The 541,006-nt window shown below is 40.2% G+C and overlaps 1 protein-coding gene and 2 non-coding genes across 13 annotated transcripts; 1 reads left to right on the top strand and 2 right to left on the bottom strand.

Moving 5' to 3' along the window:
- Positions 1-11,855: 11,855 nt before the first annotated feature.
- L3MBTL4 (L3MBTL histone methyl-lysine binding protein 4) lies at positions 11,856-461,091 on the bottom strand. Of its 11 annotated transcripts, none has more exons than XM_050767468.1 (20): positions 460,981-461,091; positions 360,179-360,237; positions 359,736-359,838; positions 350,096-350,150; positions 313,197-313,288; positions 311,675-311,758; positions 295,500-295,604; positions 294,302-294,437; positions 292,186-292,277; positions 290,575-290,729; positions 289,422-289,498; positions 264,898-264,983; positions 262,353-262,463; positions 221,269-221,383; positions 193,095-193,197; positions 146,810-146,983; positions 134,382-134,452; positions 26,546-26,715; positions 17,222-17,284; positions 11,856-13,552 (listed from the first exon to the last, which is right to left on the bottom strand). In XM_050767468.1, the coding sequence occupies exons 3-20, from the start codon at positions 359,805-359,807 to the stop codon at positions 13,385-13,387; spliced, it is 1,929 nt and encodes a 642-aa protein (XP_050623425.1). In that variant the 5' UTR covers positions 359,808-359,838; positions 360,179-360,237; positions 460,981-461,091; the 3' UTR covers positions 11,856-13,384. The 11 variants fall into 11 exon arrangements, with proteins under 11 accessions (XP_050623425.1, XP_050623426.1, XP_050623427.1 ...); XM_050767469.1 differs by lacking the exon at positions 460,981-461,091 and adding an exon at positions 460,127-460,254; XM_050767470.1 differs by lacking the exons at positions 360,179-360,237; positions 460,981-461,091 and adding exons at positions 350,595-350,627; positions 358,650-358,720 and having other exon boundaries at positions 359,736-359,818.
- Positions 75,535-75,651, bottom strand: LOC126941627 (U5 spliceosomal RNA). The gene has a single exon (XR_007721394.1). It is a non-coding gene; the product is annotated as a U5 spliceosomal RNA (small nuclear RNA).
- A 39,077-nt stretch (positions 461,092-500,168) lies between the features above and the next one.
- LOC126941646 (U6 spliceosomal RNA) lies at positions 500,169-500,275 on the top strand. Its single transcript, XR_007721413.1, has one exon. It is a non-coding gene; the product is annotated as a U6 spliceosomal RNA (small nuclear RNA).
- Positions 500,276-541,006: the final 40,731 nt, after the last annotated feature.

A 541,006-nucleotide genomic window follows, 5' to 3' on the forward strand; every position in this document is an offset into this window, starting at 1 on the left:
ACCTTGAACTCCTGGCCTCACATGATCCTCCTGCCTCAGCCTCCCAAAGTGTTAGGATTACAGGCATGAACCACCAAGCCTAGCTCAGTCTACGTTTTTAAAGAGGAATGAGATCAAGATCACATTTCAAAAAGTATGTTGTCTCCTAAAGTAAATAATATTTCTACCTGGAAACTCTTCCTTCAGGTCTAAAGTCAAAGGGAAAGATAATTCCTTCTAGGCTTCTGAGGTGATGATTATGGGCTTTGTTTAGATGTAAGATCCACAAGTCACCCTAAAACCTGAAGAGACAAAGTAGAAGGGAACTGGGGTTGGGTGAACACTGGACTGGTCCCAGGGCTGCTGTTCGTGATCAGTGTAATCCAGAAAGGAATTGTGAATGTGGCCACGCTCCTGGTAGGGATTCTTTGGAGGGAGACTCAGTAGCTGTCCTGAGTCAAAAAACCAAAGAAAAAGGGAAGCCTCGAGGAGAGATGAGAGGACAGCAGATGAAAATGAGCCTGCAGGAAACCAAGTTCTGAGGAGAAATGGGTAGGCAGCCAAGAGCAGGGCAGAAACTGCAGCAGTAGCAGCGGCAGCAATGAAGTCTCCAGGTTATGGGTGGCAGGCTCTGAGAATGATGATGGAGCAGGAAGTTAATGCATAGGGCAGGCAGAGAGCCCCTGAGACCATGAGCAAGACGAGTGGAGAAAACAGACAGGACTTAGACCTGGGCATGGGCAGCAGAGGACCTCATCCCGACTGCAGAGGGCCTGGCGGTTAATGACGATGCTCGAACATCTGCTATGTGTTGGGGATTTTGCATACATTTAATATTTTGTGTGCAGATAATATTATTCCCATTTTATGAATGAATGAGGCCAGACTTAGAGTGCTGGAAGGATTTAATATTCTCCTGGATCTATCTGCCTTGCTGGCTACTCCTTCAGGCTTCCTTTTGAGTTCATTCTTCTCTTACCACGTCTGTAAATGTTAGAATTTTTTAAGGAATGTTACATAGTTGAGTCGTCTTCTCTTCTCACCCCCTACTTAGCACAGTATAAACCACTCTCTAGGAACTCCAGAATTTTATCTCTATCTGGAATCTCTCCTGGGAATGGCAAAATTAACCTGAAGAATGTAAAAGGAAGGAAAAAATAGACATAAAATAGGTATTTTTATTTTGCTAATTAGAAAAGTAGAAAGAACAGATAATGATTCCAAGGGTTGCTTTTAATTTAACCAATTAAAAAAACCTTAACTGACCCAATAAAGAGAATGGGAGCAGTCACACAAAATTAGGAATGAGAAAATGTTTCAAGAGACCACTCTGCTCAATGCTATGTTGAAACTTTTGAAAACCTAAATAAAAATTAAAATTTTCCAGTAAAATATTTATGATCAAAGTTTACTCTACAAGAGTGCCTACTACTAGAGTTGCCAGAATTAGTATATAGAAATTTGAATTTTAGATAAATAATTTTTTGGTATGTCTTATGCAATAGTTAAGACATACTTTTACTAAAAAAAAAAAAATCATTGGTTGTTATTCTGAAATTCAAATTTAATTGGAAATCCTGCATTTTAACTGGCAGATCTATTAAAACAGATAAATTATTGTGGAGAAACAACAGGAACTTGTCAAAAGCTTTAAAAACATCAAGATCAGATGTTTCAGGTAGAGTATATGAATTAAATTCAAGCAATATTTTCAACTCTATTTAAATGATTCCAAAGCATATAAAACAGCTTCTAAGATATTTTTATAAAGCTACAACGACTGAAATCATACCTGACAAGGAGAGTTAAAAAATGTGGGCAAAACAGTGGTGAATATTCTTGACAAAATCTTACTGTGATATTCACAAACATGGGGGAATGATTTTTCTTTAAAATCGACAGACTTTTTAGAGAAAAAAAGCAGTTGAAGAAAATTATCAATAGTGATTTTACCAAGTTCTTTGTATTTTTTTCTCAGTCTTAACATGCCTGTATATATTATGTACATAATTCTTAGCTGTAAGTCATTTGTGTAATAGATGCTATTTTCTGCAAGCCTCTCAAATTAAAACCCATTGTTCTGAAAGTACTAATCAGTGCAATTACTAAACGGAAAAAATGAGACATAAATGCTTCAACCATGGAGACAAAATTATTACTATTTTCAAACAATTAGTTACTTACCTAGAAACTGCAAAAGAATCAATTGGAGGAATTCTCTTACCAACAGAAGATAATTCAGTTAGGTGAATTGGTTTCAAAATGAATATCCACATTCAGTGGCATTTCAATAAACAAATAGTATTCAGCTATAAAATATAATGGAGCAAATTATCTCATTTATAATAGCATAAAAAAGATAATGTGCCTAGACATAAATTTAATTAAAAATATAGGCTGGGTATGTTGGCTTATGCCCATAATCTCAAAACTTTGGAGGGCTGGAGGATCCCTTGAACTCAAGAGTTTGAGAACATGAGACCCCAACTCTACAAAAAAAAAAAAAAAAAAAAAAAAAAAAAAAATTAACTCAGCATGGTGTGCATGCCTGTCATCTCAGCTACTATGGAGGCTGAGGCAGGAGGATCACTTGAGCCCAGGAGTTGGAGGCTGTAGTGATCTGATTGTGCCACTGCACTCCAGCCTGGGTGACAGAGTGAGACCCTGTCTCTAAAAATAAATGGGGGACTATTAAATAAAACAACAACCAGTAACACTTCTTGAAGGGCATAAAAGATAAAACTTAATCAATAGAAAGCCCTGTCAAAAACCTATCATATTCTTGGATAGGAAGATTCAATACTGTAAACGCATCAGTTTACCCTAAATTAAATCTATAAATCCAATTTAATCCTCATCAAAATGCCAATAGGAACTTTTATAACTTGATAAAGTATTAAAGTCACTTGGAAACGTAAGTTTGAGGAAACTCCATAGACTCCTGTACCTAATAATCCATTAATAACCCAGTAATATTGGGGAGGATACACAAGAAGCTGTTTATAATGTTCACCTCTTAGCAGAGGAAGTGAGGGGTAAGGGCTTGAGCCAAAGACTTATTTTCATTTTATACTCAGCTGCACTATTTGAATTTTTCCACAGGTGCAAATATTACTTATATGATTAAAAATAGTAGTTGTTTATTTTAAAAGAACATTTCCATTATATTGAGTACTGATTTGCAACCCTCTCTGCTCATTAGAATCATATAGGGAGCTTTGGAAAGACACCAGGTCTCAGCACTCGCCTCCAGATTCTGATTTAATTTGGCTGTGTTAGGGCCCAGGCACTGGCATTTTTAAAAGAAGTTCCCACTGCTTCTGATGTGGAGCCAGGGCTGAGAGCCACCACTGTCAAGTAACCCATGGCAGCATTTTCCAACTTTTGGTCACAACTCTTTGGTTAGGAAATCAACTTAATGGCTTGGGACCAGAATTAAAAACAAACAAACAACAACAACCCAAACCTACACAATTGAGCAGAAACTTGTGCATGCCTGTTGTGTTTAAGATGTGTCTCTTTCTGTGGGATGTCATCCGAAACGTCGGAAAACCCCTGCCTTAAGTGATTCAGATCTTTCAGACCTTCTGAGACACTTTATCAGAATTTGTGTGAACTATTAAAGGCTTTTTACTGTTTAAAAGTTACATTGTAATTCTGACTTTTGTTCATGTATTTGATGATTAAATTATTTGAATCATTCATTACGTAGTCAAAGGTAGAAAATTACGTGAATTACTTGTGTTTATCTGATGAACATAGTGACTGATGTAAGTAAATGCTCAATATGTGATGAATGAATGAATGAATGATTAAATTACTTAATAAATAGTACTTTGCCTAGTTTTCCCTAGAGTTATTTTTATAAACTAGTTTTTCTTCTCACCTACCCCCAAGTCCTAATTAAATAATTACTTTGCATAGAATCAACCAAAAATACTTGGATGCACATCCTAAGTTCAGTGACGACCAAGGCAGGACTTTCTTCTTTGGTAATGCACTCGTCCAAGTGAGGTCTCTGCTTGGTTTGGATTAGGCCATGCAGATTCTGGTCATATCCATGTTATCACAGGTCACATTGGCCTGGGTGCCTTGCTATTACGTAAGTCACTCAAAAAAGATAGAACCATAAATAATTCGGCTGACATGGGTTGGCTTTATTCAAAGCAAGTTATTTTACTGACAATTCCAAGATGGAAAGTCAGGTATTAAAAAATCATTTTAATTCTCTACATAACCAACTTTATGTAACTCAGCTATTACTTATTGAGTTACTATGTTCTCAGCCTTGGGCAAGGTGCTGCAGGAAATATTTTAAAAGTATCAGAGTTGCTTAGATCATGCAATAGTAATGATAAGTGAGAAAGACGTTCAGATTGGGCAGCAAAAATATGTAATGAGTCCAGTGGAAAAGTCTTCAAATAACTAGACACGTAGGACACCAAACACAGGCAATGCAGAAGTGCTCAGGTGGCATCCTCAATGCCTAAAAGCTGCACTCTGATTTATTATAATTTGCCGAAAGCCTCTTCATTAAGGGGCTTGTTTGGTGCAACATTCCGCAAGCCATTAGCAGCATAACCATCTCGGGGATTTGTCTTCGAGCTCTAGCAGGCTTAGTATGTTCATCGCTGCACGTCTCAGTGGCTTTCTGGGCTGTTTCCATCTCCCGTCCCCCTGATGGCACCTTTGCAAGAGTTGGACTGAAAGAGTGAAAATATCTACGGCATTGTTGGCAGAAAACAAGAAACCAGTCAGAGTGACGACAACTGGCCTCCAAAGGTCCAGGAGACAGGGGGAGGGCTTTCTAATGGAGCAAACAGCTGTGAAGATAAGTGAGATGAGGATTAGAAAAAAAGTAAAAATAATAGTAGAGGTAAAACTTGAACATTTCAGAATTAAAAACAAAACAAAACAAACAACCCCATACTAAATGATAAAAAGAGGATTTAGTCTAGAAAAGAGAAGACTAAGGGATGATTTCATTAGGGTCTTCAAAAAATATCAAAGATGATTTTATAGGAATAGGAGAGACCAGCTGTTTCACATGTTAAGCAGAAGTTTGAAAAACAGAAACTGGATTGGAAAAAGTGCATCTTTATTTCTTTTTTGTTTATTCAATAACTATTTATTGAGTGCCTCTTCTGTACCACACAGTTGTTAATTATAAAATTCTATTTACCCAGCTTGTGCAATGCACTGTGCTAGCACTTACAGTGGTGGAAAATTTTACAAGACATAATCTTTGTCTTCAAGGGGCCACATTGAACGAGTCCCTGGAGGAGCTCATGTAATTGCTTTTCCTGGGGAGTTTTTGGAAATGGCATAATGAAAATGAGTATAACCACAGGAGTCAACAATTCCAGTCATGTTCATCTATTACTTTACGTTCAGATCTTCATCAGGATTGAGAATGCTGTGAAGTTTCTTCTGAGGAGGGTGTGTGTAATGATTTATTTTCTATGGAGAAATGGAAGAAAAACTAGCTTAAAACCGGTAAACAGTGAAGTATATAACTTGGAACTTAAAATTTTAAAATCAGAGTCTTACTTCTTTTGTTATCTTTTGTTTCCTCCTGAAGGCAGACATTCTAATTGTCTGCACATAACATAGATTGAATTGTGAAATAAGTTCCTGTCAACCCAACTCTGCTAACAGTTGTTACAAGTTCCAAATGACTTCTCAAGTTTCAAACAAGTACCCAGACGTACAAAACTGGTCTTTTCCTCAGAAGATTATGACTAGAAGTCTGCTCCTAGCTCAGATCTTGACAAATGGTTATGACTTTCAGACTTTTCCACTTAAGAGGACTTGCCTAGAGCAAAATAAATTTAAAAAGAATAACTTGCTTTGGCTAACATCGTGTGTCCTGTAAGGGAAAGCAATTTTCAAATTAACATGCACCAAAATGACTAATCTGAAAAGTGTGTCCTGTGGGGGACATTGGAAAGAATTGTAATGCAGGACCTGTTCTAGGTACTACTTACTGTTGACTCACTTAAAGGGTCAGTCTTCTCACCTTCTGAACCAGACATTGTCAAGATGCTATCCTTTTTAGTTCAGTATCATATCGACTCTCAAATCATATCATTAATCTGTAGCTACCCTACTGGCGGGTTGTGAGAATCAAGTGTTGGATAATTTCCTGGGGAGGCAGGATTACCAAGCACAGCTATGTGAAAACATATTCATACTTAAAATTCTTATGTATGAATAACAAATATTAGAACACCACTGAGCTAAAATTAATGAGTCTGTGTTTGAAGCATGGCAGTATTTAAAATTACCTGCCTGATGACAATTTTAGTTAATCACATTAGAAGTCTGTCTGATTACTTCTTGTTAATTACTACTTACAGTCCAAGAGGAAAAAGATCTAGATATTTCCAGGTTAACAGGTTGCTTAATTGCTAACATTCAATCTGGCATTTAAAATAATATTCACTCCAGGGCCGACCGCGGTGGCTCACGCCTGTCATCCCAGCACTTTGGGAGGCTGAGGCGGGCAGATCACGAGGTCAGAAGACTGAGACCATCCTGGCTGACACGGTGAAACCCCGTCTCTATTAAAAGCACAAAAAATTAGCTGGGGGTGGTGGCGGCGGCCTGTAGTCCCAGCTACTCGGGAGGCTGAGGCAGGAGAATGGCGGGAACCCGGGGGGCGGAGCTTGCAATAAGCGGAGATGGAGCCACTGCACTCCAGCCTGGGCGACAGAGCAAGACTCCGTCTCAAAATTAAATAAATAAAAATAATAATATTCACACCAATGAGCCGGTTGGTTAGCAACATGTGCTGAGAGGCACTTCTGTGGGAAGGATTGTTCTAGGCCCTCTGGGGAGACAGGAGAACATCTCCACAGTTTACAACAGCAGGGCATGCACAAGACCTAGAGAGAACCACAGCAACATCCGGGGACGTGCAGTTACGTGGCGTGTGAATCACAACCCCGGACGCCAAGGGGTTGCACTGAACGGCACCACCTGACCGTATTTTCTATGACATCTGTGGACCGGTAAGGTCATATCCTCATTACATAAGGCCGTATTTATTCTTCCTCTGTTCATCCTCATATTTTTAGGCTTATTATTTATTCTCAATCTCCACCCACTTGAATTTAAGCTTCATGAAAGGAGGGATTTTTATGTGATTTGTTGACAGATATATCCCAAATGCTGACAGACCGTGGCACACAGTGGGCTCGCAATAAATATTTGCTGAATGAATGAATTTAACCATTTCCACAATGGACAGATGGGGACATCTGTTCGGATGGATTTGCTGATGTGTTTGAAGGAAATTTCAGAATCAATATGGATGTACGTTGACGATATTTTTTCTTCTATTCTTTTTTTTTTTTTTTTTTTTTTTTTTTTTTGAGACGGAGTCTTGCTCTGTCGCCCAGGCTGGGGTGCAGTGGCCGGATCTCAGCTCACTGCAAGCTCCACCTCCCGGGTTTACGCCATTCTCCTGCCTCAGCCTCCTGAGTAGCTGGGACTACAGGCGCCCGCCACCTCGCCCGGCTAGTTTTTTGTATTTTTTAGTAGAGATGGGGTTTCACCGTGTTAGCCAGGATGGTCTCGATCTCCTGACCTCGTGATCCACCCGTCTCGGCCTCCCAAAGTGCTGGGATTACAGGCTTGAGCCACCGCGCCCGGCCTCTTCTATTCTTGTATTTAATTTTCCCAGCCTAAAAGACACAGGGCTAAATCTCTTTGAAGGTCTTGGAAGGATAACATCTGGTTTTAAACTGATAGTTAACAGGGGCTTGTGAAAGACATTTAAAAAAAATTTTTTTAAAGAAAAGCTGGCAGCTCTGGAGGATAACTTTGTAAATTGGTTGAAAAAAAAATTAATGAAAGAAGAATTCAATTACCAACACCAAGTAACCTGTCTGAGTGAGTTTTTCTTTAATAAAGCAATTTTTGACTGGCTTGTTGACTCTTATTGGAGAAGCCAGACCATATTAAATTCAAATTGCTTCTTCTTGGAAGCAAAACAAAACAAAATCTTCACTCCCTTCTGAGGCAAATTATCAGAGAAGATCCTAACCTCAAATCATGAAACAATGTATAAACAACTGCCTCCAAGGAAGCCAGATGCCACACAAATCTGACCTATGCACACAACTAGCTGGTGGAGACACCTGTGCGTTTTCAGGTAGAGGCCCTGTAAAAACACCTTGTTTATTTTTTTAAATGAAACTGAGTTAATATTAGCTAATAATTCCTGATTTTTTTCTACTGACTTTTCAGACCCCAGCATTTCACAGTAAAATACAGCCTCCTGCATATTGAAATAATCTCCTTGCATATTTAATACAACAGCCATTAACTGCAGTTCAATGATTGCAGTTCAGTGTATTGTAGGAATATCTAGGTTTAACCCGGGATTTCTCAGCACTTTGTGTTCTTCATGCGTCAAATTGCCTTGATGCCTAGATTCCTAAATCAAAGGGAACATAGTCTAATTTCAAATTGAAGTAAAAGAGGAATTGATGGTCTTGCCTTGTAGGCAAAACATAGCACAAAGCAACTAGTCTGATCCCACAAAATGGAACTGTTTGGAGAAAAATAAACTCAATATTTTAAACTCAAAGTCCCATTTCTGCCACATTTTGCTTTTCATTTCCTTTTAAAGGTTGTTCTTAAACTTTATTACCCTGCCACCCTTCTCCCTGACCTGTCTCCATTTCCCTGTCATTCCTGTGTGCCGGCGGCAGTGATTGGGATATCTGCAGCTTTGTCCCTCAGCACACTGTGGGCCCAAGGGAGGCAGACACCTGCTGTTAGCAGGCTGGCGTGGTCCTCTGCTCTTATCATTCAAGAACTGAGCCTTCACAGCCTCCTGACCAGTCTCTGGACACACCTGTGCATCCCAGCTTGTCAGGCAGGGGTATGTTTTATTCATCACTAGATTCAAAGTCCATTGTCTGCCTGAAAGGAATATATGGTGCAAAGACTTGGAAACAGGAAATTTCACTCAGAAATCAAATTGTTGATCGCCACTTCACCAAATGGCTCAGTCAGCAGATTTACTTGTTAACTCAGTCAGCAGATTTGCTTGGGAACTCTTGAGTTTCAGTTAATCAGTTTTTGTTTTGTCTTCACAGCATCAATGTAGAGACACTGAGCTGTCCCAGCTCCTGTTGCAGCTGGAAACTGAAGGGTGGAGAGAGACAGAGACTGAGAGAGTTTAGCAAGAATGTATTTTTGAAGAAAGATACCCATAGGGAAGAATATATAAGAATTCTGAATATTTAAGAATCAATTAACAATTATATTCTTCATGAATATATTTATAAGAATGTTTTTAAGAGGAATATTTATAAGAGAAAATATTCACAAAGAATATATTCTCAAATATTAAGAATATATTCATAGAAACACTTCATAGTCACAAACACATTCTTCAGCCTTAGGAATTGCAGAGACAAACTGAATATTCCTTAAAATGAAGCAAAGTTCAACATTCCAAAAGAAATAAGTAAATGTGGCAAGTCAGTCATGTGTTGGGTGGTTAAGACTGACTTCTACATCAAGCCAAGGTGTAGAACGCAGGGTTCAACCCTGGGCCTCACTCCAAACCCCAGCACTTTCCACGATCCTTCACTGCCTCCAACTCTTACTCAAAAGATGGAGATTCTTTGGACAAAGGTGACTTGTCCAAGAAATCCCAGGCGTATCTGAAAGTCAGTGCTCAGCAAAAGAAAGCTGTCATGACTTGGAATCCTGTGTTAACAAGGAGTCAATCTCTTTTGCTGTCACTCTTAGAAATGCTTTGGTACATGGGTTCTACAAGGTCAGGAATTCTAATCACAGGGGAGAAGTGGTGTTCAAAGATTGTGAATGGTAGCTTTTTAAAAAATATCCTAGGGCTGTTGGAAGTGAGAGAAATTTGTTTTTTCTTTTTGCAAGAGTTATCTAAAATTACAGGCTTTCAAAGACTCTAGTCTCAGAAGTCCTAAGCTCCCTTAGGATTCATGCTAATGATCTAATTTCCAGCATCATGGTGTGTACTTATGATTGTGATGTACAAATGGTCCTTGGGGGGAACTCTTTCTAATAACCTGGAAGTTTGTATTTCTTGAAGCCCTGTTGATAATTTTTTCCTTTGTCCCTGACTCGATTCACATTCAAGGGGGATCAGGAAAAGAGGAGCAGAGTCAGAGGCTAAGGCTGTGCCCAAGAGCAGCAAGGTCTTCAAAGCCACCTGTGCCATTTCCAGGTGCTGCTTGGCCCCTGACAGTGGTGGGGGTCCTCCTGGCAGAGTGAACAATCTCAACTCTTATGTTGCAAACCTTCCTGCAGAGCGTCAGGAGAGGGGGAAGGGAGCTGGGTGGAGGAAGCTGGATGTAGGTGGTCCAAGGCAGTTGGGGCCCCTTGACGGCACCCCAGGGGCTCCTCCAAACATGAGTCACACCTAGAAGAGTGGGCCCTGCGGGGTCCTTGAAGGCTGTGTCAGGCTTGATGCAAACTTGAGGGGTTTGTTCCAGGAGATTCCTGGAGGTTTGGTCTTCTGTCGACTTAAAGGAATGGATTGTTGTTCCTGTTGTTTTCCTCACGCCTATTTAATGGCTGCTGTCAGGTGTCAGCGCCTTATATGTGCTGTTTACACTCACATCCATGCAGACATCCCCAAAATAAAATTTTTAAAAGCCCTGGAGAAGGTATTTTCTTATTTGTAGAGACGTTACACCTATTTAGGAGGCTGCAGAGCTGGGATTTGCATTGAGTTGGGTAGGCTCACTTTGTTCATTGATACAACAAATCACTTACTGTGTGCCAAGTAAGTGCTAGATCCTATGCTAGGTGCTTAGAATAAATGAGCACTATTTATTTATAATAAATAAATAAATAAATGGGCATGCCAGACCCAGTCTTTGTCCCCGCAGATCTTCTAGGCTAGGGATGAGGGACAAGTAATAACAATAGTGAACAGCAATGCAACAGGGAGGCGCAGCCTGCTGTGGGGCTCTTAAGTGAGTCAGGAACCCAAGAGTGACGGAGTCCAGAAAGACTACTGAGAAGTGGGAAGAGGAGGGGTGAGATGGCCTCAGGCAGAGGACCCACGAACACAAAGTGGAGCCTGGGAGCAGGATGAGTTTGGAGAAATAAAGAAGCTCAGTGCAAATCCAGCCTGGATGTGAACAGGAACAGAAGATGCCCAAAAGGTGGGCACTGGTTGGGTTGTGGTGTCTGTAGTGTGCCAGGGCCTGCCTGGGCCAGCCCTCCGGTGCTGACTGCACATCTCCTTCTAACTTCAGTGATTTTGTGTTGGTATAAGATGAATTCTACCACAGAAAGGACAAAAAAGGCAGGTGATTTGAGTTTCCAGGCTGGCTTGAGCAACTGCTCTGACGATGGCGTCATTCACTTGGTGAGGAGTATTAGAATGGAGGGATCAAAGCTCCCTGTTGACCTCAAGGTTGAGGTGCTTGAGTGACAATGTGGGGGTGTCTGGCAGGCAGCTAGATACCTGGATCAATCCCTTTTTGTCTGATCACACTGTCTCCTAGCAGCACAATAGTTCAACTCCATTTGACTTGGTGCTATCCAACCTGTCCGAGGCCCTTCTGTTGAAATGACATGTGTTAGATATACGAACAACAAATCTCAGGTCTTCCATGGAACCTATACAATAAGCAATTTTGAGGTTCTTATTCATTTTAAAAACTCCCATTTAATCTCTCAAATTATTAACATCTAAACCTGCTTTCCTTGGGAAATATATCCCAAGAAAGATAGCACTCAAAAATGGCTGACTTCCTTGCTAGCTAATGTGGGCAGAGTTACCTCTGTTCTTCCATGGCTAACAAAAAAACAGACTCCATGCTGTGGCATGGGCACAGGTCATAACAACATATGCATTAAGGTAGTGATGTATAAATTTTGTTTTCTCTCTTTATTATCATTTAAAATATATTAAAATTTTAACATGGCAGAAGCAGGAATTTTAACTGCACATGGCAGTCTACAAAAAGCAAAACAACAAACAAAACTCCACAGAAACAAAATTTACATCAACCAATAATATATTAAAATTTCATTTAGGTAAGGATCTAAAGAAATGTTATATATGCACACATCTTAGAGTTTATTTTCTTCAGTGAAAAAAAAATGTAAAGCTTGAGAAATTCTCCAAGCAGAATCAACTTTCTTAAACCTTAACATTCTTAATGAAGCAAGTGGACATAGAACCTCTTTTTAGAATCTATTCCCTCTTTCTCTCCACCCACAGATGGTGGCTCTCCACTGCCGGGAGAGCATTTATAGCTGTTCCTACTTGTAAAAGTAGTAACAAGTGTCAGAAAAGAGGTACTTGTCTTTCAAAACTGTGGGACTGATTCCACACAATTTAAGCCTCGGATACAATCACTTACAAAACACAAATAAAGCCTGACAACAAATCGGAATGTTTCAAACAAAGAATAGGTACCACGCTCCCTACTTTAGAGATCTTCCCTTTGAACAGTGTGTCTCCGTTTGTAAAGATGCACACAGCCCCAGATGTAATATAACACAGCTCCTTGTTACAGGGGTTCTGGCAGACTGCGGTGGAAATCAGTCAGTCCTGAAATGCCCTCCCTTCAGAGTGGGAGCAGGGAGGAGTTCTGTGCAGGTGAGGGTCTGGCCCACCAGCCACACCAGTGTTAGGACAGGGTCCCTTGAGGCCCCGCTGATGGTGGAGGGTCCTCAGAAGGGTCTCTCCAGCTTTTGGAAGTGCCCACCTCGCCGTCCTCTTGTTAATCCTGGTCACACTCCTTTGTGGAGGCTCCAGGAAACCTTGGGAGCACAACCAAGGAATGGATAATGGAACAAAAAGGAGAATTAATGAATCATGAAAACATGTGCTTATTATTATTATTTTTTAGAGATTCACACTTTCCTGAGTAAAGTACACAAAAATCTCACGTGAAGTCTTTTGAAAGCACCAGGCCTCTAGGTCTTAGACTAGCTGTGCTTCATGGCAGATCTGAGCCAAGCTCGACGTTGTTCTGGTAAAAACATTAACAATGTATTCATGAACACTGCTTTTCTAATATTTTACCACTTGAGAGTGTTATGCTTGTAAATGGAAAATGGTTTCTTTTCTGGTGACGGAGAAGAATAAAGGTGGATGTGTGGGCTTCTTTGGTCTGTCTTGCAAACACATTAGAGCTGAACGGATCCCACCAAAGATAACAATGTTCATAAACCAAACCCACAGATGGGCCTAAGCCTCTGAATCATTGGCACTGGACCAGTTATCAAAATCCTCTAAACATATAAACAAATCACAGACACTTTAAAAAGTCCAGATTCAATGTGGATATGGCCATTGGACATTCACATCAAATTAATGTGCTCCACTTTTATTGCTGAGAGAGCGCAGCTCCTGGTGCCAGAGGAAGTTCAGGGAGCGCAATCATCCCTTGACTTCTTGGCCTGAGACAGTATCTTCTTCAGGGAGGTCCTGGGAATTCCTGAACATCAGGATAGAGTTGTAAATTTTCAGTGCTGGGCCCAGTTTGATCTTCATCACTTTGACAATGTCTATCTGTGTCAGAAGCAGGAAGGCTTTGCCATCAATCTGCTGCAAATATATAAATAGACACAAACAAAATTGTTTTGTCACGGAAGCCTGTTTACTCACCAGTAACACTTAGGTTCTGAGTGTGACGCGGAACCCGTCATAGCCTCCGTGTTGAGCTCACCAGTGAGAGAGAATGACAGCAGCTCTCACTTGGCTTAGTTACAACCATTGCTCCACTTCAGTTCTTTCTTCTAGAAATTTGAAGTGACATTTAAAAGGAGCTCACTCTGTTAAATACGAACTCAATATACATGATCTGTTCCTAGGCTAAGTTTCTATTGCTGTGTTTTAAAAAGGTTGGCTTGAATTTATATCAAGACCCTTAAAACCAAGTCAATCCCCAGGAATTTTTCCCAAGAGAATAACGTGCAATGTGTATACTCTAGTATTATTTATAATACTGAAATCTTGAAAGCAACCCAGTGTTCCCAATAACAGCAGAAATAAATAATACTATAGTAAGAGTGGGCTACTATGCGGTCACCCCAAATCAAGTATCTATGAAACATTTAATGATTTAGGATTTTTTTTTATAGATCAGTAAACAACAGAACATGGTATATGATAGAGAAGAAATTCAGTTTTACTTTGTACAATTAAATATGCATGGCTTCATGTATACATATGCATATCTAAAATATTTGAAGTCTTTACACCAAATGTTAACAGAAATTATCTTTGGATGGTAGAATAGTGGTTAGTTTTTATTTAATCCTTTCAACTTTCCTGTATTTAAATTTTTAAAAGAATACATACCAGTATAAGCAAAAATACATACAAAATAAATGTTTTATTTATTAAACTTTGAAAATATATTTCAAAACTTGCACAGACTGATGTTTGGCTCAATATGAATAAGATCTGGGGCTCTGATGTATGGCATGGGTGGTAATGGAAAGAGTTAATTTGACTTTGGTAATCATCACACATTGTATATGTATATCAAATCATCACATTATACACCTTGAATATATTCAATCTTGTTTTGACAATTAAATATTTTTAAATTAAAAAGATATTACAGCATGAACTGTAATAGCTTCCCTGAGACTCACAGGATGGCAGTGGCCACTGTGTAGGCTGCTTCCCCCAGCTCCTGGATGTCCCAGTGACCTCAGCACGACATCTGGGACTGCTGCAGCATCGCTGATTGACACAGCCTACCTCAGATGATTCCTAGCTCCAGAACCAAGAAGGCAGGAATGGGAGGGTTTTCTACGGAAACACTCTTCCACGAACTTAGCACTGTGGTTCTAAACCTTTTCAAATTTAATAATACAAACCCAAGCCAGTTGTGGTGGCTCATGTCTGTAATCCCAGCACTTTGGGAGCCCGAGGTGGGCAGATCAATTGAGGTCACAAGTTTGAGAGCAGTCTGGCCAACATGGTGAGACGCCCCTATCTCTACTGAAAATACAAAGATTAGCCAGGCGTGGTGGCATGTGCCTGTAGTCCCAGCTACTCAGGCAGGAGAATTGCTAGAACTCGGGAGGCAGAGGTTGCAGTGAGACACGATTGTCCCACTGCATTCCAGCCTGGGCAACAGATCAAGACTCCACCTCAGGAAAGAAGAAGGAGAAGGAGAAGGAGAAGGAGAAAGAAAGAAGAAAGAAAAGGAGGAGGAGGAGGAAGAGGAAGACGAAGAAGAAGAAGAAGGAGGCGGAGGAGGAGGGGGGAAGGGGGAAGGGAAGGGGGAGGGGGAGGAGGAGAAGAAGGAGAAGGAGAAGGAGGGGGAGGGGGAGGGGGAGGGGGGAGGGGAAGGGGAAGGGGAAGGGGGAAGGGGGAGGGGGAGGAGGAGGAGGAGAAGAAGGAGAAGGAGAAGGAGAAGGAGAATCCTGTAGTGTCAATGTCTCACTGATAGAATTTCCCTGGGACCCGAGGGGTAGGGTTTTAAAGTTTTAACATTTAAAAAAGGTTTTAAAACCTTTCTGTGCATTTATGATATATTGTCTGATAAGGATTCATCCATCTAGAGGAGGAAGCACTTTTCCCCTCGGAAAAGGCATTTTCCCCAAGGCAGAGGAGAGAGAATGAGCCTACATCCATACCCTGACCTGGCTCAGGTCCAGCATTTTCAGGCAAAAATTGCTGTCCAAATATAAGGTCCTAAGAATAAGGTCATGATGGTGATGATAACAGCTAACAGTTATGGAGCTATAATAATCTATTATATGGGTTTGATCCTCCTGGATAACCCTGTAATATAGGAGAGGAAACCTGGAATTGCAAGCTTAATGACTTGCCCAAGCTCACACAGCTTCTAAGGGGCAAAGTTGGGATTTCGGGCAGGGCTTGTTGGAGCCCAGAGGAGACCCTCTGCTGTATACTGCTGCCTTTATTAAGCCCCTACTTTGGGACAAGAACAGGGCTCGGTGCTTCAAACATGATCATCCTAATCTTTAAGGGCCCCTCTCGTAAATCTGTGTTTTAGAGAGGAGGGATAAGAGGGGTTCAGCAATCTGTCTAAAGTGACAGTTCTGGTCAGTGAGTGCCAAATATAAACAAGTCAGCCTGCAAAGAGCCACTCCCTCTTCCCCTACGTGGACAGACTTGAGGACAAGGCGGGCCTTGGGCATCACTACCTGCATAGTGGACTGTATGTGTGAGCGCGGCCAACTATGCCCAAGCCATGCTGAGCTCAGGCAGAGGCAGGCGAACCCCACATGCAGCAGCTACCCACACTGAGACCATCTGACCTTGATGCTGTGTTCCTCTATTGTGCTTGGAGGCACAAAACTCAGTGAGCACTTCCCTTAACCCATGCATGCTCTGAACCTGAGAGAGGGAGAGGTGTGTACTGCCTTTCAGTTTCTACGAGGGTGGTTTTCTTGGAGAGTTCTAGAGCAACAACGGAGGCTCTGAGCTCTCAGATGGATATGAGCTGGAATCCGACTCTGCCCTTTTCTTGCTCTGCCTAACCTTCCTGGGCCTGAGCTTCTTCATCGGTAAGCTGCCATTGTAGAGTTGTCACAAGGATCAAAGGACAATGGTTGTAAAATGCTTCGCACCGTGCCTGGCACGTGGCAAGCCCCTGATACACCATCACTGGGATTAGTATGTGCATCATTCTGTGGCTGGCCCAGGCTCGTCCAGGGCTCCTGTAGCTACGGATACTAATTCCAGGAAATATGCGAAGCAGTTCAGTATGTTCCCAACCAAGACGGGGCAGAAGATAGAAACCCCCTAGAAGGATTTGGGGCTTCTCTGGAAGCAAATGCAGGGCAGGGATAGGTAGGAGGGTCCCATGCTGACTTTGGAGTAAACAAATCTCCTCCCTTTCCCAGGTGCAATCCCAAAGGAGGATTCCTGCCTTCCCCCAAATGGCTTCAAGCCACCAATGGAGAGGCCTCATGACACCGATAGGTAATAATTAATTATCTTGTTCATTTACTCTTCCAGCAAATAGTATATGTACTGAGCATGCTGTATGCACCAAGCACCATGGCATTCTGCAACAAAACCTAGCAAAATATAAGAGGACTGAAGGCAGACTGACCCCGCTTGGTCTCACACTGCAGAATTGGGCTCTATTCCTGCTGGATCTCCTTTCTCTTGCTGCCCCAAATTGTACTTATTTACACTTAAGTAAATGATAACAAAACACTTCTGGGTCTAGAAGTGTATATATATATATATACACACACACATATACACACACGCATTTCTTACCTCTTTCTTAAAGCACTTGGCATGTTCTTCACAGCCCAGAAGAGACTGTACAAACTCAGCCACCTATAGTGCAAGATGAAAAGCCTAATTTAATACATGCACCTGAAATAATTTTAGGGTTGTAGTAATCCAACATTTAAGTAAAATATACTTAAAGTCTCTCAAACACTTGGGAATTAAATAGTAACTATCAAATTGCATTAGCATTTGTCAACTGAGAAATTAGACCAGCCCCCAGTATTTTTTCTGTCCTCTTATTACTGGACTGACCTGCACAGGGTTATGGTTATAATGATGACAGTAACAGCCTCCATATGTGAAGCTCTGGCATTCTGCAAGCTTCTGTATCTGATTCTCCTGACTCCCCTGTGGGGTCAGTGAGGGCGAGGCCAGTGGACTTGTGCAGCAGTTATCACAGCAACAGACAGGAGTGAGGACCTGCCCACTTGCCTTTAAAAGGCAGACCCAAAGGCAAGGCCTTCTCCTACTCATCTCTGTGGCCCGGTTCCTTACCTGGAGCCTGGTGAACCACAGGCAATCAGAGAATCTATGCGGAGCTGAACTCCCACATAAATGAAGAAGCTGAAGCCCAAAGAGGTTCAGCACTTACCCAGGGCCATACACGGTTGGTAAGTAGCAGGGACATTTTGGAATTCAGGTTTGCTATCTCTAGGCCCTACATTTTGGAGAATCAGTCTCTTCATTTCAACTTCCCACCCTCACCATGCCCCCACATGCCCCCAAATATCCTTTTAACAAGAGAAAGCTCAGACAAAGATCTGGCTATCGGCTCAGGAAGCCACTGAGTGTTCCTAATAGATACCTTTGGGAAGCTGATTGAACAAACATGATAAAGGGTAGACTCCCAACATCAGAAATGACAGCTGGGTGGTCTGCACTACTGCCTAACTCCAGTCCTGTCGCAGCAGGGGATGAAAGGCAGGCTGGAGTGCAACAGTAAATGTCATCTCGGGAGGTGATACTTCTAGGGGAACTGTCTTGTTTGTTTTGTTTTGTTTGGCTCTCCGCTTCTTGTGTCAACCGAATTGTGGGTGCTGGCCCTTCTCCTCTCCCTGGTTTCATGGGGAAGGTTCTCGAGGCTGGATAGTGCAGTGTATCAACATGTCCCACCCTCAGAGAGCTCTGTGAGCACAGCCTCCCTCCCAGCCTCTCCAGGAGAAGTCGGCCGACGCTGCCCCTGATGGTGCAGGAGATAGCACCAGGTGTTTGCTGATCCCAGGTGACAGAGCAGTAAGGGCCAACTCCCACAGGGCGTACCCTAGGGCTGGACACCTGTGCCCCTCCTGAGCTCTGTCCCCTGTGGTCTCACAGCTATATATAGTCAGTGCAAATGTGAAGAGTTCAGAATATCTTCTTTTTAGGGGTGATCTGCATGTCCATGTCTGCTTTACTCACCCCTGGCGCTGCAAATACATTCTTGAGTCGTTTTACAATCTTCATATAAAGTTTGGAGTGATAAGGATTTAAAAAAAAAAAAAAAGTTCCACACCAGCCATACTGCTGTCATGCAAGTTCCCCTCCAAGCCCCAGGAGCATCTGTGCTAGTGAGTGCCTCTGCTGGCCGGGCTCTCAGTATTATGAGCGAATTCACCCAAGAACCCGACACTGGCAATTCAGGCAGAGGAAGCGGAGTCTGTTTGCTGGGCTAATACAGTTTTCTTGTTCTAGGTGAGAAGGAAGCATGTAGAGCACGTGCTCAGTACTTGCTGGGAGCTAATGAAAGCTGTGGAATGCCACTGGTCAAGCTGCAGAGACAGGGCAACTGGGGCAGGTGATGGCAGTGGCAGTGCTGTTGGTGGCCCAGGACATGGAGAGTGGCCTGGCTCCGTCATTCCCCAGACCACTCTGCTGGTCATATATACTCCAACCCTGCCTGTGTGTGAGGCCTCAGGCTGGCTGCTAGAAGAGCTGCCCTGGGAGCTTGTTGTGCTTGAATTTTCAATGAGTTGACTTGATTAGTGGTGGGAGGATTGAGGGGAACCGGGAGGACATGAAAGCTTATCACTCACTACAACATGTGGTCAAATGTGCTAACACCCTTGAGAAAGGTAGGAAGGCTATGGGTGTTAGGAAGGGACTCCACAAATCTTAGGTGGGACTTCAGAAAGGACATCAGGAAGAAGGGGGACCGTGAGAGGGTTACTGTTGGATGCACAGTATTTCCACTGTGGCGATTTGGGGTGGATGGGCGGGGGAAGAATTCTAGGCATAGAGAATCCCAGGAGCAAACCCCAAAGCAGGACAGCACAGGGCCAAAGGGCGGGTGTGAGGAGCTGGAGGAGTGCAGTTTGACTGAGCTGAGGAGTAGACAGGGAGTGGCGGGAAGTGGGGAGGGCCGCGTGGTTCCAGGTGTGGGTCTGTACTTCCTCCACAGCAGCGGGGAGCCCTAAGCCCTGGCACTCCACCCTGGCGGGACACTGGAGCTTTCACGCTGACTGTCGTCCAGGCCTCATGCCACACAGATGATAAATTAATGGAGCTGGATTGGGTCCAAGCACTGGGTAGATATTTTTAGAGCTTCCCAGTTGGTTCCAGTGTGCACTGAGGGCCGAGAACCACAGCGCTGCAGAAAGCTAGAGGAATGGTCCAGCAGGGTCTGGACGGGCTTGTGCTGAGCCTCAGGGCTAGGCAGGGCAGGAATCAAAGATGAACACAGGAGAATGCTGTAAAGCCACGTTCCTCAACCTCAATACTGACACCTCGGGCCAGGTAACTTTTTGCTGTGAGGGCTGGCCTGGGTGTTGTGGGATGTTTAACGGCATCCCTGCCCTTTACTCACAAGGTGCCAGTAGCAAAGCCCCCTTCCCAGTTGTAACAACCAAAAATATGCCCAGATATTGCCAAATGCCCCTGGGGGCAACATTGCCGCAGTTCTTCTGCTGGGCTCACTTTTTCACAGGAAGGAGGGCTGAGTGTCGCAGGAGGAAATAATAGAGAAGAGGGACCAGTAACTAGCTAAGGAACCATGTTTTGTCGGATGTCCATCACTCACTGCAGTGGGAAAGCCACGTCAGCACAGGGACAGTGGTTTCCCCCACTGCTAGGGGAAAGGAGTGGTTGGTTGGAAACATGGTCTCTTTTCCATACTTGTTCAAAGGACCGTTCACAGCAGAAGTGTTGCAAGTGGCTTTGACGGTTTGCCTATGTTAAACTGTCCTTTTCTGGGCAAACAAAAAAAAGACCACAGTCTTCCTTCTCAGTATCATTGGCCAAGAAATCATTGTCAATGTATGAAAGGTAAATTGGATTTTTTTTAAAGGAAATAAATAACGTGTTAAACCAAAGCATCAACAGAGCAGACACGGCCCTGCCCCGAGGTGGCCTCTGCCTGGCCTGCAAGCAGCACTTGCCGCCTCCACCTCATCCTCCACCCGGCCACTCTCCTCAGCTTCACACTCCTCCGAAAGGCTCTGCCATTTTGGAAAGAGATTCCCATTCGATTCAGTTTATCTTTTCTTTTTCCAAAATAAGGAACAAGTTCCATGAACTCTATTAAGCAGACTTCTCTGGCCAAGAATTTTAAAATATGCAAAGGCCTTGACTCAGTATTATTAGTTGGTAATTACTTCACCTACAAATAAATTGTATTTTGAGCTTTCATAGAAAGCTTTGCTACAGATTTTCTCAATGAAAGCGGTGAGTTTTAGCATAGAATAGAGTAACATCAAGAAGTTTCCCTCTCATTCTCCCATTAAAAGAGAGAGATATTTTTTCTTCACATTTGTGGAAAATGTGGACAGCTGTCCAGAGGCGCATAACCTCTGCGAAAGACGAAATGACCATCCACTTGCCCTGCACCCATAGAAGCCATAGCAGTGGGGTCACCTGGTTTTTCAAAGGGGGTGATCACACTGTTGGAGCCCAGTGGGTGGCCTGGGCCTTGGCTTTGGCTCTGGGCAGCGCCTGGTGGTGTGGGGGGCTGCCACGCGGGTGTCTCCCCTTGGTCTTGACTCTGGGAAGTGCCCCCCACAGTGCTGTGACCACGGACACACCAGCACTTCCCACATTCTCAGGCACACAGTGTCCTACAGCTAAAATCCTTGCTTTGTTTTGGAAGGACACTGAGAAAGTTAATTCTAAGTATGAGACAGCAGTTTGGGGAAACTAGGAGGGATGACACTGCCCAGGCTTTGAGAGGAGCCCATCCCGCCAGCCGACCTCACTTCCCCCACGACCTACTTTCCCTGGCATCGTCGCTGGAGCCCAGCAGGCCTCGTGTTCTTCCGTGGGGCTGCTGCTGCTTTAAATCTTTCCAAATGCCGGTGTTCTCTATCTCGCTGAGCCTGTAGATATGTGCCGGACTATACCGGCTAATCGTCCACTGGGGACCCTGTTGCCAGCCTGGGTCTTATTTTTTAACAGCAGAGTTTATTTGCCCTTTTTTTTTTAAGGGCTCAATTGTATAAGGCTGCTCTGCTTAGTTAGCAGTACCCTGAATTTTTCAAAAGCACCCCTTCCTGTGTAAAGGCTGCTTTTAAAGTGACTGCCATCTTTTAAAGTTAATGAACATTTAGGGAGCACTTGGTTGAGGCTAGAGCAATTTATATGTGGTGCTTTAAGAAGTATTTTTTAATAAGAGAAATAAAAGTACCCATACGTGCACCAGGCTTACCTGAGTCATACCGGGGGTGGTAAATGAGCACACCACATATCATGCCCTGCCTGCCTCCGTGTGCCTAGACATATATACCTGGCAGAATCAGGGAACAGACTACATAAAACCCACCTGCCTATTCATTCATGAACTCATTTACTCACTCGAACATTTGTCAAACCCTCTACTGTGCAAGATGCTTTGCAATAAGATAGCAAAAGATTAAAAGATATAAAAATATATGAAACTATACTAGTCCCTACTCGTAAAAGCTTATGCTCTTGTACAGGATATTTTCATGATCCAGAATAAGACATATACTTTACATCTCCATAACTTATCACGTGCACACACCCACACACATCCCTCACCGAAGTTTAGCAAAGCAACAACCCTTATTACCTATGATGTGCTCTCATCTTGTCTGGTCTTTCGTTTTATAACCACTAAATTGACTTCCCAGCCTATCTGCGCTTTGAAAAGCACTGCTCTTGGAGAGACAGCCACAGTAACAAAGGAGTTAAGAGGCAGCTCACAGCTCTGTGGAGTGTTACAAAGGCCCCGCGCTGGCCTCTCTTCACAGGTGGCATTAGCAGAGCAGAGGTCTTCCTCCCGGGCCAGAAAGGCAGACAAAGAGGCTGTGCTTTCACCTCACCTTCTGCTGCAGACACCCGTGTTAACTCTTCCTGAGGGATGCCCAGTTCATTCCAACACACCCCGTCCCCGGTTGTGGAGGCTCCTCTCTGAAACGCCCAGTGCCGACAAAGCACAAAAGCAGCCCTGGGCCCCCACCAGTCCAGCTCAGCCCTGAACTGCCTTTCACATCATTGCTGCCCTGCTCATCATTTTTACTGTGCCTTCTCTAAGCAGCCCTCCGCTCAGCTGTGGGTAGGTACTCACCGGGGGCCCCTAAGTGGCTCCCTTATTGTCGAAGACACAGCAATCACAAAGCCCCCATTTTCAACCCATCAGAGATGATTCCTGAGGACCTATGTTGGTACTGGGAAATGTGCTGTAGTGTGTGAGGACATGGAAAGAAATTTAGGATGTGGTCCTTGTCCTCAGGGCATCTAGTTGGGGAGACAGCAAGACTGAGTTATGCTCAACAGTAGGGAACCATGAAAAGGGTTTTCCGTGGAATGAGTCCCTGACGGAAGTCAGCGTTATGGAAGCAGCAGGAGCAGGAGCGTTGCATGCGAGGCACTTAGCCTTTCCCATGGCTGATGTTTTAAATCTAGAAAAGTTCTAAGGCCTCTCCCAGCAGCAAGGGCTGAGATTCCACCTGCACCCACAACAGAGAACTAAGGACCAGGGCTCTCATCTTCCTAACAGCTTCTCTTTCTCTGGTCTTCCTTCTGAGAGCTTCCCTGTCCTAATGACACTTTCACCTAGACCAGCTACTTCCCTTGAATCACCTCCCAGTCTCGTCTGTTAAGTGCCATACTTGAAATCTGTCCAATCAGAGCTCCCTCCCATTTCCTAGTCACTGCTAATGTCCCTAACAGTGGTGTCTGTTCTTATTGCATAAAGGCATCCCTGAGAAGTTAATAAAATCTCTGGCCCTTATCCATTAAAAATACATATACTGTACACAATTTTTCCAAATTCTTTGAGGCACAACTCCACGAACCCAGCCTCAAAACCTGACCAGCTCTGACACCTGTCCTGCTGCACCATATGCTCTGGCTTCATCTTCCCCTGACACCTGGCGTCCAGGGACTCTCTGGAAGTCAGAGCCCCTTTGCAGCCCCTCCTCCCTCCTTCTAACTGGGGCCCTGCCGACCCATCCTCACCCTAACTCTGGACACTCACACCCTTGGGAAATGCCCCTTGGTACCCTCTGGCTGCAGCCTTTAAGGGCAACCATCTTGAGTTTATGTCCACTGGGACGTCTCTATATCCACCACTGTGATTCACAGGGACTGCTAATCGTGAGTCACATGTCCAATAATGAAGTCACCATGTTATCCTCCTGCTCCCAAACTGGACTCTGTCCCCAAATTTCACTTCTAATAGCACACTCTTTCCCCATTCTTTCAGATGAACTCTTTGGGCCTTTCAGCTCTCACATATTATTACCCCAATTAAGTACTAAACTGTTTAGCGCCGAGACTATAAACGGAATCGCATTTGGTGCATCTCGCTTTTTCTTCTTCTATGTCTAATCTACCTCCCTGTGCTACTGCCTGTGCCTTTGAAATGTCTATTGAATCTGGGTTCTTTGGTTGGCAGCGCCCCACCTAGGCCCTGATGGTTCCACTTCCTGGGTGTCTCCTTCTCCTCCGCCCTTCTCACCTTACTCTCTACAGATCTCTGCAATTCTCATCTTCCTGAAACACCATCTTCACAAAGTGACTTTCCGCACAAGAACCCAGAATGACTCTGTCCAGCAGACTGTGGGCTGAGCACACCCTCTGCCCGGCCCCTGAGGCCTTCCACAGCAGGCCCATCTCCCGCTCCTGGGTCCCTTTCCTCTGTGCCTGGGGCCACCGTGAGCATGGTGGGCAGGAGGTCAGCTCATGGCCTGGTTCTGACTGTGTGGCCTGATGCCAGTCACTTCATCTCTGGGTATCTCAACTTCCCCATGAATAAAATGGGCAAGTGAGTATCTGCCTTCCTGTCATTATATTCACATAGCTGGTTTAGCATGATTAATGACCGCACAAGGCGTGGTGCGTGTCTGCCATCACTAAGTCTGTGAAACTCACTTCCATGCAACCTCCTCTGTTTCCCCGTCAACTGAAATGGCTTCCCTTCTTTTTTCTGATTAGATACATTCCACTTTTGTTCAAAATTTAGGCCACCATTGATTTCCTTGTCATTCAACATTCATTCAACAAACATTTACTGGGTGTCTACTAACTTCCGGGTGTAGTGAGGGGTTCTCAAGATGTCATGCCTAGTGAGTGCGGGGTCAGGCCAGAGTGTGGATGTCCTGCCAGAGGTGACCTCTGGCTCAGACCGAGGATCCACAGGAGGCGGAAGAGAGCATGGAGCCCCAGACTGCTGCTGGCAGTGGTCTGAGTGGGAGAAGGCAGGACGTGTGAGTATGAGAACAGGCTGGGGCAGCAGGACTCCCTGGGGCAGGAGGGGAGGGCAAGAATGGCAGGGCAGGCAAGAGCGGAAGGGAGGACTTCACAGAGGGTGAAGGGTGCCAGGGGGAGCCAGGGATTGTTGTAAGCTGGGCAGAGACATGCCCAGAATTCTGCCTTCTCCACCACATTCCTCACGATCAGAACTCTGTCACTCTGCACACGCAGGTGGGAGTGGAACTGAGGCTGGGATCTGGCGCTGCTCTCCCCAGGGCATCCTTCTGTGCTGGGCAGCGACAATGCCAGGGGCCACGAGCCCAGCAACAAAGAGGGCAGAGGAGACACTCTCAGTCTTACTTTAAAAAGGTGGCACTTCAAATGAATGGCTCCAATTTCTGGGTGGGCGTTGGCCCGCCTGTTCCTTGGCCCAAGGCTGGGAAGGCGGGCTTAAACCAAGATTAAGCTGACTGCAGTGAGTGCTCCAGGAACATTGTGTGTCTAATTTAACTGCAGCTGTAGCTCTAATCTTGCCCTCAGAGTGACCCAGGATTTTCCTTCTTTTAAAAAACAATTTAAGGCCTGACTAGTGAAAACAGTATCCTTATCAAAAGGAATTACAGGTAAGACGTACATTCCTTAAATACCACCACCTTAAATATGAAGCATTTCTACAGCATCATTGTAAAGCAATGGGGCTTAACTGATCCTTATTAATCACCATTACTGAAGCCAGGCAAGGTGGCTCCTGCACATAACGCCAGTGCTTTGGGAGGCTGAGGTGGGAGAATTGTTTGAGGCCAGGAGTTCGAGACTAGCATGGGCAACATAGTGAGACCCCCGTATCCACAAAACAAAACAAAAACATAGCTAGGTGTGGTGGCACATGCTTATAGACCCAGCTACTCAGAAGGCTGAGGTGGGAGGATCACTTGAGTCCAGGAGTTCAAGGCTGCAGTGAGCTATGATCATGCCACTACACTCCAGCCTGGGTAACAGAGCAAGACCCTGTCTCTAAATAAAATAAGATAAAATGTAAAATAATCAATATTGTAAGGAATGTTTATATTGAAATCTGATCCAACTTGTGCCCTCTGTGCAGCTTCTCATATAACGTTGTGACCAAATATACTTTATAACTGAACCAAAGGTGGGCCTGCTCATCTTGTAGCTTTAGAGGAGCAAACCTGCAGCAGGGCCCTTCTCTGCCATGAGTGTGCCTGGATCCCACGAGACCACAGGGCAACTGGCAAATAGATCCTTGAGGTGCAGGATGTCCTGGGCTGGGCACCTCTCCCAGAGCACACGTGGCTGCGATGCAAGCCTCAGATGCTTGCACATTTGTGCTTCCCCAAATTAAATCTGTGATGTGGAATTGGAGGCTTAAGCCTCTCTGCTTGAATTAGCCCCAGCTGATGGCTCTGGGGCTCGGGGGGCACTGGAATAAGGCTGCAGAGGGGACGTACAAAACCATCTGGGCAAGTGGCGGGCTTTCCTCATCTCCTCAAAACCATGCCTGGCTTCTCCCTCTAATTTGGGTTTTAAAGTGTATATGGCGGATGCAATGCCTAAGAGAAAAAGGGCGCTGTCCCAGACATTAGAGAATGGTCAGTGGGCACCTTCTGCCTATTTCTTAGCAGCAGGCACACCCCAGCCCTGGACTCCAGCAGCTCCACTCACCTCATCCACAGTCCATCGTGCCACTTGGCTGGCCCGGATGTCAGCCACGCCTGGAAGCAGCTTGCAGTGTTGCTCCCTGCCAAGGGGAAGGTCCCGAAAAGGGTGGGCTGACACCGTGGACATGAACACTGACTGGTGAAGTGCCTGCTGCGCCTGCTCCGCTGAGTATTCTGCAAGAGAGGTGGGGTGGGGCGAGGCTCTGGTTCCCAGAGAGCAAGCACTGCTACGCCAGCCCCACAGTCCAGAGGGCCCAAGTCAGGGCAGGGAAAGTGCCGACACCACCAGAACCCGTGTCTTCTGATCGTACAGCATCACCCCCACGCATACCCTATGCCTCCAGTCTGTTTTTGAGCAGTGGTCATAGAAGACATATGTTACCCATGCCTAGAAGACTGCGGCTGTGTTTCAGCCACATTCGAATAATCTCTGTGAGACGCTGTTTGATGGTCACTTGTCACTGCCACTGGCTTCTCTCTCCTTAAATTAGGAGTCAGAGGAATCAAAGAACCATGCAGAATTTGACTACTAAGCAGACTGGCACACTGAACCATCTGGGATGTGTATGCGCACAAAGAATAATTTCTTCCTGGAAGCGGCCTCATGAGTCTCTAAAGACAGAGTGAGCCTCAGTCCACATCTGGCTTTATAAATCCCCTGAGAGATACTGAACATGACATGTAGCAAGGGTCCCCATGAGAAGCTGGGTGATACCAGCTGCTGCTGCTGCAGATCCCCAGCAGTGCACCATGACCTCACCTGGGGTGACATCCTGTGGCAGCCAGGGGCTTTGGAAAGCAGCGGAAGCTGAGACATGACCTCCCTAACACAGGCACTGTTAGATGCGGTGCTCTTTTCTGAGCAGCTCTGCATGTACCATGGTTTTAAGGTACAAAGGACAATGGCTGTTTGGTTGCACAAGATTGGCTGCTGCAACCAAGGAGTGAGACTTTAACGGGATCTCCGTGCATTTCAGCCCTGTGCTTATAAACAGCCTTCTGTGCTGGTTTCCTGTCTTCAAGAGTGACTGTACTCTTTTTTTGTTAATTATTTTTTTTATTTTTTAAATTTATTTATTATTATTATTATACTTTAAGTTCTAGGGTACATGTGCATAACGTGCAGGTTTGTTACATATGTATACTTGTGCCATGTTGGTGTGCTGCCCCATCAACTCGTCAGCACCCATCAACTCGTCATTTACATCAGGTATAACTCCCAATACAATCCCTCCCCCCCGGCCCATGATAGGCCCCAGTGTGTGATGTTCCCCTTCCCGAGTCCAGGTGATCTCATTGTTCAGTTCCCACCCATGAGTGAGAACATGCGGTGCTTGGTTTTCTGTTCTTGTGATAGTTTGCTGAGAATGATGGTTTCCAGCTGCATCCATGTCCCTACAAAGGACACAAACTCATCCTTTTTTATGGCTGCATAGTATTCCATGGTGTGTATGTGCCACATTTTCTTAATCCAGTCTGAAGAGTGACTGTACTCTTACATTACATCCCAACATTTAAGGAAAAGGCGTGGGTCTCAATTCCCTAATTATTTAGCTTAAATCTACAAATGGATAAGGAGCAAAAATATTATAGAGATTTCAGAGAAAACCAATGCCTTTATAATGACATCTTTTAAGACACTTTCAACACACATTAGCAAAATAAAACTGCTGATATTAGAAGAGACTTTGAAAAGATCGCAAAAGGAAATGTTTGAAGCCCTCCAGAAGTCTACCTCTTGTAATGCAAAGAGAAGGTTAAATAAGCAGTAGCCACATAATTTAGGGTCTTATTATGATGGTTTTTGTTTTACTAACAGAATCTGAAAAACCATTATGCAAATATTTCCACCTCAAATTAATTACAGCTTTTAGTAGGTGAGGCTGACCTGCATGGACACAGTCGCATATACTCATTAGTAATCAGAAAGGTTCTAAACTATGAGCGAGCTTGTCCATCACTGGGCTTCTCTGTGCAATACGACTCTCGTGGATCGGAACAGACATCCTCATATTTAACAGTGCTTGCTGTCTACACAGATAAAGAGGCAGCAAAATTACCAGGTTCTCCCCAATTCTTATGCTCCAGGTGCAAGCAGCAGCAAATTCATCTTGAACTGCTGATTGTCCAACACTGACCTTTTTAGCATGTAAATAGGTTACCTCTTCTGTGTAGTTCAGACACCAGTACGTAAGCCTGCAGGTTCTGAAAGGAAACCTCACATCTTCCTTGCAAAGGCAGTATGTTGGCAAATATGAATGGTTTTTAATGAAGTTGTCAGGCTGGACAAGGGACATGTACAAAACAAGCCCTTGAAACCTGGAGTGGGAACGTCACAGGGTCAGTCTGAAGTTGCAGTGACACAGAAATGATCCAAGGGCTTTGCTGGGAAGCCAGCAGTTAAAGCCCTGCACTCTTAGGGATTAAGACCTGGGCCAAAACTGGGCTTTATTCTGGAAAAGAATAACCACATCACTCAATCAGTTGTTTTTGCTGAAATAGTGTGGAGTTAAACCCAACATATATGTATCTCAAACTCATGCCCTGGGGAAATTAATCATGCATAGTTTCAAAATATATAGGACTCTGAAAAGACACAGTGAATGAATCTTATATACTGGAAGAATAAATATGTCAAGTGATGCTGATTAGATTTCTGTGATTCCCAAATGAAGGCTGAAGTCATTAAAAATGTAAAAGAAAAGAAGACACACAAAACTCGGAAATCTGTGTGCTCCCCAGCAAGAAAATTTCCCACACCATGATTCTGGAAGCAAATTATCTGCTTTGAGTGCCGGGGCAGACTCTTGGAAAGACACCTAATGTGTGGCTGAATAGTCCAGGGGCTCCTCAGTCCACTGCTTGCCACTCTCAGGGCTGGTTCTGGGCTCTGGAAGATGACAGATGGCGACTTCCGTTAGTCCAAGTAGCAAGATGGCCTTTAGGTCACAACGAAAGAGATGGAGTTCTAGCTTTATGCTGTGCATTTGAACTCAGGCTGGCTTTATATTATCTGTGGCTTTTGAATACAGTTGTGTCCCTATTAAATCAACCTGTGTCCTGTGTCCCTATTAAATCAAACTATTTGAAGGGAAGCCTGAATAAAACTGAATTTGGGAGTGCAGGAATGCTGTGGGGAGTAGGCTCTATATGCCAAAGGGAGTCCCACGTGGGTGGTGGGGAAAGACTTGCAGGCACTTGCTGGGCTGTGGATCCCCTACCTGGGGTTCAGAGTTTTCACTGGCCATAAGGGCTTGTGTCTGTTTATCAGCAACCTCAAGTTCTGCAAAATTCTTGCCAGAATCTGCTATATGCTGAACACAGATAATGTTTTACTATTATCAACTTTACTGTATCAATTGTACATCATGAGACAGAAAGTTCGAAAGTTGAGCATTTGAAAACTCAAAAAGACTTGAGTTGGTCTAGGGAGGGAGTCCCTGGATAGGGAATCTGGAATAACCATTCTGTCATCTCTAAGACATGCCTGGAGGTGACAGTGTGTGTCATGCAGGGCTGGTGTGAGGGAAAAGGAGAAGTTGCAGAAGGTGCTTAGCAAGGTCCCCAGCGTGTCGTGAACACTCAGTGGCAGGTAATACTTTAACTGCGATCTGCAAACCTCTTGAGGTCAGGATTGATAAAGGGAAGCGGCCTTATTCTAAATTAACACAATGCAAGACTAGTTTGCATTTGGGGAGTGTTTCGTGGGGGCTGTTTTGCCTTCTTTGTACGCTTTAGCAGGTCTAATGTCTTCTAGAGCGGATGATTTTGGGGTGGGATAGTCAGGTCTAGCTGAAAAAATGCTTGTGTGTACTTGCCTCAGGAGCTCTGTGGCCTAGTGATCTCCCTACATAACAGCTGAGTGACCTGGGATGAGGTACTTAATTTCTACATATCAAGGTTTTCTAACTCTAAAATGGGGTAATAGGAGGGGAACAAAAAAGGAGAATAGAATAGAATAGGACGGAGTAAGAGCAAAACTTATACCTCATTGAGTTGCTGCGATTTGGACAGCTCCTGGTACATAACATGTTCAACACATGTCAGATATTATATTATTGTTATAAGTTATAAAGGTATTTTAAGTTGTAATGATAGTGAATGTGGGGACATACACCACTTCCAAAGTCAGTGTGAAACTTACGAAATGTGAAATCCAGACTGAGATTCAGGGTCTTGAGGGCCGTGTTCAGGTTTCACACCTGAGTGGTCCTGGAATGACCAGCAGCGGCCACTGAAATCATTTGCAGAAGTCCTAGTGGAAGGAAGTGAGATCTGCCACCGCGGGGGGCACATCTGCTTCCCAGGCAGCCTGTTGCCGATGTGTGGCAACTGTGTCAGATGCTAAAATGCTCTTGGCCTGCCAGCTTAGAAAGTATGTGGCTCTTGACAGCCTTTTAAAATTTAGGGTGATTTGCATTATTTTAAATTCTGTGCATAAAATTAGACTCTTGAAAATATCCACTTAAAATTTGCATAAATTTTTGTAATATGCGAACACACTGATTTTAACTTTTTTTTACAAAGCCCAGCGTGATTTATGTCACATCAGATACTCACTAAAAAGTTGTTAATAAATTAAAGAACATAAGCTGATAATGAAGGCACGTACTCTTCCCAGAAACCATTCTCATCGAATGAGAAGGATCAGATTCTTCTCTCTTGGGGCACTTTGGGTAAATGGAGACTTCCAGATTTGATAAGGATGTTTGCCATAATAACAGGGCAGAAGGATCATTTGTGTACTTCATCCACCACAGCAGGCATCACAGCCCTGTTTCCACCTAACACAGCTGAGGGACATGAGATGCTTCCCAGTTGCATGACCTCACTGCCGTCATGACTCCTACCCAGCTCCCCTAAAAGTCAGCCAAGGAAATTCAGCCTGCAAAAGCAGCCTTCCTACTGGAGGTTTTAACATTCTAATTAATCAAAATGTCCTCTGCACCAGAAAATGAAATGTATATGTAATACTGCCTTTGCCTCTAACACCAGTGTGACAATAAATAAAGGTATCCTTACGTGTAGGATGCCTTCTCCTTCCAGAAAATGGAGTACATAAAACTTGTAACTTCAGTGGTTTGTCATTGAGGGGTTTGGTTGAAAGAATTGTTTTGCTACCATTTTTCTTGCTGTGGGTAGTGTTTCTTTTGGATTTTATGGCCTTCAAAAAAACATATGATGAAGTGTTTAATGATTTCATTTAAGGTGCTTAGAGATGTACTGCACCCTCAAGTTTCCAAGGCCAATATGTTCAGCTCTGTGTTCAGCTGCAGGGTCCCAAGGGGCCCTGAACCACAGCACTGGAAGACTTGTCTGTGGATCTTGAGTCCAGCAACAGTTAGAGAGGAGTAACCCTCTGTGGATCTTGAGTCCAGCAACAGTTAGAGAGGAGTAACCCATCTCCAAAGAAGTCATTGCCCTTCCTGCAGAGGCAATAAACACCACACTGGAATCCAGTTGATTCCCTGATGAGATGCAAGTCTACTGGTAAGTCTATCTGCCGTTAAAAGTCAGAACGCCACAGCCAGGGGAAGGTCAATCTTTTCCAGAGTGCCTGAAACAGCCAGACCAGCCAGTTGTGGACAGCATGTGACCTAGGGCTGCCTTTCCAGTGAAATGACTAAACAGACTTGCGATACGAGGCACAGCACTGTCTGCTTCCCATTCCACAGATTAAAAAGAAAAGTATTCAGTCAGGTGCAGTGGTCACACCTGTAATTTCAGCACTTTGGGAGGCCAAGGCGGGAGAATTGCTTGAGGTCAGGAGTTCAAGACCAGACTTGACACACAGTGAGACTCTGTCTCTACAAAACAGAAAAAATTAGCTGGGCATGGTGACATGCACCTGTAGTCTTGGCTACTTGGGAGGCTGAGGCAGGAGGATCGCTTGAGTTCAGGAGGTTGAAGCTGCACTGAGTTATGATCACACCACTGCACCCCAGTTTGGGCAACGGAGAGAGACCCTGTCTCTATTTAAAAAGAAAAAAAGAAGAAAAGTTTTTAGAGACTAAAGGATTTTAATTTGTCTGAAAATAACATAAAGGTAGGTCCCTGATTTCTTCCCTGCCCTCTCACTCATCCTTCCCACTTCTGCTCTACCCTGACAAATGAGAAGGAAAATCCTTCATGGAAATGTTCTTTAAAAATATGGCTGTTTCTTCACAAAAGCCTCACAAAACAAAACTGAAGCAAGTGAGTCATAAATGGTAAACCACAGTCTGCATGACTGGGCCTTGAGTTATTTTTAATCCCACTAAAAACGGAGACCCGTTTCACAAGTAACCTTTTCTTCAATGAAAGGGGTAGCAGTTCTACTGTGTTCTCTGCTGCAAAAAGGAGGAAGTAAAAAAAATAATGCAGTCAGTCCCCAAATCCAATTATTACACAGCTCTTACCCACTGTGTAATCTGTCACAGTCACCGACCAAGTCCTATCAATTCATCTGGCACTGACTGAGAAGTTACTCCATCCAGGCCCTGTGCTCCCATAGTGACTTCCGCTGGAGAAGTAAGGAAATGTTCAGAGATGGCTTTTCACCTGGGAACGTTGTTTTCTTCCCACGGTCACCTGTTCTCATGCCCTGCGTACTGAACATGTTTGGAGCTGCCATTTCTCAGCTGCACCTTCTTCTCTTGATTTCGATGCTTCTGAGTCTGCTCAGTCCCTCTTCATTTCCATGTCTTTATCCCCAAAACAAAAGTAAAAAGCAGAACAGGAGAGGCCTCACCATGATGGGCAAGACAACTGTCTCTTTCCGTTGGGAACAGGAGCTCCTCAGGAACGCTCGTGTCTCTGACAGCAGGCCCTCAGCACATGCTGTTTCTTAGATGCCAAGTCATATTGCTCCTCAGACATCGGCATGGCCTGTCTGCTGCGCTGTCTTCTGTTTCTCATACCCTTATTACTTAGAATTCATACATGGATATCTGCAGAGTGTTTTCTAATTTTAGCTATTGGTCTTCCCTCATCACAAACAGTCTCTTCATCAATTTTACATAAATATGGGAGATGAAGCACACAAGAGTGAGAGATTGGCCACTGCCTAGTGGGCTATCAAGAGGCTTAGAAGTTGAATGAAGAGCCTTGGATGTCCCAGATCTGTGTAGTGTCCAGTAACAGTAGCCACTAGCCACACTACAGAGCACCTGAAATGTGAAGCATGCGAACTGAGATGTGCTACAGTACCTCCTGTATTTTGATTACTTAGTAGCAAAAAACAGAATGTAAAATATCTCCTTAATAATTTTTTGAATCTTGATTTACATGTTGAAATGATGTTTTGGATCTATTGGGTGAAATAGAATATGCCGTCAAAACTAATTTTACTTGTTTCTTCTGATTACGTTAAATATGGCCAGTAGAAACTTTCAAACTCCCTAAGTGGCCAGCATTCTGTTTCTACTGGGACAGCGCATGTCCAGAAGAGTACTGAGCCCATGGCCTCTTACCAGCTCCACCTGGGGCGCAGGAAGAGGCTGGGTGGCTGGATCCAATTCACATGACTCTTGTGGAGTTATGATAACAGGGCTTGAATAACCTGGATTCCACCCTGCGCCAGAAAACCAGTAACGGAGGTCATGGATAGTCTAGAGGAGTGGAAGAGTCTGTCTGGGGGATGACCTGGGTGCTTGTGTTGGCTCCATGGGTCATTTGCCCTGAGACTCTGAGCCATGTGTTTGTCTGGCTTATAACTGATGCTCAACAAGTACCCGCTGAGTGGACGTAGGAATGACTGAATGAACGCCCCCATGCCAGAAAGCAGGGACATTTTTCACTTACTGCAAAAGCAGCAAAGAATGACTTTCAAAACTAAGTTAGGAGCTGTTCAGATTTAGAGCCACTTTCTCTAGAAGTGTTGCTGCCTAGCCCCAAATCACTCATGCTAAAAGGATTGTGTGGCAACCCAGCTGCTGTTTCCTGCCTAGGGCTTGGGTCCCGGCAGGGCAGACGGAGGGAACCGAGTTTAGGATCTCTGGACTCCCGAGGGCATCCTTCAGGCATTGCTCTCCAACCTCCAGGGCATGTGACCAGTTCCTCAGGGCTCCGGCTGTCCGGCTTTACAACAGCTCTCAGTGGGCTACCTTCCCACCTCAGTCCTGCTCCCTCATTCAGGGAGAAGTGGCCCCTCTGCCCTCAGGCCAGCCTCAGTCCCGCTGCCTGCTCCACATGGTGGCATCTCTGAGGACTGAGAGGCCCCTCCTCCCAGGCGGGCATGTGCTCTGTGGTGTCCAGCTCCTCCCTGTAAGCTGCGATGGTTCCTCCAGGAGGGCCTCCGTCTCCTCATGGTCTCCTCCGCGGCTACCCAAGTTAGGCCCCAAGTCTTCCATTCGCCTCTGCACGTCTCTGTCTCTCCTTCCTTGATTCCATCCAGGAACTGAGTCGGCTCCCTCCCTTCCCAAGGGGCTGCCATGGCCTCCCCTGTCCGCTGTGCTTCTCCCACCCAGGCTGACTGGCATGGAGCATCAGGCTCCCAGTGCCTTGCTGGCCCCACACAGGCGCTTGCAAGGGGCTGATTGGCAAATACAGTAGAATCCTGAGGGAATAAGTCACTTAATATGCAGGGAAGTGGCAGATAAGACACTTCCTAAGCAGGAGACAGTCACGACTCTAGGAAGGGGCTCAGCCTCCAGCTTTCATTCCTGAGGGCAGGGTTTGAGTTCCTGCTGTTGATACTATTCCAGCAAGCATTCTTTTAAGGGCTTCCCAACCCCAGAAGTCTGTCTTTAGGGTTCTCTAGACCCAGAGGCTTGGAGTTCCAGGTGTACGGGCCCTGTCCAGAGCACTTGGGCTGGGACACAGACTCCTTGCCACCCTCAGGCCTCATCACCCTCTGTGGCATCCGTCAGCCCGGGAGGAGGTACGTCTTGCCTCCCTAAGGCTGTCCCTGGGCACCCTGCCACTGGCTACCCTTTATGGAAATTGTCCATTTATTTTTTCCAGCCCCCATGAACAGAGTAAGAAGTCAAGGGCAGCCATTTCCAATTCATACCCAGAGTCGCATGGCAGAGTGCGAACCTGGCACATGGTGCAGTGCAGCACAGGCGCTTAACCCACAATGGGACTGTGGTGCCTTCTGAGGAATTATACTGAAGGGATAGATAAGGCGGTGGCAAATGCTGACTTACTCTGCACCAGTGAAAACAATGAGTTTTTATCCTGTGGTGTCTTACTTGTCAAATATACTCATTGCTGAAAAGGCTGGGAATTGCTGGTGACATGAAATCTCACTCACTCCTCAATTTCATACTTGAGGAGCAGATATCCCTGGTGTCGTTTTCACAAAAGCGCAGGAAAATCCATAGTAACTTTTGATAGGTTAGTCATCCAACGCAAGACTTCCATGCAGCTTGTTTTTTGATGGCTAGAGAGCAACCTTTTAGTTTATTATCTGCTTCACACAGCTTGAGACATCATTAATTCACTTATTTTGAGCGATACTACACCCCAATCACCAAGCATGTATTTTTAGACCTTTACTGGCAGAGGAGAGACCATAACTGAAAGGACACCAGCATCAACCTGACCAGGAGACTAGAGTGGCTCTTATTTTGAAGTTTCTTGTTTTTAGGTATCCTCCTGCCTGGTCACTTCCTACCCTGCTCTCCACGTGCAGATATTGAGCAACAAGCCCGGATGGGTTGGGCGTGCACAAAACTGAAAGGCCCTACCACTTTATACATCTGTGAGTGGGACACAAAAGAAGACATTACAGTGCCTGAGGACATGGTTTAATTGTACTTTAATTCCAACAGTAGATGGTAGCACTGGTTGACAGGAGCTAATAAACGGGAAAGTAAGCCCTGAGTTCAGTTGTATGGACGCTCAGACCTACGGTGGAGTGCAGTGCGACCAGTCCAAAAGCCTGAGCAGGTCTGCGTGCTGCTCTCTCAGCCCTCACAACGAGAGGGGCAGGGGAACGAATATAAGTTATCAGCCTTAAAATCTGAGCATGACCTACCTCTGGCAGGGCAGACACCATATTCTATTTGTTTTTGTAACCTCCACCCCCTGGCACAGCACCTGGTACACAGAGGTGCTCAATAGCTGTTTGCTCACAACCAATGGGGCAGGAATAACTCTTGGGAAGGGGCAAAAGAGCGGATCCTTCTTGGATGAAGGAAAGCCTGGAGCTGCCCCACACTCTGTCCATGCTATGAATGAATGCCTCATGGATTGTGCCTCCCTTCTCTCTGGGCTGCTGCATTCCCAACCCCTGGGCACACCATTTGAGCAGAGGGTCCACAGGGGTCAACTTGATCAGAGAGACCCCTGACTGAAAAGACTCCTGAGGTCCAGTGTGTCTCCAAGGTTCCCAGGCTCACGTGGACACACAGCCAGCCCAGGGCACAGCACTGTGCCTGTTATCCAGGAGCGCACAATCAGAATGACAAGGCTGGGATCAAATAGAAAGATCCCTGCCAGGAGCCAGGGATCAAGCCTGTGCTGGGCACCTCTTAATCATCTGTTTTATCCACTCCAAGTGACTTCCTGAAGGATGGTGCTATTAGCCCTCTCTCACAGATAACGCAGCAGTCTCAGAGGCACAATGCAACTTGACAAAAGTGATTCAGCAGCCCAGGGTGGAGCTGGGGTGCTCATCCTAGAGCCTACCACACCAGGAGCATTCTCTTCCTCCAATCCTTCAATAGTGGGTGATTTCTCACACGGCCTGTGCATTCCTGTTTAGAAGGTGACAGGCAGAAGCCACACTTTGAGGGGCAGAGCGTGGCCTGATCATCTTGAAAAGAAGGGTCGTCTCTTCTTTAGCAAGGTAAGCCTCTGCGTTGCAATACTCAGCATCTCAATCTCAAGATAGGCCCCTGGAGGTATTGTCAGATTTATCTCAAAATAAACATTGCTTCCAGGGGTCCTGCGTGGGACCCTTGGAGACCTAGTCAAAGGAGCACCTTAGGGTACAGGAATGACAGCCACCTGGGCTCTGCCTGGCAGGCAGTAAAGGCACACGTCGCCTCCAGGGGCCACACTCACCTCTCTGGGAAAACAGGGCTGCTGCTCACCCTGCTTGTCCCTGGCACAGAAAGCCGCCTCGTCCCTGGCACAGAGCTCAGCACAGATGCTGGCTCCCAGGCACCGCCGAGGGCTCCCCTCATGGAGAGGCTGACGTGCTGACAGTTAGAAAAGTCAGTCTGCGTTGTGGGGTGCTCTCAGGGCCAAGTGGATTGTTCTGGGAACCACCTGTTTTCACAGGCTTATGTGCTCCCTGCACCCCTGCAGACAGCTCTTCCTGCTTCTCAGCGGAAACTCTCCTAGGCCTAAGGCCACGTGTCATCCCATCCACTATGGGAGAGTGAGAGGTCAGGTTGCCCCCAGGAAGTGAAACAAAGCATCCCCATCTCAGGTGTACATCATATTGTCTACTTGTGATTCTTTTGTTGAAAACATATAAATAAATTAGTTTGTGTATTTTTTTTTTTTTTTTTTTTTTTTTTTTGAGACAGAGTTTTGCTTTTGTTGCTCAGGCTGGATTGCAATGGTGTGATCTTGGCTCACTGCAACCTCTGCCTCCTGGGTTCAAGCGACTCTCCTGCCTCAGCCGCCTGAGTAGCTGGGATTACAGGCACGTGCCACCACCCCTGGATAATTTTTATATTTTTAGTAGAGACGGAATTTTGTCATGTTGGCCAGGCTGGTCTCGAACCCCTGACCTCTGGTGATCTGCCCACCTTGGCCTCCCAAAGTACTGGGATTACAGGCATGAGCCACAGTGCCCGGCCTGTGCACTTGTTTTCACATTTCACTTCTGGGCAAACTCAATGAAGAAGTAGCTAATGGGCTATTTTCTTCTTGTAGGAGTTGTGCATATTTCCAGCATTTTCCTGGCTTTGCAGAGAAGCCAGAAGCAGCGGTGCATACAGGATGAGTTGCTCCTCAAGCCGCCCTTGCCTGGGCTGATTTGTGTTCCCTCCCGCACACACCAAGGCTAGTGAGGAGGAGGATGGCAATTGCTGGCCGTGCTGCTTAGGGAAGCATGCCCAGGTGTCTGTGCCCACACCAAATTTCCCTCGGCTTAGCTTTCTGAGGAGGCCTTCCTGCCTGTTTTTCAGGTTTCCTTCTGTTCACACAAATCAAATGTGTGTACTCAAACATGCTCTCCTACCATTGACCTCTTGGTATCCTCTGGGTTCCTTGGCCTGGTCTCACCTTCCGCTAATTACAGGCAGCAAGCACAGTGAGCTGTGATGATTGGAAAATATATGGGTCAAATAGAAAATAAAATTAAGGCTTTCTTTGTTACACAAGTAAAAGAAGAAATGAGTATTCTTAGTATTTAACAGACTTCGGTCTTTAAAAATTATTAGAACTATGAAAAGTTCTTTGTTATACAAGCTAAAGAAATGAGTATTCTTAGTATTTCATAGACTTCAATCTTTTCTTTAAAAATTATTAGAATTATGAAAAAAGAAACAATGTATGACACTAACTCTTAAGAAGACCGACTTGCTTTGAAGTGAGATCAAACATGCAAAAGCTCTGTGCTCTTTGTTATGGGACTCAGGTCCTGTCGGACACTAAGTTCCAAGGCCAGGTACAGTGGCTCATACCTGTAATCCCAGGGCTTTGGGAGGCCAAAGTGGGAAGATCCCTTGAAACCAGGAGTTTAAGACCAGCCTGGGCAACATAGCAAGACTCCTTTCTTTGAGAACATCAACAACAAAAAGCCAGCCTTGGTGGCCCCTGCTTGTAGTCTCAGCTACTCTGAAGACACCTGAGTCCAGAGTTCGAGGTTGCAGTGAGCTGTGATTGTGTCACTGGACTCCAGCCTGAGGGACAAAGTGAGATCTCATCTCAAAAAAGATATATATATTTTTTAAAAAAGAAACTCCAGTTCCAAGCCACATAAAAGCTATTCTGTTCAGTCATCTATTATTCTCTTCCAGAATAAATATCTCCCGATGCCAACATGCACAGACACTATATTTTTTCCAGTTTATCAACATTCAAAGGAACAAAAAGCTTTCAATATTGTGTGTGTGTGTTTGTGTGTGTGTGCATGTGTGTATGTGTGTGTTTTGGAGAAAAAAAAGGAAGAACAAAAGCAAAACACTTGAAATGTTTAAATGGCAGGAACAAGTAACTTGCATAAGTTAAAGAACAAATTATGAAGCAAAGGGATAATGAAGGAATGGAATTAGCCCCTTTATGTTGCGTTTCAACCTCCTATTTAAAAGGAGAGAGTCCCGCCAGTGGAGCTATGAGCTCCCACCGGAGTGAGACCTGCACTCCTGCGTCCCACGCAGGGTGCCCACTCCCCTGCACTTTGGCCCAGCTCCTGCCACCCCACCCTTTTCTTATACTTGATAGATGGCCTAAACAATCTGGCCTCTTCATTTAGCTGCTGGCTTTCTTTACAGTGCAGAATAGACTTCCCAGGTCTGCCTAGCTGTGGAAACGGCCAGAGGCTGTTTCCTCATGACATGTCAGCATAGGAGCCAAGAACGTCCAATTAGTCTGAAGCAAGGTCTCTGTCACATGAAATTCACACCTTTCAATTAGAATTTTTTGCAGAAGCACAGAAGCAGAGGAGCCACAGACAGAGCCACTCAGAGGCCTGAGTTTCAGAAAGACTCCCAGAGATCACGGAAAATGCCCAGTACGGAGTCAATGGCATACTTTTAGAAAATACACATTGAGAAACGTGCTATAAATTAGTTCGTTTCAGATGCTAATTTTATACTCATAATGCTTGCAAAAATGACATCTATCTCATTGCTATTTTTAAAAAGTCCAGAGATTGGATCAAAGCTACTACATTCATCACACATATGCTGAACAGGGATGAGAGATGATATAATTTACCCCAAAATTAATTAATTTACTATGTTTCCCATTTATGTGAAGATACCAAAAGATGCAGAATTTGCAAATGATATTTTTATCCATATTAGTAAATATAACTACTAGGTAATTATTTCTTAGTAACTAGTTTAAAGCTATCATATCAGAAATTCAAGTAACAACCAACGGGCAATTGAGGAAACGGGCTGAAGGCTTTATCTCCCACCTCAGCAGAAAGATGACAATTTCCTTGAGTCTTTTACTCCTACCACAGACAGTAATTGAAAACTGATGCGATTTTGTTAAGGGAGGCTCAAGTCGCTCACATCACAAGGAAACACAGTCTTGTAAATTAAGGCCTTCGTTTCCAGCATGCAGAAAGCTCCTTACTTGTAACGATATGGTAAGCCTCTTCTTCAAGTAAGTGACACTTGTATTCAAACCTGTTTTACACTGCTGTGGAAAATAACTGCATTTAGAATCAGTAATTTTCTCTACACGACTACTTTCTACTTGAGGAATAGCCGTTGTGGAAGTGGTGTCACTGGAATACAGTTACATTTTAAGGAGCAAATGCTTAAAGCCTACCCAATCGTAGATAACCAAATCACTGCTAGTGAATTAGAGAAGTCAGTGGTAACACCAACACTTGAGACCCCAACACAACTCTTTTCTTAATTATCAACTATAAAAGGCAAGCTGCTAACATTTGTGTGTTTGTGTAGGTGGGGATTAAAACAAACAAACAAAAACAACAACAACAACAAAAAAAACAGTGTTAGGAAATAGAACAATTTTCCTGAAGCTAGCGTTTGAAGACTGACTTGGGTAGGCTGTCACCACACTCTCAAGATCCTGTTGGTTATTATGGGTAATATTTAGGAACATTCCGCAGAGCCTCTAATAAGCCGTTTGAAAGGGAAAACACTGAGCACAGGATTGAGCAGTGACAGAACACAATGGCAGTGATGGAAAATGTGCCTGCGATAAACGAGACACAGCGTTTCCCAGGCCAGGTGACCCCTCCCACGTCCCAAATAGCCCAGGACTCTTCAGGGAACTTACTGCCCCTGATTTTTCAGTCTTTCTGAGGACTGAGTTCCTCATACTAAACACTCCTGAATGATACAGTGAGACTTCATTGTGTCATATTTTATTCTAACCTGGGAATGGCCAGATCATCTGAATTTTTTTTTTTTTTTTTTTTAAGATGGAGTCTTGCTCTGTTGCCCAGGCTGGAGGGCAATGACGTAATCTAGGCTCACTGCATCCTCTGTCTCCCAGGTTCAAGCGATTCTCCTGCCTTAGCCTCCCGAGTAGCTGGGACTATAGGTGTGTACCACCGTGCCCAACTAATTTTTGTAGTTTTAGTAGAGATGGGTTTTCACCATGTTGGCCAGGCTGGTCTTGAACTCCTGACCTCAGGCAATCTGCCGCATCAGCCTCCCAAAGTGCTGGGATTATAGGAAGGAACCACCGCACCCTGCCCATCTGAAATGTATTCAAAGGCCCTGTAAATTTATTAAGACATACTGGTGTAATTATTTGGAGGAACGTAAGGATAAATGATTGCGGTCACATTTCTGAAGTATGATAGTATTGCTGAATCCCATTATTGAGCTATACTTCATTGTAGAATATTTCCCATCTTAAAACTACGGTGACAACTTTCATATACCACAGAAAAATGATTTCTCTTTAATGGCTTCCTCTTTTTAGTGGCTTCCATTATGCTATCCAAAACTGAAAATGATGACAGATGAACATAAATCCAAAGAAAATGTTAAACATACTTAATTATGTTGCTGTCACAATGCAGAAAATTCTTTAGATAACCGAATATTGGGGGGAAGCTTTTTACAATATTTCAGGGACAATTCCATTGCAGGTTTTGAGGAGAAAAGGGAGTCCCCCTTCCCCCACCTTGATACATTATTTCTTTCAAAGGTAGCTTGGCTGCTCAAGTGCTCATTTCTTTTTCGGTGAGAAGATTAATTGATACGCTAGAGTAATTTGCATCCAGAGTGAATCTGAACGCTGTTTCTGAATTATTATTGGACTTTGGCTTTCTTAATCACAGCCAATGATCTAGGTGTTTTTAGGAGTATTTTTTTCAGAAGGGAAAATTTTTATAGGTATAGATGATTGGTCAAAATCATTGGTCAATTCCTGGTAAGGAAAAAAAAAAAACTGCTGCTTGGGCCTCAAACTATGCTGTCTTAATGACTAGGAAAACATAATTCTCAAATTTTCCATTTTTTTTTCCCCCTGGGAGCTCCAGATACCAGCACTATGGGAAAGAGGAAGAATTTAATGAAAGCTTGTACCTGCTGGCTGAAACTAAGCGGCCTATTTATAAACTGCTCTGAAATGTAAGTAAAAAGCTCTTACCTACTCAAGGTTCAAATGAGAGTGCTAGCAAATGAGTGAAGACACAAAGGAGACACACAAGCTGGGAAAGAAGTGCATAATGGATTGAACCAGAGGCAAGAATGGGACAGATGATACTAGGGAATCAGTGGGAAACCGGAAGGCAGGTTTTAGTTAAGGCTGACCTGAATAGCCCTGGAGGTAACATAATGTTGCAAGTAAAGAATAGATTATTAAATATTGGGGCAAAAATGTCTGCTTGTTCTGCTCCCAGTAACTAAAATCCAGTCCTCCTTCCCTTTGTCTGCCCAAGCCTGAACACGTCTTACATGGCCCAGCACTCAGGCAGTGCTTACTACATGCCAGGCACTGTTGTAAGGATTTTAAGTGAGGAAAAGGAGGCACAAAAAGGGAATGGAATTTGCCTAAGAAATTGGCCAGAAGGTAGCACAGTCAGGATTCCTAATGAGACTGCCTGGCTCTCAGGTCTGTGCTCTGGACTCTATGTTATATTCCCGAAGGATGTTTAAGTTTTAAAGGAAGGTTCTTAACAAATAGGCAAAAAATGGTCTGGGGATGAGGGCATAGGGAGATAACATGCTGAGGGAATTATTTACCTACCTACCTGGGAGTAGGGGCAAAGTCTTCAGGTGTGATGTCTATGGGGTGGTGTTTTCGAGCACATGAGACTAGGGAAAGACAGCTCAAGTTGAGGACAAAATACAGAGATCACAGTAGAAGTGAGGGATGGGGATGATGCTACAAATGGACCAGGAGAGAAGCTAATTCAAAGGATGTATTTTGTGGTTGGGATCTTGGAGAGGGATGCTGTGGAGGGTCAGAGGGCAACTGCAGGTGTGACTCTGGGCAGGTGTGTCTCGGACCAACAAGCAGGGGTGCTGAGCAAGAATGCAGTCTTGGCCGAAGTCTGGAAATGAAGAGTGACCTGGCCAGAGAGAGCGACCAATCCACAAAAATTGCATTGGTGGAGCAGCTGATTTACCTGAGAATGAAATAAGAAGGTGCTGAGAGGCCAAAAGAGATGCATGCCTTTGACTAGTTCCCCTCAGACTTCTAACCAGTGAGCACGTATGAATGAGAATACCTTTCACCTAGAGGTTTAAAAGTCATTTCATGTACGATGGTATTTGAGCCCTCAATAGTCTTGTGAGATATTATGCCACGTTCCCATTTTCAAATGAGGAAACTGACACGCAGATTGCCTCATAATCTGTCAGAAGCCATAGAGCTAGCAAATGATATGAGGTGGGAATCAAACCCGGAACCTGACTTCCATTTCACTGCTCTTTCCATTAACTTAATATTCTGTTTTTTCATCTCGATGAAGTTTATATTTCAGTATTTGCATGTAACATCGTATGATGAGGTCATCTTTAATAAATATTCCCTGGGAGCTTCTAGCTTGGAGCTTTCATCTCCATTCATTGCCTCTGATGGCTGTTAATTTTTCCTTTCTTAAACTTTAAAATGTGCCCTTAAGCAAAGATTTCAAAATAGGCACTGTTAAATTCTGCTAAAAACAAAACCAATAGTTCTGTGCCAGAGCGAGCCTTCCCTATATTGGGGAACTGCCTGAGTGTGTCTGTCTGGTTGGAACCGACGCCAGTGAGCCTGTGCCTTCCGCGCAATGGCCTAGAGGAATGTACAGGGGCTTGGGCAGTGGGCATGGGCCCGAGTCCAACTACACTGTGCCTTTGCTGTGAAACTTCATCCAGATGTCTGACTTTCCAGAGCCTCATTTTTTCAGAGGCTTTGCAGTTACTAACATAGGACTGCTAAGGAAATCAAATTCCTTGTATGGATTGTGTTATGCAAATGTTTGGAATTACTCCTTTTTCTGTTTTCTTCCTTCTCCTCCATGCCAGGGAGCAGGTAACTCCTAAATGAAAAAGCAAGCAGGTCTCTCCTACCGGATGACTGAGCTGTCTGCGGTGCCTTTGCATCTTGCTGCTTCGCAGACCCTGAAGGTCTGCCCCAGCCTCAGGTGACCTCAAGGAGCAGCTGCCTTATCAATGCTTATAGGAGGCTCAGGGTGGAGAAGAGTCTGATGCCACCATTTTGTTCCCTCCTTTTGTCTTTTTTTGACTTCCCTAGGAAAGGGAAAAGGTGCTTTGAAGTTAGAAGAGGAATGAAGGAAGAAGAGAGCATGGAAGGTCTTCTAAAATGGGTTTATTTCTCAAAACCCACATAATGCTTCACAAATTCACATTAATCTAATACTTCTGCACTGTCCCTTCCCTCACTCCAGCCGCAACCACGGAGTGAAGCCCAGCAGTGTGGGAATGTGCTCGCAAACCCTGCATGGACCCGTGGCCGCGTGTGGATGCACTCAACAGCAGCCAGCTATATTTCAGTTCCTGTAACTTGTATCTGTCTTTAGCATCCTCCTACAATGAGCAACACAGATAAATAAATCCCCAAACCTCACCTTGGCACTGGTTCCAGCTCCTCCCCTCTCCACCTTTACCAGCCATTATCATAAATCACATTCTTTGATATGTTTTTCTCAATTTGTCTCCCTCCCTCAGACTGCCTTTTAGTAAAAGTTCATAAAGCAAAACAGAATTTACTAAAAATAGGTTAGTGGGAAGGTGAGCAACACAACTTCTGAAAAAAAAAATTTAAACCAGTGTATGATTTGGGGATTAAGAAAAGTGAACTGATAAACTAGGACATTCAAACCTATTACGCCAATATTTTCTCTGGCAAGAGACTGCTTGCTGGCTTTGCATGTAGTTTCACTTCAGGACTTAATTCCTTGTTTAAAAAAAAAAAAAACAACTGGAGGAAAATTTTCCATTAGCTGTATTTTACTTAGATCCAGAGACAAAGCTCAGCTAATGCATATTACAATATGTAATTAAGCATAATTACATTAAAATATTAAAACACTGTAAGTTATTAGAAATAATGAAATTTGTTGCATAAAGTCATTGCATGAATTACTCGGGTGCTTGTCAGACCCCTAATCAGAAAGAGCTGCCAGAGATGGCAGAGATTTCACTTGTTAGGACAACGTAGCCCACTGGCAAATCAGTGAACTTGGGAGCAAGGTGGTTTTCCATTTAAGCTGCAGCATCACAGAAAGTTACTCTCTAAAGTCATTCTTAGATTAATACTTCTATGTCATACACAGCTAAATTCCAACAGTCATAACAATTATTCTAAGCTAATTAAAATACAAATAAAATTTTAGGCTATGTGATAACAGATAATGCGATAACAACAATTCTACGATTGTTGGAGGGGCCCTGTATGATATATTCAGTTCTTGCTCGTCTCTTCCAAATCTTTGTTTTTTAAAATAGAAAACGTAAATTATATTTAGCTTAAGTCTATGTTTGAATTTAAATCACTAAAAAAATCTACTTTCTATAAAGCATTTTGGAGCAATCTTGCATATAATACTCATCTGCTTAGCTAACTCTTTTTTCTGTAGATAAATAAGGTAAATGTTAGGCCACGAGCCAAAATTATCATACATCTTCAATCATCAGTGTCCAGAGTAATAAGTCAATATATGTATGTATGTATGTATGCATATGCATTAAAAAAAATCACTTTTTTGACACATTTCCCTTTTCTTCATAAGTAATATAGGTGGGCTAGATCAGGGGTTGTCAAGTCAGATTAGAGTAATCTGAGGAGATATGGGCATCTAGTGATGCCTATACTAATTAAATGAGAGTTTCTAGGGGTGTGGACGGAAAGTGGGAACTGGTGGTTTTATAAGGTCCCTGTCACCAGGGTTGAGACGCCATAGCTTACAGTCCTGTAACTTGTCCTTACCACCAGTTCATTCTCTTCTCTCCTTCTGTGAGGAGCGCTTCTATACCAACACCCTGAAGGTAGCTAGAAAGGGGCAAACTCCACCAAGTCATCCAGTGGTGCACCTTTGAGAACTTCCAGCTACTCACATAGGTTCTATGAGGCCAAGAAGGAGACAGTAAGGTGGGGGCCTGTGGGGAACTGGAGGCTACATGCCCCACTTCTAGGAGATCCCCCAGCTCCAGCCCACTGTGCCATCAGCAATGTGGGCCCAGGGCTGCCTGGTTTTCAAGAGAAGCTAGAAATCTGCTTTCTATGTGAAAACCTCTTGATTTTTAAATGCGTGCAATGAATTAAAAATTTACCAAAACCGTGTTGTCCAAACAATCACGTATGTGACCAAATATGGCCTACAAAATACTAATTTACTACCTCTGAACTAGCACAATATCCTGAACAAAAGCACAAATAAAAAAATATTGGCAGAATGCAGCATGAGCAGTATGTGGACACTTTTATTTTTTTAAACCATACAGGCCGGGCGCGGTGGCTCAAGCCTGTAATCCCAGCACTTTGGGAGGCCGAGACGGGCGGATCACGAGGTCAGGAGATCGAGACCATCCTGGCTAACACATTGAAACCCCGTCTCTACTAAAAATACAAAAAAAAACCTAGCCGGGCGAGGTGGCGGGCGCCTGTAGTCCCAGCTACTCCAGAGGCTGAGGCAGGAGAATGGCGTAAACCCGGGAGGCGGAGCTTGCAGTGAGCTGAGATCCGGCCACTGCACTCCAGCCCGGGCTACAGAGCAAGACTCCGTCTCAAAAATAAATAAATAAATAAATAAATAAATAAATAAATAAACCATACAGATAACTCTGTATTTGCTTACTCATAATTTAGTTGTGCTCTCCAGAACCTAATGGCATAAACATATTAACAGGCCCTCAAAAGCAGTGTGTTAAATGAAGGACAGTTTAAATCCATAGATACAAAGCCACTGTAGAGCAACCATGCAAACAAAACTGATCAACCAACCAACCTACCCAACTTGACCCTCTGTGGGCCTTAAAGAGGTTCTCAAGCCCTGCCATGCAATGCAGATCACTTGGGAATCCTGTTCATGCAGAATTGGGGCAGGGAGGGAAAGTTGAGATTCTACAGTTATTATGAGCTCTCAGGTGAGGCTAATGTTACTCGCCACAATCACTTCACATGTCAAACAATAAGGCTGTTTGCTCCTGGAGGCTGCACCCTGTCTTTTTTCACCATTTCTGGTAGGTCCTGAGCAACTGAGGGAACGAATCCACTTGGAAGGTCCCCTTTGCAGGCCAAGCGCAGTGCTGGGCAGGCACCACTGGAGATGGGGGTGACAGGGCGAGGGCACAAGGCAAGTGGAGTGGGCCTTATACTCTGGTTGGGGGCAAAGATAAAACCAGGTGACAGGCGGTAGTCAGATGACTTTGCGGTCCTCCAGGGTCCCTAAGAGTCCATCCGCAAGATAAGCAGGCTCAGAACGAGGCCTCTGAATGCCACTCACTCAGAAGGGCTTGCATTGTTTCCTTTTGGCTGTGGGGAACCAGGGAAGGCCTTTGGGCAGGGAAGTAAGATGATCAAAGTAGGGTTATAAAAAGGTGACTTTGTTCTATAGGAAGGCTACATGTCTTGCCGGACTATCAATTTTCCGTACCTGCCACACAAAATAAATCTTCTAAAATGGCAACTACTTTATAACTCTGTTCTTGTTTAAGCGCCTAGTTACATATAGATTTCAGAGAGCCTTTAACTCAAAGATATCAAAGAAATCTACGTCTCCTTACAAAATAAACCCAAACAAAGCAATAGTACAATGAGAAAACATTTGACATGTTATTAATTCACATGGGGGACTTCAGGATACACTGAAAGCACTTGTAGAAAAGAATGTCTTACACTTTACTAAAAGTGGGCAATTTCACCTCCAAACAAATGAAATTTAGTCACAAACCCAGAATTATCTGTATCATATGTATGAAAAAGGGCTAGGATGAAGAGAATGAATGTGTTCTACTCTCTACATGCCATCAATATTAATTTTGCTTATGTGCGTGGACAGTAATTGAGTCCCATGTTTCCTTTATAAAACATCATCTAGACTTAGATAGCAAATATAGACATCAGCTCAGCCCAGAGAGTTATTACAAAGTCTGAGCCCTGAAGGAATTCCTTTCAAACTCTAGTAGGGTTAATGTGGGGGGTGTGTGTGTGTGCATGTGTGTGTGTGTGTGTGTTTTTTACAATGAATGAAGATGGGCTACTCTTCAGTCCCAGTACTCACCAATGGTTCGTTTTACATGACAGCAGCAGTAAGGGGTGGTGGTAAAGATACATGTGTAAAGCACACAGGGCTTAGGATTGGAATATCATTTTCTTCCTCTCTGATTCACTCATCTGTCTCCCCACCTCTCTGATCTCGTCTCATGCCCAGTCCACCTTGTTTCCGTGTCCTGGCCACAGCAGGTCTCCTCTTGGTCCCCTGAATGCATCTTGCTGGTAGCTTCTGCTGTTCTTTCCGCCTGGAATGCCCGCCCCTCTTCTCTTTGCTTGGCTCACTCCTAGAGGTTCAGATTAAACAGCATTTCCACAGACAGGCCCATGCTGACTCTCAAATATAATTGAGGTTCCTCCCATGCCCGTACATGACTTTCATTCCCTCCTATAGTACACTGTCCTTTTTCATCATGTTTCCTATCACAGTCAGTACTTAGTATGTGCCTGTTTGTCTGTATTCCCATTACTGTAAACCTTGCCAGTGCCTTGTACACAGTAGGGGCTTAATAAATATATGTTAAACAAATGAGTCGTTTCTTAGGGAAGAGTCTGTCTCTTATTCAGTCCTCAAGATGAACAGGGCTTTGCCTTTAAAAAGAGGCACATAAACATTCTGTTGATTGACCCTAAATGACTCCCATGAAGTCACACGGCAGGTTGGTCATTTGCTACCTGGCATCTTTTGTCTACACTAAAGCTGCTATAATAGTAACCTGTTTAATTATTCTCCCACTTACACTGCTCTATAACTAGAGCGAGGAAAGAGGAAGATCTTAGAGGTAAAATAACAAAAAATTCACAGCTGCCGTGTCAAGGTTTTTAAAAAATTGAATTTAAAAGAGCAAGGAATTAGCCAGTCCCACCTTTAAAATTTCTGTAATCAAATGTCAATATGTAAAGTTTAGCCACATTAGAATGTTTGGGAGATATTTCTGTTCTGTGGAGCCCTGCTCAGCTGTAAAATACCAGGTCATCTGAAAAAAATCAACACTGGCTGAATATAGTGACATGCTAAGCCCAGCCAACCCCAGGAGGTTACTGTCCACTGCCCTGAAGGGATTTCTCACACTTCTCCTCCTCTTCCCCCAACTCTCACCCAGAAACCTCTATTGTGTAGCCCTGGGCTGTAGAGTTTGGTCAATAGTGCATCCATCCAGTGCATCCATCCATCCATCCATCCATTCATCCAACATTATGCCAGGTGCTTGGGACACAAAGATGAATGAGACTCATTTTTTTGCCCTCATGAACTCATGGTCAAGCAGGAAAGGAGTATATGGAAAGAATCGGTTGCAGCAGTGAGGTACGTGCGAGAAGGACAGGGTGATGTGTTGAGTTCAGGCTGACAAGAGGGCATGATGGGGAGCCCCAGGAGGGGAGGCTTGATGGGGAGCCCCGGGAGGGGAGGCTTGAGCTGAGCCCTCAGGTGGACAGAAGCTTGTTAAGCAGATGGGGCTTGAGGTCTTCCAGGCAGAAGAACACATGGTGCCTGGTTACAGGGGCCCGGGCCACAGGGTGTATCAAACCTATAGTATGATACGATGTTTGATAGGGTGCCCCACACTGGCATATCCACTGTTATGCGGGGATGGTGTGGGGCATGAGGCTGGAGAGTGAGGTGGGTGCAGACCAGGAAATCCCCCAAGAACATTAAGTACTTTGAACAACTCCTGGAAACTCATGGGGAGTGATATAGTTTGGAAGTGTGCCCGCACCCAAATCACATGCTGGAATGTAATCCCCAGTGTTGGAGGTGGGGTCTGGTGGGAAGTGTCTGAATTATGGAGGAAGATCCCCCCTTGGTGATAAGTGAGCTCTCACTCTGAGTTCACACGAGATCTGGTCATTTAAAAGTGTGTGGCACCCTCCACCCCCACTCTCTCCTTCTTGCTCCTGCTTTTGTAATGTGACATGTCTGCTCCCACTTCGCCTTCCGCCATGAGTCAAAGCTCCCTGAGGCCTCCCCAGAAGCCACGCAGGTGCCATCGCCATGCTTCCTGTACAGCCTGCAGAACGTGAGCCAATATAACCTCTTTTCTTTATAAGTTACTCAGTCTCTGGTATTTCCTAGTAGCAATGCAAGAACAGCCTAACACAAGGAGCTGGGTAGAGTTTCATGAATGGAGAACTCGATCTGATTTAGATTCCAGAAGATCACCTGGGGGTGCAGATGATGGGATGGTGGAATGCAAGACTGAGAGAAAAATGAGCATCTTATGCAGCCAGCTATGTCTAAAAGTTCCAAGAAAGGTGGCCCTGGTGACCTCGTGGCCTGTTCTCATTCCAGCGTTCGCACCAAAGTGAGCACGGGTGCATCTGTCAGGAGGGAGGAAGCCTCCCATCCATAAACACCGTCCTCTGTTTCCACACAGCATCATTCCCACATAAACCTCTCCATAGAGACGTCCATGTCTCCAAGTAACTTTTTCCAAAGAAATACCCCTTTCTTTCCAAATGGAATGCCTTCTCCAGACAAATCTGGGCACAAAGCACAGCTGGGTGAAAATGGGCTGAGGAACAGCCTGTCTAAGTGTCACTGAGCAAGCCGCGGGTCTCTGCAAATTAAACCAAGAAGAGCTTTAACAATTTTACTGAATTGACAGAGCATATGCCCACTATTCTGGGTCGTGAAACAGCTTTTGGTATTTCACTCTTTATTTCTGAACTAAAATATGATGACTTAACCTGGACAAGCTCTTCCAGAGCAAGTTTTTTTTTCCCCATTTTTTTAGGATTAGGTATAATCAGAGTTGTTAATTTACACCAAACGACTTTTACCTTTAGTTGCTCACCACAGAAAATAATTCCACTAAGGTATCCTTCAAGCAAAAATTTTACAAAATTATGCATAATAATCATAATCATTATATAATTCTTTTGGTTATTTCAGCCTATGTGGGAAAATTTATGAAAAAATTGAATTGTGGTTATAGCCATTATTTCCTACAAGGATGCAATGTGAATAAATACTGTATTTTCCCCAAGAGTTTTATTCAAATAGCACAGGAATGAAATTTGTAACAATTCAGACAACTTATACATTTAATAAAGTTATTTCTGGGTGAAGTTGAAAAAATACATGTTTTTGCACTAAGTTTTAGACTCTATTATGTTAGTAAAGTTAGATGAAGGAATGAATGAATAAGCCAGGGGTTCAAAGGAACAATGGTCCTAAACAAAATCAGCAGAGCCTCAAAGTGTCTGCAGCCAACGAGGACGCTGGACCCCAGCTTTTGCGGTTCATGCCCCTTTCTCTTCCAGGAACATGATCTGCACCATCTACCTCCCCGTCCACCAGGCCCTCTGCTCCTGGGGCATGCAGGTACTTCCTCTGAAGCCCTCCTCCGGAGAGCCTAAGCACTGCGCAGTGAGTCCCAGACCTAGGGCATCCCCTGTCACCAAAGTGCCTCTCTGGGCCAGACTCCTGCTTTTCGTCTTTCTCTAGCACAACTGTGAGCTGCGTGGAGGCTGGGCCTGTGTCCATCTCACTTCCTGCTATGTCTTCAGTGTCTGGTTTAATGCTTAGCACAAAGCGGGTGCTCAAAAACCACCTTCTTTGATATCTCTCAGACACCGCAGAAAATATTTCCCTTACTTACCTTAGATACTCACATGGCACTTACTATGTACCTGCCACCCCTTGTTCTAATTTTTCCAAATATCGACTCACAATTATCAGCCCCATTACAGAGGAAGCAGGTGGGGCAGGCACAGAGGGGTTAAGTCGCCCACAGTTGCAAAGTTAATAAGTATTAATAGTAAAAGCAAGATTTGAAGCCAGGCACGGTGGGCTCAGTCGCCACTCATGCTGGCTCGCACGCCACTGTACTGCTCTCTTGGAAAGATAGTACAAAGTGTTACCTCCATGAAATCACCTCCAGGGGGTAAGCGACTCCACCCAAGCAGGGGCCGCAATACTAGCTGGGTTCTCCTTAGACTGAAGTAAAACTGTCTCCTTCAACTTCTATTATTTTGTCCCAATTCTGCTCTCAGGAATACCCTTGAAATTGTCAATTTTCTCTTCCACATAAAAACCATAATCTTGTACATTTAGATGTCACACATTTATATGCCTTTACAAATGTTCTACAACTATTCAGCATGTTTTATCCCCTCTACACTGAGATAAGCCTCCCTTTTGTTAATCATTCTGATTTAGTGAGACTTTATAATTACTAGAAGAGGGTGCATACAGAAATGTGATTTCTCCAAAGTATATTGAAGACTAATTTTCAAAACGGTTGGAAAATAGACACATTCAGAGTGCCAACTAGAGAAATGCGTGTGTCCAGGAGGGTTACATGTTTGATGCATGGCTCTGACAGTCACCATCTGCATTTTCCACAGCAGCGACCACGCCATGCTGGGATACTGCAAGGTAAAGATGCAATCAAGGACTCATGAAATAATACAGTAGTGGGCTCATGGGTTGATTAAATCTGAACATTCTCGCCATTGTGTGTCCCTGCATGGTAACAGTGACAGTGACACTGGGCTCCAGTTTTACTGCCCTGTGAAGCCATGCCAGGGGCCAAAGCCTGAACCAATTTTTTTTTTCTTATTCAACAGACCACAGATGAGGTATTTTTGAAAAGCTATTTACAAGGTAGTCTCTCTGATTTATGACAATTTCATTTGTGAAAATAAGAAAATGGGAACTCTGAATCCAGCCAAGGTTATTGTAAAGGAGATGTTCTCAAGTAAGCTAGATGTGGACCTAGCTTTGCTCTTTTCTTTCTGTTTTCAGGGAAGTTTGGATGATCATTTCACCCATGCGACCAAAAATGAGCCTTCATATTTCTGGAGAGACAGAACTCTGCATATAGAGCTGAGGGAATACTCAAAAGACAGATTTGGGAGTTGTAAGAACACGTGCAGTCAAATGACAGCAAAGGATGAGGGGCAGGAAAATGTTACCCTAAGAGCGTGGCTGGCAGAGAGCAGTGAGGCTGGTTCCACGGATCCCCACTACTTAGCAGGAAAATGCCACCCTACAGGGCATGGCTGGTAGGGAGGAGCCAAGCTGGGTTCATTAATCCCCGCTACTTAGCAACGCTGTTTTAGTTATTTTGAGTTTTCAATTTCCATGAAAAAAGGGCAGGAGATTTTTGTTTATTAACCCTTTTCCAGTTTGCCCTGAGAACACTCCCCAGCTGGAGGCGTGTGCGGCTGCAGTATTGACCCTGAGACAACTCTGCCGCAAATGTCTTGCTTTTATGATTATTTTCGCATCTCTCTAGCATATCGACTTTGGAAACAAAAGACATCATTCTCTTTATAGCATTCTGTTTTAACTAGTGATATTTCCACTTACAAAATATAGTAATTCTCGATAGCTGAAAGTGTCAAATCCTAGAAAATGTAGCATTCCTATGCATGATGTTAACATCGTTCTGGAACAGTGGTTGGCCAAAGATACACTTGATGAATCTGATTTTTCCGAAATAGACGATTCTGATGATTCAGATGATCTTGATGTTAGTTCTGTTTAGCAATAACTCCAAGAACAGTTTTTATATTTCATTTTCACATTGAAAATCAGTAAGATTTGCTTCAGCCTCAGAGAGCATGTTTATATAAAATTAAACGAGCGCTGGCAGTGAGCTGTACTTTTTTTTTTCCAAACAAGCAAAGGGTTAAAAGGGGGTGTGGGCTAAGACACCACTAGAAACACCGATCTGGGCCAGACTCCGGGACTGGCGTGCAGCACTCCAGCAGCTGTGGCTATGGTAGGTGCGCTCTGGGGTTCTACTCAGTGTGCTTGCTCTCTCCGTCATCATCCCTAACATGAAGCTCAGAGAAGCTTTTCCACAGGAAAAGACTGGCCAGACCACACCATCAGTGCAGATTATGAAGCATATAGAAGATGCCAAGAGTGAGCGCAGCAAGACAATGACTGAGAATCCAGAAAAGCGGCAGACAGTCAGCTGTGGACCAGTGGCGCATTGACGGGCTGGGGACTGAGGGGCAGGAGGAGTTTCTTTATAAGCGGCAGGACTTAGGGCCTACTTAGATACTAAATTAATGAATTCTTTACATGGATCAAAGGAAATAAAGCTAAAATCACCAATATCAAAAGCAGCTCTTAATAGTTTTATTCTCCCTCCCGATCCAGTTCATTTGGGGATTTAAAAGAGGGGTGGGGAGACGAACTCAGGAGGGGTGCATTTTAGAAGTACGATTGATCCTCAGTATCCATGTCATGGATTCAACCAACTGCAGGTTGAAAATATTTGGGAAAAAACTAAACAAAAAACAACACTACAATAATAAAAACACTACAAGTAGAAAAGCAATACATTATTAATATAACAACTGTGTACTTTGCATTTACACTGTGTTAGGTACAAGTAATCTAGAGATGACTTTAAGTATGTGAAAGGAAAATAAATCTCAGGTCCCCAAAATCACTAAACCAAGGGAAAAGTCAAGCTGGGAACACTCCAGCTGGCAAATGTGTCAGGCAAATCCGCCTCCCGTTTTATTCCTAAATAAAATAGCGACAGAGATTCAAAAGCTATATATCTTCCTCACAATTTGCCCATCAGGAAATTCCTTGTGGACAAAGGACAGACAGAACTCAAAGTCATCCCGGTGGGCCTCACTGACAAATGCATGAGACAAATGCATGAGACAAATGCATATCTGATTGCTTCCTCAGCCCTGCTGTTTCACTGAGCCAGAATAAGGCATAAGTGACTATTCCTCTACCTTCCTCTCACATGTAAATTGTGTATTCCAAGAAAAGCTAATCAGAGACTCAAAAGAATGCAATCATTTGTCTCTTATCTAGCTGGAAGCCCCCTCCCCCACCTTGAGTTGTCCCGCCTTTCCAGACGGAACCAATGTAAACCTTACACATACTGATTGATGTCTTATGTCTCCTAAAATGTATAAAACCAAGCTGCGCCCCGATCGCCTTGGGCACATGTCCTCAGGACCTCCCGAGGCTGCGTCATCAGTGTGTCCTTAACCTTGGCAAAGTAAACTTTCTAAATTGGTTGAGACCTGTCTCAGATATTTTGAGTTCACAAGTATAATGGTAGATGCTTGTGGGTTATACGTAAGTATTACTCCACTTTATATCAGGGACTCGAGTAGCTCCTTTTGGTATCCATGGGGGTCCTGGAACCAATCCCCCAGGGATATCAGGGGATATAAGAACCACAAAGATTTTCCCCCAGTTGTGTTTTCTTTCCAAAAGTTAAAATAAAGAATTTAGCCTCTACCCACAACAAACCAAACTAAAACCACAGACACAAAACAGCAGCAGCATGGTTTTTTATGGTGCTTCCTCCCTCAGGGCCACGCTGGCTCCAAATCTCAGCCCTGCCTGATCCCTCCAACCCCCTCCTCTCAGCCGCAAACTCTCATCCATTAGGTGGCCAGGTATGGCCGATGCTGCATCCTAAATACTTGCTACTGTCAAACAAAAGGCAAGAAAAGAGGCACTTCATGTGAAAGAATTCCTGCAATGTGTGAGAAACTGCTGCCATAGGGTGAGGCAGACTAGGAAGAGGGAGAAGCCCCCACCCCTGTGCTGTGTCTGCAGAGGCCCTATGGCTAGACGGGAGAAAACAAGGCTAGAAAGGAGAGGCCTGGGGGAAGAGGCCTGGTCTGTTAGCCTCAGAGAATGTTTTGCCTGAGGCCAACCTACTTTCCCGGAGGGGCCCTTTAGGAGAGCTGTCTGCTTGCTCAGGCTGAGGGTGGGCCTGGGGGAAGGAAAGTCACTTAACCAAAGGGTGGTTAACGAGTACTTTGTCCCCATTAGGCAGAAGAAGTCAGCTAATCATTCATGAGGCAAAGAATGGGCGTTTGGAAGGACTGTGTCTGGCCTTGTCTGAGGCAGACAAGGCGTGACTTCTCTAAGTCACGTGGGGAAGGGCGTTCTTTGCAATCAGCCATTTTGCAGGACACAAAGGTTGGGGCGATTACTTAACCTTGGCTGTTTTCCAGGATCCAAGGGTCAGGTAAAAGTCAGCAATGTCTGTCCCTGTCCCCTCTTTTCTGTCTTCACTGGCAAGTCTCCTCCAACCAGCCCTCGGAATTTTTCTCTGCCATAAATCTAACCAAGTTATTCTCCTCAAAATCAAAACGAAATGACAAATAAACCAGATACTCAGTTAAGATGATTTCCTAACTTTCTCTCATTAAGCAGAGGATGGAGGAACATTCTTTAGCATGGTGTCCAAGACCCCTGACTCTCACAGTCCCAAGTACTGCCTCACCACAAGTTTCCTTCTGTCTCCGATGTGTCCCTGGTGTAGTGCAGCCAGATAGCCACAGAGCCTTGAGGATGCCTACGCTGTCCTAGTTCTCTGCTTTTGATGATCAAATCTGCCTACCAGAAACATTTTTCTCATATTTATATGTATTGAAATTCCACCCACTATTTATGGCCCCGTTCAAATGCTATCTTCTCCTGAAAAAATCTGATTCCCACAAAGAGAATCAATTGGTTTCCCTCTTCCAAATATCTTGGTTTGAGGTTGCAAAGCAGCACTTACCCTATGCTACCCTGTATCTGTAATAGCTGTTTCCATCTTCATGTCCTCACTCAGGAAGGGCTCACTCCTTCTTCTGAGCATGCCCTACCTTCCTCAGAGTGTGCTGTGCTTCATAAAAATGTGTTGAATGGAATGAAAGAAAAGAACATGTGGTTTTATTAAAGTCATTTAAAACATGCTAATCAGCAAGGAATATGGCTGTGAGCATTTCTCCTCATCCTCCTGGAATCGTACAAACACAAACAACAAAGAAAATAAAGGAAACACCATAAATTCCATTTTCAGTGAAACTAGAAGGCAGATAAATTCCCTAGATTCAATATATCTGCAAAAAGGGCCAGAAGCAACTGTGGTTGGCCAGAAGTTGTGTAGGAGAAGGGAGGAAAAGAAGGGCCGAGTGGTGGCCTATCTCCTGGGTGACCAGTGCCAGAATGCAAAGGCACATTCCTTGCTTGTACAAATGGGGGCAGGACTTTGGGTGAGCAGCGTTGGTATAAAAGAAGCCCTACTGGGCTTAGTTTGGTTCAAGGAGTTAGAATTGTCAGGGCTACACAAAGAATAGTCCAGAGGAGCCACATTTGCAGAAAGCACTCTGTCTCAGTTTCAGGCAAGCGGGAGAAACCTTTTAGTTGGAAAGCCTAGCCCTCATTTCCTGTCAATATAGAGGTGTGTGAATAGTTAGTTCAGGAAAATTGAACTCATTAAGTAATGAGTGATCTCAGAAAAAAGAAAGAAGAAAAAGAAAAAAAATGTTATGGTGTTGTTATAAAGATGCCATGAGAAAAATATGAATGAGACCAGTAAAATCCATGATATTTTTAAAATGCATCCATAAAATGTTGCCACTGAGGAGATGAAAGAGTGATCAGACATTCTGACGTGTTTGGAAACACAAAACAAAGCTTGGTGAGGCAATTATCTCTAGGAATGAAGAAAATAAAGTAGAAATGTGACAATTCGAGGAAGAGACAGCAAGTCAATAGAAGGCAATGAGGAAGTCCAGAAAGAAGCAGAAGAGAAAAATAAAACCATCACAGGAATAAAGATGGAACTCGAAGGAGCAGAAAGGGAGAATGGACCTTGTATACCCCAGAGTAAGGATTATACTCATATACTCATAAAAGATAAAAATAAGAAACTCAACCAAAATGAAATTGAAATTTAAAAAGAACTTAAAAAACATTAGAGAAGGTGTTTCAACAAATACATAATTAGTGTGTCTGAGGAAAAATCAAAACAATGAAACAAAGCAAATATTTAAATATATAATAAAAACAACCCTTTCCTGAGTCTATATATGTGAATGTACTTGAATCTATATACCATAAGGGCACACCATGGGCCACATTCAGTGAATTGGAATGCAATAATAAGACCTATCTTAGTAAAGTTATTAGAGCTTAAAAATAAACACTCATTAGAGCATCCAGTCATGCATTACATATTGTCTCAAAACTTTCAAAAACAAAAAACAGAAGTGATGTTAGGGAAGATGGTGGGTAGGAAGTGCCAGGACTCTGTCTCTCTGCCTAGACAACAATTGCACTGGCAGAATCTGACTGATAGAACTATTTTGGAACTCTGGAGTCTTGCAGCTTCCAGAGGACAGCTTAGATGGTGGTAAATCATGGCTAATTTTCGTCAATTTCAGCTCTTAGAACAGTAGCAACTACTCACTTCCCACCCTCCAGCCCTGTGGCAGGCAGCTGTGCCAACAATCCAGGTGCAACTTGCATGCTGCTTACAAGAACCAGGGTGGGCAGTAAGTACGTTGTGCTCCAAATATTGGGGATCTGTGTCCTCATAACTGACTATGAAGGTGCAGGCCAGAGGCCTTTATAGCAATCCCCGTTGCCTAAAGTGGCTTCCAGGGTATGTGAACATAACTGCCTTAAAAAAAATTTCCCCCTAGTTTTCCCTATTTGGGGAGCCAAACATTTAAGGGTTAGGCCATTTAAAAGCAACATCATATACAACGGAATTTAGTAAGTCACCATGCACGACCAAGGAAAGCAGTGGGCTCAGAAATGACCGGAGAAGACCTTCAGTTTACACCTCATACTGATGTCTGGCATGGAGCTACCATAAAACAATTAAAAAACCCCAAACAAACCAAAATCAGAAGCAGCAAACCCTGTGGAAGGTGGGGAATCTGATTAATAGAGATACCATATTATGAGATACAAATGTTCAGTTTCAACAACAAAAAAATACATGGAATATAAAAACAGGAAAGTATGACCCACTGAAAGGAAAAAATATCAACAGAAAAATAACTAGAATGAAAAATTCACTAGAGGGATTCTAAAGCAGATTTGAGCACAGGTAAGAATTAGTGAATTTGAAGACAAGACATTTGAAATTGAGTATGAGGAATATAAAGCAGTAAGATTAAAGAAAAGAGAAGAGTCTAAGGGATCTGTGGGACAGCATAAGCAGACCAATATACACATTGCAGGAGTTTCTGAAGGAAACAAGAGAGGGAGCAAAGAGTACAGAGATAATTTGGAGAAACAATGGCTGAAAGCTTCCCAAATTTAAGGAAAGTCACAGATTTACAAATCTAAGATGCTCAACAAACTCCAAGTAAAGTAACCTAAGGAGACTCACAATTAGACATATATAATCAGACTTTCAAAAGCCAAATACAAAGAGGGAATTCTGAAAGCAGCAAAACAAAAGTGACTCATCATTACAGGAATCTTCAAGATAGTTATCAAAGAATTTCTTAGCCAAAACTTTGCTGGCCAGAATGCAGTAGAATGATATATTTAAAGTGCTGAAAGAAAAAATAAAATCATCAACCTAGAATTCTATATAAGCCAAACTCTCTTTCAAAATTTGAGAGAAACTTAGTCATTTCCAGACAAACAAAAGTTGAAGGCATTCATTTTCAGTAGACCTGCCTTACAAGAAATGCTAAAGGGAGTCCTTCAAGTTGAAATGAAGAACACCAGACACTAATTTGAAGGCATATGAGAATATAAAGTTCTCTGGTAAATAAAAATACATAGACAAATATTCAAAAAACAGTATTATTATAATTTTGGTTTGTCCCTTTGCTGCTTATTTTCTACATTGTTTAAAAGACTAATGCATAAAAACAATTATTAGTCTATGTTTTTGGACACATAAGACATAAAGATGTAATTTGTGATACAAATAACTGAAAAGTAGTGAGAATGGAGCTATACAGGAGTAGAATTTGTGTATGCTATTGAAATTCAAATTAAAGTGTTACAATTTTAGGATGTTAAGTGTGTAATCTACATGGTCATCACAAAGAAAATAAGTACAGAGTATACACAAAAAGAACCGAAAAAGGAATTTAAAATTATCACAACAAAAATTCACTAAACACAAAAGAATACAAAAAGGTAGAAAATGAAGGATAGAAATCCTATAAGGTATATAGAAAACAAACAGTAAAACAGAGGCAGTAAGTCCCTCCTTCTTAGCAATTACTTTAAATGTAAATGAACTAAACTCTCTAATCAAAAAACAAAGATTGGCAGAGTAGATAAAAACCACCGTGAGCCAATTATATTCTGTCTATAAGACATTCATACTCATCTTAGATCCAAAGACACAAACAGTTTGAAAGGGAAAAGATGAAAAAGGATATTCCATGCAAACAGTAACCAAAGAAGAGTGGGGCAGTTATATTACTATCAGACAAAATATACTTTAAATAAAAAAGGTTACAAGAGAAGCAGAAGGGCGTGATATATTAATACAAGATACAATACAACAGGAAGATATAACAATGACAAACATACATTTAATAAAGGACTCTCAGAATATAGGACACAAAAAGGAGCATAACTGAAAAGATAAATAGACTATTCTCAGATAATGACTTATGACTTCAGTACTTCACTCTCAATAATGGATAGACCAACCAAATAGAATATAAGTAAATAAACAGAGGACTTGTATGACACAATAAACCAATGAGAGCTAACAGGTATATACAGGACACTTTATCCAGCAGAATATATATTCTTCTCAATTGCACATGAGGCATTCTCCAGATTCTCCAGGACAGACCATATATTAGGCCACAAATATCGTCTCAATAGATTGAGAAAGATAGATATCATATAAAGTATCTCCTCTGACCACAATTAGGTGAAATTAAAAGTCAATAACAGACGAAAAACTGGAAAATCCACAAATCTGTGGAAATTAAACAACACATTTTTAAATAATCAGTGGGTCAAAGAGGAAATCACAATAGAAATCAGAAAATATTGAGAGACAAATTTACAAAAAAACACCTCATAACAAAACTTCCGTGATGCAGCATAAGCAATGATAAGAGGCAGATTTATAGCTGCAAATGCTTACATCAGAAAAGAAGAAAGATTTCAAACCAACAACCTGACTTTATAGCTGAAGGACTCAGAAAAAGAAAAACAAATTAAACCCAAAGCCAGCAGAATGAAGGGAATTAAAGACTATAGTGGAGAGAAATAAAATAAAACGAGGAGAAAAATAATAGAGAAAATTAATGAAACCAAGAGTTGGTTTTTCAAAAACAATTAGCAGAGTTGACAAAACTTTAGCTAGATTGACTAAGAAAAAAAAAAAGAATACACAAATTACTAAAAGCATAAATGAAAGTGAGGATATTTGTACTAATTCTATAGAAATGAAAAGGATTATAAAAGAGTAGTGTGAACGACTGTCTGCCAACAAATTGGATAACATAGATGATATGGACAAATTCTCAGAAATACAAAACCCACACAGACTTACTCATAAAGAAATAGAAAATCTGAATGGACCGATAACTAGTTAGGAGATTGAGTCGGTAATCAACACCCCCACTGTTAAGATAAGCCCTTGACTAGACTGCTTCACCGATGAATTTTATCAAATATTTAAAGAACTATCATCAATTCTTCTCACACTTTTCCAGAAAACTGAAGAAGGGGAACACTTCCTAATTCATAGAAAGGCATTCAAATAGAAAAGGAAGAAGGAGCATTATCTCTCTTCACAGATAACATGATCTGACATGTAGAAAATGGAAGAAATCCTAACATGTCCATTGATAGATGAACAGATAAATTATGTCAAATATATCCAATGAGATATTATTTACCTTTAAAAAGGAATGAAATTCCGATACACACTTCAACATGGGTGAACCCTGAAGACATTACACTAAGTGAACACAAAAGGACAAATACTGTATAATTCTGTTTATACGAGATAGTGAGAATAGTCAAATTCTTAGAGACAGAGAGTAGAACAGTGGTTACCAGGGCCTGCAGGGAGTGACAATGGGGAATTACTGTTTAATGGGTGAAGAGTTTCAGTTTCACGTGATGACTAACTTCTGGAAATGGATGATGATGATGGTCTCACAACAACATAAATATACTTAATGCCACCAAACTGTACATACAAAAATGGTTAAGATGATATATATATATATAAAAAACATATTTTATATATCTATATTTATAGATAGATATATATATCTTACTTTTAGTTCAGGAGTACATGTGTGGGTTTGTCAACTGGGCACAGTGGCTCACACCCGTAATCCTAGCACTTTGGGAGGTTGAGGTGGGTGGATCCCTTAAAGTTAGGGGCTCGAGACCAGCCTGGCCAACATGGTGAAACCCCATCTCTACTAAAAATACAAAAATTAGCCAGGCGTTGTGGCTTGAGCCTGTGTAGTCCCAGCTACTCAGGAGGCTGAAGCAGGAGAATCACTTGAACCCGGGAGGTGGAGGTTGCAGTGAGCTGAGATGGCACCACTGTACTCCAGCCTGAGTGACAGAGCGAGACTCTGTCTCAAAAACACATAAACAAACACACCAAACACGAGCGCATGTACGGGTTTGTTATACAGGTAAATTGCATGTCATGAGGGTTTGGGGTACAAATTATTTCACCACCCAGATAATAAGCATAGCACCTGATAAGTAGTTTTTAGATCTTCTCTCTCCTCCTATCTCCACCCCTAAGTAGGTCCTGCTGCTTGTTGTTCTCTTTCTTGTGTCCATATGTACTCGATGTTTAGCTCCCACTAATAAGTGAGAACATGTGGTATTTGGTTTTCTGTTCCTATGTTAGTTCACTTAAGATAATGGTGTCCCGCTTCATCTATGTTTCTGCAAAGGACGTGACTTCATTTGTTTTTACGGCCATGTAGTATTTCATGTGTATATGTACCACATCTTTATCCAGTCGACTGTTGATGGGCATTTAGGTTGATGCCACATTTTCGCTATTGTGAATAGTGCTGTGATGAACATATGCATGCATGTATCTTGACGGTAGAGAAATTTATGTTCCTTTGGGTATGTACCTGAAAATGGGCTTGCTGGGTTGAACAGTAATTACATTTTAAGCTCTTTGAGAAATTATCACACTGCTTTCCACAATGGCTGAACTAATTTACATTCCCACTAGCAGTGTATAAACATTCAAAATCGTAAATTTTATATTGTATATATTTTACCATAACTAAAAAAAAAAACAGAAGACACTGAAGTTACATCTATAACATGCCCAAGGAAAGAAAGCATAAGAAAGAATTTTATGTCTAAGTTGTCCTTCAAATATACAGGCTATGGACAGTTTTAAACATGCACAAACTCAATAAATACGGTTCCCATTAGTGCTTCCGGAAGATATCTCTAGAGGGGAAGCCCTGCAGTAAGAGGACTGATGCCGAACACTGAGTATGTATAAGTCTAAAACACAAAGAAGACAAAGGGGACAGAATAGTTCAAGAACATGTGTTCTGACAACGGAGAACACTGGAGAAAAAAGGGAGGCATGAGGTCAAAGACAGAAAATGCTCCTTGACTGCTTGATACAGAAGAACTATGAGTCAAAGGATATCATATAAAGCCAACAAATCAAGTAATAGAAGTACACAGAAATTTAATAGTATAAAGACAAACATCTGTTAAGGAAATACTATTGAGTAAAATCTGGTGTGAAGGGGAGGAGAAGAAAACATCATTTTTCTCACTAATATAAAAAAAAACTGGCAAGCAAATTTAGTAACATACATAAGCATGAAGGAATTGCAGGCAAATGACTACCCCATAACCCAGTCAGGGCCAGATGCTTTATAGGCTCAAATTATCAAACCTTCAGAAACGAGAGTAAGGAAAATTCTCTTCACCCCTACAACTGATCTAGCAGATATTAAAGCATGTTATGAAACTTCAATAGTTAAATAATGTGGCACAAGTACACAGACAGACCAACAGAGCAGAACAGGAAGTTCATAAATAGACCAAGTATTTATGGAAATTTAGTACATGCTAAGGAGGCATCTCAAGTTAGTAAGGAAATGATGTAAACAGTGTTGAATCAACTGGGTATCTTTCTGAACAAAAAACAAATAAAATTAAATTAAGTTGGGTTCATAGCTGACATAATAGTCCGGATAAATTCCAAATGGCTAGAAGATTTCATGTGAACAATAAAACCCATAAAGAAGGTTTAAGAAAATATAGCAGAATTCTCTCACGGCACGGGAAAGATCTCTCTAACTATGTTATTAAATCCAAGAATAAATAAAAAATTGGTAAATAAGGGCAAGTGAAGCCTAAATCAACCAACCAACCAAATAAACAAACACAATACTCACAAAAAAGCAAAGTTGAAAGCCGAACAATAAATTGGGGGGTTAAAAAAAACCATTTGCGACTCACCTCATGGAGAAAGATCTAGTTTCCTAAAGCATAAAGATAAAGAGCTCTTAGAAACTGATAAGAAAAAGACTAACGTGGCAACAGAAAGTCTGCCCAATTAAACACAAATCAGGCTTAAACATATGAAAAAATGCTCATAATACAAAAGTTACTCATAATTTAAAAAAAACAAACTCATGGTAAGAAAATGCAAGTTAAATTTATACCAAGATAACATTTTTCAATTTACCATGTTGGAAAAAAATTCAAATGTTTGATAACATATTTTATTGGTACTCAGAAACAGGCATTCTCAAAGACTGCAGGAAGGAATGTAAATCAATATATTATGTATTTTGGGTGATAGGTTATTAAAGTAACAAACGTATATTCTATTTCATTCTGCCATTCCACTTTTGGGAATTTATCCTGTAGGCCTACTAGCACATGTGCAAAATAACATATGTACATAGTTATTCATCATAGCATTGTTTGTAATAACAGAAGACTGGAAATACCCAAACGTCCACAATGGAGGAGTGGTAATATAATGATATATCCATCCAGTGGAACACTACCATGGAGCTATAAAACTACCCTCTAGGCACTAAGAAGAGTCCCCTTTTTATGAATGGGTTGAAATTCACAGGATATACTGTTATGTGAAAAAAACTGCAGGAAGCACAGTACATACAGCATACTACTTACTATGTTAAAAAATGGTGAGGATAAGAAAATCTAATCCATTTGCTTGCTTATGCCTAAAGAAACTCAAAAAGGATACATGAGACTTTTGTATCACATGAACAGGCTACCCATTCAAAAATCAAAAAGTCAAGAGAAAATGCTAAGATAGTTGTGTTTTATGTTTTGCTTTACCAGAGGATCTGTAAGATATGATTTCTTTTGTTACCTCATTTCTTGACCTGGAGAAATCATAAGGAAATACTACCTTTCTTTGATCCAAATGGTGAGTGGCCACGGGACCTACCCTTGCAGAGTGAGAATGGGAGACCTCCTGCCTAGCACGCTCAGCCCTCCTCCACACTCCGCTCTGTAATCACAGACCCCACTCTTTCTCTGCAGGAAGGCTGTGACCTTGGTCTTGGCTTGGTTTTTGCTGCTCTAGTGCTCTAGAGACATGTGACAGCTCAAGGAAGGTCCATCTGTATCTGACAAAAGATGTCTGTGGGCTCCTCAACAATACGAGATGGTACAACTTTGTATCCAGGTGTCTTAATTTGGGCTACAACAAAATACTATAGATTAGTGGCTTCAACACCACCTGAGGAAGCCCAGTGAGGAGAGGCTGTGATGATAGGAGGGAAGTTCTCGCATCCTCATGTGGCCTTTCCTAGGTGTGTGCGTGTAAGGAGAAAGAGCTCTTGTGTTTCTTCCTTTTCTTACAAGGGCATAATCATGTCTGGGGGCTTCACCCTCATGGCCACATCTGAACCTAAATGCCTCCTGAAGGCCCCACCTCCTACTACCCTCACGGGGGATAAGGGCTTCAACCCATGAATTTGGGAAAACAGAAACACTCAGTCCAGAGTACCACGGGTTTGGATTTTGTATAAATTCCTAAACCGGGTACTGTTTATTACAATGTAGCCCTTTTCTTTTGCCAATGCCTTTATAAAACCTGATGTTTGCTGAGGGTAGGAATGAGGCAATAGTCTGTGTTGTCTGACAGATTGACATAAACCATTTCAGACCAATGGAGAGCCTCTCCTATTTCAATAGACCTGCTTTAGGAAGCCATTTCAGGGTTTAACACTCTCAGTGGGATGGGAATTACTTACTGTTCAGCTATAAATACTAGTGATTCTTGTTTGGCACAAGTGGCTCAGAGGTGTGGCGAGGAACCACACAGACCTTGGGAGCCGTGAGCTGTGAGGTGGGTTCAGACCTCAGAAATAGAATGACCTTGGCTGGGTATGGCAAGAAAGGTGAGCATCAGGCAGGCAAAGATTCTCAGTTACAGAAAGGCAGATGGGCAGGCAGGACAAGAGGTCTATGGCAACCTAAACGTAAGGGCCAGAGAGTGAGTCCAGGAACTGGGGCCTCAGGCTGACAGTACATGTAGGTGTTAGTAGCACCATGTGCCTTGGAGGAGCAATGACCAGTCAGGATGAGGCCAGCCTCTGGTCCTCAGGTAGCAGAGGACAGATGGTGAAGACCTGAGGGTCAGGGTCCAGGAGGCTGCCTAGGAGCCTTGAATTTCCCTGTTACCACCAGGAACTCAAGGCTCCCTAAGTCAACACATTATAATGCTTGTACTTCTAAAGTCCACGGAGAAGTCAAGGTCCTAAAGGCCAGTTTTAGTATCACTGCTCCTTGGTATTCGTGGGGAAATTGGTTCCAGGACCCCTTTGGATACCATTGACAGGATGCTCAAGTCTCTTATATAAAATGGTGTGTATTGCACATAATCTACACACACCCTGCTGTATACCTGTAATCATATCTAGATTACTAACAACACCTAACACAATGCAAATAGTTATTATACTGTATTTTTACTTATGTTATTTTTATTGTTTTATTATTACTTTTATTTATTTACTTATTTTGAATGTTTTCAATCAGCAGTTGGTTGAATCTGTGGTTGCGGGTGAGGACACAGAGGGCTTCCTGTACATATGTGCGAGAATTCTTAGCACAACTTCCATCTTTGATATTTAAATCAATCTAATTTCGTTCTATTCTATTTAGCCTTAATTGAGACTAAAAATGAAGTTGCCCATTATCTCTTATGAGTCAGCTATGGACTTAAGAATCATGTTTCATTAGTTCCTTAGTCATTTCTTATCTAGACTGTAAGAAACATACTTTAACCCTCCATCACAGGTCTTTTTTGGGCTCTTTAAAATCGATGTCTGCCTTCTTTATCCTTGTTGTGTTTTCCGTGATGCTTTTAAATTCTAGTTTTGACTAGCTATTCAACAAGGTGCAAAGTGTTTTTTTTTTTTAAGGTGGTAAACTGAAAGTAATATATTTCTGATTAAAAAACCTCTATTCTCTCTTTCTTGATAAGACAGGCATTAAAATGTAAAAGCCAGAACATGAAATAAGAAGTGCTAATGAAAATTTCACCAAGTTGGAGTTTAGATTTTAAAATGTTACTAATCTAATAAGAAACCCAGGATGAATGTGAAGGGTCAGGCAGCTCAGAGAGGATCTGTGCTATGCCTTCAAAATGTCCTCCAAATTTCACATGAAAAATGGTTTGTGATTCATTTTGATCAGCGATGATTCAACTTATCTAAAAAAATGAAGCCTCAACAAGTACAACTGGAAAGCAACCTCGCCACCACCTGCATACACAATCGCTGTAGTGAGCGCCACTTGCATGGGGTATTAATACCGCAGCATTTCTCCTGTGTGACGGATCTGGTTTCAATCTGTGTTTCTTCAATTTTTATCAGTGTTGGCCTAGATTTCTAAAGCTGAGCTAAAATGGAAATATCCTCCCCCCAACCTGCTTTAACCCATCTGTCTCCTTTTATTTACATCATATAATATCTTTTTCCTTGAAGAAGTCTAATTTATTTATTTATTTATTTTTATTTTTTAAAAAAGCAAAATGGAAGTAAAATAAATAGAAAGTATTTCCTCACAAAATAAAGCATAGGATCTTCCCTGTGGCTTTATACCCAACCAGCCCTCACTACAACAGCAAATTTAATTAAAAAAAAAAAAAAAAAAATCAGTATGAGGCAAGGCTGGACATCAACAAGAACATTTCTTTATTACACCCATGACTTTAGAACCACCTTTCACTTGTCAAGTGACTCAGTGACACCTTCCAAAATACAGAATGCAAGAATATTTCTAATAATCTGCTAATACTGGTCTCCTTATTCCAAAGTGGGGAAGTCAACCTGGATAATGACTCTGCTAAGTGCCGGCATGGGAAGGGTTTATAATTATGCAGACTCTGTCGTTGTTACTGCTGCCAACAGAATAACTTATCAACTTATGTTGTCTCATCAAGGGACCAAAAGCACATCACCAGTAAGAAATGATTTCTAAAGAAGACTTAATTACCACTATATGTGTTTTTAATGCTGGCTGAAAATACACAAGAAGACAAGCTAAAGTGACATGTGACAAGTCCTCATTCAGTTTGTCAGCCATGATAGCATATTCAGAAAGATAAACCATAAAAAAAAAGGATCAAGAGATAAAGGTAGATCCTCCCATGACCTCAAAATAATTATAGCATTTGCTGGTGAGGCTGAAGTTTCCGTGCAGATACCTGACATAGACAGTTCTATGGAATTCAAGGGAAAATGAGGGGAGGGGACAGGTGACAAGCTCAGTGTGTGGTGTTAATCGAGTAGTATTCTGACTGAGCCCCAACTGAATTTTTATTTACCCATTCTAATATTTCCTGGAAACCAAGGCTTTTTACTTCTCTCTCAATCTACTCAAAATGAACTACTCCCCACCCCAAGGTGTTGCCAGCATTGAAAGGCAGCGACATATCATACCCTTTGGTGCCTCTCCATTCCTTCTCCATCCTCAACAAGCAAGTAGTCCCTAGCAATTAATCAGACCAGCTCAAAGGAAACCTGGTGGCTTTTAGGCATAAAACAGACCTGTTAGACACGGAGGAAGGAGGCCTATTTCCCCTATGTTCATGGTTTCTTGTAATAACACAAATATATAGTAAAAAGTGACAGGAGTTTTGGCTGAAGTTGAATTGTTAAAGGGATATTTTTAAGTATAGAAAAAGTAATCACTGTTTATTGAAACAATGGCCCGGGCTGCTTTTCCGATTCCCATTAGTAGTAAACTTTGCTTCTGGACAGAAACCTTTGCTTTTGTTCTTTGGCTTGAAGAACATTAAATTCAAGTTTTCCTTAAAAATAAAATTTGAAATAACTCCTTAAACCTGCGGGCTGCTGGACTATGAAGATGGGAGGAGGGACATTTCAGGAGTCAACTCAGGTACCTGCACTGTAAAGCCTGGCACAGCTAACATCTAGAAACTGGATGCGGATTAGAGGAAAAGCAGAAAACGCGGAGTGAATGTCACAAAACAAGCACGATGAAGAATGGAGGAACGGTCATCCTAAGAGCCGTCAGGAAGGGCCACAGCAAATGCACCGAGGGATGCAAAGTTACGTTTGCCTAATAAGTATCAAGGAGGAGAAAAATCTCTCAGGAAACAAGCAAGTCAACAAAAAGGAGATAAAGAACTGCAGGTTCCAAATCTCTGGTGTAGATAATTTTAAAAGCATACACAAGCATCAGATTTTAATGTCAGTTTTGTCAGAAATCAACAGGATTAACCATGTTTCTCTTTTGATTAGTGGTGATGGCATGCCCTGGCATTTTCTGTATTAAATTCTCTGTAAGAGGCTGGGTGCAGCGGCTCATGCCTATAATCCCAGCACTTTGGGAGGACAAGGTGGGAAGACTGCTTGAGGCTGGGAATTCAAGATCAGCCTGGACAACATAGTGAGACCTTGTCTCTACAAAATTAAAAAAAAAAAAACTAGCCGATTGAGTCCAGGAGTTTAGGGTTGCAGTGAGCTATGATTGCGCCACTGCACTCCAGCCTAGGCGACACAGCAAGACCCTGTCTCTAAGAAACAAACAAATAAACGAACAAAAACTCTCTGTAAGAATCCAAGGGGACATGTGCAGTTTCTTGTGGGTCTGTGCACTTTTATAAACATGCTGTGCCTTTACTCTCTGTGCAAGTTTATCTCTCTTGTTCCATCTCTAATTCGCTTCTGGCACCTCTCCTCTCTTCTTTCCTCTTCTCCCATTTTTCTGCTCCAAGGGGCAACCAGAGGTCCCCATCGCTGCACAGTTCTTCAGATCTGGGCTTTGTTTTCCTCGCCTGATGGAGCAGAGTGACCAAGGGGCTCCCTCAAACACATGCTCACTCTTTTAAGGGGAATCAAATCAGCAAACCTTCCAGTCACTGCCTGCAGGGTCCCTGTAGGTCCAATTCTGATGCCAGGAGGAATGTCCCTGTGTGGACTGACTTGCAATGAGGACCTAGAGGTGGGCACGGGCAGGCGAACCCCAGCTGGCTGGCAATGGGAAGCAGCTTTTTAAAGTCAGAACATCATAGCGAAGGGAAGACTCACCCGCTCCTTCTCCAGTGCCAGCTCTCTCTCCTTCCAGCTTCCTGCATCGTCTTGCTCTTCCCCTCACTTGTCAGCTACAATTGGCTGGAACACAGTCTTGGGCTGACTCAGAATGCAATGTGTAAAAAACTTTCAGTTAAATACTTCCTTCACTTTTCCATGATGATGAGGAGCTGTGCTCTTCTTCTGATCCCTCAACTTCCAAGACACTCAGATTCCTGCTCACCGTCTCTCCCCATCTTCTCACTCTGCTCATACCCTTGGCAGCCCTAGGTCCACCCTTGCCCAGTGAACACCTACAGTTCCTTAGTGTGTCCTCAGCCCTGCCCGACTGACCAGTGTCCCTGCCATCTGCTCTTGAAGTGCTGCATATGCCTGCCTCTCAGAGGTCTTCTTGCAATTCGAATTTTGCATGATTTGCCATGTTTTGGATGAGTCTGCCTTTTCTACTGTACACATGAGGCAGATATAGCTTCCAATTTTGTCTATGATGGTCCTCAGATCTGGCACGAATTAGGCAACCAGAAGTATTTGCTGAAGGACTGAGTGACAAAAGGCATTGATCTGATATTTGTTCTTTTCTCATGATAAGCTTTCTCAACTGTTTTCTCCTTCTCTTGGTACCAGGTCTTTCCTGGTAGAGAGAAGAAAGTCACTCCATTTTCTCATAGCCACCCTGAGGGCAGGCAGCCTGGGAAGTTGTCTGTGGAGGCTTGTGGCTGGCAATGAGAAGACTTTTCTTCCAGTTCAAGGTCAAGAGCCCAGTATGACCTTGGGCCAGAGACTTCATTACTCTGGGCCTCGAATTTCTCTTTGGTAAATGAAAATCAATTTTTTTCTGCTTCTTCTGCCTCATATGGGGCTGTTGTTGGGACAAAATTGAGTTTTAAAGATGCCGTATAAAGATAATGATTACACAAACATAATGCATCCTTAAAGTAAAAAGGTTTGTGGCACTTCTCTACCATCTCTTAAAATTTCACGTACCACTGATGAATTCTCTATAATGTGGGCCTTCTTCTTCGAAGAAGCCTGATTTTCAGAGAAGCTACCTTTCCAGTAAACAGATCATCCATCCATCCATCCATCCATCCATCCATCCATCCATCCTGTAGGCTAACTGTTACTGAGCACACAATTAAGCAAGCAACTACAATACAGAATGGTAAGGTCCTGGAGACAAGAAGTAGAGGCTGCTCAGGCAGAAGAGAAAAGGGTGCCCCATGCAGATCATGAGGTCAGAGATGGCTGCAGGATAAGCGAAGTCTGCACTGGGATCCAAATGTCGATTAGCAGGGCATGGCAAAGCGTGTGTGCGTGTGATCAGAGGCCAGAGGTGAGAGGAACCTGGAGGACTAGAATAACAGAAGAGGGTCCACATGGCTGGAGCTCAGTGTGGGGCAGAGAGCAGAAGAGATGGTGAATAGGAGAAGAGGAGGCTAGAAGGGAATAGAGGACAAAGGGTTTTGTTAAGAAAACTTGACCTTACCCCAAGAATATTGGGGAAACTTTGGCGAGCTTCAAGCAGAAACATTACTTGATTACATCTGACTTTCAAAAATGTCACTTTGGTGTGCAGTGTGAAGAAAGGATTAGTTAGACAGGGCAATGGGGGAAACAGGAAGAGCGGGAGGACTGGCCCTTGTGGGAATCAAGTGAGAAATCCTGTGGCTTAGATTCAGGCAGTCATAGTAGGAGTGGACTGAAGTGGGCGGATATAAGGGGATGCCTTTACTGACCCAGAGATGAGGGAGGAAGGGGAGGTTTGTGGGGAGGAAAGATGATGGGGGAGGTGCTTGGGGTCATACAAATGGAGTATTTAGCAAGCAGCTGAATTTGTGAGTTAGGAGCTCAGGATAGAGATGAGGGCTGAAAACACAGGTAGATTTCAGAGTATTCTGCACAAACACTGCCGAGGCCATGGAGTAGATGATAACCCCCAGGGGGACTGTGTAGAGAAGATATAAGGTCTGGAGAAAGGAGATGGCTCCCGGTAGTCAAACTTTGAGTTAACGAGTCCAAGAAGAAGGGGCGGTGATGTGGGAGGGAAGCCAGAAGGACATGGTGCTTGTGAAGCTTGCAGAAGGTGGGGGTGGACGGCCAGTCATGGTGAGCACTCAGTGCCACCCAGAGATGAGACCTACACCCAGAGACTCTTCTCAACACAATACCAAAAACAAGGAACTTGGAGTTTTAGGTCCCAGGAGCCTTTGGGGGATCTAGAACGATGCTTCCCTTATGTTGCATCCTCTAGGAATCTTCACTGACTTCTCCAGCCAGAAGTGACTACCATCTCCAAATATTTGTTGAGCCAGTACTCTCTGCGTTGAGCACTGGGAATTATAAAAGAAATAAACTATGGTCCTTGAGGGGAGAAAGCAGTTACATAAAAATTAATCATGGCCGGGCGCGGTGGCTCACGCCTGTAATCCCAGCACTTTGGGAGGCCAAGGTGGGCGAATCATGAGGTCAGGAGATCGAGACCATCCTGGCTAACATAGTGAAACCCCGTCTCTACTAAAAATACAAAAACAATTTAGCTGGGCATGATGGCATGCACCTGTAGTCCCAGCTACTCAGGAGGCTGAGGCAGGAGAATCGCTTGAATCTGGGAGGCAGAGGTTGCAGTGAGCCGAGATCGCCCCACTGCACTCCAGCCTGTGTGACAGAGCGAGACTCTGTCTCAAAAAAAAAAAAAAAAAAAAAAATTTAATTAAAAAAAACGAATCACAACTCAGTGCAGTCTCTACTGAGTGTCCTGTGACCGCTGCAGAATATGAACACTTGGCTGGATGGTCAGGGCAGGCCCCCGCTACAGGACAGGGCATGTCAGGAGACAGAGCAAGGGAAATACCCCAGGTGGGGCTTCACTGCTTGAAAGGTGTGGAAGTGGGGTTGCCATGGTTTATGTGGAGGACAAGGAACAGCCATGTGTTTAAAGAGGAGGATTCTTCCAGGGGAGCAGCAGGGGCACGGATGGAGCCTTTGGAAGGGTCAGATGGAGGTGGACCTTGAGAGATGGCTGGAATTTCAAACTACATGCTGCAGATACCGGAACACCAACTACAATGGTCACTCCTTAGGCACCGTTTGGCTCTGATCTGTGTAATCTTACCCGTGTGATTATGGCTTTAATTTCTCTGAAAGCAATCTGCAGGTAAGGGGCATGTCTTTCTATCCTTTGATTGTTCCACAGGGACTAGCTCAGAGTCTCTAACTCAAATATTCTTCATAGGAAGGAAACTGCAAAGACACCTTTGTGGCCCATGAAGGCCAGGAACAGAGGCACAAAGCCCGGTCTCTGTGCAGAGACACACCGAGTAGTGTACATGGTACCCAGTATGTAGCTTTTTATCCCTTATCCCCTTCCCGCTCCCCCTCTGAGTCTCCAAAGTCTATTATACCACTCTGCATGCCTGGCAAGCAGGTGATTTTATCAGTAGCATGATTTGCTAAGTCTACAATACTTATGATAAACAAATAGGAGAACATGGGAGCCCCTGACTCAGTTTCAGGAGGATTGGGAAGTTTTCCTGGTGAGGATGGTAGCTAAACAGAGACCTGAAGGGTGAAGGGCCAAGTGGCGGGCAGAGGGCAGGGGTACAGCAGGCAGAGAAAGGCCCCTGTGGAGACAGAGCCTGTGGGGAAGGGGCATGGAGAGGCAGCCAGGCCAGGGGTACCACAGCCTCCTGATCATCTGCCTCCCAGGGCAGAGCCGAGGCCCAGGGCAGAGGGGGTGGTAGACAGCCCGCCTGAGCTGAGGGGTGAAGCCCACCATCTCCCTGGAGTCCGTGATCATGAGATGAACACAACACCCTTCGCGGATGCTGGTCCTGCCCATTACAGAAATCTGGTAAAAAGAAAGAAGACAAAAATGACCACAAGCATTCAGCATCTCCAGCAGAGATCGTTTTCTTCCTGGAGAAAGATTTCGAAAGCTGATGTTGAAAGAAACATGCAAAATGGATTCAAATGCAGTTGAAATGAGAGTGGACAGTCTGGGCCTGCTGCTGATTGGAGACACTTCTCGAGCAGTGACAGCGTGAGAGATGCTGGCGCCGCAGCCGCCCCAAATCGAGAAGAAAACAGTCTCCTCTTGACACGGATGCTGAGTCACACAGCAGCAGCTGTGGAATTTTATTTACTTTTTCTAGATTTTACACTGTAATTTTAAATTATAAATGTTATGTCACAAAACACTACTGTCTCTTTGACATACATTTTCTGAATTGTGCCAGACACTGAATTAAGGGCAGGAATACAAAAATGAGGATAGCATGGTCCCTGCCCTTGAGGACTGCCAGTTAAATGAGGAGACAGACCCTTGGGTAACAGCCCATAATATCATGCAGACAGAGTGCACACCAGTGGGATGAGCGAAGTGCTCTGACCAGAGGAAAGAGCAACTCATTCTTTTTTTTTTTTTTAAACTTTTCATTTAGCCCTGCCTAAGTAAGGCCTTAAAAAGTTTGGTTACGAACTCACAACTGTCCCTCTCCATGGGAATCTTTAGTAAAAAGTGAAAGATTTATTTGTTCTGACAAGAAAGCAGAGCATGAGAGCAATGAACTCTGAGAGCTGGATTTGGGGAAGGTTGTGCAGAGAAAAGCATAAAGCAGTTGTTTTCAGAGCAGAGCCATGATTGCCTTGGAGTTGACCGGACAGCTTACCAAAAATGTCCTGCCCAGACCCTATCCCAGCCCCAGTGAATCAGAACCTCTAGCACAGGGAAAGCTGGAAACAGAACTTTTTCAGATGTTCCAGGGTTTTCTTATGCACAGTAAGGTATAAGAGCCACTATTTTAAGAAAGGCTTCGGATTTCAGTGGAGAGGAAGAGGAGGCTCACGGTAGAGGTGACACCATGAAGATGGAGATGTGGAAGTGATTGATCGGGTGGAGTCCTGAGTGCAGCAGGAGAGGAAGCTGGAAAGTCGAACCGAGGCTGCCCACCCAGAGGACAGTGACTCCCAACCATACCTGTTTATCCAAATCACCCCTGGAAGTGAAAAATATACCTACATTCGGCTCCGTTTCCAGAGTTGGTCTCTGAGGTGGGGCTTGAGCATGTGCATGTAAGCAAAGGCTGCACGGGTGATTCTGATGAACAGCAGGGCTGAGCCCCCACTGCACAGGCTAGAACCATGGGAGGTTCTGAAGTAAAGGATTACCCCAAACCCCTTCTCCTACCCATGGAAAGCCTGGTAGATTCTAGAATGGCCATTACCACTGACTATGTACTAAAGACTTCAGTGGCATCAGCTACATCGAGAAATGAGAGACGTTCCGTGTGTTGTGGGCAGGCAGTGTAATTCTTTAAATGTTCTAAAACAGGGAAAGCCCTACCATTTCCGCTCTACTCTAAATTCTGAGGGCCAGCTGGAATTTGTTCTTCTTGTAAACAAATGACTTCTGAATATCTAAACAGTAGCATTAATTATTAGACAACTGGATAATTTTTAGGAACTGTCAAACCAATGACATGTCTATGCTCTGAAAGAGTTAAGGTCTGGAAGCAATCAGAGCAAAGATTCTGATTAGCACAAGAAGAGACAGCAGCAAGGATTCCAGCAAAGATGCCTGAGGCTACGCAAGTTAATTAATGACTTAACATTATCTCAGGGACCCCAAACTAACTGAAATCAACTTGTTGGCATCTTGAACGTGAGGTGAAATTGGTTGATAGAAATGTCATGATATTATCTCTTAGGATTAATCATCAACATCATAAAGATAGGCTTATAGTGCATTAGTCTTTCCCCAAGGAAACAAAGGGAGATGCATGGATATTACCTACAGCTTTTAATCAGAATTATATTCATTGCAAATGTCTTCAAACGCATTTCTGCTGTTTCACGGACAATCACAGATTTCATACCTTTAAAGTATACCTCCCTAAGTATACTAGGCTGATGAGGCGAGAGCTTATTATGTGATATTATGTAGAATCAATATCCGGATGAATAAAGATGACCCAGAGCTAGTAAGTTACTCTAAGCACGAAAGCAACAGTGCAACTAATTCCCTAGGTCGTGGTAAAAGAAAATTTTTTGTGTAAGGACTGTCCCCTTGGTTCTCAATAGTTCATTACAGTTTAATGGAGGCAAATGATAAATTATATATTAGACTGTAGTTTAGAAACCCCTCATGTTGACCCAGCTGAAGTTGTAATTTTAGTCACATTCAAGAAATGTATTCTTTTTTCCTCGTTTGCCTTCAGGTGCATTAATTAGTTCAAGAAGCACTGTGTAAAAGGAATTCAATCAAATGATAAAATAGCTACTATCTACTGAGCATCTAACTAGGTGCCGGGCTTCGTATACATCATTTAAATTAGTCTATTTAGTCCTCCCTATACTTTTGTAAAGTGAGGTATTATCTCCACTTTTGTAGAGAATGAAATTACAATTCAGAGAAGTCAGGTTAATTTACCGAAGATGAAAAGCTAATTAGTAGCAGGGCTAAGTCCAAAGATGGATCTTATATTGGCTCCTCACACTTTTAAAGATCAACTCGTGTCTTCCAGACAAAGTTAGCCACTCTCTTTTCTGTGAAAATTTGGATCAAGTATGTTTCTATTACAGTACTTGTGATGTCATAATTATTCGTAAGTGTTTTTTTCTTTAAAAGTTTGTGTCCTTGAAAACAGGAGGCAGGTCCTCTTGTCCATGTCTGTGTTCCCAAGGTGCATCATTTATTTAGAAGTGTCTTGAATACCTACTGTGTGCCAGACTCTAAGTTGGGCCCTGCAGATATAGTGGGGAACAAGACACACATGGTCCCTGCCCTCATGGAGCTCACATTCTATAGGAGAGACAGTATAATGAATGCTATGATGGGAGAAGTTTAGGGATTATAGGATTTATGAGATTAACCAGCAAAGCTCCCCTTCCTATTGTGGGGAGGGAAGGAGGAGGAGCTAGGAATGATTCAGACTAAAGAGGGAAGAGATGTCCAGGCTGAGGTGAGAGGGCTGGCTCTGATATAGTCAGGTATCGGGTGGAGGTGAAAAGAAGGGGGAAAGCAGGTTCTGGAAAGAGGAAACAGTATGTGCAAAGGCAAGAGGTGAGAGGGCAGGCAGAGGAGACAGATGGGGATGGAGACGTGAGCAAGGACCAGGTCATGAAGGTCCCAGAAACCTGGTTATTCTGAGGTTGCTGGAAAGGCCGCTGAAGGGATTTCAGCATTCAGTGCCATGATTAGGTTTGAAAGATCACCCTAACGGCAACGAGGAGAATAAGATGTAGGGAAGTAAGCAGAGAGGCAGGAAGATCAGATATGGAGACACCATCCTGTAGTCAAAGTGAGAGAGACTCTTGGGTTCTGCACTAGGCTGCAAAAGCAGGGAGGGAGAGAAGACTTCAGAGGCAAAATCAATTAGGTTTGGTTTCTAACTGGATATAGGTGATTTGTGAAGGAGAGGAGTCAAGGACACTCCCAGGTTTCTGGCTTGAGCAATTGGTTAGATGGTGGAGCCATTTTCTGATCTAGGCTTGGAAGATAGGATAATAAATTTGGTTTGGACTAGTCTCATATGTCTGGGGTGGATGTGCTCACCAAGCAGAGGAAGGTCAAGGTGGAGATAGGAGCTGATAGCCATTAGCCATAAGACTGAGTGAGATTACTCAGAGTCTGGGAGAGAAGAGAGCTCCACGAAATAGTATTTGAAGCAGGATAGAGAAAGAGAAGGCAACAAAGGAAACCGAGAAAGGAGAGGCCAGATGGGAGAAAATTGAGTCTAGGATGATGTCTTGGAAGCCAAAGTAGATTTCAAGAAGGTGGGAATGGTCTCACGGGGCCCAGTGCTTTTCCATGGTCAAGTAAGTGAGGCTCTGGACACAGTCCTCGGGTTTTTCAATGAGGTGGTCAGTGGGCACCTTGACAGCAGGGCCAGGCCGTGAGGATAGTGGAGCTAGCCTGCTGCAGGCTGAGGACGGGGAGGAGCTCTGCAGAGGCAAAAGCACATGTTGAACCCAAGTCTCCTCATTGAAATGCAGCGCATGGTGAAACGTTTTTTTTCCCTTTTTCAGCGTGTTTCCATGTAGCTGTGGGAGATACTGCCAATAAATATATCCGAAGGGTAGCATAAAGCTTGGTGAAAAAATTCAGAAAAGGACAATGGAAAAATAGACTGAAGGTGACAAAGAGCTAAGACCATGAGTCACTCAATTTCAGACACAATCTGTTGGAAGCACCGCGGCCTGCCGTCCTGTTCCCCTTTGTAACCTGCAACAGGAGCTGCTCTCCAGTGGGGCAACTGCCTTTTGTGGCCCTCCCTGCATGGAAGTGACTAAATAGCAGCATTCAGACTATTTGTGAGGAGTGCACAAAAGGGAAGACACTGATCTTTAGGGTTTCTGTGAAATCTTTTTCAATATAGACAAACGGAGGTAAGTTGAGAATCGAAGCCATTGCATGGCGCACCTCTGGTCCCAGTTCTCCTGGGGGGGTGGGTTTCTCAGCCTCCCCGCCAGCTCTTCCTGCCTCCCCTGCCTCTCTCCTCTCCTAGGCTCTTTCTCTTCAGGCATCGCACTCTCTCTCTTGTCCTTCCCTTATACCTCCTCCTCCTGCCACAAAGATGTGCTGAGCGCTGCTGGGTCCCCCAGTGTGGTGCTGATGCTGTTGATAGTCATTTAATACCTGGCATCTTCTGCCACTCTATTAATCCCAAATGTTGGTCTATGTCTCAGACATAACTTCTGTACCCTGGGCCAATTTCTAATAAACATTTTCTCTATGATTTTTGGTAGGAAATCTAAAATTCAGCCTTTCTCAAATTAGCCTCATGATCTTCACCATACAATCTATTTCTCCTCAAGTAATTCTTATGTGTGGTTAATAACATCACCATATTCACCATATGCCCAGCTGCTGTTACAAGGTCACGTGTGACCACTTCATTTCCTTACCTTCAAATGGCAGCTCAATCCCTTTAGCTCCTCCTCTGCAATATTCATGGAGCTCTGCTTCTGCGTCTATGACCACTGTTCTGCTCAAACCTTCATCTCCTCTTGCCTGGACCTCGGGAAGGCCTCTGACCACGTGCCTTGTCTCTGATTTTGCTCCCACTCACTACAGCCTCCACAATACTTTTAAACTCATTTTTTCAGCAACACGAATCTGATCATGTACCTCTGGGACAAGGTGATAGACATCCAATGATTTCTTTTTTTTTTTTTTTTTTTTTGAGACGGAGTCTCGCTCTGTCGCCCAGGCTGGAGTGCAGTGGCCGGATCTCAGCTCACTGCAAGCTCCGCCTCCCGGGTTCACGCCATTCTCCTGCCTCAGCCTCCCGAGTAGCTGGGACTACAGGCGCCCGCCACCGCGCCCGGCTAGTTTTTTGTATTCTTTTAGTAGAGACGGGGTTTCATCGTGTTAGCCAGGATGGTCTCGATCTCCTGACCTCGTGATCCGCCCGTCTCGGCCTCCCAAAGTGCTGGGATTACAGGCTTGAGCCACCGCGCCCGGCCCCAATGATTTCTTACTGCCGACAGATTATAGTTGATGCTGTAATTTAGCACTGCTCAAAAGGTCTTTAAAAATCCGTCTTTACAGCTTCGTCATCCACCTGTGTGACAAGCATAGTGCTACTTACTTGCTTTATGAGGATTATCACATTGAATCCCAACAACATCTCTGGAGGGTGTGTATTTTAATTTATTGTTGATTTGGGAAAATTAAGGCACAAAGGCTACGTGATTTGGCTTAGGGTCACCTGGTCACAAGTAAGGCACAAGTGAAATCCAGAGTTTATACATTTCAAAATGTTTTCTTTTTTTTACTTTTATATATCAAGAAGTATCACTGAGCACCTATTTGTGCCTTCTGTAGAAAGGCAGAGGTCCTGCTGTTAGTCCTCAGGCAGTGGTTAAGATCGCTGCCCTCAGGCAGTGGTTAAGACGCTGCCTCGAAATCACACTGCTTGGGTTTGACTCTTCCCACTCTCACTTTCTAGCCTCCTGACCTTGCGTAAATTTCTTAATCCCATTAGGCCTCTGGTTACTCACTGGTAAAACAAGGGCCTGTGGGATGCTGGGAGGGTAAGTGAGATAACAGATGCAAGCCCCGAGGAAGGCGTGGCTGGTAGGAGGGCAGAGCTCAATACAGCGAGGTCGCTCCCTGGGCGCTGCTTCCTGCCCCTTTCCAGTAAAGGTGTGGCTATACTCAGAGTTTAAAAGAAATCATTTATGTGGCTAGACATACTGACTTCTGCAGCAGAGAATAGACAGGGAGCAGTGGCTCTCATTAGCTTTGGAGATGATAATAAAACTGGAAAAGATCAGAAAAGCGGAAAATGATCTTTGCATCTGAGTGCACTGATTCATGATGTGGAAAGATAAAAGAAAATCCTATATTTTTAAATAGTCCTTAAAACTCAAATGGGAAAGCAAAAAATCTACAGAAAGTGAGCCAGCTTTTCTTTCCTTTTGATAGAATGAAGAACATTCCAGTGGGAAAATGTAGAAATACGTGGCTAATTTCCTGTGGACTAATTTAGCTTTCTATGAAATGAAGAAGTAAATAAGTCAGGATCAAATAATTCAACATGCTACAAGCATTTATTAAGTACCCCTTCTTGATAAGGACCATGCCGGACACTGCGGGAAATACTTAAAAAGAAGGGGAGAGGGTTGTAAACTATTCAAGTTGCCTGGAAGAGGTATTTAAAGTACCTGTAACTGAAAACCACATTCATATACTGTGATAATAAACTCTGTGCCTGTGTAGGGCTGTACCTTTCACACCTCGCCTGTCCTCAGCCCCGCGGGGAAGAGCACAATTAGCCTGTATGTTCCCAGTGGGATCTGAAGTTTAAAACTTAGGTAATTTGCCCAAGTTCGTGCAGTGTTTCAGTGGTAGATTTATTGTCTGAACCCAATGCACTTCAACTGCCACAAAATGTGCAAATACACAGCTATTATGCTTTTTCCAAGTTTGTTAGTCTCCTTTCAAAAATCTACCTGTGTGACTTGTTTGATCATTTTTCCCACACTGGAAGAAGTCTCACCAAGATTAAAAATAAAGGTACCCGGCTAAGTTTTGTATTTTTTAGTAGGCACCGGGTTTCACCATGTTGGCCAGGCTGGTCTTGAACTCCTGACCTCAGGTGATCCACCCGCCTCAGCCTCCCAAAGTGCTGGGGTTACAGGCGTGAGCCACCACACCTGGCCTTATTACTTCTTTGACAGCATTCTTTTGCAATGTTCACAATTACCCTCACTTACGCATTTTGAAGTCTGGATGGTCATCGATTGGAATTTCTTAAAATGAGAGCATATCCATGCATGTTTTATATGGAGTTGATAATCACAACACAGTTGGTAGTTTCCTGGTTTTCCCTGTCTTACTGTCATCTCAAAAACAGTGACTAAGGAGCCCATCTTTTGCAGCCATCTTTGTACTACAATACAAATACAGCATTTATATTTACATAAATAGCTTTTCAGGGCAGAGAATACAGCAAGATGAATCTGTCATTTTTATTTCCTAATACATTCCAGGATATTGTTTTGCTAAATCATAGTCACTAAAGCCTACAAAATACGCAAACTGCCTGCTTTCCCCCCTCAAGGTACACTATTTGAAAGAAAGCATTACATAAATAGTGCCTCTGCTAATGAATTACTGCTGGTCATACTTATTTATCTAAACTAAGAAATGAAACCAAATAGTGTAATTTACATTTTTTTCTCCAACTCTAGCTTAAAGTAAAAAGATAGGGATAAATTCAGCTGCAGAATGCTGCTTACAATGCTTCTTACAATGCTGCTTTTTTTTTCTAATTACTCAAATCAATGGGTATTAAAAAAGACCCTCATATTTCAGTTTGGTTTTTGGTTTAACACAACAGGGTGGTTAATTGAAACCACTGCACATTCTGGTATGTAGTTTATGATTGTGAAAAGGTCACATACTTGAAAATAAAGTTTGCTACGCCTCCTGCATTTAGCTAAATAATCATAGAGGGTGTTTAAAAATAATGTATAGCCCTCTCTTCCAAGCGGCCTCTTTTCTTTTCCCTGTTTACTCATGACTTCCTATCAGCACCTCCTCTCAGCACCTCAGGGAAATCATACCCATAGGATCTCTCCAAATTCCTTAGTAAAGTTACAAGTTTGCAGACAGCATGAGAAAACAAGGGTCCTGGTTCTGGTGAAAACAAAACAAGACAGAATCCTGGAAAAACGACCTTCCAGAACCGAACACTATCCACTCGATAGCTGCAGCATTGATCGCCCAGGTAAATTTGGCAAACAGATCTACTTTAAAGACACTCTTTTTGGTTAAGAAGAGTCACCTCTGCCTCTCCTTCGAGAGGTCTCTAAATTCAGACAGGGCATCCACTGGCCTCAAACCCCACAGACCTCACCGCATTGAATGAAAACCAAGCTTCATCTCATCTTTTCAAAACAAATCATAAACTTTAGACTTGCCTACGCCTTTTCATGCTCCAGTGTCTGATTAATGCATTTGTGTGTGGATATACTTCAGTTTTTCTCCATTTCTAAAAACATTCACTCCGTTTAACTCTTCCAGACCTTTACTATGTGTAGTTTTGTATTGCTGATTAGTTTCAAGACTGCTCCTCTATATTCTAAAACAGTGATTCCCAATCTTTTTGACACCAGTGACCAGATTCGTGGAAGACATTTTTTCCACAGACAGGGGCTTGGGCGAGGGGTGGTTTTGGGATAAAACTGTTGCACCTCAAGTCATCAGGCATTAGTTAGAGTCCCATATGGAGTGTGCAACCTAGATCCCTCCCATGTGCAGTTCAGAATAGGGTTCGCGCTCCTATGAGAATCTAATGCCACCGCTGATCTGACAGGAGGGGAGGCTCAGGCAGTAATGCTCACCAGCCTGCTGCTTACCTCCTGCTGTGCAGCCTGGTTCCTAAACGGCCTTGGGCCAGTACCCGTCCATGGCCTGAAGGTTGGGGACCCCTATTCTAAAATGTTAGTGAATATTTTACTTCTATCCATCTGATGGCTGCTAGGGTAAAAAATGTTGGTCATACATTATCACTTAAACTATGTCCGCTGCAGATGAACAAGAACTAAGTAAATCGGCAGATTCATCACAATATGACTGACTTCTCGCATGCGTCTTTTCCTCCCATTGACTCTTTCTGCTATGAACATTCTTCTAGCCTTAGAAATGTAAAAATAGGACATCATAACACAGTATGGTTAGAACAAAAGACAAATTCTGATGTGCTAGATTAGAAGAAAGGAAAAGGCTTGGTAAATAGAATTAAAAAAAAATTTAGGTGGGTGCCCTTTTGACCATTATTTCATGTGGGGATATTTTCCTTAGTTAAAATATTTTACAATATCATCACTGTGTTTTATAATGCCAATGTCTTATCTCCAGGAGGTCAACTTTTATTTATATTATACAACATTTCCAATTTGCAATGATTTTAGCAAGAGGTAAGAGTTAATCTTTACCAACTTCCTGAGAAAGTGGTAGACAATAAGCTGTAGGAGATAATCTGATGAACTTACGGTGAGCTAAAGACAGCAGCTGATTAAAAACCTATGACTGTGGGTTTTAATCCCGGCCACTCCCTCAATCTGCCAAAGAGCTAAGGAAGAAGTCATGAACACCTACTCAGTTTCAACATCTAAAATGCCACGTAAGGATCAGAATAACCACAGTGAGTAATACTATCAACACCATGACCTGTTTAGTGAGGACTTATAATAGTGAGCGAGAGTATGATTAGAAGCATAAGGGGTTGAATATTGAATATTAATTAACATTTACTTTAATATTGAATGTTTAATAACAGTCACATTCGTAAGTTGAAAATATCTAAGTAGAGAGGTTAAATGGTTTGCCAGAGGTCACATATCAAATTGGTTTCTAAGTTAAGATGAAATCTATAATTTATTGCATTAATTTTCCTCATGTTATGTTAAATTTAACAACAATAAAACCTAGATTACTAATATTTTTGCAACTAGGAATCTTAATTAACTTGCATGTCCACTCACCAGTAAAACAGCTAGTGTTTTGTTTTTTACTTTAAGTTCTGGGATACATGTGCAGAATGTGCAGGTTTGTTACATAGGCATACATGTGCCACAGTGGTTTGCTGCACCTATCAACTCATTATCTAGGTTTTAAGCCCCATATGCATTAGGTATTTGTCCTAATGCTCTCCCTCCCTTGACCCCATCCCCCCAACAGGTGCCACTGTATGATGTTTCCCTCCCTGTGTCCATCTGTTCTGATTGTTCAACTCCCACTTATGAATGAGAACACGTGGTGTTTGGTTTTCTGTTCCTGTGTTAGTTTTCTAAGAATAATGGCTTCCCACTTCATCCATGGTCCCTGCAAAGGACATGAACTCATTCATTTTTATGGCTGCATAATATTCCATGGTTTATATGTGACACATTTTCTTTATCCAGTCTATCATTGATGGGCATTTGGGTTGGTTCTAAGTCTTTGCTATTGTGAACAGTGCTGCAATAAACATAAGTGTGCATGTGTCTTTATGGCAGCATGATTTATAATTCTTTGGGTGTATACCCAGTAACGGGATTGCTGGGTCAAATGGTATTTCTGGTTCTTGATCCTTGAGGAATTGCCACACTGTCTTCCACAATGGTTGAACTAATTCATACTCCCACCAACAGTGTAAAAGCATTCCTATTTCTCCACAGCCTCTCCAGCATCTGTTGTTTCCTGACTTTTTAATGATCACCATTCTAACTGGCGTGAGATGGTATCTCACTGTGGTTTTGATTTGCATTTCTGTGATGATGAGCTTTTTTCATTTGTTTGTTGTCCACAGAAATGTCTTCTTTTGAGAAATGTCTGTTCATATATTTGCCCACTTTTTGGTGAGGTTGTTGGCTTTTTTCTCATAAATTTAAGTTTTTTGTAAATTCTGGCTATTAGACCTTTGTCAGATGGGTAGTTTACAAAAATTTTCTCCCACTCTGTATGTTGCCTGTTCACTCTGATGATAATTTCTTTCATTGTGCAGAAGCTCTTTTGTTTGACTAGATCCCATTTGTCAATTTTGGCTTTTGTTGCAATTCTGCTGGTGTTTTAGTCATGAAGTCTTTGCCCATGTCTATGTCCTGAATGGTATTGCCTAGGTTTTCTTCTAGGGTTTTTATGGTTTTGGGTTTTACATTTAAGTCTTAATTAATCCATCTTGAGTTAATTTTTGTATAACGTGTAAGGAAGAGGTCCAGTTTCTGTTTTCTGCATATGGCTAGCCAGTTTCCCAGCACCATTTATTAAATAGGGAATCTTTTCCCCATTGCTCGTTTTGTCAGGTTTGTTGAAGATCAAATCATTGTAGATGTGTGATGTTATTTCTGAGGTCTCCGTTCTGTTCCAACGGTCCTTACATCTGTTTTGGTCACAGTACCACGCTATTTTGGTTACTGTAGCCTTGTAGTATAGTTTGAAGTCAGGTAGTGTGATGCTTCCAGCTTTTTTCTTTTTGCTTAGGATTGTCTTGGCTATATGGGCTCTTTTCTGGTTCTATATGAAATGTAAAATAGTTTTGTCTAATTCTGTGAAGAAAGTCAATGGTACCTTAATGGGAACAGCATTGAATCCATAAATTACTTTGGGCAGTTTGGCCATTTTCACGATATTGATTCTTCCTATCCATGAGCATGGAATGTTTTTCCATTTGTTTGTGTCCTCTCTTATTTCCTTGAGCAGTGGTTTGTAGTTCTCCTTGAAGAGGTACTTCACATCCCTTGTAAGTTGTATTCCTAGGTATTTTATTCTCTTTGTAGCAATTGTGAATGGGAGTTCACAGCTACTGTTTATACTAATGAGACTTAAGAGCATTGCGATACTGGAGTCCCCAGTGCATTAAATTATAGAAGAAAGAAAAGAATTAATTTGGTTCCCCACAAGATTACAAGTTTTCAGATAATGAGACTATAGTAAAATAGACTCAATATTAAAATAATACTCTATATCTTTTAAAGTGGATAATTTTAAACTGCTGTGACTTATTTTGCTTTCTCTGAATGTTAAACAGAATTTGTAAAGAATCCTAAAAAGTGAACATTTAAATCACTGAAACCATGACTACTTCTCACCCACTGTTCTTCAGTACTAAACAAATATGAGAATTGAATTACTGTAATTTCTATCAGCAAACAAAAGAACAACCAACAAGACTAAAATAAAGGCAAAAGTGGAATGAAGTGAAGGCAGTACAGGATTCTTGTTGGTCACACAGGAGACAAATCACCGGTAATCGCAGAGGAGCCTGACCCTGTCTGCCAGGGAGGATGCTCAAATATACTGTTCTAAAGTAATTAAGATATTTCAGTTAGGGGAAAATTGGAATAAAACAACTTTCAATAAGTAAGATGACAATTATTTGTAGGTGACATGTTTATTTACCTAGAAACCCAAAATAATTACATGAAAAATTACAAATAAAGAAGAGATTACAGTGGCAGGATTAAAAGTAATACACAGAAATATACAACCTTTCCATACAAACAGTCTTAGGTGGAGGACATCGAGGAAGAAATACTTCCATTTACTGTAGCAACAACAATGATAAAGTGCTTAGGAATAAAGCTCGTAAGAAGGGTGCAAGTTCTACATAAAGGAAAACTTCAAATGCAATTACAGGACAGGAAATATTTGAGCTATGCTCAAGCTCATAAAGGGTAAAATTAAAAGTTAAATCATAAATTTATTGCAATCTCAAAATTAACCAACTGGAATGGAAAAAAGTTGTACCAGAAAAACTGATATTAAAGCTCATTTGGAAAACTAAACAAGTAAGGGTAGCCGAGGAAATGCCAAAAAGGATTAGAATAGGATACATTCACGTACAGAATCTGTCCTGTCGATTCTCACAAGCATCAGAGATGAGTATAGAAGAAACTTTCTTATTTTCCAGTCAAGCTGACACCTATAGAAGACACTTTTAAGCCTCCTTTACATAGCAACATTGAAAACCACCCAGATGGCCATGGACAGGGACTGGTCACTTATAGTGTACAGCTCCATGTGGTAAGAACTGCTGGTCAGATTTTATTGCTAAAGGACATGAGGAAACTGTTTAACAATGTATGTGGTATGCCATCACTTGTGTAAATACACATACACACATATGTACTTACATAAACAGAACATATTTTTAGAAAGACACACAAGTATACAGTGATTATTCCAAGGAAGGAAACTGAAGGCTGAGGATCAGATTCAGGGAGGGAGCTTATATTTACTGTATACCCCTTTATACCTTTTGAATTTTGCACCAAGTGCACAAATCAATAATATGCTTTTTAGCCTTTTCAAAATTCTGGGTGATAGAACAAATAGTTAGCAAAAATCCTAGTCTGGGAGAATCAGACTGTGAAATGAAAGAAGCAGGAACTCATATGTATACACATCTTCTGACTTTATCATTAGGTATTAATTTGCATTGCTTTACTAAACAAGTGAAGTAATAGGTTTATTTTAATGAAGAGACTTTTTTTTTTTTTTTTTTTGGAGATGGAATCTCACTCTGTTGCCCAGGCTGGTGGAGTATAGTGGCACGATCTTGGCTTACTGCAACCTCTGCTTCCCAGGTTCAAGCGATTCTCTCACCTCAGCTTCCTGAGTAGTTGGGATTACAGGCACCCGCCACCACGCCCGGCTAATTTTTGTATTTTTAGTAGAGACAGGGTTTCATCATGTTGGCCAGGCTGGTCTCGAACTCCCAACCTCAGGTGATCCACCCACCTCAGTCTCTCCTAAAGTGCTGGGATTACAGGCGTGAGCCACCGCGCCCAGCCAATGAAGAGGCTCTTAGAGGGAGGAAGGTAACGCCATTTACTTTTTTGTATAGGGGACCAACCTTCTCAGACTAACTTGATTTAAAAAAAAAAAAATAAATCAGTTAGTACCATTGGAAGTGCATTGCACAGAGGATGTGGAAAAGGAAGAAAAAAAATGATCATTTTGATTCCAACGTTTCAGAGAAGCCTGTAAACTAAGATTTTATCTGAGCAGGTCAAATGCTTTTGCATCTACCCTCCCCCTGCTACTTCAAATTTTGTCAAATAAAAAAATGTTTTCAATTTTTTCTTTGTATTTAGTTTAACACTATCTCCATTTCTCTCTACTCCCTATTTCATTAATTTTCTAAGATTCTTCTGGTTTGAAGTTTCATTGCATTAAAAACTTCTTACGATAATGAAATAAAATATATTAAAACAGGCACACGAACATGAAACATACTGAAACTGCACTATGGGACATAAACAATCAGACAGTCAAATTATACCCAGAGATTTTTCCCTTTATAAATACAATAAGCTTATTGCTACGAAATACTCAATGCACGAACAAACTAATTAATTCTACAATTTCATCTTTCCCTTTACCAAGCTGGTCCCTGTTTCCATTTTACAGTCTGGCTAGACTGCTCCATAAAATACTTAATACATCCAATTATTAATTATAGGAGGCTGGGGCTTGTGATCATTGAGAAAAGCCACATGTGATCCAAGTTCTAAACCCAGCTCTTGTCCTGATTTCTGCTCCTCTCCCTCCTCCCCCGTGGGAGTAGAATGATCATTGAGCATTATTTTAGTTTCTGTTTCACAAGGGATTTTGCGAGCTGATGTATCTTCTGCTAACAAGCACAGCAGAATGGTGAACAGTGTTCTTGTGTTCCTGGGCATTTGGGTTATAGGTTTTCCGGTTGCAGAGAAGATAAATGCCTTCTTTCACCTTATTGCAGATAGGGAGAAACTATACATGAGGTGCTACTTCTCCATGGCCATCTAACGTCTGAACATTTATAAGTTGCTAGGTGGGACCATTCTTTGCCTCTTGAGAAATTCAGGGACCATCAGCATCTCATTTTTTAAAGTATTTACTTAGTTCACACATCTGTGTGTCAGTGATTTAGGCTCAAGTGGGCCGGTCAGCTCTGATTTCAGCAGGGCCCATTCACACGTTTGTTGGACAGTTGTTGGCTGAGCAGAGTAGACATGGCCTTGGCTGGGATGACCGGGGCAGCTGACTCGGCTTCACGGGTCTCATCCTCCAGCAGGTCAACTCCAGCACGGCTTCATGGGGGATGGCAAAGGAACAAGAGAGGAAGGGCAAATGGAAAGTGCTATCTCACACCTCTGTGTGCCTATCTGCAGACATCTGGTGGCCACAGGCAAATCAGATTCATGTTTTGTTTTGTTTTTTAATTTCATAGATCTAGCAGACACAAGTATAGTTTTGTTACACAGATACATTGCATAATGATGAAGACTGGGCTTTTAGAGTAACGGTCACCTGCATTGTGTGGATTGTGCCCATTAAAAGGAATTTCTCCGCCCCCTACACCTTATTTTCTTTTTCTTTTTAGATGGAGTCTTGCTCTGTTGCCCAGGCTGGAGTGCAACGGTGCGATCTCAGCTCATTGTAATCTCCGCCTCTTGGGTTCAAGCAATTCCCCTGCCTCAGCTTCCCAAGTAGCTGGGACCATAGGCGCCCGCCACCATGCCCGGCTAATTTTTTGTATTTTTAGTAGAGATGGGGTTTCACTGCATTGGCCAGGATGGTCTTGATCTCCTGACCTCATGATCTGCCCGCCTCAGCCTCCCAAAGTGCTGGGATTACAGGCGTAAGCCACCGTTCCTGGCCTTAAATTTTTTTAAAAAAGAACTAACATGTTATGTGCAAAAAAGCTTTGTGATGTGCTGTTTTATATCACTGAATGGAATCTGTGTTTTCATGAAATATGTTCCAAACACACACACATACGCACACACAATCTGCATCAAAATAATACAGGTGGGGGTATAGATGGGGCAGAACTGACCACGGGTTGTGATTGTGGGGGCTGGTAATCAGCACATGAGGTCCTTTGCACTGTTCTATTGACTTGTTTTTTTATCCTTTTTTTTTTTTGTGGTAAAATACACACAATATTTACCATCTTAACTATTTTAAGTGTATAGTCCAGTGGTATTAAATACATCCATAATGTTATGCAACCATCCCTGCCATCCATCTCTAGAACTCTTCAACATGTTAAACTCAAACTCTGACCCAGTAAACAACTCTCCATTATCCCCTCCTCCCAGCCCTGGCAAGCCCCACTCTACTTTCTGTCTCTGTGATTTTGACTATTATAAGTACCTCATATGAGTAGAATCATAGAGCATTTATCTTTTTGTCACTGGTTTATTTCATCTCACAGTTCATCCATTTTGTAACATATATGCAAATTGTCTTCCTTTGCTAGGCTGAATAATATTCCGTTGTATGTATACGCCTCATTTTGACTTAATTTGTGGCCTAACATATGTTTTGTCTGGAGAATGTTTCTTGTGCATTTAAGAAGACTGTATGCTACTGTTGGGTAGTGTCCTCTATGTGTCTGTTAGATAGCTGCCTCATTGTGTATGTCCTCTATTTCCTTATGTATGTGTGATTGTTCTATCCATTATTATCATATAACTGTCTACTTCTTCCTTCCATTCTTTCAGTTTTTGTTTCATATATTTTGATGGTCTGTTATTAGGTGCACAGATGTTTATAATTGCTATCTCCTTTTGTGGTATTAAATGTTTTATTAATATATAATGTCTTTGCCTATTGTAACATTTTATGATCTATTTTCTTCTGATATTAGCATAGCTACCTCTGGTCTCTTTTGGTAACTATTTGCCTGAAATATCTTTTCCATCTTTTTATTTTTAGTCTCTTATGTCTTTGGATCTAAAGTGAGTCTTTTGAAGACAGCATATAGTTTGATCTTTTTTTTTGTTTTATTAAACCTATTCTGCCAACCTCTGTCTTTTGATTGGAGTGTTTAATCTGTTTATATCTAAAATAATTAGTGATAGAGACTTATGTCATCTTGCTATTAGTTTTTCATGTGCCTTATAGTTTTGTTTTCCTACTTCCTATATTACTCTCATTAATGTTTAGTTGATTTTTTGTAATGAAATGTTACAAAAAATCCTTTTCTACTTCCTTCTGTGTATATTCTATAGCTGTTTTCTTTGTGGTTGCCATGGGATTACTAAAGTTACAGCATTTTAACTTAAATTTATACCAGCTTAAGTTCGATGGCACACAAAAACTCTGCTCCCACTCCTTTTGGTTGTGGATGTCCCAAAATTATATCTTTATACACTGTATGCCCCAAACCATAAACTAATAATTATTTTAAATGCGTAGTCTGTTAAATTGTGAAAAAATATGGAGTTACAAACCATTGTTATACTAAGACTAGCTATTATAGTTGTCTAAGGTATTTACCTTTATTGAGATCTTTATTTCTTCACATGGCTTTGAATGACTCTCTAGTGTCTTTTCATTTCAATGTGCAGGACTTCTTTGAGCATTTCTTGCAGGGCAGATCCGGTGGTTATGAACTCCCTCAGTTTTGTTTACAAGGGAATGTCTTAATTTCTCCCTCGCTTTTAAAGGATGGTATTTCTGGATGAAGAATTCTTGGTTGACAGTATTTCTGGTTTTTTTTTAGCACTGAATATTGGCCCATTATCTCTGGCCGCCAAGGTTTCTGACAAGAAATTTGAAGATAAGCTTAAGGATCCCTTGTATGTGATGTGCTGCCTCTTTCTTGCTGCTTTCAACATTCTCTGTCTTTTGAAAGTATGATTATGATGTGTTTCAATTTGATTTCTGAGTTTATCTTAGAGATCATTGAACTTCTTGGATGTTTATATTCATGTCTTTTACTAATTTTGGAAATTTCCAGAAATTATTTCTCTACACCTCTTTCTCTATTTCATCCTCTGAAATTCTCACAATGCATAAGCTGAATCCTTGATGGTGTCCTACAGGCCCCTTCGAATCTGTTTGCTTTTCTTCAATCTTTTTCTTTCTCTTCCTCAGACTCAATAATTTATATTATCCTATCTTCAAGTTTGCTGATTCTGTTTTTTTTTCCTGCTCAAATCTCCCTTTGAATCCCTCTAGTAAAATTTTCACTTCAGCTATTGTGCTTTTCAGCTTCAAAATTTCTTTTTGGTTTCTTTTTAGGTTTTTTATTTCTCTATTGATATTTCTACTTTGTTAATACATTGTTCTCTTGAGTTTCTCTACATCTTCCTTTACTTTGAACATCTTTAAGACAGTTGCTTTAAAGTCTTTGGTAGAAATCTCATTAGGTTCTTTTTCAGGCACATTTTCTTATTGACTTATTTTTATTCCTTTGAATGAGTCAAACTTTCCTGTTTCTTGTAAGCTTTGTGATTGATTACTTATCGAAAACTGAGCATTTAAATCTAATTATGTGGTGACTCTGGAAATCAGATTCTTTCCCCAGAGTTTGCCAATTTTTTATATTTAAAAGTGGTGTTGTTTGATTGTTGTGGGCCGTCTCTGTGCCAAGGATTAGCCTGAGGTATAAACGTAAGGTCTCCTTAGGTCTTTCCTGGGCCTGCACCTTTCCTGGGGTATACATAGTCATTTTCTAACTTCTCCATAGATATGGTTGCTTTTGGATGTTTTAGTCTTTAATGTCTGGTCCCAAAAGAGGAAAAGAGAAAAATCAGGGGAAAGGGGTCAAAAATAAAAGTGCACTGGCTTTTTATATTCCCTGAGTCACTTCAGCTGGAGAGGTGGGGCTTGCAACAATGCGGGAGATGCGACAACAATGCTCACTACCTCTTCGCACTTTTGTGATCGGAAGCAGCAATCAGCAGTCAGAGCACAGATCCCTGATGTTTGGAGGACGAAACACTTTTTGCCCACTCTTGCCCCCACAAGTAGTGTGTAAGGTGCTCCAGGAACGCGTGCATACCTGCCTGCCACAGGGGTGGGAGTGTGAAATGGGTAACTACTACTGTGCTAAGATAAGAGGTGGAATGACTGAAAGTAACTGCAGTTTACCATGTTAACCACTATTTATTGTCCAAGCAAGCCTTTCTCTGGAAGTTACAAGGCTTTGATAGATTCTAAGACTACAGAGTCCCAAAACAATTGCATCAAACAGATTCTGCCAGTGCAGTTATTGTCTACAAAGGGAGAAGGAGTCCTAGTAATTCCTACTCCAGTATCTTCCAGAATTTTCTTCCAAGAAGCATCTCATTCTTGCAACGGAGAAATTCATTAAAAAAGGCCACCATGCTCTACATGGAAATTTGTGCAGGGCACTTCCCTTGGAAGTATAATGCAAGACTAAAAATTTGATTTCCGTAAATCTCAGGTTAAATTAGCTTGACATCCACTAACAGGTGAAGTATTTTGCTTGCAGTATGCAGACAGACAACTGGTAGAACACAAATCTGTAACTATAGCCAACACAACTGCAACCAACTGTAACCTCTGTTAACACAGGATTAAAGGATCATGGTTTAGAAAATTTTACTCTGTTCTTCTGCATAATGACATTTGAAATCATATGGGGAGGCTTAATAATAAATATTTAGATATATTAAAGTGCTGGTTGCTCTCAACAGGCAAATAAAAGGAGGAGTAGGCTCCTCATGAGTAGTTGGCACTGGGAAGAAAGAAGTAGATAGGATAACTTGGAGAGAGAATAAGGGGGTGAAATAACTCTTGCACCCACAGACAGGAGAATACATACTTTGGAACAGGTGAAGATAAGTGGATAAGGAAGGAGTGGGAAGTATCTGTGTAATGTTCTAGTTCAACGACAGAGAGAGAAGGGCAGGGATACTGATTGAATATTTACGTCACAATGAGACTTAACCAATATTGATGCAGATAAAATAACTTACCTAGACATATTTTTAACAGTGATACCAGAAAAAATTATAGAGGATACTAGAAATCAATTTCTGGATCATTTTTTGACTGTTAACCTGACTTGGTGATCCTAGTAAAAGATAGCAACATTGATGGGGGAGAGTGGCACTTCTGTTAAGAAGTACAGTGCAGCAATGTGAGGAGGCATCTAACAGAAAGAAATCAACAACAACAACAAAAATGCCTATACTCCACTGAACTTCAAATAGTATTAAAGACAACTTTTGACAGTCTTTGCCTCATAAATAATTCGCAATTTTGTCACCCATTTTTGCATGTTATCATTAATTAGGTATTGTGGATTGAATGTCTGTGTTCCCCCAAAATTCATATGGTAAAATCTTAACCCCCTATGGTTTTTGGACATGGGGATTTGGGAAGGAAATTAGGGTTATATGGGGTCATAAGGGTGGGTCCCTCATGATGGGATTAGTGCCCTTATAAGAAAAGACACCAGAGAGCACCTACTCTCTCTCTTTCTCTCTTCCCCAACCTCCCTGCCGCCCTCTTCCCCAACCCTCCCTCCCCCAGCCCCGTGCACATACAAAGAAGAGGTCACAGGAGCACACAGACAGATGGTAGTAGTTTACAAGCCAAGAGAAGAGGCCCCAGAATCAGATCTACCCTGCCCAAACTATGATCTTGAAATTCTAGCCTCCATAACTGTGAAAAGTAAATTTCTGTTGTTAAAGCCACCCAGACTGTCTTGGCAGCCTGAGCTGACTAATACAATTGGTATGTAAGATTGCCTGTGATTAAAACACTGAAGGAAAAATAAGAAAATTTTCTCTTGCTTTTAAAAAGAAAATATTCGGCTCCACCCACATTTTAATGCTAGGGTCGGTTCTTTATCTTCCCACATATTCTCTAAGGACTATTCATCCCGCTCCCTTTCTGAATGTTTGTGCTAAAAGAAAGCCTTCACTTTTTGAGTTTTTCCCAATTTAAGCCAATGCAAATGAAAGGGTAAGGAAAGAGTACCCTAGATCCTTTCTTTTGGATATTTCTCTTATTTGGAGTTTTGCAGATTCTCTTAGCTGACTGATATTTTAAAAATTAAGCATGCCGGTGAATTTATTAATACATTATGCACACACATACACACATACCCTCTTCCTTCCTGTTTCCTGGGCCCTAAGCCTCTCATAGTGACACTTGACAAGTGTGGTTATCTCAAAGCCACTTCATGCTGGGTAAGCTTCCGTCTTTCTAGAAAAGGGCCAAGTGTCTTTGAGACTAAATTCCAGTCCATGGCTAACCAATGAGTTGGTACCAATATCTAGAACTAGAATTAACAGTTGATTATGATACTGCTGATTGAAATACTAAAATAAATAAAATTATCTGAAAAATTAGATAATCAAACAAAACTTACAATAATAAAAATAACACAATGTTCATTAGCTTAAGTAATATGATTATCGAGAATGTCATGATAGCAGGAAAAGTATGTATTTTCAAAAAATCATTTTCAAATATTAAATTTTTTTCATTCTCTTCCTTATCAACTTATAAGAGTAACACATGTACAGTAGGAAACGTGAGAAATTTCAAAAGGCCAGAAGAATACAGAGAGAAATTAAAAATACTTGGAATCTTACTTCTCAGAAACATACCTTGCAAAGTATTTGGAATTATAGTTCATTTTTTTTTCCTGTGCGAATAAACAAATAAACTTTTAAAAATTCAACACAAGAGATCACATTAAAGATTTTCTCTAAACCTGTGGTCTTTCCACCAGAGGCAATTTTGTCCCTTTCATCCTGGAGATATTCAGAAATATCCAGAAACACTTTTGGTTGTCACATCTTGGGGTGAGAGGGCTGCCTCTGGCATCTAGTGAGTAGAAGCCAGGGATGCTGCTATATATCCTGTTCCAATAACAGAATTGTCTGGCCCAAAATGTCTACAGTATTGGGATAGAGATATCCTGCACCAATCCATTACAGAACCAAAAACTTCACTAACTACTGTCTACTCCATACTGCAAACATTATTGAGTGCCTGCCGTGGGTCTGTATATACAAAGATAAATATAATTCAGTCCCATCTCTGTTGAGTGTGGGTGATGGACAAGTACATAAACCTAAATAAGTAAACTTTTTACTCACATCTCTTTTGAGACAAGGAGTCCTTTGAGTGTCTTAAGTCACTCAGTGCCTAAAACTTCCATTTCAGGGTTTACGAAAAGAACCTACATTAGTCCTAGTCTGAACAAGAGAGACACCTGAAGATGGCAAGCCCCTAAACCATCCTATTCTTGGATCCACTCGACTCTCATCCTGCCACTCCCACGGCTGGCCTTCTGCTCTCCACTCTCAGTTGTAGGGTCACAGGGGAGGAGATTAAGTCAACATAATAATATATTTACGAATCACACAATTTCTGTAAAATTTGAGTTGTTTTTTGCCTTGATTCCTAGAATTTAAAAAAGTAAAACAATAACAACAGCAAAACTTGTGATTTGTTTAGAAAATGTGTCACAATGAAGAAATAGCAGTGGCTGACACTTCTGATAGATTCCCAATCAGGAGTCATGGGTTGCGCTGTTTTACCTCTAACACCTTATTCAATCCTCCCAACCTGAAAAGATGGCATGGCTGGCCCCAAATCTCAGCAAGGGCACCAAGGTCTGGAGATGGGGGCAGACTGCTCAGTACATGCAGTCTATCAGTGGTGGAACCAGGAGATTCCTGCCATCGGGCCTGCAGCTGTGGAGCCAGCTGTTTCTGGATCTACCTCACTGCCCAGGTGAGCACGCTGCAGAGTGACTTTCAGGCCATGCCCACCACACCTGCCATCTCCTCTTCACCAACTCGCTTTCAACAGGTGAGCACCTGTCGGGGTCTTCAATGGATTGCCCCCCCCCAATTTCTCCAACCTATTAATCTTATTAATCTTCTTTCTTCATTGTCCTTTTCTTCAGCTTAAGCTGAAATTGACTTTTTTTTTTTTTTTTTTTTTTTTGGTCTTGGAAATGCTCCACATCCCCTTATTTCTCTGTCTTTTCTTTGTGATCATTTGGCAAATATGGCAGTTGGGAAGAGCCTCACTACCTGCTCTTCCTGGGCATGCACAGGCAGTCACAAAGGCAGAACATGCCCACCAATAGTTCCTGCTCACCCAGCTCAGAGAGGTCCAGCACTCACAGCCACCCTACACTCTTGCTTTGGTTTACCTGATTTTCCATGCACCCTGTGGACTGTTTCATTCTTTTATTTTTTTTAGATGGGGTCTCACCCTGTTGCCTAGGCTGGAGTTCAATGGCACAACTGTGGCTCACTGCAGCCTCAACCTCCCAGACTCTAGTGATCTTCCCATCTCAACCTCCTGAGTAGCTGGGACTACAAGTGTGTGCCACCATGCCTGGCTAATTTTGTTTTGTATGGATGGGGGTCTCACTATGTTGCCCAGGCTGGTCTCGAACTCTTGGCTTCCAGTGATCTTCCTGCCTTGGCCTCCCAGAGTGGTGGGATTATGGGCATGAACTACTGCCCAGCTATCTGTGAACCATTTCAAACTTCCACTTCCTTCAATATTCGCACACAGGTTTCCCCAATTGCCATACCTCCCCCAAGCCCTCCCCACAGAGGATGTGGCCTCATGCTTTACAGAGAAAATGGAACCACCAGAGTGAGATACCCCACTAATTCAAAGTTTACAGAAGCCATTCCTCCTCCCACCCAAGGTTAATCCCATCTCTTGAGCTGTCTCAGAAACCTTATGACCTCAGTGGCCCTTCTGTCTTGGGTAAGTTCAACCTCTCCTCACCAGTTTCTTTCCCATTGACATTGGAGCACTTTTAAGTGCCCTCACTTACAAAACACACACACACACACACACACACACCAAGCACATAAATCCACACCTGCCTCCAGTCCTCACCCTCTCTCCCCTGAGCTTCTCAGTCACTTCCATACCTCCCACCTACCCCACCGTCACTCAATCTGATCCATGACTCCACTACAGCTTTCACTAGTGTCCCCAAAGACCTCAATGTTATTCAATCCAACACGATGTGTTTTCAGTCCCACGTGAACCCTCAGCATTGTCCAGTACTGAGAACTTTTTCCTCTACCTTTTTCTCTGGGTACTTGGGAAACAGTGGCCTTTGCCTCTCCTCCTGCCTTTCCAGTCAAACTCTTCCCCCTTTGGCCAAGCCTTTGAGTGTTGGCCTCTCAGGTCTTGGGTCTAGGCCTCTCTGGAACACCCTTTTGCTAGGCAATCACATCCAGATGCTAGAGTTCAAATGCCACCTCTGTGCACACTATCTGCAAATGTTAATCTCCAGCTCAAACCTCACTTTGGAGGTTCTGACCCGTATCCTTGCTACTTGAAATTTCCTCTTGGCTTTCTCAAAGGCCTCTCAAAACGGTACATATTAAGACGTAACTCAATACTCTCATCCCTTCTCCTGCTATCTCCAAATCCCAAACCTAATCCTTTGCAAGCTTCCTTATCTTGTTGAAAAGCACCCCTATCTATTCAGTTGTCCAAGTCATCCTTAACACTTCCTGTCTCACACTCCCAATATCCAAGTCCTGTTGATGCTTACCTCTGAAATACATATTGAATGTATCCTCTTCATCTTTTCTATACCACTGCACAAGTCTGAGCATCATTACTTCCATCCTAGGACACTTCAGTGGGTTTCTAGCTGATTAATGTGTATCTGTTCTGCCCACTCCCTGATCATTTACTCTCCCTGCTTTAAACCTGTGGATGCCTCACCACTGTATTCAGAACAAAGGCCAGACTCCTATCTTGGTTCAACTTGAGACTTGCTTTCCTCACAGCCACCCAGTCTCTCCCCACATCCAGTGTTCCAGGCCTGGGATTCTACTGTTCACCTTGACAGGCCATGCATGCTGCTCTCTGTGCTAGGCATTTTCTTCCCTTCCCAGGCCTCATCACCATCTGCTCATCCCTTATATCTTAGATCAGATATCACTTCCTCCAGCAATTTCATCTCAATTCCTCAATTATATGAAATACCTTTGGAATAAATAGGCTCTTAAGAGCCTCCTATGCAATCTTCATTATAGCACTGCCACAGGTGCAGGTTGATGTCTTTCAATACAGTCATTCGATTAATCTATCTGCCCCACTAGAATGTAAGATTCAGTCAAATCAGGTTCGATACCTGGTTTGGGTAAGCAATGTACCCCAATGCCTAACACAGTACTTACTAAGTAGTAGACTGTCTATAAATGTTTATTAAATAAATGAATGAATGAGATCCAATACTTGTGCTCTTAACCACAATGCAAATAGAGATCTATGTTTTTGAGTTAAATTATAGGAAAATGACTTTTTAAATCTCACTTCTAATGACTAGGATTTTCCAAAGCTTTACCACTAAAAAATCATTCACTTCTGTATTTCTTTCCTTTGACCTCACTACAGTTTGGTTGACTGTCTGAAATTCAGTGTTGAACACAGGGTACTTGCTCCATAAAATGTATGTTGAAAGGCTGAGCAAAAGCCTCGAGTAAAAGGATCCTTTAGTAGATTCATTATTTTATAAGGTACATCCATTGAATCAAAGTTTAAACATGAATGTCTTCTCAAGAACATTAGTAAGGGATAACTATTTTTGTTTTTAGGTGACCTTGGGAGTAGGCAAGATTCTGAATTGTGTTTGGAATATAAATGCTCAGATGACTGCTTTAAGAATAATCTGTATAAAAATGTGCTAAAAGAACATTAATGTTGATATACAGCACTAGTTCTCTGAAGCAAAGTGAAAACATGTTGATGATTCATTACCCTCCGATGATAATACACATCTTTCATTTGAGTCTGTGTTCATGCCATGGTCACAAATGGATGTGGTGGGGAACTGCCCTATATATCTCTTTTTTTTGTCTCAAACTGGCATGTAAGAAGGTGTTTCTCAAGTAGAGTTAACGAACATTGGAGACTCCAGCCTCTGCTGCCAAACAGGACACTAGCCAACATGCTGGCTTCCATGGTGAATGAGAAGTACAGGTGTTGGTGCCCGTAGCCAGCCATGAGCTGTGTGGGCCTATGAAGGTTATCTACACTCTCTGTACTACAGTTTCTCCATGGTTAAAAGAAAAGAAAAAGAAAGGGGAAAATAGGGAGGGGACAAGGAAGAAAAAGAGGAAGAGGAGGAGGGGAAGAAAAAAATATAACTCATCTTGGAGAGCTGTGGGAATAAGCACCATGAAGCCTAGCACAGAAGAGGTCTGCCCTGCCTTCACCATGTCTTCTTTCCATCCTTAAGTGGTTTATTAGAAGAGTAACTTTTGTACCTAAAGACCATGGACTTTTGCTTCCAAATAACCAAACTATTTTTTCCAGTTCAACTCTCCACAATCTATTTCCCTGTGCATTTACTTCACATCTCCCCAGAAGACTTACTAAGGGTCTTAATAAGCCCTCAGGCCACCTGCTGGTGGACAATAGTTCTAGCTGACAATCACCACTATAGCTTATAAGCCTTGCATCCTTCTTTTCCTTCCTTTCTCCATTTTTCTGATTAGTGCTTGGAAAAGAAGAGAGCAAAAACAATAGTGGCTTTGCAGCTTGTATTATTAAAGTACAGTTTCAGAAAAGTAACTTTGCACCAGATCATATACAAAGGGAACCCTATCAGGCTAACAGCAGACCATTCAGCAGAAACCTTATTAGCCAAGAGGGATTGGGCACCTACTTTCAGCACTCTTAAGTAAAAGATATTTCAACAAAGAATTTCATATCTCACCAAACTAAGCTTCAAAGGCAAAGAAGAAATAATTTTTTTTCCATATAAGCAACTGCTAGGGAATTTGTTACCTCTAGACCAGCCTTACAAAAGATCTTTAAGGAAGGTGTGTTAGTCTGTTTTCATGCGGCTGATAAGGACATACCTGAGACTGGGCAATTTACAAAAGAAAGAAGCTTATTGGACTTACAGTTCCACATGGCTGGGGAGGCCTCATAATCATGGTGGAAGGCAAGGAGGAGCAAGTCACCTCTTACATGGTTAGCAGCAGGCAAAGACAGTTTGTGCAGGGAAGCTCCCATTTTTAAAACCATCAGATCTCGTGAAACTCACTTACCATCATGAGAACAGCATGGGAAAGACCTGCCCCCATGACTCAATCACCTCCCACTGGGTCCCTCCCACAACATGTGGGAATTCAAGATGAGATTTGGGTAGGGACACAGCCAAACTACATCAGAAGCCTCCACATGGAAATTAAAGAACAACATCTTCTACCACAAAAACACACTTATGTACATAGCCCATAGACCCTAAAAAGCAACCACACAATAGGAACTACAAAGCAACCGGCTAACAACTTCACAACAGTATCAAAATCTCATATATCAATATTAACCCTGAATGCAAACAATCTAAAACTCTCCACTTAAAAGGCATGGAGTTGCAAATTGGATAAAGAAACACAATAATTCCATCTGCTGTCTTCTAGAGGCCCATCTGACACATAATGACACCCACAGAATCAAAGTAAAGGCGTGGAGAAAGATCTATCATGCAAGCAGAAAACAAAAATAATATAAGAATAGCAGAGGTTGCTATTCCCATATTAGATAAAACAGACTTTAAACCAACAACAGTTAAAAACAAAAAAGTGGATGGCACAGTAGGGTATTACATAATGATAAAGAGTTCAACTCAACAAGAAGACTTAGCTATCCTAAACACATATGCTCCGAACACTGGGGCACCCAGATTCATAAAACAACTACTTCTAGACCTACAGAAAGACTTACACCATCCCACAGTAATACTGGAAGACTTTAACATGCCACTGACAGCGTTAGACAGATCATCAAGGCAGAAAACTAACAAATAAATTCTGGACTTGAATTTCACACTTGACCAAGTAGACCTAATAGGCATCTACAGAATATTCCACTAATCGAAACAGAATATGCATTATTCTCATTTGCCCACGGAACACATTCCAAGATAAACTACATGACTGGCCATAAAGCAAGTCTCAATAAATTAAAAAAATATAGTAATCACACCAAACGTACTCGCAGACCACAGGGGAATTAAAATAGAAATCAATACCAAGATCTCCCCAAACCACACATTACATGGAAATTAGAAAACTTGCTCCTGAATGACTTTTAGGTAAATAACAAAACTAAGGCAGAAGTAAAAAAAAGTCTTTGAAATAAATGAAAACAGAGACACAACATACCCAAACCGCTGGGATGCAGCACAAGCACTGTGAAGAGAAAAGTTTATGACACTAAACACCTACCTCAAAAAGTTAACAAGATCTCAAACTAACAATCTAACATCACATCTAGAGGAACTAGAAAAACAAGAATAAACTGACCCCAAAACTAGCAGAAGAAAAGAATTGACTAAAACCAGAGCAGAACTGAACAAAATTTAGATCCAAACATACATACAAAGAATCAACAAAACCAAAAGTTAGTTATTTGAACAAACAAGATTGATAGACAGCTAAATTAACAAAGAAACAGAAAATCCAAATAAACACAATCAGAAATGACATAGATGACACTACAACCAATCCCATAGACATGCAAAAAAATCCTCAGAGACTATTATGAACATCTCCATGCACACAATCTAGAAAATCTAGAGGAAACTGACACATTCCTGGAAACACACAACCTCCCCAGATTGAATCAGGAAGAAATTGAAACCTTGAACAGACCAATATCTAGTCCCAAAATTGAACTGGAAATAAAAATCTTACCAACCAAAAAAAGCCCTGGAGCAGAAGGATTCACAGCCAAATTCTACCAGATGTACAAAGAAGAGCTAGTACCAATCCTACAGAAGCAATTCCAAAAAACTGAGGAGGAGGGACTGACTCCTCCCTAACTGATTCTACACAGCCAGCATCACCCTGATACCAAAATCTGGCAAAGACACAATGAAAAAAAAGGTTTCAGGCCAATATCCCTGATAAATATAGACACAAAAATCCTCAGTAAAATACTAGCAAACTGAATCCAGCAATATATCAAAAAGTTAATTCACCAGGATCAAGTAGGCTTCATTTCTGGGATGCAAGGTTGGTTCAACAAATGCAAATCAATAAATGTGATTCACAGCATAAACAGAATTAAAACAAAAATCATGTGATCACCTCAATAAACGCAGAAAAAGTCTTTGATAAAATCCAACATCCTTTCATGTTAAAAACCTTCAACAGACTAGTCATCAAAGGAAAATACCTCAAAATAATAAAAGCCATCTGTGACAAACCCACGGCCAACATCTGAATGGGCGAAAGCTGGAAGCTGGAAGCTGGAAGCATTCCCTTTGAGAACTGGAACAAGACAAAGATGCCCACTCTCACCGCTCCTACTTAACATAGTACTGGAAGTCCTAGCCAGAGCAATCAGGCAAGAGAAAGAAATAAAAGGCATTCAAATAGGAAAACAAGAGGTCAAATGATCTCTCTTTGCTGACAAACTGATTCTACACCTAGAAAACCCTAAAGACTCTACCAAAGGCCTCCCAGAATGGGTAAACAACTTCAATAAAATTTCAGGATACAAAAACCAATGTACAAAAATCAGTACTATTTGTACACATCAATAATATTCAAGCTGAGAGTCAAATCATTTCCAATAGCTACAATAAAAATAAAATACCTAAGAGTACCTAGGAGGTGAAAGATCTCTACAAAGAACTACAAAACACTGCTGAAGGACATCATACATGACATAAACAAATGGAAAAACACTCCATGTTCATGGATTGGAAAAATTAGTATCATTAACACGGCCATACTGCCCCAGACAATTTACAGATTCATTGCTATCCCTATCAGACTACTGATGTCATTTTTCACAGAATTAAAAATATCATTCTGAAATGTATTTGGAACCAAAAAGAGCCCAAATAGTCAGAGCACTCTTAAGCAAAAAGAACAAAGCTGGAGGCATCACACTATCCAACTTCAAACTATACTATAAGGCAACAGTAATCAAAATAGCATTGGCTGGGCATGGTGGCTCACATCTGTCATCCTAGCACTTTGGGAGGCCAAGGCAGGTGGATTACTTAAGGTCAGGAGTTCAAGACCAGTCTGGCCAACATGATGTAACCCCTTCTCTACTAAAAATTAGCCGGTGCAGTGGTGGGCACCTGTAATTCCAGCTACTAGGGATGCTGAGGTGGGAGAACTGCTTGAACCCATGAGGTGGAGGTTGCAGTGAGCCAAGATCACGCCACTGTGCTCCAGCCGGGGCAACACAGTAAGACTCCATCTCAAAAAAATAAATAAATAAAAATAAAATTAAAAAATATAAAATGATAAGAAAAACCCCAAACAGCATGGTACTGGTACAAAAACAGACACACAGAACAATGGAACAGAATAAAGAACCCAAACATAAAGCTGTACAACTCCAGCCACGTGATCTTCAACAAAGTCAACAGAAACAAGCAATGAGGAAAAGACTTTATTCAATAAAGCTGGGATAGCTGACTAGCCATATGCAGAATGAAACTAGACCACTACATTTCACCATATGCAAAAATTAACTCAAGATGGATTAAAGATTTAAAAGTAAAATGTCAGCATCGTGGTTCACACATGTAATTCCAGCACTTAGGGAGGCAGAGGTTGGGGGGATAGCTTGAGCCCAGGAGTTTGGGACTTGCCTGGGCAATGTAGTAAGACCCGGTTCTCCAAACAAAAGAAAAAAAAAAAGACAAAATAGAAAAGAATCCTAGAAGAAGACCTAGGAAACACCATTTTCTGAATTTTGGCCTTGAATTTGACTAAAAAGCAATTGCAACATAAACAAAATCTGACAAATGGGACCTAATTAAACTAAGGAGCTTCTGCACAGCAAAAGAAATTATCAATAGAGTAAACAGACAACCTACAGAATGGGAGAAAATATTCTCATACTGTGCATCCAACAAGGGTTTAATGTCCAGAATCTATAAGGAACTTAAACAAACCAACAAGCAAAAACCAAACAACCCTGTTAAAAAGTAGGCAAAATGCATGAACAGACATTCCTCAATAGAAAACATACAAGTGCCCATCAACAGGGGATTGGATAAAGAATATCTGGCACATATATGCCATGGAATACTATGCAGCCATAAAAAATGACATCATATCTTTTGCAGCAACATGGATGCAGCTGGAGGCCACTATCTTACGTGAATTAACACCAGAACAGAAAATCAAATACCGTATGACTTGGTTATAAGTGGGAGCTAAATATCACGTACTCATGGGCATAAAGGTGGCAACAATAGACACGGGAAACTAATACAGGGAGGAGAGAGGAAAGGGGGCAAAGGTTGAAAAACTAACTGTTGGGTGTTATGCTCACTACTTGGGTGATGGGATTATTTACACCCCAAACCTCAGCATCATGTAATATATCCATATAACAAACCTGTACATGTAACCCTTGAATTGAAAATAAAGGTTGAAATTATTTCGGAAAAGGAAAGTAACTGCACACAAAGCTCAATTTGCAATTGCATAGAGCACACCTATGCAATTCTCTCATGTTCTTTATTTGTTACACAAAACACAAAATTTTAACTGATCAGGATGTGAGCTAGCAAAATGCTATCGTAAAACATAGGTGAGAGTTCAGGAAGGTAGTAAATACAGGATGTTGAGTATTATAAGTAAGAAATTACCCACAACACTCATGCTACTCAATTTGGCATAAGAGACTAAACTTTTTAAAAAAATTATAAAGTGACATAGTGACAATGTGACACGGGAGGGCACTGGGTCAAAAGATGGTTACAAAGTTAATTATCTGTATCCCTTTCCTCTGGATAAAGAACTTGCATAATCTGACTTCTCACCAAATCCTGTTCTCCCCTCATACTTTCCCACACTATGTCAGGGAAACGCTTTAGGACCATATGAAATCCTGGCTGATTTAGCTTTAGCCTTTTCCTTTAAATAGAAACTGGAAAAACTAGTTACATTCACCATTCTGCAAAGCAATTAACCTTGTAGACTTTATAATGATAAAAATATTAATAAATTCACTGTGTAATTTTTATAATTTAAGAGCAAAGTTCCATAGTCTTTATAAATGGTTATACCCTCTATTATTAGAGGGTGCACAATAATTTCTAAAGTATATAACTTAGTGCAACTCAACAAAATCAATGTCTAATATTTTGCAAAATGCAAATATAATCTGACGCCAGTGTGCTCCACTGCGTTCTCATATTTGCTACTTGAATAAAACGCAGTAGCTACACGGGCTGCTGCTGTGAAGTGTGTGACTTCTGGGTTTTAATGGAATTTTTTTCTTCTTCTCTTACGGAAATAACATGGGTCTGAAATGAGTTCTGGAGAGAGGCAGACAAAGCAAACGGGGGGATTTTTTTTTTGCTCCCAGCTCATAATGGGAAAAATAGAGTAAGAAGCAAATTTTGTTGTAGAATGTGTATCGATCTGCTCTTAATGTGCTACATATTGAAGAATTCTGGACATGCAATATCAGCACAGTTTGTGATCCTGTTTTTCTCTGGCCTCAGGTCTCTGGGGAAGCAGATGTGAGATGTGCTAGTGGCAGCTGCCGCCAGGTCAGTGCCAGGCTGCAACGGCCTGCGATGTTGATGCATGGACACCTTCTCAGCCTGAGAGAGGCACATCCCGCAGAACTCCTTTTGCTAGTATTCCACACTGTGTCTTCAGTGTGTGCTAGTCAACAGAACACAGAGTCCAAGCTAATTTGGGGTTGCCAGTCCAGAAGGATCCTGACTAAAGTTCTGCCGACTATGGAGCAATGAGATGCCGCTGAGATCATGACAGTCTGCATGAATGTCTTCATTCAAGAATAAGGCAGCAGACCGGGCACGGTGGCTCACGCCTGTAATCCCAGAACTTTCGGAGGCTATGGTGGACGGACCACCCGAGATCAGGAGTTCGAGACCAGCCTGGCCAACATGGTGAAACCCCGTCTCCACTAAAAATACAAAAACTAGTTGGACATGATGGCACATGCCTGTAATCCCAGCTACTCGGGATGCTGAGGCAGGAGAATCGCCTGAACTTGGGAGGCGGAGCTTGCAGTGAGCTGAGATCGTGCCATTGTACTCCAGCCTGGGCGTCGCAGCAAGATTCTGTCACAGAAAAAAAAAAAAAAAAAAAAAAAAGAATAGGGCAGCAAGCTTGATTTGCTTTCCTTGGTAGGACAGATTCAGTGGATGAATTCGGCCCTTTCTTCAAAATGTCAGCAGTGGATTGGACGTGTTCTGTGACTGTGGTGGAGACAAGGACTGCGGCCCTATGTGGAGCCACCACCTTCCTGTATTTGCTGGGCTGTCTGAGGAGGTGGTGCCTGTGCTAAGGGAAGGTTTCCTCCTGGGAGTGGTCCTGGCATCATAAGGGCCTATTTTTCAGCATGGGTTCACTACACTACATTAAGAATTCTTGACTTGGCAGGAGGAGTGTTAATAGTGGAAGAGGACTGAAAGTGGCCATTGTGGGGCTGGAACAGATATCACAGAAAACACCAGAGGAGTCTTGTGAAATTTCCCATCAGTAGAGACTCTGTCTCATTCAACATTAATGGTGCATCTTTGGCTATTGGGCTCCGAGCTGTTTGCCTTGCAGTTTCCCTAATACTGATTGTTCAGTGAGAACACTTCTACTTTAGAAATGGGTTTTTTGAAAAGCAACTGGAGGCAGCTCCAAAGGCTTTGTAAGAACTTAGAGAAACATTTAGAAATGACTAAAAATGTCCTTTAAGTCGACTTCATAAGCATTTTTTCTTTGATGTTTTGATTTTAAAATTATGAATATACATAGGTACTGATAGCATGCTACCAACTGGAAATTCCTATTAACTGGCATGGTCGCATGGATAAATACAATTTTAAGTGATGTTCAAACAATGGCTCTGAAGTTAAGTCTACAGAGTGCTTTCTGAATCACAAAGCAATACAAATATGTTCAGCATTTTTCAGTATCAAATTAATTACACATTTTCAGAATATGGCAGTTTACATATAGCTAACTTTTAATAAAGCAATATATTGGATTGTAGTAACTATGAATCAGTACCTACTCCCTGCCAGTTGCTGGCTACAAACAGTGGGGCTTACTGTACTTCTACGCCTCTTGTGGAATAACAAGTATCAGTCTTCAAACATTTAAGCAAATGCAAATAAAGGTCAAATATCCTCGTTTGGTCTTTGCAGCTGAAAGGGCAAGTTACACAATTCTTACGTATTTTTCCATCTAATCTCCTGAGGAAAGAAAGAGAATCTGACTTTACGTTTTGCAAATAGCTCACTTTTTCTTACTTTGCCAACAGTGGAGAATTTTCTGTTTCAAGACTCAGTGTGTTAGTAGGCTAATGGACATAAAGAATTCCAACACTGCTAGTTCTTAGGGGAAGAAAAGGCCAACAAACTGGAAAATGTACTGCAGTGGATGAAATCGTACTACACAAATGGAGTGCTGCAAATCCCTAAACTACAGTGCATACTTGTTGGCAAGGCAGAAACATTCACAATTCAGAGGGTTCCAGCAGGACGTCCCATTAATTTGCATTTCCCAGAACAAATTTATCATTTGGAAGAACAAGTCCAAAAAACAAACGTGATTATCAACCAGTCCTAGTTCATTGTGTCTTTCTGTTTTTAAATGGTAGAAGGAGTGTCATGTATTTCCAGCTAGTGTTGACTCTTCACAATACACTATGCTAAGACAGTAAGACAATTTCTAATCTAGTTAGGTGTGTTAGTAAAGCATCTGCTTGCATAGCTAAAATATACATTTGTGAAGGCAATAAACATAGAGAAAGAGGCAAGGGGCTTGGTTTCAGAAATGCTACAAAATTCACTCAGTACTAAGCTTCCACTGCAGGACTGGAACTGGGTTAGAATAAGAGGATGCGAAAATAAGTGAAGATTTCCTGCTGATGAGAATGTGAAAGTTGCCAGTACCAAAATGGAGTCACTTATGTCCAATCCTGAAGAAATGGATCCAGGAGGCCCTGAAGGGAAGGCCCTCGTGCACATTTGTCTGATAACTGGTACTATCACAAAAGGCTGCCAAAACCACAACCTTCACAAAGGCCATGACAACCTAGCACAAAGATTAATTCTATGAGGATGCCTGCTCATTAATGGCCTGTTCACTAATAGACTGACTCACCCTTGTTATTAATCCTCAAAATTGCTTCAGAAGAACGAATGCAACTGCCCTCCTTTCCCCTTTAAAAACCCTTGCCTTCCCTTGCTTCTCTGGTTGCACCTATGGTCCACCACAGCACGCGTATCCTAATGACAATCTCTTGCTATTCCCCAGTACACTCTTTCTTTGGAGAGCTTGTCTCCCTCTGTTGTTATTTTAAGTTGATGGGAAGTTCACAGTCTAGTGGGCACATAAATGATATGTTCAGTAAAGGCAGCTGAACTAAATATGTGAAAAGTGACTGAAAAAATCATGGCATGCAAATGCTTCTGCAAAGTCTAATTGACATGCTTGGGTTAAGTTCTGTACTTCAGAATGTATAAAAAATATTTTTTGCCTGTTTTTGCCAGATGCTAGCAGACATATCACCTCTCTTCTGATGTTGCTCTTCAAGTCCCTCTGCTTATTTCCTCCCTGGGAGATAAAGGCTCTCAATGCTTTTGTGTGTTTGTCCATTCTTAGTGATAACATCTTCCCCACTAAAGACTCTCCAAACTCCATCTTGACAGCACTGTAGATCTTAGCAGAAGTGATGGACTGAGACACCTGACTCAGCCTGCATCATCATAATTTTTTTTTTCTTGGCAAACAGACTGTCTCATACATTGCTGCCACTTAAGTCCCCCAAAGTGCCCACCTGCTCATATTAGAGGCAGTGCAGGATGGCAGTCCAGTACAGGCTCTATAGTAAGACCTGGATTCAATCCCTGGCTCCATACGTGAGGTGTGGAGTCAGGGGTATGAAATTCAATTCCTGTACCTTAGTTTCCCCTCTCTGTGAGAATATCAAATCAGATACTCCCTCCAGGGGTTTAGCACACTCAGTACTCCTACTGCTAGTGAATGGAAACACTTAGAAAACATCCTTCTTTTCTTCCCAGGCCCTTTGCCCTTGCCCCCGCCCCATCCCTGACACTTCATTCCCCTCATCCTTTGGATCTGGGCCATGTCACTTTCCCAGAAACAGGCCCTGATCTCCCAGCCCTGTGCTGCCCTTGCCTGGCACTTATCTTGGCTGTAACCTCAAACAGATTAACGCTTCGCCACAGAGCTCCACGACAGCTCAGACCAGCGTTGCTCTTATTTCCTGCGATATGGCCTGTGCCTAGAAGAATGCTGGGTATGTAAAGAATATGTGCTCGATGAACCCACGAGTGATGCTGGGACCACAGACATGGTTCTGTGGAAATGCCGCAAGTCCCCTGCATGGCCAGGGAGGTGGCACCGTGTGGCTGGGCTTTGGGCTCTTTTCCCTTTCCCTGAAGCTCAGCTTCCCTCTGCTTCACTTACAGGTTACTCCACATGAATCCACAGGAAGACACTATCTTAGTGTCTAATCTAATCACTATGCAGTTGAAAACACCTGGTTTTAAGACTCGTTCAGGGGAATTGCACCTTTAACCTCAGGAATCTGTGAGACAGTATGACTGGATACCTTAGCGCTGTCCACTTGGAGCGGCAAGCCAAATTGCATCTCATGCGTATTTTCAGTGACTAGTTATATCATCCTGAATTACATATGAAAGAGTAACCATTTTAGCCGTTCCAACTTATCTTACAAATTTCCTAGACGTTCATGATGTTTAAAGAGATTTTAACCTTTTGGCGCAATGAAGACCCCCAAAGAAAATTTCTGACATTTTGGACATTGACTCTTAGATTAATTTATATTGTTAATTACATCTGGTATTATGACCATGTTCACTTTGCTCAGACCTCATTATGTTTCACCTCACTAGGTTTAAAAGTTGTCAAGGCTGGGATAGAGGTGTAGGGTTCTATGCCCTGACCCTTAAAAGGAAGAACCATTCACCTGACCAGATATATTTGAAAGTAAGTTTTCTTCGACAGTATGTTAAAGGCACAGATTGATGGATGGATGGATTGATTGATTTTGTTGGAGCAATCTAGACAGCTCGGTCAGCAAAGGTTTTTTATATTAAGGCTACACAGAAAACAACACTCAAACAAGAGTTATAACTTTGAAAACTTGTTATTGTCCAACCCTCATGTTGACAGAAGTGATTTTAAAAACCATCTTTTGATATAAAATATAACAAGGAAACAATTAAAAACCTCTGCAATTTAGCCAAGCACAAAGCATCATCTGACAGTGGTCCAGGGGGAGGAGTGTCCAGTGCCAGAGAAACAGTGACTAAATTGGAACCCAGATTCTCAGACCCGGGAAAGGATCCTTCCGCTATACTTCATAATACGTATGTGAATCACACATGACTAAGCTTTTGTCCTCAGCCTCTTCTCTGTGTACGGGGGACTTTGTGTTTATTTTTAAAGCATACTAGTATCAACTGTGAACCGTAATCTAATCACTATGCATGCGGCTATTAGGCGATGACCTCAGAGGTGCGCTGGCCAGCCAGGCGGGAAACACCTCAGTGTTTCAGGGGAGTGGTGGTTTCCTCTACGCTGTTTTAAAGCATGGCTTTGGGTTGATTTGTCCATATTTCATTAAACTAAAAGGAATCTGGGCTGTAAAATTCATTAACAGTGAGACAGCCATTCTGTCATTTCCAAGAAGAAACTTCTGGCCAAGCAGAAAAGCATTCTTCTTAAGAAAAAAGAGACTGTCATTAAACAGAACAACCATGTCAGAGACACTGACGTGGCTTTTGCCTTCAGACTTCAACGCCAATCTATTCAGCACAAAGCAAAATTCTCAAAGTTTCGGCAGAAGTTTGCTTTTGTGTTTGAGCAAGAACTCAGCAGTAGTCAGACAGGAAGCAAAAGTCACTGCATCCTGAACACACATCGCACATGGGCCCAGACTCCCTCTGAAGCGTTATTAGTCTACTTCCAATGAATTTATGGAGAAATGTCTGAGCGCTGGTCAGACCTTTATATATAGTGTCCCTTATTTTTAATGCCCTTTCTTATCCACTCAGTTGCTTTGAGAGGTAGAGAAAGGCTCTCCATGCGGCAGGAAAGGAGACTCAGGCCCACCCCCAGGGCTCAGCCACAAAGTGAGTTTGTGGCTAGGCTTAAAGTCAGGTCTCCAACCTCACTTCTAATGGCACTTTCCATGAAACCACACAGTCAGTTTAACTCCATGGGTGTCCTGATGAAATGGCGGGCCATGGGGAAAAAAGCTCTGGATTTGCAGAGGTCACTCTAAGCTGCAACTCTGTCATTCATGAGCTGTGTGACGTTGGGTAAATCACCTGCTCTGCAGATCAACCGCCTCAACAGTAAAACGGAAACCACAATCTTTCAGAGGAAAAACGGGACATGAAAGTAATTTATAAATGAAAAGTGCTAGATGAACATATTGTTAGTATCAGTATTACTATCAGAGTGAATATATTAAGAAAACAGTTATTTGATGCCACTGCTAAGAAATGTCTTTTAAAAGTGTTTTCTTTTCTTTTCTTTTTTTTTTTTAAGATGGAATCTCGCTCTGTCACCCAGGCTGGAGTGCAGTGGCACAATCTTGGCTCACTGCAACCTCTGCCTCCCAGGCTCAAGTGATTCTCCTGCCTCAACCTCTCGAGTATCTGGGATTACAGGCATGCCACCACGCCCAGCTAATTTTTGTATTTTTAGTAGAGATGGGGTTTTGCCACGTTGGCCAGGCTGGTCTCAAACTCCTGACCTCAGGTGATGGTGATCTGCCTGCCTTGGCCTCCCAAAGTGCTAGGATTACAGGCGCGGGCCATCGTGCCTGGTCAGAAGTATGTTTTTCATAATCACAGAATAAAAACCAGGCAAGAGTTTATAACAGTCTCTCACCACTGGGGAAAATTGTTTTTTTATTTTTTAATTATCTCTTTCTAAAGGCAAACAAGAGAGAAAAATTCATCAAAATAGCTATATCTAGAAAACTCAGGAAACTTCTCTCTCTTTTTAGTTTCATTTCCTTAAATACTTGTTACTTTATTGTTTATTTTATTAATTTTCTTGTGATTATTTTATAATCTGATTATTTTGCACATCAAAATCACTGAAAACTTGGCAGTCAAAATGTGAAGAAAAAATACATCAACTAAAAGTATTCAAAATAGGAAAACAACAATGAAAACATTAAAAAATAATGAATGAAGGAGAACCATGTAAATAATAGAAGAAAGAGTTGTCTATGCTAATAAATAAAGTCCATGACATAAACGATACACGGTGTACCCGCACAAGGCAGCAGTAACCATAGCAACAAGACAAGCAGTGTACTCAGAGTGACTCAACCAAACTCTTAACATGTATCAGGTACAGTTCCTAAGCCTATTTTCATATGGTACTGAAATATTTTATGCCCCTTCCTTATCTAAAATTGCTCGTAATAGCTATTCCTTTAATTTATAAAGAGATAAAAATTTCTTGTGCCTCTTAACTTCTGTGATAATCAACATGGCTTAACTCAAGTATGCTGGGACCAGCAACAACTCTCATTTTCTACTTCTCGGTAATGAATTTCAGTTGAACTGAAATAGATTGTCCAATCATACATGTGGGAATCAAGACATCAAATCCTGATTCTTCTCCTTAGACATAGGTGCGTGGCATTACTATTTATAAGTTTTGTCTCTCAGAAATTTAATGAAATGTCAAAATAGCAGTGCCATATGGGAAGAGAATCCCAGGGCAATCTTTGTCTGAAGGTTTTTAAGGAAAGGAATTCCACGGCCTCATTCTCTACATTGCTCCAGTACCTTGAACCTTCTATCTAACCTTTTTGCTGCATCCTTTAGAACAAGCCTTGAATTCTTCCTCATTGTCTGTGTCTTTATGGAATATAAATCCCAAGTTTAGAAAACTTTTTCTTACAAAACAGGCCCGTCTCCCCAAGGAGACTATGAATCAGGGAATTTTTTTTTCAAGTCCACAGTACCTATAATCAAGAGAAAAAGCGTCTCACACTATCAATCTGATGGAGGGATGCAGGGGCTTTCTCTCTTTGATCTAAGGTATATTTGAAGGTAAAGGTTCTTTGCTCTATCCTGGGGATATTTCCCTTTAGCACTGAAATTAGAGACAAAGAAGACAAAGCCTGGCAGTGCTGTGGGAGGAATGAAGAATAAGGGAGAGAACTGCTTTGCTTTAGGGGGCATCCTGTACACCCATATATAATCCTTACGTGTTCATAGACTCTAAGGATGGAAATGCCACATCTTTCAAAGCCAACATGCATGTTAATCTGATACAGGGAATAAGATAAAGTTATTACAATTTCCTATCACCTTGCCTGGAATGGTGAGCCTGGAATCCAAGAATCTTAGAAGCCAGTTTTGGCTCCTGAGAAAAATACTGTGCAGTGTTGGAACACAAAGGTGCAATTATTCCAGTAATAAGATCTGCTTCTCCAGTTGTCTCTGGGCTGTCCAGTCTCCCACAGCTCTGGACAGTCAATGGCCCAGGACCCTCAGCTGACGGCAGGTGTCAGATCACTATTCCAGCAACAGTGTCAGAGGGACTGATTACGCATCTAGTCTGGAGTGATGTGGAAAGGTGGAGCTGCATTCTATTATAACCAGAGACAGTGTCAGTATGGAGAAGAGGATGTGTCAGAGACAGATTCCAGTTCGAGAGGGTTATTTCTGGAATACTCCAAGGAAGCCTCTGGCATGGCTGCCCACATGCACCAGACTGGCTGCTGTGGAACGTGGTTTTCAGAGTTGTCACTCCCTCAAGCCTTGTACCTAAAAATAAGTATCTACTTATTAAAGCAGGTTTATTTTTACTCTGCCTTTCTTATTCTTGCAGTATAACTTTTCTTCACATTTACAATTTCAAAATATTTTGTCAATAATGTTTATAATTCTTAAAAATCCATGAATTGTAATCCATAAATCTTAAACCAAAGTCTCGTATTCCAGCCAGAAAACTGGCTTCCTCATTTTCATGTGCTTCTGGAATTTGATAAGAAAACATTTTGTATGAAAAGAAGGGCAAATGGAATTTTTAGAAGGATAATACAGAATACATTAAAAACCAAGCTAAAAAAACCAAGCTAAAAAAGCTCAAGATATCCTAGAAAGGAGACTAAGAGGGCACCCAGACCCCTCCACTCAGTTCCAAGAATCTTCTTCTCACTTAAAGCCTCATTGGCTGCTGCGATGACGCTTCCAGCAGACCTGTGAGTGTAGGTGTTTCAGAAGATCTGGCAGGGAAACAAATTAATCATTTCAGTCTTAGCACCTCCAAGCCGCTAATGTCAGCTGGTCTCTAACTTGGGATAAAGTTCTCTAGTATTTATTTTTTCTAAGTGAAGTAAGGCTAATAGGTATCCACTGTAATGAGAAACTTACTACATTCTATTCTATCTTGTACGGTCTTGTTATTAATATTTTAATTGACATCTAAAGAAAGTAATAGAGAGCTGCAGGAGAGTATTATCAAGAATAGATACAAAATCTATGCTCCATAAGAACCAGTGACTTGTTTATGTTATCTTACAACACTATTGTCATTTATAATAGATATTTACTTTTCTCTAGGCTAAAATGGAGAATATTCATTACATACTTTTATTATGCCATCAGTTTATTTTTCTTAATTGTCAGAATAGCTTCCTTGAGCTATGTGATTATCCAGCTCCTTCCCTTAGAATGACTCTTCAGCTCACTGCAAATAATTCCCTTCCTCTCCCCGCTACTCCAGTTTTTCCTATTCCCCTGTGCCTAAAACATTAAAACGCATTCAGGTACACCAAATACTGCTGAGTCATTACGAAGACATGAAGTACTCCCAATCAGCTTTTTTTTTTCTTTTTAAAATTGATCTTTTATTTTTCAGGGCAGTTTTAGGTTTACTTAAAAAAAAAAAAATTGAGCAGAGAGTACAGAGAGTTCCCATATGCCCCCTTTACCCCTAATCCCACGCTTTCCCTTATTATTATCTTGCATTAGTGTGGTACATTTCTTACGATTAATGTACCAATATTGATACATTATTATTATTAACCAAAAGTCCTTAGTTTACATTAGGACTTTATATCGTACAGTTCTATGGGTTCTGACAAATGTATAATGACATGTATCCACTATTGTCTTTTTGCTATCTCTGTAGCTTTGTCTTTTACAAAATATCCATATCCAAGTATATTGCATAGGCTTGGAATTACGTATGTAGCCCTTTCGGGCTGGCTTCTTTCACTTAGCAATATGCAGTTGAGGCTCCTTCATGTCTTTTTGGTGCTAATTTCTTTTTATCACTGAATAATATTCCTTTGTATGAATACAACCACAGATTCACCTATTATCCATTCACCTACTGAAGGACATCTTGGTTGCTTCCAGTTTTGACAATTATAAATAAAGCTGCTGTAAACATTCTTGTGGAGGTTTTTGTACAAATGTAAGTTTTAAATTCATTTGCATAAATGCCTAGAAATATGATTGCTGAATCATATGTTAATATTGTGTTTACCTTTGTAAGAAACTTTGCAAGAAACTAGCAAACTATCTTCCAAAGTGGCTGTACCATTTTGCTTCCCTATCAGCAATGGATGACAGAGTCCCTGTTGCTTCACATTAGTATTTCAGTGTTTTGATTTTAGCTCTTCTAATAGGTTTTGTAGTGGTACCTCATTTTAATTTACAATTCCTAAGTAATATATGCTGTTGATCTTTTAATATGTTTATTTATCATTTGTGTCTGCTGATATGTCGGTCCAGATCTTTGGCCTTTTAAAAATTGGATTGTTTTCTTACTGTTGAATGTTAGCAGTTCTTTGTACATTTGGCTCACAATTCCTTTCTTAGATATATGTTTTGAGAAACTTTTGTTCCATTCTGTGATTCGCTTTTTGTTTTCATTTACTTAACTATGTCTTTCATATCACAGAAATGTTTAGTTTTAATAAAGTCCAACTTATCTAGTTTCTTTTTCATGGTTTGTGCTTTCGGTGTTTATTCTAATCATCATCAAACTGAAGGCCACTTAGATTTCCTCCTTTGTTATCTTCTAGGAATTTTATAGTTTTGCATTTTACATTTAGGTCCATGATCCACCCTGAGTTTGTTTCATTTTGAATTTGTTGCACTTGTTCTTTCTTTTTTAGTCTTCCTCTCTTTTTCACCCTTCTCTAATTTTAACTGAGCACTTTATATGATTCAATTTTCTCTTCTCTCATCATATCAATTATACTTTTAAATTAAAAATTATTTTTAGTGATTGCCCTGAAGTTTGCACTATACACTTACAACTTACCTAAGTCCTCTTTCAACTAGCACTATACCACGCAAGCACCTTATAGCAGAATATTCCCCAATCCTCCCTCTCATCCCTTATGCTATTGCCGGCATTCATTTCACCTATCCATAAGCTATACTCACCAAATTAATTTTTGCTATTGTTATTAAAAAAACAGTTGAACAAACTGTTATCAATTAAGACTATAAAAAATAAAATATTTTATGTTACCTTCATTTTTCCTTCTCTAATGCTCTTCCTTTAAGTAGTTCTGGGTTTCTGACCCATATAACATTCCTTCTCTCTGGAAAACTTTTTTTTTTTTTTTTTTTGAGACGGAGTCTTACTCTGTCGCCCAGGCTGGAGTGCAGTGGCCGGATCTCAGCTCACTGCAAGCTCCGCCTCCCGGGTTCACGCCATTCTCCTGCCTCAGCCTCCCGAGTAGCTGGGACTACAGGCGCCGCCACCTCGCCCAGCTAGTTTTTTGTATTTTTAGTAGAGACGGGGTTTCACCGTGTTAGCCAGGATGGTCTCGATCTCCTGACCTCGTGATCCGCCCGCCCCGGCCTCCCAAAGTGCTGGGATTACAGGCGTGAGCCACCGCACCCGCTGGAAAACTTATTTTAAAACTTCTTGTAAGGCAGTTCTACTGGAGAAAAATTTCCTCAGCTTTTGTTTGAGAAAGTCTTTATGCTTCCTTCACTTTTGAAGAATAATTTTACTGCATACAGAATTATAGGTTGTGGAATTTTCTTTCAATGCTTTAAACATTTTGCTCCACTCTCTTCTGGCTCACGTAGTTTCTGAAGAGAAGTCCAATGTAATTCTTATCATTGCTCCTCTATGGGTAAGGTGATTATTTTCCTCTGGCTTCTTTCAAGATTTTCTCTTCATCTTTGATTCTGTAGAGTGTGAATACGACATATGTAGGTTCAGATGCTTTGATATTTATCCTGCTTGGTATTCTTCGTGCTGACTGGATATGTGTTTTGGTGTCTGCCATTAATTCTGAAAAATTCTCAGCCATTATCATCTCAAATATTTCTTCTGCTGCTTTTCATCTTTCTTCTCTTTCTGGTATTTCCATTGCACGTTATACCCTTTGTAATTATCCCACAGTTCTCACAGTTCACAGATATTCTGTAATGTCTTTTTCATCTTTTTTTTCTCTTTGCTTTTTAGATTGGGAGGTTCTATGGACACATCTTAAAGCCCACTGATGCTTTCTTCAGTCATGTTGAGTCTGTTAATGAGCCTGTCAAAGGCATTCTTCATTTCTGTTATGTTGATTTTGAATGCTAGCACTTCCAATTCTTCTTTTAAAAAATTTCAATAGTTTTGGAGGTACAGGTGGTTTTTGGTTACATGGATAAGTTCTTTAGTGGTGATTCCTGAGATTTTAGTGCACCCGTCATCCAAGCAGTGTAAACTGTACCTAATATGCAGTCAACCTTTTATCCCTTACCCACCTCTTAACCTTCCTTCCTGAGTCCCCAAAGTCCATTATATCACTCTTATGTCTTTACATCCTCATAGCTTAGCTCCCTCTTTTAAGTGAGAACATATGTTATTTGGTTTTCCATTACTCAGTTAGTTCACTTAGAATAATGGCCTCCAGCTCCATGCAAGTTGCTACAAAAGGCATCATTTCATTTCTTGTTATGGCTCAGTAGTATTCCATGGTGTATATATACCACATTTCCTTTATCCATTCATTGGTCAATGGCACTTAGGTTAGTACCATATCTTTGCAACTGAGAATTGTGCTGCTATAAACATCTCTCTCTCTCTCTCTCTCTCTCTCTCTCTCTCTCTCTCTCTCTCTCTGTGTGTGTGTGTGTGTGTGTGTGTCTTTTTAATATAATGACTTATTTGCCTTTGGGTAGATAACCAGTAGCGGGATTGCTGGATCAAATGGTAGTCCTACTTTCAGTTGTTTAAAGAATCTCCATACTGTTTTTCATAGTGGTTGCACTACTTTACACTCCCGCCAGTAGTGTAAAAGTGTTCCCTTTTCACCACATCCATGCCAACATCTACTGTTTTTTGACTTTTTAATTATGGCCATTCTTGCAGGAGTAAGGTGGTATCTCATTGCATTTCCCTGATGATTAGTGATATTGAGCACTTTTTCATATGTCTGTTGGCAGTTTGTATATCTTCTTTTGAGAAATGTCTATTCATGTCCTTTGCCCACTTTTTGATGGATTATTATTTTTGTCTTACTGATTTGTTTGAGTCCCCTGTAGATTCTGGATACTAGTCATTTGTTAAATGCATAGTTTGCAAATATTTTCTCCCACTCTGTGGGTTGTCTGTTTACTCTGCTGATTATTTCTTTTGTTGCACAGACACTTTTTAGTTTAATTAGGTCTCATTTATTTATTTTTGTTTTTGCTGTATTTGCTTATGGGACCTTAGTCATGAATTCTTTGCCTAAGCTAATGTCCAGAAGAGTTTTTCCAATGTTATCTTCTATAATTTTTATGGCTTCAGATCTTAGATCCATCTTGAGTTGATTTTTGTATAAGGTGAGAGATAGGGATCCAGTTTCATTCTTCTACATGTGGCTTGCCGGTTTTCCTACCACCGTTTATTGAATAGGGTGTCCTTTCCCCAATTTATGTTTTTGTATGCTTTGTTGAAGATCAGTTGGCTATAAGTATTTGATTTTATTTCTCGGTTCTCTATTCAGTTCCATTGGTCTACTTGCCTAATTTTTATACCAGTACCCTGCTGTTTTGATAACTACAGCCTTGTGGTATAATTTGAAGTTGGGTAATGTGATACCTCCATATTTGTTCCTTTTGCTTAGTATTGCTTTGGTTATGCAGGCTCTTTTTTGGTTCCATATGAATTTTAGAATGGCTTTTTCTAGTTCTGTAAAGAATGATGATATTTTGATGGGAATTGCATTGAATCTCTAGATTACTTTTGGCAGTATGGTCATTTTCAGAATATTGATTCTTCCCATCCATGAGCATGGGGTGTGTTTCCATATGTTTGTGCCATCTATGAGTTCTCTCAGCAGTGCTTTGTCATTTTCCTTGTAGAAATCTTTCACCTCCTTGGTTAAGTATATTCCCAGGCTTGTTTTTTTTTATTGGTTTTTTGTTTTTGTTTGTTTTTGTTTTTGTTTTGCAGTTGAAAAGGTATTGAGTTCTTGATTTTATTTTTGGCTTAGTCTTTGTCGGTGTCTACTGATTTGTGTACATTGATTTTGTAACCTGAGACCCTACTGAATTTGTTTATGAGATCTAGGAGTCTTTTGGATGAGTATTTAGGGTTTTCTAAGTATATTATCATATCATTGATGAATCCTGACAGGCCGAATTATTCTTTTCCACTTCAGATGCTCTTTATTTCTTTCCCTTGTTTGATTGCTCTGGTTAGGACTTCCAGTATTATGTTGAATAGACGTGGTAAAAGTGGGCATCTTTGTCTTGTTCCAGTTCTCAGTGGGAATGCTTTAAACTCTTCCCCATTCAGCCTATGGGTTTACCTTATATGGCTTTTGTTGCCTGTGGGTTTACCTTATATGGCTTTTGTTATTTTGAGGTAAGCCCCTTCTATGCCTATTTTGTTGAGGGTTTTAGAATAAAGGGATGTTGAATTTTATCAAATGCATTTTCTGTGTCTATTGAGATGATCATATGGTTTTTGTTTTTAATTCTACCTATATGATGTATCACATCTATTGACTTGCACATGTTAAACTATACCTGCAACCCTGGGATGAAATCTACTTGATCATAATGTATTATTATTATTTTTTGATGTGCTGTTGGATTTGGTTAGCTAGTATTTTGTTGAGGATTTTTGCATCTATGTTCATCAAGGATATTGAAATTTTCTTTTTTTGTTATGTCCTTTCCTGGTTTTGGTATTAGGGTGATACCGGCTTCATATAACGATTTAGGAAGGAGTCCTTCTTTATCTTTTGGAACAGTTTCAATAGAATTGGTACCAATTCTTCTTCAAATGTTTGGTAGAATTCAGCTGTAAATCCATCTGGTCCTGGACTTTTTTGCTGTTGATGGCAATTTTTGTATTACAGATTAAATCTTGATGCCTGTTATTGGTCTATTCAGGGCTTCTATTTCTTCCTGATTTAATCTAGGATGGTTTTATGTCTCAGGAATTTATCCATTTCCTCTAGAGTTTCTAATTTGTGTGCACAAAATTGGTCACAGTAGCTTTGAATGATATTTTGTGTTTCTGTGGTATCAATTGTAATATATCCAGTTTCATTTCTACTGAATAATTGAGCTTATATGGATCTTCTCTTTTTTCTTGGTTAATCTTGCTAATGGTCTATTAAATTTGTTTATCTTTTCAAAGAACCAGCTTTTTGTTTCATTTACCTTCTGTAATGTTCTTTTTGTTTCAATTTCATTTAGTTCTGCTCTGATCTTTAATATTTCTTTTCTTCTCCTGGGTGTGGGTGTAAGTCGTTCTTGTTACCCTAGTTTCTTGAGAAGTGATATTAGGTTGTTGATTTGTGCTTTTTCAGACTTTTTGACGCACACATTTAATACTACGAACTTTCCTCTTAGGGCTGCTTTTGCTGTATCCCAGAGGCTTTAATAAGTTCTGTCATTATTATCATTCATTTCTAAGAATTTTCTAATTTAGACCTTGATTTCATTGTTATATCCAAAATTATTTAAGAGCAAATTATTTAACTTCCATGTATTTGTATAATTTTGAGAGTTCCTTTTGGAGTTGATTTCCAGTTTTATTCCACTATAGTCTGAGAAGACCCTTGTTATATTCCACTATAGTCTGAGAAGACCCTTGTTATAATTTTGATTTTTTAAAATTTATTGAGCCTTGTTTTATGGTCTATCATATGGTCTATCTTGGAGAATGCTCCATGTGCTGATGAATAGAATGTATATTCTGTATTTGGGAAGAGTGTTCTGTGAACACCTGTTAAGTCCATTTGTTCTAGGGTATAGTTTAAGTCTGCTGTTTCTTTGTTGACTTTCTGTCTTGATGATCTTCTAGTGCTGTTGGTGCTGTCTTGATGATCTTCTAGTGCTGTTGGTGAAGTATTAAACTACCTCACTATTAGTGTGTTGCTGTCTACCTTATTTCTTGGGTCTAGTAGTAATTATTTTATAAATCTGGGAGCTCTAGGGTTAGGTGCATATAAATTTAGGATTGTAATATCTTCTTGTTGGACTAATCCTTTTATCATTATGTAATGTCATTCTTTTTTTAACTGTTGTTGCTTTAAAGTCTGTTTTGTGTGATATAAGAATAGCTACTTCTGCTCACTTTTGTTTCCAGTTGCATAGAATATATTTTTCCATTCCTTTACCTTAAGTTTATGTGACTCCTTGTGTGTTAGGTGGGTCTCTTGAACATAGCGGATATTTGATTTTTTTTATGCATTCTGCCATTCTGTGTCTTTTAAGTGAGGCACTTTGGCCATTTATATTCAGCATTATTATTGAGATGTAAGGTACTGTTCTTGTGATCATATTAGATGTTGCCTAGATACTTTATTCTTTTTTTCATTGTGTTATTATTTTATAGGACTTGTGAGATTTGTGCTTTAAGGAAGTTCTATTTTGGTGCATATTTGTTTGTCAGCATTTGTTAGTCTGAGAAAGACTTTATCTCTCCTTCATTTATGAAGCTTAGTTTTTCTGGATACAAAATTCTTGGCTTACAATTATTTTGCTTAAGGAAGCTAAAGATAGGACCCCAATCCCTTCTGGCTTGTAGGGTTTCTGCTGAGAAATCTGCTGTTAGTTGGATAGGTTTTCCTTTACAGGTCACCTTATGCTTTTGTCTCACAGCTCTTAAACTTTAACTCATTTCTTCATGTAGACTTTAGATAGCCTGATGACTAGGTGCCTTGGTGATGATCTTTTTGCAATGAATTTCCCAGGAGTTCTTTGAGTTTTCTATATTTGGATATATAGATCTCTACAAAGGCCAAGGAAGTTTTCTCAATTATTCCCTCAAATAAGTTTTCTAAACATTTAGACTTCTCTTTTCCCTCAGGAATACCAATTATTCTTAGATTTGGCCATTTTACATGATCCCATATTTCTTAGACACTTTATTCATCTCTTGAGATTCTTTTTTCTTCATCTTTGACTGGGTTAATTCAACAACCTGATATTTGAGCTCTGAGATTCTTTCTTCTATTTGTTCTAGTCTATTGAAGAAACTTTTCCACTGTATTTTGCATTTCCCTAAGGGTGACTTTCATTTCCAGAAGTTCTGACTGGTTTTACTTCATGGTATCAATCTCTCTGGAAAATTTTCATTCATCTCCTAAATTTTTTTTTAAAAAATTTCTTTATGTTGGTTTTCACCTTTCTCTAGTATCTCCTTGAGTAATTTAATAAGCAACCTTCTAAATTCTTTATCTGGTATTTCAAAGACTTAATCTTGGTTTGGATCCATTGCTGAGAGCTAGTGTGATTTCTTGGGGATGTTATATAACCTCGTTTTGTCATATTTACCAGAATTACCTTTCTGGTTCCTTCTCATTTGGGTGGACCATTTCTTCAAATTGTTCTCAAAATTTATTTTTGATTTGACTGTGCTTTTTCTTTAATTTCTTCTTTTTCCTCTTAAGGATCTGACTTTAATGTTTATAGTTTATTATAGCCTAATTTGATTCTTGATGCTTTTAGTGGTGAAGACTCTGTAGGAGTTCCTTAGTTAAAGAGAGTTTTTGTGCACTGGCTTTCCCAAGCTCTGGTTGCAGTAGTTATGCATTTGGCCTGTGGGCAAGTTCACTGTCTCCTGTAGGGTTGGAATGGCTAGGATCTCTTAAAGCTTATCTCATTCTCCCATGGTGTACACTTCTTTATTTATTTAATTTTTCCCAGTATTTTATTTACTAAGCTGATGATTCAGGCCAATAGGAGGGATATCCCTGGGGTAGGCATTTGTGGTAGCTAAAAAGATGGGTATATATAATACCTAATGCTGGGCAGAGGTCCCAGCCTTGAGTGCCTGGGGGAACTCTAAATTAAATGTGGTGAGGTTTTATCAGAGTGAAGGGTGGAAGCTACCTCAGCTCCACTGCCGGGCAAGCAGGAAAGCTATCCACCTTCTTGTCCCAGTATTCCAGCTATTCAGATGAGACAAGTACCTCTTTGCATCTGTAGGAATGTTGATATTCCAAGTAGAGAGGAGTTGTGACTCTGCAAGCCTGAATCTAAGAAGGGCTCCTCCTGTAGGGACGCAATCACCCTAAATTGTTCCTGGAAGGCCGTCTATACATGCATCTACATTGCATTCCTGTGGGAGAAGCCCCAGCTGTGTGTGCAGTGGTGTACCAGTGGGGAAAAAGGATCCCCTTTCCAAGCCCCTTTATGATCAGAGATGTTGCCTGATTGTTGGGGTAGAGGTGTAGACTTTCCTTACTGCACCCAGCACTGCAATTGTGTCTCTGCTACAAGAAACGTCCCACTAGTGGAAAAATCTGGGACTCAAGGCCTGCCATGCAGATTCTTTTTCCCATGAGATATTCCCTTGATGTGATACTCTCCCCCTTCCCCTAGGAATGAGACTTCCTGAGACCCAGACCACAGTGATTGTTAGTGCTCTTCTGGGTCTAGATACCCAGTGTGACTACCACACTTTGAGCTGGTGCAGGGGAATGTGTCTGCAAGGGATCCGGAAATGCGAACTAACTTCAAGTCTCCCAGCAGAGTATGCCAGCACCATCTCTGATGGAGATGGCAGGGGAGTTACATACACTTTGTGAGATTTCTTGGTTGGAGATGAGGCTTAGTGTGTTGGGTTTCTCAAATGATAGTTACAATTGCAGTGAACTTGTCACATGGAGAGGCTCAGAACCTCTGGTTAGTCAGAGTGTTGTACGCAATGGTGATAGCTGAGGTCACATACTCATTTTCTCCTTCCTGGGCACATTCTACCTAGAGGTGTTTAATGGCCCATGTTGGACGGCCTCCAGCCATGAGGTGGCATTTGCAAAACAGCACCCAGCTGCAGTAGTAGCAGTGGGATTTAAGCTTCCCATAAGTTGCTGAGGGAAAGTGTGTGTTTTTTTTTCCTCAGGTGATAGGCAGGGCTATAAAGTTCCCCAAAGTTTATGTCCTTTGTGTTAAGCTACCAGGGTGGGTGGAGGGGCACAACCAAGTGAGGGCAGGGTTAGGCGGGTCTGTGCTCTGACTTTTCTTGAGCTGGGCTAGCTGTGGCCACTGTGAGTATTGGGAGGTGGTTCTCAGGCCACTGGGCTAATGTTCCAGAAGGGAGTATAACTGCCTCTACTGCACAGAAGAGTTCACAAAGGGAGTGGGGAGGAGCAGGCAGCAGTAAGCCTCACCCAGCTCCCATGCATTTGGCGAGGCTGATCTCACTCACTCAGTGCTCCACTAACAAAGGCGAAAGATGACTCGGATAAATAACAGTGATAATGTGTTTAAGAAATTAGATGGCAAGATAGAGAATTTTACTCAGGAACTAAGGTCTATTAAAATCATACATAGGTAAATTGCCTAAGAAATATACAATAATTTAATTAAAAATTAATTACATGAGTGTAATAGCAGTTTGGAGACAGTTGAAGAGAGAATTACTGATCTTGAAAATAGGACACTAGAAAAATATCCAGGCTGAAGTATGTACTAAAAATGGAGGGGAAATAAAGAAAAGAGCTCTTAAGACATACAACTAAGAAAGTCTAATATATTTGTAGACGGAGTCTCAATAGGGGAAATGAGAGAGAATGGAGCATAAACAATATCTGAGGAGATAATGGTCAAATTTTTCAAAGTGGTAAAAAGCCATACACCCACAGACTTAAGCACTATGGATCCTAAAGAGACAAATATAAGGCACTTCATAGTAAAACTGCTAAAAATGAAAGACAACAGAAAAACCTTACAAGTAATCAGATAAAATGTGACACACTCCAAGACATACTCCTTTCAAAGAGACACAATAAAGCTACAGCTGACTTCTTGAGAGAAACAATAGAAGTCAGAAGCCAATGGATTATCATATTTAAAGCCTGAAAAAAATTAACTGCCAATCTAGAATTCTATAACCTGTTAAAATATTCTTCAAAAGTTTGGGTGAAAAAAGGACATTTCTGGACAAAGAAAAACTTACTCAAAAAAAAAAAATCAGCTAGGCCAAGCGCAGTGGCTCACATGTGTAATCCCAGCACTTTGGGAGGTCAAAGCAGTCAGATTGTTTGAACCCAGGAATTTGAGACTGGCCTGAGCAACATAGTGAGACCCCATTTTTACAAAAAAAAAAAAAAAAAAAAAAAAAAAAAAAGCAAAAATTAGCTGGGCATGGTGGCACGCACCTGTAGGCCCAGCTACTCCAGAGGCTGAGGTGGGAGGATCACTTGAGCCCCATAGGTTGAGGCTGCAGTGAGCTGTGATTGCACCACCACACTCCAGCCTGGGTGACAGAGTGAAACCCTGTCTTAAAAAAAATAATAACTAGAAGACACTATAAATGAAGTACAAAAGATACTTTTTCAAATAGAGGAAAAATGATTCTATATAAAGATGCGTTTTGTAGTAGCTGGGATATCTACTAACAGAATATTAAAAATAAATAAGGTAATAGATGGAAAATGGTATACTCACATGAATTTTGATTTAAAAAGATAAATCAAAAATATAAAATTGAATACAAACTACTGAGAAAAATAGAAAACAATTATAGAGATGGTAGCAATAGGCTGGGCACGGTGACTTATACCTGTTATCCCAGCACTTTGGGAGGCCATAGTGGGGAGATCACTTGAGGCCAGAAGTTTGAGACCAGCCTGGCCAACATGATGAAACCCTGTCTCTACTAAAAACACAAAAATTAGCTGGGCATGGTTGTACACACCTGTAATCCCAGCTACTTGTGAGGCTGAGGCACCGGAATTGCTTGAACCCAGGAGGTGGAGGTTGCATTGAGCCTGGATTGCACCAATGCACTGCAGCCTGGGAGACAGAGTGAGACTCTGTCAATTAAAAAAAAAAGATAATAACCCTAAGTCCAACTTAACTTTAATAACATTAGATATAAACGTATTAAATACTTCAATTAAGAGACTCCTGTCAACTGGGTGCAGTGGCTCACACCTGTAATCCCAGCACTTTGGGAGGCTGAGGTAAGAGGATTGCTTGAGTCTGGGAGGCCAAGGTTGCAGTGAGCCATAATCGCGCCACTGCTCTCCAGTCTAGGGTGACAGAGATAGATCCCATAAAGAAGAAAGAAAGAAAAAGAAGAAAGAAAGAAAGAAAGAAAGAAAGAAAGAAAGAAAGAAAGAAAGAAAGAAAGAAAGAAAGAAAGAAAGAAAGAAAGAAAGAAAGAAAGAAAGAAAGAAAGAAAGGAAGGAAGAGAGAGAGAGAGAGAAGGAAGAAAGAAAGAAAGAAAGGAAGAAAGAAAGAAAGAAAGAAAGAAAGAAAGAAAGAAAGAAAGAAAGAAGAAAGAAGAAAGAAAGAAAGAGAAAGATTGCCATGAGATTGAATTTAAACCTAAAAATCACATGCCACTTAGAAGTGTCATATTAAACACAGGACAGTGATGGAGCATATAAAAGCATGGAAATAAATATAACATACAAATACTAATCAGAAGAATACTGCTAATATCAGACAAAAGAAACTTAAAGGCAAGAAGCATTTGGAGAAATAAAATATATTATTTCAAAATGTTGAAGGGTCAATTGATTATGAATATTCTAATGTTCTAATTTTCATGAGCCTAGTAATATAGACTAAAAATATGTATAATAAAAGGAAAACCAGATAATATCACAACCATAGTAGAGGACTTTACACATTTTTTCAGGAATCAAATGAATAAGCAGGAAAAAATGTATCAGTAAAGATAATAAAGATCTAACCGTATGATTAACAATTGCTCAGAATATACTTTCTGACCACAGTGGAATAAAATTCAAAATCAATAATGAAAAGATAATAAAATCCCCAAATATCTGGAAATGAATCAGTATACTTCAACCCACATACAAAAGAAAAACAATGTAAATGAGAAAATATTTTGAATTAAATTATTATGAAATTTGACAAATCAAAACTCATGGAATACAGGAAAAGCTATGCTTAAACTAATGCTAATATAGCTTTAGGTGCATATATTAAAATATATTTAAAAAACACAATATCTAAGTAATAATTTAAAGAAGTTAGAAAAATGATAGTAAATGAAAGCCAAAGAGAGTGGAAGGCAGGCAGAAACATAATAGCAGAAATTAATAACAGAGAAAACAAATGCACACTAGAGAAAATCAACACAGCCAAAAATTGGTCCATTGTAAAGATCAGTAAATCTTTAGCAGGATTAATTGAAAGAGACTGAGGCAAAACCAGAGAGAGAGCGTGAGAGAGAGAAAGGGAGAGAGAAAATGCACGAGCACATAAACATCAATTTCAAGAATGAAAAAGGGACATAACTATAGAATCTGCAGACACTAAAAAGCTCATCAGAGGGGATTATAAACAACTCTATAGCAACAGACTTGAAAATTTACATGTCATATACAAATTCCTAGAAGAAATATATAAATTTCTAGAAAAACTAATACAAGAAGAAATTTTAAAAATCTAAAGTCCTCAATCTATTAAAGAAATTGAATCTACAATTAAAATTCTTTTAATAAAAAAACTTTAGGCTCAGATAGCTTTCCTGTCTGTGAACTCATCTAAACGGTTAAAAAATAAATGTTGTGAATCTTACATAACACCTCTTGGTGATAATGGTGATAATGGAGAAAGAGGGAATATCAAAACAAGATGAAGACATTACAAGAAGGAAAATTACAGATCAGCTTCTCCTATGAACATATTTGAAACAGTCCTCAATAAAACATAGGGAGTTCTCACTAGGCATGGTAGTCAGGGGCTATAAAATTGATGATGCAAGCTGAAGCCATGCAAACTGAGCTTAATAATCAATGGGGAAAATTGTAATTCTTTTCTCATGACCTTCACAAATTTTGGTCAAAATATTAACAACTCTTTTACTGTCCATCATAAATACTTAGGGAAAATTTAAAACTAGTGAAAGTAATATTTAATTAGTATGCTGTGGTTTATAACATTTAATACATTGAGATAAGGTGTTTTATTTCTTTGTTAAAAAAAAAAAAAAACTTATCAAGAGTTGTCCAAGGAGTGTTTGCTTTCTTTTTGTCCTACAACTGTGAAATGAAGAGAGCATCTTTTCCATTCCTTGGTAAACTGTCATATTCCTAAATTTAAGTTAGATTCACTTCTAACATTTTATCCTTTGCACTTACGATGTTGTGAAATATCTCTGAGAGTTTCTTTAATGTGAAGTGGTTTTTTTTTTGTTTGTTTGTTTGTTTGTTTGTTTGATTTTCCGCCAGTATCACTTTCTGTGGGACATCTTCATGCCGTTCGCAACAATCCCTTTCTTCATTTACATCAAAGAGCTTGTAGTCACTCAGTTCCCTGGTTGCACGTCTAGAATCTTGAATGGAAGTAGGGTCAGCATTTCTATGGTTGGCTATTTTTTCTTTGAATATGTTTACATTTCATTAGAATTTCACTGTTTCACTGTCATGTCTTAGGAGTAACACTCAATAAGCTCACCTGTAAACCTTGGATTAGTAAGACAAGTTTCAACTTGCTCCTGTTATGCACAACCAACATCCTTTTAACATAATCATGGTTTCCTCTACAGAATTTTATCATTACAAAGTAATTAAAATTTCTATCATCCAATCTTATGTTTATATATTATTGTTGTTACATATGTTTATCCAATCTTATGTTTATATATTATTGTGATATATGCTTACATATTGAAAAAAGTGTGTTCAGTAGCTAAGAATTATACTTGAAAATAATGGGTAGTCTTTAAAATATTTTTATTAAGTATGCCAAGATATATATGGCGAATAAAATGATTTTTAAAATAAAATGATTTTTAAAAAATGATTTTTTCCAGTAAAAATGGAAAACATGCCCAAGATATAAAAAACAGAATCTGCGTGTGAATGTATGCATGTGTGTATACAATTTCTAAAAATCCAGTGTATACAACCTCCCCTCATAGATGAAATAGAGCACAAATTTTAGCCCATTGTCCTTAAAAAAAAAAAAAAAAGAAGACCCTGACTGGGCACAGTGGCTCACGCCTGTAATCCCAACACTTTGGGAGGCCGACGTGAGTGGATCACAGGGTCAGGAGTTTGAGACCAGCCTGGCCAACATAGTGAAACCCCGTCTCTACTAAAAATACAAAAGTAAGCTGGGTTCGGTGGTGCACACCTGTAGTTCCAGCTACTCGGGAAGCTGAGGCAAGAGAATCACTTGAACCCTGAGGCAGAGGTTACAGTGAGCCAAGATCGCGCCACTGCACTCTAGCTTGGGTGACAGAGCGAGACTTCATCTCAATAAATAAATAAATAATAAATAAATAAACAAAAGACTCCTGATGAATGAAGAAGGCACTCATTCAAATCTATGCCGAGACCAAAAAAAAAAAGGCGGGGTGGGAAAGGCTGGGTGCAGTGGCTCATGCCTATAATCCCAGCACTTTGGGAGGCCGAGGAGGATGGATTAGCTGAGCTGAAGAGTTCAAGAACAGCCTGGGCAACACAGTGAAACTTCGTCTCTACTAAACTACAAAAAATTAGCTGAGTGTGGCATTGCGAGCCTATAATCCCAGTTACTCGGGAGACTGAGACAGGAGAATCACTTGAACCCAGGAGGCAGAGATGGCAGTGAGCAGAGATCACGCCATTGCACTCCAGACTGGGTGACAGAGGGAGACACCATCTCAAAAAAAAAAAAAAAAAAAAAAAGGGAAAAAAAGGAAGGCCATGGATATGGGATATTATGATCAGATTTACAGGCTGAAGAAAAATAAAAGAAAATATTAAATAATTGTTTAATATCACTGTAAGAACATTATTATTTTCATTATTTTGTCTCATCCATGTCAGAACCAAAGCAAATAAACTTTGTAATAATGGGGATTAGTCCCATAGTACAGAGGTCCCCAACCTTTAGTGGAACCAGGAACTGGTCTCATGGAAGACAATTTTTCCACAGACCGGGGTGGGGGAATGGTTTTGGGATGATTCAAGCACATTACATTTATTGTGCACTTTATTTCTATTATTATTACATTGTAATATATAATGAAATAACTATGCAACTCCCCATAACGTAGAATCAGTGGGAGCCCTGAGCTTGTTTTCCTGCAACTAGACAGTCCCATCTGGGGGTGATGGGAGACAGTGACAGATCATCAGGCGTTAGATTCTCATAAGGAGCACGCACCCTAGATCCCTCACACATGCAGGTCAAACAGTGTTCGTGCTCCTAGGAGAATCTAATGCTGCAGCTGATCTGACAGGAGGTGGAGCTCAGGTGGTCATGTGAGCAATGGAGAGCAGCTGTGAATGCAGATAAAGCTTTGCTCCCTCGCCTGCCCTCTGCTCACCTGCAGTTATGCAGCCCAGTTCCTAACAGTCTACAGATCGGTCTGTGGCATAGGTGTTGGGGACTCCAGACATACAAGGAAGAGCCACTTTGGTTGACAAAAGGCTAAACTAGAAAGCAGGTGCTAACCACGGCCTGCCAATTTCATGGGATGGAATGAACCCCGCCTGCACTTCCCCAACACACGGTGGTCTGGGTCCACAGTCAGCCGTGTGCTCCACCTAAGGCCGACTGCTCCTCCCACTGCACACTCTTCTGACATAAATGCCATATCTGATAACAAAGACCTCTGCTGCGAGGATATGTTTAAATTAAAGAGCACAGTAAATGCATGAATAAATACAAGCATATGGGTGTAAACTTCTTATACATGATGCAGAAACGAGCAAGTGCATTCTGAGCATCTTGGAAGAGATTTCATCTTTCACAGTATGCAAATGCATTTTGCTATGACATTTTCTATTTTTGTAAGGATGATCTTCATTACTACATTTATGATATGAACTACAAAATTGTGTATCTGTTTGAACAAGAACATATACATAATTACTCTGTGGAGATATTTTCAAAAGTGTCAAACTATGAATTAAAACACTGGCACTTTTTTTAAGGCTTCTTACATGGTTCCAAAACATGCCATTTACAGAATGAAGGCTTGGTAAGATGGATGAGAACATTTGTATGGAACAGTTTCTAAAACATCAGTGATTTATTTTATTTAAAGCAAGCTTGAGCTCTGGTTATATTACATAGAAATTCTTCTTATGAGGGAGAAACATGTAGCTGTACAATGAAAACCAAAGTAATTCAACTGCCCTCTCTTTTCTGAGGAAAAGGCCTTGTGTGGCTGAGATGAAATCCACAATTCTTCGAAGACAACACAAGCAAGAGCTCCATCTCTGCCTAAAGTGAGCAGTTCAGCACTGCTCACTGACCTCCCGGCCCTTTTGTTCAATGACTGCCAAGCACTCTCTCCTTCTCTTACGAAAAGTCCGATGGGTAACTGGAGATGGCACAGTCCAGCACAGTGTGCTAATTCACTGGACTTCTACCAGGTCAGTAGAAAGTTCAGCAATGTTCCTTTCCTCTAGAAGGCAGACAGATCTACATCTTCCGGGAGACACAAATGTACAGAGCTACCAAGGCTGCAGGCGGGACACTAGTAAGAAACTATCAATGTTTGCATCTGACTAAATCAAAACAGAACCCAGGGAAAACTGATTCCTTAGCTTGCTACAATATAATCTAACCTCAAAATTCTGTCTATATCGAGCCTTCACTGGGAAGAAACGTAACTAAAAGAACACATGCAATTCTTCCTGGACTCCAACAGATTCCTCAGCTCTGATGGTTCAATATTTTGCCTAATACCCTTCTAGCCTTTCTTACTAATGAGGTGCATCTCACAGTCTCCCACCTTCACAAGTGCAGTGAGACACTCCTGGTTTCCCTCCATGGCCTCTGCAGATGGCAGAGGGGGATTCAACCACTGAACCTCTAACTTCTACAGCTTTACACGTTTCCTATCGTGAGTGGAGCCCATAGAGATCATAGAGTCCAGCCCTTTAACTTTTAAAATGAGAAAATGAACGTTTGAGGAGTGAAGTGAAGGGACTCACTCGCAGGGCGCGAACTAGAACACAAGTCTCTCTTGACTCTAGTTAGGCTTTTTCCACTATTCCCTGCTGGAATGCTAAAACCAAACAGTCAAACAAATAAGACATTCTGCACAACAAAAAGTATATTCTGTGTTTTTGCTAGTGTTTTTGTGTTTACCTCTGAAGAGATTATCCAAGTCAATATCTTCTTTTCCTTTGATTTTCAAACACTTTGCCTGCTGTACAAGTCTGGGCAAAGAACAGAAATAAAATCTAGATTCATTATCCTGTGAGGTAGGAAGAAATCATGATAGCAGCACAAATTTAAATAGAAACTGCAGGGTAAACAATAGTGAATTGGCAGGTATTTTGCTGCACAGAGCCTTGTTAGAATTTTAAGTTTAAGATTTTAAAAACACACTTCTGTTCAGAAACTCTGACTTTGAACCCTGAAGTTTAAAAAGCTTTCCCCCCCTCATTCTATTACAGCAAAAAGTTTCGAAAACTCTCTGGAGAATAATCTCTTCAGATTCTGAGGAGGAGTTGGCAGGATGGTGGGTGATGGGATGGTAGGTAAGTAAATAATAATTGCTACTGATGACTTTGGGGCTCATTATTTTAATCAGAAGATTATAGACACTGTGCTCAAACAACTGTACAAAGTAATTTAGTTACATTGCTGAATGTCAGGGAATTAATTAACTTTTAAGATGCTGCGGTATGTACTAAGGCCTAATTTTGTTATTCTTTTATCATGGAACTTCATTAAAACTTGAGGCTCAGACTTTATAATGAATATGGAAGTTTCTACAATAAAACTTTTCCAGGGTTGCTAATTAGTCAGTAATTAATTTTAGGTAGATAAGCTTGTGAGGTAATCAAGTAATTTATTTGTATATATTTTAATGAAATTTATATCTTGCTTTGCACATGTATTTTCTTACTTTTTCTTACTGTATTTGAACAGAAAGTCTCTCATTTCATTTTCACTGACAAGCATTTGAGTTGGTCATGGAAGTACTGTTTTAATTTCTGTGTTAGATGAGGAAACTGATTCAGTTACCAAAACCCTACGTAGAAACCTAAATGACTTACAGAATTGGAGATAATTGTATTTATGTTTATTTATAAGTTTACACAAGTATATCATGGCAGAAAGGTTCTATCAGTTAGATACCTCTTACTCATCAAGGCTTTTTATCAAAAAGACAAGAAACTGAGAAAATTTCTGCTGAAGTCCCAACTTTGGACTTTACCATAGGTCCTACAAGGCTACTGTGGAGCATACTAAACATATGTACTTAATCACCTGGGGGGCAATGCAGAGACAGCACATTCAGTGTGCGACAACCTGAGTTCACACCTAGGACACAGCCCCTAGGTTTGTGATCCAGAGTGAACATTTAAATGCTCAATCTTAGCTTCCAATCTGTTAAATGGACACAGTACCTGCCTCACTGGGTTGTTCAGAGCAACTAGTGAAATAGTATGTTAAAAACCAGTGTAAAAACGCTTATGCATCATGGACATGCATAAAAGTGTGTGTAATATTCTCATAAATTCAATATGTATAATTTTAATTATATTCAACATATGTATCATCGGGATTTGTTTACATTCTTTTTTTGCCTATATCATGCTTTGATATTTGCATTCTTGTAGGAGAGAATATAAACTACAGAAAGGTGGCTTAAATGTAAGCAGTGAGTGTCTGGTAGAGTGCACGGGTCAAACAGGATGCTGGGAAGCACAGCACGTGTGCTAAGTAGTGCAGTGCAGCCATTTTGCAAAGAATAATTTGGGGCAGGGGAAAGAACAATTTCAGCTCTGCTTACATGATTTTTGGCAAATCTTTAGGTATTTCCCCCTCAATTTTACAAATTTTATGAATCTTCAGGTTGATTTTCAAGCCATCTTAAAGCACCCTTCTGCAATATATGCTAATCAAGATCTTGCTTCTATCTCACAAAGTTAAAAAACAGAAGCCAGTCTGCCACATATAAAACTTTGATGGGTATTTTAAAGAACATTTTAAAATAAATCAAATAAATTTTTTTGGTTTTTTTTTTTTTTTCTAATGTGAAGTTCTTCAATTGGTCCTGGGTATATTTCAGTACAGTCTTGCTTTCAAATGATCACATCAGTAGGGAGATACGCCAGGCCAAACCCTGTGAGCAGTTCAGATCCAGTTAGCATTTCCTGGGAACTCCCAGGAGGTAGGCACCTACTAAGGACTCCTAGTCTTTTCATTTCCCATTTCGTTCTCACAAAAACTCTACAAGGTTGGGATAGTATTCTTGTTTTATAAATTGAAAGACTGGTCTCAGAGACATTCAACAACCTGCCCCATCTTGGGCACAAAGTAGGTCGATAATGGAGCCAAAATCAGGTCTTAATGGAGCCAAAATGAAGTCCAATCTCAAGTCTTTGGACTCCAAACCCAGGTTTCCTCCTGCTTTACACATCACCTTCCAATAACGTACAGTTTACTGGTTATTTATGGAAGGCATGGATAAAGGGAAGTCACAGGCAGAGACTTGACTGTTGCTGGGCCAGTGGGGTCTTAGAGAATGAAGATGGGGGTAACTGATGGGTTTCTAAAGGTCTTGAGAATTAGGGTGGAACAGAACGAGCAGAAGTAACATGGGATGGGGAAGTGTTCTGAGAACCCGAATAAGCTAATCGACTTATTTGGCTGAAGCACCATGCAACGAAAGGTAGCTTGACAGAACAAGCTGAAAGCAGCCATGGAGGGCCTTGCATGGGTTCTCGCGAGGATGTGGACTTCATCTTGTGGGCAGTGGGAAAAGTCACAGAGGAGTCTGCATCTCAAAAGAATCCACTGCATATAGACAGTAGATGTGTCTGAAAATGAGTAGGCCGGTCATGAGCCAAAGATTAATATTTCATTTATGTTTTGGCTAAAATAGTCTCAATCTCTGTCTAAATCTCCAGGGATGTACTACTGTTGCACCAATTATTCCTCCTGAAGCCTGGCCCATAGCTTTTATATAGTCATAATAGCTCCGGGCATCCTAAACAATCTTCAATATATTTTATTAATAGCATTGCTGTTGCTGTTGCAAGTGTCAAGAGACCTGTGTATCTGTTTATACCTGATTTATTACATAAAGAGGTGCATATGACCTAAAGGTAAAAGCTGTCACTGTTACCCAAGAGTCTTTGCTATCCATTGTTTTTCAACGTGCTCTTTCCTTAGGATTTTCTACTTCCGGTTGGAAGAAAGGGCCTGCATCTTCTCTTACCCTATTACTAGACTTCCATTCCTCTTAACAAGACAATACTGTGCTCATTAAGTGGTAGGCCCTGAAACAGATGCCTAACATGAAGGAGGAAATATTAATCCTCTATTTATGTGTTCAAAAAGACAGGTTAAGAAGGTTGCTCAAAGTCACATAATAAGTAGAAGAACTAGGATTTGAACTTAATTCAGGTTAGTCTAACTGTACCTAGACACCTTCTAGAACAAGAGTTAGTAAACCATGCCCCATAAGTCAAATCCTGCCCATTGCTTTTTTTTGTAAACAAAGTTTCACTAGAACACAGCCACGCTCACTTCTCTACTTACTGTCTAGGGCTGCTTTCACTACGAGGGCTAAACTGAGTAGTTGTAGCAGAGACCTTTATAGCTGGCCACACCTAAAATATTTACCATCTGGCTCTTTAGAAAAAAAAAAGCTCACTGACCCCTGTTCTAGAAGTTAAAAATATTTTTAAAAGGTCCATAAGTTCAAAAACACACACACAGCATGCGATTGTCTTATCTGGGAAGCTGCTCCCCAAACTGCCACAATAACTGTGTTTAGTTATAACTTAAGGCTTAAAAGGCAGACACTGGTCTCTGACTCTTCTATTTTTAGGCAAATTCTCCAAACTCAATCAACATTTCTCTGAGATTTTCCTGCCTGCAGCTGTTGCATTCTGCCGAGATGATTTCTGCCACCAAAAGACTCATGACTTATTAGGGGTTGTAGACTTGTGCAAGGGCAGATTCTGCACAGAGCAGACTGAGAAAGGGCTACATCAGAGAGACAGAGGATGTGCTATTGGATCATACAACAGGAGGACATTTTCTGCATACAAGGTGGAAGATAGTAGAAAAAGCCTTCAGGAGATGAGTTTGAACTTGGCCTCAAAACAAATTTTATTGTAGGAAACACAGAGAGGGCCACTGCAGAAGTAGGGCGAGTGGAGGTAAGGAGAATTAGCAATGGGGTGTGGTGTGCAATGAGTTAAGACATGGAGCTGGGACAAATTATGGGGCCTGCACAAGCTTTCCATGTTCCCATGCATGTGTGTAAGTTTGAATATGCGAATTTATTTATTCTCAGTCAGGCAAAATGGACCAAGGACCTGTGAGATTCTATCAATCTAAGGATTCATACGATATGTTTAGTTTGTAAATAAAAAGTAATGAACCCTTCTAAAATATAGCAGTAAAAAGCATCAGCAAATAATAAGATCCATAATATTCATATGAAAATGTTTACTGCAGCATTATTTACAAGAGGAGAAATACTGGAAACCATGGTCCTTAAGGGAATGTTGAATGAGTTACGGTATGCCTACACTATGGAATACAATGCAGTTGTTAAAACTAACGCATTGGGTCTGTTTGTGTTGATATGACAATTTACCCATGACATATTGTTAAATGAAATAAAACACATTGCAGATTAACAAAATGTTAATATAAATTATTTTAAAAGAGTGAATGTAGGTTGATATGGTTAGGCTTTGCGTTTCCATCCAAATCTCATCTTGAATCGTAATCCTTATAATCCCCATGTGTCAAGGGAGAGACCAGGTGCAGGTAATATCTAAACCATGGGGGCAGTTTCCCCATGCTGTTCTTATGGTAGTGAGTACTCATAAGATCTGATGGTCTTATTAGTGTTTGGTAGTTCCTCCTGTGTTATTCTTCTTCCTGCCACTCTGTGAAGAAGGTGCCTTGCTTCCCCTTCACCTTCCACCATGATTGTAAGTTTCCTGAGGCCTCTCTAGCCATGCTGAACTGTGAGTCAATTAAACCTCTTTCCTTTATAAAGTATCCAGTCTCAGGCAGTTTTTTATAACAATATGGAAATGGACCAATACATGCAGATGTAGATACATACACATGTGCATACATGAACATCAAAAGGATACAGAGAGCAGGTGGCAATCTGTTAACCCTAGTGACCTAAGCATGCAGCATCAGAGTTAGGAGTGGAGAATGAGAAATTCTTAATTTCTTAAAACTTCTACATTACTGGAATTATTAAGGTGGACATTTTCTTATATTTTTCCAAACATCTATATGTTATGCTGCTTGGCAGAAAAAGGTGTGGATATTATTAATGTTTTTAATTTTTATTTTTTTCTTTCTACTCAACTGTCTCTTTTCCCATAAGTACTGCTGTGATAATGAGAAAAAAGATCATGTTAAAGTCCCACCTTTACTCTTTACAATGAGTGAGAAATAATTATTTTAAAGCCAGGTTAAGTATATAGATGATAAAATGCTCGCTGGTGCTCAAGCAGCAAGGTTTTATTTCTCTGGGGTGTGGAAACACTAATATTTCCTCTATGCAAGGAACTGTGGACATTGTAGGACACACTGTTCTGTGGCATTTAGTCACTGAGAGCCTGAGCCAAGGCAGGATTCCAGAAATTCAGAGATTTAGAATAAATTTTACAATTCTTTATGAGAATCAGCTTGGAAAAATATTTTGAAGACATGGCAAGGCATCCATGGGTTATTTCATAATGTTTCAGCATAACTGTACATTCATTTAAGAAATATAAGACTCTAGAGACTTTAGTGAGCCACCCACAAAGTGAGGCAGGTGGAGCCTGGCAAGGGCTGGGCCCTTCCATCTCATCCCAGACCCTCGCCATGCTACTGGGCTGATCTGGGCACAACTCGTTTCATTTTCAATATGCACAATATTCAACAGAACCTTTTTTCCCTTAGTGGCTGGGCCCTTTATGATAGGTGATTACTGAAATCATTTTGAGTATCACCCTTTCAACTGCACGTTACTTCCCTACGGCACCTGTCAACCATCTGTGATTTTCTCTTCATTTATGGTTTGCTTTCTTTCTTTCCCTTCCATCTCCCCTACCTGAAAATCGGCTCCACGCAAAGATGGAACTGTTTAACCTAACACACCACTTGGCAACAGCAGCAGCTCCACACATATTTGTGGAGTGAATGAATATTAATGCCATGAGCGAATCAGCATGCCCACTGCCAAGTCTGCACAGACAGGAATCATCCCACCTAAGTTCAGATCCTTGTCCTGCCACTTACTTGTTTGGGTGATTTTCTTATCACCAAGGAAAAGCTTGATAAGAACAAGAATTTTTGTCTATTTTGTTCCCTGCTCTATTACTAGAGTTTGGAACAGTATTTTCTAAATATTTATTCAACAGATAAATTTGAATGAATGAATATGTCTAATTTCAGGAACTGGCTATGGTCACGGTGCTGAATTCAACAAGGTAAGTGTTAGTCAGCTAACTATAGACCAAAACCGAATTCCATTCTGACTGCATCTTAATTCTGGGGCAGGTGGTGGTATGGAACAGTGAGGAGAGCGATGAGTTGGGAGTCAGAGGGCTTGAAGGGGCCACCATCAACAGTGCTGATGAAATAGCAAAATTCTTTAGCATTGGTGTCCTTGTCTCCACGTTGCAGAAGTTGAATTAATTTCTTGAGTCCTCCTTTCCCACTGTAGAGCTCCTAGGTTATCACGCCTGGCTAGTGGTTCCTCAGAGTCTGATTGGAGGTGGGGAACTGGAGGGGGCTTCTCTGAAAGGCCTTGGGGTTGCCTGTCCAGCCAAAACCCCCTATAGGGCAAGAAGAACTCTGGCTTGTAATGGTGTTTTGATCACTCTTTCTTGATTAAGGGGCTTAATTTAGTTATAGACACTGAGTATTATCTTAGACCAAATAAATAAAGGTCTAAATTCCTATGGTTGGTGTTGAGATGTGTGATACACACACTGCTAGAACTGGTCCCGACTGCAAGACTTTAAAATCAATGGTTTTCATAAAAATGGAGAAAAGATATGGAACTATAATTTCAATAGTCTCTTCTCTGTGCCAAGCCCATTCATATATCTATACCTATAGCAATGTCTCTATCTACCTACATCTATATTCCTATATTCAAAATCTTATGTCAGCCTCACATTTATGACCATTTTACAGGTGAAGGAATTGAGACTCTAAGAGAAAAACAAATGTATATAATGAAATCAATCAACTTCGGTACGCTAAAGACCTATAATGTGAACCATAAAGAAGGAAAAGCAAAGGGGTAAATTGGTTCTTCTCTTTAGCAGCCTATAGTCTTTTTGAGAAGATACGGCATACACAAAACAAAGTATTAAAAAGGTACATGCGGACACACAAACAAGCTGCTAGTGTGTGGTGTGGACCACAAGGACAGAGGAATGCTGAGAGCAAGGATGGGACTGGCTCTTAGAGACTCAGCCTCTCAGGGCCAGCCACCATCCTTGGCACCTAGTAGGTTGCTCAAAATCCATTTAAATTGTTGAGTGCCTAGTATGTGTCAGGTATGACACTAAGTGTTAGAAATAAAGAGACACATAAAACACAATCTCCAACTTCAAGAAGCTCTTACAGGTTGGAACTGCCACAGAACTCCAAGAGAAAAGTGAGCCGTGGGAAAGGGAGGAGATACAGGCAGGAGTAAATGAGGTACCAAGAAAGGAAACAAAAGGCACAAGTGCAGGAATGAAAACGACACTGCAGGCGATGATGGGGAGTGAGTGGGGCCACTAAGTAGACTCCACCTCCCAAAGCAGAGAATTGAGAGAAAGTGAGAGTGAAGAGTGAGAAAGTGAAGGTAAGAAGCGAGAGAGTCTGGTGGATTAAAGAACCTATTTACTCACTTGGAAGGTGAATGTGTGGGACAACCAACTAACATTGTTATAATTCTGAGGGTGGGCATCATAGAAGGTACTTATGTTGCAGCTAATTTGCCTAGTGGAAATAAACTAGCTGGCTCATGGCAGTGCAGTTCATCATCAAGATCATTAAGGAACTATTCCACTACATGCCATCTTTTCTGATTACCACAACTTTTCCCAGGCATTTTCATTACCAATATTAGCCTTCAAAAAGTGCATGAAATTTATAATATGGCCAGCATCGGGAAAAACAAAGTGAGCTTTGTTAGGCATTTTCTTAGATTTTCTTAATAGCAATGATAGAATATGACAGGTATTTTAACAAACGGTGGTGCTATCAATTGTGTGAATTAGAATATATTAAACAATGCTTCTGGGAGGCAAAGGAAGTTATTAAAGAACACTTAGGAAGGTAAAAAAATGCCTGGAAAAAATGTCCCCCTCAGGCCTGGGGAAACCAGCTAATAGGCAATATGGGGAGTTGAGGGGAAGTGCATCCCAAAGTAATTTTCTTTATGATGAAAATGTTTTAACGATTCATTTTATTCTCTTATTGCAGGCAGGTAGAAGCCTTTAGTATATCATAATAAAATGTGCTCAAGATGGACATTTTGTATTATATATAGTATAAATAAGAAACATCAGTTTGGGGAAAACATGGTAAGATTCTTCCCTTCAGTAGTTCTATTTTCTTTTTATTATTATTATTATGCTTTAAGTTCTGGAGTATATGTGCAGAACGTGCAGGTTCTATTTTCACAAAATAAGAAATAGATGCATCACAAGGTGACTCTGAGAATCCTAGACATCAGTAGAAAGTAGACTAAATATGAACCTAGCTGGGCTTTTTCAAAGCCTTAAGCTGTCATTCATTCACTAGTCTAATGTAGTTGAATTGCACGTGGGATTTTTTTCTACTTATCATCTGTATGACCTCAGACACTGCCTAACCTCTCTGAACTTCTAGGTGCCCATGTTATAAAATCTGAATAAGAAAACTTACCACATACAGGCTTGTTGGGAGGATGAAATAAAATTAATACTATGATGTACATAAATTGTTTAGTGTACCACTTCACAGCCCCAAGTAAGTATGTGCTATTAAGAGTAGATGCTTACTATCATTGATATTTCTGGTGATATGATTATTAATTTACTGTTAATATGTTGTATTTAATCAGAAGACCTATGTTTCAGCCCCAGATAAGCTTACCAGCTTACAATTTCCTCATCTATAAATGGCAATATTATGACGAGAATAATGTCTGCTTTGCCTAAATTACAAAATTATGGGAAGCTCCAAAGGTTATGTATGTGCAAACTATAAATGGTTAAATGAATTAAGGTATTTTCTCCTCTACTATATATACCCAAATGAAAGAAACTCAAGGGTAAGCTACTCATCTCCATTTAATGCACCATTAATATAATACTACTCACTCTATTAGCACAAATAAAAAAGGAATATATACAGGTTTTCAGTAACGGTGACTTACTGTGATATTGTGAGTATGACTCTTTACAGTTAATATAACATCTATATCTTACTGTTATAGAGATAACTCTTGCAAACCTCTAGCAGTACATACATAAATCTCTCAAAATTAAAACATGACTCTCTACTAAAAAATGTGAACATAAATAGACTATTTCTGCCACTAAATCATGCAATGGAGCCATATATTTACTAACTATAACCTTGATACAAAGATTAATATAAGAGCAAACATATTTTCTAAAAATAATCAAAAAATTGGGTTGCAGTTAAGGAAAAGAAAAAATTATCTAAATTGTTGGGTAATATCTAACTGAACTTGGAAGTTTATCAAAGTTAATTTTATATTTTTCACTTGAATTACAAGAAGTCTGGACATATATAAATATATGTGTATATATATTATATATATATATACACACACACATATATCTCTTTCTGGTTTTTTTGTTTGTTTTTTGACAGGGTCTCACTCTGTCACCTAAGCTAGAATGCAATGGTGTGATCTTAGCTCACCGCAGCCTCTGCTTCCCAGGGTCAAGTGATCCTCCCACCTCAGCCCCCTGAGTAGCTGGAACTACAGGCACATGCCACCACACCCAGCTATTTTGTTGTTGTTGTTGTATTTTTCGCAGAGATGGGGTTTCATGATATTGCCCAGGCTGGAACTCTGGATAATCTAATGTGACAAATGTTGCTTGTATAAAAAGTTACAGAAGGCCTGTCCAGAGCTCAATGGCGGATGGCTTGACTGGAGGCCAGTGGAAATTACAGCTCTGATTTTCACCAATTTAACCCCCCACCCCTAGTTTTGGACAGGAGCCAAGTAAAAGTTATTTCTTCTCAACATGCGGAAGAGGAGAGATAGAATTTAAATATTCTCCATCACCTGTATCTGATAGCTGGTGATTTCAAGAGCAAAGATTTGGGTTAGAGAAAAGGCAGCCTTGGGAAAGTACTACAAGTAAGCTGTGGAGAGAGTTAAAATATGTTTTATCTGTGCATAACTAACCTACATATCATTCCTTGTTGATTCCTTTGTTCTTTTTTTTCCCCTTGACCTGGAATTTAAGATTATGAACAGGATGCGATGGAGATGAGGGTAAACTCAAAAGGGGAATGACTGCTAATACGATTTATCCAAACGTTATTAGGATGATTGGTTAGGAAAAAAAGTGGACAGATATTGGAATGCAAGGATGGCTTTGGTCTTGAGATGTAAAAGCAAAAATAGGCTTGAGGATTCATGATGTGTATCATACACCTCCTGCCCCCACAGCTAATTATAGGTGACATAGGATTCGGTAGAACAGGACAGTCTGTGATTTGTCTGCTTGATTATCAACTAACATTCTCAACTCCTTCTTTCTATCTGTAGTAATTATTCCTATCTGATATATTTCAGTATAAAGCCCCTTCATAAATGGTAAGGCACATAACAATTAGTTTAAAAGGCTAAACTCCTAAGAGGAGTTCAAGATAGGGGAGGCAACATATCTGTGTTTGCTAGAGGGAAAAACTTAGCTAACCTCTGAGAGCAATCTTTTTTTTTAAGGCAGTTCAAAGATCTGTTTCGTTTTTGTGATTTTTCACATTGAGGATGAATGTCTAAAATATTTACAAGAGAAACTGACTAGGTTTTTATTTGAAAAAAATACAACAGATTATAGCAAAAAGATTAAGGGCGAATGAATGTACTGGTCTCTATGATTTTGGAATAAATAAACACTGTTCCTTGGAAAACACTTAAAAAAGAAAAAATTCTCTCTCAATCAGGAAATGGAAAGACATTCAAGCTCTCAACTACGTACAGTTGTAAACAGTGTGGGTGTGAAACAGCAGTGAAGAACAACGAGACCCTGTGAAGTTTCAACAAGAGGAGTAGGTGTATAACAAATAATAAAAATGCAAGATACAGTTATAAAAATAGAGAAGTGTGTGTATCCATATGAAATAAAGCATGCAATAGAGAGAAGCACTAATCTACAATCATGTGCACAGAGATCAAATCAAAATATTCAAAATTTAACAAAAAATGAAATGTCACCCAAATTCTCTAAAATAACATGTGTATGAATAAAAAGAATATCCACAGTCCAGGATGTAAAACCCATGTGAAAAGTGTGCCCTATGAGCCAAATTCTCCAAATAAACTGGTGCCCCCTTGGAAGAGAAGAAGCACCTCCCCACCTGGGATGGAGGTGCAAATCAGCTGGCAGTGATTTCAGTGGAAACTCTGCACCCACAGAGAGGCCTGTGTGTCTTTGTTTTACACCTGCTGAATGCAAAGAGCAAGGCTCTGAGGTTTAGGAAAAGCAGTCGTCCCTTCAAATCTTGCACAGTCAGGGTCTAGGGTGCTCAACATCTTGAACATGATTGGCTTTTGCCAGCAGCAGGGTCAGGAAAATCATTTCTCATCTCTCTGTCTAGGCTTTCTTGGCTCAGTCTCTGTCTGGTCTTGTTATTTACTTAGTGTTAGACTTTTCTGCATTTATAATTCCCAGCATGGAGAATGGAGCTTTTTGGAGAAAAGATGTTATTTAGATTGTTTTACTCATTTAGGTTAAAAAAATCACATAGGGCTGTACTTGCAGCTCCTTAGGATATAGTTATATATACACAAAAAATGAAAACTGATATTTAAAATCACAAGTTTACATTTAGGAACAAAGGGAAGATGTGTTGTCAATAAATCAAAATGGAAACTCTTCTGTGTAAGAAGAGATCATATCTGAGGTACATTTGTATTAAAGATGACAAAGACAAGTAACAGATAAGAGAGGAAATCTTGATATGACTAAGAAGATGCCGATACTTGTCCATGTGCCAAAAGAGGTAATATCTATGAAACGATTCAAAACAATAAAGACTTTTTAAGATAAAGGAAATCTTTTGGAATGGTACAAATGAGATATACTTTCTACTGCTTATATACAATATGTACATTTAGAAAAAGGTAAATTCAAATATTTAAGGATGAAGCAAAAGAAAATATTTTTTAAATGAAGATCAAGGCTTAGATGAATTTTATCAGCCCAGCGAACATATCCAGAAATAAAAATAATTCTTTTGAAGAAATAAATAGAAACTATTACTATTAACAAAATTGTTCTTTTACTATTCTACATGGTTTACTTTCTGGTTCACATTTTCAAGAAGTTTCTTACCTGGGTTGACTGTTCACCTTTTCATGTTTTCCATTGAAGTTCAAACTACAGAGGTTTTTTGATTTCGAATGTGAAGAGTCTGATTCCAAATTTGCCTGTGTTTGTTCTCTCAAACGATCATGAAGTGTTGCCTCCTTTTTCAAGTTCATGTCTGAATACGGGCAGCCAAAAGCACTGGTTTGTATAAAAATGAGAGCACAGTCATCAGTATATAGTGATAAATCAGGGGTCCATTGTCATTAGAGCAGACTTACATCTAATATTTAACAATTGCATAGAAACATTCTTCTTTCCCTGAGCACACTGAAATAACAGTTTGTTTTCGTATTGCCTTTTCAGAAAATCTCAGGTTCTAGAACCACAGACACTGGTCAACAAAGAATTATAGATAGATTCATCAGCACATACGGCATTTACAATTTTAGAAACTTAAAAATCTAAGAATAGCATACAGATGTATTTCTAATGGAACAATGCAAAAGTCACATAACACTTAACTCAGTTTGTATCCTTAATATGTATTCCCTGGTTTGACTGTATCAGAAAAGACTATGGGTAACTGAGTATATTTGCTGATATCAGAGAATACTGTGTTTTCGTTTCTTAATATTCATGTATGCAGAAATACTCTATCTGCAGTTCTGCTTAATCCTCTGGAGCTTTGCTGGGAAGTTTTGTGCTGGGGTGTGAAAGGACACCTTGTAGGTGAGAGAGGAGAGGCCCAAGCCCAGGTCTGCTGAGTCTGTTATCTCCCCTCACAAGTCAAGGCTGAGTCCTGAGTCCTGGATGTTATCAGAGCCCAACAGCAGGCTATGGGCAGAAGGATCTGCCAGGGCCAACGACCTGGTTCCTTCTGCAGGCTGATGGGCTGTCTCCGTTAGATCCCCGTGTCCACGTCCCTGTCTCCAAAGAGGCCCCAAACCTCTGCCGCTGCTAGAACTGAGGCAGCTACACCAGGGAAGACACACCCAAGACAGGTCACTCGTACATTACCCTGGGGGAGGTACTTCCTGCCAGAGCTTCAGAGACTCTCTCCAGTGAAATGAGAAAAGGAGATCCAACTCATAAGGGTTGTTGTGACCCTGAGAAATCACAAACACATGCCACACACACACACACATCATGAAATGGTAGCTGTTATTGCCATCACAGTGTTATCATCGGCTACACCTAGAGGAGCACATGGTCAAATGCATCAATATCGAGGCAGTTGATTCTTTTTTGAGCACAAGTTCTGGTCCACAACTTTATCATGAGTCCAGCAAAGATAATAAAAATAGACTGGATCTTCTGGGGAAGGCCATATGCATTCTAACCCCAAAAGGACTTTAGTACCAATATCTAGAATGGACTCTGGAACTGGGGACAGGATGGCTAAGATGGTATCAGCCTGGCCCAGCATGATCTATACCTGTATCAGCAACCTTTGCTACAGAGAGAAGGGCGCCTTTACATGCATGTTCTGTAATTTGTAATAATTGGTATTGATCTATTGGTTTATTAATCTATTCAGGTATTGATTCGACAATCCATAAGCATCTGCCACCTGCTAGGTACTTTAGAGAATATGAATTCAGTGAAGAAGTTAAGACACATGTACCAAAAAGAATAATTTATAATAAGAATTAAAAAGCTACCCCTATTGAATGTATGGTATAGGCCCACTATAATACAAGGTGCTTTACATGTATTATTTCTGATGAATATATATTTTTGGCTGAATACCAAAAGGTATTAGCATATTTATTTTACTGGTAAGACAATGGGCTCACACAGCATAAGCAACTTTCCCAGGGCCTCATGGCACTTCCTTGGGAAGTCCTGAAACAAATCACTTAACTATTGGCACTAATCAGGCTGACGAAGGGGGACATGGTTTTTAACACCATCCAAAAAAGAAAATATGAAGGAAGCCATAGCATAGTACTTGTGCAGGGAGACCCAGAGGCAGGCATTTACAGACCCAATGCAGTCTTGGTTTGCCCTGGTTGCTGGCAGAGAAGATCAGACCAGCATACGCTTGAGTCCTGGGATGAAGCACCGTTCCCAACAGCAGCAGAGCAAGAGCGATCTGGTTAAGCTGCACCATATGGGATTTAAGGAAAATTTCAGGAAGAACTTTCTGAAGGCAAAAGTTGAAAGGCATTAGGCTAACCTAAGAGAGACTGAGAAATATCTTTTTCAAACACAGTGGAGTTTCCATTAAGATACTATGACTCAGAAGTTTTGCTATCCATCTAATACACACTCCCAATTCGAGTTTTTTAAATGATCCTTATAACTACGAATTACTTTTTTTGTAATTTCATGTCACCACCCCTATGTGGTTCATGCTACAAGTCATTAATGCTGCCTCTTCCTAAGGCTTATCTGTCCGGCATCTGTAGACAGCGACCACAGACCCCTCCACAGTGAGCTGTCATAGTCATCAGTGTTTGCTGATGTCGAGAGATGTTCTGCTTCCCTCAGTCTTCATTCATAAATCAGTCTCTCTGGTCACTCAGTCATTCACCTATTTCTAATTTCCTTCTAGTTCCTTTTTTGTCTCTCTGGTAGTAAGGAAGGCAAAATCAAATGGAACCCCAGAGCATTGCTAGAATGGAACAATTCCTGATTCTATGAGGCAAGTCATGTGACTTGTCTGCAACATTTTGAACCTCATAATGTGGGTTCTGAGAATCTGCTGTGACCAAGTTGCAACACTGCGCTCACTTGGTTCTTTGCAGAGAAATAGTTACATTAAGGAGATGGCATCCCAAACTTTTGCCTGCCTTCTTGCAAACTCAGACTCTTACTGATGCGCATGTGCATGCATGTATGCATGCATGTGTGTGTGTGTTTGAGAGACGTACGATTTTGTATAAATCTATTCACATTGAAAAAAAAAAAAAGATGAAGTGGACGTCCTACGTATGATAAAACTACTTTAAAACTACTTTTGAAAGCTTTGGATTTAGCCAAATATTGGGGAAGTACGGTTCTGACATAGTCTCTTCAGAAAATATTTGACCTAAGCTGAAGTTTCTATGACTTAAAGTTGTGTTGGTCAAAGTAAACTGTCAGTGTCTGATTGGCAGGGAGTAATATATTCAAATTCCAGTTGGTTGATTATGGATGGAGACAAGCAAGCTTAGAAACTGCAGGCTGAGAGGGGAGTGCTGAGCCGCACCGTCTCCGCTGGAGTCCTGGCTCTTTTGATTGAGAAGAGGATTTCTCCATTCCTCCTTAACTCACAGAAGAATCTGTCATTTGCAGGAAAGGAAGAGACGGCAGCAGCTATTAGCTTGACCCACACAAAATTGCAGTTTTTAAATGTCAAAGACAGTTGAGTATCAGAAATTTTCTATGGTTCTACCAAATAATTTACCAAAAATGTCAGCCCCAACCTCAACAACAGTGAAGCAGGTGAATAGAGGATATATGCTAAATAAACAAAAAGTTGCCAGACTGTTGCAGACAAACTTTTAAAAGAAAAATTTTTTGACACATAACAAGTAGTCCTCCTACTTTATGATGGAAGGAAACAGAGTGATTACAATTTAAAATACTAGTTTTGTTTTAAGAATACGGAAGCATAATTTTGAATATCTGATGACAAATGAAAAAGTAAATTGTACTAATTCTAAGAGCAGCAATCCTGAACATGTTTCTGTCTCTGAATTTTAATGAGGTTAGGGTTTGCAAAGTAGCAATACTGAGCTGCTGAGGCTGGACCCCTGCATTTCGGGTGGGATCCCGGAGGCTCCTCAGACTGAATCTTCTCTCCGGCTTTCCACAGCAGGGGTACCTGATTCCACCAGTTGGTACAGTTTCCCTGTATTCCAAGGACTTATCCTGATGTGAGGCCACAGGTAATCCATTAAGCCCAGTCCTCCATTTTAAAGTCCAATGGCAGCTGAAGCAGTGCCCAGGTCTGATGTCTGCACGAATGCCATGTTCAGAAGCCCTAGTCAGCCTTGTGGGGTCTGGTTCCTCTAACTCAGCATCCACCTTGATCCCTGTTTCTAAATGCCTTGCCCTCTGCTTTGACTAGACTCAGGTGCCTTCCTGGTATGGACACTCTAAGTTCTTACTTTGTTTTTACCATCCCCTTCCCATGACACAATTTCTCCCTCTTAATCTTAAACCTAGGATGTGTGGCTTCATTTCCCAGATGCCACCTGGCCAGTCTTCTCTGTGCTTCTCACCCTGAATTACTCCCTGCCAGGTGCTGTGCCCACCAATCGGGATCCCTCCCTTCCTCTCAAACCCTTCCCATGTGGCTCTGATTCCAAGAGTCTAGATGGTGATTACTGTTGCCAAACTCCTTAGATACCAGATTCTGCTCTTCAACTATACTCTCTTCTGGCATCCATAATGTTTCATTTTCTCATACCCAGACAGGAGACTTGATTCCCACTTCTCTCTGAGAGCCCTGTCCTGCTAAAACGGTGGGTGGTGCTCTGTCACATCCTGGAGATGGACAATTCACAGCAGGAGGTTATAACCAAGTTGTCACGACTTACCTAAGGGTAGCTTCCCAGCCTGTATGTGGCTACACCCTCAGGTGACCAGGGGGCCCCGGGGCACCAGAGTCCCAGACCAGTCCTTCCAGCCTCCAGCAGCCTCTAGGCTCTAAGCCCCCTTTTGTTCCCAAACACTGATAGTCATTTTTTCTCTGTGATATGACATTTAAAAAGTTGGAAAGCATGACAAATTTAAGCAAAAACGGCAAAGATGTAATAGCTTCTTGAGTGCTGTAGTTCAAAACATAAATAAATAACCCAGAAGTCAGCAGTATTTTGGGAAGAGTGTCAAGTCATTGACAACCTTTCTTGTGATCCTGAAAAGTAAAGTCACCCGAAATAGGCAAGTATCTCCCAGGAGGGGCTCAGATGTGGAAACGTGGCTTCCCATAGCCCAGGAATTAGACAGGCAGACTGTAAAGCACTCTTTAAATGCAACTAACTCACCCCTCCACGAAGCCTACAGTATTTTATAGTTTAATCTCAAGTATTTTGCTAACCGATTATATTCTTTTCCTTCAAGAGGTAGAAAAGACAAGACTGAAGAGTCCTCTCTTAACTGAGAGGTCAGATTCTAACAGGTACTGTGTCTGGGTGGGTCGGGGCATCTCCATGTGGAAGCCTTTATGGAGGAGAAGGTCGGAGGCCTCCCAGAATCAAAGGACAGGAGGAAGCATGAATAGTCATGCCTGTCAGATAACAAGAGAAGGCACTGAGGCTTGGCGGAGAAAGGGGCTCAGCGGTGGAAATGAGAAGAGGTATCTGCTGCCTGCCTCACCCTGTGGCCTCAGGTCCTGATGGCAGCCGACAGACAGCTCTTGCAATAGATTCTGGGAAGCTGCACGCAGCATGGCCGCCTCCCGCCCCCGGAAAGCAACGCCTTCCCCCTACGCTGTTTCCCTCCCTGCCCTTTCACTTCATAAAAATAACCCGCCCCGTTTCAGAACTGTGTTGTCTTCAGTATGCAGTAGTCTACTCTCACACAGTATAAGGATGTTAAGTGAACATCTTTTATTCTTAGAAAATACTGATTGGCCAAATGGCACCAAAAGACATAATAAATACCAAAATACAGATTATTGAAGTTACAGAACAGTGATAATACTTTTCATCTGACTGAAATTGTTGCTGATTTTACCTCTATGAAGAGTAAGAGCAAGTACAGATGATACATGTTGGGATATGGACCGGGAAGTAAGAGCCATCATGAGTTTTTAATATCTGCTAAGGATGTGACATGATTTTTATTATATTGTCCTCAAACACACGACATAGGCAAAAGCTAAATTTTATATATATATATGAAATTTTCAGATCTCAGGGTCAATTTTCTTCAAATTCCTGTGGCTTTAAAATGAGTTTACCTAAGATATTTTTCTCTTATTGCAACTAACTTTTGTTCATAAAATAGCTGATATTGTCACTTAATTGTCATTTCATATACCCAAAAATTTAGTACACATAGAGTAAGGAAAAAAGTATAAATACTTTTAAAGTTTCATAAGAGTCAAAATAAATCTATATACATGTATGACTCAAGGAGTTCAAAGAGTTAGCTGAAACGCATTTGATTCTAAAAATACATTTTCCCTGGGTTAACGCAGCTTGTGAAATGCTGGATATTATAATCTTCTGAATGTGGCCACTTAGGAATCTGGAAGATAATTACTACCTAAATTAAGCAATGTAATCCATTTAGTATAATGGTGAAAAGTGTGGAGTTGAGAATTACAGAAAATTGGAAGAAAGCTACTTGCTCTATAACCTTGGGCAAGTCATTCAACTCCTCTGTTTTTCATTTCCTCATCTATAACATGGTGATAATAGTATCTTATAGGTTTTCTTTTGTGAAAACTAAATGAGATAATCCACGTAAGGCCTCACATAGTGACCAGTACAAATTAAATGCTCATGAGTTTTTAATTTTAAAAAGGCCTATTCTGATATAAAATACTAATTATCCCATTTATTGTGGTTAATGTATTTTTCAACTGTAAAATTTCCATTTGGTTCTTCTTTTATTTTCCATTTATTTGGTAGGACTTTCTGTTCTGCCATTTGTTTCACATGTGTTAAAATTGCTTGTTGAACCATCTTTATAACTGCTGCTTTAATTCTTGTGAGATGATTCTCACATCTGTGTCATCTGCTCATGGCCTTTTCTCACTCAAGTTGAAATTTTCCTGGTTCTTGGTATAATGCGTGATTTGGGGTTGACACCTGGACATTTTGGGGATTATATTGTGGGACTCTAGCTCCTATTTGACCTTCTGTTTTGGCAGGCATCCTTTCACAATGCTTCAGTAGGGGAAGAGGGGCACTGCCTTGTAGTTGCCATGTGGAGGTAAACATCCTCCCTAGGCACCCATGGATGCCACCCTGGCTGAGAGGACACAGATCCATGTGGCTTCCACTGGCACCAGGCGGGGAGTAGGGGAGCAGTGGCCCTGTTAATGTTGGGCTGTGGGGTCAGTCCTGATTCCACTGGCCTCCTGCGACACCACCCTAGCAGAACTGGGGAGGGGAGGGACACTGCATTACCCCCGGATGAGGGCGTAGGCCCAGGATCCCCATGTGATCTCCACTGATGCTGGGAGCAGGCTGTAACCACCAAGCATGGATGAAAGCCCCATTTCCCACTCAGCCTTTGTTGACTGTGCCTTGGTTGGGGGAGGGGAGTTGGGGGCTCCTTGTTCCAGCTCCACACTCAGTCTTCCATGGGGATGAGGGTGTTTCCTGGGGTGTTTGGTCAGAGAAATGTGGTTATTGTCTAAAGTTTCCATCTTGCTACGCTGCCCCTTTCCTGGTCCTTTAACTAGAGAGATAAGGCTCTTCTTGGTGCTATTTTTGCCTTTTCCATTGGCTTTTCCAGGTTTTCATCTTCTCCAACAACCAGCCGAGGATATATGAGGACAAGGAAAACACAGGAAACTCACCACGGTGCTGTTCCCTGGGTCTCCAGATCCCCAATGGGTCTGTGTCCTTCTCTCCACCTTTCAAAGTCTTCCTCTGTTCGCCTGATGTATAATGTCCAGGTTTGGGCGGGAGGAATAGAGAAAAGTATGGCTATTCCCCTTTTCTGGAAGCAGAGGTCCCCTAATGATTCTTTTAATGTTAAGGACTTTATTGGAGACTCCTCCTCAACAAGCACCCTCTCTCTACTTGTCTTTCTAAAGGAAGAACTTGTTCTACTCAACTAAAGCACCCACGAAGACTCGTGGTAGCAAAAGAGGCTTTCAATACAGGCCAGACTGAGTTTTGATCCTGCTTCTATCCCAATGCTCACCTTCTCCAGCTCACAGTTTCTTCAGCTGCAACCTGCAGACTAGAATCCACTCACGTGTCAGTATAAGAGTTGCTCTGAATGAAGAGGGCTTAGTACACTTCATGGCATATGTGCACTCAATAAATGCGATTTCTCTCCAACTCTAATTTATCTTTCTATAATTCATGCTCCTATTGATGATAGGTATTCAATTTTCACATTGCAGATGCATCCCAGAAAGAAGGAGCCATTCTTTCTTTCTTCCTTTCCTTCCACTTGTTATAAATGTGTGCCCTTAGACCAAAGTTGAAATTCTTTTGCATGGCATTCAAAGACCCCTTCCACCTGACCCCAGGCCACCTTTTCAAGTCATTTCCATCTTCACTCCCTATAAACCCTAAGCTCTGGTCACATCAAAATAACCACTGCCCTCCAGTTTTAACAGACACCTTCCAACTTTTATTATATTTTCCTCATTATACTGTTGTTTGTATATATCCGTCTTCTCTACTATAACTGAATTTCTTTTTTTTTTTTTTTTTTTTGAGACGGAGTCTGGCTCTGTCGCCCAGGCTGGAGTGCAGTGGCCGGATCTCAGCTCACTGCTGCAAGCTCCACCTCCCGGGTTCACGCCATTCTCCTGCCTCAGCCTCCCGAGTAGCTGGGACTACAGGCGCCCGCCAAGTCGCCCGGCTAGTTTTTTGTATTTTTTTTAGTAGAGACGGGGTTTCAATGTGTTAGCCAGGATGGTCTCGATCTCCTGACCTCGTGATCTGCCCATCTCGGCCTCCCAAAGTGCTGGGATTACAGGCTTGAGCCACCGCGCCCGGCCTATAACTGAATTTCTTAAAATCAGAGGCTGTAATTGTTTATCAGTGTGAACTGAGCAAAATTGGGCTATCTCATGCTTCAGCTTGTTTATCAGTGTGAACTGAGCAAAATTGGGCTATCTCATGCTTCAGCTTGTTTATCAGTGTGAACTGAGCAAAATTGGGCTATCTCATGCTTCAGCAGCTCAGCAGCACATCAGTGTCTAAAGAAATACCAGTCATGGCTGGGTGCGGTGGCTCAAGCCTGTAATCCCAGCACTTTGGGAGGCCGAGGCGGGCGGATCATGAGGTCAGGAGATCGAGACCATCCTGGCTGACACGGTGAAACCCCGTCTCTACTAAAAAATACAAAAAAAACTAGCCGGGTGAGGTGGCGGGCGCCTGTAGTCCCAGCTACTGGGGAGGCTGAGGCAGGAGAATTGCGTGAACCCGGGAGGCGGAGCCTGCAGTGAGCTGAGATGTGGCCACTGCACTCCAGCCTGGGCGGCAGAGCGAGACTCCGTCTCAAAAAAAAAAAAAAAAAAAAAGAAATACCAGTCATGTATCTGGTATATGGCAAATTATCTATTTATTGATGTCACTCAAATTGATGCCAAGCAGGATTTTAAGCTTAGAGATCTAGAGAAAAGCCTTCCCACATCTCAATCAGTGCAGAACTTGTTCTCAGTCTCTCATCTCACTCCCTTAATCAGTGTCTCCAAACTCAGCCCGTGTTTGTTCCTTTATTTCCAGTCCCCCTATTTAGCCATCTCAGGTCAACTTCTTCCTCTGAGGAGCTACCTTTGTTCTTCTAGAAAGATTAATCAAGCCTTTCTCACATTCTGACACCTGTATCCATTTTATAGAAGAAACAACAAAAGCCCAACTGCAAAACTGGAGAATTAGCCGCATCCTGGAGAACACTTATCTTCTATCACAATTTAGCCCACTAGGCTCCTGATATGGTTTTGAAAATATTCACAAATTTGAAAGGGTAAAGACTAGAGCACATGGGAAGAAGATGAACTCTGCAGCTGGTGCACACAGAAATAGATGAACATGAAGGGCAACCTCCATTGGAGTTATGAGCTTAGTCATTTCATTAATGTCTGCTCAAGTACCAAAAAGTCAAACCCAAGATGTGATATTTAATTGGTATGCATTAAGAGATGCCCTTTAATTGAGCTTGTACATTATCTGTGCTGTTTGTTATAGGTAATATTTTCAGCAAACTAGACAGGAAGGAAAAAATGCATTAAGAGTGAAGGTGAAAGAGAGAGCAAGCGAGAGAGAGAGAGAGAGTGTGTGTGTGTATATATATATAAGTGTATATATACACTTATGATTACTAGAAACTTCCAAGGTATAAAGTACACTCAAGGAATGTAATAGCATGCTATGTAGCAACACTAATGGCCTTTACAAAATTTATGCTGAAACCAGTTTAATGTACTGTAAGTAATTTGTCTAATTTATGCATGGAGAAGATCTGATGAATAGAATCTGCAGTTTAAAATTTTTACCAATACTCTAACTACACAGTTAACATTAAGCACTAAATTAAACGAATGAAGTGATTAAAATGCCACATTATTAACTCAATCAAAACAATTATAGGGATGTTTGTGTTTCTGTTATTAAAATGAACATTTTTGTTAGTATATACAAATTGTTTTCACCTTTTTAATTGTAATATTTTGGTTAAGTGGTGTGAACATGTCAAGGTTATTTTTAATTGAAATATTCTAGTTTTAAAAATATTTAGTTTCTGCAAAAGGCTTTAAAGTATGTTTTTCCTCTTTTTTTAAAAAATGCATTGTTTTCAAACAAAATGTCACAGAAGCGCATTTATCTTGGAAAGCTGTTCAAAGGACACCTGGAAAATAACTCAAAATGTCTTCAAGCACAATTTTAAAAATTATTCATGAATTAAAAGTATGCATTTTGGCAATGAATCATAATTCCATCTTTTGGAATGCCCTAAGTTCAATATACTGAATTTAAATGAAACTAAACAGTTACCTGAATATGCATGAGGATATGTTTACATAGTTATATATTTATGTATACCTGCAAGCATCTAACCTGTGTGTTCAACATTAATATTGACCCAGTGTCAACAGCATACTGAAATGTTTTGAAAGTTCTTTCTCAAAGTGATAAATTCACGGTTATCTTGACAAACCTACGCGCTGAGATTAAAAGTGCAGTCTCTGTGATAGAAAAAGAAAAGCCAAACTAGCCTATCTTTCAACTGCCTGGGCCGAGTGTTCCCAAACACTAACAACTACAAGATTTGCAGAAGTCCTGCTCCCCTCCCCACAAGCCATGTTCTGCGGAGTCCTGTGGGGCACTGCAAAAGCATGCATTTTGGATCTCAATTCAAAAGGTGGCCCAGCTCCTCCTTGGGTCAGAGTTAAAACAAGAGATAACAAGTATTGCTGAGGATGTGAAAAAACTGGAACCCGTCTGGTGAGGCTGTAAAACAATTCAGCCTCTTTAGAAAACAGTATAGAGGTTCCTTAAAAAAATTAAAAATTACGTATGATCCAGTAATCCCACTTCTGGATATTTATCCAAAAGAAGTGAAATAAGCACCTCAAAGAGATATTTGTACACCCGCATTCATTGCAGAATTATTCATAATAGACAAGAGGTGGAAAGAATCTAAATGTCCATTGATGCGCAAAAGGATAAAGAAGATGTGCTATATACATACAATGGTATATTATTAAGCCTTAAAAAAAAGGAAATCCTGCCACATGTGACAACATAGATGAACCATGAGGACTTTATGCTAAATAAAAGAAGCCAGTGACTGAAGAAGAAATACTGCATGGTTCCACTTATATGAAGTATCTTATGTAGATAAAGACTTAAGAAGCAGAAAGGAGAATGGTAGTTGCCAGAGGCTGCAGGGAGGGGAAACGGGGAGTTGCTGTTCAACAGGTATAAAGTTTTAGTTGCCAAGATGATTAAGTTCTAGAGATCGGCTGTATAACATTGTGCCTATAGCAAGCAATACTGTGTTTGTACATTAAAATTTTGTTCGGAAGACAGATCTCATATTAAGAGTTTTTACCGCAATCGAGAAAAAGGAAAAGGTGACCTTTTATCATTCCATAGTCTTCAAGTAAACACTGATTTGTAGATTCAAATATGCACAGATACATTCCATATTAAATTAATTGCCAATTATATCCTTTCCAAATTAATTAACACATCAAAGGCAAATGTAATCTGTCATTTAGAGTTTGTAAAGCAGTATTGTCCTTGATAGAAATAAGAAACCAAATTAGAAATCTTCATGAAATCTTGAAGGGAGCTCTTTAAAAATAGCTGTTTTAAAAAGAGAAAACAACCCTGAGACATTAAAAGATTGGGGGCATTACTGGGGATATACCCAAAGGATTATAAGTCATGCTGCTATAAAGATACATGCACACGTATGTTTATTGCAGTACTATTCACAACAGCAAAGACTTGGAATCAACCCAAATGTCCATCAGTGACAGACTGGATTAAGAAAATACGACACATATACACCATGGAATACTATGCAGCCATAAAAAAGGATGAGTTTGTGTCCTTTGTAGGGACATGGATGCAGCTGGAAACCATCATTCTCAGCAAACTATTACAAGAACAGAAAACCAAATACTGCATGTTCTCACTCATAGGTGGGAATTGAACAATGAGATCACTTGGACACAGGAAGGGGAACATCACACACCAGGGCCTATTGTGGGGAAGAGGGAGGGGGGAGGGATAGCATTAGGAGATATACCTAATGTAAATGACGAGTTAATAGGTGCAGCACACCAACATGGCACATGTATACATATGTAACAAACCTGCACGTTGTGCACATGTACCCTAGAACTTAAAAGTATAATAAAAAAAAAAATATATATATATACACATATAGGTGATAAGGATGAACATTTATTTCTTTCAAGACAATATGATCAATATTACTTTTTCTACCATACACTATTCTAAAATATTATTCAAATAAATGGTTTTTCAACTATATGTTGCTGAGAACACCACCAATTTTTCTTTTTCTTTTGTCTTTTTTTTCTTTTTTTGAGACAGTCTCGCTCTATCTCCCAAGCTGGAGTACAGTGGCATGATCTCAGCTCACGGCAACCTCCGCCTCCGGGGTTCAAGTGATTCTCCTGCCTCAGCCTCCCAAGTAGCGGGATTACAGGCACATGCCACCACACCTGGCTAATTTTTGTATTTTTAGTAGAGATGGGGTTACACCTGTTGGCCAGGCTGGTCTTGAACTCCTGATCTCAGGTGATTCTCCTGCTTTGATCTCCCGAAGTGCTGGGATTACAGGCTTGAGCCACTGCACCCAGCCAATATTTTAGAAAAGACTATCAGTCTATGCCAGGCACGGTGGCTCACGCCTGTAATCTCAGCACTTTGGGAGGCTGAGGCAGGCAGATCACCTGAGGTCAGGAGTTTGAGAACAGCATGGCCAATATGATGAAACCCTGTCTCTATTAAAAATACAAAAAATTAGCTGGGAGTGATGGCGGGTGCCTGTAATCCCAGCTACTCTCAAGGCTAAGCCTGGAGAATCCCTTGAACCTGGGGGATGGAAGTTGCAGTGAGCTAAGATCATGCCATTGCACTCCAGCCTGGGCAACAAGAGTGAAACTCTGCCTCAAAAAAAAAAAAAAAAAAAAAAAAAGAAAAAGAAAAAAGAAAAAAGACTCTCAGTCTAACCTAAAATATATGAATAGATATTTTCATTTCTATTAAATTTAGGTAGTAAAATTATACAAAAATCAAAGAAAGATACCATCAAAACACACTTTGATTAGTCTAATATTAAGAGCAACAACAGGTCATACTTCCGTAGTTTTTACTATGCATGATACACTGAATTAAATTTCCTTTATATATTAGCTCATGCAATTCTTAAAATACCCCTGTGAAGTAGGGACTATTATTATCTGCATTTTATGGATGAAGGAACTGAGGTACAGAGAGGTTAAAGAAGTCATTCTAGGTCAAACAGCTAAGAAGTTATACAGATAGGACTGACTCCCCAGCAGCTTGATGCCAGGGTCTAGTCTTTTAACTGCTCTGCCAAACTGCTTCTGAGGCTAGATTTTTCTCTGAAGACATTAGAGAAAATAAAAATGATGAAACACCTGGCACAATGCCTTGTACATACTAGGTACTTTGCCAAATGGATCCTGATGATATTAACATATTTATATAACACCCTTGGTATTGTTGGTTGTACACGGAGAAGAATGAACAGGGAACATAGAATACTTTGAGGGAATTTAAGCTGTTTAGTGTTTTTAAAATTTCATTCCCAAATGTACTGAGTTGCTGCAAGAATAAAACATGGTGAGAAAGGAATTCTTTAGAACAAAGGCACATTCTCTGCATGGGATGAAATGTAATGTGGAGAACTGGCCATCTGGATAATTTCTTATTGGGACAAGCTGTAATTTATAAAAACCCTGAGAAAAGAGAAGAAAATAGAGAAGAGAGAGCCTTGACTTTCTGCCAGAAAAAGGCTTTAAAGCTCTATCCTAGCAAGTTTTAAATGGAAATTTAAACATTTCATACCCACATATACACATACTAAAGTTGCACGTACACAGTCAAATACAACATTTTACCTAACACAGCTTTACAAGCATCCAAATAGTATCCTATTTTAGTTAAAGCCAGGATTAGGAGGTAAAAGCCTCTGCCATTTAAATCCATCCACAAATCTCTGTAGAATGCCCCTGTGTGCACAGCCCTGGACTAGGGATGTGGTGCCCAACATATGGCAAGGGTCCCACCTCAAGGGACTTTGACCTGGGAACTAGGAAAAAGTGAATTACAAATCTAAAAGGCAAACGTAGGCAAATATTGTTGTTTATTATAATTATGTATATGTTTTAAAATGACATCATAACAATAGGCATATATACTTATTAAGCATTTAATACAAAACCAGGCATTAGGATAGTGCCAATGATTTCATTGAGAGTGTACATTATTTCATTAAATAAATACCATATAGAAAGTTCAGTTTTCATGAAATTGCTCCTGTTGCCGCCCTTGTTGTTTCCTAGTTTGCTGCAGAGGAGGGGGCAGAGGCAGGCTCTTGAAACAGGACTGGCCTCAATCAGTTCAAGGGAGGAGACAGAGATGATATATTGAGGGGCTGAGGGGTGGGCCTGGGAAGGACCCTTCCTTGTGATGGGGACTGGAGGACAATATCTGGCTAGGAGCTCAACTGATCAGATTCAGTTGGCTCTTGAACTGGGAAAGTGCCTAGACGACAGTCTGGAAGATCATTCTCACCGCCCTGGCTGTGAGGAGCAGCCTGAGGGATGGGGGCAGGACCTGGACAGCACGCAGGCGGGTCTGGGAAAGTGGCTGCAACAGAAGATGTTGGATCTGAACACATTCTACAAAAATAGTGGTATTGGGACCTTAATAAATATGGGAGTTGTTAAAGAAAACAATGGAATGGAAACTCATGATTGTGATGATAAAGACGGGGAGGGCAGCGATGCTGATGTGGGGCTAAGATAATAGACTTTGTTACTAACATTTTAAGTGGCAGGACTGGCAGTATAACTCTAGACTCATTCTGCAGGTGACCAGAGGTAGAAAACTCGGACTCGAAGATGACTTTTGGGGCACCACCAGCAGATGCCTGTGGCTGAAGCAGAAGATAGATGCTTCTCAAAGTTTCAGCCTCTCACAGATTGGCCACTGCACATTTCATGTATCTATTTAACGTTGCCTGGAAATCTCCAAAGGTTTTACCGAGCACCGCTTCAACTTGTGTACTTTGCCCAAGTGACAAGTGAGAAACAGAATTAACCACTTGAGCTCCCCCCAAAATCAAGCGCCATGCCAACAGGAAGGAGATGGTCTGAAGAGGCTTCCTCCCACATCTATGTCACTTGCAACACACTCCTGGAGTGGGGTTCTCATCTAATTTGAGCAAGGAGACTCTCAGCCCTTGCTACACCAACTAAAACAGGAGTGTCACGCATGGTCCCTGGTCTCCAACTGAGTCCAGGTTGTGGATAGTTAATGACAGCCATAAATGGTCGAGCACATATGCTTTAGTCTAAAGATACTTTCAGACATGAACAACATCACTGCAGCCAGGGGAAGACTCCAGGAAGATGTGGGACTTGTGCCTGGCACTGAGGGGAAATCATATTCAAAACAGCAGAAAAAGTTTTCTTTTGTCTTTAAATCTGTCAATTTAAAAACTTGCTTATAACAAAGTTTCAACAGAAATTTTCCAGTTGCATGTGTTGTTGGCAAATCTGTGTGGATAAGCTGGCATATTAAGCTCTCCAGATGTGTTAGTTATACAATCTATGAAGATTGAAACTAGGTCCAACTTGCAATAATATAGATTATGCAGGACCATAAATTGATCTCATCATGGTTTTATAGAATGGGATTTCACAGCTAGAGTCACTGAGTAGGAGTCCATTCATTTAAAAAAATAAATTGAAGCAGTCAATCTTGGGGCATTTCTAGAACTCAGAAATACTAGCTCGATGGCTATCCCACTTCCCCTCCTCTGAGCCTTCTGAGGGCTCCCTCCTTGCTTTTTGGGGTACATGTGTCTCTCCACATCCTCAGATTCAACCAACCACAGATAAAAAATATTTGAAAAAGAAACTCAAACAATTAAAAATAACACAAAAAACAAATATAGTATAACAACTATTTACTTAGCTTTTATTTTGTAGTAGGTATTACAAAGAATCTAGAGATGATTTAAAGTGTACAGGAGAGTATGTATATGTTACAGGCAAATACTACACCATTTTATATAAGAGACTGAGCGTCTTCAAATTTTAGTATTCTCCAGGGTCCTAGAACCAATCTCCTATGGGTACCAAGGAACGACTGAATTGTGACTTTCAAGGGACTGTGAATCTATACAGATGTGTACATTTAGAGAGAGTTTAAGGTAGGGATGGTCTGGAGGAAGAAAAGTAGTGAAGGTAAATCAGGATTTCTTTCTGGTTGTAAAACATGCAATATCTTTCTCAATAGATCACATGATCTCTTCTCTGAAAAATGGCCAATATCTTTTAGATCAGTAGTGGACCACTTTTTAAGTGTGAATTTAGATCGGAACTGGACCACTTTTTAAGAAACGTTTTCCTGTTTCCTTCTGATTTTATTTTTTTATAGCATGTGTGCAGGCATTATGCAAGTATGTGTATGTATGTAGATAGATTTAGTCATTGTCATAACCATTGTCATGAGGCTTGCATTTCTCATTTCTAGGATAATCAACTCCAAATTCCTGGGCACCAGTGACAACCCTGTGGGTGACACAGCAGCTGTCCAGGACGTCCCTGCCCTTTTGCTGGCCTTAGCACCTCTCTACTAGGCTACATGCTCTTCTTGGAGGCCCTTTCTGAATGATTCATTAATACCATTCCAGAGCCTGTTTGGGGTCAAAATCCTTGTGAGAATCTACTGAACACTGTGGTACCCCGGCTAAACAAATGCCCACGTGCAAACCTACACAAAAGCAGCAGACCTGTCAGTGAGCTCGCAGCCCCCTTGGAAGCTGCCATGCACCCCAGAAGATGCCAGGCCAGGGAGAGTCTCAACACGCAGAAGATCCCTAACAACTACGGGTCCCTGATCCTCTCTTTATTTACCAATGAGAGAGATTTGCATTACTTCTTCAAACTTTCATTTGGTCTTTTCTAATATTTCCTTTTTCCCTTAAATAAAAGAGAAGTGGAAGGTCAGTGCACCCTCCAGGCACTGAGCCATCTGTCAGCCCATGTGCACTGGGGCCAATAGACTCCGGATCTGGACCAGGGCAGGCTGAGGTGGATTTACACATGGACTGAAGGAGGAGTGGATAGCATCTGTCTGTAAAGCCAAGGACGTGCCTTACCACAGATATTTACTGCCTTACCACAGATAAGCAGGCCCACAGAAATGATTTAAAACAACTTTGTGGTGAAGTATAATAACTCAGTCTACATACTCCCTCCCAGGCTGGTAGTGTCTCTGCTTCCAGTGGGAAACTCTAATGTCATTTATATCTCAGACCACTATCGACTTTCAAAATTTAATTTACTGGTAATAGAGTGAAAACATGTGGCACTTACTATTATTTTGGAAATGTCATCTGTACATTTATGAGAGTCAGTTCTTACACACACATACACATACCTGTTCTGCTTTTGTATTTGTCTCTCGTGTGTGTGTGGTGTCTTTCTGTGTGTGTGCATGCATGTCAGTGGACACATGTATGTGTGGGGGCTGTGGACATGTGTGTGTGTGCATGTGGATATGTGTGTGTATCCTCATGTATACGTGTGTGTAGGGGGTTGTATGTGTGGCATGGGTGGGTGGATGTGTATATGTGGCTATACATGTGTATGTGTGTGGGGGACATGTGGCTGTGCGCATGTGGATGTATATATGTGTGGTGTGTGTATGTGGGTGTACATGTATACGTGGGGGGTTGTATGTGTGGCATGGGTGGGTGGGTGTGTACATGTGGGTGCACATGTGTATGTGTGTGGTGTGTTTGCAGTTGGGTGTACATGTGTATTGTGTGGGGTGTGTGTGTACACATGTATGTGTGCTTGCTGTGGGCATCAGAGAAGATATGGTCAATGACAGCTACACATGAGCATCACTTGTCTGCCTATAGTTACTATTTTGTAGAACAATAAAAGAACAAGGGTAAGAGAGGAGGAGAGTGCTGGATAGCTGCATTCTCATTTTCTAATTTTCTGTGTGTTCATGGAATTTTGTTCATGCCCATTTCCACCTGGTCTCAGACCTGTGTATAAATGGTTCCTTTCTTCCTTACACCCCTTTGCTCCCTTTCCTTCCACCCCGCAAGGTCCTATCTCTCCTCTGGCTTCCTTTTCTTCCTTAGCAATGAGCAATGCCTAGACCAAGAGTTACGTTCACCATTTGCAAGGAAAAGAAAGAACCTAAGAAGAGACGCAAGCAGGAAGAGAAGGATCGGAAAAAGAGAATAAGATGGAGCTGGAGAGGTAAGAAAGAGAAATGAGATACATAGCGCTGCAAAGGAGTGAAAATGAAAGGAAGATGCAAATGGATAAGGGTTTCCTTTGGGGCTGATGAGAGTGTTCTAAAATTGTGGTGATGGTTGTACAACTCTGTGAATTCATTAAAAACCACTGAATGGCTGTGAATAACCACTTTAAATGAGTGAACTGCATTGTATTTGAATTATAATGTAAGAAAGTTGTCATTTTAATAAAAGTGACCTAGGATTTTAAAAAAAATTATTATTATTTTCTAAGCACAGTAGTCCCTGGGCCAACTTTATGCAGAGCAAAGCTTCTCTGCTAAGAACCCCACTTCAGCCCATGAAATCACTTGCATATTGAGGTTCCATGGCAGATGGCCTTTCCTTGTCACTAGAGATGGAGAATCCAAGAGGAAGCTGCAAATGTGAACGAGAGAGACAGAAGACAAGAAACAGCCCGCTGCAAAGGGTGTCTGCTCAGTCTCCCCGGTGTGTGAACTACTGAGTGTCTGCCCTTCTCTTCTGAGCGCTGGAACACATTTTATTTATTTATAATTGACAAAATTATACAGATGTATATACATACATATTTACTGTGCACAATATGATGTCTTCAAATATGGATACATTGGAGAATGACTCAATCTAGCTAATTAACATATGTATTACCTCTCATACCTTTTTTATGGTAATAACAATTAAAATCTACTCTCTTAGCAATTTTCAAGAATACAACACGTTGTTATTAACTATAGTCAACATGCTGTGCAATAGACCTCCTTGACTTATTCCTGTAACTGAAACTTTGTGCCAACATCTCCGCAACCCCACCCAGTCCCCGGTAACCACCATCTCCGCAGCCCCACCCAGTCCCCGGTAACCACCATCTCCGCAGCCCCACCCAGTCCCCGGTAACCACCATCTCCGCAACCCCACCCAGTCCCCGGTAACCACCATCTCCGCAACCCCACCCAGTCCCCGGTAACCACCATCTCCGCAGCCCCACCCAGTCCCCGGTAACCACCATCTCCGCAGCCCCACCCAGTCCCCGGTAACCACCCTCCGCAACCCCACCCAGTCCCCGGTAACCACCATCTCCGCAACCCCACCCAGTCCCCGGTAACCACCATCTCCGCAACCCCGGTAACCACCATCTCCGCAGTCCCCGGTAACCACCATCTCCGCAACCCCACCCAGTCCCCGGTAACCACCATCTCCGCAACCCCACCCAGTCCCCGGTAACCACCATCTCCGCAACCCCACCCAGTCCCCGGTAACCACCATCTCCGCAACCCCAGTCCCCGGTAACCACCATCTCCGCAGCCCCACCCAGTCCCCGGTAACCACCATCTCCGCAGCCCCACCCAGTCCCCGGTAACCATCTCCGCAGCCCCACCCAGTCCCCGGTAACCACCATCTCCGCAGCCCCACCCAGTCCCCGGTAACCACCTTTCTACCGTCTGCTTCTATGAGTTCAATGTTTTTAGATCCTATAAAGTGAACTCATTCAGTATTTATCTTTCCTAAATAAATTTTATGAGGTGAAAATAGACAACTAACTAGTAGAGATGCCCACTTGCTTAACAAGGCTAAACAATTTCCTGACTACTGCAAACACACACACACACATGCACACACATCAATGTGTAACTGAACTAATGACCTCAAGTCACTGTCAAAACAGTCCTGTTCCGTCTCTAAAATTATAGCCTTTTAAACCTATTTTTAAAAGGAATTGATCCTAGCATTACATTCTTCGACAGCTGAGGATCACATCTTTTCTCCATAGTTAGTCTACCTTCCAGTGAAATCTCTCCCTTTCCTGCCTCGGCACGTCACGCTGACTGACTAGGAAAGCAGATAAGCATGTCTTCTGAAGTATTCAAATTGAGTGCATCACAACTAGAGCCTGCAAGGAAGGCACAAAGATGCTGTGCGTGTTCTTTGACTGCACAGAGGCCTCTTCCGGCTTACTCCCTACGTCTCCGCTTCGCTCTGTGTCCACAGATCTGCAAATAACTAATCTCTGGATAAGCGCAGGATGTCCCTATTTTAAAATCTCTGCTCCGTATTCAGACTCTAAACCTGAAATGGAGAATACCCACTTTTTGTCTGAATCTCCAGCAATACTTAAAATGCAATAAAAGTGTACGTTACATTTAAAATATGGCAGATATATACGACTCATTCTTTGGAAGTTTAAAGAAGAATATAGTGTTTAGGATGTCATAGCTATATTTATAAAAAAAAGAAATTGGCTTTTGGAGAGGAAGTCTCTCCTCAATGGAATTCAAAGTTAAATGAATGAAAGATAATCTTTAAGATGCATGATTGATACAATAGCTTCTTGTCAGTTCTTAGAACATTTAGAATTAATCAAATTATACAGCAAAGTAGAGGGAGAAATTGCCTCTATAGTGTCCGGGAATGCACATGGTAAGTGATGAATTTTTCCATTAGCGTTAATGAGCTGTGCCTGGTTAACTCCCTGGCACGTCGCAGAACAGAGTGCGTATCATCTGTCTTCCATATTTAATCCCATTTGTTTGTATACTGCATCTTTCACTCAGTGATTCCCAAAAAGCAATTTCAGGGATGATAACATTACAAGAAAATATGAAACTGGATATACTGATAACAAAAACAAAGAAGATGGACTGGAGTTTTGGGAAAAACAAAGATTAGTCTTCATGTGTTGTATACAACTAACTTGTATCTGATTAGTATTAAAGACTAACACATTCATTCATGGAAATGGGAATCGTATCTTCTGTTTTCAGAAGCTGTGATATAGAGGATAACAAAGACTGCAACAGAAGGTCTATTCAAAATAGTTTCAAAATGCTACATTGTATAACAAACCTGATAAAGTTCTGTAAACTGTGACACATATATTAATTGGAGGCAAGTGTCGGCAAAAAAAAAGCAAATAAAAACCAAAAAATAGCAACTTGTATTAATATAACACTTCACTTCCAAAATGCTGAAAGATTACACGGAATGATGTGACAGTGCCTCCTGTAGGCTCCTTTGAACCCTCTAAGTGTTCATTTTGCTTTATTTGGTAAATGCAGACAATGGAGAATGGAAGAAGTTTTCTCAAACGTTATTTACCGATTCACCTGATTCAAGATCACTAACCTGCTGCCTTCCTCTACTCCACTCCTAGGGTGCTTTTCTTTTCATGTCCTACTAATAATGAACAACTCAAAGATAACTTGAGTTCATGGCTATACTTACTTTTTCAAACACTGGATATTGAACGCCCAGTAACACTAATAATGAAACACAGTGTTTTAAGTTGTTCCAATATACACTTGCACAATGTTTGGAATTGTCCTCCATCTGGAATATAATGTCATCACTGATGTTTCTCCACAGTCTACCTACCTGGAGATTAAGACCTAATCCAAATGAAATCCTTCCCTCCCTTCCTTCCTCCTTTTGCTTTCTTCCAAAAATATTAATTGAACACTTACTAGATGCAAAGAACTGTTGTAGGCATTGGAGATACCATGGTGAGCTACACACACACACACACACACACACACACACAACACACAGACACACACACACAGACATCTACATAAAATAAGATTAATGTGTAAAATACATATTTCAGATGACAGTGAGTAAAGCAGGGAGAAGTATGCCCATGCTCCTGTGTGTGCCAACAGCCTCACTGAAGGAACTTGAAGGAGATAAGAGCAGGGCCAGGCCTCCCTTCTGCCAATAAACAGCCCTTCCCTGCCACCTTCTTATTTAATGCAGTTGGCCGACTCCACTAATATGCCACAGTGACCATCATTTCCTCTAGGAAGCTTTCTGTCACTACTCCACTTCAAATTAACCTCTCCCTCCTTAGTACTAAAACCCTGGGTATCTTTTTCTGTGCTTCTCCTAAAATACTCATGATTTGCTCTTTTGTATTAAGTCATCTGTATTCATATATTTTGTATACTTTCAACATAACTATACAAGCTCCTTGATAGTATGTATAATCCCTTTATCATTTCTTGTAGATTCTTTCATAGTGCTTTGGACACAGCAATATTTCAACCAATGTTTCCAGAATAAATAATCAGTCAAGAATATCAGTGAAGCAAAATTGCATTTCCAGAATTGTATCACTCCTTGCTCAATATCTGCCATTTGATTTATCTGAAACCTTTCTTCCCTTATTTGTTTCTTAATATTAGGATTCTCAAATCTATTTTTCAAAAAAGCTTACGAAAGCTCTCTTAGTGGTTTCCATCCACAGGTGTGCCAGGCACTCTGTGAGGATGCAGGACCCAGTTATGGCCACTACATACTGCTGCCTTCAGTGTTGGAGGAGGATGAGTCAAAGGATACCCGCAAAGGTGGAGCAGGTTCACTTGGGGGTGGAGACACAGTGCTTTAGGAAACAAAGGAGGTCACACAGAACACGGCGGAGGAGCAGCCGTGGAAACCTGATAATTGATGTGTACATTGTGTTATAATGGGTGGGGTTCACCAAGTGAAGTGTCAGTGAGATTGGGACAGTGACAGGCTCTTCACCAGCCAGAGAAGCAAGCTCATTGTGAAGGAGATGGCGTGTAGCACATGCCAGAGCTTAAGTGCAGCTACAGTTTCAACGGGCCTTATAAGCTGTTTGGATGGTTGTTTGAGAAATGGGCAGAGACACTGGGAGGTGCTTAAAGCAGAGCGGTGGGACAGGGAGATTCACACTTGGGAGTGACTGGTCTAACTGCAGTGAGGTAAACAATCTGGTGGCCCAGTGAGGAGGGTGCTGAGTGATTCAGGAGAACGGGCGTGAACTACATCACTGGTACATATGGCGACAAAGAGGCAAATCTGGAAGAATTTAGTCATAATCAGAATCTACTGACAAGACTGGATGATTCACCATCAGGGGTAAGAGAGGGAATGGGTTAAGAATGACATCTCACTTTACAAGCTTCATAACCGGACACATGATTATACCCACCCCACCCATTTGGGTAGAGGGAATGAGTTCGGCTTTGAATATGAGAAGCCAGCAACTACCTACAAGGCGATGCTCATTGGGCAGTTCAATACATGGGTCTCTGTTCAAGGCAGCCTGTGGCAGAGGTGTCTATCAGAAGCCATGCACATTTAAATGTATCTGCAGCCATGGTCAAAATGAAACCATGGGAAGACTCAAGGAGGGTTTACAGAGTAAGCATAGCAGGAATTAGTCTTCATCCTTCATGAGCATTAGAATCGCTCAGAGAACTTTAGAGTAAGCGTGGCCACAAAGTAGTCTTCAGACCTGTGCACATTAGAGCCACCCAGAGAACTTTAAAGCAACCTCTGTATCTGGGCTCCACCCCAAGTCAGTACAGTCAGATGTCCTGGGAGGTGGGGCCCAGGCCTCTGTTTGCTCGGTGTGGTGCTTGTGATCCCATGCACAGCCAGTGTGAGGAACCTCTGCATGGGGTGGGCAGAGAGGAGGACCAGGAAGAACGCTGAGCAACAGCATCTTGGGAGTGGGTCCAGTGGGACAAGGCAGACTAAGGAGCAAGAGAGAAGGACAAGAGAAGTCAGGATCCTGGAAACCAGGACAGAGATGCTGTAACAGCTAAAGTGGTAGTGGAACTGGAACAAAATCAACACCAACAGTGTCACAGAAGAGCAGGACATAAAGGGGTTTTAAAAGGACCACAGGGTTCAGCAACAAGGAGGCTCAAGGTGACCTGGCCAGAGCTAGGAGTGGCACTGTAACCAGAGTCACGTGACAGGGCTCCAAGAAGTGCTGGGGGCATGGGAACGGGAGGACAGGCCATCCCTCTGTCCCTCTAGGATGTGTTATGTTGTTGTTGTTGTTGTTTTGAGATGGAGTCTCACTCTTTAGCCCAGGCTGGAGTGCAGTGGCATGATCTCAGCTCACGGCAACCTCCGCCTCCTGGGTTCAAGCAATGCTCCTGCCTCAGCCTCTCAATTATCTAGGATTACCGGCGTGCACCACCACGCCCAGCTAATTTTTGTATTTTTAGTAGAGACGGGGTTTTGCCCTGCTGGTCAGGCTGGTCTCAAATTCCTGACTTCAGGTGATCTACCCGCCTCGGCCTCCCAAAGTGCTGGGATTACAGGCATGAGTCACCATGCCCAGGCACAAAAGTTATCTTGAATTAGAAAAAAATTGTCTGTTTTTTAGAGATTTGGGCATGATTAAATTTTTATTTTTTGCTGGATATATCCCATATTAAAAGGCATAATACATATGTATGCTGTTTATAACATAATTGTAAAGCAAATACCTGTGTAGCCAGAATCACGGTCAAGAAACTATTTCCAGTCTTACAAAACCCCCATCTGCCTTTCAAACCCTGTGTTGACCTTTGCTCGGTCACTTCTTTGCTTTCATTCATACTATTACCATCTACGCATGTATCCCTATGCAACGCTGCTTAGTTTTGTGGGTTCCAGAATTTCTTATCCTTTGCATTACACTATATGTATTATTTTGGTGTTACAGTATTTTTCATACAACGTGATGTTTGTGAGATCCACACACGTTGTTGTTGTGTCTGGCTGCAGTTTATTCCTTTGCATGGCTGCATAGTTTTCCTTTGGATAAATGCACTCAGAGATGTTTAGATCTTGTGGAAGATTCCCTTAGAAAGGAAGAGACTGAGGGTCAATAAGCGGGACTAATTTATAGACAGGTGACTGACAAAGGCGGGGTGAGGTCAGAGACTGGCATGAAACAGAAGGAAGGACTTGTTTTTGTCCTGCCAGGATGAGAGAGTCATGATTGGATGGCAATTATTTTTTCAGCAAAGTGGGAGCTGAGGTCTGTCTTGTGAAGTGGGAAAGGGAAAGAACACAGAAATTCTACAAAATAGCTACTGTAAGGGAAGTTAAGAGACTTCCCAGAGAGAGCTGAGGCCCGAGCAGAGCCATAGAACATGGCTCTAAGCTGCCAACAGCAACTAATTTGAGTGGATAATTCCCTCAGGCAGCCATCAGCATCCCATCTTTGGTAGAGGGCAGGAGGATGGGAAAAGCTGTGAAACTGGTGGAGGTAAAGAATGTAAGTTCAAATGATGAGTCTGCTACTTACTAGGAACCAGCAAGATAGCTGATCCCTCTGAACCTGTTTCCTCATCTAAAGAATTGGAGATAAGACCCTTTGTAAAACGTTTGTGGTGATAAGTACAGTGTCCTATGTAAAAATCTTGACACATAACAGAAACCCAATATTTGAAGTATTAAAAAAACATTCTTAGTGGATCATTAACAATAAAACCACAATGTCATGGTTAGTAATGACATATTCTTGATATTCACATATTGGACTAATGCTGAATAAACTCACAGAAAGAATTTCCAATTCTCTGTATTAATAACACAAGATGGAAATGCCAGCCCTTATGTTTACTACATCAAATGTGCCATGAAGGCCACCCATCAACCACAGGTTCAGGTGCCTGAGAACACAGCCAGGCTGAACATACTCAGGCCGCACTCCCAACCTCTGATCTCTGAGGGTAAAAGGTTACAAAGGCTCAGAACCAAGTTGTAGAGGCTCCTGTCACCTCCTCTGCCCCATCTGTGGCCTCTTCCCCATGCCCCATTATCACCACCCAACCCCAAGCTCCAAGTATTTGAAACTACATGCAAACTCTGTCTCTCAAACACATACACACACACGCACACACACACACACGCACACACACACACACACTTGCTCTGTCTCAGCTACTCCCTTTTGCTGGAATATCCCTCCTATCTCCCTTTGTTTGGCTAAATCTTACTCATCCTTAAGGACTCGTCAAAGATACCACCTTTTCCCAGAAACTCTTCTAGAAATCCCTCAACTGGATACAGAGATGCTCACATGACCACCTATGGCTCTCAAAACATACCTTTCTGCACCACTGAATTAACTTTCTAGGTATCACTCATCTCCTTCCCCGACTGAGCTTCCAGATACAGAGATAGATCTTACACTTAGCACAGTGCTGGATGCCTGAGGACATTCAATACACGCTTGGTCAGTGAAAGAACAAAAACTCTGAGAAGAGAAGGGAACATAAACCATTTCCAGGTGATATAGTTTTGCTGAAGACTTAAGCACGTATTTTTATTGAAGATATTAATGCAAACTCTTTTACTTTTTCACCAATCTTAAGTTTCTACAGTGTTTTTCTCTAAAGTACCTAGCTAGCTCTTCTACTCAGAAGAAACCCCTAAAAACACAACATAAACATTTTATTAACTACTTATGCGACCTTATTTTAAAACACTGGTAAGTAACAACAAAAGGGGTTAACTAAATGAACATTAAATGTTTTATTCTTTCAGGGGCTTGCAGTGTGTTTGCATATATTATAGAAAAATAGTACTTTGATCCTCTGGCCCAAATGCTCACATCAAGGTAAAATCACATACTTCAATTTGGCCAGAACTTTCTAATAGATTTGGCACAGGTTTTTTTTGTTTTTTGGTTTTTTTTTTGGACTAGAACAGTATTCCTCCCTTCAAAGAGCTTCCTTTGCAAGGCTGAGCTCCACTTCGGCTGGGTGGCTCACAGCCAGCTCATCCCCGAATTTCCACCAGTTATTAACCATTACAATTATGCCAAGTCACAGGTAGTGAAAGAGAGAGCACTGGTTTATTTGCCACCAGCTGCTGACTTGATTTTTCAGAAATATGACAGCCAGGAACACTGTACTAAAATCCTTAGCACTTACCTCTGCGAACAAAAATTAGGAGCTGTTTGGAGCCACAGTCAAAAGGAACCTGAAAATGCAAACAGCTGACCAATTGCAGATGGCACCTAAATGCCGGGCACAGTATAACGCAGAGATTTTCCTTGTGCCCAGGATGTAACATCAGTCTGCTGCTTAACACAACATGGTTTTTAATCCTTTTTAAAAAGTCTTTTTTAGTGTTTGTGAATTAGCAGCAAAGAATTCTTAGATAAACGTGTGGGTGGTAGGGATGAGAGAAAGAGGCAGGGTGTTAGGCTTGAATGCGTATGGATCACTGTTCAGGAAATACTCAAAATAGGGATATCTGCTGTTTTATTCCCCCGAAGATTTGTATGATCTATTTTGTAATCTAGTTTAAACAGTAAAGAAGCCAGGCCTAAGGAACACCATTTGATAGAAGACCACAGCTCTCTCATGTATGTGGAGGCCTATGTGTCCCAGGTTTAATTTGAGGGAAAAGAACAGGATTTTTTCTGATATGTCTGATATGTCTCTCTGCAAGACCTGTTGTCTCACAGAAAGAAACATCATTTCTCTAGCCTAGTTCTGCATATATGTCTGGGAATTTGAGAAAGAGTATCAGATGAGTAGTCAGAAGACTAAAAGCTAAGCATAAAGGAAGCAAAAACAGACCAACAACTGGGTAACATGCCTCCAGAACACGAGGCTGAAAAGCAACATCTCCCAATTCCTAATTCAGGGAAATTTAAACATTTCACTCTGTTCTATTAGTTCACTTTCAATCCATGACAGAGACGTGCAAAGCAGACTGAAGCCCAAGCTGAGTCCTACGGACTGTGAAACACTACTGAGGGCCTGAAACAGCACAGATGTGTTTTCAACCTCATTAAAACTGTGCGACGCTTGGTCCTCCCAGGTCAGTCTCGGAACTGGCCACATGCCTCCCAAGGCAGTCTACAAGCCCAGGGGCCTGGGGCCTGCTTGCTAACGGCCTTTACACCGGTCATCACTGTTTCCTCTGGAGTGTCATGAGGTGGCTACAGAAAGGGAAGGAAGACTGGATGGCCCCTCCCAGCTTGGCATTACTAACCTAATACATCAGACTGTTGCCTGGGCTGCAAGGGCCGGCTTGTGGAGAAACTTGTGAGTAATGTTAGGAAGGCTACTCTGATTTTCTTGAGGTCATTTTTGTTTGAAAAGCTTTTAAAAATTGAAGTAGAACTTAATATAGAGTGCCCAGAATGTAGGTGATCTTCTTCACAACTGACCATGCTCCTAGAACAACCACCAGGTCAGAAAACAGAACATAAACCCAGAGGCCCCTCCACGCCTCCTCTTCCAGTCACTCCCTGTAGGGGTAACCACAAGGCTGACTCTTAATACTTAAAAGACCCATGTGTCTTGCTTCTGTACCTTGCATGAATGGTGTCATTCAGTATTTCCTATTCGTGTTCAGCTTCTTTCAATGAGCTTTACACCTGTGAGCTTCATCCAGGTTGTGTGTAGATAGAGCCACTCATTCTCAATGCAGTACAGCGTCCCACTGTGTGAATGGGACATAATTTATTTATGCACTGTTGATGGGTGCTTGGGTAGATTCAGGTAGGAGCTATTATAAATAGCGCTGCTACGAACATTCTGGTACATGTCTTTTAGTGAGCTGACGCACATACTTCTTGGACATATGACTAGGAATAGGATTGCTATATTTCTTGAAGTTATTTTTGGCATTTACTACATAATTGATGTTTACAACATTCTATAAAAAAGCCCCAAGGTCAAGTCTCCATTAATTACACACAGAATTATCTGTTGTCCATTCATTCTTGAACTTTCTGCAGCATGTACTATTATAACTGAGGTCAATGCCACTCTATTTATTTTAGTAAGCACCATGATCATTTACAGATGCACAGTACCACATTATTTACTTTGGTTTTTTGCCCTGGCATTTCTAACGCAATCCTAAATCACCCTCCACCCCAGCTACTGCTATCAAGAATAAATTAAGAAATTTCAGTAATCACAACTAGTTCTTATAAATAGGCGATGCACCTCTTCCATCTGGCCCCACATAAAGATAGGCAAGTGAATATGAAATCTGACATGTGCAGGCACTGAATTATAATAACAGAAATTGGAATATGATGCTATAATTATCATATCATCAAAATGAGAATGAGACAAAGGGATAATTAAAATCATCATACCCAGCTTAATATTTTCATAACTAAAGCTTTTATTCCAGATTGCTGATTTGCAAGTTTCTTATTGATATTTCATGTCTTACAAGGAGCACTTTCATAGCCTTACACACCAAAGGGGAAGCAGACATTAAGGTAGCTGTTGCTTCTTTATTTTTTTAAATAAATTCTAACAACTACCATTGTTTCCCCGTGTGTGTGTGTGTGTGTGTGTGTGTGTGTGTGTGTGTATGTATTTTGGAGTTGCGAATCAAAAGTTCATGGTTTGAAAAGAACTCTGAGGATCATTATGTCTTGGCCTTGTCTCACGTGAGAAAACTGTTCTTAACAGTTTCCTTAACGGCTGATTATCCAGAGGTAGTAGGTTTGTGTGTCATTTAGGATCAATTTCCCTTTCTGACCTAAAATCTTCCTAATCTATAAGTGAGAGGCATAATTTCAACTACCACTCCAGTTCTGAATATACATCTGGGAATAGGAGAAAGAGTATCAGATGAGTAGTTATAAGACATTTAATTTAAAATCAGCTCTACCACTTATGAGTTGTGCAGTGATGGGAAGACGCTATCTGTTCAAGGCTCACTTTTTAAATTCATAAAGTAGAAATAATAAAACTTACATCATAGGGCTGCTCTGTGTATTAAATAATATATGTGAAAACATTCTGTTAGTGGTTAAATGATACACAAATATAGCATATTATTATGATTGTTATTATTAACTTGTACAATAGACACTTTCCAAAGGAAAAAACATCAACATTCAAACTTTGAATCAAATTTTGCCCATCCTATTGTCTACACTACAAGTAACTTCCAAAAATAAGTTGTACTATCAACTTGATATGATTTGGTTGTGTCCCCACCCAAATCTCATCTTGAATTCCCACGTGTTGTGGGAGGGACCCAGTGGAAGCTAATTGAATCATGGGAGCAGGTCTTTACCATGCTGTTCTCATGAGAGTGAATAAGTCTCATGAGATCTGATGGTAACATAAGAGGGAGTTTCCCTGCACAACCTCTCTTTTTGCCTGCCACCATCCATGTAAGACATGACTTGCTCCTCCTTGCCTTCCACCATGATTGTAAGGCCTCCCCAGTCATGTGGAACTGTAAGTCCAATTAAACCCTCTTTCTTTTGTAAATTGCACAGTCTTGGGTATGTCTTTATCAGCAGCATGAAAATGGACTAATACACAACCTTATCCTCATTCATAAAAGGAAGATTGGCCATGGCCATGTTATCTCTTTGAATTATAGCCATTGTCTTTAAAGAATGGTATTTATCCAAAAATTTAAGAAAACAGAATCTCCATGAGAATTATATCTTTAAATCTAACTTATAGGTTTATAGTATACATGCAATATACATATTATCAATACATGGTAGCAGGAGACTTTGTTATCATAGTCTATAACCATGAAACTATAGAAAGTGACAAACTTCCTAAACTTAGGAATGTTATTTCTTAGAAAAAAAAATCAATTTTAATTCACATTACAGTTTTCCATGTATTCAGATTAACTAGGATACATTCTTAAACAATTTCAGTAATTCCAAGAAATCACAGCATGTTAATTAAAAGATTGTATTTTCTTTTTTCCTGTGCCTAGTAGACAATGGAACAGTCATTAATCTTGATTCTTAAGGCATCTTTAGGAAAGGGGGTTATTCTAACCCAGTTCCTGCTGCTAGCAATAGCTTTGCAATTATGGGCCTTACATTTGGAATACAGATCCTGGACTCATGATATTCACATTTTATTAAACAGCGAAATGCACATATGAATAAGTTTCTTGCAACTGGAAAAAGTCCTGTCCAGGCAGTATGCTGTTGATCTTAGAGAATTATGTTGTGATGTATCTCTTAAACAATATTGATAAGGTTTGGCTGTTTCCCCACCCAATCTAATCTTGAATTGCAGCTCCCATAATCCCCACATATCATGGGAGGGACCAGATAGGAGGAAACTGAATCATGGGGGCAGGTCTTTCCTGTGCTGTTCTTATGATAGTGAATAATTCTCATGAGATCTGATGGTTTTATAAAGGGTTGTTACCCTGCACATGCTCTCTTGCCAGCCACCATGTAAGATGTGTCTTTGCTACTCCTTTGTCTTCCACCATGATTGTAAGGCCTCCCCAGCCATGTGGAACTGAGTCCATTAAACCTCTTTTTCTTTACAAATTATTCAGTCTTGGGTATGTCTTTATTAGCAGCATGAGAACAGACTAATATGAATATCACAGATATTTTAACTAAAAACGAAGTAAGAAATCACCTAATCCAATCATCTTGTTTAGCAGATAAAGAAACCAAGGCCCAGAGATTATATGAATTTGTCCTTTGTCCTACTACCTGGCATTACAAGGGTTATTCTTAAGTTACTTTTAGTTAAGGGCTAGGCCCACTTGAAACTGTTTTCACTTTGAAAAAAATCAGTGAAGAAATGACAGTTTCCATTCCAGGGATGTTTATGTGTTAGGATCAACCAGTGTATGAACTCCTTGGGGTAAAGACTTTGTAACTGCCATCATTCCAGGTGTAAGGAAGGCCCACATCAGGCTGGTAAATGCTGATGAAGATGGTAAGAACAGAGGCCAGGAAAGCTGCCCAGGAGGCATAAGGCAGTCACCACATGAAAACATCTCAGTGGAGGGATGAGAGATCAAATTAGCAATTTAGAACATTCATTGAAGTGATTTTCCTAGTACTCAGAGGGACAGGATGAAGAATGGAAAATGATGAGAGAAAAGATGAGAGTCACAAGGGATAGATGTAGAGGATCCAATGTCATTTGATAGAAATTCTAGAGAAAATGTATCTTGAATAGACATAGATGTTGAAAAAATACTCAGAGAAAAAAATGCTCTCGTACAAAGGAGGACGTTAGCCTCAAACTGAAGAAACAGTATTAGAGGTAAATTTAATGAAAAGAAAACTATATATAGACATATATAGGGGCATTTTAAATTATATATACAGTATACACACCAATACATGCAGTATACTATCAATACATGGTAGCAGGAGACTTTGTTATCATGGTAAAAACTAGAAGATGATAGCAAGCAACAGGACAGAGCTCTGAAAGAAAAAGGTCTGGGCTTAAACACCTGTCTCCCATCAAATTGCTTTCAAGGGTGAAATGCGTTTTCTTACATGCAAAGATTTTAAATGTAATATGAAGGCACCTAGACAAATCAAAACAACTCTTGAAGTGTGCTAGAACAAGGAATAAAGGAAATTAAGTAAAGAAATAAGGAGGAAATTGAGGCTGGAAAGGATAAGAGATTACCACTGGAATCAGTAAAGGTGCATGGTAGATTTAAATTTTAAATCGCAAAATTCATTTAGGTCCTTTTTTTTTTTTCTTTTCTTTCCACGAGTTGATCTCTATCATTTTAAAAATGGAAGGAAAAAAGAGTGAGGTATGTATCCTCAAATCTAATGAACACAACTAGATATACTGAATTAGGAAAAGAAAAAGATAAATATTTAGCATTTCCTCTTTCCCAAAAGAAAGCCAAAGATTAATGTTCTCTAACGACTTTGATAAGTAAGTAAATGTAGGTTTAGAAATGCATCTGAAAAAAAAATTAGAATAACCAATAGAATAATGGAAAACATTTGGGTGGATAGATGCCCTTACTTCTAAACTAGAAGTTATTAACAACATGTGGAAAAGGAAGGAAGGAAGGAAGGAAGGAAGGAAGGAAGGAAGGAAGGAAGGAAGGAAGGAAGGAAGGAAGGAAGGAAGGACCCCTCCTTTGTCCTACCACTAGCAGCAAGAACACAACAAAAGATACAAAATATTTAAGGCATAAAGCAAGTTGGCATATATACAGTTTATGTTGTACTTTTAACAAAAATTGCAAATAGGTTAAACTCTCTCATCAACAGGGAAAGGTTATTGGATGGGATTTTCTTTCTTTTTAAAAAAATATTTTTGTTAATAAAATAATTTTTGTTCTGTTTTGTTCTTTTGGAGACAGGTTCTCATTCTGTTACCCAGGCTGGAGTATAGTGACGTGATCTTGGCTCACTGCAGCGTCGACCTCCTGGGCTTCGGTGATCCTCCCCCTCAGCCTGCTGAGTAGCTAGGACTACAGGCACACACCACCACACCCCACTAATGTTATTTATTTTTTGCAGAGATGAGGTCTTACTATGCTGTCGAGGCTGGTCTTGAACTGCTGGGCTCAAGCAATCCTCCTGCCTTGGCCTCCCAAAGTGTTGGAATTACACGTGAGCCACTGTGCCTGGCCTCCTTTTTAAGACAGTTACAGATATACTTTTCACAAAAAGCATACCTAAATAAAATACCATGTAAGGCTAAAAATAGAACAGACAAATAATTTCTGAACAGCCACATGCACAGCCATGAATTTTGTTTGGCACTATTAATGTGAGACAAAGAAGCAGCCAAGGGAAAATACAGGACTAAGAGTCATTTCTAACTAACATAGAATCCAGACCAAAGACACAACAGTATTAAAATTTATGGACCAAAGAATATAATATGTGCTCAATGTAACTCGGGAATTTTTAACAACACAGGAAACTATTTTATAGTTTATTGAAAGACAAATGACAAAAAAAATCTGTATATTCTGTCTGATTCTACCCATGAAAAAATTTATAGGTATATACGTGGAAAAAAACAAAAAAGACACAGATTGAAGGCATATAACATAGTAGTTGGATTACGGGATTATGAGTGGTTTTTATTTATTTTTAAATGCTTCTTTATTATTGTCTAAATTTTCAGTATTGACCATAGACTAATCTTGTAATAAAATGGTATCATTTTAAAATAATGTATAATTGCAGTATTTGTAACTTTTCAAAGAGAATGAATTTTCTTTGTTTATATTTTACTCTGAGTTTGGTTCTCAAGGTGACTTAAAATTACCAGCTTTCATCATTTCAGCTTCTCCTTAATCAATGTACTGCTCTTCTCACATGGAAATAAACCAAAGCCGTATCTGCTTTCCTCATAAGGATACAGTTCCTACAACCTTGGCAATTTATGTAATTTAGAATGTCGCACTTAATAAAATCCTTAGAATGCATCAAATAATATAGTACCTTTGGAAATCAGTGCTGTAGTTGCTACAAAATTAAGCATTTCATATGTAATTTTTTCTTGAAGAATTTAGAAAAAATCATTGAATTCTCACATAATTATTTCCCAGTTCAGTAAAATCAGACCTATACATTAACCTTGAAGAATTTTATAGTAATGGATAGAACTGATTTAAAGACCTGTAACTGATCTTTTGGTACACTGTCAATGTTTTTACTAAATTGGGTAATTAATCATGTCATTCTGAGAATTAAAAGGTTCTTTAAAATCAGATACTCTTTTTCCTTTTGCTTATGAAAGTAAAAATACATCTGCAAGTTTATTTTTAAATTTCCACCCAGTTCAATTTCACTGTGTGGTAACATGATGTCAAGGAAAATGACAGACCAAGTGACAAAGGAATCAGATAGATGTAAGCACATGTCACTGAGGTGGTTTCCCAGCATGATAAAAATTTTAACTGAAGGTGACACTAAATTAAGAAGTACTGTGCATAAAAATTAAAGCTGTGCCTTTGGGAACCCTTTTGAACATAGTGTTTCAATCAGCCACTGTAAATTCACAAAATTTACAGAGCCAAACTAAACACAATGAGAGCTTTTACTTTCTATATCAAGCTTGTCCAACTTGCGGCCCATGGGCTGCATGTGGCCTAAGATGGCTTTGAATGCAGTCCAAGACAAAGTCATAAGCTTTCTTAAAACATTATAAATGATGAATTCCTTTTAGCTCATCAGCTATCATTAGTGGTAGTATATTTTGTGCGTGGCCCAAGACAATGCTTCTTCTTCCAGTGTGGCCCAGAGAAGTCAAAAAAATGGACACCCCTGTTCTACACGATGACCGTGCTATTGCGATGACTTAGAACAACTAGAGAGAATAAGAAATAAAACCACAAACTATTAGCTGAATTATTATTTGGTAGGTAAACAAAGTTTTAAGAATAAGTTAGAGAACACATAGCAGATTGGAAAATGGAATTCATCCTTTGTCCTTGCGAATAAATCCTTTCTCTCCCTACTAAAATAGCAATAAATGAATAAAAGAGTATGAATTCATAAAGACAAAGCACGATGCTGGCAGATGAGAAAAGTGAACACATTTTTGAAGACAGAAAACAGATAAGCTGAGAGCCAAGAGTCTGCAGATAGAGGATGCTATAAAAACATACCAGGAAAAGTTTGGAACAGTCTTCTTCGATGGAAGTAACTTTCTTACTCAAAGGATAAGGTCTCCTGACAGTGGTAGAGGGGAGGCTCCTCTGCAGCATGCCTGGGCCCTGCCGGCCACCCCTCCCAGGAGTTCACCATTGGTGGACTCCAGCAGTGCACACAAAGCCTCACACCAGAGTTTTTTGGTGTCTCACTCTAAAAAGTGAACGAAACAGAGACTACCAGAATTTGAGAAATGCCTTTAATATAATGGGAAGAAGTCAACCAGCCTAACCAAAAACAAATCAAAACAAAAAGATTGGGGGAAAAAAAGAGTCAATGCAGGGAGCAGAAAAAACAACTCCAAACATTATCAGAGAGGTAAGAAAAGCTACACAATCTATCCATCAAGAACAGGTTACAATCAAGAGCAAATCAGAAAACAAGAATGTATTCTCAGAAACTGAAAAAAAAAAAAACACAGTATAATCAAAAACTTCAACTGAAGGATTAGAAGACAAACTTGAGGAAATATTTCATAAAAGAGAATAAAAGACAAGGAGTGAAAAAGTTCTGAGCATCAGCTGAGGAAAGCAAACAGAGCAAATAGAAAAGAGAGTATTATTGAGAAATAAAATGAGAACACCTCCCAGAAATAAAAGAGGTGAGTTTCCGGATTGAAACAATGAATGGACAAAAGGCCAATTTCAAATCACCAGGGATAAATAAAAAATCTCTAAAAATGCCCAGGGAAGTGCAGTTCTTGCAGAGGGGAGGGGAGTGACATGATGGAGTGTGGGAAGAGGAACAATCCCATGGGTGGATTTAAATTTGAACGAAAGCAGACTCCTCAACAACAAAACGGTTAACATAACATGGAATGATGGCTTCAATATTCTGAAGGAAAAGGATTTCCAACTGGAATTCTACCCATGGCTGAGGAGACACACAAGCTATTTCAGTTAGAAAAGTAACTCCCTCCCACAAACTCTATCCCAAAAAGTCAGGAAATGAAGAACATAAATTGGTGAAAAGAATTCTCCAAGCCAGGAATAGAAGCTCTAAGGAAAGGGAGATAAAGGGAATTCCAAGATGGAGGAAAGACCTGGAAGGCAGCTGTGCAGCAGGTCTGGAGAGAAAGCAGTTCAGATGGAGGAAGGGCAGAGGGCTATCTGTGGGGTGAGAGGAGGATTAATGGACTCTGATGTGTCTGACTGTAGCTGAGTCAAAAGCCAGATGGAGAAGTTTGTATTTTTAGGTCACACTGTGATACAACCAGACGGTGTTCAGTCAAAGCCAATCCAACAGGTAGGAGGATGGCTGAGGAAATGTTTTCCTTGAATGGGAAAGGCTACTTCCAAGGATGACAAGAGATACATGCCTAAGAGATCAGGGGCCCGAAGGGGTTCTCACAGGCTTCCATTAAAAAGAAGGTCAATGATGCAAAACCAACCATTACATGTAAAGTCAGAGCAACAGAACAGGAATTCCAAGAGCTGCACCTCTAGTTCCTTCCAGAACGGGTGTCTTAAGTCTCAGAATAATGCCTGGACTGTCCAAAACAGTTTATCAGCTATACATGTACTTATTGTTTTACTGTTGTAGTATTATTGTTTTGTTCCAAAATATCAATGCATGGATACTCTTAACAATTTACTGGAATTGTGTGTGTGTGTGTGTGTGTGTGTGTGTGTGTTCCAATTCACTCATTTAATCATTCAGTTTGATATTTCTTTCCCTTTGTAATCATTTTTAAAAATTTGTATAACTTTTTGAGATGAAAGTTGAATTAGTTCTCTTTCATTCTTTCTTACTGAGTAAGGTATAGATTTCTCTCTGAACATATGTACTATGATATCCTAAAAGTTTATCTCTTCAGTGTTCTCATTATACTCAGTCTAGATTTTCTGAGATTCAGGTCTGGGTTCTCCTTTGATCCCATTATTGCTTAAGTGATAGTTATAAATGTTTTTGCATTTGTTCTAGGTGACTGAATTTTTTTTCAACAATTTCTTATTTCATTGCATTTTGATCAAAGAATAGGTTTGATGTTTTGTTTTGAGAATTCACTGAGCTGTGTATGGCTTAACAGTAGAGTTTTGAAAAGTGCTTTTGGGTAGATTTATTCTGTTTTCAACTTGATGTGTATCTTTAGTCACTCTTCCTCCTTTTCTTAAATCATGTTATTCAGATTCTGTATATTCTTATATCTGTTTTGCCTGTTTACTCCATCACTCTCTGAAATGAGTAAAGTCTCCTTATATGATTTTATTTCTCATTATATTTTCTGCCATTATACTTTCCAAAACATGGTATTATACCCTATAGTGAATAAAGACTATGTCTGTTTGAGTCTCATCATAAAATTGAATCTTTTGTAGTGCAAAGAGCTCTCATTTACAGATGAAGAAATAAAGTTAGGAATAGTGGGGCGATGTGCCTCATACTACAGAGTGAGTGGTCAGTCTGGATGTCCAGTTCTGGTGAGTTCCAGGCCTTGAACATGACTAGTGAGACTGACACCCCCCACCCGCCACACACACACACTCACTCACAAAGGGGAACAGATGTGAAAAGAAGAAAACATCTAAAATAATTTCCATCATTATTTTTGAGCCGACAGAACAATTCCAGGTAAACCCTGAATAGAGGGTGAGTTCTCCTATAAGTTTCCACTAAGAGCACCCAAAAATATCTTAGATTTATCTGATACCCCCAACCCCCACTTCTGAGCAGCAAATGCTCCTCTTCTATTTCTTTGCATTGTTTAAGGTTTGACACTTCAGCCACATATGCTGTGCCCTGTGTCCCACACAGGAGTTCTGGGGCAAGAGGCCTTCACATTGTAACAATATCTGGCTCTCAAAGTAAATAATATAATTATTGGTTCCTAAATAAATTACCTGTGTATGTTTTATGACACAGAGTTAGATCAAGTCTTCTGGAGACTGTGTTCTACTCATTTGGGGGAAAAAAAAAATTTCATATCTAATCCTGGACCTTGGCTCAAAAGCAAATTTACATCTTGTAGTCCCAATATTGTCATCTCTAAATATTCCTATGTTAACAAATACACCTACTTCACTTTATTCCCTATGTAAATTCATGCAAATAAAATGTAAATTGTGTGATAATTGTGTGCCCAAAGTCCTATTTTCATACAGATAAGAACTGATGCAATTTATTTCAAATAATTTATCCATATTCTACAAGAATTCCATACAAGTTTGAGTATTATTGCTAACACCCCTGACTATTTTAATAAAAGCTAAAATAAACCTATCTAACATCCATCTAAAAAGGACACCCAGGGTCCACCTCATCTATTAAAGTGAGGTATTATTTTCAAATGTTGTTACTGATATCTTGATGTCATTGTCCTCCTTGTCAGCTGTAGAAAATAAGATGCTGACAACTTATTTTAAGAATACTGTTTACTTCCTTTCAAAACACCAAGGCTTCAATATCAGAATCAGAAATTCTGATTTGAAATGGTAAAAACAACATTTTACTTGCAAGCACTCCACTGCCTGGGAGCATTTTCTAGAAAAGCAGCTGAAATCGCCACCTTCCTTAAAGTGGAGCACTACATTTTCATGCTTTCCCCCAGGCTTTGGAAGCAGGAGTCAATCAAGTTGTTTTATACTGGTCCTAGCCAAACTGGAGGGGCTTGCTCTTTTGTTTTGTTTTTTCTTTTCTTCTTCTTTTTCTTAAATATAAGAATATTTGCCTAAGAATCTTCTGAACTAGAGACTGCAAGAAGTGCCTTGTAAAATGACGCCTCCCTGCTAAAGGGACATACCTATGACAAGAGGAAAAAACCTTTTATTTTGGAATATTCAAGTTTTACTCATTTAAATTCATTAGGAAACTCCAGCTAGAAATGATGATTATATTAATAGCACATCTAGGAATCTGGGAGAATACAGCAAAGATTTAAAAATTTTATCTCTTGCTTACCATCTCTGATATAAAAGAACAAAATGTATAATGATAACTTCAGGTGTTTTATGGAAAATTTCTAGCATGCATGCACGTGTGTGTGTGTGTGTGTGTGTGTGTGCAAGTGCATGTATATAGTATTCTCAAAAGATACTGCCCAAGGTAAGTACTGAAGAACAATACTTTCAATCTTTTAGAGCTATGTAAAATTTAGACTACAATAACAGTAAAAATATAAGAAAAATGCAGGGATTATGAATGGTATCAATTTTTTACAGTTAATTGCAAGAGGATTTTAGTAAATTCTTAACTTGTATACATAGTTACATTTGTAAATTGATTAACTGGGTAAAAAACAATGATGAAATGATTAAAGCAAGAGAGACATGCCCAGCATTTCCTAGAGCTAACCTACATTACTCATGATCCGCACTCTCCAACGACACCCTTTCAGCCAACAGTAACTCCGTCAAAGATTTATCCTCATGCCTTGAAGACAAGGAATTTTGAATTCCTTGTATTAAGACAAAATGGCATTTAATATAATAAAATTTGTTTGCATTGCCTTTCACAGGTAAGTTAAAATGTATTTATCTGATGGTTTACATGCTTTATAACTCCCCAACAAAAACGCAAGGTCAAGAAACATCCAGTTCTCTAATTTTCATGTTTTCCATTCTAGATAGATGCTAGCTGCAGGTACTTGTTCTTTTTCATTTTCATTTCTGAGACCCTGGAATCATGAAGCTTTTGGAGACCTTGCTCTTACTTGAGTGCTCTCTAATAATGAGGTCTGGCACTGGAGAAGAGCTGAAAGAATTCATCACATCGGCAGCCCTGCGCAGATCCTGGAGACAGGATCACCTCTCAGGCCTGCTGTGTCCCTAAAAATGTCCCATTCTTCTCACTATCACACTTTCAATATTTCATTTTGTTCTCTAAACTTCATAGAATGCTTTTCTTTAAACCCTTCTCTATTTTTATATTCTTCTCGTTCATTCAGAAATTCTGAGGCCAACCTTTAAAGGCTACTTATCTACTTTAGTAGAGAAACTTAAGTCAAATATTCTCCTGATAATTAGATAATAGAGAGAAGAACATCAATTAGACCCCATTTACATTATGTCAGATGAGAGAAAGTTCAGAGAAGCTGCTGGAACAAAGGGCAGCAGAACCATGGAGTCTCTGTCCACAGCCTTCTCAGAATCCAGTAGGGAGAGGTCAGTCAGAAACACACAGGCCCAGCGCAGGAGGCAAGCCGGCTTTGCTGAAGTGGAAGGAGAGGCTTGTGTGAGATGCTCCGCTACCTTAAAGAGCAGTCCAGGAACGGTCGGTGTCATGTTAGCACCAGCTCCACAGGAGCGGCATCTTCAGAGAAGACAAATTGCAATACCGTGGTGTGACTAACTTTGGGGATAATGATTCCAGTTTTGAAGGAGGCATTAAGACGGCCAGTCACTTCACAGAAGTACCTGTGCTCAAAATGCTACGACGAGAGGCCACAGTGCGCCAGACTCTCTCAGGGCTGTCTGACAGAACTCTCGGGGATGATGGACATGTTCCATACCTTTGCTGTCCAATACGGTAGCCACTAGTCACAAGGGCTGCTGAGCATCTGAAATATTGCCAAGCGTGCCTGAGGAACACAGAGGCAGGTGACTAGCGAGTACCATAGTGGGGTGTTACAGCTCTAGATCACACACGCACACACACACACACACACTCCCCACACACACAAACAGAAGGCCTGAGGAAGACGATCTCCATAGCTATATATTCCTAGTGCTGTCTAGGAAGTGGCTCCATCAACTCCAGCAGAGTCCTCGCTAATACAGGGCACCCTCCCAATCATGGGTTTCTCCTCTCCTCTCCCCTTCTGTCCCTCATCCTTCCTTTTTCCTCGTTTCCTCCTCCCCTCACAGAGCACTAATATTACAGTAGGTACAAGACATTGAACAGATTGTGAAAAAAAAAATGGAGGCAGCTAGGCAGACATGAGCAAGGCAGGAGAGGCCCCCTACCCCAGGAATGCCAGGCTACCATCAGGTGATGGTCAGGTGGTTGTTAAACTGTCTATCTAAAATAATAATTGGTCACAGCTGGTGCCAGGAAGAGGCACCCTCCCAATAGAGAAGAAACACCTGAAACTGGTGATCAGCAGCTCCCTGATAACATCTCAGGAGCTGGGTGAGTGGACCCAAGCATGTTTGCTAAGAGGCAAAATGGCGGAGTTTAACTGGTACGTGACCTTCCTCTAGGAACATTCGACTGGTAAGGGGAAAACGCCTCAAATGAGCATGTACACAACTTCAGTAAACGCACTGTGCATATGGCCTGTATTAGTCCATTTTCACACTGCTGATAAAGACATACCTGAGACTGGGAAGAAAAAAGAGGTTTAATTGGACTTACAGTTCCACATGGCTGGGGAGGCCTCATACTCACGGCGGAGGGTGAAAGGCACTTCTTACATGGTGGGAGCAAGAGAAAATGAGGAAGAAGCAAAAGCAGAAACCCCTCATAAACCCATCACCCATCAGATCTCCTGAGACTTGTTCACTATCACACGAATAGCATGGGAAAGACCAGCCCCCATGATTCTATTACTTCCCCCTGGGTCCTTCCCACAACACGGTGGGAATTCTGAGAGATACAATTCAAGTTGAGATTTCACAGGGGACACAGCCAAACCATATCATTCCACCCCTGACCCCTCCAAATTTCATGTCCTCACATTTCAAAACCAATCATGCCTTCCCAACAGTTCCCCAAAGTCTTAACTCATTTCAGCATTAACCCAAAAGTCCACAGTCCAAAGTCTCATCTGAGACACAGCAAGTCCTTTCCGCTTATGAGCCTATAAAATCAAAAGCAAGCTAGTTACTTCTAGACACAATGGGGGTACAGGTATTGGGTAAATACAACGGTTCCAAATGGAAGAAATTGGCCAAAACAAAGGGGTTACAGGGCCCATGCAAGTCTGAAATCCAGCAGGGCTGTCAAATTTTAAAGCTCTCAAATGATCTCCTTTGATTCCAAGTCTCACATCCAAGCCACACTGATGCAACAGGTGGGTTCCCATGGTCTTGGGCAGCTCCACCCCTGTGGCTTTGCAGGGTACAGCCTCCCTCCTGGCTGCTTTCATTGGCTGGTGTTGACTGCCTGCAGCTTTTCCAGGTGTATGGTACAAGCTGTCAGTGGATCTATCATTCTGGGGTCTGGAGGACAGTGGCCCTCTTCTCACAGTTCCACTAGGCAGTGCCCCAGTAGGGACTCTGTGTGGGGGCTCTGACCCCATATTTCCCTTCCACAATGCCCTAGCAGAGGTTCTCTATAAGAGCCCCACCCCTGCAGCAAACTTTTGCCTGGGCATCCAGGCGTTTTCATACATCTTCTGAAATCTACGCGGAGGTTCCCAAACCTCAATCTTGACTTCCATGTACTCACAAGCTCAACACCATCTGGAAGCTGCCAAGGCTTGGGGCTTCCACCCTCTGAAGCCATAGTCCCAGATTTATGTTGGCTCCTTTCAGTCACCGCTGGAGCAGCTGGGACACAGGGTACCAAGACTCTAGGCTGCACACAGCACAGGGACCCTGGGTCCAGCCCACAAAACCACTGTTTCCTCCTGGGCCTCCAGGCTTGTGATGGGAGAGGGTGCCACAACGGTCTCTGACATGGCCTGGAGACATTTTCCCCATGGTCTTAGGGATTATCATTAGGCTCCTTGCTACTTATGCAAATTTCTGAAGCTGGCTTGAATTTCTCCTCAAAAAATGGGTTTTTCTTTTCTACTGCACCATCAGGCTGCGAATTTTCTGAACTTTTATGCTCTGTTTTCCTTTTAAAATGGAACGCTTTTAACAGCACCCAAGTCAACTTTTGAATGCTTTGCTGCTTAGAAATTTCTTCCACCAGATACCCTAAATCATCTTTCTCAAGTTCAAAGTTTCACAGATCTCTAGGGTAGGGGCAAAATGCTTCCAGTCTCTTTGCTAAAACACAACAAGGGTCACCTTCGCTCCAGTTCCCAACAAGTTCCTCATGTCCATCTGAGACCGTCTCAGCCTTATTGTTCCTATCACTATCAGCATTTTTGTCAAAGCCATTTGACAAGTCTCTAGGAGGTTCCAAACTTCCCCACATTTTCCTGTCTTCTTCTGAGCCCTCCAAACTGTTCCAGCCTCCACCCTTTACACAGTTCCAAAGGTGCTTCCACATTTTTCTTGTACCTTTTCAGCAGTGCCCCACTCTACTGGTACCAATTGTACTGTATTATTCTGTTTTCACACTGCTGATAAAGACATACAGTGGACTGGGAAGGAAAAAGAGATTTAATTGGACTTCCAGTTCCACGTGGCTGGGGAAGCCTCAGAATCATGGTGGGAGGTGAAAGGCACTTCTTAGATGGTGGCAGGAGGGGAAAATGAGGAAGAAGCAAAAGTGGAAACCCCTGATAAACCCATCAGATCTCGTGAGACTTATTCACTATCACAAGAATAGCACGGGAAATACTGGGCCCCATGATTCAATGACCTCCCCCTGGGTCCCTCCCACAACATGTGGGAATTCTGGGAGATACAATTCAAGTTGAGATTTGTGTGAGGATACAGCCAAACCATATCATGGTCCCTCCCAAGTGCTGGCAGGCCACTGCACATGTGGACAGTCCACTCCAATGAAGAATCGGGGTGACGCAGGAGAATAGGGTCTAGAGGCAGGAAACCTAAGGCCAATTCACCCTGACTCCCTAGAACTAAATGAAAAGAAAATCCCCAACTTTCCACTCTCAAGTAACAAAAGGACCAGAGGCTACTCCCTTTGCACCCCCGACGCCCTGCTTTTCTGCATGAAAGATGGAAAATTGAAAGTATCTCTGATTGGTTGTAGACAGCAACCAGTTGTGGACAGCAACCAATCAGATGTTTGCATAGCAGCGTAACTTTGTAACTTCACTTCAGCCTCTGATTCATTGCTTTCCACAACCAATCAGACTGATTGTTGCCCACTACTTCATCTACATAGGGTGTACACCAAGTAACCAATGGGAAACCTTTAGAGGGTATTTAAGGCCCCCTAAAATTCTGTAATGGGGATCTTGAGCCCCTCTGCTTGGGCCTGCTCCCACCCTGTGGAGTGTGCTTTCATTTTCAGTAAATCTCTGCTTTCGTTGCTTCATTCTTTCCTTGCTTTGTGTGTTTTGCCCAATTCTTTGTGCCAGACACCAAGAACCTGGACTCCCTCCACCAGTAACAAGGGCAGAAGAAATGCAACCCCTGGAATTATGCCAATGTATAGAAACCCCAAGGCAAGGCCTAAATGGCTTACTTGACTCTCTCAAGTTGCCCTCCTGGCCCTCTTCCAAGTGCACTTTACTTCCTTTTGCTCCTGCTCTAAAACTTTTTCATAACATTTCCCTCTTGCTCAAAAACTTGCCTTGGTCTCTCACTCTGCCTTAGTCTCTCACTCTGCCTTATGCCCTGGAACGAATTCTTTCCTCTGAGGCGGCAAGAATTGAGTTGCTGCAGATCCGTGCAGACTGGACACTGTTAGCACTAAGACGTCTCCTCCAGGTCCAGCTCCATGTTCACAGTCTGAGTCCCACAGATTTTCACAAGTCACCAAGCAGTCTTCATGTCTTTCTTTTGTTTAATGGATGCTATATTTTTTTCTTTTAAGTGTTAATAGATTTATGCATATCACATTTATATTCATGTATGTGATTTAGGAGTGCTTATCACTATTATGGTGGCATTTCCTTTGATTCAGTTAAAAATGTTTTAGGCACTAGTTTCCAGGATTGCCTGAGAAAGCATGGACTTCCTGTATTACACTTAGACCCTTTATTCAAACAAATTTTTTCTTGCTTCATGTATTATATGACTTAATCTTTTCTCTTTATAATAAACTTTTCTATGATGTTTGTTTATATATTTGTGTATTTGAACAAATTTGATATTAATTCTTTCAGTCTTAATTTATATATTTATATATATCACCAATATAAATAATGTATCTATACATTATTTACCAACTGATAAGGATAGAAAAAGAAGCAAAGGCTTACATATTTACTTATATTATTTTTCTTTAAAAGCAACATCTGTTCATACGGATACTGTCAAATACTTAAAACCTGGGCATATTCTGCAACATAACTTCACACTAGTTTTCTATTCTTTTATAGAATTAACTCCAAATGAATAAGAAAGAGAGAAAAGGAAATAGAGGCAGGAAATAGAAAATGAGTGGAAAAGGTAAGAGGCTCTGGAATTTCTCTGGAAGAAAGCAAGTCTCAGGACAGGGTAGTGGGTGTATATGACAGTGTGCATTTGGTAGGAAAACTGTCACAAAACAGAGATTCTGGGACATGAAGTGGGTCTGGGAAACACCTCATAATTCCAAGAAGGTTCTAGAAGGGCAGAGTTGCAGGCAGAGGAAAATGTCAAGGAAGGGCCTCGGCAATACAGACGTGGGAGTGTCACAGGGGCAGCTGGTTCCATGAGACTCATTTATGATGCTCCATGTAGCTGCTAATCTGCAGAATGTTTCCATTCATCCGGGAAATAACTTAAGTAAGAAAAATGTTACCTGTGATGTCCTGAATAACGTGGACCACGGATATGGCCTATTCCTCGGCACCCGGGAGTAGGACAGACAGCTTGACCTGGAAGGATCTTCAGGTCATTCCATCCTTCAGGAAGTAAAAGAACATGCCTTGAAAACACTCTCATTAAAGAAGACTGCGAATCTGAAATATGTAAATGATGCTAATTAAGACTTTACAAATTAAAAACAAACCATCACCAAAAACCACTTACAGGTGACTTACGATGTATTAGTAATATTAAATTGTTTAGCAGAAAATACCAGTGCTGTAATAAATAACACTAACAGCACAATCCATATCAGAGAGAGAGGAAAATGAATAAATGAATAGGCATTGAGGAATTTTTTTTTTCTTTGAGACTAAGTCTCACTCTGTCACCCAGGCTGGAGTGCAGTGGCGCATCTCGGCTCACTGCAACCTCCGACTCCTGGGTTCAAGCAATTCTCCTGCCTCAGCCTCCTGAGTAGCTGGAATTACAGGCGTGCACCACCACACCCGGCTGATTTTTGTATTTTTAGTAGAGACAGGGTTTCACCACTTTGGCCAGGCTGGTCTTAAGTTCCTGAACTCAGGCAATCTGCCCGCCTAGGCCTCCCAAAGTGCTGGGATTGCAGGCGTGAGAAATTTTTAAAAATAGATATGGGAACATTCACTTATTTCTTTCAGAGATTAATAATGGCATAGGCAATACAGCCACAAGCTGAGAACGCGAGTATGTAAGGTCTGCTTTCTGGTCCTCGGTGAAGCCTCCACTCAACCACAGCAAGGATCTTGGAATACTAGACAGAAACCAGGCTAGTAAACAGGGTGTGCTGAAGATGGCAAACATGGACCTACAGCACACTTACTCAAGTGGCTGTCAAAGCTAGGCAAAGAAAGAACTGACATTATGCTACTCTATGCTACTGCTATACTGTACCATATGCTACACTGTACTATATACTACACTGTACTATATATTGTACTATACACTACACTGTACTATATGCTATACCATACACTATACTGTACTATACACTACACCACACTATATGCTGCATTGTGCTATATACTATGCCATGTACTACACTGCACCATAAGCTACAGTGTACTATATACTATACTCTATGCTACACCATGCTGTAAGCTACACTGTGCTATATTGTACTATATACTGTACTGCATTGCACTGCACTGTACTCTAACCATGCCAACCAGTCTGTCAATCTGAAGAGGCAGTCTACATCTAAATATTATCCGTAGCAAAACCTCCATGCCCTGTTCTGTGATTTTCCTCAGTATTCTCTGCCCCCTAAACACACATGCACACACACACACACACGTGCACACACACACACACATGCACATTCACACATATCAGTTCCTGGAACACCCCATCCCATACCTCCTGCTGTTCTGCGCCTTACTTCCCTGACAATCCCACACTTTCCTTCTCCCCTCCCAGCTCTCAGACTTCCATTTCCTGTTCAACAAATTCCCTACTTCCTCCTCCTCATCTCAGTATTCCCCATTTCCCAGTCCTGGTTTCATGGGGCTGAAGACGTGGCTTCCCACGCCCTCCGCAGGGGTCACATGCCTCCAGAGAGGTAGGGAAGTCTGGCCAGTCTTCCTCTCTGTGCCTCCTCGGGGCCACACCTCTGAGGCTCCTCTTCTGAGTCTGCTGCCTTGGGCTTCCACCATCTGCCCACTGTTTCCACATCACTCCGGGAAGACTTCGGCACTGGTTCTCCACGTTCTGCTCTCTCCCAACTCTGGCAATTGCTCAGGCACACTCAGGCCCCATGTGCTCATCCTGCCGCTCTGCCACCCCAGCACATCAGTCACTTCCTTGAGCCGGTGGCCCCCAACTCATCTGGGCCACACAAAGAAAACCCTCTGGGTCTTGTCATCACCCAAAATGGCTTTGTTTCCAAAACCCCACCTGACCACAAAATCATATCCTCCCATACTACACGTGTGTGCTCAGGTGCCCAACTGCTGCTGATGTTTTCAACGTCAGTGGAGTTTCCAGGCCACTAATTTCCCTTCTCCTCTTCCTCAGTCCCTTCTGAGGGGCCACAACCGCCTTTCCTTGTCTAACTTAGATTCTATCAATTATTTGATCCTCTGTTGCTCTCTGACTTTTTAATCACGTCTGGCTGTGGGGCGGGGGTGGGAAAGAGCCAACCACGGATCACCCAAAACAACCTGCTGCTCTATGTTTTGCAAAACTAAGTTCTCCTGGGGAAAAAATGCGCATCATGCAGACGAGGTGTTACCAAAACACCTGTCTCCCACACTGCCACTGGCCTGCAGCCTCAGCCCTGCTAACTGAGGACCGGGAGCCTGTGGACAGAGCACCTCCTCATCACCTGCCCAGCACTTCCCCTCCTTCCTTTCCACTGTAGTGTGGGGCGTACTTTCCCCTCTCCAAAGCAAATCCCTCACCACCTATGCTTGATCTCATCACCTCCCATTCTCCAGGATCTGTAAGCTATGAGGTATTTTAATCGCTCCTTGACTATTGACCAACATTTAAACATACTCCAGTTTCCCCATCATAAAAACAAAGGCAAAAGAGAAAACGAAAGTTTACAACTCTACTTGGATCCCACATGCCCCTTAGCTGCTGTTCCCCGTTTCTTGTTCAGAGCAAACTTCTCAAAGTAGTTACCTCCTTCTCCTCAGGGCTCCTTTCCTGAGCCACATGTGTTTTAACACCATCCCACACATTAGGATAACATCCCTCATATTGGGACCTAGACTCAGTCAGTACTTTCATGAAATCTAATTACAATGTAATACAAATTTGTGGTAGACTATGAGTGCCTCTGAAAGGAAGAACTATGGATTACTTACCTATTCCGCAAGCACTTACACTATGTGCTCAGTAAGTGCTTGTGGAATAGGTGTTTACTGAAACTGTATACTGTACTATATGCTACAGTATGTAGTTCAATGTATAGTTGGTAGTCTCCTTCTGGAATTGCTGTTGTCTGCTGGCTTTGGCAGCATCACACTCTGACGGTTTTCCTCCTGAACATGAGGATTCTTTTGTAATCTCCTTTGCCAGCATTTCCTCCTCTAGTCAACCTGAAATGTCAGGTAACATCCTCAAGGTTTGCTCCTGGGCCATCCATTTCTACGGCTTCATTTACCAACTGCATGCTCACAGGCTACAGCCCAGGCATTCTTGAAGTTCTACACCAATGTATCCACCTTTACACTTGATGTCTCCATAGTTATTTCTTAAAGTCATTTCAAAGTCAGTATGTTCAGACTGAATCTTTCGTCTTGTCCCCCAGCCTTCTTTTCCCCTAGAGCAGCTCATCTCCATGACTGCATTACCCTCCCTCCAGGAGCTTGGATCCTCGACATCATTTCTCCCTGGATCCTTCACATCACCCGTCCCTCATTTCATGACACCCTATCAATCAGTCCTCAATTTTTCAAATATTTCTTTTACCTCCCAACTTATCTTCATTGCTACTATGACTGGCCTAATCCAAAGCCATCTTCCTGATTGAAGAATTGCAACAGTCATTCTTCACTCTTCCTAATCTATTTTGCATCTTGTAATCAGAGCCATCTTTTCAAATCACAGATAAAATCATATCACTTCTCTCTTAGCACATTTCAAAGGCTTCTCATTGCTGTTAGGACAAAACCTCAAATTTTTAACCTGGCCTGACTGATTTATGATTGGACTTGATTTTCCTCCTCATTCAGGATTCTGCATCCATGCTGGCCTTCTCCTGTTCCGTGAACCTGCCAGGTTCTTTCATACATCAGGGCGTTTGCATGCTGGCAAGAACATTCCACTGTCCCCTTGGATGACTCCTTCTTATCTTTCACATCTTGGCTTATATTTCACTTCCTCATGCTAATTTCTGAGAGGAGGTTAGGTCCCCATTTTATGTAGCACCTACCTCAATTACAAAGTAAATAATTATTTGTTTAATGTCTATCTCTCTTATTAGACTATAAGCTGCAGGCATGAGTCTAGTTCACCACTGTGTCACCAGTATCTAGCCTGACACATAGTTAGTGCTCAGTAAGTGTTTGTGGAATAGGTCAGTGTTCCATAGTTCTTTCTTCCTTTGAGAGACACTCATAGTCCAGAAAAGCAGCTTATATATAAACAGCAAATTTGCATTATAGTGAAATTAGGTTGCATGGAAATACTGACTGAGTTTAGGTCCCAATGTGTTGTAATATTAAAACAAATATTTAAGCCTCAAATACATTTTCATTACATTTACTGAACCATAGGAAAGTGTCTGAAGCACATCTTATGTTCTTATGACTTTGTGAAACACATTGAGGCATAAATAGAGAAAAATAGAGCTACTCTATTCAAAGCCAGCGTTTGGAAACAGCTTTTTAAAAAACAACTTTTAAACAAATCAGAGGAAGAGATGTTTGAAAAACTGTAAAGAGGATCGACATGGTGGCCCACGCCTGTAATCCCAGAACATTGGGAATTTGAGGTGGGAGGATTGCTTGAGGTCAGGAATTTAAAACCTGCCTGGGCAACATAGAAAGACCTTATTTCTACAAAAAAAAAATTTGTTTTTAAGTTATCTAGGCATGGTGGCATGTACCTATAGTCCTAGCTACTCTGAAGGCTAAAACGGGAAGATCTCTTGAGCCCAGCAGTTCAACCAGTCTGGGAGACGGTGAGACCGTATCTCAAAAAAAAAATTGTAAACAAATCCTTCATTAAGAAATATGCTTGTGTCATTCAGTAAAAAAAAGGATCTAAGAGAAAAGAAATATATAGTATATAAACAGTTTTCTCTAAACTGGATCTCACAATACATTATCCAAGCTATCATTACAAAGGTCTGGAATATTAAACCCACAAATAAAAAAAAAAATACTCTCCATCAGCCAGCCCGGATGGAACTCTGTGTGGACAACATTCTACACACACAGTGACCTTTCAGTGAATGCTACTTAATATTGTTTTCAGTACTATTTTAATGTACTTTATTAAATTAAGTTTTAAACCGATGTTTTTAATATTTATCAATGCATATTTATCTCCATATCCCTGACGGGTACCATCAATCTCTCCCAGGTAGAGCTGGAAGGAAAGGCATGACCTCAACTAGGGGAGAAGAGCCATCGCATTAAGAAGTACAGCAAAAGACATAACAAAGAAAGTATCGAGAAGAACAGGAAATAAAAATGCATGGGACCAGGCAATTTTCTCATTAAATTTTGTATGACAAAGTATAATAGGTTGAATCAATGACAAATGAGACAAGGAGCCATCCACTGGGGGAAAGAAACCTGCAAATTCTGCAACAGTTCACATTATTGCTCTAAGATAAAGGAAACCTACCATCAAATGAATGTTTTTGTTCAGAAAATAATCATATTTTTGCCAAGAATAGCTTACTATAATTTAGACATTTAGACTATTAGGTCTCAAGAAGAAATGTTCTCAGCTCTAACTCACTTTTTCAGAAAGAGCATCCCTGACCATATTACCCATTCTTGTCTTCTTTTTACCACTTTTCCTGAAATTAGTTTTGTAGTTTATCTGCTTCTATCACCTGTCTCCCCCTTCACTAGAGTGAGGACATTTACCTTATCTAACTTGTCTACCACTGCATCCCCAGCACCTACTAGAACAGCGAGTGGCAAGTAATAGATACTCAACAAGTACATTTTAAGAGTGGGAAGATGATAATAAAGACAGCAATGGCTGGGCGCAGTGGCTCATGCCTGTAATCCCAGAACTTTGGGAGGCTGAGGCAGGCAATCACGAGGTCAGGAGACCCAGACCATCCTGGCTAACATGGTGAAACCCCATTTCTACTAAAAATACAAAAAGTTAGCTGGGCGTGGTGGTGGGCGCCTGTAGTCCCGGCTACTTGGGAGGTTGAGGCAGGAGAATGGCATGAACCCAGGAGGCAGAGATTGCAGTGAGCCAAGATCATGCCATTGCACTCCAGCCTGGGCAACAGAGTGAGACTCCATCTCGAAAAAAAAAAAAAGCAACAATTAATACCTGGAAACATTATTTTATCACAATGCTGTGAGATCATCGCTATTTTATTCTCATTTCAGAGCTCAGCTTGTCTGAAATCCCTCTCTGATCTTCTGTTTCTAAATATTATGAGCTACTTGCTGTATCAAGCAGCATGAATAACTCCTAATTCATTGCAAATCTTCTATGAAAACTTTTACTCAGGCAGCAGTAAATCTAATGGCAAGATTCTTTAGGAAAGGACAAAAAGGAAAGAAAATACGCTTTTAAACTAGGAATTATCTGAATAATGAATAATGTTTTACCCTAACATGATACTATTGTTAAGATGTCCTCATGGAAATCCCCATTCACACAGAAATGCATGGTTACTACACGCAACCCTCTTTCCTTGCCAACCAAACTCTGATTTTGCTCAGGGCAACAATGTGCCCAGCTACACACATCCTCTTTCGCAGCCTCTCTTAAATCTGGTCATGGTTACTTGACACTGTCCTGGATAACAGGACCGAAGGGAAAGGCACTGTAAGGACAAATGCTTTTCTTTCCTGTTAAAAGGGCGAAGATGACACTGGTACTGCTTTGCCCATTTCCCCCTCCTTTGGACTCCCTGGAATGCAGATGTAAACACTCATGAGATGATAAGCACCAAGACAAATGCAAAGGTGTTGAGGGAAGAAGAGAATAAAGGAAGACAGAGCCTGGGCTCACAATACTGCCATCCTTGGACCTGCTACACCAGTGATCTGTCATGCAAGAAAAATAACCCTCTCTTTGATTAAACCCTATGGTTTAATTTTTGTGTTACTTGCCAATAAAAATTTCTAGGATAAAACAGCAATTTTATTTTGATTTTTCTTTTGTGAAATCAAGCAATTGTCCTTAAAAGAAAACACTCAAATTGCATGTAGATTTTAGACATATTGTCAGGTAAAGATGATGTAAGAGATCAAGGCAAAAATCAAGAAATAAAAGAGATTGTACTTATCTCTAGAAAATGAAAAAGGGAACTGTCTTTTCTTATTCCAAAATGATCCAAACTGGTGACTCTGGGTGATGTCACTTATTATTATACCTAAAATGGGTTACAGACTGAGAACATCATCCTCCTTCTAAGAATGTACTTTCCTCTCAGAACTGTAATTTTATTTGGTGTACAGATGCCCATAGCACAGTGATAATGCTGACCCTGAAGCAAATTAAGATGATCTATTTGTTTAAATATATAGACGACTTATGGATTGATGTTGGCCAGCATAAAAAATAAATAAATAAATAAGGATCAAGAGTATTACTATCTTTATTTCAATACTAATTACTCACTGCTGAAACAGTACTCGGTTCAACCTGATTCATTTAGCAAGTTTTTTTTTTTTTATAATAGAGAAATGACATTAGTGTTGGGTGATAATATCCACTAGAAGATGTGCAAACACTGCTTCTTTGAAAAGGGAAATAGATTTAAATGTCACAGATAACAGGCAAGTTAAGATTTTATTTTTTTCTTATTTTTAACATAAAATTAATTACTGAGGGTTATCCATTCAATTAAAGAGATACTGCAGGTTTATTAGATGCTGATGTTCCCTTTGCTAGGGATATGGTGGCAAACCAAAGAGAAGGCCCTGCCAACGGGGAGCTCTACCTTCTGATGCCAAAGATGGAATAAGCCATCAGATAAGAAGCATGACAGCAAGTCAGAGTGATGGTGCTAGGCAGATACATGAAGTGGGGTAAGGAAGAGAAAGTAAGTGGGGATGTCGGGAGATCTTTAAGATGGGGAGGCAGGGAAGGAGTGCTGATATTTGAGCAGAATCCTACTTGACGCGAGAGCACGGGACACGCTGGGACAACTGCCAGAAGGCCTGGGCGAGGGGAAGGGTGGCGGGAGATGAGACCGTGTGGGCCAGAGTCTCTTATTTATTCTGGGTTGGCCAGGAGACACTGGCAAGCACTGCGTGGAGAGGAGATCGGTGAGAACACACCTACCGCGCTGCTTGGTGAGCAGTTTACTTCTCCCGGCACCTGGTAAACAGCCTGCTGAGCGCTCTGCATCGTGGCTGGGACTGGAGTCAACCCTTCAGAGCCCACACAGGTAGCATCCACACCGCTATTTACAGTCGGGGCTAGGTGAACCCCATGGCGAGTTCGTGTCCATGAAGAAGAGAAGTCTGAGGACTGAACTCTGGGAACACCGAGGTGTAGAGATCAGAAAGAAAGAGTGAGCGAGGCAGCTGAGAGCGAGGAACCAGCTACTAGACGAAGAGCCAGGTGGAAGCTGCGCAGACGGCGCACAGACCACGGGAGGGTTGAACCAGCGGCCGGGTGCCGCTGGCTTTGGCAACATGCCGGGCTGCCAGGCCTGCGGCAAGAACGTTTTCAGTGAAAAGGTGTGAGCAAGCCTGATGGAGGTTCACGGGAAAGTGGAAGAGGAAAAAGGGAGAAGCTGTAGTTTAAACAACTTCTTAAGAAATTTTTATATAAAAGGTTGTACAAAATGGTTATTAAAAAGTGGGTTTATGCCCCAAATGGTATTTCTATTACTGTTTTTGTTTGAGTGATGATGAGAATATTTCAGTACAGGGAAAATTTGATAATGTAGGGAGGGGTTTAAATGTGGGAAAAAGTCCTTGAGTGAGGACGGGGTGACAGGCCAGTATCCCGGTGAGGATGGGTTGTAGGACGATCAGGGACTGTCAGCAGTCCCAGTCCTGACGAAGGCAAAACCTGTGTGCATATGATGGGTGCTAGTGAGCTCCATGGCAGAAGGAAGACAAATTTCGCCGCTGACAGCTTTTATGTTCTCGGTGAAACAGGCAGTAAGCTCGACAGCTAAGCTTGAGAATGGGGCAGGGGGGCAAGGTATGAAATGTGAACTGAAAATCAATGAAGCAGCTGTTCAATTATGCACACATTCCCATTTCAAATAATTAAGCTTTTACTATCTTTATTTTGAATTGGAAATGTTTAGGTTAGTGTCTTGGTTTTTTCCGTGCCACCCCCCAGGAAATTTATAGTTTGCTAAGAAGATTTAATGAAATAATTACCCTTGAACATTAGAGAATGCAACTAATAGGCATTATCTTTCAAACTAAAATTATAGGTTAATCATACCTACTCTCCTCCTAATGAAATTAGGGAAAATAAATATCCATTGTGCTATAATAATTAGTGTCTCAAACAGAAGAAGGAAATAGTATAACCAAACACCATGTTTGCTTGTACCTGGGTTTCAGAACATCATATTTCATAATACATAAATAAAACAGAACAATGATTTTGTGAAATGAAAATGCAACAAAAGAATTTCAAAAGGTTCCTAAAAATGCCAATTTTATACTTACTTGACAATCTAGAAAAAAATCCTTAAAGTACCACGATGGCAATATTAGTAGAGAAAGACAATCTAACCATCTGCCTGCAATAGGGATATGTTTAGAAATGTGGTAGGGTCCTGAGAGAGATAAATCGATATAATGATAATACTTATCTTCCACTCAGAAACAAGCGTACAGTAAGAAAAGAATGCAAACGTCCGAAAGTCTCTTTCACAGATCTGACAGAACTTCAGAGCAGGTAAGGCAATAAGAAGAACATGATGTACTGGCCTTTGCTTATTATTTTAAAATGAGACAGAAGACCACTTCCTTAATAAAGAACTGGCAAATATTTTCTTAACAAAATATGGTAAAATGCATTTATCATATGTTGAGTTTTAATTAAGAGACAATAATATAGTGGGTAATTGGCTAATTAAACGAGGATCCCAGAAAAAGATGACCTCATATTTAAATACAAGTACAGCATCAGGGAGATCAGAGGTTTGATGGAAAATGGAATGATCTGACCTGTAGCCTCTGATCGAAGCATCTGAGATCTGGCTGTGTACTGGTATGAGCCATTGTAAGGATTAGGAACAAGAAAGTGAAGAAGGTACACATATAGTTTTCACTGATATATGGAAAAAAATGACAGTAAAGAGGAAGGGAAAATTGTAGATTCAATTTCAGATATCTCCCCATTCAAACATGTCACATTAGTATTTTAAAGTATTTATACCACAACCACTTAAACACAACAAAACTAAGTTCTTTTTATACTATAGAATAGGTCTTTTTAAAATGTTGGATTGTTTTATTACTCATTTTTTAACCTTTCAAAAATCAGGAGAAGGACCTTTTTGTTGATCTACAGAACAGATAAAATTGTGAGAGGTCCACATAGATAATGTAGAAGCATAGGATTTATTTTTTCTTTTTTTGAGACTTGTCAACTGGTATCAACCAGGCTGGACTGCAGTGCTGCACTCATGGTTCACTGCAGCATCGACTTCGTTGGCTCAAATGATCCTTCTCTCTCAGCCTCCTGAGTAGCTGGGACCACAGTTGCGCACCACCATGCCCAGCTAATTTTTCCACATTTATTTTGTAGTGAGGGGGGGTCAGGCTATGTTGCCCAGGACAGTCTTGAACTCCTGGTTCAAGTGATTCTCCCACTTCAGCCTCCAAGAGTGCTGGAATCACAGGCGTGAGCCACCATCCCCAACCATGAAACACAGAATTTTAAGAGTAGAAAAAATGTTAAGAGTTATTGGCATACACACAAAAAATGTTTTACATATAAACTAAATTGTATGAAGCCTACCCTTAACTAACAGACTTACTGTGAGGAACTAAAGAGCTAAATGGCACCTAAAAGGATTTAATATGAATACTATTTCACTAGATAGTCCTGTTCCATTTTTTTCATTATTTTTAAGAAATAAAAAAGACAGTGATTAAAATATATTTATCTTTTAAACTTTACCGTTATAAAAATTGTTTCTCAAAGAAATTATAAAGAACTAAGAGGACTTTTTAACTTTCTTTTACCGTAAACCTCCTTTAGCCTTTTATGAGAAATCAGCCTTTTAAAAAACCACCTAATTTGGTACTTGGTTTGTGTAATTGAATTATTCCCATTTGACTCAAGTAAAAATGCTGCAAAACCGTCCCCCTTCTCTCTTTTTCTCTCTCATTCATTAACTCATTCTCTCTCTCTCTCCCCCTTCCTCGACATCGCCTTAAGCAAAGTGACACTTAAACTCAAGCCAAAGGGATGATAACTTGTATACTCCTCAGTCCTAGGATTGCTCTTATTCATGTAAAGGGAGATAAGAGACAGGTCAAAAGCTATAAGCATATCAAAGTAGCTTATGAATTGGTTTTGAGCATCCCCAGCCTTTGAACTGTTTTTCCCCTCTTTTACTAAAAGAGAATTCTAGTTTCATTGATAGTGTCACATACAATTTTCTGGCTAAAAAAATCAAGCTGACTAGTTGCTGATAGAAATGTTCTCATAACCAAACAAGTATAAATATGAAAGTTACCTATAAGAATGAAACATACTCCCAGGTGGAGTGACTATACCATTTTTCCAATAACCTGAAAAGTACACACCTAAAGCGGGAATTTTGGTGTCCATAATCCCTTCTCAAACTAGCCTAACAGGGACACATTAAAAGTTCTCATGACCAGTAAGCTTTTGGGCATTCTTAACAGAAAATGTTATGAGTTGTTTGAGAACACACACACATACACACACACACACACACACACAAAAATTACACAATGTATAATTCTAATTACATTTCTCTCCATGGCTTCTGCGTGAAATCTATCTCTGCAATTAATGACATTTCATTATTGACATTTAGAAACTTGGCAGAATTGCCAAGTTTCCAAATGGAAGGAAAATCCTCCATCTGATGCCTGTAACAGATGCTTCGATAATGTAAAAGGAGCAAATTGCCTTCCCTCCAACCCCCCTGTACTAGTTTATTCCCTGGTGGCTTCAAATTTGTCTAGACTGTACAACTGAGAGAGAACAAGCCCTCACTGAGTCTAAGTGTTAGTGCTGCCCCAAGGGAGCTCCTTGCAAGCAGATGTAAGAAACCAGACTTCCCACCTGCTGCCTGGTCAAATCAGCAAATAAAAATGTTCGCTTGCACTGTGGGTATAAAGGCACTCCATTCGGAGAAGGAGAGAAAGCTCCCATGATACAGTCTAACCCTTCAAATTCTAACTTTCCAATGCTTGAGTGAGTGCCTCAGTGCCAGGGACCACACGGAGTGCCATACCATTACAGACTACAGCAGCACCAGCTCCGCGAGGTCAGAGGCCACAGCCACAGCAGGACCAGGAGAGCCTGGGAGTCTACTAGAAGAAAACAGATCCCCTTACTGGCATACAGAACTGGCAGGGACTTAAAGATTGAAGCTTCCAGGTTCCACAAAATCAGAATTCCAGTGGCAAGCTTGTGAATCATTTATGTGTTCCCCATTCAGGTTGTGAACCACTGACCTAGTCTACCCGCCTATTTTTGTAAATAACAAAATAAAGGTTTATATGGTCACATAATTTGTGATAACTCATAAGTCACATTATGGTATTTGGGACAAAAATTCAAGGTTTCTAACTTGCAGATCTGCACTTTTTTGACTCTGCTATGCTATACAATAAGCACCTGCTACAATTATTTTTTTAATTTTAATATTAAAATTTTATATATATTTAATTTAATTTAATATTAAATATCATATATATTTAGACAGTTTTCACTGTTGTTGCCCAGGCTGGAGTACAGTGGCACGATCTTGACTCACTGCAACCTCTGCCTCCCACATTCAAGCAATTCTCCTGTCTCAGCCTCTCAAGTAGCTGGGATTACAGGCACGTGCCACTATGCAGGGCTAATTTTTTTGTATTTTTAGTAGAGACGGGGTTTCACTATGTTGGCCAGGCAGGTCTCAAACTCCTGACCTCAGGTGATCCACCCGCCTCGACCTCCCAAAGTGCTAGAATTACAGGCCTGAGCCACCGCACCCAGCCTAATTGTAAAATATTTGATTGACAAAGATAATATATATTCAAGATGTATAACATGGTGATTTGATAAACATATACATTGTGTGATGGTGACCACAACCAAATTAACACATCACCACCCATGTCATATATAATATTCCTGGAATATTGTAACTGAAAGCTTGTACATTTGGCCAACATTTCTCCATTTCCTTTACCCCTCAGCCCCTGCTAAGCATCATTCTGCTCTCCACTTCTATTAGTCAGACATTTTTAGATTTCATATAGGTAGGGTCATACAGTATTTGTTTTTATGTGTATGACTTATTTCACTCAGCATAAAGCACTCCAGTTTATCCATGATATTGCAAATGACAGGATCTCCTTTTTATGGATGAAAAATATTCCATTGTATGTACAATACCATATTTTCTTTATCCATTCATCCATTGATGAGCAAGTAGGTAGTTTCCCTATCTTGGCTATTGTGAATAATGCCGCAATGAACACAAGTATCTCGGATACCTGTGTTTCATTTCATTTGGATACATACTCAAAAGAGGAATTGCTGAATCTCATGGTAGTTCTATTTGTAATTTTTAAAGGAACCTCAATATTTTTTTCCATAACAGCTGTATCAATTTATATTTCCATTAACAGTGTGCAAGGGTTCTCTCTTTTCTCCACATCCTGGCCAATTATTGTTATCTTTTGTCTTTTTGATAAAAATAATCCTAACAGGTGTTAGGTGATATCTCACTGTAGTTTTGATTTGCATTTCTCTGACCATTAGTGGTGCTGAGCAACTTTTCATATAGCTATGGCCCTGCTGTCCATCTGTACGGCTTCTTCAGAAGAAAAAAATGTCTATTCAGGTCCTTTGCCCATTTTATATTATTTAATCAGGTTTTTTCTTTGTTTTTTGTTTGTTTGTTTGTTTTGTTTTTTTTTGCTATTGACTTAGATGAATTCGTTATATATATGGAGATTAACCCTTTATCAGATGTCGGGTTTGTATCTATTTTCTCCCATTCCATAGGTTGTTTCTTCATTCTGTTGACTGTTTCCTTTGCTGTGCAGAAGCTTTATAATTTAACGTAGTCTTCGTTTATTTTTGCTTTTGTTGTCATATTTAAAAACTCAGTATCAAAACCAATGTCTTGATAAAGCTTTTCCTTATGTTCTCTTCTAGGAGTTTTATGGTTTCAGATCTTAGATTTAAGTCTTTAATCCATTTCAAGTTAATTTTTGTATATGGTGTGAGACAAGGGTCCAATTTCATTCTTCTGCATGTGGATATCTAGTTTTCCCAGAACCACTTATTAAAGAGATTTCCTTTCCCTATTATATATTCTTGGTGCCTTTGTCAAAGATTAGTTGACCATATACATGGGTTTATTTCTGGGCTTTCTTCTGTTTCATTGGTCTATGTGTCTCTTTTTATACTACTAACATATTATTTTGATTACCATAGCTTTTTACTATAGTTTGAAATCAGGGAATGTAATGTCTCCAGCTTTGTTCTTTCTTACAACTGCTCAAGCTACTTGGGGTCTTTTTTAGCTCCATGAGGCAGTTATTTCTATTTCTCTGAAAAATGCTATTGGAATTTTGATAGGGATTGCACAGGATCTGTAAACTGTTTTTAGTAGCATGAATTTTAACATTAAGCGTTCCAGTCCATGAATATGGGATATCTTTCCATTTATTTTTGTCTTATACAATTTATTTCAATGTATTAAAAGTTTTCAGTGTGCAGATATTTCACCTCCTTGGTTAAATTTATTCCTAAGCATTTTATTCTTTTTGATGCTATTGTAAACAGAATTTGGATAGCTCATTGTTAGTGTATAGAAACCCAACTGACTTTTGTACATTGATTTTGTATCCTGCAACTTTATTGAATTTATTTATTAATTCTAAGAGTTTCTTTGTAGAATCTTTACGGTTTTTGATATGGTTTGGCTCTGTGTCCCCACCCAAATCTCATCTCGAATTGCAATCCTCATGTGTCGAGGAAGGGAGGTGACTGGATCATGAGGGTGGTTTCCCTATGCTGTTCTCATGATAGTGAGTGAGTTCTCATGAGATCTGGTGGTTTTGTAAATGACAATTTTCACTGCACTTTCACTCTTCTCTCTCCTGCCACCTTGTGAAGAAGGTGCCTGCTTCCCCTTCTGCCATGATTGTAAGTTTCCTGAGACCTCCCTAGCCATGCAAAACTGTGAGTCAATTAAACCCCTTCCTTTATAAATTACCCGGTTTCAGAGAAGTTCTTTATAGCAGTGTGAAAACAGACTAATACAGTTTTCTATATACACAAAAGGTTATGCTATCAGCAAACAGAGACAATTTAACTTGTTCCTTTCCAAAGTGAATGCCTTTTATTTCTTTTTCTTCTCTAATTGCTATGGCTTGGACTCCCAATACTATGTTGAATAGATGTGAGCTAAAGTAGACACCCGTGTCTTGTTTCTGATTTTCTATCTGGATGATCTATCCACTGCTGAGAGTGGGATACTGAAGTCCAATACTATTAGTGTATTGCTATTTCTGTATTCACATCTCTTAATATTTGCTTTACATAATAATCAAAATGTTTATATTTTTATAAACACAAACTTCTTTTTGCAACTATTCCTAGCTTTAAAAGATAGTAAGGATAGTCACGCACATCAAGACAGTCAAATATCTGAAGTGAATAGAATGGAGTTCTACCATGTATACAAATTCAAATATATATGGAAAAGGGGGAAAGAAAGGTACTCTAGTAGCTACGAGTACGGGTGATCCTACCACGGTACTCAAAAATGGAATCCAGGTATGAGCATGAGATAAGAGTCAGAGACTACTACTCTTCTCCTCAGTCTCAATATGTTCCTCCAATGTGAACAGTTTTCTGAATGTGCAAATGACCTGGCATTTAAAAGTGCAGTGTGATTATCATACAGCGTGACCCTCAATTCACACCAATGACTTCACCTAACACTCAACAATGCCAACTGTACAGTTCAATGATGGAGGTAATCCACTCTGGTGGGCTTGCTGAGACACACTTTTCAGTAACTGTGATTAAACATGATTTTTTGCATTACTCAATGAATTTAGACCCTAATCCTAGAATAATATGTGACTCCACTGTGTGAAAGAATTTTCCTTGGCTCTCTGGCATTATGTACAATTTGGTTAGAGGGATTACACAAAAGATTCCTCTCCTTTTCTAATGACTTCCATTACAAAATAAGTCCATTGACATGAAAAGAAGAACGATGACTTCAAAGAAAATTACAGAAAATGTTCTTGTCAATCTAAAAAACATAAACTGCTCATTAAAGTATAAAAACTTCCATAACCATATTTCTTTTACTCTGTTTTACAATTCCTTAGAACAATAAAAGCTTTTAATGTTCAAGAAAAGAGTCAAGTAAAATTGCAACAAGGAGAATGCAGGTTAGTCAAAGAGAATAATGTCTTGGAGAAGAGGGTTGATAATGCAGGAAATAAAAGGGCTATGTGATCAGCAGCTGCATCTTCCTCTACATGACTTTCAGCTCATTGGTGTTTATAGAAATAACACTACATACAGAAAATTTTTATGAAGCACTAAATGCAAGTAAAATTGGGAGTATTCTAAAGAATGCTATAAAGTGGGTGAGATGTAGCAGAAGACTGAACTGCCAGAAATCTAGACGGTCACTTCAAACATAGTAGGGCAAGGCTACTGGCTGCCTAAAGAAGGTCTGACTTTGTATCTGCAACACATAGGATGAGAAGCTCCTAAATATGCCATCCTGTGAGTGGGCCATGGAAGAAAAGATCTATGGTTCTCATGGCTGGATGGACAGGTGCACAGAGCTGTTATCCCAAAGACTTGGATAAAGTATTCTGCCATCCCTTCTAATTACGGTAAACTTATGTGCTGAAGTGAAACTTACTGTTTTGCTAAGGAAAACAAATTCTAATTTTTACTTTCTGATTTGAAATGAATACCAAAGCATAAATGAAAAGTAACATAAAAGCCAAAGGCTCTTAGTTCTTAAATATGCTGAAAAATTTTCAGTTCTCTAAGTCTGTCATTTAGTGCTCATTGAATTTTAGGTTTGTGTATGTTTGCAACTTCTTGATTCTTGGTTGCTTAGAATGCAGAGTGAAATGAAAAAAAAAATCATAATCTTTACACAGCTCTCTTTCAGAATGCAAATACATAATGTTTACATTAAAAAATACTTGATTCTATGTTCATTCCTAGGAGTCATTTAAGGATACCTCTACTTGTAAAATAAAACTATGACGTATTTTTAAGTCTTTCTAATACCATGAAAGACAAAAAAAAATGAAAGATTTTCCAAGATGCTAGTATCACTAAGCTTGTCCTTAAAGCAACACAGAGAGCTGCCCTTGCCCACTTCTCATTCTCCTTGACCCCCAATTTTGAAAGAAGAATTGCTATATGTAAGAAAAAGCACCTTTAAGAGGAGGAATTTTAATCTCTTAACACTAAATACAAGTGCATGCAGTAGCCAAAACAGCCAGACACTGACTTCTCTGTGAATCTCTTCACTATGGCACTACCATGCCATGAGTGTTCATAGGACTATCTCTCCTCCTGGCGCCTTTATAATCATGGCCACCAGTGTAGAACTATGTCCCACAGGACTCTGCAAACCCTAGTACAGTAGTTAGTACATTAGAGATACCAAAAAAATCTCTATTCAATTACCACAACAACACTGAGATGATAAAACCCTTCCTCATGAAATATTTTCAGGCCGTCAGTTGATTGCTCAACTGCTCAAGGTTTCCATTAACCAGGTATTGTAGGGTGATGTAGGGCAGGGATATAGATACATAACAATTGCATCCAGTTCCCTTCCCCTGCCATGGAAGGCATTATTGTCTTCTGAAAGCGTTAAAACTCTCTGAGAAAAAGCCTGAAAGGTCCCTGCGCGAACTCAGGATCTTCACTCAACGTCCATATGCTGACTTGCATAAATCTATAGCCAGATGAGAGTCATAAATTGGGACAGGGTGAGAATTTGGCAAGGCTTACTGCCAAACCACTGAGTTGTTTCATCCATTTGAGAAGGGATGGGCTACTGTACGTGTTTTAAAGGTCTGTAAATTTGCACAGAGCTGTGCTTTATTTAATACAATCTACGATGGTCTGTACATGTGATGACAGAAACTGCTGTGCCACACTGCATCTCAACTGTGAACAAAGTCATCAAGCTAGAATGAGAACATAATCTGAAGAATTGTTCTGGGCTAGCCACTAGGCATCCAACGACTAAGTTTTAGAACCAAGTAAATGGAATCTGCCCTCACACCTCCAGAAGGTAGAGACACAGGATAAGCACTTCAACAAGGAGCATTTAAAACAGACAATATCATTATGACTGTAAGTACATTTTGAAATGTATTATTTTTCCTTGATAAGTCTATCATGTAGATCTGTAATTAGGGACTTTGAAAATAGCTACCTTTTTAAAAACACAATATGCTATAATTGTCTATTAAGTCAATGAGTACTTAGGGACTCTTAAAACTGCTGATTACTTGCTTGCTGTAATTTGGAAGAGCAAGTACTAAAGATTCCTTGTGAAATTCTCTTTAAAACAGAATGAATTGAAAATGTGCTATTACCTGGTTAGGCTAACAACATTTTTTCCTCAGAATGACATCCATCCGTCATCATATTAATTGCTTCACATCTGGCCAAAAAATTGCATTAACTTTTATTTTATAATCTAAGTGAATTTCCATCTCTGAATAAAATTTTTCTAATTCCACAGAGTTTCAATGCTCATAAAAGATGGCATTAGTAATCATTCATTGCTTAGTGTAGATTAAGAATTTTATCTCAGTTATCAGGATAAACAATGCACCAGCCATATGGTGTATTTACAAGTCCTTCTGTTGTATTTATACATATGCGGTATATTAAATGAAACTGGATAAAAATGAACTATACCTTTTATCAAGTTATGTGCTATTATGCTTGTTTATGTTTAACCATTAAATAAATTAGCAATGTTCTCAAGGTCATTAACATAAATTATAAAGGCTATATATATTATATTGTAGCTTGTATTATTACTCTATTAATATACACTTTAACTTCATAATGATGGATAATTTAATTTACTTTGAATCAAGCATTATAATTACTTCCAAATACAAATCAAACAGAAGCTAAAGAAAGAACAATGACACAATTATTTAGACACGGAAGCTATCTAAGAAATCTCATTTTTTGGAAGGTTTCCTTTGTCATTTAGGGAGGGTTATTCTTGGCCTGTGTCTCTCCTACTAGGCTTGACTAGACCAATTCCATAGCTACTACTCAAGAACTCACTCACTCCATTAAGGTCGCAGGCAAGAGTCCAAGGTGGTCTCTAGAGATGCACGTTGACTTTGCATTAAGTGACTAACCAACACATATAGAGAGATGAATATATAGACAAATGTTTTTTGGAAGTCAGACCATGGAAAACACTAAGAGATACAACATTCACTGTCCTTCCATTCATGAAGCTTACACTTTCATGAGAACTAATGACAACTGAGATGATTACATATGTGTTTTGCACTGTGGAGAAAAGGAAGTGGTCAAATGAAAAATAATAGTGGTTGCTGTTCTTTAGACAATATGGACCCTGGAGGCCTTTCTAAGAAGGGATCATTCAAGATGTATTCTAAAAGGTGAGAAAGAGCCATCCAGTAGAAGAGCAGATAGACCATGCTGAACAGAGAAGACAGCATACATATATATACACAAAGGCCTTGGGGTGGAAAGAGTTTGTGTTCACCAACTGAGAGAAAGGAATAAACGTAGTGAATGAGAGGCTAAAGAAAGACAAGGAGGCAAGAGGTGTGTATGTGCACACTCCTCTCTTCTTGCACATCCCCCCTGTTTTCATTTACCTCTCCTTCATGCTGGCATTGGAGTGGGCATCTATATATAAATAGATGGCCTCAAAACAAGCCTGGGGAAATACTAGAGGACAGCTGTACATCTTTAGAAAGAGATCCCACATGGCTACTTCCACATGGTAGAAGGTCAGTGGCCAAGTTAATGGGCCCAAGGCTATACTTCTATTTCAGCACAGCCTGTGTGGTACATGGAGGGGACCCAGAAGTTCTTACATGCCTCAGTAAGGAAGCACAGGGTCTCTAAAAGGGCTGGCAGGTAAGCAGAAATATGGTGTCAAGATATAAAAGCCATATCAAGAGTGACTTGGGGACTAGAGCAAACAGCTAGGATCACACTCCTTGGAGGAAGGATCTTGAGCAAGGCCCAGCAGGGATGTCCTTATGAAAAGGTAAGGCTCCGTCTTCTCCCTGGGATGAGTGTGCCCTGTGAGCTGCTGATGATCAGAAATGATGATGTGAAGTCACTGCAAGTGGCCCAGGTATGAGGCTATGCTGTAATGTTATCTCTTTTGGGGCTTTTCCGCCCTCTTCCCCTCATGCTTCACGCAACATTGCTGATGCTGCAAGACAGAGGACACCGTCCTTGCCGAAAGCCCAACCTCAGCACTTCCATAGGCCTGGCCCCAGGTTAGGAACCTCTCACTGGCTGGGTTACCCACTTTCCTGTTCAGAGAGGGGATAACCAGAGGGAGACGCATCTGATTATAAAAGTACATATTGCAGGGTTTAGGCAAGTAAGAATACATTCTGACCAGGACCAGAGACCCGACTCTGGCTCTCACAAGCTGTGTGAATCATTTTGTTGCCCCACCTCTGGATGAGAGGTTTGGATCAGACAAGCTCCTAGGATTCCACCAGTTTTATATTCCACACCCTTATCTTTGGTGACTAGGATAAGAGAAAATGAATTGAAACATCTCTCCTGCATCTATTTATTTGTATACCCAAGCTGAGCGAGCAGCTTTGCTCTTCTTAAGTTGGAGATGTAAGGTGTTCCCGTCGTAAACAAGAGCCCAGCCTAATCTGATGCAATGGTCCCTGCACGAGAGGCTCCTGGGCATGCCACATGGGTCTCCCTGAAGGGCCAGCACCACCAGGCCGCTCCATACCCCACCAGCCCTTGTCGTGGCACGTCAGTTTTTGTCATTTCATAACAAACACTTTATATGTACCCTGGTGAGAAAAGTCTATTAGTTACCAAGTGGTGCATCCAAATCTCCATTTAATTAAAAAATGAATATTTTGTCTCAAGCTATATCTATCTTATTAGAAGCACTGGGACCTGTCACATTTTAATTTTGCTGTTTTATTCCTACTTTAAAACAACTACAAAATATTTCTATGTAATCAAATATTTTATTCTGCATTGTTTAGCTCTGATTTCTGAAAGAGTGTTTAAAACAAGGGTTGAAGGGGCAGGGAGGGTGAAGTAAGTACAGCCATTCCCATCCACAGCGTGGCGAGGCGTGCAGTCCTGGGGGGCTGCCCTGCCGTTGGACTGGCACATTCCATTCTGGAGCCTTCACCAAGTGTTTCCCGACATGAGCTTAGCACCTGCAAGAGCTGCAGAGGTTCCACAGAGTGAGGAGCAACCGTGAAAATATGAAGACCCCACCCTAGGTGATCTCCTGGTCTAAAAGACAAGCCGGCGTTCATTCCCGTACTCAGAGACTACCTTTCGTGTTGCAAGTCAGCAGTGTTCAGAGGTGTTCCAGACTGTGAGATGGAGAGCCAACAGCAGCAGAAGGTCCCTCCACCATGGAACAGGGTGCAGGGGATGAGAACAGAAACAAAGAGCATGCACTACCAGGTCAGCCTGGGAGAACTACCATTAAGAAAAATAAAAGTGGATGGGAGCTAGAGATTAGCAGGGTTACTGTTTGTGGGTGGCCTGGTCAGAGACGGCATCTCTGGGAGGTGACACTTGAACAAAGCCCTGAAGACATGCGGTGGCACCACGCTCCAAGCCGAGGGAACGGCAGCTGCGAAGTGGAAGTGTGGCAGGCGTGCTACAGGCCCCGCACGAGGCCAGCGTGGCAGGCGCTGAGTGAGGAAGACAGAGACCAGGCTGGGGAAGGCCTCACATGAAGATAAGCACTTTGCAACAAATTCTGTGAGAGAGGGAGAAGCCATTGAGAGGGTCTGAGTTAAGAAAGATGTAACTGTGATATGACAGAAGGGAGCATAAATCACTGTGGGATGATGAGGATGAAGGGGCAATTCATTTCCCCAAGAACACCAGACAAAGTTTTGGAGAGGAAGTGACACTTGCATGCAGAGGACTTCATCTGTGCTGCTCTAACACTAGAAAGGACTGGCACTGGGCACAAAGGGCACAGACCCCACCCAGCAGAAGAGAAGGTGTTAGTGTAGACCATGACTAGAGGTAGGAGGAGGCCCGAAGACCGTTCTGTGGCCTAAATCAGAAGTAAAAGAATGGGGACTCTAGTAGAAGGCTCAGGTGACGACTGGTTATGTTCATTCGGTTTGGTGACTAGAAAGTTATGGCCGGGCGGGGTGGCTCAAGCCTGTAATCCCAGCACTTTGGGAAGCCGAGGCGGGCGGATCACAAGGTCAGGAGCTCGAGACCATCCTGGCTAACATGGTGAAACCCCGTCTCTACTAAAAATACAAAAAAAATCAGCCTGGCATGGTGGCAGGTGCCTGTAGTCCCAGCTACTCGGGAGGCTGAGGCAGGAGAATGGTATGATCCTGGGAGGCAGAGCTTGTGGTGAGCTGAGATTGTGCCACTGCACTCCAGCCTGGGCAACAGAACAAGACCCCGTCTCAAAAAAAAAAAAAAGTTCCATAACAATTCAGTAAGGATAATTTTATTTCACTCGTGATATATTTAAAATGTATTCAGTTTTTTCTTTTTTTTTTTTTTTTTTTTTTTTTTTTTTTTAAGAACAGCAAACAGTCCTCAGTTGAATTCCACTTCGAGGGCCTGCCTATCTTCTGTGTGACTCAATAATTCTGAATGTTGTGAACTGTCCTAAATGTTATTCAATCCACTCTGCAATCAGCAACCCCTTTATGGATGGTACGATTATAACAAGTATCTAGGGAAAAACCATGCTGGTTGTGTACGTTTTAGGAAACAAAGTCAACTCCTAATTTTCTGGATCAATGAAGAGCATCGGCAGCATGGGACACAGATGTGCCTGTGCTTCTCACCCCAGCCCCACCATGTCCTTAGGGTCCCTGTGAGCCAGACAGCTTGGAAGCAGCCAGAGCTGTGTTTAATCTCACAGGCCTGCAAGTTCCAGAGGTCATAGAACTCATCCAAACGCACAGAGTTGGCCGGGGGCAGTGGCTCACCCCTGTAATCCCAACACTTTGGGAGGCCAAGTTGGGTGTATCACTTGCAGTCAGAAGTTCAAGACCAGCCTGGCCAACATGGTGAAACTTAGTCTCTACTAAAAATACAAAAATTAGCCAGGCATGGTGGTGGGGTCTGTAATCCCAGTTACCCAAGAGGATGAGGCAGGAGAATCTCTTGAACTTGGGAGGCAGAGACTGCAATGAGCTGAGATTGCTCCACTACATTCCAGCCTGGGTGACAAGAGTAAAAATCTGTCTCAAAAAAAAAAAAAGACACAGAGTTAGAGCAGAATGGAAATGTACATCCAGTCTTCCTAACTCCAGAGTCTATCATCTAGCTTCTCAAACTTGGTTAATTTCCAAAGCAGGAAAAGCTGGACATCCCATTGTCCAATGGAGTAGGTAATCTATGTATGAATAATAAACAATACAGTAAAAGAAACAAACTCCATTTAAAGAAAGTTTACATCAAGTGTGACTGGGATTACAGTTTCTAAATGATGTGACTAAAAAGATTGCCAAAATGTGACCCAGTTAGACGATCAGAGCAGGCATGGTTTTTAGGTTCTGATATTTTCATATTGTTTAAGGACATTCCGGAAACACAAAGCATGATAGAAAGGTCTTGACAAGTCAACGGTGCTAAGACATCAGTATTTAGTTTCAATTCTAACTGTAGGAAAAGCCCACTATGAGGGACTCTATGTCAAATAAAGCAGACAAATTGCATCCTCATGGATGAGAAAAGGAGAGTTTAATCTGGCAGCAGGGTACGAGGGCAAATTGCAGGTGATCATCTGTAGTTAGGAACAGCAGCTAAGAGGAAGCTGTCATCACCTGGTCATACAAGTTGGACTCTTCTCAGTTGAATGGGAACATTTTTCATTCTCAAGAGGCTTTTCCCAGTTAACTTTTCAAGAACTTACACTGGGCCTTAGGGCTTGAATATTATGGTCTTGGCTCAAATTTACTGCACAAGCATTTCTGCAGAAGCTAAATGGCACTAGATAAATAGAAACAAACTAAAGGGACTATCACTTGTTTAGAAAGATCTAAAATTTTAATAAGTTCTAATAAAATGTGTATGGAGAACCAACAAGTTCTAGTGTTGCCTACACTTGTGCCATTTTCACCTCTAGAGGGGCTGCCACTAACTAGTCCAGGCCCAGTGTGCTCATGTGAGCCCAGCTCAACAGTGTCCCGAGGTTCCTTCCTGGACTCACCCCACTGCATTCTGCTCACTCTGTAAAACAACAGTAGCAATCGAGATTTCGTTTTTACTCATCCATGCGCAGTTGTGTGATTTTACTGGTACATACGTTTGTAAACCACAGCCCCTTCAGACACAAATTGGAAGCTCACTGAAAAAATACATATAATTCTTATATATATATATGAAAGCCAAGAGAGAATATACCTGTGTGTATGCATTTTTATTCCTCTGTTTCCAAGGTTTCCATTACAATAACAGCTACTAATTTGTTGAAAAAAGGGAAAATATTCATAAAGAAAAACAGATGAGAATAATAGATTAAAAAATCCTCTACCTCATATTTTCTTTTGGCCATTCTTTTTTCATATAATATCACTGGTAGACAACCTACTATGATATCTTTTGTAAAAATCCACTGAAGTAAATCAATACAATAAAGTTCAAGAGAGACTCCACCTCTATAAAATATAGAGTAGATTCCATGATCTCTAAGATCATTTTCCCAAGCCCTCAACTTTTAGTAGTCTTTGCAGTATTTGACCAATAAAGTTGTCATATATAAGTACCTAACACAATTGTTGAGTCACACAAATACAACAAAAATAAAATAAAAGAGTTCAAAAAAATCCAAAAGTTAAAGTATGTTAAAATACCTCTAAAATATCTGGAAATTAATGTTGGCCAGCTGACTTTAATCATGTGATAAAATACTGCGTGTGGTTGTATAGATATACTTACAAAACTCTATTTTGATCTGATTTTAAAAGACACTGGACATTAGAGTGACAAAAGTTTAGTTTGAATTATATGAGTAAATAAGATTAACCCATTGACTCAACTGGCATTCAGAATAAAAGATGATTGGATGTGATTGTCTGTACAGATATCATAGATAAAATACAGGGTAAAAGGGTGGTACACGTGACTCCTCTGTAGAGCAAGTGCCCTGCAGCCTCCACGCCACACAGGCATTTGACAACAACTGAGCAGTGTGATTTTCCTGTAAGAAAAGCAAAGATATGGAGGAAAGCTATAGGAAGGTGACATATTGTCTTCAGATTCTTAGAAGGCTGGTGTTCAAGGTGCTCTGAGTAAATGTGTGATGTAAATGAAGAATTTTGAGAGGAAAATGGTGGAGGATAGGTGAGTAATGCATTGACTATGAAGGGCTTTGTATGCATGCAAAGGAGTCTCAGGCTGATAGGATACTCTACGCCAAAGAAGAGTTTTAATAACACGGAAAACAAGGTGAGTTTGGGGTTTTATACAGACTATCCCAGGAAAGAAGAGAGAAAAGACAATCATAACGCCACTGCAACAGTCAATGACAGGCCCTCAAATGCTGTTTTGTTAGAGTGCCTAGAGCAACCATTTGTTTCTCCTTCCCAGGGGAAAAAGAATTCAATGATAAATAAATAAGTAACAGAATCGGTTTTGGAGTAGGGGTGTGTTTGTCTATGGGTGTGCGTGTATGTGTGTGTGTGTGTGTGTGTGTATTTTTGCTTTCACAATAGGGGCAGGGATGACACATATTGAACCAGATCACAAGCATGTCTTAAAGTATAGGCATTTCAAAATCAATAAAACATAAATAATTATGGTGCAGATATAAATAATTAAAACCATAAGATTAAGCAAACAACCTATAACAAGCTACATTAATCTTGATTAAACAAACAAGTTTATAACAAGAAAGTCAAACACAGCGAAAACAGAAAATCACAACCAACCAAAGACAATCAATTACAAGTTATCTTTCCCCCAAATTCTAGCAAATCTAATTACCTGCCTGTGAATACACAAAATACTCATCTTGTAATACTGCCAACAACACATGGAAGTCAAACTTCTTAAGAAAAATTGAATTAAAGTATTTGTAAAACCCTAATTACATTAATTTTTGCTCAATTTCAAATCTGGAACTCTTAGTAACTCCCACTTAATAACTTACATAAGAATGAAAATCTAGAGAATGCCACATTATTTCCTGGGAGAAGTTAGTATTAATTGAACACATACTATGGAGTAGGCAGTTTTTGAATTCTATCCATTCATTTATTTCATTTAATAATTATAAATTCATGAGGTAGATATTAATATTATCTTCATTTTATAGATGAGGAAACTGAGGTATAGAGAGGCACACACTAAGCAAGCTTTAAACTGCGATTCAAAGCTCAGCATTCTGACTCCACTTTTCTCATTTTTAAGCACTAGTTTATACTGCTCTAGAACCTCTATTTTTAGATTTATCCTAGGCTCATCAGGAGAACCTGTGCAACTCACTAGCAGACTACAGGCCACATTCTGAGAAGCATCTGTAACTATGATGACACCTCAAAATAATGCAATAGCATTGAGAAGATGCATTGGGGTCAAAGCATTGGGGGTCAAAGATAGATTCTGGAGAATTAAGAAAGAGAACCAGCAGGACACCTGGTGACTGTTTATATGTGTGGATTGAGGAAGGGGCCAAGAGGGAGCAGAGTCTGGAATGGCAACTTTGGAAGCAAACAGAAACTACAGTAGAAAGAGCAAGTTTTTGGCTTGGGATGGAGGTTGGGTTTGATGCATAGACTCTGGGATGCTTCTGAGACATTCAGGTAGAAAATCCAGCTGGGTAGAGTGACAAAGGAGCAGACAATGCTTGGAGTGGAGTGAAGAGAGCTGTCCCTGTACCTGCAATGCTGGTCCATGCCTACCCCAGAGGAGATCGTTCACACATGAGTGAGTTACTGGCTGAGGGATGGATGTACAGGGGGGTACTGGGGGGTTCACATAAAGTGAGAACCATCTCCGTGACATGCTGGGGTGTAAAACCAGGGAGGATAAAAAGCAAGACCGAAGGAAACCACAAAGTACAAATGCTGGCGCCCTTCCCTACTTGGAGTCCCCCACATGGTGCTGACCATGGTCCCCTTCATTCTACAGTCTTGGGGTACTGGTCCTATCTGTGCCAATACATTGTCGGCTCCAGAAGGGCCTTCATCTCTTTGATTTGGTAGTTTTTGAAGAATCTAGCACAATGTAGAACTCTTTGTCCAATTATTTAGTCAGGGATTCTTCTCATTTTTACAAGAAGTCCTTTGAGGCCTAAGGTTCAAGCATCATTAGGCTGGCTGTGTGTAAGATATCCTCATTAATAGAAAAGCATTCTAGCTTAATCCTAAGAAACCAACAGGAGGGAAAGAGAAGCAGTGAGGGAACAAAACAAACATGAGAATGGAGAACACTTGCACTTGTGTCTGGAACTGGTTATTAGTCATGTCAGCCTAATCAGATCAGAGGACTCCTTCAGACAAAAAAATAAGGTATTTTGGGTTGAGGCTCATTAAAATTTAGAGTGGTTAATTTCCTCCTTAACTTTAAGTAGCTAGAAAGTCAGAAATGATAAAGATGTGAGTAAAGTAGAGGCTTTTAAATTTTTTTATAAGTAAAAAAAACCCTGAAAATTGTTGAAGTTAAAATATTTTAATTTTCCAAAAGACTTTGTATAGTCTGTTCTATAAAATAAAGATCAGATGTTTAAAAAAAAAGATGAACTTGTTAAAACCGATGACCAAAATTAGATGGATTTAGATATGCTACCTCAGTTTTCCAAACTCAAATGTAGAAAATAAAGATTCCTTTGGAAAACACTATCAAAATAATTTTTTAATGATTATCACTTTTCATTAATATAACACATGCCCTTTGAGGCTTAATTGTAAATAATTGGCTTTCAGTGTAGCTGTAGTGATGATTAATTTGCCTATGTGATATTTAGCTCTCAGATGTCTATAATGGCATGAATAAGCAACAGTATGGCTGGAAATCAGGCTAAGGATTTAAAGGGCAATGACAAAGAGCAAAGTACTCACGCTGCGGCACTTCCAGTGGATGCCCTGTGACATCACACCATCCGATCGGGTGGATGTCAGGGCTGTCTGCCTCCACCCAGTAGTCATACTTATGGTCCCAACCATCAAAATGAACCTGTTAAAATGAGTTTCAAATGATTAATATTTAGTAATTAGTATTTCACTATTCCTGTATCGAAATATTTGAATACAGATATCTGAAGCTGAGATTGAAATTTTATTAATCACACCTTGCAGTTGAAATAATATTTAAAATGTGCCATTCTACAGCCTTCTAATCCAGCCAACAAAGGCGACTGTACCAAATTTCCAAAGAAATTAAAGAGGTTGGTAAAGAAAAAGATTGTCAGGGATTGATCAGAATTTGAAGAGGTAAGCCCAATCCATTTTCTCAACTAAGACAAATACTGGAATGCTGTTGAGGGAAAACTCTTTGTCCTGAGTAACTGTCCCATTAACCACTTCAAGAACCATGTCAGCATCATCAACATTAAACATCACCAACTTGACATTAGTACAAGCGCTATACTGATGGGAAATGCACAGATTAGAGTATAAACAATCAATCCCTAAAACCTCACAAATGAGAGATGGGCCCATTGTAACAATGGAGGCAAAAACAGTAGACAAAATATGCTAGGGGGTAGATAGATTTTATTAGCTACCATAAGAGTTATTTAAAGACCAAGGGTAAGCTATCAAGAAACTTTCGAACAAGAGGTAGGGCCCAGGTCCAGCCATCCTACTGGCATAGGCTCAAACAAGCTAATTATTGCAAGGATAATTTATCATGCATCTTATCTATAAAACACACACAGACATACCATGCACGCATATAAGAATAATTAAATAAATCCCAGTCTCTGAAACAAAAAATCAAATACTTATTTCTTAAAATAAAAATAATTATTTCTTTTTAAAAAAGCTATATCCTTTCCAATGCAAAGAAGCCCATTTAAGTTTTTGAAAATCATATTTGAATAAAAAGAGCAAGATGCCTAGTGCTATAATAAGCCAACCTGAAATATAAATCCATTATGCAGAACATAAGACCAAAAAAGCAAAATTCTATATTTTCAGTTCCAAACAAACTCCCAATATTTTTTCTCAAGTCATCTTTCTAAGCAAGTGGTTTTCACAGTGTGATTCTCAGACTATCAGCATCACCTGGACACTTGTTAAAAATGCAAATTCTTGGGCTCCACCTCAATCCTACTGAATCAGAAACTCTAAAGGTAGAGCCTAACACTGTGTGTTAACAAGTTTTCTACATGAATCTGTTATATGCTAAAGTTTGAGAACCAGAGATTACAGTAATAACTTTCAAAAGTATATTTCTACCGAACTTGGGTTCCTGACAATGACAGAGTGCCCTTTCACAGTAATAACCATAAAACTGGACATATGCAGTGACTATTTTCTGATGTTGGACAATAGACAGCACAGAAACGCAAACCCTAAGTAAAGGAAAACATCCCAGATGAGCCCTTAATATCAGCCTGGAGACAATTTCCTGATTGCAGCACAAAGAGGAGAAACATAGAGAAAGCAGTTATGCAGTCAGAAAGACACAGATTGCAGATCAGAGCGGATGATGCAGCTGGAAGTTAAAGGACAAAATATTGGAGAAGACAGAACTACAAAAAAGGGAGAACCAAAGGCCGGGTGCAGTAGCTCATACCTGTCATCCCAGCACTTTGGGAGGCCAAGGACGGAGGATCGCTTGAGCCCAGGTGTTCCAGACCAGCCTGGACAACATAGTGAAACCTCATCTCTACAAAAAAATCAAAAACTAGCCAAGTGTGGTGGTGTGCACCTGTGGTCCCAGCTACTCAGGAGGCTGAAGTAGAAGAATCACCTCAGCCTGGGGAGGTCGGGGCTGCAGTGAACCATGATCATGCCATTGCACCACAGCCTGGGCGACACAGCAAGACCCTGTCTCAATAAAGAGGAGGATCTAAAAGTCCATGGGAGGTTATTCACAAGACCTTGACCAAGGGCTGGACTTCCCATGCACCAGGTGAGACTTTCTGAAGCCAAGCAGAGAGTACCTGATATGAGGCTGAGAATGAAACAAAGATACTAGAGGTCATACGTTTCGGGGAGAGGGGAGAGACTAAAGTGGAGAAATCTCAATAACACTTTGACAATTTCACTGAGACACCACAAAGTTCACATTTTTTGGGAAAGAAAGATGCCCCAGATAAAGCATTACTCGTGAACAACCCTAAAAAAGGGGTAAAATCAAGCCTTTGCCAGATGAAGAATTACCAGTAATAAATTCCCTGACAGAATGAACTCTATTCTTTAAAACAAAACAAAAGAAACAAAAACAAAAATAGCAAACACTCCCACTATATACTGTATAATTTTGTATGTATAACGTACAAAAGTTTACTAAACATGTAAATAAGCAGATGATTGTGAGCCATACTCAATTTGTAAAGAAGTAGTCAACAGAAATAGATCTTAAGATGACCCAGATGTTGTAATTAGCAGAAAAGGAATGCAAAGTAGTTATGAAAATATGTTCAAAAACTTAATTGAAATGGTCTAAATTAGTGAATAGAGAATTTCAAGAGAGAAATGGAAACTATAAAAGAGAAGCACATAGAAATTCTAGAAGTGAATAGCAAAATATCTTAAATATTGCTGGATGACAATATTATTGCTGTATGACAATATTATTGCTGGATGGCAATACTAGCAGATTGGAGATGGCAGAAAAACAGACGAGTGAATATAAAATATAAAAACAGATTCATAGAAGTTATTAACCTAAAGAACAGATGATATTCTGGTGTGATGGCGCACACCTAAAATCCCAGCACTTTGGGAGGCCGAGGCAGGCAGATCACTTAGAGCCAGCAGGTTGAGACTAGCCTGGTCAACATGGTGAAGCCCCATCTCTACTAAAAATGCAAAAATTAACTGGTGTGGTGATGCATGCTTGTAGTCCCAGCTACTTGGGAGGCCAAGGCACAAGGATGGCTTGAACCCGGGAAGCGGAGTTTGCAGTGAGCCGAAATTGTGCCACTGCACTCCAGCCTGGGCGACAGAGCGAGATTCTGTCTCAAAAAACAAACGAACAAACAAACAAACAAAACAAAGATGATATGAGATTTAAATAATAAATAGAGCCTGATAATATCAACTCATCTAACACATGCATATTTGGATTCCGGAAGGAGAGGACACAGACAATGGAGCAGGAATAGTGGTCAAACAAAACCAATGCAGAAAGGATAATGGTTAAAACAAAAAAACTCCCAATTTGGCCAAAAATACCAATTTGCAAGCTTAAGAGTGACAAAACCTGAGCATAATAAACACAAAGGAAATCAAAACTAGGCAAATCACAGACCACTGAAAATGAAAGCTAAAGGGAAACCCTGAAAGCAACCGGAGACAATGCAACACATTAGAGAGAGCAGAGCCGCGATGGGAAAGTGTGCCACCTTCTCACCAGAAACGGTGCAGGCAGGAAGATAATAAAATGATATCCTTAAAACACTAACAGGAAACATAAAAAGCTGTCAACACAGAATTTCAATTCCTACAAAAATACCCTTCAAAAAAGACTAAAACAGAGAAATTTTCAGATAAAAGGAGAATACGCACTTATAGATGTATACTGTAAGAAATATTACAGGGAGTATTTCAGGTTGATGCTAAGTGATGCCAGATGGAAACTACGACCTACGTGAAGAGCACTAGCAATAGCAAATATGCGGGGAAATATGCAAGGCTAGTTCCGCATTCTAACTGTAATCAATTAATTCAATACACCACAGAATAAGAACAAAAGTAATGTGGTCATCTCAATAGATACAGAAAAAGTATTTGACAAAGTTCAATACACAATGATAAATACTTCAACAAACTAGAAATAGAAGGGAACTCCCTCAGTCTGATAAAAGGCATCTATGAAACACTTAGAGGTAACATCATACTAAGTAATACTTTATTGAATGCTTCATCCCCAAAATCAAGAATAAGGCAAGTGCATTCATTCTTACTGTTTCTAGTCAACATCGTAATGTAGTGCAATTAGGCAAGAGAAAGAAATATTAATAAAAGGCATGAAACATGCAAAATAAGTCAACATAAAACAATCAATTGTATTAATATACACTGGCAACAAAAAATTCAAAAAATATTAATTTTTTAAAAATTTCCTTTAGAATAGCATTAAAAATGAAGAACTCAGCAAAACATCTGAGAAAATAAGAAAATGTGCAAGATCTATACATTGAAAGCTAGAAAACATTCCTAAGATAAATTAAAAGATGATCCCACATAAGTGAAGAGAACTATCATGCCCACAGGCTGGAAGACTCAATATCATTATTGATACATCATCTCTTCCCAGATTGTTCCATAAATTCAATATAATCCCACTCAAAAAGGTAGGCCTTTTGTTTTGTATCATTTGACAAGCAGATTCTAACATTATAAAGGAATGAAAAATGATCTAGCTTATCCAAAACAATTTTGTACAAAAAATTAACAAAGTTGGGGAACTGATACTATCTGATTTTTAGAATTACTACAAAGGCATAGTTATTAGGACAGTGTTGTACTGGCTTAGGATAGACACATATATTAATAGAACGAAATACTGTGTATAAATTGATCCACATATATGCAGTCAATCGATTTTCAAAAACATTACAAGAGTGTTGAATGAGGAAAGGACAGTCTTTTCAACAAATGGCACTAGAATGCATGAACATCAACATGTGAAGAAAACTGAGCCAGCTGACTTCTACCTCACATCACACAGACACAAGAATTTGAAATGATACATAAACAAAACATAAAAGCTGAAACTGTAAAACCCAAGAAGAAAAGATAAAGTCTTCATGACATTGAAATATTCAAGGATTTATTAGCACACAGAAGGCACTACCCCTACAATAATACATTAATAAATTCATTTTTTAACCTGAATCAAAAACTTTTGTTTTTCAAAATCACCAAGAAAAATAAGAAGTGAGCCACAGGCATTTGCAATACATTTATCTGACAAGAGACTTGACAGAAAATTCAATGCAAAAAACGGGCAAAAGACTGAATGAACATTTTGAAAAAAAACTCATGAACGATCAATAAACAAACTTTTAAAATCTCAATATCACTCTTCACCAGAGAAACCAAAATGAAATACTACTGCATACCCACTCGAGTGATTTAAATGACAGACAAAATTTCCCAGCGTCAGTTATTGCTGAGGCTGTGGAGCTCCTGAAACGTTCATACTAATGTCAGCAGGGGTGTAAAATTGCACAACCACTTTCAATAATGTTATGCTACTTTTTAAAGAAGCTTAAGCCATGTGCCTACCTACCCTGTGACTCCTAGTAATTCCAACAAAAGTGATGAAAATATAAAGTTGTGTAAACAAATGTCCCTTGCAGTTTTATTCATAATAGCCCAAACCTGAAAACAACCCAAATGCCCAACAGGTGAACATTCATTCACAAACAAGTGTGCAGTGTCCATAAAATGAATACTAGTTCAGCAATAAAAAGGGATAAACTGTTTACACATGCATGAACATGGGAACAGCAGACTTCATGTTGAGCAAGGAGGCAGACACAATAATGCATGCTGTATGACCCCACTGATATGAAATCTGACAACAGGCAACAGAAAACAGGTCCATGGTTATCTGGGAGAAGGGTGGGAGCAGGACTGGCTGAGAAGGAGCACAAAGGAAGCGTCTGTGTTGTTGGAAGTGTTCTACATCTCGACTGGGATGGTGGCTATGCAGGATATATTATACATTTTTCAACACTCATCAAAATGCGTGCATAAAATCTGTACATCTTATCATTTGCAAATTACATCTCAATATAGTTACTTTATTTAAAATGTTTCTACATTCAGCTGCTGTCACATGTGGCTGCTCTGTCTCCTACTATCTTCTACTGATGGCGATGTTGCAGCACTCAAGACATAGCCAGGCACCCTAGGACTGTCAGTACCAGACCACTGAATATTCGAGGCGTGAAGAGGCAACACTGGTGTTCCTTTTTGGAATGATGCTTCCTGCTCTGGAATTACCAATAGGAAGAAGTTTGTGTAAGTCCATATAATGGAGCGAAGAAGAAATAAATTTCCCAAACTTCAACTAATGTCAATGCCCTTCCCCTTTTAAGTCTGGGGTGCAATTTTTTTATGTTTCAAAAGCAAGGAAGTCGTGTCAAAGCACAAACAGGACGGGCAGGCCAAACACCCCAGCAAGGTCCTGCTTCAAGGAGTTAGGCCTTTCTGTTTTAACTATTTTGGTGGACCTGGGAATCAGACTGCAGAATTAGGTCTCAACTGAAGAAGTAAAAAAAAAAAAATCTTTTTCAATTTTTTTTGACAGCAGGCACAATAGTTTTATGTACGCTATTCAACATTTTCCTCTTACGTTCATTAATAAATATTAAACTGTCATTTCCAGGGTTGTACATAATTGCTCACAAAGAAACCATGGGAATTAAAAATAGCCCCCCAATCCAATGATGTGATTCTCCCCTCCCCAGCAAGGGCTGTCTAAACTCCAAATTTATAATCAAAATCTGTGCCTATGTAGAATACATCTTTATGAAAGATATTTTCATATCTTTGGATCATATCTTTGGATCTGTGGAATAAAAATCCATTTTAAAAAATTCTAACCAGATGGTCAAGTTAATAGAGGAGACTGGCATTTTAAGTCTATTTACCAAGAGTCCTTTTGTAAAGCAAAGCCTCGTTTTGAAAACCAAATCATCTCCAGCATTGTATTTCATACATTTATGATTTTTCACATATCTGGGTTTGCATAAAATAAACATGTAGATCCTTTTTTCTCAAGCTTTGATAAACCAGAAGACAAAGGTCAGATCACTGAATCAACCACTGTCTCAAGTTCTTATCCTTAAACAGACAGTAACGTTTCCTAATGGCATTAACATTACACATTAGCTATTAAAGAGTGGTAAGAAATAACTTGGAAATTTAAAAATTAGATCAGCATATTAAAAAAAAAAAAACAAGGAAAAACTCCTTGGCATAAATCCCACACTTCCAACTGTCTGCACCAACACAGTCTCTGTTTTTCCTTATCTTTACTTCCCAATGCCCACAGCAGGACTTGCCCCGAGCCCCTTAAATGTACCCCAACACCTCAGTCATCTTCGCTGCTCCCATGGCACCTAGCCCTGTGTCTCACAGATTTTAAAGGCTCAAAGCCCATCATCTGAATAAGATGCAAGACAGTAATCACATCTTCTCATTGTTCTTTTGGGCAACTGGAAGACGAGGCAGTTATTACAATACTTAGGAACACTGGGGCTAAATTTAATGCTCAGTCACAATAATTTTATTAGCCTAAGTGACTATTACATTGTTTTATTTTGCTACATTGTTTTTAAATTTTTAATTTCCACTTTAATAGGCTTATTGGATATGTTTATTTTACTGTCAGAGTCCTCAAATCTATTTTACATGCTTACGGCAAACAAATTATAAGCGCAGATATGATGTTAACTTCTTCAGAAACAGCCTCTATTGTGCCTGAACCCTTCTAGCTTTAATTTAATACATTTTGAGTTAACTAGGCTTAAATTTCATTCTAGAAAGGAGAACTGGGTTTTAATATGTTATCCTGATACCTATTGCTCATAACTATTGGTGCTAATAAGATTATAGTTCATCTTACTTCCTGTGATGCCAGGCTCTGGGCTCTGTTGAGGGATGGCAAAGGAGAGTTCAGGGATAGTACTGAGGCAAGACATTTGCCTTACTGTGGTACAAAAATGCTTGCACCGTGCCTTTACCGAATACTCTCATAAACCAAGAGCAAGAGTGTTGGGTATGGCAGGGGACACACTTTTATTGTGTGCTTATGTATTCCAGGCATAGTTGTAATGTGTGTGTGTGTCCACACACACACATACACGCCATAGCCACAGCTCACTGCAGCCTCAAACTCCTGGGCTCAAGTGATCCTCCTGCCTCCCGAATAGCTGGAACTGCAGGTGCATGCCACCACACCTGGTCAATTATTTTATTTTGTTTTTTTGTAGATTCAAGGTCTTGCTATGTTGCTCAGGTTGGTCCCAAACCCCTGTTCTCAAGTGATCCTCCTGCTTCAGCCTCCCAAAGAGCTGGGATTACAGGCATGAGGCACTGGGTGCAGCCCTATATATCTCCTCATTAAATGTTCACAGGTGTTACTTTAATAGGTGATTAATAGGGGCCTCACAGACGTTAAGAGGTTTGCCAAGATCATAAGCCAGTAAATGGCAAAAGCAGACTTAACCTGAGAACAGTTTACTAGAGAACCATGCAAGAAAATAAATATGGAAAACAATATAACAATGGCTAAATGAGGGATATAGTCCAGAGCTACCCATACTTTTCCACAGTAAACATTAACTCCACATTCAGCCCATCTGCTTGCAGACAAGGGTAATGGAAGAGAAAGCATGAAGGAAAGGAAAAATATATATACACCTTCAAAACATCTTACTTTCACGTTATTATCCCCATTTTACATATAAAGCTACTGAGATACGCAGGGATTATGAAATATGCCAACAATTTCCAAATGACTGTGACTTCCAAACCCTCCCTCTCCCCCAGGCCACATGTCTGAAGTGCTGTTCTGTGGTTTTGGAATCAGCCGCCCCTAGGTTTGTTCCTTACCACTGCTTCCACACTCACTTGTGGTCAATTAACCCAACTCCTTGTCCCTGCTAACCTCCCTCAAATTCATCTGCTCTTCCACAAATACAGTTGCTTCCATCTTCCATTTAATCCTTTCCCATAACAAATATCATAGAAAAACTTTTAATCACTAAGTTAGAAAAGTAGTAGTTTGCACCATAGCTATTCTAAAGCTATTTTTATTTGTAAGGCCACCGCCCAAATTCACCAGGTTTCTTAAAGCAGTGTTTTTCAAAATTTAGTAAGCAAAATATGAACTATCTTCTCTTCCAACCAAGATCTAATTCAGTGGGGGTCAAGAATGAAGGTCAAAATCTGTATTTTTTAACCACAAACCCTAGATTATTTGCTGTTTTTTCATGCTTGTATGCCAACGTTCATGGCAACAGCATTCACAATGGCCAAAAAGTGGAAACAATCCAAGTGTTCGTCAACTGATGAACGAGTATGTGGTATGTACACGCAATGGAATATTATTCAGCCACCAAAAGGAATGACGTTCTGACATGTTACAACACAGATGAACCTTAAAAACATCATGATAAGCAAAGTAAGCCAGGCACAAAAGGACAAATATCTACTTATATCTAGAATAGGCAAATTCATAGGGACCAAAAGTAGATTAGAGGTTAATAGGATCTGCAGGGAGGTAGGAATATGGATTTACTGATTTTGGGGTGCAGATTTTCTGTTTGAGGTGAGGAAAAAAATTTTTTTGAATTTTACATTCTTTTTAAAAAATTTTATATTAGGTTCAAGGGTACAAATGCAGGGGTTTTTTTTTATACAGGTAAATTACGTGTCACAGGGGTTTGGTATACAGACTATTTTGCCACCCAGGTAATAGGCATGGCACCTGACAGGTAGTTTTTCTTTTTTTTCTTTTTGTTTTTTTGAGACAGAGTCTCACTCTGTCACCCAGGCTGGAGTGCAGTGGCACTGTCTCAGCTCCCTGCAACCTCTGTTTCTTGGGTTCAAGCAATTCTCTTGCCTCAGTCTCCTGTGTAGCTGGGATTACAGGTGTGTGCCACCATGCCCAGCTAATTTTTCTTTGTAATTTTAGTAGAGAAGGGGTTTCAACATGTTGGCCAGCCTGGGCTCGAACTCCTAACCTCAAGTGATCTGCCCACCTTGGCCTCCCAAAGTGCTGGGATTACAGGTGTGAGCCACCAAGTCCGGCCATGGTAGGTAGTTTTTCAGTGCTCTCCCTCCGCTCACCCTGCACCTTCAAGTAGGCCCCAGTGTCTCTTGTTCTCCTCTTTATATCCACACGGACTCAATGTTTAGCTTTCACTTATAAATGAGAACATGTGATATTTGGTTTTCTGTTTCTACATTAGTTCACTTAGGATAATAGTCTCCAGCTCCATTTCTGTTGCTGTAAAGGACATGATCTCCTTTTTTATGGCTGTCTAGTATTCCATTGTGTATATGTACTACATTTTCTTTATCCAGTCTACCACTGATAGGCATTTGGGTTGATTCTATGACTTTGCTACTGTAGGTAGTGCCACGATGAACATGCACTTGCATGTGTCTTTATGGTAGAACAATTTATATTCCCCTGGGTATACACTCAATAATGGGACTGCTGGGTTGAATGGCAATTCTGCTTAGAGTTCTTTGAGAAATCCCTACACTGCTTTATACAATAACTGAACTAATTTACATTCCCACACCAGCAGTGTATAAGCATTCACTTTTCTCCACAATCTCGCCAGTATCTGTTATCTTTTGACTGTCTAATAATAGCCATTCTGATTGGTATGAGATGGTCTCTCATTGTGCTTTTGATTTGCATTTCTCTAATGATTAATGATGTTGAGCATTTTTCATATGCATGTTGACTGCATGTGTGTCTCTTTTTGAAAACTGTCTGTTCATATCCTGTGCCCGCTTTTTAATGGGGTTGTTTGTTGCTTACTTACTGATTTGTTTGAAATCCTTTGCCCACTTTTTAATGGGGTTGTTTGATTGTTTGCTTGTTGATGTGTTTCTGGATATCACCTTTGTTGGTGCATAGTTTGCAAATATTTTCTCCCATTCTGTAGGGTGTCTGTTTACTCTGTTAATAGTTTATTTTGCAGTGCAGAAGCCCTTTAGTCTAATTAGGTCCCATTTGTCAATTTTTATTTTTGTTGCAATTGCTTTTGGTGTCTTCACCATGAAATCTTTGCCAGGTTCTATATACAGAATAGTATTTCCTAGGTTGTCTTCCAGGACTTTTGTAGTTTTAGATTTCACATTTAAGTTTTTAATCCATCTTGAGTTTATTTTTGTACATGGTGTAAGGAAGGGGTCTAGTTTCAATCTTCTGCATATGGCTAGCCAGTTATCCCAGCACCATTTATTGAATAGGGAGTCCTTTAGATAAAATCTTTACAAATGCTTTTTTAGGGTTATCAACTGACTTTGCCATTAAACCCATAGTTCTATCTAATGCCACTGAAAATAACTTATTTAAATAGTCATAAACCATTCTTAATTTTATAAGGCAATGAACCCAAGAGAAATCTGGTTGAAGGCCTGATGCAGAGAACCACTCAACTCTAAAGGTTTCCATTTGTGATAAGTATATCTACATAAATTTCCATTTTTCTATTTCTATGGTTACAGTTATAAGAAATAGAATTAGTTTTTCCCATAAGATGTGTTTTTCAGATAAGATTCCCACAAGAAATAAAAATGCCAAATTTCTAATAGAATCCCCAGGGTTTTAATTTTTGTTAAGAAAATCTTTAAATATTTCATCAGAGTTAGGCATACCAGCCCTACTTGGGGCTCTGTGACTACATGTCTGTGGGTGACATCTTTGCAAGAAAAACCTCCTTCATAACCAGTGTAAAGATAAATGATCTCCAAATCAGTTTATGGCTGTAACTAACATAAATATTTCCATAATCTCTGCCTTAAAGCGTAGACAGTCTGAAGCACTGAGGCGGTGAACTGGACCACCGTGGCAGATGCTGCGCCTCCACTGCTGATGTAAAGGTCATCGCCTTTGTGACTGTTCACCAGGCCTCTACCCTCCATCTTCTCCTCAGGACAAAGGCCTTTTCAGGGGACATTGTTTCAATATGCACTCTTGATTTGTCCTGAGATTCTGAATTTCCACCTTGGATCCTACAGCAAATCATCACAGTTTTTCTATTAAATCACATGAAAAAGGATTTACACTGTTTATAATAAAAGAAGAGATAGGATTTCTAAATAAGAATAGTAAGACATGAAGAATGTCAAACTAAGAAAAGTTGGTTATACAGAGAGAGTACATAATTTATTGTCTAAATGGTATATTTTTGAGAGTAAAAGGGAACACTATTAATCATTAGACAATTACAGTAGGTGTACTCCAGGACTAACCATGTAATCCAGGATATTCAATAACTGTAAGTACTCTAAGGATGAGATTGCTATAAACATTCAATTCCCACTAAGCCAACAGCAAAGGGGAAATATTATACAATTCTCATAACATTAAAAAAAATACACGTTAGTCTAATGTTGCAAAATTTCCCCTAATAGAAATTTATTGTGCAAATATTTATATAAGGAACCTTGAACAACACAACGGACAATATGATATAGTGCCTGTACAATAATTTATGTAATTGCATAATATCCACATGGCTAATATAAGCACAATGGAAATATATACACACAGAGATGAAATGATCTCTGTGAATGCATCATGAGCACTATTTCTAAAATTTTCTTTTTTTTTTTTTTTTTTTTTTTTTTTTTTCGAGACGGAGTCTTGCTCTGTTGCCCAGGCTGGAGTGCAGTGGCAGGATCTCAGCTCACTGCAAGTTCCGCCTCCCGGGTCTATGCCATTCTCCTGCCTCAGCCTCCCGAGTAGCTGGGACTACAGGTGCCCGCCACCTCGCCCAGCTAGTTTTTTGTATTTTTTTGTTTTTGGTAGAGACGGGGTTTCACCGTGTTAGCCAGGATGGTCTCGATCTCCTGACCTCATGATCTGTCCGTCTCGGCCTCCCAAAGTGCTGGGATTACAGGCTTGAGCCACCGCACCCGAACTACTTCTAAAATTTTCAAAGCCATGGGTAGGTTACATATTTTTTCTATCCATTCTGATAATTTATGTATTAGTACAACATCAATCTTATTAGTAATTTCTAAATTGGCCATATAAATAATTTCCTGATCACTTCTGATCATTTAGACTCTGATTTTACATCTGTCACAGCAAATTGACTATTACTTGAGGACAGATACTGTATTTTCTATATTTTTTGTTTCCAATACCAGATAACATCCAGAGCATATTTGTTGAAGCATTTAACACTCACTGGACAAATGAATGAGTAAATGAATGTATAAATCCAAATATGTCCATTCAAATTAGGTAAACACTATCAAACAAATATGTCTAAAGGATTTATTTAAGTTTAACCCAAACCAGCTGATTTAGCCATTTCTTTTACAGACTTATCTATCTTTTCAATTACCAACACTGGTTTTCAAGAAATATGACATTCTATAACATGAAAGCTTCTGAGATTCTTTTAAGCCATTTCTTCTTTTAGAATACAAAAACAGGCACATGTTCCTCTTGGTTATAATGACTAAGATGTGGTGGGTAAACAAGGATTTTGAGCTAACTACAATTATGACCCAGCTATATTGAGGAACGGGTGAAGAGAAGAGTGCATATGTGGAAGAGGCCAGGGGAGAAACGAGAGCTCCACTCACAGCTCATATAGTCAGAACCCCACGTAAAAGTGAAGAAGTTGCAAACCAAGTCCATGTTTAGAGTCTCAAGGATAAACAGCACCGAAATCAGCTAAGGGAAAAAAATGTGAAAGAGGGGGTCTTGGGACAAGTGTTTCCCAAACAAAACTTGCAGCATTATTTTTTGCACTTTGTACCAGTCTATAACTTGGGCAACCTAGTTAATGGCTATGTCATCGCCAGATGAGAACTACAGGAAAAGAAGCAGGGTTTTGATTTTTGCTTGGTTTGGTTAATTTTGTTGTTGAAGGGGAAATTTAATGAATTCCATTTTAATCATATTAAATTCCAAGTGCTAACAGGATATGCAGGTCAAAATGTCCAGCAGACAAATTAAAAGTCATTCCTGGATCTTGCTTGAAAAATCTAAGGCATAGATTTAGGAGTCATAAACAAACAGAGGGAAGGCAGAGCCAGGGCCATACACATGCTGACAAAGAAAGGGAGTGAGGACTCGACTGGGAAATACGCAGTGCTGGACCCAATATGCCCCTTTCTCCCCTCCAGATCCACACGGTGCCAAGGACACAGCCCTTTATGGATGGCATCAATAGGTTTTGGGTTTGGCCAATGAGAAGTATCAAAAGGACTCATGAAGACAGGAGGAAAGGGAGGCTGGGGAAGGCATGCTCAAGCCTCCCTTGCTGCAGGCTGCAGGCTGGCAGTGGCTGAGGGGAGGGTGGTGCTCCTGCTTGTGGCTGGCTCCTGTACTCAGCTCTCCTGAGTTCTCCCAGTCCCACCCTTCACTCTCTCAAGCCTGCCCAAACGTCATGAACAGGCCCCTATTAAAGTCTGTATGAGGTGCCTGCTGGTTCCTGCAGGACCCTGACTGATACATGAGTCTACAAGAAATCCTGAGGAATTCTGTCAAAAAGAAGAGCAATAAGAAGCAATAAAGAACTAACTCTAATCAAGACCGAATGGTAAAGGGGTTGCTGAGGGAGGGCAATTTCAACAGTGGCTGGGGTCAACTGTGCTGAGGTCGTCAAATAGGCACACGAGAAATGACTATGCCAAGTTCAGCAAGGCAGCCACCGCAAGGATCCCGGATGAGGGCTGACTCAGCCGGAAGAGTGAATAAGCAGCAGAAATGAAAACCAAAAATGGCTTTTTCATTTCATTTCATTTCATTTCATTTCATTTCATTTCATTTCATTTCATTTCATTTCTATTATTCTATTCTATTCTATTCTATTCTATTCTATTCTATTCTATTCTATTCTATTCTATTCTATTTTGGAAATGGAGTCTCGCTCTGTCAACTGGCTAGAGTGCAGTGGCGCAATCTCGGCTCACTGCAACCTCTGTCTCCTAGGCTCAAGCCAATCTCCTGCCTCAGCCTCCTGAGTAGCTGGGATTAAAGGTGTGCACCACCACACCCAACTAATTTTTCTATTTTAGTAGAGATGGGGTTTCACCATGCTGGCCTCAAACTCCTGACCTGGTGATCTGCCCGCCTCAGATTCCCAAAGTGCTGGGATTACACGCGTGAGCCACCATGCCTGGCCAAAAAGGGCACTTTTGATAACTGTGGTGGCCATGAGGAAGAGAGCAAGGAAGCTCCCCCAGGAAGGACGCATGGAGCCATGGAGACTTGATCTTACACTAACGGAAGCCCTGCCGAGAGACTGAAGATGGGACCGAAGAAATGGGGAGGACAAGAGAAAGAGTTTGGCAGATGAGAAGCCTCAGCTGTCTCAGATGCAAGGAAGACACAGTAAGCACAGCAAAGCCGGAGGGAGGAGAACCACAAGGCAGCTTCTAGTTTCTCAGGCAAACAGGAGGCAAGGCCACCGGTGGAGGTGGAAGGCAATCCAAGGGCAGAAAAGCAAGTTGTGGCAGTAAATCATAAACCAGCAAAGGCACCTTCCTTCCACTTGGTGGATGAAGATCTGAAGAAGGCAGGGTACGCAGAGAACTGCACTGAGGGTGTGTGCCCAGTGATAGCTTCCCAAGTGCTCTAGGCAGGGAAGCCATGGGAGGCCAGCAGACGTGGGGGCTGTGAGGGGTGGCATGGGGGCCTGAAAGAGGCTGAAGAGCAAGACAAGCAATCGAGAGGGCTACAGAGACAGAAGGCTCTGCTCAGAAACCAAGATTCAGAGCTCCAAATCTTAGAGATGGTGCTGTCCTGTGTGATGCCGAGGCCTCAAACATGGAGATGGGGCAGGTGGAGGGAAGGGACGATGCCCAAGGTCTGGGCATCAACAATTCTATGCTTTCTGTATCCAATCTCAGTTATAGACGATATGGGTAAAAACAGAGGTCCACTTAGAAAACTGATATGACCTTCTATTCCTACTCAGAGTAGACGCTTGTTTTTAGCATATATACTTGAGTTTTAAACTCAGAGTAGATGCTGTTTTTAGCATATATGAGTTTTAAACTCAGAGTACATGCTTGTTTTTAGCATATATTTTTGAGTTTTGACCTTTTTTGATGGCTGTGGTTTCTTCTACAAAAAAATTATAATTTCAAGTTCCTACAGGCTATCCAACATTACTCGAATTCAAAAGTTTTCATCTAAAATATCACATCATAGTAGACGAAAATCTTGGCTCTATTTCAACAATACAATCTATGTTTCTGTTTACATACTCATTATATTCACCTCCTATGTAGTGTGCTGGGTCATTAAAGCAAATTCATGTTGCTTCTGAGGAATAAGAAGATTGAGCTTAAAACTGTGTTGTAAAATTAAACTTCTGCACAAATGGCTCATGTTTACATGTACTGCACCCTCTGAAACAGGTAATGTATTCACCTGACTGCAGAGCCTTCCCCTCTTTTTCATGTATAACTGAGTAATTACCTCAGCTAGAACGAGGTGTTCTGAAAACGGATTCACTTTCTAAAGAAAATAAGTAAAGTTCCAGCCAGAAAATGTCTGTCAAGCAATGGAGGAGAATGAACGTTTGCAATTAATACGTTTGTTCTTGCTTTTAGTTTTTTTTCTATAAGTCAATGTCAGAATTCTACATTATTCCCATTGAAATTATACTTATTGTCCACAAGGATCTTGGTACCAAAAAAAAGAAAGAAAGGAAAAACCTGACATTTGCTCTCTACAATTTTGTGTGCAGTGAGATCTAAACATAACCTAAATTAAAATGATAAAAGATCTAATTATCTAGAGATAGTTTTCTACTTAATTTATTTTAGATAGAAACAAAAAAAAAAAATTGTTGTCCAGCTGGATGATGTGTCCAATATTTCAGCACTTATGTTCCTGATGTCCCTGAGTATTTCAAGCCTATCCATTCATTCCCTGCCTCTCTCACTTTTTTACCTTGGAATCCTAGGGTCTGGAATCTGAAATGAGAAACTATTGGCTTTCACAAAGATCACAGACCAATCCCACCAACCACCACACAGATCATGTAGGATGGTACTGACAATTAATTAGTTATATTTCCAATTAAACAAATATTTTTACAAGTATAATTTAATGCAATTATATAAAAATTATATATATTCTATAATATAATTAACATTAAAAGTTTAATTATTAATTAATAAATAAACTGATATTTTAGGGAGTTCTGCTTCTAGTTAGGATGTTGAACTTCAGAACAGGCCAATTAGAAGTATTAGAACTAGAAAATGTCTAGAAACTAACTAAAAATATATAAAACCATAATTTCTGAACTCACTGTGGATACTAAGAAGTCTAAATGAAGTCTAAATTATCTTCCTGATGGAAAAGGAGGGCCCTTTCCTAAGTAAGCAGAGAGATTCGCCACTTCCTCCAGCTCAAGGGTCTGTGCTGAGTTTGTACCTGGAGGAGCAGAAGATCAAACCTGACGCGGGGGGATGGACTTTAACAGAGCAAGACACAGCCAGCGCAGGTTTCAGAAGCCATAGGGGCTGGCTGGCTGCGTTGAGATCTGCTGAAACCCCAGACCCTGAGCTGGCTGTCACTGAGTGCTTACCAGCACAGAGGCTGTGGGGAGGGCCTGGAAAGCCCAGGGAGACCCCTGTAATCTCCTGGTCCTGGGATCACTAGAGGGGGTAGAGGGAAGTCCTTTCTATCAACACATTTGAAACCAGAGATGAACTAAAGCTAAAACTGCAACCTGCTTGATTCTTAACAGGATCAAAAGGATCCATCACTGTCTTTGTTTCCTAAGTCTACCATAACAAAATTACCACAAACTTGGTGTCTTCAAAAGACATAAACTTTTTCTTTTTCTCTCACAGTTCTGGGGGCCAGAATCTGAAATCAAAGCATGGTAGGACCACACTCTCTCTGGGAACATCACTCCTTGCCTTTCCCAGTACCCTGTGGCTGCAGGTGGTTCCCTGGCTTCAGTCTGCATCACTCCAATCTCTGCCTCTATTTTTCACATTGCCTTCTCCTCTTCTTTTGTGCCTTTTCCTCTTTTGTCTCTTATAAGGATACTTGTCATTGGATTTATGACCCACTCATGAAACCCAGGATGAGTTCACCTCAAGATCCTTAACTTAATTAAATCTTTAAATATCATTTTCTCAAATAAAGTCAAAATTACAGGTCCCGGAGGTCAAGAGGTAGACGAATCTTTTGTGGACCACCATTCAACCCACTATAGGCCCTCACACTAGCCACCTAACAGAAGAAAAGGCACGACCCTTTCTGAGGGAAAACAATGCCTGCTGCAGTCTCTTTGGCTCTTTTATACACAACATCCAGCATACATGAAGAAAAAGAAACAAGACAGTGTGACTTGTAATCGAGAGAAAATACAGCCAATAGAAGTAAACGCACAGATGATCCAGACATTAAAATTAGCAAAAAATAACATTACTATAAATGTTAAATTTTTTAAGTAAAGAAAATGGATATAAAGTTGGAGAAATTTAACAGAAAAAAGAACTATCTAAAAAGGAACCAAATGGATATTCCAGAATTTTAAATTCCATATCTGAAATTAAGAATTCATAAAATGTGTTTAATAGCAGATTGAAAATAGCAGAAAAAAGGCAAGTGGCATAAAAGATCAATAGAAATTATCTGAAGCATGAAAAGAAAAAAGAATAGGTAAAAGTAGAAGAGTTCATGAGAGATGTGTGAGATCCTCTCAAATACTCTAACAGATATGCAACTATTATCCCACAAGGAGAGGAGACAGGAAGTGGGCAGAATCAATGTCTGAAGAGATGATGGTTGAGAATTTTCCAAAATGTGTAATGAACATCAATCCACATACTCAAGAAACATAGTCAATTCCAAACATGGGAGCAAAAAAATGAAAAGGAAAAAGAAAAACCCACCTCAGCACATTAAGGCAAAATGTGAAAAACAAAAGACATAGAGATTGCCAGACTAAATACAAAGCACGAAAAGAAACATGACACGAAAGAGGACATACTGTATGACCCCACTCATAAGAAATACATGACTCCATTCATAAGAACAGGCAAAATTAATCTATAATAAAACAGAATGTGGTTACCTCTGGAGAGGTATGGGAAAGGGCTGTCGTATTGACTGAGGAGGCTTTGAGAGAAGTTTTTGAATGATAGAAATGTTCTCTGTTTTGATCTGGATGATAGTTATGGGTAGATACATATGTAAAAATTCACTGAGCTGTACATGTAAATTATCCCTTCCTTATAAAACAACAGGAATGGGTCTGCAAATATTCGCCCCATTACGACATGCTTGCCAGTCATAATGAGATCGATTCAGAATTTATCAGTAGAGTTCTAAATAATCATTCATGTATTCATTTAAGCCACAAATATTAATTGCATACTTACTACATGTCTGGGACTATTTTGGGCACTAGGGATGTATCAGTGAACAAAACAGGGGGAAAAATTCCTTGCCTTTTGAAGCTTAAATTCTAGTAGGGATAATCAAATACTATCAAATAAGTGATGTTTTTTCACATATTAAAAGGTATTAAAAGCTGGAAAGGTGAGAGCAGAGTTAGGGGGAGTAGGAGTGTGCCAGGAAAGACTTGCTGAAATTGAAAATGAAGTGGAAAAGACAGGCTTAAAAGAGGTGTGGGGGTTAGAGATTTGGGCGTATGGGGAAGAAAATTACAGCCAAAGGGAACAGCCAGAGCAGAGATCCTGAGGTAGCAGTCTGACATGTGTAGGAAAAGCAAGAAGTTTAGTTTGGCTGGAGTAGAGCGCACATGGGAAAAGGTGGTAAGAGTTAAGGTCAGAGAGGGAACACGGGTACAGTATGAGGTAGGGTCTTATGGGATTTGGCTTTTATTCTTGGGGAGACAGGAAGACAGAATACAGGATTTTGTGTAGAGGCACAATGATGACATGATGACATGGTCATATGACACGATCTGACTTGGATTTTATAAGAACCAGTCTGGCTGCTTCTTTGAGAGAGCTGGGGCAGAGGGAGGTGGCTGGGGTGGAAATTGGAAGAGCAGGTGGGTAACTGCTGTAATAATCCAGGCAAGAGGTGATGTAGCCTGGACTATGGCAGTATCAACAGAAGTGGGGAAAGAGGCCTGCTTCTGTGCACATCTCAAAGCTGTAGTCAACAGTTTGCTGGTGAATTAAAATATTAGCTGTGATAGAAAGACAGCAGTCAAAGATGACTTCATGTTTTTGATTTGAGCAATGGGAAAGACAGAATGGCCATTGCTTGAGATGGAGGAGGTAGTAGTGGGAAAGGGTTAGAGAGGAAGATCAGTCAAACTTTGGACACGTTGGGACTGAGATATCCACTCGACATAAAACAGACATGTCGAGTAGGTAGACTGATACAGGAGTTTGCAGTTCATCAACATACAGGTGATATTCAAAGCGGTGCCATTTGAGGAAACCACAAAGAGAATAAATACAGCTGGGGAAGAGCAGGGGTCCACTAACGAGCCCCAGAGCACACTGATATGACTCGGTGTGGGGCAAGGTGCAGTGGCTCACACTTATAATCCCGACACTTTGGAGGCTGTGGCAGGATGATCGCTTGAGTCTAGGAGTTCAAGACCAGCCTGCACAACATAAAGAGACCTTTGTTACTACAAAAAATTTTTTTAATTAGCTGGATGTGGTGGTACGCACCTGTCGTCCCAACTCCTCAGGAAGCAGAGGTGGGAGGATCACTTGAGCCCAGGAGTTTGAGGCTGCAGTGAGCTAGGTTTGCACTACTGCACTCCAGCCTGGGCGATAGAGTGAGTGTCCCTGTCCCAAAAAAGAAAAGAAAAAGGAAAAAAAAAGTTCAAGAGAGAAGGGGGAACCAATAGAAGGAGTGTGAGAAGGATCTGCTGGTGAGGCAGGAAACAATGAAGAGAATGCGGCGCCCTGGAAACCACATGAAGAAAGTGTCAGCAGAAGTATAGGCAGCTCTTTCAAAGAGGTCTCCTTTAAATGGCAGCAGAAAAATGAATGGAGAAGTGGAGTCAGAAAATGACGTTTTTCAGATGGCAGAAATAATACCATATTTGTGGATGGAAATTATGTTATGGAAAGGAAAAAACAAAGGATAAGGAAGAGCAGTGAGTTGCTGAAAGGTGGCAGAGCAGGCAGGAGAGGATGGGCATGTAGATAAGGGGGTGCTTCTGTTGAAACGTGGAAGGTTCGTGTAAGGAAGATATGTGTAAGTCCTAGAGTTCCATTCTGATGGCTTCCGCTTTTTAGGCAGGATAGGAGGTAATAGGCATCATCAGCTGAGAACGAGAGTGAGGCAAGGGAATGGGAAATTTTAGGAAAGGAAATAAAGATGTGAAATCGTTATCTAGGAGAATGGGAGAGTCAAAGCATTAGGGAAACTCAATGACTGTCAGTCAGCACCAAGGTTCAGGTAACACCACGTGCAGTAGGACAAGTGAGGGGACTGTGTCTCTCTAGCCATGCCTCACTCTGGGAGGCAGGTACAGAGCAGGCAGAGAGTCAACTTCTCCAGGGCCATGGTTTTGACAAGAAAGTGAGAGGAGGAGAGCTGAAAGTTTATGCAATGACCTGATTTTATCTATTGTACATGGAGTTCATGCCGTGTAAAGAGAAAAAGAGAAAATGAGAAGGTGAGGGGCAGTGAAGATGAAAATGCAGTAGGATCAATGAATTAGAGGCCCTGAGGGCTGCAGATTGACGGAGTTGGGATATTCAAAGAAATTACCTAGAAAGAAGATGGTGGTGGTCAGAGAAGTTTGAGAAACAGCAATCACAGAAAGGGATACATTATTGTTAAAGGCCCACAACAGGGGTCAGTGGCTGAGGTCAAACGGAGGGCAAGGACATCCAAGAGAGAAGGGCAAGGGACTGAGAAAGCAGGGTGCTTGAAAGATCACCTGCATGCGTACTAAAACCACCAAGAATGAAAACCAGTCATGTTGGTGACAGTGACCAGAAGCCAACAGCTAAAATAACCAAGTGGGGGCATGGGTAGGAGCCTATAAAATATGAGGAGCAGTGGCAAACATAGTTTGAAGACATGAGAGTCAAACCCAGAGGACTTTAACGAGGGAAAGGGAGAAGATCTAGAAATAACCACGAGGAGCAAAGAGTACAAATCTCTCACCTGCAACCCCCAAAGGGCCCACGTGCTAGGGCTGCAGAGCAGCAACGTCCTCAGTGAGAACCAGGCAGAGCAGAAAGTGAAGAGAACCTTCAGAAAAGAGGGTACAGAGGCACAGGGCAAAGCGTGGAGAGCCGGGATGGGGCAGAGTTGAGCAGTGACCTTACAGTCTGGGCTTCTTGATCAAACTGACATCACTGGGGATAAAGGGTGAGATACAGTTGGGCTGGTGGGATCACACGAGCAGGTGGTGCCAGGATGCGAGTTTGATGGGTCAGTGGGGAGTGAGTGCCTGCGTCTTCCCTGTGGCTTTTGTGGATGAAAGCGAGGCCGACTGGAGAGATTGAGCCATAGTCCAGGCATATAGGCCACTCTCTTGAACATGCTTAAATGCTCTTTTACCAGCACAAATTCACTGTACACCTCCTAACTTGAGCTATTTGGCCAAAAAGCACACCAGGGAATAGCAGGACAAGTGATTCTTCCAACTTGCTCATACATAAAAAAACCCGGCAGGAGCTTGCTGCATTCACGGCAGTACTTTGTGGGATCGAGGAGGGGAGAAGTAGCCCCCATTAAGTGTCCTCCAGTCAAGCTTTCCAAAATTAATTCAAGGAGGGGAACAAAGATTGGAGCCAATTTAAATCCTTCCTCATTGGAAAAACAAAATCAACAAAACTCTGCAATGTTAACTTCAGAGAACTTTAGGCGCCAGTGAATGTTAAACTCCCACCATACAGTGATCAGCTTCCTGCATTATTGAAATTCAGCAGCACACCTTCCCACATCACCACTGAAATAAGTAAATATCCCAGAATTCAAATGAGGACAGTGACTCAGCGAGGGAGTCTGAATGAGCCCACTCTCCCACAGGGGGCGGCGATGGTCACGGCAGCCTTCCGCCTCTGGAAACTGGCCTGACGTGAAGCTACATTTGGAAGGAACACAACACGTAGGCTGCTAAATGCCACCATCGCAGCCGTCGTTAGCATTTATTTTTAAAATATTTTTTCAGTAAAGTGTCAACTAAGGCATCACAGTTATTACCAATTTAAAAGAAAGCACCGTGGGAAGTGGCCCATTTAATTAATTATAGCCCATGTGCAGTGCAGTCCAAACAATGGCACACTTCACAATTATCCCAGCAGAACCAGAACATCGAACAGAAAGTTCCCCTTCTCCCCTCCATGTGCTGTGGTCCCTAACTTTGAAGTGCAAGTCACAGTCAGAGAGAATGCCAAAGGATCAGAAAAGAAGCCAGTCCCCAGCACTCCATCATCACTGGAGTACAGACAAGAAATCAGCAATGAAGACACAGGTGATAGGAAAGGCATGACAGCATCCCTTATAAATTGCCGTCCCACATTGAGGGGCCCTGCCCAGGTCCTTGGGGTGGAGAAGAGCTCTCAGTGCCACAGCAGAAGGAATGCATTACCAAGGACCAGCTCCTCCCAGCACAGGGCAGGAGGAGTCTGCTCAAAACAGACAGACCTACATGAAATTGAAGTTCTGCCTCTTGCTAGCTGAGTGACCTTGAGCAAGAGACTTATACAAGCTGATCTTCCTTTCTCCTCACCTGCAGAATGAAGGGAATGGTGCCAAATGTGCCCACAGTATAAAGTTTCTAACTAATAGGTATAATGTACAAAGGCGTAGAGTGGGCACTCAGGAGGTGATGATCAGGGATGATGATATTATCACATAAAGGTGGGAAAAGAAATCTGATGTTGGGTTGAGAGCAACACAGTTCATCAAGAGACCATGATCTGAGCTGCCAGTCCGTCAATAACCAGGGTCTGTCCTGGCAAACCTACATGAGCCATGCTCTGGAGGGGAGAAGGGGGCAGGTTTGCATTCAGCCACGGAATTCCCCATCCATTGCACACGTGGATGCCTGCTACCCTCTACCCCTGCACTCTGAAGACGGGCTAATATCCCACTACTAGGTACTTGATTACTTACTTGTGACTGCTGAGAGCTCCCTGATTTGCAAGGCTTTCTGTTCAGTGGTAGCGTTGTGTGTGGCTCATGGAATCTGCAGGATATTTTCTGACATGAATTCCATGTGGGGCAGACAGACTGGTGTAAGTCATTCCCCTACAAGCCTCAGACTGTTGGAGGAACATGCATACAAATGTCTGCAAACATCACACTCAGAGAAAGCCTCACCACAATTTTTGCAGTTGAAAAAGGCAGGAATTTGTTTTTATTATAAAAGCATTATTTTAAGGATAAAATGTTTTGTGGCTCCTATTCCACACTCACATAGTAACCAGCCAGAGTGCCCGCCGCACACCCAGGAGAACATCTATGTCACCAACAGCTCCACTGATACCTGCTTCCCCACAACTCCACGAAACAGCCTAATCTGTTCCTATCTAGAGTTCCTCTTAAACACAACCCTACAATCTTAACTTGACTCTGAATGCACATCATTCTTCCTCTGAAACTTTGGGGCTTCACTTCAAATTCTGAATTGAATATTCACTAGAAAAGTCACATCATTTATGAAACCTACTTGCTCCCATGGGGCTATCTATCCAAAAGAAAATGTCCAAAGCCTTTTAACTATAAAACTCTGATCCCCTTCTCAGTGTGAAAAATGCTCAAAGAGGGGCTGAGAGACTTAAATGCAGAGCCTGAATATTCTGAACATCTTACTGTCTCAGTAATGAGCCTGAGGGTGTCCCAATGAGGCTGGAGAAGTAGGAGGAAGACACAACCATGTTGTTTGAGACCCTGGATTCAGCTGTGCCTGTAGCCAGACCCAGGTCCTCCTATTCAGGGAGCCAGCAAACTAGGGTCCTTTCCTTTTCAGACTAGGCCAGTCCTGGATTTCTCTTACTTGCAACAGAAGAACCTTGACAGATACTCCTTAAACAATTCCTCCATGATCTGAAGTTCCATCCAAAAGGCAAGGCCAAGCAGGGCCCTGAACCGCTTACAGATAAAACTAGAAAAGTGGTCCTAAGTCAGATAGCTATGGTAATTGGTGCTAAAAACTCTCAGGCTTCAACTATTCTTTTTTTAAACTTTTATTTTAAGTTCTGGGGTACATGTGCAGGGTGCGCAGGTTTATTACACAAGTAAACATGCGCCATGGTGGTTTGCTGTACCTGCCAACCCCTCACCTAGGTATTAAGCCCAGCATGCATTAGCTACTTTTCCCAATGCATTCCCTCCCCCCATCCAACCCCCGACAGGCCCCAGTGTGTGCTGTTCCCTTCCCTGTGTCCAGTGTTCTCATTGTTCAGCTCCTACGTATAAGTGAGAACATGCAGTGTTTGGTTTTCTGTTCCTGCATTAGTTTGCTGAGGATAATGGCTTCCAGCTCCATCCATGTCCCCATAAAGGACATGATCTTATTCCTCTTTATGGCTGCATAGTATTCCATGGTATATATGTACCACATTTTCTTTTTCCAGTCTATTATTGATGGGCATTTGGGTTGATTCCATGTCCTTGCTACTGTGAATAGTGCTGCAATGAACATATGCGTGCATGTGTCTTTGTGATAGAATAATTTGTATTCCTTTGGGTATATATCCCAGTCTTGACTGTGCTAACCAGGCCCCTACTTGGTTCTAGGTACAGCTTGCCTTTCGGCAACACTGGCCTTCCTGGGGCAGCCTTCGTCTGTGTAGCTGCAGACTGTGATTCCGTCATCCACCTTGTCCTGGTGACCCAGACTTCCACTTAGCCAAGGTTCCTGCCACACCCAGATGTCTACAGGTACAAACTCATTTGCTATCACTGCTGCCTTTGGAAGTATTTGAAGGAAGTAATGCGAAGCTTTGACACTGTCGAGCCCACAGCCCGGAAGCATCGGTTAGGTCAAGTAGTGCAGGCCAGACAGAACTGGGGCTGGGGTGGCGCACCTTCTCTCCCTTCTCCACTCATCCACTTTCAGTGCCTCTTAATTCAGCCTGTTTCTTTGACCTCCTTCTGCCTTTCTTGATGCCACTGTGATTGCCTAAGCTAATCTAAATATTGCTTTCATCTTTCTTCAGTCTCTCCTCGTGGGTATTTTACTGCTGATGAAAAATTATCTTATTTATGGTCAACATACCTTCATAATGAAAATGTGAATAACACAACTTGAACACACAGCATAATCCCTGCACCAATCTTATCTCAGGGCTGCAACCACTCACTCTCAATGGTAGTGAAGCAGCTATTTTAGCTCCATTTGTCTGTTTCATTTTCCCACATGCTAATCTGATTTATTCCCTGTTTACAGTAAGATTCCTGATATTTATCAGAGAAAGAGAAAACACTACATTGAAACCCAAAAATTCTGCACCACTCTCAATATACTTTATTTATCCTCATCTTTAGTGGGATTTCACGCCTAAGGAAGTCTTTTGCCTTATTTCCACATCTTGCACCATAGTCTGACACTGGCTGTATAACACATATTTTTAAAGAATAACCATGGATCTAAAGGCGTTAGTTTCTAGTGTGTATTTTTCTTCATGTTCCTTCATCTGTTTCTCCATTCCAGGCCACCTGCTTTGAGTTTCAACAAGATCAATCCCCCAGAAAACATCAATTCTAAAATTCTACAAATCAGTCCAAAATGATGAGAAAAAATGACCATATGTCACAAGAAGTATTAAATGAAGATCTCTCCACCTATTCAAAGGGGACAGTGTAATCACTGTCTAACTGACAAGGAATTTAAATGTGGACAGTGACAGGCTGGTCACATGTAATACTAGAGAATAGTTATTAAACTACTGAACCTCAGACATGTTCTCTCAGTCTGATGAGGTCGCATCTATTTATTATGATGTTCACAATCCTGAAAATATACTTTAGGGTAGAAATAGAAAGGCCAATTTAAATATTTAGACAATTTTCAAGCTTGGGAATTAATCGCTATGTAATTACTGATTTTTCAAATGTTTAACCAGTTTCTCCCCACTCATTTAAATTACATTTTTTATTTCTAAAGAGGGAAAAATCTGTTAAACTTTTTAAGTTTATGATGTTCACTAGTGATGTTAAAGAGATAGCAAATAGTTGACCTAAAGACACAAGCTGACAGAGAAGACAAAAGAATAAACTATGGCTAACCCCAAATCCAACACAGCATCAGCTTCCTAGGAGCAGGTAATCAGCCCCCTCATGCCTACATGGGGCTTCTTAAGGTGGATGTGCATTGGCCACTATTTCTACTTGCAACTGAATACCCTAAAGCTACACCGTCTGATGTAACAGCCACTGCCCATAGGTGGCTATTTCCATTTAAATTCATTAAACTCAACTGAAATGAAAACTCCAGGTCCTCAGTCTCACTAGTCACATTTCAAGTGCCCAACAGCCATATGCAGCAAGTGGCCAGTGCACTGGAGAGAACAGGGAGAGGCCATGCCTGTCACTGCAGGAAGTTCTGCTGGACAGCATTGGCCTAGGCAATGGGATTACTATACAGAGACCACCAGTAGTACATACAAGTAGAATTTACTGCCTGGACAAGTGGGTTAAAAGCTAAAAGCTAAGATCCTAAGCCCTATTGCCATGAGACGGGAAGAAAGGCAGGATCCAGGGCAGGAAGCAGCTATGCTATCCACAGCTCTGGGCAGAAGGGGAAATCTGAAGGATAAGGAGAAAGATGGCTTTGGGGGTCAGAAACAGACCTTTATGACCTTGTTCTTGAATAAAAGTAGTTTATGGAGGCAACTGAAGTGAAAAAACTCAAATGAGCTTAAACAGAAAGGAGTACTGTTGTAACACCAAATTTGCTTATAGGTGACAGCAGAGAATTACAAAAAATGACCAGAGTAACGTATAAATCTCTGGGCTCTCACTGCAATACCCAGGGCCCAAGGGCAGTGAAAGAGCTTTGGAAGTGTCCTACAGGAAGCTGTCAGGCAGGACAGGCAGGAATGCCAGCACAGTGATGGACAACACCCCCGGAAGGAGGAAGCTGCCAGCAGAGGCCACTGATCGAAGCTCAATGACAACTAGGGGTGGTAAAGAAGAGGGGTTAAGGGGTATATTAACAGAGGCCACTACTGCCAATTTCCTGAAGGCAGCAGCAAAGCACAGGGGTGCAAACCTGTTTCTTCATTTCGGAATCTTAGGTGCAAATGAGAAATAATCACTGTGGAACACAGTGAATAAGAAGATGTAATAATATTTTGTATATCAATTTGGGGCTTGGGGATTTTCCATTTATTAAAATACACCATGCTCATGCACTGATAAGCATACACTGGAGTCATTGTGGGCACAGGCTGTAGGAGGAACTCTCCTAGCTGGCCAGCAAGCAGAGAGATTAACTTGGTTCTCTAGATGCCTTAAGTCAAGTGAAGTAGGCCACACTCAAAAAACAATCTGAATCCTTCATGCTACTGGCAGTTTTTGCCATTAGAGTTACATTTATTTTAAGAGAAGGAGGTTATTATTACTGGAAAATCACCAGCAAACATTATTTTTAGAGAAGGAGGTTATTATTACTGGAAAATCACTAGCAAACAATACTGTTCAGAATTCCAGCCATTTATTATCCATTATCTATCCATTACTACTCCACAGTCCCACTGTTTGTCATATGTTATTAGTATAATGGCCTCATAATGGGCTATGCTTCTTTGACACTATTACAATTCTGCCATGGTTCACTCTGTCAGTATTTCAAGGGAGGAAGCATCATATAAAATGAAATAATACATGATTTAAATTATTCAAATATTATGTAATTCTCAGCCATGCTTAAAGTAAGCATATTGCTTCTTAAAGGTATATTCATAATACAGAAACACCAATGAATCAAATTTTCTATGTGATGTTAGAAATAGCTCCTCTTTTAAGGAATATGTAGAGAGTGTTTAGTTAATGCCAATGGCTAATGCACATTTGTTTTGCATAAGGAATACATAATCCTTAATAAACAGTAATTTGCACCAATAAATAACCTATCAGTACACTCTTATTTGCAACTCACATTCATTCTTTTCTTCATTCATCTGGCAAATATTTATTGAGTACCCATAAAATGCCAGGTGCTGTTCCATAGGCACTAGGGATATCAAGAGTACTTGGGTAATCAAGGGATAAAAATGTTCCTTCCACTAACTTCTAGAGGCAAAACAAAGTATAAATAAACAAAACCAATATATAATCTAATGTCAGATAACCATAAATGCCTATGATGAAAACTAAATTCATGTAAGAAAACAGTGAATTGCTTCAATAGCAGCAGGAATAATTCTCCCACCGCAAAAAGTAGAAACTCCAAGTGTACATGTTCAGACACGGATTAAGAGGTGGGCTTGGTCATGGGAATATCGGCAATTTTACCACGAGTTTCTCTTTTCCCAGTGAATGAGAGGGAAGATCACTAGAAGAGAATGAGGTGAAGGCTATGAGGAGCGAGGGTGTGTGAAACGGTTCTCTTGGAGAATGAGAACATGAAGTTATCAGGAAAATGGAGTAGAATGCCATGAATGGGCTTAGGGTTCTCTTGGACATTTGTGGAGATAAATTTGAAGGCAAATCTCTCAAAATGGCTCTTTGTGTTTCTCTGGCCACAAGATTAAATTTTGGCTCACTTTGAAATTTATAATCAGGCAATTATGTGAGAATAGACAAAAATTACATTCCCAATGAAGTGAGGGATTACAGAGAGACTCAAAGAGAAGGAAAAGACAACCAACTGGGAAAGAAAAATGCAAATTTATATTCACAATGATAGAGTGTGCAATAACCTGACTTAATCATTACATATGTTATGCTTGAGACAAAATTTCACATAAAATTGCACCCCATAAATATGTACAAATATTGCATAAATATAAATACCCCATAAATATGTACAAAATTGTACCCCATAAATATGGACAAATATAATGTATCCCCAAAAAGTGTGGAATAAGACAGTGTTAAATTAGGTTTAGTCTAAAGCTGCCTCCTTACATATTTTGTGTTCAGCCTAAAGGTTTCTCTGTATACAGTGAAGTGCAACTAATTGGATATGTAAATAGACTGTAACCTACTCTTGTGCCAGTCACCAACTTTCAGCCAGTCAAAGGCAGACAACTGTTCACATCACATTCCAATAAGGCAAATGCAGAGCTGCAACCAATCCAGCTGCTTCTGTGCCTCCCTTCCATTTTCTGCATATCACTTCCCATTTTCTGTCCATAAATCATCTCCGACCATGTGGCAGCACAGAGTCACCCTGAACCTCTTCTGGTTCTAGAGCTACCCGATTTGTTAATCATTCTTAGTTCAAGTAAACTCTGTTAAATTTGTTTAAAGTTTGTCTTTGAACAATAGGTTGGAGGAGTAAGTTAGGACTTGACTTTGCAGGATCTAGTAGGACATACTGAAGAGCTGATTCTTTTTTTACCTAGATGCAATGGGACGTCATGGAAGGATGTATGCAAGGGAGTCATGTGGTCCAGTCCATATGTTTAAGATCACTTTGGCATCTTTGGGTCGTGAAGATTGAGAGGGTCTGCAGCAGGTGCAGAGAAACAAGCTAGCAAGTGACTGCAGTGGTCCAGGTGAGAGATGCTGCTGGCTTTCATTAGGGTGGCAGTCAGGAGGACTGCAGTCATAGGAATAGAGAGAGGTAAGGAGACTAGGAATATATTGTCTGGAGTTAGTGCCCATAGACTACGGTGGTTGACTATGTGTGGCAACTCTGAGACGGGTAGATTGTACGAATGACTCCCAGTTTCTGTTTTAAGCAATTTGGTAGATCAGGCTACCATTTACTAAGTTGAAGATGCCTAGGGAAGAAAAAGGTGTGTGTATTGAGGAGCTCAGTCCAGGAAAAATTAACACAGACATACAAAAGATGTCAAAAGTACCAGTTACATACCTAACCCTGGAGCTCTGGGAGAGGTCACAGCGGTAGATACAATTTTTAAAGTTATTGGCAAATATAAAGTGCTGAAAACCAAGGGAATGGATGGCCTCACTTAGAGAGAGAGAACTGAGCAGACATTCTCAGCCCAGGCATGTATTAAAACCACCTGGGAGAGCTGTACCAAGTGCTGGTGCCTGCTGGGCACTTCATGCAGTCAGGCTTGAGTACACAGCATAGGGAAGAAACAGCAAAAGGCCCAGGACAAATGCTTTGGCCAGTGCCAGTCTTCAGAGGTTAAGAAAAGCAGAGAAGCCAACAAGAGGACTCAAAAGGAACAACGAGGTCAAAGAAAACAAGTAAACACAATGGCATAGAATCTATGATAATAACTACTACCCCCAGATCCCCCTCAAGAAAACAGGCTAGATAGGGAAATGCTGATGAGGTGGGATAGCCGACTCCTCCCACATCATCCATCACATTAAGAATTCAAAGACTATGAGCCAGACTCCAGCTCTCTAACAGAGCCTCACATTCCAGCCCAAAGCAAGGAGAGTACATTTCAAGCTTACCTGAAGTTTATTCCAAAATTAGGGTGTAATTGGCTCATAAAGTTGACTAGACTTCCTCAACTTACGACACTGTTGAGGTGGAAGGGCTTTCCAGAGAACCTTATAACAGTGTTGAGTTGGGAGGGCCTGATGTCTGCTGAATTCAGAGCCAAAAGAAGCCACTCATCCCTAACTCACTGTGGAGTGAACACCACCACCCTCCTTGGTTCACGTGGAGAAAGGTATCACAAATCAGGGCAAAGAACAGTCACTCCACCCAGTCCTAGGAGCAAACAGGTATTCCTTGCTCCTGTTTAAGAACAGGGATTGCAAACTTCAATGCACATACACACCAGATGGGATCTCGGGAAAATGCAGATTCTGATTCCAGGGGTCTGGGGTGCTGCCCCAGATTCTATGTTTCTAACCAGCTCCCAGGTGATGCAGACACTACACTCTGCTGATCTTGACTGGGAAGTCTCTAGAGAGCCCTACCTGTACCAAGCCTTTCCAAGGCCACATTCAGCTCTGGAATGAACCCTCAGCTGCCACATGGCTGCCCTAAGCCTGGGCATGAAATCTGCCTGAACACCTTCTGCCATGCCCGTTTAGGGTGTGTGCCCAGCCTGCCTCACATCCCCCGTTCCTGGGGCTGGCATGCTGCCCAGACTGCTCCTCAGCACCCCTTTGGTTCAGCTTTGATTCGTCCCCTCAGTTTGGTCCAACAACCCTGAAACACCACTCCATCCTCCGTGTTTACAGGATCTACACACCCCCTTTTTTCTATTGCCATGCCCCTTGGAGTTGGAGAAAGACACTTTCCCGTGAATATGGCCTGGTCCTGTTGTTTCCATGGCCCAGCACCGGCTGTGCCAAGGACTCAAGGACACACACAGGACTCTAGATGGAGTCCTGGGCTGGAGAAGTTGGGAATGAGTCTTTACCAAGGGGCAGGAGGAAAATAAAAAGCTCTGTGGCTACTGCTTGGGCTGGGGCCACCGCCCCTTCTCCCCCAGCTGAGCCCTGATGGCTTCAACAGCTGTGTAACTCCTCATGATTCCTCTGGTCACAATCCAAATAAAAATCTTGCATAGACCACCTGTCCAAGGGGTTTTCAATAGCTTTAAAAGAAAAAAAACATATATGTGCATCCATATATACACGTATGTATACACACAGATTTACATTAAAACGAACTAAGCCCAAAGTCTCTTTTGTCTCTACATGATAGTAAATAAAAGCATTTGGTGTTTGGAAATGCAAATAAAACAAGTTATGTTACATACTTTTTCTAAGAGGAGAAAAACCATTCTTGAGAAGCCATCTGCCCCTCAGCACAATGCTCCCTGCATTTGGAATGGCTTTTACAGTACTTGAGGGTTTGTGCCTTGCACTATCACACTGAACTGTCGCACTATCCTCTCTCTCCAGGTAGATGGTGAGGGTAGGATCCAGGTATGCATCGTATCTGCAGGGCCCACAGCTCCTGGGATGGTCTCTTTCTTCTACTTTAGCAGTGCTCAGTCAATGAAAGCTGTGGATTACACAGTAGACCTCATCTCTTCTACTTCTTTTTCCTGAATATCTTACTTTTATGTAAAGCAATTGCATAAGGCAGAATAACAGGCTCCCAAAGATGGCGAAATTCTAATCCTTGAAACCTGTGAATAGGTCCCTGTATACGGCAAGGCGATTTTTGTGAGAGTGGTCAAGTTAAGGATCTTAAGATGGGGGGTTGTCCTGGATTATTCAGTGAACTCAAAGAAATTACAACAGTGCTTAGAAGAGGAAAATAAGAGTGTCTGAGGCAGAGGTTTGAAGGTGCTATGCTGCTAGCTTTGAATAAGGATGGAGAGAGGGACCAGAAGCCAAGGAGTAAAGGTGGCCTCTAGAAGGTAGAAAAGACAAGGAAATAGATTCTTCTCCAGAGCTTCCAGAAGGAACCAGCCTTGCAGACACCTTCATTTTAACCCAGTGATACTTCCGACCTAGAGAAATGTAACATACTGGTTTTTTATTTTTTTTATTTTACATTATTTGTGCTGGGTTTTTTTTTCTTATTTTTATTTTACTTTAAGTTCTGGGATACATGTATAGAACGTGCAGGTTTGTTACATAGGTATACATGTGCCATGGTGGTTTGCTGCACCCATCAACCTGTCCCCACTACATTTGTAGTAACTTGTTAAAGTAGTAATAGGAAACTAGAATAACTACATTCTGGAAATAAATTAATCTTGTATAAAAATCTACTCATCCTCTTCTCAAAGAAAACTCTCCTTTCCCTGAGTCCACCATCCTTTCTCATATCACAAGAAATGGCATAGATTTTGGAAGACAAATGGCATAGATTTTGGAAGAAGGAGTCGGGGGGAGAATGTGGTCACCATCTTGCTTAGTTAGTCTATTATTCACTTATTTATTTTTGAAAGATATTCTTCCAGCGGTTAAAAATAGAGTGCCTACAAAGCAGGATGTGAGCAAAAGAGACGATGTTTGGCATAATTAGCTAAGTATCAGTATTAGTAAGGGCATTTGGAATGTCAGAACTGCAGCTGGTCAGAAATAGTACACTTCTGTTCAGGAAAACGGCAGAGAATGTGTATGTCTCCTCCAAAGCTAAGGCAAATCCCACAGATTCTTGTTTGCTCTGAAGGCATAGAGTGAGTACATATTGCACATTCTGACTGAAGGTCTGGGAAATGAGGTGGCTTCATTATCACAGAGGGTCAGAGGTCTTACTTACACTTTTTGAGCAAATATAAAGCTCTGAATAAAGGACCAAGGGTATGCAGAATGAAGAGCCTGCTTTATCAAGAACTGTTAGTCTAAAATGAGGTCCTTACTCAAAGGCCCATGAACCCTTGAAACACAAATATAATCCTGTATTCGTGTACAAGCATATATGCATTTTGCATGGGAGCTATCTGTAGCATCCCTCAGACACTCAAAGAAATGCATATCCCTAAAAAAGAAGAGTTAAGAACAACTAGTGCTACATCATCATCTTTTATTTAAGAAGTTTCTGCACAGTGTTGTGCACAGAGAACTGTGAAACATTCTATTTCTATTCTATCTAGCTCATCACTAAGCTGATGGCTCTAGCCAAATAATCATGTCAGGATCTCATTAGATCTCACAGGTCAGGCTGGTAAGATGGGCACAGGGTGGGGAAGTTATCCAAGGAGTCCTAGAGTAGGCTCCAATTCATCTCCAAGGTCACATGTTTCCGTGGTGCTGCCAGGCATGTATTTCTGTTCTTGGTACGCTGACTTTAATAAAAACATGAAAGGTAAATCCCTGCTACAGTTCTTGAAGAATACAAATATAGTGAGAGACTATACATCCTTTCAGGGGCTTGGCTACTTTCACACTGAAAACCGAATAAACAGAAGGTTATCAACTGATAGGAGAAAAAAATATGTATTTCTTTTAAATCCAGAAGCTGTTGATTACATGGTAGCCCGCATTTCTTCTACCTTTTTTTTACTTAATAGCTAAAATTTATCTAAAACTAGACCGAAAATTAAATATAGATGTGATTTGGTCCAAAAATAAAATATTGGAAAAAATAACACAAGGATATAAAACTACTTATACTGAAGGTAACAACTAAATACATTCATCTAATAGTCTAACCAATACAGTATCTCTTAAGACAGGGGTTGGCAGATCACAGCCCACAGGCCAAAAAGACCCCTATTACCACCTGTTTTTGTGTGTCCCATGCGCAAAAAATGGTGTTTACATTTCTAAATGGCTGGGGAAGAAGTCAAGAGAAGATTAATTCATGACATGTGAAAAGTATGTGGGATGCAAATTTCAGAGTCATTTATTTGTTTATATATTGTCTCTGGCTGTTTTAGTGATGGACAGTGGAGTTGAGCAGTTACCGCAGAGACCACACGGCCCACAAAGCCTGAAATATTTACTCTCTGGCTCCTTACAGAAAAGGCACTGTCACCTGGTTTAAGAGCTCAGGCTGAGGAACCAGGCCGACTGGTTCCCACCTGGCTCTACCACTATCTATCTGTGCAACGTTGGCCAAGTCCCTCAAGCTTTCTGTGCCCTACATGTGCTACTTTATTGGGTTGCTGTGAAGAATAAAAGAGTAAGAAAATGGGAAGCAAGGACACAGCAGCATGGGGGTTTGAGTGAGCCAGCTCTAGTGCTGTCACTGCTGTTCTTCGTTTTACCTAGAATTAACGGAGGCACGTTCACCTGGTTGAGCACTCTCCCTGCTTCAACTTTTCTGGAATTCATGGCTGACACTAATTTATAGTTTTACCTACTCAAGAAATTATCTTTTCATTGATGGGTCATAACAGTTCTGAAATTGTCCCAGTCTCCTTCCCAGATGAAGACAGCTATCAATCACTGTGACACTGTCATGGCCATTAATGATAAGCTTAGCTCAAAGGACAGTTGTTTTTAATGTTGGTATCTTGTTCTATCCTCATATTTCAAAGCCCTCGTCAAAAACCCATCCCAGGCCAGGTGCAATGTCTCACGCCTATAATCCCGGAACTTTGGGAGGCCAAGGCAGGTGGATCACTCGAGCTCAGGAGTTCAAGAGCAGCCTGGGCAACATGGCAAAACCCCATCTCTGCAAAGAAAAACAAATTACAAAACTTAGCTAGGTGTGATGGCGCACACTGTAGTCTCAGCTACTAGGGAGGCTGAGGTGTAAGAATCGTGTGAGCCCATGGAGGTCAAGGCTGCGGCAGGCCACGATCATGCCACCAAACTTCAGCCTAGGCAACAGAACGAGACCCTGTCTGAAAAAAAAAAATGCCAGTTAGACAGAGGTCAGGTGGCTTCTTTCTGGAAGCACAGGCGACCCGCAGTAAAGTGAACATCACTGACTCATATCTGGATTTTTGCTTTGCATTAATACTCCTGCAGGTTTTTCTCAGACAAGAGCTTTTGAACTTATTGGTCTGACGTAAAATCCAAAATAGTTTCTAGTCATATAATTAGACAGCCATAACAATTCCTCTTGGTCATGATGCTCTGATTTCATTGTGAAATGCCACAAATATGTCCAGTTAATGCATTAAATAGGAAAAGACTTGTTGAAGGACTCAATTTATTAATGATTCAGTAGAACTTCTTAAAACATCAATTTGAAATTCATTTATAATTCATTTCACAGCTTAGCTGCACTTCCCACAGGGCAAACATTTATCAAATATTACTCTGTTTTAAGTCCTTCCTTTACATTTATTTGTAGAATACTTTTTCCCACAAATAATGGCTAAACTTCCTAAAAGCATCCATCCATCTACTGTAATTTAATGTGCATTTTCTGATAAGGTGACAGTAATGGGCTTTCAGATATAACAGCACACACTGTACAATCAAACAAAAGAATAACTATTAAACATAATAGCTGGCTATAAATTGAACAAGATACACCGAGTACATCACAAATATTTATTAGAGAGCAACTATCATAATTAATAAACTAGCACCTTAAAACCCTGCCATGGCATGAAAAACTTCACCACTCACCTGCCAATGAACCACACATCACCAAATGAGTATTTCCAGTATGAAAATCAGAAAATCTGGCCCGACTAGTTTAAGTGGATTTATGAGGGTGAGAGAGCAGAGGATCTTGGATGAGGCTGCTGACAGTCCTATCCCCCGGCACTGACCATGTATGGTCTCTAATTCCATGGCTTATCGCAGCTACAGGGCAATTGCTAAAACGTAGAGAATACTGGTTTCGGATTAGAAACATGGATATCCTTGAAACTTCATCAGATTGCTTAAGTTCTCCAGGTCAACTACACAGCAAAAATAACATCTACTTAAAAGAGTTGATGCGAAGCCAAAAATATGATATATAACATACTTGCTAAGTACCCACTCTACTATTACTACTTCTATTACTTCTGATACTTGCACCACTACATCCACTACTGTTACCACTTCTACTATTACAAACACTAGGCAAGTTATTTCATCCCAATTCTCTTAGCCGGGATACTATTAGCGAGCACATATAAATAATAATAATCCTGATTTCTTTAGACCTGAAGCCCATAAGGCCCACTAAACTAGCAAAAACAAACAAACAAACAAATAAACAAAAAAACAAAACAAAACAAAACAAAAACCAGACAGTAACAAGTGGTGGCGAAGATGTGGCGAAATTGGAGTCCTCGTATAATGCTAATGGGAAAGTAAAACAGTGCAGCCACTTCAGAAAACATTTTGGCTTTTCCTCAAAATCTTAAATATAGAGTTACCATATGACCCAGCAATTCCACTCCTAGGTATATATCCAAAAGAAATGAAAATATATGTTCACACAAAAACATATGTAAATGTTTATCCCAGCAGTAATCAAAATAGCCCAAAATAAACAACCCAAATGTCCATCAACTGACAAGGAGATAAACAAAATGTGGTATATCCATAAAATGGATATTATTCAGAAATAAAAGGAATGAAGTACTGATACTTACTGCCATATGGATGAACCTTGAAAACATTATACCAGGTGAAAGAAGCCAATCAAAAGATCACATATTATAGGATTCTGTTTATATTAATTGTGCAGACTAGACAAATCCATAGGCACTATGGGAAATAGATTGGTGACTACCAGGGGTTTGGTTGGGTAGAAGGAGGGTAGAATGAGGAGTGGCTGCTAATGGGTACAAGGTTGCTTTCTGGGGTGATGAAAATATTTAAGCTTAGTGGTGATGGTTGCACAACTTTGTGAATATACTCAAGACCATTGAATTTTAAGGTATGTGAATTGTATCTCAAAAAAGGTATAAGAAAAATAGAACTAATAAACTACATAAGGCCAACCACATATTTGGGGAGTGGCAGAAGGAAATGAAGTCATCTTTAGTGGATCTGTCGTGCTCTGTCAAGAACTGCCAGTACCACACAGGACCCTCCAGGCAGGACAGGCAATGTGGACTTGGACACAAGCGACAAAGTGCGTGGGGTTGTGGGCAGTCACAACTCCTCATCCTACACATCTGCTCTCCCACTAGGAAGTGAGTTATTTAGGATAAAAATTAGAACACAAGAGTAGGAAGAGTAGGAATGCTATAAGCTCTAGAGTTGAAAACATCTGTTTAAAAGCTGGGGTTTAAAGCCCTGTTCCCATATATACTATCTTGTGACCTTGGACCAGTTATTTAACCTCTGTGGGCTTCAGTTTCTTCATCTATATAATGGGTATAACAACAGTACCTTATTTCACATGGATGCAGGAGGATACAATTAACAAATGTAAAGCCCTTAGAACGGTGTCTGACAAAGACTAAGTGCCATCACCACCATAGGCATTGTTGAAAATGTAGTTCTTGATGTTAGAACAGGCTGACTCTGCTCTCACAATCAAACACAGGCATGCAGCACAGTAACATCTGCTCCCATTAACATCCCCCACATAATTCCAATCAAATTTCCTGCTTTTTGAACCAAGAAGGGTAGGCTTGTCCTTTGTCCATCTACTGATGACAATTGCTTCCATGAGGCCCCTTCATTAATACAGAAAATAAATACACCCAGGGAGGGCAGCACAGCAAGTGTGCACCAATTAATTACAGCAGCGGCTACTGCTAAGGTACCTATAATATAAAGAGCCAGGTAGAGTTTCAGGAATTTTCCATACACGACCACATTGAATTTTCACAACAAGCCTGTGAGGTAGGTATGGTTGATGCCATCACTTTACAGATAAGGAAAGTTCAAATATGTTGAGTAACTTCACCAAGTTACCACACAGTCAAATAAGTCAGTGCTGGAATTTGAACCCAGATCAGTCTTGTCTGAGGGCATTTTCCAATACATTATTACTCCAGATGTCCAAGAGAAGAGCAGTTATGAAAATAATTGAAAACAAGAGAAGAGTGCTTGTTGACCAACACAATCATATGTGCATACTCAGATAACAGTCAGAGTGCCAAAGTACATTCAGTGCCATTCACTCCTCCACACCTTCCTTAATTCACTCACACATACAGTAAGCATCTATTATGTGCTGGGATCAAGATTGCCTTTGAAAAATATTGACTTTACAAAGAAAATTAGAGAATAACAGAACAATATGATCAACACATTAATTGAAGAATGTACTGGGCAAAGCCGAGAGCAGGAAAACTTCAATTGCTTACTCATAAACTGGCAACAAATGATCAATCGATGCTACAGTAAATATCTTATGAACAATAAGAAAATAGTCTGTCAACTAAAAATCTAAGTCAGATTTGATGTGCTATTAAGATTGAGCTTATCTTAGAAATGCAATACTCTTTTTTTTTTTTTTTTTGAGATGGAGTCCAGCTCTGTCGCCCAGGCTGGAGTAGAGTGGCATGATCTCGGCTTACTGCAACCTCTGCCTCTTGGGCTCAAGCAATTCTCCTGCCTCAGCCTCCCAAGCAGCTGGGATTACAGGCACGTGCCACCATACCCAGCTAATTTCTGTATTTTTAGAAGAGATGGAGTTTCACCATGTTGGCCAGGCTGGTCTGGAACTCCTGACCTCAGGTGATCCACCCGCCTCGGCCTCCCAAAATGCTGGGATTACAGGCATGAGCCATTGTGCCTGAACTACTTTTAAAATGAAAGTTAATAATAAAATGTCACTGAATTAACAAAGCAATTATGATATGCAAAAGTCATTTCCATTGAAAATGCCATAAGAGTAAACAGTAAAATGCCAGAAATAAATAAGAATTAAAGGAATATGCTTAAAATTAAACTTAAAACATTAATAAGAAGGTATATGGTAAAATACCTATGTTATTCCCAAATATTATTTAACATAGTTTTTGTTTTCATTCATCAGAAGAGTAAAGGACATTTCCAGTATAAATTCTTTTGATAATCTATTGTCAAGCTGGACACTCATCTCTAAATTTTACTAAAATGTATGTACTGATTATTCTCCATAAATTGAATCAGATATTATTTTCAAATTAGGGATACAGCAAGTAAGATTTCTTTTAAATTATATCAAACCTAAATCTTTTAAGATAGTGGCTATTAAAATTAGTTGACTTCAATCTTTATTATTATGAAAAGAAAATATACTTGCATGGAAAATAATTTTTGAAGTGTAATATGTTATAGAAAATTTAATAAATTCTACAGATGCTTTCAGCTCTCTGTGAAAAATAAAGGATAAAAATAAAGGATAGTATAGAAATATTTTAATCAAATCCTTCATTCGAAATCTAACCTTTTTAGTTACAGTGAATAAACTTTTTAATTTTTTGTTTGACAAAGAAAAGCAGGAAACAAAGATTTAATTGTTCTTGGTCAGCTGTTTAATGACAATGATTTCAAGAAAAATAGAATAATGCCAATAAAAAGAAGCTTAAAAAAAGAACTGACAGTAAAAGTCAAAACACCAAATCCAAACAGAAATGTATTAGAATCTCTCTCAAAGTCAGTCATGTCTCATCTACAGATTTTCCCCTGTACACACACATAAGCTGGGAATCTCTCTATCCAAAGACCCGTGACAAGAAATTAAACCAGTTGGAGTTTTATTCTTCTGTTGTACCAAAAAATCAGAGCCTCTGTAGCCAGTTTAAGGTGTGAGTTACACCCTCTCCTTTTTTAGGGATTCTCTAGTCCCATCTTGGCCAGGGTCAATCTTCAAGGTCAAATCCAGAATGTTTTTTCCCCCAGAAAACTATTGTGCAGATGAATTAAAAAACGAGGGAAGTTCATAGAATGGGAGGGTAGAGGAAAAATACTAATGTAGGAAAAATACTGATATAATAACGTAGTAATTTAAAATATGTACCTTTACTCTTTGGTCATCAACATCTACAATCGTAGCAACACGAATTAACCTGGGGTTCCGTTTATCCACAACTTCAAGTTTCATATTTGGCAGAAAACCATGAGGCAACCTCTGTAAATGTTATAAGTACAAAAAAAAATGCAATATTCAGTAATTCAGATCTCCTACTAATTTTTTCTAAAATACTATTGTTTCAGTTTTAGTAAGCCGATCTTTAATACAACTGGAATTTAGGTTTTATTTGTTTTTTTGTTGTTGTTTGTTTGTTTGTTTGTTTTTGAGACAGAGTTTCACTCTTGCTATCCAGGCTGTAGTGCAGTGGTGCAATCTCAGCTCACTGCAACCTCCACCTTCCGAGTTCAAGCAATTCTCCTGCCTCAGCCTCCCGAGTAGCTGGGATTACAGGCATGCACCACCACACCCAGCTAATTTTTGTATTATTAGTAGTGACAGGATTTTACCATGTTGGCCGGGCTGGTCTCCTGACCTCAGGTGATCTGCCCACCTTGGCCTCCCAAAGTGCTGGGATTACAGGCGTGAGCCACCGTGCCTGGAGAGAATTTAGTTTTAAGTGCACATAGGACTGTATGCATATTATTTCATCTGATTCACAAAAACCTGTGAGAGAAAAAATAACTTTTTGGCCATTTTAAAGACAGCTAAAAAGACAAAGACAGATTATATCATAAGTTTGTTAATGATTACACTAAAGTTCAAAAAGCATCTTATTACAGTTTCTATATTGGTTTAGATTTTTTCCTTCTTTCTGATATTGACCATATAATTTCAGAAACTATTAACTATTCTCATTGCCCAGTTTCAAAGTGTATGGCACAGAAGGCAAAATTATTTAATAAATACTCAGAAAGGATAAACATGATCCTTTATAAATCTAAAATATGCTTAGATAAAAGCTGTGTAATTTCAACTGTTAAACTGTTTTAAAATCATACTATGATACACTTTAAAGTCATAACCTATGCTTTTGTCATTTCAACTGTAACAAGAGACAGGTGATCTGTGTGATGGTTTACTTCAAGTCTTACATTGCTAGGAACCAAGAGTCTGTAACCACAGACACACCAGGAGTCATAATCACAGAGGAAGAAAAAAGACACTGGACTTAACCAAATCATGGAAACTAAGGAAATTCAACTCTCAAAAATCAAAGTCAAAAGCAACTCTGATAGTTTCTATAGGTTGGCAAAAAGTTTCACTTTGAAAACTATTACACATAAAAGTATTCAACTGGTTTTATTGGAAATGAAAGTGTTTTGAATTTTTCAAGTCTAGAAATGGCAAAAGGAAAATAAAACCCTACTAATATGTCAGTAAGAAACCATCAAATCTTTCTGCAATACCTGGTGTGTTTCTCTTCAGCTTTTGTGGAACACATTTTCTTTGTAAGATGCATTATTACATCTACTAAATGGAGTATACTGACTATAATTAGGTCTTTCACCCCGAGACTCTTTCTGTTCTCCCCAACGTCACTGTCCTAAACAACAGAGGTAGAAGAGTTCAGCATTGTAGATGCCTAAGATACATCCCTGAGCTGAATCCACAATAACCCAGGACAGAGCCTGAAAGTTGCCTTCTTCGCTACTTTTCAGAATTTTATTTTCTTGTCATTTTCCTCTTGGAAAAGTCAAATACAGTAAGTATTTTTGCTTGCTGAATCTTTGCTCTTCTTAAAACCCTTCCTAGTACTCCAGCATTTCTACTTTCCTGATATTATTATATGAACATTTCCCCCCAAATCCAGTCAATTATAATCAATTTTTTCAAAAAATGAAATATCATTTTGTTTCAAACCCCTCTTGATCTCTAGAAAACTTTCAGTAAATGAAATCATATGTAGAAGCCCAATATATAAAATTCTGATTAAAGACAAGTTGGAGAACTTGAAGCACACAGAGAACTGAAAGGAAATAGAGTTTGAAAACCACTGGTTTAGGTTTAGGAAATAAATATCTTTAACTGTACTACCTATGTACTTTATTTTAGAAATTAATTTATATTTAGTTCAATCCTAGAATAAATATGTAAGTACAAATTTGAACTTTAAAAATTAGTATTCTAACAAATGCTAAAAGAAAGGTTTACCTCAAAATATATAAAATTATCCACACAAAGGCTATGCATCTCAACTATTTTGTTATGGCATCACGGACATTCAAACAGCCCCTGAGAGAGTGATACTGTGAAAATTCAGAGTTCTCACTCAGCAGACTAATAGCACCAGAAATGTAAGGAATGGATCATCAGCAGTTGATAAGGTGTTTTCAATTGTATCTCTGATTTACCATTTTTCAAGGAAGGAAACCATCATCTACATCCGTATATAGGAACAATAGCAAATGAGTCATCTACTTTGTATTTTTAACTAAAAGAAAAGCATATTGGTTATGAAATTACTACTTGAATTTAGAAAGAAAAAAACTAGAATAATTTTAAATTAGAATAATTTTAAACTGCCAAATGAAGGCATGACTCAATACAAACATTGTTTAAAGGTGAGAGTTTGTACCCATACAGAACTTACCATTTTAAAAACTTTGGCAGGAACTGCATTGGTTTGAGTAGCTTCCAGGTATTCTGTCCAGGAAAACTTTTCTGGATTGGGATAACCTGAAAATATATATATAAATACCAAAAGATTACTCATAGATATTCTGATTCCCATATACTACAAAACATTGTATGATATAACACCTAATGTTAATTGAATGCTCACCATTTAACAGGCCTGATGCTAAGAACTTCAGATACATTAATTCACTTAATCATAACCTCTTGAAGGCTAAGGCATGCCTGCGTTCAAACACTTCCTCAATGGTACTTTCATTCACTCAACAAGGTTAAGTGGATTGGCCAAGGTCAAAGGCCATGTGAGTACTTGACAGAGCCGGGTGACACCCAGGTTTCTGACTCCCAAGCTCCAACAAAAGCCTCCTTAGAAGTTTGAAAAAACTTACAAGCAACCATCTGACCTCAAACCATGAATTGGAAAAAGAGGACTCTGAAAATCTTTCAAATTTCTCTAATCATTCTATGTCTATTAAAGTTTTAGTCTCATTATTCCTACAATTGCAATTAAAAATATATATTGAACATGATATAAAGAACTCTGTTTATTTCAAAATTCCTTCTTGTTTCTCTTTATGTTTGTGTTCTTTCATTCCTAATTAAATTTGCTAGAGTTCTATATTGTATAGTTTTATTTATCTTTCCAAGCAATAAGTATTTAGATTTAATCATCAGCTCTTTTTTCCTTCTTTTTTCTTTTCTAATTATATTGTTTACTGCTTTTACTCTCATTACTACCTCCCTCCTACTTCTCTTTGGTTTATTTTATATTTGTTTTGTCAAATTGAATTATAATTTATTGCATTTAAAAAAACAAGAGACAATGAATCTGCCACTATGGCCACTAAATTCAAGTTTAGACAGCTGGACACATTTTAAAAAAATATGTATTCTTCTCACTTTTTATTTTCTAAAAACCAATTATAATTGCTATCTGTGTTGCCTTGATTTAATCCTTAAATATATATTTGAGATATTGCAAGTAATTTTCATATTTGTTTAAAATAGTAATACTAATATCTAGTTTACCACATTGTAGTTTCAGACTGTCACGTGATATATAGAATTCCTGCTTTTGAGGTTTGAGGATTTCTTTTTAGTGTAAAATAGAGTCAACAATTTTTTTAAACAGAGTATATATATGTTTTAAAGTATGGTACCATTTGCAGTAATACAATCTAGCTATATTATTCAAAAATCTGTTCTTTAAGCAGAAAGTCTGAAGCAATATGCTAAAGACTCCAAAATAACTATTTTTTCTATAATTCTCCCATATTTCGGATCATTTTTCCTTCGTTTTTATGCTTTTTACTAAAAATATATTTAAAGAGGAGTACACGAATCAAGTGGATAGACTGAACATTTTTTAAAAAACTAACATACATGCCTAACCAGACACAGATCTAAGCCAGGACATTTCTAGAGCCCCAGGATCCCTTCCCCATCATCCTCCCTTTTAGGCATCACACCACCCTCCTCAAAGAGAAATCCCTACCCTTGCTTCCAACCACAGAAATCTGTTTTCTTCTGTTTTTCCCTTTACATCAATGGAATCACACAGCACGTGCTCCCAGTGGTGAACATATTTTGCTCAGCATTCTGAATGTGAGGGTCGGGTAGATGACTGCCTTCAGAACATTCATTTTCATTGTTGAATAACATTCCATTATGTTATTATTTTACAATTTATCTATCTATTCTACTGATTGTGATCATTTGGGTGGTTTCCATTGGGAGCTATTATTAAAAATGTTGCTATGAACATTCTAGTATATTATTTTTAGTGATAAGAAGTATACATTTATGTTGGAATTCATCCAGGAGTAAAACTGCTAGATCATGGAGCATTTTTGCTTCGTATTTTGATGTTACATCATTCTGTACAGAAAATGTTTGGCATGAGTTGTACTTTCTATTTATTCTTAATATAGAGAAAATTTCCCTTTCCCTTTTGGATACATTTCTGTATTTTGTCTCAAATTATTTTCACTAAAAATGATACTGCCACCCTATTATTTTCTACTTGTGTTTGCTGACAATATTTTACCCATTGTTTTTACTTTTATATTATTTTTCCAGATATATCTATTTTAAACACTTTCTAAATGGAGTTTTAAATTAATTTACATTTGTTTTCATCACTAGTTTTTAAATCTAATTTCTGTAAACATGTTTTAAGCTGAATATTTTTAAGCTCTCCTAGGTTTCCTTTGCTTTCTGTCCTTTCCTTCACAAGCTATACTATATATCTTAAGTTTCAATAAGTATTTCTGCAGTTGCATTTACTTTTTCTTTTTCAAGAGATGAGGTTTCTCCAGGCTGCCCTGAATGGAATGCAGTGGCTATTCAGACACAGTCATAGAGAACTGCAGCCTCAAACTCCTGGGCTCATATGGTTCTCCCACCTCAGCCTTCTGAGTAGCTGGGACTAAAGGCACATGATACCACACCCAACTCTGCATTTACTTTTATAGCTGATATTTTTAAAAATCATCCAAATCCATTTATTACATTTTGGATCTCCACATTTTTGTGTAAATTTTGAACCATGCCCACACCCGGCCCCTTCCATGCTGGGCTTCCTCATCCAGGCACCTGACGGGAACATATGGTTGGATGCAGCGAAAGGAAACCTGAGTGTAGGGCACTAAAGACTGAATGTGAGGTAAGTGAGAGTGACAGCACCTCGTCCTGCCCCAGCCTGGTAAAGAAACTCGCCATGCTACTGTGAGAGGCATTAGCTTTCTTCCCCTTTTTGTGATAAACAAGTGAAAATTAAAGGCTGTGACCGTTTTAAATGGCTCTTAAACAACAATTGCATCTATGCCACTCTCAGAAATGAGCTATGTACATGCAAAAAAGGGAAAACATTGTACCTGTATATTCCCTGTTCAATGAACCCAAGGAGAGAAGAATGTCATATGGCCCAGGGAGACTTGCAAAAGCCACCTACTCCCACTTTCCTCCTTCCGACCCCAGCCCTGAGGCCTGGTAGACCTTGGGAAGCAAGAAGTAGGGCTGGAGGGGGAGTGGGAGGGGCCAGGTCCATGCACACAGCTGTGCAGCAATACCATGGAAGAAGCTTTCCAAAGATTTAAATTCCTACTTGAGACAAGAATGAAATACAGGAGACCGCCCCATGCAACAAGAATAGCCTTTAACCTCTTCACCCCTCTCAGTGAAAACCCACCTCTAACTGGCTTCCTTTTATTGGTAAGCACTGTATTCACTTAATTAAGTCAGTTATTCCTCATCTAGTCCCTGTGAGGTACACTTTTTATCTACATTTTTTAGGTGAGAACTTGAACCTTGAGCAGCCTGCCAAGCGCTATACATTAGAAAGTGGAAGAAATGGGATCTCAAGGATGACGCGTGGCTCCATCAGCCTCGTACTTACCACTTCGTCCCGCTAAGATTGAAAACGCAGCGCATCTATGATCCAAGGCAGCACTTTGCAGGCCTCAGGACTGAGAGGCTGAGCTCCCCCTGGAGGCCAAGGCGTGGAACTGCGACAGCGAGAGGGCGGGACTACAGACAGCTGGATGGGAGACTGGGCTACACTGTTTATTTATTCATGTCCCACCTCAATCTATGCCATTTTGACTTAAAAACTTGGACCTAAGGTCCAAGCTGTGGCTGTGGGCATGGGTGGCTGAACCAAAGCATGGAAAAAGTGTCACAGAAATTAAGATCAAGGAACTACTGAGCTACGACGTCGGCCACTCAGCCCTGGATTTCCTCATGGTACCAGCAATTCTTTCGGTAAAACGGTAGATCTGGGTGACAAATATCTTCAGTTAATGATGAAGAATAATTAAAAATCATCTAGATGGTGGCAAAATTAGGGGTGAGATGTAGTGAAGCCGAACAGCCTGAGCCCTCAGGAAGAAGGGGTTTTTCCAAACAGCTGAGAACTGTTTTAGAAGAAGAGGAGAACTACTTGGGATATGGCAGAATAAGCCATCTCCTTTACAGGCTGCAGGGAAGTGGTGGCCTCAAGAGGGACAAAGGAGGAGGCACTGTGTTAAAAAACTGGGCTCAGCTGGGCACGGTGGCACACACCTGTAGTCCCAGCTACTCAGGAACCTGCAGTGGGAGGATCACTTGAGCCACTGAGTTCAATGCCAGCCTAGGAACATAATGAGACCTCGCCTCTATTTTAAAATAAAATTTAGAAAAGAAAAAGAAAAAGAAGAAGCTGGGATCTAGGGAGATTATTTCCAGAACCTGGAGAGGAACGCATTCAGGGTCAAGAAAAAGTCCTTCTGGAGGATGCAAATATGGAAGCATAAAAGGAAACATGTAAGGGTTAAACTAAGGTAAATATAAGTTAAAACTTTCTGTACCATTTCATTCCAATGGCTTTCTTGATTACTCAGGGGAAACGCAAGTGCTTACCATGACCCACAGGGCCCTACAGAACGTGGCCCCACCACTGCTCTGACCTCATCTCCCGTTCACTACACTCCTGCTATAACCAGAACACTGCAGACATCCTCCCTCTTCAAGTTCTTGTACTTGTTGTTCCTTTACCTGGAGAGTTATCTGTAGATATCCTCCAGACTTGCCACCTTATCTCAAATGCCACTCAACTGTCACCTTCTCATTCAGTCCCACCCTGAACTCTTTATATAATAGGGAACCCCCCTCCCAAATGTATGTGCCCTTCCTAACCCCACTACTTACCTTATTCTTCTCCACAGCACTTATTGGTACCTAACACAGTGTGTGTTTTGAATATTTCTTGTTTCTCTTGCTCCATTAGAACATAGGCTGCCTTATGATAGGAATATGTTCACTTCACTGCTATTTCCTCACAACATACAGCTGGTATTCAGTAAGTATTTGGTAAATATTTGTTGAATGAATAAAATATATTTCTTGAAACATTTGCATTTTACATTGTAGTGGCCAAGAATGACAGAGATATAAGCCAAAATGATATCAGTCTAGCCTCAAAATTCTGAGCAAAACTGATACGAAGTTTTTCACCTGCTGGTACTGATGGCATCAGAGGTACCATTCAAACAAAATGGTGCTGGTGTATCAATTCTGGCTAATGTTCCACCAGCACTGTAAACTGGATGACGCCAAGAAGCAGCCATCTGATCTGCGGCATCTATACAATGCAAATGTAATACTCTTCAGTTTTTTGTTCCATATTAGAAGGCCATATAAGGAGGTGTGATACTGGTTTCAGAATTTTTTTAAAAGGCATCCTCAATTATTTTTCCTCTAGGAACAACAGCCTAAGCAGCAACCTATTTTTTCCACTGGAACATTCTTTCTAAAGAATTGAGTTCATGAATCAATAGCACAAGACCTTACATTCCTGACATCCTAGTCTGGGTGACCTGTCCCTTAGGACCTAGAGAAGCAGAACAACCACAGTTATACTGGTGGCCAATTCAGGAAACAAAATCATTGCTGTATGACAAGCAGGTTTTACGTAATGGCCAATAGTCCTATTTAATAACCAGCAATAAAAGGGATCTGCCAAGGGTCTATCACAATAGACAGAATGTTCAGCATGAACACACATGCTGGATGGACACATCATCAAACTCAATTCTACTGATGAGGAAAGTGAGACCTGGCATTTTAAGTGACTAATACAAGGCAAGACAACTAACATTGAAGTCAAGGCTAGAGCCTGTGTCTCCTGACTTGCAATTTGTAGAAATCAAAACGTCTAAAGAGCTATTTTGAGGTTTACTGAGTGCTCTATGCCTCTGAGCCTGAAGTCTAAGAGAAAACATCAATAGAAGAATAAGGATTATGTGACTAGTACCAGTGCAGCCCTGGCTGGCTTTCACTATCATTTTAAGAACTTGAGTTATCTAAGAAAGCCCCTCAGAGGCCACTTATTCATTTGTTTCAGGTATCTCTCACAAGGCAGGGCAGTGAACCATCCAAATACCCAGGCCTCCCAGTGACAGAGATTGAGGGAAGTTACCACTACCTGAAAGCTGCCATTCTGCTGGTAGGTTCTGCATGAACAGAAGGGCTCTTTATGGAAACAATCATAGGACCATGTGGTCACTAATTGTCTTGTCTGAGACAGTGGCATGCTGTTCACTACACGACTCAGAAATATAAGATTTGAAGAAAATCAGATGCTTCAATCATGGCCAAGCCTAATTCAGGTTCACCCTTTAATGTTTCAAAACACATGTTGAAAGTGACCTCACATTTATGGTACCTTAGATACTAGAAGTCTTAGATTCATATTCAGCTCCTAACAATTAAAGTTAAAATATCTTTCTGGCAAAAGAACATAAGTTACACTCTCTAACATTTACAACAGGATGCCAGATTTTTTACTTGATCATTAATTAGTTTCTAAAGCATAGGGAGAACTCTTTGATCTACAGTATGGAATATCAGCACCTCAGGAGCTTGTCAAAGAGCTCATTTTATAACTGATTGTTTTGCTCAAAGTATGGCTGAGCTGTACTATATACAGAATACACTATGTAAAGATATATACTCTCTTTTGTGTCTAGCAAGATCACCAGAATACAACCTATCCGTGTTGCACTGGCTGAGTGCCCAGCAGAACTGTCTTCAATACCATGGCTTGTGTGGGATCTAATCTAACCCAATGTTTTGGCAGGCATTTGAGACAGAGTAATGAGTTCTATTTCTCTCTGTCTCTCAATACTTAACATTTTAAAATAAAAAGCTAGGGTTGTTTTTCTCTTAGTTTCACTAACCATGTCATCTTCCACTGAGTGATATTCTATCACAGACCTAGCAATCCTCACATGTTATATCTTTATTGTTCTTTGTGACATCCTCTGCTCCTAGCCGTGCCTCACATTTGGTAGGCACTCAATTCATATCTGCCCAGCTCATTAATTAATAATTTATATTATCTTCTGAACTCTTACCTTCCTTACGCCAACAGAATCTATCCATAGGAACTAGCACAGTACCACTGAAAATACAGTAATCTTTTGTTTGGCTAAAAAAAAGTTAATGGTTAAGGTTGCAACTAAAGGAAGGATTTCTTTTGACTGTAAATTTTTCTATTGTAATTTAAGCTTTGCAAGGAAATTATGAGGTAAAGTGGTCATTGGGTATCAAAACATCAATTTGCTAAGCTAAATATTTCTATGTGTTCACGAAACACCTGGAATATCTACTCAGCAGGTCCAGCCAACTGGTGATTCTAGAGAATCTAAAGAAACCAACTGTGTTATTTCTACAAAGTACATTTCATTACCTCCCAAAATACCAATTATTATAGCTTTATGATCTAAAAATAAATGTTCATTCAGGCAACAGGTTTGAATGCTCAATTTCCAGTTTAAAAATGCAGAAATACCCTACAAGAGATACTGAAGGAAGCACTAAACATGGAAAGAAACAACAGGTACCAGCCATTGCAAAAACATGTGAAAATGTAAAGTTCGTCAATGCCAGGAAGGAACTGCATCAACTAACAAACAAAATAACCAGCTAATATCATAACGACAGGATCAGGTTCACACATAACAATCTTAACCTTAAATGTAAATGGACTAAATGGTCCAATTAAAAGACACAGACTGGAAAATTGGATAAAGAGTCAAGACCCTTCAGTTTGCTGTATTCAGGAGACCCAGCTCACATGCAGAGACACACATAGGCTCAAAATAAAGGGATGGAGGAAGATCTACCAAGCAAATGGAAAACAAAAAAGGCAGGGGTTGCAATCCTAGTCTCTGATAAAACAGACTTTAAACCATCAAAGATCAAAAGAGACAAAGAAGGCCATTACATAATGGTAAAGGGATCAATTCATCAGGAGGAACTAACTATCCTAAATATATATGCACCCAATACAGGAGCACCCAGATTCATAAAGCAAGTCCTTAGAGACTTACAAAGAGACTTAGACTCCCATACAATAAAAATGGGAGACTTTAACACCCCACTCTCAAAATTAGACAGATCAACGAGACAGAAAGTTAACAAGGATATCCAGGAATTGAACTCAACTCTGCACCAAGTGGACCTAATAGACACCTACAGAACTCTCCACCCCAAATCAACAGAATATACATTCTTCTCAGCACCATATCGCACTTATTCCAAAATTGATCACATAGTTGGAAGTAAAGCACTCCTCAGCAAAATGTAAAAGAACAGAAATTATAACAAACTGTCTCTCAGACCACAGTGCAATCAAACTAGAACTCAGGACTAAGAAACTCAATCAAAACCTCTCAACTACATGGAAACTGAATAACCTGCTCCTGAATGACTACTGGGTACATAACGAAATGAAGGCAAAAATAAAGATGTTCTTTGAAACCAATGAGAACAAAGATACAACATACCAGAATCTGTGGGACACATTTAAAGCAGTGTGTAGAGGGAAATTTATAGCACTAAATGCCCACAAGACAAAGCAGGAAAGATCTAAAATTGACACCCTAACATCACAATTAAAAGAACTAGAAAAGCAAGAGCAAACACATTCAAAAGCTAGCAGAAGGCAAGAAATAACTAAGATCAGAGTGGAACTGAAGGAGATAAGAGACACAAAAAACCTTTCAAAAAATTAATGAATCCAGGAGCTGGTTTTTTGAAAAGATCAACAAAATTGATAGACTGCTAGCAAGACTAATAAAGAAGAAAAGAGAGAAGAATCAAATAGACACAATAAAAAATGATAAAGGGGATATCATCACCGATCCCACAGAAATACAAACTACCGTCAGACAATACTATAAACACCTCTATGCAACTAAACTAGAAAACCTAGAAGAAATGGATAATTTCCTGGACACTTACACTCTCCCAAGACTAAACCAGGAAGAAGTTGAATCCCTGAATAGACCAATAGCAGGCTCTGATATTGAGGCAATAATTAATAGCCTACCAACCACAAAAAGTCCAGGACCAGACGGATTCACAGCCGAATTCTACCAGAGGTACAAGTAGGAGTTGGTACCATTCCTTCTGAAATTATTCCAATCTATAGAAAAAGAGGGAATCCTCCCTAACTCATTTTACGAGGCCAACATCATCCTGATACCAAAGCCTGACAGAGATACAACAAAAAAAGAGAATTTTAGACCAATATCCCTGATGAACATCAATGCAAAAATCCTCAATAAAATACTGGCAAACTGAATCCAGCAGCACAGCAAAAAGTTTATCCACCATGATCAGTGGGCTTCATCCCTGGGATGCAAGGCTGGTCCAACGTAGGCAAATCAATAAACATAATCCAGCATATAAACAGAACTAAAGACAAAAACCACATGATTATCTCAATAGATGCAGAGAAGGCCTTTGGCAAAATTCAACAGCCCTTCATGCTAAAAACTCTCAATAAATTCTGTATTGATGGAACGTATCTCAAAATAATAAGAGCTATTTATGACAAACTCACAGCTAATATCATACTGAATGGGCAAAAACTGGAAGCATTCCCTTTGAAAACTGGCACAAGACAGGGATGCCCTCTGTCACTACTCCTATTCAACATAGTGGTGGAAGTTCTGGCTAGGGCAATCAGGCAAGAGAAAGAAATCAAGGGTATTCAGTTAGGAAAAGAGGAAGTCAAATTGTCCCTGTTTGCAGATGACATGATTGTATATTTAGAAAACCCCATTGCCTCAGCCCAAAATCTCCTTAAGCTGATAAGCAACTTCAGCAAAGTCTCAGGATACAAAATCAATCTGCAAAAATGACAAGCATTCTTATACACCAGTAACAGACAAACAGAGAGTCAAATCATGAATGAACTCCCATTCACAATAGCTTCAAAGAGAATAAAGAGAATAAAATACCTAGGAATTCAACTTACAATGGATGTAAAGGATCTCTTCAAGAACTACAAACCACTGCTCAGTGAAATAAAAGAGGACACAAACAAATGGAAGAACATTCCATGCTCATGGATAGGAAGAATCAATATTGTGAAAATGGCCATACTGCCCAAGGTAATTTATAGATTTAATGCCATTCCCATTAAGCTACCAATGACTTTTTTCACAGAATTGGAAAAAACTGCTTTAAAGTTCATATGGAACCAAAAAAGACCCTGCATTGCCAAGACAATCCTAAGCCAAAAGAACAAAGCTGGAGGCATCACGCTACCTGACTTCACACTATACTACAAGGTTACGGTAAGCAAAACAGCATGGTACTGGTACCAAAACAGAGATATAGACCAATGGAACAGAACAGAGCCCTCAGAAATAATACCACCCATCTACAGCCATCTGATCTTTGACAAACCTGACAAAAACAAGAAATGGGGGAAGGATTCCCTATTTAATAAATGGTGCTGGGAAAATGGCTAGCCATAAGTAGAAAGCTGAAACTGGATCCTTTCCTTACTCCTTATACGAAAATTAATTCAAGATGGATTAGAGACTTAAATGTTAGACCTAAAACCATAAAAACCCTAGAAGAAAACCTAGGTAATACCATTCAGGACATAGGCATGGGCAAGGACTTCATGTCTAAAACACCAAAAGCAATGGCAACAAAAGTCAAAATTGACAAATGGGATCTAATTAAACTAAAGAGCTTCTGCACAGCAAAAGAAACTACCATCAGAGTGAACAGGTAACCTACAGAATGGGAGAACATTTTTGCAATCTACTCATCCGACAAAGGGCTAATATCCAGAACCTACGAAGAACTTAATCAAATTTATTAAAAAAAAACAACCCTATCAAAAAGTGGACAAAGGATATGAACAGACACTTCTCAAAAGAAGACATTCATACAGCCAACAGACACATGAAAAAATGCTCATCAGCACTTGCCATCAGAGAAATGCAAATCAAAACCACAATGAGATACCATCTCACACCAGTTACAATGGCAATCATTAAAAAATCAGGAAACAACAGGTGCTGGAGAGGATGTGGAGAAACAGGAACACTTTTACACTGTTGGTGAGACTGTAAACTAGTTCAACCATTGTGGAAAACAGTATGGCGATTCCTCAAGGATCTAGAACTAGAAATACCATTTGACCCAGTCATCCCATTACTGGGTATATATCCAAAGGATTATAAGTCATGCTGTTATAAAGACACATGCACACATATGTTTATTGCGGCACTATTCACAATAGCAAAGACTTGGAATCAACCCAAATGTCCATCAGTGACAGACTGGATTAAGAAAATGTGGCACATATACACCATGGAATACTATACAGCCATAAAAAAGGATGAGTTTGTGTCCTTTGTAGGGACATGGATGCAGCTGGAAACCATCATTCTCAGCAAACTATCGCAAGAACAGAAAACCAAACACTGCATGTCCTCACTCATAGGTGGGAATTGAACAATGAGATCACTTGGACACAGGAAGTGGAACATCACACACCAGGTCCTATTGTGAGGACAGGGTAGGGGGGAGGGATAGCGTTAGGAGATATACCTAATGTAAATGACGAGTTAATGGGTGCAGCACACCAACATGGCACATGTATACATATGTAGCAAACCTGCACGTTGCGCACATGTACCCTAGAACTTCAAGTAAAATTAAAAATATATATATATAATACAGTGGAAAAAATTCTATAAAGAAGTCAACATATTTGCATTCTAAAAATAAAAAATAAAAAAAATAAAAAAATAAGCTCCATTGCTACTCTTTGTTTTTCGGTACTACTGCTGCCATTTAATGAATATCTCCTCATCTAAGCCTTGTGCAGTTTGAGTAACGCATTATTTTATTTAATCCTCACACAATTGTATGTAGGTATAAATTAGTATTCCCATTTTAAAGGTGAATAATTTGAGTCTGGAAGAGTTTAAGTAACATAAGAATGACTGAGTTATAAAGAGAATACTTTCTGAATTCTTCTTTGTTTTGTCTTATTCACACTGTGTTACTGTTAGATGAGTGATTGTGAATAACTGGTACCTTTAAGAGCAACACTCTCCACGGGAAGAAAGACGTCACATGTTCCAAAGACCCATTAAAGATGCTCAAGGGACCAAGAAGAGGGTTTGACTTAGTAAAAAAAAAAAAAAAAAAAGGAAATAAACACATACTTTTAGCTGTGTTCCCTTCTAAATGACAACAAAGTATCAATAAAGGCATTTTTAAATGAATGTTTAACACAAAAATGCTAAGTTAATTTTGATATAACACATTATGAAATATTATGCAGTTATTATAAAGAAAGAATTTGAACTCTACAAATGAGTTGGAATGAATTTGTCATGAGACACAGTTGAGCAAAGTTAAAAATGATGTAAAATATGTACCTAATATAATCCAATTTTTACAGCACACACAATGACTAAAAAGAACATGGGCTTTGAACACATGGATATGAGCATGTATGTGCACATGGATATGCAATCATGAGAATCCACAAAATATGTATAGTATAAGACGATGGCTTTTCCTCTTAGTGAGAAGGATGAACTGCATTTCCTAGACTCCTATGCAGCGACATGTAGTCCTGTGACTGAGTTTAGGCCAACCCATGTGGGTAGAAATGATGTAACAAGCTACCTCCAAGTTTGGCCCTCCCATGTACAACCATCAGCTTCTTTCTATTCTCAGGCTGAAATGGAAAGATTACCAAGAAACTGGAGGCACCCTAGTCCCAGAATAATTGCATGGAACAGAACGAACCCCTATCAGCCATGATTATACTGTGCTAGGAGCAAGAAACAAAATCTTAAATGTGCTAAAAGCACTAAAATTTTGGAGTGGTTCGATATACTAGTTAGCTCAAGGTGACTAATATTAAGGGATTAGCATCAGTTACCATTTGCTCGGTGGGAGTAACTAACCTGGGTGGAAGGAGAAACCAAGGGGCACTAAGAGAGAAAACTCTGCAGTTATAAAATAGTACGAATGTAATGTTATTTATGCAAAAAATAAAATAAAAACAAAACTAATATGAGGACATAAGGCCACAATGAGAACAGGTAAAAAGCCAAATGCAAATGAGCAATGTCAACAAAAGTTCCTGGAAGTGTAAGAAAGAAACCAACGGATGAAAACTGATGTAACGAAATTTTAGAAAGCTAAAACATAAATCTGTTAAAGAAGAACACCAGTAAGAAGTAGCTAGTTTATGTTATAGAATCCAGGAAAGCTTGGGAATTGCAGACACCAAATATTTCTAATGGCAGCAGTGTGGGGCTAAACACAGACGCTGGTCTTAAAGTCTTGATAGAAACTGTTGGCCCCACGAGTTCATCTACCTTGCCCAACACAACTGGAGAACTATCCCTCATGCATTAAGGCAACTGGCTGGAGGTTTTAACCTCTAGATAGATTGAAACAGAGAAGTTACAGATGTGGAAATCTTAGTCACTGATGAAACTCACTCACAGAACAATGACCTCTCTACTCACTCCCATGGCCAGGATCTCAGAGAACTAACAGAACCCGCCCAAGTCCTCCATTCTCACCATACACACCAGTCAGAGGAAGGGAGGAACCTTGCCTGTGGAAACTAACCCAAGAGTCCTAGTTATGTTATTTGGGGGTGTAGAAACAAAACACCATGGTTTCCATCTGAACACCCTACAGGAAGGCTTGCAACCTGACAGGCTCCATCAGGGCACCCAGAGATTTTACCCAGCTTGTCAGGAGCTTATTCTTAAACATCAAAGGATAACTAAGATGCACTAGATATTTGAAGACCACAATAAATAGATACAAAACCAAATGAAAAAGAAAATTTGAAAAAAAAAAACAAGGAAAATATAAAGTGAGGAAGAATTAAACCAAAAAGTTTTAAATATAAACCTTTATTGAATATCCTTAGAGAGATAGGAGAGGATCCATAAGATAAGAGTGCTATTGGAAAGTAGAGGGGAGCGTTCCATTTCTGTGTAGAATGTAGAAAGTTACTGAAGACTGTTACTCACTCCCTAACAATGATCATAAACTTTCTTGGGCCCACTGGAGATCTAAAGTTCCAAAGCAACAAAAAGAGAAATCCAAAGACGGACAGATGAGAAACTCAAAGTATTTCGCCTGTGGCAGAGCACATGAGGAAGCAGTGATTCTATACAAGTGGGTAAAAAGGAATCAGCTAACATTTTAGTAAATTCTTAAAGGCCAAGTGGGGCTAACCTGTCAGTCTGGAATAATGGGCCTCCCCAAGTGCTCAAGGGAAAGATTAGGAGTGAGGCAGAAAACCAGAGAAAGCTCCCTTCCAGAGCACCAAAGATAAAGAAAAAATGTTAAGGCAGCACAAGGAAAATAAAAAACACATGAAGGGTGGCCAGGTACATGGGCTTATGCCTATAATCTCAGCACTTTGGGAGGCCAAGGCAGGTGGATAAGTTGAGCTCAGGTGTTCAAGACCAGCCTAGGAAACATGGCAAAACACCATCTCTACCAAAAATACAAACATTAACTGGGTGTGGTGGTACACACCTGTAGTCCCAGCTACTCAGGAGGCTGAGGTGGGAGATGTGCTTGACCCTGGGAGGCAGAAGTTGCAGTGAGCCAAGATCATGCCACTGCACTCCAGCCTATCTCAAAACGAAACAAAACAAACCAAAAACATCAAGGGGAACATACGAACTACAGTAGACTTCTACTCAGAAACTATGCAACTCAGAAGACAAGATAGTGATACCTTAAAAAAAATGAACAGGAAACCTGTCAACCCAGAATTATATACCCAGCAAAAATGTCTGTACAATGTTAAGGCAAAATAAAGGCTTTTCCAGGCAAATAAAAGCTGATATAATGCATTTCCACCAAATCTAAGCTATAAGAAATTATAAAGAAAGTTCTTCAGAGAGAAGGAACATGACACCAGATGGAAATTTGGATATACACAAAGACATAAAGAATGCTGAAAATGGTGAACATAAAGGTAAAATAAAATGCACCTGCTTAATATAAATCACTGTAAAAGACTATGTCAGCCAGATGTGGTGGCCCATGTTTGTAATCCCAACACTTTGGGAGGCAGAGGCGGGTGGATTACCTGAAGGCAGGAGTTTGAGACCAGTCTGGCCAACATGTCAAAACCCCATCTCTACTAAAAGTACAAAAATAGCTGGGTGTGGTGGTGCACACCTGTAATCCCAGCTACTCAGGAAGCTGAGGCACAAGAATCACTTGAAACCAGGAGGCAGAGGGTGCAGTGAGCCGAGATCACACCATTGTACTCCAGCCTGGGGGACAGAGTGAGATTCTGCCTCCAAATAATAATAATAAAATAAAAAATTAACAAACAGAAGATAATGTCTTAATCTAAAACAAATACAGTAACAGCCTTTATGTGATATAGAACATATAGAGAGGTAAAACTGCTTTTACTTCGTGTTTTTCTGGTTTGCTGATTTTATAAGAAAAAAAGTCATCTGGAACTAAAGACAACAAGAGGAGAAATGACAGGAAAGAAAATGGAAATAAACTGTTGTACTATGGGAACAACTATACTCTTTCTCATACTATGGGAAAAGTGATATAATAAAGTAGACTATGATAATAGGTATATCATAAACTGTAGGGCAACTGATAAATATTTTTAAGAGGCATAATTAAAAAGTCAATACTGAAGGTAAAATGGAAGCATTAAATAATACCCAATAAAATGTTTAAAAAGTCAGGAAAAAAAATTTAAAAAAACCAAAACCATAATGGATAAATAGAAAAACTACCACCAAGATGAGGGATTTAAATCCAGTCATACACATAAATATATTACATATTTTTGGAAATCCACTTTAAATGTAAATACACAGGTAAGTAAAATGTAGGTTAAAAAGTATGGAAAAAGACATGCAATGTAAGCATTAATCAAAAGAAAGCTAAAATGGCTAAAGAAACATTACCAGGGATGAAAAAGAAAATTACAAAACATAGTCCTTGCTCACACAATGTTCACAGAAAATTGTGCCTACACTTAGAAAGACCCAGTTTTATTCCTTTTAGTTTGTTTGTTATGTCTGCATTTTCTAATATTGTTATCAGAAGAAAAAAAAGTTTATGAAGGGTAATCTGAAAATATTTATGAAATAATTTTAAAAAATTTTCCACACTCAGTAATCTAGTAATTCTACTTACAACAGTCATAAAAAATAACAAACATATAATTCTTAAAGGATTTCCTCCCCGTCATTATTTATAAGAACTAGAAAACATTAGCATCCAATACCAAGGAAAAACTTGATGAAACTGTGATGTACTCATAATAGATACGTATACAGTCATTAATACCCAGGTTTTCAAAGACTATTTAAAGAAAGAGAATATGTTCAAATTATATTTCTGAGTAAAGAAAACTGGTTATAAAAGCAATATTAACAATAAGATCACAATTTTAATTTTAAATTACCTGGTCAAATAAGCAGACAAAATGATTGGAAAAATATAATAGTATGATAATGGTAAGCTCTATCTAGTGATGGAATTTTTTTAATTTACTCATTATAATGTTTCATATTTTATAAGTTTCCTACAATTTTACATTAAAAATATATTTAACTTTTATTTTAAAGAAGTTGACTTATGTGAAGTCCACAGCTTCACTTCACTGGTGATTATGTGTAAGACTGTTAAAGGTAAAATAAACTTTGATTCATAAAGAGTGGAATTTGGCTGACTGCGCACTCTTTACAGAGAAAGAGAACAGTATCTTTTAACAATGTTTCTACGAAATGTGTAGGGTATTCGCTTTCTGTGGAACGCCTTGGGGAAATGGTGACATGATTTGCAATCAAGTTAAAGACAAGGAAGACAATGATATATCATGCTGCAGCTGCAGGTATCCCCTATTGATGGAAATGCAGTAAACTTGTCTTGTGAGACTTCTGGTAGCTGAATGTCTACCTGAGGCGTAAACACAATCATATAAAAATTATTGCATGTGGTATCAAATGGCCACCCAAAAAATTTCCCCCAGTTAGCAAAATACGCAAGTTTACTTTTTTCCCTGTTTTGGGTGGCTTCTTGCTATCATAGTAAAATGAACTTACTGTGGAACAAAATGGTATTTGCAGGAAAAGAGAGCCTTACAAGGTCAGGAACTAATTTATCTCCCTAGCCCATCGATTTACAGAGGCCTCAAGACCACAGAAAACTGAACAAAAGAGATCATACACGTCTCCTTATTCAGTCACGTTCTAAATAAAGTATGTAGCAACCCCAAAGTGTCTCACACATCGTCCTAGCCCCATTCTCATATCCCTGGGTAAGGTCCCTGCCTCTCATTTCCACATATCGTGAATCTCCATAATGCTCTCCCCACTCCTTCTTTCTAATCTGGCCTACTATTGCCAAATAAAGCATCCCTAAACACGGCTGTATCATAGCTTTGACCATAAATTCTTCATTATAGCTTTTAAAGACCCTTCACAATATGGCCTCGATGTACCTAACCTACTAGTTCCTTATTAATATTCCAAAACTGAAGTGAAACCCATTTCAGACTCCCGACCTACAGAACTGTAAGATAATAAATTTGTATTGTTTTATGCTGCCACGTTTGTGGTAATTTGCTACAGAGCAGTATACCATTATGTAATTTTCTCTGTGAAGCATTTCTTATGCTTTCTAGCCAGGTGTTACCTCTTTGATTAATTACCTTGCTATCCCTACAACTGTTATGTCTCAGCTTACAAACAGTCCCCAGTTGACTGTCAGCTTCCTGATGTCACAGAAGTTGGCTCACCAACCTTTCTGTCCCACCTCCCCCTACCAATGTTCTACATTGTCATAGTACAGTGAATAGGGATCCAAAACTCTATAACACTGTAAGTTAAAAAAAAAAAAAAAAAAGAAAAGAAATTGCAGAACAGGATAAGCCAACTAGCAAATACAGAAAGAATAATGAAATTAGAATATCACCATTTGGCAAACATCACACTAATAACTAATTCATGTCATAAATATCAATGGATGTTAAAACCTAGTAGGTGAAAATTTGATGAGAAATTGAGTATTTACATATTCTCAAAGTAACTCCCAAGTAAATATGTATTAATTACAAAGAGAAAAAGAGAAGTTTTACAGTGGAGGAGCTTGGCACACACCACTTTAATCAAGTGGCCAAAATTACCACAAACAGGAGAGGGACAGATGGAATTTGCATACCACCTGATATGGTGCAGTAAGAACTCAGCATTGCCTCTGGGACACCCCTCTGTAGATGCATAACCCACATCTAATCACGAGGAAACATCAGACAAACCCAGAGTGAGGGGCATGCTACAGAACTGGTCTGTAATTTTCAAAAATACCAAGGTCAGAAAAGGCAAGGAAAGACTGAAGAACTGTTGCAGATCGAAGGATGCAAAGGAGGCATGACTACTAAGTGCAACATGTGATCATGGATTAAATCTGCAGGTTTTTCTGTTTGCTTGTTTTATTCTATGGGTGACTGGCAAAACTTTCATTTTGACAACTTAATCTCATATGGTTTATCAGGGAGGCATTCTGTCTGCGATTCTTGCAACTCTTCTGAATCATTAAAATCATTTCAAATTTTAAATAAAGTAAAAATATTCACAAGGTCAGTCACCATTCGCCTGAGCCTAATGGGTTCTAAATCACTTCTCACCTCCTATTTCCCTCCCTCATCCACACCCTGCAGCCCAGCATGTCACTCATAATATTCATAATTCCTAACTATGGTGGCAACTTCATGCCATCTTGCTTTAGTGCACACTGTTCCTTCTACCTCATATTTTCTTCCACTCTATTTCTCAGCTAAAATTTTACACACCCTTCAAAGACCAATTCAAACATGACTTCCAATATGAAGCTGTCCAAATAAGAAGTTGGAATTAACATCTCCCTCCCTGTGCTCCCGCAGCTCCACTGAAAGTTTCCCTTCCTTCTCAGAAGCCACGTATAGGACTTCAAGCAGTGTTGTGAAGAAGAAAGGGCAACAGTGTTCTTGATGTCAACTCACAGGGCCTGCTACAAAATCAGCACACACGTGGAAGGCCTGGACCAAGGGACCTGAACCTCTGGATGCCAGTTCTTCACCTATGAAACTGAAATAATTGACAACAACTTCACAAAGTTGCCATGAAAATAGATAAGTATGTGAAATTAAGTGACATATTGGGCATTAAGAAAAATGAGAACGAAAAACAGGAGGAATGATAAGCAGAAAGGTTTTGTTATTTAACACATTCATGCACAGGATGTTATTTGTCTTTAAGACAGGCTCAAGTGTGTCATAAAAGGGTTTCTTCTTATGATATTGCAAGGGGATTCACCCTTCACAGAGGCCTTCATTGAACTCCAGGCACCTTCCCATTTGCTAGATGATATTTAAAATGAAAATTTAATAGATCAACCATATAATCAAGGTATGAGCAAGACAGTGGAGTGTAACAAAAATAATTCAAAGGAACTGTGAGTAAAATTTGGTGAAGACGATTAAAGCCCAGCAGTAAACAAAATTGCTTAAAGCTTGTGATGAGTAATGATCATGATGTCCTCTAGGATAGTGTGAAAACGTGAGTGCACCGAAGATGTTAGGCCTCTACTAACTGCCTAAGAGGGGAAATACTTGGAGCCAGAGATCGTAGAAGGGGCCCTGAGACAGGAAAACAGAATGCTGTGTACTCAGGTGGTTCACAGGCAGGAGTTTAAACATCAGATTTAGAAAGGAAAACCAACTAACATGATCTTCAGATATTCTCTTTCCTAAGACAAGGCTAGAGCTAGGGCTGCTTGATTGTGTGTGTGTGTGTGTGTGCGCGCGCGCGTGTGTGCGCCCGCGCGTAGGGAGACAGAGTGTGTTTAATTATAGCAAAACATAACAAGATCAAATACTGTTCATTTCAATGATTTGTTTCTAACTGTTGTCAGAAAAAAAGTGTTTGCTATATTTGCTATAGCGTGTGTGTGCGCGTGTGTGTGTAATTGCACTTCTGAGAGCAATTAAAGTGCTTGAAAGTAGAGCAGCATATGCCAATTTGTAGAGCTGCCCCGGTGTATACCCTAAGTTTCACAGATTCCAGATAAAAGAGCTTCTTCAGAGACAGAGGTCAGCTTTTAAAACACATAAATGATAAAATATAAAGATGCTTTTCACTGACATAAATTTCATTCCAAATTCCAGGTGTTAGCTACTCTCTTCAATATCTTTCTAGAGAAGGTTTAAACATATGCCAGAATCTTTTCTTCCTTCAGGAGAAGCAAGCTGCTGGAATTTTAGCTGAAGTTATAAAATGACAAAAAAAGATGTTAGATAGACAGAAAACTGTCATAACAAAGTCTTAACATTTGAAGAACAAAGTTGCAGAACTTTGTTGAAGTTTTAGTCGAAATTATAAAATGTAACTTCAACTAAACTGAAATTATAAAATATAACTTCAACTAAAATTATAAAATAAAGTTATAAAATGCAAGTCTACAATAATGATACCAATGTCATACTGATATAAGAATAGGCATAGGCATAGAGACCAATGGAACAGAATTGAGGGTCCAGACATGAACCTAAACACCCACAGTAAATTTATTTTCAACAATGATGCAAAGACCATTCAACACATGGTGTTAGAAAACTGGATAACCAGAAGCAAAAGAATTAAGTTTAACCTCTTCCTCATTTCATACACAGAAATCAAATAAAAATAGATCTATTGGCCAGGTGTGGTAGCTCACACCTGTAATCTCAGCACTTTCGGAGGGTGAGGTGGGAGAATCTCTTGATAGATAGTGCTAAATCCTCAAAACTCTGAATTTGGCAATAAGTTCTCAGATTTAATACCAAAACCACAAGCAACTATAGAAAAATAAACTGGATATCATCAAAATTAAAACCTATTGTACATCAACGGACATTATTAAGAATGTGAAAATGCAACCTGTAGAATGGGAGAAAACATTTGCAAATCATCTATCTGATGTGGGTTTAATATTCAGAACATATAAAGATATACAGTGTAATAAATTAATAATACATAGATAATACAATAAAGACTGATAAATGGACTTAATATTTAAATAACAATATCCAAATAATAATTAAAAGACAATCCAGCTGAAAAATGGGCAAAAGCCCTGAATAGCCATTACTCCCAGAAAATATACAAATGACCAACAAGCACATGAAAAGACGTTCAACATGATTGGTCAATAAGAAAATGCAAATCCGAAGCACAATGAGATACTACTTCATAACCACTAGAATGGTTTTAATCAAGAAAACAAAATAACCAGGTTTGCCAAGGATGTAGAGCAACAGGAAGCTTTTTGTAATACATTGCTGGTGGGAATATAAAATGGTGTAGGTACTTTGAAAAACAACTTGTCAGTGCCTCAAAATGTTAAACGTAGAATTAACCATATGACCAAGCAATTCTACTCCTAGGTATATGCTGATCTAGAACTAGAAATACCATTTGACCCAGCAGTCCCATTACTGCGCATATACCCAAAGGATTATAAATCATGCTACTATAAAGACACATGCACACGTATGTTTATTGTGGCACTATTCACAATAGCAAAGACTTGGAACCAACCCAAATGTCCATCAGTGATAGACTGGATTAAGAAAACGTGGCACACATACACCATGGAATACTATGCAGCCATAAAAAAGGATGAATTCATGTCCTTTGTAGGGACATGGATGAAGCTGGAAACCATCATTCTGAGAAAACTACCACAAGAACAGAAAACCAAACGCCACATGTTCTCACTCATAGGTGGGAATTGAACAATGAGAACACCTGGACACAGGGCAGAGAACATCACACACCGGGGCCTGTTGTGGGGTGGGGGTATTGGGGAGGGATAGCATTCGGAGAAATACCTAATGTAAATGATGAGTTAATGGGTGCAGCAAATCAACATGGCACATGTATACTTCACGTTGTGTACATGTACCCTAGAACTTAAAGTATAATAAAGAAATATTTTAAAAAAGAAATAAAGATATATGTCCACAGAGAAAATTGTACATGAATGCTTACAGTGGCATTTCTAGTAATAGCCAAAAGGTACAAATAAACCAAATGTTCATCCACAGATCAACAGGTAAACAAACTGTGGTATGTACATACAATGAATGTTATTCAGCCATGAAAAGGAATGAAGTACTGAGACATGCTACAACTGGAATGAACCTTGAAAACACGATGTCAAGTGAAAGAAGCCAGATACAAAAGGTCACATATTGTATGATTCCTTTCATGTAATATATCAAGAATAGGAAAAGTCATAGAGGCAGAAAGCTGATTAAAGGTGTCAGGGCAATAGGGGTATGGACGGGTATAGGGAATGTCTACTTCATAATCACAGAAATCTTTACAGGGAATAAAAAAATTTTGAAACTAGAAAGAGCTGGTGGTTGCATAACCTTGTGAATACATTAAATACCACCAAATTGCACACTTTAAAATGGTTAACTGTATGTTGTGTGACTTTCACCTCAATAAAAAAAGAATAAACTACTTAGTAGCAAATTTAATAAAGTAAGTACTAGACTTGTAAATTGAAAACTACAAATTATAATTGAAAGAAAATTTTAAAAGGCCTTGATAAATGGAAAGAAGTCCTGTGTTCATGGGATGAGAAACTTAATATTGTGAAGAAGACACTACTCCATCAATTGATCTACAGATTCAGTGCACCACTATCAAAACCCCAGCTGGCTTTTTCTTTGCAGAAATTTACAAGTTAATTCTAAAATTCAGATGGAAATTCAAGGGACTGAGAAGAACAAAAACAATTGTGAAAAAGAACGATGCTGGAGGACTCATACGTTCCAATTTGGAAATTTACTACAAAGCTACAGTAATCAAAGCATGATACTGGTATAAACTGGACATACGAACCAACAAAAAAGAACTGAGAGTCCTGAAATAAACTCATACTCTATGAGCAATGGATTTTCAATAAGGGTGACAATAGGGAAATAATAGTCTTTTGTAACAAATCTTTATGATCTTAGATTAGGCAATGCTTTTGTAGACACAACTAGCATGTTAATGATGGCACAGTTCTGGACCTCTAATTCCAAATGTGCTGCACAGAATTTTTCTAGGCTCACCCAACGCCAAGAGACTGAGCCTATTCATGAAGCATAGTGAGAACAAGCTGGATGCAGTGGAGAGGTTATTTCACCAGATGAAAATGGTAAGAAGCGTTCCACGTCTCTAGGCACACCAACTCAAACCACATACTCTTGAGATCTGACGAGCATTTCATCTCATCTTAAGGAACATTATTCTAAAGTTAGTTTTAGCCACTTTTACAGAAAAATAAAACAAATGACTCTAAATCTCTCCATATATCAAAATCAAAATTTAAGGTGTTAAATATTTCATAAAACCTTTCTAGACCAAACAGGCATTTTTTAATAATTTGTGATTTGGGTTTGGCTTCTTTATTGTTTTTAATTCTTGAAATTATCTTCACTAAATTCAAGAATTTGATGAGAAATCCCAGTATTTTTCTATATTTAAGGCAAAAACATTAAAAAACAGCAAAAGTATGAATCATTTGAAACAAAAGAACATTTGCTCCATTCTAGAATGGCACATCACTTACTCTACATTTCTTTCTGTACATTTTCATTGAAAGAAAATATCTGTCTGCTCGAACACTTGTGTTAAAAATACTAAGATTATACAGCCTGTACGTCTAATTCATTTTTAAATTAAAAAACAAAGGGATTTGACAGAGCAAGTCTCTAAACATTTCATAATATTTCTGTAATGAGAAAAAATAAATAACTCGATAGAGTCCTTATTTAAATGTTTAGCTAAGCTGTTAATTTGGTTTGCGGAAGGAGGTCTGGCAAGTTCTGGAGACCCATTGGTAAGTTGGTTCTTACTGCTTAGATTTCTGTACTTCTACATTTAACTCCAAAGTCAATTATATTTAATAATCATATCGTTCAATTAATTAATTAAATTATTAGATAAATTATGTAAGTAGAAATAGCTAGTTTTAAATATCAGTATTCAACAATGGTACCCATTTGTTGGATAAAAATTTTTAGCAACTTTGTTTTAATGGCTGCCTAGTACATCTTTTTTTTTTTTCTTTCTTTTTTTTTCTCTTGAGACGGAGTCTCACTCTGTCACCCAGGTTGGAGTGCAGTGACACGATCTCAGCAACTGCAACCTCCACCTCCCAGGTTCAAGCGATTCTCCTACCTCAGCCTCCCGAGAAGCTGGGATTATAGGTGCCCACCACCACACCCAGATAATTTTTGTATCTTTAGTAGAGATGGGGTTTCACCATATTGACCAGGCTGGTCTAGAACTCCTGACCTCAGGTGATCCGCCCACCTTGGCCTCCCAAAGTGCTGGGATTAGAGGGATAAGCCACCACACCCAGCACCTAAGACATCTTTATAAACACAGTTCATCTTCATTATGGGGAAGGAAATGCAGGTTTCAGGCACTTGGTGGTCAACAGAATCTCACACAGCATTTTTATAATATACCCTGTATTAAAATACGGTCTTCATAAACAAAATAAAAATGAGGATTGCCACTTACACAGAGATGACTTCAGAGAAAGTCCAGGCAGTCCACTCACCTTGGGGTGCTATCAGAGTTCTTCCATTCTCCTGACACCAACCAACTGGCTGGACGTAAGGGCTATTAACATCACACCTGGAGAAACAGAACTCTATTTTACATTCCGTTTTACTTAATGCCAGACAAAGAATTCAAGAGTAACAGTCATTCTGGATATCAAGAGATACCACAGAAAACAGTACTTCACAGCTGGAGAGAATTAGAAGGAATTTTCAGTACTGTATTAGTAGGCTGTTACCACACTTCTCTTTCACATAAGCTTCTTGAAATTTAAAAGTATAAAATTAACAGGGGATTGGCAAGGACCTGAACTGCCAGTGATGTTCCCAAAAAAAGTGAGCATTTTAATAAACTTCTACCACTTCTTGCCGGCAGCAAGAGAAAATATTAATAGGACAGCCCAATCAGACTGCAGATGACATTTTTCCTCCCCGTCCTTTTCAAAGAACCCAGAATATTCTGCCTAAGACACATATACAACAATTCCTCTCTGCTTTGCCTCTGAGTTCAAAGGAGAAGACAGGGCCCATCAGGCACATGAAGAACCACTGCCTCAGGCACGGACGTGGAGATTACTCAGGACATATGTGGAGAAATGCTGTAAAAATTATTTTTGCCATGACCTCTTGCATATTTCAGGTTTTTAATCCAAAAAAAAAAAAGAAGAAAGACCCCTTTCAACTCATGCCATATTATTTTAATGGCATGGTAGCATACATTTTCTCTGCTCCCCATACGCTTTCGAAGAATTCACTCCCATTTTCCTAGAATCTTTCCTTTTAAAAATGTGACAAGGTACATTTAAGGTTTTTCAGACCAAAAAAAAAAAAAGGAACCATACTGGAAGTTTTTAGCTTCCTCTTCACAGAAATGTTTTCCTTACAAACTAGACAAAATACAGCAAAGTGTCCTTAACTGGTTATATTATTTCAGATGAGGCTTCACCGGGTAACCTCTACAGATGGAGAACTTTCTAGGGCTCTTTAATGCGGTCATTCACATGGAAGAGAAGGAAGTGAACAGTCAACCACCAAATTCCGGATGCTCATCACTATTACAACAGCAAGAAGAGCGACAGTGCTAGAATGAAAACAAATTCTTAACATCAAACATATGAATACACAAAAACAAAACACACATTCATATCTCACCAGTAATCGTAACTATCATCCCAGTTGTCAAAATGCACTAGTAAGCGATCTTCAACAATATCTGCTATGGTCGCCACACACACCAAGGAAGGGTTCTTCCTGTCGACGGCTTCCAGCTTCATTCCAACCTGAAATTCTTTAGGCATTGGCCCATTCTAACGCAGCACCAGCAGGGGAAGAAGCACAAAAAGAAACAGGACACCAAATAAGACTGAGCCACTGTCAAAACTTCTGTGTTTACATCAGCAAAGTCTGCAGTTGTCAGCGCTTAGCCTCTGGACAAAGCCAGCAAATGCCTGTAAATATATCTGGCAACTGTCACATAGTTCATGCTCATAACAAAGGCCCAGGAAACCAGTTTTCCTTTGTGCTTTTGTCTTTTCTTGTGCAGGGAGGTTTTCTTTCCCTTATCATCTTCATATTTCCCTCTTTGATTCTTAGAATAATTTGCATTAATTTTAAAATATGATGTTTACATAAGTATCAAATAATCTTCTCTGCTTCCCATAGGCTTCTGAAGTTTCCAAATGCCACTATTTGAAAAAGTGGTGAAGATACACTCTAATTAGCACCAAAGTATCCTTTCAATTTGATTACTCAATCTGAAAATAAGTGGCTTTTTCAATATTTAAGGAATACATGCTTAAATAAAATTATAATTTAAAATGTGAATTTATACATATTTATATACATTTAATATATAATTTAAATTTATAATTTAAAAATGTGAATGCTTTTTATCTGTACTTTTTTAGTATAAAAATACCATGAACTATGATTTACAATAACTTAACAATTACAAACCCACCCTTCATATATCTATAATTAGCCAGTCCTGGGATTTAGGGAGTACACATAATATCTGGGGACTAAAAGAGGATTTTTTTCTCTACTTCTCTTTTATCAAACCCTGATGTTTACTCTCCTTCAGCACATTCTAATTTTACAGCAATTTCACATTTTAATAGCTTCTTTTCTTGATACAAATCTATGAAACATAAGTAATAATTGTATAACACTGCTTTCCAGATCACAGAAGTCATGTCTAGAGAAATTCAGTGAGTGGCCTGCACAGTGACACCGCCTGCCGGTGGCAGAGTCAACTTCTGGGGTTGCAGCTTATTCTCCTCTACTGAAGGTTCACCAGATTTCTGGGGACACAGATGGCATAAGAAGTGTGATCTACCCAGATCCTCAGAACACTCCTTCAATTAGTACAAAATGTTACTCTCGTTTTCATTACACTTAAACAAATCTAGGCTGGGTACATTCAAAGCCTACTTAGAGTATCTGCTGGTTTCAAAACACCAAAACCAAGATTAAAGGATTAACTCACTGTAAGAGAAAATATTTTTAAAAGATACTTTTAATTTTAGTAGGCTTTAAACATAAAGTTTTTAACTTTTCCCATCTACTTGAAGTAGTTATACTTTTAAAGGAAGAAAACCAAGATATGCCCATAAGAAACTGACGAACTAGGTGAGAAAAGTCATAGGAAGTTAAGAGTTTCCATAACTTCTTCAAGGATTAAAATAAAACAGAATATATAGTGAATTTTAAGAAATTTAAGCGTGGGCAAATTTGATTTATGCTAAGAAAGAAAATACTTACAGGACTTCTGTTTCTGAATAATTTCTTCGGAGCATTTTGCAATTTGCAGGCCTTCAGGTAATCCATCCAAACAAATTTATCTTTTCTATAACCTAAGAAAAAGCACGGATTACTCGGAATGCCCAAAAGACATAATCACATGCATAGTAAATATATTAGGTTGGTGCAAAAGTAATTGCGGGTTTTGCCATTACTTTTATTTATTTATTTATTTATTTATTTTTTAGATTTTTAAAATTATACTTTAAGTTCTAGGGTACACGTGCACAACGTGCAGGTTTGTTATATTTGTACACATGTGCCACGTTGGTGTGCTGCATCCATCAACTTGTCATTTACATTAGGTATATCTCCTAATGCTATCAATAACTTTTAATGGAAAAAAAAAAACAATTACTTTTGCACCAACCTCATATTATTATTATTAGTGTCCTGTCATAAATTCAATGTCCTTAGCACCCACAAAAGATTTAAATTAAAATCTTCAAATGGTTTCACCTTTTAAAAATATATTATGTTCAAAACTGTTGACAATGCTTCCCCATCACGCACATCATTGCCATATAATTTCATATGCTCTGATACGGAGTCAGTACTCTGGTGGCTTGATGGGAGTCTCATCGCCCATTAAGGCTTTCCTGAATGGGCAAAGGGATGAGACCACAGTTCCCGCACCTGTCCCCACTCCTGAGGAAGCAACATCACAGAGACCATCAGAGGTCCTGATGGTGCAGCCATCCAGGATGCCAGGCACAGAAACCCCTTCTCAGTCCAAAGCCCAGTCGACAGCTCCAGCTTTCTGCGCCACGTCTTTACAAGTCTCCCATTAGAAACTGCTGCATCCTCCCATTCGCATGCCCTAGCGTAGCTCTCACACAGTGCTGGCCACACAGTACAGGCTCAAAATATGGTTCTGAGCACCAGCCTTGGAACAAGAGTCAAACTCCATGCACAGCCTTCCAGGCCTGGGAACACCACCCTCTTCGTCCCCGAACTTCCCGCCTGGGCTTCTCTGCTGTCTCCCTGAGATGACTCGTCCTCGCCAAGCACACTCCTGCCCCGGGCACCTGCTCCTGTTCTTCCCTTGGATGGCTTACCCAGACACCACACTGCTTCCTCTCTCAGTTCACCCACGTCTCCTTGGGACATTACGTCGACAGAGAGGCCTTTCTCCCCCATGCTTTCTGAAAGAGTGTCCCTGCCGCCACCGCCATTATCCTCCTCCTCTGACATGAAGCCCCATGGAGACAGAGACATTGCTTTACTTGCTGTTGCCCCCAGTGCCTCACGTGGTAAGGGCTCCATAAACACCTACTGAATGAATGAGCCTGGAGCCTGTCACCAGCTTCCTTGAAACCAGCAACCTCGAGGGACTCTGCCATCAGGCTCAGGGGAGGATCCTGGGGGACACCCTGAGTGGATAACTAAGAATAAAGGACTACATGTTGACTCCAGAAGTTGCCACAGTCATCAAACAGTCTGACACCCAAGCCAGAGACCGTGTACAGAAGTTTGCTGTGCAAAGATATGAGCCCATCAGCATCATCCTTGACCACATCCCCACCTCACTAGCACACAGCAAATCGAAAAGGTTTTGGTCACATCTGCCTGGCCCAAATTCCTCTAGTATATAACAACACAATGATAGTTTTCATTCCCATCAAAAGAAAATAGTGATTTTTCTTTTTCATAGTTTCATGTTTCCCATGATTCCTAAGTTTGAAACAAATTATTTACAGTGAATCAAGTTTCCTCACCTTGCAGTATCACTGATCAGATATTTCATTTCAACCATGATTTAAATATTAGTCTGCACTCCTTATAAGGTTTAATAAACTTTATATGAAATAAAATAAAATGTTTTTATAATATTTTATTTCTACCCTCTGTACATTATCAGAATTTTTGACCTAAATAGTCATTTATGCTTTTCTTTAAAGATATTTACTTCTAAAAATGGTACCATTATAGTCTTACTACTCTTTGTGGATCACAATTTCATTTTGGAAACCAATTCTCACCAGGATCTCTTGTTAGAATTTCATGAAATGTTGTTAAAATATAAGTGAAATGCCAGTTGATTCTCTTTCCAGTTGGTAAATGTATCCTGGCTTACCCTTAGGGATGTGCAATTCATGTTTGGTCTTTTCACACCATCCTACTGGATGAATGTCAGGGGAACCAGCATTGGTCCAAAAATCATAGCAACTTAAATAACCATCAAAATGAAGTCTTAGACGGTAACCACAAACCTGCAAGACAGAAAGTTTACAATCATTTGTTAAGTGCCATGTATTTGGAATAGACACAAAATTCACAAAATATTTACATATTTTGTCAGTACTATCAACATATAAGAGCCAACCCTTCTACCCAAATATTTCCATTAAAGAACAAATTTATGGATGGCCTCTGATTAAGACAAAATGGTAATGAAATTAGACCCTGTCTTATAGGTATCTAGTGCATTCTGCAAAAATAGTGACCCTTTTACCCAATCTAGGAATCTGAGGGTCAGTTTATGTATTCATTAATTAACTGTTTTATTTATTAATTCAATTCCTGTCAAATATTCCCTTCGGCAACCCTATCTTCTGCCCTCTGGCCTGGATTCATATTCCAATACAGTGTAAGCTAAAGTACAAAGCAAAACTAAAATAGGCATGGCCTTGTTTCAACTCTAACATGTGTATCCAGCATACTCAATAAAGAGAATAATAAAGCGGTCTGATAAATACATCCTCTAGACATGTGGTACAACTTTAATAGCCATAATCAATCAGTAAAGTAAATAAATGTGACTGTTATGTTCAATGCTATCAGAAATATAAAGATCTTTTATTGATTTAATAATATGTTTAGTAAGTATTACATTTTATAAGCCATTCATCAAGAGCTCTCCACTCTAAATAATTTTCATAAAGTGCATGCATTTATATAAATGTATAATGCATATGCATTAATATTATTCATACACATTTCTCATTAGTTCAGCTAAAATGTGAATAAGTACGTCTCGGCTAATGGGTGAAAGAAAACACTGGGATTCACAGATTGTTATCAACCTCAAGTGAAAATTATTTACCCGTTAAGTCAAGAGTAAATGCTAGTTGATGAAAGACTTATTAGAAAATTCATCTTCAGAGAAGGAAAAAAATTCACTAAGAAATATAGTTTCACCCATCGCTGACTAAGATAAATCCATAATGCATTGGAACTTATTCATAATAAATATCAAACAAATTTGTTATTTTCTAGAAAATTATCTTTCTATCACTATGCAATTAGCCCAAGACAATAACACCACCTCTTACCTCCGCTACAGAAAGCACACAGAATACTGATGGATGTCGGGGATCAATGCCTTCTAATCTCATTCCAATCTGAAAACCATTTTCATGCTCGGGAAAGGACTGATCCTACAAAAGTTCACGACATGACATTAGCCACTGAGATTTGTCACAGTTTTACATTAAAACACTTGGTGTCACCTTAGGTGAAGTCTAAAACAACTGAACTCATAGAAACAGAGAGTAGAATGGTGTCTACCAGAGGCTGGAAGTTGAGGGAATGGGGAGATGCTGGTCAAAGGGTACAAAGTAGCAGTTAGGAAGGAGGAATAAATGGTAAGTATTTAAGGTGATGGATGTGTGAGTATGCTTGATTCAATCATTCCACACTGTGTACATACAGCACAACATCACCGTCTACCCCAGGATTATATATGATTATAATTTGTCAAAAACATAAATCAAATAAGTTTTTTTTGTTTTTGTTTTTGTTTTTTTTTGAGGTGGAGTCTTGCTGGAGTGTATTGGCACAATCTTGGCTCACTGCAACCTCCACCTCCCAGGTTTAAGTGATTCTCCTCCTCAGCCTCCTGAAAAGCTGGGATAACAGGCACCTGCCACTGTGCCCGGCTAATTTTTGCAGTTTTAGTAGAGACAGGGTTTCACCTTCTTGGCTAGACTGGTCTTGAACTCCTGACCACCTTGGCTTCCCAAAGTGCTGGGATTACAGGCGTGAGCCACCACACCCAGCCCAAATAAGAATTTTTTGAAAAAATGTACTGTAGAGTTTAGAAACTCAGTGATCTGGCTAAAGATGGAAGACTGTTCTTACATGTAGTTAGCGCTCAAGAATGGTTTCATTATATTAATGTGCTTTGAAATAGTACCTGCGTGAAGTTATGTGTTCTATGAACTTCCCATTTATTCCTTTTGCCCATTTTTCCTTCCTGTACCCTGGATAACATCACTTTATTATATGGATTACCTACTCTCAGTCTGTGACTTGGCTCTTCACTGTGTTTACAGTGACTTTATTGCAGATAAACTTATAATTTTAACATAGTGAAATGTATCAATTATTTTCTATACATTCTACAGACCCAGCCTATGAAATCCTTCCTAACTCTGAAGCTACATACGTATTTTCCTTTTTTTTTTTTTTTTTTTTTTCTGAGACAAGGTCTCACTCTGTCACCCAGACTGGAGTGCAGCGACACGATTTCAGTTCACTGCAACCTCCGCCTCCCAGGTTCAAGCAATTCTCCTGCCTCAGCCTCCCAAGTAGCTGGGATTACAAGCACACGCCACGATGGCCTGGCTATTTTTTGTATTTTTAGTAGAGACAGGGTTTCACCATGTTGGCCAGACTGGTCTTGAACTCCTGACCTCAAATAATCCACCCTCCTGAGCCTCCCAAAGTGCTAGGAGTATAGGTGTGAGCCACTGCGCCTGGCCCTGGTATTTTTTAAGACTGTTGAAGTTTCTTTCTTCATATTTAAATTTGTAGTACAATTGAAATTGAGTTTTCTATGGTGTCAGGGAGAGGCCTACTTTTCTCACATGGAAAACAAATCATTCAAGAAAAGCATTTTGAATAGTCCATACTTGAATTGATCGGCAAAGTCAGCTCTGTCATATCTGGTTTCTACATACTTGTAGGTCTTATTTCTGACCCCCTCTTGTGTTTCATTGACTTATTTGCCTATATCACACAGTTTTATTTGTTTATAATGAGTCTTTCTATTTAGAAAGCAATCATTTCCATATTAAGTTTTTTAAATTCAGAAACTTGTTCTCTCTCCCATTTAATCTAATCACTTTCATCTGTCAAAAATGTTTTTCAATTTTCACATAAAACTGCCACAATGCTTTGCTATATTTATTTCTAGATACCTTTAAATGTTTGTTGCTATTTTTGCTGTAATATTTTCACAGCAGACTTCCTAATTTGCTCCAATTCATCATTATTTTCTTTAAGCACACACTTTTGAACAGATTCAGCATTATTAGTCAGTTTATTCTTAATTGCAAATAATCATATACTAATGGAAACTGGTGACTACAATCGAGATCTATTAGATCTAGAGCTGCATGTAATCACTAATTGTATTATTCTTTAATATTGCTTAACACCTGAATGCCTATTTTGGGGTTAAAATTTATTCTTTGTAAAAATTATTCCAGGGGCCCTGCACAGTGGCTCACGCCTGTAATCCCAGCACTTTGAAAGGCCAAGGCAGGCGGATCACCTGAAGTCAGGACTTCGAGACCACCGTGACCAACATGGTGAAACCCCATCTCTACTAAAAATACAAGAATTAGCCTGGTGTGATGGCGCGTGCCTGTAATCCCAGCTACTCTGGAGGCTGAGGCAGGAGAATAGCTTGAACCCAAGAGACAGACGTTGCAGTAAGCCAAGATTGGGCCACTGCACTCCAGCCTGGATGACAGAGCGAGACTCCACCTAAAAATATAAAAATAAAAATGAAATTATTCCACTGGGAAATTTAAAAGTTGCAACAACAAGACAGTATAGAGAGCACATGCATAGATAGCCTTTGCCTAGATTCACTTGTTGTTATATTTCACCTGCTTTGCTTTACCCTTTTTACTTACTCTACCTCTCCTGTCTCAGTAAGCATATACATAGAGAGAGAAACATATGGATATCAATTCTTTTCTGAACATTTTGAAGGCCCTTTATTTACCCCAAAATAATTTTCCCCAAGAGTAGTGTATTTTCCCTAAGAATAGAACATTCTCTTACAAAACCATAACTCAGTTATAAACTTCTCTAAATTTAACATTTATACAATACTTTTTCTAATCTTCCATTCCTATTCCAATTTTGTCCATTTGTCCAATAATATGCTTTCCAGCATTCACCCCCACACACTGCCTGCAACGCAGGAGCCAGTCTAGGGTCGGATGTGACGAGTTGATGAGCCTCTTCAGTCTTCCTTCATCAGAAACTTTGCCCATACCGTGTCACTATCGTGTATAGCACTGACATGCTTTTAAGAATGCAGAATTTCCCCTCCTCTGATTTGTTTCTTTTTTCTTTTTTTAGATGGAGTCTCGCTCTGTCACCCAGGCTGGAGCGCAATGGTGCCATCTGAGCTCACTGCAACCTCCGGCTCCCAGATTCAAGCGATTCTCATGCCTCAACATCCCGAGTAGCTGGGATTACAGGTGTGCACCACCATGCCTGGCTAGTTTTTTTTTTCTTTTTCTTTTTGAATTTTTTTTGTTTGTTTGTTTGTTTTTAGTAGAGACAGGGTCTTACCATGTTGATCAGGCTGGTCTAGAACCCCTGTCCTCAGGTGATCCACTGGCCTCGGCCTCCCAAAGTGCTGGGATTACAGGCCCTTCCTCTGACTTTTTTACTAGAACATTCCTCATTTTGGGTCTGTCTGATGCTTTCTCAAGATTTGATTCAGGTGGTACATTTTTTGCCGGAATACTACATGGATGTGTTGTGTCCTTCTCAGGATGTCACATCCAGGGGCACATGCTATCTCTCTGTCCCTCACTGCTGATGGTAGTTTTGATCATTCAATCACATGTTGTCCAATTTCTTCACTAGTTACATACAAAAGGCACATATACATACATTCAAACATAGACATGTACACATGTATACCCATACATACATATATATTGTATAAATAATAAGTTCAAACAGATATGTCTAAGTCTAATCCCTCCCCAAAAGGTTTGCTCTGCCCTCCTGCATCCATTTTGTGTTTCTCCTTGAACAAAGTCGACACATGTACTCATTTACCAAATCCTACAGGGTCTCTTACAGTTTCAGAACTGTTTTACCCATACTGTCATAATAAGAAAACCTATTTTAAAAGCTCAAGATTTCTTTGCAGTTTTCCCTCCCTCCCATGTCATCCAAGAATGGAGTATATAGTTAAAAACTGTGTTCATGAACTACTTGGGTTCCTATTTGTTCTCTCTTCAGTAAAGTTACAATATCCATTTGAAATACAATTGAATTCAAATTTGTTCAATTTGCTTTCAGTTCTTAATGATTTTTTAAATATGTAGCACATTAACATGTTCCCAAAAGTTAAAATTAGCAAAAGTTACTCAAAAATGTTACCTCTTCCTCCCACATTCTATCTACCGCATTCCCTCACACCACCTCGTGGAGGTCACCAACTTCACTGTTTTCTGGTTTATGCGTCCGAAGCTGCTTTTTGTAAAGATAAGCAGTTATATGTAGGTTGTTCTTATTTCCCCTTCTTTCTCACACAAAAGGCAGCATACTATGCATGCTCTTTTGCACGTGGCATTTTGCATTACTAATGTCTCTTGGAAACCACTCCATGTCCATTCCCAACTGTTATGCACACTCTTTTTCATGGCTGCATTGTACTCCACTGTGTATAGGGACCACAGCTCATTCAACCTTCTTCTAGACTTGGATGCAAGCCTTTTTTTTATATAAGCATGAAATAATTTAAAAACCTATGAATTGGCTTGTAAAATGTCATTAAATTTTTCTTACATTCTGAGATCATTTTAGAAGCTTCTAAGGAAAAACTTAAAAGATGACAAACCCCAAAAGGAAATGGCAAGAATGAATGATTTCTCAGGAATATTTTATTTCTACAAAAATAAATGTCATGTGTGTGTTTAACTCTCCCAGACTTCTTCTCACATCTACTATGTTTTCCAGCAGATTGTATTTAACAAGTTTTGTGTGACTACCTCCTGTTCACTGCTTTGAAATTTCTCGGTTAACTTCAAAAGTGCCATACACATATACAAATACACATGCACACAACACTGACAAAATGCAAAGAAAAAGGTAGACCACAGGGAGAGAATATTACTAATGCTGACAGGAAACTTAAGAAGCCATAGAAACTGAAAGAACATTGTTTATGTTTTAACAAAACTGAAACACTACAAAATTAGGGATGGGGAGGAAACAGTGTTATGTTGAGCAAACCACACCGTCTTATCACATGTAATTGATTAATTTGAGACATTGACAAAACTTCCCAGCCAGAAGTGAAGATGATCAGTGTTACTCTTGTCAGCCTTTCAAAATGGTTTCCCAATGGAACATTTGGGAGCTTTCTATAACGTTGCAAGTAACACTACATAGCTAAAACAGACTGGGCATATCTTGGAGGGTTTCAAATAAAAAATAAAACATTCATTTTAGCAATCTAAAAGGCAACATTTAGTGAGAAATATCACTGCCTTTCATCAGTCTCTCTTCTCTGTTCAATGGTTTATTCACGACCTGACAGATTTTAAATTTTTTTTCCTTTTAAAAAATCTTATATTTCAGGAATATAATTGATAGCTGTGCTTATAAGATTATATTTTATGGTAAGAAAAGATAACTAGAATCACAGACTTTAAGCAAACAATAGGCCCATTAAATTCAGTCATAAAAAATCATAAGGTTCAGAGACCTGGAAAAGCTTACAGGTCAACTCAAGCCCAGAAAGGTGAATAAATTTTCTCTAGGACACACGACCAGTTTAGTAGCCGAGTACAACTAAGGACCTGTGTCTTGTGAAAACCTGCCAGCTGTGTGTTCCACATAAAGGGACAGAAGTGGCAACTAAACAGGCAAAACAAAACCTGGCTCGAGGCCATGGAAGGCCCCAAGGACATTTCCAAAGAAATGCCAGTGCTCTTGAGTACAAAAGTTTGTTCCATCATTTTCTTTTCCCAAACAGCCACAAAATAACATTTTCTCATATGAAATTGATTTATTTTGTCACTAATAAAGGAAAAGAAACATTATTCAAAGTTCCACACCTCTTGGCAAAAGCAGGTACAATTTATATACTTTTATTTAAAATGCTTGTAAAATGAGCCGTAACATAAGAAAAAAAAAAAAAAGAAACCGTCACCATGCCTAGGGAAACTGAAGACAAGGCACAGGCGAAATTCCTAAAAGCAATAATTATTACATGTGTGTGCCATCCGCTCCACGTGATGAGAGCAAAGAGATGTGCTTTGTCATGATTATTGTGTGAACCACAATAGAATGGGGAAGGCCCGCAGCCATCAGTGCTAGCAGAGCATCAGCTAGGGGTGTATCACAGAAGTGTACTCAAGTGATAACTGCAAGATTCCATCTGAATGCCCCTTGATATTCTATCTTATTCACAGGCACGGGTAGGCAGTCAACAATAGTTTCCTCACTTTAATTCAGCATTGAGAGAGGTGGGGGAAAGTGGGCCTGCAATCAAATCCTGGCCACCGAGGCACACGTTTTAGCATGTTATACAAAGAACTGGGCAAGGACCTCAGGCCACTGATTTCTAAACCTTCACACGATGGCTCTCAAAGGAAAAGATGTTCGCAGGAGGAATTTTACGTGCAGATGACAAAAACAAAATTTCTTACTACACAAAAACCTTTCCCATGAACTCAGCAGCCTGCTCAAATGGTTTATCTCAGCAACATCTTCCATATCTAAAATTGTTCCAATGTGTCCCTCGGGGGACAAAATGTCACTATTTTAAGTTTGAAGGGTGAGATATCAGGGAGTCTTACATGGGTGAACTGTGATATAAACAGCTTGACCACAGAGAATTTAACTCTTTGACAAAATTTGATGACTTTCTTTACTCAATGGAAAAAAAAAATTATGTTATCAGTAATGTCCAAAATAATTCAAATGCTACAGAAGAGAACATGAAGAAATATGTTCCAAGATGAATACAACCAAAGAGAAAGTCAGGAAGGCCCTTGCAGGCTTTGCTAAAGTAGGGAGACTCAACCTGTCAGGTTTTGAGTGTGAGAGTCTTGTCGACTCTGCATTTGATGAAGCAAAAGGAATCTGAGTTTATGTTTGGTCTGAATAAACAGCATGATTGACAACTGTGTGAGAAATCGCCAAGCACTTGCTGTTATAGCCAGAAACCTAGAACGGTTAGATACAATCTTCTCAGTAACAGAAATGAAGAATATAAGATTGAGAAGGAATATTTATAGAGTCTAAGCTGTCCTTTATCAAGCCATACATAGATGCCTTTTAACATTGCTCCAGATACTGTTTTAAGTACTTACAAACATTAACACATTAAATCATCATAAAAACCCTATGCAGTAAGTGTTATTACGCACATTTTACAGATGACATGCCCAAGGCCACAGTGTAAGTGTATCTGGCTTTCCTATTTGAGTGACTGGTCAGGATGCTAGAATATTACCGAAAGTTATAAGCATCACCATTCCCCTTGCTAATTAAAGACTTCATAATTTTTAACTTTTTATTTCATAATTATAAACACAATAAATGTTTTAAATATCTAAAATTAGTGGTTGAATATGTACCACCTGTGGCCATTAAGTAATCCCCAGCTGTCAAAAGTGTGAAAACAGTGCCATGGGGAGTCCATAAAAGGCACTCCTAAATGTGGGGATTTAATATAAATAAAGGTGGCACTGCAGACTGCAGAGCAAAGAAGATGGCATCAGAACACATGACTACCAATTTGGAAAGAACAATTAAGGTAGATTCCCACCACAATATCACATACAAAAATACTTTTAGATGGATAGGAAATAGACATGACCATGGAATACAATGCAGCTGCTTAAAAAAAGCAAAACAGGCCGGGCACAGTGGCTCATGCCTGCAATCCCAGCACTTTGGGAGACCGAGGTGGGTGGATCACCTGAGGTCAGGAGTTCAAGAAGAGCCTGGCCAACATGGCTAAACTCCGTCTCTACTAAAAATACAAAAAATTAGCCAGGCATGGTGGTGGGCACCATGTAATCCCAGCTACCTGGGAGGTTGAGGCAGGAGAATTGCTTGAACCTGGGAGGCAGAGGTTGCAGTGAGCCAAGATCGTACCACTGCACTCCAGCCTGGGTGATACAGCAAGACTCTGTCTCAAAAAAAAAAAGCAAGACACATCTCTGGATCTGCCGAGGCAGAATGACAACCATGATCACTATCAAGCAAGTGTTAGATAAGCATATGGTGTGTTGTCATTTTTTATTTAAAAAAAAAAAAAAGCCAAACAGCTATTTATATAAACATGATTTACATATCTACATAACTACATATATAGAGATCTGGAAAGATTTACATCAGATTATTTTGAGTGGTTCATCTAGAGAGGAGAACAGACAAAGAGAGACCTCTTTATTTTTATATTCTTCTGTCTTGTTAAAAATGTTAAATGGCATAGCCATTCTTAAAAAATCAACACACACACATAATCAAGTGACGGTGACACTGAGTGAGCAGGCAGGATGCAGGCTGTGATAAGACTCGTATGTCCTGCTAAGAAACTTTTATTTCATTCTTAATTGATAAAGCACCAGCAAAAGATGCAAAACATATTCTTGCATCTTATTACCAGCGCTGTGGGAAATTAATTAGAAAGGTGGCAAAACTAGAAGTAGAAGATGTTAAAAAGGCTTTAAGTATCTGCCAATAATTAAGAATCTGCCATATGCCATGTACAGTGTCTAAGTCAACTACGTAAGCCTTAAAATAAAACCCCCAGGCGCCGGGTGCGGTGGCTCACACCTGTAATCCCAACACTTTGGGAGGCCAAGGTGGGCGGATCACAAGGTCAAGAGATCAAGACCATCCTGGCCAACATGGTGAAACCCCGTCTCTACTAAAAATACGAAAATTAGCTGGGTGTAGTGGCGTGTGCCTGTAATCCCAGCTACTTGGGAGGTTGAGGCAGAAGAATCGCTAGAGCCTGGGAGGTGGAGGTTACAGTGAGCCAAGAGCACGCCATTGCACTCCAGCCTGGCAACAGAGCAAGACTCTGTCAAAAAAACAAACAAACAAACAAACAAACAAACAAAAAACCCTATACTAGAACTATGACAATCCCCATTTCAAACATGAAGAAACTAAGGCTCACAGTTGTTCACAAGTTGCTCTGTTTGTACACTGGTCAGTACAAAACCTGGAATTCAAATTCAAACCCTGGCCTGTGCACTTAACTGCCAAGTTCTATTACATTTAGAAAGTTGCAACAGCCTTGACAAGTGATAATGAGGTCCTCAGCCGGTGCAAGCAGGACGGGGAATGGGGGAAGTGGCCAGATTCAGTACATAGTTAGGGGGTAAAATGGGCAGTGCCTGATGCCTGGCTGGAGGCAGAGGACAAGGGAGGCAGAGGATTTTAAGGTGGTGCCCACATTTCAGACTTGAAATAAATTCTCAAATTTTCCATAATGCTAATTTTCACCTTGATAATGGTAACAATATCTATCAACACTTTCAAAGACTTCATGGGAAGCTCATGAACAACCACAGGCTGCATCCTTCCAACTTTCTGTTGCATTATAACAGCTCTAATGCCCTTCCAGGAATCTTGCAATAAGCCTTTTCATCATAAAGGTCTATTTACTGCAAGACAATGGAAGACTATGAGAGGTTATGGAGCTCCTTCCTTGCTTTTTCCTTGAGAGACTTTATGATTTTTACCTGAGTTAACAGTGGCACTTAATAAGAATGTTAGATTATCTTCTGGCTTTCTTTTGTTTTAATCACAGAAAACAGAGAACTTAAAATATTATATACACTAATACACACACAGACACACACTCACCACATATACACATTTGCCTCTTTTTCTATTCTTGCTCAAACTACAACTTAATATAGCTGTTTTTAACAGTGGAGTCAGAGTGGGGTCATGATGTCTTTGGGCATTCTAGAATCCTCTTGAATGTTATATGAAATTTTGGGTGCAAATGAATATAGGCATTTCCCCAAGGATATTATTCTTCCCTGAGGATACCCTAATTCCCTGAGGATACTATCAATAGCTTTCATTAGATGTTCAAAGAGGTCTAAGACCCAAAAACAGATTAAGAGCCACACGGCTACCCTTCAAGGGGATTTGTAATTAATCAATCCACTGACTAAATCATACACATTTGGAAGACTTCAGTAAGCAGGACACAGCAGTTCACTGCAGTTGTTCATCTTGGGGATACAGGCCAGGCAGCAAGGCATGCTTCAAATTCCGCTTTTTCAAAGTGACACCTTTGTTGTTGTTTTTGTTTTTGTTTTTTGCCATCTATTTGTTCGGCTGATGGGGAAAATCATCACCTACATAATTAAACAGAACTTGCTACAAAGCTGCAGTTAAGATGGCAGTGAAGGATGGCCGATTGTGTATTTTTAAACTTTCATTTTAGATACTACTTCCTTGTTATTTTGAACATTTTTCATAGATTAATTCTGAACTTAGAATCCTAAACTGCTGCCAAGACTATAGCAAGAGGCATTCTACAAATAGAGAAACAGAATTCAGGGCTCAACAAAAATATACTTTAATAAGTTAAGGGAATGCAGTTCTTATTGGCTTTTTGTGAATCCATTCTGCTAGAATTTCAATTGCAAAATCCTCATTTCCCCAGAAGCTACGGATAGTAAGAAATTTGGCTGCACAATAAACATTTTAATGTGCATCCTAACCACTGACTGAACTACGGTCTCAGAAACAAAAACAAAGCACAGATCAGAGCAGGTAAAACACTACTAGATCTAGGCAACCTTAGACCAGCAAAGATCATTTATGAACAAAGAAAAAGAACCCATGCCGTACGTAATACAGGACTACATAGAAAGAACTTTTTAAAACAACTTCTCAAATTGTTTGATAATTCACTGTCCATCACCGAATTGATTCCACAAATCCTCTGAGTCTAGTGTCTAAAACGATAAACTCGCATATTTTTTCCCCAATGACTAAACTCTTCCCAGAGAAAATAGACAAGGTTAGTTCTGATACATATTTCCTTTAACTAAACGACAAGTCGTGTCTACCCTTGATTCCGAATGCCACCATTTTCCTCTTTAATCTCTCCTCCTTCTGAAGAGCTCTGAACTTGACATTCAGCTTCCAGCTGGAACTGCAGATAAGCAGCCTGTTACAGGGGCTTCATACCCCTACCAGGAGCTAAAAAGCAGTCCTGACCTGACTGTCTGGTTCCAGACTTCAGATCTGCTCAACTATTTCGCAGCACCCCTGGTACTTTCAATCACCATTTCAGAGACACAGATTCTAAATGTAGGAAAAGCATCTGAACCACATCAGGATGTATCTTCAATTCCGCCCCAGAACTTAGACCTTTAGAAACTACGGGAAATGAACATGAATGGGAATTCTTTCTGCTCTTCAGAGCCCCAGCAATTAATCATCTTAAATGACTTCATGTCACAAGGCCACACTCTATTTTTAAAATACAGTTCCTTCTTTGGTCTCGATATGCCTTGTGATGTAAACTCCAAACAAACATCTCAATATAGTGCACACAGTATTCTTTCAAAAAATGCTTTTTCCCCCCTGGGAATACTGTTAAATACCAATGAAGTTACCTTAAAACTGGAGGCAACAAAATATATACTAAAGGCAAAAAAAATAAATAGGTAGACAAGCAAACAGTTTAGGCAATTAAAAAGAGGATATAGACTCAGGCTATAATTAGGTTCCAAGCATATCAGAATGCATAAAGTATTTTACTGCATTTTATAAAAGTACTAAAAAGCCAGACATGGTCATCATTTGGCTTACGATTAATATTTAAAGTGTTAAGAAGCATCTATATTAAAATACTGATAGTGTTCTCAGTGACTGTCAAGTCATTTGGAAGCATATTCACAGCACAAAAACTTGGTATCTGACTAAACTCTTTTGGCTGGAAAGGTTCTGGGTATCTCAAAGTTTCACAAGGAGTTTTAACAAATAGGAATTTCCACAGAACCATCTTCCTGCACCTGCAAGGCTAAATACAAATTCAGACTATCAAAAACAAAATGCACATGTACACATCTTTCAGATTCTATTTTATGTATAGGTATAGATAGAAAAATTCCATTTTTAAAATATAATTCAGGCATAGGTGAAGAACTTACATTTGGGATAGGGTGAATTCCCTTTACTTACACTTCAAGTAAGGAAGACAGAGAGAGAACAGGAATGTGTTCAAATAAGGCTGTCTCATTTCTAGTACAATTAGGAGGTTAAATCAGGAAGGTGCCTCTGTTCCTCCAATAATCCCCAGCTCCTCCCAAACACGAATGCAACCCTATCATCCTGCAAAAGGCTGGAATTTCCTTTTCAGGACATAAAGTATTTCTTTCTGAAATCATACTAGATTATAACAACTATGAAGAAGGGAAGGAGGTAGAGCAGGACAAGAAAGTGGGGGGAGGTAGGAATGCCACGACTGAGCTTTGTTTAGAGAGAAAGGGGATGAAATGAGGAACCGCTTCTGTCTTCATCATGATTAAAGTTGGTGAGTCATCAGGCAGGAGAGAGGAGGCTGGGAACAGCGTGACCCACTAAGGATTCTGCTCCAAGGACAGCGGGTTTCCCGCTGGGCACCCACTCTTAAGTGCAAATTGGGAGACTGAGACAGGAACACCCGCCGTGGGCAGGCGAGGCTGGAAGGATAGAGGACTGTGGTCTAACGGAGGCAAGTTCTAGCAAGAAGGCAAGGACAAGGTCTGCTGAGCCCAGGCTGGGCTAGTGTTCTGAACAAACGGGAGGTGGCGGTCGGAGCACACAAGGCTACCAAGAAGGGCTGAGAAAAGGCAGTGGGAAAAGCAAGGGCCAAGAAAAAGAGTGATTTTAAGAACTGCTTGTATTTAAGAAAGTCATCTATATGCCAGACACTGCAGTATGCTGGACACGAGATATACACGATGTGGAATTCTTCAGGAAAATCCCTGAGAAGTAGGTGATATTATCTGCTGTTTTCAGTTAAATCGACTAAGAGTCAGGGAGGTGCCTCCACACAGTCAGGGGAAGCAATGAAGGGCTCACTGAGGCAGCGCAGGTAAAAGCGCCAGCAAACAACAGGAAGCTCTCCTGGGAACCAGAGGGCAGAGAGGAACTAACACAAGAAGAAAGAAACCCAAGTCAGGCTTGTGATCCAGGAGATCACAATTTCACCGAGAGACAACATACACCCACACGTAACCACACAGAATGGCACAAAAAGCAGCCAGAGGTGTTAAGGACACAACTGATAAACAGAGAAACCACAATTCACAAAGATCCCTCCGGCAAGGCGTGCAGGCCAAGGTGAAAGGCGGGGCCGGTCTGGACAGAGAAATATCGCTTAAGGAACTGCTGTAAAAATGCGTCTGGAAAAAATCCAGCGTGCACCGTAAATGAAGACAGTAGTGCTGCGGAGGGAGAGTAGCAATAGAATAATTATGAAGGAAATCTGGAGCAGATTAGATTGCCAAATGTACACAGAGCAGAGAGGAGAGGGCGCAACAAGCTGGCTGCAGAGGAACCGAGCACAGGGTCCTTCACAGGGACACGGGGCCCCGGGAGCTGGCTCCACTGAGGGGGCCTGAAAGGTCTGGATGTACGGAGGTCTGCCTGTCCTCCAGGTGAGGAGGCGCGAAGACCAGGAGAAGGACCCGCAGCGGGCGCAGGTGCTGTGTTACGACTCAGTGGGATGGCAGTTAAGGAACTGGATGAACTGACCCAAAGGTCAGGTTGCGGAGGCTGGAGGTGGGAAAGAAAGGTTAGAAAAATCCAGAAAGAGAAAATTCAGTCTAAAATTTCAAGAAGCCAGTCCCAGTCTGGACTAAGGAGATGAGTTAGGCAGGAAAATGCAGAACCCAGGGGCACTACTTTTTCATAAAGATGGAACAGACTTAAGTGTATTTGCATTCTAAAAGGAAATGTTCGTTTTTATATTATTTTTATTATTTATTTTATTTATTTATTTATTTATTTATTTATTTATTTATTATTTTATTTTATTTTATTTTGAGACGGAGTTTCACTCTTGTTGCCTAGGCTGGAGTTCAGTGGCGCGATCTCGGCTCACCACAACCTCCACCTCCCGGGTTTAAGCGTTTCTCCTGCCTCAGCCTCCAGAGCAACTGGGATTATAGGCATGCACCACCACGCCCAGCTAATTTTGTATTTTTAGTAGAGACGGGGTTTCTCCATGTTGGTCAGGCTGGTCTCGAACTCCCGACCTCAGGTGATCCGCCCACCTGGGCCTCCCAAAGTGCTGGGATTACAGGCGTGAGCCACCTCGCCTGGCTCTAAAAGGAAATGTTCAAAAGAGAAGAAATGGCAACTTACAGACAGGTCATGAGATAACTGATGGAGTAAAATCTCTAGAAAGGCAGGAATGGAAAGGATGCAGAGCACAGGTGCAGTATGGCCACTTTAAGGATACTGATTCTTCCCACCCATGAGCACGGAATGTTTTTCCATTTGTTTATGTCATCTGTGATTTCTTTTAGCCATGTTTCGTAGTTCTCCTTGAAAAGATCTCTCACCTTCTTGGTTAAATGTATTCCTAGATATTTTTCTCTTTGTGTGCCTATGTAATTGGGATTGTGTTCTTGATTTTCTCTCAGCTTGAACATTATTGGGGTACAGAAATGCTACTGACTTTTATACATTGATTTTGTATCCTAAAACTTTACTGAAGTCATGTATCAGTCCCAGGAGCCTTTTGACAGAGTCTTTAGGGTTTTCTAAGCATAGAATTAAGTTTTCTTTTCCACATTTCAGTGTCAACAGTTGAAGGGTTCCATCTCAGCTGGCTGACCTGAACAACATTATAATAATATTTACACAATGAAAATGAACATTAATAGCCAAAAGCACAATGTCAATATAAAATTGAGTTGAGTCTTATGCTCCTTCTTGGAAAGCTGACATGAATCAACTGCCTTTTTGATTATATTGAAAACTATTTTCAATTATAGACAATGCTTATTTCATCTGAAAATATAAATTCAAGTTAGAGTAACACTGTGATCTTGATCACAAGTATCTTCTTTAGTTATTAGGGCAAATCAGACGTAATAATTGGTGAGCTCAATTCTCCTCCTCATTCAGGGTCGAATGAAGTCTCATCTCACACATGGAATGCCCAATAAATTCATTACTTGTGCATTCCATGGGCAATTAACATTCTACCTCAGATTGTTGCATATCATATGCCAATTAGCCAGCAAGACCCTAAGACACCATGTCATACGTTCGTTAGTGTTTTGGCCAGTCTTACATGGCATTTGCACATATGGAGTCTTAAACATGCGAGCAGCTTGAGTGTTAGATTATGACTGGAGAGAAAGGCAGTCCAACATATCAAACACGTCTATTTTCTCACACACTAATGCTTTCCTGTTCCTTTCAGAGATGACAAACATTAGACTTCAAAAGCTTGAGAAAGTCCTTAGCCAAAGAATCATCAAAAGGTGCATTACCTGCTCACCACCCACCTCCCTCAACAGAGTCTCTCTGACTCTCTCCACCCTCCCAAGGGGGCCCACTCCTGTCTGTATGTCCCACAACATTGTGCCCCTCCCACTTACTGCCTTCCAGCACCTCTTTTGTCATCTCTCTGTAAAGTCAAGGGGGAAAGCCACATGACCCAGAGCATATGATTACACCGTTCCCAATACCATCATGAGGATTTATTTCAGGAACAGGAATCCCTTGTTTCTGCAATCCTTTGCCCTTTTGGCCTTTTTTTAGTTAACACCAGGTCATGAGGGAAAATCTGAGGGAGAAATTCTCAGTCCTGCAGGTGTTCTTGCACTGGCTGATGGGGATTAAAGGATCTTAGAGGAGAAGCTCTGAGAATAACATGACTACACTGACAGGCTGAAAGGTGGGGCAACACAGGAGCTGGACAGAGAATCTAGCACTTGGCTGCCATCAGTCAAAACTTTCCTTGCTCTGAAAATTAGTCCACACTTCACCTCTAACACCCAAACATCTGATTTAATCCTGGCAGTGGAGGGGGTGTAAGAGAAGACCCTTGCCCTAGTACCCTGATCCGAGGACACGGCACAGGTGTGACTCCTTAGCCACAACAGCCATCGGGGCGCAAACCTCACCTATGTTCTTTGGCTCAACCTCAAATCCTGGACCTTGACCCCGCTACCTCTGCCCTTGCGTGTCAGCGCCTGACAGTTCTCAGGCAGCTCCTGTTTCGGCCCACTCGGTTCTGCCCTCCCAACCTGCAGTGGGCCCGTGGCAAGGGCAGGGAGGGGCGGGGGGAAAGGGCAAGGTGACCGTGAGCTACGCCGAACTGCCCTGGTCCAAGCCAACCACCTTCAGAGATCTTTACACTCAGAAGCGAGAAGAGTTTCCGTAGAAGTCACTCAATAGCAACTGATCATCTGAGCACACACAACACAGCAGGCACTGCCGGGATACATGAAGGAAAATCCCTTACCTTACTGAGCTTGCACTTTTGGATGGAAGAAACCCCCTCTGTCTTATCAGGTGAAAGCAACGTGGGGAAACATGGACCTGACTCCTAGACAGAAAATGCACGGTTCTTAAACCTTCTGTGGTAGTGGGCCTCAAACCTGCACAAAGAATGCAGGAGGTTCTCAAGCTACACATTTCCAGGCCCATCTCCTGAGGGTCTGATTTAGTAGGTCTCAGGAAGACCCACGCTGTGCTCTCCAAAGCTCACAAAACTAGATGGTGCGAAGGCTGGGTTAAGAACACTGCTCTAGATGTTCTCATTTTCTATGGTATGACCTTCATAGTGTTTGTTAGTGAAGCATACCGCCTAGACAACAAAAGGACACGCATCATTTCTTGAACATGAGGGGTCTGCACTTGGTATCCCTTTCTTTTCATCTTCGTTGTACCTCTTCTTCCCTGTTGCATGTCATGTTCAGGATTCCAAATGCTGGCCCTTTCACACGCTAACAAATACTAGATGTAACTCAACAGATGTCATGAAAAGTAAACCAAATAAAAAGCTATAGCTTCCTGCTGTAAAGAAATGGGCTGGGCATGGTGGCTTACACCTGTAATCCCCAGCACTTTGGGAGGCCGAGGAAGGGGGATCATGAGGTCAGGAGATCGAGACCATCCTGGCCAACACCGTGAAACCCCATCTCTACTAAAAATACAAAAATTAGCTGGGCGTGGTGGCATGGGCCTGTAATCCCAGCTTCTCAAGAGGCTGAGGCAGGAGAATCGCTTGAACCAGGGAGTCAGAGGTTGCCGTGAGCCAAGATCACACCACTGCACTCCAGCCTGGCGATAGAGCCAGACTCCGTCTCAAAATAAAAAAGAAAAAGAAAAAAAAAGTAAAGTAATGAGGCAAATTTGATGCATATAAATTTCCCCAAAACATCTAAAACTCAGACCAAGAAGAACAAAAAGACTACCAGAAGATTTGGTGTCTTGCGTAAAGATGATCCCGTGTAAGGCCCTGGTGCTAGCAGACAGTCAAGGAAGTCTACACCGGCTACTCTGTTCACCTTTCTAGTCATGTATGCCAGGATTCAGGGGTTTCAATGTTCTCTGACATCTTGCTTGACTCACCACTCTCAGCAACACATCCAAACAGATCCCTCTAACTGCAGGTAATACTGGCTAATAAAAGTAAAACCTAATGCTTATTGAGCATTTAGAGTGTGCACATTACATCCTGTATTCTTTATGGGTACAATTGATTTAGTCCTCCAAGCACCCAAGGAGAAAGAAGGTAGGGAACTTTTCCTACCTCATGGATAAGGAAACTGAATTGAATGACTTGCCCAAGGTCACAGAGCTGACAGGTGGTGGCGCTGGGCTCCAGCCCACTCTGAAACACTAAAGCTCTGATTAGATTTTGTGGGGTCATTTGCCAGCAAAGCCTACAAATAATTCAAATAAGTTGATGGGCTATCTAGGAAAGTCATTTCATTTTAACTAAACTTCTTAATATAAATATAAGTCCTTCAGTGGCTGACCTTGGAAAACAGCTCAACAGGTGCTGCGACAGCCTTCTGTTCTTTCAAGTACCACTCCCAAGACCATGCTCCCTGTGCAGCCGCTGAAGGGGCTGGAAGAGAAACACACAATGACTTTTCTCAAAACAATTAGTGACAGGAAAATAATAAAACTCACTTCACAATAAACTCAAGAAGCAGGCTAATGAGTTAAATTGGTAATTGAAAGACCCAGCAACTAAGAAGAGCCTTCTCTCTCATTTCATATGAACGTTTAGTAAAATCACCTAACCACTCCATATTCAGCTCTTCCTGTTTCGGACCCAACTGATGAATATGTCCCACCCTCAAGAGAATGCCCAGTGAACTCTCAAATTGGGTTCCATCTTGCTCCTCTCAAAGAGGGTGAACAGGCACAGGCTTTCTGGAAAGTGATTCAGTTAATTTTACAGTGAATAGTCTAAAGTTTTTTATAATCTTCTTCCACTTTCATACTTCTTTTTGCTGTGAATGTCAATTGTCACAATCTGTGGAAAGGTAATGTGGCAGTATTTGTCAATGCTTAAAAATCGTTCCTGGCCTGGCGCGGTGACACACGCCTATAATTCCAGCACTTTGGGAGGCCAAGGCAGGTGGATCACTTGAGATCATGAGTTTGAGACCAGCATGGCCAACATGGTGAAACCCTGTCTCTACCAAAAATACAAAAATTAGCCGGGCGCGGTGGCGGGTACCTGTAATCCCAGCTACTCGGGAGACTGAGGCAGGAGAATTGCTTGAATCCAGGAGGTGGAGGTTGCAGTGAGCTGAGATGGCACCACTGCACTCCAGACTGGGTCACAAGAGCGAAAGCTCATCTTGGGGGAAAAAAAAAATCGTTCCTGAAAGTTGAACCAGCAATTCTCCTAGGAATTTCTCTTAATGCAATCATAGCAGATGTGTCCAAGGGGCAAAACACAAGAGTTTTTTTCCTAGAATCCCACATCAAATTAAACACTGGAAACAAAGTCAAGGTCCACAAAGGAGGAGGTAATTAAATGCATTACATGGACGTGCCCTTTCAAAACCAGCCAGTAAACTGCATTGTAGACGACTGTCTAAAGGCAGAGAAGGACTATGTAATGATATACTACTAAGTAGGAAAAAGAAGCAGTTAAGGAAACAAATTGATCATTTTTGGTAAATGTGTAATAGATTAAATAAGACTAAACTTACATAAATCAAAAACATTTACATGAAATCATCTTAAGTGCCAGAATTATAAATAATTCCTTCCCAATTTTATTTGTGCTTTCTTTTTCTGCTTTCCAAATTTTCTAGATGAATAGCTAATCTTTGTAATTCAACAAAATTATCATTTTTGAATAACAAAAGTCTGGCAAAAGGATTAATAGTTATCTTAGGTTTACATTCTACTCCCCAGTAATTTCTTCTCTAGGATTACATACTAACAAAGTAGTTAAGCACTGATAAAAGTTGATGGTAAAAATGTATATCACAAAATAACAGCAGAATGCAAAGTAGTATTCATATTGGAAGGAGGTTAAAGAAACTATTGTGCATATATACATATATGATTCTGAGGTTATCAAAAACTATATTTTTATGTTTTACATATTTCATATATTTTGAGAATTAACTGGGTTAAGTAAAAAATCTAAGTAAGGACACAAAACGGTGTCTATTTAGATCATATCTGCTGTTTTGTGTCCTTATGCTAAGTGAAATAAGAGGCACAGAAATATAAATACTGCATGATCTTATAGACATGCAATAAAAAAAATCAAACTCATTGAAACAGTGCTTAGAAAGGTGGTTACCAGAGGCTGGATGAGAAAGGAATCGGGAATGAGGAGATGTTGCCCAGAGAACACAACGTTCCAGTTAGACAGCAGGTATAAGCTTTAGAGATATGTTCTACAGCATGCTGACTATACTGAATAATGTTATGTACTTCAAAACTGCTAAAAAGAATAGATTTTAAACATTCTCATGACAAAAAACATATGAGGTGACAGATATGTTAATTAGCTTGATGTAATCATTCCACAAGCATATATCAAAAATCACACTGTACCCCATAAATATATACAATTATTTGTCAATTAAAAATAAAATAACAACATACACACACATATATTATACAAATTATTCCATATATTAAGACATTCATTTATTCACATATTTATATAGCACCTTTTATGTGCTAAGCAATAGGCATATGTGTGTCCACACAACCAAACACATTCTCTTAGAAAAGCAATCGGAAAGAAACAGCAGAATACTAACAGTGGCTACACATGGATGGCAAGATTGATGTAAATATTCTTTCGTTATTTAACACAATCTATAGTTAAAAAATTATCTACAAGTATTATTACTTAGCCGTACACACACACATCCTTGGAGAATACTCATCAGAAAATGCTATCTGAGTCCTAATTTTAGCATCTATCTTGCTGTGAATGTTCCAGAAGAAGATGCAGATGGTAATAGGTCAGCGCTGCATCAGCACCAGGGATGTCAGGGGGTAAGATGCACCGATGCACCTCTCACTCGAACATTTGAAACCTCTCAAGACAATATAACAATCTGACTGAATAACAAACACAAAATTCATCAATTGGGCAGGAATAATTCATGTAACCTTTGTGTCATTAAAAAAAATTTCTGACCAGGTATGGTGGATCACACCTGTAATCTCAGTACTTTGGGAAGCCGAGGTGGGTAGATCACCTGAGGTCATGAATTTGAGACCAGCCCGGCCAACATGGTGAAACCCCATCTCTACTAAAAATACAAAATTAGCCAGGTGTAATGGTGCATGCCTATAATCCCAGCTAGTTGGGAGGCTGAGGCAGGAGAATTGCTTGAGCCTGGGAGGCAGAGGTTGCAGTGAGTGAAGATTGCGCCATTGCACTCCAGCCTGGGCGACAGAGCGAAATTCCATCTTGGAAAAAAATTAAATAATAATAATAATAATTTCTGAGCCCCTGTTAATGGGACATGTTGCATGAAAATGTTATGTGGAAATTTTATCCATCACCACTAAAGTGAGTAAAATCTGCTATCTAGTAGATGAAAAATAAATCATATATACTTTATTTCTTTTGCTACCCATATATGTCATTGACAACAAAGGGAAGTAATTTAAACATAGCTAATAAAGAAAAACATCATATCAATTTACAGCTAAAAATTAGACTAAAAACTTCATGGACATTAATATTCACTATCTGTCACAACACGAACTTGTTATTGCTAGATACACTTACTAATGTATGAGAATTTTTTAAAGCATTTTAATCATCAAATAAGACACCAGAATTGTCATCCATGGATTTTGTTGTATTGTTTGGAAATAATGAGACATCATGGTGTGATTTCTATCAAGGAGTTCACAGTCCATTGGTCCATTAAAATGCCTAAAGGTTTGCACCATTTCTGCCACATGAGATGTTGTTTTATGTTGCCAGAGAGAGAAAGCGATCTGACAAATCCTGAAGATGCTCCAGGAAGACTATTCAACATCCCAATTTCCACACAAGCATTTTGCTGCATTACAATTATGTGCTTTACAAAAAACATTACAGCAGTGTTGGCTCTAAAGCAAATACAGATATCTCATTTTCTACAACAGCTGTGTTCTTTAAAAGATTGCATGTAATTTCTCAATTTAATCATATTTCCAATTGTCACACATTATCATTTCACCAAAAGTAAACTCTAAGGCCTCCTTTTATGATCACATACATACCCAAGAATCTTTTAAAATTGATCAAAAATAAGAATGTATAATATCAAACAATACAAACTTTCATTGAATTACATCTTTCAGTGAAGCAAGAGGATTACTCAATAACATTGTGCCTGCAAGTGAGATGAGGGAATACCAAGTTTGCTTGCACCTCAGAGCCTGTAGACAGGTTCTCCCTGGTCACTGAATTATAAAGGGATTCTCTAACCTCTGTTTCTCACCATGTTGTTTCATTATTCACAGAAAGTATTTTAGCTGAAATTAGCCATATTCTACTTGGAAGCAGAATATAAGCTTCTAAAACGGAGGGGAAACCATCTTGGTATCGTTCATCATTGTTTCTCTGGAGCTACAATCATACCTGGCCATAAATATTTGTTTAATGGGCCAGGAGCGGTGGCTCACACCTGTAATCCCAGCACTTTGGGAGGCCAAGCCAGTTGGCTCACCTGAGGTCAGGAGTTCAAGACCAGCCTGGCTAACACGGTGAAATCCCATCTCTACTAAAAATACCAAAAAGTAGCCGGGTGTAGTGGTGGGAGCCTGTAATCCCAGCTACTCAGGAAGCTGATACAGGAGAACTGCTTGAACCTAGGAGGCGGAGATTGCAGTGAGCCGAGATTGCGCTACCGCACTCCAGCCTGGGCAACAAGAGTGAAACTCCGTCTCAAAAAAAAAAAAAAAAAAAAAAAAGTGTTTAATGAATTAAAGGAAAGGAAGACAGGCAGAATAGTACTCTGGGTTTTAAATATGAATTCAAATGTGTCTATTTTGACCAATTCATTTCTCAGTTTCCTGGAGAGAAGGAACCAATTATGAGACAACACTGCTTCAGTCACTAAATTTATTTTTTCTGCAGTTTTCTCAGACATACTACAGATATGGCACTTATTTTATGGAATATTAGATATTCATACAATTTCATAAACCCTAAATTCCATTTTTTCTCACTATATTCATTGGCTCTAGCAAAATGTTCCAATTATTACCCTTTTGCCAAACATTACATAATAAACAAACTATATTTGATTATGTATTACCTGTCACTTAATATATACATATTGTATACCAGGTACTGATTAGGGTATGTGTATGTGTATACATGTGTGTGTGAGCACGTATGTGTGAATGTATACCTTTTCACTTGTTATTTACAATATTGAATACCAGATTAATAGCCCCATTTTATTGTTCTGAAAAGCTGAGGCTCACGGAGATCACACAGTTCACACAGCGGAAAAAGTCTGTATGTAAACAAAATCCCTAGCTCAGGCATCCCCACTATACACTGCTGACTCACTCTAGCACACACAGTCAAAATGGAACAGAAATGCCTATTTAATTAGTTACTTTTAAGTTTAAAAGCACCATAAAATTAAGTTTGCAGGAAAATGAATAAGGTCACTCATGGATGGTGGCTTTGTGAATTTGATTTAAACTTTTGAAAGTCATGTTGACAATACATATTTACAGCCAAAAATTAAGATGTTACGATTCACTGATCTATTCATCCCAACTTTAATATTTTATTCTAAAAAATGCAAAAGGAATAAATTCAGCCTTTACAACAGTGCAAAGTTGGAAAAATATCTAAATATCCAATAATAGTCAAATAAATTATGGTTATGATCACATATTACTTTTAAAATATGAATTAAGCACAGTTTATGTGAACATTATCATTAGAACTGCATGTTTATATACAAATAAAAGTCATTAAAAAAATGAAGACTACGTGTTAAGGCAACGAGATCTGTGAAGCAATGCAAGACAAAGGCTGACAGATTTGGCCACAAGAATATCCAGTTCTAGGAAATTGTACAATACTTATCAGTAATTTTATGAACCCAAAATGAAAATGTCAGGGGGTAAAGAATGAATCAACTGTCATTCTTAAGGATACAACCAGGTATATCTTAAGAGTGGCCCTTTCCCAATTCCATTAGCCATAAACACAACCCTTCATGGTGATATTTCCATTTCACTTCAAAAGCTATGCTGCACGTGACTCCGTCAGAAAATGCCTTAGAATATGTGAGAACAACTGTCAGTGGCAACCAACCACACCATTATAAATAGCACCTTCTTTTGTGGTACCAACTGGAAATAATACAATCTTCCTAATCTTAACAACTGATCACTGCTGAACAATACCCCACTGAGGCCACAGCTGCAGACTCACATTTTGGTCCCTCTGCCAGGTCACTGTGACAGGATCCTTTCCATGCTCTCCCTACATTTTTCACATGCACAGTCAGGCTGCTTTTCATTTTAGTACTACCGAATTTAAATTCATGTAGTGCTCATCTCCCCAGGCAAAGCAGGTACTGAGAAAACCCAACTTCTCCCTCGCGCCGCATTTGCTCGAGTCGGGGAGACAAGCGTAGAGACAGATAAACATCACCCATAACCTGACATATGGTGGGACTCAGTGTTTTGACGAATAAACAAGCAGACCCAAGAGCTAATACGGCACAGTTAAGAAACCCAAACAATGTGTCTGGAATCAAAATGAAGGAGGATTTACTCTGAACACAGAAAGCTTCCTGGAGGACAATTCTCTTTGAGCTGAAGAGAAATTTGGCAAGCAATCCAGGGAGACGCAGCGTGGGCAAGGTCAGGGGACTGGAAAGAAAGAGCTGCTTCTGCAAATGCCAGAGTCTGGGAAAGGTTCAGCACAAAGCTTGCAGGGATCCACTCAGCAGAAGGCTGCACTCTAGGGGCTGGAGGGGCAAATGTAAGACCAGGCAGGTTCCTCAAAGTCGACCTAACAGGTTTGGTCTTTATTCTCGTGGTTTAGAGAACCACTGGAGACTTCTGAGTGGTAGATGATATCATCAGAAATTCCTTTATGAATCAGCACTAGGTAAGGATGAAATGGATGGAGAGACAGGCAGTGGAGACTGAGAATGACCACACAATAGTCCAAACAAGCGACAGTGTGGGTGTGTCCTAAACAAAGGGGGACATGCAGTGCCCTCCATGGTTACAGAGCCCCGGGGGGAAGCAGGGCGTGAGGGGAATGGTGAAATGAATGTCGAAGGGTACAAAGTCTCTGTTAGACCAGAGCAATGGTTTGGGGTTGGTTTTGGTTTTCGTTCGTTTGTTTGTTTTTCAGTTCTATTGCACACCATGGTAAATGTGGTTAATAGAGTATTGTACATTTCAAAACTGCAAAGAAAGTAAATTTCAAATGTTCTCTCTGCAAAAACATGTTAAGTATTTGAGGTGATGGCTAGTTAACTAGTTTTATTTAATTATTCCACATTGTATTTATAAATTATAGCATTACTTTGTACACACTAAATTTATACAATTTATAAGTTGTCAATTTACAATAAAAAAAAAGAAAGGTAGAAAGGAAATTGAGAGAAAATGCAGAAATACGATCAACAGGCACAAGGTGGGGCAGCAAAGGTAGAAGGCAAAATAGTCCCGAAGCTGCCGGGCACCAGGAAGGGCCAAGCAAGTGGAGGGACCAGCGCAGAACGCGGAGGAAACTGGGAGTTATTTTCCGAGATGTTAAACTTTTGGTATCCGGAATAGTCTACGATAGGTGTATATAATAACATGTAAAAAACACACATTCAACAAAAGGCAACGCAAAGCTTTTCATACAGAGGCAGCCGTGGGGATTACACCGAGGAAGAAGAGCTGAGGTCAGAGGAAGCGCTTCCTCGGCCGTGAGTGAGGTGGGGGAGGCGCAAGAGGGAGGCAGCATTGGAAGGAGGCGACAGAGACCCGGGGGCTCCGGGGAGAGGGTTTTCCATGGGACAGGGAGACCAGCACCATCAAAGGCTGTGCTCGCCCAAGTAAGATGCAGATGGGAGAAACGGCTGGATCTGACAGCCAGGGTGTCACTGGGACCGCAGAGGCGGAGATATCCGCAGAGGGATGAGATCAAAAATCAGACTGCAGAGGTCAAAGCACGAAAGAAACAACTGGAAAGGTTTGCAAATGAACTGGGAGGCAGGTGACATAAGGGCTTGACGGGGAAGAAGAGAAAGGAAGTCTTCGTGGATTGCTGCTGTTAAGCATATCAGGAGACGGGACATCTCAGTTCCTCCATTGAGGGTAATGCACCCAGAGAGAGAGAAAACGGAGGCTCTCAGAAAACAGGGATGATCGATCGGAGAGAGAGGCAGAACAGACAGGTAGCATTAGGAACACAAGTAGGGGGAGGACCCTGAGATTAAAAGGCACGTGGTGAATGAGATTAAAAGCAGGAGAGTTTTAGGCTACTAGGGAAGAAGATGGGAGGGTACCCCACCAAGTACCCTCACCGCCTTCATGAGGTAGGATGGCGTCTGCTGAGAGGAAAGGTCACAGTGGTGCCTTCAGGAGCATGGGGAAAGGGAGAGTTATGAAAATTCAACTAGGACTGAATATAAGGAATACAGAACAGTCCTGACAGTCCCACTGCATTAAACTGGTGGTTCTGAGGAGGCAACTGGCACCAGGGGACTTTCTCCAACAGCTCCTGACAGTCAGAAGTGGGAGCAGATGGTTAAGTTTGCGGACAGCTGGGGGCTGAGGAGGAGACGGCCAAGTGGCTGAGAGGCTGTAAGCCATGAGAATGTGAGATAAAATGCCTGAAGAGTCCCAATTGGCCTGGGAGGCAAAGGAAGTCAGAAGACAACCAACAAAGAGCAAGAAAGAATGGAAAAGCTAAAATACGAAACACGATTCTTTAAAAGATTCCACAGAATTGAAGGAGAGGGAAGAGCTGGGAGGTGTGAGGGTGTGATCAAGAAGGGGATTTCAGAGTTCACCATCTGGTGATTCAACAGTTTATTCATCCAGTGCAAAGTGTGGTCATCCCTGGAAACTTGTGAGAAATGCAAATGTGGGGGCCACACCTCAGATTTAATGAATCAGAAACTGTGATGGGGACCAGCAATCCACTCAAATGATCCTTCCAAATGATTATAATGCACGTTAAAGTTTGAGAATCATTGTTCTACTATAAGTGAAGAAACCTGCAAAGTAGAGGAACAAGTAATTCTGAAGGAGCTCATCAAAGGTTTCCCAAACCATGTTACATGCCTTAAAGATTAAGGTTCTCAAAGTGTGGTACCCAAACCAGCGGCATCAGTGTCACCCAAAAAATTGCTAGAAATACAAATTTGGGAACATCAGTGAAAATGTGGGCCTCTACTGAATCAAAAACTCTGGGAGTAGGGCCCAGCAATCTGTTTCCACAAGCCCTCCAGGTCATTCTGATGCAGCTAACTTTGAGAACTATTGCTTCCTATTAGGGCCAGGTTCCTGTGGCAGGTGGCCCTACAGACAGGACAGCCTCAGAATCCCGACTACAGTTCCTGTTCTTGAATTTCAATGAGTCTCCATCCTCCCCAAACCTGTATTTTTGCACTACAGCCCATTACTTGAGCAAGCTTGAGTGACCTCTCTTCCTTGCAAAATAAAGAATCTGATTAAACACTATGCTTAGAATTTCAGTCTTCAGTCTATATGTACTGTCAAGTCAGTGGATGCTTTAAGCAAAGAAATGTCACAATAAGTTTTGGACTTGGGTCTCCTCTGCCCTGCCTATTGTTTTTGCAGCTGTTTTGATTTTTTTTTTTTAAAAAAAAGATAGTACTGATGGCAATTTTAGGGATACTAGTATAGAATAAGAAAGGATGATTTATCATAGAAATATCAGGAAGGAGACCATGCCGCACGCAGGCATGATATGACGAGGTCTCGATTTGAGATAGCTGCTGTGAGGATTGAGAGGAGCAGAAAGAATGCAGAGAGTCATCTGAATGAGATGTGACAAAACTGGACAATCAACGAGATGAGAAAGAGGACTCTGACATTTCTAGCTTAGGAGAGTGAATTTAGGATTATACCTGCCACTATGCAAGACAAAACTAGAGGAGTGGGCTTAGTACATTTTCAGAGATGCTGAATCTTTGAAATCCAAAGGCATCTAAAGGAGATTTAGGATGAACCCTCTGGAGACGTTGCAGGAGAAAGTTCAAGGCTAGAACCATGGATCTAGTGCCCATCAGTGTGCAGGGCATTAAAGCAGAGGAGATCCCAGGGAGTGTGTGCAGAGCATGGGGTTGGTAGGGCCAAGAAGAGGAGCCTAGTGACCTGCAGCTTTTAAGATGTGGGTGGAGGAAAAACAACCAAAGCATAGTGAGAAGGGGCAGCCAGAGAAATGGGAGGAATGCAGGTGGAAATGCTTTCAAGTAGAGAACTTCACTGTCAAATTTGATTTAAAAAGTAAAACAACATGAGGACTGAACAAAGACAATTGAATTCAGTTAACTGGAAAGAGGTCAATGGCCTTTACCTGAGGCTGGCTACACTGCTTGACTGAAGATGCAGGAAAAAGTAGGGATGTGAAGCTGGAGAAAGAGGTGACGTCAGGGGCAAGTGGGAGGGTTTGCCTCAGGATTGTTTCCACTGAGAAAACAGGGAACGTGTGCTGGCGCAGGCAGGCCTGGAGGTAAGCAGGAGAAGGCTGGAGGACAGTCTGTGATGAGGAAGAGGCTCACAGGTGTGTGTGTGGAAACATGCACTAAAATGGTGCCTTCACATGTGGCAAACTCAATAATGACATTGCATTAGTGGGAAATCATCAATGTTTTTTAGCCACACTCAATCATGAGATTGAATAGGGAAATCATCAATATTTTATTCATGTATGACAAGACAAAGGGAAAAAACTCCAAGCTAGGTGCTCATTGGTTCAACCAATACTTTTTAAGTACTGTGAAAGGAAAAGAAATCTCAGGACCCCAAAATCACTAAGCCAAAGGGAAAGGTCAAGCTGGGAACTGCTTAGGGCAAACCTGCCTCCCATTCTGTTCCTAAATAAGATAGCTACAAAGATAAAGAGCTACATACCTCCTTCACAATTTGTCCATAAGGAAATTCTTTGTGGACAAAGGGCAGACAGAACTCAAAATCATCCCTCTGCTCACTGAGATAAATGTGTACCCAATCGCTTCCTTTGGAAAGGCTAATTAGAAACTCAAAGAAATGCAACCATTTGTCTCTTATCTACCTATGACCTGGGAGCTCCCTCCCTGCCTCGAGGCGTCCCTCCTTTCCGGATCAAACCAATGTACGTCTTACATATATTGGCTGATGTCTCATGTCTCCCTAAAATGTATAAAATGAAGCTGTGTCCAGATCACCTCAGACCCATGTCATCAGGACCTCCTGAGGGCGCATCCTTAACCTTGGCAAAATAATTTTTTAAATTGATTGAGACCTGTCTCCCATACCTTTTGACTTATAGTACCTTCTATGAGACAGACCCTGTGTTAGGTGATAATGATTCAAATAAGGATAAGATATGGCTCTTGCCCTTAAAGAGGCTGCAGCTTAGTGGAGGAACCAGATAACTATCATACAAGGAAAATCCAGTTGCAAACATATGAGCTGAGGGCTAAGAATACAGTGGACAGAGTAATCAACATTGTCATGAGGACAGTATTCATCCAGTCCTCATTTTTCATTCAACTAATATTAATTGAATGCGTATTATGTGCTCAGAGCTTACAATCCAGCACAAAACAAACCATTAAAAAAAAAAAAACCCGCCTGTATCCATCATAAATTCTAGTGGGTGAAGACAGGCAATAAACAAGACAAATAAGTAAAATAAATGGCATGTCAGACAACAGTAAGTGTTAAGGAGAAAAATAAAGACAGAGAAAAGAAATAGGAAATGCTAGCAGTTAGGGGCTCTGTAAATTTCAGATGTGGTGACCTATGAGAAACAAGGAAGACAAGAAAAGAATGGAATTGTTGCCGGGCGCGGTGGCTCAAGCCTGTAATCCCAGCACTTTGGGAGGCCGAGACGGGCGGATCACGAGGTCAGGAGATCGAGACCATCCTGGCTAACACGGTGAAACCCCATCTCTACTAAAAAATACAAAAAACTAGCCGGGCGAAGTGGCGGGCGCCTGTGGTCCCAGCTACTCGGGAGGCTGAGGCAGGAGAATGGCGTAAACCCGGGAGGTGGAGCTTGCAGTGAGCTGAGATCCGGCCACTGCACTCCAGCCTGGGCGACAGAGCCAGACTCCGTCTCAAAAAAAAAAAAAAAAAAAAAAAAAAAAACGGAATTGCATCTTTAAAGCACTGAAAGCCATAAAACCGTCAAGTAAGAATTATATATCTAATGAAGATATCCTTCAAAAATGAGACTAAAATAACAAAATTCAGATTAAATAAAAACTGATTTTTATATGTCTATAATTTCATTTCTAGAGTACAAGTTTCCACTCTTGATTGAGTTCTTCCTTACCCTAGAGTATTTATTTTGTCTCCTAAAAATATTCTCGTAAAACATTTTCTAAGTCTTTAATCTATTTGAAATTCATTTTTATATAGACAAAGGCCCCTTGGGCAAGCATAACCAATTAAATAAAAAATCTATGCTTTGTCCTCCTGAACTGATTTACCGTCGTTCTCATGTATTACACACTCACATGTCTCCTTCTGGTTTCTCTATCCTGTTCCACAGATTCCTGTTTCTATTACTATACCACCAGAATGTTGGGGATTTAGGCATAAAAACATTTTATTCAAATGAAATTAAAACCAGTTGAGATTCTATTTTAGAAGCGAAATAAATATTAATGTGGGAGAGCTGACATTTTTGTGGTATAGCTTTCCATTTATTCAAATAGTAATTTCTATCCTTCAGTAGGATTTTCCAGTTTTCTTCATGTAAGACCCTTCCCATGTCTTATTCAACTTACTCTAAATATTTTATATTGTATTGCTATTATGAATGGAATATTTTTCCTTTTTTAATTTCTAAGTGCTGATGGTTGAAATACAGAAAAGGCAACAGTAAGTTTTTGTATTTATCTTACATCCAACCACTTCAACATTCTTGTATTAATTCCAATAGTTTATCATTAGATTCTCCTGGGTTTTCTAGGTATAAAGGCTTACATGTGTAAATATGTGTCTTGTCATCTGTAAATATGCAGCTAAGTGGAGGAACCATATATATGTGTTTATATATACATATAAACAGAACCATACGTATGTGTTTATATATACCTGTATACATATATACAAATACATATATAAACACATGTATATGTATTTTTTAATCTCTTCTTTCCAAAGTTTGTAGTGCGCATTTAATTTTGTTGCTTATTTCATTCGCTAAAAATTCCAAGACAATAATGAATATTAATGATGATAGTGGGTATCCCCAGCTGTTTCCTGAATTGAATTGAAGGGTTTTAATGTTTTGCTATATATTTGCTGTTACATTTTGGTAAATAATTTTTATTATATTCAATCCTATTTTACATAAGTTGTTTTGCAAGGAATGGAAATTAAGTTTTATCGAAAGCCATTTTAGTATCTAGAGATCATTACATGGCTAGTCATGTAGTTTAATTTGTTGCTGTATAAATTATGTTGGCAGATTTTATAATACTGAACCTTGCTTTATCACTGAATTTTACATTACTCATCATTATACCTCCTTAGTAATATACCAGGATATCATTCTTCTAATATATTGCTGGATTATATTTGCCAATATCTATCTAGGATTTCATATTTATATTTATATGTGATATGCATCTATAGTTTAGCTTCATTTATTGGCTTCACAAAGAAACTTTCACCTTTTCCTGTGACCTGGAAGAGTCTAACTATCATTGGAATTATCTGTTCTTTTAAAGATAAAGACCAGTGCTTCTGTGATCCACTCTGGACCTCACTTATCAATGTCTTCTACTGGTCTATTCAAATGTTCAACCTTTTCTTGAGTGCCCTGTGATAATCTTTAGTTTGCTAGGAAATCAACTGGTCTTTCCAGGTGTTCAAATGAATTTCTACAGAAATATATGTATTATTCTTTCTCATGTTTACCAAAAAAAAACAAAAAAACAAAAAAAAACTTCTTCCACATCTTTGGTTTTCCCCTTCTCCTTTAGTAATTAAACTTAAGGTCATATGGAACATACTGGTTTCTGCCCTACAAGAATGGGTAAACAGTGACAGGGTTGAAAGTGACCAGGAACATAGAGAAAAAATTGGGGACAGGAGTGGTGATTTGATATGGGTGAAGGATAGCCAGGTGGAATTGACTTTCAGCATAGAGTTGAGACATAAATCTGCAGCTAGGTAGCATAACCGGAATAGCATCAAGATGATAACAAAAGTCACCCAGAGAAAAAGTGCAAAATGAGAAGAAAACACAGTTGAAACACAAGGGAATCCCAACATGTAAATGGAAGGCAGAGTGAAGAATTGATAAAACAAAAAGCATTGAGATATAAAAACTAGGCCAGACTGATATATCAGATCACAACAAAAAAACAAGAGAAGAGTGAGGAGAAGAGGAGGGGGAAGAAGAGGGAAAGGAGAAGGAGAGGAAATAGTCAACACCTCACTTGAAAGTCAAATGGGTGAATGTGGACAGAGGGGTGAAGACAAGAAGAAACTGCCAAACAGATGGAGGATCACTTTAACAACAGGATTGAATGCTGAACAGAATTCCTGAGTGGGCCCAGTCCTGTCACTAGAGAGGAATCAAGAACTGAGGAATCTCAGGTTTCTTATCGGGATATGCACGTGATAGTGAAGTCTGCAGCAAAGAGCACATCTGCGTGCAGATTTCCCACTGTTAACTGATTTCTCCCTTGCCATGTAGTAGATGTGGAGAAGGAAGGTCTATGAATATAATTTGCATCACTGAGACTGCATAAAATATACTCCATATAATTAGGAGGTTAATATTAAGATAATCCCTCATGAATACCACCCTGTAAGTCATCAAATTAACAACCACCTATATGAGATGGCACTATTCACTTCATAAAGTGATTAACTATTTCCCTTGACCTTTTTCCTCTACATATCCTAGAGACATCTAATGTAATAGGTTAAATATAATATAGCTCCAGTTATTACTGCTACTTTCATTAATTTGATTCTGTGAGTCAGAATTTAGATTTTCCTCTATTCAAGACATCCCCTGGTGGGCTTCAATTAATGGATATACTTAAAATATTATTCAAGATTATATTTCTCTTGACACTAAAAATGTCTCAAATAAATTCTTTTCAAAATCATATCTCAACTCCACAGCTTGCTAACCCTTCGAAACACTAGTCATTCTCAGTGAATGTAAATTTAAAATACGAAAGGAACACTGAATTTCAGTTCACTAGCAGATCATTTGGGGTAAAAGGAGGGTATTTTTACTAATTGAAAGCTAAATTAGCACTGCTTAAAAGAAAATTTTAATGTAAAAACATCGAAAACAGTTTCACAAAATAAAATCCCTGGACAGTGCATTCGAAGCAGCCGGTGAAGATTTCTATTAGTTCACAGGGGCATTTTCCCCACTGAGCTTTTTTGACTTTTTTGGAATGAGAATCCCTTTGTCCTGACTTGAATTACAATGTTGTGTCAATGTAACAAGAAAGTGCAATAGCTGCCAGACCTAATGACTAAAAGCCCTAAACTATGTGCTAACGGAGCTCAATAATAGCACTGTTCCCTTAGCAACAGGTACAAGATAATTCCCATTTCCTTCAAGGAAACCTAAAGTTATTGCTCTGTAGCTTAAAATGTGTGACAAGTGAGATAATGGCCTTCCAAAGATGTCCACATCCTTATCCTTAGAAACTGTGAATTCATTATGTTACATGGCAAAATGATTTTGCAGAGGTGGTTAAGCTAAGGTCCTTGAGATGGAGAGAGTGTCTTGGATTATCCCAGTGGCCCCAGTGTAATCACAGGAGTCCTCAGTGGAAGAGCTTTCCCAGCTGTGGTCAGAGAAAAAAGTGACCATGACAGGAGCACAAGAGAGATGCGACCTTGCTAGTTTTGAAGACGCAGGAAGGGGCCATGAGCCAAGGAATGCAAAAGCTGGAAAAGACAAGGAAACAGATCCTCCCCTTGAGCCTTCAGAAGGAAGCAGCCCTGCTCACACCTTGACTTTGGCCCAGTGAGACCCAGATCACATTTCTAACCTACAGAACTGTGAGATAATAAATTTCTACTGCTTGAGCCACTATGTCTGTGCTGATGGCAGGAAGAGGAAACTAACACACAATGTGCATCAGGAATAATCAGTGCTGATGGCAGGAAGAGGAAGCTAACACAGAATGTACATCAGGAAAAATCAGTGCTGGTATTTAGTAAACTGTTCAGTCTCACCACTGAAAAACTTCTACATGCTCAATAACTGGGAAAATTGACAAAACAGTCATATTTAATTTGTCTGAAATATAAAAAGTAATTTATAAAGAATAAATTAGTTTAACACTATAGTTATCACATGGTAGGTACTGTAGTCTCTGATTTGAACTGAGGTTCACTGTATGAAATGTAAAACAAAGCATCCATAGCTAACATTTTCCTCTCTTTGAGCTGGTGTTCAGGGAAATAATTAATGACAGCACACATAGACGGCACCAAAGAAGCCTTCACTATCCTCTTGTTTTTGTACATAAAGCTTATGGTGCTAATTCCCCAAAACAGTTTTAAATATAGTCATAAATTGTCAGGACTGAAATGTATTTAACAAATCAGGTAACCATTTTAAAGACAAAAAGGATGATTTCCCCCAAGGTTTACTTGTGGCACTAATGTCTTATTTCATGGACCAATTACCCAAATAAGCCATAAATGTGCCACTGATTTGAATAACTGGTTTCAATTCTCAAGCATTGTTTCTGTGTTTTAAAAATCATCAATAAAATAGAATTCTGTTGTGAAATTAAATCCTGATCTACTTAATTCAGATTTGCAATTATAAAAAATTAATTATGACAACAACTAGCTGAGAAAAATTACAAATATTTTCCCCTAAAATCCTAAGCACAATGAAGACAACTACAGGTAAATAGAAGTGCAAGGAAAATAGCAAACCACAGTAATGCAGTTATCAACATATAGCAAAATTAAAATAATAGTATCATAAACTTTTAAAAACTGCCTTTCGATAACTTGATGATTATTTGGAGAACAAATATGTTTCTACTTGAAAATCCATTATCATCCAGACAGATTCATTCTGGGTTATCTATTACCAATACAGAGCTATCTCTCCACAAGACATGCTATCACATTCCTGCCAAAAGCTTCAAAGTCCTTTTATTAACTATGGGACAGTGTCCAACCAGCTGAGCACAGCAAACAAAGTGCTTATCCACGAGCTCAAACCAACTTTCAGCCTCATCAACTGTTCTCTCTAGTTACTAATTAAACCAATACTCATGGAGGACCTACTGTGTACTCAGCTCTATGGGCACAAAAGGAAACAAAATTGTCCATGACACTTCCCTCACAAGCTTTAAAATCTACTGGGGAGGGATCAAATAGTCTGAAATATAATTGCAAACCATACTAAGTAAGTGCTTTCACAGAATACAAGGCCATGAGAGCACAGAATAGGAGCCCAAGACTTGTCTGAGAAATCAGGAAAAGCTTCCCTGACAAGTGGCATGGAAGTCAGAGCTTTTAGCAATACATGTACCTATAATTAGGCAAAAGAAGGACTTGGAGAGGGAGAGGAGGGATGTTTCAGGCAGAAAGGATGGCAGATACAAGGGTTCCACAGCAGGACCTCAAACAAGGCCAGCACTGTGGGAGCAGGAGGGAAGAAGGGACACATTGCAGAAGATGAGGCTCGGGAGACTGGAAAGGGCCAGATGCTTCAGAGCTTGGAGGCCTTAGTAAGGATTTTGCCCACATCCTATCCTACAGGCAATGGGAAGCACCAGAAAGGTTTTAAGCAAATGAAAGGTAGGGAGGTGGACAGGATCAGGCTCATATTCTGAAAAGAACAATGTAGCTAGTATTGTGCACCTGGATTAGGGAGTACCAAGAGCAGGCCTCGGGAGATCAACTCCGAAGTCTAAGCAAGGGATGACAGCTTGGACTCAAGTGGTACAGGGAAGATGAAAATAAACGGACAGATGAGAAATATTCCAGAAACAGAAGCAACAGCCTCCCTTGTCAGGTTGCCCAAGGGAAGTAAAAAAAGAAAAAGGTCCCTTGAACCTCCAGGCAGCCCCCGAGGTCCTGGCTTGCGCTGCTGATGGGCAGTGCATTCACTGAGCTTGGGAGCAACGCCTCCTCCCCAAGACCCACGGGTACAGGCTTTCTTAAGATGAGACTGACTTTAAATCCAGCATGTAAGAGCCCTTTCATCCCAAAATAATTAACACATTTCTCATGCTTTCTGAAAGTTTGTATATTTTTATAATCCTATACATCTTTTAAATCTGTTCAACTTACTAAAGGCCAAGCACATGCCTCTGTCATTTTCCCTTGCTCTTCACTTTCATCAGGAGAGTCACAAACTATTGGCAAAAATCTATTTTCACTTAAAGTGCTTTTTGAAAAAGTTATTTTCTACACATAGCTGTTTCTGGTTATGTAAGAAAAGAAAAACCAAATGAGTTTTTAAAGGTTTAAACTTCAGCTCTGACTACTCCTCAAAGAAAAATAAGTTCTTTCCTAAGCAGGATAAAAATACTAAAGGAAATGCTTCACCTAATGTTACTTCTCTAAATAGTTTTACAAACAGTCCTATAGGAACCTCCTAAGCAAAATGCGAGCATCTACACCAAAAAGAGCCTCAAAGTTATTTTTAAAACTAATAAATTCCTTATTTAAGCTGTTCCAAAAAAATACCATTTATTAGTGTCTCCCTAGAGTCAAACATATTACAAACATTTTCTCATTTAATCTTGACAATTTTATGGGGTAAAATATATTATCTATTACTCCCATTTCATAAGCAAGAGAATTGAGGTGTAGAGAAGCTAAGTATAATCACTTGTTGGAAGTCACAACATGGCCAATTAAGTGGCAAAACCAAAATTCAAAAAAGGTCTGTTTGATTCTAAGCACACACACTCTACACTTCCTTTCAAATATAAAAAGAAGTCACTTTTCAGAAGGAATATCTAGAAGTTCAGATTTCTAACATTTACCCGGGGCTGAAGACAAAACCATGGCTGAATAACCAAAGTCGGGGCTATCATTCTCTACGTATGTGGCCCCGGCAGCCATGCATTGGCCTAAACATTAGGAAAGTTTCTGTGAATTGCACTATAATGCTTTAATTGTGAGTTAGATGCTGTCTTAGAGGAAAATCTTTGTTGTTGTTGTTTAGTATCATTCAATTATACATACGAAGTCAGGAGAAAAATAAGATTCCAGCAGTGAACATTCATTTCCAAGTGAATTTTTAAGGAAATAATGTATTCTACAAAGTGAGCTACCATACAAATACAGCTCGTGCTTACACGCTGAAATAACAGCAATTTAGCAAAACAGCAAAGCCACATCACCAATTCCTATCTCCTTCCAGCTGCAGAGGGAAATCCACAGGGGCTCTCCGGAGGTCCGCATGTCAGACCCACCCGGGCATCCAGACTCAAAACACGACCAGACTCAAAACACGACCGTCACGTGACTCAAAACACGACCATCACGTGACTGTCCCTCATGGGAAAGTCGAAGCCAAAGAGGAAGCCAAGCAAAAGGGCCAGGAGGAGGAACAGGCCTGCAGCTCAGCCAGGCGAGGCGGGAGGCAGGCACTCAGCTCCCTCGCGGGCTCCCAGACCGCCGCAGCGCCGCCACCTGGAGGGGACGCACAGGCAGGCTGCGCACACAGGCTCCTTCCAAGCCCCCGGTCGCTTTTCTTCCACAACAGGCTCTCCTCCGTGTCATCTGTGCTCTTTTTCAGGGCAGTATCCTATTCTGCCTCATCCTCTCGGCCTTCTCTTTCCCTCCTGACTGATTCTATGATTCCATGCTGAAGCCATTCTGTGCAACAGAGCAAGGTGGGAGGACAGAGGTGGAGACAGGTAGAGTGACCTTGGCCCCGAGCCCGCTGGAGGAGCCCAAACTGGTAAGAGGGTATCTGCGCAGGGGCTGCCCAGCGTGGGCAGTCGGAGCCCAGAAGGGGGAGGGAAAACATCCACAAGTTGGGGAGTCGGCACAGGCATCACAGCCTGGCAGAGCAGCCTGGCAGGGTGGCCTGGCATGGGCGGGGCCAGGAATTAACCCTAACCAAGGAATTAAGGGCACCCACCTGGAGGCTGACCCAGCAAGGGGAGTCCAGTGTCCGGAGAGCGTCGAGAGGGTGGCTTCTGTGGGGCAACCTGGTGCGGTATTAACACCCACTCAGGGTGAGGAGGCGTCTGCAAAGGGGTGGCCTCTGCCAGCTCTTGGAGCAAAGGAGCTTGAGGATGGCATCCACAGGGAGGCAGTCGGATGGTGGAGTCCGAGTGGGATGAGGTGGCCATGGATGCCAGGGAGGGGTTGGTGGCAGCACTGAAGGATGGTGGGGGCACTGAACAAATAAGCAACTATACGACTAAGGGGAACAGAGCCACGTTTCTCACTGTCAAAGACTGGAATTCAAATACACAAAGACGGAGAACTGTTAATAGAATGAATCCTGTGGGATGGGACTGGAATTGGAGGTATCACTGTTAATTCCGATTTCAATATGTAGAGATGCACCTATATGAAAATAGTGCTATAAAGTGTGTGTGTGTGCACGCGCACATAGCAATTTGTAAGTATATGTGAAAGTAATCATATAAATTGGGTCATTCTTGTCATTCCTAACTAAAACAGAGCCAAGAAGTCAGGGAAAAAGCACTCAGGGCACATACCATTGCTCCAAAGATGGAGCTCTCTGCAAGCCCTGCTGCTGAAGCCACCTGCTGAAACCTAAGACCAGCTTTGCCTGATGGATACTGAAGCAAGCTGCTGGGACTCTAAGACTGGTTTTACCCACCTGTCATTCACCAATCAGAGCTTGCCAGCTCCCCAAATCTTTACTAGTACCAATGAACTTTTTTTAAAAAAAAGTATTACTATTATTTTATTTATTTATTTATTTATTCCTGAGACAGAGTCTTGCTCTGTTACCAGGCTAGAGTGCAGTGGCATGATCTCGGCTCAGTGCAGCCTCCGCCTCCTGGGTTCAAGCAATTCTTCTGCCTCAGCCTCCTGAGTAGCTGGGATAACAGGTGCGTGGCACCATGCCCAGCTAATTTTTGTATTTCTAGTAGAGACAGGGTTTCACCATGTTGGCCATGCTGGTCTCGATTTCTTGACCTCGTGATCCGCTCGCCTTGGCCTCCCAAAGTGCTGGGATTACAGGCGTGAGCTACCACGCCCCGCCTGAACTTTCTTTCAAAACAATACCTAACATTTCCCCTTCTTATAAAACCTTCAGCCAGGCTCGGTGGCTCACGCCTGTAATCCCAGCACTTTGGGAGGCCAAGGCAGGCAGATCACTTGAGGTCTGGAGTTTGAGAACAGCCTTGCCAACATGGTGAAACCCCACCTCTACTAAAAATACAAGAATTAGCCGGGCGCGGTGGCTCACGCCTGTAATCCCTACGCTTTGGGAGGCCGAGGTGGGCGGATCGCCAGGTCAGGAGATCGAGACCATCCTGACTAACACGGTGAAACCCCGTCTCTACCAAAAACACAAAAAAATTAGCCGGGCGTGGTGCCGGGCGCCTGTAGTCCCAGCTACTCAGGAGACTGAGGCAGGAGAATGGCGTGAACCCGGGAGAGGGAGCTTGCAGTGAGCCGAGATCACGCCACTGCACCCCAGCCTGGGCAACAAATTGAGACTCCATCTCAAAAACAAACAAACAAACAAATACAAGAATTAGCTGGACATGGTGGCATGCACCTGTAATCCCAGCTACTCAGGAGGCTGAGGCGGAAGAATCGCTTGGACCCCGGAGGCAGAGGTTGCAGTGAGCCGAGACCACGCCACTGCACTCACCTGGGAGACAGAGCGAGATTCCTCCTGTTTGAGAGGCCTCTTTTCCCCTCTGGCTGGAAGCTCTGTTCACAAGGGTTCTTTTCATCAGAGAGCTGAATGAAGTAATTTTTCAGCCTTCGGACTGAGGCTTCAGTGAAGGAACTTTTCCCCTTCAATTGGAGAAGGCAACTTATGGTCCTTCTTGCTAAGTCTGTATTTTCTTTTCCATAGGCACTTGCATATTAATTTGACTTTTGTGTATTCGGTGCTTGCATTTTCATTGGCTTTTGTGTATTCGGCATTAAACTGAATCACCTAGATAAATTTAGTTATAAATGGGCTTTCAAAGTTCAAAGGCATGCCAAGCTATTTCCTAGGACTCCAGCTGATAGCATGTTCAAACATTATAGGGATCATTTAAACAGGCTGCTTTTCTTTAAACTAAAAGACCACAGCTATAAAATTATACACTCCAAATAAGACTCATAGCTCAATTGATACACGAAGCTCCAGAAAAGAAAAAAAAAAAAAAAAAAAAAAAAAAAAAAAGCCTCAAAGACTGCCTCACTACAAAAGACTGTCTTAAGGCTGACTCTTTGTTCTCTGGTGTTTTCCCTCCCCTTCTGAAAATCCTAAAATTTCTCCTCTTTCTCCTTCTCTCAACTTAGCTCCCTTTTTCCAAAACTCAGCTATTCTGGCATACTATACAAGCAAGACACTTAAAAGCCAGCAGATAGAGAAGAAAATCATGTGCTGTTTCTTAAAAGCAAAAGGTGAAACTCCTATGTAAATAACACCCTCTCTACACTAAAAGGAATAGCAACATTCTTGTCTTCAAGGACAAAGAATCAAGACCAAGAAAACACTATGCAGACCTTGGTAGGCTCTTAGCTTGTGGGCCTCCCCATATCATTCAGTCACATTTCACTGTTGACTATCCTTTTTCTAATGCAGGATATTAGTATCTGATTCAAACTGCTTTATCCAAAATTTGGTTCACAGCCTTTATAAGATTACCTATTTAAAGAAATCTTACCCTGGGCAACATAATGAGACCCTGTCTCTACAAAAACTTAGAAATTAGCCAGGTATGGTGGCTACATGCCTGTGGTCCCAGCTACTCGGGAGGCTGAGGCAGGAGGATCACTTGAGCCCAGGAGGTCAAGGCTACAGTGAGCTGTGGTTGCATCACTGCACTCCAGCCTAGGTGACAGAATGAGACTCTGTCTTAACAAAATAAAAGCAAAATATTAAAGTTTAACCCTATCCCATTTTGTCAGAAAAATAATCTGAATCCAACTGTCTTTTATAAACTGGTGAGTGTACATGTTTTATAATCTCATAACTAAAATTCTAAAATAAAAGCTATACAATCTTTATGTGTATGTATATGTGTTTACAATGTGTTTATGCATATGTACATGTATTATGTTGTATGCTGTGTCAACACAATATAATCTGGCATAGTCATCAAGAAATCCCTTAAGAAATTTTATTCCAGTTGATTTAAATGAGTGCCCATATAAAATATATGCTAATTAACCCAAATGTTTAGTTTTAGTTCACATGACTTAAGTAAATCTTTGATAAATTAGAAATATCTTCAAAATTGTCAACATATATTTTTGCCTGAGCTTACTGGTCAGACAGTAAACATCTGCTAAATGTTTGAAGGTCACAAACCTATGAACTCAGCCTAAAAAAAATGATCTTATTTATGCAATTCTTTGATAAATAAGATCAATTTAATATTGTTGATTTAATAAAAACAGCTATCTTCTGAGTTATCATTAAGATACCCATGTATTCAACTTAAAGGTTTTACTTAGGTAAATACCTGGTATTAACAGGATATAAAATTGGTTAATCTAAAAAAAAAAAACTTGAAATAATAACTAGCTCTAATATCTCACTTGTCATAAGTAATCCAGGTATCATAATTTTAAAAATAAATGTTAGGTAATTGTAAATGGAATACAGTTTACAAATGAAATTTTCCTATAATTTAAAATACTAAATTTATATTATTGTTAAATAATAAATCATTAAGTTTCTGGGTCATATCCAAATAAGATAAAAAATGAAACAAATTGTTGAATAAATATAAATCCCTTCTTGCCTCCTTAAATTTTATAAAAAGACCAAATATACTTAGGTCTAATAATCAAAATATAAATTTAAAGAAAAAAATTTGTATGAGAAAGAATCTTATGTAGTAAATTGTTGTCCTAAGATAAAATGATGGTTGTCCCAAAGTTTTTTTAAAAAGAGAAAAATTGTAGGACTGAGACTGAGGGTTGGGGAAAATAATAAAAGTCTAAACAAGTCAAAAAAGATTTATAAAGAATGGGTCTTAGGTAGGACGTTTTATGCATGACTGGGTTTAAACAAATTGGAAAAATTTGCTCGTTTTTCTAAAATTTCTAAAAATTAAATGTTAGTGTGAGGGGTGCACTGATATAGGACCAGAGTCTAGCCCTCTATATTTAAAACAAGGTTTTTTTGAAGTATTGATCTGCTGTTTTAAAAATTACAAGAGGTTTTGATTTTTCTTTATAAAATCTGTTTAACGGCCATCTTCTAAACCACACGGTTCCTATTCCTAACACATTTCTTCATGAGATCCATTTAGTTTCCTAGTTTCAGGTTTAAAATGTTGTCCTCTTCATTTAAAATGGTAATTTGATTTCTTTAGGTAAAGTTTTCCTTTTGAAATTTCTCAGATTCCTATCTCAGAGGTTAATCTTTGCTGTATCTCACCGCATGTGATTCATAGGTCATACATCATTGCCTTCAGCTTTTCCTCTCCTTGAGAAGGACTGAGGTGATAACTCTCTACTTCAACTTTTTTTTTCCAGATCCTGTAACTTTTCAGTACAAGTCTAACTCAGCTATTGTGGCCTGACAGTTAAATGTTTATCTTGAAGGCCTAGAAAAGCAATGTTTTCATGCAGTATAACTTGATTCTGTCCTCATGAGTTGCTACATCCATAACACTGGACACATTTCTTCTGTGTCTGATCAAGTAACCTTTCATCAGGTTTCACTTAGAGGTTATCTTTTTGTTTGTTTGTTTTGTTTTTGTTTGTTTGAGACAAGGACTTGTTCTGTTGCCTAGGCTTGAGTGCAATTGTGTGATCATAACCCACAGCTTCAGCCTCTTGAGCTCAAGTAATCCTCTGGCCACAGCCTCCTGAGTGGCTGGGACCACAGACACGTGCCACCACACCAGGCTAATTTTGTTTATTTGGTGTAGAGACGAGGTTCCACTAGGTTGCCCAGGCTGATCGCCTGGGCTCAAATGATCGTACCACCTGGATCTCCCAAAGTGCTTGGATTACCGGCATGAGGTGCCGTGCCCAGCCTACTTCCAGGTTATCTAAATGAGCTGCCCAGAAAAAGGAACAATCAGACTACAGAAGGTTTTTCTTTACCTTTTTGGTAGCTTGCCTAAGAAACGAGTTTATGTTTATATATGAAATTATGAAATATAATTTCCTGTGTTGCCTTTATTAGATTTTTGATTACATGAAAACAAAACAAAACAAAAAAACAAAAACTAAGCTTTAAAATAATTAAGGATGTTTTCCATTTAATTCTCTGTATTGCTTTTTACAGCTTTTTGATTATCACTATGACTACATGAATGACTTTAATTTTACAAGTGAACTAAAATTCTTTTTTTTTTTTTTTTTTTCTTTTTTTGAGACAGAGTCTCACACTATCACCCAGGCTGGAGAGCAGTGGTACCATCTCAGCTCATTGCAACCTCCAACTCCCAGGTTCAAGCAATTCTCCTGCCTCAGCCTCCCAAGTAGCTGGGACTACAGCATATGCCACCATGCCCAGCTAATTTTTGTGTTTTTAGTAGAGACAGGGTTTCATCATGTTGGCCAGGCTTGTCTCAAACTCCTAACCTCAGGTGTTCCACCCGCCTCGGCTTCCCAAACTACTAGGATCACAGGCGTGAGCCACCACGCCCAGCCAGCTGCAAGTTCTTGTTATCTACCTATGATTCTAGACTAGATCCTAAATTCTTCTAGATTCATCCCATCCAACTTTCTAACATAAAATTACTAAAACAGGCACTGCTGTATTCTGAAGCCCTATATAAACTTAAACTAGATAAATTTTAAGGAACAAGTCTTGTGCCTGATGTATAGGCCACACAGAAAGTTCACCAAACTGCCCAAAGCCGTAACTAGAGACATTCAAATTGCAAACCAGGATGAGAAACTGACATTTTTCACATTGTAGACAGCTTTTCTCAAGATATGGGTATAAGGCTCCCTACCACATGAGACTCTCGCCCCTTTTTCTACCTTTTTGACTTAACAAAATAATGCTGCAATTAAAATTTCACAATTAGTAAATGCTATACGTAACTTGACAAACTCCAGCCTAAGATATCCTTTTAGTTAATCTATTTGGCAACCTTGACAATATCCCTGACACAACTGTGTATTCAAATTGTACTGCTGATCCCTTTAGCAGAGTTATCATTGTTTGCTTTAATTCAACCCAGTCAACCACAAAAGACCCCGAACAGCCAAAGCAATCCTGAGCAAAAAGAGCAAAGCTGGAAGCATCACACTACTGACTTCAACATTTACTATAACTATATTATAGTATATTACATATACTATTTGGTTACCAAATCAGCATGGTACTGGCATAGAAACAGACACACAGACTGATGGAACACAACAGAGAACCCAGATATAAATCCATGCACTTATAGCCAACTTATCTTCAACAAAAGGCACCAAGAACATACAATGGGGAAAGGACATTCACTTCAATAAATGGTGCCGGGGAAACTGGATATCCATATGCAGAGGAAAGAAACTGGACCCCTATCTCTCACCATACACAGAAATCAAATAAAAATGGATTAAAGATGAAAATCTAAGACCTGAAACTATGAAGCTACTAGAAGAAAACTTTGAAGAAATGCTCCAGAACATTAGTCTAAGCAAAGATTTTCTTTGTAAGACCTCAAAAGCACAAACAACCAAATCACAAATGGACAAATGGAATTATACCAAGCTAAAAACTTTCTGTACAGCAAAAGAAACCATCAACAAAGTGAAGGGACAACCTACAGAATGGGAGGAAACATTTGCAAACTATCCATCTGACAAATATGTAAGGAGCTCAAGCAATTCAACACCACTAACATAGCTAGAAGAGAGTAATTCAAATATTTCTTTTTTTTTTTTTTTTTTTTGAGACAGAGTCTCGCTCTGTCGCCCAGGCTGGAGTGCAGTGGCGCAATCTCGGCTCACTGCAAGCTCCGCCTTCCGGGTTCACGCCATTCTCCTGCCTCAGCCTCCTGAGTAGCTGGGACTACAGGCGCCCGCCACCGCGCCCGGCTAATTTTTTGTATTTTTAGTAGAAATGGGGTTTCACCGTGGTCTCGATCTCCTGACCTTGTGATCCGCCCGCCTCGGCCTCCCAAAGTGCTGGGATTACAGGCGTGAGCCACCGCGCCCGGCCTAATTCAAATATTTCTAAGCATGAAGACATATTTAAAGTGATGGATATCTCCAGCAAACTAATTTTGATTTTTACAAATTATATCAATCTATTATCATATGTACTATAAACTACGTACATGTAGTATGCATCAATTAAAAATAAAAAAATAAATTCAAGACAGTCATAAAATGCTACTCAATGGCTACAATAGGTTTCACCAAGTTTCTCCCATGGTCTTTTAGTTACTTTAGTTGATTACTTTAAGAATTAGGTATGAGGTTTTGAATCATTATTCAAACTAGATTTATTACATTGTTGCTAATTATTTTTTGCATTATGAGTTCTACACATTATTCTCATTTCCTGTCTAATATTTGTAAAGTCGACTCTCCTAATAGAATAATGCTAGCTCAACACCTGCAGATGACTGCTGATGCCTATGAAACTGACAAGCAGTAATTTGATGCTGGATTCCAAACAAATCTCAGAAAATTTTTCCTTCTGGCCTCTTTATTAGTCAGATATGGCCCAGATCCCTGATATAGACCCCCATACCTTCCCCCCATTGTAGGACAGAGACAACTAGGACAGGTCCTAGAATCAAGGGACAGTTAACCTAACTTCAAAATAGTTTGTCACCAATACTTTCAGAAACAGATTTTGATCAAAAGGGGGAAATGTGAAAGTTGGTCACATAAAATGGATCGTTCTTGTCATAACCAACTGAGACAGAGTCAAGAAGCCAGGAGGGCAAGGTCCTCAGGGCACACACCATTGCTCCAAGCATATTAATCTCTGGAAGCCTGGCTGCTGAAGCCACCTACTGTAACCGGAAACCAGTTTTATTTAATGGCTACTGAAACCACGTCCTCCGACTCTAAGGCTAGTTTTACCCTCTGACATCACTCATCAATCAGGGCTTGCCAGTTCCCCCATAACTTTACTAGAGCCAGGAAACGTTCTTTTAAAACAATACCTAACATTTCTCCTTCTTACGAAACCTCCAACCTTCTCTTTGTTCTTCAGACCTAACGAAGACCAGCCAGTCTGTGTGTGTACCCCAAACTCTAATTCTTGCTTCCCGAATAAAACATTTTAAATATAGAAATTCATCTCTATAGTTTACTCAACTTCAACATATAGACATCTGTTCATAAATATACAAACAGACTTTCCTTAGCTCTGTCCACTGAGAGGGCCTAGGAGCAATAACATCCTCATAGCAATGAACACACCTAGCCTTGGCCACATAAAAAGAGCCACAGCTCTTTAGAGAAATGACTGATTCAGTGTCTGGGGCAAGGAGAGTTCAAGATAAGCCTAAAACATCTAGTGTCAGAAAACACAGAAGTGCTCAAAGAATAATAGAAACAATCAAAAGGACACCAAAACCAGCTTGAAGGGGATTCACTGGCCAAACTGGGGACAACTTTAGCATCAAAATAATGAAAAAAAAGGGATTAAAATCCACTGAATAAAAGAAGAAGCCACGAATCCATAAAGAAATAAATAAAAAGACATTTGTTTAAAAAATGATATTTTTAGTTTTGAATTACCACCCTATAAAACACTTACTAATTCCAAAGGAAAAATTGTGACTTTATAGTGGAAAAACCTGGAAGACACTACCTTAATCAAGAAACCAAAGTTATCCTCATAAATGGAACATACCGAAATCATGTGTCATCTACTATGAAGCAGTGGTGGGAGAAGCATCACTCCGGTGATATTTCCCCCAAGATACATAACCTGAATTTCATCATGAGGCAGGAACAGGCACATCCAAACTGAGAGACATTTTACCAAATAATTGGCCTGTAATCTTCAAGAGTGTCCAGGTCATGAAAGTTCAGGAAAGGCTGAGGAACCATTCCAGATTGAGGAGGCTGGAGATACACAACAACTTAATGTGACATATGATTCTGAGCTGATCCCTTTACTATAAAGGATGTTACTGGAGTACTTGGTGAAACTTGAAATGAGGCCTGAAGCTTGGATGGCAGTAATGTGTCAATGCTAAGTTCCTGCTTGGAAAGGTTGGCTGTAGTGTGGTTGAGCAGGGCATGTTCTTATCTGTAGGAAATACATAATCATGTATTGGGGGTGATGAGGTATCAGATTGACAACTTACTCTCTCATTCAGGAATAAAAAAAAAATCTTTGTCCTGTACTTGCAGCCTTTTTTTAATAAGTTTGATATAAAAAGTTTCCAATGTTTATAAAATATCAATTAAAAAAGGAGAACAAGAGTAGTCTGTGGCGCTAAGAGAGGGAGCCCAGGGAGATGATGCAGTCATTTAAAATAAGCATGTCAGCAAATGAGTTTGTGGTCCAAATATTTCACATGAAAAGTTTAGGTCTGAGCGAACATTTAAAATGCCCCAAAGTGGCAGCTTCAATTGCAGCAGCAAAAGGTAATTATGCTGAGCAAAAGTCAAATATGCTTTGAAAAATCAAGCACGGTAATGAAAAGGAATCCTTTGATTCAAACTCAAAATGAAACAGAAACCTCTGGCTTTAGGAAGAGAATGAGCAAAACCCACAGGAAGGAAGATGGGGAGTTTACTCAGCAGGAGATGGTGTCTGGCCACCCCCAGGCCCTCCCTGCATAAGTGCACTGCCTACAGGGCTTGAAGCCTTCACAGACGTCTCCACTAGAACTAAGTGCTGCTCTGTGACACTGTCTTTTTGCTCAATCAATCAAAAAAACAGAGTACGCAGTCCCTTTTCCAGAGTTCAGCGCTCTTATTATCCACCAGGGACCTCTCATCACAGATGCAGGAGACTTCGTATTGTCTTCAGAGGGGGTTCCTCTGTAGGATGGCATGAAGACGTTCATCATCTGAAGGCGTCACAGGAAGTTATTTAATAAGGCAACATTTTTAATACGGTGTTTGCTTTCATCTATTAAAGAGTTCCTCCTGGCATGTAAAAACTGTCTTCATAAAACAGCCTTTATGAGGCCAGGCGCGGTGGTTCACACTTGTAATCCCAGCATTTTGGGAGGCCATTATGGACAGATCACGAGGTCAGGAGTTTGTTACCAGCCTAGATAACACAGTGAAACCCCATTTCTACTAAAAATACAAAAATTATCTGGGCATGGTGGTGGACACCTGTAATCCCAACTACTTGGGAGGCTGAGACAGGAGAATTGCTTGAACCCAGGAGGCGGAAGTTGCAGTGAGCCAGGATCGTGCCACTGCACTCCAGCCTGAGCAACAAGAGTGAAACTCTGTCTCAAGAAAATATCTATATATATATACACATATGTGTACATGTACATATATATACGTGTGTGTATATATATGTATATATATGCGTGTGTGTGTGTGTATATATATAGCCTTTATGAATACAAGCACTTGTCCTATCTTTGTGCTTTACACAGTTTGATTCCTTGATGCCATTATTGATTGACTCCAGGAAGAAAGTGAACATGTTCCTTCCCTTTATAAGCATCTTTATTCCCAGCACAAATTCAACCAAAAGGGACAGAATCCCATGGGGAGGGGGGGCAGGCCTTAAATCAGAAAAGTTGAAAGCTTAGCTCATTTATAAACCAGAATCAAGAGCAAAGAAATTATTTGAAAATACATACTGAAAACTACTTGTTAGAAAGTAGTGTTTTCATTAAAATGCATGTGGAGGCTTCAATTATTGAAGTGCCCCTGCAAAAAGTTCTTTACTTAGAAAGAAGTCCCCTGTTAATCCTCCACTGAGTGTCATGGCTCAGTGGAAATATAATTCTTTAGGTTCAAAGTAGCTGATATGGGTTGGATCTGTGTCCCCACAAAATCTCATGTACAACTGTAATCTCCATTGCTGAAGGTGGGGCCTGGTTGGAGGCGACTGGATCATGGGGGCAGAGTTCTCATGCACAGTTCAGCCTAAATATTTAACTGTTTACTTAATGATAGTAAACGGCATCTGTATTAATAGGAATTGAATAAAGTAAAAGTGATTTGGTTTTCCCCTTTTTATTATTGATACCCATTCTTAGGTAAGGAATTACCTCAGTGGGAATGGACAGATCCTGCACAAAGTTTAGAAAATACTGACATTAGATCCACTGACATATAATTACTTTGCAAGAAAGTGCTTCTGTCATTACACCCAGGAAGTAAACTAGCTTCTGCAACAAAAGACTCTGGAATAATATTCAAGGAATCATCTTTGAAGCTTGTAGAATCATTTAATAAGCCATATCCCCCAGCACCAAAACTACTCCCTGATAATAAGTTAAGCACTTTTAGAAGCCCTGCTTCTTCAGGCCTTTTAGCTAATTAATACTCTAGAGCTTTAGTAAATTATGACTTCAGTGTAGTAAATGATAGATTTTATTGGTCTGACTGGACATGATTCTATGCCTTTTTAAAAGACATCTAACTTAGGGAGGAGAATTGGTATATTATGTAACTGAATTTTTTTAAAAAACCAAATTGCCCTAGAATATGCTGAGAAAAAATAAAATAGGGAGAAAAATACAAAATAAGAAAAGTTAAGAAGATAGTGAGGTTTTGAAGAAGTCAGCCAGAAGAAAGACCCCCCAGGCAGAGAAAGCACTTCTTCAGACAGTAAGTTCTCAACTGCATGTTCTGTACAGCTGCCGTGAAGCAGACAGGGGTCCTGGTGGCAGGTGACAAGTGCCAGGTGGTGAGGGGTCTCCAGCAACATTCTAGGGAAGGGGGGTTATGATCCAGTAACAGAATTTCAGATAAATCTTATTTGAGGAGGAGAGGATACAGAAAGACTGAAAAGTGACCAGGAACTAATCAAAGGTGGGGAGACATTAATTGATAGAAGATGTCAAGAAGGACGAGTTGAGAAAAGGCATTTGGGTTGGAGTCAGCGGTAAATGGGAGGGAGGAGTAAGGATATCTCCACGACTCTAGTTTGACTACAGGTTGATGATGGTGCTACAGGATGAGGGATTATAGGAGAAGCAGACTGAACACTGGGGAACCAAGGTGAGTTCAGTTTTAATGTCTAAGTCCATCTTCAAGTAGAAGAAAAATAAGAGCATGAAGGCTTCCATTGATCTGGGAGGTCCTTGGTTCCATTAATTAACACAGTATTAGTGACTATGAGGCGCTGGTAAGGTACACAAGAATAGTTTCAGTGCAATGATGATTGTGGACACAGATGGTGAGGACATGGTGAGTTGATGGCAGATGAGGAAATACTGTAGCTCTTAAGAAACTTAGATGCTACTGGCGACTTCTGGGCATGAGAGAACAAAACAAGAATATACAGTAGAAGAAACCTACATGCAATGCTAAATACAAAGTGATGTTCTGGACTGTCTTGGAACAGAAAAAGGACATTAGTAGAAAAACTGGTGATATCTGAATGAAGTCTCTAGTTTAGTGAATAGTGATGTACCAATGTTACTTAGTTCTGACAAATGTTGCATGGTCATCTAAGATGTTAATCTTAGGAGAAACTGGGTGAAGGTCCGCAGGACCATTTCTGCACTATATTTGCAACTTTTCTAAAATTTTTCCAAAAATTAAAGTTTACTTAGAAAAATCTAAGAACAGATATTCCAACAATACTCCCTATTCTACAAATTAAAGTTTTTAGTTCAGGAATTGCTGAATTTATTTTTTAATAATATTTGTCTGATTATAACATGATTAAATACTAATTGTAATATAATAATTGGAAAATATACTTTTTATCTAACAATTTAGAGATAATAATCGTTAACATCTTTTCTCACTCTACAGATAAGTGAATTCTATTTAGCCATCATTTAGACCAATCCCCTGGGGGTTTCTTCCCCTAATATTTTGTTATAAGCTTTTCTCCTCATGTAATTTAAATTTTTTCAAGGCATTTAAGTGACTACATACTTGTCTACACACAATGTTGTACCTATTCCTAAGCTGTTGGACATCTGAATTATCAATATTTCCAACTTTTCATTATTTACAAATAGTACCACAATGACTATCACATGCATAAATGGAATGCACATGCTGATATCATTAGGAGAAATGTCAAAAAGTGGACTTGAAGGAAATGTGTACTCAGCACTTTGGATAAACACTACCGGTATGTCCTCCAAATGTCAAAAAGTGGACTTGAAGGAAATGTTTCCTCAGCACTTTGGATAAACACTACCGGTATGTCCTCCAAACCACAGAACCAGTGTCTACTCTCAGTAGCAGTATGCCGAGACTCAGTCTCCCCATCCCACCAGCAAAGAGTATGAGCAGTTTTTAAAAATGTCATTCATTGGGTAAGTTAAGAAATATCGTCACTACTTTTAAATTTATGTTTCTTTGCTTTTGCTTTTTAATGAGACTATTTTTAATATATTCATTTTTAGCCACTTTGGTTTCTTCTTATCTGAATTACCTGTTTATGCCCTTTGCCTGTTTTTGGACTGAGATCTTGTATATCTCATTTTTTTTTTTCTAATTCCTCTATCTATTATTGACCTTTTATTAGCTATAGTTGTGGATAATATTTGCTAATTTGTTGTTTCCCTTTTAATCTTGTTTATTATGAGGTTCTTTAATGTACAGAGTTTAATTTAGATATGCATACATTTAATTTTCTTTTACAATTTCTTATATTCCTTTTATGTTTATAAAATCCTCACTGCCAGGGTCAGGCACGGTGGCTCACGCCTGTAATCCCAACACTTTGCCTGGCCAAGGCAGGTGGATCACCTGAGGTCAGGGGTTCGAGACCAGCCTGGCCAATATGGTGAAACCCATCTCTACTACAAATACAAAAAATTAGCTGGGTGTGGTGGCGGGCACCTGTAATCCCAGCTACTCTGGAGGCTGAGGCAGGAGAATCGCTTGAACCTGGGAGGTAGAGGTTGCAGTGAGCCGAAATTGTGCCATTGCACTCCAGCCTCAGCAACAAGAGTGAAACTCCATCTCAAAAAATAAATAAATAAAATAAAATAAAATAAAATAACACCTCATTGCCCCAACACTCAACCAAATAAATATTAATACTGTGTTAGTTAAAAAGAGCACTTACACATTTAGAAGGAGAGAAGCCAGATCACTTGTTCAACTGAATAAATCAGTTGTTTTTATTTTAGCTATTCAAATGTAAAGGCATATAGGTCTGGGATTACACTGTGATTGGCAATACTAATTCTAAAATTTAATCACACACAATCATTAACAAGTAATACTGAAACAAGCCTTCTCTTAGAGCTATCTTAGTTAAGATTTTAGAATTACTATGAACAGTTTATGTCAGAGAGTTTCCAAAAGAATCAAAAACTTAATCTCAGCATGACTATGTCAGGTAAAATCTAGTTCAGCCAGTCCCCAAGAACACAGAGGGATGTAGTAGACACTATTAATACTTTGATTATTAGCAGTTATTTTTTTCCCGTCCCATTTCTAATCAAGATTCTAGTTTTCTCTGCCTTTGCATTAACAGCTACATAGAAAGAAGAATGTTAATGTAGAAAGAACATAAAGCAAAATGAGCACAGGCTTCAGAACTTGCTAGATGTGGGTTCAAATTCTGCATCCACCACTAACTAGTTAAGTTTACCTCACAAAAGTCAAATGGCCTCTTAAAGCTTCATCAGCTGTAACACAGGCTTCAGTATCAGTCGCACAGACTGGGCACTCAATAAAATGTTTTAAAAATGATTTCCAAAGAAACACATGCTTGTTATAAAATCACTACTAAGAATTAAGGTTTATTTTGCAATATAATTTTTTTTTTTTTATACAGGATCTCACTTTGTGCCCCAGGCTTGAGTGCAGTGACAGGATCTTGGCTCACTGCAGCCTCGACCTCCTGGGTTCAAGCTATCCTCCTGCCTCAGCCCCACAAGTAGCTGGGACTACAAGCGCACACCACCAGACCCGGTTAATTTTTTTGCATTTGTGGTAGAGATGGGGTTTCACTATGTTGCCAAGGCTGGTCCTGAACTCCTGAGCTCAAGAGATCCACCTGCCGTGGTCTCCCAAAGTGCTAGGATTATGGGCATGAGCCACCATGCCTGACCTATTTTTCAACACAATTTTCTGTTCACATATAAATATATTATGTGTACATATACAGTTCTGTGGGGTTTTTGTTTAGTATTTTCTTTTGTTACTATTTCTAAGACATGAGGTAAGAGACTAAATCTATTTTGTTTTATAAGCAACCTCAATAAAAGATTAAACTACTTTCATGGAGAAAAATCCCCATTATAATGCTAGGACAATAGACAATTTGGAAATCAGTTCCTTTGTCCCACTAAAAATGATAAAAATATAAATTACCTCAAAAAGCCCTCAAATCATCCAATTCTCATTACAACTAGCAGTTCACAGCATCTACATACACATGCCAAATCTCAACCTTTTTCTAAACATTTATTATGTTCTACAGCTGGGGAAAAAAGGAACAATACAATATCAAATTTGAAGAGGAGTCAGCCACAGTGCGAACTTTTGACAATGGACTATTAACTATAAAACAAGTCCAACAATGAAAAAACACAGCAAAAAGTTACTTTCTGTTAAAACTGAAAAGCTTCCAACTGGACCCTCCCAGACCTGTTAAAAACAAGAAAAAGTAAATGAAACTGAAAAGCTATTTGAGATAAATATATACCTGGATGTAATAAAACTGTAAATACTAAATCAGGAAAGACTGTTAGTTTGAGGGACTGAATAGTTTTACATTGTTGGCCTCAGTCTGCTTTTCTTTTTCTAGAGTAAATGTTTCGACCACAGAATAAAACAACCTAAAACAATTTACATTAGTGTGAAAATATTAGCTGCAGGCGAGATACAGCAACATCATAAATCACAACCTCTCTCTGAGAAGAAAAAAATTGTTTTAACAACACCCTGCTGTTAGGGCCAGGTACAGTCCAAACTTATTTCTAAAATCCCAGTGTTACATAACTGAAGTACATTTTGATGGAACTGGACATCAAGTTATATAATTATCAAACTACTGCATTCTGTTTTGATTTTTCAGCAAAGAACATGACAGGCCTGGGGATGCAGCAAGAGAAGAAAATAAATTGAAAGCACCACCCATTCGTTTATAATTTAAAAATAGCTTTTATTTTTAAAATCATCTAGGGAGAAAAAATCACAAATTCTCAATATTGCATCCCAAGACTAAGCCATATAAAATGGTCTTTTAAAATCTCAATTCTTATTTGTCATTTTTTTCAAGGTATTTTTAGGTGTTTCCATTATTTAAAAACAGACACAAAAGCTTACTCAACAAAATGTTAAGGTACTTTAAAAGTTAATTAGAGGAGCATTATGATATTTATATGCTTCCTTTCCATAGACAATAGCACAATGTTGTTGGACATTCTACTACATTTGATAGAAAATTTAGTAACAGCTGTCTGCTTGTATAGCAATAATCACAAAATATGTGGAACATATATTCCCAGAAAATCGCATCTTCATCTGTTGGCTTAAATTTAAAGCATCAGAGAATTAGTTGAATATGAAAAGGCTATTATCTAAAACCTATTGATGTATTAATAACCATAATGAGGAGTATTCACTTTAGAGCAAATGCACAATCTCCTCTAAAACATGACTTTAATACAATGCAATCATTAGAAGATCACATCAGTCTGGGAAAAGCTCACACAAAGGATTATTAAAAAACTAAATAGCATCTCTTTATTTTCTTCTTCACAGAGAAAATTTACAAATACGTTGTTTTATTTAAAGCCTTTTTAAAAGGCAAATAAATGAGATAACAAGAGCTTCAGACGTTTTTGAAGCATATATTTGAAAATCTTAGATGACCCTGATAAAGTCTGCAGGAGTATGCAATACCCTGAATAAATGATAGAAACTATTATTACATATTTAAATTAGTAAACCTAAAACAACTAAGCAATCTAATAAAAATTCACTTAAAAGTTGTTCACCGTGAACTAACACTGTAAATACTGGTGATAATTACCGTGACTCAAAGGGATTGTGCCATCCTTGGGCTTCTTTTCTTCTTCAGTTTGCTCCTAGAATACAGAAAATGGGGTTTAGGTGGTATTTCTGGATAATTTTTGGAAACACTGAAAACTAATGTTCATTTTTGCAGGAAGGAAAGTTATGAAGATCCTTGTCACTGAGGGGGACGATACACACAGTACTCAGAGCCTTCCGGTGGGTGCCCAGGAGAGGCACACATGATCCATTTGGACGTGGAAGGAATTCATTAAAAGTATTGTTTCTGGCTAAAATATAAGAGACAGGAAGCTTCGATAACAGTTAATGTTGAGGTTGACACAGGTACCTTCTCTGAGTGGATCCCTGGGCCTCACAGTCACACAGGAGTGGCTGACGGAAGAGGCTTGGTTCACGCTGAAGCCAAACCCTCCATCCTACTTTTGCTTTCAGCCTATCTGGGTCTACTACAGTTTGTAAGTACTCAGTTAAAATGCTTTAATTTTAACCAAACTGACCTTCATAGAATGGACAAGTGACTTCAAAGATTCCTGAAAAGAAACCATAAATTGTGTATGATGAACAATACAAGCAGACGCAGCAAGCAAGATGGTGCGGCCTCTCCCCATGGCACAAGCAAGGCATGCTCTAACTGCAACTCTCAAAGGAACACTTACCATTCAACAAAGACGAGGAAAGTGGCTTCTTTTATGAAAGATATAACAAACAGCACTTTGAAAGTGGGTATCCAGATATGTGTCTTATTTACATCATTTTGTGGCCATCAAAATATATTCCACCTATTAAAAATCCGTGGCCAGCCATGGTGGTTCACACCTGTAATCCCAACACTTTGGGAGGTCAAGGCAGGCAGGTCACAAGGTAAGAAGTTCGAAACTAACCTGCCTAACATGGTGAAACTCTGTCTCTACTAAAAATACAAAAAAGAAAAAATAAGCTGAACGTGCAGGCATGCGCCTGTAATCCCAGCTACTCGGGAGGCTGAGGCAGAAGAATCGCTTGAATCTAGGAGGTGAAGGTTCCAGTGAGCCAAGATCGTGCCACTGCACTCCAGTCTGAGTGGCAGAGTAAGACTCTGTCTCAAAAACAAACAAACAAACAAAAAAACTTGTAATAATTATGTACTTAAAAATCGGGAACAGAATTTCCCAGTTTTAAAATATTTTAAATGAAGGGTTTCAAGCAGGCTTTGAACTTACTTTTGGAAACATAAATATGCAACAGTTTTTTGGGTTTGTTTTTTGTTTTTGAGATGAAGTCTCGCTCTGTTGCCCAGGCTATAGTGCAATGGCACAATCTCGGCTCACTACAACCTCCGCCTCCCAGGTTCAAGTGATTCTCCTGCCTCAGCCTCCAGCTGGGATTACAGGTGCACACCACCACACTCGGCTAATTTTTGTATTTTTACTAGAGATGGGGTTTCACCATGTTGCCCAGGCTGGTCTCGAACTCCTGACCTCAAGTGATCTGCCCACTTCGGCCTTCCAAAGTGCTGGGATTACAGGCGTGCACCACCACGCCTGGCCAATATGGAATAGTTTTCATTACTTTCCAAGAACAATTAATTATCATCAGAGAATGTGAAAATTTAGCAGCTGATTTACACAAAAACTTTTGCTGAAAAATGAGTACTATGATTTAGTAAGTCTGACTAACAAATATTTCTTCAATTTATTCCTGTACAGTTTGGGGATAGATTTCTTTAAGTTATGGCTAGTGTGGCTGTCAGTCCCAGTCAGAATGGGGCAGACCTGTTCATAGCACTTTGAAAAGCCCCACATCTGGGGAAACTCCTTAGTTGTAGGCAAGTGAGGAGGCTTGGTCACCCTAGCTTTGACAACCATAAAAACCAAATCTAAAAAAAATAGACTGCACATTTGGAAGGCTGAGGCGGGAGGATCACCTGAGGTCAGTAGTTCGAGACTAGCCTGGCCAACATACTGAAACCTTGTCTCTACTACAAATACCAAAAGTTAGCCGGGCGTAGTGGTGGGCACCTGTAATCCCAGCTACTCAGGAGGCTGAGACAGGAGAATCGCTTGAACCCGGAAGGCGGAGGTTGCAGTGAGCTGAGATCACGCCATTGCACTCCAGCCTGGGCAACATGAGCAAAACTCTGTCTCGAAAAAAAAAGAAAAAAAAGAAATACAGACTGCACATAATGGTATCACAAAGCTCTAAACCAGGTTTTCAAAAACGAATCAGGTATACTAATATTTTAATGACAGCAAACTAGTTTTTAACTGATGAAATAAATACTATTAATTTCATTTTTCTACCTTTTTTTGGTTCCTTTTTTAAGTCTATGGCTTTAAGGTATAAAAGACAATTTGTATAGTAACAAATCGTATCAGTGTCTTAATTGTCTTTCATCCCCAAAACATAGCCTGGTACCTAGTCTAGGTCAATAAATATTTGATGAATGAAGGCAAGAATGAAAGGTTCAAAAAGAGAATTTTTCTGCCTGGTAGATTTCACATCCAAAGTTATCACAGATATCTTTGTGCAATTAACAAAATAACATTCTGCTAAAATGTACTATAAGCCAGTGTTTCTCACACTTTAACATGCATTGGAATCATCTGGAACCTTACTAAAATGCAGACCTTGATTCAGTGGCTCTAGGGTAGGGCCTTAGATTACAGATTCCAACAAGCTCCCAGCAGATGCTACTGCCAAAAGCATACGGCCCTCACTGTGAGTGGCAAGGCTACCACCTTTTAGCAGGGCATGCAGTGGGAGTGGAACAGTCATGCAATCATATCTACCCTGTTCTGCTGCAAGTGAGATGATGAACTGCTGCCTTGGGTCTAACTTCCCATGGTAGCACTTTACCCCAGTTCCACCCCTGTTCATTCACTCAATACACAGGAAATTTACATATGTAATTCAAAACAAAGAGACTCTCTTCTACTGCAAAACCTAAAACAGTAAAAATAAACAGCATTCGACAGTTGATTATGTTCACACTACAGCTACTGAAGCATTTTTATAATCACTGTATCATTCAAAAATAAAAAGAAATATATAATATGCTATCTGTCACTCAGTGAGTGTTTGGTTCACACTTCTTTATTTGCTACTGAAATTCTGCCTAGAAAGAAAAAAATATTCCGCACAAAAACATTACCTCTTACTTTGGATTTAAATTGCCCAAGCTTCCAATGTCTGTATGTTCTTTAGTTGGATCAAGGTTATAGACAGGTAAACATGCACATGTATACATGAAAGATTATATTGTGTATATCAGAATAAACATATATATCTATAACAGAGGGACCTAAGTTTAAACAATTTTGCACATGGAAAAGTATTTAGTATCATATGATAGAGCAGGGAAAATGCTGATTTTAGGGCTAGGTAACCTAAGGTCAAATCTCAACCCACCACTAAAAGCTATTTAACTTTGAACAAATGACCTACATTCTCTAGACTTGATTTTTCTCTCCTGTTAAAATAAAGAAATTGGACTAAATGTTCTCCAAAGTTCCTGCTAGCTTTAACATTCTTTGCTTCTGTCTAGCTAATTAATTATTTCATAAAGGTAATAAATCTACACTGCTATTAATGAACAGAGAATTAATTTTAAAAAACAAAAGAAAAAAATTAGCACTTTATCTTATCCTTGCAGACAGACCACTAAAGGAAATCAATACAAATTGCGAAAAATGAAACCATTACTGCGATTTCTAAGGTTTCAAACTTTAATTCTGAAAACTGAAAATAAAGTTCCAGAAAAAAATAGTGTTCTGCAAAAAAGGGAGATAATGGTTTAAGGAACATAAAGTAAGTCTTTGCTATGGTACATTTCCATTCATCAGTTTAAAATCCATCATTTTGGAAGAGAGGATTATGAAGTGGGAAAATAACCAAAAAGGCTTAATGTTCTGTTCCCTCCTGCAGGCACTGGATGCATCATATGCTTTTACTACAAGGCACAGTGACGTTTCCTAATTAATTAGTGTCTACATTTCTCTGTCTATGAATTCCAATCAAGGGAACAAAACGAAGGATTTTCAGCTGCTGACTTGGGTTTGGCAATTTCCATTCATCACCTTGGAACTGCCAGATAAGGCCCCTTTGCTCTCCTTTGCTGTCAGACCAAAGACTCCTGAACACTCAAGGATTTTTGAGAACCCTGCTGTTCTTGTTCCATAAGAACCTGCTATCTGTGGCCCAGAGGGTGATACACATTGGTTTCATGAACTGTAGAAAACAGTGAAATCCTATTTAATACCCCAGTGACAAATGGCTATTTGAATTTCAACTGCTGGTTCAAGTCCACTTTTCAACTTCTTTTTTGCTCTAATCCAATGTGGGATATAAACTGAAGATACATAGAATTCGCCTTTTGGATAAAAGTACAGAAATTTGTGGGACTTTTCTCCATTGCTCTACTGGAATTCAGACACACTCAGGGAGAATGAAATGCTTCCATTTTGTTCAAATACTTGATAATATAACTACAGTCTCCAAATGAAATCTCTCTAAAGTGTTTGCTAAGACACATACAAAAACAAAAAGTGAAAAATCTAACATAGCCTTATAAACACCACCTTCTCATGGTTTTTACCATCTGTAAGTGAATTTTACTGGCTGTTGTAAACTGACATCAGTCTTCTATGAGGCAACAAAATGTAAAGAGTTAACTATTACTTAAAAACAGAAACCAAAATAAACTCACCCCAAACATTTTTTCAGTATCTATTTAAGGATGTTACGGAAAGATTGCATTACCCTCTGCAAAAGTTGAGGTCAACCATGACCCCTGATGTCATTCTTTAAAGGCCAGTGGCCACCACTGCAAGTACAACTTCCTCCGCTCGGCCATCAAGCCTCACTAAGTGTGACCAGCCAGATCTACCCCAGTCACCCTGCAATCTAATTGCACACCAAATTTTATCCTTACTGAAATGGAAAGACCCGTAAAGATCTTGCGATCTAAGACTGGTTCTACAGACAAAGAAGCTGAGCCCAGCCCGGTGAAGTGACTTGTCTTTGGCCACACAGTTAATGAGCAGCACAGCAAAAAATAAAACCTGAATCTCCTGACCCATGCCCCAACCCCACCCAATGCTCATCTACTAACACTGCCAATAGTAACATCTGCTCCAATCAGGTAAGTCATTAAGGTCCTGCCATATATCACAGACGTCACCTTCTCTTCCAACCCCATATCTTTGCTCATGCTGCCTCCTTAAGGGGCCCAGATAACTCCGCTCTGATCCCTCAACTTTATTACCTCTCAAGGTTACAGAGCATCTAGATGTTAATATATTAAAAAGTTATATGGCCAGGCGCAGTGGCTCCCACCTATAATCCTGGAACTTTGGGAGGTCGAGGCGGGCAGATCACGAGGTCAAGAGATCAAGACCATGCTGGCCAACATGGTGAAACTCCATCTCTATTAAAAATACAAAAAAAAATTAGCTGGGCATGGTGGTGCACACCTGTAGTCGCAGCTACTCGTGAAGCTGAGGCAGGAAAATTGCTTGAACTGTGAGACGGAGGTTGCAGTGAGCCAAGATTGTGCCACTGCACTCCAACCTGGTGACAGAGCAAGACTCCATCTCAAAAAAAAAAAAAAAAAAAAGTTGTATTCTCTCAGATTGGATTTACCAGGTTGGATTTAAAAGCTGTTTGTTACAACAGAATAACAATGCATTCAAGATAAATATCTTAGATACTCTTCATCCTTCAAGGTCAGACTCAAGCTCTCAATGACTCTACCTTTCTCTGAAGGGTGACCATACCTTAGAGCACTAATGTGCTACACATGTACTTAGTTGTTCTCCATTACTCTACATAAGTTAGTTTTCCTTTATTCAGCAATACTCTAAGATCCTTTAGAGAATGAAAAATGTCTCATATTTCTATCTCTCAAAGTTCATCACTCACTATTTAGATAAAGATCTATTGATGTTAAGAGGTTCACAGGGAGAGACAGAATGGGATTAACATTTTTTCAGTATCAAATATTTTATATACACAGAGATCATATATTTCATTCTTATACATTCAAACAAAATTTCCTTTTTCATCTGTGAAACTTGCATTTTTATGTAGCAAATTTGAAATTTCACAGCCTGTATTATTATTTTGGGGTTTTGTGCCTAGAACACTCACATACACACTAGACATCAATGAAATAACCCTGAAAAAAAAAATACTTCATTTCCCCAATCACCATATGCCTACACTTTGCTAGTCAATTCTAAAGCAAGCTGGTGAGCAGAAAAAGCTAGCAAAGGGCACCAAAAATGACACTTATCTTTGTGTTAGAAGTTGTGAAAATACAAAATACGTCAAGGAGTCTAAAAGGACAGAGAAAAACCCTCTTCAAGTCTGCAGCAGCACTACAGGGACCAGATCATAAACAGAGGTTTATCCATATGGTAGAAATAAAGATGTAAAACATGTAATAAATTCCAAGGAAAAGAGGCACTCTCTCAGATGTGTTAGGGAGAGGATAAACTAGGGTGATCTCTTTGGAGGATGATATGGAGTGGTTTATCAAAATTTTAAACAAGCATACCCTTTGGTACAATAATTTCACTGCTATGATAGTACTTATGAATGAACTGCAAAAGCATTCACATATAAAAAGGATATATGAATAAGAACATTGGATATAACATGGTATATAACCACAAAAATTAAAATAATCTACATGTTCACAGTAGGGCACTGTTAAAATAAATTATGGCACATTCATAAAAATGAAATACTATGCAGCACTGAAAATAATAAAACCTGTATCTCCAAAACATTCATAATTAAGTGCAAAAAAAGCAAGATGCAAAACAACAAGCAGAATGTGAGTGCATTTGGGATGTGTGTATGTATGTGTATAGGTGCAGAAAAGGTTTGGAATTTTTAGCTGTTTTTTTTTTCCTATGTAGACATACAAGAAACTGTACATAGTGGTCACATGGTTAGGAAAATATTTAGGGGTTTAGTGTATGTGTGAGGGGATACGGTAGATAATTTAATTCTCACTTAACTGCCTGTCTGTACTGTTTGAACATATGCCTATGTTCTGAAAAGCATTAGAAAATATTTTTTTAAATTCTATCTAGAAATACATAGAAAATTAGTCTAGAAATATTCATTGACAGATATTAATATTATCATCTAAAATTATTAGATATCCAAGGTATGAAATTACTATCTCAGAAGAAAATGTTCGGAAACACCCAACTGTACATTTGCTTGATGTTTTATGTGCATGATCTGCCAATGGGATATTATTTAGTTGACTAGAAATGTCGCTTGTAAACCAGAAGGGTAACACACAAAATAAAGGATGTTACCAATATTTCAAGGAGTCTAGCAAAATTCAAGCATGACTCAACCCTTCTTTCCACAGTGAATGCAGCCCCAGGTGTGAATACAGCCTACTATATTAAACTGTTAAATTTGACTAATGAAAATGAACATTGTCACTGGCAATGAGCCCCAAACTGACAGTGCAACGTGGACTAAATGTGCATCTTTTCAATGATATGTGAACATGCTTTAAAATAATATGTCCCAAACATCCCAAAAGGTAAACTAAGAATACGGCTCTTTAAAATATTATTTGAAAAAATTTATTTGCATGGAGATGTCATTAAGCACCAGGAACATCATTTAACAGATATTTTTGAAAATCTAACTATACAAGCCCTACACTGAAAGCGTATCTCAGTGTTAAGCACTGCTGGAGTCCAATAAGGGGAAAATCCCAGTGTGGGGTAGAAATAACAGTAAACACATCAGGATTAAGTTAGAAACTGAGTTGGTCTTTAAGAGGAAATTGGGATTTTTGTTAATGCAGAAGAGGCAAAAGGTTAAATACTCAGATTGTAGAGTACTAAGATAGGGTGGTAACAATCTCAGCAGCTTAAAGAGAAATGATACTGACAATTAATATAAAATATGTGTGGATGGGGGAAGGTGGTCTCAAGTGTAAAACAAAAAAATTTAAGAAAAATACTGATTAACTGTAACATGACTAGCAGGTAAGATGCATCTGGCCACTTCCCTAGGACAATGGTTCTCAAACATGAGTGGGCATCAGAATCACCTGGATTGTTAAAACACAGATTGCTGGGCCCCACCTCTACAGTAGCTGATTCAGAAGATCTGGACTGGGGCCAAGGAATCTGCATTTCCAACAAACCTCCAGGTGATGCTGATGCTGCTGGTCCAGGGACCACATGTGGAAAAGTACCCAGAATAACTCTGAACACATCAAATCCTGAGTCTCATACTCTCATTCCTCAGAGGACACGACACAGCAGAACACTAACAATGGCATCTTCACCTAAGCCAAGACAGATGCAGGCCGGCTCAAATCTGGTCCAAGACACCTCTTAAATAGCAAGTTCTTCCCTTATACATGTAGAGCTCTAAACTCTCCTGGAACTGATCTAAGAAAAGCAACCAATCTGGACTCAGGGAACTGGCCCCTGGCCCAGTGTTAATCACCCTATTGCCCAGTGAGGCTAGTCCTGAGGGAATGGCTCCAGAGTTTGACATAGACCTATTCTGAACACCTTGAAACCAACCTCAAACCAGATCATTCCTTGAGATGTCTCATTTAATGTCTGGAGTTCATCAAACCACACCTAACCTGGAACTGAACAAAAAGAAAATGTATTACACGATGTCACTTCAGCAACTGCAATGTGTAAATGTATAACCACAAACCACATGAAGACCCCAAAATCCACATCCAAATAAATGCTAAGAGCCAATGAAGGGTCACAGATGAGAATGCTGTAATGGCCCACCATCCCCAAAAATAGTCACCATGGAGGTCTTCTGGTCATTCTGCTAACTTTTAAATTTGCAGGAATACATAAAGCTGTCCTAAGGAAACAGAACAGGCACGGTGACTACAGGCATAGTGAACATTATACCTTCTAAGTGTCTAGATGTTGCTGTGAAGGTATATTTTTAGATATGATTAACATTCACATCAGCAGGCTTCGAACAAATCAGATCACCCTGTAATGCGGGTGGGTCTCATTTAATCAGTTGAAGGCATTAAGAGAAAAAACAGGTCCTCCGAGGAAGAAGGAATGCTGCCTGCAGACTGACCTGGACTCAAGACTGCAGCACCAACTCTTCCCTGGGCCTCCAACCTGCCAGGCTGCCCCGCATGTCTCAGACATGTCAGCCCCCACGACGCACCTCGATAAATTCCTCTTTTTAAGATAAGTCTCTCTCTCTCTCACTCTCTCTCGCTGCTAGCTCTCTGTGTGTGTGTGTGTGTGTATACAAACACACACAAAAATCACACACATATACACATACACTCATCCTAGGGGGTCCTGTTTCTCTGGAGAACCCTAACACAACCCCCTGCAGTTTACAGCCTCCGTTCTCTCACTTGAGAATGATTGATTACCTCCATCTTTGTGAAAGAAAAGGTCTCCTTTCACCTTTAAAATTAAGATCACCTTTTAAAATATATCAGACTTTAATAACACTTATATTCTATACCACTACGCATGAAAGTCAACCAGAAGCCACATCGTTTCCAGTGACTGAAAAGCCCCTCAGTGTGGTTATGTGAACTCTACTATTTCATGGTGCATTTTGGTAGCGAGCACACACTGTGAGGAAGGGTCCAGGGAGTGACATCTTACCAAGCATCCGTCCTGATCCAAACGCTCTTTGGAATCCATATTAAGCTTCCTTTTCCTGTTGGGCTGTTTCATTGCCACCCCTGCACTCCTTGGCAGTGGCTTTCTGTAAAACAGGGTCATATAAGAAGTTGGGGATGGGGGTGTGACCCCTTCAGAATTACAGAAGCAAACAAGAAAATGCTTTCAATTATACTTCTCATAATTGGTTGCTATAAATAACCTGATAAGTTGACAAAAATTTTGCAATTGGATTTATAGTCCTTAATACAATAATAAGACAACGGGGAAGAAATGCGTTTTCTACCTCATCTAGAATTTATATAATGGGGAAAATAGATATTGTTGCTTTTGGTCTTATCTGGAATAAAATGTTTGCTTTTTTGCTTAGCTGACCTAACCAATTAGGATTCACTGCAATCAAACTGCACAGGTTCTGTACTCACATGGTCTGACAGGTATTCTTGGTAAGAGGTCTTAGTCATACAAGGCATAGCACAACAATCTGAAACAGAAAATAAGAAAAAATTTCACCAATTCAATTCATCATGACCCTTCTTCTGTATATTCATAAACAGTGGTAGACATTCTTTGAAAAGTTATTTGAAATGAGTTTTTTTTTAGAGGGCAGGTCAACCATTTTGGAGAACCAACCACCAATACCAAATGAGTTCCACTGGAGCTATAATTCAAAAGTCATTCACTCTGAAATAATGTTAACAATTGAAATATAATTTTTTAAACTTTTAATAGCCCTAAATCATCTATAGTCTCCAGTGCTTTACAATGATATATCCAACTTCTTCATTGATATTTCCACCTGAACAATGACACTCCAAATATGGCAAATGTAACATATTTGCAACCCAGCTCATCTTCCTCCACGCTGCCTCCCAGTTCTAGGTTCTCCTATTTGCACAGATAACTGGCCACCCATTTGCCCAGAGCTTCCTCTTACGGTTGTTCAGACTGTACACCACCCAAGAGCACCAACCCAAGGGGCAAGTGGAGGCTGAAATCCACCGTGGGCTCTACACCCACAGTTCACCTGTCACTGGCCTGCATCATCCCAGGAGAAAATGCATCTTTTTCTCATTCAAACAATACTACCTTCTGGGCTAATGTCTGAGCCAGAGAACTAGAAGTTGCCATCATTTCATCCTTTATATCACATCGTACATATTGCCATCAGGTTTTGTTGATTTTTAATTTACTAAACATTTATTGAATTTACCTTCTTCCTCTACTCCTATTAACTCTGATCATTCCAATTTTATGTTGCAGTCAATCCAAAGGTCTTAAAGTTCTTTGCAAAGCAAGGTTCCTGCTGCTTCTCCACTCCATACTTCTGCTGGTCCCTCAACCTCTGAACACCTTCCCCATTGCCTGCCCTCCCTTTTCCAACTCATCCTTTCTGACCCCACTAAAAGAGACTTCACAGCTTTCAAGAAGGTCTTCCTTGCCTACCTCCTGCTCCAAGTAAACCAAGTGTGTCTTTTCTATATTGCATTTCTTGTGCATACCTTTATTGTAGTTTTTGTTTGCAGATATGCCTCCCTTTATGAGCCTGTAAGCATCCTGATGACAAAGACTGTGAATTACTGATTCTTATTTTCCACTGTCTAGATATTACCTGGCTCACAGCAGTCTCTCAATATGTGTTTATTGACTTCAACTACATAAACATGTCTCTCTGAATTACAGAGAAGCCTCAAGCCCTTAAATCCAGTGAATATTAGTTCTTGATCCATACATTATCTTTTATAATCCTGTATGACTACAGTGAGCACAGTTTTCAAAATTAATTCCTTTCCCTTTTTCTTTAATATACAAAACAAAAAAATAAACAAAAAAACACTTCCTTTCCACATACCCTTTTGCTTCTAGTCAGATGATATTTATGTTCTTAAGACAGGCACTTATGTACTAAATTCAATAACATTACATTCATTTTGAAGAATGTAAATACAATTTTTCATGCCTAGCTTCTGGTAATTCTCTGAACATCTATGCAAATGAACAGCATAGACTTGATGCCTGTAGCAAAGTATTATTGCACAAGACACAAGCACTGCCAAGGCTGTCCTGCCTTTCACGACAAATAATACCCCACGGCTTGTCAAACTGAAATCATCTGGCTACTGACATTTTTCTCCTCACCATCAAAATGATCTGCCTTGCTAATCTCTGGCAATTATCTCAATAACCTTGATTTGTTTAAAACAGCAAGAAAGCCTGAATTCACATTATTTTATATCGGGGGAAAAAAATGAAAGTTTTTATACTTTGAGGAGAAATTTCAACATACAATTTGGTAATAATGAATTTCCTCTGGATTTAGAAATAATAAAGCAAAAATATAAAAGTCACCGAACAATCCATATAAGATTTTGCTGCCAGACAAAAAGGGAATCAAATACAAGATACCATGAAATACACAGGAGACGAATGACATACAGATGGACGACAGACAGATGGATGGATGGATAGACAGATAGACAGACAGATAGATGATAGATAGATAGTCTAACACACAGAAAAACAGGCTTAAAGAGAGATTTTGTATAATCCTTTATAATGTCAATGCAAAGAACATATTCTACCCAACCGAATAGGACATTTCTTTTGAAATAAACCTAACTTAATGTCCTTGGCATGGTATCAAAATACATGGATTACTCTGATTGTCCATGATATACGGCCTACTCCCAGGAAGCTCCAAATGTCACATCAGCCACGTGTCTCCTTGCTGAGCTTTGAAAACATATATAAAGTTTTTGGAGTAAAAAAAGAGAATAATATCAAATTATAAAACACATCAAAGAAACACATTATCCAGGGTAAGTAAAGGCATGTACCAACTACACTGAGCTGCGCTCAGTGTCCCCTGGCTTTGTGACAGTGCCCAAGCACCACCTAACATAGACAAGGTGATGTTCAGTGATTTTAATTAGAGAAGCTTCTAAATAGTGTTTTAGATTTTAAAAAAACAACATAGATAACTACATATAAATGTTTTGTATTTCTGTGTAAAAATTGAAAATAGTGTACTAATTTTTCAATTTAATCCTCTAAATGAGTTTAATTTCCCTTCATAGTAGAATTCTCTGTCTGCATGTTGCCAAATACTAAGGAGATAAATTAGACTGATACTTAGAAAGCATCTGAATACTTCAAATGGAAGGAGTCTATAAATAACTAAAATAATTCACTATCTGTCTATGTCCAGGTGCTATTTGGCAATTCTTTCAAAAACATTTTATTGATCATCTATTAATCACCAGTATAGTTACAGGTACCTTGAGGAATATGAAGCCGATTAATCACACACCCTCTAAAGGGAGATAAGTATAGCAGCCATATGTCCTGGATAACCCAAGGTACGTCTGCCTTCTGCCACTCATCCTGGCATAAGGATTAACAGCACTGCTTTCACTCCCCCAAAATATCCCAGTTTAAACAATAAATCATATGGTACCATATGGGTAAGAAACATACATAAATTAATAAGAAATGTAACACATGCCATTAAAAAATGACAGAGTGGCCTGGGTGTTCACAGGAGGGACAATAGGTCTAACAACATGCACGGTGAAAGAACATTTCTGGTGGTTCTAGGACACTGCGCAGATCTTAAATGAGTTTATCACCAAAATATCGAATACAAATTTCTGATCACTGTACTGATTTCCCACTATTTCAAAGATATTGCCAGCCTAGAATTTATTCATCTGATTGATACTTGATGTTAATAATACATAATGTTTGAATAAATTAATAAATGATTACAAGTGAATGAATTATTAATAAATGATTATAAGTGAATGAATTTTCATAACTTATGCGTGAATTATTGATCCTTCTTAATGGCATTAATAATAGCTAACATTACTTGAGTACTAATGTACCAGGCATAGCTATCAGCCCTCTACACATACACTTTCAATTAATACTTATGACAGCCCAACAATATGTGTACCACTGTCGCCCTTATTTCACAGAAGAGGAAACACCAAGGGGTTAAGTAACTTGTCCAAGGTTATATAACAGGCAAGTAGCCAGACAGTAGAATTCTGGGGTCCATCTTTGAACACCATACTATGCTGTAGCTTTTGTAACTATATTATAAGTTTAGTTATCTGAAACTTAACCACTCAGTACACTAACCAAATCCCTGCTACATACAAACATGTAAAACAGAAATCACGTAAAACATACATGATTTAAGGCAGAAACTGACAACAAACTTCCTGTGGGAACCACTGGCCCTCATGTGGAGCCTATCTGCATAGTGGCTCTTTATTGTCACTTTACTTATGTCATGGCAGCCACCTGCTCTCATTTTTTTAAAATTTTGCCTTTATTACCTATTTTGGAATCTTAAAATACTGATAGTTAATCATGTATTAATTCTGCACCCATAAGTCTTACATAATACTTTATGAGAATAGCACGGTAAGTCCCAAGATTCAGGGTCCAAAGGGTATCACAGAGGTTGACTGAAACTCAGAATTTTCTAAACAATTACATTACTCTCACCGAGTCTATCTCACTCCCCTGCCACCCCCATCAGAGCTAGTGCTGGTGCCCACTGCTGGGAGACATAAGGACAGGTCACATCACTGGACCCCTTGCAGATAATCTTCATCACAAGCCCGAAATTTGGCAGCCCCATGGGGTGGCTACCCAGAGGAATAGCAGTGTTAACAGCGGTCTGGCTCTCGGGGACTCCAACTTCTAGCGGAAGGGGAAGTACACCACATCAAGGGAACACCCCATGGGACAAAAGAGTCTGGATACCAGGCCTTGAGTCCCAGAACATTCTGCTTGTGGGAAGTTTCTTTCAGCAGAGGCATGAGTGCAATGCTGGTGCTCATGAAGGGTCTTGGAGAAGGGGACTTCTTTTCTCTCTTATCCATTACTGCAAACACAGCTGGGGCTTCTCCTATAAGAGCCTGACATGAGTGTATCTATAGACAGCCTTTCTGGAACACTTTAGAGTGACAGCATCCTCACAGTAGGAGTGCCCTCCAGATTCAGGCTTGCACAAGAAGTGGAATCACAACTCCTCTATACTTGGAACATCAACATTCCTAGACATGAAAACAGGTGCCTGTCTGATATGAATACCTGGAACATTGGGTCAGGAGTGCATCTGGGAGTTGGATCACTTTCCTGCTGGCCTAGCAGAAGAAATAAGGTGGCTCCCACCCTTCCCCCTGATAAGACCTCAGTGTTTTTCACTGAAAGCTCCCCCAGCCACCTCTATCAAGGCTGGGACATCTGCCCACTATTGGGTACTGCATTTACCCACCTGCTTTAGCCAAAACCAGTTTCTACCCAGGGATACTTTCCCTACTGGCCTGAAGCTTTAACTATTCAACCCAGTAAATAAATAAAATACTGGGACAAAATAAATACATACATACATATGTACATACATACATACACACTGTGGGGAAACAAGAGAAGCTTCAAGAGATCTCTGCCATTCCAACCCCATAGGAGATGCTGAACTTGTTCACACACTGAGCACATTGGTGCTACAACAGGCATCTGGGAAAGCCACAATACAAAGATTCACTATAACCAAGGAACCCATACAAATTACTGAGCACTAAAAGCACCAAGAGCCAAATTAGGCTATAATAAACTATTAACATGAAAGTCACATCCTTCTGAAATACCACATAAAAAACTCAAAAGGCTGATTACTAAGCTACTCAAGCAGATGCCAGAGAAAGGTGAAAACCAACATAAAGAAATGAAAAAAACAATTCAAGATATAAATGAAAAATGTTATACAAAGACAGATATTTTAAAGAAAAACCAATCAGAACATCTGGAAATGAAAGACACACTTAGGGAGTTAAAAAATGCAGTGGAAAGTTTTAACAACAGACTAGACCAAGTAAAAGAAAAAATTTCAGAGCTCGAAGATAAGGCTTTTGTTCACCCGATCAGACAAAAATTTAACATCACACACCGGGGTCTATCATGGGGAGCGGGGAGGGGGGAGGGATTGCATTGGGAGTTATACCTGATGTAAATGATGAGTTGATGGGTGCTGACGAGTTGATGGGTGCAGCACAGCAACATGGCACAAGTATACATATGTAACAAACCTGCACATTATACACATGTACCCTAGAACTTAAAGTATAATAATAAAAAATAATTTAAAAAAAATAAAAATAAATAAAAAAACAAAACAAAAAAAAATAAAATAAATCAAAAAGAATTAACAAACTCTCCAAGGAATTTGGGATTATGTAAAAGGTCCAATCCTAAAAATAACTGGTGTTCCTGAAGGAGAAGAGAAAACAAAATGTTTAGAAAAATTATTTGATGGAATAACAGAGAAATACATCCCTGGTCTTGATAGAGATTTAGATGTCCAGACACAAGAAGCTCAAAAAATTCCTGGGAGACTCACTGCAAAAAGAACATCACCAAGGTATATAGTCATCAAGCTATCTAATCGACATGAAGGAAAGAATTCTAAGAGCAGTAAGACAAAATGCAACAGGTAACATATAAAGAAAAATCTATCAAACTAACAGCAGTCTTCTTGGCAGAAATCTTAAAAGCCAGAAGGAATTGGGATTTTATTTTTAGCCTCCTTAAACAGAATAACTGAGAGCCAAGAATACTATATCCAGCAAAACTAAGTTTCATAAATGAAGGAGAAATAAAGTAATTTTCAGACCAACAAATGCCGAGGGAATTTGTCATTACCAGACCAGCCTTATGAGAAATGTTAAAAGGAGTTATAAATCTTCAAACAGAAGCTCAATATACACTAGAATAGAATCTCTTGAAAGCATAAAACTCACAGGGCCTATAAAACAATAACACAATAAGAAAACAAACCATCTAGGTAACAATTAATATAAGGACTGCAACAGGACCTCAAATCTCAATATTAATGTTGAAAGTAAATGGTGTAAACGCTCCACTTAAAAGATACAGATTGGCAGAATGGATAGAAAAATCACAAACCAAATATCTATATTTAAGAAACCCACTTAATACGTAAAAATTCATATAAATTCAAGGTAAAGGGGTGAAAAAAGATATTCCACACAAATGGAAACCAAAAGCTAGCAGGAGTTGCTATCCTTATGTCAGATAAAACAGAATTTCAAACAACAATAGTAAAAAAAAATACAACAAAGGTCATTATATAATAATAAAAGGATCAATCCAACAAGAGGATATTACAATCCTAAATTTATATGAACCTAACTCTGGAGCTCCCAGATTAATAAAACAATTACTACCAGACCAGAAAAATAAGATAGAACAGCAACACAATAATACTGGGGGACTTCAACACTCCACTGACAGCACTAGACAGATCATCGAGACAGAAGGTCAACAAGGAAGCAATGGAATTAAACTACATGCCAGAACAAATGAACCTAACATATATTTATAGAACATTCTACCAAAGAACTGCAGAATATACATTCTTCTCATCAGCATATGGAGCATTCTCCAAGATAGACCATATAATAGGCCACAAAACAAGTCTTGATATGTTTTAAAATATTAAAATCATATTATCTTCTCAGACCACAGTAGAATAAAATTGGAAATTAACTCAAAAAAGAACGCTCAAAACAATATAAATACATGGAAATTAAACAATCTGCCCATGAATTATTTTGGGGTTAACAATGAAACCAAGATGGAAATTTAAAAATTCTTTGACATGAGTGACAACAGTGACACAGATTATTAATACCTCTGGGATATAGCAAAAGTAATGCTAAGAGTATAGTTTACAATGTTAATGACCATAAGAATGTCTGAAAGTTCACAAATTGACAACCTAATGTCACATCTCAAAGAACTACAGAAAGAAGAACTAAACCCAAAGCTACCAGAAGAAAAGGAACAACAAACATCAGAGCAGAACTAAGTGAAACAGAGACAACAACAGCAAAAAAAAGTCAATTAAACAAAAAGCTGCTTCTTTGAAACTATGAACAAAATTGATAGACCATTATTAGCAATACTAACCATAAAAAGGAAAAGATTCAAATAAACTCAATTAGAAATGAAAATGAAGATATTACAACAAAAACTATAGAAATATATAAAATCATTTGAGACTATATTAACACCTCTGTGCACACAAACGAGAAAATTTAGAGGAAATGGATAAATTCCTAGAAACATACAACCTCCTAGATTAAATCAGGAAGAAATAGAAATCCTGAACAGACCAATAACAAGCAATGAGTTTGAATCAGTAATATTTAAAATGTCAACAAAAAAAGCACAGAGCCAGATGAATTCACAGCTGAATTTTACCAGATGTTTGAAGAACTGGTGCCAATCCCACTGAAACTATTCTGAAAGACTGAGAAAGAGGAAATCCTTCCTAACTCATTCTAGGAAGCCAGTACCACTGATACCAAAACCAGGAAAGGGCATATCAAAAAAATAAATAAATAAAGGAAAAGAAAACTGCAGATCAATATCCCTGATGAACATAGATGCAAACATCCTCAACAAAACACTAGCTAACCAAATCTAACAGCATGTCAAAAGATAATACACCATGAACAAGTGGGTTTTATTCCAGAAATGGAGGGATGGTTTAACACATGAAAGTTAATAAATGTAATATATGACATAAACAGAATTAAAAACAAAAGCCATATGATCATTTCAATATAGGTAGAAAAAACAAACTGCAAAAACTCCAGTATCCCTTTATGATAAAAACCCTCAACAAACTAGACGTAGAATGGACACACCTCAAAATAACAAGAGCCATGTATGACAAATTTACAGATAACATCATACTAAATGGGGAAAAGTTGGAAGCATTCATCCTTGAGAAATAAAACAAGGATGCTCGCTTTCATCCCTTCTACTCAACAGAGTATTGGAATCATAGCCAGAGCAATCAGTCAAGAGGAAGAAATAAAGAGCATCCAAATTGGAAGAGACAAAATCAAAACAAATGACTGTGTATCTAAAAAACCCCTAAAGACTTCTCCAAAAGTCTCCTAGATTTGATACATTAATGCAGTAAAGTCTCAGGTTACAAAATCAAGGTATGTAAGTCAATAGCACTGCTATACACCAACAACGACCAAGCAGAATCAAATCAGGAACTCGAACCCCTTTACAATAGCTGCACACAACCAAGGAGATGAACGATCTCTACGAAGAGAATTACAAAACACTGCTGAAAGAAATCACAGATGACACAAATGGAAATACATCCCATGCTCATGAATTGGAAGGATCAATATCATAAAAATGACCATACTGCTCAAAACAGTCTACAAATTCAATGTAATTCCTACCTAAATACCAACATTATTTTTCACAGAATTAGTAAAAACAATCCTAAAATTCACATGAAACCAAAAATGGGGCCAAATAACCAAAGCAACCCTAAGCAAAAATAATAAATCCAGAGGTATCACATTACTGAACTTCAAATTGTACTAAAAGGCTATAGTTACCCAAACAGCATGGTACTGGTATAAAAATAGGCATGCGGACCAATGTAACAGTATAGAGAACCCAGAAATAAAGCCAAATACAACCAACAAAGGATACAAAAACATAACTGGGGAAGGGCCACCCTATTTAGTAAATGGTGCTGGGAAAACTGGATAGCCACATGTAGAAGAACAAGACAGGATCCCTCTCTCTCACCTTACACAAAAATCAGCTAAAGATAACCAAAGACTTAAGTCTACAACCTGAAGCTGTGAAAATTCTACAACATAACCTGGAAAATCTTTTGCAGACACTGGCCTACGCAGAAAATTTACGACTACAACCCCAAAAGCAAATGTAACAAAAACAAAAATAAATAAATAGGGCCTAATTAAGCAAAAAAGCTTCTGTACAGCAAAAGGCATAATCAACAGAATAAACAGATAACCCACAGAATATAAGATATTTGCAAACTATGCATCCAACAAAGGACTAATATCCAGAATCTACAAGGAACACAAACAAGTCAGCAAGAAAAAAACAAATAATCCCATCAAAAAGTGGGCAGATGACATGATTAGACATTTCTCAAAAGGCAGCCAACAAACATATGAAAAAGTGCTCAACAACATTAATCATCAGGAAAATGCAAATTAAAACCACAGTGAAATATCACCTTACTCCTACAAGAATGGTGATTATTTTAAAAAATCATAAAACATTAGATGTTGGTGTGGATGTGGTGAAAAGAGGACATTTATACACTGCTTGCAGGAATGTAAGCTAATACAACCTCTATGGACCACACTGTGGAGAGTTCTTAAAAAACTAAAAGATCTACTATTCAATTCAGCAATCCCACTACTGGGTATCTACTCAAAGGAAAAGAAGTCATATCAAAAAGACATATACACTGTTTATTGAAGCACGATTCACAATTGCAAAGATATGGAACCAACCTAAGTACCATTGTTCGGTGGGTGAATAAATAAAATGTGGTATATATACACCATGGAATACCACTCAGCCATAAAAATGAATGAGATAATGTCTTTTGCAGCAACTTGGATGGAGCTGTAGGACGTTATTCTAAGTGACATAACTCAGGAATGGAAAACCAAATACCACACATTCTCACTTATAAGCGGGAGCCAAGCTATGGACACAAAAGCATACTGTGTGCTATAATGACCTTTGGAGACTCAAGATCAGACAGAAACAAAGGGGTCAAGAAAGCAGATGGCAGACCAAACATCCCATGGCTAAACCAGCCTGATTAGCATGGCACCCCATTTCTTTCACTGCTGACGCCTCTGGAATAAGTGAACTGATTACTCTACCTGTTCCCTTCTTGCTAGAGTCTCTCTCTCTCAAGCCAAAGTCCTGGGAAAGAGCATCCAATTGACCAGTCTTAGATCTTCTTCCTGCACTCTTGGACAAAGCAATGGGGAAATGGAGGATCTGCCTCCTGGAAAACCCTAAGTCCTCTCTCATCATTCCCCTAAAGGAAAGCAGCGTTCTATGAGCAAGAGAGATGGATAATGAGTAGGGGAGGAAAGGCTGCTTCCCACTCTGGGCTATGAGATGTCATCATCTACTGGTGCTCACTTTTCACATCCAACTGCACAGCTACAATGTAAGAGGAATGTAGAATGGTTGCCCAGGTCTGAAGTTCTGTTCCACTGATAAGTATCTTTATTGTTGATGTCATTATTGGGCATTCTAGGGGCGTCAGCAATATTAAGTTCTTCTTACTATAGGACAGAGAGTACATTAAGCATTGTATGTGCATTAATTTGTCTACTCCTCCCAATGACACTGATTTAACTGTAGTAGCTACAATACATGATCTTTCAGTTATGTACTAGGCAAAATAACTGTAAAAGAATACAGGCAATACTTAGAAAAAGGAAAAATAATAAATACAGAAAAAGAAACACACTATTACTAGAAAGCAGGGAAATGCATATTAAACGTAAATATCCTCCTCTACCCAGGAATATGACTGGTAAAAGTAAGGCTCACCAAGTGTTGAAGTGAGTGTGATGCAAGCACCAGGAGTTCTCACATCCTGCTGAGGAGGTGAAAATTGGTACACCTACTTGATGAAGCACGTGGGAATATCTAATAAAGCTGAGTAAGGCTGGAACTATGCATGCCTAGAACCTGGCTGTTTCCAGATAGATAGAAAACCTCTAGCACATGTGCAAAAGGTACAATGTTTATCGTGGCTTTTGTCTGTAACAAGAAATATATGATAATACCCAAACACCCATCAATAGGAAAATGAATAAATAAATTGTGATATATTTTTAAATGGAATATTATACAGCACTTAAATGAGTTACAGTGATATATATTCTATCAAAGATAACTCTATAAAATATATGTGAATCAAAAGAACAGGGTGCAGGATGATACATCCCATACATCATTTATGTAATGTTTGCTTTCAGATATACACACACACACACACATCAGGTTATGTTTGCTTTCAGATATACACACACACACACACATCAGGTTAAAATGTAACAACACTGCTGAAAATGAAACCGACAGCACAGCAATTACGTCTCAGGAGGGGTGAAGATACACAGGTTTGGGGACAGGAGACTTCCAGTGTAATTGCAATGCTTTGTTTCTTTCAAACAGCAGAAGCAAGTGTGGCAAAATACTGAGATTATTAAATCTGGACAGCCAGCGTAGAGTGGTTCATTTTCTTATTCTCTACACTTCACTACATATTTGAATATTTAAAACAAAAATTCAACATTAGGGGTAGCATATAGGAGGAATTTTATATGTTCTCATATTTATTTATTTAGAGGTCACATTTGCCCCTGAATATCATCACCAAGTAACCACGTTACGTACTCCCTCAACAGCAATCATTTGCTCAGAACCTTAGAAAACAATGAAGACATTTAACAAATCATAATTATCATCATCCCTGTAACTGCATGTATTAAGTTTTTACTGTGTGCCAAGCACATGGGGGCAGCTTGGCAATGGCCCCTTTACACTGAAGTAGCTCAAGGTGACACTGCCAGTAACAGCAAAGCTGAAATTTGTTTGTCTCCAAAATTTAACACCTTACCTAATGGCTCCATTTCTAAAAGCATATTGCTGCTGCCCCTGGCTGCATTATAGTGGCAAAGCATCTGTTTCATGCATAGGGGTAATATTAACATATTTATTTGACTGTCAGGTAGTGGGAATGTGTGTAAATAAATGACTTGCTTAAGCTCATGTAACTAGCTGGTAGCAGAGCTAGAACCGGAATCTAAATTTTAAACAATAGACTACTTCATAGCTTATTGAGAAGGACAGACTATACTCATTATAACAGATTTCCCGACAAATGCCTCTCTGAAACCTTGCCAAAATTGAATGTTCCTAATATCACACCACTAAGCACTGTTAAAATAAATTGCCTTCCAGGAATATCTTTAACACACTGGCACTTGAATCATGACAACCAGCACTGCTGCCAAAATGACATACTACATTAAATGACATGAAAACACACTATATGCAGAAATAAAATCAAACTATTTTGTTGCTAGAACATGTCTCTACTAGGAGCATTTCAGGATAGCATTAGATCTTTGTGAATTTATTAATTAGAATTTTCATTCAGCAAATCAAAAACTAGTACCACGGAAACTTTCTCTAATCTGATACGGTGATAGGCGAGAAGTCAGAATGAAGTAGTGGAAAAGTCATCCAGTCACACAAGTTCTAGATCTGACTCTCCAGCTTAGCTGGCAAGGAGACCAAGGCAAATCACAGCCTCACCCACACTGAATACACTGCAGGGCTCTGCTGGAAAATGGGACGATGTTTGGGAATATATTCTTTTTAAAAATTGAAGTGTAAAACGCCGGGTGCGGTGGCTCAAGTCCGTAATCCCAGCACTTTGGGAGGCCGAGACGGGCGGATCACGAGGTCAGGAAATCGAGACCATCCTGGCTAACATGGTGAAACCCCGTCTCTACTAAAAATACAAAAAAAAAATCTAGCCAGGCGAGGTGGCGGGCGCCTGTAGTCCCAACTACCCGGGAGGCTGAGGCAGGAGAATGCCGTGAACCCGGGAGGCGGAGCTTGCAGTGAGCTGAGATCGCGCCACTGCACTCCAGCCTGGGCGACAGAGCTAGACTCCGTCTCAAAAAATAAATAAATAAATAAATAAAAATTGAAGTGTAACATACATGCAAAAAATGCATAATAGCTTAGGGCACGGCTCAATAAATTTTCATGCACTGAACACATGTAACTAGCATCCCAATCAAGAAACAGAACGTACGAATGTGTACCCCTTGGTCACTACTTCAATCAAGGCAAATCTTGATGGTTGTCCCATCTTCTAACACAATAGATGACTTCTGTTTCTTTTCTTTTTTTTTTTTTTTTTTTTGAGACGGAGTCTCGCTCTGTCGCCCAGGCTGGAGTGCAGTGGCACAATCTCCGCTGGCTGCAAGCTCCACCTCCCAGGTTCACGCCATTCTCCTGCCTCAGCCTCCTGAGTAGCTGGGACTACAGGCACCTGCCACCACGCCTGGCTAATTTTTTGTATTTTTAGTAGAGACAGGGTTTCACCATGTTAGCCAGGATGGTCTCGATCTCCTGACCTCATGATCCGCCTGCCTCAGCCTCCCAAAGTGCTCGGAGGCCTTCTGGGATTACATGAGCCACCGTGCCCGGCCTTCTGTTTCTTTTTATGCACTCTACAAATGGAATTACAGAGTATTTGTCTTTGTCCATTTTCTGTTGCTTATAATTAACACATGAAACTGGGTAATTTATAAATAAAAAGAATTTATTTCTTACACTTATGGAGGCTGAGAAGTTCAAGGTTGAATGGGACACATCTGGTGAGGGCCTTCTTGAAGTGGCAACTCTCTGCAGAGTCCCAAGGCCCACAGGTGTCACATGGTGAGGGGGCTGAGCATGTCGGCTCATGTCTCCTTCCTCTTCTTATGAAGCCACCATTTCCACTCCCATGATAACTCATTAATCCATTTACCCATTGATCTGTTACTCCACAAATGGATTAATCCATTCAAGGCTCTTGCCTTTCAAAGGCTGTGCATCTCTCAATATTCCCACATTAGGGATTAAGTTTCGACACGAGTTATGGAGGGAACAGACATTCAAATCATATCAGTATGCATCGTTTTCTGTGTCTCATTTCTTTTACTAACGTAATGTTTGTGACACCCATCCATACTGTTGTATGCAGATGTAGACAGTTCACTCTTACTCTTGTATTGTATTGTAGAGTGTGTAAAACACATTGATCTATTTGGTTGCTGATGAGTATTTGAGTAATTTCCAGCTTTGGGATATTACAAAAAATGCTACTCAAACATTCTACTATACTTATTTTGCTGAAACATACATTCAGTACATTTCTGTTAAGTCCATACCTAGGAGTGGAACTCACAGGTCACAGAGTATATGAATTAATTTCCTATTGCTGCTGTAACAACTTACCCCAACTTGGTGGCCTGAAACAACACAAATTTATTATCTTACAGTTAAGGGGGTCAAAAGTCCTAAATAGATCCCATTAGGCTAAAAATCAAGGTTTCGCCAAGGGTGTGTCCAGAGGCTCTAGAAAAGAATCCATTTTCTTGCCTTTCGCAGCTTCCAGATGCTTCCAGCATTCCTTGGCTCATGACCCCTTCCTCCGTCTTCAAAGCCAGCATTGGCTTATCAAGTCTTCTCAGGATATATCACCCAGACACGGATTCTTCTGCTTCCCTCTTCCACATTTAAAGTAAGTATGCGACTACATGGGTCCACCTGAAAATCCAGAATATCTCCCTTAAAGTCAACTGATCAGCAACCTTAATTTCACTGGCAACCTTATTTCCACCTTTCCATACAACATAACATATTCACAGGTTCCAAGGAGCAGGATACCGACATCTTTGAGGGTCAAGATTCTACCTCCCAGAGTATGCATATATTGTGAAAGTGTTTTAAAACTTCTACTACAAATACTTTATATGACAATAAAACAAATTCAAGCTTCTTTCTTTCTATGTAGCAGATCTGGTTTCTTGTTAGCCTTATAATTCTTCTAACTAGAAAAAATATTTTTGCAGTTACTAAACATTAAAATACATTTTAAATGTTGTAAATCTATATCTAATTATTTTCCACTTTGTGCAACACAAGACACTAGGGGCTACAGAAATATAAAATAAGTAACTTCTGGTGAAGAGGTCAACTGAGCAGATGCAGAGAAAAAAAATATATTGGGAAAATACAGCAAAGTTATTTACATCACACAACTGAGTTCTGGATTATTAAAAAACAGAAATGTCAGAAACAAACAAAAAACAACTGAGGAACTAAATCAGATACACATATTAAGTGCTTTGTTTTTCATTCCTATCGGGGGACAGAAACTGAAGCCATAAGCTAAATGCATGGGTTTGAGCTAGAAAGTGTCTCCATCATCCAAAAGGTTGTCCTATCTTTGATTAAGGACTAATAAACCTTCACTCGCTGGCTTAGGCAGTATCACAGAGGAGGACCACCCCACTAAAACACTGTTGGAACAAGAATCACTTAGAAATCAGAGATCCAAGCTTGTACTAAACACAGGTGTGGAGGTCCAATTCCTCCTACCCAGCAATGCAGAAAGCTCAAATCAATTATAGTAAAACTGCCCCATAGCAATACCTCAACAACCTGGGATGCTCTCAAAACTAGTATGAAAAAAAAAAGTCTCACTGAAGGTAATCTCTTTGACTAAAACTAGAAAGCCCACAAGGAAACTCACCAACCTAAGTGTCATAAGAAGCAACAAACAGAAGCATGAATACCCTAGAAGTCTTCATAATAGAAAAAGCCTAGAGGAAGTTAAAATCAAGTATGTATAAACTCTTGATGAAATATGTGAAAAAAACAGACTTGGTAAGATAAGAACAAAACATTGTTCAATTTTTTTTTGTTTTAAAAAGAGCAAATTTGAAAAAGAAGTAAACACAAAATCTGGAAATAAATGCATAATACAGTATGAAAGCATCTGTGGGTATGTCAAATAAGTTTACTTTTTAGAAGTGAAAACTGGTATATTGGAGGCAATCACCCAAAATAAATCACAGGAAGATCAAGCGCTAAAAATTATCAAGCAGAAGATACATGGAGGATAAATTAAGATAACATATATCCAACAGTACATTTACAAGGCGAGATTTAAAAACAAAAAGGGAGGAAATAATGTAAAAAGCAAGATTAAGCACAGTCCCTGACCTCCAGGAGCTCACAATCCAGCAGCAAAATCACTGGCCTATGTTCTCAGAGCTGAAAATAGCACTCAGGACTCCTGACTCCCAGGAAAGGACTTTTGCCACCTTGAAATTCTGCCTTCATATCATGTCATCAGCTTCTCACCCTTCAGGCTTGAACTGACATAATTTGAAAGCAGGGAAATAATGTTATCCTACAAGCCCTGAGCGAGTCAGAGCTGAATCTAATTCAGACTCCCTATTGTAGTTTTAACTATTCTCTTGGTTAAGATAAGTCAAATCGTTTGCATGTTCTGAAGACCACTGGGCTTCTGCTCACAGCATACAATGCGTTAAGAAGAACCTATCGGTTTAGCCAGCCCCACATCCTTTTTCTTTGTCCAGCTACCTGATTTTTAGTTTGAGGAGCTTCATTCTGAGTCACGTGGTTCCAGGGTAGGCAGGTAACTTAGAAAGGGTCAATTCAATAAAATTCACCCTCCTGGCCATAGTCATTGGTTCAGGGATGGATATATAACCTAATCAAAACCAAAGAGATTCAATTCTAGGATTCTTATCAGAAATACTATGCAGAAGAACCTCTTTATCTAGGACTGTTAGGTTCATAGAACGTAAGCCTAGATCTGCAGGGGCTGCTACATAAAAGAAAGGTCCATTCAGACCAAAGACAATGCAGAGGAAGGTGGGACAAGTGTTGGGAGCGACTAGCCACTGGAGTCAGCCATGACTGGTCCAACTCCACCCCAGTACTGCTCAGTCTTGTGAGCTAATAACTTCCCTTTTCTGGTTCAGCCATTTCTGTTCTTTGCAACTAGAAGAATCCAGACTCATAAAAATTTTGAAAGCTAGAAAGCAGCAGTAGAGTAGCAGCGGCAACAGCATGAGAATAGATGCTCTCTAAATAGTTCTCCAATTTAAAACCCTGAGAAAGATTGGGATTGTAATCCCAATGTCACTCTAACTCATTAACTACACCCTACTTTGTGAATGCCATTTGCATTCTGTAATGTCTTAAGAGTTCTTCCAATTACCTTAAAAGACCTCAAAAATTATAAACAAGTTAAAACAAAATTCTTTTTAATCAGTTAAAATGTAAAAATAAAATATGGCATTTAAAATTTTAGGAAAATTAAGAGCTGCCACAAAATAAAAGTATCAAAACTTTCAAAGGTAGAAATCAATAATAATGATAATGAATGGGTTTTAGAAAACAAAAAAGCAAAAAGAGATAAGGTTTTGGTGCCAAAAAAACAAAAACAAAAACAAAAACACCTAATTGGGCCGGGCATGGTGGCTCATGTCTGTAATCCCAGCACTTTGGGAGACTGAGGTGGGCAGATCACGAGGTCAAGAGATTGAAACCATCCTGGCCAACAGGGTGAAACCCCGTCTCTACTAACAATACAAAAATTAGCCGGGCGTGGTGGCGCATGCCTGTAGTCCCAGCTACTCAGGAGGATGAAGTAGGAGAATCGCTTGAACCCGGGAGGTGGAGGTTGCAGTGAGCCAAGATTGCGCCACTGCACTCCAGCCTGGCGACAAAGTGAGACTCCATCTAAACGAAAAAATAAAAAACACCTAATTGTTTATGAATAAGATTAGCATGGAGAAGCAGGATGCAGGTGTGGTGGGAAGAGATGTACACATATGTGTTTACATAACTGGGAGCATAGCTCCAGCCATAAGAGAACAACCACAAGTGTCTCTCCGGCAAATCAATGGAAACAAGACATCTTTTTTCTGTCATCAACTTTCAAGGTCTCTGTGTCTCTTTATGTTCCTAGTCACTCAATAATGTTACAATGATCTTCCCCATAACCCTTGAATATCAAATATTAATGCCAGTAAGTGCACTAAACTCATTCTTTCTCTCCATTCTCTCTGCAGGAAATTACATATATCTGTGCTATCTATGTTCTATCCAGAAATATAGAACACATCTGTATGAAGTAGCCAGATATTAAGTGGCCATAAAGCATTCCAAACGATGCCATATTTGATTGAGAAAGCACATTCTATACATTTTGACACATGTGAAATCAAGATAGTCTTGCAGTGCTGCTAAACAGGTAGTGGGTCTTATGCAGTCATCACTGCCTGCCTAAGCACAGGTTTGGCTGTGCCTCTTGGCAGCTTGACGGAACATCTGTAACCTTTTGATGCTTAGGTCAACAAAGGATGACTTAAGACCACTTGAAAAAGGAACAGGAGTCCCAGTTGTTGTCAGGTAAACTATCTGGTGATATCATCACATGCAGAGTGCATGTCAATAGCTTGGAAGAAAAACCCAGAGACAATATTATAACACCCTCTTAAGAAATGATTCAACATTAACACCCCCAAGGGCACAAAGGGTGATACTGTACAGGAAAACACAGGCATCAATGACTCTGAGTCAAAAGTGATTCAGTACTTAGACTCGGAAGGTGACAACTTTTTTTTTTTTTTAATCCAGTTTATTAGACTAATAATCTTCTCTTAAATATGTACAAAATGATAATAAAATATGTTTTAAAAGTAAAGGGGAGTTCCTTCAAAAAGGAACATACATTCTTCATGATTAAAAACATCAAAATATAATTGTTTAACTGTCATTGTTTTTTCTTACTAGTGGTCCTTAAAATAATGAAGTAGCTTACAGGCAGTAGTTTAGTGGAGGAAACACAGTAATTTTTACAGGAATGTCATACATAGCAAATCTACCTTCTAGTTTATGAAAGATATAGTTTGTTTGAGGGTAAGGAGATTTCTTTGTGATTCCCAAAAAGATATGAGCTGATTTCCTTACCATATTGCCCATGTAATTTTAAATCTCTGTTGATAATTATGTATTTTTATCTTTCCTCTGTCAAATCTGTGTCTGGATTTAAATAAGATCATTAAACATATTTCTGAAATGTCCCCTTTATACATGTCCAAAATCACTGAAAGAAAAATATAACTCTAGCAACACTAAGAAAAGCATGTACCAAGACCTCTCTTGAACCATTAATGGTTTACCTTTGTCTCTCCAAAATTTGTCTTTCTAAGGTATCAAGGGTCTCAGAAAAAAATTGCTCTCTTTTTTTTTTTTTTTTATTTTTTACTTTTTGAGATGGAGTCTTGCTCTTTCACACAGGCTGCAGTGCAGTGGCACAATCTCGGCTCACTGCAACCTCCATCTCCTAGGTTAAAGCAATTGTCCTACTCAGCCTCCCGAGCAGCTGGGATTACAGGCACCCGCCACCACGCCCAGCTAATTTTTGCATTTTTAGTAGAGACAGGGTTTCACCACATTGGCCAGCCTGGTCTCGAACTCCTGACCTCAGGTGATCCGCCTGCCTCAGCCTCCCAAAGTGCTGGGATTAAAGGCGTGAGTCACTGCACCTGGCCTCAATTGCTCTTTTAGAGATAAAAATAATATGCTATCACAGCACACTAATTATATGGGTATTAGATCGTCATGACTACTCTAAAATCAATTGACAAACTAAAAATAATGCATGCTTCTTTGCTCTAATGATATGCATTAAAGATCACCTATCAAATCGGGGTTATTCTTCAAACAACTGTGATATGGTTTGGCTCTGTGTTCCCACCCAAATCTCATCTCAAATTGTAATCTTCCTAATCCTCCACATGTCAAGGGAGGGACCTGGTGGGAGGTGATTGGATCATGGGGGCAGTTTCCCCCATGCTGTTCTGATAGTGAGTGAATTCTCACAAGATCTGATGGTTTTATAAGCGTCTGACAATTCCTCCTTCACACGCTCACACTCTCTTCTGCCATCTTGTGAAGAAGGTGCCTGCTTCTCCTTCCGCCAGGATTTTAAGTCTCCTGAGGCCTCCCCAGCCATGAGGAACCGTGAGTCGATTAAACCTCGTTTGTTTATAAATTACCCAGTCTCAGGTAGTATCTTTATAGCAGTATGAAAACGGACTAACACAAGCTGTATGTAGTCACTCCTTAATTCCTTAATTCATGTATTAAATCAAATCTAGTAGCTAACGGCTCAAAAGAAAGGTCACAAGTAGTCACAGGCCAGCCCTATGATGTCAAGTGCTTCTAAAAACTGTTTAAGTTTGCAAATAAACATTCTTTGAGGGCATCTGAGTAGGATGTAATACTTTCAGGCAGACTAACCAATACTTTCTTGAATGACAAAAGAGACTACATAAAATACTAAACTAATAAAGGCACTGGAGAGCTATGAAAGAAATAAGAACTAGAAAGTGTAAGATTACCCAAAACCAAAAAAAAAAAACAGGAGAAACTCAGAGAGGTAAGTTGTCAATATATGACATTTTTCCTGGTTATGTTTACACAGGTAAAGGACCATGGCAGAGCTTACGTGATCTTAGGAGGCCAGAGGATCAGAATTGGAGACTTAAAGACTCTCAAACACATGAACAGTATTACTCTGATATTCAGCAAGGTAAGCAAAAAATCTAAGCCATAAACATTATAATGCAAAGTAGAGTTTTTCTACCAGTCACATAGTACTGTGAAGACTAAAGATCAACACTGAAAACTCAACAAGGAGAGGAAGTGAAAGCAACAGAATTCTCAGTAAATTTGTGGATGGGAATGCTTGAGGAATAAGGTCCAACCAGAGACAGACTGAGGCTTACAGAAACTGTAACCTAACTTCACCTCAGCTAGATTAAGGTGATACATCCCCCAGTTCATCTGCCTTGCAGAAAACAGCGTAAACCCTCCCTAGAGGAAAATAATATCAATTTGTAACATTTACAACCTCTATAACTTTTTATACTCAAAGCCTAGCATTCAATAAAAAATTACTAGGCATAGTAAGACATAAGATAATATGACCTAAAACTAGAAGAGACCCATAGGTGATTCAGATATTGGAGCTAATACCAAAGACCTTAAAATAATTATGTTCAAGAAAATTAAATTAAATTAATGAAAGATAGTATATTTCACCAGATATCTGGAATATGTAAAAAGAACCAAATGGAAATTCTAGAACTGGAAAATACAATATCTGAAACTCATTGATAGATGGGTTTAACGTCAGACTGACATTGCGGTAATCTGAATAAGAAGTCAGTAGAACATATCCAAACTAAACAGAGAGGAAGAATAAAAAGGACAGAAAAGGAACATAAAATATATAGGTCACAATAAAAACACATAAAACGTAATTGGGATCCCAAAAAGGAAAAAAAACGAGAAAACTATAAAATTGATCTTTGAAGGGAAAAATGCCAAAACATTTTCCAAAACTGAGAAAAACACCAACAAACAATAGACTCTCACCAACATTCCTAGTATGGAAATGCATACAAGTATCAAACAAAAGACACATAGGAATGTTCGCAGTGTACTTATAATAACAAAATGTTCATCAAGAGAAGAATGGATAAATTATGATACAGTCATTAAACAGAATGAAAAGCAATGTATAGTAATGAGAATAAACAAACTATAACTACATGTATCTACATGGATAAATACCACAAACATTATGTTGACTTGAAGGGACGCATACCATACAACTCTATTTATATAAAGTTCAATAACAGGCAAAACTAACCTAAAGCATGGGAAGTCAAGACAGCTATTACCTTTAGAAAATAGTATCTATAGGGCTGGGCACGGTGGCTCACACCTGTAATCCCAGCAAGGCCAAGGCGGGCGGATCATGAAGTCAGGAGATCAAGACCATTCTGGCTAATATGGTGAAACCCCGTCTCTACTAAAAATACAAAAACAAAAGAAAAGAAAACAAAACAAAACAAAAATTAGCCGGGCATGGTGGCGGATGCCTGTAGTCCCAAATACTCGGGAAGCTGAGGCGGGAGAATGGCGTGAACCTGGGAGGCAGAACTTGCAGTGAGCCGAGGTCACGCCACTGCACTCCAGCCTGGGCAACAGAGCGAGACTCCATTTCCAAAAAAAAAAAAAGAAAGAAAGAAAATAGTATCTATAGAAAATAGTAACTAAGAAAGGGTTTCTAAAGTACTCGGAATGTTCTGTTTTTAATATAGTTGCTGGACACACAGATGTATTTACTTTGTGAAAACTCACTAAACTGAACACATATATTTGATGCACTTTTACAGATATATGTTTAAGTTCAATGACTAGTTTACTTAAATGAAAGAGCTCTATAAACCCTAAGTAAGATAACAATAAAGAAATCCAAATATAAGCATATGCTAATAAGAGTACTAACATAAACACAAAGCAAAAAATCTTAAAAGTACTATGGGATGGAGAGGAAGGAGAAGGGAATACATTACTTTCAATGAGCAACAATAAGACATAGAGCTGACTTCTAACAGGAACAATGAAAGCCATAAGACAATAGAATGGCCTTGTTAAAGTGTTTTAAAACAAACCAAAAAAAACCCCAAGTCCTCGCCAAGAATTTTATAACAATGAATATATTCTCTAAAAATAAAAATTGAAATGAAGATGTTTTTGAACAAATAAAAACTTTAACAATCATACTAAGAAGAAAATGGAGGAGAAAGAGGAGGAGGGGGAGGAGGAGAGAAGAACAAAGGAGGAGGAGGAGGAGAAGGAGAGAAAGAAGGAAAATGGATGGTGGAGAGGAGAGAAGAGAGTTCTTCAGGTAGAAGAAAAATGATCCCCAACAGAACACAGAAATGCAAAAAGAAATGAAAACAACAAAGGCAAACATGTGGGTAAACATAAATCAATACTGATATATAATAATATTGGATCCTGAGTTATATTTATGTCTAGAATTAATATCCATATCAATAATAATACAAAAGATGACAAGGAAAATTAAATTGACATTTTCTAAGGAAAAAGAAGGAAATTAAGCAACAAATTGTTTCCTATAATTATAAAGAAAGGATAGACATGTCTAATCATTATAGTAAACACAAAGGCCAGTAAAAAATAGATAAATATCAGGTCAAAAGAGTGTATCAAGTAGAAGACAAAGAGTAGGCGACAAATATGAACAAAGGTCATCAATTTTATTAAATATGAAGGAGTTAAATACTCAAATTAAAAAAACAAAATTATCAGAGTGGATGTTAGAAACCTAAACAGTAAACTTGTTTACCTACAGGAGAAATGCTTTAAATATAAAGACATAAAAGACTTGAAAAATATGTTTTAACATAAAAAGACTTACCATGAAAAAAACTAACTTTTTAAAAGACTGATAAAACAATACTAATATAAGAAAATCTAGACTGTAAGGCAAGAAATATTACCAGATATTTTTTAAAAGAACACCTCATAAGTATAAAAGCAATGATCCCTTATGAAAAAATAAGAATTCTCTATTGGTGTGTACTCATTAACAGAATTTCAAAACCTGTAAAGCAAAAATTGACTGCTAAAGGGAGAAATGAACAAACCCACAAATATATTGGAGACTTACCACTATCAGTAGCTTATAAAACAACCAAAATCCACCCCTACCACTGACCCAAACATCAAATCATTAGGGCTAAATGATGCAGTTCACAAATTCAACCATGTATACAACACCGCACCAACAAAGATAATTTAAAAATGTATTTCAAAAGCCCTTGAAACATTTACCAAAACTGACTATGTATGCCAGGTCATAAAGCAAACTTCAAAAAAGTTTAATTATAGTCATTCAAAAAATATTCTCTAAATACAATGTAATTAAGCAAGAAACCAATAAGAAACATTTAACAGAAAATCCTCAACTGCTTGGAAATTGAATGCTTCTACTATCAAAATAATCAAAGAATAAATCACAACAGAAATGTGAAAATAGCTTGAACTGAAAAATTCAGATATGATAAACCATAATTTGTGAGATGCAGCTAAATCTAGTGCTTAGAAAGAAGGTATAGCCTTAAATGGATTATCATCATAAGCTAGAAAAGGAACAGAAAATCAAATACAAGGAAAGTTTTTTAAAAAGAAAATAATTTTTTAAAAGAGAAAATATCAATGGAATGGAAATAAAATGCACAATAGACAAAGCCGAAAGTTTATTCTTTAAAAAGATTAATAAAAGTGACAAACTTAAGGCAAGACAAAAAGCAAAAGAAAAGAAAATACAAACTGACAATATCAGGCAGGGAAAGGAAGGATATGAGTACAGATCATACATATATTAAAGACGTAGAAAAACATCATAAACAACTTCTCACTAATCTGAAAAATTAAATTATATAATATAATTTCTTTAAAATGAAATATCAAATCAAGAAAATGTTAAAAATCTGAATTCTACTTTGTCTATAAAATAGATTGAAGCTCTTATTAAAACCTTTATATAAAGAAATCTCCAAGCCCAGAGAGTTTCACTAGTGAATTCTTCCAAATATTTTTTTAAAATAACACAAAGCTCACATTCTTCCAGAGAACAGAAAAGGATTAACCTTCTCAATCTATTTTGAGGCCAAAATAACAATAGCCTAAAAACCTAAGAACATTATGGAAAAACTACAGACCAAATTCTTATGAACATCTTTTTTAAAAATCCTTTTAAAAAGAGGGAGGGATGTAAGCAAGGTGGCAGAATAGCAAATGCCAGCCCCCATACTACCACAAAAACACCAATTTTGGCAACTATCCACAAACAAAAATAACTGTGTGAGAACCCCAGAGTCTAACTAAGTTTCTAGCAGCTTGACAAAGCAAAAAAATCTGAGAGTGGATGCATTAAAAAGGGTGAAAAGCAATTTCACATTACCCACATCACCCCTCCCCCAAGGTGGCACAGCTCAGTACCAAGAGAAGCCTCCTTGGCACAGAATTTCTCCCACAGGGGAAACAAAGAGCAAAGTGAGCACCCACCTTCCCCAGCCTTGTGGGATGCTGTCTAGCAGGCCCACTTCTGTCTTGCTCACCCAGCATACTGAAGTGATCAGTACAACAGCATCATCTGGGGATAGCTGCAACCAGTGCACAGATCACAACAGCCAGCCATGGATCCTGCCAATCAGCTAGCAAACTCCACTAAGAGACTCACTGACAAATCTCTCAAAATGACTCTCCTGTGGACCCTTGCAACTAGTTGATCCATACCACTAGCACATCATACTCCCCCAATGGCCTGTGCCCCACACATCCCCAAGCACAGTCTCCTATAGGTCCCCACAATGATGCACATGAACCCCTTGCAGATAGCACATACATCTCAACAGTAGGTGCAGATCTTAACAGCCAATCCAACTCTGCTAGACTGAGATAATGTGTGTGATCTGAACACATCAGGTCACTGCACTAGGGAAAATAAATAGGAGGCCTTCATTCCAGGCCTGGCATTGTGGGATCAGAAAAAGGCACACAATCCTAAGGCTTCTCCTATAAGAAGGAACAAGAGCAGTAAAGTATGGGCATCCATTGATAAGGTCTCAAGACCTCCAAAATGTAGAGAGTCTCACTAACAAAGGTCTCACCAGTGACAAGCTCACTGGTGAAGGTCTTCCTCTCTTGAAGCCAGTCAGTAAAGGCTGGAAGAGGTTACTCCTTATTCAAATGCAAAGAAACAACACAATGCTTCTAGGAAAACAAAGAATCAAAAACATGCAATACTACCAAAAGAATAAAATAAAGCTCCAGAGACTGATCTTAAAAAAAAATGGATACCTATGAATTTCCCAACAAGGAATTCAAAGTAATTATCTTTAATAAAACTCAGTGAACCACAAGAGAAAAAAATGATAGAAAACTAAATTACATAAGGGAAACAATGCATAAGCAAAGTTAGAAGTTTAACAAAAAGATACACACCTTTAAAAAGAACCAAACATAAATTCTGGAAATGAAGAATACAACACCTGAACTGAAAAATTCAACCAAGAGCTTCAACGGCAGACTCAATCAAGCAGAAGAAAGAATCAGTGAACTCAAAGACAGGTTATTTAAAATTAGTCAGAGGAATAAAAATAAAACAAGAATGAAAAAGAATAAAGAAAGTCTACAGGACTTATGGAACAACATCATGTGGACAAATATAAAAAGTATAGGAGTCCTAGAAGCAGCAGAGAAGGAGAAGAGGGACAAAGAGAAAGCAAAGTTATTTTAAAAATTAAGACAGAAAACTTCCCAAATCTTGGAGGGAAATGAACACTAAGATCCAGGAAGTCCAAAGAACCTCAAATGGCAGAATATAAAAATGTCTCCACCAAGACACATTATAATCAAATTGTCAAAAATGAAAAACAAAAAAGTTTGAAAGTAGTAAGAGAAAAGCAACTCATCACATACAAGGGAAACACTGTAAGACTGTGAATGAACTTATCAGCAGAAACCTTGCAGTTCAAGAGAGAATGGGATGATATATATTCAAAGTGCTGAAAGAAAAAAGCAGCCGACTAAAAATACAACAAAAGGTGTTCTTAAGAAATGGAGACAGAAACTCTTTCCCAGAAAAACAAAAGCAGTGGGAGTTCATCATCACTAGATTTGCCTTACAAGAAATGTTAAAAGAGTTCTTCAAAGTTTAAACAAAAAGGCACTAATTAGCAACGTGAAAACATATGAAAGTATAAACCTCGCTGGTAAAGGTAAGCACATAATCAAATTCAGAATACTTTAATACTATAATGAAGGTGAATAAATCACTTTTACTCTAGTATAAAAGTTAAAAGGCAAAAGTATTAAAAATAATTATAGCTACAAAATTTGTTAATGGATATGCAATATAAAAAGTTGTAAAATGTCTGAATGCAATAAAGATAGATTTATCATATTAAAAAAGGAAAAAGGTTGTAAATTGTGACACCAAAAACATAAAATATTGTGGGGTGAAGTAAATGTATAGAGTTTTATAACGCAATCGAACTGTTATCAGTTGTTACCAGCTTAAAACAGACTGTTGTAACTTACAAGTGTTTTATGTGAGCCTTGTGGTAACCACAAAGAAAACCGATGTGTTAGGTATATAAAAGAGAAAGATTAAGGAATCAAAACATACTACCACAAAAAAAATCATTAACAAAAGGAGATGGCAACAGAGGAAGAAAGGAACAAATAAATAAACTACAGAACAGTGAAAAAAACAATTACTGAAATACTTATAGTAAGTCCTTGTCTATCAATAATTATTTTAAATTTCAATGTAAATTCTCCAATCCAAAAACAAAGAGTAACTGAAATATTTTTTAAAAAAAGATCCAACTATGAACTGTTTCTAAGAGACTGACATTAGCTTTAAGAACACACACAGAATGAAAGTAAAAGGACAGAAAAAAAAATTCCATGCAAATAGTAACCAAAGGAGAGAAGGAATAGCTATACTTATATCAGAATAAAAAACTAGACTTTAAGTAAAAAACGGTCACAGAAGAAAGCAAATGTTGTTACATATTGGTAAAGGGGTCCATTCATCAAGAGGATATAACAATTATATATGCACCCAACATAACAGCAAATAAACATATAAAGCAAATATCAACAGAACTAAAGAGACTGAAGGGAGAAATAGACAGCAATGCAATAGTAGTAGGGAACTTCGGTACCTCACTTTCAACAACCCCTACTTCCTCCAGACAGAAAATCAATAAGAAACAACAAACTTTGGCAACACTATAAGCCAGATGGACCTAACGGATATATAGAGAGCATTCCATCCAATAGCAGCAGAATACACATTCTTTTCAAGCATACACATAACATTATCCAGGGTAGATAATATGTTAGGACACAAAACAAGTCTTAACAAATTTAAGAAGTTGTAGATCAGCTGGGTGCAGTGGCTCAAGCCTGTAATCCCAGCACTCTGGGAGGCCGAGGCCGGCGGATCACAAGATCAGGAGATCGAGACCATCCTGGCTAACACGGTGAAACCCCGTCTCTACTAAAAATACAAAAAAAAAAATTAGCCGGGCCTGGTGGTGGGCACTGGTAGTCCCAGCTACTCAGGAGGCTGAGGCAGGAGAATGACATGAACCCGGGAGGCAGAGCTTGCAGTGAGCCGAGATCACGCCACTGTACTCCAGCCTGGGTGACAGAGAGAGACACCACCTCAAAAAAAAAAAAAGAAAGAAAGAAGTTGAAAATCATGTCAAGTAACTTTTTCAACCATAACGGTATGAAACTAAAAATCAGAGGAAAATTGGAAAATTCACAAATATGTATAACTTAAGCAACATGCTCCTGAATAGCCAGTTGGTCAAATAAGAAACCAAAAGGGAAATCCAAAATATCTTGAGACAATGGAAACATAAAACATATTAAAACTTATGGGAGGCAGCAAAAGCAGTGCTAAGAGAAAAGTTTACAGCAATAAATGCCTCCATTACAAAATAAGAATGATGTCAAAAAAACCAGTCCAGATTTATACTTCAAGGAGCTAGAGAAAAAAAAACAAAACAAAACTAGGCCCAAACAGCAGAAGAAAGGAATAAAGATTAGAACAAAAATAAATAAAATAGACACTAGAACAATTAAAAAGACAAATAAAACTAATAATTGATTATGTGAGATGATAAACTTGACAAACCTTTAGCCATACTAACAATGAAAAAAAGAGATGATTCAAATAAATAAAATCATAAATGAAATAAGAGACATTACAACAGATAGCATAAAAATACAAATTTAATGATCATAACACTACTATGAACAATTATTTGTCAACATATTGGATGACCTAGAAGAAATGGATAAGTTCCTAGAAATATACAGTCCACCCAGACTGAACATAAAGAAATAGAGAATCTGAACAAAGAACAAGTAATATTAAATCAGTAATTTAAAACTTCCCAATAAAGAAAGCCCAGTATCTGGTGGCTTCATTGGTAAATTCTACAAACATTTTAAGAACTAACACTAATCCTTCTCAAATCCTTCCAAAAAATTGAATAGTAGAGACAACACTTACAAATTCATCTCATGAAGCCAGCATTACCCTGATAGCAAAGACAGACAAGGTCATTCCAATAAACGAAAATTACAAAGCAACATCCCTGAAGAACATACATACAAAAATACTCAATAAAATACTGGCAAATTCAACAGCATATTAAAGAGAATTATACACTCTCATCAAGTGGGACTTATCCCTGGTATGCAAGGATGGTTCAACGTATCAAAATCAATAAATGTCATATACCACATTAAGAGAATGAAGGATAAAAATCGTAATCACTTCAATAAATGGGGAAAAAGCATTTTTCATGATTAAAAAACTCTCAACAAATTAGGTACAGAGGTAATGGACCTCAAAACAATAAAGGCCATATATGACAAGCCCAAAGGTAACATCATTTATAATGGTGAAAAGTTAGGAACAAGATAAAGATGCCCACTCTTGAGATGGTACTAGAAGTTCTAGCCAGAGCACTTAGGCAAAAGAAAAACAAAAAAAGACATCCAAGTCAGAAAGAAAGAAGTAAAATTGTCTGCCTTTGACTTATCTATATATAAGTCATATGTCTTATATATAGAAAACCATAGGCCGGGCATGGTGGCTCATGCCTGTAATCCTAGCACTTTGGGAGGCCTAGGCAGGCGGATTGCCTGAGCTCAGTAGTTTGAGATCAGCTTGGGCAACATGGTGAAACCCCATCTCTACTAAAATACAAAAAATAAATAAATAAATAAAAAATAAAAAAAAATTAGCTGGGCGTGGCAGCATGCGCCTGTACTCCCAGCTACTCGGGAGGCTGAGGCAGGAGAATTGCTTGAATCCAGGAGGCGGAGGTTGCAGTGAGCCGAGATGGTGCCACTGCACTCCAGCCCAGCGACAGACTGAGACTCCATCAAAAAAAAAAAAAAAAAAAAAAAAAAACCATAAAGATTCCGCCAAAAACTGTTTGAACTAATTTTAAAAATTCGGTGAATTTGCAGAATATAAAACCAACATACAAAAATGAGTCGTTTCTATACACTGACAACAAAGTATCCAATAAAATTTAAAAAATAATACCCTTAACAATAACATCAAAAAGAATACAATTATGAGGTATAAATTTAACCAAGAAGGTGAAAAATCTGTACACTGAAAGCTGTAACACATTGATGAAAGATATTAAAGAAGACACAAATACAGAGAAGAATATTCCCTTTTCACAGATTGGAAAAATTAATACTGTTAAAATATTCACACTACTCAAACTGATCAACATATTCAATGCATTCCCTATCAAAATTCCAACGGCATTTTTCACAGAAATAGGAAAAACTATCCTAAAATTAATATGGAACCACAAAAGACCACTAATAGTCAAAGAAATACTGAGCAAGAAGAACAAAACTAGAGGCATCACTTTTCCTATTTCAAATTACATTGCAAAGCTATAATAATCATAAAGTATGGTACTAGCATAAAAACAGATACATAGACCAATGGAACAGAATAGAGTGCCAAGAAATAAACCCATGCATATACAGTCAACTAATTTTTTGACAAGGGCAGCAAGAATGCACAATGGAGAAAGGACAGTCTCTTCAAGAAATAGTATTGGAAAAATGAATATATATGTGTGTGTGTGTGTGTGTGTGTGTGTGTGTGTGTGTGTGTGTGTGTGTGTGCACGCAAAATGAAGATCTTATACACAAAAATCAATTCAAAATAGATTGAAGACTTAAATATAAGACCTGAAACTAAAACTAGTAGAAGAAAATGTAAGGGAAAAGTGTCTTGACATTGGTTTTGACAATGATTTTTTTGGATATGACACCAAAAGCACAGGCAATGAAAGCAAAAATAAATAAGTGGGACCACCGCCAACCAAAAAACTTCTACACAGCAAAGGAAATCAATCACCAAAATGAAGAGACGACCTATGGAATGGGAGAAAATACTGGCAAACCATACCATTAGATAAGGGGCTAATATACAAAATATATAAGCAATTCATACAATTCAACTACAAAAATAATTTTAAAACCTGATTTTAAATTGGGCAAAGGTCTTGAACAGACATTTATCCAAATAAAACATACAAATATCTAGCAAGTATAGAAAAAGGTGCTCAACATTACTAATCATCAAATACAAATAATACAAATAAAAGGAAATACAAATAAAAACCACAATGAGATACCACTTCACACTGTCAGGATGGCTATTACATAATTGATAAAAATAATAAATATTGGCAAATATGTGGAGAAAAGGGAACCCTTGTATACTGTTGGTGGGAATGTATGAAAAACAGCATGGCTATTCCTCAAAATACTAAAAATATGACTACCATATGATCCAGAAATCCCACATCTCGTCATATATTTAAAGGAACTAAAATCAGTATCCAAAGAAATATTTGTACTCCCATATTCACTGCAGCGATATTCACAATAGCCAGATGTGGAAACAACCTAAATGTCCACTGACAGAGGAAGGGAAAAAGAAAATGTGGTGAACATATACAATGGAGCATTACTCGGCCTTTGAAAAGAAGGAAATCCTGCCATTTGCAACAACATGGATGGATCTAGAGGGCATCACATAAAGTGAAATAAGCCAAACAGGATGATAAATCTTGTATGATTTCTTTATATGTGAGATCCAAAATACTTAAATTCACAGAAGAGAAGGGGTAATGATAGTGCCAGGAGCTGAGGAAAGGGGGAAATTGGGAGGTAATGGATAAAGGGTACAAAGTTTCAGTTATGTAGGATAAATTAGTCCTGAAAACCTACCATACGGCATAGTAGCATTAGATACTATAACTAACAATACTGTATTGTCTAGTTAAAGTCTGTTAAGAGAGTAGATCTTATGTTAAGTGTTCTTACCACACACACAAAAAAAGAAAAACACAATAATAATTAAAAAAGAGAGTAAGAGAAAATTTAGGGAGGTGATGGCTATGTTTATGGCCTTTATAGTGATAATGGTTTCATGGTTGTATATATTCTTTGAACTCATCAAGATGTATAAAATATATATATACATATCTCATTTTATACGTCAATCCTACTTCAATATACTAAAATTAATTAATTAAAATGTGGGAGGAAAGTATATGACTTCAAAAGATACAAAAAAATCAACTGACATAAATTAACACCAATTCATAACTTTAAAAAAAAATGTTATGAAACAGAAATAAACAAGAACCGCCTAATTCTGATAAAGAGTATCTATTATAGATGTGCAGCAAACATCATACATGATGGTGAATTATTGACAACTTTTCTTCTGAGTTGGAAGAGATGTAGATGCCCACTATCACCACTTCTATTAATATTATACTAGATGTCCTAACCAGTGTAATGATGCAAGAAAAAGAAAAAAACAAGCATAAGGATCGAAAGGGAAAAAAAAAAGAAAATTCTCAACATTTCCAGACAACAGGATCTGAACACAAAAGAAAGTTAAATTGACTAACTACTAGATTAAGTGAATTTACCAAGATTGATAAATACAAGAGCCATACAAAGAGTTAATCTTGTTTCCATATATCAGCAACAAAAAAAAAATAAAATTTGAAAATGCCATTTACAATAGCATTGATTAATATTAAAGACCTAACACTAAATCTAACAAAATATGAATGAGAACTTTAAACTGAAAACTATATAGAACATTATTAAGAAAAAATTTTAAACACCAAAGTAAATGAAAAAATACCATATACATGGATTAGAAGATTCAGTACAGTAAAGGTGACAATTATCCCCAAAGTGATCCACTAAAAATCCTAGTAAGACTAGAGGGATTTTTAAAGAAATTGGTTAAACTGATCCTAACATTTATACGGAAATACAAAGAGCCAAGAAGATGAAGAACAAATCTAGATGGTTTGCACTAACAGATAGCATGATATTACAAAGTTATAATAATTATAACAGCAAGACACCAACAGAAAGATAAACAGGCACCACTGAAACAGATTAGAAAGTTCAGAAACAGATACATAATTTTAAATAAGGAAATGCAATAGGGCATGTGATTGAAAAAGATGATCTTGAATGAATAGTACTGGGGCCAGTGGATGCCTATACAGTATAAACAGAATCTCAGTTTCTACCTAACCCATACACCAAAAGGATGTCCAGATGTACTGTAGATCTAAATGTTAAAAAGTAAAGCAACAAAGCTTAGAGGAAAAAACAAAACTGGCAAATACCTTCATGGCCTTAGGTAACAATTACTTGAATAATATACAAAAAGGTACCAACCATAAAATAAAAAAGTATATACACCAGATTACATTAAAATTATGACCATCTGTTCATTAAAAGGCTCCATTAAGACAGTGAAAAGGCAATCCAAAAAGTAGAGGAAAGTATCTGTAACACATTGGTCAAATGGAAGACTCACCCAGAAAATACAAAGAAATCCTACAAATTGATGATAATAGCAAATAACCCGTAGAGAAATGGGCAAAAGCTTTGAATGGGAACTTCACAAAAGAAAGCATACAAGTGGCCAGTAAACATTTGAAAAGATGCTTAACTTCAGTTTTCATCAGGAAAATTCAAATTAAAACTATAAAGTTACACCATTACATAGCCACCAAAATGGTTAAAATGAACAACACCAAGTGCTACACAGGAGGTGAAACAATTAGAACTCTCATTAACTACTACAGTGCAGTGGTCATGTCAATTAGTGAAAAAGTTCTGGAGGTGGATGGTAGTGGTGGCTGCACAACAACGTGAATGTGCTTAATGCCACTGAATGACACATTGAAAATGGTTAAGTAAAGTTTGTATTATGTATATTATGTATATTATACCACAATTTTTAAATGTTGATTTTTTTTTTTTTTTTTTTTGAGACAGAGTCTTGCTCTGTCACCCAGGCTGGAGTGCAGTGGCGTGATCTCAGCTCACTGCAAGCTCCGTCTCCTGGGTTCAAGCCATTCTCCTGCCTCAGCCTCCCGAGTAGCTGGGACCACAGGGGCCCGCCACCATGCCCAGCTAATTTTTTGTATATTTAGTAGAGACGGGGTTTCACCATGTTAGCCAGGATGGTCTTGATCTCCTGACCTCGTGATCCGCCCGCCACGGCCTCCCAAAGTGCTGGGATTACAGGCACGAGCCACTGCGCCCGGCCTAAATGTTGATTTTTTTAAGAGACAGAGTCTCAATATGTTGCCCATGCTGGTCTCAAACTCCTGGCCTCAAGCAATCCTCCTGCCTCGGCCCCGCAAAGTGCTGGGCTGACAGGCATGAGCTGCCACTCAAGTCAAAAGTTGATTTCTTTATAAAAAGTTCATTGTGTTTATATTATTTTCTGGGTATTGTACTAATTGCTGGTACTATAAGTGAATTTCCTCCTGCCAAGAAGGAAAGACAGGTGGGTTTAAATTTTTTTGCTTCCCTCCCTTCTCACTCCTAGTAATTACTCAAAACGTGGTCACTCTCAGCATTCTCTGCCAAATCTTTTAAAATCTGGAGCACCTAGCCACCTAAAGGACACAACCAAAGATCCCAACACATCAGGATCATTTCACCTCAAAGTAATTACCTCCTCTTCTGAAATCCAATCTCCTCATCTTTATGAGCTGAATCTTTTGGCTGAGTTTAGAGCTATAAATTAATGCATTCACTTAGAACAGTCCATTCCACAGAAGGCTCTCAATAAATTTTAAATATTTATTATTAGTCATTCAAAATTTATTGAGAGCCTATTATGATAAAAGGAGACGGTAAATATTCTCATGGTAGCTAAGAAAACTTCCATATAACATGCTCTATCTTCCGATATAGAGGAAAAATAAGTGGTTGATGAGATAACTATGAACTTCATTGTGACTATTTGTCATTGCCAGCTACTTAACATCTAGATCATTCCCCACACTATGACTCCTGCCTTCCCCAAGGCAGAGGCCAGAAAATTTGCAACCACACTTTCCTGAAGGTAGGATACAGACAGTGACCTTGCTGCTGCCAGGAAAATGCAAAGGGATGCTATATCATGACCATACAATTTATCCATTTATTCACTGTCTTTCCTATGTGCTGAGAACCTTAAAAAAAAAAAAGGAGATCTAATTGGTAGCCTCAAAAGTGGAAGAAACTGAAAAGAGATATTTTTCAGGAACTTTAAGCAGTCAATAATATTTTCCTTCTATTTTTGTCCTAAATTGCTCTTCAAACCATTTGAAAGAATGAATATCATACATTTATACAAATTCTTATTTTAAAAGACAAATACCTCCTGCAACCTTCTAGAATAAACTAAATGAACAAAATTATAGTTTTTCAATAAACTAAACTAAACATATGTAAATTATAACTTACCACAAATAAATGCAACCTAGTGCAGTGTTTCTTTAAAAGGGCACATTCTATTTCGTAAGCTTTCCGCATATTTTGTCTCTTTTAAATACATACTTGAAAAACTATGATGGAAAATATAATGGCTTTCTGCCATTGACACACTCACAGTATGACACAAATCAACACAACTGACGGTTCATGAGAGAGCTCTAAAACCAAAACTTTCATGATGAAAGCAAAAAAAAAAAAAAAAAAAAAAAAAAAAAACAAGCAAACAAAAAAAAAAATACTTATTTGCCACTAATCACTTATATATTATTCTACTCACCATTTTCAATAAGCATCCTTACTACAGCAGTTTGAATTTATGCATAAGGCAAGAATTCTGTGGACACTAGTTAAGCAGATGTGATTAAATTAAAACATAAGTGATATGTTTTTAAAATGAATTCTGTCAGGAACACACTAAGCAAGTTTCTTAAAATATTTGTATTATCCTTGTTTGGAGATGATATGATCTTATATTTGGAAAAACCTAAAGACTCCACAAAAAAAAATATTAGAAATGATAAATTGAGTAAAGTTGCAGGATACTAAATCAACATACAAAAACCAGTAGCATTTCTATATGCCAACAGTGAACAATCTGAAAGAGAATTTTTTAAAAATCCCCTTTACAATAGCTAGAAATAAAATTAAATACCTAGGAATGAACCAAAGAAGTGAAAGATCTCTGTAATGAAAACTACAAAACACTGATGAAAGAAATTGAAAAGGATACCAAAAAATGGAAAGATATTCCATTTTTTACTGGAAAAATCAATATTGTTAAAATGTCCATACTACCCAAAGCAATCTACAGATTCAATGCAATCTCTTTCAAAAATGCCACTGACATTGTTCACGGAAATAGAAAAAAGAATCCTAAAATATATATGGAAGCACAAAAGACCCAGAATAGTCAAAGACATCCTAAATAAAAAGAACAAACCTGAAGGAATCATATTACCTGACTGCAAATTTTACTACAGAGCTACAGTACCAAAATAGGAAGGGACTGGCATTGAAAAAGACACAGAGACCAATGGAGTGGAATAGAGAACCCAGAAACAAATCCACATACCTACAGTGAACTTGTTGTCAACAAAGGTCCCAATAACACACACTGGGGAAAAGACAGTCTCTTCAATAAATGGAGCTGGAAAAAGTGGATATCCATAGGCAGAAGAATGAAACTAGACCCCTATCTATCACCATATACAAAAGGCAAATGAAAAATAAAGACTTAAATCTAAGACCTAAAGCTATGAAACTACTATGAGAAAACATCAGCAAAGCTCTCTAGGACATTGGTCTGGGCAAAAATGTCTTGACTAATATCCCACAAGCACAGGCAACCAAAGCAAAATGGACAAATGGGATCACATCAAGTTAAAAAGCTTCTACACAGCAAAGGAAACAAACAACAAAGTGAAGAGACAACCCACAGAATGGGAGAGAATATTTCCAAACTTCCCAGCTGACAAGGAACTAATAACCAGAATAAATAAGGAGCTCAAACAACTCAATAGGAAAAAAATCTAATAACACAATTTAAAAATGCGTAAAATATTTAAATAGACATTTATCAAAAGAAGACATACAAATGGCAAATGGACATATGAAAAGGAAGTCAACATCACTGATCATCAGAGAAATGTAAATCAAAACTAGAATGACATATCATCTCACCCCAGTTAAAATGGCTTTTATCCAAAGAACAAGCAATAACAAACATTGGTGAGGATGTGGAGAAAGGGAACCCTCGTACACTGTTGGTGGAATGTAAATTAGTACAACCACTATGGAGAACAGTTTGGAGGTCCCACAGACACAAAAAAATTAAAAATGGAGTTACCATATAATCCAGCAATCCTCCTGCTGGGTATATACCCAAAATAAAGGAAATGAGCATGTCAAAGAGATTTTTGCACTCCCATGTTTGTTGCAGCGCTGTTCCCAATAGCCAAAATTTGGAAGCAACCTAAGTGTCCATCAGCAGATGAATAGATAAAGAAAATGTGGTACTAATACACAGTGGAGTACTATTCAGCCATAATAAAAATGAGATCCTGTCATTTCCAACAACATGGATGGAACTGGAAGTCACTAGGCTTTTTTATGTTTTTTCAATAACCAATATGGACTGTTTGTAATGCAAAGGATAAATGCTTGAGAGCACAGATACCTCTTTTCACATGATGTGATTATTATGCATTGCACACCTGTATCAAACATCTCATGCATCCCATAAATATATACATCGACTATGAACCGATAAAAATTAAAATAAGAAAATTTTTAAGATTTCTAATAAATTAACTCTTTATTCACCTGTAATGTTTTCAATAATATTATGATAAGGCAAGCCTATATGTTGAGTTTTTTTTTTCCTTTAGAAAATAAAAACTTGAAAGTCAAACTGAAAGTCAAAGAACTGGATAACAGTAGTAACCTTCATCCATTTTGTCTACAAAGCACTTCAGAACTTGAGCAAAATAGATGACTTGTCAAGATGCTTATCAACGTGAACAATCTAACAGCCAGAAACAACTATCTGAATATAAAGGCCTGGAAAATGGAATTGTTCTAAAGAATCATCATTTGATTACATTTAAAGACATACGGCTAGCTTCAATAAGTTCACCTCAATGACTTAAAATCTATCAACTGTATGTAAGTCAACCTCCTGCAATATTAAAAACCCATTAAGTTACATAATTTCTGAGTAAACAATGTGCTAGGTAAAGATAAACTTTAGCACCCTCATTTTATCCTCATTTGAATTACTTTTCTCATTCAAATTAAAAAAAAAAGTAGTGAGCTCTTAAGCTAGTACTCTGTGCACGATAAGTGATTCACCAGCGTGTGAGTGATTCATCGCCAGAAGGGTTGGTCACCTCCGTTTCTATGAGACCACAATCAAAGGCTACCGCAGCAGCAGGCTTGAGGCCTCTAAAGCTCCTCCACTGCTCGATCACAGGCCTCAAAAAAGAGGCCTGAACTTCAGACAGCGATGATGCTGTCAGCTCTCTTTCTAGTGACTAACACAAGTCCTATGAGTCACCTGGGCTTTCTGTGTCTGTACCTTTTAAAATCCAAAATAATTCTGTAGTATTCTCTGTGTTTGCACAGAGTCAGCATCCCAGCACCTGGTGCAAGATGGCATTTACACTCCAAAGAATGCCTTGGAGAGAGAGAGGACACGGCTCCCACTCATAGAGAACCCACAGGTCAAACCTCAAAGAGGAGATGGCAATCAACATTAACAGAGTCCAGCATTCTGCCAAACTGTATTTGTCCCATAACTTAAACATCATGTGCTTGTCTTCCTCATAGATGGATTTTTTTTTTTTTCCTGATTGCCTGGATCAACATAAACACACAGTCATTTGTCATTTAACAACAGGATTTGTTCTAAGAAATGCGTTATGAGCATAAACACCATAATGCAATTACACAAACCTACTGGGTAGAACCTACTACACTCAGGCTATGTGGAATGGCCTATGGCTCCTAGTCTACAAACCCGCACCGAATACTGCAGGCAATTGTAACGCAATGGTAAGTATTTCTCTAAACATAGAAAAGATACAATAAAAAATCGGTATAAAAGATAAAAAATGGAGGTCACTTACCATGAATGGAGCTTGCAGTACTGGGAGCTGCTCTGGTGGATCAGTGAATGAATGGTGAGTGAATGGGAAGGCTGGGACATTGCCGTACACTACTGTAGACTTTATGAACACTGTGCACTTAAGCTATGCCAAATTTACTAAAAACAATTTTTCTTTCTTCAATGATAAGTTGGTCTTAGCTTACTATAACTTCTTACTTTATAAAGTATAAAGTAGGTTTGTTTATACCAGCATCACCACAAACACATGAGTAATGCCATGGGCTACAACACTGCCACAGCTGCCCACTGTCACTGGGTGACAGGAATTTTTCGGCTCCATTACAATCTTATGGGATCAGTGTCATATATGCAGTCCGTCACTGATGAAAATGTCATTGTGCGCCACGTGACTTTATCCGACTTTTGCTATATCTCATCCAAAGCATTGATATCAAGTTAGCTCCCACCTGAAATCTTGTTTCAGTCTGCTTAAGTCTATCCCCAAAAAATGTAATTAAGAAACTCCATTTATCTTGAAAAGAAATGGTGACAACAGGCTGGAGTCTTTCAGACTACTATATATTTTCTTGTTTACTTTCTCATCAAATCTTGAGACATTCTGTGAAATTCCTAAGTCTTTATTGGGTGGAACTTCAGAAGAAAAAAATTAGTAATATGTAAAAGCACCAAACAAAAAAATCCTGAACAGTAAAATAACTAGCACCTTCTTTTCATTCTGCAGCTCATTTAATTTTGGTACTTTTTCTTTTTTTTTTTTTTTTTTTTTTTTTTTGAGACGGAGTCTCACTCCGTTGCCCAGGCTGGAGTGCAGTGGCCGGATCTCGGCTCACTGCAAGCTCTGCCTCCCAGGTTTACGCCATTCTCCTGCCTCAGCCTCCCGAGTAGCTGGGACTACAGGCGCCCGCCACCTCGCCTGGCTAGTTTTTTGTATTTTTTAGTAGAGACGGGGTTTCACCATGTTAGCCAGGATGGTGTCGATCTCCTGACCTCGTGATCCACCCGTCTCGGCCTCCCAAAGTGCTGGGATTACAGGCTTGAGCCACCGTGCCTGGCCAATTCTGGTACCTTTTCTATAAAACCAGCCACCCCCATCATCCCCTACCAATGATCTATTCTAATTCTATGTAGTAAATGTTTGAGAGAAAAAGAGATTCCTCTTGTTCTCAAAAGGAATGCAGGAGTCCTCCAAATGCTGACTGCCGGGTTTTAAATCACTCTCTTCAAGATACTACATATACATAAGCAACTGTGAAAATCCCCCTCCATGACTGGGGCCTAATTGTCACAATCAGGACTTTTGAAAAAAAATCATTAGAGACGTCAAACCATATGCATATACAACAGAGAATGACAGGATTTTCTGGTCACTTCATGGATAAGTCAGCTGGCTAAGCCTTGTGGATTATGTAAAAAGCATAAATTGTGATACAACTATCACAATGAAATTACTCACGCATGCATCATTAAAAGCTTTATCTCCAGGCTGACTGCATTTAGTGCTTCAAAGTTCAGAACATAATCTCATTATCTCACTGTTCTCTTTCAGTTCCTTGGGAAGACACAAAACCACAGCCACTAGAAAATGCCTTCAACCAAGCCTTGGACAGATGAACACAAAGCAGAGCACACGTCACGAAAAGCACACGTCCATCTCCTTCGCAGCCTCGCCTACCCTTCCCTCCATCAAGGTGCAGAAAATCAACTTACCATAAATTACGCAGCTTTAAACCAAGTGCTTCACTATTCTGGGAGTTAACGACCTCATTTGTAAAATCAGTGGCTTAGACTATCCTAGAAAATGACCTTTAAGACCTTTTCCGGGTCTAACTTACACTTTACTAAGAGTGCCGATTAAATAAACTTGTGTTTGATGAAAAAGCTTTTTTGGAAGATGGACGCAAGTTAATCCAACCTTCTTATTTTACAGAAAGAAAAACTGAAGGCCAAAGAAATGAGACAAGGTCATGCAGCTAGCTGACCACATGCTCAGGGATACAGCCCTGGGCTGAGCCCACACTCCAGGGCTTCCTGCACCTTGGCCCACTATCTAGTCAAGAGTCCCCTCCACAAAAGATATCAAATGATCGATGTCGCTCCGCTTCAAAGCAGATCCCTCCAAAACCCTGCAGTTTTAGAACAGAGCATTAAAGGAAGTCACCCAAAAAGAAAGAAAGCTGCAGCAAAAGTCTAAGGCTTATGGATAAGAAAGTGACACCTGGTCATGCCAGCTACTCCAGTTCCCCAGCCCACCTTCCCGTGCTCCTCAAACCAAATGTAAGACCTCCTAGGATCTAACCGGCACAAGCTTCAGGAAGTCTGTGTCATCTAAGTTTACAATGTCTACCCTCAGGAAACTTGGCTCTTCAAACACACAGGAGACTGCCCCTTTTACACATGGAAAGCAGTGAGAAGCCAGTTCCCTGAAGCGAGGTAACCAATGGGGAGAGGAATGAGCAGGAGCACCTGCCTGAGGGCTCCACGGGAGAGCCCTGTGCAGATGGGGACCAAGTGGAGAACTTGCCATGTCTATTTCTGCATTGTTCCATATTCCAGTGGAAAGCCCAGGTATGATTTCAGTTTATGAAAATGTCTTGCAAAGAATCACATTTTGGGTCTTTTCATGCCGTATTTACTGATTAAAATCTAGTGTTTTCATTCTGTGCCAGTTACTTTCATAGTCCAGACCTGCAACACAAGCTTAATCAGTCATTTAAAACATTCTGAAATTATTTAAAGGTATAAAATTTAGCAACTTACTTAATTCTCAGGCCAACATTTAATAATACATCATAACCTCAAACACAGCTGGGCACAGTCGCTCACGCCTGTAATCCCAGCACTTTGGGAGGCCAAAGTGGACAGATCAACTGAGGTCAGGAGTTCCACACCAACCTGAGCAACATGGTGAAACCCTGTCTCTACTAGCCAGGCATGGTGGCACATGCCTGTAATCCCAGCTATTTGGGAGGCTGAGGCGGGAGAATGGCTTGAACCTGGGAGGCAGAGATTGCAGTGAGCCGAGATCATGCCACTGCACTCCAGTCTGGGCAACACAGTGAGACTCCAGCTTAAAAGAAAAAAGAGAAATCATGACTTCAAACAATGACTTAGTATAATCCTGAGAAAATGGCTAAAATAAATTTTCTCTAAACATCTTTTTTCACTTGAGCATAGATAACTCTTAGAAGAGGGTGAAGCTATGACATATCTAAAAAAATAAATCTAAAGCATTCTAAATAAGTTGTTTGTTCTAGGGATTTCTGGGGGAAATTTCAAACCAAATCTATTTTAAACTCTCAAAAATTCCCAGAGATTTGGACAGACTGAGATTTCAGCACTCTGTTGAAGTACTAGGTGACCAAAGCAGATCGTTATGCAAAGGAGACCTGTGAGTGCGTTACAGACTTATGTTTTCAATGAAAGAGACTGAACGTTCTCTGCATCTCACTCTTCATATTCCTCCTAGTGTGGGGGGCAAGCAGAAGGCAGCGGACACAATGGATTAAAGGGGTGTATGACTCAGAAACTCATGGTCTTCCCTTTTGTCCTCTCTTCATGCTTTCATAATTACTTAAGTGTGAGTTAATAATTCAGAAGTACCACATGACATACTAACAACAAGCTGGCAGGTAAAATGTCATTCTCTGTTTCATGAATACAGTACTTATAGAGAAACAGAACTCTATAAAGAGATGTTAAAGCCAGCTGAGGCCAGGAGCAGTGGCTCATGCCTATAATCCCAACACTTTCAGAGGCCAAGGTGGGAGGATAGTTTGAGGTCAGGAGTTCAAGACCAGCCTGGGCAACATAGTGAGACCCCCATCACTATAAAAAATACAAAATTTAGCAGGGTGTGGAGGTGTGCACTGTAGTCCCAGCTACTCAGGAGACTGAGGCGGGGGGATCCCTTAAGCCCAGGAGTTCTAGGCTGCAGTGACCTATGACTGTGTCACTGTACTCCTCCAGCCTAGGTGAAAGAGTAAGACCCTGTCTCAAAAAAAAAAAAAAAATTTAAATAAAGCCAGATGAGACAGGAAATTAAATCAGTCACTCTTCTATCCTCTATTCTAGAGGTTTTCACTTTTCTAGGATCTTATACATCAAACATCCAAAAACTTTACAAAAGCTAATTAACTCGAAAAGGAGATTTATCACTTTAATGTTACACGGAGATAAACTGAGAGATCAAAGGTTGAGCAGGAAGAATGAAGAGAATGACATTAGACCATGAGACGGTGATTAAATCATAATCCCTAATGAGCACGTGTATGGGGTTAAACTGCTTTCCCATACATTATACGATTTGATGCTCTCAAGAATGATACTGGGGCAGAGTGCAGTGCTAGCTCGTGTCTGTAAACCCAACACTTTGAGAGGACAAGGCAAGAGAATTGCTTAAGGTCAGGAGTTCAAGACCAACTTGAGTAACATACCAAGACCTCATCTCTACAAAAAAGAAATTTAAATTTAAATTTAAAAAACTAGCTGGGCATGGTAGCATACTTTTGTAGTCTTAGCTACCTGGGAGGCTGAGGAGGTAGGACTGCTTGAGCCAAGGAGTCTAGTCCAAGGCTGCAGTGAGCTGCGATTGTGCCACTGCCTTCAAGCCTAGACAACAGAGTAAGACTCTGTTAAAAAAAAAAAAAAAAAAAAGATACTAGGTGGGCAAAGTAAGTAATAATGATGATTATAACAACACCAGTAATTAGTAATCACAGAAACAGCAGCAGCAGCAGTAGTAACAGCCCTTATTGATATTTTAACTGTGGCCTACAATGGGTGAAGCATGTGACACCCAGCAGGACACTGAGAGTCAGAGCCCCATTAAGAGAAATGCTCAGGACCTCGGTAGCTCAAAACAGCAGAGCCAAGACTCAAACACAGATCTTCTCACACTAAATTCAGTTCTCTTTCCAGTATAAATAGTAATGACAGTCTACCAGGCTCTCTTGCCAACATCTCTTCCTCAGGAACTGCTGCATCTCCCCACCGCCGCCTGCCCCCACTGTGCAAATTTTTGCATGAGAAATTGCCCTGTACGCACATGATCATAGCCCTGGCAACAGCCCACAGATCCAGGGGTGGCCTCCAGACTCAAGCTGGACAAATCAGATTCCGTACAAGGAATCTGTAATAGGAACTAAGGTCGATCAGATTAACCCTTCTCTGGGAGGTTAGATTGTAACACACAGGCTGGAAATCGTTGGCAGAACCTATTTTCCTCATGTGGAAGTGGAGGAAACCAGACTGCAGTGGGAAAGGAGAATGAAGGTGATCTTTAAAGAGACAGTCCTTGACAGTGTGCCAATGCCAGGTTCTGCTTCTTCAGCTGGCTGCAGTCCTATGCAGGGGTTCCACAGATGACCTCCAAAGGCTTCCATGTACGTCGTCTCTTTCCTTAGGCTTTCTCTAGTGGGCCTCTGCTCTGAGCAACTGAGGAGCATAAGTAGTAGAAATAAATTGTGGCTGGGCGTGGTTGCAATCCCAGCACTTTGGGAGGCAGAGGCAGGAGGACCGCTTGACTCCAAGAGTTTGAGACCAGCCTGAGAAACATAGTGAGACCCCCATCCCTACTAAAAACTAGGCAGGCATGGTGGTAGACACCTGTAGTCCCAGCTACTTGAGAGGCTGAGATGGGTGGATCCCTTGAGCCCAAGAGTTCAAACCTGCAGTGAGCCGTGATCACACCACTGTACTCCACCCTCGGTGACAGGGCAAGACACTATCAAAAAAAAAGAAGAATAGAAAAGAGGAGAGGGGAGGGGAGGGGAGAAAAAAAAGGAAGGAAGGAAGGAAGGAAGGAAGGAAGGAAGGAAGGAAGGAAGGAAGGAAGGAAGGAAGGAAGGAAGGAAGGAGAAAGGAAGGGAGGGGAGGGAAGGAAAGGAAAGGATAAAAAGGAAAGGGAAAGAAGAGAAAAAGAAAAGAAAAGAAAGAAGGAAAGAAAGAAAGAGAGAGAAAGAAAGAAACTTGTTTCAAGAAAGAAAGAAGGAGAAAGAAAGAGGAGGAGGAAAGAAGGAAAGAAAAGAAAAGAAGAGAAGAGAACAAAAGAAAAAAAAAAGTAAAAGAAAGGAAAAGGCATGAAGAGACCAGCACTAGAAGAGCTCACATACACCATCTCTATAGTTTTGTCTGCTCGGTAGCCCAGTAGCCCTCTCTCCTTCTGCTAACAGCGCCTCTCTCTGCTGGAAAACTGCTCCTTCCCCAGCCACTTGGGTCTAGTGGAGGATGGCTACCTTCATTTATGTAATCTGCAATTCTATGACATCCCTGTGAAGTCTCATTATGACTATTTTTTAAATAAGGCTCAGAGAAATTACACACAAATCACAATACCAAGAAATGATACTGCCAGTAGCTGCACCCAAGTATCTCTGACTTTAAAATGTGCACTTTTTCCGATATAACCCTTCCCCTCCCTGGTAACTTACAACATCTTAGTAACAACTCATGGACCAGTATTTACTGAGCACTTTCTGCACAGGGCATTGGAAAATAGTGGGAAAAGAAAGCAATGTAAGATATGGGAAAAAACAAATGCAAGTTTTTATTAGAAATGTTAAATCCCAAATCCCAGGCTGTACTGGCTTTTTCGGGGAGAAAGGTGGAGGAGGAAGTGTGTGCACGTGCGCACTGCCTTTCAGTCGCCACACACTGATGCCCGCGTACAGCACTCATCTACTGTGAACCACGGAGGAAAAGTCTCCGTTCTAAAACACTTTTCCCATAGCTCCTGTGAAAATGAAGAGGCTGTTTTCTAGGAAATCTGATGGAAATAATAGTCTAGAACAAATATCAGGGATGAAATTAAATGCTAGACACAGATATTCTTCTATTCCTAGTGGAAAAAAAAATGAAGGAAAAATCGCCAAAAACCGGTCAAGTCTCCGTTTCCTCAGTTCGTAAATTGTGGCAGTAAGTGGATTTCATACTTGGTTTAACTTTGGAAGCATTTCTTCTAACAAACCCCTTCATGGAAAACCCAGGTATGAAACGTCCAGGAGCAGTCCCTGATGGCTCACTACATGTCTACACCCGACACCCAGGCCCCGCGGGTGCCCCAGTGCCCCTCCAGGAATCTCCGTGTCTTCTCAACCACTTCCCACCACCTCCAAACTGCAATGTTATGAGAGTTGACAGGGAAAGTCCACCCAAGTATATGTATTAAAAAGCAAACTGAAAGTACAATGTCAGAAGTTACAAAGATAAAGAAAATGGTGGCCATTAAGCTACTTTTGGAAACCCAGATGTAACAAAAATACTAACAGCTAACTTGCTGAGTGCTTACTCCTTGCCAAACTTTCAAATACTTCATGTGAGTTAACCCCTTAAGCCTCATAGTGATTCCAGGAGAAACGACTCTTCTATTCCCATATTAGAGAGGAACGAATTGAAGTTTACAGAGATTAAGAAACTTGCCCCAACTTACGAAGCCACTCAGTGAAGGAGCCCAGTTTTGAACCCAGGCAGTCTCCATCTGGAGCTCCCATGCCCACTTAACTGCTTTGCTGTTCTGAATCATACTGTAAAAACAGCCACTGAGCTTCAAAGGTATTACATGCTTAATTCACATAACTTACTAACAGCAGCAAGCCTTACTCCAAGTTCAGATGACTTCTCATGATTACTATACTCCCTCGACATCTAACATTTGGGGGTGGGGGGAAGAGGGTATCACTAAAACTCTACCCATTGTCTTAAAAATGATTCTCAAACTGTCGTCCAAGGCCCCCTGAGGGTCTCCATCATATTTTCAAGGGGTCCTCGACATCCTCTCTTGTCGACCCTTGTATCTATGCATGCCTGGATTTTCTTCTTATACTTCAACCAACACAACACATTGCAACAGACTGCAATGCAGAAATACATATAAGAATTTGGCTGTCTTCTATTAAGCCAGACATTAAAGACATTTGCAAAAATGTGAAACAATGCCACTCTTGTCACTAAATATTTTTGTTTCAGAGAATATAATTATTTTCATTAAAATATTATTTATGTTAAGTAATGATTATATTGTTATTTTTAAATAAACTAATAAATATTCTTAATTTTTTCCATTGTAATTTCTAATGCCATAAATATTGTTATATAAGACACATATAATACTAAAAGTACTTTTGGGTCCTTAGTAGTTTTTAAAAGTATAACAGGATCCTGAGATCAAAAAGTTAAGAACTCCAGTCTTAAAAAATACAAATTAGTCCTTTATTTCTACAGAGAACAGAGTCCATAATTCAAACCTAAAAGCTTCATCGTTACTTCCTAAGTAAAAGAGTCACTGGTAACATTTCTTTTTACCAATGTTTTCATCATTAAATAAACTGCTAAACTTTAAAACTGATGAAATTAGATGTCATCATAATTTACACATAACACAAATTTACCCATAAGTGTAATCAAAAGGATATATTTTGTGGCATGTTTAAAATTCATTAGGATAAATTATAACACTCTAAATTTGTATCTATCATATACACTTTCTACACAATGCCTAATATTTTCATAACTGTAATCTCAGATGTCAGTAAAGTCTTTACCATCTAGGCAATATAGATTATATTTGTAAACAAAATTTAAGGCATATTTCAAAAGCAGCTACAAAAAAAATAGACACTATTAACTTCCATACCCATAAAAAAAGACTAGTAACCAAGAGTGAGGACAAGTTTTTATTTTTTAAAATATATGTTATAGCAAAAAAAATCAAAAGTCTAAGTTTTCAAATTAAATAAAATGTTTATTCATGCTGTTGTTACTAGATATATTTCTGTATCTTTATAAACTTAGGCTTGAATATTCATGCATATAATCAATGCAATCAAAATTATCACTAAAAATATTTATTAAATACTGAGATTATCATATCATGATATCAAGCACCTACGAATATGTTTTATGGAATAAACATGCTTCCCTTCACACAAAAAAACTTTAGAAAAGTTACACAATGTATAAACATTATGTTTTACACAGGCAAAAAAAGAGAGTAAGAGAAACAGAGAGGAAAAGATAATAAAGTCACTGTTCAATGGAATGTCTAAGGAGCTGTTATTTTCCTCCCAGCTTTGTGACATAAAGACATACGCTATGAACTCAAGAAGAAATAAAAGTAGGTTAACCATAATTGCACATGATAATGCTGTTAACTTATTCTATCTGCTTTATCCTCAGAAGAAATAAATGGAAGATTTATTCTACTGGCCCTGTCCTATTTGAAAACAGACATTTTAGCCATCTAAAGAAGAAAATGGCTCAGGTTTCTCATAGGAAGATAAGGCAGCAACAATAGTGTGGTTTAAATTGTCAGATCCCGCATTCCAGATAAGGAAAACAATACCCACAGAGCAAGAAGAACTTGTAAAGTCAAGGAAAGAACAAGGCTACTATCTCTGATACAAATTGGCTCCACAGTCCCTTCTATCTTCTGCAAGCTTTTGAAAAGTTACTTGAAACACTGTATTGTTTGCAAGCTAAATGATTTTCAAATTATCACTAGTTCTTCAAGGGACATTACAATCTGCCCTAAGTCACTCTTTTTAAATAATTACCTAAGCTGAATTCACTTAAGCAACATTACTCTCTCATATTAAATAAAGAGGACAGACACTGTCAACGTATGCACAAGTTGTGAAAAAAAATCACCCAACCTTAGCCAAATGCACCTCACAAGGGCACGGCAAACAGGGTGCACTTTGTCAGGAGTGCAGATGGGAAGGTGGCCGTAGCATACTTCTGGAACCTCAATTATATACATGCCTGGGCTAGATTAAGGAAAGAAACTTCCAAACCTTTTATTTAATTCTATAGTCCTTTCCTTCTCTAAATGCATAAACTTAAAAATTATGTCTAAAACTTGTAAACTTAATAACTAAATGTAATAATTTCTCCATATAGAACAGACACGTAATTTAATATGCATTCCCTGACACAGTATTAACTTGAAAATGCCTGTCCACAGATGGTCAGCACATTCTTCTTTAAACAACGTTGCAACATGCCGAGCTCCCAGAACTGGCCATACAGAAAACACAGACAAACGCTCATGTCAGAGAACAAACTGTGGCTACTATGTCTAAAGAAAGATAGCATAATAGCATCAGTGTCTATTTTAAGGCCATCCTCCAACATCTGAAAGTGTTCACAGTATCACTGAATTCTTAAGATAGAAAAGTTTGTGTTTTTAAATAATGATATTATCTAGGAGTAGTTCTTTCCAAATGAAGGCAAGAAGTGCATAATACAGGGACTAGAGAAGGTCTATGAATATACAAGGAATTGATATTCATGAATTCTACATATCTCTATTAGTATTGTAAAGCAAAGCTGTGGATACAACTTTAAATAGGTGTCTAATTTCACACATTCCCAAAAAGACTATTCCCAGCCAGAATCTAGCTGAATGGACGATGTTGTGACAGGAAAACTCTGCTGAGTGCAGATGTTTGTTTAATGCCAAGGAGACTGGGATGCCATCAAAATGCCAGACTTTCTCTCATCATTTGCCTGCCTTTTTCTAAAAGATTCAAGGATGTATATGAGTGCTTTAAAAGGAAATTATTGAATGTACTGTATACCCACAGGAAGATCTCCTTTTACTCTAGCCAAAGAGACTATCTGTGGAGCAGATCTCTGCATTAGAAAGAGACGCAGCAGCAGTGCCTGGCAGTGACCTAACTCACCGAACCCAAACAGGGCACAAAACACAAGTCCCTAGCAGAGCCCACAGCAGGTGCCAGAAGGCAAGGCCAGGAGAGACGCTCGCCCAGCAGGAGCTAAGAGGATCCCAAGCCCGACAGCCTAACCCTGGAGCTAACCTTTCTGTCGGGTCCCTCTGATTGCACGCCATGCCATCTTTTCTGAGTGGGCAGTAATCTTATTCCTTACATACACGCCTAGAAAACCCTTCAGTCTGCAGTAAAACACAGAAGTGTGCTCTTTTCAAAACTTACCTACAAACCATCACTGTGAAGGCCAAGAAGACAGCCTCACAGACACTCCTGTTACCATCGCCATTACCTCACTTTAAAATAAACTCTTGCCAAAGGCCTAAGCTATTGGCCAGTGTGTCCTTCCTGGAAAATGAGTGGCCTCCCGTCGAGAACAGGCTTCCCACCAGGCCAATGGATTAACCACATCAGTGCCGCCTCCTCAGGGTGCTCTCCGCCCCGGCCCACAGAGAATGTCTTCACACAGAACCCCTCTCACCTGGCCTCGCCCACCGAATCAGAAACACACGCTGCACCTGCTCTCAGAAGCTGGGGTCAGGGCAATCCCTAACGACCTCTTTTCACACTCCTTTGCCAGTAGCTGTCGCAGCTTGTGCATGTTGCTCAGAAGGCCCCAGAAGCCACCCGACCTAAAGACAGAGCACTCAGATAAAGTACTGTGAGGCCAAGGCTGCTTTCAGAATGCCGCCCATTTCCAGATTTCCCATGACCACTAGGAAGGCACATCATAAATAGCACTAATGGTCACAGAGGATGGTGATTTGCCTCTTAACAGATGCCATGAGCTTTACTCACAAGATACGGATTCAGCATTACCTCTTTTAGCCCTCACTTCAACCCTGGGAAGGAGATATTAGAATCATTCCCATTTTATAAAGAAGTGGAAGTTCTACAGGTTACAGTCACAAAGCTCGTGAAACAGGAATTCAAAACCAAGTCCTGGGAAGAACATGCTTGGAAGGAAGATGTGGCTGAACACACTTCAGCTTTGAGTTGCTGAGGGATACCAAGCCAGCATGATTTCCCTGGAGCTCACAAGAAAGCCACACGAAAGAGAGTCAACACACAAATGCATAAAGACCTCAGCACAGGCGACGGAGGCACCATCTTCCCTTCATCCTCTACACTCTTTCCAGTCGCCAGCATCCACCATGACCTGCTCTGTGCTGCTCCTCCATGGCTCACAGTAACGTGGCAATCGGTGCTTACTTTTAACTGATGTCAACAGCATAAAAATATTTGGGGTGCAAGCAAAGGAGAGAAAACACCAGAAGATCTTTGTTGAGGCCGCAGCCCACATGCTCCCATTCCAGTCACTTCCCTAAAGAAGTAAAAGTGAACTTGACTACCCACTGGGTTACCTACTTTGCTAGGGACACTGGGTGATAAACAGTAGTCACCGCAGGTAGATAGCTGCTGACCGTGTGCTTACTGTCTGCCAAGGTGCCTGCTAAGCACTTTCCATGCACTAATTCGTGGAACTTCAAAGCAGCCCTGAGGTATAGGTATTGTTGTCCTCATTTTGCAGATGAGAAAATGGAGCCACAGAAAGTTTCATAAACTTCCAAAAAGACCCAGAAAAGTAGTATGCCATGTAGTCCCTGACTTTAGGAGCCTACAACACAATTATGGAAACAAGATTCATTCCCTGTAAGCAACTGGCAAACAGTGCTGTCTAATTATTAATCTTAATAAAGATCAGTGCCTGGAGGCTGGGCGTGGTGGTTCACACCTGTAATCCCAGCACTTTGGGAGGCCGAGGTGGGCAGATCACTTGAGGTGAGGAGTTTGAGACCAGCCTGGGCAACACAGTGAAACCCTGTCTCTACTAAAAATACAAAAATTTGCCAGACATGGTGGCACATGCCTGTAGTCCCAGCTACTCAGGAGGCGGAAGTGGGAGAATCCCTTGATCTTGGGAGGCAGAGGCTGCAGTGAGCCAAGATCTCGCCACCGCCCTTCAGCCTGGGTGAGAGAGAGACTGTGTCTCAAAACAAAAAAAAAAAGTCAATGCCTGTTATGCACAAGCGCTACACTAGTCGAAGGAAGAGAAGGTGAGCAAGGGCTGCAGTCGACAGACGCTTCCTGGAGAAGCAGGGCTACCACTTGGGGCAGTGTGTCCCCCACATACAGTTTGAAAGCAGTGGTTCTCAAAAGTACACAAATTAAAAAACAGAAATCAGCAATCTGTATAAAGATCATAATTCATCAATATGCTGATATAAGAAAGGAACAGAAAATATAAGAAAGTAGGTTGAAAGTGAGGGAATGTGTCCTCCAGGGGATGGTGGGGAGGGGTGCTGCTGGCATGTGGTGGGTGGAGGCCAGCCATGCATTAAACATCCCTACAAAGCACAGGACAACCCCTCACCACAAAGAACCCTCTGGTCCAAAACTGTCAATGGTGCTAAAAAGCCTTATACAGAGGAAGGAGAATCTTTAGAAGGGGTCGCTCTATACAAGGGAAATAACACAGGCCATGGCTCAGAAACAGAAAAGAGCTCAGATACATGGGAGGCCATTTCTTATGAGGAAAAAGAGGAAATCATGTTGCCCAGGAAGGCTTCATGGAGGGCTGTGAAAGCCAAGCAGGATTACAGCTGGATTTGGTTGGAAAGGGGGATATGCAACAGACCTGGGATGACATTCACAGGACAACAGCCAAGAGTCAGGGAGTCCCAGAATCCAGCTGGAAGATTTGCTAGAATAGCCCAGGTGCAAAGTAACCCGCAGTTTCTAGTTAGAGGGGAGAAAAGGTAGTAAAATGCCTTATAAAGAAAGCACCGGCCAGGCGCAGTGGCTCACGCCTATAACCCCAGCACTTTGGGATGCCGAGGCGGGTGGATCACTTGAGGTGAAGAGTTCAAGACCAGCCTGGCCAACATGATGAAACACTGTCTCTACTGAAAATACAAAAATTAGCTGGGCATGGTGGCACGTGCCTGTAGTCTCAGCTACTCAGGAGGCTGAGGCACAAGAATTGCTTGAACCTGGGAGGCAGAGGTTGCAGGGAGCAGAGATCATGCCACTGCACTCCAGCCTGGGTGACAGAGTGAGACTCGGTGTCAAAACAAAAACAAAACAAAAAAACACAAAAGAAAGCACCGACCTGGCTTACTATTGGCCACGGGTGAAGGGAAGGCATAGGTGAGGTTTTTATTCTGTCTCCCTCTCTTGCTTGTGCACCCAGGACAGTGCCTGGCAGAGAGCAGGCATAAATCCTGATGCATGAATCATAAACACAGCGGACTGGCATGTTACGGGAAGTTAGGTTCTAATGTCCTCATGCAAAGGGAAAAATTACATACAATCCCATCAGACTTGGAAAATGATAAATGCCTCTAAAGGAGCAATAAAGTCAGCTTTTGTTCCAGCGGGGGAAACACTGCAGGTTCTTCAGTGGGAACCCAGATGGAAACCATGCCTCCTGTTCAGCACAGCACAGTCCCTTCGGGGCCTACATAACCCAGCACACATGAGGGCACAGCAGGCCCCCTCCCACCCGGGGCAGCGGCAGAATCACACCCACTACCGGTGGCCAAAAGAGATGAAGTCGCCTAAGTTAAATGTGCATATGATTCAAAGGTTCGGCGGTGGTGAAGGGTCCTCCCTGACAGGAGACTGAGCTGGGAGGTAGACACGGCCGCTCTGAGAAACCTGCAGGCCACACTGTCCCCAGTTGACAGGGACAGAGCTGAAGCACTTCCCCCACCAAATGCACTCTTAAGATGTATGGGCTTTCCTCAGCAAGCAGACTCAGAAAAATTTTTAAAAATTAAAAGTTTGTAAGAAAAGACATTTGGGTTTCCACAACTGCAGGCCAGCGCTTTTCATGCGCATTTCACCAACCAGCGCTTATCTTTCCTCACTTATCAAATGCAGATGCAGCACTTTCTGTGCACAGAGCATTGTGGGAAATGCACAGGAGCATTGTGGGAATGCACAGAGCATTGTGGGAAATGCACAGGAGCAAGCCTTGCAGCACCAAGGAGGGTTCTGTCCAGTTGATCTATTAACTTAGACCCGGGGTCAGCACAGTTTTGTTTTTTTTTAAGTCCAGACTGTAAATATTTAGGCTTTGAGGGTCATAGTCCCTGCGGCAGTTACTTAAACTCTGCCATCAGAGCACGAGGGAGCCACACAATATGAAACAAATGGGCATGGCTGTGTGCCAGTAAAAACACTGACAAAACAGGCAGCGGGCCAGATGTGGCCACTGGGCTATGACTTGCCACCCCCTGGCTTACACCTGTACTGTCAGCTGATGAGCCAGAATACAAACCATCAGAGAACTCAGCAGAACACCCAGAGTGGAGTTCTGGAAATGCCTGTGAAAAGCAGGTTTTGATGAGGGTGGAAGACAGCACCAGGGCTGGTTACTCTGGAAGCGAGACCCTGCGGGGAGAGCCTCTCGGAGGAAGCTAAGGGCCCAGGACAGCCCAGGCTCACGTTGGGAAACAGCGACACACCCAGGAAACTCAAGCATAAAACGCTGCACGATCCTGAGGAAAGCCAACTCTGCCTGGCAAATCATCCTCCAAAATTTCACCAAAACCCTTACTACCGCAGAGCATCTCTTCCAACAATGGCCTTCCTCACATTTCCCGCCCCAAATGTTACTGAATTGTTAAGGCAGGGCACTGGTGCTTGGTAAGAACAAATAATGCTTAGAGAACTTTCCTAATTTAGCTACAAATGCATATTTCACTGAACTGTGGTTAAGAAAATAGATGCCAACCTGTAATAAAGCGGAAAGCCTAATAATTTGATCTTGTTCTCGGTCTCAGAACACTGTAAGAAATCATTCTTTTAATTCCAGGCTCAGTTTCTCAAGATGCTTATCAATATCACCATAAAGACATCCATGAATTCCATAAGGCTCTCCACAATAGCCTCTCTTCAATGTCTACCTTGACGCAATGAACACAGGCCTGAAGCCGTAAAGAGGATACATGTCACAACTCAGAACTGTTGGGAGAGGCAGTGCTCCTGGGCCCTTGGACCCCTACACATCTGGTCAGCAGTGCCAAGACTTCAGGCCCTGACCACCCTCCCACCCAGGCCATTTCCTAAGGTTGTTTATGCAGCTGGCAACTTTGAGACATGAGTTACCTTCTTTGCTCCTTTCTCCACCTCCCTCTCTCAGCCCCTGGGAAAGACCAGGCGTATTTACTGCTTGCTATACCTGTGGTGGCTGCCCCTGCCTGGGTGTGCAACTCTGCTGTGATGAAAACATGCTGCAAGTCCAGCATCCACCTGGTCCATAGCAAGCTGCCCCATGGGGATGTGGGGGACAAGGGAAACTGATATAAATATGCCAATGCTGTTGTGCTTGCTGTACTACGAATTAGACACCCCTTTTCCTCTGACCCAGGAGCCTCGTGTCCTCTGCCAGCACCCATGAAAAATAACAGGCTTATTTGTAACAGTATCTTATTAGTTTGAAAGCAAGATAAAATCAAATCCCAGAACCAACTATAATTCTCTTCAATATTAAATGAAAATTTGCAACTCTTTATTTCATTTTCCTCTTTTCAATATCCATTCTTCAGCAAGGCTTCTTAAACTATGAGTGGTGAAAGCTCCTGGTTTTGCACAAAGCAATCCCAGTGCACACCTGCTGACCCACTGTTTCCAATCCACTAAGTGCCCCCTTTCACTCTCCAAAGTGTTCTCACCTGTACATTAAATTGTATGATCACCCTACATATAACCAAATGGACAGATATGTAATTGCTGAAAATATGTAAATTGCTTCAGTGTTTTGTTTGTGATCATTTTTCTTTAAAAACAAACAAACAAAAAAAACGAAACAACAGTCTGACTCCAATTCTTTCACTTAAAACACGTTTTCCCGCAGGAACTTAACCCACCATAATTATATTTTGCAAATAATGGGAAGAAAGTTTAAATTCTGTGTCCTCTAGAAGCAAGATGACAATCAATGGTCGTTAAGTGTTTCATTGTTGCAAAGCACATTTAAATATTGACCATTTTTTCCTTTTTGAAAACTGTCATCCAAAACAGAATGATGCAAAAAAAAATCACATATATCTGATCTTTCATTAAATGTGATGTTAATGGCTCCCTCCCCCACAATATTCTGGGGAAAAAGTTTCTCTAAGAAATATAATGAGGCCGCACCATGAAGATGTGACTCTGCAGATTCTGGGAAGCTATCCAATTTGCGCATCCTTGTCTCTACAACCTCATCCATGCTGGGAACTGGAGAGCTTGTCTCTTGCACAGTAAAGAAACAACCTGAAACAAAGTAGTCCTTTATCAAACCTTCCCAAAAGGCAGTCAAAAGGCTTGGGCTTTCCGCTACCCTACGCATGCTCTCCACTAGGTTTAACGGGAGTGAGGTCCCTTCCATTCCTACTTGCATAAAAACACAGGCCAACACTCCACTAGATGTCCTTGACATCGACTCCTCGCTAGCTGATCTGCTGTAGGGGCAGCAGCCATGCTCAGTTCTTCACCAAACCCCTGTTCCTATCTGCCCTGCACACACCCCTACACACAGTGAGATCTTAGAGCTTTGACAAAGTGCAAAGAGAAGTCGCTCTACCCAAACGTACCCTGCCAACAAGGAATCCAACCTAGTGTTGGCAAAGCAGGCTCTCGATTAAACAGATTATGCACCGTACAAAATACATCTTCAAGTGAATCACAGTAGGAAAATCCCAGAGAAAGTACAAGGGAATTACAGTGCAAGCCTTGATTTACAAACTCCATCAGATCTGCCCAAATGTCAAGTGAATTGATAAAAAGAAATACCCCCACTTTACCACTTCCATAAACTAAAATGTTAAAAAATAATAATAATAAACTTGAATGTGACAGATTACTCAAAACAGAAACTGTTATTTTGTTTTGTTTTGTTTCCTAAGAGACTCACAAAGCTGAATTATTGGCGGTTTTTAAAGGATGGTCTTAGAAATTCATAACTGAAACAAAATTTACGGGTTTAAGAGACGACTTTTCTTCATTGTTGTAAATTTTCAGTGGTCTCTGAAGAATTCAAGTAAAATAAAAGCCCCCCCCCCCCGCTGGTTACCCACATCTCCCCCCGTGCACACACAAATAGCAGATGCACACACCCGCCCTTCATACTCCTGCTGCATCTTCCTGAAAATCCAGTTCTGGAATGGCAGTGGCTGGGTTCAAATCCAGCTCTACTGCTGAACAGCTGTGACTTGGGTGAGTCACTTATCCCCTGTGCTCTGGTTCTTTTGTGTGTAAAATGCCAGTAACAACAGCACCAACCACACAGAGCTGTCACAAGGATTACATGGGTTAACACTGGCAGAGAGTTAGGACCAAGCCTGGCACACTAGTGTTTGCTAAAACATTTTATCAAGAGAGCTACAAAATAAACTCCCTGGCAATGTCTCGCCTTTTAGATGCAAGGCAACGTTGAGGCCTACTTCATCGGCAAATACCGCATTTCTTTTGTGGGATCGTGCCTAATAGGCAGTGAGTGTCAACAAATATTCATGGGACAGATGGATACAAAAAGCTGTACAAATAAAGAAGCAAATGACCTCTTCCATGATTACAGTCAAAATTCCAAAGGGTTTCATTAAATTCAAACCACTAGGATGGTAAACAGGAGCCTGTGTGCTGTTCTCACCACAAAGTGGTACTTCCTCCCCTTCCACAGTGAGTCCTGGTCCCAGTGAAAACACTATAGAACCAGCCATCCCCGCCTCTCCTCACCGTAAGAAAACTGACCACCGAGACCCTCCCACACTCGCCACCATCATTTCCCTCAACATTGCCACTTCTATTACTGGCAGTTATTGCCAATACTAAAACATGAGGCAAAATGAAATTTCTAAAGCACCGTGAAATCTATGGAAAAATATTCAGAAGCAAAGCTTTCAATTAATTCAGTATTTAAATGAAATTCATTTCAGACGCAATTCAATAAAGCCTTCATATTCTGAAGAGATTCCCAATAATATGAAAAAATATATAGATTTCCAAAAAGCTTCTGCTTTGGTGCATTGGGAAACTCGGGCTGCTCCTGCAGTGTAACGCAGTCTGAGCTGCAGAATTAACTCAGATGTCCACAGGAATTGCAAACTCTGACTCACACGCGCCTTCCACTGGCAGCCACCTAGATCACTGCACCTGCCCCAGTCGATACAGGAACTCCAGCCTTTGTACCTTCCAAACCTACTCTCCATATGTGGACCTAAAATGCCCCTATGGCTTGGCTCTCTCTCCCCCATTTACGGCGCCTCCGTGGTTCTCCCGTTCTAAGGATACAGTCCAGGCTGCCATGGCTTCTGAGGCACCTCCTGACCTGGCTTCCCACCTGACCAGCCAACTTCTCTTCCAAGCCAGACTGTGCTACAACCTGACCTTGTGCACTCTCTTCTCACCTCCTACCTGGAGCCACCTTCCCACCACCTCGCTGCCCCTGGGGCTCCATGTAAATGTCATTTCCTCGGATGCCTCCTGCAACCACCACCCCGATCCCAGGCTAGGTGAGGGACACCTCCACAGCCAGCGCTTCCCTTAGATTCACACTCAGCACTTTGCATACTAGTTCCTTTACTTGAGTCCTCTGAGAGGGTTCTTTGTCACTGTATGTCCAGCACCTGGAATCATGTCTGGGGCACAGGAGGTCGTCAATAAATACCAGTTTAGTAAATGAGATGACAATGGCCTAACTGCAACAGTCAGGGTGAGAAATAGAGAAGAACCAGAAAGAACGGGGTGGAAGCCAGTAGGATCTGGTGACAGAACAGACGTGGGCAATAATAAAGAAAGAAGGGCCTGGCCTGGACGTCAAATCTCCACTTGGGCAGCAACGTGAGAAAACCACTCACCAAGAAATCGGCAGAAGCACAGACTGAGGCGAGGGCACTGGTTTAGGTGTAGACACGCTAAACGTAGGTGTCCCAAGACATGTGCCCACAATGTCGTGGCTAAGAACTCGTCCCTGCCCTGCTCAAGATGCCAATAGCTTCCCAGCACATTAAGGAAACTCCAAACTCGTCACCGAGTCCTACAAGGCCACGTATGCACTGGGTCTAGCCCCTCAAGCTCTCCTACCCCACTTTTTCAGTCTGCTTTCTCCCTGCTTGCCTCACTGGCCACAGTGGCCCTCTCACTATCGCCAGAGGTGTCCAGCAAGATGCTCCTCAGCACCTGTGCACTCACTGCAGCCCACCTAGAGCACGGCACCCAGATCCTTGCAGGGCTTCCTGCTCCTCCTAATGTAGGTACCACTTCAAACATCACCTCCTCATGTCAGTCGTGAAAATTATCCACAGTAGCACCCCCTGACTCGCTGTCACATCAGTCTGTTTTAGTTTCATCACTAAACACTCGATGAACTGACGCTATCTGTTCCTTTCTTCTGCATATTTGTTGTCTGTCTATCCTATCTACAGGGTACACAAAGTAAGGCCCCAGCTGGGCACAGTGGCTCATGCCTGTAATCCCAGCACTTTGGGAGGTTAAAGTGGAAGGATTGCTTGGAACCAGGAGTTTCAGACCAGCCTGGGCTGAGGAGACCCCCATCTCTACAACAACAACAACAAAAATTAGCTGAGTGTGGTGGTGTGTACCTGCAGTCCCAGCTACTCGGGAGGCTGAGATGGGAAGATCACTTGGGCCTGGGAGGTTGAGGCGGCAGGGATCCTTGATGACACCACTGCACTCCAGCCTGGGTGACAGAGTGAGACCTTGTCTCAAAAAACAAACAAACAAACAACCTAACAAAAGACGTAGTCAGGCTCCGCAACTATTTTCTTTGCTAGCATAGCCCAAGGACTTAGAACAGTGTATGGCCCTTGCTAATAGCTCATCACATCTGTTAAATGAATATCTGAATGGAGGAATGAAAGTAGCAAGATGGGATTTGCCATCTCCTGCCCTCCCACTGAAATCGTTGTGAAAATACAAAAGGTGATACAAAGTGCCAACTATCTAAGGACGCTAGTAATGCTGACTATCACTAATTCCAGAAAGTTCTATCAACCAAAAGCAAATAAAACTTTGGAGGAGGGCACGGAGCACCAACAGGAAAAGGGAAAAGACAGGAAGTGGATTTCTCTGATCCTCACCTGGCCTCCTGTCTCGAGGGTCACAAACCTGGCTGGCCACCAGGAGCACTGTGCTGTGTTTTGTTTATTTGTTTAGTTACAAATTCATCCATTCACATACTGAGTAACTGATAAACTCATCTGGTTCAAAAGTCAAGACCATATAAATAGGTACAGGTGAAGAAATCTTACCTCTTCTCATGTCCCTGTCCACTTGTCTCCACACTACCTACATGCACACCCTTGACTGGTGAGTTTCCTGAGTTGGTTTTTATTATTATTATTATTATTATTATTATCATTATTTATACTATAAGTTCTAGGATACATGTGCAGAAAGTGCAGTTTTTGTACATAGGTATACACGTGCCATGGTGGTTTGCTGCACCCATCAACCCTTCACCTACATTAGGTATTTCTCCTAATGCTATCCTTCCGCTAGCCTCCCACCCCACAATAGGCCCCGGTGTGTGATGTTCCCCTCCCTGTGTCCATGTGTTCTCATTGTTCAACTCCCACTTACGAGCGAGAACATGCAGTGTTTGGTTTTCTGTTTCTGTGTTAGTTTGCTGAGAATGATGGTTTCCAGCTGCATCCATGTCTCTGCAAAAGACATGAGCTCATCCTTCTTTATGGCTGCATAGTATTCCATGATGTATATGTGCCATATTTTCTTTATCCAGTCTACCATTGATGGACATTGGGTTGGTTCCAAGTCTTTGCTATTGTGAATAGTGCCACAGTAAACATACGTGTGCATTTCTCTTTATAGCAACATGACAATGATCCTTTGGGTATATACCCAGTAATGGGATAGCTGGGTCAAATGGTATTTCTAGTTTTAGATCCTTGAGGAATTGCCACTGTCTTCCACAATGGTTGAATTAATTTACATTCCCACCAACAGTGTAAAAGCATTCCTTTTTCTCCACATCCTCTCCAGCATCTGCTGTTTCCTGACTTTTTAATGGTCACCATTCCAACTGGTATGAGATGGCATCTCATTGTGGTTTTGATTTGCATTTCTCTGATGACCAGCGATGATGAGCATTTTTTCATGTTTGTTGGCTGCATAAATGTCTTCTTTTGAGAAATGTCTGTTCATATCCTTTGCCCACTTTTTGATGGGGTTGTTTGTTTTTTTCTTGTAAATTTGTTTAAATTCTTTGTAGATTCTGGATATTAGCCCTTTGTCAGATGGATAGATTGCAAAAATTTCCTCCCATTCTGTAGGTTGCCTCTTCACTCTGATGATAGTTTCTTTTGCTGTGCAGACGCTCTTTAGTTTAATTAGATCCCATTTGTCTGTTTTGGCTTTTGTTGCCATTGCTTTTGGTGTTTTAGACATGAAGTCCTTGCCCATGCCTATGTCCTGAATGGTATTGCCTAGGTTTTTGTCTAGTATTTTTATGGTTCCAGGTCTTAAGTTTAAGTCTTCAATCCATCTTGAGTTAATTTTTGTATAAAGTATAAGGAAGGGGTCCAGTTTCACTTTTCTGCATATGGCTAGCCAGTTTTCCCAGCATCATTTATTAAATAGGGAATCCTTTCCCCATTGCTCGTATCAGGTTTGTCAAAGATCAGATGGTTGTAGATGTGTGGTGTTATTTCTGAGGACTCTGTTCTGTTCTGTTGGTCTATATATCTGTTTTGGTACCAGTATCATGCTGTTTTGATCACTGTAGCCTTGTAGTATAGTTTGAAGTCAGGTAGTGTGATGCCTCTAGCTTTGTTCTTTTAGCTTAAGATTGTCTTGGGTATGTGTGCTCTTTTTTGGTTCCATATGAACTTTAAAATAGATTTTTCCAATTCCGTGAAGAAAGTAAATGGTAGCTTGATGGGGATAGCATTGAATCTATAAATTACTTTGGGCAGTATGGCCATTTTCATTATATTTATTCTTCCTATCCATGAACATAGAACGCTTTTCCATTTGTTTGTGTCCTCCCTTATTTCCTTGAGCAGTGTTTTGTAGTTTTCCTTGAAGAGGTCCTTCACATCCCTTGTAAGTTGTATTCCCAGGTATTTTATTCTCTTAGTAGCAATTGTGAATTAGAGTTCACTCATGATTTGGCTCTCTATCTGTTGTTGGTGTATAGGAATGCTTGTGATTTTTGCACATTGATTTTTTATCCTGAGACTTTGCTGAAGTTGCTTATCAGCTTAAGGAGATTTTGGGCTGAGACCATGGGGTTTTCTAAATATACAATCATGTCATCTGCAAACAGGGACAATTTGACTTCCTCTTTTCCTATTTACATAGACTTTATTTCTTTCTCTTTTGAGATTTCCCTGGCCAGAACTTCCAATACTGTGTTGAATAGGAGTGGTGAGAGAGGGAATCCTTGTCTTGTGCTGGTTTTCAAAGGGAATGCTTCCAGTTTTTGCCCATTCAGTATGATATTGGCTGTGGGTTTTTCATAAATAGCTCTTATTATTTTGAGATATGTTCCATTGATACCTAGTTTATTGAGAGTTTTTAGCATGAAGGGGAGTTGAATTTTGTCGAAGGCCTTTTCTGCATCTATTGAGATAATCATGTGGTTTTTGTCATTGGTTCTGTTTATGTGATGGGTTATGTTTATTGATTTGCATATGTTGAACTAGCCTTGCATCCCAGGGATAAAGCCGACTTGATTGTGGTGGATAAGCTGTTTGATATGCTGCTGGATTCAGTTTGCCAGTGTTTTATTAAGGATTTTTGCATCAATGTTCATCAGGGATATTGGCCTAAAATTTTCTTTTTTTGCTGTGTCTCTGCCAGGTTTTGGTATCAGAATGATGCTGGCCTCATAAAATGAGTTAGGGAGGATTCTCTCTTTTTCTATTGTTTGGAATAGTTTCAGAAGGAAAGCTACCAGCTCCTCTTTGTGCCTCTGGTAGAATTCGGCTGTGAATCAGTCTGGTCCTGGAGTTTTTGTTGTTAGGCTATTAATTACTGCCTCAATTTCAGAATTCGTTATTGGTCTCTTTAGGGATGCAACTTCTTCCTGGTGTAGACTTGGGAGGTGTATATGTCCAGGAATTTATCGATCTCTTCTAGATTTTCTAGTTTATTTGCATAGAGGTGTTTATAATATTCTCTGATGGTAGTTTGTATTTTTGTGGGATCAGTGGTGATATTCCCTATATCATTTTTTATTGTGTCATTTGATTCTTCTCTCTTGTCTTCTTTATTAGCCTGGCTAGCAGTCTATCTATTTTGTTGATCTTTTCAAAAAACCAGCTCCTGGATTCATTGATTTTTTGAAGGGTTTTTCATGTCTCTATCTCCTTCAGTTCTGCTCTAATCTAAATTATTTCTTGTCTTCTGCCAGCTTTTGAATTTGTTTGTTCTTGCTTCTCTAGTTCTTTTAATTTGATGTTAGTGTGTCAATTTTAGGTCTTTCCTGCTGTCTCTTGTGGGCATTTAGTGCTATAACTTCCCCTCTACACACTGCTTTAAATGTGTCCCAGAGATTCTGGTACATTGTGTCTTTGTTCTCATTGGTTACAAAGAACAACTTTATTTCTGCCTTCATTTCATTATTTACCCAGTAGTCACTTGGGAGCAGGTTGTTCAGTTTCCATGTAGTTTTGTGGTTTTGAGTGAGTTTATTAATCCTGAGTTCTAACTTGATTGCACTGTGGTCTGAGAGACAGTTTATTATGATTTCCATTCTTTTGCATTTGCTGAGAAGTGTTTTACTTCCAATTATGTGGTCAATTTTAGAATAAGTGTGATGAGGTGCTGAGAAGAATGTATATTCTGTTGATTTGGGGTAGGAGACTTCTGTAGATGTCTATTAGGTCCGCTTGGTCCAGAGCTGAGTGCAAGTCCTGAATATCCTTGTTAATTTTCTGTCTTGCTGATCTGTCTAATATTGACAGTGGGGTGTTAAAGTCTCCTACTATTACTGTGTGGGAGTCTAAGTCTCTGTAGATCTCTAAGAACTTGCTTTATGAATCTGGGTGCTACTGTATTGGGTGTGTATATATTTAGGATAGTTAGCTCTTCTTGTTGCATTGATCCCTTTACCATTATGTAATGCCCTTCTTTGTCTCTTTTAATCTTTGTTAGTTTACAGTGTCTTTTATCAGAGACTAGGATTGCAACCCTTGCTTTTTTTTTTTTTTTTTTTTTTTTTTTTTTTCTTTCCATTTGCTTGGTAAATATTACTCCATCCCTTTATTTGGAGCCTGTGTGTCTTTGCACGTGAGACGGGTCTCCTGAATACAGCACACTGATGGGTCTTGACTCTTTATCCAATTTGCCAGCCCATGTCTTTTAATTGGGGCATTTAGCCCGTTTACATTTAAGGTTAATATTGTTATGTGTGAATTTGATTCTGTTACTATGACGCTAGCTGGTTATTTTGCCCATTAGTTGAAGCAGTTTCTTCATAGTGTCAATGATCTTTACAATTTGGTATGTTTTTGCAGTGGCTAGTACCAATTGTTCCTTTCCATGTTTAGTGCTTCCTTCAGGAGCTCTTGTAAGGCAGACCTGGTGGTGACAAAATCTCTCAGCATTTGCTTGTCTGTAAAGGATTTTATTTCTCCTTCACTTATGAAGCTTAGTTTGGCTGGATATGAAATTCTGGGTTCAAAATTCTTTTCTTTAAGAATGTTGAGTATTGGCCTCCACTCTCTTCTGGCTGGTAGGGTTTCTACAGAGAGATCTGCTGTTAGTCTGATGGGGTTCCCTTTGTGGGTAACCTGACCTTTCTCTCTGGCTGCCCTTAACATTTTTTCCTTCATTTCAACCTTGGTGAATCTGATGATTATGTGTCTTGGAGTTGCTCTTCTCAAGGAGTATCTTTATGGTCTCCTCTGTATTTCCTGAATTTGAATGTTGGCCTATATTGCTAGATTGGGGAGTTCTCCTGGATAATATCCTGAAGAGTGTTTTCCTGCTTGGTTCCATTCTCTCCATCACTTTCAGGTACACCAATCAAATGCAGATTTGGTCTGTTGACATAGTCCCATATTTCTTGGAGGTTTTGTTCATTCCTTTTTATTCTTTTTTCTCTAGTCTTGTTTTCTCATTTTATTTCATTAAGTTGATCTTCAATCTCTGATATCCTTTCTTCTACTTGATCAATTCAGCTATTGATACTTGTGTATGCTTCATGAAGTTCTCGGGCGGTGCTTTTCAGCTCCATCAGGTCATTTATGTTCTCTCTAAACTGGTTATTCTAGTTAGTAATTTGTCTAACCTTTTTTCAAGGTTCTTAGCTTCCTTGCATTGGGTTAGAGCATGCTCTTTTAGCTCGGAGGAGTTTGTTATTACCCACCTTCTGAAGCCCACTTCTGTCAATTCATCAAACTCATTCTCCATCCAGTTTTGTTCCCTTGCTGGAGAGGAGCTGTGATCCTTTGGAGAAGAGGTGTTCTGGTTTTTGGAGTTTTCAGCCTTTTTGTGCTGGTTTCTCCCCATCTCTGTGAATTTATCTACCTTTAGTCTTTGATGTTGGTGATCTTCAGATGGGGTCTCTGAGTGGATGTGCTATTCCTTTCTGTTTGTTAATTTTCCTTCTAACAGTCAGGCCCTTCTGCTGCAGATCTACTGCAGTATGCTGGAGGTCCACTCCAGACCCTGTTTTCCTGGGAATTACCAGCAGAGGCTGCAGAAGAGCAAAGATTGCTGCCTGTTCTTTCGTCTGGAAGCTTTTCCCCAGAGGGGCACCTGCCAGATGCCAGACAGAGGTCTACTGCCCCTACTGGGAGGTGTCTCCCAGTCAGGATACACGGGAGTCAGGGACCCACTTGAGGAGGCAGTCTGACCCTTAGCGGAGCTCAAACGCTCTGCTGGGAGGTCCACTGCTCTCTTCAGAGCTATCAGGCAGGGATGTTTAAGTCTGCTGAAGCTGCATCCACAGCTGCCCCTTCCCCCCGGTGCTCTGTCCCGGGAGATGGGGATTTTATCTATAAGTCCCTGACTGGGGCTTTGCCTTTTTTTCAGCGATGCCCTGCCCAGAGAGGAAAATCTCTGGCAGTCTGGCCACAGCGGTCTTGCTGAGTTTCAGTTCGAACGTCCTAGCAGCTTTGTTTACACTGTGAGGGTAAAACTGCCTACTCAAGCCTCACCAATGGTGTATGCCCCTCCCCCAACCAAGCTGAAGCATCCCAGGTTGACCTCAGACTGTTGTGCTGGCAGTGACAATTTCAATCCAATGGATCTTAGTTTGCTGGGCTCCATGGGGGTGGGACCTACCGAGCCAGACTCCTTGGCTCCCTGGCTTCACTCCCCTTTCCAGGGGAGTGAATGGTTTTGTCTCGCTGGCATTCCAGGTGACACTGGGATATGAAAAAAAAAACCTCCTGCAGCTAGTTTTTTGTCTGCCCAAACAGCCACCCAGTTTTGTGCTCGAAACCCAGGGCCCTGGCAGGGTAGGCACCGGAGGGAATCTCCTGGTCTGCAGGTTGTGAAGACCATGGGAAAAGTGCAGTATCTGGGCTAGAGTGCACAGTTCCTCCGGCTCAATCCCTCACAACTTCCCTGGCGTAGAGGAGAAAATTCCCCAACCCCTTGCGCTTCCTGGGTGAGGCAACGCCTCGCCCTGTTTCGGCTCGCCCTTCGTGGGCTGCACCCACTGTCCAACCAGTCCCAATGAGATGAACCGGGTACCTCAGCTGGAAATGCAGAAATCACCCACCTTCTGTGTCGATCTCACTGGGAGCTGCACACCAGAGCTGGTCCTGTTCAGCCATCTTGCCAGCAATCCCTACTAAATCGAGTTTCCTGAGTTGTTTGCTTTGGTAAGTTTCTCGTACAACCTGCATGAGTGTTATTTCATACACTGGCTCCTCTAACTGTGGGATAAAAAACCTGTGAGTGAGACTTTAGGATCAGGTACAGTTTTTAAAGATATTACCAAATTGCCTTCATTAAGGGTGTGCCTTTTCATCCTTGGAAAATATTTAACATAAAAATTCCTAGACCCCACTCCAAACCTACCAAATCAGAATCTCTAAGGGTGGAAGCCTGATAACTGACTTTTTAAAAACGGCTTCCTTTGTAATGGTGATGTTCAACTATATCTGGGAACTCCTGTCCTGCCTCAGAGAGGAACACTCTTCGCTCATTAGAGGGAGGAAGCCACTGCTGCCGCACTCTGCAGGACCCGCTTACCTGAGTAGGCAGAGGCCTTGCCCCATGACCTCGTCAAAATTCTCTTCTTGTATATATATTCATGCCTAAGAGGATTATGCACACACACACTCATACATATATATATGTGTGTATATAAAATATATATAATATATAAAATATAAATATATAAAATATATAATATATATTATATAAATATAATATACATAATATATATTATATAAATATAATATAAAATATATAAAAATATGTATAAATCTATATAATATATATAAATATATAAAATATATATACACAAAAAAACTCACACATACAAATGTTCATGTATACAGACACATCCATATACATATACCTGTAGTCACATGGAACTGGAATCTTTCTGAAAAGAAATACACAAAGTGGTACTAATGGCTGTCTTCAGGTAGTGTCACAGGGCAGCCAGAGTATGGGGCGGAACGCAGACACATTCTGTTGAATTGTGTACCCTGTGCATGTATGACTTTTTGAAAAACAAATAAACTTATAAAAACTCTCTCCTTTCACTGAATCTGGGGCACTCTTTCTAATAATGCTGCAACGATTTTAAAATATGTCTGCAAATGTTTTAACAATTCCTTGCATCAAAAGTGGATTCTAATTCCCCACCCTGGTCTGAATGTGGGCCAGACTCAGTGACTTGCTTCTCCTCCTGAAAAGAATGTGGCAGAAGTGACTTCCAAGCCTAGTTAATAAAAGAATGACTTCTGCCTGCCTTGCTGTCTATCATGGATGATCTCCTCTGGGGAAAGCCAGCTGCCATGTTATGAGGACACTCAACAGTATGTGCGGTCTGTAGAGAGACTCGCCTGGGACAAGAAGAACAAGAGGTACGCAATGTTCAAAAGAGAAGGGACAACTCTTAGAGACATGCCTAGAGACAGGGAGCTGGTAGAATTCTGTCAGCCTTGGAAAGAAGGAGCGACAGGTCTTCCTTTGAGGGAGAATAGAGAATGAAGGAAAAAGAGAAGTAGATGATGCAGAAATTTGGATATGGAAGGGAGAGAAGTTGGTAAGTTCAAAACAAAATATCTCACTATTTCTATGGCATTAGAATGCGATAAAAAGCTTAAAGGGGCAGGCCACAGTGGTTCACGCCTGCAATCCCAGCATTTTGAGAGGCCAGGGTGGGAGAATTGCTGGAGTTCAGGAGTTCGAGACCAGCCTAGGCAACACAGCAAGACTCCATCTCAAAAAATATGTAGTATTTGGCTGAGCATAGTGGCATGTGCCTGTAGTCCCAGCTACTCTAGAGGCTGAGACAGGAGGATCACTAGAACACAGGAGTTTGAGGCTGCAGTGAGCTGTGACTGCACCACTGCAATGCTCAGAGCTGTGACTGCACCACTGCAATGCAGCCTGGGTGACAGAGCGAGACCCTGTCTCAAAAGTAAATAAATAATATATTAAAATTAAAATTAAACGAGCTTAACAGAAGAGGTAAAGAGTCCCAACAGTCACTAAAACAGAGGAAACAGAGATGACTCATTTAACCATTCAGAAGCAACACGTTCAATGAGGTTCCAGAATTCATTCCTTTAAGCCTACCACCATCTTCATTCAAAGTAACACTTGTTTAACCACTCTTCAAGCTCTCTAAGAAAATATTTCACAACTTTAAAATTAATCATTCAAAGTTATTCCACATATTAAGCCTTAATTATTAGTTATTATATAAATTAATTCTTTATCCTCTTGAAGGCAAGAATGATTGCCCAACATTACTTTCAGAATGCCCTTTCCTTATTCCTAAATCTCTCTCCAAAAGGTCGAATGAGGAATAAACTCAATTCCTATATAGTCCATCAGCTAGTCCTTCACTTTCTCTTATTATCTTTAGGAAACACCAAAATCTCCCTCAGTCAATCAGAATTTGAACCTGTCTCTAAACTTGAGTCAATGCCATAGATAAAGGTATAAATATCACACATAATTCATTTCAACAACCACTTCACAAGTATGTGACACTCTAAAGCACCTGAACAAGCACTGAGGGAAGATAAGAATTTCCTAAAGAACAGTGTTTTCCATCCAGTAGGAGAGATAAGCCAGGTGTATAAATAATTGCAATCAAGGCAGAATGTACTAAATAGAATGGCAGATAGCACACTGGGCACACACAGGGGAGAAAGCCTGCACTACAACTTGGGGATTGGAAGTTTCACTGCATTTGAGTTGAGCTTGAAGAATGGGAAGGATTCCAACAAGTAGAGAAAGAAAAAACAATATTTGAGAAAATGTGAACACTGTGAGCAAAGGCATGACAGGGAGAAGACCATAGGCCTTGGTGCAGATGGTCTGCCATTGACGTTTGGGGAAGGGATGACTGACTGGAAACAGTTGTGTCTGACAAGGGTGAGGAGCAACACAGCAAGATTCTTTCATGCACCCACCAACAATTTTACTGAGCACTTACTACATGTGAGGCACTGTGCTGGGCACTGCAGATAAAGCAGTGAACAAAGCAAAGTCCCAGTCTTCACAGAGCTCACATTCTAACTTGGAGACACAACCTAAAGAAACACACAAATAATCCATACGCCGGGTGGTGATGAGGGCTAATGTCAGGGAGGCCTCTGCCACAGGAGGATCTGAACACGAAGCAATAAGGGAGTGGAAACTGACCTGTGTAAAGGGTGTTCCCAGTAAGGAGAAGTGTAGAAGTCCTGAGATGGCTGCTTACTAAGCTGCTCAAGGAACAACAGAAGCCAATGAGACAGAGCAGGGTGTGCAAAGGGGGAGAAGGCAAGAGGTGAGACCAGAAAGGCAGGAAACGGCCAATGAGACAGAGCAGGGTGCGCAAAGCAGGAGAAGGCAAGAGATGAGACCAGAAAGGCAGGAAACGGCCAGACTGCAGGCAACCCTGCAGATCCTGGAATGGACTTTCATTTTATAATGAATGACATGAGAATGAGACTAAAGGGTTATGAAGAGAATGAAACAGTTAAGGAATCCTATGGAAGGCAAGGGTAGAAACAGGGAGGCCACTGAAGAGTCTGTAGCAGTAATGCAGGTGAGAGAGGATGGTGGCTTGGGGATGGGAGACAGCATTAGAGCTCAGTAGAATGAGCCAGAATCCAGATACATTTCAAAGGTACAGCAGCCAGGACTGGCGACAGACAGGATTACAGAGAAAGAGAAATGACTCCCAGGTTTTTAGCAAAACACACACACACAAGAGAAAGTTAGTCTGGAAATACAGGCTGGGTTTGATCAAAAATCATCCTCCAAATTGAAGTCTGGGAACCTCCAGGGGAAGCTGAAACAGGACGCCTTCACCTAAGGCTGTCGTCTCTGTGCTACCACCATCCCCTTGTCTACAAATGGTTAGATTTGAGCTTCTCAAACTAGGATACCCATATGAGCACTCAGGCCACACTGCAATCTTACCAGTCTTCCCAGAAAGTTAGTTGTATTAACAGACTCAGGGGTAATTTATATTTACTACTTCTATTTATTAAAACAAAAATCTAGTATGAGTGAAAGGGAAAACACTGCCTAAATATCTACACAAAAGTGCATTTAGGGAGCAGAAGTACATACATGTTTCACTGGCATTTGGCACTCTTTAATGGAAGAGTTTGCGATGTTCTGATTTAAATATATCTCTGGGTCTTTCAGCTATAATGTTCTGTGTTTTAAGTATATTTTACTAGTTTTCAACCCTGAGAGTCATCTACTAGGCAAAACACCGAAGATGTGGTTTTAGAAAATAAAATTTAATTGTTAGCATCTCTCACAATGTGTAACAGCAGCCAAGAGAAGGTGGAAGGTGGCAGTAGGGAAGGCGTAAGACAAGAAGGGCTGCAAAGCCCCTAACTGTGATGAGTGGGGAGCCAAAGAAGCTGACAAAAGTTGGTGGGAAAAGACATAGACAATTATTCTGAAAAGGAGAGGAGCAGAAGTAGTATAAATAAAGATAGTTTTCACCTTCCCCATGCGAACGTCAACAAAGACTGTATAAAAGTGTGAAGGACCTCTTCTAGGAGAACTACAAACCACTACTCAACTAATTAAAAGAGGACATAAACAAATGGAAGAACATTCCATGCTCATGGATAGGAAAAATCAATATTGTGAAAACGGCCATACTGCCCAAGGTAATTTATAGATTCAATGCTATCCCCATCAAGCTACCAATGACTTTCTTCAAAGAATTGGAAAAAACTACTTTAAAGTTCATATGGAACCAAAAAAGACCCCACATTGACAAGACAATCCTAAGCCAAAAGAACAAAGCTGGAGGCATTATGTTACCTGACTTCAAACTATATTACAAGGCTACAGTAACCAAAACAGCATGGTACTGGTACCAAAACAGAGATATAGACCAATGGAACAGAACAGAGCCCTCAAAAATAATACCACACATCTACAACCATCTGATCTTTGACAAACCTGACAAAAACAAGAAATGGGGAAAGGATTCCCTATTTAATTAATGGTGCTGGGGAAACTGGCTAGCCATATGTAGAAAGCTGAAACTGGATCCCTTCCTTATACCTTATACAAAAATTAATTCAAGATGGATTAAAGACTTAAATGTTAGACCTAAAATCATAAAAACCCTAGAAGAAAACCTAGGCGATACTATTCAGGACATAGGCATGGCAAGGACTTCATGTCTAAAATACCAAAAGCAATGGCAACAAAAGCCAAAATAGACATATGGGATCTAATTAAACTGAAGAGCTTCTGCACAGCAAAAGAAACTATCATCAGAGTGAAGAGGCAACCTACAGAATGGGAGAAAAATTTTGCAATCTACTCATCTGACAAAGGGCTAATATCAAGAATCTACAAAGAACTTAAACAAATTTACAAGAAAAAATCAAACAACCCCATCAAAAAGTGGGCAAAGGATATGAACAGACACTTCTCAAAAGAAGACATTTATGCAGCCAACAGACACATGAAAAAATGCTCATCACCACTGGCCATCAGAGAAATGCAAATCAAAACCACAATGAGATACCATCTCATGCCAGTTAGAATGGTGATCATTAAAAAGTCAGGAAACAACAGGTGCTGGAGAGGATGTGGAGAAATAGGAACACTTTTACTCTGCTGGTGGGACTGTAAACTAGTTCAACCATTGTGGAAGACAGTGTGGCAACTCCTCAAGGATCTAGAACTAGAAATACCATTTGACCCAGCCATCCCATTACTGGGTATATATCCAAAGGATTATAAATCATGCTGCTATAAAGACACATGCACACATATGTTTATTGTGGCACTATTCACAACAGCAAAGACTTGGAAGCAACTCAAATGTCCACCAATGATAGACTGGATTAAGAAAATGTGGCACATATACACCATGCAATACTATGCAGCCATAAAAAAGGATGATTTCATGTCCTTTGTAGGGACATGGATGAAGCTGGAAACCATCATTTTAAGCAAACTATTGCAAGGACAGAAAACCAAACACCACATGTTCTCACTCATAGGTGGGAACTGAACAATGAGAACACTTGGACACAGGGTGGGGAACATCACACACTGGGGCCTGTTGTGGGGTGGGGTAAGGGGGGAGGGATAGCATTAGGAGATATACCTAATGTAAATGACGAGTTAATGGGTGCAGCACACCAATATGGCACATGTATACATATGTAACAAACCTGCACATTGTGCACATATATCCTAGAACTTAAAGTATGATAATAATAAATAAATAAGTTGATTAAGAAGTCATAGAGGTATAGACACACTATCTAGAGTGTGGAGGAGTAAATGAAAAATAGCCAGTAATTAGGTAAAAAAGATGCTCAAATTCACTAGACCCAAGGAAATGCACATTAAAATAACAATCTGATACCCTTTAATACCCATTAGAATGTTCTAAAATTAAAAAGAGCTATGATGTAAGGGAAAGGGTACTTTCTTAAGTGTACTTTTGGGAAATAACCTGAAAGGATTTATCAACATAAAAAATGCAAGTACCAACAATCCACTCCTGGGAATCTATGCCAAAAAAATAAAAGCACTCGGATGTAGGATAAATGTATTAAGGATGGTTATTCTGGCATTATTTGAGAAGAAAAATCAGAAAAAATGTACTGCTCAGCAATATGGGAATGTCTGAATAAAACATGTCCCTGGACATGCCAGCATTATTTGCAGACAAATTTTGATAGTAAAGAAGTTGATACCTAACAATATAGAAATTTCAGAATAAATTATGGTACATCATCATACCATAAAATATTAGCAACCTTTATAAACAGTGAACTGAATTTGTCCCAGCTGAGTTCAGAGAACTACCAGGTGAGGAAAGTGAGTTCCAGTGGAGCCGGGGGATGCTGGTATGGATAAAGAGGAAGGAAAGGATGAGGGAGGGAAAAGGCTAAAATGGAGAAGAAATTGAAAATGCACAGAAAGGCAAGCATACGATTATCTGGCTAAGCAATATGGTATATATGGATTTATTTGTGTAATTAACAAAACATTCATGGATATTTGTTTCATGTTCTTTTTTCAGAACCAGACTATCAGCTCAGAGGTAGAACTGAGGGGCCAGGCCCAGGGCAGATGGACACTGGCTGTGTTGAGATATGCTGGGTCCTTCCAAACAGGTTACTAAGTCCCCAACACATGCAACAGAGCAGTGAAGTCCAGGTGTCAGTGGTACTTAACAGGGGAGGGCACTGGGAGAAGGGAAGGAGGAGCAGAGCCAACCAAAAAAGGTGCTTAAAACAGAAAAGAGTTTGCCTCTAGGGAATGGCTGAACTAGCAACAGGGAAAGGCAGGCAGGAAACTATTGTTTGTGATCATAAGCCTTTCCGGGCTCTGATTTGTCACAAGGTATAGGTATCACTTTTAAAATAATAAATTGAAAAAATAATAAACTCAGCAGAAACCTTACAAGTAATAAGGGATTGGGGTCACACCTTTAGCCTCCTTAAACAGAACAACTGCCAGCCAAGAATTTTCTATCCAGCAAAATTAACTTTCACAAATGAAGGAGAAATAAATTCATTTTCAGATAAACAAACGCTGAGGGAATTTGTCACTACCAGAATAGTCCTACAAGAAATGCTAAAGGGAGTTTCGAATCTTGAAACAAAAGCTCAATCTACACCGGAATAGAACCTCTTGAAAGCATTAAACTCAAAAACCGTAAAACAACAACACAACAAAGAAAACAAAGTAGCTTGGCAATAATTAACATGATAACTAGAGCAATACATCACATCTCAATATTAACATGGAATGTAAATTGCCTAAATGATCCACTTAAAAGATACAGATTGGCAGAATGCATTTAAAAAAAAATCACAAACCAAATATTTGCTGTCTTTAAGAGACCCACCTAACATATAAGAATTCATATAAACTCAAGATAAAGAGGTGGAAACAAATATTCCACATAAATGGAAACCAAAAGTGAGCAGGAGTAGCTATTCTTACATCAGACAAAACAAACTTTAAAGTAATAGCAGTTAAAAAAAAAAAAAAAAGACAAAGAGGGACATTATACAATGATAAATGGACTAGACCAACAGGAAACTATCACAATCCTAAATATATATGCACCTAACACTGAAGCTCCAAATTTATAAAACAATTACTACTACACCTAAGAAATGAGATAGACAGCAAAACAATAATAGTAGGAGACTTCAACACCCCTCTGACAGGACTAGACAGATCATCAAGACAGAAAGTCAACAAAGAAACAATAGACTTAAACTACACACAAGAACAAATGGCTAACTGGTATCTACAGAACATTTTACCCAAGAACTACAGAATATATATTCTTCTCATCAGCACATGGAGCATTCTCCAAGATAGACCATATGATAGGCCAAAAAAACAAGTCTCAATATATTTTTAAAAACTGAAATCATATCAAGTATCTTCTCAGACCACATTGGAATAAAACTAGAAATCAACTCCAAAAGGAGCCCTCAAGACTATATATCTATAAATATACATATACACACACACATATATTACATGGAGTTAAACAATCTGCTCCTGAATAATTTTTGGGTTAACAATAAAATCAAGATGGAAATTTTAAAAATCTTTGAAATGAATAGTAGTGACACAAGTTATCAAAACCTCTGGGATACAGAGAAAGCAATGCTAAGGATAAAGTTTACAATGTTAAATGCCCATCAAAAAGTCTGAAAGTTCACAAATTGACAACTTATTGTCACGCTTCAAGAAATCAGAGAACAAGAGCAAACTAAACTCAAAGCTAGCAGAAGAAAAGAAATAACAAGGATCAGAACAGAATGAAGTGAAATTGAAAAACAAAAATACAAAAGATCAATGAAATGAAAAGCTGGTTCTTTGAAAAGATAAACAAAATTGACCTACCATGATTAGCTATATTAACCAAGAAAAGAAGAGACAACATTCAAATAAGCTCAATTAGAAATGAGAGTGGAGACATTACAACCAATACCACAGAAACACAAAAAATCCTTCAAGACTGCTATGCACACCACAGAGGTGTGCATAGAGCATACACACTAGAAAATCTAGAGGAAAAAGATAAGTTCTTGAAACATACAACCCTCCTAGATTAAATCAGGAAGAAACAGAAACCCTGAAAAGACCAATAACAAGCAGTGAGATTGAATCAGTAATTTAAAAATCACCACCACCAACAACAAAACCTAGGACCAGTTGTATTCATAGCTGAATTCTACCAGACATTCAAAGAACAACTGGTCCTGATTAGGGAATCCTCCCTAATTCATTCTATGAAATTAGTACCACCCTGATACCACAACCAGGAAAGGACATAACAAAACAAAACAAAAAAAACCTACAAACCAATATCCCTGATGAACACAGATGCAAAAATCCTTAACAAAATACTAGCTAACTGAATCCGACAGCATATCAAAAAGATAATACACCATAAGCAAGTAGGTTTCATCCCAGGGATGCAAGAATGTTTTAACATACATAAGTCAATAAATGTGACACATCACACAACAGAATTAAAAACAAAAACCATATTATCATCTCAATAGATTCAGAAAAAGCATTTTATAAAATCCAACATCCCTTTTTGATAAAAACCCTCAACAAACTAGGCATATAAGAGATTTACTTTAAAGTAATAAAAACCATATATGGCAAACCCACAGGCAATATCACACTGAATAGGGAAAAGTTGAAAGCATTCCTCTTGAGACTGGAACAAGACAAGGATGACCACTTTCACCATTTCTATTCAACAAAGTAGTAGTAACACTAGCCATAGCAATCAGACAAGAGAAAGAAATAAAGGGGATCTAAATTGGAAAAGAGGGAGTCAAACTAACACTGTGCAGGTACCTATGATATGATCATATGCTTAGAAAACCCTAAAGATTTCTCCAAAGACTCCTAGATTTGATAAGCAAATTCAGTAAAGTCTCAGGTTACAAAATCTATGTACACAGATTAATAGCACTGCTAAATACCAACAGTGACCAAGCCAAGACTCAAATCAAGAACGCAATCCCTTTACAACATCTGCAAAACAACAACAACTACTACTACTACTACTAAGAATATACTTAACCAAAGAGGTGAAAGATCCCTACAAGGATAACTGCAAAACACTGCTGAAAGAAATAACAGATGACACAAACAAATGGAAACACATCCCATGCTCACGGATTGGAAGAATCAATAATGTGAAAATAACCGTACTGTCCAAAGTACAATTCAGTGCAATTCCTATCAGAATACCAATATCGTTTTTAATATAATTAGAACAAACAATCCTAAAATTCATATGGCATATGGAACCAAAAAGGAGCCCCAATAGCCAAAGCAACCCTAAACTTAAAGAATAAATCTGGAGGCATCACATTACCAGACTTCAAATTATACTATAAGGCTATAGTTACCAAAACAGCATGGTACTGGTATAAAAGTAGGCATACAAACCAATGGAACATAATAGAGAGCCCAGAAATAAAGCCAAATACTTACAACAAAAGCATACAGCAACATAAATTGGAGAAAGGGCACCCTATTAATAAATGGTGCTGCAGCCAGGCACAGTGGCTCACATCCACTATCCCAGCACTTTGGCAGGCCAAGGTGGGTGGATCACTTGAGACTGGGAGTTTAAGACCAGCCTGGCCAACATGGCAAAGTTCCATCTCTACCAAAAATACAAAAATTAGCTGGGCATGGTGGCACATGCCTATAATCCCAGCTACTCAGGAGGCTGAGGCAGCAGAATCGCTTGAACCTATGAGGCAGAGGTTGCAGTGAGCCCAGATTGTGCCAATGCACTCCAGCCTGGGTGACAGAAGGAGAGACTCAGTCTCAATAAATAAATAAATAGTGCCAGGAAAACTGAATACCCACATGTAGAAGAATGAAACTGGATCCCTAATTCTCACCCTATACAAAAATCAACTCAAGATGGACCAAAGACTTAAGAACTGAAACCATAAAAATTCTAGAAGACAACCTTGAAAAAACTCTTCCAGATACCAGCCTAGGCAAAGAATTTATTACTAAGACTTCAGAAACAAATGCAACAAGAACAAAAATAAATAAATGGAACCTAATTAAACCAGGTGAAGTAACTCAGGAACGGGAAACCAAATTCCATATCTTCTCATTTAAAAGTGTGAGCTAAGCTATGAGCCCATGAAGACATACAGAGTGGTATTAAGAACTTTGGAGACTCAGAAGAGGGGAGAGTGGGAGGGAAATGAGAGACAAAATACTACATTTCGGATACAATGTATACTATTTGGCTTGTGGGTGCACTAAAACCTCAGAATTAACCACTGTACAATTCAACCATGTAAGCAAAAACCACTTGTAACCCAAAAGTGATTGAACTAAAAAAAAATTTTTAACCATAAAAATACTAAATCCCCTGTAGAGCCAACCAGACATCATATTTAATTTATGCAAAATCAACGGGCCAAATATAATCACACATTATGAGAATCACATACATTTTCTTTTTTAGATATGCAACTAATTTCTCTGTGCACTATCTCACGTTAGCTTTCTGTGATGCTACTAGCACAGAAACTTAGTCCCAAACCGGAATTCAGAGGGAGGAAAGGATAAGCCCAGTGCACTTGACTCCTGCTGAGTCCAGGCTGCTGGACTGTGTTCTATGCCACCTAACTCTCACAGGGAGCACGAGTGGCAACACAGGGAGAGGATCAGAAATAAGCTTGAAATGAAAGCCCACAATGCTCTGACAACTAATGCTAATGCTCGAAGCTAACATTTATTGAGTAGCAACCGCATGCAGACCTGTTCTAAGCACTTTCCGCAGGCTTACTCACATTGTTCTCCACCCAAAACTATCTCTGTCTCAGGCGGCAACACTCTCAGGACAGTCGCTTAAGCCAAACACCTTGGAGCCATGGGGGACTCCTCTCTCTTCCATAGCCAATCATTCAGGAAATCCCACTGGCCCTCCTTCTAAAATAAATCTAGAATACAGCCACTTCTCACCACAGACCCTGCTACCACCCTGGTTGGAGCTACATCATCTCCCACCTGGATTGTGATCATGACCTTCCTAGCAGGTGTCCCTTGGCCTCCACAGCCAGTAATAATCATAAAGCTTAGGTCCATCCCTGTCAACCCTCTGCCTGACTCCTGCCAGGGCGCCCCTGTCCCAGTGAACATGGAGCCCTCACTTGGCTACCGAGCACTCCATTACCTCTCCTCCCTCACCACTTTCTGCTCTCCCCTTGCTCACATGGGTCTCCTTACTGTCCCTCAACCAAGCCCACACCCTCTGGCCTCAGGTCCATTCTAGCTGCTCCTTCTGTCTGGAAGTCTTTCCCCAGACACCATCCACATTACGCCCCTTTCCTTGTGACTACCCTTTCAACACAACAGTCCGCGCCCAGCCCAGTGCTGCCACTACCTTTACTCTATGTTACTTTTGCTTTTCCGTAACATTTATCACCTTTTAAAATGATAAATATGGCCGGGTGTGGTGACTCACGTCTGTAATCCCAGCACTTTGGGAGACCAAGGTGGGCAGATCACATGAGGTCACGAGTTCGAGACCAGCCGAGCCAATATGATGAAACCTGGTCTCTATTAAAAATACAAAAATTAGCTGAGTGTGGTGGTGCACGCCTGTGATCCCAGCTACGTGGGAAGCTGAGGCAGAAGAATCGCCTGAACCCAGGAGGTGGAGGTTACAGTGAGCCAAGATTGTACCACTGCACTCCAGCCTGGGAGACAGAGCAAGACTCTATCTCAAAAAACAAAATAATAAATAGTAAAAGAAAAGGAAAGAAAATGATAAATTATTTACCTGTTTGTTATGTTTCTTGCTTATTGACGTCCTCTCCGCCATCAGGACATACGCCTCACAAAGGAGCTTCACCTGTTTTGCTTACTGATGTACACAAACACCTCCAGCAATGCCTGACATACGCCAGGCACCCAATAATCATTTGTGGAATAAAGAAACTAGGCATTATATACCAAATACTGTATGATTTAATTTGAAATAATGCCACTAGACATAAATTTTATAAATCTACTAAAAGCAAAAAACAACCCCTACAAAAGAAAGATCCCACCTCACCACCAAGAATAAACTGTCCTCAATTCTCCCATACAAGACTATTTTTAACTTGCTTCAGCACACATCCATGGGACTATATGAGATAGAGGGAAAGATCATTCGCTTGCAGTTTACAAATGTAATCTCATGAAAATAAATTTATCCTCCCTTCAATACACAAAAGAATATAAATCTTTCTTTAGAAATTTACTGATTCTCAATACCTTGACATACATGTAGATGTCTTTCCCTAATATCTTGTTCCGTTACTTCATAAAATATCATGAAGCTGAGTGCAGTGGCTCACACCTGTCATCCCAACACCTTCAGAGGCAGGAGGACCACTTGAGGCCAGGAAGTTGAGGCTGCATTGAGCCATAATGGCACCACTGCACATCACCCTGGGCAACAAAGTGAGACCCTGTCTCAAAATATTATATATACCTATGAGACTATTATGTCCAGGACCACCTTTAATGTGGGCAAATGATCATTATCCATGAACCCACAGCCTCATCTCTCCCATCACACAGCAGCAGGTCAGCTGCCCATCAGTCCTACCCCTATCCATCCCATTCTGCTTTCCTTTCCACCTACTTCACCAAATGTTCTGGCTTCTCCTGACAAAGATGGCCAAAATAATTGCCCACTTTTACTGACATATAAAGGGGGGGAAAAAGAGGAAGGGAAACTTCATCTTTTATTTTAAAAGTGTATTACTAACTAAAATGATGTGTCTGACACAAAATATGTACCTAAATACCCAACTTACTGTTCTCGGTCCTAAAAATAGGCACTGCCATATGATGTATTAATTTTAATCACGGTCTCAGATAATATGATTAGTAGCAGCAGAGTTTGAAAAGTTGAGGTAACTTTCACTTTGGGAGGAGTAAATTCACAATTAAACACTGCAAAAATGGAGATGCAGCTAGCATTTTTACTCCACAACAGCTAAATACATTACCATATTACATGGGTATTCTACACTCAATTTTGTTTTGATCATTTTATAATTTAACTCCCATGGATATTATCTACAATAAAGATGTAGAAAAGAACAAAACATTGTAAAATGATTCTTTTCCAATATCCTAAAATAAGTACTGAGCAAGACCAAGACGTCAACTGAAGCACTTCTAGTATTAAAACTGTCATATTCACAATGCATCTTAATCTGTGTTTTCTTCCATCCAGGGTTAAAAAAAAATCTAATCCATATGAATTGAGAAATAAAATGTTTGCATGGCCAGTATAGGTGAGAAAAATATAAGAAAGAAAATACTATTTTAGTCTCATTCTAGGAAACGAAGCTAGCTCACATTCTGAAACTGAATTTTCTGTATTTAAGTATTCAGTCATGAGAAAGATCTCCCAAATGAAGATTCAAACAGGGCTCTTCTTATAAAGATTAAATCATTCTTTTAATATCATTCAAACAATGCACAAACAGTAACTGTACAGCCCATGGGTAATCCAAAGCTCCTAGGAACCCCCATCACGTAGACCAGTCTGACTTCTTGATTACACAGGACCATGCAGGACCTTGGGCTCCCAGTGGGAGGCGCCCCTGGCAGGGATGGCACAGCCCCTTCTGCAGCCCAGACACCAGGAGCCTCATCTGCTACCACTCACCAGGTTGGAAAGTGTTTGGCCTGTGCTTGGCACCTCTTGAACCACCCAGAATAGTCCAAATTGTTCTCTCTACAAATAAGGTTCAAGAGGGTATGCATTTTGTGTGCAGGCTTCAGTAACTAGTAAGGAAGCATCGTGTGTGACCATGTGGAAACCATTCCTGGGACGTGGACAGGCAAAGGCAGTAGTGGCATTGTTCTTCCTAAGAAAAGAACGTACCTCTCAGTATGGCTCATTTATTCCTCTGGGGAATAAGCACATGGTTTCTGCAATGTGTTACTAACTATATCACCCATTGGGGCAATACTGCCATCCATAAAAGTGTTTCTAACAACTGACAATCACTTTCTGACAGTTACTTAACAATAGCTATCTTCATACTGTGTTCTAAGTGTTTGATGCTTATAAAGTCGTTTGATCCTCAAGACAACCCTCTTCTACAAGGAACTGAGGCACACTGTTAACTAAGTTACCGCCATTCACACAGCTACAAAAGGCTAACCAAGGAGTTAAAGCTAGGCAGGACTTTTTCAATGTTTCTTTATTCAGTCAAACAAGTAAGCGTTTTAAGTGTAAAAATAGATGTTTAGGAATTCTGAGAAACTAAGCAAAAAATGCTGATGAAGCATGAGTAGAGAAGCCAAATATACACACTACGATGAAATGCAGATGAACTGAGACACCAAAGACAGAAAGGAAAGGAGTGCAGCAAGCGGCCACACTGAGCAGACAGAAGGACTGATGCACAGAGTGTGCATGTCACATCTTGAGCATGCAATGCACGAGACCAGGGGACAAGCATTAAAAACAGTAAATGTACTTCTCCGCAGAGTTCACAGAAAAAAAAAGTAAATAAGCACATTATCTCATTTAGAAAACGATTAAGAGCTACAAGCAGCCTATAGTATGCTGAGTATAACAATCTGAGAAAACTAATGTTAACTGTTGTCCTTTTTTGTCTATAGCTATGTGTAACTTGTTTTGTTAATAGTTCTTATTTAAAAAATCGAAGTACCAGGACAATCCATAATCCAACCTTTATTTCAAATATCACTGTCCGAAGAGCCCAAATTGAAAAATCTCTATCAAGAAAACAACTGTTCACAGTGTGGTATCTTAAAAATCATTATAAAATCTATATCAAAATTTTTCAGGCTAGGCACGGTGGCTCATGCCTGTAATCCCAGCACTTTGGGAGGCCGAGGAATGAGGATCGCCTGAGCTTAGGAGTTTGAGACCATCCTGAGCAACATAACGAGACTAAAAAAAATTAAAAATTAGCCAGGCATGGTGGTTTGCACCTACAGTTCTAGCTACTTGAGAGGCTGAGATGGGAGGAACGCTTGAGCCCAGGAAGTCAAGGCTCTAGTGAGCTATGATGGCACCACTACACTCCAGCCTGGGTGACAGAGCAAGACCCTGTCTCAAAGAAAAATTTTAAAAAAAAAGATAAAAAAATTCTTACATCTGAGAAGTTCCATAGTAACCCCTCCTCTTCGCTGTGTCCATTCACTAAACATTGCCACCTGCCCTTTCTTGGAAAGAAACATCCATTATTCTGAGATAGTTTCCCTCTTACATTTTTGTTGTTAAGGTGATCTTCTTAAGGGTAAGTAATAAATGGTCGCTTGTTTGTTTTTTGTCTGCACATGGAAAATTAAAAGTTGGCAACTCTCTCAAGGCTGCAGTGAGCTATGACAGGTGCCACTGCACTCCAGCCTGTGCGACAGAGCAAGACCTGACTCCAAAAACAAAAAGAATAAGTTGGCAACTCTCTATAAGCTCACATTTAGTTTTAATGGTATAGAAAACAGCCCTAAATGTGGAGGCCTCTACTTCAGATACTTGGTGTTAAGAGGTCAGAGGACAGGAAAGGGAGAAGTGGCTCTGTAATGAATGGCCTGTGGCAGGTTAAGACAACGGAATGCTGGATAGCACACTCATCTGCAGGTGGAGGTGTACTGTTTGCAACCAGGTGCTGAGCGGAGTATGATCCCATCCTGGGTTCAGAATGCCAACAGCAAGGACAAGGGCTGCCTGGGATCACGTCAGGCTTAGGCCCTCTCTGGGGAGCTGAGCTCATAATCTGTTCTTTGCACATCACAGAGACAAAGAAAGGATAAAAGCTCTGAAACAGTCCTTTCCTCCGTCTGACCTCCTCGCCTTCTTGCTTTTGGTAAAAGCATACGCCAGAAGTCTCAGGCTGGCAATCCTTGCCCCATTCAGCCTATAGATGTTTTTATTGTGCCTCACACTATTCCAAAACCCAGGAAATTACACACACATATTTTTTAACTGGATTTCAGACTTCTGTTGGGGGGGGCGGGGAAGAACAGAGGACTCAAACTCCCAAAGAGCACCAATCCATTGCAGAGGCCCTAAAGACATGTGCGCCAGGCACCACAAGCCCACCACTCCTTCCCATCCTAAGGCCACTTTACCTACTCAGGGTATCTGCCAGACCCAGAAGTCAGCCTCTGAGGACCCTAAGGGAGCACCCCAGTGTTTGTTCAGCAATCCTAAAGCAACCAGCCGCTTTCTGCTGATGGGTTGGAAGATAAGTTTCAATAACACACCAAACATATTAAAACACATCACCTCAAACTGATTTCTAACGTACTTTTCCTATTTATTTTTAATCTGGCTAGATCTAAATAACGCCACATTAAACCTCTTTATATTTTATTTACACTAAGCCAAACCTTTGAAAGGAAAAGGAAGCTGGGCGTGGTGGCTCATGCTTATAATCCCAGCACTTTGGGAGGCCAAGGCGGGTAGATCACGATGTCAGGCGTTCAAGACCAGCCTGACCAATATGGTTAAACCCCGTCTCTACTAAAAATACAAAAATTACCCAAGTGTGGTGGTGCATGCCTGTAGTCCCAGCTACTCGGAGGCTGAGGCAGGAGAATCGCCTGAACCCTGGAAGCGGAGGCTGCAGTGAGCCGAGATCAAGCCACTGTACTCTAGCCTAGGTGCAGAGCGAGACTCCATCTCAAAAAAAAGAAAGAAAAAGAAAAAGGAAAAGGAAACAGTGGCACCTAACTGTATACGTGGCTTTGTTCTTGAAGGTATATTAACTGCATATTAATTCTCAGCCATAACCATGGATTTCCAAATCATTTTAATTTCGATTGACTACATATAATTTAGCAAAGAACATTCAGCAGTTCCCATCTTCCCAAAAGCTAGCAAAATGCCAAGTGTTGGCTATACTTACATCTTAGAAAATAGCAAACTCTAATTATTTTAGGTAATATAGCTAATGGAGAATTAACAGAGTACATTTTGTTCAGCTAACCTTAGTAAGACCCATCATAGTCTCTATATGATATAATGAAATATTCAGAATACCAATAATTTTGGCTCCTTCCCCAACCATTTCTTTTATTACAGAAATTCTGAGTTTTTGAATATCTGAAAAACACAATGGTTTTAGTCAATTACGATTTTCTTAAATAAAAACAAACACAGAAATCTTCAAAACTGATAGCTAGGAGTTAACCACCACTAATAACTCTGACCTTGGGAAATCATTGTGTAGCAATATCAGGACATGTTTTAAAAAAAGAGGAAGAACTGAAATCTACATTAATTTCTATAAGTATTAAGTGATACAGGAATATAAAACAAGCTTTTACAAATACATCTAATATAGTGCTGTAAAGAAATGTGGTAGAGGCTGGGTGCACTGGCTCACACCTGTAATCCCAGCACTTTGGGAGGCCGAAACGGGCAGATCATAAGGTCAGGAGATCGAGACCATCCTGGCTAATACGGTGAAACATCGTCTCTACTAAAAATATAAAAATAAAAAACATTAGCCAGGCATGGAGGTGAGCGCCTGTAGTCCCAGCTACTTAGGAGGCTGAGGCAGAAGAATGGCATGAACCCAGGAGGCGGAGCTTGCAGTGAGCCAAGATCGTGCCACTGCACTCCAGCCTGGGTGACAGAGCGAGACTCCGTCTCAAAAAAAAAAAAAAAAAAAGAGAGAAAAATGTGGTAGAAAATTTAAAGTTAGGAAGTTCTGCATCATGACCTTGAAAAGTTGTTTCATGTTAAATGTATCAACAATTACACTATTGATAAGTTTTCTAAAACTAAAACAATTTAATATGCCAATCTCCTCCCTTTCCTTTGCATCTGGTTTAAGTGTAAACCCAAATTAGCTGATAAACTATTGAATGCACTTTTCCTGGGTATTTCTACACTTATCCTGTAGACACAGAGTGAAATAAGAGACAAAAAAGTGACAGAAAGTCCGGGGGTTATATTGAAGAAGAGTGATCAAAAATCTATGGGTTAGGTTTGTTTTGTTTTGGAGACAAGGTCTTATACTTTGTCATCCAGGCTGGGGTGCAGTGGCGCGAACATGGCTCACTGTAACCTCAACCTCCTGGGCTCAGGTGATCCTCCCACTTCAGCCTCCCAAATAGCTGGGACTACAGGCGCATGACACCATGTCAGGTTAATTTTTTTGTATTTTTAGTAGAGACAGGATGTCAACATGTTTCCCAGACTGGTCTCAAATTCCTGGACTCAAGCAATCTACCTGTCTTGGTCTCCCAAATTGTTGGGATTACAGGCATGAGCCACCGTGCCTGGCCCAGGTTTTTGTAAACTACTTGGGAGGCATCCCAGAAGCTCTGCTCATACAAGCAGTAATCAAGAAAATGGCTTCATGCTCACTCCCGAAATGAAGCAAGGCACATCCCCTGGGAACTGTAATCTACAGACAGGTTCAGAGAGAGACAAGCCACCTGTTACAGGCCTCAGGTGCTGACCGCAAGCAAAGCAGACAGCAACTGAGGCAAAACCTGACTCTTGTGTTCTCTTCTTGGGCACTGCTGAGTGTCGAAGCTGAGACTCACAAGGTGTCCTCAATGTGCACTCCTGGAGTGGGACACCGTCCTAAGCCACCTGATGCTGCCAGCCTGCTCACACTTCCATCTCCCATCATTAGCAAAAGACTTCATAAAACCACATGCCCTACCTACCCTTTAAACACAATCTGACATTACATCTGGCTCTAATTATACAGTGGCAAGCAAATTGAATTTAAGAGGAATATGCCTTTATATATCTCACTGGCAATAATGACTACCAAATCAATAATAAAATGATCGTATTCGTATGAGGATGTGTGGGTGTTTAATAACACCACATGGCACATACTAATTTTTAGACCTTATAAGCACCATTTATAGATATCGCCACATATTAATTTTATATGGAACACTGCAGACTCTGAATTTTGACTAGTTGTCAAAAACCATTAAAATACTACCTTGTGGAAATTTGAGTCCTTGTTGCTCCTTACAGCATATTCAAACTGTAAGAATGTACTGGAATCCAATCACACCCTCACCCTCTTCCCAAACCACAAAAAGTACACAGGGAAAAATATGCACTGGGCAAGAAGACAGCTTACAGAATGCAAAGTACAGCTTATAAGAGGTAAAGTTCAAGTGAGGAAAAAGCACATGAGGACTAGTGTATTACAGCCAAACGATAGATGGGTAAGTCTCATACTACAACTAATTTTCTCTAGGATAATAAGGCACTCACTTTGTAAAGGTGAGAGTCAGTAGGGAAAGTGCACCCTGTGCACACCCACAAGGTGGCTCTAATTTTTGAAAAGCATCCCCACATACCATGTGTTGCCACCTCCAGCATCACCAAGACCAGTAACGTGGGCACAGAGGCAATCAGAAATGTACAGGTAAGTGTGCGGTGTGCAAGGGTGCAGTAGAGCAAGGGTGCAGAAGAGCTCCAGAACCAGAACCAGGGGCACAGCGCCATCAAGGGGCCGCTATGACGTCAATCCAAACCTCCACAATGAGAAGCTGCTGTGGAATAAAAAAGCGGAAACATAATTTTCAAGCTAGTATTATATTTCTCTAAGCCCATGGCTTCAAGTGGCAGTAAGCCTAGGCAGGTAAGACATGAATTTCTGTTACCTGTTTTTCTCATAATGACCAATACCTGCAGCAGCATAGAGTCATAAAATGTCTAAACAGAACTTTCTTTAAAACAAAATTCCAGAGTGTATATATTCAGATTATTTTTATCTCTTCAAAATAACTACCTTGGGGAGCTATACATATTTATTCCACTGATGTTTCACTATTAAAAATATTGTTTAAATTCATTGCACAATCTACACTGCCATCTCTCAAAGACAATGTTGAAATGATTCCTGTGTCGGCCAGAAAGTTAAGATAGAAAGTTTCTAAGTCCCCTTACAATTCTAATAAATTATTCTGGCCTTCTAGGAATAATATAAGCATCTATGATTTAATAAAATATAACTCAGTCTTAAATAACAAGTTCAACTCTTTATACACACACAATCAAATATTATATGATATCCATACAAGTGGTCACACAGTTGCACACCTTTCTCTATTCTACAAAATCTATCTACAAGGCAGCCCATTCCAACTTCAGACAATTTACTCACTTAAAGCTAAAAACAAAAGGTTTAACCTCTGTTGCCATACAGAACAAGGTTTGAACATAAAGTACACAAATCAGAAATTTAATCACTAGTGATTAAACTGACTGTGACTAATTTAGACTAAGTATTGCTTAGTCATTCACCGAAAAATGGAATATCCATTCATATTTTCCTTGCAAGGCTGAAGTTTTAGAAGAATTAAGATGATAACGTTTGAGTGTCAGAATTCTTACAGAATAAAAGGTTAATTTATAAAAAATAATAATATCAAAGGGAAAGAATCATTGATTATTCTAAACTCTGAGCAAAAGTAACTTGCCCTTCAGCAAACCCTCCATCTCTCATCACTGCAAATAATTAGTAGAATTTATTTATTTATCAAACCAGTAGTGCTCAAGAGGCAGAGATAGGAAAGAAGGGGGAAGTAGGTCACCCCCAGGGGAATTTTTTTAAATATGTGTGGGGTTTCTTGAGTGGCATTTAAGGGACACAGGGCCAATGCTGCTAGAATTCCCACATGTGGGACAGTTCTTCACAGCAAAATATCATCTTGCGTTTTGCACAGCTGGAGCAACTCACTTGACATTTATGTGTATGAAAAATCTATTTATGCTTCTCTAAACCTTAAACCTACTTCCATTTTACATATCATCAAAAAGTATTTTTGCATATTTAACTAATTCCTGTCTCTCCCAGGAATGCAACTCTGTATATATTGAGTAAAGGCTTTACTTTGTTTTGTGCAGAACTTGCAAATACTGTTCATCATTTCAGAAAGATATCATGGAACTCAATGCTGTTCAATGACTCTCCCTCCCCGACATAGTCCACCAATAAAGTATTTTCACTGGTCACCTTCACGGTGAATCTATTATAATCTATTATATTGGATGCAATCTATATATTGGATGCAGGTACAAGCATCCAACTACTTGATTTTATTCTCTAGGTTAGTCATGTCCAAACATTTTGAAGTGCATATCATTTTATCATAAATTACATATGTTTTTCCATTGTATTATTTATGCACATTATATTCACTTTTCTGACAGTATGTATAGGTAAGTTATTTACCTGTTAATTTCATTTCAGGATACTCAGAGAAATGTTACAAATATTTGTTATCAAAACACTAAAACTACCACTCGATCCAGCAATCCCACTACTGGGTATCTATGCAAAGGAAAAGAAGTCATTATATGACAAAGCCACATGCACACGCATGTTTATAGCAGCACAACTCACAACTGCAAAAATATGGAACCAACCTAAATGCCCATCAGCCAACGAGTGGATAAAGAAAATATGGCATACATATACCACGGAATACTACTCAGCCATAAAACAAAACGAAATAAGGGGCTTTGCCGCAATTTGGATGCAGCTGGAGGCCATTATTCTAAGTGAAGTAACTCAGGAATGGAAAACCAAACATCAAATATTCTTACTTCTAACTGAGAGATGAGCTATGAGAACACAAAGGCATAAGAATGATACAATGGACTTTGGGGACTAACAGGGAAGGATGGGAAGAGGGTGGAGGATAAAAGACTACACATTGGGTACAGTATACACTGCTCAGGTGATGGGTGCACCAAAACCTCACAAATCACCACTAAAGAACTTACCCATGTAACAAAAACCACCTGTTCCCCCCAAAAGCTGTTGAAGTGATTTTTTAAAAGAGTCTGATTAAGTTGAAACCCCTGATCCATAGAACCTCAGGAACGTCCTTCCATCTTGGTTCTTTCCATCTTAGGTTTAACAAGCAAGTGAAAAAGGAGCACAGGGGACAGGTGTACCCCAAGCCATTCACTGACGCTTTTATTTGTATACCTGGCAAGGAAGCAGGGAAATTTATGCTCTGGGAACGAAGACAAAAAGCTCGATTTCTATTCTGTTCTGCTCAATTTCTTATTTTTAGTCCAAGAAGCTGCTCGTGGCCTGTAGAAAAGTGCCATCCTACAGAAGGATAAGCTAGACCTGTGCTTTTATTTAACTATGGGGACCTTCATTATGGAAACCTTGAAGGAAACTGGATAAAAATCAGGAAAATGTCAAGGCGGCCAGTAAATTAAATAATCTCAACATAATTTACAAGCAATTTCTTTTTCTTCATTTTAGTTTTTCGTTTGAGATAGGGTCTCATTCTGTCACCTAGGCTGGAGTGAATTGGCTCAAACACGGCTCACTGCTGCCTCGACCTCCTGGGCTCAAGGGATCCTTCTGCCTTAACCTCCCATGTAGCTGGGACTACAGGTACAGGCCATCATACTAGGATTTTTTTTTTTTTGGAAGAGACGAAGTCTCACTATATTGCCCAGGCTGGTCTTGAACTCCTGGGTTCAATCAATCCTCCCACCTCAGCCTCCCAAAGTGCCAGGATTACAGGTGGGACCCACCACACCCAGTTAGCTATTTATTTTTATTTTTGCTGACATGTTTAAATACTTAAGCTAGGGAAAACTTGAAGAACTTTTTTAATGCTCATCCACTAAGGCATACATGTTTTGGTGAATTTATGATCTTCACTTTCAGTATAACACTCAACTAGGACACGCAAAGGCAAGGTCAGAGATTTTTCAATTTCCAAAAAGTGAAACAGATCTCTCTTTTGCGCCCTATGCCAGCAGTGGCCACGTAAACAATAGGGAAATAATATCACCATGAAGATAGCTCTTCTCCGCAAGGCACTTATTAAAACCTGGCACTCCTCCTCCGTCCATAACACATGGTCTCTGGAGGGAGCGCAATATGAGCCAGCTGACAGAACCAGAAGCTGGCGTGAAGGTCAGGCGGCCTGCCGCTCTGCGGCCCCCACAGACATCTCCTGAGGTGCCATCTGCGGTGCAGAACAATAGTGCCTGTCACTTAGGGCCTTGACAAGGATATTCTCACTCTAACTTTTGGAAAGCACACTACTCCCTTTCAGTGTCAGCACAGGCCCCGAGCCTGAAGGCCCGCTAAACCCAGGGGCTGAGCCTGAGCGCCTGCTAAAGAACAGGCCCTGAGCCCGGGGGCCCGCTAAACCCAGGGGCTGAGCCCGGGGGCCCGCTAAACCCAGGGGCTGAGCCTGAAGGCCCGCTAAACACAGGCCCTGAGCCCGAGGACCCGCTAAACACAGGCCCTGAGCCCAGGGGCCCGCTAAACACAGGGGCTGAGCCGACCCGCTACACACAGGCCCTGAGCCCGGGCCTAAAACACAGGGGCTGAGCCCGGGCCCCGCTAAACACAGGGCCTGAGTCCAAGGACCCGCTAAACACAGGGGCTGAGCCCGGGGACCCGCTAAACACAGGGGCTGAGCCCCGGCCTAAAACACAGGGTCTGAGCCCGGAGACCCGCTAAACACAGGGGCTGAGCCCAGGGGCCCGCTAAACCCAGGGGCTGAGCCCGGGGGCCCGCTACACACAGGCCCTGAGCCCGGGCCTAAAACACAGGGGCTGAGCCCGGGGACCCGCTAAACACAGGGGCTGAGCCCGAGGACCCGCTAAACAGCTCTCCCAGCCCCTCCCAGTGGCACTGTGAATAGTAAGGCATTTCTAAGGAGAAAGGTCTGAGTACCTCCTGCCAGCACCCATCACAGGTATTGAGGAATGCAGCTGAAGGAATAAACCTATTAATAAGCCAGTGAGTCTCCTGTACTGCCATGCAAAAAAGCCTCAAATTTGAATTTGTCCATGGTTGTGAGTTTCCTGGAACAGGTCCAGTCTGTGTGGTCCTCCTAATATCATTTACATTCCATGACCTACCACAGCCTTGGCCAAAGTACACACTAAGTAAGCGTTCAGGGAATAAATGAATGTACTCTTACCCGCTGTCTATATTACTGGCTTCATAATTTCCAACTGTGCAAGCGCACTAAGTATTAATTATTACTCTAGAATGAAATTCGCCAAGCTACTGAATGCAACTTTATTGCAAAACCTGGCTATGAAAAAAGGTTGACATGACATCATAGAAAACCTCGTGGACTGGAACCGGATGAGGAAGGCCAAGTCACAGCTCCAACTCTGCCGTTACTCAGATGGATAAATGCAGGCAAAGTCGTCTTCAAACTGCTATTAATAATTTTATGTCTTCACCACAGTTTGATTAACAATCACAACACTTGTACTTAGCCAATCATGGCAAGAAAGAATCAACAGGGACCATCTACTATCATTAGAACATTTTACAAGAGAAAAGGCGTTTTGAATTGATAAAGTTCCCTCCATGTAGATAATGTGCTTTTCGATTCATATTCTGACGCAGCGACTTCTGAGCCTGGAAACACTGCTTAATGCAACAGACCTCTGATGTATCATCTGCAAACCAGGCTGGATTAAATCAGCGGCTCATGACTTGGGGTGATTCTACCCCTCCAAGCCTCCCCAGGGGACAGGAAGAAGTGTCTGGAGATAGTTTTTGTTGTCACAACTAAGGAGTGGGAGGTGCTACAGATACCTGGTGAGGTGAGGCAAGGAACACTGACTGCTGCTTACCATCCTACAAGGCATGGGACAGCATGCGAAACAACAAATTCCTGTTAACTGTACCAAGATTGAGAAACCCTGGATGAGATTATTTTTAAACTCCCTAAAATTCAAAAAATGCTGAATTCAAATGTGTAACTACTTTTACACAGTTGTAAACTGTACTTGTAAGTAAAGTTATAAACTTTACTTACAAAGTTGCTAAATGTGGGACATCAGAAGCCTCTTCCTAAGCCATAGCTGGCCTAGGGTGGAAGTTACAGCTACTCTGGGCTGAAAGTTCTAGGATCTTGAAAGACAATTTGTTTGGAAATAAATGCAATGTAAAGCCTTCAAAGCCGTGCCTACTAACCTCGCACTTTGCGCATCACGGTGATTAATGTGTAACCGTACCCTTCACAGCTTCCTTTCTTTGTTCTCTCGCCCTTTACTCCACAGCGATGGGCATTGTTTGTTTTGGACACAGATGCAAGCCCGTTCTGAAAAGACAGACAATTATATTCTCCTTGTCCTCATAGTAAAAGAATAAAGTGGCCCTAAAGATTACTAATGATCGACTGCGATAAAATAGATGGGCATCACCGATTCCCACAAAACACAAAGACCACAGCACTGCTCAAGTGGGGATGCTCCTTTGAGCTCTTGGTCTGTAAACCTTAACAATTCCTCTTCTAAGCTGAATTGCATGTGTGAAGCTGCCCAGAAACAGTCACATATCTACTAGGAATAAAATTACAGCAAGTTATAGTTTTGGAAGAGAAAGGGGAAAAAAATATTTGTTCTAACCATTCTCAGAAATTGCGTGCATAAAATATAGATTTGGAAGTACTATGCTGGCATCTCTAATAATTCACCTTTATGATGTCAAAGGCCAGGACTAAGGGCTATAATGATAGGGAATTAAAGGATATTCTTTGCCATAAAACAAAGAGTAGAGCCTTTGTATTTTCTTTGATATGTGACCATAATTATAATTAAATGAACAGCTGAAAGGTCAGTGCTTACATTTTCAATAGAACCCAAAGTCTTAGAAGCCTATACACAGAATCCCAAAATGTTAGGAATTTTGTAAGATTTCTTTCCTGAATGAGCTTGTCACTAGTTGACACAAAATCACTCATCCTTTATTCACTGGGCATCCAACATGTGCCAGACAATTGCTAGGCTCCGGAAATACACGGCAAAAAGTCCTTACTCAACCCAACAAGTTTTCTGGAAAACACAGAAAAGTAAAACTCTACACCTCAGAATGCAATCGTGGACAACAGTACATCGTGGTAGGAAAGCACACAGTATGTATAGTCCACTGTCTTTTTTTTTTTTTTTTTTTTTTTTTGAGAGGGAGTCTCGCTCTGTCGCCCAGGCTGGAGTGCAGTGGTGTGATCTGGGCTCACTGCAAGCTCCGCCTCCCGGGTTCATGCCATTCTCCTGCCTCAGCCTCCCGAGTAGCTGGGACTACAGGCGCCCACCACCACGCCCGGCTAATTTTTTGTATTTTTAGTAGAGACAGGGTTTCACCGTGTTAGCCAGGATGGTCTCCATCTCCTGACCTCGTGATCCACCCGCCTCGGCCTCCCAAAGTGCTGGGATTACAGGTGTGAGCCACTGCACCCGGCCTGTATAGTTCACTTTGAAGGAGGCTTGGAGCCTCCTTTTAGGAGCAAACTTCACAAGAAAAGCAGACACAAATATACAAAAGCCCACAGGGAACGAAGACACCATCCCCTCCAAACACACAAAAAGGAGGGTGTCCATGAGTTGCACAAACCATTAGACAAAGAGCAAAAAAGGCCGACTTAAACAATGGAACACAGTGAAAAAACATTCACAGAAACATGAATGAAAGTCTTATAAAGTCTGCGTTGTTCTCAACCTGGCACCAGGATGTGCTTACAGAGTCTCAGGCTTGGCCAAGCTTCCCACTCCCAACTCCCATATTTAATCAAGTCACACTTAAATGACAGGATCAGCAGCATAAGAAGCCAGTGTGTTTGTGCACACTCCACATTCATGGTAAATAAGAAAAAACAATCTAATTAAAAGTAGAGCACATCCAGATAATTATATAGCTGACCCCACCAGAGAAAAGCTTATAAATTGTGGACCACAAACTGCATCTGGTCAGCAGACGTATTCTATTTCTCTTAGCAGTATCCTAAGATATTTAAAGCAGCATTTTTAAATACAGAGACTTCACATTTTTAAAACTGCAGATTTCCAACTTCAGTTTTGTTTATTTTTTAAATAATGGCCACCACCTTTAGAACATGTAAGATCCACGGTTTGCTGCAGTCTTCACCACTCACTACTGCCTCCAAAGCACGAAGGGGATTTTCTAACTATTTCTTATAGTAGACAAGTACCTATGTCCAGTTTTTTTTTTTTTTTTTTTTTTGAGACTGAGTCTCGCTCTGTTACCCAGGCTAGAGTGCAGTTGTGCAATCTCGGCTCACTGTAACCTCCACCTCCTGGGCTGAAGCAATTCTCCTGCCTCAGCCTCCTGAGTAGCTGGGATGATAGGCATGCCACACCAGGTAATTTTTGTATTTTTAGTAGAGACGGAGTTTTGCTGTGTTACCTAGGCTGGTCTTGAACTCCTGACCTCAGGGAATCCACCCTCCTCATCCCCTCAAAGTTCTGGGGTTACGGGGGTGAGCCACCATGCCAAGGTTTGCCCAGTTTTCAAAGGTAAGGAAAATAAAAATAAAAGTGAGACCAAATGAACTCTGAATTTTTTTCTGTCTGCCTACTTCCTTTATTACTTTCCTTCAGACATCCAAATTGTTGGCCCTGGATTTAGATCTTAACCCATTTGCCACACAGCACCAAGTGAGTGTACCAGGTGTAACCAGATTAGAAAATCAAAGCCAGGAGTCAGACAGCTGCTCTTCTATGAACTGGGCTTTGATTGGCATCAGCACTAACCTACATGCATTCATACAGGCCTGGAATTGCGGCTATAATCTGGTCCTTGATTTTTATTTAGAAATAAATCATCATAACAGTAATAATGACCAAATACTATTTTTCATATGTTGTCACTCCGGGAAGTACTCACAAAAGAAGAAAGGATGAAAATTAAGCAATGGCTCATAACTACAGAACCACTGACCCTTCGGGAGTTTGGAAGGTCCCAGTGTCAGGATCAGTGCTGGGGCTCCATGCTGCAGGGAAAATGAGATAAAAATGGTCCATTCGGCACCTCCAATAATTTAGACCGTCTGGTCAGGACTGAGAAGTTACCACAGAGGCTCTTGATGGCACACTCTAAGACTGCATGTGTTTGGGGGCATGTGCCCATGTACAGACAGACTGGGAGTTCAAATTCAGGAGGGCTATTAAGCCTAGTGCCTAAGCAGAATATCAAAACCCATCATCACAGAAAAGGGGAAAAGCCCACATTTGCTAAGCTCCAAAACCATCTGCCTAGCACAGTGCTGAGTGCCTGACACACACCACAACTACACCAAGTTGTCGCCTTAAAAATAACCTGTTTCCCCTAGGGCTCACACTGGGGAAATGATCCAAGCAAAGTTACCAGGTACACTGCTCCCCAGTCTTCCCCATCTCCAAAATTCACTCCGCTTCTCATGCTAGAGATCAAAGGAGTAATCCTGGATTCTCCCCGTTTGCCTACCCTCTAACCCATCAGCAATTCTGTAAATTACACCTCCAAAATACTCAAGTCCCTCCACTTCTACCCACCTCCATGCCCCACTCCCCAGCCCAAGGTCACCTCCCTGACTCCCAACTGGACACCTGCAATGGTATCCTAACCGGTCTGAATAAGCTGCACAGACCTCAAATAGGCCTTCCTGGGGCCTTCAGCCATTTCCCACCCAGGCCCTGCCCTCCTGCCTGGGGTCTTCTCTCCTTCCTCCAGGGCACCAAGCTCTTTCCCTACAAACCGCCTCAGGGGCTTCTCTCTGCCTGAACTTCCTTTTGCCTCCATTCCCCACCTGGCTAGCAGCTACTCATCCTCAGGCACCTCTTCTGGCCCACAAATCTGCATTAGGCACTCATGTGGGTCTTTTTCAGGGTTACTTAAAGTCTGTACTTACATATGTTTGGCTGATTAGTTGCTACCTGTCTCTCACTGGACTACAAGCTCCATGAAGGCAGGCGTCATGTCTGCATAGTCACCCCCATACACACAGTACACAAGTGACACAAAGTGGATACCCGAAAAAAATGCCTCACCCCTACGTTCCTCAATTCACTCAAAAAAAAAAGTACTGGAGCAATGCTGATTTAATCTAAAAAGCTCCTGTCATGATCATCTTAAAAGCTATCAGAATAGCTTGCTTACATACCAAAATGTAAAAGTGTTGTACTCTCTATTTGTCCCTCTAGTTAAACACATTCTCTCTGGCTAGCTACAGTGAAAAGAAATGAGATGCATGCACTGCTGTTCATCTCCTGAGGTCCCCACCTGATACTTTTCAAACAGTTTATTAATCAATTATTAATTGTGGCAGCAACCACACTTTTATCATTTCACATCCATCTTCAGGAGGGATACATAAGCATTGTCAGAGCTTGCCTCATTACTTCCAGCCTCATTAAGAGAATGTTTCCCATATGAGCTCAGATCAACACAAAATGAAGAAGGTTCACCAGGTGACACTGAGCAGGGCCGCCACTACTGTGACATCATCCCCAAAAGGTTCACATAGGTCAAGGGAACAGAGCTGTGACAACTCTGATGGGCTCACAGTTAAGGTTTCACTTTTCCATTGCTACCGTGGAAAAAATCGTTTGTATTTGCAAAATAAAATACGGATAATTATCCTAAAGCACTATCCTTTAAAAAATTCATGCAAATGCTTAAAACAAAGATTATATGTGTATGAGTGAACTGAAAAGCTTCATTTCCCCCAAGCATCTTCTAATTTCATCGTTCTGCTTTATTTTGCTTAAGTACAAGATGCTGATATTTATACTGCTTGCTGTTATTCACTGTAGTAAACAGTGCATTGTTTTTTTTTTTTAATGGACCTAAATAGTTTTCTTCAATTGGAGGTATGTTCCTATAATAAACTATCCTCAAAATATTGTTGCCAATGCTACAAGATGGAAATGTTTTGTGAAGTGTAAAATGCTATTCGAATGAAAGGAGGACATCTGTATTCCTCAAACAGAAAGCAAAACATTTACACACAGCTTGCACTGATGTGTCACCACTGAGATCACCTCTTTTTAGCCAAGTTCAACTACATCTTCTCAGTTCCTATTTTTTTATTGGCAACTGACAAGACTTACCATGCTGTTCCCTGCATTCCCTCCCTTATTTCTCCACTGGCTTCCCTGTGACTGAGACACCTGGTTTTCCTCCCCCTCAGACTACTTCTTAGTTCTCTCACTGACTCCTTTCCTGGGCATGGACCATAGTCATGGAACTGTTCTTTTCTCTCAGTGCTAGTTTATTCACCCTAACACATGCTTTTTAGGATCACCCCCATAGTCGCTGAGTACTTCCTAACTGGCTTTCCCCTGATCCAACATCAGAGTTTCTCTCTCCAGTGAAAAGCCATTTCAGGGTTTTCAATGGTTTTCAATTCAATGGTTTTCTGTTGTTTAAGGATGAGCCAAAGAATATGTTTAGTTTTTCGCAATGCAAAACCATTTTGCTTTTACCAAAATATATTTTCTATAATATATTAATACATGATATAAGCATTCCTAAAATAATATTTTAGTAGAGTAATTTGATAAACGCATTGTTTTAACTTTTATTTTCAGTTAGGTTACATGTGCAGGTTGGTTACATAGGTAAACTCATTTCATGGGGGTTTGTTGTACAGATTATTTCATTACCCAGGTATTAAGCCTAGTATCCATTAGTTATTCTTCCTGATCCTCTCCCTCCTCCCACCCTTTGATAAGCCCCAGTGTGTGGTGTTCCCCTTTATGTGTCCAAGTGTGTTCATCATTTAGTTCCCACTTGTGAGAACACGCGGTATTTGGTTTTCTCAATCCAATGTTGTATAAACGGAATTTATCCTTTCCACCCTGCCTCCAGCCCACCAAACCTACCTTTCCTGCTCACGCCCCCACTTCACCAGCAGCAGCATTCTTCCTTAATTAAAATAATTAACTGAAAGAATGAACACTTATCTAATGGTGATTTTCAAACCTTCCTTCGGCTCTCTGGAGAATGGAAACCTTGACCCACCTGAAGGAGTAATGGGGGAAGGAGTGATGGGGGAAGGAGTGATGGGGGAAGGAGTGATGGGGGAAGGAGGGGTGAAGGCTTCTGCTTCCTCGGTCAGACTGGGTGCTGGTGCTTCCTACACAACCTCCTGGAAGTGGCTTTCAGGTCGGCCTGTTCTTCATAGGAAGAATTCCAGGGCTTTCCATCTGCAAATCTTCCTTCACAGTCAGCCTGATCTCCCTCACTGCTGCTTTTTATCACCTTCTGCCTCTGCTCAGCAGTTGTCTGCTCATATATGGATTCAGTCCTACGAGTATTTGTTGAGCATGCACTTACCCACGTGTCAAGTCCCATGCTAAGCTAAAGAGGCTTATTACCACCAAAGTGGAATAAGAAGTGTAGTTTAAGATAAAACCACACAGGTACTGCAGTGAAGTTACACAGATGATACAGAGCACCGAAGATTCTTATGATGAGCTTTCAAATATGCAAACTTACTTCTCTTTAAAGTGAAAGTTAAGTGAGTTTCCATCCCTACAAAAAAATTTAGATAATTAGCCAGGCATGGTGGTGCACAGTTATCCTCCCAGTCCATAGGCTGAGGTGGGATCCTTTGAGCCCAGGAGGTCAAGGCTGCAGTGAGCCATGATGGTACCACTGCACTTCAGCCTGGGTGACACAGTGAGACCCTATCTCTAAAAAATAAAAATAAATTTTTTAAAAAGCGAAAGTTAACACAGTTCCTTCACTTTCTCTACCTCTGTCTTCACCAGATCACCTTCCCACCAATACCCTTTCTTTGGAAATGGAGTGAGAGCACACTGCAGAGGTTAACCAAGCTTAATATTTCTTGTGACCCCAATATTGTGCAGCAAAGTGCTAAGTGATGCTGCAGTCAAGGGTTACATGCATCGCATCCTCAATGTGGCCTCACATCTAAGAGCATAATTAATAGCAGTGTTATGTTCATCTTCCTTCCTACTCGACCATTACACACCAAGTCAGTGTAGTCAAATCCAATCCCTTTGGATACTCCAAGAAAAAAACCTCTCCTCTTTCAACCATTTCTCCTAATTCTGTAGTAACATAAGGAATAACTGAAGGTGTCCGTTTCAGCATCTTTCGAAGAGCTAAATGCATTCCAAGTTTTTCATGTTACCAAGCACCAAAAACAAGTCTACCGTACCCACCACCTGTTTGTCACTTTAACCTTTTAAGGTGACAGATTAGAAAACAGAAGAGCCACACTACACTTATTCCAGCCAAGGACTGAAACTGGAGCCTGCCACAACCTTCTTCCAGGTGACAGAGATTAGAAAACAGAAGAGCCACACTACACTTATTCCAGCCAAGGACTGAAACTGGAGCCTGCCACAACCGTCTTCTAAACAGCTCCAACAGAGGGATCCAGAAGATGGGCCACTAGCAAGTCATAGTGGAGTCCAAACAAGCATGAAGTGAGAGGGAGTCTTCAGTATGGGAATGGCCAGGGGGGTCGTGGTGACCAGCTGCCTTCCTCTGGCTATTAAGTACAGCAGTCTTAACAGTAACAATGACCAGGCCTTCCCTTTATTTAGTTCCACCTTGGGGCATTGGCGCATTAAGAATGTCCCTCTAAAGGCATATGTAAAATAAAGCACACTTCGCACTTTAACCAGTGACTAAGGGAGATCAAAGGCAGAGGACAAAACCTACCCGGAGTTTTCGACCTCGCGAAAACGCTCTCACCAATCTCGCAGGTAACTGCGGCGCTGGCCCAGGTGTGCCCAGCTCGACTCGCGTCCACCTGGGACCAAGCTGGCCCAAGAAGACCCGGAGAGCAGGCGAGGGCGACTGTGGCCGGGGCGCCCCCCGCAGTTCCAGGCGGTGGCAGGAGCCTGGGAGCCGCCGTCCCAGGCTGGCCAGGCGCCCGCCCGCCCTGCGCGCACTCCCTGGGCTCCCGCTCCCGAGGCTGGGCAGAACTCGCAGAGAAGGACAAGGGCAGAAAGCGGGCGGAGGGATGTAGCGCTCGTCTGTCCGGGCACAGGACACTTGTCGGCTGAGGGGTTCATGCGGGCAGACGGGGGCCGTCGGCCCCCAGAGGAAACAAAAGCCAAATGCCCACCGCCGGGCGCTCCGTGGCTGGAGGACTGGCTAGGGGCCCTCGGGAGTCCCGTCCCGTCCCTCTCCCCCGGCCCCGGGCTGCGCTGGCTCTAGGGCGCCCAGGTAGCCGCGCCTGGCACCCTGACCCTGCCCTCGCGGCTGCTCGAGGCGCGGGGCTCTGCGGCGGCCGCGCCCGTCCAAAGTAAGCGATAAGTAAGGCAACGCCTCTCGCGGGGAGCCCGGCGCGCGCCCTGGCTGCGAAAGAGAAACAGAAAGAGCCTGGGCCGGGACTGGGGCTACTCCCAACAGCCACCGCCCCCACCGGCCCGGCCCGGCCCGGCCCTCGCCGCGGGAGTCGCGCAGGCCCCTCCACCCGCCCGGGGACTGGGGCCACCCCGCGCGGCGGCGGCCGTGGGCACCCACGCGGGCTTGCGACCATCCCACGCGGGCGGCGGCGTCTTTCTTACCCCCAGCGGAGCGGCGCCTGCCCGCAACGCCAACCGGGTGACAGGCGGGGGGCGAGTCGGAGCGCGAGGTTCCGCCAGCCCAGGCTGCGGCGCCGCTGCCCGGCGGTGCCTGGCGGGAGGGGCGCGAGGGTGCACGCGCGGGGTGGGGGCGCGGGAGCCGCCCCCTGCCCGCCCCGCGCGCATGCTCCCGCCGCACCTGCCTCGCTCCGGGTTCCACTCCCCGGGGAACCGGGTGGCGCTGGGCCCACCGAGGTCGGGGCTTTCCCGTGGGAAGGAGGTGGCTGTGGCTGGATTTTTAGATGCGTCCTTCTCTGTATTTGTTCCCTTGGAAGGATTCCCCCAAATCTTGTCTACTTCCTGCCTGCCAGCCTGCTTCCTCGCAGAGATGTCCCAGTAGCTCTCCCATGCTTCATCCCAGCTCTTGGGGTTCACCGTCTGAAGGCTTTCTCCTCAGGATCCCTCATCAGTCCGGCTGCTCGCTCCGATTTTGCAACCTCCCCCATTCCCCTTTCCCGCTCTTGACTTTGCTACTCATACGTACCTGCATACCATTTCGAAATAAAATAATACTCTTTCCAAGTGGCAAGAAGTGTTTGCTGACCCTGTTCTAACTGCTTGGAATTGAGCAGGAAACAGGAGCTGGGCAGATCCTGCCCTCATGGAACTTATGGCCTTACTGGCCAACTTTGGTCCTTCTCAAAGCATTGTCGCCCGGTTTGGGAGGACTGTATTAAATAATTTATTTTGGTTACAAATAAAGGTAGCTGGCAATTGAAGACTATGTATTGTGACTTTTGAATGAAATGTTCTTTCATAGGATGCCTTGTGTATAAACCCTAGTATGCAAATAATAGCTAGTAGGTACAAAATAAGTATTAGTTTGTTGCTTTCAGCAAGAAATTGAATAATTTAGCAGGATTAACATCCAAAATGATCTTTTTGGTTTGTCATGGGCTACCATAAACCGAGAATGAAAACTTGCTTTTTAGGTGAGACTGGGCATTGTAGAAACATAATTTCGGGTTCTTACTGAAAAGAGAAATATAAACCCCATTGCTAATGAAGTTTTTAAACTAGGAACAATGATCATAGAAATTCGTAAGTGCAAACACACACGATTTGTGTTCTGTGCTCTAGTCAGTTAAGAAAAATATATTAGCCAGGTATAGTGGCTCACATCTGTAATCCCAGCACCTTGGGAGGCCGAAGAGGGCATATCACTTGAGCTCAAGAGTTCGAGACCAGCCTGGCCAACATGGTGAAACCCTGTCTCTACTAAAAATACGAAAATTAGCCGCCGGGTGTGGTGGTGGGCGCCTGTAATCTCAGCTACTCAGGAGGCTGAGACACGAGAATCGCTTGAACCTCGGAGGTGGAGGCTCCAGTGAGCTGAGATAGTACCTCTGCACTCCAGCCTGGGCAACAGAGCGAAACTCCATCTCAAAAAAAAAAAAAAAAAAAAAAAAAAGGAAGAAAGAAAAAGAAAAGAGAAGAAAAAGATATTAGAGACAGAGAAAAAGAAAGAAGTAGAAGACCTCAGTAGCGAGAGGAAAACATTTGAAACACAGTTCCAGCCCATTTTAACATTGTACTAAGGACTTATAGAGTTGCATTTCTGTGACAACGGGCACTCCTGCAGGTACCACCTTTGGCTGGATACTTGCTCACCAGATTGGATGAAATTAGAACAGGACTCAGCAGGTGAGAGTTCCACTCCCTGCTACTCACAGAAACACAGATACCATTTTTGGTGAAGGACAAAGTGCTTCAATTATTGCAGTGTATCCCCAGTCCATCCCAGAGGTGTTTATTTATCATTGGAGATTCTAGGTATTAGTAATAGAGATATCAAAATGTCCCCAGCACAGAAAGAGTTAAGTGCACTTCTGGTTACACTAACCCTTCAGAAAAGTGTGTATTGATGTTATAATATATGAAATCAAAAAGAAAGCTGGATTGAAATTCAAATAAAGTGAATTTACATCAGCTTATCATCACTTCTTGGGGGAAACAATTATTTTTATAACATGTTTATTGATTATATTTGGTTTAAATTTATGAAAGCAGAAACACTGTTTTCAGAGGCTGGGTTTAAATAAGAAAAAGGATACACCAATGAAACAGGTTGCAGCAGGCAGGAAGCCTCATCTACAGCTACTTAAATGTAAGTGCATAGGTGCACAGTGCTGACAACGTATGATTCTGTTCAGAGAAGCTGACATCTGTCTTAAACTACACTGTTATTCAAATTTTATGGAAATACAAGCAGGAACACATTAGTACACTTCTTACAAAATTTTTGAAAAGCTGTTGTAGTAAATCCCTTTTATTAGAACAGCTGCAGATTAAAATGAAATAGCCATGTTGTTGATTTTTATAACTTTACCAATGATCCATCATGAGCAAAGGGGTTTATAACATTGGTAGTTACTAAGCATTTTACTTTTATAATTCAGTTGAATCCAACCAACACTAAATGCAAAGTTGGCCAGATAGACAAAGATGGTTTATTGTTAGGATAGAAATTGCTGATGGCATGATACTGAGAATCCCTTTCTGGAGGTCATGAAAACGTAACAGGCACAGCAGTCCTATAATGTGTCTATCTATTGTCGATGAAAATGAAACCTTCCACCTGCTAAGATAGTGACTGGTTTTATTCAAGGAATTATCCATTTTAAAATTTTTGCTAAGTTTGTTTACCTTTTTCTGGCTGGTTGTGTATGTTTCTTTTCTTTTCTTTTTTGAGACAGGATCTTGCTCTGTCACCCAGGCTAGGGTGCAGTGGTATGATCATGGCTCACTGCAGCCCCTACCTCCCAGGCTCAACTGATCCTCCCACCTCAGCCTCCAAAGAAGCTGGGACCACAGGCATGTGCTACCACTCTGGCTAATTTTTTAAATTTTTTTGTAGAGATGGAGGTCTCACTATATTGCCTAGGCTGGTCTCAAACTACTGGGGTCAAGCAATCCTCCCGCCTTAACCTCCCAAAGTACTGGCATTACAGGCATGAGCCACAAGGCCTGGCCTATATTTCTTTTCTAAGTAGGATTAAATTACATTGCTTTATTATTTGGTCGATAGCAGGATTGGCTCTTGATAGTGATGTGGGCTTTTGTGTGTTTTTCTGAGACAAGGTCTTGCTCTGTCACCCAGGCTGAAGTGCAGTGGTGCAAGCACAGCTTACTGCAGCCTTGACCTCTGTGCTCCGGTGATCCCCCTGCCTCAGCCTCCTGGGTAGCTGGGACCACAGGTGCACAGCACTATGCCTGGCTAAGTTTTAAATTATTTGTAGAGATGGGGTTTAATATGTTTTTAAAACTTGAGATTTTTTTCTTAGCATATACTTTGAATGTGACCATTTGGAAAAATTTAACACAGAGTGAATTATTTTGTATGCTTTGGTATAACTGAGGAGAAGTTATCTTAACAAAATTCCACACTTGCTTGGACAAGCAAATTGTCCACAGCAACTAAAAATATTTCATTAGTCGCTGTCTTCAACAACTATTATCATCAAGTTTATTTTCATGTTAATGCCACTGTTAATAATTTTCTATGTTACAGTTGTGTTTTCCTACATGGGTGGTCCAATATTAAGCTTCCTTTAATGGATTGAGGTATAAATAATTGCATAATGTACTATTTAAATGTAAATATTGGTTCAGAAAGAACTGTAAATTATATTGAATAATTAAAAATAATTTTATTTGTTTATTTACTTTGGTAGAGATACAGTCTCACTGTTTTGCCCAGGCTGGTCTTGAAATCCTGGCCTCAAGCCACCCTCCTGCCTTAGCCTCCCAAAGTATAAGATTACAGACATAAGCCACCATGCCCAGTCTAAAACCAATTTTAAATAAATGGTATCATAAAGCTTTACAAGTAAGATAATATGCACATTATGCTATTTTGAACAAATGACTTAAAATCTATACAGAAATCTACTTACTTGCACATTTGTGCTTTCTTTTAGTTGAACAAAATTATCAAAAAGTAACTTTAAAATACTGCCTTCAGGTATACTTCCTTGAATTTTTAAAAATCCAACATAGGCATAATATTTCTGATCATGGTTACAGTCTGTATAAACTGAACAAGATAAGAATCCTCTTGTTAATAAAAAAACTTCACTTCCCACTACAACCAATACCGAATAAGCTAATGGGATTTAAAGAAAGGCATGAAAATTCCAGAAGGAAAGATAGGAGTCTGTTTAATCCTATTTTCATAGTTATTGATGATACAACCATGCTATCTCCGAAGCGAAAGATCTAGAAGAAGAAAAACTGAAAATTTGATGATAGGAATTCTTGAATAGCAATATGCCCCCATTAACTGTAGCTAGACATAAATTCTCTTAAAAATAGCAGGTGATATAATACAGACATACCTTGGAAATATTACCAGTCTGATTCCAGACCACCACAATAAAATGAATATAACATGAAGTAAGTCATGCAAATTTTTTGGTTTCCCAATACATATAAAAGTGGAGTTTATACTATAGTCTATTAAGTATGCAATAGTATTATCTAAAAATGTACATATCTTTATTTTAAAATACTTTATTGATACAAAATGCTAATGATCATCTGAGCCCTCAGCAAGTCATAATCTCTTTGCCAGTGGAAAGTCTTGTCTTGATGTTGATGGCTGCTGACTGATTGAGCTGGTGCTTGCTGAAGGCTGGGGTGGCTGTGGCAATTTCTGAAAATAAGACAACAATGAAGTTTACTACATCAATTGACTCTTCCTTTCACAAAAGATTTGTCTGTTGTATGTGATGCTGTTTGATAGCAATTTACCCAAAGTAAACCTTCTTTTAAAATTGGAGTTAATTCTCTCAATCTATGTCAATGATTTATGAGCTACATTTATATAATATTCCAAATCATTTGTATTCATTTCAATGTTCACAGCATCTTCACCAGAAGTAGATTCCATCTCAAGAAACTACTTTATTTATTTATTGTTTAGAAGGGGCTCTTCATCCACTCAAGTTTTGTTTTTGTTTATTTTTTGAGACAGGGTCCTGCTCTGTTGCCCAGGCTGTAGTGCAGTACCACAAACACAGCTCACTGCAGCCTCGACCTCCTGGGCTCAAGCAATCCTCCCACCTCAGCCTCCTGAGCCTGCTGAGTAGCTGGAACTACAGGCAAATGCAACCACGCCTATGTTTTTTTGTTTGTTTGTTTGTTTTTTAACTAGAGATGAGTTCTCAAACTCTTGGGCTCAACCGAGACTTCCGCCTCTGCCTCCCAAAGTGCTAGGATTATAAGTGTGAGCCACATGCCTGACCAATTCAAGTTTTGTCATGAGATTGCAACAATTCAGTCACATCTTCTGGCTCCACTTCTAATTCTAGTTTTCTTGCTATTTCCACCATATCGGTAGTGACTTCTTCCACTGAAGCCTTGAATAGCTCAAGTCATCCATGAGGATTGGAATTAAGTTCTTCCAAACTCCTGTTAATGTTGATATTTTGACCTCCTCTCAAATTCATCATAAGAGTTAGAATAAACTTCTTTCGAACTCCTGTTAGTGTTAATATTTTGACCTCCTCCCATGAATCACAAATGTTCTTAATGGTACCAAAAATGGCAAATCCTTTGCAGAAGGTTTTCAATTTACTTTGCCCAGATTCATCAGAAGAATCACTATCTATGGCAGCTATAGCCTTAGGAAATGTATTTCTTAAATAAATAAAAAGACTCAAAAGTCAAAATTACTCTTTGATCTGTGGACTGCAGAATGAATGTTGTGTTTGCAGGCATGAAAACAACATTCATCTCTTTGTACATCTCCATACGGCTCTTTGGTGACAAGGTGCATTGTTAATAAGCAGTAATATTTTGAAAGGAATATTTTTTTCTGAGTAATTGGTCTCAACAATGGACTTAAAATACTCAGTAAACCATGCTGTAAACAGAAGTGCTGTCATCCAAGGTTGGTGTCCCATTTATAGAGAACAGGCAGAGTAGATTTAGCATAATCCTTAGAGGACCCAGGATTTTTCCAAATGATAAGTGAACGTTGGCTTCAACTTAAAGTCACCAGCTGCATTAGCCTTGAACAAGAAAGTCAGCCTGTCCCTTGAAGCTTTGAAGCCAGGTATTGACTTCTCCTCTCCAGCTATGACAGTTCTAGATGGCATGTTCTTCTAATAGAAGGCTGTTTCTTCTACATGGAAAAATCTGTGGTTTGCTGTGGCCACTTTCATTAATGATCTCAGCTAGATCATCTGAATAACCTGCTGCAGCTTCTGCATCAGCACTTGCTGTTTCACCTTGCACTTTTATGTTATGGAGACAGCTTCTTTCCTTAAACCTCATGATCCAACCTCTGGTAGCTCCAAACTTTTCTTCTGCAGCTTCCCCACCTCTCTCAGCCTTCATAGAATTGAAGAGAGTTAGGGCCTTACTCTGGATTAGGTTTTGGCTTAAGGGAATGTTGTGGCTGGTTTGATCTTCTACCCAGACCACTCAAACTTTCTCCGTATCAGCAATAAGACTGTTCTACTTTCTTGACAGTCACGTGTTTACTGGAGTGGCAGTTTAATATCCTTCAAAAACTTTTTCTTTGTATTCACAACTTGGCTAATTGGCATGAGACGCCTAGCTTTCTATCTATTTCAGCTCTCAATATGCCTTCCTCAATAAGCTTAATCCTTTCTAGTTTTTTATTTAAACTGACAGGCCCAGGACTTTTCTTTTCACTTGAACACTTAGAGATCATTGCAGATTACCAGTTGGCCTAATTTCAATATTGCTGTGTCTCAGGGAGTAGGGAGGTCCAAGGAGAAGGAGAGAGGTGGGGGAAACGGCTGGACAGGGGAGCAGTCAGAACACACACAACATTTATTAAGTCATTTTGTATGGGCTTGGTTCCTGGCAACCCAAAACAATTACAATTGTAACATCAAAGATCACTGGTTACAGATCATCCTAAAAGATATAATAAAAATAATAATAATAATAAAGTTTGAAATATTACCAAAATGTGACACAGAGACAGGAAGTGATCACCTGCTTTTGGAAAAATGGTGCTCATAGATTTGCTTGATCCAGGATTACCCCATACCTTCATTTGTAAAACATGCAGTATCTGCAAAGCACAGTACAGTGAAATGCAATAAAATGGGGTCCACCTGTAAATAGAGTGCATGCCAGGAGTCAGGAAAGGTGGCTGCTATTTCTATCTCTGTCCTTGAGCCATCATGGAAAGAAACCAGCCGGCTCCACGGGATGTGTCTCAGGGCATAGCACTTAAGGGATCACCAAGTTCAGGGTGTAGGTTTAATTCTCAGCATTGTAGGTCCAGAAATGTAACTTTGTTAATCCTCCAAAAAGGGATCAGTCTAAGGAAACGAGCTGAAAACAAGAAGCCTAATTATACTGACAGACATGAATGGGCAGAAGATAAGTGTTTTCTGGTCAGCACATTCCCACCAGTATAGTGCACAAAAGAAGGCAAATTATGTTAAAAGATTCCAAGTGACCATGAAATCAGAACAAGGAGAGCTGGCTGCTCTTAATGGCTAGCGTCAACAAGCAACAACTTGTCTGGTACAACAGTTATAGAGGGATGTCTCCAGCCAAGAGACTCAAGGGCTGTGTCAGCTGAACATTACACTATTCATGGAGCTCCAGTGTTCTTTTGCATTCTAAGCTTTGGATATTCCCTAGTCACCAACTTGATTGGATTGAGGTGTTTTTTTTAAACTCCATCAGCAATATCAAACCATCTCTTGGGGAGAGCTACTTCTGCAGAATGATAAGCTCTCCTATGTTTTATTTTTGGCTTTCTCAGAGGATGGCTTTTTCTTTACTTTTTCTGGAACCAATCTCAAAACTCCAAAAGCATCTGACATTGCTTATGTACTCATTGCCTAAATCCAAACTTCTTCAAATTATTTTCATTTAAAATGTTCCCCTTTTTATTAAACCTTTAATCAAAGTAAAAAAGACTAGTATTTTTGCTTAGTATGTTACCTTAATACCTCATATTTCATCAAAAAATACTGTCCAATTTTTCCAGACTGAATATGCATTTGTTCTTTTTCATTTTGATGCCCAAAATGCAAATTCTTATAAAACTCATTTCTAATTTTAGAAATGTGAGTTGATCTAAAACTGCTAGCATGACATTTCCATGAAAAAGTAAAAAGGCTTTATCCATCTTCATAAAGATATAAGTTGTGTGTTTCTCTAGATATTCAGATTACCCATACACAGTGAGAGTGCTGTATTATACACTTGTGTTGAACTTAAATACTTTAGATTCCCCTGTTTCTGGATGGAATACAACCAATTTCTTTATATTATTGAGCTATCAATATTACCCTGAAAATAGGGTATATTATATTACATACATAAATATATACAGTCATGCACTGCATAATGATGTTTCAGTCGATGACAAACTGTGCGTAGGACAGTGGTCCCAGAAGATTATAATGGAGCTAAGAATTGTTTATTTCTAGTGACTCTGTAGCCATAATGTAGCATACAATGAATTACTCAAGTGTTTGTAGTGCTGGCGTAAACAAATGCGCTGCACTGACAGTTGTATATAACACATACAAATCATGTACATTACATAATACTTGACAATAATACATGAATATGTTACTGGTTTATGTATTTAGTATACTATACTTTTTATTGTTTTAAAGCACACATTTACTTATAAAAAAAAAGAGTTAACTGTAAAATAGCCTCAGGCAGCTCCTTAAGGAGGGATTCCAGAAGGAGGCATTGTTATCCTAGGAGATGACAGTTCTCTGCGTGTTATTGCACCTGAAGACCTTCCAGTGGGACAAGATGTGGAAGTGTAAGAGTGATGTTGGCGACCCTGATCCTGTGTCACACTGGTGACCCTAATGTGTGTGTTTTTGTCTTTGTTTTCACAAAAACATTTTAAAAGTTTTTTAAAAAAATAAAATAAAATAAAAGGACCAGGAGTCACACCTCTAATCCCAGCATTTTGGGAAATGAGGCCAAGGAGGGAGGATCACTTGAGAGAGGATCACTTGAGGCCAGGAGTTCGAGACCAGCCTGGCCAACCTAGGACCCTGTATCTACCAAAAATAAAAATAAAAATTACTTGGATGCGGTGACGCACGCCTGTAGTCCCAGCTGCTCAGTAGGCTGAGGCAGGAGGATCTCTTGAGCCCAGGAGTGTGAGGCTGCAGTGAGCCAGGATTGCACCACTGTACTCTTGTCTAGGCAACAGAGCAAGACCTTGTCTCCCAAAATATAAAAAATTAAATTAAATTAAATTTTTAAAAGAATTTAAATAGAGGAAAGATTACAGAAGTATATAAAGAAATAAAACGTTTTTGCACAACTGTACAACATGTGTTTCAAGCTAACTGTTATAACAAAAGAGTCAAGAAGTTATAAAAACTGTTTATCAAGTAAAAAAGTTATAGTAAGCTGAAGTCAATTTATTACTGAAAAAAGAAAAATATTTTTTACAAATTAGTGTAACCTACATGTACAGTGTTTATAAATTAGTGTAGCCTACACGTACGGTGTTTATAAATTAGTGTAGCCTACACGTACGGTGTTTATAAATTAGTGTAGCCTACACGTACGGTGTTTATAAATTAGTGTAGCCTACACGTACGGTGTTTATAAAGTCCACAGTGGCAAACAGGAAGGTCCATTCACTCAGTGCCCACTCACTGGCTCACGCAGAGCAACTGCCAGTCCTATAGATCCATATACCATCAGTGCGGTACCATTTTAATCTTTCATACCATATTTTTACTGTAGTTTTTCCATGCTTAGATACACAAATGTTTGCCATTGCTTTCCGATTGCCTACAGTGTCAGTACAGTCACATGCTGTACAGGTTTGTAGTCTAGGAGTAACAGGCCACACCACATAGCCTAGGTGTGCAGTAGGCTCTACCATCTGGGATCGCGTATGTCTAATCTGTGATGTTTGCACCAGGACCGAATTGCCTAAGGACCCATCATTAATGGATGCAGGACAGTCTTGTGTTAGAATAAGAAATATATTTGTCTTTGGTTTCTGTTACAGAGCACCTAAAGCTCTGAGAATCTCTGGGGTGATAGGAGAGTCTTTTGTATTCATAAGGAGCCACCCCCTCCCCCACCTTCCTGAAACTCCTGCACTCAGGACTCTCCTGGACCTCACCCTCTACTCCTCTCCATCTAGCGGTTCATTTGTACCCTTTGTAATTAATGGATAAATGTAATTAAAGTGGCTTTGTGAGTTCTGTTAGCCATTCTAGCCAATTATGGGACCCTGAAGAAACGGTCATGGGAACCCTGATTTATACTCATTAGGTCAGAAGTATGGAGGCCTGGGACTTGTGACTAGTGTCTGAGTGGAGGGCAGTCTTATGGAACTGAACTCTTAAGCTGTGGGGTCTGCACCAGCTCCATGGAGTTAGTGCCAGAATTGAATTGTTGAGCATCCAGTGGATGTGAGAGGAATCAGAGAATTGGTTGTTGGTGTTGGAAAACACCCCAGCTGTAATTTCCCAAAATGGAACAAAACTCACCAATTTAATCTACTTAAGTCAACAACATAAAATATAAGAGTAAGAAAGTTGATCTTAGCTTTTCAACCTTGTGTTTCAGCACTAAACTGCTGAGCTCCTTAAGGTCTCCTTAAGAAACCTCTGTTGATATTTCTGTCATTTCCTTTGTCATCCAGAAAACCACCAGGATGGCTAGATAGTAGAAAGGAGTACTTTAATGGTGATATTGGTTTGCAAGCTGGGAAGGGAAAGTCTCCACCTTGGAAGGTGGTCTCTCTCCCAAGAGGAGGACAAGTTGGATTTTATGCGTCACAGGGCTGGTGTCACACAGATTTAGCAGGTTTGGGGGGAAGCTGTGCATTTATGAGGGGAGCCATACGCATATGCAATCGGTAAACATATATGTAACATACACCCCGTGTTCACTTTGGGGGCAGAGTTTTAGTATTAAAATGAGGTGGAATTTGGTTCTGTGTCAAAAGGTAAACTGGAGGACACAACGACAGTTTGTGTGCAGCCTCTATACACTGCCTGAAACTGGTGTGAGGTCTGTAATAGTTTATCAGGAGCGTGTAGTAAGGCCGGTCCTCTGTCCCAACAGAGTTGTGGCGAGTTGTGAATCAGCCTGATGGCTCATATTGTTAGGGAGTTTATAAGAGTGTGATTTTTCTTATAGTTGTAAGAATTTAGAAATTGGCCAGGTCAGCTGGGCCTTTAAACTTAGGGCCCGTCTTAGTTGATAAAGGCCTCTAAGATCACACTTTACTCTGTCTAAACAGAAAAAAAAAGAGAAAAAAGAAAAAGCCCACATGTCTTTGTAAGTGTGGTGGATCAATGTAATTAACGGTCTCAGTTAGTGATCTCCCTTTTCCATACCCCTTCCAATGTTACTTTGCATTTCTTCCCATCATGAGGCAGGCAGGGACACCCTTATATCTTACTTTGGCCAGTAGAAAGGGCAAAGTGATGATGTGCCAGTTCCAAGCTTAGGCTCCCAAGGCCTTATTCATTCCTATTTATGCCATGCTTCTGTGTGATTGCCAGGAGGATAAGCTTGCCTGCTGGGGAAAGGGACACGACCAGTTGTTGCATTTGAGACTCCAGCATGAGAGATCGCATAGTACTCAGCCAGCCCACCAGCTGACCATCTGTGGTCACCATAAATGAAGGAACCCAGTGAGATCAGCTGAGCTGGCTCAGATTCACAGAAGCAGCCAGCCAATCTAAATACTCCTGGGAAATAATAGAGTATGGTGTTAAATCTCCAAGTGTTTAAGTGTTTTTTAATGCAGCAATATTTAGGTGAGACAATAGGTTTATTGATTATTACATTAAAATAACATTATTTTAATGGGGTGTCTTTTTATACAGCCATATTTAGGAGAGACAATACGTCTATTTATTATTACATTAAAATAGCGTTGTTTCTGGCCAGGCGCTGTGGCTCACACCTGTAATCCCAGCACTTTGGGAGACCAAGGTGGGAGGCTCCTTTGAGCCCAGGAGTTTGAGACCAGACTGGGCAACACAGCACAACCTCATCTCTACAAAAATAAAATAAACTTTGAAAATAACGTTATTTCTTTTCTCCTAGAGTAAAATGAATAACGAACTAGGTGCTTTGCTCCCCTAAAACTCAAATGTTGTGTAAGTTCAGCATTTGTGATTTCAGGGACAAAGTCATCATGGGAAGCAAATGCAGCTATGTTTTGTACAAATGTGGTACAGTATACAGTGCTGGCCCATTAATGTTTCTCTTACGTTCTCCCTAACTAGCTATTCTCTCCTTCCTATTAATTCTCCCTGCTCAGTTTACACAGATATGCAAGTGTTTTCCACCCTGACTGACAGCAACAGAAGTGGTCCTTTGACTTTGTTTCTGTCTTCCCTCTTCTTCCTTTAATTACCAGAACCCTATAGATCTCTATCTACAGTGGACACTTACGCTTTAACTCCCTGCAGTCTGACATCTGCTCCCTGAACTCAACTGAAACAGCTCTCTGAAAGGTCATAAATGGCCCTTGAATTGTACACATTTATTGTATTTATTTTTGAGGTAGGATCTCGCTGTGTCACCCAGACTGCAGTGCAGTGGCAGGATCCTAGCGCACTGCAGCCTTGAACTCCTGGGTTCAGGTGTTCCTTCCACTTCAGACTCCAGAGTAGCTGGGAGTGCAGGCTCAAGACACCACTCCCAGCTAATTTTTGTATTTTTGGTAGACATGGGGATTCGCCATGTTGCTCAGGCTGGCCTCTAACTCCTGGCTGCAGTGATCCTTCTGCCTTAGCCTCCCAAAGCACTGGGATCATAGGCGTGAGCCACTTCGCCCAACTTTATCATGTCATTGTTCTTACCAGACTCCTCTATAACATTTGATGATACTGAGCACACTTCTCAAATGTCTCCTTTGGCCTTAAGCAGGGACAAAATCCCATTGAGTTTGCTTAGAAAAAAAGACAACTTTCTCAGGCGGAATCAGAAGCCTTTCCCAAAATACGAAGTCAGGAAGCTCAGCCTGGCGTCCCTGCACAGCACCGGGGCCGAGGTCACCCTCCCGCACTCCACGTGCTCCCGTTTCTCGGTTCTTTTCATGCTGTCCTCTCTGTTTCTCTGTGTGCTGTCTTTCTCTGCCTCAGCAGGTACCATGGCCATGCCCAGCCACCCCAGGCCCGGTTCGAGCACCCCACTGACTGATTTGCTTCACTGAGTTCCAGTTTCTCGTTCTTGGGAAAGATGAGTGGCCCCAGCGTGACTCAGGTGTCTACTGTTAATCCATAAATGGGCAGAGACACACATTCAGAATGTCACGGATGCCCACCCCTGGCATAAATAGAATATAGAATGGTAGGCATCCCCAAATGTGCCTCCAGCATCTTGTCTAGTTCCCACTAGTGGAGCAGTCTCAGCTGTACTCCCCACCTTCCTCTCTGACCACTTCTCAGTCACCTCACTGACCTCCTCCTCTTCCGTTTATCCTCAACAACTGGCTGAGAATATTCTGTTCCTTCTAAATCTGGGCTCTTTTCCTGAGCTTTCAGTTCCATTGATATGACATTAACTGTTTGGTTTATTGTTGTTGTTGTTCTATTCCAAAATCTGTATGTCTTATCCTGACATTCTCTGCAGTTGCACACTCAAATTTCCATCCTGCTGCCTGCTAATTCTGCATGCATTTTCCCCCGCATATGACATATCCAAATCCTCTATTTTTTTCTCTCTGATCCTTTTCTTTCTTTCATCCTCCTCCTCCCCCTGCCCTTATTTGAGACCACCATCATCCCAGCCATTCCCTTCTCCCTGATCCCTGCTGGTTCACTCTATTGCCAACCACTATTGACATTTTTCTACATTATCATTTTCTCCCTACTCCACTTAATTAAAAAAAAAATTCTGCTCTCCTCTCCATTACCTACACCAGGCCCTGATCATCTCTCCAGAGCTATATTAGCACTCCTGACACACAGTTGGGTTTTTTTGTTTTGTTTGTTTGTTTGTTTTGAGATGGAGTCTCACTATCGCCCAGGCTGGAGCCAGCTCAGCTTACTGCAACCTTTGCGTCCCAGGTTCAAGCGATTCTCATGCCTCAGCCTCCCAAGTAGCTGGGATTACGGGCCCGCACCAACATGCCTGGCTAATTCTTTTGTATTTTTAGTAGAGACATGGTTTCACCATGTTGGCCAGGCTGGTGTCAAACTCCTTACCTCAGGTGATTCACCTTCCTCAGCCTCCCAAAGTGCTGGAGTTACAGTTGAGAGCCACCGTGCCCGGCCTGACATAAAGTTTTGTGTGAACATTTTTACCTTAAACACCCACATAACTACTTTTGTTTCAGAATGGATTAGAGAAGAATTCAACCGGTAGAAGTAATTAAAAACAAATTTCATTCTTTTATCTGTGGAAGAACAGTTGAAGAGATTCAAATAGTTCATCTACGCCAGCCCTTCAAAACAGCTGAAACACTCCTTTCTCCCTCCCTCTTTTCTCTTCTATCCTTTCTTTCCCAGGTCAGCACTTGCCGTGGATATCAACAATCCCTCAAGAAATCTCAGCCTGGGCTTTTTGCCTCCAGCCTGACCCTTTCAGTATCCCGCCCTCTGCCCTCTTGATCTCGTACTACAAACACCCAAAGAACAGCAACGTCAGGGACAAAACTTCCCTTCCGGGGTAGGTGTGGTTGGGCGAGAAATAGAACGAATGGAGCTGGTCAGGCAGGAGCAACGGTGCAGGCTGTGAGCTTTACACATGAAATATTTCAGCCACCACCTTTGTCTTGGCGCTTAAAGTTGTGTTGTTGTTTTTTAGAGATAAGGTCTCACTCTGTCACCCACGCTGGAGTACGGTGGCATGATCACAGCTCACCGCAACTTTGAACTCTTGACCTCAAGCAGTTCTCTCACCTCAGCCTCTTGAGTAGCTAAGACTATTGCAGGCACATGCTACCAGGTCCAGCTAATTTTTTAAATTTTTTGTAGAGATATGGTCTTGCTCTGTTGCTGGTCTCAAATTCATGGCCTCAAGCAATCCTCTGGCCTCTGCTTCCCAAAGTGCTGGGATGACAGTGTGAGCCACCATACCTAGCCTAATTTTCATTTTTTTATTTTTATTTATTCGTGTATTTATTTTGAGACAGAGTCTCACTCTGTCACCCCGGCTGGAGTGCAGTGACACTATCTCGGCTCACTGCAAACTCCGCCTCCTGGGTTCAAGTGATTCTCCTGCCTCAGCCTCCTGAGTAGCTGGGATTACAGACATGCGCTACCACACCCGGCTAATTTTTGTATTTTTTGTAGAGACAGGGTTTGGCCATGTTAGCCAGGCTGGTCTTGAACTCTGGGCCTCCAGCAATCCATTCACCTTGGCCTCCCAGAGTGCTGGGATTATAGGCGTGAGCCACAGTGCCTGGCCAAATTTCTAATATTTTAAAACCGTAGTGTATGAACCTCTGGCACCCATTGAATAGTAGGGAATTGTGGGCAGCCTTATTTTGCTCCTGACTTTAATGGGAATGTGTTAAAGTTACCATGCTTACTACAGGCTCTGGTAAAGACCCTTTTTCAGGTTAAGGAAGTTCCATTATCTCTTATTACTGTTTTGAGGTTTTTTTTTTTTTTGGTTTTTGTTTTTACATAAACATGTTTGGATGTTATCAGATGCTCTTTCAACTTCTGTTGAGACAAGTCACTTTCTTTTTCCTTTCATAACGACTTGTTTCATAGAGTTTGTTCCTTTATTTCTGGGAAAATCCTAAACATACTTGTTTAAAAGTCATTTTGATTTTCTTCTCTTATGTGTGCTTTATTGCTCTATATTTGCCTTCCCATTTTGATTTGTTGACTGCTGCTTGTTTTTCCTCAGTGTTTATAGTCCTGGGGCCTTGGAGTGAGCTGTTTTCTCTCTCCCGCTCCCCTCCTCTCCCTCTTTTGCCTTCTCCTGGCCCTTGCCTTCTGGTCCGGCTTCAGACCTTGTATTGGCAGCTCTGGCCTTCCCATCTACCATGAGACTGAGAGTTCTGCAGAAACAGTCATCAAGACAGTGAGGAACTTGGCCCAGGCCCTGTACCTTTCTCCTTCTGAGCGCACAGCAAGAATACCACTGTATATCAGCAGTACTCCCTGGCAGCAAAAGTTGCTATCTTCAGGCTCTTTTCAGAGATTAGAGAACACCCAAACCCCAGTTTTAGATATTGAGCCTGGCTCCAGTCCTTCACCATCGTGAAATACTCTTTGGTAGGAATGGAACTGCCACTCACCTTAGATATTTCAGAACCTAGAAACTCCTGGGAGCATAGTTTTAGCCTCTGCATTCCACTGTGTGTGTGTGTGTGTGTGTGTGTGTGTGTGTGTGTGTGTGTGTCTGTATGTGTGTTTCTAGGACATGGAGAAAACCGCCATATCATTTTAATTTGTTTCAGCGTGAGATGTTTGGATCAGGATGGGTACTTCAAAGATGAACTCAGTGACTTTGCTTTTGGTTTTATCCCTCTTTCAACACTTTGCATAGTTCTTTGAACGTAAGTCTCTAAAAACGTTTCTGGAATTGAACCCATTTCATGATCAACTGGAAACTGAGTATAGTCTCATCACAAATATACTGTGGAGGAAGTTCATTCATCAATAGCACTTTGATCTAGATGAATTAATCCTTTCTGTGTGAAGGATTTCAAGACTCAGTCCCTGTTCATATGCATAGAGTGGCTCTAAAGAAAGGTAGGCATATTCAGATAATTACTAGGACAGACAATTACCACATTCTCAATAAATAATTGGAGATAGCAAGGATGATATAAGAAGAGTTGCTTCATCTACAATTCAACTCTAAGGAGTCAATTTAATATTTCTTATATATGCTTTCATTATTATATCTTCATACTTTCTCTGCCTGCCTTCACTTATCATTGCTATGGTGAAATGTATGCAAGTAACTAGCCTATTTATCTGAATTTATAGTCTCCTCTTTAATCAAAATTTCATTTATCAAGCTTCCTTCCAGAGGTCATAACTCCTACATCTCAGGTTAGTAAATTACCTTCACCTCCCTTCTACCTTTTATTTCTTTTGCTTTTAAATTTTGTCTCTGTTAAGTGCCAACTCTTTTGTCTCTGGCTGTAGAGTGTCCCAGAAGCTATTATATAGAGCTGTAGACATGATAATCTCCACCTTCCAAAACAAAGTCTGATTCCTCTTTTTTTTTTCTTCAGATGAAGTCTTACTCCGTCGCCCAGGCTGGAGTGCAGTGGCACAATCTCGGCTCACTGCAACCTCAGTCTCCTGGGTTCAAGCGATTCTCGTGCCTCAGCCTCCAGGGTAGCTGGGACTACAGGCACCCGCCACCACACCTGGCTAATTTTTTGTATTTTTAGTAGAGATGGGGTTTCAGCATGTTGGTTAGGCTGGTCTTGAACTCCTGACCTCAGGAGATCCACCCACCTCGACCTCCCAAAGTGCTGGGACTACAGTTGTGAGCTACTGCGCCCAGCCTGATTGCCCTTTTTGAATCTTAAATTATCTTACCTTGGGTTCCAACTCAATGCATACATCTCCATACTCACATCGGTTTTCTCTTACAGCCCTCCAATCTGGAGGATAGTCTTCTGCTGTCATCTTTCTTTAACAGGTTCTGATTTAAACCTGAAAATGAATCACCACCAAAGTAAACGGCAAACAGAAATCCAAATGTGGGACTCCTATTTTATCACTAACAGTCTTAATAATCAACATATATTTTTCACGTGGACAAGTACTAATAAGCCAGAATACCTTGCACTGATTCATGATCACAGAATTGCTCCCTTGTCTACTTAGCACGTAGGTAAGATCTTACACTATAGTTGTATTTTGCTATACTCAGACTATGTTCTAATCAGATTTTTAAGATTCTGTGCAATAATCTTCTTCATAGAGCCTCTGTCAATATTTATTCAGATGCTTCTTCTTTATCATCTTTAAATTAAACTCTGAGGAGAATTTTTAAGTAGCAAACTATGCAAATTGCAATTGTCTAATGTTGGCCCTTCATCGTATTGTCAATGCCCCTTTAGCACTTTCTTCTAAATGCTTCACTCAACCTTCACATCAGCTCTCATCACACTGTTAGCATCATTTTTCTTATTTTTAAAATGGAAAAAAATATTATTTATATTTTCTACAATATTATTAATTAGGTTTCGCTGATTTTCTGCAATATTATCAATTAGGTTTCATTGATTTCTGACAATCCAACTTTTTTTTTTTAATTTTAGAGACGGTCTGTCTCTGTTGCCCAGGCTGGAGTGTGGCACGATCATAGCTCAACTCCTGGGCTCAAACAACCCTCCTGCCTCAGCCTCCTAAGTAGCTGGGATCACAGGTGCTTGCCACCATGGTTGGCTAATTTTTTAATTTTTTACAGAGATGAGGGTCTCACTATGTTGGCCAGGCCGATCTCAAACTCCTGGCTTCAAGTAATCCTTCTGCCTCGACCTCCCACTGTGCCTGGCCAATCCAACCTTGAGAACATCCTGTCTTAAATAACCAGCTATTTGATGGCAAAATAAAATTTTTGTAGGTCAACAAAGAGTGTAATATTATGTGGCAAAAGTTAATACTATATATTATTTTTCCCTAAATGTAAGTCCAACTCAACATTTGGAAAACAATTTACAAAACTGTGTCCAAACTATTTTCTAATAATAAATATAAACATTCTTTACCTTGGAAAAGATTTACTGGTTTCATTTCCTTCTCAGGAAAAGAAAAAAGGCTTAAGTGCAGAAACAATCTTATGAGCAAAGTCCTTTCATGACTAATGTTGTCATTCAAATCCTCCCACTCTTGTGCCATGCTTCTCAAACTGGGGGGTTGTTCCCCCCAGGAGTGGGCTTCCATGTGCTGAAAGTATATAAACTCATGAGCATCTTCATGAAATACTGTTATTCTCTAGCTTTGTCAGGAGGGAGACTAAAATTATTTAGCTGATGATCTAAAGCATTATTTTTATATTAAAATAAACATGGATATCTTATGGAGTAGAGGCAAAATACGCCTGGACTTTTAAGATAAAACTGGAAGCTTCAAAAACAATTTTGTTCTTCTGGAAAATTTATGTTTTACATCTTGTCTATCTCTAGAAAGCTAATTTTATTATTCTAATACTGTCCTTCTGTTAGAATTTTGCCTCCTCTGTAATTTCATTCATGCAGTCATTTATATCAGAAGAGTTGTAGCTGGTGGATGAAGCCAGAATGTCCGTGGGCTATTTGTTCCTTTGACTCATGTATTTTGACTGAGGTGGAAGATTAACATCTGCTATGATACAGAATGACCCATGGTGCTGTTCATGAAATACAGCTTTGTGGCTCCTGGTGACATGATTTTTATAAACTATTCACGTTAGTCTTATATGAATGGATTTAACATTTTATTGTATAGTGCCATATTCTTTCCACAATAAGAAAGATGATAGAAAACTGTTAGTACTGTAAAAATTTTAACATGTGGGAAAAATATGGTTCCCGAGTTTGTCATGTGGTCACCTGCCTGGAGAATGAGAAACGTCAGAAGACAGAAGACAAGTACTTACTAACCACACCAGGTGGGCTCAGATCTGTCTGTTTATTCACAAAATCATTACGCTGCTGCTAAAAGCTCTGTCGTCTTGTCTTATTGAAGAATATATGTCAACCTTGGCAAAATTAAAGAAATGAATAAGAACCTAATGAATCCTATTCAGTTTATGTACTTCCCACCAAATTTTCTTCTTATCTTTGCCAAATATTGTTGTTTTCACATAGTGAAAAGAAATCAAGAAATGCTGTGCGCTGCTTTTCCAAATTAATTTTAATTTATATTTCCATATATCAACATGGTTTTCAAAGTGACATTTTTATAACTCAGCTTGACAAAATTAATTTTATTTCATGTTTTTGTGCATCAGCATGAACTCCACAGTTGACATTTTTATAGCTCTGCAGTGAACTTCTGTTGTAATATGACTGTTTTTGCTTGCCATCTCCTATTCTTAGTCACATGGGTTTTTCCCTGCTGCATTTTTGTTTTTGCAATCATAAATAGCATTACTATAAATATTTTTAAATAAATAACTTCTAAATATGTTTATTTCCTTGGAGAATGTTCCAGAGAATAAGATTATTTTGCCAAATCATACCCAGTAATTTCATAGCTCATCATATTTTTTTCTCAGGACAACCAAGATAATTGACAATGTGACCAAAAACATTTAAAATTTGTCATTCTCAGATACAAGAGCGCTGATATTTTGTAATTTCTATTTATTTAGTAGATAACTGTAAAATAGTATTTTTTAATTATTTTTTATTTTATTTATTTTTTATTTTGCTTTGTTGTCAAGCTGGTTTTGAGAACTTCTGGCTTCAAGTGATCCTCCCACCCAGACCTCCCAAAGTGCTGGGATTACAGGTGTGAAGCACAGAGCACGGCCTAAAATAGTATCTTAATATTATTAGAAACACTTATTAAATAAATATGCATTTATCTGTATGTTTTTTTATCTGTAGTTCCATGTTATTGAATGATCCATTAATTTCTTTTACCCAGTTTTCAAATGGAATGTGATACATTTGTATCAATTAGTTGCATATTTTAGAAAGTAAGCTTTTTAAAGAGCATCAGATATATCAAGCACACTGAAATGTATACAAAATAATAAAAGATATATCCTGAAAACACTATATAGTTCAATAAATTTAGCATTTTTTCATATTTATTTGTTTCTGCCTTTTTTTTTTTTTTAGAGAAGGGGTCTTGCTATGTTGCCCAGGTTGGTCTTCAACTCCTGGCCTCAAGCAATCCTCCTGCCTCAGCCTCCCAAAGTGCTAGGATTACACGTGTGAGCCACCACATGTGGGCTTGTTTTGGTTTTTGATAAGCGGATGAGGCAGATTCAGAAATGAAACACATCTGACATAATTGAAGCCCCTTTGGAACCCCCTCTGACTCAGTTCCCTTCCTTCATTCTCTAGAGCTAGCCATCACTCCAAATGTCATGTTTATTATAACCACTCACATTTTTATACCATTCCTACATATATATGTAAAGCAAAAATATCATGTTTTACATGCTTTCAAGCATTATTTAAGTGTTTTTTGGTTTTGTTTTGTTCTGTTTTTTGAGATGGAGTCTCACTCTGTCACCCAGGCTGGAGTGCAGTGGCGTAATCTTGGCTCGCTGCAACCTCCACCTACCAGGTTCAAGAGATTCTTCTGCCTCAGCCTCCCAAGTAGCTGGGACTACAGGTGTGTGCCACCACACCCAGCTAATTTTTGTATTTTTAGTAGAGACAGGGTTTCGCCATATTGGCCATCTGGTCTCAAACTCCTGACCTTGTGATCCACCCACCTCAGCCTCCCAAAGCGCTGGGATTACAGGCATGAGCTACCATGCCCAGCCCTTAAGTGGTATTTTCTTTACATGTCATGTTGTAATTTTTCTTTTTATATCAAGATTATACTAAGTTTAATTCACTTTGAGACATGTAGATCTAGTGTATTTATTTTAGTGGCTGTATATTATTTCAAATTACTTATCTTTTTCTGATTGAAGATCATGTCAGTTTCTAATTTTTTGAGATTACAAATCATAATTCTGAGCATTCTCTTGCATCTATTTCTCCTCTTTATATCTCTATATTTATATATGCATTTATAATATATATGTGTGTGTATACATCTGTGTCTGCATTTACACATCATCATATACTGTAAATACACACATCCACACATACTATGCATATACCTACCTAAAAGTGAAACTTACATGTATATTCCTAGAAGTGACATGGCTGATTCTTACTGCCCAATTGCTCTACAAAATCACTACATTGTATTTAGTTTCCTACCAACAGTATAAAGGAGTTTCATTTTCTCTATATCTGTATCAATCAGGAATGCACTTCATTGCATGTATAGGACATCTGACTCACAGTGACTTCTTTAATAAGAGTTTGCCTTTTCTCACATAACATTTTGGAGACAAGCAGCTGCTACTACTGGAGCAGATCAATAAGGTCAGAAGTGGCGTGTCTGTGAGGAGCTTGGCTTCGCTTTCATGCTCGTCTCCCAAGGTTATATGAAGGCTACAGTGATATGAGACATCACTTCTCTGCTCAGAGGAGGATGAAGAGAGGGATGCCAGAAGAGGCAAAGCTTCCCAGTGCTCTTCAGCCCACTTCCACACCCAAAGCTGCGGCTCGTGGCCTCCTCCAGCCGGAAGGGAGGTCAGACTCTAGTACCGGGCAGCCAGGGACACAGGGATTGGAGATGATGTTTCACCGGCTGACCAGGAGTATCTGCTCCACCATCCCTGCCAAGGCTCCGCAGGCTTTCACATTTTTTCACCAATCTCAATTTTACATTTCCCTGATGGCAAGTGAAGCTGAACGTCTTTCATACCTTTCTAGTTTCTGCCTCTGTCACTTGTGTGTTCACATAGTGGGAACATGTTTCTGTTTAATTGTTTTGTCGTTTTTCTTAATGTGTAGATCTTTATAGATTTTGGATACAAATCCTTAGTAGATTATGTGCATCACACAAATATTATTTTAATCTATGGCTTATATTTTTAGTGTATAGTATTTTTTGATACACAGAAGTTTTTGGTTTTAAAGTAGTTACATTTATCTGTATTTTCTTAAATGTCTTGTGGTTTTGACATCTTCTTTAAGAAACTTGAGGTCATAAAGGTATGTTTCTATGTTTTCACTTTCACACTTAAGTGTCAAATCCAAATCTGAGGACCGACTGATTTTTGTTCATGGCATATGTGGTAGAGAACTACTTTTTTTTTCCATCATGGATAATCAGTTGTCCTCAAACCGCTTACTGAATTGAGTGATTCCTTCCCCAAATGGTTTCCTTTCCCCACTATTTTATTTCTTTCCTATATCTAACTTCCATGTATGTGTGTGTATGTGTGTGTGTGTGTGTGTGTGTGTATAAATATATGTTATTTGTGCTTTGGGACTCTTTCTTCTTGTTGATTGGTGTATTCGTTTTCTACCAAACTTTAGTTTTATCACAAATCTGATAGCTAATAGAAATACTTCTCTTCTTTGTTCTTCAACATTTTAATGTCAATTCTTGGTCTTTTACTCCTTATATATATTTTAGAATCAGTTTATCAAGTTCTAGAAAAAAAATACTTGCATTTATTTTATGGCTTAATTTGAAAAGAATGGCTGGCTTTGAATTTTATCTTCTCATATGTCTTGGGAATATTGGAGATAGCCCCTATCTAGTCCTAAAGTCAGTGGCTGGCATAGTTCTGTTCCTGGGTTCCAGGCTGCATCTGTCTCCCTGCATATCTAAGCCCATAGCTTGCTAAAATCGACAGGTTAAAGTGATGGACAAGGAACCTTTTCTTCCACCTCCTTTCAGAAGCATGAGAGCCCTTCGCTAGCCTGCTCTGGTCCCTCTGCATTGAGTGAGCTGCTTAGACTCCCTCTACCTCTGGAAAACGGAACTTCTTGGCCATCGCTTTCTGATTCCAGACCTGGAATACAGATAGTGATTGTCTTCATCCCTGTTCACTGCTCTGAGTTAGTCTTTGAATTTTTATCCATTTAAGGGTTTTACTTGTTTAGGAACCCAGATTTTCCTTCTGGTTTTACATTTTTATTCTTTACTGATTTGTTACTAACTAACTGTTTGAAGGTAACGGAGTTTTCAAAGAATGAATGTAGTACATCATCCTGATGGGAAGTGAAAGACTATTGGCCCGGTGTGGTGGCTCACGCCTGTAATCCCAGCACTTTGGGAGGCTGAGGCTGGTGGATCACAAGGTCAGGAGTTCAAGGTCAGCCTGGCTAACATAGTAAAACCCCGTCTCTACTAAAAGTACAAAAAGTAGCTGGGTGTGGTGGCAGACGCCTATTGTCCCAGCTACTTGGGAGGCTAAGGCAGGAGAATCACTTGAACCCAGGAGGAGGGGGTTGCAGTGATCCAAGACGGTGCCATTGCACTCCAGCCTGGGCTGCAGAGTGAGACTCCGTCTAAAAAAAAAAAAATTTAAGTTTAAATTGTGACATGAAAATATCATTTTCCTTCCTATTTGTCACATTTTACTCTATACTTGAATTTATCCAATAGGTATATTCGCCTTTAATGTTAAGCTGTATTTTTCAATATTCATGGATTTATACACATTTCAGAGACAGAATAAACACATAATTGAATTTTTATTTAGGTTATTGGGGATTTGGCTATGTTTTTGAGTGCATGTGTGTGCATTTCAATAAAGAGAAACTTCTAGTGTGTGTGTGAGCTTTGGAAAATTACTTTGTTTCTCTGTACTTCAGTTTCCTTTTCTGTAAAACACATGTAGTAATAATGTCTACTTTTTAGGACTCTTGAATTTATGTATGTAGATGAGTTAATATATTTCGAGCACTGAAAACACTGCTAGACACCTTGTAAGTTCTCTCCATGTTTACTGTTGTTATAACTAACTCTACTCGATCTTTTAATTTTATGTTTTTAGTTAGGTTAGTCAAGAGTATGAAATTTATCTCTCTTTGTTCTACTCTTTCTCTTTTTTTCTTTACAAAGATAATCAAATATCTCTGTTCTTACCTTCCTTTATTTCCTCATGAGGATTTTACTTCTTTTTTCTTTTTTTTTAAATAGAGATGGGTTTTTGCCATGTTGCCCAGGCTGGTCTCAAACTCCTGAGCTCAAGAGATTCTCCTACCTTGGTCTCCCAAGTGCTGGGATTACAGGTGTGAGCCACCTTGCCCAGCCAGATTTTACTTTAAAAAAAAAAAAAATCTTGCCTTTGTCACTAATGAAATCACTTTTATTTTCTAGCTTTCTGTTGCTTGTGTAGAGGAATGCAATAGATTTTTGTGTATTTGTATCCTTGCAACCTTGCTGAATATGTTTCTTCTAAAGATTATTTTTACTGCATTTTTTGAGTTTTGAACTCTGTATTATATAGCCATGATTTATTAAACTCTTTGGAGAGGCACTGTACTAAGATTATACACTAAATTCTATTATTCAGAAAATAAAACCCCTTTGTCAGTTAAGATGGGGCTCAACTTTAAATGCCAAAATTCCAAAAGGATAGTGGCTGAAACAAGACAGAAGTGTAATTTCTTTCCCATGTAACTGTGGACCAGAGTTGGGCTGTCCAGGTTGTATAATAGGTCCAGAGTTATCAGGGACCAGGCTTCTATCATTTTACTCTCCCATTCTCAACAGATCACTTCTTCTTCATGGTCCAAGGTGGGGCTGCTTGGGTGCCAGTTATCACTTCCAAACCAAACCTGTCTCGCTGGAGGCAATGGTTTTATAATGAATGTTTTTATAACTGACGGCCTAAATAGTTAATAGCAGTCCTTGCCTAAGCACCAAGTTCGTGACTAGACATCAATAGATCGCCTTCAAATTTGGTTGCGTGTGTACTTAAAATAAGCATACGTTCTTGGAATTCCTACTATAAACCAGGAACTTTCATGTGCAGTTCCTCATCTCATCTTCACAACAGCTCTTTTGGGTAAAGATTATTATCCCCACTCTACCAATGAAGAAGCAGTGCAGGGCCCTCGCCGTTTCTGCACCCTCCAGTGCTTCTGAGCTCGTGTGTCCTGACACTGCGTTGTTTCCACCAGCTCTCCCCCCTTGCTGTCTTCAAAGCTTCTTCCCGGTTCCTTCTTTGGCAAAGAGGTTTTTTTCCTCATCTATTGAGCAAAGAGAAAAGGGATTTACTAATTTAGAAAAGATGTATCTTGCTTTCAAACTGATGTTCCTTTGGCAGGAAACATCATTTACGGTATTTGAAATCCTTGAACTCTTCCCTCTGTTGCTACAAATAGGTTACTGTTATACATTCAAAATCAATAACCTTATGGAACTCTGAGAACCATTTCAGAAACCTTACTATCCATCACCATCTCAGGCTCCTTACAGCTTCTCCCCTTTCATTCAGACATTTAAGTAGAATCTCCTTTTCTTTCTCTTTATTTCTCTTTCTCTCTTTTTCTTTCTTTCCTTCCTTCTTTCCTTCTTTCCTTCTTTCCTTCTTTTCTTTCTTTCTTTCTTTCTTTCTTTTCTTTCTTTCTTTCTTTCTTTCTTTCTTTCTTTCTTTCTTTCCTTTCTTTCTTTCCTTCTTTCCTTCTTTCCTTCTTTGCAAGTCAATTTATGTTCCCTGGGTTACATTATCTGATGTGCTAACAATTCTTCCAAAAATAATGATACTGTAATACACAGTCCACTCCTCAATCTTCAGCTGTGCATCACTGATTATTTTTGAAAGTGGATGAAAACATCAAATAGCTCAATTCAGTTTATTTTTATGTATGAGAAAAATGACTCAATTTTGTTTACTATAGGCTGTGTTTAAAAAAAAGTAACATTAAATGCTGACCATATCCTTTATAGCTTATACAGCCCTGGAATATGTCTCTGAACGGCTGTGAATGACATTGCTGAAGAATTTTATGTCAGTAGAACAATATGACAAAGGGCACTAATAAATTGAATTCTGTCCCTGTGTTAGAAGTTTTTCCCATTACTTCTTTAGCAGATATATTCACACATACCTTAAACAACACTTCCTCATAAATAAAATTAGAAATCTGATATATGAGGCAACACAGTATAGTAACAAGAGGATTAGCCTAGAGAGACAGAAGATCCTGATTTCTGAATGAACTTAGGCAAGTCACTTAAATTCTCTGTCCCTCGATTTCTCCTATGAATTAGAAAACATAAACCATAAGATTTAAAGGCCCTTCTGTAAATAAAACTAACTTCTTGAAAAAATAACTAACAAATTACATGCATTTTTGAAGAATAAAATAAATACTAGCACAGAAAGTAAACATTACTTAATCATTTTTACTGCTTGTGAAACCATCTTAATTGTCCCATAGAGCTGATATTTCTGTTTTTTAAAATAAATGTAGAAATTGACCCTCCCAGTCTTAAAACTTGAAGCTTATATTTGTCCTATCTGAGTTTCTTCCTCAGGAAACCAACCCTCTGTCAAGGGCCTGAAACTCACCAGATCACCACATCCAGATGACGAGATGCCAGGCCCCTCATTTCTCTTCTTTACCCCACCCTAATTCCTGTCTTACATTCCTTCCTGCTATAGAAACCCTCAATTTTAGTTCATGGAGGATGGATTTGAGACTTATCTCCTATTCTCCCAGTTGATGTCACCCAAATAAAAAGCCTTCTTCCCTGGTGATATAGTTTGGATTTTAGTCCCTGCCCACATCTCATGTTGAACATAATTCCTAGTGTTGGAGGTGGGGCCTAGTGGGAGGTGTTTGGATCAGGTGGTGGATCCCTTATGAGTGGTTTGGACCATCCCCTGAGGATAAGTGATACCTCACTCTGAGTTCACAGGAGATCTCGTTTTTTAAAAGTGTGTGGTACCTTTCTCCTCACTCTCTCTCTCTTACTTTTGCCATGTGATGTGGTTGCTCCCTCTTTGCCTTCCATCATGATTGGAAGTTTCCTGAGGCCTCCCCAGAGGCAGATGCTGGTGTCATGCTTCCTGTACAGCTTGCAGAATCCTGAGCCAATTAAACCTCTTTCCTTATAAATTACCCAGTCTCAGGTATTTCTTTATAGCAATGCAAGATTGGCCTAATACACCTAGCAATACTTGTTGTCTCTGTGATTGGCTTTCTCTGTGGTGAGCAATGGGACCTAGAGCAAACCCCTCATGATTTGGTAATCATTGCTCCACTGCATTTTAACCTATATGTTGTAACAGAGTTGAAATGGTATTTTTCTGTTGTGAAAAGATTCAACTTCATATGCACATTTAATAATGAATCATTAACCATACACTTTCTTTCCCAAATGCATCCTTCAATATACATAAATAGAAACATGCTAATGAATAATGTTTCTACACATGCAAGTTAACATACTTTCCCAAGCACCCAGATAGTAAATAGGATATGATATGGACACTGGTGAGGATAAAGGTTCTTATCAACAATATAAATATATAGAACAAGTTAAGCTCTTTGTGCTAGAAAGCAGGACTAGGAATACACCATATCAAAATGAAAGCTCATGTGGCAGGATAATAATTGCCATATTAAGTCCCTTTGGTGCATCATTAAATTTATTTTCTCGGATTCCTTGCTCCTTTCCTTTCTGACTGCTAGATATAGGTCTTTTGTGCTCTAGAGAACAGAGAACTCAGAATACTTTGTTTTTAGGAGGTGGAAAGAGAGATGAAATGCTTGGTCCAGGTGTAAACTGGAAGCACATTTGAATAGCGAGCCTCTTCTCATAGCATAGAAAAGAGCCCCCTGGGCTGGGCCCTGGAGGTGTTGCTGAGGAGGAAGCCCTGGTCTTTGCTGCCCTCCACTGAGACCAAGTGAGTTCCAAAAGCTGTGTTGTGCAGTGGGTGGATTCAGCGGTAGAACTCTCAGAAAACTTGGAAAGCCCAGGTTAGAGGTCACTTGTGAGGCTCTGGAAAGTCACTAAAGCAAGCGGGACTTGACATTCTCCTTCGATTCTGCAGCACCTGCAGCACGGTGGTGATGGCAGGGCTGTTGTAGGCCAAGACAGGCCTAAGACAATCCCTTGTCTTCCAGAAGACCACCAGGATGGCTACATAGTAGAAAGGAGAGCTTTATTGGTGATATCAGTTTTCAAATCAGGAGGAGACAGTGTCTGGTATGTGTCGAAGATTTTCTCTCTTCGAAGAGGAAAGGTGGGGGTTGGGTTTTCTGTCTCATAGGGCCTGCATCACACAACAGAGTTGAGGTTTTGGGGAAAAGCTACTCATATTTGTGAGGTGAGTAAAGCACACGCACAGTGGGGAAACATACATGTAACATACATCCCATGCTCACTGTGGAGCAGGGTTTTAGCATTAAAATGAGGTGGGATATTTGGCTCTTTACATCAAAGGGTGAACTATAGGACACAAAGACATTTTGTGTGCAGCCTCTATGAGCAGCCGAAACTGGCTTAAGGTCCATAGCTGCTTATTAGGAAAGAGTGTTTGAAAGGCCATGCCTCTGTCCAGCCAGAGTCGTAGCAGCAAATCCGAGTTGGAATTTGCCTGATAATTCCAATTATTAGGAAGTTTAGTAGGAGTGTGGTTTTTCTTGTAGCCAAAGGAATTTAGAAATCTGCCATGCCAGCCAGGGCCTGAACCCTCAACCCAGAGGCAATTTTTGTTTACTTAACCTTAGGGTTCATCTGAATTGATAAAGGGGCATATTTTGGTCTTTCAGACGACACCCTGCAGCGTCCTCACTCTGCCTCAGAAGGGCATGGGAGAGAGTCTAAAGCTCCCTGACCACCTCCCTCCCTCCAGGAACACGGGTCGATTCTGGAATCAAATTACTGGAGTCCAAATTCCACCCCTGCCACTTAACAGTTGTGTGAACTCGAGCAAATTACCTAACATCCCTGCGTCTTCATTTTCTTCTCTGTAGTAGGAGGATAATAAAAATGCCTGCTCCGTTTAGTTTATTATGAGATGAAGTGAGATTATCCTTTTGACACATTTAACCTGACTGACACCTGGAAAAAAAAAAAAGTCAATCCTATGATTCTTATCATGATTGTCTCAGAAAAACCACTGTTCTGAAAATGTAAATTATTCAAATACCACATAAGCTAATACTTTGTGAATGTATTTCTAACTGGAACAATCCATCAATGCAAAGGTAGGCAAATAAGTGTAACTAAAGCTAAGAGGGAAGAGTGTTCAAAGGCACAGAGAAGTAAGGGGATGGGCTCACCAGGGGCAGTGAGTGTGTGCGCCCCGCCACTACAGCAGCTTTCGAGTGAGCATGAGCTCTGGGGGGAAACGGATCGCAGAAATGCACCTGTGCGTGGGGCTGGTTGGGCTGCTGGGGCGTGTATGCGTGTGCAGGGTGAAAATAAACATCCTAGGGTTAATTTAGCCTGAGACTGAGGCATAGCTCAGAATAAAGCCTTGTAAGAAATGATTTTCTGCTGCATGATTTCCAAACTTTAGCCTCCAAACCCTTTGTTTATTTGAAATCTAGTCTATGAATAGAATAAAAAAGCAGAGTTGTTCTCCCTGGTTATTTCTTCCTCTGTGGTCTCACCGTCCTCCAGTGGCTCCATGAAATGGGGTAGAGACCACGGATGCCTCTGTTCCTGGGATCCCACATGCTTCTAGGAGTCTAGTCACCTCTAACAGGGCTCTCTCCAGGAACCATGGTTTGCCTCGTCCTTTCCCCAAGCCTAAGGAAATCACTTCCTATTTGCAGGACTATCTGCTCTAACTACTTCCTCTATCCTAGGGCATCATCCTTCCTTGAGTCTTTATGGTTCTATTTTACAAAAGCAACCAGGCTTGGAACCGTCTCTGGTTTTCTGCCCTGGTGAGCCTTCCCTGAGATAATGAGCAGGGGTGGGCTATGCTTGGCCCAGTAGAAAGAAAGGAGGGGACATCTGGGGTGGGTGGGGGTGTTATCAAAATATCTAGCCAGGCCGTTTTCCGTGTGTTAGGAGATAATGTTTTTCTCTGTCTGCCACATAAAGACTGTAAACTCTGTGAAGACTGGGCCCAGAATGGGCAGCGTGCACAGAAACTGACAAATGGTTAAGAACTTAGAGAGAGAGAGAGAGGGAGGGGGAGATAGAGAAAGAGGGAGAGAGAGAATACATTAACTGCTAAAGCTGCACAGAAAATTAACTGCTAAAGCTGCACAGAAAACACTGTGAAAACTACTCATTTGTCCAAATCTTTGACAGGATGACATATTAACCATCTGGAATGTATGCCCTCTTCTCTAAATCTCATGAATTACCCCATGTCCCCTTTGCAGGTTTTCCGGTGGTTCTCCCATAACTGTCAGCAAGGGCTACCTTATATCTTAGCCACTGTTTCTATTTAAAGATGGTTCAGCCTTCTACTATGCCTCCTGTAGCAATGGCTAATCACTTGTCAGAAGCCTGGAAGAGAGTTCCTTGTGTACCTGAAAACACCTGGATATCCCTGTGCCTGCTTTTCCGTGAATCAAACAATCCAAACTCAATAATATTATTTTTCACAAACCCTATTTTTCATTAGTTTCTGATTTGGGGCTGTTACTGTTTTCTCTGGTTTCAGCCAAATTTTGTACGTTACTTTCTAAATGTAGAGACCAGGGTGGGAGTTGGGAGTATGATGAGAAATTACTTAATGGGTAAAATGTATGTTAGTCTTGTGACGGATACCCAAAAACCCTGGCTTGACCACTATGCAATCAATGCATGTAACAATATTGCCCTTGGACCCCACAGATTTATGGAAATTAAAACTATTTTTAAAAAAAGTACAGACTAGAGTGAAAACAATTTTAATTGCCCCACTAAATTAACCGTTGCTTTGCATTCCTTTCTGAAGCATACTTACAGGTACCCACAGCGCATTGCTGGGAGCTAGGCTCAGGAACTATTTGCTAGAAAAACTGAGGTCAAGTTGGAATGCTGGCTCTGATACTTCCCAACCCCGTGAACTTGAGCAAACAGCTTAATATTGTGTGATAATCATAGCAGCGGCCCCCGTGGGTGGCTGGGAGGGTCCGTGAGTTCATACACGTGGAGCATTTAGAACAATGGCCGGGACAAAGTATAAGTTCAATAAATATTTGTTATTAGTTCTGTTGTTATTGTTGTTACTGCTGTTATAATTATTACTACTATGACATATCAGACTCAGTGTACTCAAAAGAAACTTAAAATACGGTGAGTCACAGGCAGCCTGCAGTAGGGAAGAAAGAGAAAGTAAGTAGGGGAAGGACACAAGATGAGTGGAGACCTTAAAGATTCCCGCCCACCTCATTAACTACATCCAGACTTTGTTCTCCAAGTCTGGTATGGTACCTGGTTCCTGTTCCATAAATATTCATTAGATGGATTAATCCAATTTACCTTCTCACCATCTTTCTGTCAGCAAGCAACTTTTTAAAGTCTATTACATGACCACAGAACAAACTGTCTCCCTGGAGAGACTTCCTTGGAGAAAGCTTTCCTCCTGCTCTCCCCAGGGCACATTTTCTAAGCAATTCTAGGAAACTCTACAGTTGTTGCTGGAAGAAAAGTAATTCAAAGCCCAGCATCCGTCCTCAGGGCCTACAGGTGATGACACCTTGTATAGGTGACATATATTTCCATGTGCTCAGAGCACAGCCCTCCAAAGTTAAACATGCCTGAGCTGATTATTGTCTGTCTATGCCAGACAATAATCGATTACACCAGTGAGTGCCAGAGGCAGCAGAAACTGAAGAGTGAAGAACGATCTTTTATCAAAAACCCCAAACTGATTGCGGAGTAGCTCCAGTACTCTGGCTCCGCAAGCAAGACAGCGGGGTTTGCTCCACTCTGCTCCTCCGTCCTTCTATGCTCTGCTTCAGCCGAGTGTGCAAGGGACATATGCCTGGGCTCTGACAGCCCCACCCCGTCCCTAGGGAAGAACCCACGGCTTGCCCTTCTCCCGCCCCTCTCAGGTGGCCGCCCTGAATCAGATGGTTCTTGCTTCAACACAATGGATATGTCCTTTACTTGTGCTGTTTCTGTCTTACATTGACTAGTTTGTGGTCCTATTAAAAGGAAAAAAAACCTACTTATTTAATATGCTGTTCAAATTCCTGCTTCCCAAAGAAAACTACAGCATTACTATAGATGTGAACATCCTCATGACAGCAGCGAATGCAGCCCAGCACTGTAACTACCATCTGTTCCCTTCACGACCACACATCGTATCAAGGACAGTTGTTCAGCTTTAGGAGAAGCTTACATCTTGGTACATCATAATAATAAATGGAACTTTAAAAATAATCATCTATATAGATAACAATAAAAATTATACGGCAAACTACTAGAAACACTCTCATGAAAATCCAGAATAAAATAAAGGAGCCCAATACTATGATGGTTATTTAATATTTTAGGTAGTTGTTGACAATTTCAAGAAAGCATGAAACACACATTAGGTGCATATGTAAAGAAAAGAAAACAATAAAATTATCGTTTCTTGTAGATGGCATAATTTTAAGCCTAGGAGTAGTAAAACAATCAGCTGAAAAATTATGAGAATTCTAAAAATTCAAGGAAATAATTACATACAAGGTAAATATACTAAAATGAATAGTGTTCATATATATCGGCAATAGCCAATTTCTAAAAAATTATAATTAAAACAAGTTTTTATTCTTAATAATAAACAGTAGACAGATATAATAATAGACAGTATTCCTGGATACACATTCTTAAAAATCGTTGTGGCTTAGCTGAGCACAGTGGCATGTACCTAGGGTCCCAGCTGCTAGGTAGGCTGAGGCAGGAGGATCACTCGAGCCTAGGAGTTCAAGGCTGTAGTGAGCTGTGATTGCGCTGCTGCACTACAGCCTAGACAACAGAGCAAGACCTTGTCTCAAAAAAAAAAAAAAAAAAAAAAAAAAAAAATCCTTGTGGCCTAAGTGAAAAATTGGGAAAACACAGAGTAGTAGAAAGACTAGAAGAATGAAGCAATGTAAGTGAACACCATACCTACGGGTCACTGAGGCAGCCTGGCTGCAGAGGCAGGTTACCACCCAGCCCACTCCATCACTACGGGACGGGGCCCATGTGTTACTGGAGTCCCAGAGAATTGCCAGGCAAGCTCCCCAGCAGGGCCTTGGCCATCTCAGATTCCCCTGCTTGGATCTTTCCACAGGTCTTGTCACAGCAAATGCCCACCCGCTTCCTGCCTCTGTTCAAAAGTCACTTCTCAGTTTCTATTGTACCCTGGCACCAGTCTATTAAAATTACAAAGCACATCACTGACCCATCCCCCTCGGCCTGCTTTATTTTCTCCCTTGCACTTATCAGCTCAAACACAGTACATCATTGACTCATTTGTTCACGGTCTTTCTCTACCAATGCAAGCGCCATGAGGGCAGGGATAGTTTTAGTCTTGTTCACTACCATATTGAAACAATGAGTGTAACAAAACATGCACAATTTCAAAAGAAAACCACCAAAAATAAAACATTAACTGGGCTATGGGAATGATATTATGGGTAATTATTTTTCTAATATTTTCCATATCTTTTATAGCTTGAATTGTTGCCTTTATTAAAATAACTTTATATTTTAGGAGAGTTATTGTTCTCATGCCTACCTAGCTCATTCCTCAAACTGTTTCCTAGGGAAGAAAGCACAGAGCAAGGAACAGACAGGCTCATCATGCAGGCTGATGACAAAAAAAACCCCACACACAATCTATTTTCATTAGGCCTCCTTTAGTTTCATTGTTTTAAATCAAGTTAAATGTTCTTAACTGTAACTGTCATCTGTTTCTTGTGACCACACTTTTATCTTTACTTTTTAATTACCATTTTTAAAAATAGATCATACAATCCTTTCTGATTCCAAATTGAATACCTCCAGCTATTCCCAAACTTACACGAGTAAGATTAATTTACATTTAATCTAAATGGTCCTAAAAGTATGCTTCTTTAGTTAATAATGCTCAGTGAATTTTCTGTTTTAGTTTTATCACAGCTGCTGAGTCTATTCTTTTTAAAAAACTCACTCTTACCCTTCACACACATTTTTTGGACTACTATATAGGGGTGTGTGTGTGTATACATATATATATATATATCTAGAGAGAGAGAGGTGTTTTTTTTTTTTTGAGAGACAGGGTCTTGCTACATTGCTCAGGCTGGTCTAGAACTCCCAGCCTCAAGCAATTCTCCTACCTTGGCTCCCCATAGCGCTGGTATTATAGGCATGAGCCACTGTGCCCAGCCTGGCCTATTATATTTTAAATTGAGTTACTAAAAATTAAAATTAGACCAGGCGTGGTGGCTTACACCTGTAATCCCAGCACTTTGGGAGGCCAAGGCAGGAGGATTGCTTGAGCCCAGGAGTTTGAGACCAACCTGGGAAAGATGGGGAGACACTGTCTCTACAAAGAAAAAAAAAAAATTCACTGGGTGTGCTGGCACTGACCTGTAGTCCTAACTACAGGAGGCTGAGGTGGGAGGATCCCTTAAGCCCAGGAGTTTGAGGCTGCAGTGAGCTATGATTGCACCACTGCACTCCAGCCTGGGTGACAGAGGGAGACCCTGCCTCTAACAAAAAATAAATTAATTAAAATTATTTATTAGGTCATTGCTTTAAGAAACTTTTGTGTTTAATTCAGACAACATAGTTGAAGATGGTTCCTAGTAACTCCTGAAGAAAAAGACCCTCAGTCTTTATGCAAGTGAGGGTAGACTTGGAGCCTGGTCACCAAGTTCCTTGGAGGAATTCTTGGTAAGTATGGTACACTCGGGAGGCCTTTAGTTACACTCCTTAGCTTTATGGTTAGTTCCATAATAAAAGCTTTAGGGCCTATTTCCAGCCAGCCTCCTTTTTCATTCCAGAGAAGGACAATATCGGCCACACCATGGTTCCCAAGAAAGACCCTAGAAAGCCTAATTCAACTTTAATTATAACTTAGTGATTATGGACTTGGAATCAAAGTTTATATGATAGCTATGTCTAATTTTATTAAAAGGTCCATGGCTTGTCATTCCTACATTTTCGGGAACTGTTCAAGATTTACTGCTAAGCAAAGCCCAAGCACTTTTGGAATGAGGTGATCTCACAGCCCTCATGAAAGGGCTTTGTAACCTTTCCAAAGCCCCAAATGTTGCCACTCAACCAAAAATTAAACTGGCAGCTGCCCACCTGCTCTCAGCACACTCCGAGTGGCAGGAAGCCCCTGAAGCCGTCGGTTCCTGGACAACCGTTTGTACATTTCCATTCAGTGACCCAAACAATCTCCATCAAGGCCACTTTGTGGGGTCTCCATTCCTTTCTCTGTTCTCTTGGCCCCCAAGAGCTCATGATGTAACTCTCCGGCAAATCAGGCTTGCCAAAAGATGTTTGCTTCACTGCATCCTCACGAGCAAAACTATCACACATTTATCCTGAAGCAATATCTAAATGCCCAAGATCAAAATGTCAGTGAAGATGTTAGGATATTCTGCATGATTAGACCATGCCTTTATATCAGAGATCCACCACTCAGTTCTGTGTCCAGACTGTACCCGCTGGGCTGTATGTGAAGGCCATATCCGGGTGCACGAGATCCCCAGAGCTGGGCTCAAACAGTCACTCAACATGGAAACGTTCGATCATGGAGACACTACTCTCAAGGGATATTTGCTAATAAACCAGAAAACAGAATCTGTAGCTGAGACTGCCAATGTTTCCCTCTGTCCATTCTCTCCTTCTTCCTGTACCCTCAATTTAAGACGAGCCCATGGCTACCCAGTCAAAAACTCCATTTCCTAGTTCCCTTGTCGCTGGACATGGCCTCACAACTAAATTCCAGCCAACAAATGTGTGTCCATGTGACGTGTGCAACTTCTGAGTTGTGTGTCTAAAGGGAAGGGAGAGGTGTTCCCCCTCCCCACAGGCAGGAAAGTGGACAGAAGCATGAACTAGCAGAACACAAGATGGAAGCCTTGTGTTGAGAACAGAATAACAGCAAGGAATCTAGGTCCTCAATGTCACAGAGGCACAGTATCAGCTCTGGGCTGTTCACACTCACACTGTTATGTGAGGTAGAAATACAGCCCTATCTTGTTGAAGCCACTGTTGTTTTGGCTTTTGATATAGCAGACTTGTATTCCGACTAAAACAAACCAAAGGTCAAGATCTGGAAAGGCAGAAAATTAGCCTATCAAGCTGTTTTGGTTATGTAGACAAGATAATAGAAAATAAACTAAGGTCAAAAATAGGAATTAAACACTGTAGGATGACTATAGTTAACCATAATGTATTACATAGTTTCAAATAGCTAGAAGGAGGATAACTGAATGCATTCTAAGGAAGATAAATGTTTGAGACTACGGATATGCTAATTACTTTGACCACTATACATTTGTGTATTGCAACATCACTATGTCTCCCATTAGTATGTGCAATTATTCTAATATAATGGGAATCCTAAAAAATAAAAAAAAGTGGAGGATGATCAAGTTAAAATGAAATGTTTCAGAGCCCACTTTGTGAACCCGGAAGATCCGTCAGCATCCTCCGCATATGCCCATCCAGAGACAACCACTTAATGGGACCGAGACAAGCTCAGTGCCATGACTGGCATACCTTAGCTCTTAATTCATTGGGTAGGGCTTTGGGCTCGTAACTTTGTAATAAATTTAGATTCTTTTCTCTGTCATATGAGAAGAATAATTGAATGAAGTGGAGTTATTCGGCCTACATCTAAATGAAACCTGCAGAATTTTAACATGAATATTTCATATTGAATGTGAATGATCACAAATCACCAGACTGTTGACTCCCAGTTGTATTTGTCCTAAAACAATATCCTCTTTGAATACTGTACTAACATTCAATTTTTGCATTTATTTTTGGTTTCTGCAATCAGATTAGAAAAACTAACCAATGACTAGGAAACTCTAGACTTTAGTCATAATAGAAAGCAAGAGTTATTTTCAGTTGTCTTTCATGTGGGGTTGATAATGATTCGTTAATTATCTTTCTAATTAGTTTTGTGATTAAATCTTGTATAGGATCTTCAGTGTATAATCAGAACTAATCTCCATACTCTTGTTGAATCCCAGGGAATTTTCTTATGAGCCATGTAAGGACTAAAAAGAAAATTTCTTTTGATTCCAAGCAAAATTTTAATGACACAACTAATTAGAGGAGAGATATTCAGATTCTTACTAGAATTTGGTCACTATACTCATCTTTGTTAAAATTAGGAACATAAGATATTTTTGCTTCCATACAATAAAAAAGACTGAATTCCAGAAATATACTAAATTACTGAATGTATTCCAGAGCTGGCACGGTGACTCACACCTGTAATCCCAACATTTTGGGACGGCAGGGTGGGAGGGTAGCTTCAACTCAGGAGTTCCAGCCTGGGCAAAATAGTGAGATCCTGCTTCTATTTTTTAAAAAAATAAAGAAGAAAATGGGGGGAAATGTATGTATTCTAATTTTAGGTTTCTCTGTGTGAAGATATGTCCCTTCTCCAAATAAAAAAAACAAAAAACACAACTTTCAGTGCTACCTCTATTGCTATGTAGGTAATATATATTTTTATTAATTTTAATTGTAATTTTTTTGAGACAGGATCTCACTCTGTTGCCCAGGCAGGAGTGCAGGGGTGCAGTCATGGTTCACTGAAGCCTCAACCTCCTGGACTCAAGCAATCCTTCCATCTCAGCCTCCTGGGTAGCTGAGACCACAGGCACATGCCACCATGCCCAGCTAATTTTTATATTTCTTGTAGAGATTTTGTATTTTTTCACCATATTGACCAGACTGGTCTTCAGCTCCTGGGCTCAAGTGATCCACCCACCTCAGGCTCCCAAAGTGCTGGGATTACAGGCGTGAGTCCTTGCACTTACCCAGTTGATAACATACACAATGGAGAGAAAAAATGACTCCATAGAGATAGTAATTGTGGTTTTCAGGGGGCATCATCGCAGTAAGTAGTTTCGAACCATCAGTCGCTGATTAAATTCCAATACCTCTCAATGTCTAAGAAGGCAGTAACTAAGCACCTTTTGGCTCCAGAGGAGAGACTGCTCAGAATCATCCCTAGAAAATGATGAAGAGTCCTCTGCCCCAGGACAAGCTCTTCTGTGAGTCTGCGGGTGAAAGCTCCCATGTAAAGGCATAAACCCAGTAAATTCTCATGAAACTCTAACCAGAGATTTTTCTAACTTGATTTTCATAGTCAAGAGGCATGTGTTAGAGAGATATAGGAAATAGACACATGAAAGAACATCTGAGACATTGAAGGCAGGGGGAATCTTCAAGATGGCACTGAACCTGGAGGGTGACACCCTGGTAACCTCAGAGAGGACGAGAACTGTATCCCGTCCTCGCCCCACAGACACACACACAACTTCCCAATCTGGCTGAGGAAACATTTGGTGGAAATAATTCAGTGACAGCAGTGTTTTGCAAAAGGCATCTGCAGAGGGCATTCATATTCAGATAAAGCCCCATCTCTAGAGCTGTACATATAACGTGATGTGTAAAATGCTACAAGAACTGAAGGACGATAGTAATGGAAATTCCATGATAAACTCTATATAGCTGGGACTAAAGGCATCTGAACTTTGAAGACTTAAATTTAAATAACTCAAATCAGACACAGAACACAGTTTGTACTAAGAGATGGTAACCAGTGTTGGCTTTGGCTACATATATATACTAAAATTGGAACTATTCAGAGAAGATTAGCATGGTCCCTGTGCAAGGATGACACGCACGTTTGTGAGTGATCCTGTTTCTATGTGTGACTAGTGTCTCCATCAGTGTGCAAATGATGTGGATTTCATTAAGTTGGACTAAGTAATCTTCCTTGAATGGATTACCAACGCACCCAATGAAATCAACCATGCTAACTCTTTGCACACCAAATAAAAATTTTGAAAAAGAAAGATAGTAACTGTCCAGTTGTGGACTTGCATGAGGTAGATGTCAACCAGTGTGAGGTCAAGAAGTAGAACTATAAGCTGTGGAACCAGCCAAGGGAAACAAAAGTCCTTTTCAGCTGTTTCCCCACCCACATTGGACTGAGAGTTTAGCAGTACTCAAGGCAGCAGGAACAAGTAACATCAGAACAACAGTGCTATACTCACACATTTTATGTACTTCATGGTATTTATCTCTTTGGGTTTGTTATACAGTGCAGGTTAAGTTTGGTTAATCTTTTTGCTTGCCCAAGGTTGTCTCACTTTGTAATCCCCTTTCAGATATTGTGAACGGTAAATATTGGAACAGGCACCCCTCTCTTACTTACTCAAGGATGTCTTCCCAGCAATTCTTTCCTCCTGCTCCTTTGTCATCAGCTTTCTTATACATAATTCTCATGAGCAAAGAGTCATTTTAAATATTTTTTCTCCCATCTGAAAATAAAACAAAACCTACTATTTACTCCACTTCTACCAGCTACAGTTTCATTTCTCCACTCCCATCTACAGCAAAACTCCTTTGAAAACTGTCTGAATTCACTGCCTCCACTCTCTCTCGTCCTATTCTCTCACTGTTCTTTATTTTTGTAGAAGTAAAATTCCATGTAACATAAAATTAAACATTTTAAAGTGGGTCATTCAGTAGCATTTAGTAAATTTTCAATGTTGTGCTACCACCACCCCTATCTAGTTCCAAAAACACTTCCATCACCAAAAAAATAAAACTCCATGCTCCTTGAAGAGGTCCTTCCCATTTTCCCTTCCTCCCAGCCTCTAATAACCACTAATCAGCTTTCTGTCTCAGTGGACTTACCTATCCTGAATATTTCATATAAATGAAATTATGCAATATGTGGCCTATTGTGAATGCTTCTTTCATTTAGCATGTTTTCAAAATTCATCTACATTGTAGCATGTTATTAGTATTTGTTTTCCTTTTTATGGCTGAAAAACATGCCACTGTATGGATATATTACATGCTTTTGTTTTTTGGTTTTTTTGACACAGAGTCTCCCTCCATCACCCAGGCTGGACTGCAGTGGTGTGATCACAGGTCACTGCAGACTCCACCTCCTGGGCTCAAGTGATCCTCCTTCCTCAGCCTTTCTAGTAGCTGGGACTATGGGCATGTACCATCACTCTTGGCTAATTATATCTTATTTTATTTTTTGTAAAGATGGGGTCCCACTATGTTGGCTAGTCTGGTCGTGAACTCCTGGTCTCAAGTGATCCTCCTGCCTGGCCTCCCAAAGTGCTGGGATTACAGGTGTAAGCAAGCGCGCCTGGCCTATCACATGTTCTTTATATGTTCATCCATGGATGGACACTGGGTTATTTCCACCTTTTGGCTATTGTGAATGATGCTGTTATGAACATTCATGTATAGGATTTCATTTAAACTTCTGTTTCCAGTATGAGTATGTATCTGGGAATATAATTACTAAGTCATATGGTAATTCTGTTTAACTTTTTGAGGAACTGCCAAACTATTTTCCTCAGTGGCTGGACCATTTTGTATTTCCAACAATAGTATGTGTAGGCTGCAATTTCTCCACATTTTGGCCAACGCTTGTCATTTTCCCTTAAAAAATTTTTTTCATTATAGCCTTCCTACAGGGTGTGACACGATATCTTATTATGGTTTGGGTTTGCATTTACCTAAAGACCAGTGATGTTGAGGTTCTTTTGAGGTGCTTGTTGACCATTTGTACATCTTATTTAGAGAATTTTCTATTCAATTCCTCAGCTGATTTTTTAATTGAGTTGGGTTTTTTGTTGTTGATGTTGAGGTGTAAGAATTATTTATATATTCTAGATATTAAACCCTTACCTGGAATATAATTTACAAATACTTTATCTCATTCTGCAGGTCATCTTTTCATTTTCATTTTCTTGATAATGTCCTTTAAGGTACAAAGATTTTTAACATTTTGCTGATGTCCAATTTATTTATTTTTGTTACCCATGTTTTTGGTTTCATATCCAGAAATCATTTCCAAATTCAATGTCACTGTATTTCTTCTAAGAGTTTTATAGTTTTAGGTCGTTGACCAATTTTTAGTTAATTTTTGTATATGCTGTCAGATAAGAGTCAAGCTTCATTCTTTTGTATGTGCACGTCCAGTCATCCCAGCACCATCTGTTAAAGAGATTACTCTTTCCCCATTGGATGTTCTTGGCATGCTTGTTGAGAATCAATTGACCATATATGTGAGGGTTTATGTCTGGACTGTCTATTCTAGTCCATTGGCTTGTATGTCTCTTTTTATGCCAATACCACACTGTTTTGATTACTGTAGATTTGTGGTTTTTAAATCAGGAAGTGTAAGTCCCCTAAATTTGTTCTCCTTTTTTCTAAATTATTTGACAATTTAGAACCCCTTCAATTTTATATGAATTTGAAAATTGGCTTTTGCATTTCTGGAAAGAAAGTCATTGGAATCTAAATAGAGATTCCATTGAATCTATAGATTGCTTTGGATAGTATGGGCATCTTAATAATGTTGTCTTACTATCCATCAAAAGAGATATATTTTCATTTATTTAGGTGTTTAATTTCTTTCAGCAATGTTTTTCAGTTTTTACTGTATAAATCTTTTGCCTCTTTAGTTAAATTTTCTTAATTTACTTTTTCAGATTGTTCATTGCTGGCAAAAAGAAATACAACTGATTTTTGCATGTTGCTCTTGTGCCCTCCAACTTTGCTGAATTTGTTTAATAACTTTAGTCATTCTTTGCTGTGTGTGTTTTTGAGGTTTTCTGTATATGGGATCATGTCATCTGCAAATAGGGATAGTTTTACTTCCGTCTTCTACTTTGGAAGAATTTTACTTCTTTACTTTGCCTAATTGCCCTGGCTAGAACTTTGGTATAATGCTGAAAGTAGTGGTGAAACCGAGAATGTATTTCTTGTTCCTGATCTTAGGAGAAAAGTTTTCAACCTTTCACCTTCGAGTACCATCAGTAAGCTGTGGGGATTCCATAAGTGTCTTTTAGCATTTTGAGGATGTTCCCTTCTATTCCTATTTTCCTGAGTGTTTTTAATCATGAAAGGATGATGAACTCAAAAAATACTTTTTCTATATCCATTGAGATTATTATGTGTTTTCCCCTTTATTCTATTAATACGGTACGTTATATTACTGTTTTTCTTATGTTAAACCATGTTGCCTATTGAGTATAAATCCATTCTGGGTGTAACTCCCACTTGTTCATGGCATATAATCCCATTACCATTTTATTGAATTTAGCTTGCTAGTAGTTTGTTGAGGATTTTTGCATACATCATAATAATGGATATTGGTTTATAGTTTTTTTTTTCCTTGAAGTGTCTTTGTCTGCTTGTGACACGAAGATAATACTGGCCTCCTAAAATGAGTTAGGAAGTATTCCCTCTTATTCTACATTCTGGAAGCGTTTGAAAAGGATTGGTTTAAATTATTCTTTAAATGTTAGGTAAAATTAACTAGTGAAGCCATCTGAGCTCCTTTTGTTGGAAGGCTTTTGATTATTGATTCAATCTCCTTAGGTCTTTTCAGAGTTTCTATTTCTTTTTGAGTCAGTTTGGTAGTTTTTATGTTCCTAGGGGTTTGTCTACTTCATGTAGGTTATGAAACTTGTTGGACTACAATTGTTCATAATATTCTCTTATAACTATTTGTGTTGCTGAAGGTTGGTGATAAAGTCCCCAGTTCAATTCCATTTTTTGCTATTTAAGTACTCTCTCTCTTTTTTCTTAGTCTAGTTAGAGGTTTATCATTTTTTTTTTTTTTTACATTTGCAAAAAATCAACTTTTGTTTTTGCTGATTTTCTCTACTGATTTTCCTTTTCTATTTATATTAACTCCACTCTAATCTTTATTATTCTTTCCTTCTACTGGCTTTGAATTTACTTTTCTCTTCTTTTTTAGTTCCTCAAGGGTAAGTGAAGTTATTGATTTGAGATCTTTCTTCTTTATAATGTAGGCATTTACAGCCATAAATTTCTCTCCCAGGACTATTTTCACTGTATCACATAAGCTTTAGAATATTGTGCTTTTATTTTGATTGATCTTAAGGTATTTTGTAATTTCCCTTGTGATTTCATCTTTGACGCATTGGTTGAGAGTGTTTTTGAACTCCACATACATGCATATGTTCTTGTTTTATTGCTCTTTGCTTTATCATGCTTCACAGATATTGCATTTTTTTTTCTTTTTTACAAGTTGAAGGTTTGCAGCAGCTCTCTATTGAGCAAGTCTACAGGCACCATTTTTCCAAGATCATGTGCTTACTTCCTGTCTCTGTGTTACACTTTGGAAATTCTTGCAATATTTCAAATTTTTCATCATTATCATAATATATGTAATCAGTGATCTCTGATGTTACTATCATAATTGTTTTGGGGTGCCATAAACCATGTCCTTATAAAATGACAAACCTGATTAATAAATGCATGCACTCTGACTGCTCCACCAATCAGCCATTTCCTTATCTCTCTTCCTCTCCTTGGCCGCCCTATTTCTTGAGACACAATAATATTGCAATTAGGCCAATTAATACCACTGCAATGACCTCTATGTATTCAAGTGAAAGGAAGAGTCATATGTTTCTCAATTTAAATCAAAAGCTAGAAATAATAAAACTTAGTGAAGAAGGCATGTCAAAAACTGAAACAAGTCAAAAGCTAGGCCTCTTGTGCCAGTTAGCCAAGCTGTGAATGTAAAGGAAAAGCTATTGAAGGATATTAAAAGTGCCACTCCAGTGAACACATAAATGGAAAGAAAGCAAAACAGCCTTACTGTTGATATGAAGAAAGTTTTAGTGATCTAGGTAGAAGATCAAATCAGCCACAATATTCCCTTAAGCCAAAGCTTAATCCAGAGCAAGGCCCTAATGTGTCAATTCAGTGAAGGCTGAGAGAGGTAAGGATGCTGCAGAAGAAAAGTTCAGAGCTGGCAGAGGTTGATTCATGAGGGTTAAGGGAAGAATCCATTTCCATAACCCAAAAGTACAAGGTGAAGCAGGAAGTGCTAATGGAGAAGCAGCAGCAAGTTACACAGAAGATCTAGCTAAAATCATTGATGAAAGTGGTTACACTAAATCACAGGTTTTCAGTGTAGAAAAATAGCCTTCTATTGAAAGAAGATGGAATCTAGGACTTTCACAGCTAGAGAGGAGAAATCAATGCCTGGCTTCAAAGCTTCAAAGGACAGGCTGAATAGCTCATTAGGATCTAATGGTAGCTGGCAACTTCAAGTCAAAACCATTGTTCTTTTGCCATTTCCAAAATCCTAGGACCCTTAAGAATTATGCCAAATCGACTTTGTTTGTGTTCTAGAAATGAAACAGCAAGCATGAATGATAGCACATCTGTTTATAGTATGGTTTACTGAACATTTTACTCTCACTGTTGAGAACTACTTCTCAGAAAAATAAAATTACTTAAAAATATTGCTGCTCATTGACAATACACCTGGTCACCCAAGAACTCTGACAAGATATGCAAGGAGATTAACACTGTTTTCATGCCTGCTAATATACATCCAATCTGAAGTCCATCGATCAAGGAGTAATTTCAACTTTCAAGTTTTATTATTTAAGAAGTATGTTTTGTAAAGCAATAGCTGCCATGAATTGTGATTCATCTGATGGATCTGGGCAAAGTAAATTGAAAACCTTCTGGAAGGATTTACTATCCTAGATGCCATTAAGAACATTCACGGAAAGAGGTCAAAATATTAACACTAACAGGAGTTTGAAAGAAGTTTATTACAACCCTAATGAATGACTTTGAGGGGTTCAGGACTTCAGTGGAAGAAGTAGTTGCAGATGTCATGTAAATAACAAGGGAGCTAGAATTAGAAGTGGAGCCTAAAGATGTCACTGAATTGCTGAAAAGCGGATGAGAATCTGCTTCTCATGGATGAGCAAAGAAAGTGGTTTCCTAAGATGAAATTTATTCTTGATGAAGATTCTGTGAACACTATTGAAACAGCAACAAAGGATTTAGAACATTTCATAAACTCAGTTAATAAAGCACTGGTAGGGTTTGAGAGGATTGGTTCCAATTCTGAAAGAAGTCCTACTGTGGGTAAACTGCTATTAAACATCATCACATGCTACAGAGAAATTTTTCATGAAGGGATGAGTCAATTGATGCAGTAAACTTCATTGTTTTTTATTTTAAGAAATTGCCACAGCCACCCCAGCCTTTAGCAACCGCCAACTCGATCAGTCAGCAGCCACCAATGTCAAGGCAAGACCCTCCTCAGGCAAAGAGATTATGACTTGCTGAGGGCTCAGATGATCATTAACATTTTTAGTAACAAAGTACTTTTAAATTAAAACATGTACTTTTAAAAGACATAATGCTACTGTACACATAATGGTCTATAGTATAATACAAACATGACTTTTATATGAACTGGGAGACCAAAAAACTTGTCTGACTCACTTTATTTTGGTGGTCTGGAGCAGAGTCCCCAATACCTCTGAGGTATGCCTGTACTTGTGAATTTTCCAGTTTTATTTCTAGCAGTGATCTGGCTCATTCCGTTGTTTTTGGAGAGAAATTATGTATAATCCCAATTTTAAAAAATTTATTGTGACTCAGTTTATATGTCATCTATCCTGGGGAATATTCCATGTGCATTTGAAAGGAAAGTGTAGTTTGCTGTTGCGTGGAGTGTTGTATATATGAGGCTGAGATAGTTATAGTGTTGTTCCATGTTCTCTATTTTCTCGTAGATCTTCTGTCTATGTGTTCTATTTACCATTGAAAGTGAGATATTGAGGTCACCAAGTATTACTGTGAAACTGTCTACTTCTCCCTCAATTCTGCCAGTGTCTTTTTTAGAATCTTTTCTGTGTTACATATGTGTTTACAATTGTTATATCTTCTTGATGAAAGGACCCTTTACCAATATTAGTGTTCTTCTCTATCACTTCTAACAGTTATTTTACTTAAACCCTGTATTATATATTAGCATAGCCATCCTAGCTGTCATTTAGTTCATGTTTGTGTGAAATATCTTTTTTCTACTGTTTCACTTTCAACCTATTTGTTTATTTGCATCTAATGTGAATTTCTTGTAGATAACATGTAGTTAAACTATGGTTTTTAAAATCCATTCTGCTAATATTTGCCTGATTGTAATGCTTAATTTACTTACTTTCATAGTAATTACAGATAAGAAAGCACTTACTTCTGTCATTTTATGATTTGTTTTCTATGGCTTATACCTTTTTATTATTCATTTTCTCCATTACTGCTTTTTCTGTGTTTAATTTCTTTTTTGTAGTATGCCATTCTTATTCAATTTTGCATATAATTTTTAGATATTTTCTTACTGGTTTCTCTAGTATTTTAATTTACTTTAGTAAGTTATAACAATATAATTTGAATTTACAGCAACTTAGCTTCAATGGCATATAAAAAGTCTACTCCTATAAAGCTCCATTTCCATTTATGTTGTTATTGTCACACATTACATCCTTATATATTGTGTGCCCATAAGCACAGATTTGTAATTATTATTTCATGCACTATTTTTAAATCACAGAGGAAATTTTAAAATGCAGTCACAAAACAAAAATACAATAATACCGACTTTTATATTTGCCTATGTAGTTCCTTTATGGAGGTTTTTCTTTTTCTGATATGCCTTTGGGTTACTGTCTAGTGTCCTTTCATTTCAGCCTAAACGGTTTCCTGTGGAATTTCTTGTAGTGAAGATATATTAGCAATTAATTCCCTCGGATTTTATTTATCTGGAAAAGTCTGAATTTTTCCATATTTGAAGCAAAGGTTTGCTGGATATGGAATTCTTCATTGACATTCTGTTTTCCTTGACTTCAAAAATATCACCCCATTTGAGTCTGGCCTCCATGGTTTCTGATGAGAAATTGGCTGTTTTCCTTGTTAGGGATCACTTGTACATGAGGAGTCACTTCTTTCCTGCTGCTTTCAAGATTGTCTCTTTATTTTTGGCTTCTGGTAATTTGATTGTGATGTATCTTGCCAAGGATCTATGTGGTTTTTATTTTTGAATTTCATCGAGTTTCTTGAATGTGTAGTTTTATTCTTTTTGTAAGATTTGGGAAATGTGTAAAATCTTGGGAAAGATTTAGCAGCCATTACATCTGCAAATATTCTTTCTGCTCCTTTCTCTCTCTCCTTTAATTGTGGAATTGTGAGTATGCTGGCATGCTTGATTGTGTTCCACAGACCTCTTAGACTTCATTCATTTTTCTTTATTCTTTCTCCTTTCTGTACCTCAGGCTGCATAAGTTTCAATTAGCCTGTCTTCAAGTTCTCTGATTCTTTATTTCTTCTGCTTATATTTTCCATCGAGACCCTTTCGTGAACGTTTATGTCAGTTATTGTACTTTTCTGGCCCAGAATTTCTGTTTAGTTCTTGTTTGTAACTTCTTTCTCCTCATAAATTTTTGCTATTTGCTGATAAATAATCCTTCTGTTCTCCTTTAGCTCTTTGAGCATATGTAAGACAGTTGATTTGGCTTTGTCTAGTGAATCCAACATCTGTGCTTCTTCATGTAAAATTTCTGTAAATTACTTCTGTGAAAGGGCCATATTTTCTTGTTCCTTTGCGTGCTTCATAATTTTTACAGAAAATTGACTATTCTCAATATTATAAAGTAATAACTCTGAAAATCTTATGCTTCAGCTCTTCAGGGTTTGTTTTTACTGCTGGCTGTGGGGTGTAGCTGTTTGTTTGTTTGGTAACTTTTTAATTATGGTAAAATATACACAACATAAAATTTATTATTTTGATTATTTTATGTTTACAATTCAGTGACATTAAGTACCTTCCTAATACTGTGTAATTATCACTATTATTTTAAAACTCTTTCATAATCTCAGAGAAAGTATGTATCCAGTTAACAAAAACTCCCCAATTCTCTCTCCAAACAGCCCCTAGTAACCTCTCTTCTACTTTCTATCTCTATGAATTTACATATTCTAGACTCCTCATATAAGTGGAATCATACATAGCATTTTATTTTCAAGGTTCATCCATGTCATAGTATGTATCAGAACCTCATTCCTTTGCATGATTGAATAATATTCCATTATATGTATATACCAGATTTCGTATATTCATTCATTCACCAATAGGCTTTTATTGCTTCCATCTTTTATGTATTGTAAATAATGCTACAATGTGGTGTGCACTATCTGTTCAAGTACAGTTTTTAATTCCTTTATGTATTTACCTATGAGTGGAATTGCTGGATTATATAATTCCATGATTAACTTATATGTGTTGTACAATATCTGTTCAAGTCCATGTTTTCAATTTTTCATGTATTTACATAGAACTGGAATTGCTGGATTATATAATAATTTCATGTTTAACTTTTGGAGGAACGAACAGATTGTTTTTCATAGCACTGTACCATATTATATTTCCACCAGTAATGCATAAGTCCTCCCATCTCTCTATATGCTGGTTAACATTTGTTATTTCCCATTAACAAAAAGTCATCATTATAAGTATGATGTGGTATCTCATGTGGTTTGGATTTACATCATCTTGATCACTAATGATACTGAGCATCATTTCATGTGCTTATTGATCATGGATTGGCCTTCTAATCCACAAATATAGGATTTCTTTCCATTCATTTAATTCTTCTTTAATTTCTATGAGCAGTGATTTTGTTTTGTTTTGGTTTGGTTTGGATTTTGAGACAGAGTCTTTCTCTGTCACCCAGGATGGAGTGCAGTGGCATGATCTTGGCTCACTGCAACCTCTGCCTTCCAGGTTCAAGTGATTCTCCTGCTTCAGCCTCCGAGTAGCTAGGACTACAGGCACATGTCACTATGCCCAGCTAATTTTTGTACGTTTAGTAGAGGGGAGTTTTGCCATGTTGGCCAGGCTGGTCTTGAACTCCTGACCTCAGGTGATCCACCTTCCTCAGACTTCCAAAGTGCTGGGATTACAGTCATGAGCCACTGTGCCTGGCCAATCAACAGTGTTTTCAGTGTTTTTAACACACGTGTGTGTGTGTGTGTGTGTGTGTGTGTGTGTTTTGAGACAGAGTCTCGCTCTGTAGCCCAGGCTGGAGTGCAGTGGCCCAGTCTCGGCTCACTGCAAGCTCTGCCTCCTGGGTTCACGTCACTCTCCTGGTGAGTGAACGCTCCACTCCATTCCCCTCTCTCCACCATGACTTTCCTGTGCTTTCTGGGACTCCCGCTCAGGGATCAGCAAATTCCTCCAACCCTTTTCTGAACATTCCCTCTACCACTTTGCCTGAACTGAAGCCTATGCCTTGGAGGCAGTGACCCCCTTCAGTCCTCTCAAGCAGAAGCCATTTCTACGTTCAAACTCTATTTATCAAGGCTGGGAGGGAGAATTTGTGCTTCTCTTTATTCTCCAATGCCACTTCCTGACCACAGCTCTCCATTCTGTTTTTTAGATTTATAAAATGTAATTCGTAAATGGAAAAGGGAAAAAAAGTGACCAAAAACTCAAATCGAGAATACATTTGCAAATAAGTATCTTTTTCACCCCACAATTGAGCCCCTCAATCACCCTTCATGCTTTCGCTTGTTGATTCCTGAGTGGGAGTTCCAGAAAGCACTGGAAAGTCATGGGAGGAAGAGAGGGATGGAGTGGAGTGTTCGCTCAGCTACCTGCACGTATGTGTGCCTGTACCTGGCAGAGGCTCATGTGTACATACGCACACACAGGCTCATAGTTACATCTTTACACAAATACGTACACATGAGGACAAATACAAACATACCTGTGACAATGTAATGATACACACACCCGTGCATGCTCATATGCATGCTTGCTTTCATAAAATGGGAGCATGCATTCATCTTTTCAGTTTATCAATGAACTTTTTTAAAAGTATAATATACATATAAGAAAAGTGCACAAATCAGCTTGATAAATTATCTCAAGGTGAATACACACATTTAACACTGTCTCACTGCCTGTGATTTTCACTTAATACTCCATTGTGAATATCTTCTCAACTATCATGGGTCGATTCTAGGATTGAAGGTACAATTTACTTAACCAGTCCAAGATCTTTAGGCCTTTTCCATTGTTCTACTATTAGAAAAAAATGCTGCAATGATTATCCTTGTTCATGTCTCTGTGACCACATTTATGAAAATAACTGAAAGTGGAAATTCTGGGTTTCCTTGCTGTCTTTTACCTTTTTGAGACAGGATCTCTCTCTGTCACCCAGGCTGCTGCAGCCTCAATCTCCTGGACTTAAGTGGTCCTCCTGCCTCAGCCTCCCAAGTAGCCAAGACTACAGGTGTGCACCACTACACCAGCTAATTTTTTGATATTTTGTAGAGATCAGGTCTCACTATGTCACCCAGGCTGGTCTTGAACATCTGGGCTCAAGAAATCGTCCTGCCTCAGCCTCCCAAAGTGCTGGGATTACAGGCATGAGCCACTGTGCCTGGCCTCCTTGTTGTCTTATGGTAACACCTCCACAATTTCCCTTCACAGTTTCTCATTGGATATTAGGGGACTTGCCGCCTGTAGCTATAAGGCCACCACCCAGCCTTTGCTATTTTAGGGCTCCATCATACACGTGGATGTTAATGAGCTCAGCTCTCTGCTCGCCTGTCCCACCACCATCCTAGCCTATAGAGGAGCTGCCACTGAACTTTGTAGCGATGCTGTTGCCCCTCTCACCAAGGGCCATGGCCTTAATGGATGGGGTGTCCTCAAGGCCATCCTGTGGAACAGCATCCTCCGGGGGTTCTTCTGGCTTTACGTGGTGCGTTCCAGCATGCCCACTTGCCTCGGCCTCTCTGTGTTTTCTTTCGCCCTCTGGCAGGACACCCCAGACATTTCCATTCACTTGGTGCTGGTCATCACTTTCTCCGGGCTTCAAAGAACCCCCTTAGAGGCAAGTTTACCCATCTCTTAATATTAGTGTTGCCAGTTCTAGCAAATAAAAGTACAGGATGCCCAGTTCAATTAAAATTTTAGATAAGCAACAGATACTCTTTACATAAATGTGTCCCCCAATGTCACATGAAACATTTTAATTTTAGCTGGCAACCCCCCCTGAGATTCTTGCCAGGGTGTTAAATCTTGTATTCCAAGAAAGTGGAATTTCTAAGAACCAATGTGTTTTTGCTTATCCAGTTATATGTTCTGTGTCCCCTGATCAAGCACTCTCAAAATCCAGTACCAGGGGTGCCCTCTGGCCCCTGTCAGGGCATGTAGGTGATGTTTGCAGCTCCTTCCATGCACAGTGGCTTTCTTGCCTTATTAGAGCCAGTTGCGTCCCCAGCTAGGTCATGCTGAGATTTAACCCCTACCCTTATCGGCTTGGCAGCCAGGAGAGGAGGTAGAAGCAGCCTCCATGGCTGTGCAGAGAAGCCTCTGCAGCACATTTAAGCATGCGGAAGCCCCAGTTCTCCCCACCCTCTTCCTAGGGAGGGTGGGCGATCTTAGCAGGTTCTGACAGTGCAGGCAGGTCTACAGAACCCACGCTGTCTGGACTTTATGTCTACATATCCCCATCTCATGTTGCAGGATCCCAGGATTTCCCAGCCAAGGCCCCAGTCAGTGGTATGCTTCTAAGTGTTTAACAAGCAGCTCTTCCAAAAGAGGGACGAAGAAAACCTCTGAATCATACAGTATTTGCTGATTTCTGTGGTGCAGATATCACACCACAGCTGACTTCAAGCTATCAATTATAATGTCATTGAAAGAGGAGTTCTGAAGAGGCACTAATGATTAATTGGCTCTCGGGAGCTAAAAAAGCGCGAGGTCCAGTGTACGGTTGGCGCTGCCCTCCGCAGAACAGACTGGCTGAGCACATAAGCATCTCCGGAGCTCTGTGGCTCTAAATCAGGGCCTGCATCTGTTGCACAGCTGTGTCCACTCTTGTGCTGCAGGAGATAAGGGCATCTTTGTAAGCTACAAAAGAGAGCTCTGCCTCTCACGCTTAGCTTGCTAATGGCTCTTGGTCTCTCACTGTCCCTCCACAGGGCAGCAATACAACTCAGCAGTAGCCAGCCAACTCTGCCATCTTCATAGGCCCCCATGCCTTTCAAATGCCCAAAGAATTTCACCTGCAAAGTGTTCTCCATTCTGGAACTTTTCCCGGGTGTGACCAGGAAAATCCTTAGCGATCGGGCCCCTCGTTGGGCCAGAGACAAACTCGGTCTCACATAACACTCAGAATGGCATTCTTTGCTTACAGAGAGGTAAATGAGCCAGTTCTCAAATCCCATCATGTGGTCTATTTTCTTTTAAACAATTTTTTTTATTTGATATTTCCAACGTCCCAGCAGAATCATTGTGGTCTGTTTTTTTTGGACAGCTCCTTGTACCATTTGTGTTAGTTCTAGGCCTCTAAGAAGTAGGCAGCAAGATGGGATTAGATGCACAGAGTATGTATGGAGGGAAATGCCTTTGACTCATGAATGAGAGAGAGCAGGGAAAGGTGGTATGGTGAGCGGTCAGACCCCATAAAAGAGAAGGAGGAGGAAGGCATTGCAAAAGGCAATCACAGACTGCAGTGCCTTTCTAAGAAAGCTCCACCCAGAGGAGCTGCACATTTGACAGGAATGGGCCTGCACCAGATGCCCAGGCATAACCAGTTATTGACTGGGGAGCAGCCAGCCATGCAGGTGTGGATCCAGAGGCCTAAGTGAACCTCACTCTATGCAGCCAGCACATTGGAGCTGTGCGTTGTGTGGCTGCCACATCTGTGTTTGCTATAAACTGGACATTATATCTAAAGGTTTAACAGATCCACTGTAAGAATCGGGGGCTGGAATAGTTGATTGGCAATGATGCAGACCTCACCTTGCCTTATTTCAAAAGGCTCACGACATCTGGTCTACCTGCCATTAGTGATGTGCACGCTGAGCCCCGGGTTAGGGGGACAGCAGTCTTGTCATCCTAGATCACAGTCATCCTCACCAGTGACCACCGCATTCCCTGCCATCTCCACTATCCATGGCCACTGTCTTTATGGAGAACTCATCATCTCTGAAACTGTGCCATCTCAACACTCCCTCAGAACAATATTCCTAGCTCATATCTCCACTCACCAAGAACATTTCACAAGTGCCTAGTTTGCTCCAGTGTCAGTAAAGCTACTGTTGTCAATCTCATCAAAAAATAAGTTGAGTGGGAAATGGCTTGTGTTTCTTTTGCATTTATCACCTTCCAGGTTCTGTTCTTGACATTGCAAATGGTATTTAATTTGCACAAAGTCCTCTGAGGCAAGTACAATTATCCCTATCTTACAGACAGTAAGTGCCAGAGCTGGATACGAAACTGTGTCTGCTGACCCTGGAGCCTATACCCAGCTAATAACAACAGCCTGGCAGGACAGGCCGAGGAGTTTAAATTCATGGCTGGAAGTGAAAAAGGAACCAATGGGGATTTTTAAGTAGGGAAGTAATATAATTAAAGCAGTGTATTTTTAAAATTAGTCTAGTGGTTGTATGTAGGTGAGATTAAAGGAGGAGAAAACTAAAGTCAGAGAAACCATTTAGAAGTCAGACACAATTATCCAGAAGCTTATAGGGTTGGGTGGAGATGGTGGTGGGTGCAGCAGAGAAGGAAAAAAAGGGATGAGATTTAGGGACGTTTTGAATGGAAAATTGACGTGTTTTTAAACCGACCTGCCAAGGCTATGGAAAAAGTTAAGAGTCAACAGTTATTCCAGATGTTGAGAATGGGTGGTTGGGAGGCTGGAAGAACTAACCTTGAAGGGATGTTGAGAGAATATGGCTGGCACTCAACGTCTACTTGGGAGTTTTGTACACGTGCGGTTGGTGGAGTCGAGAACATGGAAGAGTGCTTCCAAAGAGCCTGTGGGTGGAAACGGCAGACAGCCAGAGGCCAGGCCTTAGAGAGCCTCTGCATTTGGGGCTGGGGGAGGAAGAAGCTCTAAGATGCCAACCCCACAAAGAGCCAAAGAAGACACTGGAGGAGGACCAGAGAATTTAAAACCAGAGAAGCTAAGTGCATCACATTGAAATTATGTTTTCTCAAAGATTTTTATATTCCCACGGAGTTTTTAAAATTGAGAGCAGTATAGACAATATTCAGTTTAGCATGTTTGGCTGAATAATATTGTTAACAACAGGGCTTTTTAAAATGGAAATTTTTGCAATTAAGCCAGGGATGTGACATGTCCCATAAAAAGAAAGACTAGTGTGGTTCCAGAATTAAGATAAAAAGGCTAGTAATTACAGAACAGTCAAATAGGTCTTCAAACAAATAGAAGTCCTGCTCAGAAAAAAATGGTGTCTGGATTCTGGCCATACATTTGCTCATCATTACTGAAAGTATGGGCACATTTAGAACATCTTGTCCTCTACCAGCTCCCCTGATTCTCAGCCCCTTTTCTAAAATTACAGTTTCCAGTGATAGCTACTCCTGAAATACTGGCTTTTCTCCAAGACCGTGGCAAGTATTTATGGCATGGCTTCTTTTATTTAAAAATTGTGAGATTTTATTTTCCTTAAGTCCTTAAAACACACAGCCCATTACTGTTGTTTCAACTGTCTTTACCACTAGTGTGTTGAACTTCAGAAATATTTAGGCAAGAGCTTACAAAAGTTAAAAATCAGCTAAATGAGGACACAATGGGAAAAGGATAGTCTCATCAATAAATGAAGATACTGGGCTATTCACAATAGCAAAGACATGGAATCAGGCTAAATGCCCATCAATAGTAGACTGGATAAAGAAAATGTGGTACATATATACCATGGAATACTACACAGCCATAAAAAGATGAAATTATGATTTTTGCAGCAACACGAATAGAGCTGGAGGTCATTATCCTTAGTGAACTAACACAGGAACAGAAAAATGAATACTGCGTGTTCTCACTTATAAGTTGGCACTAAACATTGAGTACACATGGGCACAAAGAATAGAACAACAGACACCAAGGGCTACTTTAGGGTGGAAAGAGGTAGGAGGGTGAGGATCAAAAAATTGTCTATCAGGTACTATGCTTACTACCTGTGTAGCAAAATAATTTTACACCAAACCCCTGTGACATGCAATTTACCTGTGTAACAAACATGCACAGGTATTCCTGAACCTAAAATAAAAGTTAAAAGAATTAAAAATTTAAAAAAAAATGAGTGGTGCTGGAAAAACTGGATTTTCACATGAAAAAGAATGAATTGGACCCTTATCTTATACCACATAAAAAAATCAACTCAAAGTTAAAAAAATAAAAAAAAACCCTAAATATTGGACCAGAAACCACAGATTTCCTAGAAGAGAACACAGGGGAAAAGCTCCTTGATATTGGCGTTGCCAATGGTTTTTATTTATTTATTTATTTATTTATTTATTTATTGACACCACACCAAAAGCTCAGGCTCCAAAAGCAAAAACGAATAAATGGGATGTCATCAAAATAAAAAAACTTCTGTACAGCAAAGGAAACAATCAACAGAGTGAAGAGAGAAACTATGGAATGAGAGAATATGTTTGAACACCATGCATCTGATAAGGGGTTCATATCCAAAATCGATCAGAAATCAAACTCAAGTAGAAAACAAATAACCTGATTCAGAAATGGGGCCCTGCCAGTGGCACATGCCACTAAGGAGGCTGAGACAGGAGGATCGCTTGAGCCCAGAAGTTCGAGATCAGCCTGGGCAACATAGCAGGACAGAACAGGATTGCTTGAGCTTAGGAGTTTGCAGTGAGCTATGATTGCACCACCGCACTCCACCCTGGGCGACAGAGTGAGACCCTGTCTCAGAAAAACAAACAAACAAAAACAAAAACAAAAAAAGAAAAAAAAATGTAAATTAAAACCACTATGAGATACCACCCCACACCCTTTAGGATGGCCATTATCAAAAAGACAAGCGGTAACAAATGGTGAGATTGTTGGGAGTGTTAGAGAAAAGGGAACACATTGTTAATGGGAGTGTAGATTGCTGTAGTCACTATGGAAAACAGTACGGAGGTTTCTAAAGAAATTAAAAATAGAACTACCGTATGACCTAGTAACCCTATAATAAACAGAGATTAAATCATCCACTAGCAGAGATATCTGCACTCTCATGTTCACTGCAGCATTATTCACAATAGTCAATATGAAAACAGCCTGTCAACAGATGAATGGATAAAGAAACTGTGTGATATTCCAGCGCGCTGACAACAGAATATCCTTCAGCCTTAGAAAGAAGGAGATCCTGCCATTTGCCACAACATGGTTGGACCTGGAGGATATTATGCTAAGTGAAATAAGCCAGACAGAGAAAGAAAAATATTGCATGATCTCACTTATACGTGGAATCTAAGAAAACAGAAAGGTCAAATATGCGGAGATAGAGAACAAAACAGTGGTAACCAGTGGGAGGAAATGGGGAGATGTAGGTCAAAGGATACAAAATAGCAGATACGTGGGATGGACAAGTGCAGAGATCTAATGTGTAACATGAGGGCTATAGGTAATAAAATTACCTTGTATTAGAGAGTTTTGTTAAATAAGTAGATTTTAGCTGCTGTTGGCACAGAAATATTGTAACTATGTGAGATGATAGTTATGTTCATTTGTTTCTCTATAGTATCCAATTTACTATTTACATGTATCCCATATCCAATTGCAAACCTCATATATACACAATAAAATTTATTTTAAAAAATAATAAAATGAAAATAAAAATATTTACACGAAACTTTAAAAACACAGCTAAATGGACAAGTAAAGCACATTAATCACAATAAACAAGAAACATGAACACCTCACAGAGCTGGAAGTTGTGCATCAGCATCTCACTACATAGAACACAGTTAGCCTCCTTCTCCCTGCTTGACCCTCAACCCTGCCCCCTCCCCGTCCTACTCTCCTACCAAAACAAGAAAAATAAAAAGCCTGTGAGCTCCGAAAATAGGTAATCAGAGTCCAAGTCTCAAAGATCACATATGGCGCGCTAACAATCCTATGGCGGGCTAACAATCCTATCAACGTTTCTTGCACTGTGTTCTAATGCAGGGCACTCAGTTTTAGGTTTTACTCTTCTTCTAGTTTTACAAACATTTGCATCTTATAAACAAACCACAATGAATTAGGAGTGGTTTGCTCTTTGTGGCTTTGGTTGACCATTGGTGGAGAGCACTGGACATAGGAACATGATAAAGAGAGACAGTGGTGAGAAGAGCAGACAGCGGGATGCTGAAGAGAAGAAAAAGAAACCTACACAAGCAGAAACAAGCAACAGTAACAATAAGGCAGCCCAGAGCTGTTTCTTATCAAAACAGAATTGAGACAATAGGGTAGAGCCAACAGGGCGTCAAACATGACCTCAGTAGCCCCAAAGGTGTCACTGCACAGAGGGGATGCTCAGCCATAAAGAATCAGTTAAATTCTATTCCACATTTTCCTTGATGAGAAATACATGCCACATTTAAGAAAGCTACCTATTCAAAATGGCTAATGTTTTCTAAAAATACCTTGAGGTCTACAAAAATTGAATTGGCTTATTGTATCTTCACTGATGTTGGAGAAGTGAAGTTTTACCATCAGGCAATTCTCCTCCTGTGTATAATGATACCATACTGAAGATTTAAATAGAAGGACATCGAGGTTTTTGAACCTTAATGTGAAGTTGTCCCTTTCAATTAAATATGGCACATATGTATTAATAAACAGATATCCCTGTAAAGTGAATTTCTCTGTACACGGAATCCAAATTTCTCACTGGTTCATATGTTAAATTCATATGTTGGAAAAACTTTTAAAATGTTCATAAACTATAATAACAATAATTCAGCTCATCTGAAAACTGCAGGCAGATAGGGTACAGTAGCAGACAGGACTTTGGAAGTACTGGGTTTAAGTCCAGGACAGGTTAAAGGCTGTGGCTGTGGCTTTGAACAGGCCACTTTTGCCCTTCTGAAACTTGGCTTACCGGTGTATGAATAATTCATCTATGCAGATGCTTTGTTCATTCAGAAGCATTTCTAGAGCTCCTACTAAGTGCCAGGCCTCATGCTAGGCCTCAGACGTATGAAGGTGAGCAAGACAAGGCCTCTGGCTTCACAGGTTATCCAAGAACCTTGAAACGACTTTGAACTTTTGGGATGAATAATGCTGGAAATGAGTTCAAGACAAATTCCCTGGAGATTTTAAGTGCGAAATACTAAGGATTACACAATTCACTCCCTGCTTAGAGTCTAAGGAGGAATCGCATTTCACCCTCGCTCCCTGGGAAGTGCGTGGCCGCCCCAGCCCTGGGTCCTGTGCTGCCTCAGCACCATCTGCTGGCTCCCGAGGGAAGGGCCTGCAGGGAGGTCCTGTGGGGTCTGCCCAGCCCCACCCAAGGACTGCCTTACAGACCACCTGGCAGGAACTAATGATGGCTGGTTGGCCAAAATAACTCTTGCTGGTGAAGAAAGCTGGGAGGAACATGAGGCCTGAAGGGTTACTCATCACCATCTGGTGGAGGCGACTCAGCAGACGGGACTTCACACAGAAGAAACACTATGCTTGCTCTAAGTATTATAAGAAGAGAATTATTATTTTGTTGTGAGTGTATGATCCAATAAAGGTAACTATACAGAATCACATGCCCTATAGGTGAGACTGCAACCGGTCCTATACTTATTGGCTGTGTGGAGACGCCTGGAAGAGGGTGGCAGGGCTGCAGCAGCTCACATTCTCCACGTACCTGCCCTGGCAGGCAGCCTGGGATTGGCAGACGCACAATCATATTCACAGATGAAGAAGGGACCAGGACTTCCCCTGTGGTCCGTCTTTTCTGATTCTTTTTTTTTTGAGACAGAGTCTCGCTCTCTCACCAGGAGTGCAGTGGAGTGACCTCAGCTCACTGCAACCTCCTACTCCCGGGTTCAAACAATTCTCCTGCCTCAGCCTCTGGAGTAGCTGGGATTACAGGCGTCCGCCACCATGCCCATCTAATTTTTGTATTTTTGGTAGAGATGGGGTTTCACCATGTTGGCCAGGATGGTCTCGATCTCCTGACCTCGTGATCTGCCCGCCTCGGCTTCCTGAAGTGCTGGGATTACAGGCGTGAGCCACCGCACCTGGCCTCGTTACTGATTCTTGAAGTCGCTCTTAGCACTTTGCCAAGGCTGCTTGTTAGCTTAGTGGTTTCCTATTCCGATTGTATCTGTTTTGACTTTGAAGGGAAAATGATATATTTGTTTGGTCAGAAAGACATAAACCAAATAGTGGTGTGCAGTTGGGTTCCTCCACAAAGCAGAGCCTGAGATGAAGGCTTACAAGTGGGCTGTTTGTTTGAAGGGGCAGGATTGTGGGACAGAGGCATAGAACAGGGAAGGAGGGAAAGTTGCATTAAGGTGTTGTCCAATGGGGATACCGTGGCAGGCAGCTGATGCTGTGTCCAGCCTGGATCTTCTGAAGAGCCATTTGAAATATGTCTCAGAACAGTCTTCTCCAGGGGATTGGAGGCTGGACCCCACGTTATGATCATGCAGGTGCAAATACCAGAATGTGCTCCAAGGTGCCTCCTGCATGGCAGCCTCCATCACGCCCAAAGGCAAGAAAGAAGAGGCGTGCACAGGTGTGAAACTGCACCTGTGAGAAGCTGTCAGAGCCCTCAGAAAGGCAGAACTTGAGCGCTGTGAAATGGCATGCAACAGATGCCCAGTTCAAGTATTTACTCAGGAATAAAAAGTTTGGACACGTTACAGATGATTTATAACCACCTCCTAAATTATTGTAGCATTATTGATGGATTGGGTAGGTGGAAAAATGTGGAAGCTTGGCTAAGCCTGGGAGTAAATAAAGGTGGGTGACTTTTCAGCCTTTATAGTCTATGAAAGAGTATCCCCACTCACACTCACTTTTTATTATCAGTGCGCTACTAGACTCTGACTTTAGCAATTTGGTTGTAAATAATAGTATATTTAGAAATCTATTCTTGAAACTAAGACTATGCATAAAAGGATCGTGGGAAACAGAAAGTTATCATTTATTTGGCTAATTATGTCTAACTAGGTAGCTAAAATGCATAATAAGAATCCAAATAGCATTTTCCCACAGAGAGGGATTAATTGAATAATTAATAGCTTTCTCTATTTTGCATGAATAATTAAGAAGTCTAAAGGAAGTACAAGCTGAATTCCATTACAGCAAAAGAGTCCCTGGCCAATAGCAATCGCATATTAAAAGCAATATTCTATACAACCAAATTGTAGGACACACAAACCCTGACAGCATTCTCTTACAGCTTGTTATAACAAGTTTTGACGCTGAGCAATAATCACTGGATTTTTCAACATTGTCATGTAAGAGTACATTTTGTAGTCAGTTTGTTTCTTGTCCAGGTGAACAAAACATGCTTTTTCCAGGAGCAAATCAATGGCTTCATTGTTAGTGTGGCATTTGGCAGGGAGGGAGAGTTACCATTGTTGGCTTATTTGTCACACATACTTCTGGAGATTATCCACTAGTTTTAAATACGAACAGGACATGTTAAATGCAAAATACACTGGAATTTCTCGACAATGGACATTTCTCCCTGTACAAGTTTCTCTTCAGAGATTAATAGCTAAAACTCCCTCCTACAAGAAAAATGTGTTGCAGTAGTGGGGTTCCTATGTAGCATCTTAGGCGGTCTTAGCAGCGCCTTGGAACTCTTCAACCTCTGCTGTTAGCTCTCTGGAGTTTCCACATAGAGCATCCAAGCCACCTCTCCCTCCATGAGCACTTTCTCCTTTATGGACTGTTTACTGCCTGCAAGGAAGCAACAGTTTCTGAGGGGCTGAATTACAAGGCAAGGGCTTTGGCTGAAATCCAAATGAAAATCGTGGTTTCTCCATTGATTACCTATCATTAAAATTGTTTATTTATTAGAAGATCAACATTTTCCTCCATTTTAATATGCCTTAAATCAAAATGCAGCCTAGATTTGATGTGAATATTTATTATCATATTGTCTGGTGAGTCTTGGAAGCAATCCTAGCATATAACCAACAAAACCTCATAAAAAGCAGAGAAACTTTACCACACGAATCATTGTATTTCAGTAGGGTGCATAGAGTGAGTTTACAAACAATGAAGCTTGTTTGTTTGTTTGTTTGTTTTGAGGCGGAGTTTTGCTCTTGTCACCCAGGCTGGAGTAAAATGGCACAATCTCCACTCACTGCAACCTCTACCTCCCGGGTTCAAGTGATTCTCCTGCCTCAGCCTCCCAAGTAGCTGGGACTGCAGGTGCCCGCCACTAAGCCTAGCTGATTTTTGTATTTTTGGTAGAGACGGGGTTTCACCATGTTGGCCAGGCTGGTCTCACCTCCAGTGATCTGCCCTCCTTGACCTCCCTAAGTGCTGGGATTACAGGAATTAGCCACTGTGCCCAGCCTACAAACAACGAAGTTTAAGACAGTGGCTCTCAACTTTTTCCCCTCACCCACATCCCTCTGGGATGCGACTATGATCATATATGTTGTAGAAATGTCCCTAGCTTGGGAATCTGCTCTTCCTTCCTCCTTCCCTCCCCACATTTGTGCAACAGCTACACCATGCCTCACACCAGGCTGGGCTCTGGTTGTTAGAGTGGTAAATATTACAAAATCTGATCAAATTGCAACTCCCCCCCGCCCCCAGCCCTCTGTACTGACCTTTCCCATGTCACATTTTCCATAGCACATGTCACAATCGCACATATTAGGTGTGTTACTTATTTATTATATATTTCTCCTGTCTCTCAGGTAAGGTCCCTGAGTATGAGAAACTTTGTTTTGTTCACTGATAAATCCTAAGTAAACACTGTTCTAAGCACATGGTAGGCTCAATACAAACAGTTTGAATGAATAACTATCGGAATGAGTAAACAGTCTAATGGGGAAAGATAGACCAATGAATAACCCAAATAATTACAGGCGTAACAAATGCTGGGTGATAAGAAAGTAGGTAACTAGGGAGGCCACCCTGGGGAGGGTTTAGAGCAATGCCCTGGGAGAAGTGACAAGCCCAAATCCAAGGGTGAGAGTGAAATGGCACAGCAAAAGTCAGGAGTTTTGAAAGAGGGAGGGGTGGGGTTTCGTCAGAATTGTCGGATGGAAGATGGACCGTGAGCCTCATTTCATTCAGGCTGTAGGTGAGAGATGAGGCTGGGAAGAGGTTTAGAGCCAGTTCATGCACAGCCCTGGAGGTCATGATGAAGAGTTTGGATTTTATTTTTAAAGCAATAGGAAATTATTGAAGGATTTTTAAGTCACTCCATGAGCTACAGGATCTGAAACTTTTTTGATTCTCCCTCCTGGCGATGCATACATTTCCACTTAAGAATCTCTGGTCTAAGTCAGAATCTAGTACCCATCTCACTAATCCTTCAGTATTATGATTCCTCCTTTTCCTCCTTTGTGGCTTCAAAAAGAAAAATCCTTAGCAACATCTCTCAGGGCTTAGCAACAACCCCTAGGCTTATGTATGGCTCTAGGCTCTGTGATTTCACACGGTATGCAAACCCTTGGAACCTTCCTTGTCTATCTGCTACATGGGGAGGGAGGTTGCTTTCTTGATTAAAAGATCAGTGCCTCTCTCTCTCCTTTTCTTTTTTAAATGACTACCCCTGAGCTGATCTGAAAACCCAGCTTTAATATGCATTGCTGCTTTCTTAGTACTCTGCTTTTTCTAGACGCCCATTCTCCCAGGTGAAGCTGGTCACAACCATTCCGCAGTCTCTATGCTAAACGTAGTCCCGCGCCCATTTTTCCCTAAGGAGAATTTGCATTCCTGCCTTGCTTTAGCCCTCAGCTTTCAGGGAAACTCACTTGCTATCATCTATTGAAGCCTGGACCTTGAGGACGCCTGAGTATCTCCTTAGCAACAGCTGCAATTCACCTTGCAACCAATCCTTCCATAGAACCAAGGCAACATCGTACTACAGCAGAGAAACTTAGCACACAAATCATTGTATTTCAGTAGGGTGCATGGAGAGATTACAAACAATGACGTTTAAGGCAGTGGTTCTCAGCGTTTTCCCCTCGCCCACATCTCTCTAGGATGTGACTATGATTATGTATAGTTTGGAAATGTCAGCCAGGTCAGGTATTTGCTTGTTCTCTTCCTTCCTCCTTCCCTCCCCCACGTTTGTTCAGCAGCTACACCATGCCTCATACCAGGCTGGGTTCTAGTTGTCAGAATGGTAAACATTACAAAGTCTGCTGAAATTGCAAATTTTCAGATAGTCCTGGCATAAAATTCCCCCCAAGAGTGTTCTGAGAGGCCTGGATCTCATCCTGTGAAAGCAAGCAAACAACATTTTTAGCAAGGCTTTCTGAATGTAGATTTAGCTTTATGTCATTCCCACAACAGAATTAGGATTCAGTCCTGCTGGCGATTAACTTTAGCCTATTGCAGAAACTAAGCTCAAAGCCAATAGCCAACACATGATGACAACATTGTCAGTGTAGGTTTTTTCCCCTGGATGGTATTCTAGAGACAATATGTGTAAACCAAAAATAAAATTCTAAGACCCACAGCCATCTGAATGGACACCTCTTGGCCAAGGGCATTCCAAAAACTAGTTCAGGCCATGATGGGAAGCAGGTGTCAGACACGCCTCAGTATACCCCCCTCCCTTTTGGAATTCAGGCCCTGCTGACCAGCGTTAACATTAAAACAGGTCTTAACACTGACAAAGCAGACTCTTTGTAGCAATAGGACACCGAATTCCAGCCTGACTCCAGGATGGCATCACATAACAGATAGCAGGCCCTGAAAAAAAAAAATCAAAGCGTATTTCTTTGACATATTTTGAAATGGCCCTGCAAAGTTGTCTCTTGTGCGGAAAATCTACATTCTGTAGAGAATCTCAGTTCCTTTCCAGGTCTTTTTCCTGCTCAAGGAGAGAATCATCTCTGATAAGACACATTTACAATCTATTCTCTCTGAAGCCAGCTACCTGGAGGCTTTCTCTGCATAATGGGAACCCTGGTCTCCACAACCCCTTATCTTAACCCAGACATTCCCTTCTACTGATGCTAGGTCTTTAGACAATGACTTAACTCTTTCAACCAATTGCCAATCAGAAAACCTTTGAATCTATCTATGACCTGGAAGCCCCTGCTTCAAGTTCTCCCCCCTTTCTAGACTGAGCCAACGTATTTCTTACATGTGTTGGTTGTTGTCTTGTGCCTCTCTAAAATAAAGAAAACTGAGCTGCAGCCTAGCCACCTTGAGCACATGTTCTCAGGACCTCCTGAGGCTGTGCCACTGTCCATTGGTCACTTACATTTGGCTCAGAATAAATCTCTTCAAATATTTTACAGAGTTTGACTCTTTTTGTTGACATATGAGAAAGTTTCTTTTCCTTCCAGTGAGAAAGACTTTTCCAAATGTAAATAAGGGAAAAATGAGTCCATTATATGTGTAAACTTTGTGACAACTCATGTTATAGAAAATCTTAAATGACTGGGAGGCCAATACACAAGGCTAGAAGTTGAATGTTTAATGGCAGCATTATTTCTGCGTGATGTTCAGTCCCACTGAAATACCCTCACTTTGCTTTTCCGAAGAGAATGAGTTCCATCCTTCAAATCCCTTGTGGCTTCTGTCACTGTGTATTTACACAGGCCTAAATATCTGTGGTTTAACTGCCCATCCTTCAACCATTCACTGTAATTCTTGTTAACTAACTGTGGGTCATATATTCATCTCTGAAAAAGTCCTCTCTGTTCAATTCTAGAAGAATAATCACATTGACTAAGAGGAGGAATGGATTTCAATAGAAAATTGAACTGCTATTACTGAAACAGAGCAGGAACCCCTGGGGCCTCCTCTGTACGCCCATCCACAAGCATGGAAATAAAGGAAAATCCTGAGTTCCTTCAAGGAAAGTTCCAGGCACCTAGCTAGCCCTGAGAAGCATATGAGCAACCTAATAAGGAAAAGGTAATAATAGTTTCCCTCGCTTTGTCTCACTGCAGTCCTGATATCAGTGCTTGTCTTTGCTGCATGGACTGGATGGACCCAGGTTTGGTTTGGTGATATTTTCAGAAGAAGGAGGAATGAAGCCTAAGCAACCACACAATTAGTCAAATAGATGGAGAGTACACAGTAGAATATCTAGAGACCAATTTAGAGAATTGTTACCATTTTTGTAGGGTACCTACTATGTGCCAGGCATTGTCTAGATACAGTACATACACGTATATATTAAATTTAATGTTAAACTTTTAAAATTTGATCTTCTCTGGATGGGTAACTCAGAATCACAAATATCTTCCTATGCTCCAAATATTCTAGGTTACCACACACTTGACCTAAACACTTCATTAACTCAAAAAGATCAAAACATCGTATAATTGGGGGAGCAGCTGAATGATTAACATAATATTACAAAATACCTGAATTATACTAGTTCTTGGCACTGACTGTAAGGAAGTTCTCTCAAATGTATACTCTCAATACTTTGGATTATAATACTATATATGTTTAGTTTTTCTCCTGGAGAAATTCCACTGTTCATCAACCATGCTGCATTTTCTTCCATCTACTTAGAGGACTCAGGTGAAGCTCTCCTATTCTGAAACCAGTCGGCCTTATTTCAGGTCAAAGCCTTGCCATTGATCATTGAGTCAACCTCAAGATATTTCACCTCTTTCAGTTCCCCCACCTAGTTTCAGTTCCCCCACTTATAAAATGGTGGTAATTAATAGTATTCACTTCATGAAACTGTGAATCTTAATTGAATTAACACAGCTAAATAACGTACAGTAATGTCTAGCACATAGTAAACGGTCAATAGATATTAATCATTACTTGTACAATGAAGATGCTAGTCAGCCAATTTCAGCAGACCACAGAGAATTGGCGAAATAGCAGAAAGTGAGATTACAGACAGAAGGCATGAATTCTCCATTTGCTTCTGTCCTAATGAGCCTTCTGACCTTGGACACGATTCTTACGTTTTCCAAGCCTCCATTTCCTCGTCTATAAAATGGAGATAATAATATCTCCTCTACCTATATCGTAGGTTTACTTTTAATCTATAGAGAAATAATAAATGTGAAAGTATTTTATGATAGTTACAGTGCTAAGCAGCTTTAACTGTTAGAATTTGGTTTTGCTGCAAATAAGAGAAACCTCTCAAATAGCAATTTAAATAAGAGGAAATTTTATTTCTTTATCATGTAAAAGAAGTATGCTTATAAATAAGCAGCCCCAAAGCTGGATTGGAAGCTCCATGACATCAGGGATTTGGACAAAGCAACATCACAAATCCTGGTTCCACTGTGTCCAGGGAGCGAACCTTCCTGGACATCAAGAAACATCTACTTATATCTTCTTGTCACAAAGGAAGATTGGACAAACAATCTCATAGTTAGATGACAACTGTAAATTAGGACCCACTGACAAGAGAGGGAAACAGACAATGGATGCGTTATGGGCAACTAGGGTTCTCTGCTACAACTCTATGGTGTCAATATCTTTTACACGTACACATTGCTTTTCACAAAAGTGAATTTGTGTTCAACATTCAGTCTCCTTTTTCTCTTCCTCTTCCCCTTCCTGTTCCCCCTCCTTCTTTCTTTTTTTTTTTTCTCAAGTCATACAGTTGTAAGTTAGTTGGTCAGTTTTTGGGTTATAAGTTGGGATATGATCTATATTTTAAAAATATTTTTCTAGTTGAAAACAAATAATCTCTTTTGGTATCAAAATGATTACTTTAATTTTGTTAGAATTAGCGCGTTAAGGCCAGGCATGGTGGCTCACGCCTGTCCTAGCACTTTGGGAGGCTGAGGTGGGTGAATCACAAGGTCAGGAGTTCAAGACCAATCTGATCAACATGGTGAAATCCCATCTCTACTAAAAATACAAAAATGAGCCAGGCATGGTAGCACACACCTGTAATCCCAGCTGCTCAGGAGGCTGAGGCAGGAGAATCACTTGAACCCGGGAGGTGGAGGTTGCAGTGAGCCAAGATCACACCACTGCACTCCAGCCTGGGCGACAGAGACAGACTCCATCAACAACAACAACAAAAAGAATTATCACCTAAAAAAAATCAAGCCATATGGCAGTGGCTAAAAGCCCCAAATTTCAGCTGACCACCTGAAAAACTAGTGCTACTGGTCACAACGGGAGTTAGGGGAATGGGGCTTATCAGAGCACAGTCCTCGCTGTTCCTGGCAAAGCAATTGATGGTATTTATCTTATTGATGATCCAGGGCCATCCTCTTTATGAACCAAAGAAAGCACATATTGCTCCCCAGATTTTGCATACTATCTTTTTGTTTTCTTAAAGGTACTATTATTTTGCATACTTCTTTAAAAAGGCCAAAGTCCTCAAAGATTTAAAGAAAAATGACCTCTGTGTATCAATAACAACAACAACAAAAAAAAAATCAAAACAATTTCTTCTTTTTCTTCTTCTTTTGAGACAGGGTCTTGCTCTGTCACCCAGGCTGGAGTGTAGTGGTACAATCATGGCTCACTGTAGCCTGGATCTCCTGACATCAAGGAATCCACCAGCCTAGGCCTCCCAGAGCACTGAGATTACAGGTATGAGCCACTGTGCCTGGCTCAAAAATTTCTCTTATCAAAATTTAAGCGATCTAATTGGAAAAAATATTTCTTTAGTTGTACTTCATCAAGTCTCCTTCGTTTCTGGATCGAGATGCCACTATGCCGTGTAACTTGTGTGTGTGTGAGCAGATGTCTACTCTGATTGATTCCCAAAAGGATTTCAGGTGACTCCATTGTATCACCTAATAACCAAAAGTATATCACACACAGTAGATAAACATGTGGAGTTAAATCATTCAAATGGTTCCAGATGACTTTCAAATTGAACTTCATTTGGCTTGTTAATGAGATAAGCATTTAAGTCAAAATCTTAAGGCTTACTATCTTCAAAATGCTAGTGCTCCCTATCTTTGTAAAGGGAACTAGTTCTTTCTTTATTTTTATTTTATTTATTTATTTATTTATTTATTTATTTATTTATTTTAGAGACAGAGTTTCACTTTGTCGCCCAGGCTGGAGTGCAGTGGTGTGATCTTGGCTCACTACAACCTCCACTTCCTGGGTTCTAGCTATTCTCCTGCCTCAGCCTCCCATGTAGCTGGGATTACAGGCGTTCACCACCATACTTGGCTAATTTTTTTGTATTTTAGTAGAGATGCAGTTTTACCATGTTGCCCAGGGTGGTCTCGAACTCCAAGCTCAGGCGATCCATCCACCTCGGCCTCCCAAAGTGCTAGGATTACAGGCGTGAGTCACGGCACCCAGCCAGGAACTAGCTCTTTAGCTAGAGTTGTAAGGTCTTCTAAGTGGCCACTTTCCCCTCAAATGCGAATAATGCAGGAAAACGCAGCCTTGAGGATGTATGTACTTAGTGGTATCAGTCACTTTCTAACTTCATACTTGAGTGGGTACAGTCACATATGTGCTTCTTATCTCCCCTGACAAGTTCCATGGATGAATAACTTTTCTTCATGAGAAAGTAAGTCTCTGTTGTGTTGACTGTTACAGTGACATGAAATAAAATGGGGAGAGATGGAAATAAAAACACTGCTTTTTCCTTGCACTAAAACATATTCTTCCCAATACGTGATGGCCATGTTATAAAGCTTATGCTCATAGAAATGTACACTGAACTACCAACGTGTGTGTGGTAAGTGCAGTTTCTACTAAATATAAATCACCGACAAAAAGAAGACTCATTTTACCCCGTGACACAGTTCTGATAAGTTAAGAACAGCTTTATCCCATTGAAGCTTTTGACACTCTTTAAATCCTAGGAGTTTTACCAGGGAATCTATTCGTGAAGTACAAAAATTTGTCAGATCGTAGCCGGACTCATAATGCCATCAGGAATAGCAAACAGAGCCAATGCGTTATGTGTTGCTTGAAGTGTTTGTTCTTAGAATAAGGCTCTGTGGAGAGTAGCCTGAAACAAAGATAACTACGGGCTATGGCTGTCACAGGGTTCGATTTAGTGTGTTTGCTGAAAGGGTTATTTACTCCTGATAGTTTATAGAATTCTCAAGGATATATTTGTTTGTTTTTGTTTTGTTTTTCAGGATTGTTTTTAAAGTGATAAGTTAATTTTTAAAGAAGAGTAATGTCCTGAATAGGATGAAACACAAATATTTATGCTGAACATTGTATTGAACCCTAACTGGAAAAACAACCTCAAAAATAGACAATTTTCAGGTTGAATCTTCCACTTTGCCAGGGTCATAAGTGAGTAGACATTTTCCCTATTTGGCAGGACAGTCCTCTAAAGGCTGTTCACAATGGCAGCTGTGAGGGGGCCTTGGTCTCCTTCTAAGATGAGATGTTTGCTTCTTGTTAGTTACTCAGGGAGTGCCTTGCTTTTCCATCTGGTTAAATAATTCTTGTTTTCACACACTAATACCTAATGAGAAATCACTCAGAGGTACTTCGCCAGGATTTTAACTCATCCTTAAGCTCTCTCCCTGTGCTGATGTAGGTTCTGTTTGGAAGATAATTGTGACTAGAGAACGCTGCTGATTTTGATATATCCAAGAATCACATCATCTAGCTTTATTCTACTATATTAAACTGTATTACGATGGAACATTTACATATGAGTACTTACAAGCTAGTGTTAGCAAGTCGAACTGAGGTCCCCCACGCAGTGCAGTAAGGCCCGAACATCCACACTGAGGTCTGCAGCAGGAGAAAGGAAGGCATTTATTTGCAGGGCACCAAACAAGGAGAATCAGGCAGCTAATGTGTAAGACCCTAATTCTCAGATGGCTTACAGGTAAGCATTTTTAAAGGCTGGGAAGCAGAGTAACCTCTGCCTCAGCCAAAGCCATAAATCAATACACAGATGTTATCTATTGGCTTTGTTACTGGTGGCAAATATCCGAGTCACCTGGCAGCAAATATGTTACCAGTGGAAGGTATCCGAGTTACCCGCGGCGGCAAATCCCTTACGGGTCTGCAGCAACCTCAATTCTTACCTCAGAAGAAAGAATTCCACTGAGGGGCATCAGGCAGAAAAGAGACCAAGGTAAGTTTCAGAGCAGGAGTGGAACTTGACTGAAAAGCTTTAGAGATGGAACGTACACTTGGGAGAGATCTAAGTGGGTGACTTGAAGAACACGGGTGGTGTTTGACCTTGATCCTAGGGCTTCATAGCCCTCGCTTTCCCATGATTCTTCCCTTAGGATGGCTGCCCGCATGCACACTGCCCTCCTTGCGCTTGAGAAGGGAGCACATGCAGTGTGTTTAGGAAGTTGTATGCATGCCCACCTCAGGCTTCCTTCCCTTTGCCAGTGGAGTGCCCCTGGGACATCACACTGCCATTTTGTCTCTTAACGCACATGCCTGGGAAGTTGCTTCTCCCTGGCCTTTGCGTTCAATTAACACTTCAGTACAACAGGTGTGGACCGTCAGAAAAATGGCCACTCCCTGGCACCTGCCGCCAATTTAGCACTTTTAGCGAGGCAATGTGATCCTTGCTGAACCGTCACCTGACATTCCTAGTGGGTGGGGGAGAGCCCTCTTCTGCCCCTGCTCATACCTGTCTAACTACCTGTAACAGTTGGACCTAAAAAGGTAAGGCATCTTGAACTGAGGGCCCACAGGTCCCAGATGGATTCAAAGATTTTCTGCCTTGTGATTGGCTCAGAAAGTAAAGCTTTGTCTAAAAGTTTGGGATCAGCAGAAAATAATGTTAGCTTTGGCTCATGGGTGTGAGCTCCTCCAGGCCTTTCAGGAAGAAAGTTAGAACAAAGAACAGTGCTCAGAGTCAGGTCCTCAGTTCTCCCTCGTCTGGGGTCTCTGTGCTAGCAGGCCCATTTGGTGGGGGTCTGGGTTTCTTTTTTTTTTTTTTGAGACGGAGTCTCGCTCTGTCACCCAGGCTGGAGTGCAGTGGCCAGATCTCAGCTCACTGCAAGTTCCACCTCCCGGGTTCACGCCATTCTCCTGCCTCAGCCTCCCGAGCAGCTGGAGTCTGGGTTTCTGAAAAACAACTCAAGAACGTATGTTAAGACTTTATCTTTAGTTTCTATAGAGAACCAAGCATCCTCTGATTCTAACTTTCTTGGCTATTTTGGGGGGCTACTATTACTTTCTTGCTCATCAAGTTGCTCATTTACTTCTCAGGGATAGCGAGGTGCCTGGAACTTTCCTTGAAGAAACTCAGGATTTTCCTTTATTTCCATGCTTGTAGGAGAGGGGACTCACAGGCCCCTAAGAGGGGCCCCTGCTGCATCTCACTGGTTGTGAAACAGCAACAATAATCCTGCCTGTCTCACGGCATTGCTGTGAAATAGATCATCCATGAAGCCCAGGCCAGGAATAAGTTAAATCCTTAGCATGTATTTGGTTTTGTTAGCATTGCTAGAGGCAGCATGGCACCAGTCTTTCTGCCAAGAACAACTACACATTCTGCATAATATATAGAAATATGTATTTTAAATTGTGTGGATGAGCTGGCAAGAGTGAAGGAATCCTGAGCCAAAGATGAAAGGAAAGTGGGAACCCAGAGAGCTAAGCAAAGCAGGCAGGTTGGCTTTTGTGTTGAGGGCGTGTGTTCTTCCTTTTTTGCCTGTGTGAGTGTGTGTGTGTGTGTGTGTGTGTGTGTGTGTAGGCTTATGAGTACAAAAATCAAAGCCCAGGACTTATCTTGAATGATAGATGGAGCAGTATAAGGATACACCAACCCTCACCCCTGCCTAAATCTGGCACCGTAGAGGGCTAAATTTTCAATGTGAAGGTGAGCCAGAAATGTATCCTCCCCTTCCACCCCAGTAAAGAAATTTGCCCATCTCAAACCTTGGTACATTCCCTTAATTCGTAACCACAAACTAGACCCCACATGTTTTGAGTCTGAATTTATATTACTGGGTTGATTTAACAAATCTCAAACCAGGGACTTAAATTCAAGTGATCCAGGATTGAGAAGGAACCCAGTCAACCAGCAAATAAAATATAAACCCTCCAGAAGAGTCCAGCTTTAACCCAGTCTTCAGAGAACTTCCACACATAAAGGTCTGAAATATATGAGCTAAAATTTAAAAATAATCATTATGTGCACACACACACACACACACACACACGCTCCTGAAAACAAAGACATCGGGAAGAGTCATGGAAATCATGACCACAATTGGGTCTGCAAAGATTTCAGATATTATGCTTAACAGGTATAGAATACTTAAAAGTGTGTTAATATGATAAAGAAGGGTTGAAAATGTGTAAAGGTACATGGATATGTCTGTATCTGTCTATCTTTGTATATACCAGAAAACACGAGTTCACCCAGCATCCCAGGGTTCATTCTGGCCTTTTCCCCCCTTTCCATATTTGTCACTCCTTTCTCTGATGGTGAGAAACCCAGCTCTCATAATACACATTACATTTACTTGTGTTTTCAATCTTCGTGTACACATAAAATAATTTGAGTCCTAACTCATACCTCTGTGAAAAACAAATGTACTATCTTAGTGCAAGATCTGCGTGCAATGCTTGGAGTCTTGAATCTTACAGTTTACAGTCAAGTTACTATTTTCCAAAGTTACTAGGTTAGTTCTTTTCCCTCCCCAGCCCACCTTTTTCAGTATGGGTATGTTTTTCATTTGTATTACTATTAGGCTCAACTGTCTGTTGGTATTCCGTTTGAGGTCCTCCCACAGCCCCTTTGATTTTAATTATTTATGTTTAGGATATGTGAAACATTGTCATGAACACATTTTGCTTAAAGCCTGTTAACGCCTGTTATCGCCATTTTATTAAACATTGTATTAGACATCGTAGCTGACACAGGGAGTCTAGAAAAATAAAGTTTACAAGGATTGTGAAACAGAACAAAATTATCATTATTTGCAAATGATATTATTGTCTACACAGAGAACTCAAAGGAATCCACAGATATGTTTTTATCATTAATAAGAGAGTTGAATAGGATTATTTTATATTGCTAAAAGTAATATAAAAACCAACCATTTGTCCATGCATTAGTGATGATGCAGGACAAGCAGGCTCCAAAACTGAGGCTTAGCCAGGGAAGGTTCTTGGCTTTGCCCAGGGGAGAATTCAGGGGTGAGCTGGTGGGTATAAAACAGCGACTTTTACTGAAAGGGCAGCGTGTAGCAGCAGCAGAGGTGCTGCCCCTTGCAGAGTGGGGCCACTCCAAAGATGGTGTGACCAGTGACAGTTCTGCACTCATATTTATACCTACTTTTAATTTTGTGCAAATTAAGGGGCAGTTTATGCAGAAATTTCTAGGATGAGGGTGGTAACACTTCTGGATAGTCGAATAGTTCCCATGGAAAGGAGTAATATAGTAACTTCTGGGTGTTGCCATGGCAATGGTAAGCTGATACAGTACGTTGGTGGGTGTGTCTTATAGGGAGGTGCTTCTGCCCCAGACTTGTTTTTTTTATTATTATTATTTTATTATTATTATTATTTTTGAGATGGAGTCTTGCTCTGTCACCCAGGCTGGAGTGCAATGGTACAATCTCAGCTCACTGTAACCTCTGCCTGCTGGGTTCAACCAGTTCTCTTGTCTCAGCCTCCCAAGTAGCTGGGATTACAGGCACCTGCCATCATGCCCAGATAATTTTTGTATTTTTGTAGAGAAGGGGTTTCACTGTGTTGGCCAGGCTGGTCTGGAACTCCTGACCTCAACTGATCTGCCTGCCTCAGCCTCCCAAAGTACTGGGATTACAGGTGTCAGCCACCGCCCAGTCCCCAGACTTATTTTAGCTAGTCTTCAATTTGGTCCAGTGTCCAGGCCCTGCCTCCAGAGTCTAGTCCCACCTCCTACCTCAGTGACAAATATAACATGTAATAAAATACCATTTTTAAACTATTAAAATACAAACTATATAGATATAAATCTAGCAAAAGATGAGAAAGAACTTTATGAAAATGGTGTAAAACATGATGGAGAGATGTTAAAGCAGACCAAGATAAATGAAAGCATACTCATGTGCATAAACTGGTATATTTAATAACATAAGAATATCAGTTCTCCTCAGCATAATCTACAGATTTAATGCTTTCCAGCAAAAGTCACAACAGTTTTTGGCTTTGCTTCCTTTTGATGGAACTTGGTAAGGTGATTCTAAAATGAAGAAGAAGGAAATTTACAAAACACTACTAAGAGGGAAGAACAAGACAGGGGATTTGCCCTAGTAAATATCAAGACTTAATATATATCTGTAGCAATTGAGACTGAGTAGTATTTGCACAGGAAAAATTATCAAATAGAACAAAATATCAAGCCCAGGAACACTCCCACATGTGTGTGAAAACTCGAGTTATGACAGAGCTGGCTTTGCAAATCAACAGAGAAAGAGTGGCCTTTTCAACAAGTGTGGTGGTGTCTGGTGATTATCCAGATGGAAACAGTGAAAATGGAAACTTATTTTTCATCAGACAAAAAAAGATTAAAAACTTAAATGTGAAAGGCAAAACCATAAATTTATAGAATACCAAAGGAGACTCTCTTTGTAATCCCAGGGGAAGGAAACAGTTCTTTTAAAAACATTTTTTTATTTCAATTGCTATAGGGATACAAGTGGTTTTTGGTTACCTGGATGAATTGTATAGTGGTGAAGTCTGGGATTTTAGTGCACCCATCACCTGGGTAGTGTGCATTGTACCCAATAGGTAGTTTTTCATCCCTCATCCTCCTCCCACCTTCATCCCTTCTGAGTCTCCAATGTCCATTATACATTGAGCCTATGTGCCTTTGCACACCCACAGCTTAGCTCCCCACTTGTAAGTGAGAACATGCAGTTTTTGGTTTTAGATTCCTGAGTTACTCCACTTAGAATAATGGCCTCCTCTTCCATCCAAGTTGCTGCAAAAGACATTATTTCATTCTTTTTTTTTTTTTTTTTTTTTTTGATTGAGTAGTATTCTTCGGTATATATGTCTTTATTCATTCATCAGTTGATGGCCTTTTAGGTTGATTCCATATATTTGTAAGTGTGAATTGTGCTTTGATAAGCATATTTGTGCAGGTGTCTTTTTGATATAGTGATTACTTTTTCTTTGGGTGGATACCCAGCAGTGGGATTGCTGGGTCGAATGGTATTTGAGAATTTCCACACTGTTTTCCATAGAGGTTGTAATAATTTACATTCCCACGAGCAGTGTATAAGTGTTCCCATTTCACCACATCCATGCCAACATCTGTTGTTTGTTGACTTTTTTAGTAATGGTCATTCTGGCTTGGGAGGGGTGAAATCTCATTGTGGTTTTAATTTGTATTTAGATGATGCAAATTAAATGATTAGTGATGACTAGCATTCACCTTGATGATAAGTGATGTTGAGCATTGTTTCATGTTTCTTGGCCATTTGTATATCTTCTTTTGAGAAATGTCTATTCATGTCATTTGCCCATTTTTAATGGGATTTTTTATTTTTATTTTTATTTTTTTGATGATTTGTTTGAGTTGCTTGTAGATTCTGGATATCAGTTCTGTATCAGATGTATAATTTGCAAACATTTTCTCCCGTCCTCTGGGTTGTCTGTTTACTCTGATGAGTGTTTCTTTCGCTGTGCAGAAACTATAATTAATTTAATTAGGTCTTGTTTATTTTTGTTTTGTTATATTTGTTTTTCAGGTCTTAGTCATAAATCATGTGTCTAGACCCGTGTCCAAAGGTGTTTTTCCTAGATTTTCTTCTAGAATTTTTATAGTTTCAGGTATTATTAGATTTAAATATTTAATACAACTTCAGTTAATTTTTGAATATGGTAAAAGATAGGGATCCAATTTCATTCTTCTACAAGTGGCTATCTGATTTCTCTAGCACCATTTATTAAATAGGATATCCTTTCCTCAGTTTATGTTTTTGTATATTTTATCAAAGATCAGTTGGTTTTAACTATTTGACTTTATTTCTGGGTTCTCTATTCTGTTCCATTGGTCTGTGTATCTACTTATATAACAGTACTATATTCTTTTGGTAACTGTATCCTTGTAGTATAATTTGAAGTCAAGTAATATAATGCCTCCAAATTCTTACTTTTGCTTAGGATTGTTGTGGCAATTCAGGCTCTTTTTTGGTCCCATATGAATTTTAGGATTGTTTTTTCTAATTCTTTGAAAAATAATATTGGTAGGAATTATATTAAATCTATAGATTATGGCCGGGAGCAGTGGCTCACACCTGTAATCCCAGCACTTTGGGAGGCTGAGGTGGGATGATAGCTTGAGGCCAGGAGTTCAAGTCCAGCCTGGCCAACATGGCAAAACCATATCTCTACTAAAAATATATAAAAATTAGCCAGGCATGGTGGCACATGCCTGTACTCCCAGCTACTTGGGAGGCTGAGGCAGGAGAATTGCTTGAATCTGGGAGGCAGAGGCTGCAGTGAGCCAAGATCACACCACTGCACTCTAGCCTGGACATCAGAGCAAGACTCTGTCTCAAAACAAAAACAAACAAACAAACAAAAAAACTATAGATTGCTTTGGGTAGTGTGGTCATTTTCATGATATTGATTCTTCCAGTCCATGAGCAGAAGATGCATTTCCATTTGTTTCTGTCATCTACGATTTCTTTCAGCAGAGTTTTGTAGCTTTCCTTGTAGAGATCTGTCACCTTCTTGGTTAAGTATGTTCCTGGTTTTTTTTGTTTTTTGTTTTTTGTTTTTTGTTTTTTTTGCAGCTATTGTAAAAGAGATGGAATTCTTGATTTAATTATCAACTTGATAGTTTTTGTTGTATCACAATGCTACTGTGTACATTGATTTTGTTACTTGAAACTTTGCTGAATTCATTTGCCAAATCTAGGAGTCTTTTGGGGGAGTCTTTAGAGTTGTCTAGGTGTATGGTCATATCATCACCAAACAGAGATAGTCTAACTTTATGTTTTCCAATTTGGTTGCCCTTTATTTCTTTCTCTTGCCTGATTGCTCTGGCTAGATCTTCCAGAGAGAGTTTTTAAAAACAGACAAAATGTTATAGATCTAAATGGAAAATATTGATGTATTTGACTAAATTAAAATTAAAAACCGTTTGTTATAAGACATCAAAAGAAAGTAAAAAGATATGCTAAAAGTCTGGGAAGATGATTGCAACACATGAACAATGAGGGTTAAATAAAGAAATCCTATAATCCCCTCTCCCCGCAAAGAGAAATTACCATCTAGAAAAATAGATTTGAAACTTGAATAGACCCTTTAAAGAGAAGAAAATGATGACTAACCACATTTACAATCAGGAAAATAAAACTTTAAGCAGTGAGGTGCTATTTCACCTCATTTCACCTCAATCAGCCACCTGATTGCCAAAATTAAGAAATCTGATAACGTCCAAGTATTGGGCAGGATGTGGAGCAGCCGCAGCTCTATACACTGTTTATAGGAGTGTCTATCATTACAGCCACTCCAGGAAACAACCTGGCATCACCTTCTGAACCAAACTAAACACTTAAGCTCCCCCGCCAACTGAATGGAACCCCTCTTGAGCAACAGGACCCCAGAGAACCTGAAAATTTTAATTCCTGGTCATGATGGGGAGGAAGATTGGACACATCTCATTTTACTACTCTCCTTTTGGAGTTCAGGCACAGCTGACCAGTATTCACGTTAAAATAGAGATCATAGACTGACAGAACAGACCCTTTGGCAATAAGACACCAAATTTCAGCCTGACTCTGTATAACATCACAGGACAGATAGCAGATCCTAAAGGAAATCAAAATATTTTACTCCAAAATATATTTGTTTCACATATTTTAAAATGGCCCTGCAAAGCTATCTTTTGTAGGGTAAATTTGCATCTGTAAAGAATCTCCATTAATGCAACCAGTCCTTTGCTGGATCTGGAAGAGATTAATTAAGAGTCTGACATCTTTTAAGGTCCAAAATGGGACATTTACCATCTATTTATCTGGAGCTTACTACCTGGAGGCTTTATCTGCATAACAAAAACCAAGGCTTCCATAATCCCCCTTATCTTGACTCAAGCATTTCCTTGTTCTTCTGACTTCAGTCCTTTAGCTTAACTGTTTCAACCAATTGCCAATCAGAACATCTCTGAGTCTGCCTGTGACCTGTAAATGTAAACCCCACTTCCCTTGAGATGTCCTCTCTTTATGGGCTGAACCAATATATACTTTACATGTTTGATTCATCTCTTTGCCTCTAACTTCTGCCTCCTTAAAATGTACAAAACCAAACTGTAACTTGATTGCCTCAGGCACACTTTCTCAGGACTTCCTGAGACTGTTCCCTGGGCCATGATCACTCATACTGACTCAGAATAAACCTCTTTAATATTTCATAGTCTGCTTTTTTGTTAAGCGAATCTGTTAAGATGAAAATGTGCACACTTATTGACCAGGCAGGACCTACATATATGTTCCAGATTAACTTTGCACACGTACCTTAAGGGATTTGTACAAGAAGATGTATAGCAAAAAATTGGAAAGAATCTAAATTATAGACAATAGTAGAATGTATGCTTCAGTAGTGGTCTAATCATTCAATGGGTTATCATAGAGCAGGGAAAATGAATAAACTACAACTACACATGCAACACACACTGATATAGTTTGGATCTTTGTCTCCACTCAAATCTCACGTTCAATTGTAATCCCCAATGTTGGAGGTGGGGCCTTGTGGGCAGTGATTAGATCATGGGGGTCGATCCTTCATGAATGTTTTAGCACTGTCCCTTTGGTGCTGTTTTCATGATGGTAAGTGAGTTCTCACAAGATCTGGTTGTTTAAAAGTATGTGGCACCTCTCTTCCTCCTGCTCTGGCCACATAAGATGTGCCTGCTTCCCCTTTACCTTCTGCCATGATTGTAAGTTTCCTGAGGCCTGCCCAGAAGCAGAAGCTGCTATGCTTCCTGTACAGCCTGCAGAACCATGAGAAACACACACATACATACTAGATATCATCTCGTTTACATAAAGTGCAAAAAATGTGCAAACTTATATAACATATTCTTCAGGAATGAAATACATATGGAAAAGCTATAAAGAAAGGTAAAGAAATGATTAACGCAACATTCATATGAAAGAGGAGGGAAGGGGATGGAATTAAAGGAACTAGAGAGCTTCCAAATCAAAAGGAGTATTCTATTTCTTAAACTGGGTTTTGGATACATAGGTGTCTATTGTAGCTTTATTCTGTATACCTTATATACATTAGATTAATTTATAGCTACTTGAGATTTAATAAAATATTAAAATATTTTTAAAAAGCAAATTGCAGAATACTACACACACCATAACACCCGTTAAGTAAACACGTTCACACAGACAAAACCACATTCATCTGCGAATATGTCATTGCATAGCAGAGAGTGTGAAAGGCTCTACACACTGACAATGGTAACTGCATCTAAGGAGACAAACTGGCAATGTTGACAGAGCTCAAGGAACATTTGGATATAGTTTTATTTTTGACTTTTGACTTTTCTACAGAGAGATTTTTTATATTAATTTTGTAATTAAAATAGGTTTTATAAAATTGAAGAAAAATTTGAAGAGAATTTGAAAGGAAGGAAGAAAGAGTGGAGAGAGAGGATAAAGAAAGGAGGGAAGTAAGAGAGGAGGAGAGAGGCAGAGAGAAAGGGGGGAGAAGGAAGGGAGGGAGGAGAGAGGAAGG

This window comes from Macaca thibetana, chromosome 18, assembly GCF_024542745.1.
Source record: "Macaca thibetana thibetana isolate TM-01 chromosome 18, ASM2454274v1, whole genome shotgun sequence".
Lineage (NCBI taxonomy): Eukaryota > Metazoa > Chordata > Mammalia > Primates > Cercopithecidae > Macaca > Macaca thibetana.

Bases quoted from the DNA above. Each gene is read 5' to 3' on its own strand.
- L3MBTL4 (XM_050767466.1), bottom strand. From the start codon at position 350,756: ATGGTAAGTGTTCCTTTGAGAGTTGCAGTTAGAGCATGCCTTGCTTGT. The intron at 350,151-350,594 runs GTCAGTTTGGTT...TCTGTATTCTAG, and splicing joins CACTTGTCCATTCTATGAAG to GAGCAAACTGAAGAAGAAAA. The intron at 146,984-193,094 runs GTAACATTTTTC...TATACAAACCAG, and splicing joins CGTTATTCAGGACATCACAG to TGCTTTTGGCTGCCCGTATT.